The 576,716-nt window shown below is 41.8% G+C and overlaps 3 protein-coding genes and 2 long non-coding RNA genes across 12 annotated transcripts; 4 read left to right on the top strand and 1 right to left on the bottom strand.

Moving 5' to 3' along the window:
• Positions 1 to 93,004: 93,004 nt before the first annotated feature.
• Positions 93,005 to 225,939, top strand: FER (FER tyrosine kinase). Of its 2 annotated transcripts, none has more exons than XM_081880453.1 (15): positions 93,005 to 93,195; positions 95,910 to 96,047; positions 100,128 to 100,247; positions 101,860 to 101,982; positions 102,955 to 103,144; positions 129,557 to 129,649; positions 134,117 to 134,320; positions 139,055 to 139,177; positions 153,505 to 153,561; positions 159,768 to 159,883; positions 162,859 to 162,953; positions 183,975 to 184,098; positions 205,976 to 206,130; positions 214,701 to 214,823; positions 218,306 to 225,939. In XM_081880453.1, the coding sequence occupies exons 1-15, from the start codon at positions 93,056 to 93,058 to the stop codon at positions 218,449 to 218,451; spliced, it is 1,947 nt and encodes a 648-aa protein (XP_081736579.1). In that variant the 5' UTR covers positions 93,005 to 93,055; the 3' UTR covers positions 218,452 to 225,939. The 2 variants fall into 2 exon arrangements, with proteins under 2 accessions (XP_081736579.1, XP_081736578.1); XM_081880452.1 differs by having other exon boundaries at positions 129,557 to 129,661.
• Positions 225,940 to 226,563: 624 nt separating this feature from the next.
• Positions 226,564 to 274,930, top strand: LOC309352208. The gene is made up of 4 exons (XR_014161130.1): positions 226,564 to 226,865; positions 262,478 to 262,564; positions 272,470 to 272,567; positions 274,592 to 274,930. It is a non-coding gene; the product is annotated as an uncharacterized lncRNA (long non-coding RNA).
• Positions 274,931 to 277,559: 2,629 nt separating this feature from the next.
• PJA2 (praja ring finger ubiquitin ligase 2) lies at positions 277,560 to 318,149 on the bottom strand. 7 transcript variants are annotated; one of them, XM_081880432.1, is made up of 10 exons: positions 318,035 to 318,149; positions 305,869 to 305,985; positions 303,344 to 303,544; positions 300,555 to 301,584; positions 296,258 to 296,443; positions 291,531 to 291,716; positions 290,121 to 290,232; positions 280,689 to 280,803; positions 280,328 to 280,449; positions 277,560 to 278,244 (listed from the first exon to the last, which is right to left on the bottom strand). In XM_081880432.1, exons 2-10 carry the CDS (start codon positions 305,912 to 305,914, stop codon positions 278,116 to 278,118), a joined length of 2,127 nt encoding a protein of 708 aa, XP_081736558.1. In that variant the 5' UTR covers positions 305,915 to 305,985; positions 318,035 to 318,149; the 3' UTR covers positions 277,560 to 278,115. The 7 variants fall into 7 exon arrangements, with proteins under 7 accessions (XP_081736558.1, XP_081736556.1, XP_081736557.1 ...); XM_081880430.1 differs by having other exon boundaries at positions 317,927 to 318,082; XM_081880431.1 differs by lacking the exon at positions 318,035 to 318,149 and adding an exon at positions 314,576 to 314,690.
• Positions 318,150 to 409,901: 91,752 nt separating this feature from the next.
• LOC309352420 lies at positions 409,902 to 412,801 on the top strand. The gene is made up of 3 exons (XR_014161308.1): positions 409,902 to 409,984; positions 410,383 to 410,504; positions 412,556 to 412,801. It is a non-coding gene; the product is annotated as an uncharacterized lncRNA (long non-coding RNA).
• Positions 412,802 to 422,233: 9,432 nt separating this feature from the next.
• On the top strand, positions 422,234 to 477,882 carry MAN2A1 (mannosidase alpha class 2A member 1; the record flags this gene model as incomplete). The annotated part of the gene is made up of 22 exons (XM_081880348.1): positions 422,234 to 422,368; positions 432,072 to 432,332; positions 435,572 to 435,716; positions 437,272 to 437,443; positions 441,800 to 441,927; positions 443,230 to 443,403; positions 446,641 to 446,827; positions 448,990 to 449,167; positions 449,843 to 450,045; positions 451,071 to 451,256; positions 451,488 to 451,602; positions 453,198 to 453,265; positions 464,811 to 464,976; positions 466,334 to 466,567; positions 466,660 to 466,782; positions 468,045 to 468,159; positions 469,379 to 469,512; positions 470,608 to 470,749; positions 471,138 to 471,271; positions 472,646 to 472,840; positions 474,665 to 474,775; positions 475,367 to 477,882. 22 exons carry the CDS (start codon positions 422,234 to 422,236, stop codon positions 475,517 to 475,519), a joined length of 3,459 nt encoding a protein of 1,152 aa, XP_081736474.1. The 3' UTR covers positions 475,520 to 477,882.
• Between the last annotated feature and the right edge of the window lie 98,834 nt (positions 477,883 to 576,716).

The raw sequence follows: 576,716 nt of genomic DNA, 5'->3' as shown, positions 1-576,716 counted from the left end.
TTGAGAGGAAGAGGGGCAGAAGAAATTGCAGATGGACTTGGGAATTAGCCGTTAGTAAAGATACTTGTACATAGAATCACTGCTTCTGATAATCTGGAAAACTCTTTAAATCCCTGGCACTTAAACATATAGTCTAGGTTCTAGGCTAGGGTTCAAAAGAAGCTAAAGATGGACTCACAGCCTGGCTAATGAGATGCCAGCCTATAGAAGCATACCTTCTAGTGATAAAGTTGCTTATTTTACTTAATTTGAATAATCAGTGCTTTTTTTCTAAAAAAAAAAAAAATGTTTAGGGGTACTCTCATTTTGACTCAAGAAAATCACCATTTTATAGTTCAATTTGGGAAAAATAAATACAGTAAATGGACAAAAGTACAAAGTTTCACAAAATGTTTGGGGGTATACGTACCCCTGCATATCCCCCCAGAAAAAAGCACTGTAAATAATTATATCTACACTTTTTGTCATTGTTTTATTGTGTTTGTTGGAAGCTGTGGCAACACAGTCAGATAGGTGAGCTACAATTATTATTATTATTATTATTATTATTATTATTATTATTATTATTAATTTCCAAAATGGTTTGCAACAAATTGAAATAGTAAACTTTTGGTTACAGTTATATTGTTTTGTATTTTCATTGCTCATTTTAATGCTTTCTTGTGTTTAACAGTGCAATCCTATTCACGTCTGCTGAGAATAAGCTGGAGGACCTAGTGGCAGGGCTATCTTAAGCATATGCAGCACCGGGGTGCAAAGATCCGCCCGGCGCCCCCATCCCCCAGGTTGCCCAATCCCAGGAGTGCAGGAGGGAGGAGTCAGCCAGCCGCTTCAGTGTCTCTCTGGCTCGGTCATCCCCAAACTTGCCGCGCAATGCCGCCCGCAGCAGAAGAGCACGCTCCAGCCGACGGGTGGGCTCTTCTCTGGACTCAACTCTTGGGCCCTGGACTTTTGGCATGGTGTCCCTGAGAGCCCGGCGCCCGGGTGCCCCACGCCCCTAGTGCCTATGGGTAAGACGGCCCTGCCCAGTGGAGTGGGGCAATGCCAGGCCATTACCCTCCTGACAGCAGCATCACTGCCACACATGAGGTTAGGGTGGGGCAGGGTTGTGCCAAGGCCAGGGCTGTACCTGTGGAGTGCTCCCATTGGTGCATCCATGCTGTGCCAGCATTACTGACACCATGCCTCACCCTGCTCTGTCCTGGTAAATGGTAGCAATTTCGTTGCTAAAATGCCAGCTGCTCCTGTAGGTAAATCACAATGGGTCCATTGGACTTCTCTTAGGTAAGTGTGCACAGGATGGTAGTTTACCATTTCGTTATGCTGTCAGGTGATTGACAAGTGGGTAGTGCTGTCCTCCTATCAGTGCTGAACTGTGGGAGTGGGCATGGAATTGAAGATCTCAACCAGTGGTCAGGTTCAGTTCCAGAATTCTGCTTATAAGCATGGTGGAGGGAACAGACTCACAGACTCCACCATAGGGATTTAGCCTTTGGTCAAAGTAAGCATCCCAAATAGACATGTATATGTAATTTCTGATTCTAGAATCATTTTTCATATGGACAAGACAGCACAGAGTTACCTAGCTCCCATTTTGGAGTGAGTTTTAATATCACGTGGATAATTTTAGCTTTGAGCTGTGATACATTTCTGGTATCAGCTATCAGAATGTGGTAAATTTCAGCTATTATCAGGTAAAAAGGGAATGTTTAACAGAAATGTGCACAACATGAACCTAACAATTAAAAATTCACCTCATGGTGAAAACATTAACCTAACAATTGGTTTTTATAATCAGGTTTAAAACAAAACAAACACACAATAAAAGATCAGGGAATTCTGTTGCGTAAGCCATATTGAGTTGCTATAACGTTTACTACTTAATCAATATATTGGCTTGCTAAGAGCAGCAAAGCTTATCAAGTTAAAGATTTTAATTGGACAATAGACCTAATTAGAATGTGATAAACTCACATGAAGAGGGGAAAAGCAATAGTTGGCATGTTGTGACTTGTTCCTTTGCCTTGCCATTATGAGAGTGAAATGTTTGCTTGCACCACAGTTTCATTTCTGTTATTTTCAAGTGTTAGCTTTGTGTTAGTTTTTTTAGCCCCATGGACATAGTTCGAGAGTGGTATGGCTGCCATCAGAAAGTTGCTGCCATGAGGGGCACGTATATTGACAAAATGACTGCTAAGGTGGGTATGACTAGTTGCAAAACATTCATTTCACAGAAGGCAAATTGAGCCTGAGAAGGCAGAATTATAATCTGTGATGCAAAACACAGAACTCATTTGAACCCTCAGTTTTCTTCTCCAACAGATGGCAAGCTGCCCATTACAGGGAGACAATTCTCTTTTTCTGCCTCTGCCAGAAATATTCCATTTCACAGAATGGTTCAATATATCTCAGACACCACCTGATCTCTTATATTGCTGCTCAATCACTGAGGTCTTCAGGGAGAAGCACTGTTAGTGTTCCTGCGCATGGCTTAGATGTGTGGCTCATCTTCACAAGGAGTCATGTGTTCAGAATTGTGGGCCCAATTTTGTGGAACTTGCTTCCAGATGAGGTCAAATATACTTCCTTACTGATTTAAAAATATATATTATTCCAGGGAGCTTTTAAACTGAATTCTGACTTTATAATTTTAACTCATTTTTTAAAAAAATTGGTTCTCCTGTATACTGCTGAAAGACAATTGTGATTAAGTAGCATACCAGTTGTCGAAATAAATGAATAAATAGGCCATGCTGGTGGGTGGGTGGTCACACTGGGGCTAGGAGTAGCCACATGATTTCAGAGCTAAAGACACAGGACTGTTCCATGTCAGTGAGTGTTGTGTGAAAAATGGCCCATGAAACATCTGGATATGGATTTGTAAAAATCCAGAGGAGCAAAAGGAGAACGCGTTTGCTTTATCATGCTTCTATTCTACATGCCCAAATAGGTGAAAAGTTTCTCAGATTTCACAATTGAGCTGTCCCTCCACCCAGCACTCCACACACACATGCTGATGAACACTAGGCACAATTCTAAACTGGTTTGAATGACTGAAATTCCAAAATAAGCTGGACAATGATATTTATATCCATAGATGGCAGTTCGTCTTTTACATTTTTTATTGGCTGCTGTTGTTTCTGAGTAATATTTTCACTCTGCTTCTGTAATTAGCATCATAAATTTGACAGAAACAGCTTGGAAAAGAGAGGATAAGGCTAAATCAAATTAACAGTGTATTCATTTCATAACTTTCTCTCTCTCTCTCTCTCTCTCACACACACACACACACACAGAGAGAGAGAGAGAGAGAGAGAGAGAGAGAGAGAGAGAGAGAGAGACCATTTCTTTGATACAATATTGGGTATGATTTCATGTTGGTAGGCACAGACTATGCTGCTGTGTGGAATTCTTTGAACTAACCATACATTTAAAGAGATGTGCTCCTAAGATATATATCTACTCCACAACAACAACAACAACAACAAAATATTATTATTTATACCCCTCCCATCTGGCTGGGCCTCCCCAGCCACTCTGGACGACTTCCAACAAAATATTAAAATACAATAGTGCATCAAACATAAAATACAATAGTGCATCCCTAAACTTAGGATCTGTTGATAGATGGGGGGGGGGGAAATCTAGCTCATATGAGATCATGGATGTGTAGTAGATTGCAGAGATTCCAGGCAGCCAAAGGTACAGTTAAAATAAAAGGCAAAAAGAGTGGATCTAAGCTAAGTTAGTAGTCTGTAAGAAGCACAGTCCAGCAGCAAATTTACCCCAACAGAGTAATAATTTGCTCTAGCTAAACAGCAAAAATGGCTGCTTTAGGGGCAAAGTGTGGTATGCAGTGGATTCTTGGGCCTCCTGTGAGACTACTGAATCAGTGGTATTCAGAGTGGATGTATGACACCAGACAGCGGTTTTGGTGCCTCGTATTTGGTTCACTCAAGTTGCGAGTTCCTTTTCTGGCAAGCTGCCTCATTGGGAGAAGAGTTAGCTGAGGAACTTGCGTATTAGGGCCTAGGTTTCAAGTTCATGGCATCTTGCATCTGCTCATCACTTTGGGTGGCATAGCTGGAGTGATATGTACCTTAGTGCTTCCTCTCGACACCAACGTCACTGCAGCTTTCCTGAATAGTGGAGCGTGGAGAGTTTGGGGCTGCATGAATGCACCAGTGGAGCTCTGTCTGTGTATTCAAACAGCCCCCAAATCACTGCTGTCCTGCCCCACCCAAATAAGCTTCAGCAACAGTGATGCCTTGAAAGTGAGTTCACCACACTATACCATCCAACGCTGGCACATGCTAACCATAGATCTCAGTGCACCATAACAGTGACTTCTCTGCTGTTCTAGCTTGGGCTCCAAGTCATAATTTTCTTACAAGGTCCATGTTGGTGTTGTTTCGGATTAGCCAGCACAGAACTATGGTTCTCTTGCTTGGGATACTTGTATCTGAGCATTACATATTTTGGCATTATAATTAAGTGCTGAGAAAACACGTGGCTCCTCATCTCTGTTCCTGCCACCCTTCAACCATCTGGAGTAGGAAGCCTTCTGTATTTGTGGTGGTTCTCTGCACATTTTAAAACCTTGGCATTCAGGAACCTAAAATGCATGAGGAGCCTCCATGAATATGTTGACCCTCCATGATTCGGAACGTAATGGAAATGGCAACAGGGGTGAAACCAGTGTGCTCAGACCTACATCCTCACTCATCACTCATAATTAAATCACCCTAAAAGGGTTATGCTTAAAACTACTACTAACCTTAATCCAAGACAATTTTCTACTGATTTAGAAGGGTATGCAAGAGAATAAAATTTAGTCTGCAACTTCAAGCAAACGAGGAAGTAAGGGAAGAAACAAAAGAAAGAAGAAAGGGAGGGAAGAAGGAAGCTGCAGTACTTTTATTTATTTATTTACTGACATGCTCTGTATTTTTGTATATTTGTATTTCCAAGGTTATGCGTTTTTATGTTTTGAATGTTTGCTGTCAGCCAATTTGGGCACAACTCGTTGTGGAAAAGCAGCATATACATAAACTCAATCAAATATCTTAAACACATTGACAAAAGTGTAAGCTCCATTCAACTAAATAAGGCTTACTTATGAGGCAACATGTCTAGAGTGCACTATAAATGTATTTTGAATGGGACTGCCAGAAAAGTTATTTCTTCCAGAAAGCTAACAACAGCTGAACAATGGTTATAAAAAACTTTTGGGTGCATATTATTGACTAGAGAGAACAGAGTCATTTCAGAGAGCAAACTTGATATTGCAGACAAGAGACAAAACTGTGGCTCTGAGATAATAAAATACACAAAATAACACTTCCCTGTGAGGGCCTTGCAGATAATTAGCACCCTGCAGACGTTGTCTGATAGGATCCCATTATTCTTAGGTCCAAAGTTAGAACAATTTAGATAACTGAGTTGCAGTCACAAATGGAGGCTACTCATCTAGTAAGCTTTTAATAACTTCCTAAAAACCATTTATCAGGACATCGGTCTATTTACCTTTAAGTCCAAATATTAGTGGGTTTAGTGAAGATTAGTTTATTTCAGTGCAATTTAATTTTACATCAAAGGTCTGCCAAGGAAATGAAATGTCTGGGGAATGCGGGTTGCCTCCACATTTTGAAAACTTATTATAACCTTCAAAGAATACTTATATATAAGGGATTGGTCCCAAAGGGTAGTTGTTCTCCAACCAGATGATGTGGAACTTCAATTCCCACAATACCCAGCCATATCAGCAAATAGTCAGGGATGAGAGTTGTTGCCCAACACTATACTGAAACTCGAAGTTGAAGAACACTGTCATAGGGAATGTCAGAAACAGTTCAGGAACCTAGTTACTTTAGGGACCATAACTGAGCTATATTCTGCCCACCATAGTCTTGGCAGCAAAAGGTTGGGGGTAGATCATCTGAGTTGTGAAAATGGCTCCCCCCCCCCTTTTTTTGCAATGAAGAATGTTGAGAAAAATAACAGAAAACTAGCCCTAAAATTCTGAAATAATCTGAATATGTAATTCCTCCTGATAGTGGTTCTAAACTTATAGCATAAAGCACCCTGGCTGAAGCCTCTTTAGCTCTCTGGCAATGGACATTCCCATCACATTCATATTCTCACCCCATGTGCTACCTTGAGCACCATAAGCACTAAAACATGAGCATAGAAATGTGTATATCAACATTTATTTGTATGACACCTTTCCATTGTTAAAGAATGCTCAAGGCAGCTTAGATCAGTAGATTTATGTAATTACAAAAACATTTAAGTAGTCAAAAACAATAAATGAAAAAAATCTCAGCAATTAAACAATCCTCACATTATTCATGATAATGTCCAAAAATGAAGATGTGAAATGTAATAAAGGTAAAGGACCCCTGGCAGTTAAGTCCAGTCGAAGATGTCTGGGGTTGCGGCGCTCATCTTGCTTTACAGGCTGAGGGAGCCAACGTTTGTCCGCAGACAGTTTTTCCGGGTCATGTGGCCAGCATGACTAAGCCGCTTCTGGTGCAACAGAACACCGAAACCAAAGCAGCGCACCGAAATGCTGTTTACCTTCCCGCCAGAGCGGTACCAATTTATCTACTTGCACTTTTTTTGGGTGTGCTTTCAAACTGCTAGGTTGGCAGGAGCTGGGACCGACGGGAACTCACCGCATCGCGGGAATTCAAACCGCTGACCTTCTGATCGTCAAGCCCAAGCAAAAAATGAACCATCTCCAAATGTAAATGTTACCACTCCCCCCCAAAAAAAATCTCCTTAACAACACCCCACTCAGTGAGCTTATGATCATAGCGTTTGCACTTGAAAGGCCTTAGTAGAGGAAGGTAGGTAGGTAGATATGTACACATATCTGAAATAGATAACAGGCATATATAAATAATATTTTGTGGACAAAACTCCCATCTGGTGTAAACAGGCTGCTCATCGGAATTGTAATGTGACGTCCTTAGCAGCTCTTTAGCTGAATTCACTTTCTAATATAAAGCTTACTTCTTTGATGTGCCATTTCCCTTCATGCATAAAGAACACAGACATTTACAAGAAAATTAGTTGTGCCTATATTTTGCAAATGTCAAGCCCGAAAGAAAGCACACCTGTATGAACAAACTCCAGTTCTAGACTTTGCCTTTCCGTCCTTTTCTCCCATTGTAAAATAATAATATTCGGGAGAGAGACTGATGCAAACTTTCGATGTGAAATGAATGAATCCTCTAATGGCAATGTCCGGATGTTTACACTGCCCTTGATGTTGCAATCAAAGTGAGGTCTCCACCGACAGAAATAATGGACACATATACAGAATTATCTTCAATGCTTTGTTTCATTATTTTCCAGCTGAATTGCTCGCACGAAATGCTTATGACATCAGGAGTCATGTCTCACAGTGTTTGAGGGACACTGATTAAAAAAGAAGGTGGCGATTTGTGGAGATAAATGTGAGGGTTTGGTCAAGTATCCGGATTAATTGCTTACTGGGGTAATGAGGAACATGCACGGAAGCAATAACTTTCCCAAGGGTGACAGTATCTCTCTTAGAGACAAATTAATAGTTTGTATCCATGCCCCCTGCTGGCGCTCAACCCTACTTTACTAGGATTCCTATAGCATTGAAATGAGCTTGTTTTCAGATACAATGTGCTACAAAACATAGCTTTAGACATAGGGAAGGGGGACACATTCTATGAGAGCTATGTTGGCATAAAATGCAACATAATCAAAGACGGCACTGAAAATCTCTTCCCTAATTGCTCCTCCTGCTCCTGATGGTATTTGTAACTGCCCTTTCCTTTGGTGTGACAAATGGCAGCGCCTGAAAGAGATCGGCCACCTTTCTGACATTTCTTCTATCCTTGTTCTTTCCCCATGTGCAGCATAATCCTCTGCATGTTTAATCAGAAATAAATCAATATGGCTTTGCCTTCACACCCGGAAAGAAGGCTCAAGACACCAAGCTGAAAGTGGGAAAAGGTTACCGTATATTTATTAATATAACAGTGTTGAGGATCGGCGCGGGGGGGGGGGAGGGCAGGGACACACACAATTTTAACCAATATTGAACCAAATCAACATAGTCTGGGCAGGAAAAATCCTTAATGAGGGAAAGATTATCTCCCTACCAATTCCAGGGCATGTTTCTGGTGCAACCTGTAGCCCTGCAGAAACGATTGGAATGAATTATTCCTCATTGCTATGAGGATCCTAGGTCTGCCAACCCAACAAGCATACCATGGCCTCACTGGCTCAACATTCAACCCAGCATTACATTTTTGATGAATGTTTTAAATTATTGTTGCTAATTATTATTGTTGATCATTCCAGTATCTTGCATAAACTAGCCTTGCAGCTGTAGTAACATAAAATAAATAAGTTAAATAAATAATGTAGTAGCATAAAATAAATAATAAGTTATGGGCTTTTTAAAGGTAAAGGTTCATTCTCAGTTAAATCAAGGAAGAATGCTTTGGGGTTCTTCCCTTTGGGGTTCTACTCCCATTGCAAGAATCTGCTGATGTTTCAGAAAGGAGGGGGCGGATTTTGCTCATTACTTATTCCGCTCCAGCCTGACTTCAAAGAGGGAGTCTGAGTGTTATCTGTGTATAGATAAGGTCGCTGCTCATGCAGCTGTAACACTCAGTGCAGTCCAGCGTCTCCATTTAGTCTGTAGTTAGTTTGTATAGTAGCTGTAGAGAATAAAAGAAGTTATTCTACAGAAGCTGTCGTTCGTGTGGTTCATGCTCTGCTGTGCTCCGCTGACTACTGGAAGTGAGTTTGGTCTCACAGCTCTGAGCTGTGAGTCCACAGCACTTAGACCTGTTCCTGCAGAAGAAGGTCTCTGGAAGTGCTTTCCAGCTCGCCTGGCCCAGTCGGGGCTGAAGAGGTTGAGTCCAGTTGGTGACACTGGCTCAAAGGCGAAGCTGACAGTTCTTAGGAATTGCAAATTTTAAGATTATTAATTTTTTAGCTCATTGTACACAATTTCCCAAAATTCCTTTGCCCAGTTGCATTGCCACCATAGGTGAAAAAATGTGCCCTCAGTTTCTAAACATTTCCAACAAAGTGTTTTTTTTTTTTTTTTTTTTAAATAATTTTTATTAACCGGCCAATCAAATCAAATTAAATCACATCACATAAATTCCGAATTACAAAGCCGAATTTTAAATTTTGTTGGGGGGACCTATATTTCAAGATCCGAAGGGGGATTCTGATCATCTTCTTGCTACTGCGTTAATGTCCAAATCAATCCAGATCAGTCCAAACAGAGTTCATAATTCTATCCAGTCTTATCTTGCTGTTTCCACATCACATCTTGTTCATATATTTTCTCTTTTTTCTTTATGATCTCTTCTGATAGTCTCCTTAAGCCGATAAACACCAATAATAATCCTGTGTGAATTTTCCATTCTTCCAATCCTCAAATTGAGATGGTTTCCATATATCATCACCTTCATAGATAACATCACTCTTTCCATCATTGATCTCATAAAACTGTCACTCTTAAGTCCCTTTGAGGAGTTTCACCCACAATATATAAACAGCTCTATTTCTCTCTTTCTCCTCCCAGACTCAAGACCTCCGACAGAACTTCCCAATATGGCAACGGCATTTTTAACTGCGTCATTCTAAAGCTCTTATACATTCCACGCTCTTCTTAAAACATGCTGTGGTTCGAAAGTTTATCTCCACACAGCCTTAAATCCACAGCTTAAGTCCTTAAAACGACAATTCTGACTCGTGAGGGGAGGGGATTCTTGTTTAATCACATAAGGAAAGAAAGGAAAAAATTTTCCCCTCCCCCATCAGTCATTTGCCATACCGTATTGTGGCGTATCTTCTCATGTTTTATTCTTGTCTTGTTTTATCAGAGATCTCTTCTGTTAGCAGTCTTTACTCCCCCTCCTTCCTTGAAATATGTGCATTCCTTCATCCAAATTGTTTCTTTTGAAGTTCTTGCAGCTAGTGGCGCGGATCAGGGACGGTGTCCAGGAGTGCCGGAATCCCACAGGAGGGCTTTGTGCCTAGTGCCCCCATCCCCACAAATTCGGGGGTGGTATAGGGCACAGCAGGCAAGGGCAGTCCCCCCCACCATCCTGGGGGGGTAGGGAGGCTGATTACTCCCATCATAGCCTCCAAATTACCTCGTGTGGGTCGGAGAGATGTAATTGTCAGCCATCTTCCGATGCGCCCCCTAGTGGCTCCCCCATTTCCAACAAAGTTTTGCGTCTTTTTTATACATTTTGGCTAGGTTGACCAGTATCAAATACCACCTGTACTGCATTTTCTCTTATTTGATCTCATGCAGAGAAGTTCATTGTTTGGTTCCATAATTTTTCCCATTTGCCAATTTCGACATCATGCCCAATATTGTTGGCCCACTTAATCATTGCTTCCTTTGTAAGTTCATCTTTAGTTTCCCACTATAGCAGTAATTTATATATTTTAGAAATTAGTTTTTTTATTCCCCCCTCCCCCCCCCAATTCTGAACCTTCTTCAATAAACCCTCTTTCCTTATCTTTTTTGGACTTCTCGTTAGTTTGAAAATATTGAAACCAATCAGTAATCCAGTAATCAGTAATGCCGATCTCTTAGTTTTATGTTGCCCTCTTTGTAATCAAGATCTTTGTACTTTCCCCAAGTCCTATCTATATTTTTCCTTTTTACTGTAACAGCTTCTGCTGGTGAAATCCAACCAGGGGTCTTTCCCCCCTAAAATATCTTAATGTCTAGTCCAGACCTTAAATTGGCTTCTCCTAAACATGTGGTTAAAGAAACCCTTGTGAACCCTTGTTTTTTCAATAGGACTATACATGACTGGTCCTTAAAAATCCACATTGGCTCCCAGTACATTTTGGAGCACAATTCAAAGTGTTGGTGCTCTCATTTAAAGCCCCAAATGGCCTCAGCCCAGTATACCTGAAGGAGTCTCTCTACCCCCCCCCCATTGTTCAGCCCGGACACTGGGGTCTAGTTCTGAGGGCCTTCTGGTGTTTCCCTCAAGGTGAGAGATGTGGTTTTAGGGAACCAGGCAGAGGGCCTTCTATTTAGTCATGCCTGCCCTGTGGAATGCCCTCCCATCAAATGTCAAAGAGATAAATAATTGTACAACCTTCTGTAGACATCTGAAAGCAGCCCTTTCTGTTCTGTTCTGTTGTTGTTGTTGTTGTTGTTGTTGTTGTTGTTGTTGTTGTTGTTGTGTTTCTATATATTATGTTGGAAGCTACCCGGAGTGCCTGGAGCAACCCAGTCGGATGGGTGGGGTACAATAAATAAATTATTATTATTATTTCAGCTTGCTTCTTGCTCCAGCTTCTAGCTTACACACTCAACTCTCATCTTATCTTTCTAATAACCAGCCAGTTGAGAGAGGTGGGAGCATCCACTTGTCATCTGACACAGATTCACTTCCTTTGTTCCCTTGATGGCCCACTGGCTATCACCTTACCTAGGCTATCACCCCACTAGGAAGGTAGCCTGGCTATTCCAGAAATCTGATTCCTTACTTATATTTGAACACTTACTGAATCCAGGGGTTAGAAGGGTCTCTCTTTCATGTCAGTAAATCAGAATGGATGCTTATAGTTGTATAATCTCCTGGTAAACAAATCAGAACAAATACATAGTCTAATTCCATATCAACTTTGTTTGAGCAAATATGGATGAATGTGGAATAAGCAGGTCATCTGCAGGCATCCTAAACTACACGGGGAAACATTTTATCAAAAGGCAAGATATAAATCATCAAAATAAATTAATAAATTGCAAATGCCATTTGAAATATGTGTGTTGAGGGGAATAACATTTTTAGCATTCATGACTTTTCAAAAAAAGTTTAGATACATGCGAGAGCTTGCTTCAGTGGGTGATTAATTGCAGGAGAGATACTGAGGAGTTATCTGTTTTCAACTGTTGTATCTGCTGTCTGAGGAAAAAAATGCCTTCAAACCTTAAACAATTCTATCTTCAGTTTATAATTTTTCACATACAAGTCTGATTAAGGTTTACTTTTAATTATCATGTTTGCTGGATGTTTACACTAAAAGACAGGAAGAGGTTAAAGCACTACCCAAAGAATCCCAAACACAGAGGAGAAAAAGGGATCATTCATTAACAGAAACTAGTAATTATGTAAAGCTTCCAATCCTGATGCTAATCATTAGTAATTATAGACAGATTTCAATGAAATGCCACAGAGGATAGTCAAATACTTGTTTTATGTCTGTACAAATATTTCAAGTATGATAAATTTCCTTTACAATTCTGTGATGTATCAAATGGGACTGAAGCAGGTAGAAAGCAAACACACAATACAATTTGAAAGAGAATATGAAGAGCTCAAGCTGAGTTCTCACAAAGGCATGATTAAGAGCGTGGATAGGCAAACTAAGGCCCGGGGGCCGGATCTGGCTCAATCGTTGCCTAAATCCGGCCTGCAGACGGTCCGGGAATCAGCATGTTTTTACATGAGTAGAATGTGTGCTTTTATTCAAAATGAATCTCTGGGTTATTTGTGGGGCATAGGAATTCATTCATATTTTTACCCTTTCAAAATATAGTCCAGCCCTCCACAAGGTCTGAGGGACAGTGGACCAGCCCCATGATGGAAAAGTTTGCTGACCCCTGATTAAGAGGAATAGAGGTATTTGGGTGGGGAAAGACACATGAATACTGGAGACAACCAGTCAGGTCATATATCCACAGAGCAGTGACCAGAGAAGCAATGACTGCGAGGAAGAATGCAGAAAGGAGAAATGCCATGGTACACCAAGCAGTCATCTTCAGCTGCCCCAGCTGCAATAAAACATGTCTCCTGTACTAGTCTCTACAGTTACAGCAGGCACCGTAACCTTCCAATGGTTTCACTTCACCCCCAAAGGCGCATTTGGGGTTGCAATGGTAGGTACTGCCAGTGGGCCTCCTGTCCACCTCCATATTAAGTCAAAATAAGTTGATAGGCAAGCCATAGAATTGCTATCTTATTCTTGACAGAGATTCTTTGCTGTTAGGAGTGAATGAAAATTCCCCCCTTTTTGCAGCCCCAGAGGCGATGGAATTTGGTGGTGGTTTTTGTTCTTTTCATTGGTGAATCAATGGAGGAAAGGATGTGCAAAACTCTTCCTGGCTTCTCAAAATGGCAGCTGCCCCTTCTGTTTCAATAATGCCTAGAATGATGCCACTTCATAACACAGCATACAGTGTAACACTCAAGAGGGAGTCAGTGTGGTGTAGTGGTTAAGAGTGGGGGACTCGTAATCTGGTGAACTGGGTTCGCTTCCCCGCTCCTCCACATGCAGCTGCTGGGTGACCTTAGGCTAGTCACACTTCTCTGACGTCTCTCAGCCCCACCCACCTCACAGAGTGTTTGTTGTGGGGGAGGAAGGGAAAGGAGATTGTTAGCCGCTTTGAGACTCCTGAAGGGGAGTGATAAAGCAGAATATCAAATCCAAACTCTTCTTCTTCAAGAGAGAGAGAGGCAATAAATTTTAGCTGCCACTGGGGGATCACTATCCCCCTCCAAAACAGGACTCAGAAAAACACATTCCAGGCAAAATAAAAGTATTGTCTGCAAGTCAATGGGGTATTTGCAGGACTGGCAATGAATATTGCTCACTACTCCGAAAATTCACCCCACACTCCTCAAAGGTGAAACAGTGAACGTTTTTCCACTTTATCTTTTTTGCTTTTGCCTTTTCCTCCAAATTTGCCAAAAAATAAATTTCCTCCCACGCTAAGCATTTCTCAACACCAGGCATGAATTCAACAGGTTCAGCCTTCCCCAATATTGAACTGCATTGGCTGTATCTGCTGGATTTGTGGCTGTCATAAAGCGACTAATGCACAAAGGCTCTGTCCAGGACAACAAGAGTGCCGCTGCTAAGGAGCCATGTTTCAGTACTTCCTTATGTGCACAAGGAGTCCGCTACTTAAAAGCCTGTTTTGTAAATGGGGGACAGAAACTATTTAAAGGCTCACAAAAGCAGCAGATGAGGTTTATCTGGTGATCAATAGAGGTCAGATTCATGGTAAGACCTTTCCTTCTGAAAAGGGATCTTTTGATATTCTACCTGTTTTCGCAAACCTGTCACATTACTTAGTTCATGTTCATTTATCTGTTCTTTGCAAAGCGCTGTGATGTTTTATGTCAGAAAGAGTGCTGGATTTCATATCAAGTGACAGCAGAGCTGCCTCCTGAAGTCTATTTGACTGGCAGCTGTTACACACATAGGGCACCCCTGCTGTGACAGAATGCTTCACACTTGTTTACAATTCTCCTGAAAGAATGCATGATATGCTTAAAGAGTCCCGCTGAGCAGCGGCAAGTCTTGAATAGTGCTAGCCTCGTAAGTGGCAATAATTTAATGTTTAATTTAACGCTCCCAATTCTTCCAACCAGGTGCCTTTTCTTTGCCATTTTGCAAAACACAGCTAAAATATAGTAGAAAATGTAACAAATCCTTTGAGTGCACACTTACCTCTTCCTCCTCTCACCCATCCCCCTCAACCACACAAAACGCAGGCTATATTTTAATGTTACACTTAATTTTAAGAAAAGAAGGCTGTTGTCTTTTCGGAAGAGAATACTGAAGAAGGTAGAGTTAGATATGCATTTACATCTATGAGTTAAATATTTCCTCTCAGATTTTGTTTTATCTACGGCATAACATCAGTCAAGGTTTTAAAAAATGAATTTATTTATTTTAAAGTTCTGTTTAGGAACTCTACAAAATTAATGCAATATTTTTTGTACTAAGAGAAAGCATAGACAATACATATTAGGTCTCTTCAGATTTTGAACTGTTAGCACTTATAACTATACACATGTTGTTTGTATATACACATTTCTACTTCCATATAAAAGAGAGTGAAGGCTGTGTCACGAAAGACACTTCTTTTCTGTTATTTCTCTTCTTTTTTTATAACACTTCTAGTAAGAACATTCAATTACCCTTTCCCCTCATCTTCATGGGGTTGCTGTGAAGAACAAAGCTTTTGAGGTAAGTCTATAATAGGGGGAGAAATTCCATGACTCTGTCAAACAGCAATTTACAATACAGCTAAAGCACTGAAACTTGTGTTTAGATTATTCAGAAACTCTCTGAAAAACTTGGAATCATGGCTGTACAATCCTTGTCACATTATCTATCTAAAGAGGGCCGGCCCACCTATGAGGCAAACTAAAGCAGCCACCTCAGGTGGTGGAATCCCATCCCTGCTACTGTGTGACCCCAGTAAGCGAGGCTTCAGTGGAGGGGCAGTGGCAGCGGGTGGAGTAGCACATTCCCCTTTTGCCACCCGAGGCTGCCAAGCTGCAATCTGTGCGGCTGTCAAAAGGCAGTCACACAAACTTCAGCATGACAATAGCAGGGGGAGTGAGCAAGCAAACCAGGCAAGCCCCCACAGAGCAACTGAGCTCACCAGCACAGTCCGCAAGTGAGCAAGGCAGGTGACGCAGGCAGGTACTCTCCTGTTCCCTGTGATATTGTTGCCATTCAACTTCCTGCTTGCATGCATGCTCAACAGGGCAAAGGAAAGCCAGAGGCCTTCATGCACTCCTTGTCATTGTTCTTGCCACCACTCACAGTTCACCCCAAGTTCCCCTACTGTCCTGCCAGAGTGGTGCATGCTCTAGTTATCTCCCACTTGGACAACTGCAATGTGCTCTACGTGGAATTACCTTTGAAGGTGACCTGGAAACTACAACTAATCCACATTGTTGGCCCAGAGGTGGAAACAAGAAGAGGTTCCGACTTTGGAGGAATGGAGGTCAAAACTAACAGACTACGCAGAGTTAGACAAATTAACAGGGAAAATTAGATACCAAAAAGACCAGAAATTCATTGAGGACTGGGGGAAATTTACAGAGTATTTGAAAAACATATGTGAGGACAGTACAACGCTAGCGTGTTTCAAAGAAGCTTTGTGAAAATAGAAGGAGTATTGCCAAAAGGCAAGCAAGGATAGAAATATAATATTTAATGGCAATATCTAAAGAAGGAATGTGAGGAGAGGATTTGAACTACGAAAGATTGTCAGAGAAGTTGAGGGAGGTCCAAACAATGTGAAATATGTGATATATAAATGGATTGGTTTATTATTTTTTTTATGGAAAAACTTCAATAAAAATTTATTATAAAAAAAAAAGGAAACTACAACTAATCCAGAATGCGGCAGCTAGACTGGTGACTGGGAGCAGCTGCCGAGGCTACATAACACTAATCCTGAAAGACCTTCATTGGCTCCCAGTATGTTTCAAAGTGTTGCTGCTGACCTTTAAAGCCCTAAGTATACCTGAAGGAGCGTCTCCATCCCCATTGTTCTGCCTGGACACTGAGGTCCAGTGCCAAGGGCCTTCTGGCGGGTCCCTCACTGCAAGAAGTGAGGTAACAGGGAACCAGGCAGAGGGCCTTCTCGGTTGTGGTGCCCGCCCTGTGGAACGCCCTCTCATCAGATGTCAAGGAAATAAACAACTACCTGACTTTTTGAAGACATCTGAAGGCAGCCCTGTTTAGGGAAGTTTTTAATGTTTGATGTCTTATCATGTTTTTAATATTCTATTGGGAGCCACCCAGAGTGGCAGGAAAACCCAGCCAGATGGGTGGGGTACAAATAATAAATTATTATTATTATTACTGCCACCTCACAACTTGCCCTAATTTTATGATCCCGCTGTCACTGCCAATTGCAGAAGAGAAGGGGCTGAGGAGGAAAAAACCACTCCGCCTTCACCCATTTCTGTCATTGGTGGGAAGGAAAGGGGAGATATGTCTTCTCCTCTTCATTTCCCTCTCCTCCATGAGTGGCAGTGGGATCTTGTGACTGGAGCAAGTTGTGAAGGGATGAGTAGTTTGGTGCAAACTGTGGAGCAGGGGGAAAGGACAATTGGGTGGAGATGGCAGATAGGCAAAGGTGTGGCGGTTATAGGAGGTGTTAGGAGACGGGCAGTTTGGGTGAGGTTTAAAGGGTGGTGAGTTGGCAAAGAAGGTGGGAGCTGCCAAGGGGGTGGGGTAGGCAAACAACATGACCAGGGCAGCTGCCCCAGTATGTAAATATTACAACTGGGATTCCAAGAACTACCTTAGGCATTCCTAAAGGCATCTGGAGTTGAATCTGCTTCCACATATATTACACTATCTGGACCACCTCACTTCAGTTGCTTTCTGCATGGCGTGTGAGCTTCTGTGCTCACACATCACTTTGCAGTGATGTCCTGGACATTGATTCACTAACACTTTTATCCTAGATTTCCATCTCTCTTGAGAAATCCAGCCCTGTTTCTCAAAAGGAGGTTCAAAGGGATTGAATGGTGCTTGCAGAAGAAACAGGGTGTGTCAAGGTAAAGAAGATTTTCAGTAATGTAAATATTACATTGACTTTCATTATTTGCAATCTGCGTATATATCACTGAAAGCCATTCCCATAGGAGTATCTGCTGTGATTCTAGCTGGAAATTTTGATGGTCTAATTTTTTCACAAGAATGGTAAAGTTTCCCCCTTTAGATAAAAAGTAGATCCATTTCATTGTGAATGAACAATGAAAGTGCTATCTTCCTCTCATGGGCTGTACAAAAACATCCCAAGGTTTTGTTTCCTTCTTTAGACATATCAATACTGTAATGTTCACTATGTTTGAAAGTAGGAAGGGCATCATCTTAGTGACTATAAAGGGGATTGTTTATTCTAGTTGTGGGTTGTCAAATTGCTCAGGTGACCTATTTGAAATCTTACTTCTTACCTAACATACCAACATGCCAGACAACTTGAATTAAGTTCTACGCTGTTCCATGAAGTCAATGAAGTTAACTCTAGTTAACTAGAGTTGGGCAGCCAATAACCTTGTGCTTTATATTGCTGCCAGGCAGGTGCTCTGTAAATCACGGCCTGGATAAAGAAGTAATGATAGAAATTGCTGACATGACTATTTGTCCCATTACTGATTCACGGCACTTGGCACAAGGATTACATTTTCAGCAAAAAAGAAATAAAAGAAAGAGCTTGGTACAACTTCAGTTCTCTGACCAGACATTTTAAGTAGAAGAATAGCAGGTGATGGATAACAACATTCCTGTCATAATAGTTCAAATGTATGTAAAACACTTAGATCTTGCAGCCACTTTTGGAATTTTCCATAGACACAAGAATGATTTCGTATTTCACTATTTTGTGTTATTTAGCATCTTCTACTTTATTCTGTTAAAATAATATCAATGCGATTTCATGCTATTATATATATTATTCTTTAGACACACAGTTCACCTGGAAGTTCTCCTGCTCATGGCCCATTGCAATTATGGGAGGTGCAGAGGAGGTGTATGGCTTGGGTCTTAAATGTAATGTGATGTGCTTTATTCACTCTTTAAACTATGTAAAGTATCAAGTAACAAATAGGAAACCATTTTTTTTTTTTTGTTATTCTAAAAACTATTTTATGATGACAGAGAAGACGCTTTGAGATGTCTGAAATAACCATTTGTTTCTTCTCCCTAGACAAATAAGACACCTATGTGATAACCCCATGCAAATTTACTCAGAAGCCCTACTGAGTGTAATGGAAATTGCTCCTAGGTGGGTTTGTATAGGGTTACATCCTTAAATCCTTAAAAAAGATACAAAGACCAGGACAAAGTTGGTTGCAGCTAATTTATGGTATAGATACTATGGTACTAATCAGTTTCCTATGTGCAACAGATAATTAAATTTCAGAAGTGAGAATAAATAATTTCAATTTTGTTCATTGATTTTTTTTCTGGGGGTGCAGAGATTAAAGCAGAGATTGGAAACCTGTGTTTATATTAATATAAAGTAATCAGAAATAAAGAGATTTAGTAAAAATAAATAAGATAAGGGGGCAGAAGAAAGATAAAATAACACAGTGAGATGGAAAATTATATTAAATGGATTAATTATAGTAATGCAGATATATTAGTTATAGTAATGTAAATAGATTAATTATAGTAATGCAAGTAGACTAAGGAAAGCCCTCTATAAGGCTCATATGCGTAGCAACAGGGATCTGTCCCTCCTCTGTCCCGCCTTCTAGGGGGAGAGAGTGACTGAGAGCGGGGTAGAAAGAAAGAACAGGAAAAGGGTGACCCTATTTGCTTTTGGTTCTGGCCCAGATCACTGCTGCTTTAAATCTTTCTATAAAACGTCACAGCTCAGTCTCAGCTCTAGAATGAGGGGTGTTTTCTGAAGGCTATCAAATTCAATGAAAATCTGAACCTTGATTTATATAGCCTTGGTTATAAGGTGAGGGTAGAGTCAGGATGGACAGATGAAATAACAGTTAAAATTATTTGTAATGACTTCTGCTTCCTTTTAGATGCAGACAAACATTCCTTACCACACAATCAAAACGATAACCATTCCAAAGTCATTAGTTTCAATAGCCTGATTCATCTATAGAATGATCCACAACTCTGGCATATGCTGGGCTTTTATTGTCTAACTCATGCTCCTCAATTACCTAGCCTAGCAAAATTATTATTATTTTTTAATCATCTGCTCTCTTAGCTAGTTGCTTAATGAGTAAAATTACATTTTCAAATTCATTCAGATATCAACAGGAATGAAATGCAATATGTAATAAGCAGTGATGTTGGGCAATTTCATTAGTTATTAAACAACAAAGAAAACTGAGGAACACATCAAAATGAAACCATTTTAGTGATGGTTGAATCTCCCTTGGCTTAATTTGTAATTGTGATCATCATCTGTGAACATGGGGGGGGGGGGACTAGAAGATGATTTTCAGGAGTTTTAAATTTCCTACCTTTTTATTTCTTTATTAAAATTGTCAGTCATTTTATCTTGCCCAGGGAACCCAAAGAAATTTCAGCCTCAAGAGACAGCAATGGATCAAGAAGTTGCTCCAAGCTGTGTACCTGCTCCTTCAGAAGGTGTGTCTGTCAAGAGCTCGTCCTACACTCGAGTAGGACCCTGGCAGAGACACATGCCTGACTGGCATGCTCTTTCTCTCCTGGTTGATCGTTCGGGAGCTTCGGGAGCTTTCTTCAGCCCGAACATCATGGTGACTGATGCCAACAGATATCGGCACACTTAGGGATCCGCAGAGTCTTCACAGCTTGCGTAACAGACCTTAGCAACTCAGTATTTTGGCCAATCTACTTTATTTACATATAAGCACACATGGAGCACTGCAACATGGCTCCCTCTCTCTCTAGCATCAGACAGCAAAGAGAAAAAGGACAAAGGACAATAGTCCCACTTCACAGAACACAGTTAACACTAACATCCTGTCTCCGTCACTTCCCACTCTGTGGAGTCAAAATATACACCATCATGTGATAGACAAAAATCCCATGACTGCAATCACGGAACAGGAATTCTAACGGTCACCCCATCAAGAGCAAGCAACCTCTCATCCATCCAGACCAGGGAACTGGATTGAGCTTCAGTTTGTTGGCTCTCATACAGCCCATTACCGAGGCAAGACAGCGGTTCAGCACTTCCACTGCCACACCTGCAGATGTAGAGGAGAAGCAGAGCTGTGTGTCATCAGCTTATTGCCGATGTACTCCAAACCTCCAGATAACCCCACTCAGTGGTTTCATATAGATGTTAAATAGCACAGGGGACAAAATCAAACCCTGAGGAACCCCACGTTGAAGTCTTCATGAAGCCAAACAGCACTCCCCAAGCATCACCCTCTTGAAACGACCATCCATGTAAGACCAGGAGCACCACAAAGGAGTGCCACCCACTCCCAATTAAGATAGCCACTCCAGAAGATACCATGGTTGATGGTACTGAAAGCCAACGAGAGGTCGAGGAGAATTAACAAAGACAATTTCCCCTGTCTGTCTCTCTCCTGACAGAGGTCATCATTCAGGGTGACCAAAGCAATTTCTGTGCCAAAGGTGGGCCTGAACCCCAATTGAAATGAATCTAGAAAATCAGTTTCCTCCAAGAGTTCTTGGATCTGGTCCATGACTGCCCACTCAAGAACCTTGCCCAAGAAATGGAGATTGGCAGCTGGCTAGTAATTACTTAGATTTTCCAAATCCAGGGAGGGTTTCTTGAGGGGTTGTCTTACCACTGCCTCCTTCAAGCAAGCAGGGACCACCATTTCTCACAAGAAGGCAACAATCACTTCCCTAGCACAGCCAGATGTCCCCTCACTGCTAGTTTTTCAGCCATGAGAAGAAGGCGTCCAGTGTCAGTGGTCACTTTGACTGATCCACGTACTTTGTCATTATTCTCAAACCTTACTCATTGAAGCTCATCCAACATAATAGGACTGCACAGTGCTATGGACCCCTCTTGAGATCCATCAGCTGTAACAGCGAAGGTCCCAGCAGATGCAAGTGATTTTATCCCCAAAATGCTTTGCAAACAAGTCACAGTGAGCTACCATTGGTTCTGTTACCCACTTTGGGCCAGACTGTATTACCCAGAAAAGCTCTGCTGGACAGCATAGTGAGGATGCAACGTAGGAAACAAAGTGTCTCTCACTTTTCTGCCTTCACTACCACAAAGTAGCCTTGATGATGAGCCCTCACCAGTGTTTGATTGCATTTGCCTGCATTTTTCCTCCACTTGCATTCAAGCCATCTTCCAGCTTTTCTCATTGCCTTAAGCTCTGGTGAATACCAAGAAGCCAAGTGGGCTCAATGAAGCAGGAGGTGGCACTCAGGGGTGATCATGTCAATTGCCTGAACCATTTAGATGTCCATAGGTCCGCCAAGGCTTTGACAGGAGTGCCAATCATATCAGGAGTGCCAATCTCCCAGAGCCATCTGGAAGCCCACTGGATCCATCATCCCCCAACAGCGCACCATCCTAGTAGGTCCCCTGCCTCTTCAGAGGGGGAAGGGTGCTGAAAGCCTAAATCTCAATAGGAAGCTATGTAACTATGACAAGGGATTGATGTCAATATTCTTCACTTCATTCAGATCAGTCATGTGACCTGGCAACCCTGTTTAATAGAATCATATAATTGTAGCATAGGAAGGGATCACAAGGATCATCTAGTCCAACTCCCTGAAATGCAGGAATTTTTCATCTAACAGGTTGCTGAACAGCGTTTTGACCTGGTGTAAATTTACTGCAGCTTAATTTACACTGGCTTGCTTTACACCAGCTTCTTGTGAATCAGTTTGCTCCTTTAGTCCCCCCCCCCTTTCTTTGTGGCTATCAACACTCCTGAAAGTGAAGACACTGAAAACCTAAGTTAGTCTTGTACTTATGAGCAGACCCTGCATGCCCACAATGTCATATCTTAACAGTGGTTTTATTTTACAAGTTATTGGCTCTGTGCTAATAAGGTGAAAGTCCCATATAATATAAATAAATGCAGAGGAATAGTTTATACTTTCTTTCATTTGTTTTGAAGTTTTTCCATCTAAGGAGATTTTATTAACTTTCCAGATTCTTAAAAAAGAAAATGAAAGCTTTAGGTGGCTGGCCAAGAAAATGTAAACTGAATTTGATTCAATTGCTGTCTAATCTGTTATTTTTCTACTGAAATTAAATTTGTAGAATTTGGACACATTTCATGCAAGTATGTCAATGGGGCTTGTGTTGCAGAATGTCCTGCTGGATTTTGTCCCTTTTTGTGGGCCGGGAGGATGAAAAACATTCCAACTACAGTTGCTGTATTTTATAGTTAGCTTTAGAATATAGTCAAGTCCTCAGCTCAGTGAGAGATACTTCATAACAACTCTGTTATGATTAAAGAGGAATTGTATTATTACAATGGAGGGGAGATAAGCAGGCAAAGCAATTCAAACCTGGTGCTTGGGAGGATCCAAACAGAACAGCAACACTGACAGTGTGGTGTAGTGGTTAAAGTGCTAGACTATGACCTGGGAGAGCAGGGTTCGAATCTCCATTCAGCCATGATGCTCACCAGGTGACCTTGGGCCAGTCACTAGTTTGCAGCCTAAATTACCTCCCATAGTTGTTATGAAGATAAAATAGAGAGAAGAGAACCAGGTACATCACTTTGACCTCCTTAGAGGAAAAGGTGGCATGTAAATGTAATAAGTAAAATGAAATGAAATGAAAACAACCATCATTGCAACCAAAACCCTGCTGCCTTGTGCTGGCCAAGGTGGAAAGTAGAAGGCAGGTTTTTGAATATTATTTTCCCTTACACCAGCTCAGAACTGACATAGGTGCAGAGTCTGTGGTCAGGCTTCTGGTGGAACCATGGGGCTTTGGATCCAGTGATCTAAAGCTGCTGGTATCCCACCTATGCTGCGCAATGCCTTACTTTAGAGCTTTCTGCACACTACCTCCAACAGGAGAATGACCAGTGGCAGCTGATTATAGCTGTCTACCTCAGTACCTTTGAACTAATTTTCTGCTTAATTAGTTCCAATTCTCATTGTCTGGCAGACAATTCAGACCCCTTGAGTGAGTACCTTCTGGTCTGAAAACCTGTTAATATTTAATACTTCTCATTGTAATATATTTTTCAAATGTTCTTCTAATGGTTGTAATGATTATTTCAAGGGTGATCATTTATTTTGATTTAATGCAATCCAGAATTATAATGTTAATATCTTACTATCTTCTTGGGTGGCAGAAGCAATGATCTGATTCTACTATGAGCCTTCATTTTGACATTTTTGCAGGAGAACCTGATGAGAGAACATGCGTTTTTATCTCCTCTCACCCACCATCTTTTACCAGCTATATTCTTTTCCATTCTTCAAATCCAAAAGGGGGCTAGCACAAGGGTATAAAGGGGAATGATTTTAATGGTGAATATTGCAGGGAGAAGTAGTGATAGTTTTTTTTAGCTACTGACACAGTCGCGTTGACGTTTTCCTCCCCACTAAAATACACATTTTGTAGCAGGAGTATAACTACAGCAAATTGAATCATTAACATTGACCTTCATGAAAAATCAAAGCCAAGAGTCTGAAAAGCCCCCAATTATTGAAAAGACCTGGAAATGATGTTGACATTTCAAGTAGGCCAAGACTTCTGTTAAGATACTCAAGGATAGTTCCTGCTCTTTCCATGCAGACATGCTCAGAGCTGCACACACAGCAACTCTCTGGACCAGCTTGAGGTTGTAAAATCATGGTCTTGAGTGGGGTAGCGAGTGAACTAACCTTCAGTGAACTAACCACAGATATGCTCATCAGGGAAAGGAGCGGGTATTGAGTTCTTCTGGTAGGTCCACCTCAGCAATTTTGATCTATAGCAATAGGTTAGGACAATCTCTGCTCCTAGGGTTGCAACATGGCACCTAATTTCTCAATCATCCTGACATTTACTTTATCACCTAGTCAAGTATTCATTTTCCGAGCTGTAGGAAGTGTTAACATAGTCACCAGTAGATGAGAATCAATGTCTAGATGAAGTACTGATTCAAGCGAAAGGAAAAGGTACTGGTTTTCAGGTCTCTCTTCACTTATGTGCTAGAGAAAGAGAGAATGAATGTATGTATATGGCCTAGGAAAGATGAAGCAATCAAAGATCACCAGCAGGTGTTCTTCGTGTTTCTTAATCTAGCCTTTGTCCACAGCAAGGTCATTTACCTTTTTACCATTTACCTATATAATCACACCCCAAGTCTGCTTGCAGCTCAGGTCATGTCTTCAAAGAACTTTCCCAGATGCCTGGAGGGATGCTCTGGAACCCTAAAGGGTATGTGAGAAGATTTTGTGGGGGAAAGTTGGAAATTAGCTTTAAATTATATACTGTCTGAACCAGGGATGGATGGTTTTGTCCATTTCTTGCCCATGCCACTTTTGTATGTTTCAATCCATAATTCTGCTATATGCCATTACTGCATTTGTCTTTGATTTAAAGAAAAAAATCTCTTCACAAAATATGAACTGTATTTATACACACACACACTTAAACATGTGCAACAGCATTATTATTATTATTATTATTATTATTATTATTATTATTATTATTTCAACTTATACACCGCCCTATACCCGGAGGTCTCAGAGCAGTTCACAACAAGACCACAACATATAAAATCTAACCAAAAGCAGTAAGCCAATAACCCTATCCCCCTAAAAAATACCACATTCTAAAAGGGTGTTGGATGTCAATAAGATCAACCAAAGGCCTGGTTAAAAAGGAACGTTTTTGCCTGGTGCCTAAAGGTATATAATGAAGGTGCCAGGTGAACTTCCCTGGGGAGAGCATTCCACAGATGGAGAGCCACTGCAGAGGCAGCCCGTTCTCGTGTTGCCACCCTCTGGACATCTCAAGGAGGAGGCACACGAAGGAGGACCTCAGAAGATGATCTCAGGGACCGGGTAGGTTCATATGGAAAGAAGTGGTCCTTGGGGTATTGTGGTCCTGAGCCGTTTAAGGCTTTGTAGGTCAAAACCAGCACTTTGAATTGGGCCCGGAAACTAATTGGTAGCCAGTGCAGTTGGACCAGGATCAGTGTAATATGCTCAAACCGTCTTGCCCTGGTGAGCAACCTGGCCGCCGAATTCTGCACTAGCTGAAGTTTCCAATCTGTCTTCAGAGGCAGCCCTATGTATAACACATTGCAGTAATCTAATGTGTAGTTCACAAAAAATCTCAACATTGCATTAATGTGTGGTTCACCAAAAGATAATTATCTCAGCATTGTATTTAAATGTGTACTAAGTGATATTTAAGTGACATTTAAAGTTCCAGAAAGGCATTGCAATATGCTACTCCAAAATCTAGTGGAAAGACAAGTTTTAATCCACTAGAGTGAGGATGCTCAGGTGTAGACCTGGTCATTTTGTATATGAATTTGCAACAATCAAATTCCTCAAGAATCTCTAGCCAGTGTGGACCAGTGGAAGACTGACATAGTGGGCAAGCTACCAACAGCCTGCAGAAACTCCTTGTGTGTTTCTCTTTTTTTCTAATTCATGCAACAGCTGCTGCACATCTGATGAAAATGTTAATCTACTCTACATTTTGGAACCTTCTTTGTTTGTGTTGCATTTGGACATTTCTTGAGACATCTGAACTAGATTTTGCAAGGTGGTTCCTGAGATCAAAGAGCAGGGTTTCATCTATGTTCAGAAACAACCGGACATCGTTTTGAAGCAGAATGGTGGCCCAAAGCTTTTAAAACTGCACTGATTTTAACCCACAACTTCAGCACCGATTTTGTTGTGGTGGTTGTTCCTTGGAATTCCTAAGCAATGCCAGGTATGAGGTTGCCAGTAAAATATACAAGAACAAGGAACGCAAGAATAACTCTTCAAAAGCAAGAAGGACTGCAGTGAAGTGAAACAATTGCACAAGAAAACCAGGCAGGCTAAGTACCTCAGCATTCAGAAAGACACATATTAAGCACACCATTCCCTTTCAAAATAGGCTGCACATCTAATAATAACTATTCCAGAGATGTAAAGCTTACAGCCTACATAGTAATAAGTACAAGTTGATTTGAATCTTAAATCAAAAAGGGATTCTATATTCAGCTGCAGGATACCCCTAATCCCTATTTTATGCATTACTAATTATTAGTAGGTAGCTATGTGACTCAAAGATAAGCTATCTCTATACACCTTCCAAGTACCCATAAGGTAATTTAATTTATTTTATTATTTTGTCACCACGTTGCACAACGGAAATGTCAAATAAATTGATATAAGTATTTTGTGCAGTGTTTCTAATTTCTAGTGGATTTAGTAGTGTAGAGTCCCACAGCACTTTTTTATCCTGTAAATGGACTAAATATATAGTGATGTTAATCAGTCCATTAACAGAGAGGCTTCCTTAACTTGTGAGTATTTCACTGTATTTTGTACAGTAGGCTCATTCCTACACACATTCACGCACCTCTCTGTACCCTCTGTACCATCCAGGCCAATAATAATAATAATAATAATAATAATAATAATAATAATAATAATAATATATTTATACCCCGCCCATCTGGCTGGGTTTCCCCAGCCACTCTGGGCAGCTCCCAACAGAATATTTAAAATACAATAAAGTATTAAACATTAAAAACTTCCCTAAACAGGGCTGCCTTCCAAAGTCTTCTAAAAGTCAGATAGTTGTTTATTTCCTTGACATCTGATGAGAGGGTGTTCCACAAGGCGGGCGCCACTACCAAGAAGGCCATCTGCCTGATTCCCTGTAACCTCATTTCTCGCAGTGAGGGAACTGCCAGAAGACCCTTGGCGCTGGACCTCAGTGTCTGGCCTGAAGGATGGGGGTGGAGACACTCTTTATCAGAGCAAGGACACATTTCAGTCTTCCACAAACTCTCAGGGAGTGTCCAAAGTATAGGTACTTAGGGGTGTGGCCTGGGAAGTAGGAATGTGGCTTGGAGAGATACATTTGGCCCCCAGGCCCAGGTTTCCCCATCACTTGGAAATGGGAAACCCCGCCCTGTTCTGAGGCTGTGCACTGAACCATGTTAGATAAACCAATACCTCCTTTAATATAGTTGCAGCATAAGTGTGGAAGTTTACAGAATCATGGCAGATTTCCCCCCCAACTGCCTTTTGCTTCGTGCCTGAAAGAGAAAACCCGAGTGAACAAAGAACTATTAGTTATGTCCCTGACACCAAAGACACGAGAACAGTGCATCTCACTTCGCAAGAATTTAAAACAAAAATTATCTGGGGGAGTAGCTCCTTTTTGTAATTTAAGGCCTTTAATTCCCACAGAAGCGCTGGCCAAGTCAATATGAAGAGAGAATGAGATTTCCCAACTTTATTCCCTTTTATGGCTGGCTTTTGGCTCCCTGGAGCTGAATTCGATTAGCTTGAGCTTCATAAAATACAAACACATCCCCACATCCCTTCTAATTTATGGTGCCAGGGTATTTTGCCTTTCATTTAATAAAAAAGTGAACATTCACCTGAGAATCAGCATGATTTGGAATAGCCCTGACTCGGGAGAGAGGGGCTTCTCTCAAATGCATAAAAACCCACACAAAAACTCCGGTAATTACATTTCCGTTGTTGAAACATTGCAGCATGATGACAAAATGCTATGCTAGCTCTACAGGACATGTTGAAGCATTTGCATTAGGGCCATAACCATATCTCCATTATACATAAGCAGGCAGATAATAAGTGTTATTGGAATGCATGAATTATTGTATTTATTATCTGAACGGCAGAAAAGCCAGATCAGAACAGCTCTTTGGGGTTGTGTGTTTTGTGCATTAGGAAGGTTATTGTTTCATATTACAAAAAGGAAAATGGTGGCTCCAGGTCCTCTGGCAATACATTTATGTAGAACTGGAATAGATGGAGATACATAAATTTGCACTGGGCCACAGCTATGCAAATCACATGGGGACTGTGGAATTCTCCTTATTCTGTTAGAATTCCACTCTAACCCAAATCTCTACACTTGTGCTTTGCTTTATAAACTTCAGGTGCTGTGGCTTTAACTTTTCCTGCCCTCTTCGCATCCCACACTCTAGGTTATTGAGACATTGACTTGATACCTCCAGTGGTACCCTTGATTTTTGCAGTATACCTCTGCATATACCTGAACCATATTTACATTCACCATAAACTTGGTTCTGGCTGCATTCGAAACTGTAGACATCCCTGATGCAACACAACAAGTATTCATAGGCTATTGGGAAAGGAAAATGCATTGAGACCATCATTATTCAAATAATCCCAACATGGCCATGTCTGCACCACTGCATCAAACATTTAAAGCACTCTTATATCAACTGAAACAGTCATGGCTTACCAACAAAGAAACATGGGAGCTAGATTATTTTACAGGTCCTGAGAGTTGCTAGGAGATTCCTATTCCCCCCAAAGAGCTACACTTCCCAGAGCTCCCTGGGAAAGGAAATTGCCTCTCTGGGAACTAAAGATATGTGGGAATATGGGGGTTTCCTAAATACTTCCAATACATTAGAAGCATGAAACCTGCTAGGGAGGTGGCCAGACTTCTGGATGACAGGAGTAGAAAATGTGTGCTGAGGGAGGAAAGAAGATCGCAGAGAAGCAGAATGAATGATTCGCATTTGTCTTCCCTGAGCCTGAATTAACTTTTTCGGAAAGGGAGCTTAAAGATTTTAGGTAAACAGTGGCATAAAGTGGGGAAACAATCAGGACAGACAAAAGGAAATAATTCTTCACCCTGTACATAAAGTATGGAATTCACTAACACAAGATTAACCACCACCACACCTACTTATTATTTATACCCCACCCATCTGGCTGGGTTTCCCCAGCCACTCTGGGTGGCTCCCACTGGAATATTAAAAACATGATAAAACATCAAACATTAAAAAGTTTCCCCATGCAGGGCTGCTTTCAGATGTTTTCTAAAAGTCATATAGTTGTTTATTTCTTTGACATCTGATGGGAGGGCATTCCGCACGGTGGGCACCATTACTGAGAAGTCACTACCAATTGGATGGCTCTAAAAGGATTTTAGACAAATTCTTGTGGCATGCCTGTTGTGGATAGGTTTGCCAATGGCTCCTAGCTAGGATGGTTGAGGAGAGCACAACTGGCTGTCACACTCATGTCCTGCTTGCAGACTTCCCATGGGCATGCATGAAAAGGACAGTGGATTAGATGGGTCTTTGGTTCTTTTATGTTCTTCCATTGTTCTTAGGATTCTTTGTTTTAATTCTCAATCCTGAAGCACTTCTAGGCACTGATTTATCTTGAGTGGGACATTATCATGCTTATAGACCTACTGAAAAGAATGAACTTTAGGATAGCCATGACTAACCTAAGTACCATTGATTTAAAATGTCTGCTGAAAGCATGATTAAATCTGGATCCAACCTTATTTGCTTTAGATATTGTTATATATGGATATAATAATATTTCACCAAGTTTACAGTCTGCTTATGAGAATTGGACACAAGGTGATTACGTGATTGCAAACAGTGTTCAGTATCACCTAAGATTTTCAATTCAGTAGGCAAGTTGCTGTTGAATATCATATTTTTTATATAACTTTGCAGCAAAGTTGTCTTAAACACTCATCTTATATTCCAAGCACCTGAATGAGAGTAGAAGTAGATGAAGAGGAACATGATAAATAGATTTCAATTTTAAAGTAAGATACATTATTTTTCACACCAAAGGACAATTTGTGAAAGGCACAAGGCAGGATGTGGCTCTGATGCAAGAATCTCATTCACTGAGCTTCAGTGTGATGGTGGTGCCTCTTTAAACATCGCCGCTGTATTAATCACTAGAAATGTACAGATTCCAGATCAAGTCAGCTGACTTCCCTCCTGTGTATTCACATAAAGGATGTTTCTCTCATCCAAGCAATTTTGAAGGTGACAAATATTACTGATGCTGAATTTATGGGAATGCTTGTTCCCTGTTTATTAACTCATCTATCTTGAGAAATAAAAGGACCAAATGGAAAGACAAGTGGGCCTTTTTCTTATCTACCTGTCAACCCAATGTTGCCCTAAAATCATCAATATCGATAATTACTAAACTTTACCAGGATGTTTGAACATTTTAGTACCCTTATTTTGATCTGCTACTCTCCCCCCCTTTTTTTGAGTATGAACAAGCAGCAAGGCAAAGTTTTTATTACTGTAGTGAGTGGACCTTCCTATTCCCCTTCAAATATCTTACTAAATTGGCAGGCTAAACAGACAAAACGTTATTAACAACAGTAATTTCTGAAGCCCATGATCCAGCAATTTTGATGTTTCATAGCAACAGGGGCTTCAACCATTTTTGAACAAGCTATGCCATGGATAATCCTGCATGCATTCCATCACCATATACATAATACATCTTCTTTTTGTACAAAAAAATGGCATAAACTTTCATGTGCGGTTTTTGGATTGTGGCAGCTGGACTGGTGACTGGGAGTGGCCGCCGAGACCACATAAAACTGGTCTTGAAAGACCTATATTGGCTCCCAGTATATTTCTGAGCACAATTCAAAGTGTTGGTGCTGACCTTTAAAGCCCTAAACAGGCTCGGTCCAGTATACCTGAAGAGCATCTCCATCCCCATCATTCAAAGACATCTGAAGGCAGCCCTGTTTAGGCAAGTTTTGATGTCTTTGATGTTTGATGACTTATGTTTGATGGCTTTTGTTTGATGACTGATGTTTTAATGTATTTTTAATCTTTTGTTGGAAGCCGCCCAGAGTGGCTGGGGAAACCCAGGCAGATGGGTGGGGTATAAGTAATAAATTATTATTAGTATTGAATTGCACATAACATGTATGAAATGTAATATAAGAAGCCTTTTTACTGAGTATAGTGGGTGAAGAGATACCAAGGATGGATAAAAGACTGCTCATATATGCAACAGTGGCAAGAACCATGATTCACTCAAATAAGAAGGGTATATTCTCTACTGAAAACAGTCCCTTTCTAGAATTGAGAAGTATATCATCCATTTATCAAATTCTTAGTATTCACATATAGATGGTTATAAAATCTGCCTTTCTTGATGATATCAAGATAATGGTTTCTCCCTTCTTTCATGCTTATCCCAAATCAGCTTTTGTCTATTGAAAACAAGGGAGGCGAAGTGAATCCAGATGGAAGGAGCAGATTCACAGTTGGCCTATTCTGTTTGAACCACTTTGACATGTGCTACCCACCTGTCGATCTCTTGACATGTTTTTTTTTTAAAAAAAAACATTACAAGAAAAGTTATCAGAGAGGAAGCCAATATTTCACTTAGTGAAACCATATTATAATATAAAAATGTTTTACATCTTTTTGAAAAACACAGTTATGTTCATTCACTTTCCACATACTCTATTTAATTTAGAAGCACTCTTTGTGTAATTGCCAGATTGCAAAGAAAATAATCCAATAGTTCATTTTTAAAAAAAAAGTAATCACAAAAGCAACTGAACAAATCCAATAGAGCTCACATGCATTTATGTCTAAGATGCTTTCAACAGAATGAAGCAAGCCTGAACAGATGGCAGATGGCACATATGAGCATTTGATTATTGCACAGCTATTTCACTTAAAAGCTATACACAGGCTGAATTCTTGAACAAGCAGTCCTTAAGCAGGTTAAGCAAAAGTGTTGGGAAATGAGTTATGCATGATAAAGACTCTAGTATTCAAAGACAGATATAATGGGGCTGTTGGCTATTTGCAGTATGGTAGCGCTGCAGAGAGCTTGCTGGGGAGACCATGCATTAAAAAGAAAGTTTTATTCCATATCTTTATATTATGGCAGCATTTGTGCTCCAGAAGAATGGCACAAAGAGAAATGCTTCTGGATCCATCAGAAGCACCCTCACCAACCTAGTGTTCTAGTTGTCTTCTAGCACAAGCGTGCTGGCTAAGGTTGATGGGAGTGATAGTCTGAAACATCTAGAAAGCATCAGGTTGGCAAAGGCTGTCTTAGGACAAAATTGAGAATAAAAATATTAAAAAGTGAAATATAGTGTTTATCACTAATTTTTCTTGAAACAAATATGGTCTATTTTCTCTTTGTGATTCTTTGAGAACATAATTCTTACAAAATGTATGTTCATTTTCTTCACTCCGTCATCCATTCAAAACATATAGTGCTGAGGAGCTATTGTAGCAACTTAAATCAATTTATTACCATAATCTAACGCAATCACAATAAAAATCAGTGCAACCCTTAATGCTACTATCTAAACACCAGATGAAAAAATATCTGTGTACAGATAATATAATATGTGCAGCTTATAGAAACGGCTATGTACATTTACAGTCAGATCCAGAAGAGATAAGCAGCTTCTGCTGAAGTGCAGACAATTACTTGACCCAAGCTCAACGCATATAGCTTTCCCCTATCTGCCTTCACAAAAAGGGTTCCTTGAATTAGGCTCTACAACTGGTCTCTAATCTGGTACCATTTTTACAATGGACATAGAACAGCTGCAGTAACATGATAAAAGTCCATATGACATGTGTAGCCTGTTGACTGAATCTGGTTGTGTGAAATTTCCATGGAGATAATCTAGCATTACCTAAGTATAGTGCTGTGGGCAGATGCACGGAGAAAAGTAGTTCATTTTTTTGCTTTTCCAATACATATGTTTCTTCATGATTTTGAAGACCATGAGCAAGGAAGGAAATTATAGTTCTCACAGAGAGTTCACTGTAGATGAAATTCACAGCCTACTTTAACAGTTCTTAAACACTGACTTTTGCTAAAGTCATTTCTAATTGCAACTTTTAAACACTTCCACAGGGAAAAAAAATGATCACAGTGATTAAGGATTATTCCTGGGCACCAGTTTGGATGTTCTTGAGTCCATAGGCTTCTTTAGTAATTAGTTTTGGGGGTTGAATAAAACCCATGTGGGGAGAGCTTCAAAAAGGGGAATGGATACAGCCCCATCATCATTCCTGACGATGTCTGGGAGGTTTCCTGTACTCTGATTTTCTAGGGTTCTAAAATTTGTGCAGAGCTTTCATGTGCACAGGAGGCTCTCAGATCAGGGGGTCACCCTTCAACTCATTGTTCTATGCCTGTCATTCAACTAATGATGGAGGTGAAGCTGTCACATTTGGTCCCATGGCCTCTCTTACAAATTTACTTAACTCTCATAATGAATGCCTGAAGAGGGCTTATGTGTGATAAACTTGCATGAAGAAATGTGTGGAGCAGCAACCACAGAATAATCAACCATTGCTAACTAGTCAACAAAATACATAGATAGATGTGGTGCAGTTGGCAAAGCATGCTTGAATTTTCCAAAAAGTTTTCAACAAAGTACCTCACTAAAGACTCCTGATTAATTTTAGCACTCGTGGATTGATAGGAGAGGTCCTCTTGTCAATTCGGGACTGTTTACATAAAAGGAAGCAAAGACTAGGAATAAATGGACAATAACTGAGGGATATAGAAAGTGGAGTTCCCTCAATAATATGTATTGAGACCTGTCCTTTTTTGTTCAAGTTAAGGGTGACAAGGCCAAGTTTGCTGATTATACTAAGTTGGTCAGCTGTAAAAATGGCAAATTCCATGCTAGGGTTCATTAGGAAAGGAATAAAAAATAAAACCGCCCAAATCCTAATGCCATTACACCGATCTATGGTGCAGCTGCTTTTCAAATCCTCTCTACAGTTCTGGTTGCCTTACCTCAAAAAGAATATTGTCACATTGGAAAAGGACCACCAAAATGTTGAAGAGGATGGAACGATTCTATGAGGAAAGGTTACAGTATTTGGAGCTTTTTAGGTATGAAAAAGCAAGTAGGAGGAAACATGATAGAAATGTATACAAATTATGGATGGCATGAAGAAGGTAGAAAAAACGCTTTTCTCCCTCTCTTGTAAAACTAGAACGGGTGGACATCCAATGAAGTTGAACAGTATGCTTCTGAATACCAGTTGCGGTCCCCTCGACCTGTGTCAAAGAAGAAGAAGAAGAAGAAGAAGAAGAAGAAGAAGAAGAAGAAGAAGAAGAGTAGTTTGGATTTGATATCCCGCTTTATCACTACCCTAAGGAGTCTCAAAGCAGCTAACATTCTCCTTTCCCTTCCTCCCCCACAACAAACACTCTGTGAGGTGAGTGAGGCTGAGAGACTTCAAAGAAGTGTAACTGGCCCAAGGTCACCCAGCAGCTGCATGTGGAGGAGCGGAGATCTAGCTACCAGGGATGGAGGCGGAGAGCCACAACCGTCACTCCCTGGAAAGAGATGAGCAGCCATTGCTGGCAATTACAGGTAGAGAGAGTGCCCAGATCCTGCTTGTGAGCTTCCCAGAGACATTTGGCTGGCCAGTTTGAAGACAGGATGTTGGACTAGATGGGCCACTGGCCTGATCTAGCAGTCTCTTCTTATATTCTTAACCCAGCTGGAACTATTCTGTCAAATAATGTCAGCTGGAAAATAATCCGTTGTTGAAGACAAGACATACGTGATTAGGATTCATGTGCGTGTATGAATGTAGGTTCTCAGTGAGACAGGCTTCGACAGTAAGTTCTGCCATGCCATTTCACAGCATCCCTAATCCCTCTAACATGCATCAGAAGTGAAAGATAGGTTGGAATGTATTACCGCTTGACAACTGATTATAAACGCAAGCTTTCAGGTCAGCAAAAATAATTAGTGAAGTTAGAAGTGCACTCTACAGTATGCTTTCCATTTAAAATCAGTGAGAATCTTTCTAAATTCTTGGCCAAAATTGAGAGGGCAAAGACAGTGAGATATTATTAGAAATTTATTCACTCACTAAGACCATGGCTATGGCTTGGTGCCAAGATGTCATTCATAAGACCTGCCAACCAAAACTCTTTTATTGTGGATGTCAAACTGACCCACTGAGATGGGAAATTTATTGGAATTTCTTATGCAGGGCCCTGTTGTGAGCTGAACTACTCATTTTATATTGAATCATCTTTTCGGTGGTAATCCAGCCCATGGTTGAAAATCTGTTATTAAGGCACTTGTCATCGTCTCTCTTTGTAAATAATCTTAAAGCTCCAATGATCTCGTGAATGGCAGAAGAACAAGGGTTGTGTGTGTGTGTCCTCTTAGAAATTTTCCCACAAACAATGAAATGTTCTTGAACTTCCCTGCAGGTTTAAGTTTCATCCGCTTCCGTAGTCATATGCCCTACAGATACAATGGTAGTGAAACAGGGCATTTCCCTTTTGCTCATTTCACATGGAACACATTAAAGCATTTATCTATGTAAAATCTGAGCCACATTTTCACTGAGGCTCTCTCACTCCTCATCCCACACATTACTATCAGGGTTAAAGTGCTTGTCAGCATAATGTGTATCAGTGTGAAAGTTCATGTATGCTGTCAAAAGAATGCAAAGCATATGAGAGGCAGGCCTGATATAGTGGAGCTATGGCTTTATTTAAAGAGAGGCTAAATGAAGCAATATTAATTAATGACTTTACATTTCCTCCAGCCTCACGGATTTTAAAGACTTAACTAGGCCATCATGGCAGAATCCATGGGTGGCTGGCTTGCCTCTACTTGCTCACAGAAAGACCCCTGCCCCAACTTAAAACAGATGCTCACCAGCAACACATAGGCTGCACGATTGCCTTCAACACCGGTTCTTTGTGCTGTGTTGCATGTGTGTGTTTGCCTGCAACCTGGGATAAGATGTCGTGCATCTGACGAAGTAGACTGTAGTCCAAGAAAGCTTAAGCTATAATAAATGTGTAAGTCATTAAGGGGACACAAGCCTCTTTGTTATGCGACAACAGACTAGCACAACTGCCCCTCTGGAAAAATATGTATTGTGTGAATAAGCAGTTTCCTAAAACTTTTACAAATCAATTTTAGGGAATGATTCCCAAGTTCTGATACTCTAAGAGAGGGAGAGAAATGTCTCTCTGTCCAATCGGTCTTCTTTTTGAGATTTCTTCTTCCAGTCCCAAAAGAAAGATAACAGAAAAATGAATATGCATCCCCCTCCTCTGTTTCTAGTTTTGTTATGAGTCAAGGAAACCTACTCAGTGGATTTGCATTTGTGCACAAACTGTGATAGAAAGGACCTTGATCCATTAACTTCTCCATTATACATATATAATTATATAGCCTTGAATGACATAACAGGCAGCACCATTACATTGTGATGAATTCTAGACCTGCAAAGTCATCTCTTTTTTTCTTTCACTTCTTTTTGTCACTGCCACATGTAGTGGAAACGACAGCAGTGCTCATCTTTCAGTGGCCCAGCCACCATTTTCCTTTCGTATTAATGCCCCAGAGCTAGAATTGTGCATGTTGAGGAGTTTGGAATGGCAGCTCTCACCCCCCCCCCCCAAATGCATTAAAATCTAATATATCAATAATGTAGAGTCTGTCTGCTGGAGCAGCTGAAAACATTTGAACCACTCTTACTCACCCGATTGGAATTTCCTGCAATTGTGCTTTCCTAATATAAAAAGAGATGCCACCACTGGTGAAAGGAATTTCCTTACCGATGTCCTGAATCATTTATAAATTCAGGTTCTTAACTGCTCTTCAGCCTGTTTATGCTCACAATCTGTAATTGTCTATGACTTTGTGATGTCCAGTGGTATAATCTTCATCATCATCCAATGAAACCCACACCTGCAAGTTATGTTTTCTAAATGATTTATAGAACCCTTTGTTAAGAGGAATGTTGTCAGAGGAAGATCGTGTTTTATTTGAAGTTTGGATGGGAGTTTGATACTATTACAATTCCCCCCCCCGCCTCTTTATTTTTTAGTCTATTTCAGTTTCAGGTTTGCTCTCACTAGATAAATTGTAATACACACAGAGAAGAATTCCCGCTTTGTTTTGAGATCTCCTGTTGAATCTCCTGAGTCTCTCTCGGCACTGCAACCATCACAATGTAACATAGAAGGTGAGGTAACTGCTTCCAGACCTCCACAGTTTAATGTAAACACAAAGGGCCACTTCTCGTGGTTATTTTAGCATTATTGAAGACCATACAACTTCATCGCTTGGAAAGGGTCCCACAAACACAAGAAATGTTGGGCTGCAAGGAAAGGATACAGTACAGAACATATCCCTGGGCCAAAAGTTCAGCTTATATGTGTAGGAGAAGCACAAATTGAGGAAATGCCCTATAGGATGATCTTATATCTACTTTGGCTCATTTGTTGCTTGAAAAAATATGGCAACGATAAATCATATAGAAATGAGCAACACTGAAAATATACTGCTAATTAAAGAAAAGGTTCTTCAATCGTTCACAGCACTCCACACTACAACGCATGAATTTATTACTACTATTCTTTTTTGTTAACGATGAAGGGAGAAAAAGAGGATAACACAGCAATCCTTCCCAAAAGCTACATGAAAGAAGGTTTTCTTTTTTTTTAATAGATATTTATTGAGATTTTATAAAACAGAAACATATAACAAAAACAGATATATCAAAAAAGAAAAAAGAAAAGAAAACAATAAAAACATTTAAAAGAAACAAAGAAGAGATCCAATTCTTAACTTCATAGTTCTATAACCCTCTTTCTTGACTTCCTCACATCTCCCTTTTTTGTGTTCTCCTTTACACAATCAAGTTCAGCAAATTCTGACCCTCTTTCAAACCTCGTTTGTTTCAACCTATTATGTCTCCAGTTTTTCTTCTCTTTCCACATCATTTTTTTACCTAATCTTTATAACTTAGTCCCTTATACCACTTAATATACATTTGACATAACATTACTCTGGTCTTTTCCCCCTTTCTTTTTCACACTTTTTTGCATACTCCTTTTGACTATGTCACTAATGCCATATTGTCTTTATATCCAACATCTTTTTAACATTCAAACATTTTACAATATTTGTGCAAATAGTCTTTAAATTTCTTCCAGTCCTCTTCCACCGACTCTTCTCCCAGGTCTTGGATTCTGCCAGTCATTTCTGCCATCTCCATGTAGTCTATCACTTGCATCTGCCATTCTTCCAGGGTGGGCAAATCTTGTGTCTTCCAATATTTTGCTGCAGTTGTTGCATACATAAAGAATGTTCTGTCTTTCTTTGGCACCAGTTGGCTGACAATGCCCAGGAGAAAGGCCTCTGGTTTCTTAAGGAAGGTATATTTAAATACCTTTTTCAGTTCATTATAGATCATTTCCCAGAAAGCCTTAACCTTTGGGCACGTCCACCAAAGGTGAAAGAATGTTCCCTCAGATGAAAGAAGGTTTTCAGATGCTGGAGCATTCGGTAGTTGTCTGAAAAGTTTCATAGGAACACACACACACCCATCAGAAAAATTACCCCATCATATTGCCATAATTGCTGCATGTTTAAAACAGGGAAGTAGTAAAATATATAATCTTGGGAGTCTTTGCATCATCTGGGCCATTCTACCAGTGTCCCATTTACATCCTTAATTGAAAGGAGTACCTAAGCAGTAACACCTTAGCCTGCTATTTTCACGCCACTTGATTGTTACTTTGTACCAGACATGCAAATCAAGACATGTCTGAAGTTTTTTACAAAAAAAAAAAAAAAAAAAAATTCTTAGGAGACGGTTCATAATTATTAGTGCTTAAGAATCAAACTACGCAGGAAACCATCTTATCATGAGATAATTGACTAATTGCTTCAGATTACTTTCTGGCTTCTCTTTACGATACTTAACTTGGTGACACAAGCCATTACCTTTATAATGTCTACTTAGCTAGAAAATAACACTTAGAGGATCTATAGATGTACAGCAAATCAACCATATCCAAATCACTTGTCTGCTATGCTGGTGATTTAAGACCTAAAAGTTGCAATGACTATGGAATTAATGCTTTCCTAAATATATGAAATATCAAAATGTCAAGGTGTATATACATGACAGGGGAAAGGGGTTTTGTTGGTTTGTGCATTGTTCACATTAGCCCTACACTGTGGCAATTGAGCATTATTTAGTCCAGTCCATATACATCAGCAGCAGCAAAAACAAACAATTGCGTGGACAGGCGGAGTCCCCAGATCCCGCGCGGTCCCCCCGTCATGTGGAATAACGACTCAAGACAACATGCTATGGGATTAAATTGGCCACAACTTTATTAAATTTCAAATGTGGGTAGACCTTGGCTCAGGCATTGGGCATTCTCCCTCCCCAGTCCCCAGCCGGGGACCTAGGGAGCATCAGGGTTATCCAGTGTGTGGGGGGGATGGGCCGGCTCTGGAGAACATATGTTCAAGCAGAGATAGCCGCCCCCGTTACGCCGCCGCCGCAGGGGAGAGCAATGACGACCTTTCGGCGTACGGTCAAAGCCTCCCTTCAGAAAACCCCTTTAACGGGGAACCCTGGTATCGCCGCCACAAAGAGGAAGATGGACTAAAGGATTCCGCCCAAGGCCTGATACCGCCAAAGTTGTGACGTTTTGCTACGGGAACGGCGAAACCTGCCAATGCAGGGAAATTCCTTTCCGGCCCTTTAACAGCCACCTTAACGTAGCAGCGCCCGCATACCTGTGAAGAAAAGTTAACCTGCAAAACCTGTGAAGAAAAGTTAACCTGCAAAATAAGACATTAACTGAGGGTGGGTAGGGTGGGAGAAGCTCTGGATCCAAGTGAGGATTCCCAGGTAAGATCCTCCTCTATTGTGTGGGCAGGTAATCCCTCCCCTACCTGGCCTGGTCTCCTTGGAAACGCTTCCCCCAGGTGGGATTGGACAACTGACTGAGGTAGGCGGAGACCTTCAGGTATCCCACCTGAGGGAAGGCAAAGCCAAGCCTATGCTGTTGGAGCCGCTCCAGATCTAGGGGCTGCACGTGTCCACGCAAAGGGCGCCCCCCGTTTTAAGCGGGGAGCGGTCAATACTTTTTTCTTCACCCCACCCCTTTTTTTACTCCTCTCCCCCTTTTTACGCAACTGGATTTGGAAGGATGTTTTTGTATCCTTTGATGTTTGCTAATCTCCATTCCCTTTTTTCTTCTTGCCAGAGAGAAAAAAAAGTACGAAGATAGCTCATGCTAGAGATGGGTGAATTTCTTTCTCCCAAGTTGCTATCCCCCCCCCTTTCAAATCTTAAGTTTCAAATCTCCACATTTTCTCGCCAGATTGTGATATTTTCCAAAGAAAGAAAGAAAGAAAGAAAGAAAGAAAGAAAGAAAGAAAGAAAGAAAAGAAAATTCATGAAACTTCATCAGCATCATCATGCAAATTCCTCCTAACACACATTTTGCATGCAGTTTGGCCTAATGCACACATTTTTGCAAAGCCTAATGCACACATTTTTGCAAAGCATTTTTGCCTAATATAAAGCATTTTTTTGCTAATATTTTAAATAATATATTTTAACCAATATATGCATTCTTGCACACTTCACTTGGCTGGAGAAATGCATTGCAAAATCTGAAGAAGTGTGAATTTCAAAATATGGGTCTAATTTGGTTTGCATATTTTTTTTGAGAAAATGGATTTGGCAGGTTTGCCTTAAAGACAAACAGAATTAAATCTCTCACCCAACCCTAGCTCACACCCCCTTCCCAAGCTCCATGTGAATGGACCCCTGTCTCGGCCATCTAATCACCTTTTCTATAGCTGGAAACCAGCTGGGTTCGAGACCCTAGTGCAGGAGGGCCATTGCCACTGGGGGCAAATCCTGGAATGGACCCAGCTGACAACAACAAATGTCTTCTTCTGCAACCATCACAATTCTATGGTGCTAGAGCAGGGGGCAGGGAGAGTGATAGAAAAAGAAAAATGATGCCTGGATAAACAGGAGGCTGGACTGTGGCGATCACACAGGGTCCCCGGACATTTAACGGTCTATTGATCACTGTGCTCGCTTCCCCGCTGCCACCAACCCGTTACTCTCGGGTAAAACACTGAGTCCAGACAGTTGTTTAAATTGAACCAAATAAACAAGTTTATTTTATAAGCATTAACAAGTTTATGGTTTCTCAGATAATATTCCTGTCAGTTTCTTGACTTTAGTTTCTTTACCGGCCTATACCTTCCAAATACCTTCTGACTAATTATATCAACTGTTTGACTGACTCCTCTTAACAGATTCTCTCACTCTCTCACATCAGACTAGCCCAATCCAAAGACTTATCCTCTCTGCCTCTTCTCTAACTCCAGACTGACTTCTTAACCACCCTAACTCTAACTCCTCCCCTTGGTTTCCCATTGGTTAGTCATTTTACAATTAGTTAACCCTTTCCTTATGAACCCAGTATGATGTCACACACCTAGGAGGGCAAATGCCACATGGACACACACACAGAGGCATATATGGGCAGCAGATGGTGGATTAATTCCGCAAAGCTAGCCCACATCTCTTCTCTCTCTCCCCACTCAAGGCTTTTCCTGTTCACCTTAAATTTGATAGCACTTTCCAATGTTTTGCTCTGCTGTACACCACAGTAGGAGGGTCTCAGGGCTCAGTAGAACTGGGCACTATTTATTTTGCTTGCGGACAGAGTCCCCTCTCAGCCTCCCTCTCTTCCAGTCCCCAGACCACCTCACCCTTTCCTTTCCATTTCCCTTTGCTGCTGCTTCTTTTTCATTCAAGGCCCCTTCACTCGTGCTTTTTAATATTCAGGATTCAACACATCATTAGTCAAAATGGTTTAACGATGTGCAGGTTGTGATACGGAGTTATAAATTTATGTGAGCTAATGTCCTTTTCGTTAAAAAGACAGAGATTGGAAGAGGCAGTGGCCTTTAAGTTGACTCTGGTTATTTCAGTACAATGCTTATTTCTATGGAAAGAGAGAGGGGGGGGGAGTGAGTGAGTTAGATAGATACAGGGGATCAGCCCTTGTTTGAAGTCAAATCTGGTCTAGAAAGCTTTACCTCCAATACCTGTTTATGAATGGAAGCACCAGCTATGCTACATCAGGTCAGCAACTATTTTGAGCCTGTGGGCAAGCCAAAGAACTCTCATGGGGACTACAGAAACACACAATCAAGCACACATCACAAGCTGTTCTATGGGCTAATCTTCATTTCAGCAGGAGGCAGGTGCATGTTAGTGACTAAATGGTAAAGGAAACAGCTCTGCAAAAAACACACCCTACTTTATTATTCACACAAGTATAAAGGTAAAGGTAAAGGACCCCTGACAGTTAAGTCCAGTTGCAGACGACTCTGGGGTTGCGGCGCTCATCTTGCTTTACAGGCCGAGAGAGCCGGCATTTGTCCACAGACAGTTTTTCCAGGTCATGTGGCCAGCATGACTAAGCCGCTTCTGGCACAATGGAACACCGAAACCAGAGCAGCATCCGGAAACACCGTTTACCTTCCCACCACAGCGGTACCTATTTATCTACTTGCACTTTATGGTGTGCTTTCGAACTGCTAGGTTGGCAGGAGCTGGGACCAAGCAATGGGAGCTCACCCTGTTGCAGGGATTTGAACCGCTGACCTTTCAATCGGCAAGCCCAAGAGGCTTAGTGGTTTAGACCACAGTACCACCCACATCCCTACTTTATTATTCACACAAGTATACTATGTGTTTATTGAAAGTCACCTTGGTGATACTATTACTGGGTTATTTTCCATGATTGTGCAATGAATATATCTCTGTGGATGTTATATGCGCCAGGGAATTGGTACAACATGCAAGTTTTAAACTCCTGTTCCCCTAATTCAGATTGCCCTCCTCATCTGTTTTTAGGGAAGGAATCAGATCAATCTGGTTCTCAGTCCTCGGTTCATGACAACAATATGTCATGTGCCACTTTAAAGAGTACTTTTTGAAAAAAATTGTATAGCTTTTGTGAAGCAATCCAGTCAATTTGTCAGATACATAGAATCCTCAGTTGAAAGATATATAACTGAAGATAACACTTCATTGATCTGACAAAGTGGACTCTGGTCTTCTAAAGCTTATGCTGCAATAATATAAATATTATTGGATTTGGAGAAGACCACAGTTTCACATAAAAAGGCCCTTGGTTCAATTCCCAATATCTCTTGAGCCTTGATGTAGATCCTGGTTTGAAACTCTGATGAACCACTGCCAGTCTTAGCAGCCTGTGGACAATGCAGAGTTATATAGGCAAATTGACTGAAATGGGGCAACTTCCTGTGCTCATTCTCAATATACCCCAAGATTGTTTGCTTGTTTATGCTATGACTTTGTGAGTGCCAGTATAGACAATCCTGCAACTCCGGAGGAAATCCACAAATATTTGTGTGATATTAAGATTCTCAAATTTAACAATGATAGTATTATTAATAATTCTGAATATATTTGATTTAGATTTATTTTTGCATATCAGAATAATATAATATCTACTTTATGTCATTAAAATGTGACTGATGGCCACACACCCTTTTTCTCTGGCTATCCTGTCCCTTTATATAAATTTTCTATAAATGCATTTTAGTATAAATTTGATAGATTTTTTAAAAAAGTTTGTTTTAGGGTATCATGTGACTTATATGTGGCCATCTCGCTTGATCTCATACATTCTTCTGAACACCTGAATAATTGTTGTCAGGGTTTTAGTTTATATTCTTCCTTAACTTTGTTGTGGCTACTTTTGTGATAGCATTAAAAAATAGCTGCTTGGTCAAAGTGTTTAGCTTTCATCATTTTGTCATTGAACATAGGCAACTTTATTATTGCGGAAAGATTTTGATTTCAATAAAGTACACTTACCTAGCTTTGCAACGGCACAATAAGAAAATAAGCTGCTGTAAACTGATATCCCTGTTTAGCAGAAAATGATGGGATTTGGCCTTGAAAACAATAAAAATGAGAAGTTTTCTACAACAAAGAATGCAAGCAGTGGAAGATAATGACATAGGTCCCAAACAGAAAAGAGAAACATCACTAGTTACGTCCATCTAATCTAATGTGACACTTACCCCCCGCTTCACAAAAGAAGCAGCCAAATAGTTAACATTACATGTGAACTTTTCTTCCTCTCCCCTTCCCACACTTTATCACATGCTTCATAATTTGGTATTTTGTAAACAGGGGTGCCAACTTGAATTAAATATGGGGGAACAGGTAAGCCCTGCCCCACATAATTGATCACAAGACATCACACACACACACACACACACACACACACACCATTTGAATGGCAAATCCCATCAACTTGGGGGAGTCCAGCCTCAATTTTTTTATCAGGGGGACGAAGGGAAAATGAACAATCAAGGGCACATTGCTTAGGTTATACAGTGGTACCTCAGTTTAAGAACAGTCCGGTTTAAGAACGATTCGGTTTACAAACTCCACAAAACTGGAAATAGTGTCCCGGTTTGAGAACTTTATCTCGGTCTAAGAATGGAATCCGAATGGTGGAAGGGCACCGGCAGTGGGAGGCCTCATTAGGGAAAGCGCGCTTCAGTTTAAGAACGGATTTGGTTTAAGAACGGACTTCAGGAACGGATTAAGTTTGTAAACCGAGGTACCATTGTACTCCCAATTGTTGCTTTGCAGCTGAGGCTGACAATTGGCACTATTTAATTTTGGCACTGAATGCAAGCTTATTACACAACTGTATTGCAATGATAATAAACAAGCAAAAAACAAACAAACAAACAAACAAACAAACAAACTCTGCTACTTCCTACTTGGGAACCCTCAGTCAAAGCTGTATGCAAGTCACAACTGCAAATATCACGTCAGTATAGTCTCTTCATGTAATATGTCCTACACAGGAAATGAAACATTTTCTACCCGAATCTCATACTCCATTCAAAATCTGTTGTAAAAGAAACTGCATCTGCATACTCATAATTTTGGAAGAAACCATCATTTTCCATCTGAAATCCCTTTTTTGTTGCCAAGATGAGCCTCATCTGGGCCAAGAAATGGACTTGAATATGGCAAAGTGCTTAAAACACACAACCTAAATTGTAGGAGAAATACTATAACATTTCCAGTTTCTCTGGCTGTGATGAAAATAGGTTCTCAACAACTTACATATTAAAAAAAGAGTCTCCTAGTACGCCTCTGCCTCTGCTCTAATTCATTTGAGGCTTGCAATGCCAACTTGTACTGTAGGTCTTTACACCCTTGACACCATTTTACTTCTGATTTCATTTATGTCTTCTCACTCTTTTCACTGAAAAGTCAATAGAAGTCCACTGCCTTTCTGTTTACAAAATCACTGCTCCATGTACAACAGAACTGCACTGAGATTTGAAGGGAGAAAAGTGTTCCCCTTTCAGTCAATGTCTAAAAGCTAGAAAATAACACCTTTAAGCCATGCTGTGACAAATTGAAGCTTTCTAGGAGAATCACATTAATTCCACATTGGGATAAAGGATGTACACAGGGAGGGGGGGAGGGGTATGGTACCACTTAAGTCTATTTAAGTGATAATCCTTTAAAATTAGTTTCAATGGCTTTGCCATACTTGTAAACTATTTAATAGCAATGGGCAACTAGTTAAAAATGTTTAATAGTTCTTATGCAATTTTAACTAGTTTAACATCACTGTTGGATATCTTACTGGTGTGATAGTTGACAAAGGAAAGAACAGACTACATAGAGTATTTGGAGTTTAATAAGTATGGCAGGGGATCCAATTAGTCATCCTAGATCACATCCACACCCATACATTTAAAGCACTGTTACACCACTTTAACAGTAATTGATTCCCCCAAAGAATCCTGGCAACTGTAGTTTGTTAAAGGTGTTGGGAGTTGTAGCACCCAGTTCCCAGGTGTGATTTGGGGGAAGCCATGGCAGTTAAAGTAAGGTAAAGGTAAAGGGACCCCTGACCATTAGGTCCAGTCGTGACCGACTCTGGGATTGCGGCGCTCATCTTGCTTTATTGGCTGAGGGAGCCGGCGTACTGCTTCTGGGTCATGTGGCCAGCATGACTAAGCTGCTTCTGGCGAACCAGAGCAGCGCACGGAAACGCCGTTTACCTTCCCACCGGAGTGGTACCTATTTATCTACTTGCACTTTGACGTGCTTTTGAACTGCAAGGTTGGCAGGAGCAGGGACCGAGCAACGGGAGCTCGCCCTGTTGCGGGGATTCGAACCGCTGACCTTCTGATCAGCAAGTCCTAGGCTCACCCACAGTGCCACCCGTGCTTTAAATGTATGGTGTGGATATGACCTTAGCAGTAAAGTTCTAGCAGAAGCAGCATCCACTGATGGTGGAGAAAGGATCCATTTTTTGCAGATTCTACCCCTCCTCCTAGTACCACAAAAACCTGTTCTGGAGGATTGGGGAACCTGTCAGCACTCCCACTGAAAAACTGTTCTAGAGCGGGTTGGTGACACTCCATAACACATTTTTGGGGACTGGATCAAAAGCCTTGCACTGTAGCACCAGTTGACACAGTCTATGATTTTTCCAAATTTCCAAAGACTGTGAATCTTGGCCAGGGAATAACTGAACATGTGATGGGAATTAAACATTAAAAATTACCTTAATAAGAAATCAGTTTATTAGAAAGCAACTCTTATAATGTACTCCAGGGTCCTGTCTTCTATGTGATCTGTCTTTTATCCAAAAATCCCTAATAAAACTCGCTCATTTTGAAGAAAGATCTTACGTATTATACACTGTCATGATCTTATCTTATACACACACAAGCGCCAAATGTGTTTACAATCTCCATATTCACATTGGACAACCAGGTGGAGAACATATACACACAGAGAAATATCATTAAAGCTGCTTGGGTATTGAACACACCCAGCGTTCAATATTCTCTTAGTCAGAAAACCTAAAACTAGTACAATGTGTGCTGTAACTCAAGATTACTATAGACATAAAAAGTACTGAAGAGTCTCATCCCTTTAATATGACCTTATCTCATCTTATCTCCCCAGAAGCTTAAACTGTAAATTTGAGCCAGTGCATTTCCAATTGCCTTAAGCCCTTGCAATTTTCCTAACATCCCTAACATCGCATAATGCAGTCAACGTCTCCCAAATTCTCCTAGCCTTTCCTTAGCCCTTCTCACTCCAGTGTTGGGCTTTATCACCAGTTATAAATTGCTTTGAAATTCAATTTTCCCCACCTCCAATTTTGCCCCTGGAGGCATCCAAGTTATCTTGCTCTCATTCTTTCGCCTTCTCTCTTCCTTCATTATTTGCCGTTCTTTAGGGTATACCCAGATAGTCCTGGCATGACTGGATGGTTTTACATATCTTACATATATCACATAATAGATGCAATACGGTTTTATATAGCATGTGTTGTACCCACAGTGTCTCAGGGAACAGATAATTCTGGAGACCCTCAGAGTGGTCATGGCAGGTAGAGAGGCACCAACCCAGGAACAACACTGTTGTTCCAAGTGACTTAATCCCAAGATCCCCTGTAATTTAACAGATAATAATGGGGGGTCTTTTAAGAGCCTGTGAATACAGCAAAGGAGGTTGAACGTGATCAGTTTCCTACCCTCTGTGTTCAGGAATTTAAGTCTATGCCAGCCTTCTATAATATGGTTACCAGGATTTGCAAATCTGTCCCCGGACAAAATCCGTTCCTGGAATGTCCCCGGATTTCATTTAATGTCCTCGGATTTATATTTTAAGTGTTGTAGATTTATTAGTAGGCAATGAATGTTGTGTGATTGGTTCAAAAATACAAGACACATCATATGGGGACTTCTGGCAAGGTAAAATGGCGGGCGCCACGGAAGTGAGCAGCTCCTGAAGCCAGTCAGAGCCAACTGTGCTACCAGGCTGGTTCCGAGCTGCTGAGACTGCCGCTGTGGAGACGCCCGGCACATCAACTGGGGGAACTGCTGGCACACAGCCCCACGACCCAAATCGAGCTGGAAGCGAGAGCGCCTGGGCACCTGGCTGACTGCCCAGCAACACTCCAGGGCCAGGAAAACCCCAGAGCTGATGCAGGGAGGAGGAGAAGAGAAGGAGAAGGAAGAGAGAGAAAGAGGGAAGAGAAAAAAGAGGGGAGCCCCAACCTTGCTGCCGCTGCTAAAGAAGAGAGGTAGAGCACCAGGAAGGCAAGGACACATGGCTGAGCCCAGGCCCGACCCGAGCCTACTCCATGGTGGCTATCATTCCAAGAGAGCAGGCTGGGGCCCAGAGGAAGGCCGCATGACAGAGGAGACCACAGAAGAGAAGATATTACTTCTTTTTAAAAAACACACAAAGAAACCATTTTAAAATAATTTCTCTCTCTCTCTCTCTCTCTCTCTCTCTCTCTCTCTCTCCCTCTCTTTTTTTAAAAGTGTCCCGGATTCTTTGAAAAAAAATCTGGTAACCTTATTCTATAACCCTGTGCACCACGAATGCTGAACAGGGATCAACAGAGTAGATACATTTGCTGAAGAAGGCAACAGCAGCAGTTCATATAGATAACATTCTAGCCACACGTCCAAGCCTTCAGAGGTGCACCAGGTATTACAAGACCTGATCCTCAGTAGGTGGCTGGGATGGCCCAATGGAGAGTGTTTTTGCTGCAGATCACTGCAGGGGCCCCAATGCCTGGCCACAATACCACCCACCAAAAAAGGTGAGCAGACTTCCCAACATGGTAATATCCCCTACCTGAAACCTTGGGGGACCACTGCCAGTTGGTGTAGCCAATCCTGAACTAAATAGACCAATGCACTGAGTCGATATAAGGCAGGTTCCTGTAGTCCTGTAGTATTAAAAGAAAACAGTTAACTGGAAGTACCAGATAGTAAACCTGCTTTCCATTTTGTAAAGAGGATCAGGTGATGAAGAATTCCAAAATCCAGAACCACATCTGAGAGAATACATTTTTTGGAAGCTAATTTAAACAAACAAACTCACAGTTGATGACGTTCTCTTCCCACTGCCCACCCCACTGGAAGATGTGGTTTTATGCAAGGGTGAACACTCTGGAAATATGCAACGCAACTGGAGATGCCCAAACCATCGTGTTCTGTTTCCAGAACTTGTTATTCTTTTAAACTCTGAGCCTTGCACCAACTTGAAATACCAAATTGTTCTCCAGCAGTATCCGCTACAACTTAGCTTCTGCAAAGAGATATTTTTGGAGTCCCGGCAACAAGACCACCATATAATTGAGACATTTATTAAAGTTCTTGGGCTAGTTTGCTCATTTTGACAGCTAGCAATAACATCAGGATCTTCATCAAGAAACCTTTCTTTGAGAGACAGTGACAGAAGAGTGCACCAGCAAGGTTGACAGCATGACTGAAACACAGGTTTCTCTTAATTCACCCGGAGGGCCATCGCGATCAATGGGAATGAAATTTCTTGTGGTCACCACATTTACTGCAGTACACTTAGGTTTATTGCTCTCTAATTAAAGTATGAGTTATTCTGATACTGCACTCATTGTGTGGTGTGATAAATAATGAAGCATCAAGCACATCAGGAGTACAACTATACCTACATTTGTGGTGCTTTCTACAACCTGTTATAGTCTTTATGAGCCTTTTCAGACAATGGGGAAAATACTAGTTTTCTTAGTTTGTTTTCGCATCTATATTTCTGCCACTGCTAGTAGTGCCATATGTCACCCCTATGTAATGGATTTTGGTAGCTTTGTTCCAGGATGGATAGCCATATTCTTATTTACCATTGTTTTTAAAAAGTCATAGAGATTTTCAGAGCAGCACTGAACAGGTGAAGTGCCCATATTTTTAAATTTAGGGTTTTTTATTTAAAAAAAAAAGAATAAAGAAATGACCATCAAAATGGTGGAAATTTTTTATTTGAGAAATCCTTAATGATGTTTAATACTTTAATAAATCCATGCACAAGCTCTAAATATTTTTTGAAATTTAAAATGGTACATAAATTCATGTACGGTAGTCATTGAGTGCTGGATGCGTCACTTGAGATTCCTGCATTGCAGGGAGTTGGAATCTCCTCAGAATCTCTTCTAACTCTATGATTCTATTATCACTTCTTGACAGTTCAGGCACTAGCCAATAGCTCCCTGCAGCACTGTACAGTCAGTATTACAGTTTATGCCAGAAGTCAATAACAATAGATGTGGTAGCCAAGAGGAAGCCTCTTCTGTGTGCAACCAAATATTGTGGAGAACAACACACAGGAACACTACAGTGAGGAAAGGCATCAGGATCCTTACAACAACAATTATTTTGGTTAAGACATTATATGAAATTTTAAAACCATAAGAGAATAGTAAAAAAGAAAGAAAGAAAGAAGAGAATAGTATAAGTAACAGCACAGTTTAGATACAATGCCTAAAGACAAAACATGACTAGAAATGAATTATAATGGAGTTTCACACAGAAGAAAAAGCCAAGGAGTACTTCCTATTCTATTCTGTTCAGAGGAGAGATGCAATTTGTTTTGCCAGTTCACCCTTCAATATGGTAATGAAAGGAAATTAGGACCCCATGTGTCCAGGCAGAAATTCACAAGAAGCAATAGCATAAAATTGGTGGTCAGCATGTCTTTCCCCCCTTACTTCATATCAAAAATATTGAAAGTTTCGCTGGCTGCAGGTGTCTTTTGACTAGATGAGTTTATTCCTTTAAAAAGTATAATTTACTTCCTCTCCCATTGCTTTCTTATTTTCCTCTCTACTCCATTCATTTGATCCCTCTCAGTTTTATGCCTTGATTCCGATGCCCTTTTGGCTCCCATCTTCTTTTCCCTCTGCAGCTACCTGTGTAGGGAAATGGAGCACTTGAGCCTGCCAGCCTCCTTTCACCTCAGAGGTAAGTTCCATTGACTTCAGTGGATCTTACTCCCAGGTAGAGATGGAGAAGTAATTTGATGCACCTCACATCTAGAGGTGAGCCTACCTAATTTGCACATTGCAAAACAAGGTACGGACTGAAACAGAGCCATCCTTTGCAATTCATACTTTTGTGAATATAACCATGAAGTTCTCCAGGCAAATAATGTGTACATAAATGTATTTAGCAGGATAACGTGTGCATAAAAATGTGTGAATTAGTAAAAATAGATAAAATGCATCATATTGGGGGGAAAGTGAATTCTAAAATATGTATATGAGGAGAAATTCACACTAAAATACTGATTGATTTTCATTAGGACTTTAAAAAGGACTTTATTTTAAAAACAAAAGCAAATTGATGTCGAAATGAGGGAAACTGAAGAATAGGAAACAGCCTTGGCCCAGTATACCTGAAGGAGCATCTCCACCCCGTCACTCATCCTGGACACTGAGGTCCTCCTCTGAGGGTCTTCTGCTGGTTCCCTCACTGCGAGAAGTAAAGTTACAGGGAATCAGGCAGAGGGCCTTCTTGGTAGTGGCGCCTTCCCAGTTGTCAAGGAGACTATAACACATCTTTCAGAAGACATTTGAAGGCAGTTCTGCATCAGGAGGTTTTTAATGCTTGATGTTTTTATTATGTTTTTAGATATGCTATGAGCCACCCAGAGTGGCTGGGGAAACCCAGCCAGATGCGTGGAGTATTATTATTATTATTATTATTATTATTATTATTATTATTAAAATAAGAATGTAAAGAAATCTGTTTTTCCTCTCTAAGGAGACCTGAGGGAGTAGGCTAGAGAGAGCACCACCCCATTTTGTGATTGTCATCCAGTTGAGGCAACTGCCAATTCAGAGGATTATATTTGAGCTTTCACACAACATAAAAGCCACTTTCAGAAAATCAATAGGATATAGTGCATGTTTAGCACTGAAATCTTCGTTATCTGATTCCAGAAAGAAAGAAAGAAATCGGTTTGCAGCCCCATTAACCTCGAAGTTAAGTGATGAAATTTGGGATACAGTTCTTTCCTTCTGTTTTCATGGTGGAGCAGAAGCACGTATGCATGGAAAGTGTGGGAGAGGAGCAACATTGTGCAATGACATTCGTTGTTGTGTGACACCATCCCAACTAATGTGAATGAAATTTAGTGTGACATGGCAGTGTATTGGCCAAAAAGCCACAATTCCATAACCCAAGAGTTACTTCATTGGAATATTAGAAAACAGGAATGGAGTGCTAGTATTGTAATCAGGAAAACTAACAGTATTCCCCACCTCTGAATGCTCCGCAAGTATATTCCAAAGACCCAGGTGTGAATATGTGTACAATAGACCAGTCTTAAAGAAACTGGTCTCTACTGCACCTTGATTTCCCAGTGGAAACAAAACCTTAGACGAACGCTAGAAACCCCCTGGAATCTTGCTACTGCTGAGCAGAAATTGGGGATGGCACAACCTTTGTAATAATATGTTCATTCTTGGAACCATTGTTAAAGCTGCACAGCCACATGAATGAATGGAATGCCATTTGCCAAGCAAGGTAGAATGGGGCATCTAATTCCTGATTTTTTATTTTTTTTTTACAAATGCCCCAGGGGTATATAACTCATGACAAATGAAGCAGTAGTGATAGGGGATACTACTTTCAATTTTAAACAATGGCTAATTTTAATTGTATAATATTCTTTTCAGTAACAATGTCTAATTAAGGCATTTGTTAACGTTGTATAATGTTAAACTAACAGGGGGAGCCTAATGGAGTTCTATTGGAATTTTTTCCATTAAATTAACATTATGGACTTTTAATGGGTGTCTTAATTAGATGCCGTTATTAACAGGGATGGTGCACAAATAAAAATCAGGCTCAATGTGCACGTAATGCTTCATTAGCACTCACTGTGGGGCATGATCAAAATGCCTCCATCTACCTAAAAAAGCCCATCGAAAAGCTGGAACCTAGTTGTGCACAAACAGGTATAAATTTTCACTTTTTGTTGTTGTTTACTGAACGTATAGATATTGGTTGAAAGTCTGCTTCCACTAACACCTGTACTGCCTTGTTAAAGTTAACGAGGTCTTGCCAGTGTAATGAGAACATTCTCTTCCAGCTTTCTGCCAAAAGGGTTGAAGTGGCAAATCGCCTGACATTGCATTTCTCCAAAGCTTTGTTTTTAACTCTCCTTTCACTTGTTTCTCTCATTCCCCTTCGTTAATTAGAATGAACAATGTCAGTGCTGGTGGTGGAGCTTTGCGCATTTCCCCATCACATTTTGGATTCCTATTCTTAATTGCACAGCAGCCATCATTTCAATGAAAGCACAATAGCAAGAAACACTGTGAGCAAAATGTATTATTCAAATAAAATAACAAAACCAAGAATGGTGAAACACAGTGGTGGTAGTGATGGGTTTTTTTTTTTTAGACAATCATGACAAAAAGAAAGTTATTTTTCAGCTTTTCTGTATAGATCTTCAACTCTTCAAGTTGTTGAAATTTTTTGAAATAGAACAATTTTTTATTCTATTTTTTCTTCCAAACAGGCTGAGTGTGTCCTGCTGCTTTAATAAGACAGTGGTTTGAATAAAAAGTTACTTCAGTGTTGCAAATCTCACTGAAGTTATGTAGTAGTTCAGGGATGGAGAACATGTGACCTTCCAGATGCTATTGGCAGCGGCGTAGCGTGGGTTATCAGCACCCGGGGCAAGGCAAGTAATTTGCACCCCCTAACCCGGGGCAAGGCAAGTAATTTGCGCCCCCTAACCCGGGGCAAGGCAAGTACAGTAATTTACTCTCCCAAGCAGCAGCAGTGAGGCTTCTCTTTCCCCTGCGCTCTCCCGGAGCTGCCTCTTTTGTTTCCTTTTTTCCCTTTCTCCAAGGCTTTTCGCTTTCTCTCCTTAAATGATTCCCCCTCCACACCACGGCGTTTCCTGGCTGCTTCCCCCCCCCTTCCCCTCTCTCTCCTCCTCGCTCTGCTTGCCTTGCCCTGCCCTGCCCTGCCCTGCCTGAGGGCGCCCTGAGGAGACTCCGCCCTCCTTTTTGACCAGGCGAGGTGGAAAAAAGGGGGGAAAGTCTCTTCCCGCCCCCTTGCCAGACTCCCTGCTCGGCTCGGCTCGCTACCCAGAAGGCAGGCCAGTGGAGAGAGAGCCGCAATTACCATAAAGCTCCTCTCCCTCCGCTTCGCCAAGCTGTCAAAGCCCGGCAGCAGCGGCAACGGCAGCAGCAGGCGCAGCCAGACCCCCGCCAGCCAGCCAGCCAGCCAGCCCGGCTTCCTCTCCTTTTTTTGCCCGTGGCAGAAGGCTTTGCTCTCCCCCTTCTGCGACCTCCTTGCCAAGCCGAGCGAGCGCGGGCTCCCTAACCCGTGGATTTTAGTAGGGGCAGAGAGCTGCTAGTGCGAGTGCGCCCCCCGCCCAAGTTGCGCCCGGTGCGCCCACTGGCTATTGGTCTCCATCTCTCATCATCCCCAGTCGCCATGGCCAACAGTCAGAGTTGATGGAAGTTGCAGACCAACAATATCTGCAATGCTCCATCTCTGCAGTAGCCGAGTCCATATTTCCCTCTAAAGAGGAGTGTTTGCCTATGTCAACTTTGTAAGCCTATATATGATAAAAGAGAAGTAGGTACATTAAGTACAATGGGACTTACTCTCAAGGAAGTGTATATAAAATTGTAGACCTAAACTGCTCCTTAAAATGTTACTGAAGTAGAACCCTTTTCAATCCATTCAGGGATACCTCTGTTCAATTTCTTGTTATTTTCCTAGATAGCTCAGCTGGTAGAGCATGCGACTCTTAATCTCAGGGTTGTGGGTTCAAGAACCATATTGGACAAAAGATCCCTTCATTGCAGGGGGTTGGAATAGATGACCCTTGTGATCTCTTCCAACTCTGCAATTCTATGATTCTAAATTAGTTACTTCCACAGAATGAAATACCATGTTTGAGGGCATGAAGTTAGATGATCACAGCTGTAGAATTCTCTGGAAAACCGCTATATATATTATTGGAGGCTACTTCTCCTTCTGAAGGAAAAAAGGTAGAATATTATAGTAAAGAAATAAGGAGTTACCCTTCAGCAACCCTCACAGAAGATCTTAGCATAGTTTGCTTGGGTCCATACACACAGAAATGATGAAAATGTCATAGGGTGATGACTGTCCCAGTGGAAGAGCAAAAAGTGTGACATGTGTTGATGTAACTAGAGGAGCATTAAGTGCAAGCCAAGAGGGATAGATCCATCAGAGCATGCACTGTGTCTGTTTCAGATCCCATCATTTATTAAAGCCGGCTTTATTGTGGCTGAAATAGTTTTATTGGTCTATGTGTAAAGCCACTTTGAACACTTCCATTTGTTTAGAAAAAACATATAAACCACTAGATTTTTGTAAAAAAATGCATCAATGTGGTGTAGACACAAGTCACTAAAACAAAGAAACAAATAAATATGGACAGATTAATTTTGTCTGCTGGTATATAAGCTATAATAACCCCATGGTAAGGGGGGGGGAGAGTCCGCTTCCAATTCTATATAAAGCAAAGTTCAGGACAAATCTGGAGCAACACTACTCAAATTATGATGGAAATGAAAATAAATGAAAATAGATTATCTCAGTGCTTTTTCTGGGGGAACACAGGGGTACGCATACCCCTAAACATTTTGTGAATCTAACGGGAGAAGAAACTAATTTTTTAATTAAAAAAATAGTTTGTTCTCTAACACGGTGAATCATCAGTTTCATGGTTTTCTTGAGTCAAAATGAGAGCACCCCTAAACATATCATTTTAGAAAAAAAGGACTGGGCTATGTAAATTTCTCAGTAGTATGTCACATATCTGAAACACTGAACCTTGTTTCCTTGATGATTAATGTGGTGGAAACGGAATAATGAAGGGACTCTGATATTAAAAGTTAGAGGAAAATATACAGCATTCCCAGGTTCCAAGTTTGAAAGTTGAGTGAAGCAACTTTAAATGGAAGAATGCCAGTTTTCCCACACTTCTCACTTGGGAGACACTTAGAGTGAGCAAGGTTAATCTCAGCAAAACGATTACCCACTCATACCCATGGAATGTACTCCACAGTGAGATCCACTACATGCTGTCATTATAGTCCTTCAGAAATACACCAGCAGTGTGGGGAGGGGACAGGAGATAAATGAATATAAATAAATAATTGCATGCCTGCGTGTCACATCTTTCCCAAATACAGTTTGCTCCAAGAAGATCGTTGAGGTGGGGGGAAGATGAAATACAGTAGGTTGCATCGAGATTAGGGGACAATCCTATGGCAAGAACTGCTGGGATGAGCAGCTTGAGGGGTTGCAGCACTCATCTCGCTTTTCAGGCTGAGGGAGCCAGCATTTGTCCACAGAGAGATTTCCAGATCATGTGGCCAGCACGACTAAACCACTTCTGACACAATGGAACACCATGATGGAAAGTAGAGCGCACAGAAACGCCATTTGCCTTCCCGCCACAGTGGTACCTGTTTATTTACTTGCACTGGCATGCTTTCAAACTGCTAGGTTGGCAGGAGCTGGGACAGAGCAACGGGGGCTCACTCTGTCATGGGGATTCGAACCACCGACCTTCTGATCAGGAAGCCCAGGGGGCTCAGTAGTTTAGACCACAGTGCCACCCACGTCCCACTTGCCAGATCTATGTTATACCCACAATCCCTTGCCTCTCCACTATACACACTTGTAGTGTAGACCTGAAGTGCCTATTCAAAAAATATATGTTTGGATCCAACTCAAATAATAAAATATCAAAAATAGTATCCATTAAAAATAGTACAGTGGTACCTCAGGTTACATATGCTTCAGGTTACATATGCTTCAGGATACAGACTCTGCTAACCCAGAAATAGTGCTTCAGGTTAAGAACTTTGCTTCAGGATGAGAACAGAAATCATGCTCTGGCAGCACGGCAGCAGCAGGAAGCCCCATTAGCTAAAGTGGTGCTTCAGGTTAAGAACAGTTTCAGATTAAGTATGGGCCTCTGGAACGAATTAAGTACTTAACCTGAGGTACCATTGTATTTATCTATCATCTACTATCTATCTGTCATCTGTCTGTCTGTCTCTCTGTCTATCTATCTAATCTATCATCTATCTATCCATCTATCTATCTATCATCTATCTATCTATCTATCTATCTATCTATCTATCTATCTATCATATCTATCATATCTATCATATCTATCTGTTATCTGTCTGTCTGTCTATCTGTATCTATCATCTCACTGACAGTTCAGCAATCAGCAGTTCATTTAAAATATATCAAAATATCATAGTGGCATATTCAAGTAATATATATTTGTGTCTACACTATCTTAATTCTATGACATCTATCTTAACAAAAATATAATGTCACCATTGACTAAATTTTGATCTGACTGAATGAAAAGAGCAATTGGTTCCAATTTCAATCCAAAAATCACATTGAAATTTATAAAGCTTTATTTCTCAGGTCACTTGATCACCTTCATTTACATTCATCATCTCTGACACTAGCCACTTTTCAGCGGTTCATTCATAGAGACAGTTGTCAAAATACAGGCAAATCAAAACAGAGATATGGCACAGAATAAGGCACACTAAATTAAAGTGCAGACAATGACCAAATAATGAATATGAATATTATAGCTCAAAATAACTTCACCAAATATATTATTTAGTCGTCAAATGAGGCAAAACCTGCGGTTTTAAACCACAACAGATTTTTCCTTCGGGTGTATTTTTAAAACATTATGCTTCCCCCATTTGTACCAGCAAAGACCAGTCTCAGAGGCACATGAGAGCATATTTTGGATAGCTCCAAAAGTTGCAGCGCAGACGCGGGAACGGCCAACCAAAACCCACTGTTTTTCTTTTGAATTGGTATTCACTAAAATAAGTATGAAATATCAGGTTGTCCTGCCTAAATCATTAATGTACTTTGCCTTATTTCTGCTGTTTGCTCAGCATGGGCTGTGGAAAGCATTTACAAAAAGGTGTGTTTGAAACACATATATACATTCCAATGCTATCTAATGTATTTAGACTTTTTCTAAAAATGAGGAAAACAGCTGTTTATGTTAGGTTTAAAATACTTTGCTTACCTCTGTGGAAGAAACAGGTAATCGCTCATGTGCTCACCAGATGTGCTGATATGTCAAAACCTGAACATTCCTTATAAATAGTCCTGGACACCGTGTTTCATTTAAATGGAGGGGTTTCTTTGTGTGGGTGTCCTTCCCCATTTTTTTGAACTAGACAAATCTGATATCTGCTTTTTACCAAAAATGTGTTAGTTAACCACATGCTTAATATAAGAAGAACAGAAGAACTTTATGGAGCTAGACTGTTTGCATCTTTCTTGTGCATGTAGTTTTTATTTTATTTTATGTTTATAAGAATGTAACCACTTAATACACTTTCAAAGTTTTTAGTAAGTAAGGTCTAAGGTCTATCCTCTGAAATGCATAGGCTTGAGAAAGTGATTTTACTCTACTGTACACTTTAAATCAAACTGGCATCCTAAAGTGAACCATTTCATTTTAAAAAAAATGCTTTAAATAATGGAAAAGATCTATGTATTTTATAATGTCAATACTATATACCTCTAGAAGCAAACAGTATATATTTGTCAGCTCTGAGGGCCCTCTGGCTGTTCCCTCAATGTGAGAAGTGAGGTTACAGGGAAACAGGCAGAGGGCCTTCTCGGTAGTGGCGCCCGCCCTGTGGAACGTTCTCCCATCAGATGTCAAGGAGATAAACAACTATCTGACTTTTATATGATATCTGAAGGCAGCTCTATTTAGGGAAGTTTTTAATGTTTGAGTGGCCGGGGAAACCCAGCCAGATGGGCAGGTTAATAATAATAATAATAATAATAATAATAATAATAATAATAATACCTCTTGTGTGTCCTGAATCCCACCATTCTGTTGTATTAGATGATCTCAGGTTCTATAATTACGAGACAGGGAATTAAATGGTCAGCACTGCTTTCACCAGCTCCTATCAGCCCACCCTCTAAAAATACGTTTCCCTTCCCTTCCCTTAACTTTTGAGTGGCAGAGGGACCAGAAGAATGCATGCACATAAAGTTGAAAAAGATGGAGGGGAAGATTCCCCACACACTTACCCAACTTATCTTCCAAGTGCCGATGAGTAGCTCATGTCAGATCTATGCCTTTTCTGTTTGTAAGTCTTATGAATAATCTCCATCTATCTTTTTACCAAGGGGAAAAATCATTAAAGAAACTTAAAACAAAACAAAATCTGTCAAATTGATTCATAACATCATTATCTTAGAATTAATTATCAGAAGTTTTAGGGGACAATTCAGCCAAAGATAAGGACTTTTAAGTCCCATTGATTTGAATGGGAGGTACGTAAGCATGTACTTAAGTCTTCTGTTTGAATCAATAGGACTTAAAGGTGTTTGACTATGGCTGAATTGTGTTGTAAAGCTTTTTAAAAATATCCCCCAGCGTCAAATTTCAAGGTAAAGCTGAAAACAAAATGAGTTATCAGCAAGCTAATACACACGTTTAACAGTACAAATCTCCAACTTCTTTTGAACGTTATGCTACTAGCATCCTTAAAATTTTAGACTATGGAATTGTTTCTGCCTCAGTGTGTGATAATTTATGGAACTGCCAGCATACTGATCATAGTTATTACAGACCATATGCTCTTTCATTGCATTTTAACTCTTCCCCCAACTGCTTGCATTTAACACATATATGGCTATGACAAGCTCATATATCTGCACCTTTGTAGCTGGCAGAGTCAAAGTATTATGAAATATACTTCCTTAAAAAATTGAAGGATGCTGTATGATGTTATCTAATGGAAGCTTCTGTAAAAGGTAAAGGTAAAGGACCCCTGACAGTTAAGTCCAGTTGCAGGCGACTCTGGGGTTGCGGCGCTCATCTCACTTTATAGGCTGAGGGAGCCGGTGTTTGTCCGCAGACAGTTTTTCCAGGTCATGTGGCTAGCATGTCTAAGCCGCTTCTGGTGCAATGGAACACCAAAACCAGAGCAGAGCACAGAAACACCGTTTACCCTCCCACTGGAGTGGTACCTATTTATCTACATGCACCCTTTTATTGCCTGCTTTCGAACTGCTAGGTTGGCAGGAGCTGGGACCGAGCAACAGGAGCTCACCCTGTCGTGGGGATTTGAATCGCTAACCTTCTGATCAGCAAGCCCAAGACGCTCAGTGGTTTAGACCACAGCGCCACCCGTGTCCAATGTAAGCTGCTGACATCCTATGTGTTTGTTTTTTCCACACACTTCAGCACTCTTAAGTAGTGAGATTTTTGCCTTAGTGGGTTTTAGGCTTCATTAAAAGATAGCCTCATTTAACCAAAGGAACTATCCAACTCCTCTAACTGTGCACTGAAAAAACAACGTGTCTTATTTCCAAATAAGCATGAGTAGGACTGGGCTACACACCAAATTAAAATAATCCAAATTTAACTAATCAATTAACTACTCTCTGATGTACTTTTTGGACTGTGCAGTTTATTTTTAGATGATAGACACATGTTGATGGGCTATTAAGAAGCATTCTGAAAATTAAGCAGTCTTTTCTGCTGATGAATCTTGTCTTTCTTGCAAGACATCAGACAAAAAAAAAAGCAGAAAAAGAGAAATGTTGAAATGATTAGAAAGTCTCTTGTTCCTTTCATTTATCAGTAGCATGAGCTGATGAGGCTATGTTTTGATTAACTTGCCACTGAGCCAGAAGTCAAAATTTGAATCAAGCTATTCCATATAGCATTCCTTGAATACAAAGCTAAATCATCAGGAGTAGCCTTTGTAGATGTTCTAGAATATTAGATGCTAATTCTGAGTCCAACAATCCTGAATTCTTCTTGCTTGTTTATTCCACAGATTAGCAATCTTCTGGTTTATAAAAGTTTAGACATGTATTTTCAGCACATGTCTGAATTTTGCAATTTGGAGGTGGGCAATCTTCTTGCCTCCAAAGATTATTCAGCAGCAGGTGGGTGGTAGTTGTCAGTGGGCATGGACAGCAATGGGTGTGTAGCCACTGCTGATGTTGGGTGAGACCTTTTACAACCTCATGGGATGCATTTGCTCATTCTCCCTGACAAACATACACAAAGTGAGTTTAAATGCATCAGGATGGCTGGAGAGTATAATCTCTACTGCCCAGCAATCCTGATACAGCACAAGGATAGGAATATTAACTGCATTAGGTCCACAGGTAATGATGATAGAGTCTCCACTCTCCAGCAGTTCCAGTCCTGTACCAAGTGAGATCCATATGGTGCCTTCACTGTATCTTTTTGGTGCCAGGTATGGATTTACATGAGTGCCAGGTATGGATTTACATGAGTGCTATTTTTCTAGAAAAAGAGGTGCCGGAACTCACCACGAACATCTCCCTTGTTCTCTTATACAGTCATACCTTGGAAGCCAAACGGAATCCATTCTGGAAGTCCGTTTGACTTCTAAAACATTCGGAAACCACGGTGCAGCTTCCAATTAGCTGCAGGAAGCTCCTGCTGCCAATCAGAAGCAACAGAAGCCCCATCAGATGTTTGGGTTCCAAAAGAACATTTGCAAACCAGAACACTCACTTCTGGGTTAGCGGCATTCGGGAGCCAAAACGTTCGACTTGCAAGTCGTTCGTTAACCAAGGTACAACTGTAATGGCAATGACGCCCACCTGAGAGTTGCCAGAACTGAGTTCCAGTGAGTTCTGGCTGAAAAAAGCCTTGGATTTATCATTCCCCCCAGGCTTTCTGATAAACCGAGATTATATTAGTTATGTTCTGTGATAGTTTGATATGGTTGTCATGGGGTTTCATTTTGTTTTTATGACACTTATATTAATATTTAAAAATGTGTTATAACTTGCTCATATACTTCCAGATAACAAGTTAGCAAGTCTAATAAATAATAATTGCACTGATAATTACATACACACACAAACATATAGAGACTCCACCTTGAATTTTTTTATAGCCTGGAAAGGAAGCCTAGAATATTTTTAAACAAATAAATATAGTACATTCAAAGCATATGCCTTTACTTCTGTGACACAGTGCTATATGCTCGACTCATTGCTTATAAACACAATTTTCTTTCCTAAACCAGACTCTGCTCTCCCAATTTGATTAGCTGTTTCAGTCAGGAGTCAAATCAGGAGTCTAACCCTAGCCACAGCAAATATATACAAAACAATTTGACTATTCAGATACTGAACAGTACAATAGATGTATTTTGTCCCCTAATGTTTCCATAGCCCATCTGTCTTCTTCAAGCATCCTGACTGGAATATCACTTCCATGACACTAGAAAGAACTGACATTTGTGGTAGTTGTAACAGTCAAACAACTGATGGATTGCTACTGAAATACAGCAGCTGATTTTGTTTGTTCTTAGCTGTGCTCCTACTTCTGTTCAGCTTTGCTTGGATTTATAGGAAGAGTTCTTAGGTGTCTTTTACATGTTAGGGCAGGTGGTAAAACAGATGGATGACAGACACCCAGGTTTGTTCTTTGGTTCCTTCTAACAGTAATAAAATGGCACAAATCTTTGTACACAGAAACTAGAGCAGCTGTGCTAGCTCTCCACAGAAGTCTCTGGGAATGCAAGCATAGCTGTTGTCAGTGTGGCCCATGCAGATGGTAGAACAAGCAGGCTGTGACCCCCAAGCCAAATAGTTTATGAGAGTCACAGAGTTCCTTTTGCCCGACTTGACTTTTTAAATGGTACACCTTGCCAAGCTCTCTCTGGACACATGAATTTAGGGCAGCGCTGTGTAATGCTGTTCTCTCTGCATCGCCAGTATCTCAAATTAAACAAGTTCAGCATTAAGGTCATAAGCAACTGAGCTTCCCTTGATCTTATAAACAGGCATCGTCGTTGCAGAGCCAGCAAGAGACTGCAATAGAAAAGCTCATTACGATCTAATCTCAAGAACCAGCCCTTTCCTAAAATACTCCAGCAGCAATCAGGACAGACATCTTTTGGTGGAAGAGAATCCCAAAGATTTCTATGTCACCTTTGAAAATAAAGACAGGGATTTTCAGGTGTCCTTAAGGATCAGCTAAGCTTGGAAAGGACACTGCTCCTTAGGAAATAGTAGTATAAAGATACATTATTTGTATATATGCACACACACACACACACAGAGAGAGAGAGAGAGAGAGAGAGAGAGAGAGGTTGTGGTTGTTGTTGTTGTTGTTGTTGTTGTTGTTGTTGTTGTTGTTGTTGTCATTTTCTCTTCACCATAGGGTCTCAGGGTAGATGGGTGGATAAAATAAAATAAGTTAATAATCACAATCCGAAAAATAGTATGTGTGTGTGTGTGTGTTGTGTCAAAGGCCAGGGTAAAGAGGTGAGTCTTCATCATATGATGAAATATATACAGAATTAAATGAAGCTTGTATACTGCAAGCATTAATCTATGTTTCTGATGGTACTAGATGTTCCTCTCCCAAGTCCTAAAGAAGCAATGTAATTTCAATAACCCAACTTTCTGTCCATGTGAGCGGCTTGACTTGCCCCATGCTAGAATACTCAACTCTCTTATGAATCCCCATGTTAACTGTTAAATATAAAACCTCTAATTTTTTAGACTTTTCTACTAGGCTATATGAGCACCAAATGCTAGCTTTCTGGGTGCCCTAGAAGAACCGATGCAATTTGAGAGAGATACTACTTATTCTAAGAGACTAAGTTATGCTCCCACTTTTCAGTTGTTTCTATAACCATGCCCTAGTCTATAAAGGTGAAATGTGTCCTGGAAGAGCCTTAACTATTTAAGTGACCCCCATTTCCAGAAAGACATCTGCAAACATCTGCCTTTCAAACATTTCCAGGATTCATTTCTCTGCAGGGATGATTAAACCTCTTCTGACTCACTCACCAAAACTAATTGGGCTTTTTAAAAATAAATCAGCACCCCTCAATTGGAAGTATCTGCTAGTCACAATTATGTTGTTGAATGAAGTGTTCTGTTTCTAATATGATACAATTCGCTTTATTAAATTAATAAGCTGTGCCCTCAGTGTGGATAATTGATTGAGTGACTAACATGTATGTGGCACAAACATGCTAACTGGTGACGGTTCAGTCACAGAACACTGAAAACCACTGTAACTTCCTGGAAGAAAGACCTTAGCAGTAGAAGAAACTTGCATACCCATAAATGCAAAAGGGTGTTAATAATAGGTAACAGTGGCTGAATTAAAATATTCAGTTTTATCCAATAAAGTCATTCCGCTAATGATTTCTGGTGATACAAGTTCCCATCCCTCTCGTCTCCCCATGTGCCCCCATCTCCCCCCAAAAATTGCTCTGGGGGTTCCCCCACCCTCTAAAACAGATTGAGGTGTCTGAAAGAAGAGGTGGGGGATTTCCACTGCGTGGGCAGAAGTTATTCAGAGCGTACAACAATTTCACTGGATTCAGCCAACTGATTCAAAATAACAAGTCAATGGACTGAACAAGACCATAAGAAAAGACAGACCACACTTCTTGTTAAAATGATCACTAGGCTACCCTTCAGGGATCAAACCACCTATCTAATACATTACACAGTATTTTTCAAGGAAGCCTTCCTACTCTCGCACCAGGCACTGAAAACCTGTTCCCCAGAGGTACAGTCTTTCGGAAAGGTTGCAAGGGCACTGCTTAGTCTAGTCATAAGAGGGAGAAAGAAACACAACACTCCAAGTCCCTCCAGGCATGCTAACGCAAGCCTTGCTTGCAGAGAGCAAAAGTGAGGCATTCATGGGAGCTTCTGAAATCAGCAATAGCCAAGATGGTATTGAGTCCCTCTTATGGAAAGGGGCATCCTTGTGAAATGATGCTTGTACCTTAGGGTTAGACTAAAGGGCACCTGGCTGCTCTTGCTGCTTTTTGGCCTGTTGCCTGCAAAATCAAGCTGCTGTTTTCCTTTGTGTGGCAGAGCGCAGCTTGACCTAAACCCCACTTGATCAGTCCAGGGCTTCATCAGTATGCTCGACTGATAGCTCTTTGTCTCCTGTGGTTTAGGCCTCTTCTTGCTCTGTCTGAGTCTGCTCTGTTCACCTCCACTAACCATTTGTAACCAACTGCAGTCTGTCTGCATAATGCATATGCATCCATAATGAGCTCCTGCTGCCAGAGCCACACCGTGACCTTCCTAATTTCATACAGAGGCACCTTTAGAGCAGAAGGTTTGTGTGTGTTTTTCAGCAGCAGCAGCAGCAGCTTCTTCTTGTGTGTTTGTTCACTTTCATGACTGCAGCATTCTTTGAGCAGGGCAACAGATAGCTTTTCAAAAGAGAGGCAACCCGAGACACTTGGACAATGCCATGGGAGTGTATTATGGATGCCCCCAAGCCTTTATATTAAGCTAATCATAAAAATAATGTGCAGCAAAGGAGGAGAGTCTGAATCCCTCTTCTCTTTCCTAACCCAGAAGAAAGCCACTAAATGTATCCTCATTATGTGTGGTATTCAATGGCTTTTGTTTAGAGCAAGGCCTAATAACAGCATTTAAGATCAACTCCAGGGTGTGTTTTCTGAGAAAGCCTCTTTCCTTCCTCCTTTCCCCACCCTTACTCTATACACTCCAACATTTCTCTGATGAAAATAGGGGCATCCTATTCAGTAGTAGTAGTAGTAGTAATTATATTATTTATACCCCATGCATCTGGCTGGGTTGCCCCAGCCACTCTGGGCTGCTTCCAATATATATAAAAACAAATAAAACATGGAATATTGTTTTTGGGGGGGACTTCGCTATTCAGGGCTTCTTCAGGTGTCTTCTAAAGGTTATATAGTTACTTATCTCCTTGGCCTGGGGGTTGCATAACTCCATACCCTCCAACATTACTCTGATGAAAATTGGGATGTCCTACCATAACTTCCAACATTTCTCCGTAAAAAATAGGGATGCCCTAAGGAAAATGCCCTAAGGGATGGTGGGTGGTGCTGTGGTTTAAACCACTGAGCCTAGGGCTTGCCGATCAGAAGGTCAGCAGTTTGAATCCCTGCGACGGGATGAGCTCCCGTTGTTCGGTCCCTGCTCCTGCCAACTTAGCAGTTCAAAAGCATGTCAAAGTGCAAGTAGATAAATAGGTACCGCTCTGGCGGGAAGGTAAACGGCATTTCCGTGTGCTGCTCTGGTTTTGCCAAAAGCGGCTTAGTCATGCTGGCCACATGACCTGGAAAAACTGTCTGTGGACAAACACTGGCTCCCTCAGTCAGTAAAGTGAGATGAGCTCCACAACCCCAGAGTCATTCGTGACTGGACTTCACTGTAAGGGGTCCTTTACCTTTTAAGGAAAAGCAGGTCATTCCGAGATTGAAACTGGGACAGCTTTGGTAAATCTGGGACTGTCCCTTGGTCTGTTACTCTGTAATTCGGCTTACATCTGTTTGAGGAAATTAATCAACTTCTGTGAAGTTGAAATTCTGCTTCATGTGCCTTGGGTCTGCTATTCCTCCAGAACAAAAGTTCACCAAGGGCCTTGCTAATTGCTAATAATAAACCCACACACACAAAATTGTACATATCCGGATCACATCTCTCAAATCAGGTTTGTGCAGTTAAGTTTTCTTAGGTGATCCTCAGTGCCTGCATCTGATCCTTTTTGAGTTTAGTATCAGACGTAACATCTTGTTACACTGGAGTGTGACAACATAGGTGAAAGGTTTCCACTGGAAGAATTATGCAGCTTCTTAGATATTTTGACTGCTTGGACTAGTGCCAGCTTTACTTCTGCAACTTAAGGGAACAAATAGCAAACAGAAAATACTGGACTGACAAGCCATGTATTTGCTAGCTCCTACAGTGTGCACACATTCAGAAGAAGTAAGAAGGCAGAATTCTACACAGAGAGCTCTTGTTAGCACCTCTTGCGAGTTCTAAGCAAAGGAAAGATGAATGCGAGCCATCCCGCATCGTACCATCGGCAACAGCCCCAAACATCAAAGATTGCTGAGAGAACTAACAAAGTCAGCATGTAGGCTTGACGTGCATCCATTGCTACAGGGAGACAATCAACAATAACTCTGCTCCCCTGACTAAACCAGGGTTTTCTTTAGATGAGACCAAGTTATAATGGGAAATTGATGCTTTTTCTAAAAGCTGACAAGAAATAATTTAAGAATTTGGGACCTTTCACTCATAAAGCCACGTTTTATAATTACCAGAAACAATGCAAGAAAGCTGAAGCTTGGAAGTTCTGATGTCGCAAGAAACAACCGGTTTCGCTAGTGTTGCTATTCAGCTGCCTCATAACAGGAGCGTATGAAATTAGTAATGTTGGTGACCCCATTTATTAGCCATAAAGCACAAAGGTTGTTATGCTGGCATTACGTTTCTTTCCAACACATTGCATTCCATCCTGCTGTTTGCTAAGGTGGGATGTGCTGTTGCTATTTTGTCATGATCTATGCTGCTGTGTTACACTATATTTGCAAATCAACTACCTTCTCTGTGTGAATTTCCAGAGGGGTTAGAAACCACAAAGAGCCTTGTGACACCTTAAAGACAAATCTAATGAAGTGGCTAATGGCCCGTCACAAATCCATCTATGGTTACAAAGCTCATCAGGTTTACTCAGAAATAATTCCCAATGAATTCAGCAGGGATTACCCCCAGGTAAGTAGGGTTCGGATTGCAGTCATTCTCATCAATTTGATTTCACAATTCAGTATAAATGTGTCATCCCATCTCATTTTCCTCAGTCAGGCATAAGTTTAGTTGTAAGTCAATAAAACTTTAGGGTGAGGAGAAAATGCTTTCTAAATTTAATCTTATATTTATTTAGGTTGGTAAAATGGGCAGCCAAATCCAGATGGTTCTCTCCTCTTTCACAAAGAGATTCCAACTTTAAAGGAGGGTCCCAGATAAAATCCACAGGTAGCAAGGGATATTATTTATTTCTATATGAAAAGAACAATAATGAGTGGTAACATTCACAAGAGGAAGCAGATTAAGGATGAAATCCTAACCCCACTTTCCTTGGGGTAGGCCTTACTGAATTCTAGTTGATTTGCTTCTGAATAGACATGGCTAGCACTGCAGTGTTAGTGCATATGGGGTGCCTCTGGCAACAGACAACACATTAGAAATAAAAAAGCAAAGAGGCAGTTGCATAATTCAATTACTTACTCACTTCCCTTTCACTTCCCTGTGTGTTCTTTTTCAAGGTAAATGAAGCAGCTAATGGCCCATTATCTATCTCCATGCAGGGTTCTAAACCTCTACTGAGCTTCATGGAAGCATCAGAGGACCAAAAATGTCAAAAATATCACACTAAGTGCAGTGGTACCTTGGTTCTCAAATGCCTTGGTACTCAAACAACTTGGAACCCAAACACTGCAAACCCGGAAGTAAGTGTTCCGGTTTGCGCACTTTTTTCAGAAGCCAAACATGCTCTGTTTTGAGTGTTATGCTTCTGGTTTGAGTGTTATGCTTCCATTTTGAGTGCCACACTTCCATTTTGAGTGATGCCAAAGGGGCCCAAACCAAGTACTGAGTACATATGCATGCTTCTACTTCTCAGAGGTCCAATATTGCTCTATTTGCAATCCTTGTTTTGCTGATTTCATTTAATATTCAAATTTTCTGAGATTGTTAATTTGAGGTTTTCACCAGCCGTACGCCATGATCATCACAATTATAACAAACAAAGGCTTGACATATCTCGCTTTGCATGTCATGGGTCTATCTCATATATTAGTTTCACCATTTAATTTGAATTACTGAAATAAATGAACTTTTCCACGATATTCTAATTTTTTGAGTTTCACCTGTAACATTACTTCATAGTTTAAATCTAAATTGTATGAAGTACTTTCTTTTGTCTCCCCTGATTCTTCGAATATTCAGCATCATAGGATGACCACAGTTTCTAGTATGTCTCCACACCATGAATAATTTTATACCCTTTCATCACACACACCTCTTGCCTTTTTCTAATCTAAAAAGCCTCAAAGGTAGCCTTTCTTCAAAAAGGACTTGTACCAGCTCCTTGACCATTTTAGTTACCCTTTCCTTAGCCTTTTCCAGCTCTGCAATATCTTTCTCGATATGCGGCAACCCAAACTATACACTGTATTCCAGGTGCGGTTGCCCCAAAGGTTTGTATAACTGCATTATGAATTTATTTATTTTTTTCAGTCCTGAAAATAATTTTCAGGACTTATTTTCAGGACTATTTTCAGGACTTATTTTCAGGACTATTTTCATGACTTATTTTAAGGGATATTTTCAGTCCTGAACATGGAATATACCTTCTTCACAGCTGCCACACCCTGGGTCAATGTATTCATTGAGCTAGCCACCATGACCTTAAGATCTTGGAACAAATTCCCAATTAGCCATAAAACATAAAAACTTAATGGGCAAAAAAACTCCCTAGGGTTATCCATAAAGAGTTCTCCATACCTGAAGGTTTCTTCTCTGCTCCCTTTTAATTAAATGTAGATGCTATTTTTCTCTTGCTCGCTCAGTGAATTTCCTCTTCTGGAATTCGATTTCCCATGTGTATTTAATATAGAAGAGTCACAACAGCAACCCCAAAGTCAATCCACCAACCGACTGAAGAATGTGCAGCTTTGACTTATTGTCCAGAGTGCATTTGGTGATATTTGTACTCAACAGTTTGAAAATGACATCTTGCATTTGATTTAATCAGTTTTGTTTTCACAAGGCTTGAGCTGTTCGTTTCCTTTTTAATTAACATTATAAGCAAACAGAAGTCTCATTTGCGTACTTTGTCTCTATAGAAGAGTTCATTATGATTGTTGCATTTGTCATGTTAAACAAGAGTTTTCATTCCATCATCACATCCCTGACTTGGGTTCATAGGCATCAACAACATGGAGCGATCGCTTGGCCTCCGTACAACAAGTAGAAATAGCATGCGTGTTGACTGCTTGGTTCCATATGCAAGTGAATGAATGCTGAATAGTGGAGCATATTCCACATGTTTTTAGATAGAATCAGAATTGAAGCATTGGAAGTGACCTTGAGGGTCATCTCGTCTATCTTCCTGCAATGCAAAAATCTCAATTAAAGCATCTAGCTCTGCTTAAAAACATCAAATGAAGGTGAGGTTTCCTTCCTTCTCTCAACACACAGTAGACTTTTTAAGATGTTCAGGATATTGGGTAGAACACATGGGGGTGGGGCTGTAGGAATTAGCACAACACCCCTACATCACCCTATTGAGGTTCAGTTGGGTGACCACCATTCCATCCTCTAGATGCCTCAGACTGCTTACCAGATTGCCAGCCACAAGGTAAGGAAGCCAGCATTTGTCTTACCTAACCCACCCACCTAGCAAAACAGAATAGATCATCCCAGCCCATTCCAGACATCTTTATTGCACATAGCCAAAGGCCTTTATAATATATTTCCAAAGCAATACATGGATTAAAAGAGAAACTTGTTATGGAAATTCACATAACCAATAGCCATGTATACCATCCTTCCAGAGTAACAAAGAGTTGGATTAAATTTTATTATATATTTTAATTCCTGTCATGACGAGAATGCAGCTTCTTAGCTACCGTTGCAAAATTAGCTCCCAAATTGTACAATTGTTTGTCGGTTAAAAGAAATTACCACGATTGATCTGAGTTCAGCTGAAGAATAGGTGACAGAAATTTCCCTCTGGGCTCCAAATGACAAAGGGCAGGACAGCACACAGTGCATAATACCTTCAGTCTAATTACAGCCGAATAAACATTTCTGTTCTATAACTGGGATTCCAAGGTATATCCCATTAAAATACACTGAGAGCATCTGATGAAACCTAAGTTCTGGAATGCCCTTTGAAGCTGTGAAAGGACAATGTCTCAAAATAAAGTGGCCCTGAATGCTTTATTTGGAGGTACCAAGAATAAAAAAGTAAGCATCAGCAATGGATACTGTTATGTACTGAAGTTCTCCCCCTGGGCCAGCAGGGGGATACTGTAGATAGTTTTCACTCAGGTCCACATATGCAAATAAGGGATCAAAAGTGACGTTCAGTGATTGGATAGTTACAGAAAATGTTACTGTTGCGTTCTAGTGGAGCTCTATATAAGCAGGCAGGCTGAACCCTTCAGTTCAGTTCTGTTCTGGCCTGTGAATAAACAAGAGCTGTTTGAAGAATCACTGTGTTGTCTGATATGTTCACCCACAACTTAACACTGGCGACAAGGATGGGATCGATGGACATCAGAGCACAGCCACCCTCTCAGCTGAGCTGAATCACTGAGCTGAAACACCGAGCGAAATCACTGAACAGAACCAATTCAGAGCTGACCGTTCTGGCTAGAGCACTGTGTTCCATCCATTGCCTCCACACTGGCATCAGAACCATGGCTTCACTTGTGCCTCTACCGCCATTTGCCCCAGCCTCTGAATCATGAGACTCCTACCTCACTCGGTTCAACTGCTACCTCCAAGCCAACGAGCTGATGGAAGTATCACAGGAGCGTAAGCGGGGCCTATTCCTCAGCCTCTGTGGGCCTGAGGTGTTCGAGACGGCCCGAGCATTGGTTGCGCCTGTAGCAGTCCAGGCAGCACCGTGGGACACGATTCAAGAGAAGCTCTGCAACCACTATGCGCCAAAGTCATCCAAGATTGCTGCCCGCCATGCATTCTACCACCGGAACCAGGCAGAGGGGGAGTCAATCAACAACTACACCACCACCCTCTGACAGGCTGCAATGCACTGCGAGTTCTGAGACTTAGACGATGCCCTGATGGATCGAATCGTCTGTGGGGTCCGGGACATCTGTCTGCAATGGTGTCTCCTCGCCAAGCCAGACCTCACGCTGCAGGAAGCCATTGAGGAGGCTGTGGCCTCGGAAGCTGCTGAACGCTCTGCCCTAACCCACAACTTAACAGATACTCCATGTTGATTAACAACATGATTAAAAATCCAATTCCTGAGAGTGTGAAGACTGAGGGATACATATTTCTCCACTGGTAGATTATAAATCCTTAGGTTATCTTCACACCCTCTGCTTCATTGACTACGCAAAAGCATTTGACTGTGTCGAACACAGCAAACTATGGCAAGTTCTTAAAGAAATGGGTGTGCCTGATCACCTCATCTGTCTCCTGAGAAATCTCTATGTGGGAAAAGAAGCTACAGTTGGAACTGGATATGGAATAACTGATTGGTTTGAAATTGGGAAAGGAGTACAACAAGGCTGTATATTGTCTCCCTGTTTATTTAACTTATATGCAGTATTCATCATGCGGAAGGCTGGACTGGATGAAACCCAAGCCGGAATTAAGATTGCCAGAAGAAATATCAACAACCTCAGATATGCTGATGACACAACCCTGATGGCAGAAAGTGAGGAAGAATTAAAGAACCTCTTAATGAGGGTGAAAGAGGAGAGTGCAAAATATGGTCTGAAGCTCAAGATAAAAAAAAAAAAAAACTACGATCATGGCTACTGGTCCCATCACCTCCTGGCAAATAGAAGGGGAAGAAATGGAGGCAGTGAGAGATTTTACTTTCTTGGGCTCCATGATCACTGTAGGTGGCGACAGCAGCCACAAAATTAAAAGACGCCTGCTTCTTGGGAGAAAAGCAATGACAAACCCAGACAGCATCTTATAAAGCAGAGACATTACCTTGCCGACAAAGGTCCGTATAGTTAAAGCTATGGTTTTCCCAGTAATGATGTATGGAAGTGAGAGCTGGACCATAAAGAAGGCTGGTCACCAAAGAATTGATGCTTTTGAATTATGGTGCTGGAGGAGACTCTTGAGAGTCCCATGGACTGCAAGAAGATCCATTCTTAAGGAAATCAGCCCTGAGTGCTCACTGGAAGGACAGATCCTGAAGCTGAGGCTCCAATCCTTTGGCCACCTCATGAGAAGAGAAGACTCCCTGGAAAAGACCCTGATGTTGGGAAAGATTGAGGGCACAAGAAGGGGATGACAGAGGACGAGATGGTTGGACAGTGTTCTTGAAGCTACAAACATGAGTCTGACTAAACTGTGGGAGGCAGTGGAAGACAGGAGTGCCTGGCGTGCTCTGGTCCATGGGGTCATGAAGAGTCGGACACGAATAAATGACTAAACAACAAAACAATATCAATAGAATTGATATCAATAGAAACGTAGGGCAATAAACTTGAAATGAGAGAGAATGCAACATCCTGAGACAACTTAGGGAGTCTGATGCCAATCAAGGAAAGTCTTGACATCTCTCGAAATCCAAGGTACCTGGAAAGGTGCTTCCTAATATATATCAAGCAACTTTAAAAAAACAAAATAGACTTTTAGATACAAGATACACACACACACACAGAGAGAGAGAGAGAGAGAGAGAGAGAGAGAGAGAGAGAGAGAGAGATACTCAGGTGCTAAATCATATCTTCCAACATTTCTCTGATTAAAATAGGGATGTCCTAAATAATAACAGCAGCAGCAGCAACAATAATAATACCCTACCCAATTGACTAGTTTGCCACAGCCACTCTGGGCAGCTTCCAACATACATGAAACCAGAGTAAAACATTAAACATTTAAAACTTCCTTATACAGGGCTGCCTTCGGATGTCTTCTAATAGTTGTATAGTTCCTTATTTCCTTGGCGTGGGTGGGGGAGTTGCATAACTCCATGCCATCCAACATTTCTCCAATGAAAAGATCCTACAGAAAAGCAGGACATTCTGGGATCAAATCAGAAACTGTAAATCCAGGACTGTCCCTCAAAAATTGGGACACTTGGAGGGTCTGCTAAATGTTTCTGCTTTCAACTTCATTAGTTCCTTTGATAAAAATGAAATAATGCTCTTTCCAAAGTGGCTTTGAGGATAGAATGTTGAGAGAGGCTTCGTTCACTGAAGCTAAGCAATGCCACTTAGCTTCAGTAAATGAAAACCTTCTGAGCACCCCAATGACAACGGAGCATGTCCAGTCACTATACAATGTTTGAAAGCTGGTGGGAAGGAGAAGTGGAATGGAATGTTCTCAAAGTTAGCATGAACCCTAAATATAAGCTCTCGACACGGCAACTTTTTGTTGCAGGCCCCACCGGAATATACTACTGTTAATCGTCATCATCTGAAGGTGTTATTACTGCTTTCATTTTTAAAGCATTAATGATTACATATTTATGTGTATGTGAGGGTGTGAGAGATGTGTTGATTACACTTGTTAAAATGTTCATTTCACAAACCTGTTTATTTTTAATGTTAAACATGGAGCCAAAGGGGAGGTGGGAATGAACATTTATAATTAACTAACCCTTCTTTTTTCTAGAAAACTATAAACAAGAAATGAAACTATTCACCTTAAAACTTGGGAATACTTTCAAATAAGGAAAGCAGTGGATTAAAAAAAAAAAATCTACATCTGTTCATAGACAATTACCAAAAATGGAAAGAATTAGCTTAATGCATTATTTATCAGCACAAACTTGTTCACTTTGGAATGGTCCTTGTATTCTATTTTATTCCGCAACAGAACAAAGAATAAGAGGAAGCCCTCATAGCCCTTGCAGATACACAGCTCCCCCTGCTATCATAACTAAGTTTCTACACAGTTTCCTGCGTAGTAACCAAATTATAGTTAGTAAAAGTTTAATTGGAATTGGCAGTTTGCAGCTGGGTAAAATCCACTCGGCAACATACTGCAAAATATCCCTTCATTTTAGTCGAGCTGTGCATTGATGGTTGCATAGCAACAGTGCATGGAACATTGGGTCCCCGGCTGCTAATTGACAAAGTGTTCAAAAGGTGAGCTGGTTTACAAGTAACAAAACGTGGATTCCACTGTGTGCGCCTAAGTTGCCATTCCTGAGCATACTTTTAGCACATTTGCAAACTGCTGCTCTGCTTAAGACATAGAGATGTATTTTATCCCCTACAGCAGTCATCCCTCTAAGGCCCGAAACACAGATTGCTGCAACAGCATGACCATGGTTTTCCTGTAGTTTTCTTCTATTTTGTTTATGTGAATCTATACATCTTTACTGGCTTCAAAACCAATAACCAAGGGCTCAATCTGTGGCACACCATCTCTGAAATCCCTGCTTTGAGCTGAAAGTCTGAACGGGGCTCCTGAGAACATTCAACTAATTTGAGGAAGCATCTGAATGTGTTTATCCCCCTTCAGATTGGATATTTGTCACAAACATGGACGGGGCAGGTTACATACTTCTTTCCCATAAACATCCCGTGCATTTTGGGTACTCCTGCTTCACATCCAAGCTTCCTAAGAGGTCTGGAGAGAGCTTGTACATTTGTGAATACAATTCAAGGTGTTGTTGTTGACCTTTAAAGCTCTAAACAGCCTTTGCCTGTATACCTGAAGGAGCATCTCCACTCCCATCGTTCAGCCTGGACACTGAGGTCCAGCCCCGAGGGCCTTCTGTCAGTTCCATCATGGCGAAAAGTGAGGTTACAGGGAACCAGGCAGAGGGCCTTCTTGGCAGTGGCGCCCACCCTGTGGAATGCCCTCCCATCAGATGTCAAGGAGATAAATAACTATACAACTTTTAGAAGACATCTGAAGCAGCCCTGTATTGGGAAGTTTTTAATGTTTGAGGATTTAATTATGTTTTATATGTGCTGGGAACCGCACGAATGGCTGGGACAACCCATTCAGATGGGCAGGGTACAAATAGGATGAAGATGAGGATGAGGATGGCCAGCAACCCAGCCAGGCCCATGCCTCCTCTCCCTTCTGAATGCTTGAATAGGACTTTGATTGCTCTCACAACATGTTATCTTACGAAAACATGACATTTGACTTGGGAAAGCATATGCAAATCCCTGATTTTTGAACTGTGTGATAACGACTGCAATTCCAAATTGCGTGATAATAAATTATCCAAAAGGGGCTTGGAGGAGAAATAAAACAATTTCTCATCAACTAGCTTACCTTTATGAATAAAAATTGAATTGTATATGAAAGTGAGTGTCTTTCCCCCCCACCTCTTTTCAACCTTTGTCTCGCGTGCAGCTCCACAGCTATGGTGGGCAAAGTCATCAGTGACATTAGCAGTGGGTGTTCCAAAAGAATACATACAGGAGCTCGTTTTTTCAATCATGTAAATCTCATTTGCTCAGACATCTATAACCAGACAGAGGTCGCTTACAATAATTTACATTTCAGTCTCTCAAATGCATGTGAAGTGGAAAACAGTTTTGTGACAATAAAAATTTATTAGCTGGGCTAAGCATAATTTACAGTTAATATGGGGAAAACTTTTCAGTTCACTTGGTTCTGTCTGATAAAGACAGATGAGCAATATATTAACATAATGGATCTGCAAAGTGGTTAACACTGTTTATTTACCATGCTGCCCATTACATTTTTTTTTTAAAAAATGTTTTTTGTGGGCAAAAGAAAGTGAAATCCGGAACTGACAGTTTATTGATTTGACAGTAAGGTGATTTAGCTAATTTTAACATAGATGACAGTCAAAACCCAATTAAACTTGACTTTCTAGCTGAACTGTGTTTTCGTCCGAAGTGTAGGTAAAGACTACAAATGTTTATGACTGTTCAGTTTACATTTTAAACAGCAATAGGGTTGTGAGCTGGGGTGGGTTTAGGTTGCATATCTGAGTCCCTGCCATTTCCTGGATCCAGCAGCAATTCAATTGCTAGAATAGCCTGGCCAGCTTCTTGGTAATAGCTTAAGTATGGGTCATTAAGGGAACAAAGGAAGTGGCTCTGTGGCAGAATACAAATGGGTGGGTGCCACTTCCTCAACTGGCTGTTAGTTAAAAGAACAGAAATTCAGAGGTGTGAGAGAGAAAGTGCTAGAACTTAGAAGCAGACTGCAGACCTTTGTGAGAAAGACATGCTTAATTTGTGCTGGAATCCAAGCAAGCTTTCTGGGCTGTTAATGTTGTCAGCCTGTCCATTGTAGACTCAGGTTGTATATATGTGTAAATAAAAACACTACAGTATCTGGTATCCATCATTTTGAGGAAACCTGGAACCCCTAGAATATTGCACCACTCAGAGATTGGGGTGGCATGCAACACTCTAAAATGCTTATGAGTTTCATGGCAGAGTTAACTGTTTGTATATAACTGAAGTGTACACTGGCTCTGTGAACAACCCAAACTACAGACCCTTCTGGTGCCCTTGTTTTCTTGGGGCAGTCCCGGATTTAAAGAAGCCATCCCAGTTTCCGATTTAATTCGGAAACTCTTATCCGTAGGACATCCTAATTTTCATTGGAGAAATGTTGGAGGGTGTGGAGTTACGCGACCCCTGAGCCAATGCGATAATTAACTATATACCCTTTAGAAAACATCTGAAGAGATGTCCTGTATAAGGAAGTTTATTGTTTATTGTTTTATTCTGTTTTTGTATGTGTGGGAAGCTGCCCAGAGTAGCTTGAGCAACCCAGTCAGATGGGTAGGGTATAAATAATAAAATTATTATGATTAAGAAATAGGACACCCCTATTTTTATTGGAGAGATGTTGCAGGGTATACTACCAGTAAGGGTAGACCAGGGGTGAGGAATATTTTTCAGCCCAACCTATGCTCTGAACAGGCACAAGGCAGCTCCCTATAACTATGTTAAGGGTCTCACTTTTTTTCCTTTTTAACTTTTTGGATCATTCCAAGTATGCCGTCTGTCTAGCCTAGTTTAAATGTCTCACTGAATGCATATATATATGTCGTATATACATATATATATAGAGAGAGAGTGTGTGTGTCTGGAAATAGAGCAGAACTCTACCACATCTGTTACTGCAGAAACTGGAAGTGGTAGTTTGAATCTCATTGTGAATGATGAATTATAAACATACATTATCCCATAGAAGTAATATGGGCATCAGCGTATGAATTATATGTTGGTCAAACTAAGGGTACTTTTGAGAAAAGAAAAGGATGGGAAGGTTCTACAGTGTTTGCAGCAAAACTGTTATGATAAGGAAGTTTTCTGACATTTCATTGCGGCTGATCAACTCTCAGCAAAACATCCACCTGCTATAATTTTGGGAGGAGGGGTGGGATATAAATTAAATAAATAAAGGAATTATGGGTTGCAGGTGAATATATATACATATTAGGCAGAGTGGCCAACCTATATAGCTCTCATATCTGCCCCCTGAGATGCTCCCAAGCAACCCACTCAACACAAACCACACCACTTCCTTAACCCCCTTGAGGGTCTCCAGTTTGCCATTCTTTGCAGCACTCTGTCTCTATGTGCTGTGTGACACATGAGCTGGAAACTCTAATCCATATAGCAATTACATAACAACCAACAGCAATGCCAAATTATTCTTTGTGGGAGTTTTTTGTTTAGGTGATGGGGTTGCCTGGCAACTTGCTTCAGATAAACAGAAATCTATTTGTTGACTTATTTGTGGCCTACTTAGTGACTTGTTGTTGTTGTTGTTGTTTAAATGCCATAGCCCCCTTTCTAGTAAGCGTTGTCACTGATACAATGATAAATTGCTGCAACATCATTATCTCTTAATTGAGCCATCAAGGAGGTCACATCATGCGCTTCTTAGTTGGTTGCAAACACATGGCATTTTCATGGATGAACAGGCAAAAAAAAAAAAAAAAAGGCATATTAAGAACTAAGCGTTATTATTCTTCCAAGCTGTAGTCTGCCTTTAACCTCCCTCTCTCTATATGTATGGGCTTTAGATTACTGAAGGCAGAAATGCTTCCATCCACACATTAGAAACATTGTTTTTGACACCTTCTAAATCCAGAAGTAAAGCTTAGCTGTTGCTACTTTTGGGAGGTAGGGGATGATATGAAAGCACTACAGAAGATTGAGAGGTGCTTCTCAAATTTACAATGAATGAAGAGGACCTTTAACTTAATTATGTTATACCCATGGTTTGTCCCCACCAGCTACAGCCTGACATCACCATACATTGCTTGGATTCCTCCGCACGCAAAAGAACCCTAGTTCTGCAGAGTTTACCCCATTCAGGGGGAAGATTCTAAGCATGTTCAGCCAAATACATGACTTCCCCTTTCCAATATTCTGCTCCATGTGTGAAGATTTGAGACTGTAGTTAACAGGAATGGGAACATTGGGGGGAAAGGCTAGGAATGGGAACATGGGGAGGGGTGGGGAGCTAGCAATGGCAACAATGTAATTGGTTATTTTTAAAGGGGTCTTGAGGAGACACAACCCCCTCTTGGGGACCATATTCATTTCTCAGGCCACAAGCTAGCCACCCCTGGTTTGCAGACTCATGTCTTGAAGGCAGCGGAATCCCAGTAGACCATGTGGTTGCACTACAAGTCCCATTAGCGCCATGCAGCAAGGTCAGGAATGTTGAAAGTTCTAGTCCAACAGGCTCTGGAGGGCATCACTTCGACTTCCCCTGGTGTAGAATCCCACTACAACTTTGGCTGTAGAATGAAGAAGCCCAAAGTCAATTTACAAGCATCCAATTTTCAGTCAGAAATAGAAAGAAATTTAAGAAGTCCAAGGAGTGGATGAATATGCAGTAATTCCGGGAGGTCATGTAATGTACTGTGTACATTGGCACACAGGGAAACTTAGTAAGTTATTTGAATTCCAAGAAAGAAAGTAGAACTATGGAAACAAAGAGTACAAGAAAAAATATATTTCAGAATATAATAGCCCAGCAGTTTCTTCATGTCTTACTTGCCCAATCATTGTACAGCTTTGCGTTTTGTATTTTAAAAGTTCAAGGTCTGCAATGTTCCCTGAAAAAAAAAATTAAGGGTACATTCTAATGGTTCCTGGAGGAGTGGTGTTGGGGCCATAGGATTCTTTGGGTCTTACTCTACAAAAGAAGGAACATCTGCATTGAAAGGGAAAGCCAACCTTCATTATACAGTGGTACCTCAGGTTAAGAACTTAATTCGTTCTGGAGGTCCGTTCTTAACCTGAAACTGTTCTTAACCTGAAGCACCACTTTAGCTAATGGGGCCTCCCGCTGCTGCCGCACCACCACCACACGATTTTTGTTCTCATCCTGCAGCAAAGTTCTTAACCCGAGGTATTATTTCTGGGTTAGCGGAGTCTGTAACCTGAAGCGTCTGTAACCTGAAGCGTCTGTAACCCCAGGTTACCACTGTACTTTGAAAAGGTCTATGGCTGGTATCGCACTGCCATCGTAATTCTGAGGTTGGAAAGGTGGGAAATGAGGCATTCCAAGGGCATGTCAAGAACATGCCAGGACAGGCAGTGGATCAACACAATCCAAAATCTGATCCAGGGTCCTCCACCCACCTGGTGCAGATTTTGAATGTGCAAGAGTTACAATGAAGAGGAGGGAGAAGGTCACTTGCACAAGCAGATGTCTGTTGCACAAGCAGAATGACATAAAGGCAGCAAACAGTTTGCTTTGCAGAGGTTTAGAATATTTCTCTGCAAGGTGGGAGAGGACAAGGATTGGAGGCTGAGTAATTCTCTCTGGATGTAAGAATGCTTTTAGAGTTCAAGAAGGAAGTCAGTCTATTGCATCATTGATAGAAGACTAATAGATCTATAATTCCCTGAATCATCAAGTTGGCCTTTCTTGAAGATTGGCACCACAATCACTTGCTTCCAACTGGGAGAGATTTTGCCAGAATTATTGATCTCAGTAAAAAGAGCAGCTAGAAGTGGAGCCCACCAATGTTTGTTGATTTTAATAAGTTCAGCAGGAATATAATCAATCCCTGGGGCCTTACCAATAAACTGTTGTATTAAGTCAGAAATATCTCCCTCGGATACTGAGTTCAGTGACAATGGTTTAAATACGTTTTTAATTATTTTAATTGTAATGTTTTACTGCTTTGTCATCTGCCATCCTGGGCTCCTTTGGGAGAACACATGGGATAGAAATTTAATAAATCACCATCATTATTGTTACTCAGCTCAAGATGCTGGGGTGAGGACAAATCACTGCCAAAATAAAAATAAATCAATTGCAAAGTCGAGGCACAATTCCAGGTAATGTGGCATTCAAATGACTGTGAAGTGTTCACGCATCAGTTTTAAAATGAAAAGCAATATTAATTAATTAAACTACTGAAGGGAAAAAGCTGATATCTTATTTTGGGTGTTTTGCCTTCAGCACAGCTACAAAATAAATTTTGCCTTTCTTCCTTTCTTTCATCATCTTCTTTAAAAAAAAATATATATATATATATACCAAGAGGCAATATGCTGTTTACAGAATAAACAAAACCTTGTGTAATGTCTGGCAGAGCTGCTGCCACAAATGAAAATTTTCCATCTGTGCAGAACCTAAAACAGACACAAATATTTAGTAGCATGGCAGCTGATAACATTTAATGGCTGATTCATTCACTGTAGTGCATTATTTATTTATTTGTTTTGCCAGGGTTATTGTCAATCTGGCAATGACATTTATGGAATTTGCAGTGACGGGAAGGGAGAGGCTTTATTGACATTCTGTTTCATGATTAACAACAACAGGTTGGTAAAGGGACGATAGTCCTTTTAAAGATTATGGGCTGTTTGACCGTGTAAAAATACAGGTCAAACATAGATGTTCTTCCACGGGATGCCGAAACGGGGGCTACGAGCTTGTGTCACATTTCAGAACGACAAACTGGAGAATAGGAAATGGGTGATGTCAAAGACCTGCTTCAGCTTTGTGCTTATTTTGTACAAGCTCTTTAAATAAATAAATAAATAAATAAATAAATAAGACTTTTCATTGCTAACGCAATAAACTTCACTTCACTAAAATGTCAGAAAGCGGATAATGTTGCAGGACTTTCATCCCATTGGCACCTTTCCCTTGGTACTTACAAACCCTAGAGAGGAAGGGAGAGTCACTGATGCTATACCAATGTTACTAAGCTCATATTGCAGTTCTTTATATGATATGAAATATCAGGGCCGTCTTTACCTGGGGTTGCAAGGGGTGCGGTGCACCTGGGCGTCGAATTCTGGGGGTGCCTACCGCTGAAGCCGCCTAAGCTCTTAACCGTGATCCCCGAGTGATTGCAATCGATGGGTCATTTCCATTCTCTTTTGCAGAAGACCTGCAGAATCAACGTATCTGACAGCCCCCCTAGTGGTGTCTTTCATTTTCGCATGATTGCAAAAACGGAAATACGGAGTTATCGCTGCCGCTTTTTATTTTTTCATGTTAGTGGTTTTCACTGTTCCCCACCTCAGGGGTATCACAAGTGGGTGGGGTGGGGCAGTCCGCCCCGGGTGTCATGCCTAAGGGTGTGTGTGACAAAATCCCCCCAGGCGGATTAGCATTGCGGCACTCGCACCCCTGGGGGGGGGCGTATTTTCGCGACCAGCACCACATATCGCGGAACATCAGCACACGCCACAGCCTGCGTGCATGACATGAGCATGCCCTGCCGTGTGCACACATGGCTGACAGGGCACTTTGAGGGGACCCAGCCACCTTATTAAAAATTTTCAAGGGCCCTGCCCCCCAGAGATGGTGTGCCTGATCAGAATACATAGAAGAGCTTTCTTTCAGGTTGGGATCTTCAGGTGGAACAAACCAACGTAGAGGAATAGGCACGGAAGAGTTGTGAATATAAAAAATTCCAAGTACTTCTGGAGGTTTTCTTTTAACACACACACACATTCCCTTCCTCAACTCGCAGAATAATAATATTTATTTATTTATACCCTGCCCATCTGACTGGGTTTCCCCAGCCACTCTGGGCAGCTCCCAACCGAATATTAAAACCATGATGAAACATCAGGCGTTAAAAACTTGCCTAAACAGGGCTGCCTTCAGATGTCTTCTCAGAGTCAGATAGTTGTTTATTTCCTTGACATCTGAGGGGAGGGCGTTCCACAGGGCGGGCACCACTACCGAGAAGGCCCTCTGCCTGGTTCCCTGTAACCTCGCTTCTCACAGTGAGGGAACCACCAGAAGGCCCTCAGAGCTGGACCTCAGTGTCTGGGCTGAACGATGGGGGTGGAGACGCTCCTTCAGGTATACTGGGCCAAGGTTGTGGAGGGTTTTAAAGGTCAGCAGACAATAATATACAAAATAAGCCAACCAGACCCCAGAAACTTTGAAGCATGTGGCACAAAACTATTATGAACCAAAGCATGTTGTGAATTAAAACGTTCATTCAAGAGAAAACGACCGATCTGTACTTAGATTGTAGAAGGACACTCCCAGCTTCCTTCCAAAAGCAATTGTGGCATATAGAAGCACAAATACCACCCACAGACTTTCAGATTTAACTAAGTGATATCATCTGTCCAATTGTGCTAACAGAGCGCAAGAGGGAAATTAGAAATGGACCAAATAGAATTACTCCTGACCCTAAATCTCTTCAGGCATTACCTTTCCATGCAATAGAAACAAGTCCGAATGAGAAATTTGTCCATTCAGGAAGAACTTTCTGACAGTAAGAGCAGTTTGACAGTGGAATGGACTCCCCTTCATTGGAGGTTTCTAAGCAGAGGTTGAAGGGTGTTTGACTAGATGAACCTCGGGGTCTCTTCCAACTCTGCAATTCTACAGTGCACAGGCAGGTAGATTCTCAGCCGGAATACCAGATGGATAATATTGGCTCGATCAAGCAGGGGTCTTCTTATGTTCTTAGAGCTTTCATTGCAGGTCACAGAAAAAGAAAGTTATTTATGTTGAAAATTCTCCTTATGAAATATCTTAAAGTTGTTAGAGTCCTTGGAGAACCCAGATCTTGTAGACCAACCTTTCAAAGAGGGGCAGGCTTATCGTTGCTTCTTCGGCAGCAGTCCATTCAAATTCCAGCATTTAAGAAGACATTATTATATAGTTCCCCCAATATTATGTGGATGTTGTTTACTGTAAAGCATTTAGCTTCTCAACAAGGAAGATAACGTGCTTCATAAGAGGAGGGAGGAAAACACATGATTTTGTCAATCCTATAACAACATTGCTAATACCTAGCTTAAAAAACATTCTGAAAGATCTCTTTGACATTTTCCTTTCATTAAAGGGGGATAAAATCTCATCACTGACTCTAATCTACAAATAATTCATATAAAATGTTTCTAAGGCTGTATTTAGTCTAAGGATGTTTAACAGATGAGTTATCCAGGCTTGGCAACAGTTAGGTATTTTGCAAGCAGAGGGTACTTAGCTATTGTCCAGCCCAGCTACTGATAGATGATGGACTTTGGCTATTGAAACAAAAATTGTGAAAAAGCCAATAAGTCTTTTAATCCATTAAACACCTGCACAATTATGTATCCATGACAAAAGAAAACCTCAAGAGATTTAAAAGGCTATTAGATTAATATTTGCTTCTTACATCCCAAAATATCCTTGTTTTGTTTTGTTTTGTTTACTCTTAAGATGTGTTAAAATTGCTTCCCCAAAGACAGGTGCTATTACGTTAAAATAAAAGAAACAGGATGTAAGAGGCTTTCAGTGAAAACTTGGCCACATTAGGTATTTGACACAGGGGAGGTTTTAGGATTTGCAAGGGCCAGCATAGGAGGGAGAGCAAATGAGATACTGCAACTTAGGTGACCATTTTGCAAGACATGTTTCCTGCTTCCTTGTCTACACTGCATCCATTGGAACCCCTAAAATGGTCTCCCTGATGGTCAGGGGACTTTCAAGAAAGCCTTTGATGTGTGGGTGACAGCAATGTTGGGGGAAACTGGAAAATAGACCCCCCACAAATGTAGATGTTTGGGGCATTCAGACTTGCAGTGAAAACGGTTAGCAAGCTTTAGATACACTTCCATATTTTCATAAACATTCATGGAGGAATTCAATGTCATGCCAAGATTCTTGTTCGACCAGAATAGGCATTTCAGCTTGCTAGATGGGATGATTACCCATACTGTTCTAGGGGGCTCTCCTGACCCCACCCACCCATTTTGGGAGCAAGGGGGGCACAGAGGGGACGGGGTGAAGCTGCACTGCACAAGTGCAGACATTGTCAGTGTTTCTGCTAACCAGACTTGTTGGGTGAATTCTGTGTGTGCATGTGTGAGCATTGTGCCTCCCTCCCTAAGCAGGGAAGAAGATTCCCAGGCTTTGGGAAGGATGCCCCAGGCCTCTGAATGCTTCCCAAAGCTGGGCGGGCTTTGGGAGGGTGGCGGGAGGTCTCTTGGACACATCGAAGCATCGTGCCTCCTTCCCTAAGCCAGGCAGAAGCTTCCTGAGCTTTGGGAAGGAGGTGCTAGGGAAACATTTAGGGGCCTAGTCTAGTCTTCCTAGTCCCCTGACTGCACGCCATTGAGTGGGACTATCACATCTTTCCAAACAACTGCACACAACAAGCGTTCATTTGAATGGCAGAAAGTGACTCCACTGTGAAAGTGCATTTTGGTAAGACTACAGATAATATTGTGTTCCTAAAAAAATGTGCAACTCTAGGTTCTTTCAATACAAGAACAAATTGCAATATATTACTGAGCTCTACCTGGAGACTCCATTAATCCATATCATGGAAGGAGCCTTCTGCAAGAATCACCCTCTCCCAGGGAAGATTGCAGGTGTAGATATTTTGCCGTGTGTGTGTGTGTGTGTGTGTGTGTATTGCTCTAGTTCGGATTTAATTTTGAGTATGTTAAGAATTGTTCTCCTGCTGATGTTATGGTCTTTTTGTGCTTATATTTTCATTTGTAGGGCAGACTGCTTTGAGTTAATGTTATAAGAAAAGCAGTGAGAAAATGTCTTAATAAGTAAATATGACCCAGCAACAGCATTCAGTCATCTCAGAAGCAAAGTTTTTTTTTTTCTAAAACAAGATGATGCTTGAGAAAAGTACATTAAGCTTTTTTAAAAAATAAAAATAAAACAATCTGATATTAATTACGGAAAGCGGAAGAAGCATATAAAACCACCACCTGTGCTGAAACCTTAGAGAGATGCCACAACATTCCTAAAACAATCTGCAACTTATTACTTTTAAAATACGGTCACCTGCTGTTCCTTTTCCTAATGTCACATGGAAGTAACAGCTCCAGCTGAAAAGGGAGCCATCAAGAAAGGAGTTGGACATGGCAGGCTGGTGTCCCTGCATCTGCCAGGAATTTATACTGGAATAGTCAGGCGTGTTGATCTTGGTGGTTACAATGGGGGAATTTAAATGAAGGCAAGCAGATGCTGTAATCTCAGGTATGCTGATGATGTTGTCCTTATCACGGAGGCTGAAGAATCACTTCACCAGCCAGTAATGAGATTGGCTGAAGCTAGTTTGGACTGAGACATCATGCGAATGTAAAGGAGACAAAGGAACAGAAAAGGTTATTAGAAAAGACAACATTCCAGGAATAACACAGAACAGATATTGAGAAGTCAAGCAAGCGAGAGACTTCTCTAATTAGGTTCCTCATGTATGAATAAGGACACACTTTCGGTTATATTTGAATTAGCATTTTGATGTGAAGTATACACAAACAAAGCAATTTGAGGAGAGAAAGAAAAGATTAACCTTTATTTGAAAGTTTCTGGCTCGACATTGCAGGCCCGTGGAAAACGTTCACTTTGGTTCATGCTATACTTCTTATGTGAGTAAAAATAGTGGATTAGAAAACACGCATGTACCGTGTCTGTTGTATTTGTTGGGATGGAGGATCAAAGCTCAGTGGTATGACTGTCAGATGAGGTGGCTGCCGCAGGCAGCAACTGCAGTGTCTGCCTCAAAGCCTCTCTTGAGACAAAACCATGGAGAATAAGGCTATCAATAGCTACTAACCCCAATAGTTGTATTCTACCTCCACTGTCAGAGCCTAAATACCAGTTGCTGGAAAATGCAAGAGGAGAGAGCACTGTTGCTCTCAGGTCAGGGCCTGCACACTTCCTATAGGAACCTGGTTGGCCAATGGAAGAACAGGATGCTGGACTCAATGGGCTGCTGGCTTGGACCAGGAGGGCTCTTCTTGCATTCTTAACTCCCAGGGTTAGTCTACTACCCTCACATGTGGTATACAATGCTGTCCTATTACAGACATTGAAGTAAGATCCAACAGCCAATAAGGACATATTTTGTACAGTGGTACCTTGGTACTCGAATGGCTTGGCTCCCATTAAAATTGGCTCCTGAACACCACAAGCCCGGAAGTGAGTGTTCTGGTCTGCAAACATTTTTCAGAAGCTGAACGTCCGACGCAGTTTCCGTGGCTTCCAAGTGAGTGCAGGAAGCTCCTGCAGTCAATCAGAAGCCGTGCCTTGGTTTTCGAATGTTTTTGGGAGTTGAATGTACTCCCAGAATGGATTAAGTTTGAGAACCAAGGTACCACTGTACCTGGAATGGCTTGGGCCACCTCTGGGTATAGTTTGGGTATAGATTGATTTGAGAAAGAGAACAGAACTGGGGAAAGCCCCTATTGAACAATAAGGATGAATTGATTTGCCAATTTTGAATTTGCTGTTTCTCGTTTTTATAATCTTATGTTCACATTTCTGCATCAGATTGTGACTAAAAAACCAAAAAACGTTGTCATGAAAAGCCATCATGTTTTAGTGTGTGCTTCTTCTAATATACACATTCTTGTATGCAATTTTGCCTAATATTCACATTTCTGAAGGGAAGTTTTCCTGATATAATGCTCCCCTTTATTCTAGTTTTACAAATATACACATTTACCCCAATATATAAATCAAAACTGCATCAAACAGTTCAGAGAAATTTCAAATAATAATAATAGCTGAGCTTTGGTTCATGCATTATTTCAGTAACTATGCAGTAAAAGCGGGACGCGGGTGGCACTGTGGGTTAAACCACAGAGCCTAGGACTTGCTGATCAGAAGGTTGGTGGTTTGAATCCCCATGATGGGGTGAGCTCCCGTTGCTCGGTCCCTGCTCCTGCCAACCTAGCAGTTCAAAAGCATGTCAAAGTGCAAGTAGATAAATAGGTACCACTCTGGCGGGAAGGTAAACGGCATTTCTGTGCGCTGCTCTGGTTTGCCAGAAGCAGCTTAGTCATGCTGGCCACATGACCTGGAAGCTGTACGCCGGCTCCCTCGGCCAGTAAAGCGAGATGAGCGCCGCAACCCCAGAGTCGGTCACGACTGGACCTAATGGTCAGGGGTGCCTTTACCTTTTACATGCCGTTAAAATGTGAATTTAACCAAATTTCTCTCCCATCCCTGGCACAGGACGATGACTGCTAGTCAGAGCAAACCTGGCTGGGATATATGGAGCAATGACAGATTTATATGTGAATGATACAGCTATGTCTTAGGAACCAGACTATTAGTTAAAACTTCCTTTTGCGCATATGCATTTGTCAAGGAAAATGTGTGACAAAAAATATGTATTTACATATTTTCTAAGCTGAAGCTGACAATAAACATGCTCTTAGCTGTACTCATTGTACTTCAGTCCAGTTCTGACATACAAAGGGAATACAAAGCCATCCCTGTTTTAAAACATATTATATCCTGCATATTTTGGCCCTTCAGCTGGTTTTCAATAAAAAGTGCAGCAGGTTGGACAAATAATGGTCTTAGTTTTTCTTGCAGGTTTTGTCCACAGTGTGTGATATTGTTGCATGCCACCATGTGGACCTTGCACAGCACAGAGTGTGTGGAATTTTGGAAAAGAAAACAGAGTGCATGGTATTGGCAGAGCACACTGATGCTCTTATGGTATGAGTGGCATTGAGTGTGGCTTGAGCCTTTGCCAGGCTTCTCAGGTTAAGGTGGAGCTAGGAAGGTTGCTTTATGATTCTTGAGGTTTATGTCAGCCTGGCTGTCTGACACTCAGTCTTGAGCATTATCTATTTCTTGTTTGGCCTGCCTACAGTGCTGCTAATATCCTGTCCAAATTTAGATGTGACATTAAGCACTGGATTGTTTGCTTTTGCTTACCTTAGCATCCGGAGTGTGAGTGAGATCTGAGTGGCACAAGGAGGGAAGGAATTAAGTTATTTGGGCTTGATCCAATCCTCATATGGTTTGTGTCCTCCCCTCCACCCTACATTAGTCCTCTTTTCACCATTCATCCAGGAAAACAGTAATAGAAATGGTATATTCACCGTCTGGAACTCAGAAGGTGGTTCAAGAAGATCAGTAAAATAACTGCAGGAAGGAGAGCAAAATAACTGCTGGATTTAGTTTTAAATTATCAATATGCATATAAAGTGGATATGTCTGAACTTAAACCGTAACAGACTGAAAATTTAATCCAATTTATTGACTTAAGGAAGATTTTAGTTATTTCCTCCCTGGTTTTAATTGAGGCCAAGGCATTCTTGTAATTTTTTAAAATGCTGAAGTTTAGGTGTAGAGAAAAGTGACAGAGATGTTCTCATGTAAGATAAAGATTAATTTTAATGTCCAATTAATGAGATTCTTTTTAATATGGCACAGTCAAGACTAATTTGCAAGCTGACCAAAAATATTTTGCAAGCAGAATTTGTTCCTCTCTTTGATTCAGTTAAAAATAAATGTGGCATTGGAAGTGCAACTGTACAAGACATTCAAAGGAATACTAAGTAGTATCTTCTAGGATATTCATATAAAATTGCTTGCTTAGTTCAATAAGGGTACTTTAAAGAAAAGTATTTCTTCTGAGATATATATATCTGATTACCCCCCTTTCTATTTTATGAAGTGGAAATAATTTTGTCCAATTTAGATAAATATTTATGCTGCATAGATAAATTTTTGTGTGTGCACACGTATTCTTGTTCCTTTTATGTTGGAGGATTTATACCAGTGCTGCAACTTATATGGACATGGCTGCTTCTGTTTGCATAGTGGAAAAATCAGCATATGCAGTTCCCAGAAGTGAGTTGCAGTGCCAGAATTTAGTCCATTATTTCTGAACTTTACAAAACTATCCCCTTTGTAAAATCACTTTTGCTTGTGACTAGTCTTCATACTTAGTTGCCCCTGTAGCTAGTCTTGGTTTATTTTGTGGCATTTGCCCCTCATCACTTTCATTACTTTCTCAGTATTGCTCCTGCATTTTTGTGGGAGTATTGCCTCTTTTCCGAACGTGCCAGCTGTTTGAATTACGCATACCTGAGCATATCTGTGCTACAAATCTAAACCAGTTTCTATCTTGTTCTTAAGTAATGACTTCTATCTCAAGGACTCAGGAAATCACTGTAATTCTTTGTAGAGGCTGGTGCTCCTTGACCCCAACACTCTCAGAAAGCCAGGACTATCAAGCCACTTTTCGATCTAATTATGTAGTGTAGGTGTACTTGGGTATATAATTAGGTTTAGACCTTTCCCTGCATCCACAAATGAGATGTTATCTCTCCAGGTTCAACAATATGGTCAGATGATTGATTATCTTGTATTGTTGAAAACTTGTTCGCAGCATAATTAAATAAACTCTGCTAGAAACGTGGGTTTATGCTGATAATAGTCTATGTACATCCAGTTCTGAAAATATATTTTGGAGGATCCTCATGTATATGGCATTTAAATGCCTTTTAAGCCATTTAAAAAGCAGAAGGCAAAACTACTTTGAGGGCAAAATAGAGACGAATGTAAACCTTTCTGTTTGTTTTTTTTAATACTTCTGAGATTGTACAAATAACATTATTTGCGATGGTGTCATAACAGTTGCCCCACAAATGACAATACAGTTAGTGGAGCCATGTCATTGCTGAGCATTGTGAGAAGGCATGTTCAAATGTTACGGTGTATCTTCCAGGCTGTAGTTTTCAAACTATGGGGTAAGTGCTGTGTGTGTGTGTGCAGGGGACAGGACAAAAGACAACACTTATGGGTACATGGTTGCAAAATCCAAGTAGGGAATGGATCATGTACCATTATACTCAGATGTACTTTCTTCAGTATCAAAATTGCTGTGGTCATTGTAGAAGCCGCAGAGGCAGGAAGCATATGGGAGTTTCTAACCACAGCAGCTTCTCTCAGCTCCTGTCACCTTTTCAGTTATCTGGTTTTAGGAAGTGTTCCGAGATGCCTATTGTTGTTCTCTTTTAACACTAGAATTAGATTAGTAGCCCAGTGTGCAGAGACTTGACCACAAAATAGTGTGCTGTGTAAATGCAGCTGCATGTGAGGATTTTGCACAGATTCTGCACACTCACCTGCCCCTAGATATGGCTGCCAGCAGTTTGGGGTTTCCAGTAATTTTTGAACAGGGACCAGGAGTTCAAAGCTCTTCTGAAGGAGCTATTCATTCCATATAGACCTGCTTGGTGCCATGATCTACAGGGGAGGAGGCCCTGCTCTCAGTTTTGTGCGGTGTGATTTTTGTGGGGTAGCAGGGCACAAGAAGACTTCTGTTGTGTTGGTGGCAGATTGTGGAATGCTCTCCCCTCTGAGATGTATCTGGTCTTCTCACTGGATACGTTTTGCCAACGGGTCATGATCACATTTTGAATAGGCCCTTGGGGAGTGGATTTTATATTGTTGGGATCACATGGTGAAGGATGTGAGAAACATGGCTGTAGAATTCCTGTTGTAAAATGCTCTAATGCTCTGTGATGGGATTCCTCTAGTTTGACTCTACATTATATCCTATAATAGAGAATCCCTGCTGTGTCCCAATAATCCATATTTAAGAAATATACATAAAAAAGCAGTTCTAGTTGGTCATTTATCCGTCAGAAGCGAACCCTTCTGATCTAGCAATGACTATCTGTCCTGAGTGCTGGTCATTGTATGTCACACTTTAATTGCTGTAATTTTATTTATTTTAGATTGTTCTGAGATTTTAAACTTGGTAATTGGTGATTTTATCCTGATATCAGTCATTGGCTGTAATAAAACGACTTACTTAGTTAGATAGTTAAGAAGTATTTAGAATATATTATTGTATAAATCGATTACAATTGTTTATGCTGTAATCCTTTGTACACTAACATTTATTTCAGTGTGTTATACCTATGAGTAACAAAGGGTTGCATTATTTTACTACTTGCAATTGCTATTTTGTATAGGATAGAGAATCATGATTTATGTCATGGTTATCTTTGACAAAAACAATTACAGTGGTACCTCGGGTTACATACGCTTCAGGTTACAGAATCCACTAACCCAGAAATAGTACCTCGGGTTAAGAACTTTGTTTCAGGATGAGAACAGAAATTGTGCTCCGGCGGTGCAGCGGCAGCGGGAGGCCCCATTAGCTAAAGTGGTGTTTCAGGGTAAGAACAGTTTCAGGTTAAGAACGGAGCTCCGGAGTGAATTAAGTACTTAACCTGAGGTACCACTGTAATTGAATGATGCCTCAGAATAAAAGCACTTTGAGATATGAATGTATATTATGAGAATAAATGTTCAGGTAACTGCATTATGAGATTTTTTTAGCCCACTGCAAACTAAATGTAATAACACCTTACCCTTCATGAATGTGTAATTCATATTGTTGACCGTAGAGCTGAGAACAAAATATGCAGGCAGCTCTGCTGCTGTATGAGAGAGAAAAAAATCCAAATAGGAACATAACATCCAATACAGTTGTTCCTCAAACTCGGTGTTAAAAAAGGGAAGAAAAGAAAGATAGAGTGCATAGTGTAAACTTTTTTGCAATATATTAAACCTTTAAAAATGGTGATTCAGAAAGCTCTAATTAGGGTAGCTTGCACCCAGTTCAACAAATTATATATTGTACTTTGGCATTCTGAAGCAAAGAGGCAGAGCCTTCTTTCATTTTGAAAATTGAAAGGCTAGCAGTTATTTGAATCTGTTTCTAGCACTAATTGGAACTCATTGCACCCTGGTAAGGCAAAGAGCTAAAGTAAAGAAATTGAATTTAAAGCCTTTAGAAATTGACAGAAGAACTTAAGGGTCTCATTAGGTTAATAGATTGCATTAGATAGCAGATATGAAAACAGAAGTAGTGGCTTGGATCCAAAAAAACCCCAAGCAACTATCTCTCTAGGCTTGTGTTTCTCAATTGCAGGCACTGTGTATTGCATGGCAAACTGCTTTTAAAGGGAGGTGACCTAGGGTGTACTTAAGTATCTCTTTGGATCCCTGCCCATGTGTGTATTTAGCTAGAAATGAAATCATGAGCAAAGTTTAGGGTGCAGCCCTTCACAATTAATCATGTTAAAGCCCTGTTGAATTCAGTGGAACAGGGTTAGGTCATATGCATACCTGCACCATTGAAATCAATGGTAGTTATAAGTGGTTGACTTTGACTCTTGCTTAAGTTTTTTTTATTGCAACCCTATATAATTATGGATTTTCCTTCCTATTGCTCTTCCTTCAGGAAAGGAGACTGAAAAAGCCAAAGAACGTTACGATAAAGCTACTATGAAACTCCACATGTTGCACAATCAGTATGTGTTGGCGCTGAAAGGAGCACAGTTACACCAGCACCAGTATTATGACGCTACACTTCCTCTGTTCCTTGACTCCTTGCAGAAGATGCAAGAAGAAATGGTTAAAGCACTGTAAGACACATTTTCTTTTACTGTAAAACCATGCATATTTCAGCTGCCTGGGCACATTGCATTGTTATTTGTAAGTAGCGGTAGCCTAAAATAGCATCCATTGCTGTTAGCTACTCCCAAAATTCTACAGTGGCAGCTGAGGATAGAAACATGAATTTAAGGTGCTGGTTTTATAAAGCATTGTATGGTTGGGAGTATCCGAGGGAACACTTTCTGCCAACCTGGGCCTGTATCAAAGACCCTGCACTCGGTGTCACTGCCCTCAGTGTTGAGTAGTCAATGCAGAAATGGCCTTTTATAATGCTGGAGTCCTCATTGTAGAACATTCTCTCCAGGGACATTAGTCAGCACCAACTTTTTTTGTGTGTGTATCAAGTGAAGAAGATAATTTTATTCTCATGGGCTTTTAATGGATGATTGTTTTCTGCTGTTACTTGTCTGAATTGCTGATGAGGTGAAATCAGCAAATGCCCGCAAGAAGTAGTAGAAATAAAATAGCTAGTGCAATCTGAAAGCTGGTTGTTGGGACTTTAAACAGTGCTACATTGGAAGCTTGATCTGAAAAGTGGCGTTATAAAAGTATGTAAACAATATTTTCCATTCCATGTCATTGTTGGCTGTTCAGTTTTTATTAATTGGGTTCGATAGCCATAATTGCTCTTGGTCTTCCTTTTTTGACAGCATAATCTTACAAAAAGACTCCTAAGGTAAATGGAGTTGCATTTTGTTTATGGGTAGCTCCCCCCCCCCCCCTTAGCTCAGCAGCTTCTGTAGATATTCTAAAACCAGGTTACTCCCTCTTCAAACAGTTGCTAAAATATTAATGGGCCTTTTGAAACAAACAGGGTTGCATTTTTAAATTTACTTTGAAGTAAATTGTTAAATTGGAGCCCGTATTTGCCATTCCCAAAGCAACTGACCCTGTTCTTCATTTTGTGACTTTTGCTCTTTTTCTTGTTTTGGCAGTCGTGAGTAGCATTGTTTCTCTAAGCATAGAAATTGTGTCTTCGTGCTCTTACCTGTTCAGTGCTTAGGATTTCATGGGGAACAATTTGTACCAGTGGATTAAATCCAATGGTGTCTATCCCATAGGTAGACTACATTTCCTCTCTCACGATAGGGCTTCCTCTTCTGGGGATTCTTCAGCAGAAGTTTGCAGGGAGCACAGGAGGCTGCTGGGTGAGAAGAAAGGAAGGGAAAGTCCTGTTGTGTGAGAGGAAGTCTGTTCTATTTGTGGATGCATACTATGGGATTTACCCACAGATGCAAATCTTTGCTTATTTGACTTGTGCAGATGGGCCTATTTAAAAGGACATAACCTTCTTATAGTTTAGTTCTGTAGCCTCAAATCAGTCTGATATTCATTTGGCTCTTCAGAAACCTTGCAGTTGCTGGGACTTCCAGATCACTCTTGATTGGGACCTGTCCTTAACCTGCTCAATTTTATGGGTATGGTACTGAATATTTGACAACCCAGTAGAGAAAGGTTTTATGTTTTGATTGATTGATCTCACTCTAAACAAAACCTTTGAAAAAGCACCATGCAGCAGTGAATATATTGTAGCATGCAGAGTGCAATTCAGTTATTCAGTGTTTATTTTTATTAAGTCATCCTGCTCAGCTGAACCTACAGCAAGTTTCTCATATTCTGGTGAGCAGGGTAGATTATGCTAGATAAATGGCTACCATCAGGATGTGTGGTTCAAGGGAATCTTCATTTCCTTCTTCAGTTCAACAGAAATAGCAGACAGGGGAGAAGAGATAAGAAGGGCGGTATAGTGGTTTCCTTCACTTCTCTCTTTCCCTTCGTTGGTGGTTTGAAAATGAGAAGAGGAACATGGAGCAGCTGCTATGGCATGTTTCTTGCAATCTGCTTGTTCCCCATGTGTAGTTCTAAAGAAGGAAAGGGAGGATCAGAAGGGAAATTGCTTATGCTTCAGGGTTGCTCTCACCTCCCTTTCCAGCTTTTGAAGTATCACGCAGGTGAGGATAGGCTGCATACCAATGTACATATCTTGAATGATGAGTTTGTGGTTGAAGCGTGATCACTGTTGCACAGTGTAGACACATGATTGTCTTTCCCAAACTGGGCTCTGAGGGAACTTGTTCATCTAGTTCCTGGCAGAAACTAGATTTGTCACATTGCTGAATGGATGGCTCCTGTGTCAATTATGGAATTCCCCCTGTCCCTTTTCAGAAGCAAACTGTGCAAAGCCCTAATTGTCTGGCTGTTGTGTCCACTGTAAAATAACTTCCTCCCCTTTCAGAACTGTTTCTAAAAATTTAAAAACACTGTAAAAAAAAACATTTAAAGAGCTGAACAAGTGTTTGATAGGATAAGCATGCCAGGAAGCAGACAGCCCATCTGAAGCACTGAGGGAGGGAGAGAGAGAGTTTCAGAATCTGATCCACAGACTGTGATCTTCACAGAAGGGCAGGGAAGCAGATTGCACCTCTTGTTCATATGTCTGTACCCTAAGAACTTTTGCTCTTCACAGCCTACTCATAAAAAGCATTTGGAGCCCTTGGGAAGGTTGCAGTACCAAGACATAAAATTATGAAGCAGCATATGTCATATATAAATAAGACTTAATTATCCAAGGAGTTAATGAAGAGTTAAAAAACAAAAATTCATCCATTCCTTCATGTTTTTAGTTTATAAATTACTAAAAGGTTTTCTAGCCATACTTACGAAGTATTTTTCTTTTCTCCAGAAAAGGTATCCTTGAAGAATACAGTCAGATCACCAGTCTTGTAACAGAAGAAATAGTGAATGTTCATAAAGAGATCCAAACATCTGTTGAACAGTTAGACCCTGGTTCTGAGTACAGTAGTTTCATAGAGGCTCACAGGTAAATGTATATTTATAACTGCTGTTGTTGTTTCACCATTGCAAACTATAATCTGTTCTAAATAAATTTATCCCCAACACTGTAGAACATCAGATAATATGTGGTGGCATCACATGCATGCTCCTCATGCAGCAGCATGCGAGATAGCATCTCTTTGTCCACTTGGTTGCCTGATGTTCCAAAAGAACTGGTTGTAGGAATATGAAGAATATCTCCTGTTGGCTTTCTTGTCTGTCTTGCCAGTGAGCAGCATCTTGTGTTTGTCTCTGGATTCAGCTAGAGAGTCATTCAGAGTTTCTTCTCCAATAAATTTGCCACCCACATAGCAGGTGATGGAGAGCTTAACGCAGGACCGAATATCTGCCTCCCAGTGTGTAGATGACACAGAGTACATCTGGCCACCACACCAGCTACAAGAACATAGTATCCATTGTAGCATCTGCAATGAATGCAGCTGAACAGTGTAGCTTGAGTAAGGTTTGGCGGGCACGACTCGTATCTTGAGCAGGGTTGTCTAGAAGATCATCCACCTGCATTAAGGATGCATGTGCAGACACCAAGTCTGTGCAAACTACTTTTCTGGCTAAGGCCCTAAGGCGCAGTCTAGGTGGCATTCTTCAGCTGAGAGTCCCCTTCCTGCAGAAGCAGAGCTTTAGAAACTGAAATGGAAAAAGGTAGAGCTACGCTGGGCAGTTTTAAGGAGTCCATGAAATCAGAATCTAAATAGTATACCGTATTTTTCGCACCATAGGGTGCACCGGACCATAGGGCGCACCCAGTTTTTAGGGGGGGAAATCAAGAAAGAAAATCCCCCCCCCAGCCCCAAAGAGGGTTGCGCGCGGCTATGGAGCAAGCCAAAGCAGCACGCGGTATGGATCCCGCTCGCTGTTTTGGCTTCCCCTTTAGCCCCGTGCAGCCTTTCCCTCCCGGGAGAGGCTGCGTGGGGCTAAACACTCCATAGCCTCGTGCAGCCTCTCCTTGCCGGAGGGGTTGCGCGCAGCTATGGAGCAAGCCAAAGCAGCAAGTGGGATGGATCCCACTCGCTGTTTTGGGTTCCCCTTTAGCCCCGTGCAGCCGCTCCCTCCCGGGAGAGGCTGCGTGGGGCTAAAGACTCCATAGCCCTGTGCAGCCTCTCCTTGCCGGAGGGGTTGCGCGCAGCTATGGAGCAAGCCAAAGCAGCGAGCGGGATGGATCCTGCTCACTGTTTTGGCTTCCCCTTTAGCCCCGTGCATGGGGCTAAAGACTCCATAGCCCCGTGCAGCCTCTCCTTGCCGGGAGACGCTGCGCAGGGCTTTCCTGGGAGGTGGGGGGATTCACCCACCTCCCGCAAAACCGGCAGAAGCCGCGCAACTCCTTTAAAGAGATCGCGGCTTCTCCTGGCTTTTCTGGGAGGTGGGAGAAGGGACTGATGCAGCCAGTCAGTCCCTTCTCCCTCCTGTGGAAAAGCCCGCAAGAGCGCACGGAACTTGTGTGCAGCTCTTGCGGGCTTTTCCCGCCTGCCTCCCCCCTGCATCCGCTCCGTAGGACGCACACACATTTCCCCTTGCTTTTTAGGAGGGGAAAAGTGCGTCCTATGGTGCGAAAAATACGGTAAGTTTTTAGCGAGCACTACTGCTTTCTGATACTGGAGGGTTGAATCCCATTCAGCCTTTGTAACTGTCAAGAAGGGAGCTGGAACCAGAACTCCAGACATAGGAGGTTGTGGTTCCTTTAGTACTGCCACTGTTTTAGTGAACCCTTTCTGTCCGGACAGCCACCCATCCGTGGCTGTCTCAATCGCTGGCAAAATCCGTCAGTGGGCATTTCTTGAACTTCTTCCAGCAAAGAAGTTCTTTGACGCCAAGTCTCCTCCTACTCTCCCTGCGCGGAAGTCTTCTGCGCAGGGAGGGTGTGGGCAGTGGAGGACCCATGCTCTCCCCAATGGTCTCCGGCGAGGAGTCACCGATTCCCCCATCTGCCCCCCTTCACCACTGGTGCTACGCTGATTTCCTTCCCCCGCAGATGGGCTGCCTCTCTCCCTCCTGGGATGCTCTCCAGCATCCCTCTGGAGCCCTCCCTCCTCCTCTGGCTCCGATGGCAGTTCCCTGACAGAGTCATTGGATTCTAATCCTCTCCCAGACCAAAGGAATGGAGACACTGAGGTCTGGTGGAGGCAAGCTCAGTGGTAGGTACATTAGGCTGCCTTTTGCTGAGAGAGAACCTTTTGGGCGCTGCCTTTGAGGTCATAAATCCCTTGCCAGCATGTCTGGCGTGAGCAGGTGAAGAGCACGGAAGAGCTGAGAGTTGTTGAAGGAGACCCTGCTTGATTTGATTGAGCGTGTCCTCAGACAGCTGTAGGGTATGAGCAGGAGCTGGCTCTGAGGGGGGAATGGACCCCTGAAAAACCCTGGTCAGTGGTAGTTTTTGAGGGAAGGAGGGTTGGAACCCCTGAATTCCTCTTTATCTGATGATTGAGAAGGACTAATGTGATTCAGAGCATTGCAAGGAAGCAGTTTTTAAAGTCCTTCTCGCATCTTTTCCTTTTCTCAGTTGGTATCAGCCTCAGAGGAGGGAGGGTCTCTTTCCCTCTCCCCAAGTATCTAACCCCACTAGCCTCCCTGGAACAGAAGAAACTGTACCTCTGGTGGGCTGGGTGCTGCAGGAGAGGTTTCAGCCATTGATGTGAATTGGCAGGTTCTACTTTCTTCTCCTTTCAGTTTTTTGTAAATGAATTGAGACTCTCTTTTGGAAAGGAACCCCTGATAAAGAGATTTTTCCTGCTTGCTGGAAGAGGAAAAATGGCTTTCTTGCCAAAAGCAAGCAAGATGGGCTTGCACTTTCTCTAGGTTTCTCAGATCCCTTTCCCTTTGTCTTGCATATTAAACAGCTGTTGCTGTAGTGGAAAGGATTTCCTTTTTTCTCTTAGCTTAATGTATGGGGGGGAATATATAGAAGCTTTTGTTAAATTCCATCTATTCTGGGGTGGGGGGCTCTGTGAAAACTAAAGACACAAAGAAGCTAAAGTTAAATCTGAGGATTTAAAGTTAAATCCGAGAAGTACTGAGTAAAAGGATTCAGTAAGCTATTTGGAAAGACAAGAGAAAGTGAATAAAAATGTAAGAACCTGAGAAATCAGTGGGAGCTAATGGCAACTGGCTTCACTTTGATCGAAAGCAGGAGCAGAACTGCATGATGGATGCCCCACCTCCCAAAAGGTTGCTGCCTGCCTTTGTTCAGTGGGCAGAGCCATTAACCCATACTACTAACCCCTGGGAATGGGAAAATTGCTGGGAATGGGAAAAACTGTCTTCAACACTGTGGAACAGCAGATAATTGGGTGGTGACCACACATGCATGCTCCTAGTGCAGCAGCATCTGAGATAGTGTGGTTTAAATCACCCAACCTGTTTGAGGGACTGCTTCATGCAGGTGAATAGTTGCACCAGAACTATGTGAGCCACCTGTGTGAGCTGTCAATTGTATGAACTTGTCCTCCTTTGATCGTGTGATTGGTGTAGATTGCAGCCATTACATCTGCAGAGAAGGAGCTTTCAAGGATCAGACTAGAAATTCTTATGGACATAAGTCCCGTTCCTCAGGCAAGAGGTTAGTGGGATGGGGCATGGACAAAGGAAATCCACATACAACTACTTTAGCAAAGGTCATTGTCAGCTATGGAGGCATAGTTCATAAAAGTTCTTACTTTCTCTACGCTTGTTTTAAATATAAAATATATTGTCTCCTATGGTCCTTCCACTAAATCTTAGTATAATTGTCAGAACTAACAGCCTGTAGCTGTCCAGCCTGATATGGAAGTAGAATACAGTGTCATTCCCACTTCAGGTGCTTGGTGTTAGTCTGTGTCCCACCTTTGGCAGCATCTAGAACAATTAGTCCTAGTAGCTCAAATGTAATCCCATTTGTGTGACCTGTATTCATATAGAGTCACAATAGCGCCTATGGACAACCATGATATGTTAATATCCTGATTCCTTTAATTAAATGCAGTTGTATTTTTGTAGACTACGAATAGCATATTGTACTTGTGTGAAGTGTCTCTGAGTATTATATCAAATCAATCAATGTTTTGCATCTGTAAAGGACACCAGATGTTGCGCAACAAGAAATAGAGTTTGATACATCTTTATTGGAAGAAAATGAAAATCTTCAAGCTAATGAGATTATGTGGAATAATTTAACAGCTGAAAGTTTGCAAACGATGTAAGTAACTTAGCCTCCTTTCTCATTTTTTTCATCTTGCCTTATATGGTTTAGTTACTGACATCTCCAGGTAGACTAGACCCCTACATGAAAGCTGGAGAGCTGTGCCCGTCAGTGTAGATAATGCTGAGCTAGATAGACAAGAGTTTGCTTCACTGCAATATAGCTTCCTATGTTCCTATTTGTTGACCAGGGTGATGAGCAAAGTGATTGCAGAATAATAATAATAATAATAATAATAATAATAATAATAATAATAATAATTTATTATTTGTACCCCGCCCATCTGGCTGGGTTTCCCCAGCCACTCTGGGCGGCTTCCAACAAAGATGAAAGATACACTAAAATGTCACATATTAAAAACTTCCCTGAACAGGGCTGCCTTCAGATGTCTTCTGAATGTCAGGTAAATGTTTATCGCTTTGACATCTGATGGGAGGGCGTTCCACAGGGCGGGCGCCACTACCAAGAAGGCCCTCTGCCTGGTTCCCTGTAACTTGGCCTCTCGCAGTGAGGGAACCGCCAGAAGGCCCTCGGAGCTGGACCTCAGTGTCCGGGCAGAACGGTGGGGGAGGAGACGCTCCTTCAGATATACTGGACCGAGGCCGTATAATGACCAGTAAGCTTAGGAGAGTGGGGAATTCTTACTGGGGGTGAGTGATATATCAATATTTTGTCTCTTACCGGTATGAACTCCAGACCGCGATAAAGGTTTCATATTTTTTTCCACCCTGTAATATATCGAGAATGCACTACCCAGCTGGCCTTGCAGACCCAGCAGGCAGGAAGCAGCACTTTACTGCAAAGCAAACCTTTACTGCAAAGTAGATGACCATTTCCTGCCTTCAGATCTTCAAAGCATAAGCCCCTGCTGCCTCTCAGCTGGTGTTGCAGAGTAAAGGGCTTTACTTTGTAGTAAAAGCTGCTTTCTTCCTGCAGGGTCTGCAAGGCGCAAGCCCCATGCCTCTGGCTAGAGACAGATCCAGCATAACAATAAGCTTCCCCTGCCAAGGCAGGGAGATTCACTAGGCAGAATAGAGACCCAGCACGATATCAGGCTAAGCATGATATCAAGGTCTCTACTCTGCCTAGCAAGAGACATTGTTTGTGCCTTAAAGCCCGGTGGATCTTATTGCCAGAAAAATAAACTTTGTTTGCTTATTGGAATTGATTCCGATCAGCAAACAAAGTTTCTTCTTTGTGATAAGATCAATGTGGCTTGGCTCCTGCTTTTGTTAAGGCAAAGAAGCAACAATTTACTTTTGCAGGAAAGGCTTTATGCATTTGGAAACCAAGGTGCAGATGATGCTGGTGAATGGGCTGTTGAACTTGCAAGTATCCCACCAGCCTGAGCCAACATGGCCAGTGCACAGGGATGATGGGATTTATAGTTCAAAACAACTGGAGGGCTATAGTTGGTATAGAATGTATTTCCCCCCAATCGATGTGATATAAGCAAATAATAACAATAGATGGATATGTGTTCATATAAGTGTATATTGCTCTCTCTTACATTTTCAGCTGTATTCTGATGAAAACACTAGGGAGTTGCTAAGTGTATGCAATATATATTTGTGAGATGAATATATATTTTTTTTCATTGAATCCTTAGGTTGAAAACAGTAGTAGAAGAGCTGATTCAGACACAGCAGACACTTCTAAACAAGGAAGAGCTAGTATTGGAATTAGAAAAAAAGATAGAAGAATCTTCTAAGATCTGTGAGAGGAAATCTGAGTGAGTATTAAAAAAAAGTCATGAAGTTTTAGTGTGCCATGATTGGATCTCATATCTGAAAATACTTAAGCAAGCATGTCTGTATTCAAATGACTTGTTTATAACTTGTTAGGAACATATATTCCAAGGTAGCAGAAGACCCTCCGCAATTGCTCCAATTTGGGCATTAAAATCCCCATAAATGTGTATAAATGCTGTGGGAAATTTACCACTGACCTGCTCCAGTAAGAAAGTTAAATCTGACCATATCCTGGTGGTCAGTGACCGACTATTAAGCGGAGGAATGTAGATGTTTAAAAGCAAGGTTCCTAATTGTATTAGCTCCTAACAAGTCTGGATCTATTGACCAGTTAGGTAAGCTTTCATTAGAGGAATATATAGCAAAACCTCTTACTTGGGATAAGGCATACCCAGCTCCATTTCTTGCACATTTGCTGTGTAAAGAACAAGGGCTGTCCATATAAGGCAAATAAATTACACCGTGCTGCAATTGCTTTGTAGTTACCTCCATCTCCCTTGCCCTAGCTGCTCCAGTTGAGGATTTCTGGACAAAATTTCTGGACAATGGAGTCCCAGATGATTTATTTTAAGCACTGTGGGTCTGTGCTTATGTGGTAACCATATTAAAACCATTAAAATTGCAGAATATCCCTCAGTCAAGATGAGCTTTAAAATTCCTTATCAGCAGAATGCTGAAAGCTGAATCAAAAGTTGCCCTCTCAGCGCCTTTCCTATAATTAACATATATGACTTTTAAGTCCACGTAAAAGTAAAACAGATAAGCTCCTTGCCTTCATGTTGCAATTAACATGAACAGCTGAGCCAATTGACTTTAAAACTAAGACAAATTAAAACAGACGGTGTAGCTCAAAGGACCTGTCACCATCCTCACCCAGAAATCCATGTTTTTTGAGAGGAGAAATTAACTTCAGGTCCCCCCCCCTAAATTAATTTTATCTCGTTCATTTTCAGTGTTGTGCTTCTATTAAGCCAGAAACAGACACTGGAAGAATTGAAGCAAACGGTTCAGCAATTGAGATGCACTGAAGTCAAGTTTGCTGCCCAGAAGGAACTTCTAGAACAAAAAGTGCAAGAAAATGATGGGAAAGAACCGCCACCTGTTGTAAACTATGAGGAGGATGCCAGATCAGTTTCTTCAATGGTAATTCTTGTGATTATTATGGTATAACAGTGGCATTAATGGTATACTTGTATGGGGCTGCAACTAGCAGTGACTGTTAACTGGAGGATATAACACAACTACAAGGCATCCTGTTTCACTTTAGAATTACTTTAATGATACGTTGATGAATTAGGATCTTATTTTTTAAAATTGAATTTTGGTGCAACTGTAAATACAAAGAGAACTTAAGAATGAGGATCTTACTCAATAGATTGCTTTAAAGCTGGATTAAAATTAAGGTAGCTAGTAGCGCATCAAGACCGAAGAGAAAACAGGTTTGCCTAAAACTTGCATAAGCGAATTGATATGTGTAGATTGAAATTCAGAAACGATTGCTGTAATTTAAATGAAAGGGCAGCACTTATTAACATAGTGAGGAAGTCTGGGGCCAGAAGACTTGTGTGTCTGGTGAATCTACTGCCTAAGTTCTAATTGCAGAAGGGCAGCTTCAAGGCTTCATGGACTATGATAGCCATGACTATATCCTCTTTGTCCAGAACATTACATCTCCAATTACTAGGGCTATGCACCAGATTTGACTAAGTCCTGAATCCTGAGCCACGTTGTGCCTATTTGGAAGGATTCAGGCCTTGCACAAGTCAAGCTGAGATAGCCACAGATCCCTGTGGGTTGTGTTGAATGACCCAGAGGGATCTGGGGCTGTCAAGGATAAAGCATAAGGCAGGAAGAAGAGGCGTGCATTGAGTTCCTTGTGACTGACAGCTGCCTATTTTGAGAGAAGGTAGGAGCCTAATGCCCTGTGACTCTCCTTCCTGCCTGATAACCCACTTGATCAGTGCCTCTGCATAACAGCTGTTGAGCAGAGGCATTGATCCTGTGTGGTGCGGGGTGATCCTTGCAAGTGGCTTCCCTACAGAGAAGTCACTTGCAAAGCAGCACCCTGAAGGATAGATGCCTTCAGCTGTTGTGTGGAGGAGGCATTATTTCTGCATGGTATGGGTCCTGGATTTCCTGCTGACATCATAGGGTCACTGGGTTGGAAGCTGTAGCTCTGCTCTGAAGACGAGGTAGGAAAAGAAATTATTTTGGAAGAGAGCAGTTCCCAATCAGCTGGTTTATTGGTTTCTGACTATCCTGGCAGAATGGACTATATGGATTTTGGGGACTCAGTTATGTTCTTACCTTTTGGAGTAGGATATAAATCTCTGGATCCCCACAGGAATTCTAATTCATAATATCTATGAAATTGTGTGGCTTAGCATTGCTTCTGTTTCATGGCAGGCAGATAAAACAAAAAAAGAGATAATTCATTTTATTATAGTTGGTAACCTTCCATTGATATGTGGGAGCGATTCACTAGAAATTTCTGAGTGGCTTTTCTCAACATGCAGAGGTTTGGAACTTGTGTTTGGTGAAGAAAATTTTCTCTCATTTTTTTGTTCTGCCTGTCTGCATCACGTCAACATGACATCTTGGTTTGCAGGAGAGACGACTTCCTGACATCTATATCTCATGCATATGAAAATGTGCATTTGATATAATTTATTTCTGTCTCCATTAGGGCATGCATGTTTTCCCATAAACATGTCCAAATATACTGTCTCAATACTGGCTATTGTTTCACCCTCCCTCTCTTTTCCCATCTAGTTGTTTTTCAAATGCCAAAGTTGTATTCATTCCCCTGTCACTATTATTGGTATGCAAAACATGAGATGTACATGCTGCTCTGGACAAACTAATTTGATAAGGGCCTCTGCTAGAAAGTTTGCAATATAAATTAGGTATAGCGTAGCAGGAAAAAATATATACAGTGGTACCTTGGTTTAAGAACAGTCCTGTTTAAGAATGATTTGGTTTACGAACTCCACAAAACTGGAAATAGTGTCCCGGTTTGAGAACTTTATCACAGTCTAAGAACGGAATCCAAATGGTGGAAGAGCACCAGCGGCGGGAGGCCTCATTAGGGAAAGCGCACCTCGGTTTAAGAACGGTTTCGGTTTAAGAATGGACTTCTGGAACAGATTAAGTTTGTAAACCAAGGTACCACTGTATAAAGAAAATTAACTGAGAGAAGGAAGAAAGGGTTGCTGTATCAGTACTTAAGAAAAAGTAACTACTAACCATAGAGGCAGCTTGCAACTATTCTGGGTGCCAAAATACCTGGGGTGCTAGCCTCACCTATGTAAACAGAGAGCACCACTGTGTGGACTTTTGAAGGTGACACAAGAGACAGCTTAGTAGCTCTTAAACTGGGTGATATTCCCTCCCTTCCAGGAAAGATAAATGAAAGTCTTTTGATCCTCATGGAAACACACTTCGCCAAATATGTGCCTGTTTTGATATGGGAGCATTTCACACGCATACCTCTAAGCATTTCCTTACATTTCCTGGACTTTGCACACCCTAGTCTTGGAGACTAGCTTTCAGAGGGAAAAGGGAGCAGGGACAGTGTTAACAGGGAGTGTTGTGACTGGAGGGCGCTGGAGGGGCTAAGAATCCATTCCTACCTCATGATACTTGTGTACAAATGACTACTACCCCCCCCACATTAGTGCTCTCTATCTTTGCTTTGTAAGATGGGGTTCCCCTACCCTTAATTCAAAGAAGAATGCTAAACACATCTTTTCTGTAATGATCGTGATTGATCATCCATTTTCAGTATTTCTTCGATAAAACAAAAGTATTTTGTTGGTGAATTATATATAACCTTTTCTCTTATCTCACCATGCTGTGATTCTTAGTCATTTTTGAATGGCTTTTCAGATTTACCATGTATAATGATCCTCCTGAATGAAAATTATTTAGTTAATTAGAAGTTAAATTGTTGTTTTCATTTCAAAGCAGGTCATCCTTTGACCTTTTCAATTTTGTTATTTAATTCTTCTTGACTTAAACAACTATGAATGCCTTATGCATTTCTGATTTATGATCAGCAGCATTCTTTTATGAATTTACAGTGTTGTCATGCACAAAAATATACATTCAGCAGCATAAAAAAACCTTGCTATTCACCTATCCTTAAGTAAATTATGCAAAGCTTCTGTATGCAGATGCAGCATAAGGTTTAACGTATAAGGTATCTGTAAAATAGATTCTTGATCAGTTTTTTTAAAAAAATATTATTATAAATTAGAATGTTACTGTTTGCATGGGTTTCAGTTTGACATTCATTTAAATATTTTAAATGTTTTTAGTGAGGGTTCGTTGCTCAGTTTTTACTTGCCCTCCAATACAGCATGGAAGATAACGAGTGAATGGGGTAGAGCTTGGTTTTGTATTGCTCCCTTCCCCACTCCCCTCATCAGAGTGTGAGTCATTCTTTCAGATAAACACAGGATCTCCTTGTATTTCATTTCCATCTCCTCACAGTAAAGGAAAGGGTAAGAGAGAGAGAGAGAATGCTCAGAACCCAACCTTATCACTTCCTAGGGGGTTAATTGGACTGTATTTTACATTACAGTGGTACCTCGGGTTAAGTACTTAATTCGTTCCGGAGGTCCGTTCTTAACCTGAAACTGTTCTTAACCTGAAGCACCACTTTAGCTAATGGGGCCTCCTGCTGGAGCACGATTTCCGTTCTCATCCTGAAGCAAAGTTCTTAACCCGAGGTACTATTTCTGAGTTAGCGGAGTCTGTAACCTGAAGCATATGTAACCCGAGGTACCACTGTAATCTGTTTCCCATGCTTCCACTTACTGATTTCCCTTATGGAATTGAGAGAGCTCTGTCACCTTGCTTTATGTCACTGATAGCACTGACCTTCATCTGGTAGGCTGGTTCCCACAAGTTGGTCATAGCTTGGCATTTAGTGTGCTGCCCCATAACACTATTTCTGCATATGGTAAAATAAATAAATAAGTGGGTCCCATAATGCATATTTGCATTGAAAGGTGCTTCCTAGGTGTGGAAAGTTGAGAACTGCAGGTGTAGTAGTGTTGAATTTGGGCAAACCAAGGGTAAGCTGCTGTTGCTTCAGCGTGTGTAGCTTGATGGATGACCACCTTGACAGGCCTGTTGGGAAGATAAAATATATTAATTCCATGTATCTCTGAACTCCCTGAATACTTAAGAGGAGGGTAGGGCATAAATGATGAACATTGGGGGGAAAGAAAAGAGAAAAAAGAAACTCAAAGTTGCTTAAAAACATTTTTGTCAGCATTTTTATATCAAGAATTCCAAAGTGAGATCTTAAGAATGGTTGTGATTGAAGCTGAAGTTAGAAATATTCATCTTGGCATTAAATCAGTGACTGTCTAATAAAAGTATTCATCTTGTTTTTGAAAGCTATATTTCATTACTGCAGCAAATAAACTGTGGGAACATCAAATGTTTTATCTTTTTTCAAGAAAGTGAATAAAAGCAGAATAACATTAGAACTCTGTGTAGAAATGAGGGCATGTAAATGTATGGAATGAAAACAATGTTAACATGACTTCATGACAGCATTCTGGAGGAAGTTAGGATAACTCTGCTGTTCCTAGATGACCAGGGAAGGAAACCAGCACAAAGAGGTCTAGGCATTATAAATTGTTTTGGTGCTTTTACCACAAAAGGTCTCCTACATGATGAAGTGATAAAGCCTGCCAAAAGTGGGTCCCAGAACTACTATATCCAATGTCTGATCTCTTCCTTTCCCAATTCTTAAGAACACAGATGGTGGAGAATGGACAGATTTACAACAGGGAACAGAGGGCTTGAAGAATTGGGGATGAAGTGGGGAGGCACTACCGCTAATAGCAAACTCAGGTGGCCAGCTCTGACACCCATTGCAGATTCGGCCTTCTCTCTGTAGCCTGCTTCGCTCCCTGTGCAACTGGTCTGAAAACCTGCTCCAAAGGAGCTAAATGTCAATTCTTCTGTCTCATAGGAAGAGAGACTCTGATCCATCGTTCTATAAGATTTGCAAGAGAAGTGTGTATTATAAAAGTGTGACATGGATTTAATTATATAATGGCCAGGTTTTGATGTAGTGCTAATAATCTGTGATTTAATGTTTCATGTACAAGCCTTTGACTCCTACAGTGATGGGGAGGGAACTGGAAAGTTTCACTTTTTTGTTCAACCAACTGCTGCTCCTTATGTGCGAAGTCTTAACTGCGATTTAGGGCAGCTTCCCCAACCTAGTACCTTCCAGATGTTTATGGCTGCATCCCTTATCAATCATGTCCAACATAGCATACTGGCTGGGACTGATGGGAGCTGTAGCTAAAACATGTGGAGGATACCGGTTTGAGAAAAGCAGGTTTAGAGGAGCAAATCAGGATCAGAAACTCTGCTATGAAGATAGCTGACTAAAAACCTACCATACTTAGACAATCTGTGATTCTGTATCAGTGTCCAATGCTTAAATCTCATTTTCCTACTCATATTGAAATACTGCCCCTCAGTGAGGCCAAACTTAGATTCACAAACTGTTTAGGGGTATGTGTACTCTTGTGTCCCCCCAGAAAAAAAGCACTGTCAATGTCCATCTCAAATTGTTGATATCATCGACAAAAAATAATAGTTCAGTCAAAGATGGAATGTTAGGTATAAAAAGCCATCATATCTGGGTCAGTTTGCCAGTAGGTGGAGCTCACTGCCAGCTTAAAGGTATGATTTTGAAGAAAAACCTTTATTTAATTCACAAGTTTGTTTTTTAGAACAAAATAATTACCCATAAGGTAAGAGGACAAAAAAAAAAAAGTTTCTCTCTGTACTAAAGGAGACTGCCTTAAATCACAAATGTATGTCCAAATTATAACGAGGCATACTTTTGCTACACTTCAGTAGGGAGAATAGTCAGATAAGGTCAAGCTGGGAGAAAATCATGGACTCTACCATTTGCTTAATGTCACATCACCATTCTTTTCAGTTAATACAGAGAAAATAGTTGGTAGGGCAGCTTCTGCCAACCTGAGGCCTTCCAGATGTTTTGGACTACAGCACATCAGTGTTAGTGGATAACTTAAGCAACATTTTTAGCTCAGGCAGCATCTTTAGAGTTGGTGCTTGCTTCTTAGGGTCATTTTAACTGTGTGTATTATTTAATTACATTCTTCCCCACCTGCCCACCCACTACTACTTGTATTTTTAAAAGCCCTCAAGATAGATGCAAAGATCAACATCCCATATTGTTTGGCCCACAGACTTAGGATCTGCTGTCCTAAATCTCACTAGGATCACGCACTGAGCTCTTATGGCTGATTTTTTTTATTATTTTTAAATTCCATTCTCCAACTTCTCTGTAATGAATTCAGTTTACAAATTTTCGATACGTTATGACTCTTAAAAAGAACATGGACATCTACTTTCTGCTACGCTGAAAAACACCCCCCCCCAGCTCCCAGACCCTACTTCTTAGAAACCCAAGTTATAACCTGAACCTGTGCATGTTGATTCAGAAGCATGTCTCACTTTGTTCAGTAGAAGCTTCTTCCAGATACAGGATTACAGCCTCAACCTCCAAGTGAGTGAAATATGTCCCTTGTCTCAAAGCAGATATAATTCTGAAGTAGGTAGGCTGCATGAGCAAAGCATTTAGGTCCATAGTTTCGGATTGCACCGCTTGGTTGTGCAAATACTTCAATTAGTTTGTTGAGGACATAAGAGAGGGCCTTCTCAGTGGCTGCTCCCGGATTGTGGAACTTGGTTGGCTGGCTCCTTCTCTGCTTTCTTTTCACTGGTAGGCAAATACGTTTTTGTTTCAATGCTGTTGGGGCAGGGTTTTCTAAGGTGCAACTTATGCTTTTGTGTGTGTGTGCTTTCAAATAGTTTTCAGTGTTTTCAGTGATGCTTATTTACTTGGGCATTTTTAGATATTTATATTTATTGTGTATGTTTTAGTTGTATCTGCTTTCTGTTGTTATATATGTTGCCTTTGGTGCTTCACTAGGAGAAATGTGGGATATAAATTAAATGAATAACTAGATAAATAAGAGTGGCAGCCAAGTATGTTTTAGCAGTTAAAGCAACCAGTTTCCTTGTTGATTTAAATCACCTTGAATTAAGCCAATCCATCTACTCTGCTCCAGAGATCAGCTGGTCACAAGGTTGTGGTTTCAGTTTGGGGCACTAATTCTTTGAGGCTCAGTACTCCTTGTGACAAGATTAGCATTGCCAGCCACATCCCACATCCCAGTAGAGAGCCTACTGTCAATGCTTTAAGCACCTGCTGCTGCTGCTGCTGTTCTTCTTCCTTGGAGGTTTTTTTTTATTTATTTATTTTTATTTTTATTTTTTTGCTCTCAGCTGCTCTTTGGGAGAGCTGCCACTGGGATGGGTGAGGAGAAGGAGCCAGTCACCTTTGCATGATTTGTCCTCTCCCTCAGGGAAGTGGTTTGGGTTGGACCTGGTGGAAGAGGCAAGTGGATGGGCAGCAACAAGAGGGGGGCACTGATAGCAACTTGCCCAAAAGCTCATCAGAACCTGGAATTGGCACTGCTTTGTGTTATCCCCAGGCTCTGACAAAGCTTTCTCTCTTTTGGTATCTCCGAATAAAATCAGTGCATTTGCTTAAGTGCTATATTTTAGTTTGCTGCTGCTGCTGCTGTTTTTAATTAAAACACACTCGCCCTTGGAGACTGCTGTTTAAACATTTCCTTAAGCTATCTATCTATCTATCTATCTATCTATCTATCTATCTCCATATATATATCCATATCCATGGACCATAGGGTTACACTGTGCTGCAGCACAGCCAAATGCATGCAAGTGTTCTAAGCATTTCCAGGAGTAGAATTTTCATATCTAAAGTGACACAGGAACTCTGTCAGATTCTGGGGCATTCTATCACCGCAGTAACTGGAAGCTCAAGAGTATAGCCTGGAACACCTGCTCACCAATGGAAGCATTTCAGTAATGCCTTAAGTGCTATGAAAGTGCTTTCTTTATAAATCAGAATGGAGTTTAAAAAAAGCTGTTGACTTGTATTACGGCGAGCCTATAAATAAGCGGAGCAAATGACTGATCACTTGCAACATTTTTGTTATTGGGTGAAGAATAACCTTGTCTGGCAGCATATGGCGTGAGATATAAACTGACTGTTTTGCTAAGATTTGGAGACTTGATTTGAAGTTGGGTACAGTTGAGTTGAAGATTGTGTGTCTGAAGTTTAGGAATTAGCAGAATCGCAAGAGAATTATTTGAGATTCCTGATTGCTGACACACAGCTAGATTTTTTTGTTTTTGTTTGGGGACAATCATATTTAGCATACTTGAATCCACTATGGACCGAAAATGTAGCAAATGTCCGGGGTTTGAGGAGAAACCAGACCATGAACACCATACTGCACATGAGACGGTTGAGTCTGGGATTCCTCCAGTTTCCTCTAAAGCTCTGGTTCCTGCTGTCCCATCTAAGTCCCTCACACCTTCTACCAATACAGGAAGCACCAAAGTTTCGGTAAGATTCTAAAAGTGTTTACCTCAAGAGAATGATTTACACCATAATTTTATGGTGCAACGTTGAAATTTGCTCCCCATCCCCATTTGTGCTGAGTCAAGCTGTTGAAGGAATGTTAACCTTGATTTGTATTTTGCCTTTTGTTCATATTATTTATAATTTCAATGGCTATGATCTGACCTGGCTGTCTTGAGTACAAAGAGGTTGGGGTTGTTGGGTTTTTTTGCTAATTTTATTCATGTGAGTGTTCCATGAGCTGATGTCTGGATCCAACCTTCTGTTATTGAAGGTGTATTCTTAGGGTAACCTGTTAAAGCAGCACAGGAGTACCCCATTAGTTAAGGCCAGTAGAATCACAGAAGTAGCAAAAAAGAAAAAAAGATTTCACATTTGTAAAAACAGCACCTATCTACCCATTAACTTGAAAGGTGCTAAGCATAACTGACCTGATGGGGGTGTACAAATTTGCTGAATCTCAAACTGATCCAATAAAATTTGCCACATATACAATGCTGGAAATTGACACTGGCCCTTTTTGCTGAAATCGTTGGAGTAAAACCAGTTAAAAAACCGCCACATATATCCAATTTTCTTGAAACTGCTGCTGTACTTTTATCCAGGCTTTTTGGTGATAGTAGTTCCTCATTGGTTTGGTGAAGTTATGATCAAAGGTTCAAAAGTTTAATGTTTTCTTAGCAAAGCAAGGCTGGCCATGCACAAAACTGGTTTTTAAAGCAAACTTTTGGCCAGGCCTACAGTGTTTGCAGAGGGAGCTACCTAGTGGAAGCTGTGTGCAATGCCTATTCATTGTACAATGGTTAGATGTGGGCTTGCCAACATTTTTGGACCCACGGGCCCATTTGGAAACCTGAGGAACTGTCATGAGGGACACTACCTCACACTGCGACACAGACACATGAACCCTTACACTTTGCTCCATACGAACACCCCTTTCTAGCACTTTCTAGCACTCAAACCCAATGTCTGCTGCATCAGACAGAAACCCTGCACCACACTGAAACAAACCGCGAGACACACATAGGCATTAGGCACGGCTTAGCTCAGGGGTCAGCAAACCTTTTTAGCTGGGGCCGGTCCACTGTCCCTCAGACCTTGTGGGGGGCCGGACTATATTTTGAAAAAAAATGAACGAATTCCTATGCCCCACAAATAACCCAGAGATGCATTTTTAAAAACATGCTGATTCCCGGACTGTCTTTGGGCCAGATTTAGATTGATTGGGCCGGATCCGGCCCCCAGGCCTTAGTTTGCATACCCATGGCTTAACTCATAGGAGGATTCCTACAGCCATATAATAAGCCTCAGGTGCTTGATGAAAGCAGTACAGGACCAGGACAATATGGGAAATATTTTTTCATTCCAGGCACCTCAACCTCCCCATCTGAATTTGGGCCTGAAAGATGAAGGGAAAGTGTTTGTGCGTGAAAGGCAAGTGGTAAGCAACACAGTTTGCGATAGTTCATAGCTGATCATGGGGCGTGTATTCAGCTTTGGGTTCCAGTTTCCCAGCTAAGAGTACTTACTGATAAGGAGATATCATTCTAGCTCTTCTTGCAGTATTCATGGTTATAAAGAAACCAGTGAGCGCTGAGGATTCACCACAACTTACTTAGAAAAAAATGTAAAGACGCATAAAACGCTATTCAGGTTACTCATCTCAAGAACATGATTTTGATTAGTTTATCCTGTTTCTTGAACTCTATTAAAAGAGCCTTCTGTAAGAATATAATCTTGTGGAGAAATGGCAAACAAATGAATGAATTAATATTTTGAATTAGGCTAAACCTTTTAGGCGTTGAACTTGGTTACAGCATGTTTGGTACATTAGTTAAATGGTTTCCTGAAAACTCATATATAATTTTAATGCTCAATATAAAACTGCTTGCTCTCTGAACTAGGATATAAGCTCATGTGAGAAACACGGAGGACAATAGACTTGCTTCTCATTTTTTTCAATCTTAACTTTAGTTCTCCACATTTCTGCAACAATTTGCTGGAAATTTTTTTTTGAACATTTTAATGTGGATTTCTCCTAATAAACATATTTTGGTATGAAATTTGTCTAATACACAGACCTGAAAACAATTTTCCATAATACACATTTTGTTATTTTCACCAATACTTGCATTTTAATGCACAACTTCTCCTCATATAATGCATTCTTGTAGTCACTGATTGTACCCAATGTAGTGGTAAGGTAAAGTCACTTAACAGTACATTTGTTCTGCTACTGAAATATTTTGTGCCAGTGAAATGTTGTTGTCGAAGAGAATGTATAAGCAGTTTGCTAGTAACTTTGTGCACCATCAGCTGCATAGTGAGTTTCTTCTAGCACAACTATGGTTTTGGACTCTTCTGTGACACAATATTAAAATACACTCAAGAACCCTTGTGGTGATGGGCAGAGAACATTGAATACAACCCCTCTAGTTTGGTTGGAGAACTGCATTGTAAAATTTGGAGAAGTGTGAATATCAAAGGGCGGCTGATTTTCAGTTTGCATATTGGTGCAGATTGGGTAGTTTCTCATTAAAATGCAAACAAAATAAAATTTCTCCTCCATCCCTAGCTATAGGTCACATACATGGCAATCCTAGGCATGCTTACTCAGAAGTAAGACCCTCAGAGTTAATTGGATTTCACACTGAAGTACGTGTGCTTAGGCTTGCAGCCTTAAATGCTGAAGGAAAGAGATGGACTGAGCTCTGGCCCTTGTTTTTTTTAATTAATTTCAGTCCTGCCCTTTCTCCCAAAAGGGATCCCAGGTCTGTTGACCATTTTGCTTCAGGCCATTAGCTTATTGGTTCAAATGATGCAGGGAAAGCAGTTACCTTGTTGAAAAGAATGTGGAGATAATGCAGAATTTTTGAAGAGGTTCATATACTTTGGTAGGTTTGTTTCATTTGCTTCCCCCCGCCCCCTGCGCGCGCTCTCTCTCTCTCTCTCTCTCTCTCTGTGTGTGTGTATATGTGTGTGTGGTTTTTTACTTTTGCAGGGCAGTAAGCTTCTGCTGTAAGCATATGATAGCACAGTTGGATTGCTGGGAGCAACTTATGTTCCTAAAGTAGCAAGATCACACCAAAACCCATCAACAGATATGTTTAAATAAATATATCTCAGCTTTTTATTTATTCTTTCTGGAGTGATGATGGTGAAATTGTGAATACCATTGTTTCTCCCTAAGGAAATGTGGGTGTAAGCAACAAACATGCAAATACACAGAATACATATAACCTCCTCTGTGAATTTTTTAGGTGATCTCGATGCCTAGAGCAATAGCTTTTCTGGGAATAGAATGGGTTTCTGCTGCATAGAAACAAATCGATGGTAGGGATAGGAATGAAGGCATTTTATGTTCTAGCAAGGTAGAGTCGAAGCAGAAAATCCAAGGGTGTCCATGGCTGAGAGGTCATGTGGCTGACAGCTTAAAACACCAGATTGTATGAGGATATGAAATTATAACAATATCACACTTTTTAAAAAAGTTACTTTTAAAATTCCTATACTTACATCAACAAACTATATATTTATTCCAACATTAACAGACTGTACTTTCATAAAAATACAGCAAGGGGGTATACAGCATGCAAAATTACTATAGGATCAATAAATAACTAGTTTTTTTGGGGGGGGGAAATTCATGTTCCAAAGGACTGCTTGAATTACAGAGCTTTCAGGAGACACCTGAAAGTCGACAGGGATGATTCCACAAAGAAGGGCTTGCCATCCCAAAGGATCGGTCCCTAGTACTCAGGAGTAAACAAATATAGATGGCCTGCACATCCAAGTTTCTCCTTTTCAGTTCACAGTTCAAAATCTTGGGACTTGCGTGTTACAGGTGATACGAAATCAGAGTGTAACAAAACATTGTACATCTAGGCTATTACAAATAGACCGCTTGATGAAGGATGTATTCGTAGTCTTGCTGAGCTGACTGCCTGACAGAAACAGCCACCTTGGTTTTTAATCTGTTCAGTCTGCATATCTCTTTCTGTTTCAGCGTATGAAAGGGTAAGATTTATCCTTTAATACAGTTAATGTAAAAAGCTAAACTGGTTAAGAGTGCATTTCCTTCCCTATCTCGCCAAAAGCTGATCAGGGTTAATTCCGTCAGGCTTCTGTTTTACTGAGATAAAGAATTTTCAGTATCTCTCCACATGAGTTTCTAAGCAGAGGGTAGACCTGCAAGATAGTCATATCTAACTAGATTTTTAATAAACTTCTTGCTTGTGAACACCGAGGTGCGGAAATATTCACAGGGAAGGTGGTAATTTCAGGTAGCTTGGAGGCATGATGTTTGCAAAGGCACCTTAATTGGCTGTAGGTTTTTCATATTGAAAGTGTAGTTTTAGAACGCAAGTAAAGAGCTCATGGAACAAAGCTCTGCTATCCCGTCTGTAACTGATATTCTGCAGTATTTGGATACTTATTAAATATTTCAGTAGTGCTAAGAAGCTGACTGCATCTTTTTAGGTTTTATTCTTCTTGCTTAAATATGCATATATTTAAACTGTAAGATAACGGTTATGTTATTACCTAGAGTCTCATTAGGTGATATTCAACAAAATATTTGGTATATTTGGTATTCAACACAAAAATTAGCACTGATGCAGTGGAATCTCCCCCCTCCCCGCCCCCGCAATTCGTGTTCACTTTGCCATCCTCAGATCTGTTTTGGAGGGCTGGGGACACACAGGGAGAGGAGAATGTTCCATTGTGCAAGGAGAAATTATTACACTGGTGGTATGTTCACATTAGTACTATGTTGAATACTATCCTTTATAATAAAGCAGGTAGTGGGTTTTCTTTCCACACTATTTTCAGTCATTTTCTTATATGCAGCAAGTTTTTTAAAAAATGAATTCTTAAATGTTATAGAAGGAGGCTATTCCATGGGCTGAGGAGAATATTTCAGTAAATGGAAATGCTCCCATTTCTATGGTAGTTACCTGTTTCCTTGTGTTAACCACTATGTATGTATGATATAGCCACCCACACCCATACATAAATAATACTGCAATGTGGAGGTAGTGAATGTTTATGCTCATTGACACTAGCATTAAAACATTACGGAGGCATTTCTGGTTTCTGTTGGATTTAAAAGACGTTGAAGAGGTAGTTAATATGTCTTTGGCTGAAGCTTGGCAATGCTCTGATGACAGAGAAAATGAAACGAAATGGCCATAGCCCAGAGAATCCTGCAACTAAGCTTAATGTCACATCATGTCTGTGTATTCATGTTTCCTGTCCAGCATTCCTCTTTGTCGCATTACAAACCTCCTTTGAAGACTTGTAGGGACAGGATTTTAAAAGCAGCTTGATGTGAGATCCATGTTGTATTTAAATAAGTAGTTAGAAGCCTGACTTCGCAGGCTAAAGTCCATAGGTATGCTGAAATAGCCTTTTGGGTTATGGCCAATAAGTAGATTTTGAGAATCAGTCAAGATTGTGAATGACTATGCTATACCCTATGAAGGATATATAAAAATACTAGGAAGAAAATGAATCTGTATGTGGGTGAAATTCTGAACTCCCTCTGCATTTTCCTGTTTCTTTCTGCCTTGTCTCCCTTTCTGCAGTAGCCCATCATATTTTTACATTGAAGTTATTGGAGAAATGACTGGGGTGTCTTTGTTAGGCAGTGTCAAGATAGTCCAGACAGGACAACCAGGGATCATAGAATAGTAGAGTTGGAAGGGACATCTAATCCAACCCCTCTCAATGGAGGAATCGTTTCCACAGCCATCCCTGGGTGGACTCATACCACCAACCTTTTGTTTAGCAGCCAGATACAGTGACCTTCTCTCCTCTGTATTTCGTACAGTGGTACCTCTGGATACAAACGGGATCCATTCCAGATCCCTGTTTGCATCCTGAAGCGAACGTAACCCGCGCGTGCACGGGTCGCGATTCGCCGCTTCCGCGCATGCAAGTGATGTCATTTTGACCATCTGCTCATGCATGAGCGGCGAAACCTGGAAGTAACGCATTCCGTTACTTCCGGGTCACCATGGAGTGCAACCCGAAAGCGCTCAACCTGAAGCATATTTAACCCGAGGTATGACTGCACTGCCAGGACGCGGTGGCGATGTGGGTTAAACCACAGAGCCTAGGACTTGCCGATCAGAAGGTCGGCTTGTCGAATCCCTGTGGCTGGGTGAGCTCCCGTTGCTCGGTCCCTGCTCCTGCCAACCTAGCAGTTCAAAAGCACGTCAAAGTGCAAGTAGATAAATAGGTACCGCTCCGGCGGGAAGGTAAACGGCGTTTCCGTGCACTGCTCTGGTTCTCCAGAAGCGGCTTAGTCATGCTGGCCACATGACACGGAAGCTGTACGCTGGTTCCCTCGGCCAATAAAGCGAGATGAGCGCCGCAACCCCAGTTGGTCACGACTGGACCTAATGGTCAAGGTTCCCTTTATCTTTTATGGCTGTACTGAGAAGGCACTTAAAAAAGGGACCCTGTATGTCAGGGGTCCTCAAACTAAGGTCTGTGGGACAGATCGGGCCTGCCAGCGTTCTGAACCCAGCCTGCCCGGGAAGAGCCAGCGCCTCCGCCTTATTCTCGATGGAAGGAGGCGCAGAATCTCTGCTGCTCCACTTCCCCATTACAAGCTCTGAAATGCGCTTGCAACCAGGGTAATTTCCAAGGGGCTTGCTCATGAACAAACGAGGTGAGCGTTCATCTGATCCAAGCCCCTACCTTGGCAGCCCCCTCCGCCACTTGCGGGTCTCCTCGGAGGAGGCACCGTGCCGAAAGCCCCACAGAGCAGTGTTTGGCGCTGGCCACAGGCAGGGAGAGGACAGGAAGGAGGCAGGCAGGCAAGCAAACAAGCAGAGGTGGTAGGGAAGGAGAGAAGCAAAAGCTCCCTCAACCCAAGACCCAAACCCTGAAACGCATAGTGTTAAAAAAAGTGATCCCCTGTGTGCTCCTGATCGATCGCTCCATCCCCCCCCCCGTGCTTTGTCCCATTTCCGCCACCTCCGCCACCGTGAAAGCTTCTATTCCCCGCGTCTGCGGCTGAACGTGGGAAGAAGGGAGGTCTATTCCCCGCGTCTGCAGCTGAACGTGGGAAGGAGGGAGGGTTGCGTACTGTTGGGTGAGCATTTTAATCAATCCCACCCCCAAAAGCTCAACAACTTTGTGCTCTTCCCCCTAAGAGAAGCTTTAAAACTCCTGCTAATCCCTGCCATAAATAGCTCAACAACTGTTGGCACTCCACCCTAAAAAAAAAGTTCAAAAACTGTGGCCAATACTCTCCCCAAAGGCTCAACAACTCTGGGCAATCACTTCCAGCTGGGTGGATCACTGCTCTAGAATTATAGTATTGTAGAGTTGGAAGGGACCCTGTTGAGAATCACCTTTCACATTTGCTCTCAGCCCTCATTTGCCCTCCTCCTACTATGTAAATTTACATATCTCCCCCCCTCCCCCCCCCCGTTGCTAGTCCTACTCGGATGCTAGTCCTACTCAGAGTAGACTTACTGAAATGAATTAAAAATCCAGACAATAATTTCAAAGGATCTGCCCTAAGTAGGATTCAGTTGGATGTAGCCTGTTATTATGACCAAAGTATCTTACCCAAAAATATCTGCACAAACCAGTTTATCTGAGTGCATTTTTCTCAGGGTGGGAAGACTCATTTATTTATAATTCCCTAATCATATGGGACTAAATTGCATTATGTTGTAAGCGCTTTTCATAAAATCTCCAGATGCCCTCAGCCTCCTACCCTTTTGCCCTAAGCAAGTTTCCAACCATTGTTCCACCTAGCTCAGTATTGCTTACACTGACTGGCATCAGTTCCAGACAGGGATCTTTTTGTGCACTACAAATAAAATATGTGCAGTGTGCATTGGAATTCATATTTTTTCATATTTTTTTCAAACTATATTTTTCATATTTTTTCCAAACTATAGTCCTGCTCCCAGCAGTGTCTGAGGGACAGTGAACTGCCCCCCTGTTTAAAAAGTTTGAGGACCCCTGCTGTAGATTATCTTAAAGCATAGATGGGTGGGTATATATGGAAAAGAGGTGGTTCTTGATAGCAAGGTCCCAAGTTTTACAGGGGTTTCTAGGGCTGGAACGACTCCTTCTTTTAAATAGAAGATTTACTAGCCCCTGGACTCAAGACAGCTCACTTTCTCTCCCCCCCACCCCCGCCAGCAGATGTAATAAGCTAAAGAATGAGGGGTACAGAAATACTAAGAAGTAAAAATGTAAAGAATGTACAATAGAAAAAAATGGATCATGCATCAAGATATAAAGATATGAATTAAATGGTAGTGTTATGTGAGCTCTGTGCAAAACTGGAATCCTCTCCGTCCCCCAGTTGTGCAATGTTCCCCCCAGAGAGACTCACCTCCATCAACATTAATGTCTTTGCAGTGCCAGGCAAAGACCATTAAAAAAAAATCCCAAGCATTGTAATATTTTGAATGCTTTTAACACTATTTTATATCTTTTAAATGAGCTTCCGATACAGATACCATTTAACTGTTTTTTTTAATGGGAGTTGGGATTTGACCTGTTCCTCCAAGTTTGTGATTACCGTAGCTATAATTTTTGGTCTGGCAATGTCTTTGTTTGGTTCAGTTTTCTTGATTTAATTATTTTGGTGTCTGCATTCAATTCTTTTTAAACTGTGTAATTGTATCTCACCTAAAATATATGCCGTCAGGCTAAGAAACATAATAAATACTCTTGGTATTTTAACAGCTATATTGTGTTACTTGAATTTAGTACCAAATGTGAGTTAGTGCAAATAAATGCTGCAACATACACGGCTTGTCCTGAATTGAAATGAGGCACTGCCTTTGTAGTGGATAGGCTTCTTTTAAGATTAGGTTATCTGTTTCTCCCATGATGCTTGTGCAAAACTGATATTGTAGAGGAACTTCATTTCCTTCAGTAGCTGAACAGGCTGCCCTTATTTGTGCAACCTAGGATATTTTTTTCCAGAGGCAGTAATGTATAAGAAATATAATAAAATTTAAATTCATTGTAGGTGAGGTAATGGTTGTGAGGACAAAAAATAAAATCCAAATAAATTGAAAAAACAAACAACTGAGGAATTGATTTCCAGTCTCTTTCACATGAATTACACATACAAAAAAAGCAATCCCTCAAGTTGGAGAGATCATAATCCTTGAAATAACATCAGATGTATTTCTTTTGTTCTGATTATATTGGAGAAGTTTTCCAACTGGGAAGATGCAAGAGCATACATGAATGGCTACTCTGGAGTGATTATTCAAATATCTTATCTGTCTACAATTGCCTTTACAATATCAAAGGCTGTCCTGGGCAAGTTTAGCATCTAAAACCCTATGTGTTTTCCTACATATTACTTCAGCATTTTATAATTTACGTATAATTGACTTGGAGATAACATTGTTATAAGAATGCAAGGAAGTTTCCTGCTAGATCAGACCAGATGCCTATAAAGTTCAGCATTCTCTTCTAACAATGGCCAACCCAGGGTGTCCTTGTGAAGACCACAAGTTGGACAGGAGTGCAATATTGGTCTCCAACTCATGTTTATGATCAGGCCAATGCACCATCTGGTCCGGGCAGTCTATTGTCACAGTGACAAACTAGATGCCTGTGGGAATCTCGCAAACATGACCTGAGTACAACATTTGTGATTCCCAGCAGTTGGTATTCAGCAACTGTATAGGCAGAACATGACCATCACAGCTAGTAGCCGTTCATTTGTTTTCTAATCCATGACTTTGTCTCATCCTCTTTTAAAGCCATCCATGTTGGTGGCCGTCACTGCCTCCTGAGGGAGCGAGCTCCATAGTTTAACTGCGCTGCATGAAGAAGCACTTTCTTTTGTCTGAATCTTCCAACATTCAGGTTCTCTGGATGTTCAATAGTTCCGTTGTTATGAGAAAGAAAGAAGAATTTTTCTTCTATCCACTTCTTCCATGTCATGCATAATTATGTTAGCATCTATCATGCCACCTTTTCTGTAAACCGAAGAGTACCAAATGTTGCACCTTTTCCAGCCTTTTGATCATTTTAGTTGCTCTTTCTGCATTATTATGAATATTAACACTTGGGTCCCACTGTTCCTTTGCTTAGGACAGGACAACAGTGGTACAAAAGGATTGTTCTTCTATATGCTTGCTAATTCTTTTCTTTAACAATACTTGCCACCAGTTTTCATGGATATTAAACCAACCGGCCTGTCATTTCCAGGATTCCCCCACTACCAGATCCCTTCTTAAAAATTGGTGTTACATTGGCTCTTTTCCAATATTCAGAGGTCTACAGCCATGGTGAAAAGACAACCATCATGATCAGTAGCCTTTGATAGCCTTTGATATCTATTTCTCTTTTAAAGCTGTCCAGGTTTGTGCCTGTCACTACACCTTGTGGTAGCAAATTCTGTTAACTATACGCTGTGTGAAGAACAACTTATTTCTTTCTGTCCTGAATCTGTCACTGTGTTGTTTTTTACTTGATGACTCTGGGTTCTAGTATTATAAGAGGAGAAGGGGAAAATATCTTTTTCCACACATGCGTAATTTTATATGCCTCTTAGCAGGTTTCTTATTTGCCTCCGCCCCAAAAAAATCCCCTAAAAGCTCTAAACATTAAATATTTTTAGGAGAAAAATATTGGGATAATCGCAGGTGTGCAATACTGAGGAAAGGGTAACCATAATTAAAGGGCTGGAACAACTTCCCTATCAGGGGGATATTTTTCTCAATATTTTCCTCCTAAAAATATTGTAAATTAAATTGGACTGAGAGACACTGACTTGCCAAGGTCACCTAAGCGAGTTTCATGGCTGACCAGCAATCTGAACTCAGCTCTCCCTAGTCCAGATGCAACACTGTTTGCTATAACACACTGCCTCTTGTATGTTCTGTACCTTGAGAAAGTATTAGAAGGAGCTCTAATTGCTAATTGCTTTGGAAAGAACATTTAAGTACATTAGGTGGATGAATTGAAATGATATTAGTGTCACTTTGAAGTGCTTATCTACATTTCAATTTTAGATATGTGTTATAAATAGGATTTGCGTACTGTGTTGCTTGGTAAATGGAGTTCCAGAAAGGGATAGTGCCATATTTACATCCAGTTAACTCCATGTGTTGTTGGAGTTCAGTACTTTTAACCAGATTTTGCATATTCAAGCTTACTCTGGCCTGGTTGTCGCTGTTTGTTGTTGTACATAATTTCTAGCTTGAAGAAAAGAGTGGGGGATTGATCATACCATTTGATGTGTGCACACTGTCTTATGTGGGAGACCATGGATGTTGTATTCTGTAATGAGCTTGTGTACATTCTTTACTGATATAATACCAAGGAATGTGCCAGGTGTGTCACTCTCCTTTCCTGGGTCCATTAGTGCATTGAGACGACTTCTTGTTGTTGTTAAAAGGTGATAAAAATATTAGAAATCAGTCCTTTACAAGGCTTATTTTATAGATAGTGCACTGCATCATCAGATTGGATGTGGCTTCATCTCAAGTATTTATTTCTAGTCAAAGAAGTTGTATGCGTTGGCAAGCATATTCTTTCATTTTGAAGCTGCTGGTTTTAAAAAGCCAACAGTTGGCCTTCAGGAACACTGTCTTCTCAGCATCCCGAATGTGTTTGGTGACTCAGCCTTTTGAATGTTAGCATGAGTGCCATCTGGAAGCTTCTTGAAAAGCTGTCCAGCTTTTTCATAATATTGGTATAAATTAGGCTACATGCTATTGAAGTCATAAGTAGAGTTCTTTTGGATTGGACCAAGGGTCTAAAACTCTTTTCCCTCAGTAGCCAACCAGAAGCATAATGTAAACTATGGAAGGGTGCACCATAATCAATGCCTAATTATAGTGACTTTGGGATGGGGTGGAAGTAAATTCCTGCAGCTGTGAAACTCTGAACTCATTGTGAGCCAAGCCCAATTCTCCTTCCAGTTTGTGAGTTCTTTTATTGTCAGCCCTCCCTATTGCCAGCCAGTCCTATCCTTACCAAAGTAATTCTTGCTAAGGTGGGGGACAAGTTGCAGAGAGGGCTGGTGGTGGAGGCCTCAGCTCTTAAGACCTGGATGCTTGTATGGTGTGTCAGTACCAATGAGCAAGGAAAAGTTTCCACTATTCCACATAATTGATCCAGAAGGCATGGGAACATACATTCCCCATTCTTCTCTGTGACAATGGTTTCTCTGTGTTGCAAAGATGAAACCTCTGCTTCTGCTCCAGCATGTTAGTGATTCCCCCCCCCCTTCCTCCTCCGTTTTTTGGGCAAAGATAAGTCTTAGGGAACAGGAAGACTGGTGGGGAAGGCTGATGGAGAGATCCCTGTGGCTCATAATGTTCCAACATTACATGCTGAAAGAGAAATCTCAGTTTTTCCACCCAAGCTAACACTTGAGACTTTTTTGGGGGGGGAAGAAGTGGAAAGAGTAAGCCAACTCTGAACAACATGTGGGGAGGGGGAGTTTACCAGTCATTACTCATTTTAATCTTCAAAGCTTGTGAAAAATTAGTTCCTAGCTGTATTTTAATGTTGATATTAATTTAAGCTGTGTTAGCACTTTTCCAGCTACATTTTCCATGAGTACTGTATATTTTACTGATTGCATGCAGTCTCTTTGGAAGTGTCAAGACTGTGTTTTTCCCTGGACATACCATGTCATTTTTGCAGGATCTGGACTCGAAGGCAGCATCTCTCAAGCAACTAGTTACTGCTGAAGCTGAGTTGAGTTTAGGGAAACTTGGCAGAAACTTAAATGACAGCTTGAGGGCGTAATAAAGTTTGGCAGGTTATTGAAGGCTGCTCTGTTTTATGTCTATCTCTTTGTTTTGTACGTTTCCTTCTGTGATTTTCTTCCTTGATTTAATTTGTGGTTACCAAGGGACATGGTGAAAGACAGGTCTTGTATTGCTGCTGCTGCTGCTGCTGGTGGTGATTGGGGTTGGGTCCAGGGAGTGGTGACTACTTATTTGTGTTAAGGGGGTGATGCCTGCTGCTTTAAAGGAGGTGGTGGTGTGTCCACTACTGAAAAAAGCTAGCCAAGCACCCAATGCATTTTCCCAGTCTCAAATTCTTCCTTTTGGGGGAAGGTGTTGAAGAGGGTTGTTGCTGGAACAACAGCAGGCAATCCTGGATGATGATTTGGATCCATGCCAGTGTAGGTTTGGACCAAATCCATATCATCACCATGATGGGTGGTCTTTATACAGAGAAGGACGGGGAAGTGCAACCTTGCTCCTTCCACTTGATTTCTCAGTGGCTTTTATACTGTTGAGCATGGCATCCTTCTGGACTGACTTTGTGGGATGGCCAATCACTTAACTCTCTTGCATCTGTATTAACACATGGAATTTGGCCACATACTTTCAAATATCAGGGTTCTCAATGGCTGTGAAGTACATGGGGGATTCTATAAGAATGCTAGCATTCCCCCCCTCAATGAACTCTTAACATTCTTTTGACCCATTTGCTAAATAGCCACATTAGAATACCCGTCCTAGCTGATAAGCTTGGATGCACATGATGCAATCTGTTTCATGCAGAGTTACCGTTTTGTATCTGTCTTGGCAGCAGCTGTTACTGACCTCCCTATATTGAACAAAGATCTAGTAGCTTTTTTTTCCCCTTGGCAACTTCTCTGCTTACCGTGTGTGGAAAATAATGAAGTGAGTGGATTTGATATCTGTAAATGAAATAAATGTATGTGTTTAATGACTCCAGGCAAAACAGAAGAGCTAGGACCATCATTGTAGATACCCATTTCCGGTGGGGGGGGGGGAATGTTAGTGAATGTAAAATTAAGGCATTACTGGGATGAATTTGTAGGAAAACTCATCAGCATGCACACATCGTTTTTTTGTCCCTTTCCCCCTCAGTGATATGAGAAGCAGTCATTTAGCTGCTGCTAATCCCCATGACTCGTTTATCTGAAGAAGACCCTTTATCTTGTCATTACCTGAGGTGCGTGAAATGAGCTGATCATCCCAAGTCCTGGCAGACCTAGAGGCAAAATTAGGCACCGTATCCATGGTAATGCAGTGAGCGGTTTTTAAAGTAGCCATTTAATCCATTGATATAAAATCGACCCACCAGTGGACTCAGAGCAGCCTGTTTTTATTATCGGACAGATTGTAATTTAAAATTGATATGACATGTTGTGTAGACATGATACTGTTTAAAAGGAGGAAGACATTTTATTTTGTGAGAATTTTGGTTGCAGAAGTAACAGGTATGAGTTGGATGCTGCCTCAAGATTACTTGGATGCAGAATTTAATTTCTGCATCTGCTGTTGTCATCTCTGATAATATCCTGTTCTTCATTGTGGGAACTTTTAGGCGACCAGTGTCTCTTGACAAAACAAACATCAGAGGGAATCTTTAGCAGAATGAATGCATTGGAAAAGGAAGTTTCTGGTTTGAATGCCATAACTGGTATACTGGTTGGGTTAGTGGAGACAGGAATTCTAACTGTTGCCCTGCAGATGGGGCCTACCAGCAAGGAAACTCAAGTTGGTGATGGTTTCGAGGTACAGCAAAGATGGGGATAGGTCTGAACTCTCTATGTCCCTGTCAGATTCAGTGGCTAATCAGTTAAATGACATCGATCAAGATTGGTGCTTTAGATACCTGTTTTCACACCAGTATGAACGCTCAGGAAATGGACTTGGAGAAGTCATTTTTCGTTCTTGACCTAACCCCTTCAGAGAGAAGGCTACTGATAGTGGATGAATATGCTGATAACACACTTGCTACCTTCCAAGGAAATTATCTCAGAAAAAGGGAATTGCATTCTGGAAAAAGCAACTTGAGAGAAAGGGTAGGAAGTTCTCAAGCTGTAGGACTCCTACCTTTGTGACTTATCCCAATAATATCCACATATGCTCCAACAGACAATAAGGGAAGAGTCGTTTTATATTGGCATGAATGCAGGGATTGGAAGAAATAGGCCCAGATTAGAGGTCCCAAAGGCCTACCCTGCTTGGAAACTATTTTCTGATTCTGGGCCAGAGGAGCAAGTAAAGCAGTTGCAGACCTCAGAACACACCAAGGTGGCTGTACAAGGTACAGTGTACAGAATGATTCCTGCCACTCCACAGAGGAGGAAAAAACTTGTGGTTGTGGTAGGTGACTCCATGCATAGTGTGTGGCAGCAGTCTGTGGACAAAACAGGATGTTCCAGGAAGTGTGCGGTCTTCCAGGTGCAAAGATTCACAGACCACAACCCCTTCCTTCTGATTTATGTGGGTGCAAATGGTACTGCCAGACACTGCCTTAGGCATATATAGTGATGTAAGGTGAATATCTCCGGAGAATATTCTCTGCTTGAAAATTCTCCACAAAGTGTAAATTCTAATGTAAGAACCAGTTTTATAACCCACATTAAAAAAACTAGTACAGTCATACCTCGGGTTACAAACGCTGCGGGTTGCGCATTTTCGGGTTGTGGACCATGCCGAACCCGGAAGTACCAGAACGGGTTACTTCCGGGTTTTGGCGCTCGTGCATGCGCAGCAGCGCAAAATGACATCACACGCATACGCAGAAGTGCCAAATTGCGTCATGCGCGTGCGCAGACACGGCGCTGCAGGTTGCAAACATGCCTCCCGCATGGATCACGTTCTCAACCTGAGGTATGACTGTAAATAATAAGTCAAGCTGTGATATTGCCAGTGTAAGTAATGTGTCACTCACCATTGGCAGTTCTGAAATGTGAGCTACAGAAAACTGTTTTTTTTAAATGCTATTCATTTAATTTGATGAACATTTGAATTCATATGTATTTCAACCATATGTAATAGCCTTTTTTCTATTTTGATGTGTCCTTATTCTTAGTAGTTCTATACCCTTGGCCATACAGTGTGATTTATTTATTTTTTTACAGAAAGTAGCTTTAGTGCTTTATACACTTAAAGTACCTAGGCCTATACAGTTATGTGTAACAGCATGTGGGGTGGCCTTGATTTAAAAAGTTGATGTTTCTATATTTTTATTTAGTGCCAGTAACTGGTTTTTGCAGTGCCATTCAATAGTACAAAGTGCCATTTACCAAAAACTGACATCCTGAAATATATTATCATATAATGATAATATATTTAATGTTAGTGGCTTCTTTTTTATATGTATGCATATAGTTTTGTTTATTAAGCTGTATTTTAGTCACCAAAACAGTTATTAAGTGTTAGAGCTATTAGAAGTACAAGATAGCCTATTACTGAATTTACTTGTATCAAACCTTAACATGGCAATTGTATTTTTTGACTTGTCCTATAACATGTACATATTCTAATGGAAGAATAAAATATGATTTAACTACTGAGTTTCCTTATACCAAACCTTAACATGACAATTACTGGTGCCATCACCTTAGAATGGTTTAGCTTTAACTATAAAACATGTTTTACTTTTTAATTTGATACTTGCAAGTGACAAGTAGGCTTGTGCTTATATATTTTCACTGTGGTTCCTTTACTAAACAACAAATTTCCCTATATGTCAACAGTGCTGACCTGCTGACCAATAAGAAAGAGTTTTCTGTACAGTTTTGGATTGCCATCTGAACAAGCTTACCCATGAATAAACATGTTTTTTAACTAATTATATCATTTTCAATGCATTAAAATTAATATTCTCCTATTTTAAATGAAAATTCTGTAATATTCTCATCAATTGAGAATATTCTCCAAAAGATTATTCTCGATAATTTAACATCACTAGGGACTATAATACTCTGGGCAGGAAACTGACAGGCCTCGGGGTACAGGTGTTTTTTTCATCACTCCTTCCTGTTGAAGGTCAGAGCCCAGGAAGAGAAAGAAAGGGTTTGGCTTTTCAAACTACTGTCTCTGCTTCCTTGAGGAAGGCCTTCTGGCAAGAGATGGGCTGCACCTCACAACAGTTAGCAAGAATGTGTTTGCTAAGAGTCGTGAACCTGATCAGGAGAGCTTTAAACTAAATGCTATGGGGGAAGGAGACAATATTATAGATGACAGAGGAACATCTCGTGTTGGAGAATAATAGCTTCATTGATGCATAGGAAAGTGAGCTGGTGTCCCAGAAACCTGCTAAAGGGCTGGAAACTACATGAACGGAGCAGCTGGAGGGAGTACTCGTGGTTTCAGTTGCCTCTAAACCAATGCACAGAGTGTGGGAAAACAAGCAATATGAATTGGAGCCCTAAATACAGGATGGCAAATATGATAATCACATAAGAAAACCCTGCTGTATCAGATTTATCCAGTCCAGCATTATGTTCTCACAGTAACCAACCAGATGCCCCTGCAAGGCCATAATGCAGAATAAACACAACAGTGCTCCCTGTTACTGGAGATAGTACCCAGCTCTCAAGACTAGTTGTCTTCAGTAATCCCTTTCTCCATGAATGTGTCTGATCTCCTTTTAAAGTCTACCGATGTTAGTGGCTGTTTAAACAGAAGACTGTAGAACCTGCCTTTGTCCAAATTAAGGGCCCAAGGTGCATAGTTACACTTCTGCAAAGCCAATAATGACAGTAAAGTTATTGTAAAACAGCACATCATTTAACAATTCCAGATTCACACTGCTCTACAAGCTCACTAAATTATAGCTCCCTCTGCTCCGAGGAAGTTCCACAATTGTGATGCTGGCACAGAAGATACCTTGTTCTTCATCTATTTATGGTGGACAAGAAGAAATCCTTCTGTGAAAATTTAATGGGGTGCAGACATTCCTATGGGAATGACAGTAAATTCTTTGCTGTTCCTTCCAATGCCATACACTCAAGAGACTGAGTGCATCTTGTGACTCTTAATAGAAATAGGGGAAACACAATTTAATTGAGTTAGATTTTAGGGTTGCTGACTATTCATGCTGTTTTTTAAACTGAAAAAGTATTAAAGTTTATGGCTTAAACAGGCAGGGAGTTTTTATTGAAGTTGCCAAAGTTTCATAATTTATTTTACCCAGTGCTATTGATAAAGCAGGAACCCCACCTAGCACTGAGTACTTAATCTACAAAGGATAGCTGATTTAATTTCTAATGGTCTACTTTTCTCCTCCTTGTTTTTTAGGATAAGAAAGATAAAGTTTCCCGGTTTGATACCATTCGGCACTCCATTGCTGGAATGATAAGATCTCCAAAGTCTATGTTGGGCTCTTCATCGGTAAGTCCACAGGTACTGTATTCTCACATTCTTTTTTCCTTAGGAAAATAACTTATTTACACTATGTGCATAACATTCTGGTAGTTGCTGCAAGAATATTAACATGTAAAGTGGTTGGTTGTCTAGCTGGTAGTAGCATTGAAGAAAAAGGTACAGCTGTATAAACCAAAACAATGTGAATTCCAGCAACTCTAGGAAAAGGCCTGGGCATTCCGTAACACACCAGCTGCAAACCTGTGGCCTTCTAGATGTTGTTGGGCTGCAGTTCCCACCAGCCCCAGCCAGTGTGGCAAATTGTCAGGAATGATGGGAGTTGGAGTCCTTCAATATCTGGAGGACCACAAGTTCCCCATCCCTGTCCTAACATGAGACAGTTAGCATGGTGAAGTAGCCAAAGCATTTTTTTATTTATTGTGGTCATCACTCTTCCTCAGAAATAGTATTCATGTTTCTCCATCCCATTTATCCTCTCAATGAATCTATGAGGCAGGTTAGACTGAAAGAGAGTTAGTGACTTGCTCAAGGTCGTTGAAAAAGTAGGTAAAGAGAGGATTTGTACTTGGGCTTCCTGGTTTTGACTGATACTCCAACTGCAGCATACTGGCTGTCATGTACTGTTCTAGAAATGTGGAAGTGTTTTAAATTTATTGGATTTTAAAAATAAGTTATGTGCAATCTTTCTGTTTTGAGTTCTTTGGCAGCTCCTAATTAATTAGATATGTCGCTTTATTGCTGCTTTCAGTTGAGGAACTTATTCTGCAGATACAGGTTGCCACCACCTGTCAGTTCTGCTATTAGGTATGGCAGGTAGAACATTTATGTGATGGTGGCTATTCAACAGAGAGCCTGTCATGCAGCAATGTGGGTATTGCATTTGTTGAGTACTTCTGTACTGTACTGGAATAACCTTCATGGGGAATTTCACTGCTGAGTTGGTACTCTTTGCTGCTCTTATCCTTGATATTTGGATCAAGCATTTGAAAGTACAGGTGGCATTAAATGTGGCCCGTTGCTCAGGCAGAGGTTTATTTGTATTTATTGGGAGAGAGGAATATGGTTTGGAGTACAACAAAAGGCCAAGGTAGAATAAAAAGAAAGCTTCTGATGCAGTAGGGCAAAATCCCTGTTGGGATGGAATTTTTAAAAATATGCATCTTGCAAAACAGTAAAAACTCACCTACTTGAATATGCATAACTGATAACAACAGAATTTACCTGGCTGATCCCTCTTGCTCAGTCCAATTACTGAAAAGACAAGTCATTTTATGCTGCGGTTTTTGTAGTTCGTTCACCAAATGACATAATTTTTCCCCTGGATTTACCATATTTTTTGCTTTATACAACGCACCAGATGATAAGACACACCTAGTTTGGGGGGGGGGGGGGAGGAAAACAAGAAAAAAAAATATTTTGAATCCCAGAAGCCAGAACATCAAGAGGGATCTGGCTTCTGGGATACCGTGTGGCTGTTCTGGCTTCTGGGATAACCGCGCCAAGCCTCTTCAGGGCAGCAGGATGAAGGCTCCCCCTGCCCAAAGAGGCTGTGTGCGGCTAAGGCAGAAGCCAGGGCAGGCACGTCGCTGAAGGGGCGCTGCACAGTTCTCCCTCTCTGTGCAGCACCTCTCCTGCGCAGCGCCCCTTCAAGCGAAGCTGGAGAAGGAGTCCCTTCTGTTCAGCTTCCAGGCAGGCGCGTGGCTGAAGGGGCGCTGCTCGCTTCTCCCTCTCTGCGCAGCGACTCTCCTGCGAAGGGGCTGAGTTCCTCCTCCTGCTTCGCTGAAGGGGTGCTGCGCAGCTCTACCTCTCTCCGCAGCGCCATTCACTCCATAAGACACACTCACATTTCCTCTTACTTTATAGGAGGAAAAAAGTGTGTCCTATGGAGCGAAAAATACGGTAAGTCATTTGAGATATCTAAGGAAGCATTTGAGTATCTTTGTACAAAAATGGACAATGGAGAGCAGGGCTTTCCTTTCATGGTAAAGTGTTTTGTGTTAGAATGGCTAATTTGAAAAAGAACCCCCTCCCCAAAAAGTGACTCAAAACAAAACTGCTTTTGGATATGAGCAAGACAAATAGGTTGAGACAACTGAGTAAACAGCAGCAGGGGGAAGCTAATTCACTGCATTTCACTTTGTTTTATCAACTGGTTACAAGGCTACAAGGTGGTAATTCCTTCGAGAAAACTTGATCTTGTATTCTTGCCCCTCATCTTATATGAAGAAGGAAAGAAGCATTTTAATACTTTTCCTCTCCTTCTTAATATGTTTTAGCCCCTCATAGACAGGCTATATATCTCACTATGAAACTGCTCAGCATTTTTCATGTTCAGTTGTGACATTTCTAACAGGAGGGACCATAGCTCATTGGTAGAGTGCATGCTTTGCATCAATCTCCGACATTTCCAGCTAAGAGCTTTAAAAGGTAAAGGGACCCCTGACCATTAGTCGTTGTCCAACTCTGGGGTTGCGGCGCTCATCTTGCTTTATTGGCCGAGGGAGCCAGCGTACAGCTTCCGGATTATGTGGCCAGCATGACTAAGCCACTAATCGGAAAGGTCTCCAGCTAGGACCATGCAAAGGTACTGCCGGACAGTACTGAGCCAGATGGACAAATAGTCTCACCTGATACAAGGAAGTTTCCATGCCAATGCTCTGTACTCCTTTTAGGGGAAAAGACTGTAGCTGAGTGGTAGAGCTTTTGCTCTCAAATGGGCCCAGCTTTAGTTCCTATTTACATGCAGGGCTTGGAAAGGGAGAATAAGTAACCTGAAGCATTCATACAATTCACATCAGAGATGCTGGTTTTTGTGAACCCTGGGATCTTGGTACTTCCTGTTCACTAATCTGAATCAGATGTATCCTACTTAAACTACAGGGGAAATGATTCAAAATATGTTGGGTTTTAGGGATTGGTTTCCTTCTAAGATTCAAGCCCTATTTGGGCATCATTCTCCATGCAAGTTGGGTACCATTGGGTAAGAACAGGGATGCATGAGTTGGCCTGCACCTTTAGACCTGTTCCCTGCTGTCTCCACCCCTCCTGTCCATGTGTTAGAGGAGGGTCCCAGTAAGGGATACTGCTCAAAAGGGTACCTAAGCAGAAGGGAAGCCTACATGTGGCCAAGAGGCTTCCTCTTTACAGATGAGCCCCCAACACATGAACAGCATGGAAGTGGGATGAGGAGCATGTACAAAGCCAGGGCATGACCAACAAATATGCCCCAACACTTTCCATATAGTCTTAATTGCAAGGAGGAAATAATGTCTAAATAGGGTTTAGCTGACTGTCATAGCCAGAAAGATTTTGTTTGATCTAATCAAATAAGAATCAGCTTCTCACATGGTGACGGTGATAAATGTTTGCCTTGCCTTGAAGAGTAAGACACATCTTAGTGGCTTGACACAAAGACGCAGTGCTAATGCTTCTTTCATTTGATGAAGTGGTCTATAGTCCAGTCCATGAAGGCATATGTAATAATAAATATGTTGATAGTTAAGAGTGCCAAAAGACTCTTTGTTGTGTTTGTTTAAACAGACTTAAAAATTTTCAGAGGGGTAGCTATGTGTTTATGCTGTGATTGATTCTTTTCAAAGTATTTCTCAGGATGATCTGCAACATAATTAAAAGAATCTTATAAATAAAGCCGGCAGGATAGAAGAAAATAGTAACAATACATACGAGCAAACTGGAGGGGACAGGGACACGGAAGCACAATAAAAATTTGAAGCTGTCAATGCCTGGGTAAATGGAAATGTTTTTAACCTGTTACCTAAAACCATTAAGGCAGATACCAGCTAAATGGATAGAGGGAATAATTTCTGCTGATGAGGTGCCATCAACAAAAAGTCCTTTGTCTTAAGATTTTAATAACTGGGCAAGTTTTTATGGGAATAGATAGATAACCTGTTTAAGGCATTAGGAAATATGATGGGTTTGTGGTAATTGCTTTTGAATTTTTTAGAATGTCAATGGCTTATTTGCTTGGAGCTTTTGGATGTGGAGAGCTAAGTGTTTTGCTGTGGCTAGGAAACAGGAAGCACAAATTATTAGACAATTGACCCTATCCTAAAAGAAAGAAAGAAATCAAATGCATCAGAAAGGGAGGAAATGTTTCACTGTAAGAACGTTTCAACAGCCCTCAGTAAAACACTGTTTTTTAATTTTAAATAGCATTTATATGATTTGCACCACTTGATGTTTCTTTCATTTCTTTTTCTCCACTTTTCTCTGATGCATGGCTCTGCTTGTTACGTTGAAAGTAAGTACTTGGCAACAACAACAACAACAACAAAACTTGCTTGGTTCTATAGCTGGTTAGCTATGCCCACTTTAGCTCACTCACTAATAAATGTACAGTTTTCAGAGCAGTTATGAATTATTTATTATCTACTGCAATTTAAATGAAAGCAATAATGTACACAACCTATATTTACTAACCTTCATTCTTTTTTCATATTTTCCCACAAGTTCTTTGATGTAATATCAACCAGCGAGAAACCTCTGGCAGACCAAGATTGGTATCATGGTGCAATCCCAAGAATAGAAGCTCAAGAGTTATTAAAGCAGCAAGGAGACTTCTTGGTGCGAGAGAGTCATGGCAAGCCTGGCGAATACGTCCTTTCTGTGTTTTCAGATGCGCAACGGAGACACTTCATCATACAATATGCTGATGTAGGTTTGTGGTGATTTTTTCCCCCTTTTCAGTGGCACAGCCTGTGTTTTTTTTAATGGTTGTACGGTGTGGAATTTATTTATTTATATTTTAGAAGATTGATAATGCTTCTTAATAACATAAAATATTCATCAAAAATAGCAATAAAATCCTTTAAAAACAAGCAGATATAATAAAAAATAAACAACATATAGAAAAAATAAACTGTTTTAAAAACAAATGTGTGATAAAATTATGTCTCTGAGTAGACTTTTCTAAGCAAAAGAAGTTTTTAGTAGGTATCAGAAACAGTGCATTTTGTTTTAGATTTTTTAAAAAGTCCTGTATAGAGCACTGTTATTTTCAAGGCTCCTGGAGAGATGTTTATTCGGTGCCCCTTGAGGATAAGAAAGCAGTGTGGGCTGAAATCTGCTTTTTAAAAACACCACTACCCAAACCATTAGAGCTGACTTGTTGGATCAGACCTAAGACTTCTGCCTAGTCCAACATTCAGTTTCCAACTGTAGTCAGCCATTGTGAAACCTTGTGAGCAGGTAACATCCTTGTGTTCTTGGGTTGTCCCCCTCCCAGCATCTTACATTTGGAAGTACACTGTCTCTGAACAAAATAAATGGGTAATTACTAGATCTGACAATCCTCATTCAGATAAGAGGGAACTTGAGGCTACGAAGGGGCATGGGCATGGTTTGCTGCAATTTGCACATTATTGTCACTTTCAGGGAAGCACCGAAAGAAGTTTGGAACTGTCTCATAGAGCTGAGGGGATCCTCATATGTCATTTAGTGAAACTTCCTGCTAGCTCACTATTACAGGATGTCCGTGAAGGACAGTACACCATTGTTCTACCACTGAACAGCTCACACTCTTCCTAATGTTTAGCCCAAAGTCTTTTTGTGGTTTAGTTCCTGCCCTCTGGAGCAATAGAAAACAAATTTGCTCCATCTTTGTGACAATGATATATTATACATGTTCTCTTTCATTCCCACTCCTCCTCCTTAAAGGAAGGGGAAATGATATAATTAAGTTTGTTTTCTTGTCTTGAGGAAAACAAGAGAACACCAAGGATTGATGCGGTGTTTTCTGCACATTCTACGTCGTCAAGCAGGTGATCCAAGTATTTTTAAAGGCAAGAGTGAGCCATGGTTTGGCTGCCCTTAGAGTATGAGTATTGCAGTGATTGTTCCATATCCTTTGACTCGCCCCTTTTCCATTTATGTGTAGGCTTACAGGACTTCAGATAAAGATCATAGTTGCCCTTACGTGGACCCATATTTTTATCACACTTCTGTAAAGTATTGCTGGAATGTTTTCAGCCCTATAAAGTAATTATATGACTCAACTCCTCAGGAGCTGCTAGAAGCCAAGAGAGTGTGTTAAGTTGCTGCAGATATCTGTGCTGCATACTGTCGTGCTGATTACAGAGATTATTTTTAGAGCTAACGTGGGCTGTAATTGTAAACAGGTGTGTTAGAGTTGGAGAAAGATTTGCAAATGCCCTTTTGGGTTGTATTAACAACAAAACAAAACCTTTTCCTGCAAGATGTGGAAATGAATAGTGCCACTCTAAGGGTTCATAGTTAGGCTTCAGAAGTGTTGCATGAATTTTTTTTTATTATTTTTATTTTTTTGGCTCAGTAGGTATTTTAAAACTGATCAAGTCAAACTGGAGGAGCTGATAACAGCTTGAAAATCTGTATCATATTAAAAAGCACGAGGGGGCTAAGTATGTTTTCATTTTGAGAATATCGGTGTGGGATATGGCAACTGTTCTCCGTCGTCTAAGGACACACACTCAAAATCACATAGTATGCTCCCCTCAGAAGATGGAAAATGAAAGGATGCAACTTTCTGCTATCATCATGCTGGGTTATGGGCAAAGTTGGAATTTTAATCGCCACCACTAATTGTGAGCACAGAACCATGGGGTGGTATTTACTCCAAAAAAAGGGGCCAAGCCAAAGATGGTGGAAGGTATCTCACTATTTAAGAAAAAGTAAAATAGGTTTTTCAGAGCAGCATGTGGTTCTTGCACGGATGGGAGGGATTAAACCACTCCCACCCCCCTGTGCTGTTTTCCTGTTAAAAATCACTTTTCCAAGTTCTTGTTTGCTTTTTGAGGGAAGAATATTTATTTATTTATTTATTTATTTATTTATACCCCGCCCATCTGGCTGGGCTTCCCCAGTCACTCTGTGCGGCTTCCAGAAAAATATTAAAATACTGTAATACATCAAACATTAAAAGCTTCCCTAAACAGGGCTGCCTTCAGATGTCTTTTAAAGGTCTGGTAGTTGTTGTTCTCTTTGACATCTGATGGGAGGGCGTTCTACAGGGAGGGCGCCACTACCAAGAAGGCCCTCTGCCTGGTTCCCTGTAACTTGGCTTCTCGCAGTGAGGGAACCACCAGAAGGCCCTCAGTGCTGGACCTCAGTGTCTGGGTAGAACGATGGGGGTGGAGACGCTCCTTCATGGAAGTGCTGTGTGGATATTTAGACCCATTCAGAGCACAATTTTCATTGGGGAAAATGGAGAAGGGGAAGGGCCCGACTAATTTTGTGCAACCTAGTGCCGTCCAGATGATTTAGACCAACTCCCATCACCCTGACTGTTATCCATGCTAGGAGAAAGCTGGATTAAACCTTTCCCTCCTGCAGCACCGCAGTCCCAATCTGAATCAAATGCTATTTAACTTTCATAAAAGTTGTGGAAGACCACATCACAAGTCTCTTGGTGTCGCCACTCATTGTACCTTTGTATAAAGCAGTATGCAAAACCTGTCCCTGTTTGAATGAATGGTTGAAAAATGGTATGGAGTATTCTATTTATTTATTTAAAACATTTTGATACAGCTCTTCATTAAAATCCCAGGGGGGTTACAACACATACATTATCAAAACATTAAAAAGCAGCCCATTAAAATCCAATAAAAACAGTAGAAATAGCAACATCCATAGTAGCCACACAATATTCTATGACATTGGTATCAATAACCAGCTTGGGTGACCAATTCTGGAGCTGAAATTGCTCCTTTCCTTATTTCTAGTGGTGAGATGATACTACAACAGAAAATGCCCTCCTCAGTTTTTGGTAGATAGACTTCCGCAGGCTGCAGCACGACCGGGGGGGATAATATTCTGATATCTCAAGAATTTGGTCTTTTCCATAGTAGGATTATAACTGTGTAGTTATGGGGATATGTCACTAAAAGAAAGTGTTAATATATCACTAACAGAAATGGCTAATTTTCATCTTCCTGCGCCTCGAAAAACTCATGGAAAGTACTGTGATAGTAGAGTGTGTCACCGTGATGGTTTTTTGTGCAATCAGTTTGTATTAGGGATGTCTGTGTGCAGAGCAAAGGAGTGAAGCTGCTTTTACCAGTGTTCAGCATTAGTCTCAAAGACTTGCATTAATGAAAGAATTTGGCTGAGCCAGTTCAAAACTGTTAGTAGACCATACTGTTTCAACAACAGTTAAAAGCAATACTTCTTGGTGGGAAACACTACTGAAAGCATATTATGTATAATGATGTACTTTCCTTGTTTGAGGCCTTTTATACAGTTTTCTTTCATAATTTATATTGTATGCAGAGACTTCTGAAAACAACTGTGAGAGACATCCTCCAAATTTTGATTTTCATTTTTGGTGACAAGAGAAGCCTTCCTATGTGTTTTGATCTTCTAGTTCCCTGTAAAATCTCCAGTGTGTTTCCAGGGATAGCAAACTATTAAATACCTTGCTAGTCCTTTTACCCAGCTGCTCGGGTTGATGAAAAAGATTAAAGCCAAAAATGTCCTCTTTGATTATATACGCAGTTCACTAAACTCCACATGTAGACATTATCCATTGACATCCTGTTGGATAGCACAATATTAGAAGAGATGCATTCCATTTTATTTGGAAACGAGAAAGTTGGTTTAAAAGAACTAATAATTTGGGACCATTATTTCTTGCTCCGTTTGGTAGCTTTTGACTGTTGAACATCATTTAACAATGACGTTGCTTTCCATTCATAAGGGATTGTATTTCAAGTTATTCAAATACGAAGGATCTAAATAAGTTACCACTATATAGTTTCTACTAATCTTTGTTACAGAAAATATATTTAGATGGGCCCAGTTTTAAACATTTCTTGGTTTGCTGAACCATAGTTTAGTAAGTTGGAAATCAGCTTTCTGATATGAATATGGCGCTTTAAGATTGACATTAAACCATAGTTCCTTGTTTTCGAGAATGTACAGGGTTAGGGTTAGAGCACAGAAGTATATTGTCTTGATGCTCACTCTCAGCTGCTAAACTATGGTTTAGCAAGCTAGCATATGGGTATTCAAACTGGGCAAATGTAAATATTGGCTCGTCTTTTAAACTGTAATTGATTTACAATGTGGCCTCAGTTATCAGTCATTTTCAGTTCTGTCGGTATTTGTCTTAAAATAGAGCAGAAGTATGTAAATATAACTAAGTTTATTTAGTGAAAATAACTCTCCTTTATTCATATTCTTATTTTGACACCAGTAGAACTGGAATTTAGTTTAACCCCTGTTACACTGTGCTTTTGTAATTCAGAAATTACACATGTTCAACTTCATGGGTCTGAACCCTTTGCTCTGTTTCCGAGCACCTTGAAATACCATCTACCTAAGAACAATGGAAAAGGCAGACGTTTCCTTATCCCTTGTAAAAGTTAGTTCTGTTAAAATTTTGTATTTCCTCTTCATTTCTTTTTGTTATAGAATCAGTATCGATTTGAAGGGACAGGGTTTTCAACTATTCCTCAGCTTATAGAACATCATTACACAACGAAACAGGTGATTACAAAGAAATCAGGTGTCGTTCTGCTGAATCCTGTTGTTAAGGTATGTGTATAAAATTATTTTAATAATAAATAATATGATTCAATTTTGTATGGTGTTTTTTTGCACTTTTCTCCCAAGTTTCCTGCAATTCTCAATATGACATCTCAGTGTTTTATGGTAGGTGAATTTCACTCCTAATTGGTTTAATTGATAACAAATTCATTACTTTCTGTAATACTGCAGTATCTTAAAACTTGTGTTCATCTGAATAAATCACATTGCAGTTCTGATCTGAATTAGCATTTCAGTGTCAGCATTCTGAAAACATGAGTAGATGGTTAAGTTTGCTCCATCAAATGTGACTACATATTTTTAGGCAAAATCCTTTAAAAAATCCACACTTTTAAAATGTAGTACAAAAACAAAACAATTACGGCCGCATAAGTAGGAGTGGACCATGGTAGGAAAAGTCCATAGAAGTGTGATCTAATCCACATGCCTACTTTCCAATCTGAGTTTCTTATTTTTTTATTCATTTTGCAAAATTTAAATTCCACTTGATTGTAAGAAAATGTCTAAGCTGTTTACAAAAATAAGAAACAAAACTTTAAAATGATTGGTAAAACAGTTATTCAAAATATTCCAAAGGATTATTAAAACCAATGGTCACTAAAATGAAATAAAGCACATCAAACTTCTACATATCAGAATGAGCTTGCCTAAAGAAAGATGTTTTAAACAGCCACTGAAAAGAGTACAGGCACATGCCTGATATCAATAGCCGTGTTCGAAACTCCCATTGTTCTAGGCGCATTTCATTAGGGTGAGCAGTTTCTGAGCTCTGGGTGCAGTACAGCGCCTAAGATTTCAGATTAAAACTGCAGAGTGGAAGGAAAGGAGGACCTTTTTCTGCCTCCCCACTTCCAGCTACTCTGAAGACCGTAGGAGAGATCCTCTGAGGAATATTAAGGGGGGTGAAGAAGGGAATGACTAGACCATGCAAAAAATGAACATAACATTTTAGCTGCAGTTCATTCATTTTCAGCTTTGTATTCTTGTTATAAGAAAGGGCTCTTAGACATAACCATTTAACATGCCATTTAGCTCCTAGCTTTCATATCTTAGTTTCTGACACGGGTCAGTGGGTAGGGAGTTTCAATGTGTCAGTGTTGCCACACAAAAATAGCAGTTTCTTACAGGTGCAGAGCGAATATTATAAGTCACTTGTATCAGTATCAGTTGCACAGATTGAAGCAGTCAAGTGGGGTAAGAGGATCCCGCAAGTAAACTGGTCCCAAGCTGATAAGGATTTTATATACTGATTGTAACACCTTGAGTTTGGCCTGCTGGCAAATGGGCAAATGGGCAGAGGTGTTACATGCAGACAGAGCCTTACTCCTGTCAGCAAATGTCCTGTAGCATTCTGCACTAACCACCAATTTTGGATCAAGCTCGAGAAGCTGCACACAGAGTGCATTGCAACAATCCAGGTTTAAGTCATCAGTACCTGAACTGTTGTGGTCAGGCCTTCCTGGTCCAAGAACCATTGTAGCTGTCACATCAGTTGTAGCTTGATACGTTGGATACAGACTGTGTAGGTTCCCACCCTTTGCCATACCTAATGTATATAGGTGCCTAATTTTATTTCATTTCATTTTAGAAAAGCTTCTCTCCAACAGTCATATATTCCTTCTGTTCACATCATTATAACTATTTTAATTGACTTTAATCGAGAAGGCTTTAAAAGGACAGACAGAGCTTTGGACTCTTCAACAGTTTATGAGCAAGCGGCTTGAATCTTGGGAAATACTGGGGTTATTTCATGAAGAATTGTTTTATGAAACCCATATTTTTGATCTGATATACAAGCTCAGCACAGTTTGCTGGCAGCACTGCAGTGCATGTTTATTTTACTTCTCTCTATATATACCCAAATGTACATTTCAAAACAGCAGTGATGCTTGGGTATTGTAACCAATTCTAAAAACAAAAACACCCCCAAAACAATTTAAAAATTAAAAGACACGAGTACAGCACCCTAAAAACCAGCATAAAGTTGTAAGAACATAAGAGCTGGCTGGATCAGGCAGGGGCCCATATAGTCTAGCATCCCATTGTCACAGTGGTCAACCACATGTGTTACCCAGCAAATAAATAAAAGTATTTACTTTTGTTTATTCGTTAGAAAAATAAAATGTGGTATAATATAAAGATGTACAAAGCCAGTCTAATTTTCAACCCTTATACAAAAGCTACGACATAAATATTCATAGAGATATTGTGAATGTTCTTGATGATGATGCAGATAATTAAAACCCCAAAATAGAAAATGTGAAAAATAACCATATATTATCAAGATACCAGTAAGACAGCGTAAGGAAAATAATACATATAATGAAACTTAGTGTCCTTGGAGGGATTGTTTTATTTATTTCTTATATAGCAGGAAATTATATAAGCAATAAATTACATCCTCTAAAATTATATAAGTGAAAATAGAGTGTAAGGTTGGAGATTATATTGAATAATCTAAATATTTATAAAAGGGTTCCACTATTCCACAATGCTCACTCTTGTCCTGCATAAAAAGTAAGCCAAATTTCAAAAGCTGCCTCCCAGATTTTGCAACACCATTGCAATAAAATAATGTTTAGCTTGGTAGGCTAGAAGACTGCTGATAAAAAAGTGAGATGGTGGAAAATCATAAAGAGGGGCAATGGGTTTCTCTCTAGGAGAAGATATTCCAAAGCTTGCACATGAAACTTCATGGGATTCCACTCCAGATGCTGCACAGAGAAACTTTTAACTCATGTCTGCATTCATATGCACCTTTGTTGCTGGCTCTCTCTCACCTAATTTTCCAGTACAGTATATCAAATTTAGCTTGTCTGCTTCCATACCACACGTATCACATTATTCCTGAAAGCTGAATGGAGTAAAGGCACTGATTATGCTGATTCCTACAGACTGAAGCTTGCACTCTCCGGTGGTCCTCTGCAGAACAGCTGATAAAGTGAAATGAACCTGCGCGCATATCTGGGAGGGAAGCAGGGAAGCAACTCTAATAAGTTTTCTTCAGATTTTTTCCCTTGCCCTCTCTGGTTAGATGTCCATACTAACTGAAGCGGAATCTGTACAAGATAGAGGTGTCAGGAGAAAGTCTGACCAGGAAAAAGGGATATGGCTTGGCTTGAATGGGGTTGCATGCTCCTTGAAGGCTTTGGTTTGCGGTCTCGGTGCAGTCCAGGATTTGACCTTAACCTTGTGTTGGTGCTGCACTGGAGTACTTTTGTACAACTTAAGGCTATTCTACCAACTGTCCTCGGTCCTAGAGATGTCGGATTGACTGTGGTGACGCATGCCTTAGTTAACATTCCATTTGGACTTTTGAGACACACTTTTTGTAGGGTTGCTTTAGCTGGTTTAGGATGTTGCAAGGGGCAAGTGACCCCCATGTTTTAACAGCTTCTCTGGCTGCTGATCACCTTCTGAGCACAAATCGAAGCGCTGGTTATTATTTACAAAGCCCTCTGGACTTGGGATCAGGTTTCCTGAAAAACTGCATTCTTCCCATATGAGCCAGCCTCTCCATTCTTGACGCTTTCCTTCATTTTCCTTTTCAGTATTTTTATTACTATCAAAGTACCGACCTAAAGCTTCAGTTTACAGGTTGGGTTTATATCACAATATCTTCAGTTTACACTTATCTGTAACTAGCACCCTGTGAAGAGATTTGTCCAAACTGTTGCTTTCCATATAAAAGGAAGTATTTTGGTGTATTATAATTATAATTTTGGGAATTATAGGGACAGGACTACCCAAACTGTATAGAAATTTATTCATGTATGTGACTACAGTGGCAAGAATGTTACTTGCCCCAAAATGGAAAGAAGAAGTCCCAGCAAAAGAAGAATGGATACAAAAACTTATGGAATATGCAGAAATGGTGAAACTTACCAGAAAAATAAGAAATCAAGATAACAAACTTTTATAAAAGAATGGAAATTGTTTATTGAACATTTACAAACAAACTGTAATCAGATAAGAACATTGGCAGGATTATTGTAATAACCTGCAGTTTTACAAGAGTATATATTTAAAGTAGATGAATAAATGAACAAATTAAGTTAATTTGGATATGCAGAAAATATTAAAAATAAATTTAACAAACCACAGAGAGGGGAAAGGAAGTCAAGTTTTGAAATTATTGAAGTGTATAAAACTGAAAATCATTTGATAGATAGGTGTGTGTGTGTGTGTCAAAATAACTCTGTACAGTATTTCACTTGTTTGCTTTCTGTGCTCAAGTATTCAATACCTCTTTCTTTCTCTCTTATGCACCCTGCCTTTTTGAAAATCACTGTTCCTTGAGTAAAGTGAAATCCCCATAGACACAGCTGGAGAAAGATCACAGATTGTTTAGCTAAAGGCAGTGCAGCCTTGCAACCATTTGAGAAGTATAAGTTCATGTATTTAATCATTACAAAGGTTACTCAGCCAGAATGCCTTGTTTGGTTTTGAGAAAACAGTAACCTGTGAGTTAGATAAAGATATAGTAATAATAACCATAGGACCAATATGATCAGTATATACTGATCATTAAGGAAAAATATACTTTACAGCACACCCCAAAGTGCTAATAAATTGCTAATAAAATGTGATTGAGATGGTTGAATGTGCAAGTTTCAAGAGGATTTGTTCTTCTGTAACTTCTTCCAGTTATAATATTTATTTGTTTTAATTGTATCCTGCCTTACATTCCCAACAGGAATAATCAAGCTACTATATTGTGGCCATGCTGTTATGGGACATTAAAGAATTTCCAGACATATTTGCTTTGGGGAGAAGGTTGCTGCATATGACATATAGAACAGGAAAGATTATTTCTGTGTTAACATACTGTTTGAAATTCATGTGAATTTGCCAGCAACCTTCTTCATTTTTATCTATAGAGCTATAATGCAGTAACTGGCATTTAAATTTCAGTGGAGGTTTTTAAACAGAGGGTGGATTGCCATATGTCAGGGATTCTTTAGTTGTGATTTCTGCATTGCAGGGGGGTTGGACTAGATGACCCTTGGGTACATTACAATTCTACAGTTCTATGATTCTTCTTTTTATGCATATAATAAACCATTTGGTAAGTGAAAGTCAAACAGGAGCATCAGAAATAATGCTATTTAGCAAGCAAACCAAAAACCTATCACTTAATTAGTTTGACCTTCTCTCACTTTTTACCCTTGCAGCTAACTTTTATAATTATGCCCCAAATAACAGTCTTACAATATGCTCTGCCTAGTCCAAATCTGCAGGGACAAGGACATTTAACAAGATGCACAAGTATTTTTTTATTTGTAGTCTTCGGAGGCAACATTACTTGCTTAATTTGTTACTGGTGCAACCATTTAGCCCCAGAGTGTATATGCTAATAGTTTTAAATAATAAAAAGTCTGTTTCAGCACAACTGGTGTTTGGGCTTTCTAATTTGACCTTAAAGTACTGGTGATATTAAATTATCCTGGATACTTTTTTAAAGTTAATACCAATGTACCTTTATACATTTCAAAATAAATTTAGATATCTTCATCTTTAATGTTCACAAAACTAAGATCTAGGAAAAGAAATCAGATTCATGGAATAGTTTTTCAATTAGATTAACATACACATTATTTTTGGTGGCAGTACCAAACATTTTTATTTTGAAATTTGTTGACAACATCAGAATGTCTGTGGAATATCTTGTTTACATTACAGGAGTGAGATTTATAGGAGGTTGGGAAATTGACAGAAAGTACCAACTTGTTTCAGAACCCAAGTATTAAGACCTAAGCCGTAACATCTCTGCAGTTAGTTTAAGGAACCAAAGTAAATACAAGCTGTACATTTGCCAACTTGTTTAGAAGCCTGTGACATCCATCAATTTCAACATATAGTTAACTGTTTCCTGAAAGAATTATAACACACCATTTGTTTTGCCAATTTTGTTGCAAAATAAAAATCTTTTTTCCCTGTTCTCTTCCCTAAATCTTCCAAGTGCCAGAGTTTTCTTAGAAATGCCCCCCTCCCCCCCAAAAAATTAGCCAGTAGTAAGAAGGGACACACCTCATTCACAGAAATATTTTGTGAACAGATAGACTAGAAAATTCTCCTTGTGGGAGAGTGCTTTCTATCTGGCGCTTATAGAAACCTTGTCAGCCAAGAGGGCAAGTATATAGTGTCTGCTTTTCTACAGAACTGTTCCACATTCAGGTCTGTGCTGTGCACACCCAAATGTCTGTATGTGCAGAAGATGGAGAACTGTAGTTATAGGTAAGAAATTATTTTGGTTGTGAATTTTGGTGATTGTAGGAAGGGGATAGAGAGAGGGAATGCTCTTTTATTTTTATATACAAATGCAACAAAAAGAATAAGAGAGCTTATGAAATATTTGTAGGCCTACCTAGTACAATGTGGAACGTTTGATATTGGTTGTCCTGCATCAGGAACCAGCTTCAGTGCCTTGAGCCCCCTAATAAGGGCTTGACAATAGATTGGCAAGTGTGCTTTTTTAAAAAAAGAACTTGACTGTGTTCTATCCTGTGCCGTTTCAATATAGAATGTAGCATAATGTAATGGAAGCAATAGAGCCAGGAAGGTGAAGTGTTTGCTTTTGAACTTTTCACTTAAAACTGCCTTCTTTTTAACCTGTCAAAGATACTGTTCTGCAATAGCCTTTGTTATTAGCCTGCTGCTATGTTCCCATTGATTATACAATGGAGCCGAACAGTTGGGCACTTTTACTTGGAAACTTAAAATGAAATATAGTGAAATAAATGATTACGTTTGTTTCAAGAGGAGTTTCCAGGGTCTGAGAAAGGAATCAAATGAAATGTCTTTCCTATGAAATAGAAAGCATTTTCTAAAAGCTTGACAAACTTTTTTCCGCACACCTAGCCAGCTGTTCTTCTTTTCTGGGAGAAAACATTAAAACTGGCATGCTCTTACCTTGCGTAATGGAGACAACAGGCTGCCTGCCCTCTTCCTCAGACCTTGGGAACTAGTGGGTCCCCATTGCTGACAGAGGGCAGTTTCATGCTGTACCTGATTAAAAGCTACTTGATATCTGAACTTGGACATGGCACAATGTGGCCAAGATATCATTGCACCATAAAACCTCTGTCCACTAGGACATATATACCTGTGCACCAGCCTCAGCAACTGAAATGAGGATGCAACAATGCCAGGCACCCTCGACTCCATATTTTGGTGCCAGTTGCTTGTATAGTTGGGGCATTGTGGGCAGAACACTAGAACCTGACTTGTACTTTGATCTATTAGAAGTTGGGGATCACAATGCTCTTTACGAAATAATGCTTAGATGGAAATAATTAATGCATGCCACTGCAAAGGTATCATCTGTACCTTAATTTTCATATTCCTTCTGCAATAGACAAAGATAATGGCAGTAGATGCTTGATGATGATGATGATGCAGAGCTGTCCCTGAAGCAGTTTTTTCAGTGCCATGAATTGTTGAGAGTCCTTGAAAGATTTTCTTTTCTGAATCTCTCTTCATAACACATACATTTTTATGAAATACATTTCCTGCTATCTACCTTTATTTTTGCACTTCATCGGAGAAACCTCAGACATTGAGTTTTTGATTCATGAAATTCATGTGCCCTCTTAGAGATACTACTGTAGGTGGCATCAAATATAGTTTTCCTAACAAGATCATTTCTCATTTCCATCGTCACAGATTGTATCAACAGGTACGCATCTGTTATTTACCCTCATTTCTTCCTCTGCTTCAGCAACTTTTGACAAATGATATTTGAATACCTACTTTCGATGAATAATGATGTGCTGTGATGGTTTTGATGTCCATAAAAAAGCATTAGGTGTAATTGTTTCCAATACTGAAAATGGAAGATTGACTTTTCTTTTTTCTTTCATTATGTGATTTTTTTGCTGGCCTTACAGTAAATTATTTTCAGTGGAAGGTGGAAGCAAAAACCCATTTTCAATATATTTCTCTGCAGCCATTTTTAAATTACCTTTTGTGAAGGGGAAGAGATAACTAGAAAAAGAAGAAGCTATACATGTTGCCTTCTGATATCCTTATTCTTTCCCCTTTCTTTTCAGTTGTGCAGATTCTGTAATGCAGTATGAAGTCATTATTTAGAGGAAAGTGTTCATTTATTGGAAGAAAGGCTTCTGTGGTCTCTTCCCCCTCCCCTCTCAATTTGGCTGTAAACAAACAAACAAACAAACCTATCAGTTTTTGAAACCATAGTGAATTAACATTTTTTTAAAAGCACAATACTCTGTTAAAGCAGAATCTCAAAACTGAAGATCAGAAAGTCAAGTTGACCCATTAGCAACTTATTGGATCACAATACTGGTGTTGACATTCCCACTGTAGGTTTGAATGAATGAGACTGAATGTTCTTTATTGATTAGAGTCCTTATATTAGAGAAATATAGGAAGTTGGTGACTGATCTGGGGAAGAACAGCTGCAAATGTCTAGGTTGTAGGGAGAGCTGAGAGAATGACTGAGATGGCTGAATGCTAGAAGGGAACTGGGCGGGAACTTTCAGAATAACAAGCTGTATTTTGAGGTTTGATCTCTGCTAGTTGTTACCACAGGTGTTACTCCTATTGAGAGTCACTGGCCTGGGTTGGAGAGAGGGATTCTTAGCTAATTATGTCAATGCACGATCTTAAAAGCAATGGAAGAAAGCTTGCAGAAGGAGACTTTCCCCATTCCTTCCCCTTCATTGCTTCCCTCTGCACCCCGCAAAAGCTTCTCCTGTGAGCACAAGAGGATCTTCCTGAACTACGTGGCTTGGCAGCGACCACTATGGGGAGGGAGAATCTTCCAGAGTAGTTCAGAGCTCATGTGGCTGAACAGAGCAAAAGGTTGTTTATCTCTTCCTGAACTCTTTGTCCCAATTGTCTGGTGTGTGTTGTCCTGCTTGTCAGCATTGCCAATTCTAAATGTCCACAATTGAAATTTTCATCAGTGAATGTAGGCTACCTCATTCTTGATTACTCTCCATATCCCCCTTGTTGACCAGATAAACAAACACACAAACCTGGCTTTGGCTTTAAATTTTGGAAGCAAAGGATTGGAAATCTGTTGCCCATTCATGTTACCTTTCCCTAAAAGTGTTGCAGCAGCCCATCCATTTCTGTCTTACCACTAAAAACTCCTTGTCACTTCCTGTCTTGACTGTGACAGCTGTCCTACCGCTTCTGCCTTTCATTTTTGCTTCCTGTACATCAGTCCTCTCTCCTCCAACTTTGGTCACAAATCTTTCTCCTAAAGCACTTTCGGGCAACACCTATGCTAGCCCTTCTCTTTCTTTATGCTGAGAGTTGGTGGGGTTCTGCCTGATAAATCAGCAGGGAAATATTAAAAAGGGCAGTGCCCATATTCCAAAAGCCAGGGAGCAGGTGGAGACAGCTGGGAAAGATAGTCTATATTCCTCTTATAATGAAAAATGGATGAATTTCCCATTTCAAAGCCCATATCTGTTTCCAGCATTTCATTCTCAGCTTGCCACCCTCACCTTTCCCCCTTTTCTTTAATTCTCCAGTGGCATAATTCTGACCCATCACTAACTTTTTTTATTTGTCAACCCAGCCCACCTTGTCAGTTTGCTATTCTCCTTTTGGCCTCCTAATGACCACTGTCTCATAACTGCCTGTACATTTCCCCACAATAAGAAGTTGTCACCAACCAAATAGAGGTTGTCTGACTAATGATGGACAATTATTTGTGCTTCTCTGTCAGCTTGAAGCTGCTGAATGAAAGCAGTGACACCAATACATGCTCAAGCTTGTACTCAGTTCTGGGATTTAAATAATGCCTTGTGGCTGCACTAAACATCTTAATACAAACTTGGCCAAGTTGGTTTATGGGATCAAAGTGGAGAGACAGACTGAAAGAAGAGCCTTGTATTTATACTTTGTAGTTATTCTGATTAATTTCTAGTCGTTATAGTGAAAGAAGGGATATTATTATGCGGTCTTAGAAAAGCAGATGTACTTTTAAAGAAAAAAAACAAGTCTACACTGTAATTTTGTGGGCCTAAAATCAACCCATGCATATAAAATAGAATGCCTACGTGGGCTTCCTATTCAAGACAACTCATGGATAATGGAATTAATTTATAGACCATTTAAATAGCATTCAGTTACTGAGGACTTGTGAAACCGACTTTAACAAGGCAGCAAAATTTGCATATACAAGTCAATAGAGTGAGTTTTTTTAAGCACACATGAGAACATTACTGTGGAAGCAGATGAAATTCTGAATAATCCTTTAGCATGGAGATATTTGCTGGGGTTGAAAATTTTGACTGAAACAAATGTGCAAAGCTTGTATAATAAAGCAGTCTTGACTGAAAGGCTTACAAAAGGGAAGAAAAACACAGGTAATGATTAATGTGCTAATATAAATAGTGGTAACACTTTCTGACATCTGATTTGATTGCAGTTTATAGTGCCATTTTGTTTAATTATTCCTCTGAAGGATTATATATCAGATACATTCTTCATAAACAAGTCTTTGAAATGCCATGTTGTCAGTATTTTTAAAAAAGTCATTCACCAGTGGCTTAAAACATGGAAATATATGAAAATCCATTTATTTTCATTTCAGTACATCCTCGCTTCTTTGCAATTTTTATTGCCAATCTAAGAGATCATCAGGTTAATACTTCAAAGAAAATGTTCCTGTTACTTTTTCAAGGAGGTTACTTTGATTCTTTCTTGACTTTATAGAGTTCTAGTCAGTTTGATGGAGCAAAAAAGAATACAGAGTGACTGCTGTAAGGAAAAGTATACGTGATGGGGTCTGGCTTCATTACCGCACCGGCGAGCAGAGGAAGCTGCCTTATTCTGAGTCAGACTGTTGATCCATCTAGCTCAGTAAGGAATCTTTCTCCTGTCCCTACCTGGAGACACCAGGGATTGAACATGGAACATTGAAGATGCTCTACCATTGGTGTCCTTGAAATAGGAGTACATTACGACAGAAATAGGTGCTATTCATTTGGGGGGGGGCCTCCCATGCACCACTTTTGAAAATGCTACATAGCAATTAATGGGAAAGTGCATATCCCATTGTATTTTCTTTTTCATTGTACTTGGGTTAAACCACAGAGCCTAGGACTTGCCGATCAGAAGGTCGGCGGTTCGAATCCCCGCGATGGGGTGAGCTCCCATGGCTCGGTCCCTGTTCCTGCCAACCTAGCAGTTCGAAAGCACATCAAAGTGCAAGTAGATAAATAGGCACCGCTCTGGCGGGAAGGTAAATGGCATTTCCGTGCGCTGCTCTGGTTTGCCAGAAGCGGCTTAGTCATGCTGGCCACATGACCCGGAAGCTGGACGCCAGCTCCCTCGGCCAGTAAAGCGAGATGAGTGCCGCAACCCCAGAGTCGGGCACGACTAGACCTAATGGTCAGGGGTCCCCTTACCTTTACATATCCCATTGTATTTTCTTTTTCATTGAACTTTTTCTTTTATCCCATTTGTACGTGCACTGCTCTGGTTCGCCAGAAGCAGCTTAGTCATGCTGGCTACATGACCCGGAAGCTGTATGCTGGCTCCCTCGGCCAATAAAGTGAGATGAGCGCTGCAACCCCAGAGTCGTCCGCGACTGGACCTAATGGTCAGGGGTCCCTTTACCTTTACCTTACATATCCCATACCTACTAAAGATACCCTTAAAAACTGCTGCGTGTGTGAGAGAAGCTTTTTACCTTTGACCTAGGAAGCACTGTTCTTCATTTTAAAGGGGCTGCATTATAATAATGCAAAAAACAAACAAACAAATAAGCCCACAATTCATTTTTTTTAAAAAAATAAAAAATCTTGTGAACTTGTGGAGTCAGGAAATGTAGTTCTCAACATTATTAATGTTAGTTGATGCCAGCAACAGTTATGCACGTATCTGTTGCATCAGGGCTGGTCATGCTCTTGGAAATTACAGTGGTACCTCGGGTTACATACACTTCAGGTTACACACTCCGCTAACCCAGAAATATTACCTCGGGTTAAGAACTTTGCTTCAGGATGAGAACAGAAATTGTGCTCTGGCGGCGCGGCGGCAGCAGGAGGCCCCATTAGCTAAAGTGGTGCTTCAGGTTAAGAACAGTTTCAGGTTAAGAACGGACCTCCGGAACAAATTAAGTACTTAACCCGAGGTACCACTGTAGTTCCTACTTTTTTGCAGGTACTGCTTGAAATACTACTTAAACCTGCAGAATCAGTTTGACCAAAGTCGACAGCAGTCTTTCTACTTACGAGTTCTCAACTCTCTTAGCTTTTCTGTCCTGCTCAATGCTGTCTTATTTCTCTTCCTTCCTGGTTCTGAGTGACTTTGAAACAAAATTGCTATGTAGGGAGGGTGAATGCTCTAATTCTTATGGTAACTCATTCTCTCTGAAGTATTTAATTAAAAGCAGTTAGCCTCTCCTTGGTGTAACATTTCTGTTGAGACACTTGATGCAGAATGGCAGCTCTTTAAGAATCATTCCCTTGGGAAAAGTTTTCTACTGACATGCTTCTGAAGGTTGAATGGGATAAGTTGGGATTGCATCTAAAGTTCATTCTAACACTTTTTGTTCAGGTTGATATCTGAAGCTTTAAATGAAAGGGGCCTATAACCTTCTTATGAATTGAGCCTGAAAGCAAACTGGAAACCAGTGAACTTATTTGAAGCAGGAGTAATGTGACCCAGAAGCTAGGCTGTACCAGAATCTGGGCTGTTACAATTACATTTTGAATCACTTACAGCTTCCAAAGGTCTTCAGGGCTTTAAACACTTATCTTCTGCTGGAAAAGGATTTTTAAGAGTCCATGAATTTCATTTCTCAACTTGACAAGGGGACTTGGTTCACATTCCCGGGGATCACTGATTGCACCTCAAATTCCTCCACAGTTTCACCCAACAGGTTCATGTACATGCTAAACATCATGGGGGACAAGACATAATCCTGTAACATCCTGGAATAATTCCCACGAGGCTAGATGGTCTCCTAGTACCACCTTCTGAAACCTTTCTGCTAAATAGGCTTGGAACAACTTTAAGTAGTGCCCCTAATCAGGAACTAGTGGCCTAGGAGTACTTAATGTTATGAGAGAGACAGCAGAATTAACAGTGTAATGCTCCCCATATCTTCTACTGACTATCAACAGCAAATTGTGAATTAGTATGAATTGCATTTCCCAACTTAATTTGATTGTATAAAGGTCTTTGGCTTCTGACATCCGCTTCTGGGTATCAGAAGAATGAGCCATCTTGGAAATGAAACTGTTAGGTTCAAATAAATGAGAAACGAATAATTTCATAAGGAATAAGCAAACTTGTCAAAAGATGCTTAGTGATTCAAAATACAAATATCATTTATTAATAGCAAATATATATCTCAACAATAGATATCTAAAATTATATTTGTCAAAATAAATATTACTGTATCCTCTTTAATAGAGAATTGCTCAAATTAATTGATATGATTAGTTTTATAAATGAGGTTTCAAACATAACCAGCAAAACTCATTCAGTGTTTTTCAGGTTTCTCTCTCTCTCTCTCTCTCTCTCTCTCTCTCTCCCCCCCCCCAAATCTCATTTCCCCCTATGAGCCTAGTGAAGAAATGCTTCCAAAATGTGTTTCAGTGTGTCATACTATATATTGAATTTTTGTTCATGTGTGTCCAGCTGTTAAATAGATATTTACATGGAAATGTAATAATGACCAATAGGAAAATGTTGGAAGTAAAGAGATTTGTGCCAGATGAAATTTATGTGCTTGAATGGCTAACAGCCACTACTGTCATGTAATGCATATTCCATAATAGAATGTTTGCATGTGACCATTAGTGTAAACTCTTGCCATTGATGGGTTTTTTTTTTAATGGATAGTACTGGAGCTTGCTTCATGTATGTTTAGCAGATGCTAACATTCAGTTTCTTCATCTGTAGAAGAAAGAACCAATTTTCTGAATGTACCAGAGAAAGGTCATTTTTAGGTTGACCAGAGTTTGATTTTTAAAAATATATTCTTTGCCATAAAGTTCCTTTACATAACTTTTTCTTTTTCTAAAAAAAGCTTTCTTAAAAAACAGTGGTAGAATTACCCTGAATAAAGGAGAGCATGCAATTTTGTATGTTGTGATATCACACCTAAGCCTTAATTTTTGGATAGAAATTTGCTGTAGCATGCTTTTAACATCCTATTGTGTAGTAGCAGCTTACTCTTGAGATTATGTTCTTAGCATGTTGCTGATTGAATAGTCTCACTGGATCATTCCTTTAGGTCTATTCCTGCTAGCTCACAGAGGTCTTATAGGAATGCAGTATTTTGTAGACTAAACACTGCTGTGTATTTCTTGCTGCAGGATAAAAAATGGATTCTCAATCATGAAGATGTCACACTGGGAGAATTACTGGGCAAAGTAAGTAAACATCTGTTCTTAATGAGGAAAAGTACACCTTAGCCTTGGAGTATACTTGTGATATTGAGGATGGTGGGCTTCTTCCACCACCCAGTATATAATAACATTGTTTTGTAGCAGAACTGCAATTTTTTAAAAAATGGTCATATAATAGACCCAGCCAAAGTTAAGCGGATTTTAAGACCTACTTCAGTGAGAGAGGTTTAAGCATGAGCAGGATAGAAAAGTGCTTAACTTGAGTAAAAAAAATGTCCTAAGTTATCAATAATTTTAAAATAGCTTTGTTTTGTAATGCAAATATTACCGTACTTTTCTGTCTATAAGATGAGGGTTTTTAATTTTAAAAATTAGCTTTAAAATTAGCCCTTGTCTTATACATGGGCAGTGCAGAAGGGAGTTGGGCGATTGGTTGCAGCCACGAGGAGGAGATTGTAAGTGGTGATAGTGTGGGTGATTGGGGGCTGCTGGTGATTTGGTGGCTGTGGGGGTGATTGGTGGCTGCTGGTGATTTGGTGGCTGTGTGTTCTCGGCGACGCATGCGATTGTCAGCGATTTCTGGCAATTCCCACCCCCCAAAAAGCTCAACAACTGCGGGCAATCCTCCCCATTTTCTTAACTTGGGGTCCCCCCAAAATAGGGGGCATCTTATAGATGGAAAAATACGGTGTATTAATCAGATCAGTAAACTAGAGCAGTTAATTTTGGTGGAATCATTTTTAAGTAAACAGCTTCCCAACCTGCTGTGCATTTTTAGTTTCATATCTTTACATAATTTCCTTTTTCACCATTGCTATTTGCTTTTTAGGTTTTTGCACATGTTTTCCCCTCACAGTTTTTGTTTTCTGAAATTCATACCATCATAGAATCGTAGAGTTGGATAATCTAGTCCAGCCTCCTGCAATACAGGAATCACAACTAAATCATACATGACAGATGGCCATTTAACCTCTGCTTATAAACCTTCAAGCCCACCAGGCAGAGCATGCTCTTGCCAGTATCAAAACAATGAAGGGGCAAAACTTACTTGCTAGAAGCTGCAAGACAATGGAGAATTTAGGGAGAGGAGCTCACATAGTGTCCAGTAACTAGCACTAGTCCAGTAACTAGAATAATAATAATAATAATAATAATAATAATAATAATAATAATAATAATAATTCATTTCATTTCTATACCACTTTATTTTTAAGAACAAAGTCTCCAAGCTGTTTACAACACATTAAAACATCAGCTAAAACAATCCTGAATAAAACATTACGGAAGAAAGTCAAATATAAACAATACATTAAAAGCAACATAATTAACAGGAAACTATTATATCTTAAAGATTTCAAAATAAAACATTGCAAATGCAGTCAACTAGAGAATGTACATTTAACACAGCAAAGTTGACAAAACATTTTCAAAAAAACATTTCAAAAGAAAACATTACTAAAAATATTTTTTACTACTGTGCAGATTTGCCAACCTAGCTTTGCTCAATTACCTGCAGACTTCTCTAAGTAAAGGAAGCAGCTGCAACCCTTCTTGCAGTCGCCAGTTTGTGTGACATGGTCCTAGCAGAATATGTCTCTCCAGCCCCCAGTGACAGAGTGGTGTTTGGATGCTGGGCAGTAGCTGTCAGAATCTCTTGTATGCTCTGTATTAGTATAAGCTCCAAGTGCTTGGACAATGCCTCTCTGGGCATATTGCATATACAGAGTAGGGCTTTGCATATGCATTCAACCCAGGGGTGTGATATGGGGAATGGGGAACCTCCATATTAAGCGCTGTGGGTAATGAAATGAGCCAGCTCATTCCTTTGTCTTCAGTTTTGAAACACACTGTAAACATTGTGGGTGAAATTCAGAGAACATTAGATGCACATAAATCCTATTAAAATAAATGGCACTTAAGTGCATAACTAAGCTTATATCCCATGAATGTGAATGGTAATTAGAGGTGCCTAATTTTCTTTGGGTTGTGCTGTACAGCTGCAACACAGAGCCTTGCCTGTGAACTCCCTGCACTCTTTTGTGTGTGAGCCAAATGCTGGGAGCACACTGCATGCACTGCAGTTTCCCATTGTACTTTTCTCTCACACAACACAGTGGGAGGCTTCTGCATGTGTAGGATGTTTTCAGTTTTGTTTGGACATCATATGGAGATCTGATGACCATAATTTCTACTTACTCATCCAAGTTATTAATGTCTGTGTTGACTAGGTAAGGTAAAGTAAGGTAAAGGACCCCTGGACGGTAAAGTAAGGATCCTCTCATTTATGCCCATGGATTGTATATGGAGAAATAGTGGGAGTATGCCTCCTCTTCTGCATATCTCCCTTTGCTCCAAATCAGTGCCAACCTAAGACTTTTTGTGGGTTGAAGGTAGAGGCCAAATGGTGTTTCCCACCAACCCCCAACCCCCCACCAACCTTGTTCGATTCCATTTACAGCTTTCATCTGTTCCCCACCACCACAACCTTGGCACAGTGTCACCTGAAATCACTTTGGCTTTGCCTTACTGCATAGTAGGGCCAGCCTTCCCATAATGCAGGGGAAACTCAATTGTGTGATCCCACAGTTACATAGGGACGCGGGTGGCACTGTGGGTTAAACCACAGAGCCTAGGACTTGCCAATCAGAACATCAGCAGTTTGGATTCCTTTCGACGGGGTGAGCTCCCGTTGCTCGGTCCCTGCTCCTGCCAACCTAGCAGTTCGAAAGCACGTCAAAGTGCAAGTAGATAAATAGGTACCGCTCCGGCGGGAAGGTAAACGGCGTGTCCGTGCACTGCTCTGGTTTGCCAGAAGTGGCTTAGTCATGCTGGCCACATGACTCAGAACCTGTATGCTGGCTCCCTTGGCCAATAAAGTGAGATGAGCGTCGCAACCCCAGAGTCGGCCACGACTGGACCTAATGGTCAGGGGTCCCTTTACCTTGTTGTTATTTAGTCATTTAGTCGTGTCCGACTCTTCGTGACCCCATGGACCAGAACACACCAGGCACTCCTGTCTTTCACTACCTCCTGCAGTTTGGTCAAACTCAGGCTGGTAGCTTCGAGAACACTGTCCAACCATCTCGTCCTCTGTCGTCCCCTTCTCCTTGTGCCCTCAATCTTTCCCAGCATCAGGGTCTTTTCCAGGGAGTCTTCTCTTCTCATAAGGTGGCCAAAGTATTGGAGCCTCAGCTTCAGGATCTGTCCTTCCAGTGAGCACTCAGGGCTGATTTCCTTCAGAATGGATCGGTTTGATCTTTATGCAGTCCATGGGACTCTCAAGAGTCTCGTCCAGCACCAGAATTCAAAAGCATCAATTCTTCGACGATCAGCCTTCTTTATGGTCCAGCTCTCACTTCCATACATCACTACTGGGAAAACCTTTACATTACAGTTACATAAATATGGGATCTCTTGGTTTCTCCACTTGGGATGATCACACAACAGAACATGTGAGCTGAAGACCAGCTCATGATACCTCTCTGGATGTGGCCTTAGGAAGCTTATTTCATCTGAATTAAGGGATAACTTACATTTTTTTCCATTTTTATAGTTGAGCATCTCTGTTACAAGGAACACCCAAATGCCATAGCTAAAATAGAATGAAAACTTTTTTAAAAAACAACAACCCTAAAATAAAACAGCACAATATAGAAAACAAGAAACAACCTCATATCAGCATGCTAGAAATGTCAGCTGAAACAGTCATTTCCTCTCCACTTGTTGTGAACAGTGTTAGAAACTGAGATATGAAAGCTAGGAGCTAAATGGCACCTTAGTTGTGGGCACAACAACGGAATGTCTAGGCATGCTTTTTAAATAACAGGAGTACAAAGCTGAAAATGAATGAACTGCAGCTAAAATATTATGTTCGTTTTCACATGGTCTAGTCATTCCCCTCCCCCTCCCCCTCCCCCTCCCCCTTAATATTCTTAAGAGAGTCTCTTCTCCAGTCTTCAGAGAGTAGCTGAAAGTGGGGAGGCAGAAAAAGGTCCTTCTTCCCAAACAGAGGACTGTCCCCTGACATCCATTCAAATAGATGATTGTCCTGTATGAAGTAGGACACATGGCCACCATAGCAGGACCTGACCTGTAAGCTCCTGCTGGGATCCAGGGCTTCTTACATTCTCGCAGTGCTGGAAGGAGAGGCATTTCTGTAGCTCCCAGGCCACTCAGGTCCCCTGAGTACTGGGCCTAAGTTGTTAAAAAGAGGAAACTTAAAATAATCCATACCACCATGTTCTTTTCCTCAAAATACCGCCTCCTCAGTCTTGGACGAAACTGGATCATGTACCTCAAGGCTAGAATGGCTTAGATTAAAGTGATTTCACGGTGTGATTAAATTACTTCAAGTTGTGTTATTTCAGCTCCTCTACCTAATTATTCCATATCCTGTGGCAAATGTCAATAGAAGCAGGCCTACCAAACTTCCTGAACAACTTAGAAATCCAGTTATTTTTGTAAGTCCTATTCCTTCCTTCCTGTAGGACCATCAGCTACACCCAAGTATAAAGTGAAATGTGTAGGTATTGGATGAAGAGCAATTGACAGCTAAGCTGATAGCTTTTAAGATGTCATCCCCTCTACCCCCTGGCTATTCTGCAAAAAGATATAACTGTCCAAGAAGCATCAGCCAAGGGAAATGACAGATGGACAATAATTCTGTTCCATTTGGTACAAACTATTAAGTAACCTTAATTTCAGCATTTTGCTAAATTATAAGAAATCTGGGCACACCTTCTGCCTTAATTTTTACTTGGTAGCAGATTCCCCATCCCAGTTGCCACCAACAAAGAGAGGGGCATTTTAGACTTCTCAGCCCCTGCCTTGCCATTCATTTTAGTGGTAGCAGTATTGCCACTTACAACCCTTTATGTGTTATGTTTTAATTCTCTGTGGCACTTTTCAGTGAAAAAGACCCCCAAGGAGACTCTCAAAGAAAAGAAAATGCAAAACCCACACAATAAAACACAATTTACAAAAGTTTAAGACAATATCTTAGTGGCATATTTACATCCCCCCCCCCCAATCCAAACACATCCTTTCATCTGCCTAAAAGCAAAATGGAGTTTCCCCAAAATGTCAAAGAAAGCAAAGCAACTTTCTTTGAGAGGGTCCCTACTCCTTAGGCAGCCGTCTTCTAAGCAGCAGCGCCTTATGAGGGTTTGTACACAAGAGCAGATGGGAAAGTTCACCCCTGATGGCTCCAAACACACTCTGTCCCAGTAAATCACAACCCTTGCACAAAACCTCCTTCTAGGCATCCTAGTTATTGAGAGTTCATCTTGAACTCCTTGCAGCAAGTTTGTAGGAAGGTTATTTGATGTTGCATGAAGCAGTTATTCACACATTACATTGCCTTTTCTCATTATGTTTAGGAGAAATTCTGAGTGGGTTTTGTGGGGGGAGGGGTAGATGGAAGTGGGTTTGTTCCACAAGTGTGCAACATGAACATGCCGGCATGTGCTTGAATCCCACCTACAAAACTGGTGATCTGAAAGCAGCTGAAGTCTAAACAGAGGAGACCCTGATGGGAAGAGGGAGAGCAAAGAGGAGTGCTAGGATCCCCTAACTGAAGCTGGATTCCTCTCTATTCTCCCACCATTAGGAGAAAATGTTTTTTTCTTCTTCTTCTTCCAATACACAGAAGCTAGATGACTGGGGCTAGTCATATACTTCCCCCTCTGAAGTCATGAAAAGGAGTTTGGGCTGGCTGCTATGCTTAGCTTCCTACAGAGGAGGAAAAGTGATGATGGGAAGGGAAGAGAGGGCATTGCAAGGCAGATAAGCAGATGCAGTGGGGGAAGAGACTGCCTTAATGAAGTGTGCTTCTCCCACTCTTGTGTCAAAATCTTTTGTGAAACATTGCTAAGTTGCTTTTTCCATGGTAGATGACTGGATGGAGCAAAGTACAAAATTAATGGGGTGTTCAGTCTATAAGGCATTAAACATTCATTATATAAAGGCAGTGTTTGACTAAAGCCTTGAGCTTGATTTCATCGGCTTTTCAAAAACGTTAAAGTAACATTTCTTCCCATAAGTTAAAAAGGGAAGTATCTATTTCCTTAACCCATGTGTGAGCTTATATAAGCATATTGTTAACTGACACTGACAATATGCTTATATAAACATATTGTTAACTGTGATATTTCCTGCACAGTGGAACTTTATTTTGCTGAGGAATGCCATTAAGTTTGTTTACTGACAGTTTGTAATATCTGCAATTTCAGGGTAATTTTGGTGAAGTATATAAGGGAATATTGAAAGATAAAACTCCTGTTGCTGTAAAGACATGTAAAGAAGACCTTCCCCAGGAGCTGAAAATAAAGTTTTTATCAGAGGCCAGGTGAGTGGTGTAAATGTGAATAAATGTGCACTTGGGATCCATTACATGCCTAAATTTAATGCAGTTCTAAAACAGGGAACAGTTTCTAGATTGTCTGAGACTAATCAATACTTTCCACTTCAAAATATATTTCAAATTAGCAGTGGTGGTGGAGGCCCTCCCTGAATTAATTCTCCCTGGAAGAAGTAAAATGTCATATGCAATCTGATATATCAAAGGTGAAAATAACCATCAACTGTTGATAGAAATTCCATATTGTGTAATATGCATGCAATGGAAAACATTCCAGGTTAGATTATTTTACTGGGGCAATATTGTAGTAAGTGGCATCAATAAACTCTTTTACCCTTACAAACAACTTGAACTACATGGAATAGGTTTTTCTTTTTCTTTTTCTTTTCTCTTTCTCTTTCTCTTTTCTTTTTTGCTAAGAAACCTGGAACTATAGCAATTATTCATTATGAATTATTTACTGAGGCTCAATTGGCATCTTACAGTTTTTTGTGGTTTTGTGTTTTTTTTCCTCTTCTTTAAGGCTAAACCCACCTAGAAAACTATCTCAAAACAGTACTTGGCTGAAATATTATACAACCTTTAATGTTTCTCTAGGTTTAAACTCAGCCACAGTTTCCACAGTTGCAGTATAATACTTAGGCAGCTGTTTGGTTTCATATCCTTGCCCAGTTTTGCAGAACGAACCTCCCAAGGCTACTGACAGGATAAAATGTGAATTTGAGCTGAGCCTTGCCTGTGGGAGAAGCAGTTGGTTGAGGTCTGCCTATTCCTCACAGTCTTGATCTTTTTCTTCAGATCTTTAGTGATTTCAGTTACATTCCCTCCCTGCCAAATCAAATGTGGAAGGCATAATAAATAATAATAATAAGAAGAATAAATTTTATTTATATCCCGCCCTCCCCAGCCGAAGCCGGGTCAGGGCGGCTAACAACAATAAAACAGTACAAAAGTACAGCACAAACAACACTCTAAAATCATTCATTATAAAATTAATTAAATTCAAGCCACTGGCCACCATTGGGCCAGAGCTCCGCGAAGACTGCCGAGGGAGGGAGTCAGGCTGTGCCCTGGCCAAAGGCCTGGTGGAACAGCTCTGTCTTGCAGGCCCTGCGGAAAGATGTCAAGTCCCGCAGGGCCCTAGTCTCTTGTGACAGAGTGTTCCACCAGGTCGGAGCCACAGCCCAAAAAGCCCTGGCTCTAGTTGAGGCCAGCCTAACTTCTCTGTGGCCTGGGACCTTCATGGTATAAAGGACGGGATGGTGAACCTGCAGCCCTCCAGATGTTGTTGGACTACAGCTCCGCCCAGCACATCAGTAGGGAGGATGAGAATTCGACAATGCTTGGAGAGCCACAGGTTCCCCATCCCTGGTATAAAGGTTCCATGTGATCTCAAGTACATTGGGAGTCAAGGAGGAACAGCCATGGACATCTAACTCAGTGCCACTCTTGGCTGCTCTGTATGCATAGAGCCCCAATGTTTTTGTTCCTTGGCAAAGCAAAAGTCCTCTGCCCTCCACCCAGGAATCCAACAGCCCAGCTCTTTCTGTGTAGATGCATGTGCTTAGACTTCATGGTAAGAACAAGTGTGTGACTAGGTGGGGGGTCTGTTAGGGGAGAAGAGCCCTGTAGAGGACAGAATCGTAGAATTGTAGAGTTGCTATGTAGATGTGCTATGCTAGTGGCAGCACTCCCAAGCAGAGGAGGGGTGGGATGGATTGGGATATATACCTCTGTACTACTAGTGGGTTTACTTGTCCATGCCATGAGGTATGGGAAGTATCAAGAGGTGCTTGAGTAGTGTGTTTAGCCTTGGGTCTTACGGAAGAGGCGGAGGAACAATACCAGAACTTCAAAGAGCAAGGGAGAAGGCAAGCATTAAGGTAGTGCAAAAAAAGAGTAGCCATTTGGTAACTTGTACAAACTGCCGTGCTATATCCTGATGACGATTGACTCAAAAGGTTTCGAGCAACCTTCAGGTAGTAAATTGCTGCTTTCTAATACCAGCTTGAAGCCCTGTTCTCCTGGCTCTTGCAATCATGAGCTCTCCTAGCATTGGGGGTGGGGGGAGGCATAACTGTACACCTGGGCTTTCCAGAACTATATGAGGAGCTAGATCATGACACGGCTTGTTAATTTGTTAATGAGAACATCTTTTTGGAGCTTAAGTTGAAAATGAATCAGTGTAACTTCTCTGTTCACATCTTTAAAATGATTAAGATGGTAGAAGGCACAGGTGTTGATTGCAACTGGAGAGTGATCACATGCCATTTGTCTTCATGGAAATGTTCGAATGTCTTCCAGGATTTTCTGCCTATTCTAAAGTATTGAATATTTGCTTTCTGTCTATTTTTAATTTTACATACTTACGTCTGGTAGATGTTGATCAAAATAAATGGCACTCTAGCCCTATCACTTGCATGGTGGGGTAACTTAAGTCTAAAGGGGACTATAGAGTCTCAACTTTAGCCCCACCCCTTTGTCACACTGCCCCTTACAGAATCCCATATGTTCAGGGCAGATGTGTGCAGTGGAGAGTGTTTTGCACTCAAGTAGATTTCTCTGCACGTTCTAGAAATCTGGTTTTGTTTGGTTCTAGATGATATGAGTGAACCAGTATAAATATTTATGATCTGTATTTTCCTGTTTGCTTAAATTGTGCTATGGTTGTGTTTAATTTTTTTTAAAGTTACCCTGGGATTCTTTATGTGAAAGGTATTGGATAAAGTAAATGAATACATGCTCATGATCCCCTTTCATGTGTGTTGTCACTGAGAAGAGCTTTAGTTTTATCATCTTTCTTAGTGAGAGGCGGTTTCAGTTGTACAATGTGATTCTTTTCGTGTTTACTGAAACTCATCTGAGTTTATTTTAGTCATGTAGATGCTCAGTAACTTTTTTCCTACATAACTGAAATCAAGTTGATACAATGACATGATAAAACCTTTGTACCCCTTTTTCAGAATACTCAAACAGTATGACCATCCGAATGTGGTAAAGCTTATAGGAGTTTGCACTCAAAGGCAACCTATATATATCGTTATGGAGCTTGTTCCAGGTAATGTGTTCATTTATTCTTATAGCATTCTTGTAGTACCCAGGTTTCTAATCCTCCCCATTTGTTTGGATATACTCATTGTCCTTCCTCTGCATCTTCTCAGTTTAACTAATCGGCTCTTTAGAGACAGAAAGGTCTCTGATATCCGCACACTATTTCAGAATCAAAGAATAATTTTGTTTTTACCAGCAGGTGGAGACAGTATCAAAGTCATAGCGCGTAGGCACATCCCATTGTAAATCAGTATGAATCATGGGAATATGTGCAATCTGCTATTCCATGTTCATTCCACATACTGAATTCATATGTGAAGAGCAAAAAGTAAAAGCCTTATTCTATAATATTGAATTAACCAGTAATTCAGTACCTCACTTTCACTTAAAAGGAACAGGGAAGTTCTCAATTAGGGTTAGGCTGCATACTGAACCTGTGTTCCCTGAGCTGTTCCTGGACTCCAGCTCCCATCAGTCCCAAGCAAGAAGGTTAATGGTCAAGGATATTGGGAGTTGTAGTCGAGCAGCACCTGGGCTACATCCCCATCCCTGGGCTTACATGTATTTTCAATGCTTTTGGTGGACGAATAGTGTTGACTAGTTTAACTAGTCTATTTTTTTCTTCAAAGTTTTCCCCCTCACTTTGAGTTACAGGTGAGGAGATGTTGTCATTGGAAGCAAGGTCAGTTGCTTTCTGTCTCATAATCTTTGCTGAACCTTGTGCCCCTTTTGCTAACAAAAATATATTTTTGGAGAGAGAACTGTGGAGAATATGCTGTTGCCACATCACTCACAAGATTAATATTCCATATGGTTCCTGAGTGCAAAACCAGGGTGGAATTATAACACAGGGTAAGTGTTTATACCAAGGGTGAGGAACCTGTGGGCCTTCAGATGTTGCTGAACTCCCAACTCCTATCAGCCCCAGCCAGCATGGCCAATGGTCAGGGATGATGGGAAATTTTGACCAACATCATCCAGAGGCCCTGGGTTCCTGGTTTATACAACTTGGATGTATCAGTCTTGAGTTGACTTTTTAAAAAAGGGTTAATCTAGTTTTGTTTTGTTTTGTTCTCCGTGGTGTACCATGACCAAAGCAGCTCATGATCGATACCAAAATACAGCATCATAAACAAGGAGTTCATAACAAAACATATCAAGCAAATTCAAATAGGACAAAGTCAAGTAATCAGATTCAGTACTATAATGAATGATACATTTAAATACAAAGGCACAATAAGAATGAATGGTTTGTGAAAAAAGAAAAAAGTTAACCCAGTGTTTGCTACTATAGTAGTTGCAAGTCTTGCCTCAGCAGCCCAGTTTATATAACAGTCTGGCATGTCTGGGGCTGGGCTTCTCACCAGGCTGCCCTCCACCAAGAGCAGCAAGATGTTAGACCTTAATGACAACTATTTGTATTTTTATCTCATCCCACTAGTGTAAATAGTCTGGTAAAAAGATCTGAAGAACTCGCAGAAGCCTGGAGGGCAGCATGAGAGCTAGCCACCTTGTCACTTCCAATTTATATGATATTATTCCTATGGCAATGAAGCATCTGCCTTTGATTGGCTAAGGTGGTATGGTGACATGGAATGTTCATCTTGCAGTCCAGCTCCTGTGTAAGAAACGTTTTCAGTTAGGCTGGATTAAATGCTTCGGCAGGGGCTGGTTGTGGAAAACGTCCCAGTGTGCAGAGAAGCCAAGGAGAAGCTCAGAGAAAAGGAGGCTAGAGGAAGGATGCATAGTTGGATTTGGGCCGGGAAGGGCAGAGGAATAAAGCAACTGAGGCAAAAGGGAGCTACAGTAATGAGACTAGGAAAAAGGAACCACATCCTAGTCTTTGGGCCGCATGGTGTGGAGGAACTGAATGATGTGAGAGTGAGTGCTAGGTAATTTGCTTAAGAAACATGGAGGGCAAGGGAAGTGGTTGCTTGGTCTAGAGCCTTGAGAAGGGAATTGTGCCAGGCATGGCTTCTGCTGTCACTGCAGCATTGTGACTTGACTTTCTTAAGGGTGCAACAGTTGGAGCCAACAAGCAGGAGGCAGGGCTGAAACCCAACATTCCCCAACCTTGTGCCCTTAAGATGTTTTGGACTACAATCCCCAAGAGTTCCAGCTGGCTTTGGCAATCGTCTGGGGTGATGGGAGTTCTAGTCCAAAATATCTGAAGGTCAAAAAAAAGTTGCAGAAGGGTGGGATGGAGACTGGTAAAAAGTGTTAAAACCAAGAGGCAGGCATCAGGATCAGAGTTAAAATAGAACAAGCCGAGGTTGGGAGCAGGGAGGCCTGAGGAAGAGTCTCGGGAATCAAGGTGACAACAGGGCACAGAAGGAAAACATGCACTTGCATCCAGGAAATCAGATAGAAACCTGGAACTGGAGAGTTAACCAGAAAGCAGCAACTCCCAGGATTGTAATTGCTTCCACATACAGAGGACACGAGCACAGCGAGGGATGGGGGTCAGCAAGCAGTTGCTCAGGTTTCAGTCCTATGTAGCTGAAATGATAACTCAGCAGCCATGTTTCTCTAAACACGACACTTCTCAGCCAGTGTGACTTCAATTGCTTCTGTCCTCGACTCTGTTTAGGATCATGAGCACATGGCTGCTTTGTTTGTGGCACATTCTTCTCCTTGCCCACTCCCTTCTCTTATTGGTGGCAAATAGATAACCTCAGCCTTTTTTTCTGTAAGTAGAAGCTGCCATTTTGCCCATGGCAGCAATCATAAATGTGGTTTGAAAGATGCCAAGCAAAGTTCTACTCATAGCAAGTGATTCAGATGATCTGTCAGGAGTTGCAGTGGCAAGGAACTGCCACAAGCAGAGTAGTCCTATAAGGTCATAAATACAGCTGAGGTATCCGTCTGAGCTGGGGGACTCGTGACACAATTTCAGTGTTTTTTCTTTATTATAATGTACTCAAAGAAGTACTAAATTTAAGGTGGACTGGGCAGAAAAAAGTATTCTTGAAAGGGTGAAGAAGTGGGGATCCCCTTAATGAAATATTTTAGGGTATGTATTTTGAAACCATTTTTCTTCCTTCAGTGCCCGTTAGCTGGGAACCAATCACATAATACTGTTTTTAATTTGTAGCTTTTAAATGTGTATGGTTTTCATGTGGTTTAATATAGATGCAACCCCTACTGAATCACTGGTTTGTTTTTTAGTGTCAGCATATAACTGCAAAATTCATGCCAGTGTGCTTTTTATAGCTTTAATATTTCAAAGCTTATTCCTTTTGATTTCATCCATCAAAATATTGCTGATACAGCATTAGCCATTTGTGGATACTTTAAAATAGTATTCCATAATGCTTTGTTTGGTTGCTCTAATGTTTCATTTGGTGCCTAATATTCCAAAACAAATGAGGATGGGAGAGCATAAGCTGACCACTTATTATCATGGTGAATAATCATTAATTGTTTGAAATGGGAGCCAGATATTTCAATTTGCACATTGCATAAGTTCAAAGCCTGTTAGCATACTCCATAAGAAACTGTTGACATTTTTATCGTTCTCCTCTGGCTAGGCTATTGTATATTATACCACTACTTATTTTTCGTGTGAGGCTATACAGTAAAAAAGGCTGAACTAAAAGAAAAAAATACCTTCTCCAATTTGAGAGCTGCTTCTTGTTTCTTTTCCTTTCTAAAAATATACAAAGCCAGAACTAATGGAATCATAGTACTAGCAGTTTCTGCAGCAAACAAGGGAGAGAAAACTTTATTCCAAATGTAATTCTTCTGTCTTGGCACCCATGCCACAGGTTTAGGAAGAGGTGAATGCCCCCAGGTAGGTCTAGGAATACCCCCGGTCTGAATCCCTGGAGAGACACTGTTGATCAGTGTAGACAATACTGAGCCACATGGACTAATGGGTGGTAGAAGGCAGCTTTTCTATGTTTGCTGAGCTCCTCTTCCAGTTTGTCACCTAATGATGGTAGCCACCATTATGTTCAAGCAGCCCTCCTGGCCTTCCTATCAAGAGTTGCTACAAGCACTAGAACATTTTGACTTCATAGCAGTTGAAACAGTGGTTGGGGAATCTTCCCCTTTTTACATACGCATGCAGAGGTCCCCATTTGTCTCAGTACCGTGTTCTCCATCACCGCTTCTGCTGCCTCATACTTCCATCACTTGTTTTCTAGCCCCCTCCTGCTTCTCACACCTCTCTCCTTTTTGTCCTCATATCAATGACATTGGACCTTCACTCCAGCCTTTTTCTCCCAGTTCCAACTTCCACATCTCTGTGCTTCCTCAACCCTCCTCATATCTTCCGTGTCATCACTGCAGTTTAGCCAACCTCTGGAAGGAAACTTGCAGACTCACAGGCAAGTGCCTTAAACTAAAGCCTTTCAGCTTATGTGTGCTCATATCTGTGCTCATATATTCCACACTATTTGGAGTCTCGGTAGTTGAACTGAGCTGAAATAGTTTTTTGGGGTGTATTATTGGGCAGAGGTGCTAGATTTTGGCCAGATCCCTATGAACTTTGAGTTTGCAAGCAATGTGGAAGCCAAGTGTTCTATCAAGTGTTCTGATAAAAGTGCTTTAATGTAGTATGAAATGGGTATACAGAATTGTTCAATTATGCCTAAAAAGTGCCTAGTGTTACATAACACCCAGAACAAGGTGGCTTCCCAGCAATCCTGCAGAAGAGAGGATTGTAATTGTCTTGTGCCTTCAGTCATTGAGGGGTCAGTGACAGTTTCTGCTGGAGTGCATTCTCACTGTGGGTTTTATGTAAAATATTTCCCAAGAGACACAGATGGGAAATATTTTACACAGAAACGTGCTGGAGTTGCCATAAAATTTACTTCCTTCCTTTCTCTCTCTCTCTCTCTCTCTCTCTCTCTCATTAGAAATAGATCAGCATCACCAGTTCAGTGATGAGATTGCTACCTGTCTTGGTGGTGCCAATATTGGGCCAACCCAGGTACACCATTCTTTGCCTATTAGTCCAGGTTAAGCATACCCAACTCCCTCAACCATTGCTCATAAGGCTTGGTTTCCATATCCTTGATCATCTTGCTCACCCTCTGTCTTCTCACAAGACAGAGAAACCAGTAAGAGAACACTTCAGTCTCCCAGGACAATCTATACAAGATCTCAAAGTAGCTATCTTATTAGAATTTCAGAAATAGACTGGAAAGAGAAGTTGCTGAATTGCAACTTATTACCAAACTTAAAACCATGGAGAAACCTGGTCTGAATAAAGACATTGGATTCTTATCTCATTATACATGATAAAGCTATTTTTAGCCATCTTACCCCTTGCTTTTTCCTGTAAGACCAATTGCAGTCATTGAAAGTCGTCAACAGGTTTACCACACCTATCAGCCAATCACCCATTCCCACCACCCTTCTGAGTAATATCCCTCCCCACCCTCTCACTATATATAAGGGTCTGGTGACTTCTATTTCAGTGTATCTGAAGAAGTGTGCATGCACACGAAAGCTCGTGCCAATAACAAACTTAGTTGGTCTCTAAGGTGCTACTGGAAGGAATTTTTTTATTTTGTTTCGATTACGGCAGACCAACATGGCTACCTACCTGTAACTATATTCTCAGAGTATTAGACTCGGACGACTCAGCTTCTCAACAGTGTTGCTATTTGACTCATGGTAGTGATAGCACTTTGCAATAGTTTTCACCAAGTAAGGCTGCCCATTGTGCAGTTGTACTTCTTTGGGTGCATGAAAGTGAAAGAGAATATAGTGATAAGACCTGCTTCCCCTTTCTGGGTTCATGTAAACATTGCAAATTACTTGCTTCAGCAGCCTTAGCTAGAGTCTGTACCTGCAGTCTTCTCAAGATCCAGACACATTAGTTAAAATATACCCTTGTGTAGACAAACTACGCTTGGGTTGCTTAGAGCTACTCAAGTCATTTTTGAACCTCTTCAGGCTCATGATACTGTTGAACTTGGATACGGCCTTTTCTCCTATCATTCCTCCCTTCTGTCTGCAGCAGATTGCCTCCAGACCCAGCTGCTTTGGAAAATGTCATTATGTTAATAGCAATGGCTTTGAGGTTTTCAATACACAAATGATGAGGGTAGAAGAAGTTACTGCTTTACCAGATTTATATAACACCGCTGTTGGATTCCATGTTAGTGGCATTCTTTATATTTTGGACAAGTGAGGAAAGAAGCAGCAGGGAGTATTAAGTATTTGGTGAGGAGAGAGAAAATTCCCCAGCAGCCTTTATTCTCTGTGCATTCTTGCTCGGATACCTGTGGTGGAAATTGATTAGTGCCTATCCAGCCCTCTAGATATCGAAGCTAATGGTCTAATATTTCTCTGTCTCACCCACATGCACACTGAATTCAGGCTCTCTTCTGTGAAGCAATAAGAGGATAACTTTGTTTACCATTTCAGTTATGAGGTGCAAAAATAACAAAAAACGAAAAAACCAAACACCTTGGGTATCACAGGCTAACTGCTGGACTGTTGTCTCATGAGCTAAGTTAATATCGCAGCTAAGTGGAGTTGCTGACAGAGATTTAGAGTTTTAAATGACTTTCTCCCAAGAGAAAGATCTCAGAGTTGTTGGGTTTTTAAAAAAATAATAATAATTCATTAAGAGTAAATACAGTAATCCAGGGGCTGATTCAATTCCCTATTCCTGTCTTGAGTCATAGTTCACAGAGCAAAATGGAGAGAGATGTTCCATTGGGTGTCATTTCCCTGCAAGTGATGCCAGAGCCTACAAGCCTATTAAGGGAATACAGGGGCACTAAAATATAGATGTTATTGCTCTGACAGACAAATGGTACTGGCTGTTGCATGCATCGACTCACTCGTTTTTCTTAGAAAGGAGGTTGCCGTATGAGTTGGCACTGAAAATGCCATTTGAAAATGTTTTTGCAATGTTCTGTAGCTCTGCAATAATAAGGCACTAAAATGCCACATTTCTCAGGCCTGCTTTAGCTAACTAAGCAATACTTATTATGTGAAGGACAAAAATACCCTCACACAATGACAAAAGACACAAATGGCAACACAAATAATCTCCCCACCCCCTCAGGTATGTAGCCGAGTCACAATTTCAGCACTTGGAGACTAGAGAGCAGTAGAATTTCATATTCCTGTCTGGAAAGAAATGTATGATCCTGCTGAGAGAGATTTTCTTTGTGCTTTGTCAAAGAAAACTACTGGTCAGGCAGTACATGAGAAGAGGACTCTGGAGCATTTTTAGCACATTATTTGTTTCAAATACACAGTTATCTGTTCTAGCTAGGCAGAGTAAAATTCCATGAATCACTGAACCATTTGTCAGAATGTTGAAAAGACACACTTAACCCATCAAGCAGAATGAAACGTGGGAAGTGTTCTCAGGTAAATGGAAAGCTTAGTTGGAACAATATTAAGATGTTCTTCTGTTCAGAAAGTGTTGATTATGGAATACTTAGAAGTAGCTATCACGTGTTTTCTAGAAACCTGGCTTGTTCCAATCAATGGGATATAGCTTTTAGAACAATGTTCATTTGATTTTCTACAGTTTTATTCAGAAGCAATCCTGTCTTTAAGGACAGGCAGTTATAAGCTTATGGATGGTAGCTTTGCCCCATTGGCTGCTTAGATCTTGTATTTCTCATGATATGATATCTGATTAATTCCTTAATGTTGTCACTTGCCATGTACCTGGGATTTCAAAAGAATGGGAATACAGCACACTTGACTCTTGGATAGGTCAATGCAATGTTACTGTCTGTGATAACTGAGATGTTAGCTGATGTTAACTGAGATGAGATGTGAGTCTCTTGCAATTTATTATGCTGCTATATCATAGTTTACATGGCAAAATAGGGACTGTATTTTATTAAGATTAGGCTCCAAAGACTGCACACAATTTTGTATTCTAAATACTCAGATTTTTAGGCAACTACATTTTATCTCCATAACTTAGGTAAAGGGACCCCTGACCATTAGGTCCAGTCGTGACCGACTCTGGGGTTGTGGCGTTCATCTCGCTTTATTGGCCGAGGGAGCCTGGTGTACAGCTTCCGGGTCATGTGGCCAGCATGACTAAGCCGCTTCTGGTGAACCAGAGCAGTGCATGGAAACGCTGTTTACCTTCCCGCCGGAGCGGTACCTATTTATCTACTTGCACTTTGACATGCTTTTGAGCTGCTAGGTTGGCAGGAGCCAGGGACCGAGGAACAGGAGCTCACCCCGTCACAGGGATTTGGACTGCCGACCTTCTGATTGGCAAGTCCTAGGCTCTGTGGTTTAACCCACAGCGCCACCCATGTCCCTTAGTGCTTTTCAGATTCTCTGCTTTTTGAAATCACTTTCTCCATTGACTTTCCTGCTGAAGAAGCCTCTGAATGTCATGCACTTTCTGGGTCTTGTGCACACCCAGTTCATGCAGGATGCACACCAGGTCTTTTAGGTCTTCTGTTGACCCACATCAACCAGGAACATTGCTAAGATCACATCCAACACTCCCCCTTGAATTGGAAGATGAGTAGTGTTCATCCTGTCTTTTAGGGAAAACTCATCTGCCATTAGTGATATTTTCGTTGAGAGACACCTGAAAAGCTTCCAAGGAGCCTTAGAAAAATGATTTGAAAATGCTGATTTTGTCATTCGTATACGTTGCAGTACAAGAATCACAATGATAAGCATCAATATGTGGAGTTGGAAGTAATCAGTGTTTTTGTCATGTTCTCCCCACAGCTGATCTTTGGTTGTGAGCTTTCACACCTTTACTGAGATTGCATCATAGAACATCCTTTTTCCCAATTAAAAAATGTGTCCTCTTTCCTAGAGTCATCCTCCATACTGCTTCTTAGACGATAGCTCAGTGGGACCTTCAGTTTTAATTAACCTGTACCTTGGGGTTAAACCAGAGCTGGTTGACATTTTTCAGTACAAGTTAAAGATTTTACACATAAACAGGGAAGTTTGGTATATTTGTTTTAGCATATAGGCTATATGACCAAAACAACTTACAGTAAATTCCAAAACAAGGTAATATTAGCAGTTAGTGCAAAGCTAGGCTTTTGTATGGTCACTGTGAGAACAGGTTACTGGACTAGATGGGCCTTTGGCCTGATCCAGCAGGGCTTTTCTTATGCTTGTGACTTTCAGCAAGACAACACCATTAGTCCACAGAACAAACAACAACACATACCTAACAGATTTAAACCTAATTCCCAGTCATTTCCCCACTGCAACTCAACATTTTTGACCAAGCCAGTCATTTTTTAAAAACTCCAAAATGCATTCAAAGTACTGGCATATAGAGATTATCCTACTTTTTTTACTCCTGTTTTCTTTTGCCAAATCGTTAAACACATTCCCTTCATATTTTCTACTTAATATTGCCTTAAATTACTTTATGCTTTTCTTCCTCTGGACAGACAGCTGTGTTCCCTAAAAACCTGTAAAATTCAAAATGCTCCACTGTGTGTGTGTTCTTTAACAGTGATTTTGTGAGTTTTGAAGACCTTTTGTTGCATTCCCTTATGTTTGTGCAAACAGAATTTTGCCAAATGGCAAATTTATATTAAGGCTAACTTTGGAGCAGACATTCGATCAATACTAGAGGAATAAAACATGCCATTTGGAGGAAAGGAATTTTTTCATCACGTCTAAACTTGATTGTTTTGGGTATGATGTGGCAAATGCTTAGCTTTTTATAATTAGCTGGGAAATTATACTTAAATAACATTGCAATACAACATGCTTTTCAGTGTTATGTAACTTTAAAAATTGATTTCCACCCCCCCCCCTTTGTTGAAGGTAAATGTAAAACTGATTATCAACACGGAGGGCATTCTAAATTGCTTTGTAGGCTCTTTCCCTCCAGAAAACTAGAAACACTTTGAATGAGTGAAACTCCTTAATAGAAGGTTCTGCTCATAAAGTAAGAGAATTCTTAGTAATTTCAATAGTGCTGAAAAAGCAGTATTCGCTGTAATCGATAAATTCATTAGGCACAGCTTAACAATACAGTTTAATCTTGCTCTACTTAGGAGTTCTCACTTGGTAAAGGTTACTCAACACTTACATTGGAAGCAAATGATAGCCTGTCTGTTTTCTTTAGTTTAACTGATACCTTCAGTAAATGTTGAGTTTTGAGAAACGATAGCATTTGTATTTGTTAGCAGACCTTAAAGGCTAGAATTAGTTTTTAAAATGAGAAGTTTTAACACTATATTTTTTAGGTTGCTGCCTGAGAGATGGAGCATTTATACTCACTTCTTTAAAGAGAATCAGGCATATCCCTTGAAGGGCCAGTAGGCATAGTTCATGTAATATGCATACTCTCAGTTCTAACTAAAGGTTTTTGTAATGGGGAGAAGGATGTCAGGGTTAATTCCTTTGACTCTTATGCACATATAATCTACTGTCATATTCCAATCCAATGCCAGAGAAAGAGGCAAAGCTGGTTAGAAGTTGTGGGACCACAGATAGCTCCAAGTGAGCAATTTGCTCCAGCAAAGGTTGAGAAGAGGAATGAACCTTTTTAAGTTACTGCTCTCGGTCTACCTCTAAGGCTCCACCTGTTTGGGACAAGGTTTAGATTTGTGACAAGTCACCAAGACACCATATCATTACATGTGTAAGACCCATTGGTGACAGTTAAGGGCAGAGCCGGCCCAGCTTGGAGGTCAGGGTGAGGCCTCCACAATGGTTCTCCTGCAGGTACCCCTTCCTTTTCACCTCTGCCAGTGGTGGAGAAGCACCACCAGCGGCAGTGCTGATTTTGGGTAAGATCACGCTGATTTTGAGCGAGACCTTGCCTGAAAATCAAGTGAGATTCCATGGAGCAAGTGAGGTCTAGAATATTTCCCTTGCATCCAGAGATCCCCTCTGCAAACAGAAATAAACCTCTCATTCAGGGGTGTCCCCCTTTTCTTTTTGTTGAATCCATTTCCTTCTGCAATCCTCCTCACATGCAAACGCATTCTGTTGCCAACAGACCGCCAAGCATTGGAAACAGATTTTTCAGGGGCCTGCTGTGGAAAGGGGGAGGCAACACATCCCTTTCTGTGAATAGAGCTCTGCGCATGGGAGATAGGATGCAAGCCATTGAATCCAGTTTCCAATAGATGTTATTAGTTTCTTGTTATCAAGTTACTTAGCCGTATTTCAGAAACAATATAGATTGTTATTCTGTATAAATGGGCTATTTCAAATCCTTACTGCTTGCTGTTATATTGTAAATGGTAACTTCACAACATGTATTCCAAATAAATGTAACATGATGGCAATATGAAGGCTTGTTTTTCAAAAGGAGGTAAAGAAATTTGCACAGCTAGAGTTATGAACTGAAAGAGCTGGAGTGAAATCCTCTTAGCATAGCTTTGAAGTATTTATGTGGTCTGTGCCTTATGAAGATGAATTACTGGGATTTTTCTACAAATGCTATAAATGTGTGAATTTACCAGTGGAATAATCCCTTGTTTGTTAAAGGGTTGGCAATTAAGTGTTAATTCACTTCCTAGGCATGAACATTATAAGGGTCTAAAAGGAATTGACACCATGTCTTATACTTGGCACTTTAGTCATGTAAATTACCTGTTTACATCCATAAATAATGCCACATCATGACTGAATAGAACAAATAACATTTTGCATATCCTAATATAAATGAAATCATGTTTTAAGATAATAAAGTAAACATAGAAGGAACCCTGATAAACTATTTCTTTACTTTTTTTAGATTGCCCCCTATATCAACGCTTAAGAATAAAACATTTTCTGTGCATCCTATAAAACAGTATTTTCTTGAGGCATTTATGCTGCAAAGTGAAGGATGGCCTGAAATGAAATAGTGAAGCATCTACAATGTGATGCAATGAGGCTACATACGATAGAGAGAAAATTCTGCTCCATTAATTTAATAAATTCAACCTAGAAAATTATCTCATCTGCTTTCCTGATTTCTCTGCCCCACCAGCACCTCCATGCTCCTCTTCTGATACAGGTCCTCTGCCTTTTGGTTATAAAGCCAGACAAAGAGCATTATTGGGCTGGTAGTTATGTTACCGTGGTAGATTTCTATACAGTCTTACTTCTCATCAGTGATTCTCCACTGTTGCTTCACCTGGACCCAGAAACAGCTGCAATTGGTCAGGAAGCTGCTGTTCATGCCACAATAAGAATACATATGATGGTTGCTTTTTTTGCTGATACTACCATGCTTGAATCCAGGAGCTCAGGCAAGTTGTAGATCTGTTCTTTCACTTGCAAATAAAATGACCATAGTAACTGATTCTTTGCACTGTTCCTTTAGGCCAGTGGTTCCCAGTTAGCTAAGTACTGCAGACTCTCTGTTTTTCTAAAGTCAAGCCATGGACCCCCTACTTTTGATATCTCTATGGTAGTTTTGAAAGAATTGATGCTTTTGAATTATGGTGCTGGAGGAGACTCTGGAGAGTCCCATGGACTGCAAGAAGATCAAACGTATCTATTCTTAAGGAAATCAGCCCTGAGTGCTCACTGAAAGAACAGATCGTGAAGCTGAGGCTCCAATACTTTCACCACCTCATGAGAAGAGAAGACTCCTTGGAAAAGACCCTGATGTTGGGAAAGATTGAGGGCACAAAAAGAAGGGGACGACAGAGGACAAGATGGTTGGACAGTGTTCTCGAAGCTACAAACATGAATCTGACCAAACTGCGGGAGGCAGTGGAAGACAGGAGTGCCTGGCATGCTCTGGTCCATGGGGTCACGAAGAGTTGGACACGACTAAATGACTAAACAACAACAAATGGTAGTTTTTGTTATGTGAATGGTGCCATGGGCCCCCTGGGTGGGTTATGTGGTTCTCCTGGGTCCATGAACCACCAGTTGGGAGCCCCACTGCTTTAGGGCGATAAGAGCCGAAGGGAAGAAGTACTGATGTCTATCTAACAACAACAGTAAGTTGATCTTATGGCACAATGACATGGAGAGCCATTCATTTCCAGCTGGTGTTGGCTATCTGTACATGTGGATTTCCTCCTAGTCTGGTATCAGTACATTCCTAGGAGCAGTTAACTCTGCATTAAGGGAAGTATTTCCTTCCCTCCTGTATCAGAAAATGTGGCAGAAATGTGGTTTCTTTGTTATGAATTACTGACAAAAATATTTTTAGTGATGCTGAATTCTTTATCAGCTATTATAAAGTTCACACATTAAGAATTTTCCCCTTACGCTGGCGTTTTTTTAGAAGTCTCCAGCTGATAGTGCTTTCCATACAAGCAGCAGAGTTTGCAATGTTGACAGTGTAGACAAAAAAAAAAAAAAGAGGCAAATGTGTGGAAACAGTTTACTGTGCTGTTTTGGTGCAAATCAGTGTCTTCAGCTGTGTTCATAAATGTAAAAGAAAACTTGATTTTTATGTGCTTGTTGAACCCTGTATTCCTGTGAAATAGTTTAAAAAGAGGATTCTCAGCTAATGTTACAGTGGCTCTTCTCCCCTCTCCCCTTTTCAGTTAAATTATATTGTTTTGAGTGTAACTTAAAAGAAGACTATGCAGGTAAAGGTAAAGGACCCCTGGACAGTTAAGTCCAGTTAAAAGTGACTAAGGGGTTACGGCTCTCCTCTCGCTTTCAGGCCAAGGGAGCTGCCATTTGTCCACAGACAGTTTTCCGGGTCATGTGGCCAGCATGACTAAACCACTACTGGCACACAGAGGATGTGACGAGTGCCAGAGCACACCGAAACACCGTTTACCTTCCCGTCACAGGGGTACCTATTTATCTACTTGCACTGGTGTGCTTTCAAACTGCTAGGTTGGCAGGAGCTGGGACAGAGCAATGGGAGCTCACCCCGTCGTGGGGATTTGAACCACTGACCTTCTGATCAGCAAGCCCAAGAGGCTCAGTGGTTTAGACCACAGCGCCACCTGCGTCCTTTCCCTTTACCTATGCAGAAAGTTTAGCTGGCCACTTGCATGATTGTCCTAGGCTGAGGATGCAGAAATTGTACAGAGCAAGTGACCCCTGGGACAAGTTGCAACCATGGGGAGCAATTTTTGTTAGGCTTTCCACTCCTGCTGCAGTCTTTTCAGGCAACAGAAATCTACGAGACACGCACAACAATCAACATTGTACTCAATATTCTAAAGAGGGGCACAACTTACTTATTGATCACTTGTCTTTAAGGCACCGTTCCACGCTTAACAAAACCCAGTTGGTGTATGTTCAGAAGTGCTTGTGTTTCCCTGTCTTCTGGGAATTGTTTAGAAATCTCAAGCAGTTCCTTATTTATTAAAGGGTTAACTGATGTCAGGGGCTCAGGAGCAGAAGCGCAGGGAAGGGAGGAAAGGGAGAGCGAAGGGGAAGAATCTGAGGGCAGCGTAGGAGAAGATGACAGTGGCCCGAGAGATTCCATGAGCCTCTCCAGCGAATCGGAAGATTCACAGAAGGAGGTGCCGGTGGCCAGGGCAAGGGGGGTCCCAAGGGGGACACTCCAGAAGCAAGGGGCCAGCGGGGACTCCCAGAGCAGTAGTTGGAGATCAGGACCAGCTTCCCCACCAGAGCATAGTGGGGGGGAAGAGCCCCAGGTATCGGGGCCAGCGTATCCCCCAGCAGGGAGAGAAGATGGGTCAGGGCTGACCACGCCTCCATCGGAGAGTCAGGCAACGGAGGAGAGGTCAGGTCCAGCCAGCATCCCGGAAGAGGGAAGCAGTGATAGAAGCAGTGTAACGGTCAGGAGGAAGGTCACTGGGTTGGCGCAAGAGCCAAATTCAAATGTGCAGGCGCGCGGGACAGCAGAGAACGAGGATTGGGAACCGGGTCTTAAAGCCCGCCGGAGGCAGGGGGAGGAGTCAGGCGACTCAGCGTCAGAAGAGTCCAGAAAGGGGAATGCCTCAGCGGACAGGAGGACCCAGAGGAGGAGAGAGCAGAGGAAGAGGTGGAGCAGGGCTAGAATCTTAAACTGGTGTCGGGGGGAGGAGATTCAGACGGAACTTCGGCGGTCTAGGGTTTAAGACGTAGAGCTGCGCACTACGGCTTTAAAATGGAAACTGAACTTCAATAAAGACTTTTGTATATAACAACGACCTGGCGTTGGTCCTCTGTGAGCTGGGACCTTGGGGCAGCTCTGACAACTAAGCACACAGAGAGAGATGGATGGGGCATCCATCTTTTTTCTCCTTTTTTCCCTATGTTTTTGGCGGTTCTCATTTTTACATGTAATCTGCCTTGAGTCCCATCAGGGAAACAGGTGAGGTATAAATAAATATATAACAGCAGTGACATAGGAAGCTGCCATACTGAGTCAGGCAATTGGTCCATGTAGCTCAATGTTGTCTACACTGGCCAACCGTGTTTCTCCAGGGTTAATTCATTCATGACATTCCCAGTCCATCCTGAAATTCCCAGGGATTGAATATCGGGCCATAAAATGAAATGACTGACTGTAGCACTTACTAAACAGAAATCCTAAAGTAGCCACTTCAGCACATATTAGAACATCATTTTCAGGCTAAGCCTGTGTTCAGTTAGTAGAAGACAGGATTACTCTGGGCTATCAAGCCAAAGACGAGGTACAGTGGTGCCTCGCAAGACGAAATTAATCCGTTCCACGATTCTCTTCGTCTAGCGGTTTTTTCGTCTTGCGAAGCAAGCCCATTGACAGCTTAGTGGATTAGCGCTATTAGCGGTCTAGCGGCTTTTAGCGATCAGCTGAGAAGCGGCTTATCAGCGGAACAGCTGATAAGGGGCTTAGCGCTTAGGGAAAGGGCGGAAAACGGGGGGGGGAGCGGGAACTCGCAAGATTTTTTCGTCTTGCGAAGCAACCCCATAGAGAAATTCGTTTAGCGAAGCGCCTCCAAAAACGGAAAACCCTTTCGTCTAGCGGGTTTTTCGTCTTGCGAGGCACCACTGTATTACCAAAATACTGATATATCTCTGTTGGGTGCCAGCAAGAGGGTATGAAGGGGAGAGGAGTTGGAACCAGCCAATCAGGCGAGAATGCTTCCCACCCCACACTCCTGGACATCTGAGAGACATACACAGGGGAACTGTTGGCCTATTAAGATGGGGGGGGGGGAGTGTGAATCACATCACCCTTCTCTTGATTCTCTGCTGGATGGAAAGAGACATCACTTTCTCTCTTCAGAAGAGAAAATACAACACAGTGGTGACATGTCATCTTGCTTAGGAGATTATGGCTGTGAAGGCTTTTCAGACGGAAATATGGAGTTCAGGAGGAGTGGGGTCTGCCTGTTTGTTACAGTATATGAACATTTATCCAAACAGACGTATTTTAGCTAGATTTTGGTTTTAACTTCATTTAATTGGTAAGGAAGTGGAGTATAAATATTTGAAATGCCTTGCTTCCTCACCATTAAAGTAAAATCTCTTTCCATCTCTTTTAAAGCAAGAACATACCAGTTGTTTTGAGATCCCTGATGACTTAGGAGCTTTCATAACAAGACTTCTCGTCCCTGACTTGTGTTCACACTTCGTTGAAATTTATCCTCTTTTAGTTTGACACTGTTTGCAGGAATAGTGTTCAGTTTTAATTAAAACACTTGACTCCACTTTAAACCATAATATTCAACCCCTCTAGTGCTTTGCCCACCTTTCCCTCGAAATGTAATTTTCTATGGTTGTCTGTTCTGGGGATTTGGCTCTGTGTTTCTACTTTGCAGCTGATTTTATTTTTAATGTCTGTTTTTTTATTGAAACAAGACACTTGTTTTAAAGCAAGCTATGTGTTTTGGGGAAAACATCTCACTTGATAAGTCATAGTTCGTTAGAAACTAATCTTAACCTGTGGTTTCCTAAAGGGATTGGGGAAAAGTTGAACATAACAAGATTTGCATTTTATTATTTCATTTTTGTTCCCTCAAATATTCTAGCTGTGGTATTGAACAAATAAATTGTAGTCTCTGCTGAGAAGTGTTTTGAAATGGAATAAACCACTGGATACAGATACCTTTCAAAATAAATGGGGAAGGAGAGGAAGCATGGTTGGTTTTAATGGCTATGGATCTAGCATTGTCTGCTTCTCTCCCTTATTATAATAGTGATTTTTAATAGACTACGGATCTGGCTTTGTCTGTTACCTCCTTATTATCAGTGTTATAATTGTAAGTACTGAAACACTACTCATAGCCATGTCTTGTGTACATTCCTGATTTAGTGAAGTTACTAAAAAATAGATTTACAGGGTGGTAGCCATATTAGTCTGTTGCAAGAAGAAGAGACACAGCAATTTGTTACAGCCCAACACACTGCAGATCAGAGTCTGCTTCTTCAAATCTTATATACTTTTAAACTTATAGGTCTTTAAGGTACCATAGAACTCTTTGTTTTTGAAAAGTTGTTGATTAGGGTTGCCAGACTGCCAGGGCCCGACCTGCAGTCTCCAGATTTGCCTGCCTACAGTAGGTGACAGCAGGAGGGCTTGAATCTCCAGGTGGGCAAGAACACCTTTTAAAAAATGTTTTCATTAAGAAGAGTATGTGTGCAGCTTGCAAGCTTCAGCCTGGCAGGAGCTGGCTGCATATTATTGCATATATTCTCTGCTCTCCGCCCCCTCTCCCAGTCCCAGTTCTGTCTCCAAGGCTCAGTTGTTGGAAGGAGCAGAGAGGAAGAAAAAGAACTGGGCTGGACTCAAGAGGAAAAAGGGTGCTATGAGTGTGCATGCATGCCGGGTACTGCCCCTAGGTCTCAGAGTCAGGGATGCTCCTGACCTGGCAAAGCTATAGAAGATTTATTTTGTGGGGCAAATATTATATCATTGAGCTTTTCAGAAGCTCCCAGACCTTCTGTGTTCCCTTAGAGAACAGAGTGCCAAGCATCCTTGTATGTCCTTTAAGGAGGTACTCTCATCTTCTCCCAGTGGAGAAAGCAGAGTAGGTTCTGGAAAGCTTTAATTGGTTATGCTTTGTCCCACTGAGCAGGTAGGTAACAGTTTGTGACCAACAGACCTCCTCGCATCCCCTGCCCTGTTAAAACTTCACAGACCTGACTCCATCTCCTCCAAGAGCTTATCAGGGATATGGGTGTCTCAGCTACCTGGCAAGTGACAACTATTTCAAAATAAAACCCTGAAACTGTTAGAATTAAAAAACAGCAGCAACCACAAATATTTCTCATACTTACCTTGCTAAATTTTACTTCAGTAACATAATATCTGAAAAGGGTCCTTTTCTGTTTACTTTAGCAATTATAGCTAGACACTATCTTTCCTATACTTCATTCTTGATAATTTCTTTTTTATTTTCAATGTGTGCTTTAAAAAAAGAAAAAGTAATGCTCCCCCCCCCCCGGTGCATTATAGAATAATGTGAAGGGGGGGGGGAGGTACAATTATATGTGCATTGATTGCAGAAGCTAAGAAAATTGCAGAAGCTAAGAAAAAACCCCAGCATGTTCGTACTTCTGTCTCAGTGATGTCTACACTGGCTTGGTCATGTCCACAGAATGGAAGATGGCAGGATCCCAAAGGATGTTCCCTACAGGTAGCTGGCTTCAGGCACTAGGCCTGTTGGCAGACCCACTCTGCATTACACAGATGTTTGCAAATATGACATGAAGGCTGGCAGCGTTAAACCTGCTGTGCTTGCCCATTCAGCAGACGCTAAAGCTAGTAACGGTCTTCCTTGAACATCTTACAGCACAAAAGTGAGATGTGGTAACTGTATTTATTAGCAGAAGCTATTTACATGGTACTGTCCCACATTATCACTAGGTGGGGAAACTCTTGTGGGTAGTGTTGTTGATACTTCTGAAGAAGACCATTTCTCTACCATCAAAAAACAACAAAAGTCATTTGGCTGTCAGCTGTCTTACAATCTCATAACCCCACAAATGCCTCATTTTTAGGGGGTTTGCCTCTCACCATGTTTACAGCTGCTGAAGCACGTAATGTTTTATGTAGATGTAGCCTGTGTAGCTATAAAACAATTTTTTTCATATCTGTTTTAGTGCAACATAATTATGCACTGAAGGTTCTGTATAAGAGTCTTTTTTGGGGGGGGGGATAGGTTTGACTCATGCCACAACAGTTTGAATTTTATTCACCTACTCTCAGGCTTTTATGAAATGCCATAATGTGTTAAGATTTGAGTAAAGTATGATTCAGAATTGTGAAAACACTATTACCAGAGGAAAAAATGGATAACATGCTGTTGTCAGAAGACAATATAGGTGAGCGAACAATCAGAGGGTTAAGCAGGCTGGCTTGTTTTTCTATAAAGCTTTAATTAAAGAACATGCAATTAAGCCATCACCTCTTGAGTCCTTCTATCTAAAGAAGCCCAGAACCCTGGAAGACATGGTAAAAAACAAAACAAAAAACCCCCACACAAACTCAGGAATTGTCAATTAAGATGCTAATCCCTCTCACAAATACGGCAGCTTATCTGAGGGCTATAGCATTAGAAGATTGAGTCTGCTGTTAATAAACCCATCTCTTAATAATTTCATACTTTATTTCTTGTAATGTAAGTACACCCGAAATCTGATCTGGAATTGGAATGCTTCTGTGTAAAACTACAAAACTCATCCGACAGAGATTCACTGAAATTAATCAAGCGTCGAATAGAATAACGGCTGGGCCGGTATCACAAACAACAGCCCGTGTGCTTTAAGATGTGAAAGTCTGTGCCGTTATTTTTACGACTGCCTGTTAAGTTATGAGTTACATTGTGAACTTGGTTCTTCAAGATAATATTCATTCAGTCTTTTGGGGTTATCCTTGTCTCTGCTTTGCTCGCTCAGTTCTAAGTGAGCCTTTGGGGTGGAGCAGTATAAAAATGCAAGTGGATACCCTGGCTAGGATCCAAAGAACTACTTCAGAGACCCTGTAGGGTTTGAGCACACCCAGTGGGATTTTTGACATTTTTCTTTGAACAGCCTCAATACCCTATCACAAACTGCTTTTGAGAATCCCTTCTATAACCAGACATGTTTGCAAAGAGCCTTGGCAGGCTGCTAGTTAAGAAACAAAGACCACTTAAGGAAACAAAGCAAGTTGTATGGGGCTTTGGGGGGTGGGGTTTATCCTGTAAAGGGCCAGTGTGGATGTCACACTGCACACAGTTTGCATGCAAAAGGTCCTAGTCAATCCCTGCCATCTCCAAACATTGCTAGGAAAGACTCCTGCTTGAAACCTTGATCTAGATCAGGGAAGTCCAGCTTCTAAGAGATCTGCTCCCACTATAAAAAAAAAAAACCTGGATCTACCCATTGGATTGACCAAAGTTGTTGAGCTTTTTTCTGGGGAGGAAGACCCAAAGTTGTTGAGCGACTGGTAGATCGCCATCGACCTGTTGGACAGCCCTGACCTAGGTGAACCAAAGGCCAACTCTGTATAAGGCAGCTTCCTGTGTTCCCAGGCTTCCTAATTATTACACATTATGAAACCACCCCTTATGCAAAATAGCCTATTGTCACATTCATAGGATGCATCCAGACATGCCCCTCTGAGAGAAGAGGGATCAGAGATCCAGTAGAGGCTCCTCTTTGGAGGAAGGAAAAAGATAGCATTTTGCCAATGTCCCCTTCCTTCCGCAACCTCCCAGCACCAGCTCTCATGCTTTTCAAGAACACCTCGTACCCAACACCCTGGAGAAGATGGTGGGGGACTATAGTGGAGAAGGAAGAATTGGCAAAAATAATATCCCACCCCGTTTCAACTCTGGATCCAACCTTTCCCACCCACCCTGCCATTTTTTTTTTTTTTGAGTGACCAGGTATTGACTGCACCTCTTTTTTATCATCCTCAGCAAATAGCACTCTCCTTTTCAAGTTATACATTTCATTTATGTACAGGAGATGTGAGATCAAACATTCTACCCAGATATACCGCTGCTGAAGTGTTGCTCTACAATGTGCCATTTTAGCCTTCTGGCAGAGTAATATTTAGGGCAGTTTAAGGAAGCTGTATATTGGCAATAATATGCTCTTTGCATTTTCAGGTTGTTTTTTACCCTAGCCTCAGACAAATTGGTTGAAAAACACAGCTGAAGTGTAATACCTTCTGTTCGGCCAGGCATTGCTAATGAGAGATAAATGGGAATATCATCCCTGTCATGTCTCATTGTCCATCTGTCTCTTTCTCTAGGAGGTGATTTCCTCTCCTTTTTAAGAAAGAAGAAGGATGAGCTAAAAACCAAGCAGCTAGTGAAATTTTCATTAGATGTTGCTGCTGGGATGGCGTATCTCGAATCCAAAAACTGTATACACAGGTAAGATCAATTCAGATGTTCTGCCTTACAGTTTGATCAGTCAAATATCTAAACAAGTATGTGAATATTTAAGTAGTAACATAAATAGATGGCTGGGTTCAGTTGTGGAATAATAAATATGTATAGCACAGTTGTGACAGCACACCAAATCATACTTTGTGCTGACCATAGTTTAGAACATAAACCATAGGTACATTCATCAAGCAACCCATTGTTTATTATTGTTGATTATCTGCTTTTATTATGCATCCTTCAGAACTCAGGCTCATAAATTTAGTTTCGTGTGGCATCTGAATTGAATATATAATTTGCATATTTCCTTGTCAGTGAGGACAAGCTGTGCTTCACGTGAAATGCTATCTTAAGAACATAGTTTAACGTATGGTAAGAGACTGTGGGTCATTGACTTAATAAATTAAAACCCTGCCTCAAGTAAAGTTGTTCATTGTTTTTCTTGAGAAACACTAATGCTCAGACCTGAATATGGCAGACAATTGGATTTTATTTGTTTGTAGCCTCCCTTTCAAATGATTGATCTTCAAGACTGCAAAACCACAACAAAACCTACAACACAGCAATCCTCTAGCCAGTGAATGGGGCCAAAGTGTGCGTCTGTTTGGTACCACTTGGAGGTGGCTTTTTCTGGTAAAGAGGGAGAAAGCACCCCCCTACACACACACACACACACACACACACCCTACCTGCATCTTTTATAGCCTATAGTTGGGGTCAGTCTCAACTTACCCTTTCCATGATATTTTTTTTCTGGGAAGTATATTGAAGTTCTGCAGTTCCTAGGGCAACTTAAACCTTCTTTCCTAAAAAAAGAATCCTATACTATTTGCTACATTCTAGAAGGTTACTGTTGTTTTGTTCATAATTGTCCCTCCCTACAAAGACTTCTGTAATTTGTGAAATTTCAGCTGAAAAAGTTTGTTTTCTTCATAAATTTCTCATTTGATGTTTGACATGGAATTTGAAGGTATGAATTCAAGAGGTTAGAGTGGGACATAACATTAAACAGGTTCCCTATCTCTGCATGAAACTATGGTTTGCTTTGATTTGAATAAGCCTGAGCACTCAATACCTTCTCCCCCCATTGTGGCTAACCTTAAAGCTGTTCTTAATTATGATTTATTGAAACACACCACCTGCTCATAACAATTTGAAGTTGGATTGATTCAGTACACCACGGTTGGGACTCAACAGTGTTTGTCCAAAGTTTGACGGAACGCTAAATAACAATGAGTTAGAAACTGAAATGTAAGCTACTGATCACCTCTGAACAAGAAAGGCAGTAATGCATGTCCAAGACTCAGCCAGCTTCATTCAGATAAGAACCATGAGACTGAGAAACAAATATCCTTTTTGTTTTTGTTTTGTTAACAAAAGCAGCCATATTTGAAACCACTTCTCTTCACAGTTACAGATAGGTAGCCGTGTTGGTCTGCCATAGTCAAAACAAAACAAATTCCTTCCAGTAGCACCTTAAAGACCAACTAAGTAAGTTCTTGGTATGAGCTTTTGTGTGCATGCACACTTCTTCACATACACTGAAACAGAAGTTTCCAGACCCTTCTATATAGTGAGAAGGTACAACGCATCATCAGAGATCTGCAACCTCTCCTGGACAATGACAGTTCTCTTTCTCAAGCTGTGGGAGGAAGACCTTTCATTGCCTACAGACAGCCACCCAGTCTTAAACAACTCCTAACCCACAATAATACTACAACCAGACCTAACACGGACACTGGCACCAGAGCCTGAAATAAACCCAGATGCCAACTTTGCTGCCACATACACCCGGACAACACCATTACTGGCCCCAACAACATCACACATACCATCTCGGGACTATTTAATTGCTCATCGTCTAACATTGTGTATGCCATAAAATGCCAACAGTGTCCTTCAGCTCTCTATATTGGACAAACAGGCCAGACCTTACGCCAAAGAATAAACGGACATAAATCGGACATCAGGAATCACAAGACAGAGAAACCAGTAGGAGAACACTTCAATCTCCCAGGACATTCTATACAAGATCTCAAAGTAGCTGTTTTACTACAAAGGAATTTCAGAAATAGACTGGAAAGAGAAGCTGCTGAATTACAACTTATCACCAAACTTAAAACCATGGAGAAACCTGGTCTGAACAAAGACCTTGGATTCTTATCTCATTATACATGACAAAGCCATTTTTCACCTTTTCACCCCTTGCTTTTTCCTGTAAGACCTATTGCAGTCGTTAAGAGTCGTCAACAGGCTCATCACAGCTATCTGCCAATCACCCATTCCCACCACCCTTCTGAGTAATACCCCTCCCCACCTTCTCACTATATAGAAGGGTCTGGAAACTTCTGTTTCAGTGTATCTGAAGAAGTGTGCATGCACACGAAAGCTCATACCAAGAACTGACTTAGTTGGTCTTTAAGGTGCTACTGGAAGGAATTTGTTTTGTTTTCACTTCTCTTCAGTTTGTTAGGTTCCCCATCTGTCTGCCTGAAACTATGAATCACTTTCATCAGGCACCCAGGTCTGCATTTATGTTACTCTTGCAGCTTCTATTGGCACCTGTCTGCTCTCTAAAGATCAGTATTGCAGGATATTATGAAAAACCACCACCACCTAAGAAGGACTGTTATCATGTTGCTTTTGTACATGAATGAGATTGTATATGCAGCATTGTGGAGAGAGGTTAGTATGAGTCAGGCTGTACTCTGAAATCATCAGCCATTTCCATGGTCATGAGCAGCAGCTGCTGTCTCACCACATATTTACATGTTTTATGCAAAATCAGACCATTACTGTAGTCTGTGTAGCTCGGTATTGCCCCTCCATATAAACTGGAGTGGCTCTCCACAGATTCTGATAGAAGTCTTTCCCGGCAGTCTTTAGAGATCGATGACAAAGATCAAAATTGGGACCTTCTGTATGAAAAGCATGTGCTCTATGCTTTGAGCTACTGATCTTCTGACTATGATGAACAAAATAAACAGCCCTTCCACAAAATATTCTGGAACTGTTTATGAAAATTAACCCACCCCAAATAATAGGTATTCATGATAGTTTTCAGATTCACATTAGCACTCTAATTCAGTTCTTAGACTGCCACAACCATAGATTCAAATGAAGAGATTTGTTCTTGTTCTGTTGTTCAGGACGCTGGTCCCTTTTTTGTGTGAAAACGGCAGTCAAATGAAGTAGGTAGCTGTCATCCACAAAAATCACATTTAAAATAGTTGGTGCTTTAATTGATGGCAGTAGTATCTCTAGCCACAGATCTTGTGGTGCAGGTTTGGACCCTGGCATCACCCTCAGAAGATGGGTGGGTGTGCTTTCCCCCTGGTGCTTGCCACTTCTGCTGCCTGGTTAGCCCATGCCCACTTCCTGTCTCTGAGTTGGTCCACTAAAGGAGTCACCTGGGTCGAGTGCAGTGCTGCTGTCAGCTGCCATGCATTTCCTCACAGTCTGCAGCATAGGGAGGTAGTGCTGAGAGCCCTACAGGTGTACACAGGAAATTGGCTGCACATGCTCAGTCATGCCATGCAGGCTGGCACAAAGGCGACACCATGCCTGTGCACCCATGGCCATGTAGAAGAGGAGCAGCAACATTAGCTAACATCACTTGCCATCCACTTCTCTGCATGGACTAGTTCTTATTTCACTGCCTGTTACGTTGTGCACAACACCTTTTTTTTACAGAGACTTGAGGTCTTTTAGGAACAGGAGATAGTAAGGGTTTGGAATAGAGATGTGGGGTGGAGTTTGAGGGCAAGGGGTGAGGAGTGGAGCTGGAGAGTGAAGGAGATGGGGTTCTTTTCATGCTAGCTGCAGAACTTCTGAAATGTTGGTGGTGCAGTATTTTGGGGAAGGATACCAAATGGTGATGCCAAATATAGTCTGAAGGTGCCAAAAGACCCCCCCCCCCCACTTCAAGGATGCCTCTTTATTCAAAGTGCCTTTCCTCCAGACACACACTTATTTGTATATATAGAAATGGAGAGAAAGGCTACTAGGCTGAAATCATGATTTCTGGGCAAGTTGGAGCATATTCATACAGTCATCAAGACAGAGGTGCAAATAATATTTTAGAAAATGATTTGAGGAGCTCATATCTTCAGTTAATCCCAAATGGAATTAATATAATTAATGGGAAATTGCTAATATAACTGATAAGCAAGGTAACTGTCCTCATTTGTGAAGATGCTCCCAGTCTTTACAGTCATACCTCATGTTTAGTCCGCTTCAGGTTACGTCTTTTCAAGTTGCATCCCGCGGCAACCTGGAAGTACCAGGCACTTACTTCCGGGTTTCTCTGCATGCACAGAAGTGTTAAATCGCGCCAGGTGCGCAGACGTGGCGCTTCTGGATGCGAACACTTCAAGTTGTAGACATGCCTCCGGGACGGATTACATCTACAACTTGAGGTTCCACCTTATTTACATACATGCAATCTACGTGTACCTAGAATGGGTAGTTGATGCAGTATACGTCAGTTTTATTTGAAGGACTGTGTGTTCTGTTTTGAGCACACAGTGCAAGAAGAATGTCTTCCAAGTTAGAAAGGATTCAGATAATGTTGTTGGTTTTTTGGTACAATGGATAGCTCCATCTAGAGACACTTCCTAGTGCACATTTTGCTCCCAAGTTTTGAAAACGATTACAGCTTTTTAGTACAGTTACCAGTTCATTGATGATTCTAGGTATCTTTGTGTACCTAAAGAGTGAAATATAATATATATATCCCTGATCTTTACAGACTGCAGATTACCTGGCTTCTCTATTCACATATACCCAGTATAGACATAGCACAGGAGATCATGTCTAGATTGCTTATATTTCCCCAAAGGCTTCTGGGGTCTCACTCACACAGTTTCATCTAAATGTACCTTCAAAACTACAGACAGGCCTTCAAGACATAACTGCAGTTGAACCAGAGTATGTGGAAGATTCCACAGTGCTCTTGCGCATTTTTTATTTGAGTTATTAGTTTTCAAGCTGTCTCTTGTGCTTTGAAGTACATTACATAGAGTGTTATTTTGACAGCAGTGTTATCCACCAAGGGTCACAGACAGGTGAACATTATCCTGTTTCATTTCATTTGTTATGGATCCATAGTTATTCATCACATTGACATTGCAATATTGTGGCCTTTTTTATGTCTTGGAGAAAGAGTTGTGTTATAATAAGTTGCCAGGGCAGATTCATTTTTAACATGCAGTTTAACATAACTTTGAAGAAAAGCATTTGTTTTGCCTCTCAATAAACTAAACATACCACTTAATTTCTTGCTCTCCTTCCCTTCTACCTCAACTCTCTCTTTGTCTCCCCCCGCCCTTTATTTATGTAAATTTTATGTGATGGAGTTTTTCTGTTAATACAGTTCCAGTAGTGCTTAGTTCCCCACCATTTAAGACATTGAGGTAGCAGAATAACATCTGATCATTAATGAGCAATTTTAATTCTCTAGAGTAATATTTCCCCTCCCCTCCCCTTCCTTCCCCCTTGAATATAGGGAATCATTTCGTACATAAATTGCATGAACAGGCAGATTTGCTATTATCATATTTGCAATTTGAGTCATTAAAAACCCCTTTGGCTGCAGAAGAGCCATAATGTAGATCCATGGCTGAATGAAAACATGTTGGGTACATAAATATAACTTTAAAAAAAATATTACTTGCCATCGTGCATTATGTAACAATGTGCATTGTTAAATCATATTTTATTTTTCAGACTAAGTGCAGTAGTAACTATTCCCATATTGTCAAACTCAGATTTATTAAACTGAATTCAGAGAAAGTTCACCAGGAAGCAAACTTGTGGTTGCCCTTGGACCCAATCCCAACACTACTGGTACTGCAGGGATCAGGTCTGATTTAGGTTGGTCCACTGTGACCTGCTCTTAAGTCATGGCACAGCTATGAGCATATGGACAATAGGCATGGTGTAATGATGGGAGAGACAGGGTACTTATGGTCTCTTTCCCTGGAATCCCCTCTGCATCAACCTCCTAGCAAAAAAATGTTTATACAGTGGTACCTTGGGCTACATACACTTCAGGTTACAGACTCCGCTAACCCAGAAATAGTGCTTCAGGTTAAGAACTTTGCTTCAGGATGAGAACAGAAATCATGCTCTGGCGGTGTGGCAGCAGCAGGAGGCCCCATTAGCTAAAGTGGTGCTTCAGGTTAAGAACAGTTTCAGGTTAAGTACGGACCTCCGGAACGAATTAAGTACTTAACCCGAGGTACCACTGTACCAGGGAAATGCATGGCTACCTATAATACATTAAACTGCATATTTCATTCAGTTCTTTTGGAGTCTTATATCAACTTTGCCTACAGGGCCTTCTTGTGAGAGCCCACAATACTTTAGACCAGTGGTTCCCAACCCACCTAAGGATATCTAAAATCCTGATGCCCCCACCCCCCGTGACGTATAATTCTTATTATTTAAAAAGTGAACTCCTATTCATGTGGCCATTCACTGTTAGTAACTCATTCTTGAATTGGAATTACCCCCCTTAAAAATCAAATTGCCCCCCCATGGGGCATGTGACCCATGTTGGGAACCACAGCTTTAGACCCTGATGCTCTTCCCATAGTATCTTGGGAGAGCAATAAGGTCCCCAGGTCCTCTTGACTACATACAATATGAGGTCTCATTCTCATGAATCTTCTTCCCAATGTATAAATCCTTCTTTTTGTTTTTTGTTTCTTTGTTTTGTTAGCTACTTCTACTTGTCTCCACGTTAGGCAAGATTCATAGAATAAATTTCTCATTAGTTCTTTGCAGCTGCAATCATTCCCCTCTCAACTCCACCCACTTAAGGCACAAACTCTGCAATGCAGCCGCCTTTTAGCACTTGATTTTCACCTTGAAGTACATATTGCATGGGGCTTCCAGTCATTTCTTGAGCACCAGTTAATCTGTGTTGGGGGAGGGGGAGGGAGAAACCCCCACCCCCAGCCCTTCTAATATTGCACAAACCACAGTTTTTAAGTTGTGGCAGCTTAAGCAGATCCATTGGATCAAGCTGCCAGCAATAAGGGCAAACATGGAATTGATTAGACATAAACATTCCTTTCGCACTAGCTTGTTTTAAAAGATTGATATTTGTATCTTATAGAAATAATGGACTTGGTGTGTGGTTTGTATTCATGGCAGGGGCCTCGATGGCAGGTTGACACCATATTTCAAGATAATTGTTACTGATGCAGGATGATTACTTATATACAAAATAATTACACTGCATTTTGCCTTAGGGATGATAGTTTCTTAGACTAAAGACAAGCACACAGTTCAAGTAAAGGTGAATGCTTGCCTATGCGTATTATTTTCTTTCACTCCTGTTCAAAATGTTTATCAGAATGACTAAAGTGGGTCTGAATAATGAGATATATTTCTATATATAATCACATTTTAAAGGTCAGAGAACAAGAGATGGATAGAGTCTCTAGGTGTGTGATAGAAGATTTACTTCCTTTGCATTATTATAAATGTCGCGGCTCATGGAAGAGAATCTATTATGAGACATTTTGTCTAGACTCTTCGATTTCATAAAGCTGTTATTTGATTATTTTTTTAATAGCCTGACTTAGCACTGTAAGGTCTTATTCAAAAAAACCTCATTCCAACCATAGTGTTGAGGCATTCTCCCTGTCCCCATCGAGGGATTTGTGACAAAGTGGTACATTTCTGTTTTTGTTGCATCACTTTCTCCCACACTGATGCCACCTTTTAGTTGTGGTCCCATTACCCCAAGGGTTGCTTACCCGCTTTATCCTGGCATACCTTAGCACTATCTTCTTAAACTATTTCAGAAGGGAATTTGGCTTTTCAGGTATTTCAACACAGCTGTTACTCTTGCACACCCAGGGATACTTTAAGGCAGTGGCGCTGCCTCTGAAGATGGTTTGGAAACTTCAGCTGGTGCAGAATTCAGTGGTCAGGTTGTTCATCGGGACAAGCTGGTTTGAGCATATAATGCTTATCCTGGCCCTACTGCACTGCCTTGCCAATTAGTTTCTGGCCCCAATTCAAAGTGCTGGTTTGACCTATAAAGTCTTAAACAGCTCAGGACCGCAGTACCTCAAGGACCACCTCTCCCCATATGGACCAACCCAGACCCTGCATTCATCTGAGAACTTTTTCGTGTGTCCTGTCCGCAAGAGGTCTGAAGGATGGCAACATGAGAACGGGCCTTCGCTGTGGTGGCTTCCCCTTTTGTGAAATGTTTTCCCCAGTGACGTTCATTGGCACTGTCATTACGTATGTCTAGGTGCCAGGTGAAAACATTCCACTTGTCCCATTGAACAATCTATGGTGTTTTAAATATGTCAGGGGTATTTGTTGTTGTTATGTAGTGTCTTTTGTGTTTTTATACTGTAATCTTATCCTGTGATCTTCAGATGGTATATAGTTAGTTAGTTAGTTAGTTAGTTAGCTAGCTAGCTAGTTAGTTAATAATTGAGGTTTCTACTGAAAATGTTTTGGGAAAGCAACCAAACTAACTGAACATTTCCCGTTTTATAAAATAATCATAGTCTGTCTTAAACAATGAGCAGGAATTCAGTTTGTTTCTTCTACCCCAAAAGACAACTTGATAAAAACAGTGTATTATTAAATTAGTTAATAAATGAAGAGGATGTAGTTCGTGTTCAGTTCTTCACATTCCATCCTCTCTAATCAAAGACATTTTGATGCCATTCAGTCCAGCAAAGGTAATTCCTGAATTGATATTTTGGTTGTGTATCCCACTTGTGATGACACTCTTTCATACCTCACTCAATAATCTTCTTTCAAAAAGCTTCCAAGAGGGTCTGTCTGAGAATACTTCTGTGTTAGCTCGCTAATCTGCTAAATGGAATTGAAGTAAATCTTATTGAATACTTTATTGACCCCAGACTTTGATAGTGGTTTATGAATGGTCCTATTCCTGTAATGCTACTCTTTAACAAATCTTTCCCGTGTTCCTTCTTTATTTTTCATTGTCTAAAAACATGGTGAATATACATTAACTAAGCTTGGGAAAGGCTTGTATCTGTGGGTTTTGTTTCCTTTTGGTTACGCCCTCATTAGATAATGTGTTAGAACTGGAAAAGGTTTGTGTTATCTGCCAGTGTATTTCCTTAGGAAAATTAACCTTTACATTTCTCTGTTTGACATTTAGCCATTTTGGAGAATTAATTATTTTCTGCATTTTCATACTTAATGTCCTTTTTGTTACAACTGCAATGAAGACATTGTCAGCTCTTCCTTTCGGGTGCCACCTCCAGTGGCTTAATTTTCCGTACAGAAAACTATTCTGTACTAGAATTTCTATCTAACCTGCTTGAAGGAAATGAGGACGTCAAAATATTAGCTTTGGAGTTGTTGTTTTTTGTCCAAAAGGTTACAAGTACCTCAATTCCATGGTGGCAATGAGATCTTGTATTAGTTAATAATTTCTCTGAAATAAAACATTATCTTTATCTACTCTTAACTTTGGGATTTGGAGCCCAAAATTCTTGCAGCAATATTCTGACTCCTTCCTGACATTGCTGTGGCAGTTTATCAGGTGAGGGAGTTTCTATACCTGTAACTGCTGTTTGTTGCTTTGAGGTGCAATCAAATGGAATATTGCAGCCTTTTTATTTTTTACATGCCCAGGCTGACTCAGCAGTTTTCCTGGTGATGTAATTGGCCAATGCGGTTTGAGCTTAGCCAATAAATCCCCAGAATCTTCATCTGACTCTTTGGTCTGAGCAATTCTCAACTCTATAGCTATGACTGCAGATCCTGCCTGCCTCCTTACCTTGTATCTACTTTGTCCATATGTCTTCCCACCCTGTCTGCTCCTGCAGGTGTCTGTTCAGTTTCAGTGCATTACCTGGCTTTCAAATTACATGCCGAGTGCTTCTCAGCCTGACACCATGGCTGGGATCCAAAGATAAGCACCTGCATGTGGAGCAGTGCTTTTCCTTGTGCATACCCTTTGCATAAACAGATTAACACTTATGCAAAACATTTATTTAGAATAGAGGGGTGTGCTTGTGTGTTAAATACACACTCTAGCCCAAATTCCTTTGTTTGAATGAGAGCTTGCACTGTGCTTGTGTCACGCAGCATGATGCGGTGCTGATGAAGAAACCATCTACAAAAAGAGAACAAATTGGGAATTGGAAAGAAATGCTTATGTTAAAAGGTATAATATTGATTACTTGCATAAAATGTGCATTTCACCCTGTTGAACAATTAGTCTCCTAGGATGAGAACACTTATTATTGACCTCAAAGAAGCTGATGGTTTTAGAATGAACTTATCAAGAGAGAAATAAAGCAGCCCGTCTTGCTAGAGGGGAGAAAATAACAAGGAAATGTGATTGAAAGATAAGAAAAGAATGTTGTAATCTTTCTCCTGTAAGCCAAGTTGTGGGATAGCAAATATTGGATATGAAGTCTAGACTATGGTTATTTTGTTTGCTCTAGAGTAACATACTCATTCCCAAATATTTACAGTTGCTGTTCAGGGAATTGCGCTGGTTAGAAAGTATGTGAGGCTAGGGATCATATTTCCCTTGCAGGTTTATACTTGAATGGAAAGAGATCAGAAGTGGGCTAGTCTCCCATGAAGGAGATTAAGCTACATTTCTAAGAAGATTGACCAATTGATGAACAGTGTTGCATATGTTAGAGTTTTTTTAAATTTTAATTTATAACCAGGGTAATTTGTCTTTTACCCTGGCCTTAGGGTATCTTATCACGAATAGTTGCTTTCCTGCAATATTTTTAAAAATCCTTTTCAATTCTTTCGAAGCATCAGCATGTTTCCCCTTCTTCTGAATATTTCATTGGCTGAGTTGATACCTAGTTTCTTCAGCAGTAATACGCTTCAAATTTTAATTTTGGAAATGGTTAATATTATTAGATCCCAAGCATGCCTTTCCACAAACAGAAGGCCCCTTCCATTTGCAGGAACTGCAGTGCAGTCTCCCTTGCTGCCCTGGACTGTCCCCTAACTTTCTGGGAGCAGCTGGTGGAGTACACGTAGAAGGAGGTATCTGGAAAATGTGTCTTCCACCCACCCAGTCACCCCCCCAAGTGCCTGTGGGAATGCCCCATTAGTGGAACTCTGCTTATTTAAAGTCTGGATCCAAGCACTTCTGTCTTAAGGAGACTAACGTAATTTTTGATATGCAAAAGAATCTGTGGGTTCAGATGTGGAAGACCACATTTAGCCATTATTGATCTTGTAGGTAGGTAGGATCTTGTAGGTAAGTTAAGCCTAACCTGTAAGAATTAGTTAGCTCGTTCCTTTTGATATATTTTATAAAACAGCAACCAACACATTTGTGTATAAATATCAAAGTTAACCAATTTATATTAGTACAGCAAGACAAGCTATTGAAAGAATGCTTTGCATAGAGTTGCAGACTGGGTGAAACCCAAATCTATTAACTTGAACAATGTTTTCTGCGTTCAAAGAACAAAGGCTGCTTAGTCTCTATAAAGCATACTCTGAATTCTGGCCAAAATGTTGGCATAACTATGACTCTTCCAGACATATGTTCCTAAAAAGCTAACATTTTTAAAAATGGGCCAACAGGACACCAAAGGAATTAATGTTTCAAAGTACTATGGCATATTAGGCATGTTTTGTCCTAACTGAAAAATAGAAATGAAATGGGAATAATGTTGTTAGCAGTATGATAAGTATACTTAGAAATAGCACATTCTAATAAAATACATTTTGCTTTGTTTTTCTTTGCTGCAGTACATACTCTAATTGAAATAGTATTGTACATAGCCTCCCCATTTGCGACACTATAAATCAACACCTTCCACTTTCTAGTATGAAAACCAAACTCTCACATTTCTAGTGCTGAGGTCTACCCTAGGGTCCACCACAAGGAGAGGGCATATGGGGAAGATACTAACATTGGGATTTGGGTCAGGGATGCAAATGTTTTGGACCCTGGCTGTGATGGAGTTGGGAGGGGACACACCTGACTGGGGGTGTGGATACCAGTACTGTCCCTCACTGGCAGAGCCACCTCCTTTGGAGTCTGCATAGCCTCACCGAGGAGGCTCCAGAATTGTGGCCCCAGCAGGCAGGGAAGGAGATGGACCAAGCCCAGGCAGCCTCTTGCTCTGGCTCTGCCTAGGGACAGCCAACAGGGAACGAGAGCCCTGCTTCCAGGGCCAGCAAGATGGAGGTATCCCACATCTCATGAAAACAACAAGGGTATCAAGGGAAGGAATCTGAAGCGGGAGGGAGGGGCAAAGGAGAGGGGGAGGTTTTTAAGCAAAGGTTGGATAGCCATCTGCCAGGGGTGCTTTAGCTGAGATTCTTGCATTGTAGCGATGACCCTTGGGGCCTCTTCCAACTTATACAGTTCTATGACTCTTATATAATATACAGTGGTACCTCAGGTTAAGTACTTAATTCGCTCTGGAGGTCCGTTCTTAACCTGAAACTTTTCTTAACCTGAAGCACCACTTTAGCTAATGGGGCGTACTGCTGCTGCCGCGCCGCCAGAGCATGATTTCTGTTCTCATAGAATCATAGAATCATAGAGTTGGAAGAGACCACAAGGGCCATCGAGTCCAACCCCCTGCCAAGCAGGAAACACCATCAGAGCACTCCTGACATATGGTCGTCAAGCCTCTGCTTAAAGACCTCCAAAGAAGGAGACTCCACCACACTCCTTGGCAGCAAATTCCACTGTCGAACAGCTCGTCAGGAAGTTCCTCCTAATGTTTAGGTGGAATCTTTTTTTTTTTTTTTTTTTGTAGTTTGGAACCATTGCTCCGTGTCCGCTTCTCTGGAGCAGCAGAAAACAACCTTTCTCCCTCCTCTATGTGACATCCTTTTATATATTTGAACATGGCTATCATATCACCCCTTAACCTCCTCTTCTCCAGGCTAAACATGCCCAGCTCCCTTAGCCGTTCCTCATAAGGCATCTGATCCAGGCCTTTGACCATTTTGGTTGCCCTCCTCTGGACACGTTCCAGTTTGTCAGTGTCCTTCTTGAACTGTGGTGCCCAGAACTGGACACAGTACTCCAGGTGAGGTCTGACCAGAGAAGAATACAGTGGCACTATTACTTCCCTTGATCTAGATGCTATACTCCTATAGATGCAGCCCAGAATTGCATTGGCTTTTTTAGCTGCCGCGTCACACTGTTGGCTCATGTCAAGTTTGTGGTCAACCAAGACTCCTAGATCCTTTTCACATGTACTGCTCTCAAGCCAGGTGTCACCCATCTTGTATTTGTGCCTCTCATTTTTTTTGCCCAAGTGCAATACTTTACATTTCTCCCTGTTAAAATTCATCTTGTTTATTTTGGCCCAGTTCTCTAATCTGTCACGGTCGTTTTGAAGTGTGATCGTGTCCTCTGGGGTGTTAGCCACCCCTCCCAGTTTGGTGTCATCTGCAAATTTGATCAGGATGCCCTTGAGTTCATCATCCAAGTCGTTGATAAAGATGTTGAATAAGACCGGGCCCAAGACAGAACCCTGTGGCACCCCACTAGTCACTCTTCTCCAGGATGAAGAGGAACCATTGATGAGCACCCTTTGGGTTCGGTCAGTCAGCCAGTTACAAATCCACTGAGTGGTAGCATTGTCAATTCCAGCATTTTACAATCCTGAAGCAAAGTTCTTAACCTGAGGTACTATTTCTGGGTTAGCGGAGTCTGTAACCTGAAGCGTATGTAATCTGAAGCATATGTAACCCGAGGTACCTATAGATCCCTTTCACTCCATAATTTTCCTACCCAAAGATGTTTTCTATGTATGGTTAATCTTAGCAAAGCTATGCCTTCAGATAGTTTCATTAATGCGGAATTTCCTATAGTTTGTTCTTCCTTCCTTGAGTTTTCCCTTCATTTCTACAGCCTAGAACAGCCTTCATCATGTTTTCAACTACAGCTTCCAACAGCCCCATGCTGCTGGAAGTTGTAGTTCAAAACAGCTGTAAAGCACTGAGGTGGTGAAGGCTGGCCTGGAAAATGGTCTCAAACAGCATTCTGGAATTTCACTGCTGAACCTAAGATACACAGAATGGCTTACTTTTGCATCTCCTCTGCTCTGAGCTTCTTAGAAGAGGAGTGGTTTAAGTGAAATAATGAACTTGAAGCATCTTCAAGCAGCTGTTTAAGTGATAAAATGATAGGTAGTACCATTAGCTATGTTGTATGCCAGCGACTAGCAGCTGTTCTACAAAGCATATGCAAGGGTTGTTTTTTTCTTGTAGAGAACCACCCCAGCTATTATATTTGTTTCCATGAAATAAGATGTTCTACCCAAGTTGTCAATACTGCATCTATTTGATTAACCTATCCATACATAACCCTGATCCCTATCTTTTCATGTTCTGAACTGAGGCTGGACTTTGATTGTGATTTGGAACTTAGTCTTTCATGGTATTGATTAATTTTTGTAATACTTCCATTAACCTTTCCACCATCTGCACAATACTTTATCGCTCTTGGGTGTAGAATTTGTTCTTTAAAATCTGTAGTAGCCTTCTAAAAGAAAATTCTCATCACGCCAACTCAAGCCTAATCAGGATGCAATAAAAGTGTTCAAAGATAATTTTTTTGCCAACATTGTGGTAAAAATCATAAGGACATTCGAAACGCTTACAATTTAGGGCCTTTTTTCTTTAGGGGGCTTCTCTTACTCTGATTACTCATTCCTCCCAACGTGCAGTAATCTTTTGCAACTGCAACAAGCCCAACTATTACATCTAACTTTGCTATTTTATCCCTGCCATCACACATCGTTGAGATAGAAAAAGGATACAATGACCAACTTATGTTAGGATTGTTTTGAGTCTGTGAGCTCTTTTTAGGTGCTTTCATCAAGCTCCTTTGACCTTCATACTTTTCCAAATTGCATTCTGGCAGATGTTAAAACTTTCATGTTATCACAGTATAGTAGACTCAGAGTGGGACTCTAAAAATGCTTCACCTTAGGTGGAAATCACCTTTGAATGAAAACACATTGTTCTCACTTTTTGAGAATGTGAGTGCTGATAGCCATTTTTCCCTCTTGATATTAAACTGAATATCTGACCTTCTCTAACAAAGGGATTGTGTTGGCAAAATGATTGTTTGTTTTGTCACTGGAACAGACTTTCCATTCAGTTTTTACCAAAACAGTAAGCAGTGTTAAGCTAATGTTTGGATTTTCTATATGAATGGCAGTGATTTTTCAGTGTACTTGGGAACAAAACAAAAGACTGAGCACAAAAATTTGAACCTTGGCATAAAGGGCTGTCTTGTACATAGGGATAGGGAGAAAAGAATCATTTTGGGGTGAGTTTTTACTCTCTCATTACACAATGTCGTGCCCTCAGATGATGACGATGACGATTTATTACATTTCTCTACTGCCCTTCATCTGAAGATCACAGGGTGGTTTACAATTTTTTAAAAAAACAAAACCATACCATAATAACAAGCAAAAACAATAACCTCCCTCACAGTTTAAAAGTCCGTAACTTGCTTAGTTAGCCAAAGGCTTGGGAGCAGAAGAATATTTTTGCCTGGTGCCTATAGTTATGTAAGGAAGATGCTAGACGAGGCTCCCTGGGGAGAGCATTCTACAAGTGGGGAGCCACTGCAGAAAAGGCCCATTTTTGTGTTGCCACCCTCTGGACCTCTCAGGGAGGAGGCACACGAAGAGGGGGCTCAGAGGATGATCACGGAGGCGTTGCAGTCCTAAGCTGTTCCAGGCTGTATATGTCAAAAACAGCACTTTGAATTGGACCTGGAAACTAATTGGCAGCCAGTGTAGTCCGGCCAGAATCTGTATAATAAACTCAAACCATCTTGTCCCGGTGAACGACATTGCTGCCAAATGCTTTGCTTTCTCTGGAGGCTCAAGTGACCTCAGTGGTGCAGACTGCCTTCCACCCCTATCAGAACAGGGATAGCCTAACTACTGCTGTCTATTCAATGGATCCAGAAGTATCCCTGAGCTGTGCACCTGCCCCTTCAGATGAAGTGTAACCCCATCAAGAGCAGACAATCTCCTAGCCATCCAGTCTAGGGAACCACCCACTAACAGTGCCTCAGGTTTTATCTGGATTAAGTTTCAGCTTGTTGGCTCTCATCGAGTCCATTACCGAGGCAAGACAATGGTCCACCTGCAGGTGTAAAGGACAAGCAGAGCTGTGTGTCATCAGCATATTGCTGACAACGTACTCCAAACCTCTGGATAACCCCACTCAGTCGTTTCATGTAGATGTTAAACAGCATAGGCGGCAAAACAGAACCTTGAAGAACCCTACATTGAAGACTCCAAGGAGCTGAAGAACATTCCCCAAGCATCGTCCTCTGAAAATGTCCATCCAAATAGGACCAGAACCACCACAAAGTGGGTTGTATAATAGATTATAATAAAGTATTACCAACTGGCACCACTTTTGCCTATCAAAAAAAGTGGTAGTTTATAATTTGAATATCTCATTTCTTATTGTATGGAGCTTCTAGCACTGGAGTACTTAATGCACGAAATTCTAACTGCTAATTGGGACATGTTGTCAGATGATATGTTCACTGTATCCAAAAAATTCCACCTGCCCAATTTATTATTTTGGGTGATTTAAATGCATGAATTGGGGCCAACAACCAAAATACTGTATCCCAACTGGGCTTTGAAGGAATAGATAGAATACCTACCCCACTGTCTGTTCCCTGCTCCTCTAAGGCTAGATTAACTAACAGAGCAGGGTTAAAACTTATGGAATTTTGTATTGCCCATAAAGCAGTTCTCTTAAACGGACTGAAAACTTTCCTGGTGACGATAAATTCACGTTTATCTCGTCAAGGGGTCATAGTGTAGTTGATTATTGTATCCTTTTCTCTAAATCTACACTCTGATATTAACTTTTTTTCTATTGGACTCCGTACAGAAAGTGACCACTCACCCTTACTTCTGACTATACAGTGCGACCCAGCAAAAAAGACCTTGAAGCTTGGTAACTCAGATCAGGCTTCTCATAGTATTCTGAAAAGGATTAGATGGTCCCCGCAATTCGAAGGGCTGATTGCCAAATTCCTGGACTCTGACAAAATGTTACATTTGAGAGCAACCCTTACTAACTCACATTCTATTAAGGTAGTAATAGCAGCTTACTCCCAAGTAATAGACTTGTGTGGAACAATAGCCAAGCCTGCATCTTTACCCCGTCTAATCGCTCCCCTTGGTTTGACCAGAAATGCTATACAGAGAAAAGATCGCTCAGAATATACAGAGAAAAGATCGCTCAGAATATCGTTCGGAGATTTTCACAAAAAGGATGACAAACACACACACACACCCCACATTTTGCATGTAGGAAGTTATATAATGAACTTATTGCTAAGAGTACTTAATCAAGTGGTCTTCTCAGATCAGTATGCATCATCAGCGGTTTGGCATATGAAGCAACATTTCATGAATAGCAGACATGGATCATGAACCTAAACATGAAATAAGTGCTAATGAGTATTCAAGACTTTAGAATCAAGGACTGTCTGGTTATGAACTTGCCAGGTAAACAAAGTCCTCAGCTTGCATCACCACAGGGAAGGAAATATGCCATATCTGAGATTGGATCTTCATATAATACAGCTAAAAATAAAATCTTATCAAACACAGTGCTGAATTATTGAAATTGGACAAAGCTAAGGCATGTTTTTTAAACTGCAGAAAAGAAATATGTTGAGACAGAAAAGAAATTGAATTGCAGACCTTTGTTTCGAGACATAAATGAATTATAGGAAAAAGGTCTTTATTCATAACATAGTCTCATGTTTCGATCCAGCACATTGAAACAATCATAAGGGCAGAAGAAATTTATTGTAAAGTCAGCAGTGATATCACACCGTGTGTGTTTGTGTGTAAAAACAAAGAAAATCACATTATAGATTGAAATGGGAATGATACAAAATCCATCAAAACAACTTGAAAATAACTGCTAGGATATATTCTCCCAAGCGACTGCCTCATTCTTAACAGGTCTGCCAATGTATAAGAATATATTTTTGAATACTTTACTGACATTATTAGTCTAACTGCATCATCTATTAGACATAAAAAAAATTGATTTATTTGGCTACATTTTTAGTCTGTCTTCTCTAAGGAGTTCAGTGTGACATTCACAGTTCTCTGCCCCCCACATAACTCAGTCCATAGAGCATGAGACGCTTGATCTCACAATTGTGAGTTCGAGTCCCGCATTGGGCAGAAAGATTCCTACGTTGCAAGGTGTTGGATTCAATGACACCCCATTGGATGTTGGATTCAATGACTCTTCCAACTCTACAGTTCTATGATTTTAACCTCACAACAACCCTGTGAGGTTAGCTGAGACTGAGAGAGCTGCATAGTTGAGCAGGAATTTGAACCTATGTCCCCCCAGTCTTAGTCCAACACTCTAACCACTGCACCAGACTGGGGCCACATCCAGACATTTTAAACCCTCTTATGCCACTTAAACACTCCATAGCGTCTCCCCAGAAATTTTGGGAATTGTAACTTGTTAAAGATGCTGAGAGCTGTTGAGAGAGCCCAATCCCCTTCACAGAGCTACAGTTCTCAGAGTGTGTGTCCCCCTCCCCCCAACCAATCCCTCTATCCTGGGAACTGTGGAAATTGACCATGGAAAAATATACTTCCTGCCTCAATATGTCCCAGTCTAGGCAATGTGAGCATCCATGCAGATTCACAGCCCATGATGCAACCAGTTGCTATTATTGCTGGCATGTCCTAAAAGGTAAAAGGACCCCTGACCATTAGGTCCAGTCGTGGCCGACTCTGGGGTTGCGGCGCTCATCTCGCTTTATTGGCCGAGGGAGCCGGTGTACAGCTTCTGGCGAACCAGAGCAGCGCACGGAAACACCCTTTACTTTCCCGCCGGAGCAGTACCTATTTATCTACTTGCACTTTGACATGCTTTCGAACTGCTAGGTTGGCAGGAGCAGGGACCAAGCAACGGGAGCTGACCCCGTCGCGGAGATTCGAACCGCCGACCTTCTGATCGGCAAGTCCTAGGCTCTATGGTTTAACCCACAGCGCCACCCGCGTCCGTATCCGGCATGTCCTACTTTTGCCCAAATAGGTTAATGCCACTGACAGTGCTTGAGAACTTGCCTTGGATGGTATAGATTCTCTAATGCCCATCATCCCTTCTTGAAGTGGAACTTGTATACACATTATACAGTCATTTGAGAGGGGCAGTCACTCAGTATGGATATTGTCATGCATGCATGGTGACTTTGCACAGAGACTGCAGTTTTCACATTCTTGTGTCTGCTTTTTCTGGTTGTTGGGTTTGTCAAGAAGTCTTCCTTTGAGTGAGTGATTTGCAAATCCGTAGTAACCACGATATTGCATTCTAATGTTCAATAATTCATTTATTCAAAATGTGCATATCTGTTGCCCTGATGGTAATTTCGTGTCAATACTTAAACCAGTATGACTCTTATTGCCTTTCAGTAGAACAACATCAGTTTTACACCCAAGAAATCACAACAGAAATAGGTCTGTGGCTTGTACCCAGCTTGCATATAAATAACATTCCATTTAAAAGCCTGTATAATTTATAATCTTAATAGTCCTTAAAGAAATCTTAATAATCCTCAAAGACACAATTCATTGCTTATGCATAGCAACCTGCCTGCTAGCAAATTATCTGTCTGTGCTAAAAGCAAATGACAAACTCTTCATAAATCCTTTTCTCAGGAATGACTACTAATGCTACAACTGTAATTCTCTACATTAAATGCCTGTGTTCAAAATAGTTTAATGTTATTTTTTCCTTTGGACAGCTGTGCTCATAAACAAATGGAAATATAAGCTCTTTTATAATACCTTTAAGAGTGGGCCGAAAAGAGTCTCGCTGTTGCAGGATGGCTTTATACTGAGCCTTTTTGCCTTCATTTTTAAATTTTAGTTCCCTTTTCACTAGCACAGTCCTCAAAGGCATTTGAAACTGTGAGAGCAGCCTTGAAATGATAAAGGATTTGAGCTCGTGAGGCTCTGATGTGAAAATACTTCTACTGCAGACCTGGCCACAAATCCAAGGAGCATGTTTTTAATTCTTTTAAGCTGTTGCGAGTTTTCACTAGATTGGGTTTTTATCCTGTGAGGTTTTATTTATTTTGCAATATATTTCTTCTTACTCTTTTGTAAGGCTCCCTGGGAATGCCAATTGGCCACCAAAAGACAAAATACACATTTTAGAAATAATTAACTAAATAATGGTGCTGCTAAGTGCCACAATGTTCTATTTGTTTTCTCTCTCTTCTCTGTCACACATTCAGCTATCAGTTATTTGCATGAACATGTGAAGAGTTAAGTATGCTCACACAAAGAAAAACTAAAATAAAGCAGACCTTGGTAAAGGTCTATGCTGCTTATAGAGATGACCTAAGGGTGGTGGCAGACTAGAGTAATAAATTTACAGAGAAATTTCACACACGTATATATTATATGCTGCCACTAAAATTACAACTATAATATACACCAGAGTGTAGAGTTTCCTCTTATTTGTCACTCTAATTGGCTCATAGAGAGATCTTATAAGTTAGAAAAACAGGTATCAAAGTTAAAAAATAATAATTTTTTTTATACCCCTAGTCAGCCATGAAGCTCGCTGGGTAACCTTGTGCCATTGTTCTATCACTAAAGAGCAGGGTTGTGATCAGGGCTTTTTTCCAGCCAGAACTCACTGGAACTCAGTTCCGGCAGCTCTCAGGTAGATGCCCTTACCATTATAAGAGAACGAGAGGCATTCATGGTGAGTTCCACCATCTCTTTTTCTCGAAAAATAGCACTGGTTGTTATTATAACGGAAGAAGAAACAAGTCCTTTCAGCTCCTGGAAGAAGGTGAAATGCAATTCATGTGTGAATAGCAAGGTGCAGAATTGTAACCTTGAGTTTGGTGTCAGTATTGTGATTGTTATTGAAACCATTGATTTCCTGCTCTTGCAAACAGACAAGCCCATTGAATTGAGCCATGTCTGTTTGTTTCACTTGGAGATATGGGTTATGTTCTCCCTGTGTTTCCATCCTGCTGTTAAACCAGCAGGTCTGGGTTCAATTCTCTATGCAGCTGTGAAGCTCATTGGATTACCTTGAACCCAGTCACTACCTCTCAGCCTAAGGTACCACCTAAGAATTGTTGTGGGGGTCAAACGACTGAGAAGTAAATCCATCAATTTATATAGACTCAACTTGGTATATTTTTGAATGGACTTGAACTGACAAGTGTTATTTGTTGAAACAAATTTATTTAAAATACTTTGTGAGCTATTTGCTAATAAATGGTTATTTTTTGTTCTTTCCATGGCTCTAGCCTTTACCAAAACCCGTAAAAACTTAAGGAGAGGCTAAGGACACCATCTTTAAATCAGAAGCTACATTGGGACTATTGCGGGGGGGGGGGTGGGCTTTGGAGTTTGTTTCTCATTGGCAATCAGTTGGTATGATGGGGAGCATGTGTGAGCCTAAATCATATATGATTCCCCTGCCTCTTCTCTACTCTTGGCAGTTCCAAGAACAAGACTTTGACTTCAAGCTATGCTATCTTCCCACATCAAAACTCATTTACTGGCCTGCACTCTGCTGGAAATAATAACCCTCAAGGGCAGCATGGTCACAGTGCTCTGTTGCCTTGCATGCACTTATTTTACTATTTCAGTAAAAATATTTTATTTTCCAGGAGCCATTATGCTTTGTGATCTTACATTCCCAGTGGTGGATGAAGTTTTTCCCCAGAACAGAAGGGATGGGAGGAAACATTCTTGCACAAGCAGATTTAGGTTTTGAATATAAAAGTACGCTATCGTTTTGCATTGTATTTATAAAGGCTGCATCTTTTTCCACACAGGGACCTTGCTGCAAGGAACTGCCTTGTAGGCGAAAACAATGTCCTGAAAATTAGCGACTTTGGAATGTCTCGTCAAGAAGATGATGGAGTATATTCATCTTCAGGATTAAAACAGATTCCCATCAAATGGACTGCTCCAGAGGCTTTAAACTATGGTAAGGGAATACTGTTGCTAATAGTTTTGGTCCAGAATATGCTGTGTGATGTCTGAAAATATAAAGGAGATGTACAAATATTTGCAAGAAGATATTTTAAGATTTCCCTTTCACTCAAAAACTAGGACACCACAATTAAACCGCGTCTCCTGTCGCTGCCCGGGGCGGGGACCACACTGGGGGGCAGGGCACACCTGTGGGTGCACTCAAGCACCGGAGCCCAGCAGAGGAGAGGGGCGGTGAAGTGTCCGGGTCAGACCTGGTTTACGAGTGGAGCTGCAGCCAGCTGACCACTGTACCCTCCGCTCCCTCTTGGCCAACACAAGGGCGGCCCTAAGGAGAAGGAGCCCCTGCTACCCCATTCCCAAAGGCTGGGCCCGGGCACTGCTTCCCTCAGTGAGGGAGCCTATCGTGGGGTTGCCTGGTTGCACCCCCTCAAAAAATGCCCCCGGACTATGCCCCCTTGCGCACGCACGCACACACACACACCCCACTACTCCACTGCAATTAGATACCAACTCTTTCCCTTAAAGGAATGCTTCATCAAAATAATTAAACATCTCTAATAATTACCATATTTTAAACTTCCATATGAGCTGCTTCCACACAAGCCTCCTTGGCTACTATAATCTGCCTCCAAGGGCCTTCTGTAGTTTATCTTTGGAGGTGAGGCAGTTTAGGAGCACAATAGGGCCTTTTCAGTTGTTACACCCTGACTATAAAATGCTATCACCAGGCTTTCTCAGCAGAGACTGACTCTGATGTATTTTATATTTGTTTGGACCCTAGATGTTTGGTGGGTGTGTTCAAATCTTTGATGTAGATACCATGTATAGTTTTATCTTTGATTACTGTTCTGTTTTTATGTGATACTATTGCATTTTTTTAAAAATAAATCAACATTTTAACATTAGCAGCTCTAGGAGATTATCAACTGAAAAATAGGGTATATCTTTTAAATAAACTGATTAAAAGCAGGTATAGCCATAACACTATGGCTTTGTGGCTAGAGCTTTGTAGTAGATTTCCTTGTAATTTATCCTGATTAGATAAACTTTAACTAAATGAGAACATACGTAGAATAAAAGTAAATAGAAATGAGTAGGAAATTAGCAATGGATTTTTCAGACTTTTATTCTGGAACCTACTACGCAGGTGGCACTGTGGGTTAAACCACAGAGCCTTGGACTTGCCGATCAGAAGGTCAGCGGTTTGAATCCCCGTGACGGGGTGAGCTCCCGTTGCTCGGTCCCTGCTCCTGCCAACCTAGCAGTTTGAAAGCACATCAAAGTCAAGTAGTTAAATAGGTACCACTCCAGCAGGAAGGTAAACGGCGTTTCCGTGTGCTGCTCTGGTTCGCCAGAAGCGGCTTAGTCAAGCTCGCCACATGACCCGGCAGCTGTACTTTGGCTCCTTCAGCTAATAAAGCGAGATGAGTGCCGCAAGCCCAGAGCCGTCCGCAACTGGACCTAATGGTCAGGGGTCCCTTTACCTTTACCTTACTCCTTGTGTTAGCAGTTCATGAATTGTCATAGGAGATGAAAGAAACCGAAATCGCCCCCCACAAAAACCTTTTAGAGTTACTTATGCAGCACTCTTATGGACCTTCCTGCTGTTGTTTTTTTTTTCAAAATAAATAAAGGCACTATTTATAAAGAGGAAAATTGCCTATAACGAGATCAGTTGGTCACAAAAATAGAATAAGCCAAAGTGCTCTTAGTGAGAATGGAGGAATAGGGCACTCTTAATAAGTAGGAAAAGAAGAAACAGCATGTGTGTTTAGTATTGTGAATGGGGTAATAAAGAACTGATTAATAGTTACCAAATAATGGTTTATTTTAGGGTGTTCCTCTGCATAGGAACAAGTTTGTACCATTTAGTTGCTTTCCATTAAACTTGTAGGAGAACTCAATTTTCTTTTTGGAGAGAAAGAGTTTAGATTTTAAAAAACAACAAAGTTAAATGTTGGTGTCTCTCTGTGCCATAGAAAGCTGTGCCCATTGAACCTGTCAGACAGTTGTCAAGGGCAAAGAGTCTCTGTCAACAAGAAATATGCATTTTCTTATCCACGCTCATAGACCAAAAGAGACATTTGAATTTTACTGTGTACAGACAAAATATTCTGTACTGTGAGCAATTTGCATTTCAGCGTTAACCATGGTATTGAGTTATGTCTAGGGATACATGCACATCCCTTACTTCGACCTGAAATAGGTTGTGCTTTGGAAGTGTGTAGTTTCAAGATGAAGCAGGGCAGGGGGCAATATTAGGAGTTCTCCTTTTCAGTTTTGTATGCTATCCCTAGTTGTATTTGCACTGAAGTTACTGTTAAACCGTGGTGAACCTTAAACCAGACTTTGAAACAAGGATTTGAAGCTGGTTAATTCTGGATGGGGAAGGAAGGAAGAGAATTCATAAGTGTTCAAAGTGTGTATAAGTCAATGGGACAATCCAAATTTCTTAACTGTGGTTAAGAGTTCAGGGAACTCAGATCCATTTTTCTACATTAAATGCCTTTACAGTTTATACAAGTGTGCGCTTTCAAGTGTGCTTTCATAAAATCTAATTAGGGAATGATTTAAATACACATTTCTTTGCAAGTTATAACTATGTGTAACACATTTCCAATGTTATGTTTTTACTCACATGACTGACTTGCAGGAGCAATACTTGGAGTAAAACTGTACTATGGGAAGCAGTTCAAAGTACAGTGGTGCCTCACAAGACGAAATTAATCCGTTCCGTGAGGCTCTTCGTATAGCGGTTTTTTCATCTTGCGAAGCAAGCCCATTGACAGCTTAGCGGATTAGCGCTATTAGCGGTTTAGCGGCTTTTAGCGGATCAGCTGATAAGCGGCTTATCAGCGCATCAGCTGATAAGCGGTTTAGCAGCTTAGGAAAAGGGGGGGGAAGGGGGGGAAACCCGCAGGAACTCGCAAGACATTTCGTCTTGCGAAGCAAGCCCATAGGGAAATTCGTTTTGCGAAGCGCCTCCAAAACGGAAAACCCTTTTGTCTAGTGCAGGGGTGTCAAACTCAAATTCATCGGGGGCCGCATCAGCAGTTTGGTCACCCTCAAAGGGCCGGTTGTATCTATAGGACTCAATATGCGCTCAATATAAAAACAAGTGGAGGTTTCCTGAATGCATGTAAAGTGGAGGTTTCCTGTGTAGAACGGCCGGCGCCGCTAGAGGGCAGACGTTCTCTGGCTTGTAGGCTGCCGCGCATGCGCTGAAGAGGCGGCTTTCTTGTGTAAAAAAAAAAAAAAAAAACAAGAATCAAAAGTGAAGGCTGGCGGCGGCTACACATGGCTACACATGACGAGGTCTGGCGGGCCGGATTCGGCCCGCGGGCCTTGTGTTTGACACCCGTGGTCTAGTGGGTTTTCCGTCTTGCGAGGCGTTCGTCTTGCAGGGCACCACTGTATTAAATGTAGGGATCAGCATTTACATGATGTTGCATTTTGAGGGATTTCAAACCTGAAGCCATGGACCCAAATACTTAGAGTTGTTTTTGAGATGTTCTAAACAATATTATATCCCTGGTCCAAACTACAGTGCTTTTGTGAGTCTTAGTTTTCTCGGAACATTTGTATAACTTTGTTCATTACAGTGGTACCTTGGGTTACATACGCTGTGGGTTACAGACTCTGCTAACCCAGAAATAGTACCTCGGGTTAAGAACTTTGCTTCAGGATGAGAACAGAAATCGTGCTCTGGCAGCGCGGCGGCAGCAGGAGGCCCCATTAGCTAAAGTGGTGTTTCAGGTTAAGAACAGTTTCAGGTTAAGAACAGACCTCCAGAACGAATTAAGTACTTAACCCAAGGTACCACTGTATATTCTCATGGTTCTAGCATAGCTTTATCAATTTTCTATGTCACTAATGCATACCACACAAGTATATTATTGCCATGCCTTGGGGGCCTTGCTGAGAAAGGTAATTGAGTCCAGATAACTAACACTTACCTAAGAAATGTATTACTTATAACTAGTGTCCCCAAATGTTTTTAATGGAAGGTGTTAAATTAGTAGATGCCAAGCTTTAAAAGGAGAATATATGCAGACTTACAAGAACAATCACACTACCAGCAGCACAGCGAATGTCCATAATTGCTCTTTATCAACCTGGTAGCCTAATTTAAAACAGCATGAAATGATATTTAGTTTTAAATGCAAACAGAACTTTCTGAGGTCAGAACAGTTAGCATAACCCCAGCTGTCAGTAACATTTATATGTATTTCATTTAGGCTGGTAATGAGCAACATACCTCGTCTTTAAAATATTAAATATTTAGCAGCTGGAAATAGTGTGCCACTGGAAAAAACTTCAGTACTTAGAGGCAGGGGTGACAAGGGAGATTTTAAAACTCTAAAGTGGAAAAGATTGCATACCCTCCAACATTTTTCAGCAGGAAATCGGATCCAGTTATGCCTTGTAAATTCTGAAAAACCACTCCCCCTCCTCATTTGGAAAGAGTTCAAAACCTGATGAACATTCCTAGTTGCGATCATACGTCAACCTGTGAGGTACCTACAATTTGTGAATGAGAAGATGAGGTTCCCAGCATCAAGAATCTTTAAGGACATGTGAACTTGCTTTTTCAGACACGCCCCCCCCCCAAGGCCAAACAAAACATCACACAACAAAGTGTAGTTGGTTCCATGAACAGCACAAGTACATTGCCCTTGGAGCAGCCATGGGTAAGATTGAAGTGCTCCTGGTGGAAAAATCTTGCATCTACTACTCATGTTACATACAGGGCCGGATTTAGGTTTGATGAGGCACTAAACTACTGAAGGTTATGGGGCCCTTTATATGTCCAGCTGTCTGTTGTCAACAACAAATTGTCACTTTTTTGTGTGTTGAATATATGCTATATGGTAATTTATGGACCTAATAGGTATCTAAAGCCATTTGCACATAACAAAACAAGTATTTTATCAAAGTAATTGTTGAACTGAAATACAATTAAGAAGAAGTATATTAATAGTGAAATTGGGGGGGGGCAAGAGAGTGGGGCCCTAAGCTATAGCTTGTTTAGCTTATACGTATATCTGGCACTGGTTACATGGGTAGTCTCTGGGTTGTTCCCTGCACCTGCCACTCTTCCACTGCTTATGTGACTGGTTTCAAAAGTACCGCTGCTGTGGAAGAAGAGGACAAGCTGGCTGACTTAGAAGGCAAACTCATAGCTGTCAACTTTCCCTTTTTTGTGGGAAATTCCCTTATTCCAGCGCCATTTCCCGCTGCTTCCCGCTGCTATCCTGGATTGTTAGATATCCTGTAGACTGTCCCTGGGACAGGTGAGGCTGCTCATCCCTTATTTTTGAGGCTGCTGATCCCTTATTTTTGAGGCTGCTGATCCCTTATTTTCAAATCTGAAAGTTGACAGCTATGGGCAAACTACCTCATGGAGGGTTCTGTAGGGAATCAAAATAGGTGTACAGGAATTTTGACCTTTCCACAGCTGGTATCTAATAGTGTTTTCCAACGAAGCTGGATGCTTCATGTCTAGACTTTGAACTTAAAGCCAGGGCTCTAATGAATACAGTCCCATCCTGTTCCTCTGAAGAACCCATAGCATATGCAGACAGATGACTCAAAGATACAGGTGATGCCATAATGTCTGCTATGGAAGTATAAGGGGCTCTGTGGTGCACTATAGAGATGGTGAAACCCCCAAATCATCTCAGAATGCTGGCCCTAAATAAATGCGTATCATTTAACCGCAGTATAGGATTTATGGGGACAACTGTGGGTAGCACCTTGTATCTGATTTGATTTTGATGTAGTGATGTCCAAATTGATTGATTTCAATGAATCAGCTGGTTTCAGTGTGGAGCACATGGGTGATGATCCCTTCACTTGTCATTGGGAGGGTCTTCACACCTGACCGCAGTACCTCAGGGACCGCCTCTTCCCACATAAACTTACCTGGACCTGCAGTCATCTTTTAGTCTTTTTTTATTTATTAATTTTTTATACCTCCCTTCATCTGAAGATCTAAGGGCAGGTCACAGCATAAAAATATAAGATTAAAACCCAAAATACATAATAAAAACAAGAACAAACCAAACCAATATCCTCCTCTTTCCCTGCCTCATTGGAGGCCCTTCTTCATGTGCCTCCTCCATGAGACAACACAAAAATGGTCCTTTTCTGTGGTGGCTCCCTGCTTGCAGAATGCTCTCCCCAGAAAGGCTCACCTGGCGCCTTTGTTACATATCTTTAGGAGCCTGGCAAAAATATTCCTCTTTTCCCAAGCCTATGGCTAATTCAGCAAACTATGGGCTTTTAAACTGCCGGGGGAGGGGGGCGTTGTTTTTGTTTGTTACTGTGGTATGTATTTCTGTGTTTTCATATTGTAAACTGCCCTGTGATGTTCAGGTGAAGGATGGCATAGAAATGTAAAAAAAAAATACATAACATTAAAGTGCTGATTCTCTGGTGCAGGGGTAGCATAGCTACTACTTTCCATAAGCCCCAGTCAGCACAGTCAATGATCAGGGATGCTTGGAGTAAGCTCAACAAATGAAACCTGGTTAGTCTCGGCGTAGCCTAATAATTAAAAGCTTGAGGAATGATGTTTGCCTTTTCACTACGGAACGTACCCCTTGCTGAAGTACGAGAAAACCTATCCTTATTGGCATTGTGCTGGCTTTTGACGATACATCTGTTTAAACTGGCAGCTCACTGATCTCTGAACCTAGATCCCCCTTCTTAATTATCGTGTTGTTTTAATGGAATCATTTTACTGCATATTTTACTTACGGTTTAAACTTTAATGTTTTAATGGGATTGTTTTAGTGTGTACTTTAACTGTGTGTTTTAATTATGGGTGCTTATATTTTAATGCCTGTGTAATTAGTTTTTAAACTTGTAAATTCCTTGGAAGCCTATATTGGCATTAAGGAGTTAATTAATTAATTAATTAATTAATTAATTAATTAATATCTGGTGTGTACCACATTGGCTGCTTTGCTCTGCAATGCTGAGGATATATACCTCTCCGGAGATTATTCAAAATGCCAACAAAACCAGTTCTGAAAATATATTTCATATAACTCTTAAAAAAAAATAAAAATGGAATAAGAGAGGAAAAAAACGCTGTGCTTCTTGTGTAAGCATGATCAGTTGCTATTAATGGCAATACATTAAGTCCTCTAGCTTCTAAATTTTGTGGACACCACCTTCCCCAAAAAGTGGGTATTGGCGACAGGCTGATAGCTGTTGCGATCCGGGTGGGTCCAGAGCCAGGTTCTTTAGGAGCTAGTTGTACCACTGCCTCTTTCAATGCAGCAGGGACCACCCACCCCTCTTGCAGCAAAGTGTTAACCACACTCTGGACCCAAACAGGGACCCCCCTTTTTGCTAGATTTGATAAGCCAAGAGGGACAGGGGGCAAGGGGACGCATGGTCGAATGCATTGCTGGCAGCATCTTGTGCTCATCAACTTATTGCATAAGGTGAAACTGACCCCAGAAAAGGTCCTTGATAGCAGCACTGGGTACCCACTGTCACAAGTAGGTTCTGTGCATTCACAGTAGTATACGGAGAACTTGTGTCACACTAAATGTGTGAGCCAGTGTGGTGTAGTGGTTAAGAGCGGTGGACTCGTAATCTGGGGAACCGGGTTCGCGTCTCCGCTCCTACACATGCAGCTGCTGGGTGACCTTGGGCTAGTCACACTTCTCTGAAGTCTCTCAGCCTCACTCACCTCACAGAGTGTTTGTTGTGGGGGAGGAAGGGAAAGGAGATTGTTAGCCGCTTTGAGACTCCTTAGGGTAGTGATAAAGCGGGATACCAAATCCAAACTCTTCTTCTTCTTCTTCTTCTAAATATTCTGTGTAAGGGGTGGACAAGCCCAAGGTTTTTTCTCCATGAAAGGAACATGCCAGGGCCATGTGCACCTGCTAGCTTTCGTGGTATTTCTGAAACCTTGAGCCTGACGCTCAAGGAAAGACCATGTCCCAGATACAAGAATACACTTACTCTGAAGGAAAATCTAAATAAGACTATCCAAGTGTTGGATAATTCATCATGAGAATGTTGCAGGGCAGTATTCCATCCCTACTTTGAAAAAATACAATCGCTGGTTTCCGGAGAGTTTTTTTTTTTTAATTGTACACATCAACAAAAAGAAACAAAGCAGGCATAGGCAAACTCGGCCCTCCAGATGTTTTGGGACTACAACTCCCATCATCCCTGACTACTGGTCCTGTTAGCTAGAGATGATGGGAGTTGTAGTCCCAAAACCTCTGGAATTTGCCTATGCCTGGCAACAAAGGGATGTTTTAATGTCTTGTATTTAGGATCTGGTTCCCCAAGTAGAGAACACACATACACATAGCATAATTTGCAAGGATGTGCCCAGTCATGAGATTGCAAAATAGATGCAAAGGAACTGACCAGGCTCCCTAGTGTCATCTATTTCCTTGTTTTTTATTTTGGCACAACTGTGAACTACTGTAAACTTACCACAGCTTCAAACGTAAGCATTTCATGTATTGGCAGAATTACTGTACCATCTGCTTATTGCCTATCCGCTCTCTATTTTTATTTTTCTGGTAGGGCGATACACTTCTGAAAGTGATGTGTGGAGTTATGGAATTTTCCTTTGGGAGACCTTCAGTTTAGGTGTCTGTCCATACCCAGGAATGACTAATCAGCAAGCACGGGAACAAGTGGAGAAAGGTAATTGCTGCATGTCACACCATTTATGATTAATTTCGTTGAAGACTAAGAATTCTTTCTAATGCTTTGTGCGCCTTGGATGTATCAGACTCAGGGCAAAGGTCTCTGATGTGAAGAAATTCCAATCTAACTACGAAGTTTCCAAGTAGGGATAGATCATCATGAGAAATAACATTATTGAAACATTACAGAAGGTTTTGTGTTAGCTGATTATTTTGGTCTTTGATTTCTGTTTTGCAGAAATGGGTGGCCAGTGACTAATAATTAAAAGTCTGATAATTAAAAACTTTATGCCATGAGAACTATCCAGGAGCTGGTTTCAATATGGGAAATGTATAAGGAGCTGGCCGCTGCCTCAAGAAAGCTATGTTACAATAAATTTATTGGATTTTCAGTTGCCTCAAGACCGTGGTCCTTTTCCTTAATACCTTTAAATAAAATTGAAGGCAAAGGACCCTTAGGGATGTCTCCAACTGGGCCAATGTCATTCAAATATTGTGTAGGTCAGGTCAGAAAAATGAGGGGAAAGTAATTAAAATACAAAGTGGGAATAGCATAGAATGATATGTGGCTTAACTTAACATCTTATTCACACACACATTTAGTGGAATGCAAATTGTTCACCTGAAAGGGTGGGAATTCTGGACCCATTTAGTTGGCTCTGTTCATTTGGATCCAGAATTCAGTTGCATTCTCCTGTGACCTAGGATTTCATCACGATAGAAGTGGTTTCCGTGATGGTAATAGCATGTATGAATTTGGCCCAAGGCACACAGACTACCTGAACAGAATGCTCTGTAATAAAGTTAGTTATAACTGATTTAAATCTCCTTTAGCATTTTCTTCATTAAAGGTCTATATGACCTGATCTGAAAGGGATAAATGGATCTTGCTTAGTTTGGCAGAGGGACACTTACCAGCATGGGCCTTGTTCCTCAGGCATTGGGAATTCTAGTTCCACCTTCCTTATCTCCATCAAGTTGCTACTTCTTGGGCCTCATTAAAAGAACCGTCCTTTTGTGGTAGAACTCACCAACACGTTACTAATCCTTTCCTTAAGATCCGCATTGCAAAAATCAACAATATGCCCATAGATTTTTGAAGCAGTTTCCTATCCTATCCTTCCAGCCTTGCCAGTCATAGTTAGTTTAGAGTGACCAGTGACTCTGCCTCCTAGGAAGATTTTTCATGTTTGAGCAGCAGGGAAAAGGTGCTGTAAGCTGATTGAGGAAAGAAAACAATTTGCTGTGTGCAAGAAGAGTCAAATGCAGAATGAGATTGGGTAGGAGAGAGAAACCTGATTAGAAATGGTTGAAGCTAGAAGAAAGAAAGAGCAGGAAGCATAAGGAAACATCAGGAAAGGTGAAGCTATGATTAAGGCTGTAGTCCTATGCATACTTTCCTGGGAGTTGTTCAGGTGAAATCAGTAAAACTTCAGAATAAATCCCCAAGGGAATGGCAGGCACTCACAATGTAAAGATAATGATATCAGAAGTTAAAACCTGTATCAAGAAGCAGCAAAAGGACCCAAAATTGCAATTAACGCTAAGGTAAACATTAATTTTAATCCAGAGGGGTAGCCAGGTTAGTCTGTTCCAGGAAAAGCAGAAAACATTTTTGTGGCACCTTAAAGACTAATAAGCAGAGCAGTCAATACACAAAAGACGAACTGGACATCAGAAATGGCAGTATTAAAACACAACAACCAAGGGGGTGAACATTTTAGCCTCCCAGAACACTCTGTAGATGACCTTAAAGTGGCCATACCAGTTCAAAGGAACTTCAAAGGGAGGCTTAACATGAAACCACTAAATTAAAAGTTAAAAATGTTCACAGTTAATTGCGTAATTATCATTGTACTTTTCTGCATTTCATTTCCTGCTACCCTCTACCCCCACTATTTACAGCCTAACGCTAACCAACTCCCCGCCAAAAAAAGTCCTGTATATGCATACCTGTAACTGAGGATAATATTTCATACCACTGATGAAGTGTACTGTAGTCCACAAAAGCTTATGCCATAATAAATTTGTTTTGGTGGAATTTCTAAAGAAAACTTATTTTACAGTAAACAAAAACAAACAAGACATCAAGCTAATAATAATGGTAGCCATAATAGAAGGAAGAATAAACTTACAAGATAATAAAATAAGAATCATATTAATACAGTGATACCTTGGTTCTCAAACGCCTTGGTACTCAAACAACTTGGAACCCAAACACTGCAAACCCAGAAGTTAAGTGTTTTGAACTTTTTTTGGAAGCTGAAAATGCTCTGTTTTGAGTGTTACGCTTCCATTTTGAGTGCCACATTTCCATTTTGAGTGTTGCACTGAGGTCTGTCTGTTTTTGCTATTTATTTTGCATTTTTGTTTTTGCGGCTCTTTTTGTTTTATTTTTGTGACTGTGTGGAACCTAGTTCAACTACTGATTGATTGATTGTGTGACTGCAGTATACTGTTTATTGCTTTCATTTTATGGATCAATGGTTGCGTTAGATAGTAAAATTCATGCTAAATTGCTGTTTTAGGGGTTGTTTTTAAAAGTCTGGAACAGATTAATCCATTTTGCACTACTTTCTATGGGAAAGCGTACCTTGGTTTTGGAACGCTTTGGTTTTGGAACAGACTTCCAGAACGGATTAAGTTTGAGAACCAAGGTACCACTGTAATAGAAAGCTTAAAAAAGAATGAGAGGCATAAAATATATTTCATAGTGAAATGCAAGGTTCATATTTGTACCAAACATCATATAATCATGAATGTTGCCAAATAAACTCATAATTAATGTGAATGTGCCAACCATAAGATTGTTTTGTTATATAAATTGCAAACTGCCCCCAAGTTGGAGGGGTCCACATCACCCCTGGTGATACGTATTTTATGAGCCAGTTTTCAGAAATGACAATGCACACCATTAGGGCAGTATTCAACTAAATAAATGTGTGAGAAGAATGACTTCCGCTTGCAAAACAGGACTTTCACCATCTCCACATCTGCTTCAGAAAGTTGGAGAGAAACCTAGAACAGATTGAGGGATGAACAGGGGGCAGGGGAAATCTTGCTGCCGAAGTGAAAGTCACTTTGCTTGCACAAAGCACTACTAACCACTACATTAAATACAACCCTTAGTCTTTAAGGTGCCACAAAACCATCTATTGATTTTATTAATCCTCCATTTTGTGGGTCTTGCCAGATGGATTTAAGAACATGGAGCCAATATTTGGTGCAACAAAATGATCTACATGCCCAGACAATGGAACATTTTTCTCAATCAGGTTTTTGTGCCATTCATATTCCAGTCTTCCAGACTGGTGTGGTGTGAAAAGTCTTTAAATGTATTCAAATCCAGCACCCAAATATTCTTCGTGAATCAACTCTGAGGAAGTTTGGTTGGTCACTGAATTTTTAATTGTGGGTTTTTTCCCCCCCCTTTCGCTTCTCAATAGTCATCTTTTTTCCATGTCTTTCTTAATATGGTAGGCTATCGAATGTCAGCACCTCAGAAGTGCCCGGAGGAAATCTATAAAATAATGCAACGGTGTTGGGATTACAATCCTGAAATGAGACCGAAATTCAGCGAAATTCATAAAGAGCTCTCTGCATTGAAAAAGAAAGTGGCCTCGTGAGAAGTTAACAGGACTCAAAACTAGAGGACTCTTTTCTCTTTTCCCAGAAAAGTAATATTTTATGTCATGAACACTACACTTTTATACATTTCTTTCAATATTCTTCTAGAATTCTTTTTTAAAAACAAAAAAAACCCCGGTTTGTATTCAAGTGTGCCAGGCTGAAAATGTCAAAGATATCTATGTTAAAGAGAGAGAGAGAGAGAGAGAGAGAGAGAGAACGCTCTGCCAAATGCTTTATATCTGATCACAGTGATGCTGTCATTTAGGTTATATGTAAATAGACAACATATAGTATGTGTATAGGTTTTGTGTTGTTTTTTTAAAGAACTCTGGCTGCTTTCTCTTAGCGAGATAACTCCCTAATCTTTTTTTTTTTTCCTGGGCTTTACCTCTGCTTTGATTCCAAGTCCACACAGTGCATGCCAGGTGGTTTATGCACGAAGGCAGACACATTTTTGTTACCTCCGTTTAAAAGAATATACAATATAATGCTCTGAAAACAAACAAAAATACCAGCTAACACAGCCTTGGATTTATGTGTATTCTTACTCTAAAAGATCGTAATTGAACAGTTTGATTACAGAATGGAAATGCATGCATATATTTCTAGCAGATATTTCATGACAGTAAATATTCCCTATACCCCTCCCAATTTTTTAAACCAAGAAAAAGTAGGCACAATTCACAAAGCGCAAATCTATATGGTCTGGCTGTTATGGGGGGGCACAGAATAAATCCAGATGTGAGCCTTATGTATGATGCATCTATCAGGAAAACACTGTAGATGATCTGTTTTTCAGAAGGATGAGCTGCAGCAGTGCATAGTTGTTCTTGAATGTGTGCATTCAGAAGTGCTGTCTGCAAGAAACATGTTTGAGAAGGAGAGTGGCATATAATGAAGGTAACCAGTAACACTGAATTTGGATGGGGAAGGGGAAGTGACTTACTCAATTGATGTTTGGGAGATTTGTGAATTGATGTTCCTGTTCAATATGCAGCTGAAGCAAAGAAAAAAGGAAGAAATGTATTTCATGTACACTTTCCAAAGGGGGAATGTATTTTTCAGTAGCAGGGAGCAGGGGGTGGGATCCTAATGGCGGGGAAACTAACAAGGAAATGTTATCTTCTGTATATAGTATCTGGCACACTGAACAAGCTACAAAGTCGAAACATTAAGTTGTGGAACTGCATTTCCCTAATTATGCTCAGATTCTGCTGGGTTTATTCAGTTGACAAATTGCAAACTCCAAAATGACAAGTGAGCATCAACATATTATTCCCAAGGTCTCCTACAGTTAGACCCTTTCTGGGCTATTGTGTAAGTTGATGGTATGATCCTGACCTCTTGGATCTTCAGTTGATGAGTCTTGTTGCAGGAGTTTCAACTTGTGCTGAAGAGGCAGCAAAATGATGGCCACAGTGTGTCGGCACATTGATCTTTTCCAGCCCAGGAGAATGGAGATGAGGAAATTAAAAAGCGTTTTGAGCCTCAAAACGGCATTCTTTTGTACAGTAGGACCAAGATGTAGGTGAAGTCTTTGACTGCTTTACATGTTACCTGTTTGGCTGACCCTGCTGGCCAGAACACATTTGCTTTTCTCTGTGTGTGTGTTTTTTGTGATAGTACAGAGTGGTGATGTTGGGCAAGGTAAAGTATACTTGTAGTCTAGAAAAGTTGATGTCATTAACAGGATGATAACTTTAATTGTTGGATTAAACAGTGGAGTCCATTGTAGATGGAATTGTTAGCAGTCTAACACAGGGGTTTCCAGGTGATTCTTGCCTTATTACACCTTACTACACCAGGACTGGTCAATGAGTTCAGAATCTAATGGACAAGGAGAGGGGGTGGGAAGAAAATATAGTGTTGCATAGCTTAGCCTGGCAGTTTCTTTATTTAGCAGTGGGCATGTTCTGATCTTTGTTCAACACAAATAGGAAATACTGTATTAGTTCATTATGGTGACCCTAAAGGGATCCACAACAGTGTGCCTTAATTCATTGGCATTGTTATCTAAAATGCACAAGGTCTGAATGCTATCACCACATGGGAGAAAACACCACCAATCGCCTAGCTTTAGGTCTTCATCTATGCATTCACTTAAGGGCAAGAATGTACCTTCTTTTATTCACTGTGTTCTTAATTTTTGTCTTAAGTGTTAATATTTTTATATACGAGAGACTATACCATTTCTTTAAAGTCTTCTGAATGTACTCTTGTCTTTCAGCAATGAAAAGGACAGCTCTTTGTCTTAATTCAATTAGCAGGACTTTCTGTCCTGTTCTTGTACAGATGTAAAGGATAAACACTATTTATATTTCATTTATATAAGCAGATTTGCAATTCATGTCAGACTGCTGCTCAAATTGAAAACCATTTTCCAAACATGGGATACCAGTAGCATTTAGAATTTGTTCTGGCTGTCCTAAAATCAGGGGTCAACTGAAGATCACTAACTTATGGGATATTGTTGGTTGACTGATAAAAAAAGAAAGTAAGTGTAGTGTACTGGCAGTTTTCTTCACGCCATCTTGTGAATCACTCTCTTAGAAAAAGACACCTGCCAATGCCTGTTGGAATTATGTATGTTAGGAAGTTAAATTCATTCCAGATGCATGCAGACATAAACTATTAGTTGCAAGGATTTGGTCAAAAGAACGAGACTGTCTAATGCACCCCTGCTCAGTGAAGCTTATTAAAGCTGGGGGAACTGCATTTGAAGCTGCTTTCTTAATGAAGTAAAAACTTTGCATTATTATAAAATTGTTGTTTGTTACAGGATTTATATAACTAGTCTCTTAGAACAAGATTAGAATCACGCACACACACACACACACCCCAACCCTCTTTCATGGGAATATGCAATATGAAATAGATATTGTCATTTATATCGTTCCATAGCAGTGTACATTAATGGCCTTTGTAAGTGCTGTAATTGTGTTTATCTAGGAAGCAAGTTTGCTTCCACGTTAGCATTTCACAAATAAACATAAAAACCTTTAAAAAGATACAGCACAAAGTGCAATTTGGAACTTGGCAATTTGAGCCTCTTTGCCACAGTCACTTTTCATTTTCAATAAATATGATTTTTAAAAAGGAGTTTATCGTGCAAATTCTGAATGGAACTAGAATCTTGAACAAACAAATAAATTGCTATTAGGAGAATCAAAGGCTTCTTACATTTACTGAAATGTGCAATATTACAAAGATCTCTATTCAAAAACACAGTGTGAGGGAACCTTTAACTGTCCTCACTCTTACAGTAATTTTCCAATGTACCATAGTCCCCAAATATTTGAAGCCTTTCATTTGATGTATGAAGTTATTTATAGATGCAGCAAATGCCAACTCTTTGCTTTTATAAATATTGAAGCAGATACTAGAACAATGTTGCCAAACAGCACTGTTTATGCAATAAGCCACTGGCTTGTTTGGTTAGAAAACAGCTGTAAGGAAGAAGAAAAAACACTTCAGTTGTTTTATTGTGTTTCTGTTTTTATCTTCTGGGTTATCAACTGACCATATTGGCTGGTGACCTAGGTTGGCATTGTGTTGGCAGTAAGTTACAGAAAGAAAGTAATAAAAAGCACAGACTGTTATCATTGCTGTTTTTATATATTTAAGCTGCTGGCTAACATTTTTTGTAGTTCATTTTGCTTTCAAAAAATTACCAAGAAGAACTTTTAACCCCACCCCTTTTAGCTGGATGAAAACATGGAGGTATGCAAGGGCTTTCATCAGAGACATAGCTTTCTTTCATATCGCTTGTGATGGCTCTTCCTCATGGCCAAATCATCTGAATAGGTGCAATGTAAGGTGTCCCATGCCTCTTTCTTTACAAAAAGCACTTAATGGGGACCCTGATCTGGATTGGGACTCTGGGAGAAGAGTTAATTCTTCTCTCATCCCTACAGAAGCTGAGTGGGGTAGGGTGCACTTTCAACAAGAAAATGGTGTGATCAAAAGCAGGATTAACTCGTCCTTTCCCCTGTGCCATGGTCCCGATCCAAATCGAGGGAGGTTTTTGGTTTTTTTTAAAAAAAATTATTTTAGAGAACTATGGCCAGTCCCTAAACACCCTTTTCTAAGCATACTATTAATGTAGCATATAGCTTTAGTTCTTACTAGTTTGTTTTCTTAAATTGAATGAGAAAACAGGACTTTGGGGTTTTGTCATACAGCAATCTGGCCCTTGAATAACAAAATCAGATTCTCTACTAACCACAATAATTATATTCCTTTTATCAGTCAAATGAACAAAGAGAGATACCTAAATCCGACTTCACTCTGAATAATTAAATGGACAAGAGATCCTTTTTGAGCGCAAGAAGGCCAACAAACCCTGAAGCACAAAACCATACTTTTACAGTTTGCCACTTCTTAGTTTTAGAAAATATTTGTTCTGATAAGTTTGGGTTTTTCTTTGTGGCCTTGTGTTACTTTTCTTCTGAGCTCAGCTATCTGCATGCATGTCCGCCAGCGCCTGTTTTCTTGAAACCTAAGGCAGAAACTGGTTGAACTCTTGCCCAGACGTGGCTCTTTTCTCTCCTCAGATGTTAAAACGTTAGATCTTGAAACACTGAAAAATCTGCAGAAGGTCAGAGTGTACATAGCTAAAAGTTACATCCCTCCTTCCCTTTACAGCCGGCAACATGTTAGGCAGCATTTGTAAGCAAAAGAACTTTTCTTGTGTTCTGAAGAAAGTTATCAACAAGAAAGCAAGCAAAAGTAAAGGAGATCTAGATGGCTTTAAAAGACCTTACATTTTTAAAACTCATCATGCAGCAATTGATACAATAAGAATGAACAACATGTTCACTTTTAAGGGTGCTTGTTCCAAAATGTTCATCTTGGATCAAAAGTATTTGCTGCGTTATATGGAGAAAACTACCGTCTTGCTGGCATGCAAAATGTACTTGCTTCAGGCAGCAGTCTTTCTGAAGCCATTCCTTCTTCCCCCATTTTTTGTGTGACAATAACAGGCCTGCTTCATATGTTGCATATGTGCGCTTGGAAGAAAGGTACAGCCAGTCCCAGCTTTAGCTTTCATGGGTTTGTAAACCTACTGCCATCATACACACGCTGGATTGCATCCAAAGTTTCCCTTCTTCCAATGGAAGGCGTTTTCCTCTGAAGGAAGGAAGCCTTTGGATGCTACCCATTCCATCTTTAAAATGTGTGAAGAGGCCCTAAACTTTTTCATTAAAATCTTATGTGCGAAACCTCCTTCAATAGTGATTGATCGTTATTAACTCCAAGCCATTAACCTTGGTGCAGGGTCCAGAATGCTATGGAATCCTCTCCCATCACCCCTTGCATCTTCATTCAAAATATAGCTTATTCCTGTAGGAATTTTGGGATTGATTTCTGCAGATAGTGACTTGAGGTAGGTCAGGCCACATGATGTGAAAGTAGAAAAGGTTACGTCAAAGGAGTCAGCAAAGTTTTTTTAAGCCTTTTATATATGGTCTCCAGGAAATATAATGTTTTGGTTTGACACTAGCTTCCTGAATCTTGGGGTTTGAAGATCAGCTTTGAGGCACAGCCCAAGGGGCTTGTGGACACTGAGTCAGGCTACTTCGTTGTTCAGTTAAGAGCCCCAGATTGTATTGCAATTTGCTGTCAAAACTTTCATTTTGACAAGTAGTTTGTTCAGGGGAAGCTGCAGTTTGATAAGCACAAGATCCATTAAGCGAATGGAACTGGTCTTGTAGGTTTGTTTGTTTTTTAATCCTGGCCTGTATTTCCAAATACATAATCTGGATACATCTATTAAAGACCCTTAACCTAAATATTCTGGATTGTTTATGGGAAATGCATAAATAAATATAGAATCAACATGCAAAATAATATTGGAAGAAAACTGCATAATTTGATGAAAATATGATGTATTCTATGCCCCCAACAGTTAATCTTAGGTTTAGAAAAGATTCCCTTATGCACAGGAATTGTCCAACTAAGGTAACTGTTTCTTTAAATAGAACTTTGGGGCCTTGCATCATACAATCAACTATGTATGTTCTGCAGAACCTGCATAAAATACAATTTGACAAAGAGGGTGGATAAAATGTGCAAGACAGCTAAACCATGTGATAAATTTATCACTAGGAAGTGGGGACCAGCCGAACTCCTGTAATTACTGGCAGGTTTGTATCTCTTGGTGTTATTTTAGCTCTGATTGCAAAATACAGACTTCCTCGTTCTGCAGAAATAGGGCACCGAGTACATCAAGGGAAGACGGAGAAGCCCTCTAGCAATGCCATTAACAATCCAAACCAAGGGGAGCTGTGTGTAAGAAAAACAACTTTCTAAAGCAAGAAAAGGAGGCCAATGCTGTGATTAGTTTACAGAAGGAGGGTACATCTTCAAAGTGAGAAATGTAAGAGCCAGAAGAAACATATCAGTGTAGGTGATCTCAAATGTATCAAGGAATAGCACAGGAAATTATTCTTTTTGGGGGGAGGGGAGTATTCATAGAAGTAGAAGGCAGAAAAGAAAGAAAAAAACAGGCTTACAGCTGTATAGACAAGCAGGATAATAAAGATTTTTATGTACAGTCAAATCCTGCCGGTATGTTATCCCACGGCTGGTCTTAGGGGAATACCAGGAACATTTTACTGGTTTAACTCTGTGCCATCTGCAGCAGGCCTTCTTTCACCATAACTTTCGTTCACAAAGACTGGTGACTCGTGCCTGTGCTTATTAGAACGGAATCCTTTCTCTCTGATGCTAAAGCAATTGCAAGGTCACGTGGCTAGGCAAGGAGGATTCCACCCCCGCCCCCATGGTTGATTTGACAGCCCAGAACTCGGTTTACTAATTTTTTAGCTGTTCACATGAAGTTGAGTAAGGTCATAGGGGCTCATTGTCAAACCAGAATAGAAGAATTTTAGATATATTGAGTAGACGCTGCAATTGTTTACAGCTTTTTACATATATGTATTTTGGTGTGGCTTTGAGTCTTTTTCTCTCCTTTTTTTGTTTGTTTGTTAGTTAGTGCCAATATATGCACCAGCAGGTTTAATATCAGGTAAAGCACCTTTTATGCTCTTTTGTTGTCTAAAAATAATATATTTGTGAAACACATTGATAATACATAACACTGGAAAGGGTTGCATCTTCCCAAAAAGTACAGGTGCTTTACAAAAAAGGGAGGAAAGGGAAGCTTTCCTGGCTTTTAACAAGAGTTAAAATGATAGCTTATGTATACTTATTAGTTACCTGTTCTTTGTAATTTTAACAGATCTACATTTTATCTTTTATTTATTTGCCTTTTTTATATTCCTATTTGAACTGAAGTTAACCTTATTTCACTTTCCTAGCCTGTTTTGTTTATATAAAAAAAAAGGGATCTTCTGTGTTCTTAGAAAATCTGCAAATAGTTTTGAATGGCCTCTTTCTATTTGGACCAATTACCACTAACAGGTCAGCAAGACCTTTTTTTTTTTTTACTGTATTCTTTCAATAAATGTACAATATTTGTATTGGATGTGTCTCAAATTTTGTTTGATGCTCAGGGGTTAATTTTACACTTTTCTCTTCCTCATTTAGATAAATTGTACATTATACAAACACTAATAAATGCTACTCACCCAGTTCTCAGAATTTGCTGTTGGGGGGGGGGGAATTATGAGAAAACAAATATTACGTTTGAGTACAGTCGTACCTCGGAAGTCAAACGCCTTGTGAGTTGAACATTTTGGCTCCTGAACCAAGTGTTCCAGTTTGCAAACGTTCTTTTGGAACCTGAACATCTGACGTGGGTTCCGCGGGTTGTGGCCAATTGGAAGCCACGCCTTGATTTCCAAATGTTTTGGAAGTTGAATGGACTTCCAGAACGGATTCCATTCGACTTCCAGGGTACGACTGTATTAGGAAAGAGGCTAAGAATAAAATGAATGGTATTATATTGCTTTTATAAATCTATAGTGTGACCAGATTTGAAACCTCCAGTACAATAAACCTGGGGATGAGTAGCCTGTAGATTGCAGACCTTGTTCTTTCCCCCTAAAATTCTTGGGCTCACCTGAGAGACTATAGGGTTTTCTTACAGGTCAGTACCGTAGTCACTCCTTTCTGGAATCTCAGTGGAAAAAGGGTCAGGGCAGGAGTCAGACAGAACCTCAGCACACTGACCTGTATAGCAACATAGCAGGTAGATGCTATGCCAGTCGGGATTAAATTCCAGCCACAACAATACCATCATATCCAGTGACAGCTCATCTCTTCATTTTTAAACCACACACTGACTTTAGTTATAACATGCCATGGTAAGGATAAAAAGAGAAGCAATGTTACAGAGAAAACTCTTACCTTTTTTATTTTAAAAAGTGTTTCCACGTGTTTCATCAAAAACAGATTGAGGACACTATGCTGCAGTACCTTTGCAAATGTTCGTCCACGAAGGAAGGTCAGTCTTGCATTTTCTATGCTAAAATATTTACTTATTCAACACTGGGAAATGTTTTATATTCTATAAGGTCTCAGGTTTGGCTCAGCTCTTGTTTTGTAAACTTGAATCCTGGTTAAAAGCCCTGCTCGGAAGAAGGGTTTTTGTTTTCTTGTGACAGAGGTCTCCAAAATTCGACATTCCATAGCTCCCCAGCGTCTTTTAAATATTTGAGACTGTCTTGGCCCACATTGCTTTCTTTCTGCTTTAAGTCTTATTCTGACTCTAATGCTTGCTGTCAGTTTAGCCAATTATATAAAATCCCAAGGGATTTTCAGGGCTGGAAGTTTGTTGATTTATATAGTTTCGAGGGTAAAACGCTAGAGATGGATGAAACAATGAAGAACAATATTAGGAGACAACTTTTCAACTCCAGCTTCTTCTGTGGGTGATGAATGATGGGTGGAAATCCCTTTTTTGGTTTCCGGGTACTTGGTTGCACATCACAATCTCTGAAACGTGAAGTACATAATGTTTCTATTAGACTAATGAGGCTTTTAAAGTCCTTTGATCTTCATCCAATTTGGGTGTTTGAAGCAAAAATTAAGGTGGATTTTATTATGTGTCTAGGCTAGTGGTAGATGTGAAATTTTTGAGCTGGGGACTGTAGCTTTTAACCCCTGCATGTTTTGCTTCCCTCACCTACTTGCTGATCGGCCCTTACATTGTGTAAATAAACCTTAATGACTTGGTTGCATGGTGTTGGTGGAGTGAAATGGCTAAAGAGTTTGAGATGTAAGCCATGAAGTTTTGAAGTTTTGATTGGAAGATGGAAAGGAAATTCTTGGTAAGAGGCTATGCCTGGGGTGGGGATGTTAATGGATTTTTGCTGCTTTTCAAATATGGCTGAGATCAGAAAAGATGAATAAAGGACTTTCCCTATATTAAAGATGAAAAAGACTTCAAGGATGGCTCCAATTCAGATTTTAACCTCAGCAATGAACCCCCTAAGGTGTGGCCAACTTTTTATCTCTTAGCTTCATCCTTCTGTTTCATTTAGAGTAATTTACTTGGCTGCCAAGGTTGGTATAAAGGTGAGAGAAGCACTTTGGGCACTCTGAAGTTCAATCTAAATGCTATTCTTTTATTTCATACTGAATATGGGAAGCTCATAAAATGAGGAGAGGGCTTAGAATTCCTTTTGCTTAATTTAAATGAGGATCTCAAGTGAAGTGAGAAGTGAGCACCACTGAGCATACCCCAAAACACAAAACACCTGAAAGACCACCTTCTTCCTTTTAGACCCTCTCAGGTGCTAAGATCAGTAGAAGGAGCCCTCTTGGTTGTTCTTCCACCCTCAGAAGCTTGTAACGGCCCAGGAGAGGGATTTATCTGTGGTATCCCCTAAGTTGTGGAATTCCCTTCCTACAGAATTAGATCTGGCACCTTCATTATACATCTTTTGGAAAATGCTGAAGGTGCAGCTCTTCACCCTGGGCTTTTCACACTTGAGATGTATATTTTTGGGACGCACCTTATTTTTGAAATTGTATGTCGTTTTACTCTGTTTTTAATACTGTGTTTTAACGAAGCTTCAGTGTCTAAGGTGTATCTGAGCTACAGTCTGTCTTGCATTGCTGACCCTTTCCCTCACTTCTGACCTTATCTCCTAGATGCCCTTCATTCAAAGTTGCTGGCTCTCTCCAGAGTGCTGCCTATGAGCCATCTCAGGGGCTGGGTCACCCCTGTCCTTTCCTAGTCCACTTCCCTGACCCTTAAGTTGACGGAGTTAAGTCTTGAATGGATGTTGAGTTGGAGCTAGAGCAGACTAGTGGTTCAGCCAGCTGAGAAAATCTCTAATAGGAAGATTTTTTTGAAACAAGGCTTTTAAGCAGACTGTTTTGACTTTGCTATTGGATAATAATGGGCAAAATTGTGAAAAACTGGGGACAACTTCTCTCTTTCAAACCCTGCAACCTCTAAAGGTCAGGAGAAGTAGAGCCTGCCAAGAAGTCCCTGCTAATTAGCTGTGGTGGCAGCAGAAGGAAAAGAAGATGGAAATAGTGGAAATGACAGTAGTTCATAACTTGGAGAAATTTAAAATCCCCATGCGGAATGTGTTATGATTGTTTAGTGCAGGGGCAGCATTTTAAAACTTCTCTCTGGTGTCCTAAGCAGACACCCAAACCTTGAAGATATGGAGAACTTGTAATATGAGGTTATCAGATGTCCCTGTTTCCCGGTGACAGTCCCCGGATTTACAAATCAGCCCCCATACAAAATCCATTGAAGTTGAAAAGTGTCCCCGGATTCATTGAAAAAAATATTGTAACCCTATTGTAATAAACACTGTGTCCGACATGTGGACTGAATCAGATAGAAGTGCGGTTCAGATAACACAGAAATTTTAAGAGTCAGAGAGCTGGCATTCCATGCTGAAGATTTATCAAAGGGAAACGTGGATGAGGGCAGTGATCTGCTACATAGATTCAGCTTGTGTCATCACTGACACCCTGTTGCAACCAATTAGACTCCAGATCAAGTCATCTAAGCATGCCGTTCATAAGCCCTGTAAAAACAATGCTAGTAGGGAGAGTGTGGGAGTTGGGCACCCAATATCTTCAAAGAAGCCTATTGCTCCTCCAGTTGTAAGAACAAGAAAAGCAAAACAAATACAGGGATAACCTCAGGTGGATCAACTCATAAAGCACGCCCAAATGCATTTAATTGAAGAGTTACTTCCTGCTCTTTGCAGCCTCCATGTTTGATGGACACGCCTGCTGCTCACCCTTCCATACCATTCTTCATGGACAAGTAGCAATTGGAAGAGACATCCACGATGCAGCCAAAATGGAACCTCCATGCAGCTAGCAACGAAATCAGATATTTGCATGGAAATTGGAGAGGAAGCCCTTGTGTTGATACTTCATCCACAGGCTCTGTTTAAAGAGCCAAGGAAGACCAGTTATAAATCACCTGCCCTGTTGTAAGGTCGTCCTATTAAGCCAAGAGGACTACATCAGTGTTTGTGAATTGGCCTCCTAGGAAATGTCGAGTGATAGTGATAAATTACCCCAATAGGAAACAGCCTTGTGTCTTCTGGCTAATTAACTGAAAACGTTATCTATGAACCCGGTCATTGCAATCTGTGTGAAGCTTAGGAGTTATTTGAAGAAATCCATTATTAAAGCCAGGTTGGGTAAGTAATTGGTATGGGGTGTTTTAAACCCCCTCAGTCTGTATCATTGGAGGCCAAGCTGTTTCTATAGATCCTATAATTATGGTCATACGCTTCTTGTCCCCACTTCCAGAATCTGAATGAGTTCTGAATCTGAATGAGAATCTGAATTGATTAACCTTTATAGGGATTTCCCTATAAAATGGAGTAAGGTGGTGCAGGAGAAATGAGTAAATTGTGCCTGCACTTATTTTTGAGAAGTTAAATCTAAAACAAAAATATAAGCAAAACATGCTTTCTGTAAGAAATCATACTGGCATTGTAGCAGTTCACCCTTTGGACGCAGGTGGCGCTGTGGTGTAAACCACAGAGAAGGGCTTGCCGATTGGAAGATTGGCGGTTCGAATCCCTGTGACGGGGTGAGCTCCTGTTGCTCGGTCCCAGCTTCTGCCAACCTAGCAGTTCGAAAGCACGTCAAAGTGCAAGTAGATAAATAGGTACCGCTCTGGCGGGAAGGTAAAGAGCGTTTCCATGCGCTGCTCTGGTTTCGCCAGAAGCGGCTTACTCATGCTGGCTACATGACCTGGAAAAACTGTCTGCGGACAAACGTCGGCTCCCTCGGCCAGTAAAGCGAAATGAGCGCCGCAACCCCAGAGTCGTCTGTGACTGGACTTAACTGTCAGGGGTCCTTTACCTTTTTACCAGGGAAAAGGACCATACCAGATGAAACAAACAGAGGTGTAGGGAAAGTTTGACTTTCCAGACAGCAACAAGAACGGAAGTGCCCCTCCCCACCTCCTGTAATCCAAGTATTTAAAGCGCTGGAGTCTCCCCAATAAATCCTGGGAATCTGTTTGTTAATGGTGCTGGCAATTGTAGCTATGAGGAGTAAACTACAGGTCCCAGGATTATTCAGAGGGAGTCATGTCCTTTAAAAGTTATGGTGTGGCCATGATCTCTCAAATACCCCAGAAGCTTCTATTTGCATTTCAGACAAACACACAAAAACTTCTTTAATTTAACTGCAAGTTTAGGCCCTAGGAGACATCTGGCCAACTTTGTCTTCTTAGGATGGGGCTTATGTTGGGTGTTCATTGGCAACACAATTTGAGCTGTTTCTCTGAGTCACATGAAAGCAAAACCTGGTTTCCCTTCACACACAGAGAGAGGGGGTGGTAAAATGACAAAAGTGACCTTTTCATCTTCAAACTTGCACCATTCTTGGTGTTTATAAGGATGAAAAAAAAAGTCAACACAGCTATTTAATCCTTTTGTGTGCTTCCTTTGCGGAATTTTATGAATTACTGATCAGTCACTTGTGTGAAAGCAGTAGTTTCCTTGTCCTTAAATTTAACTGTCAGGAATTAAAGTGCATGTCAAAACACAGTAAAGGTCAGGCTTGTTGTGTTTTGAAGAGAAAAACAATGTTGTTTTTCCTTCTATTGAATTTGGGGTTCAAAGAGTATTTAAAATAAATGGTCTGTCACCTTGATGTTAATCGTGACACTTCGTGTGTGACAAATTACTACAACAGCTCAAGAAAGCTTTAAAAAAATTAAACAGACAAGGAAAAAGTAGATCAGAAACCTTGACTTTACAGATTACCAGATGTATGGTTTATATTCTTGAGTGTCTGTAGAGTTATCAGAGCAATGCCATTTACTAAATCTACAGAAATATGACAGGCACCACAGAACTGAAAATTATGTTTCCCTTTCAGTGTATTAAAGTGAAAGAGCATAACACGATGTTCTGTCTTATTACCTTTAGGGCACAGCTCTTGGGAAAGTCAAGTTAGGAAAATGGTATTTCTGCCAAGATCGTGGAAAGGATCCCATATAGAATCAGCAGGGTCCATAATCTCTCTCCAAGAGATAACCTCAAGCAAACTTGGGAAGAGCTCACTTAATGCTTCCTAGTGTGGCACAACTTCATCACCAAAGGACATGGCAAAAGCAAGAAAAGTTGTGAGACGTTACAGCGCTAGAAAGATGAAACATGTGTTGTGCAGGCTTTTTGCCTTAATAGTGTAAGGACTTAAGAAGCCTTGTCCACTGCATTAAGCCATAGAGATTCTCTGATCTGGTCTTATCTGTATAGTTTGCCTACCCCCCACAAACTTATTTCTACACAGTAAAGAAAGACTACTGACTTGCAACCAGGTAAGTAAATTAAGACCACCCCTTCAGAGAAATTAGACACCCCTAAATTTTGTATCCTTCACTGGTCTAAGCACTCCTTTTTAAGGTGGGAGGTGTTGGAGGAATGGGTGGGAATTGTGTGATTGCCCAAAGTGGTTGTCCATCTCACTGGGCTTCTGACAAAGGGTTTTTCTCCACTTATTTTGTAGCTTTCTTCCTTGTCAGCTAGTCTAATTCCATCATATGTGCCAAGGCTATTCCATTTTGGATATAGCTTTGCCAGGCTCAATCAGATGTGCCAGATCAAAATATCAACAAGAAAAAGATTCACCAATATGGCAATGTTGATAGGAAGGCACGTCCATCATGTTCTAGAAATGAGAGAGTTCTGGAATAATAAGCTGGTTTTTAAATAAAGGTCACCTGAGCAAGCGTAGGTTGATGGAGAAGCTGGTGTTAACTGAGGTTAATAAGATATGCCAATGATTAATTCATATTTCAAATAATTGCAAGCTTAAGCAAAGCCATCACATACCTTCCAAGGGAAATAAATGTTTCGGGGTATATTTGAAAAGGATATCCAGCACTCTTGTCTGTTGTGAGTTCTGATCTTTAGGTTTTCATGATAGAATCGTTCAAGTGATGAGCAACCAACTTTGCTCTCAAGTAAAAAATGCTTATCTTATACAGCCAGTTTATGAACTGGAAGGCAGAAGGCAACAACAATATTAGGAAGTCCCCAAGCAACCTCTATTTAGGGCAGGTAACTTTGTCCGAGGTCTCCTTTGACTTGAAGTGTGAAGTTGGCTGGTCTCCTTTGACTTGAAGTGTGATGTTAGCTGTGTATTCCATGATAGCCATGTTCAAATATATAAAAGGATGTCACATAGAGGAGGGAGAAAGTTTGTTTTCTGCTGCTCCAGAGAAGCGGACACGGAGCAATGGTTCCAAACTACAAGAAAAAAGATTCCACCTAAACATTAGGAAGAACTTCCTGACAGTAAGAGCTGTTCGACAGTGGAATTTGCTGCCAAGGTGTGTGGTGGAGTCTCCTTCTTTGGAGGTCTTTAAGCAGAGGCTTGACAACCATATGTCAGGAGTGCTCTGATGGTGTTTCCTGCTTGGCAGGGGGTTGGACTCGATGGCCCTTGTGGTCTCTTCCAACTCTATGATTCTATGATTCTATGATTCTATTCCATCCAGGATCCAAGACAGCATGCATGCAAATATCAGCTGCTGGGGGTCATGAGCAGGAGAGGGCTGTTGCCTTCATGTCCTGCTTGTGGACTTCCTTTGATGTCCGATTGGCCACTGTGGGGAACAGCATGTTGGCCTTTGATCTGATCCAGAGGGGCTCTTCTTACATTCTTTGGGTCACTTATGATGCCTTTCTGCTTTAAAAAAAGGGGGTGCAGAAGAATTATACCGACTTTATTCCGCTTAAGGCAAGTCTATGTACACAGTTCCTGGAAGTTGGGTTGGTTGGTTTTTTTATCAGTGATCATGCCTGAGAACATAAAATTCTATGGGAAAGTTAATGCCATTAGAAGTACTTGGCCCTCTCTAAAGTGGCTGTCACTCATAGTTTCATTTTCTCATGGGGCTGCGAAAGCTGGAATTCGAGATAGAAGATTCCTTTTGATAGTCTTGAACAATCAGTTTGAATTGTAATTTGTACTAGTCAAGGTGTTTCATTTCCACTTTTGGTTTAAAAGAAATAGATTTGGCAGCCTTTCCAGGAGAGAAAATAAGTTCCATTGAACTTGTGTCTATGCTCCTGTCCCTCGGATCCAGGCGGATTCACTCTTCATAAAGCTATTTAGATTAGATTCCTGGAACAACAAATGCATTCTGACAAGCGTCCCATATAAGAAGGGAGCCAATTATTGGGTCTCCTGAACTGGCATCGCTGTGCAGAATGATACAGAGAAGTCAGCCACGTCCGTCAGCTTATTATTCTGACAGTCATAAGGATATTACGTGAAATCCCTGAAGGTAAGTCGATCTCATAAAACCCAAGCTGGCAGAGACTCTGAAGTGCTAATTTGTTCTCACCCTCTCGCTCCCTGCCTGAATTAAGCCAAAGGTCCAAATATAGATGCCCCTGGTTATTGTTAAGCCTGCTGGAATGCTGCCGCATTGTCCTGATTGAAAGGATAAAAAAGAAAACCGCTGAAAGAAATGTCCTGAATGCCTTTTTTTCCCTTACTCTCGGGCTGCAAATGACACAAGAGCAGGGAAATGCGCATACATTATTTATGTGTGACATTCAGTCAAGCAGAGATTACAAGGGCTGCCGTTGGTGCTGCTCTAATTGTGAGATCAGTTAATCCTCGCACCCCACTGCTTGTACGAAGCCTGTAAGGGGGAAATCTACAGCCTTCCCTATATTAAAAGCAATGTCTTTGCATTAACAGAGCCAACCAAAGCTGAGGCTCGGCGACAAACCAAGGCATGCCTTGTCTAGCACAGCCGAATTTTGTTTAGCTTCCAAATGAATGCAAGGCGCAGAGCTCCAGACGAGCAAAACGGCTCGGTTCGTCCGCTATGGGTTGCCAAGACCAACCAATTTTATCCTCTTTTTTGACAGCGTTTCACACTCCCCCGCTTCTTGAGCAGTAGGATGTTCCAGAGCATCCTTCTCTCCCCTCCCACCTGCCCCCAACAACAGGGCTGCTTTTCACATAAAAGGAATGTGCTGGAAACTTACAGGGCAACTGTGATAATCTGGATGCAAGCTGAGCAAAGAGGAGGTGCAAAACGTTCTGGACAACTGTGCTAGCGTTAAGGATAGCAGATGTTCTCCCAAAGCTACAGCTTAGATGGGGGTATTTCAGCTGAGGGAACATCCCACTAACAGGCAGAACCAAGAAGAAGCAACAACAACGGGTTCTGTTGTTGTGCCATAGGCTAGTTTGTACATAGACTAAGGCAACCCTCTCCATCCTCCATTCATCCAAGCAAGCAAGAGACATTATCCAAGTTCAAGGACGTGTTCCAGCCAGACCTAAACACTTAAAGAGGACACAAAGCAGGGCCGGTGAGAGGTGTGGCTTCAGGAGAGGAGCTTCAGCTAGGCCTGGGTAGGGAGGCCTGGAGACCCACATCCAACTCTCAGGTCTGAGGTTCCCCATTTCAGAGCTAGGGCATCCCTTTGAAAGCTGAACTTTGTGGCTTCTTGGGAGCGGCCAGCGGTACCATATAACACCGGTCCTGAAAGACCTACATTGACTCCCAATGTTTCCGAGCACAATTCAAAGTGTTGGCAGGCACTGACCTTTAAAGCCCTAAATGACCTCAGCCCAGTATACCTGAAGGAGCGTTTCCACCCCCATCGTTCAGCCCGAACACAGAGATCCAGCTCCGAGGGCCTTCTGGTGGTTCCCTGACTACGAGAAGCAAAGTTACAGAGAACCAGGAAGGGGGCCTTCTCAGTTCTCGCGACCACCCTGTGGACCACCTTCCCATCAGATGTCAAGGAGATTAGTAACTACATGCCTTTAGAAGACACCTGAAGGCGGGCCTATATAGGAAAGCATTTTAATGTATACTGTTTTATTATGTTTTGTATACGTTGGAAGCCACCCAGAGTGGCTGGAGCAACCTAGTCAGATGGGCGAGGTACCAATAATAAATTATTTACCATCACAGTATTATTATTATTACAGTGGTACCTTGGGTTAAGTACTTAATTTGTTCCGGAGGTCCGTTCTTAACCTGAAGCACTATTTCTGGGTTAGTGGAGTCTGTAACCTGAAGCGTATGTAACCTGAAGCATATGTAACCTGAGGTACCACTGTATTATTATTATTATTATTATTATTATTATTATTATTACTACTACTACTACTACTACTACTACCAGTTAGCCTGAAACAACAACAGTCCACAGGCACCAGACTTTTCTATTCTACTGGCTACATTCAAACTTCCAATCCGTTTACTTCTGCTCACACCCAAACAGAATGTGTTTTCCCCTCCTAGTAGCCACTAGCCATTAGGCAAATGGTGAAGCTAAACAAAGTGTGTTGTGTCATCTCTTCAAGAGGCAGAACACAATAGCATCCCCATAGCACACTGATCTTAGCTCCTCCTAACTCTACATGCATTGCAGGGTAATGCCTACTAGGTATCCAGCTAAAAAGTAATTCAAATGTTTTAGTCTTGTCTCTGGGCAGATCTACACTCATGGTTTATAACATTAAGGAAGGTTTAAGGGTTGTAGATGGACACATGATGTTCTGCTTTTAGCGTTAATAATGCATTATTAATATGTGACACCAGAGGGAGCTGCAGAGCAACCAGGAACCGGCAGTAAAGAAACAGCATTTTTACGAAGAAAACAAGGTATGAAATGCTTTTAATTCACCATGCCCTGTGACATTTTAGAACGATATATCTAATAACGTGAAACAGGTCAGTGTAGATCCAGCCTCTGTTTCTTTGCTAAGCCTGCGATCCTTGGCATTCTCCTGGGGGAGTTAACTTCCAGGCAGTGGGACTCAACACACTGTAAGGGCTGGTAAAATTTGGACTCCTTCAATGTATCATGTTCTTCGTATATCTGGAGTGTTTAAATGTTAGAATTGGATCGCTATCTGCCTGCACTTATCCAGCAGTGCAGATTTAGGTGTCCAAAATCAAAAAAGGCCTGGGGGTGGGAATATAGCCCCAGAAATCTATTGATTTCTGCCACTGGGGTGCTTTTTGACCATCCAAGTGTTAACAGATTGGCATAACACATGTCCTGTCGTAGTAGACTTCAACCTTTTCAGACTCAGGGCCCACTTTTAACCCAAATATGCATTTGGGGACCCATTTCCTAATATCTTGCCATTTATTTGCATGGTGTTTAGTGCTTCTGTTGTGACCCACCTTGAATCAGGTCCTGACCCACCAGGGGGTCCCACCCTATCAGTTAAAGACCAGTGTCCTGTGCTATTACCCCCCAATATATATATATATATATATATATTTGAGAGCTGGACCATAAAGAAGGCTGATCGCCGAAGAATTGATGCTTTTGAATTATGGTGCTGGAGGAGACTCTTGAGAGTCCCATGGACTGCAAGAAGATCAAACGTATCCATTCTGAAGGCAATCAGCCCTGAGTGCTCACTGGAAGGACAGATCCTGAAGCTGAGGCTCCAATACTTTGGCCACCTCATGAGAAGAGAAGACTCCCTGGAAAAGACCCTGATGTTGGGAAAGATTGAGGCACAAGGAGAAGGGGACGACAGAGGACGAGATGGTTGGACAGTGTTCTCGAAGCTACCAGCATGAGTCTGACCAAACTGCGGGAGGCAGTGGAAGACAGGAGTGTCTGGTGTGCTCTGGTCCTTGAGGTCACAAAGAGTCGGACACGACTAAACAACTAAACAACAACAACAACAATATTGGTAGGGCGGTGCAGTCTTCATTGGATTCCACACCCTTGGTGTTTTATTGCTCTGTGAACTTTAGCCAGTGGTGGAGGGGGGAAAGTCCCGCAAAACCATTTATGTAAGGCTTTAAAAACAAAAACAAAACAGGTTTGGGTTAACTACTCATTCAGATTCCAAAACTGTGACCGCCCTGGTACACCAGCATTCAACCTCCTGTTGGCCATCATCTCACCCACTCCAGGTATTTGAATATCGGCTGCTTGCTTGCTTCTCGGGAACCTCTTGTGCCTTGCATACCCCAAGAAGGTAATAGGAGCACGACATGAGCCGTTTAAAGCTGTGCAGGAAATCAGCCCCATCTCTTAAAATGACAGACACAACCAAAGGCATCTCTGTGTGGCTGCTTTGCACATGAGAGTCATAACAACAACAGCAGAGCTGCTTCTGAAAGGGTCGCGCTCCCCAGCGGGAAGTAGCTGGAGCTAGTCGATGAGTAGGCATGTGCTTGTCGGGGGGTTGGGGTGCACAGTGACAGCGTTTGCCTCAAGGCAACAGATCCTTGCAAGCTACAGGGCTGACAGCAGCAATTCAACACTCAGAGTCTTGCAGCACAAAATATAATGGCTTCACAATAGATTTCCTGTGGCCAAGGGACTTGAAACTGACGTTAGCATAGGCCTCCCCATATATAGCTCCTAAACAGCAGAAGGTATTTGTGTTTCCAAACAGCATGAGGAAACTGCTCCGCTGTCCTCAGGCAAATAAAGGCAGTGGTTGGTCGTGCAGGCTGAGGAGCATACTAGGGCTCCAGACGCAGTGCCCTGTATTTCTCTGCTTTAAGCTACTGAGACAAAGAGCTTTTGCATTTTTTGACACCCTGCCTGGAGAAGTAGGTGATGTTGGCATTGAGAGAAACAAATACCAGGCTGCCTTGTCTTTTGAAGCTAGTTCAGTTGCCGGTCCATTTCACGTGTCTCCCCCCCCCCCCAAAAAAAAAGCTATTTAGTGATTTTAGCAGTACCAAGTGGACTATTTGTTCATTTTTGCAGGGGAGAGTGTGTCCTGGGTTCATTATTGGCTCTTAATTTATTTGTATGTGTAAACCTCTTTTCCACCCCAGAGTGGCTGGGGCAACCTAGGCAGATAGGCGGGATACAAATACCACTTAATTCGTTCTGGAGGTCTGTTCTTAACCTGAAACTGTTCTTAACCTGAGGTACCACTTTAGCTAATGGGGCCTCCCGCTGCCGCCACGCCACCGCCACACAGTTTCTGTTCTCATCCTAAAGCAATTTCTGGGTTAGCGGAGTCTGTAACCTGAAGTGTCTGTAACCCAAGGTACCACTGTATTGTTATTGTTATTTATTTATTATTATTATTACTGAAATATACTCAGAGTTGAGTCTTGATTTCATGCTTTTATTTCAGCTCATGCTAAACAGTGAGTGAGTGTCTTTCCCCCAAAAAACCTCTGGCTATATATACATTATTTACACAATGGGTCCCACGTGATTGGCTGATTCAACTCCCCTCCTGGAGCCTGATTGGGCTGCTCTTGCAGAGGAATCAGGTTGCTGCCTTCCAGGATCCTACCTGCCTGTTGTTCTAAGATCCAAGCCCAGTACATAACAATTACCTAATTGGCGCTTTCCAAAACTATACAGCCATCCTTCAAAATTCACACTTCTCCAAATCTGTGTGTGTCTCTCTGTGTGTGTACGTAAATATGAAAATAACATACAAAATGCATTCTGTCAGAGAAAATTGCTTGCAAAAATGGAGAATTCCAGGCAGCAGCACAATTCCATAAAAGTCATTTGAACATTGTTAGAATTGCAGAGTTGGAAAGGTGCCTAAGGGTCATCTAGTCCAACCCCCTGCAGTGCAGGAATCCTGCCCACAGCCATCCCTGGGTGGGCTTGAACCACCAACCTTCTGGTTAACAGCCAGGCTCACTGAACCATTGTCATCATCAAACTAGGAGCCATATGATATCAAAATAGTAATTTCTGGAAATGGTCAGCAGGAGCGTATATTGGCGCATAAGTGCATCGTACAGCAAATAAGCGGCATCCATGTGTTGCAGATGGCTTAGTGGTACACTGATAAGTAATGAATGTAACTAATTCCATATCTTACTCAGGCACTATATAAGAATCCACATCTTATTTAGGCACTAATTTTTATTAACCTTAGGCACTGTGTTCAGCAAAAACAGCGGCCCTGGAAACGGCAAAAGAGCATCTGTGTGTGAAGTCTTCCAGGTTGACTGTGCTTTTCAATGTCTCTAACAAGCCTAATAACAGAGGAAGTGTCAACGGTAATTGGACGACATCGAGAGTGTTAATTACCATCATCCAATATTGTTTGACTCCTGCAGGAAGATGTCCTTGGCCAATTAACAAAACCAACATTTACCTTCAAAAATATTTTTCACGTCTGCTAAAATGCTTTAGTCTCTGTGTCTGAAGACCTAACAAGAGAATTGGCCCTGGAACCAGAGTGGGGAAGCAGTTAAGAGGGTCAGAATAAGACCTGGGAGATCAGGGGTGCCAACTTTAATAAAATATGGGGGGGCAGGTAAATCCCAACCCACATAATCGATCACATGATGCTGTGCATGCACACTATTTGAATGGTAATGCCTGTTGATTGATATTTGTGCCCCCTCAAATGTTTTAGGGGAGGCATAAACCCTCAGCCTCTAAGAGTTGGCTCCTATGTGGGAGATCGCTGCTTGGCCTTGTCGCACACAACACAACCCAGTGACTGGTCTGGTTCGCGCATCGCAGTCAACCAAAATACAGTGGTACCTCGGGTTAAGTACTTAATTCGTTCCAGAGGTCCATTCACCTGAAACTGTTCTTAACCTGAAGCACCACTTTAGCTAATGGGGCCTCCTGCTGCTGCTGCGCCGCCGGAGCACGATTTCTATTCTTATCCTGAAGCAAAGTTCTTAACCCAAGGTAGTATTTCTGGGTTAGTGGAGTCTGTAACCTGAAGCGTATGTGAGCACAATTTTTAGCAGCTGCAGGAAAGTGGGGGTAGTGCAGGCACGCTCTTGGCCGAGATGCCTCGCTCTGTGGACAGACCCCCTTTGGCCCTTCCTCAGAGGGAGACTGGGCAGAGGGAAGCGGGGGCCAGAGAGCCTGAAGGGACTTCCTCTGGGGGGAGAAGCAATGGCGGCGGCAGCAGTACCTGTGGACCGTGAGGAAAGTTGATGGAGGTCTCAGAATCTTGGTTTAGCACATGGAAGTGCTGACCTGAATGCCAGAGATTTACAACAAGAACCCCACAGTTGTCTGGAGGTATTAGGTCTCTGTTGAAGGTTAGGGCTTAGAATCAGTAGTTTGAAACACCCCCTTTGTTGTTATCCACTGTTTCCCCCTTACACATGTTGGTGGGGCTCAGAGATATATAACATTACCCAGCTGCGTAGTTTGCTGTTTTCTTGTAGGTACCAAGGCTGTGCTGAGAGAAAGAAGCTTGCAGCAGCCCTACCAGGTCATTAGTATTACAGGCCACAGGTGTGGCTCCTTAAATTGCTCTCTCAGGCCTCCTGTGAGGTCAAAGCAAGCTCCCAGCTGCTTGGAGAAGCCCGTGGCTGCACTTTAAATACCTTTAAAAATAAAATTGAATAGATAAATAAGTTCAGTGCATGAAGTAAGACCAAGCTAAAGAAGGGATTTCTGTCTTTAACGCTCACTTCAGTTCCCCCTACACCTGACCCTCTCAGCAGAAGACTCAGGTAAGATACACTGCAGTGGAAATACTGCAATTTGCTGAAATAAATACTGAAATCGTGGCAATGGGCAGGAATGTCAACAAGCAGGTATTCATACAACAGAGGGGTTTAGGGGACACATTTCTGTTCCCCCAAAGTACAGGATTTTACCTCAGAAGTGAAGAGGCAACTGTTTCGTGCAGCTCTAATTTCAGTAGGCAATGAGGAGGGAAGCTTTAACCCAAAGTTTTTTTGTGGGAAAATTTATCTTTTTGGGGAAAGTGTTTGAAGAAGAAAGGTAGAATCTGGTCTGACTGGATTTTCATTTGCTTGACCACCAGCCTTTGCCAACCTGGTGCCCTCCTTAGACTACAATTCCCATCAGCTGTTATATTCTGTTTTGTAAATACTTAACAATTTATTAACATCTAGCTTTCCCATTAGAATGTATCAGAAAACCCCAAGGTGCCTTTGGATTTTCCCAGACAAGTTTGATTTAGACAGGCAGGGTTTGTTCTTAAAATAGATTACATTGGCTCTGTTGCAACAGCTTTGTTCTTCTTTTTTGTTTTGCCAGGATTCTGTACTCCTTTTCTCCCCTTTAAGCCCCTAATATCCCCCCTCCCCACTGCCGCCCAAGATGTATGATTGCAGTCTCACTGGCCACAAGACAGATCTTGCCATGTTTTCCTCTGAAGGAATGCTACATAATCTAGGTTTGAAAAGAGCATCGTGTTGTTTATATAGCTGTGACATTCGGTACGCGGTGATCAGACAATTATTGTAGCTTTCCTTTATGGCTGTGAGATTATTTTCCAGGGAAGGCCAATTTGTGTTTTATAGTAGCACATTTGCAAGTCGTATTCCTTTGCTGTGCTTGAAAACTGATGATGCACTGCAAAAAGGGGAAATAGAAAAATAACCAGGAGTTGCTGTGACCTGCTCTTAAAATTAAATCGAGAAGCAATGGTTTTGTTGTGGATATAAATTTGTTATTTGTGTGTGTGTGTGAAGCATTGCTATGGGGGAGAGGGATCAGAAACTATCAGGCTTTCCTTGGGGAAAGCTAAATTATTTGTAGAAAGGATGTGGATTATTCCACAGACTAAAAGCTGCTAGAAGTAGAAGCCAGCCCCATTTTAGCTTATTTCAGGGACAATGGCTGCTTTTCAGAGTAGACAAGGGGAATGCTTGTGAACCAGTGGTTCTTATCCCTTTGTCCTGATGAAGCCGATCAATGCTCCTCATTAATTCTTTGGCAAACCAGTTTATTTCTTTTAAAGCCTTTACAAGCCGCTTAATATTTTTAAAAGCAGCTAAGGGGTGTACAATATAGAAAACAGTAGAATTAAAACAAAAAAAATGCAACACAAACCAAAGTGTTGGTGCTGACCTTTAAAGCCCTCAACGGCCTCAGCCCAGTATACCTGAAGGAGTGTCTCCACCCCCATTGTTCTGCCCAGACACTGAGGTCCAGTGCCAAGGGCCTTCTGGCAGTTTCCTCCCTGCAAGAAGTAAGGTTACAGGGAACCAGACAGAGGGCCTTCTCGGAAGTGGTGCCCACCCTGTGGAACACCCTCCCACCAGATGTCAAGGAAATAAACATCCGACTTTTAGAAGACATCTGAAGGCAGCCCTGTTTAGGAATGTTTTTAATGTTTGATTTTTTATCATGTTGTTAATATTCTGTTAAGAGCTGCCCTGAGTGGCTAGGAAAACCCAGTCAGATGGCGGGGTATTAATAATTTAAAAAGTTGTAGTAGTAGTAACCTAAAACCGGTAAAACACCAGTATGGAAGCATATCATAGCAAATGGAGTCCCGTCTCAAGTTTAGATGTTTTATATGGAGCTGCATAAGTGTCTAAAGCTCTCTGAGTGATCCTGGGCCCACCTGGGAGAAAGTGCAAAGGAGCACTTGTGCAGATTCCCCGTACAAAGATCAATGCCTTAGCCCCAGTTAGCAAGGCAGCAGTAGAACCAGGGGAGGCGTGCAGTGACTGCAACCTTTGGTCTGGGAACCCCCTTAGTTGCTTGCATGAGTGCACCAAGTTATGTTTTGGGTTAGTCTTCCGTGTGAATCTGGACACTGTGTCTGCATTGAGAGCTTCAGAACACACTGTTTCAAATAAAATTAAAAACCAATGTTTTAATTTGTAAAATATGAGCTTTGGAATTATTATTAGGGTGATATTGTTGACTGAAAGGGAAAAATATATAGAAAATTGGAGCAAGTGGAATGGAGCGTCTTTCTTCCCTGACCTCTTAGAGCTCTGTAAACTTTTCATCCGATATCTAATCTTTCATTAAACTCTTAGTATTTATATTAAGTTTTCTTAAAATAAATTTTGGAATTCTTTCAATTCTGCAAATATGACTGTAATTTCTGCTTGTCAGTCATACTGTTATGTAATATGTATAGTACAAGCAAAGCCAAAACTTTTTCTGTGTCATGGAGTTATCTTCTTTTGTGAAAAAGGGTGTTCTACACTATTTTTTGGGACACACATGCAGGAAATCCCTGACTTCTTGCTACTTTGACTGTCACAAGTAATCTTGGTTGCTTGTAAAAAACTATGGGTGGTATTAGTCAACTGTGCTCCTGATTCCCTTTCTTCATGTAATACCCTCATGAATCAGAAAAGTTCTGAAAGACTGCAAAAGTCCTTCACATTCTCACCCTCCAGACAAGCAATCCCTCTTCCTTTCAGAAAGAATTGGAAGCTAGCCTATCTGGTGGAATGGGCTCTCAAACAAGCAAACAAATATCAATGGAAAATTTCCAACTGCGTTTTTCCAGAATGGAATCCGTGCTTTCTAATAAAAATGTAAATTTTGGCTCATCGGTGGAGAGGGAGTGGAGTCAAAGCTGTCAAATTAAATCACTGTGTATTAATTATGCATTAGTGAAGATTATTTAACAATGCAACACAATCCTTGCACTCAGTATTCAGTCAAAGGGCAAGAGTAAGGTAATGTAATTTTTCTTATTAATAAGCCAGCCCAGACTTTCACAGGGCTATAATTAAGTGAGAGATCCTTGACAAATTGTATGTGCCAGGGGTGTTTTTAGGGGTTGGAGAGTTGAAGCGTGTTTTCAAACAGTTGGTGTCCATTTACATCCAAATAGTAAGTGACCAACAGGCACCTCCATACTGTGAATGCTGAAGGGCTGCTACTGTTGTTTCTTTAAGCTTTCATCACTCATCTTTTATTATTTTTGCTCTCTCTAAAAATTTATGTTTTGACTGTTGTAATGAGACTGACCTGTTGACTAAGGAAGTAAAGGGATGGGAAGGACCAACAGAAACCCTAAAAGTTGGGGTGGGAAATCCTCAGCAGTAGTTTGGAAGCAAAGGTAGCGCTGGAATTGCTTCTACACAAACAGCTACCCATTACATGTCCCTGCCATATAAAGTACATGGTCCCCTTGTACTCACAATGAATTGGGGGTCACTGTTCCAGCGGCTCCACCCCTGATGCCACACAGCTCCCTTGGCCTGCTCTCAACATCCACATACTGAGTGTAGAGGTCTGCAAAATAGGCTTCCAAAGGTAGGGATGTGGGGGATTTTATTCAGTTCACATTTTACAGGCAAATTTACTTAATTCGCATTTTCTGAAACAAGATGGGACTGAAGACACAGTCACTTTGAAATCTGTACTTCTCCCATTTTACAGTGCAGTTTTCCACCCAAGTAACATGCACAAAAATGCTAAGGTAATGCATATGCTCAGGTAAAGTGTGCCACAAAATACACATATTCCTAAAAATAGCATACAAAATGCATTCTGTTTGGGGACATTGCATAGCATAAATATGTATATTAGGAGAAATTGCATACAAAAAGTGAAGCACGTTATCACCAACGTTATTAGTTGAATACCACCCATTATATTTATCACCCAACCTTCACTAGAAAATCTCAGGGCAGGTAACAGCAATATGGAATAGTTCTTCACAGTTCCTTTAAGGAGTGAAGGGTTATAACAATCAGCATTTGATTGGCACAGAGATGGCAGCAAAATTTATGTTTAGTGATGCTGAACATGCACAGAAATGACAAATTAACTTGTAATCAATCTTGGTAAGGATTACAAGTACAGTTCAGTTTGCTAGAGAGCAAACCATGACTTCACACTGATCTGATAGACACCTCTAGTGATATTTGGAGTGGACCGATTAGGAAATGGGGAACAAACTGACAGTAAAAAAATTTCTGTGTAAATTGCTGTAAGAGCTTAACTCATCAAGAAATTAAAAAATTCCTGTCCATCTTTCACATCTTTTCAAATCTTAATGAAGAAGCAAGTCAGATTTAATTGTCTGGGTGTGTTTTTTAATAATTAATTGCTTCAGGCCTTAAAATTTGCATATGTTGCTTAAACTGCAAAATGAGTTGTGCTGGAAATTTCTATTCAATTTTTAATCAGTCATTTTCAATCTCTTTCTATTTCATCACTAAGAGTATCATGCTTTTTCTGAATTCTTGTATTCAAACCTCTCAGTTTTACTGCTAGCCATCCTTGTGCTATGTTTGTCTCGTGTGTGTGTATCTCACAGGTGACACATATATTCATACGCTAAATCAAGAGTGGCTAATGGGATGGCATCCAGATGTTGTTGGACTGAAACTCTTAGCTGTAGTTCTTTCCCATCACCTGATACCTCATCCTTTAACCTGGAAATGCCAGAAATTGAACCTGGAACCTTTTTAATGCCATGTTTGTGCTCTACCACTGAGCTGTGGCCCTCCCTTTGCTACTAAGTGAAAGAGAACGCCATCCATTGATGGACCTGTTCACACATGTAGGTTCATTGCTTTTCAAATCTGTAACTGAGTCATCACAAATTGATCTCTGCACTCAAGGTGTTCCTATTATCTTCTGTCAGCTCAGACATAATACTTCTCAGTGTAGACATTTCAGACATGAAGTGGTTTACCAAATGATGAGGAGGTCAGGTCATATAGGAGCCTCTTTGAGCCAGGTCAAGAAATACAGGTGAGGATGGAAAAAATCTATGCATTTCCCCATTAGGTTTCATTCAAACATGCTTTGTAGCCTGTTGTACATAGGGTGCTACCAAAATGGTACCATCGCATCAAGCTTGTTTGTGGGGAAATTATGGGCCTTATTGGTAAGGTTGACATAGTCTTAGGAGATGATCTTTACAGCTTGTGAAAAATAAACACAGAGCAGCTTCAGGTATTTCGGACCCAGAGATTTTTCAAAAAATGGCTCAGTAGCTTTCAGATAAGGCTTCACTTGATTGAACCAAACGTGATCTTGCCCATTGTTTCCATGCAACATTCACTCCCTGGCTGCCTTGGGAAGTTCACAAGTGGGGTGCAATGGAGAAAAATGCCTGGGGTGGTTTTTTGGTGTGTTTTTTTGGTCTTAAATATTGGTAGTCAGTGATATTATCATGTCAGAACCATTGGCTCTGAACACAAAGCCCAATATTTTGGATCTCCACATAATATTGCCAGGTTGTATTTTAATGGGTAACTATGCCACTAGGTTGAATGGAGAGGTAGGTTTCTGCTGCTGCCCCCAGTATCTGGTCAGTTTCTTGTTGTGTAAAGCAGCTGAGCTGAGCAAAGCTTGTTTGGCCTCTGAGTCTTCCTGAGATTCAGCCAGGCCACCACCAGTCTAGGTTTAATAAAACCTATTTTAATTTCCTCTTTCTTTCCATGGAATCCTCAAGAAATTTGAAATCTTGCATGCAGTGCTGTAAATGGCCAGTGGGTCCCCTCTAAATGCGTTTCTGTGTTTTTCACAATGGGACAGGGTTGCATTCAGTGTTCCCCCTTGCCTCCACTTCCCATTAGCAAGTGTTACAGCTGCAACCATTTATAGGAGTTACTGCTGTACTCTATTCTTCCTAATGAAGAGCTGCTGGTTTCTTGGACTCGTGATGAATGTTCTCAGCTCCTGTTTGACATTGATCCTTGACTGTTGCAGAATGGTAAAAGAGCCTTCCTTCCTGCATTTACATCACACACGCTGACATATGTCTCAAATGTTAAATTGAACTTGGGCTCCTTCTTTTAGCCCAGCTGTTTTGTGACGGCAGTTCGGGAACTTGCCGCATCGAATGGCTCAATTGCTTGTTTCCTTGCTGCCTTTTCCAAATTGCCTTTGTCAGCTTTACCCTAAGAATGTGGACAATTTTGCCATTAATCAGAACCAATGATCTGCTGAAATGAAGAATCATCCTGCTGGCCTGCAAAACAGGAGATATTCGGCAGCAAAGACGCCCTCAATCATCCCAAGGCAATCTGAAATGACTAACAGCATCTCGGTTTCTGGTGCACTTTATCTTCAATCAATGAACTGATCGCAGATGTGATGCTGATTGGGACACTGGAGAAGCAAATCGCCTCCCGCTTGAGCATTAGGCTAAGATTTCAGGAACAGCTGGGCAGTGCCCAGCTCAGCTGCACTGGGATCTCTCACATTCGCTTTTGGAAAAGGTGATAAAATGTAGAGGGGTCCCAGTCTGCTTGGAGTCACCAAGTACCGTATTTTTCGCTCTATAAGACGCACTTTTTCCCTCCTAAAAAGTAAAGGGAAATGTGTGTGCGTCTTATGGAGCAAATGCATGCTGCACAGCTATCCCAGAAGCCAGAACAGCAAGAGGGATTATTGCTTTCGCTGCGCAGCTATCCCTCTTGCTGTTCTGGCTTCTGGGATTCAGATTATTATTTTTTTCTTGTTTTCCTCCTCCAGAAACTAGGTGCATCTTATGGTCTGGTGCGTCTTATAGAGCGAAAAATACAGTAGTGATCAAGCTCCCCCTTGGCACCAGTTTCATCATCCCAGGTATATCTTCTCACAGAAAAAGATGCTATCAAATCACAGAGTTGGAAAGACCATCAAAGGTCATCTACCACTGATGCAGGAAACCAATTATTACAGCATTCCTGATAGGTTCAGCCTCTGCTTAAAATGTCAAACAAAGGAGAGTCCACCTCTGTTCCACTGTCAAACAGCTTGTTAGGTCTTCCTAGCATTTGCTCTAAATTCTTTGTCTTTCATTTGGATCCATAGGTTCGGGTTCTGCTCTCTGGAGCAACCAAAAACTAATTTGCTCCATCTATCAATCTCTTTATTATGGCCAGTGGACAATATTCAGGAATAAAATGTTGCACAAATATATATAACATAATTCCAAGACAACAGAAAACAATAGCAACAAAAATACTTAGAACTTTACCATACCATGCCAGACATAGAACATGAAATAATAAATTTGCTAAAATTAATTCTTGGTGAGTTTTACATGCAGCAGCACAATATTTAGCCACCCTGGAAGAGATTAATATGATCTGATCTGAAAGGGGGGGGAGCATTAAATGCATTTATTTATGTATTTGTTTTCATAAAATTTATACACTGCTTGGCTATTTTTAAAAAACAACAACCCTCAAAGCAATTTACAAAAGATAAAACAATAAAATCAAGAAAAAAATCACAACCCTACCTTTAAACATACAAAAGATAAAATACAAATATGGATTAATCATCAAACAAATTTGTTCATCCTTGGAATTTCCATAGAAAGCATTCAGTGAAAGTCTTACGTCTATCATGAGAAAAAGGGCAATTGGTTCTACCTCTCCAGGTTCATAGGGACATTTAAGTGGACATTAGGGATTTTTGGAACCTCCACTCCAGAACTGCTGATGGCCCATCATTTATGTGACAGCCCTTCACATAGCTGAAGAGGGTGATCCTATAACCCCAGGCTAAAGATACCTGAACTGTAATAATTTATGATAACCCACTAATTTCAGACCAAATACCTGACTTCTTCAACCTTTCCTCATAGTGCTTGAACTTTAGTTCCCTCAATGTCTTTGCCACCCTCCACTGGACACATTGCAGAATCAAGCTGCTTACAATTCAGGATTGGGCCAACTAGCATCCACCAGGGGTCAGCAAACTTTTTCAGCAGGGGGCCAGTCCACTGTCCCTCAGATCTTGTGGAGGGCCGGACTATATTTTGGGGAAAAAATGTGAATTCCTATGCCCCACAAATAACCCAGAGATGCATTTTAAATAAAAGGACACATTCTGCTCATGTAAAAACACACTGATTCCCGGACCATCCGTGGGCCGGATTTAGAAGGCGATTGGGCCGGATCTGGCCCCCGGGCCTTAGTTTGCCTATCCATGATCCAGACAAACAGGTTTTTGCCCATATTGGAATGCGCAAGTGAAATACTTCTTAATGGTGCTTAAATAAATGGTGCCTATAAATCGACAACTCCTCTCCCCCAATTATTTACTAGTTTTTCACACATCCTTTGCTGAAAAAGTTATTTCTCCCCTCAACCCAAATACCAGCCTTCATCTTTCGTCATTGTTGCAGGTTGGCATTTAAAACATGTTCCAAGACCTCCATCAGGAAAACGCTACACCTCTTCGATTTCACTGACAAAAGGGGGAAGTTGCTATCCATTTATTTCCTCTTCCTATCATTTTCTAAAGCATGATGTGAAACCTTATAAAACACCCAAGGTGAAAATTAGTATTTGAAAGCGGCAATTAGAATATTGATGCAGAGAGGTCTTGGCTAATCAAAGCATTGACTCTCTGTTTTTGTCAAGTCAGTCAGTGGCTGGCTTGCTATCTTTAACAAATATGGAGCCAATTAGCTGCCCTTTAATCACAAACTTGGTTCCTTGCAATGTGTTGACACATATCTTTGATCAAATTCTGCATCAACCACAATGGTGTTTTTTTAAGCCTACAATAGTTTTAGATCATATTTCACTGCACTTGATAAAAATGGCTTGCCAGAGGTAGTTTTATTGTTTCCTCCTAGGTGCCTATAGGAACAAATTATAGCAAGATGTGTCACTGTGGAGTTGAGTACAGATTGCAAAGTTTGTTGGGTCTGAGAAGTCATAGAGGAGCTGCAAACATTTGTTTTTTTTTAAGTCACATTGGTTCAGAAATACATGGTGATACCAAAAATAATTTGCTTAAACCTCTGCCAGTATATATATTTAGAATCTGAAGCCAATTTCAGGCAAAGAGAAACTGAGAAGAGCAAGGTAAGTTAAAGAGGACAGGGAAGTGATTTATAGATGAAACACAAAACGTATCAATGTTCGTTATAACCCTTTTTTGTGGTAACCTTCCCCCTCCTCCTGCATAAAGTGAAATATAGCCTTAGAATGTAAGATCTGACAACTGAACGGAACATTGGAATCAGTTTTGCCTTTTTCAGTTCTTGTGAAAATAACATGAAATGGCACAGTGAGGTTAAAGGGAATTTAGCCTTTGGTTGGAAGGGGGGAAATGGTAATGCTTCATTTATGAGGAACCAAAGCTGCAGATATTCCATACTTCACGCGTGCTGTTAGTAAAATGAACAGAAAGATGAGGAAAGAAGGATAGGGGGTTTTTATTTTATTTTTTGTTTAATGGCAACCTGGGGAGAGAAAAAGAGGATAAAAGATCGCTTTGAACCTGAACTACTAAAGTTAGTTGTTAAGGAGAGGCCCAGGGGGTCTGACCTACTGGTGACAGGTACCCATTGGGACTGGGAGGGCAGGAGACAGGGCTCCAGTAGGGGGTGAAGCCAGAGCCACTGACAGGCAGAGCCAAAAAATTATTGCTGTGTCCCCATCCTCCTTCCTGCTGAAGGCAGCAGTGGGTTTATAGAGGAGGAAGGCAACAGGCAGTGCCACCCCCTAAACTGTTTGCAAGTAGGAAGGTAGACTGAGGTTAATGGTCCAGTTGCCCTAACAGACCAGCCTTCAATGTTACATCCCTGAGTCTAGTACCTAAATCACTTGCTCCTTCCTTTTTCTTTTCTTTTCTTTTTTTTTTAAAGGCAAACTTTGCTTACTGCCTCCGCCAAACTGCTTTGTATCTATAAATCTATATTTGCATATGGAAATATTATGCAAATTTGTATCATGGGCCCATGGCTTGTGTCCGCTAATTACTTAGCAATGCCACTGCCTGAACCCATAATCAATTGAGGGGGGGAGGGAATGGCGCATTTCATTTCTGTAATCTTCCTTGGCAAGTGAAATGACAAATGTAAAATACTGTGTTATCAGCGATTACGGGGAAATGCCCATAAAAAGGTAGGATTATTGTTATTTCAAATTTCTGCAGCCTGAGTTAATTCTCTTTCCCTATTCAACCTCGCATCAACTCTGAAGTTTCTCTTGCTGATTCAATTTTTTGCTGATAGTGCCTTGCTCAAGGGTATTCAACGACGGCTAAGCCAGACCTATAAATAAAAGTTCTGAGATATATGAACAAATATCACCAATACAAACTGTATGAAGATAGGGGTGTTGTTTGGATGTGTATACAGTCCTGACTGTTGTTATATCAACAATACTATGGCCAGCAGTGAGGTGATAAGTCTGTTGTGGATACACCTTCAATGTATTTTTGCCCAAGGAATTTGAGGTGCATAATTCTCTAGCAGCCTTGTTTCCCCCTCGTTAGCAAACTACCTTGATGAAACTGAGGGTGCCATTTAAGACAAACAAAAAAAGTTTGTGATATGGCTCTGATAAGAATGCAAAACCATCAAAACTGTGTGGGATTTCCAACTAAGAGCAGTTCGTCAGTGAAACATACACCCTTAGGAGGTTGTGGGCTCTGCTTCATGGGAGGTTTCTAAGTAGAGATTGGAGAACCATCTGCCGTGGATGCTTTAGCTGAGATTCCTCCATTGCAAGGAATTGGACTTCCAACTTCCCTTCCAACTCTAAGATTCTATGATTCTAAGTTGTGAAAATTGAGGGGGGGTTATGTAAATAAGGGACTGAGGTCCCACCTGCTGTTCCATCCTGATGCTAGCCCACTCTTGTAATGTTTTACCAGAGGTTTTTGGGGTGGTGATGATGGCAGTTATGCTATCACCCTTGCCTTTAAAACCCAGGTGGAAGTAAGTCATTATCTCTCACCAATAAATTGCCAAACTCCATGCATTCTTCCACTATAGCCACCCTTCCACGCTAGCATTCAGTATCAAATTGCTCCTGCCCTGCGAAGCTATTTCCCTGCAGTTGCTAACCTTAATCTTTCAGAACTCAGGAAGGCACATGTCTGTATTGTACACACCGAGTGGCAAACTGTCTAAATGATGTACATTGTACTACAGCACAAAATGCAGGCTGTTTTCCAAGAGGTGCTTTACCAAGAACCAACTACATTAAGTGAACATTTAATCGGATTGCTCTCGAGAGTAGCTATTGCCACTTTTATTCAGAGAACTGAGGTGGGGGAGGGAGAGAACAGCTTCAGCTGCAAATAACAGGCAAATAACTTGCCTGCGCTTGGAATAATTGCATGGTGTTAAGAAGAAAAACATCCAATCCGGAAACGGATCACGATACACACGACGTACTACGCACGTTCTTCTGGTGGACAGATTTGTTGTGTTTGAAATAATTGTGTGGTTGTGTGTCTGGAGTGGACTGGTGGGGGGGAGAGAATCTTGCAACTTATGGCGTGGTCCCAACCCCCAACTGCCTGTCCTGCAGTGGGAGAATGGGCTGGAGGGGACAGAGATCTCTCTCCACCCAGAACTTCTCAGTTGGGATGTTCTGGGGGTGGGTCTGAGCTGGCCCAGAATCTCCTGGAACCCAAGCCAGCCCCACTCCTGTCTCTTGGGCTCCAGATGTGTTGGTGGGCCTGCCACTCCATCATGCCCCACCACTGGCTAGCTGGAGTTTGGCTTGCTCTGTTGACTTCTACACAAAGTTGAAAAATCTGCACATCTACATACATGGGATGAGATTGTAGATTTCAGTCATTGCTTCCAATAGGAGGAATGTATTCCATGCTCCACAGAAGAAAGGCATCAAGCTATTCAAACGTGCTGTTTGGATAGAACAGGGTTTGGGGAAACAATAAAAACTGTCTCTCATGGTGGCTAGTGGTCATGGTTGATGGGAGTTATATTCTAGAAACATCTGGCAGGCCACAGCTTCCCCAGCCCTTGAGATAAACATTGCAACCCAAATTAATCTGGTTTCTTAAAAACATCCTTACGGTTTTTCTGTTGTTTTCAGTATAGCTCATCTGATATCTGGTGCCAGAACTGTGTGTGCATTTAAATAGTTTCTGGTCCTGCCAATCTATGCCCAGGCTCATGCATTAGATCCAAATAGACCTGTATTAACTGCTGCTGCTTTTGTTGTTCAGTTTCAAAGTGAGAGGAAGCAGAAAGCAAAATACCACTGCCATCATCTATACATTACCCAGACCCTCACATTTGTACTTTCCAGCTTCATTTTACAATGCTTAATTCTCCTCTCCTAAAAGCAGACACCTGTGTTTGCTGGACACATGCTTGTTGCTCTGTCCTTTCATTATCCAAAATGCACAAATGTAACTCAGTGGAAATCTGGAAGCTCATCCACCTTAACACACCAGTATGTCCGGAAAACCCCAGCAAAATACCAGTGGGTTTTGTCGTCGTCCATAATGAAACAAGATTCACCTTAATGGTTTCCCTCCTTTGCTGATGGAGTTGTCTGCCAAATGTGTAGAGATAAGGGCAGTGTGCATTTTCTCTCTCTCTGTCTTGACCTGAAAGAGACAAATCTGCCAAGCAAGTCCGAATGCAGGGCAAAATTAGGCCAGAAGCCAAGTTCTTCCTGTGTGACAATCTCCTAAATTGGAAAGCTGGTTCGAAAATGGAGAAGAAGTACCTCTTGAGTACTGTGCTCTACCTGCAGCCTGAAGTGGTTGAGCCCCAGGAGAGTATGCCATATGCTCCTCTCTTTGCAGGTTTGAATAATCACTGTTTCAACTTGGTGAATTTAATCCAACAGCCCATATGAATGCTTATTAAAAATGTAAAAGCAATGTATTAGTCTGACTGCATGTTTAATAATAAGCAGTGGAAAAACATCAGACACCCAACAGGAATTACAGTGCACTCAAGCAGTGAAAAGCAATGTTTGTTTTTTTGTATTTATTTATTTCTTTTTTTATTAAAAAAAAACCCCTGAACGTTCTTTTGGCAACGTTATTTAGTTTTATGACATACGATACAAAAACCTTACCAGGATAAATGTAACGTTCTGGGTATAGGCAGGTGATGCTATACTCATTATAAGAGATAATGAAAATAAAAGTGGAAGTGTGTGCTTGCTGAGAGAGAGACAATTAGATTTCATACTTTGAGAAGGATGGGTACATTATTTATGCCTATATCTCTCTCACACAGTGTGAGAATGAGTCGGCTGTAGTCGTATCCAATAATCTTTTCTAAAATGGCACACAAGTGCTCCCAAATTGCCTCAGATCAGGAAGAAATTGTATTGTCGCTTATATGATGGGGGATATATATTCCCCTTTTGATATTTCCCTGCTATCAAATACTTTCACACTCTTTTACTCCTTTCTAATGTTCAGACAGTGGGATGGGCAGGTGATAAGTCCATCAATCTTAGCCAGATAATTAACCTCCTGTTTGAACACTCTCTTAAGCTTTACCTACCAATCGCCACCAGGGAGGCAAATGCCCATCTGTATATATGCCACCATTCAGAACAGTCTCTTTCCTACCAAAACGTCTTGATTTGGAGTGCCTTGGAGAATGAGGCTGCCTCCAGTCCGAACTGAAATCAGAAGAAAACCTTTCTTGCTGGTTAATGATCATTATGAGTTGGGGCAAGTAGGCTGTATGCCGAAACCCTTTCTAATTCCATCAAGTGTTAAAATCTAAGGAAGGATTCAAACTGTTGGACTAGCCAGACAAGCTTTCTGATCATAACCCTTCTAAATAATGGGTTGGGAAGGTAACAAAGGGAGTGGCTCTGTGCCAGCAGGAAATGGGTGGCCTCTCTTCTCTCAACTCACTGGTAGCTAGTTAGAAAAGGCAAAGGCCAGAGTTGAGTTGTGTATGCGTAAAGGTAGAAGCGAGAGGAAGAATCAGGCTGGAGCTTGTGGGGGAGAGACATGCCTGATTTCTGCTCGCATCCAAGGTTGTGGCTATGGGTGAAGCAAGACCCTCTTGGGGTGTTAATGCTGTGGTCCCTTCCATTGTAGCCTCAAGTTGTATATATGCATAAATAAGCCATACATCATAAAGACACCACAGTCTCTGCTGTACCGCATTCCAAAGGAAACACAAACACGCCTGGAACCCCTGGAATCTCATACTGTTCAGAGGTTGGGATGGCATGCAACATTATTATATTCCTTTTTTTCAAATGTGCTATTTAGATACGGGATGTCACATGAAGTCACACAGTCCACTAATAATGCTGAAGATAGGATTTGCACACAAGTCTTAATGCGCTCTTGCTCAGCTACTGCTCATTTGATTAGAGGCGAGGAATGAGAAATTTCTACAGGTGGATTGTTACCTTAATGTGTGAAAGTATCTTGTGTATGATATAGACATAAAGTCGAGAATGGGATACTCCTCATCAGGGTGGACTTTTGGCTCAAAACAAATGGGACAATGTTTGTTGTATATTTGCCAGCAGCTACTCCAAAACATGGAGTAAGGAGAGTACGTTGTGGCTTGGTGTGTAAATCTATGGCATGTCCAAGAGGGAACCTTTCATTTCAATGTTTCACCATTAAGAGATATACTGTACCTTATGAAGGCACATGACAACCTGGTGTTATCTAGCTTTTGTTGATGGCCCTGCCTTCTTCCTTGGTTCCATTCCCACTGTTCATCTGTGTTAGTCCCATAAACCTTGGAGAACTTGTAGGGCAGAATAGGTCATTATGAATTTATTGTAGTTCTGTTTCATGAGCATATGCAAAGAGGGGCATTATCACCTCACCATGAGACATATTGCCAGGATTCCAGCTTTCATGGAAAACAGAAATAAAAGAAGCCCTTGTAGGCAGAATGTGCAGGGTTTTGCCGCCCTGCAAAATAATCCATTGTTCTTATATCCATTTTGCTGGGGAGAGAGGGAAGTGATAGCAGTGCGGACCAACACAGAAGTGTAAAGGTAAAGGGACCCTTAACCATTAGGTCCAGTCATGACCGACTCTGGGGTTGCAGTGTTATTTATGCTGGATGTGTGGTTTTTTTTAAAGGGAAATGCAGTGAAGAAGCTGGGGGGGGGGGGGCTTGCCGCGAAGCTGATTGTAGAAGTAGCACAATGAATTAAGCAATTGAGGGACTCACTGTAAATGTATCATCTGGATGCCAGGTCTATCTGTAGATCAACGAAGGGGAATCTGTGGCTCTCCAAATACTGTTGAACTTCAACTCCTATTAGCCTCACCTAGCATAGCCCAATGGCCATGGAAGATGGGAATTGTAGTACAGCAACATCTGGAAGGCATCAAGTTCCCTATCCATACAATAGAGAAAAAGCAGGTGAACCTGCAATGGAGAGGTAGACCTGGAATACTAGTTTCTCAGGGTCTAAGTCTACCCACAAATCACTGTTGCTCAGTCTACAAATCTACCAGAAGTGGTAGGCTTGTTCTCTGATGCTCGGGGTGTGTGTTTGTTTGACCCCACTTGGAAAAATGGCTGCAGCCATGCTTACCATTTCTAATTAACCAAGAAAGGGGGGAGGGTGCAGTCAGCTTGCCCAATAACTCCATCTTTCTATTGTAAGGTTCATTGCAAACAACTTGGATCTAGCCCCAAAAGTAGGACAAGTAAAAATTATAGGCAGAGCAACAAAGGTTTATATTTTCGAAATGCCGATGCCCTTCTACAACAGGAAAAGATAGGGGCTGCTGCACAGCCGCATCTGCCAAAATTTATATGCCAGTGGAGATGTCCATTTTGAAGGGTAATGCTTGCTTTTTTAAGGCAAAGGCAGGCAAGACCTATTGCAGCTGCTCTGCAATCAGAGAAAGAGTTGCAGACATAATGGAAATCAATTGGAACAATGTTAACAGCGCCTCTAAGCCAGTTCCAAGTTAAGAGTGGTTTGTCATGATGTCCCACAGAATTTAGATGCCATTAAAGCAAATGTTCTCTATAAAATATTTCCTCATTTCTCCTTCTGTTACAAAGTTTGGAAACTTCTGAATGTATTCCCTTGCATAATGTGTATATAAAAGGATGAATATTTTCTTAATGCCATCTGCTGCAGGGAGTTCCTTTCCTGACAATATTATCAGACAGAACATTGGCCATTTTGTTTCATTAGTGCCCTACTTTAGAAAGACTTAATAACCTGAGGGAAGATGTAAGTCAGATATGAGCCTCAGTAAACCCAGTAAGACTTACCGTAATCTGAAACAGGTAGAGAGACTACCTCGCAGCCCAATCCTGTGCATGCTTACTCATAAGGAAGTTCCACATGTATGCTCAATAATAAGCCCCAATGTGTTTAGTGGTGCTTACTCCCAGGAAAGTGTAATAGGACTGGCTCCAATCCCATGCACACTTACCATGGAATAAGTGCTATTGAACATAGTGGGATTTTCCCCCCCAAACAAATATACTACCATGAGTTTGGAGGGAGGAAGTAGGCTATATGCGAGATGTTTCTAACTCCTGGATCCAGCAAGTGTTAAAATACAAGCCAGGAAACTTCCTGTGCTGAGGTGATTGCCTGGGTGATGAGCCATTATGGGAAACAAAGGAAGTATTATTATTAATAATAATAATAATAATAATAATAATAATAATAATAATAATTTTATTTATACGCCGCCCATCTGGCTGGGCTTCCCCAGCCACTCTGGGCAGCTTCCAAAAAGATATTAAAATACCATAATACATCAAACATTAAAAGCTTCCGTAAATAGGGCTGCCTTCAGATGTCTTCTAAAAGTCTGGTAGTTGTGGGAGGGTGGGAGGGCATTCCACAGGGAGGGTGCCACTACCGAGAAGGCCCTCTGCCTGGTTCCCTGAGATGGCAAATGGGGCGAAAGCAGTTTACCCCAGCTTGCAGTTAGTTAGAAGGATGAAGACAGAGTTTAGAGCTGAGGTGCTGTGGTGTGACCTAGAAGCAAAGTAGCAAGCTGGATAGAGAGTCAGTGCAATGTTTGATTTCTGTTTGAATCCAAGGTTGTGGCTAAGGGAGAAACAAGACCATTTTGGGGTGTTGATGCTGTGAACCTCTCCATCACAGTCTCAGTCTCTCCATCACAGTCTCAGGTTGTATACACGTGTAAATAAACCATATATCCAAAAGACACCACAGTCTCTACTGCGTCTCAGTGCCTGGAACCTCTGGAATCTCACATTGCTTGGAGACTGGGGTGCTGTGCAACCATAGAAAGGGTTACACTGCATGACTCCAGTGCTATCCCTGTTTCCTAGGGAGTAAGCTACATGGAACAAGAGATACTTATTTCTGAGCTGGCATGCTTCAGATCAGGTTGTGACATTTCACCGTTGAAATCCTAACTTTCTTGCCACAATCCAATTCTTACAATCCTACAGGACAGGGGAGGGGGTGATTATCCACATGATAGAAAGGATGCTCACATTTCAAACTGCATGGCAAGTGAGCAAATTATTCTTGTGCCAAATTCTATGGGAGGACGGACAGAACTCCCCGTTGGTTAATGCAAAGAGTTGATGTGGTTGTGAAGATTGGCAGAATAATGTGTGCTCTTGCGGGTTTGAAACAAGCAGTGCTGCAAATGCCTCACTCCATTTGTCACCCGGTGAGTGTTTAGGTGACAGATGGGCCTTGTGTCTACCCAGAAAGACTTTGGCCTCGCCATTCCCCATCTCATCTCAATTTGCTTTTCATGCTCCCCCAATTTTAGGAAGCAGCTGTTAGGTGGTTGAAGTTGAAAGGCCCTTTGGGGTAGGCCAGGTGAGCCAATGCTCCCATCTGAAGCTTTATTTCATGCAAAAGGCAGCTTCCCATATTTCTCTGATCATTTGGGTTTGGTCTAACGTTCACGGATTACTGTGCTGCTGTGGCCCGTAGCCACTGCGCTCTCCCCTCGACTGGCTTCTGAACCTCAGTGCCGGATGCCTGCCTGCTGCTTTGCCCAGTTTGGCTGGAGGCTTTTGCTGGTTTCTCAGAGAACTTGGCTTTGCCCTTGCTCTGCAGCACCAGCTCACAGCAGATTGTGGGTCTGATCGGGCAAGTGCTGTAGAGCCATTATGTTGCATATGCCTGATGCTTGGCACGCTCTGGGTGTTTTCGTTACTTTGCCCAAACATACAGTTGTGTTTTGTGCTGCCTCCTGACACATCCATTACAGAGAGAAGTGTGGACTGGCTCGAAGCAGGCCAGGGAATTTATTCAAGGTTCAGTTTCACAGAGTTGTCAGACATGTCATCGGAGGCAAGCATGCTGCTGTTTGCCAAATGGTGACTAATTCCAGCTTCCCTTGGAAGCTCTATCTGGGGCTGGTTTCGCACTGCACAGAAGATACTGAGCCCACTTATCGGGATGATTTAGAGGGGAGCGGGGGAAGAAGCAACCAGGTAAGCAGATGCCAGGCCTGTCATGAGGATGTGTATGTGCCTATCTCATTACTCATGAGAACAGAACCAGGACCTTCTAGTCCATAGATCATGCCTTTAACTAAATGTGTTGCACCAGATAATCATTTTTCCTCCAGAGCCAATAACACAGTGGTGGAGAACATTTTTGGACCAGCAGGTTAGAGCTGTATCTTCCCCCATCCCGTGGGCCAGGGAATGCGCAAACATACTAGTGAATCAGCACCAAACAAGACTGAAGTCTCAGTTCAGCTGCTGTTGAACGAAGGGTTCAATCATGCTCTTTTCAGGGATTTGCTTTGCCAGCACGTTCCCCAGAAGGAATGGCCTTGGTGAAGGGTTGAAATCCTGTCCATCAACTGACAGCACTTAGTGTCTCCAGCTGATTGACAGGTGGGTGTGGCCTGTGGGGAAAGGCTCATAGCCTAGAGAGATCCCCCCAGAGTCTCTAAGGCATCATCAAATTGTTTGTGCAGAAGTTTAGGCTGGAGAGATGACATGGCAGCCATTTCAAACAGAATTACAGGAAGGCCAAAAATACCTTGTGGCTGGGAATCCTCCACTCTGAGATTTGGCTCTGGTCCTAGCAGCAGTTCCACTGTGTCCAGGGCATCTCCAGCTCAGGAGGACAAAAACAGAAATAGAAAGATGCTGTGGGAGGTTTGGGGGAGTAGCCATCATGTTGTTCCATTCTTCTCACATTGGAGTTGATCTGAATCAGGACCCTGGTCCCCAGTTGCAGACTGGTGGTGGTTCATCACATAACTGGCGTGGAAGGCCATTGCCAGGTGTGAAGTTAGGAGAACACGAGCCAGAACTGGTCTCTGCATTAGTCTAGCTTATGCTGGGAGCTGAAAAGACACAGATGGACTGTCTTGCTCTTGAATACAAGGCTGTAGCTTTGAGGATGCCCCCCCCCCAAAAAAAAACTAATGAAGAGGCAAATTCTGTGGGAGTGTTAATTCTATTAACCTTTCTGTCGTGTCCTCAGATTGTATATATAAATATATATATCCTAATGGCTGGGGGAACCCAGCCAGATAGGTGGGATATAGTAATAGTAATAATTAATGACACCACAGTCTCCATTGACTTTTATTCCAAGGAGCCCGAACCCTGGATAAGTGCTGGAATCCCTGGAGTCTCTTGCTGCTTGGAAACTGTGGTGTGCACAACAATATAGCTCATCTACAGAACACCTGAGAAAGCAATTAACATGAGTGCAAGCTGGGTCAAGCTCAAATTTGCTAAGGAAGGTCTTTGGACCTGAAGACTTTAGCTAATTAGTACAGAAATTAGTGCTGCCTTTTCATGCAACCCCTGTGTTTTGAACATTTGTGTTGTCTTGCTTATTATAGCTTCAACATTTATAATAGGCTATATCCTGCAGCCCAACAGAAGAGTCCAGATACTCATTTTTAAATTACTTGAGCACATTGAAGATAATACCAGTTTTTATGTTTAAATGCAACTGTAAATCCACCTTCCAGCCGGACATACTCATGGGTACAAAGTGTTCTTAACTTCATTTACAGAAATGCTCCTGTTATGTTTTAGTTCTATAGTCGTCAACTTTTTATGAGTACCTTAGATGTCAGACCACAGTCTGCTCCGTCACACCTATCTTGTAGCATTCCTATTGTGCAGTTGTTTCGACGTGTCGCAACCTTTTGGTTCACTCCATAATATATTATTGGAAGGGACCCAGAAATTCTGAGCTGTGAAGATCCAGTTCATATGAATCTGCCCTGTAGATTAGGGAGAGGATCTTCCTTGGTGAGTTTCCTGGGTGATGCTGAACCAGCCCTGCTATCCCTTCTATATTCCTCCTCTCCATTTTTGGATGCTTTCCGTACAGTTGCATCAAACTAGTTTTAACAAATTAAAGCATATCAACAGCATTTGTTCTAGCAAGCTTGACAAGGGAACATGTTTAAGTGAATGCACCATCTGTTTCTCCTGCCTTGCCGTCTTAATGTTGTCATTTCTCTGTTCTCTTATACGTTACCTACATGCATGGCTGCACATTGTACATTAACAGGCAGCAATGTGAGCAGATGCCGTAATGTCGACGGCACGTATCAAAACGCAGCAGATCCGAGCCCGTTGTTCTGAGATTCTGATGTTCTTCGAACTATCATTATAGAATTATTCTGATAGATGAAGTCATGTTTTGACTTAACTCCCATGTCACCTGGCATGAGGGTGGCTGAAAGTTAGGAGATTCTTTGGCAACGATCATAATATAAAGTGAAGATGAAAACAGCTCTGCTGGCAATGTAACAACAATAGCTGTTCCAAAATCAATTGTGACAATGAATGTTTTCAATAGTACGATTGCAAAATTACAAAGCGGTACTGTTGGAGCTCATGGGCCGATAAAAAGGAGGGAGATGCAAAAAGGATTGTATTAACTGGATACATAATCTTACAGTTCTGTGGTTGCTAAATGCCTGGGTTCACTGGGATTTAATTAGAACTTATATGTTAAAACAGGATGTCAGACTTGTTTGTTCTAAGATATGTGTTAGACTCATGTATATTAGGCCAAACACCGTGTGTATTTAAGCTGTGTGCTAGACCTTTCTAATCCTTTAATTGAGCCAAGTGTAAAAGCTAATTAACTCAGGCAATTTCCTTTTGAGGTGTTAGCCTGAGGATCAGGCCATCTTCAGGAGCTTGTAATAGTTGTGGTGTTGTTGTTTTTTTACAAACATACAGATTGAGCATAGGTGGAGACACAACTCCACATTCCTAGCCAGGTTTTGTCATAGTGATTTTGACTTTTGGCGACTTCTCACCCAGCAGGTATGGAAAGATGGCGAATGGGTCGATGGATTTGGCAGCCCTGGAGCCAAGGTCTTGCAGGTGGGCCCTGCTGTGAGAAATCTGGTAAGAAGCCTTTCTTATCAAGCAGACAAACATACACACTTCAGACCCCACCCACTTCTTCCTTCTCTTTCATATCATTCTGTAATCCTGTGGCATCTCGTTGCTGCTTCAGGCAGCCCTGCTGCCTGTTATTATTTCTGCTATAATTATGCAGTCTGCTCTGTCGTTACCTGACATTGCCTTGCCCGCCCGCCCCCATCCAATTCTCAAGCAGACACTGGTGAAGGTGCAATAATAGATCCACCAGACAGGGGTCTGGTGTGTGAAGAATTGGATGCACCTAGCCTACGGATGGCATTCGTCTCCAAATCCCCAAGGTTTTTAAACTGGTCTCGCCAACATTTAAAAGAGAGGAGTGGCATTGAGCCCTCTGGCATGCTAAAGATACTGAGGAGTTAATTGGTGACGACTGGTGGCAGGATTTGGCAAGCATTCTTGTACCTTGCAAGAAAATTTCAGAGGGTGGTGATGGGTGGTAAGGTAAGGGTAAGGGTAACGGACCCCTGGATGGTTAAGTCCAGTCAAAGGCTGTGTTTGTGGTGCTCATCTCGCTTTCAGGCCAAGGGAGCCAGCGTTTGTCCACATCCTGCCCTCCATCCATTCATCTCTGACCAATCATGGACTTGGGGAACTCAGTCCCTTGGGGAGTTGGGCAGCAAAAGCCAACCACCCCCATTTTTTTCTATATCAGAGAACAGAATGCCAGATGAGATGGGCCTTTGGTCTCATCCAGCAGGTCGGTTCTTAACAGTATCAAGGGCTGTTCAAAGATCCAATAAAACACACAGACTCAGATCTCCCCTGTTGATTTTCTAGAGTAGCTTGTTTTCCATGGCTGCACACAGGGGCTCAGAAATATATTCAGGTGTGTCTAAAGCTGAGCAGCAGCTAACCGCTGTCTATTCTAAGGGATCATTAGAATCGAATTAGAAAAATTGAATTAGAATTAGAAAATGGGATGAGAAATGGCTGGTGAATCAACAAGAAGTTACTTTATTGATCAAGCTCTTGACAACAGTACATTTTGAGTATAAATGATTGCCACTAGAAGGAATAGAGTAAATGGGGTAATGCCAAATACAATTGTAAAGCAGTTATTAAATGGCTGAGTTTTTAAAATTAAATTATGCTAATATGAGGAGCATGGAACAATACCCTTTTAGAAAAATATTTCTTATAATCTTCACTTCATTGCAATCAATGGATGTTTTGCTTGAATGAACACCAACTCATTCTATTTAGTTTTTCAAACATTGGCTAGTTGCCACTGCACCATTTTTTTAGTGAGCTTGCCAGCCTTTTGTACTATATTTAAACTCCGTAGTGGTAACAGTGCATAGAGATAAATACGTTTGGCATAATGTGCCAGTGTATACATCAGCCACTAGTTTTGGAAATTGCTAAACTCAGAATATGCTTGCGTGGAATATAATATATTCATACTCGTTCACGCAATCACACAACCCCATTTGCTGAGTAAGGAATTGCCAAAACTGCCAGATTTATGAAGTAAAATCTTTAACATTAATGCCTTCAGAATATTGTGTTTTTTTAAAAAAAAAAATCCAGTGGTATCTTGGGTTACATACGCTGCAGGTTACATATGCTTCAGGTTACAGACTCCACTAACCCAGAAATATTACCTCGGGTTAAGAACTTTGCTTCAGGATGAGAACAGAAATCATGCAGCAGCGGCGCAACAGCAGCAGGAGGCCCCATTAGCTAAAGTGGTGCTTCAGGTTAAGAACAGTTTCAGGTTAAGAACGGACCTCCGGAACGAATTAAGTACTTAACCCGAGGTACCACTGTATAAGATTTATGCAATGTCCTTCCTCACAAATGATCTCAGGGCAGATCACGTTCAAACAAAATATGAATCAAGGAATGCAATATAATCAATCAATCAAAGCCATTTCAAATTGATTTTCTTCCTATGAAAATAGGAAGACTCCTATGTTTTAATTTTTATTTCTTTTGTAAATCACTTAGATATTTTATTACAATCAAATAGCATATAAATGCTGTGGCAGAAAATGAATAAATGAATGTTTGATTTGGTGTTTTTTTAATCAATATCTCAACCTTGTTTACCACCAAATGTCCGGAGAAGAGATGGGCTCTCAGCTGGTGTTGGTCTACCATGCCCAGCAAAAGTTATTGCTCGATATCAGCCTTTTAGGGCCCTTTTGATAGTTTTTAGGGCCCTTAATCTGTTAAGCCTATTGTGTAGTGCAGGCATAGGCAAACTCCGGCCCTCCAGATGTTTGGGCCTACAATTCCCATCATCCCTGACCACTGGTCCTGTTAGCTAGGGATGATGTGAATTGTAGTCCCAAACATCTGGAGGACCGGAGTTTGCCTATGCTGGTGTAGTGCATACAGTATTTGCAGAGGTCTGGATCTCCTCACAGAAGGACATGTTGGAAAGGTTTCCGTCTCAGAAAAAGAGCAGGACCTCTGAGGTGTACATGCAGAACCTTTATTATTCTCTCTCTCTTTCCTGTTGGAGTGGTGGCAGTGATGGTGGAAGGAATGTCCTTCTGCCAAAATGGCTTCTACCTTCTAGAGGAGTCTCCAGTCAGTTTAGGCTGCAAATCTGTAGTTTCCCTAGTAAATGAGACACTTGCCTATTTTGACAAGGCTATTAAGGCAGTTTCCAATAGTACTGCCTGTTTAAACTTCCTGTCTTACAATAATATAATTGGGGAGGGGGACACAGGTGGTTCTGTGGTCTAAACCACCAAGTCTCTTGGGCTTGCCGATCAGAAGCTTGGTGGTTCAAATCCCCACGATGGGGTGCAAAGCACACCAGTGCGAGAAGATAAATAGGTACCACTGTGGTGGGAAAGTAAACTGCGTTTCTATGCACTCTGGTTTCTGTCACGGTGTTCTGTTGCACCAGAAGCAGTTTGGTCATGCTGGCCACATGACCCAGAAAGCTGTCTGTGGACAAATGCCGACTCCCTTGGCCTGAAGCGAGATGAATGCCGTACCCCATAGTCACCTTTGACCGGACTTAGCCGTCCAGGGGTCCTTTACCTTTTTACCTAATATAATACATGTCAGACTTCTAGAACCTGGTGCCCTCCAGATGTTCTTGAACTCCCCCCAACTCCAGCTAGTATGGCCAATGTTCAGAGATATTGCTGGTTGTACTCTGGCAGCATCTGAATGGCAACAGATTGGGAGCAGACTGATCTTTGAGCTGAAAAGCCAATTTAAAATAACAACATTCATATAGAACTTCATACCATCTCCCCTTCTCGGCTCAGTCTTAGTGTAAACGTGACCTAATTCCACCATGGAACAGAATAAGGTAAATTATTGTTTCAAAGTTATGGTTATTAATTACGTTTTCTGATAATGAACATTTGTCAGCTGTCAAGATGGAACATTTGCAAGCTTTCTTTCGGAATTAAGGTCAGGAGGTACTTTTTCCTTAATGAGAGTTGTCACCACTCTTTAATATAGATGGCATAAATGAAGTAACGATCTTGAGGCAGAATGATAGTTTGACAGAAATGTGTGCAGGATATCCTTGTCATAAATGGATACTATTTTGCATTGATTTCCAGCCATTCAAAAGATTTTTATTTTTAGTTTTTGCTTTGCTTTGTGCCAAGAGCTTTTGGTATTCTTCAGATATATATATTTTAATCTCCTGAATGTCAACACTGCATTTGGGGAGGACACTAAACATGGACATGCCTCGTTCTCTGTCCAAGACTGGTGGGCAGTTATTCAGAAGATCTGGGATCTCCCAGTCTTTTTATTTTGACATTAAATACAGCTGTGGAGAGCTCTGAATTTTAACAGCAGGGCTCTTATTATGCTCTTACAGTCACAGAAGCCTCCACTGGATCAGAGAGCCTTCAATGAACAGCAGGACACCACTGAAGTCAGTTCATAATCCAGTATTTTAAAGCAAACAACACTAAAATGTTCAAACTGCAAATAATTTAACACACAGTTTGAAAGAGTGATACTCTTAAAGACAGGAATAGCGAAACTAACCACCAGTGTGTACCATGAATAATAATTTCAGTTGTTTCAACCTTTTTTTAACGGCTAGGGTGGCCATTTGTCCTATTTACAGATGACAGTCCTCTGCTTGAAAGGATGTCACTGGGCAGTCCTTTGTTTGGAGGAATCCTCTATTCCAGTGGTGGCCAAACTTGGCCCTTCATAGAATCATAGAATCATAGAATCATAGAATCATAGAATCATAGAATCATAGAATCATAGAGTTGGAAGAGACCACAAGGGCCATCGAGTCCAACCCCCTGCCAAGCAGGAAACACCATCAGAGCACTCCTGACATATGGTTGTCAAGCCTCTGCTTAAAGACCTCCAAAGAAGGAGACTCCACCACACTCCTTGGCAGCAAATTCCACTGTCGAACAGCTCTTACTGTCAGGAAGGCCTTCAGCTGCTTTGGGACTACAATTCCCATCACCCCTGGCCACTGGTCCTGTTAGCTAGGGATGATGGGAGTTGTAGTCCAAAAACAGCTGGAGGGCCAAGTTTGGCCACCACTGCTCTGTTCAAAAGGCTGTCTGGTGCAAGTGTGGTTTAAAGGTAAAAGAGCTGTAGGAAGAGAGAACAGGTGCCCTGAATTGGAGCATCAGTAGTTAGCATCTGGGCAGTTGACTGAGCAGGTGCACAGCTCACTTCGTCACAGTTTTCTCCAGTATTGTGAGTTGCATTGTATTTTTGTTTATATTATAGTACTGAGTTCTAAACATGCATCCATACATGCACATCAGCATATGCACATTTCACACATTTCTTATGTCCTTTCTTTATTAGTGGCATAACTACTCTGGACTATGAAAGAACTGCTCAGGCTTGCATAGATCAAAAGACTCGTGTGCTTAAGGGAGATGTTAAAAAATAATAATAGCAAAAACCTTCCAGTTACTCTGTATGCAAATCTTATCCTATATAAGGAAATACTAAGGGCTGAGCTGCACATAGCAACTTACCTAGTGTGTCATAGAACTGTCTTTTACCTCTTTGGAAGGCTGTAAAACCTTCAGGTCTTTGCTCCCTAACTTCACAGAATGTGTTATTTAAGTGGGGTAATCACTTCCTAGGAAAAAAAATCTCAATTTACATATAGACCACAACTATCCCTCCAACAAGCATCAACCGATAGACACCTTGTACCAAGTACATATCAGAAAAGGTACCAGTCAAGTGATCTCACACTTAAGGATAACACCAGCAATAACACAGTGCCCACATATATAACTTACCTGGTGGTATGTGTGTGCTTTGAATGTATGGTGTCTACAAAGACTCAGACTATCCGCATCCACCAGCAGGTCTCTCAGGGGTGCAGAGACTTTCAACTTCATAGAAACAATTCGCATGACACAGTGCTGTGGTTAACACCGTAATTAAAATTACAGACTTGGCCTAGTGTTTTACATCTTTGATGACTGCTTTATGAAGGCTACTTGGGGACATGATTTGGTTTAGGATTGTGGAATTCTCTCCTGCTGGAGATACAATTGCCCCCCTTGGTATTGGCATGCTGTTTAAGGTGGTGGTTGTTCTTGTTGTTGTTATAGTTAGGGAAACTGAGGCACAAGGGCTGAACATATTTTGAGTCTTTGAGATGCTCACAGTTAGTTTATTTCAACATTAGGTTTTTTTATGACACTGTGGATCTATTGCATGATTTTATATTATATTACTGTGTACCATCCTGCAACCTTCAGATAAAGGGTGGTAATAATAATAATAATAATAATAATAATAATAAAAATAAAAATAATAAAAATAAATAGTAGTAGTTTATTGATGGGAGAGTCAGGGGTTGGGTATTTAAAAGCTGCCTCCCCTTTCCTCCATAAATCAAGCACTGGTTAACAAACTGGCAACTAAGGGCAAGAATTGACTAATTTTGCATTTTCTTGATTACTGCCATTTAGACTGCCTTAATTTTAGCTTCGATACTGCTCGTAATGGATTTCCTGCCATTAAAAGCATCCTAAAATGGCATTGGATTTTTTTGTGTTACAGCATCACAGTGTTGACTTGTGCTCCTAGTCTCTTATCGTTCAAACATTTCCCCCTTGACAACATTCCTTTTGATTTGCGCTGTGCATGGTACTACAAATTACATCTAACTAGTGCTGAATGGTCCTGGCTGCAAGGACTATTTAATTCCAGGTACTGAAACTACCATTTTTTTAAAAAGAATGGATGTTTTAAATAAGGGTGCTAATCAAGTAAAGCTGTTCAATTAATTAACTGTCTTGCTTTTAACTGATTAACAGACACATGGTAGAAGAGGCAAAGGAAGCTGGAAAAACAAAGTCAGCTTGACATTGAAATTCTAGAAAATATTGTTTTACTCCGGGGTGGGGGCAAGGGGGTTCTGTGGTCTAAGGGCTGCATCCTTGGCTGACCCCTGGGGTGCAGGGGGGTGGGGAGAAGGGTAAAAAACTGGGTAGGGAAAGAAGCTGAAACCAATTGGGCAATGGAAGGAGGAAGTTGATTGAAAACCCTCCCTGAGAAATCTGCCCCTTCCCCAACCAGGGTGATGGACAGGAGAGAAGGTGGTGTCAAGATGTGGTGCCCCGCAAGACGAACGCCTCGCAAGACGGAAAACCCGCTAGACGAAAGGGTTTTCCGTTTTGAGGTGCTTCACAAAATGAATTTCCCTATGGGCTTGCTTCGCAAGACGAAAATGTCTTGCGAGTTCCTGCGGGTTCCCCCCCCCTTTCCCCCCTTTTCCTAAGCCGCTAAGCCGCTTATCAGCTGATCCGCTGATAAGCCGCTTAACAGCTGATTGCTAAAAGCCGCTAAACCGCTAATAGCACTAATCCGCTAAGCTGTCAATGGGCTTGATTCGCAAGACGAAAAAAACGCTATACGAAGAGCCTCACGGAACGGATTAATTTCGTCTTGCAAGGCACCACTGTAGACAGTCCATTGCTGGCTTTGGCTGGCTCACTGCCAGCGTGTGACCACAGACAGATAACCTCAAAGGGAATTTGGTCCTCAATAGGAAAAGAGAGAAAAGAATAAAGGTTCTGCATGTACACCTCAGAGGTCCTGTTCTTTTTCTGAGAGGGACATCCATTTCACATGTCCTCTTCCTCAATCTGTTGGGAAGAGATGCTCCAGAAGCAAACACTCAGAGCGACCAATGAGTGGACAAAGAGACTGTCCCCCTGAAGTTTAATGGATATAACTTTGTTTTCCTTTCCCCAAGCCATCAAGTTTAAAGATCCTGACAGAAGGAAGGTGGCTGGAAGGCCATCAACTTTGGGGTAGCAGTGGTGGGATAAGTTCTCAAGCCCTTGTGCTGCCTGTCAGATCTCCTGGCCAGTCACTGTCCACTGTTACCTACCCCTCTGGAAAGGAGGATGGATACGGCTAACACATGGATTGACTGCCTGGTTCCACATATTTCACATCTTAATACCACATCCTGTCAACAGTTCTCTCCATCTGTGTTCTAGCCCATAAGAAGAGGTTGTAGCTCTCTGGTGCAGCTCTCCTAAAGAATCGCTTAATGTTTGCACTGGAGAAGAAGAGGCTCAAGAGCTCTTTGCTTATGTCTCATTTTGGAGAAAACAGTTGAGGGACATGGTGGCGCATGTAGAATGGAGGGGCTGGAACTCCTTGAGATCAGGGGTTATGGTGGGGCCCAAATGGGAAGACCTGGGGTATGGCTTCGTGCATTGAAGGAATTGCTTGCAACATACATTGCACTTTAATTTTCAAGTTTTGCTCCATCCAGTCATGCAGGTCTTGAGAACGGTAACGGCACATCCTGAATTTTGAATATATTAGTAGAAAAATTCTACTCCTGTGCAGTGAAGCTTATCTTCACTTTTACAGAGATCATCTCTACATTAACAGGTCACAGTTGACTACTGTTCTTCAATTTACAAGACAAAATGCTCAAGCTCTGGAGTATTTAAAAAAAACACAAAAAAACCTCAGCAGGTTTTCCAATTTCAGAACCATCAAGCAGTTACCAACTTTCAGGCATTATTAATCACGGTTGTCACTGTAAGACACTATGAACTCCATCTATTTTCTTTTAATAAAGCACTTGGTGCTAAACATGTAACCTTAAGCAAATGGAAAGAACAAAATCAAGTTAAAGCATAATTTTCAGCTATGGATTCAAATAATATTTCAGAGGTCCCAAGAGCTGTACTGTATTCAGAAGTCAGAGCAAAAAGCGTTCCCAAACGGACACTTGAGCGAGTGTGGTGTAGTGGTTAAGAGCGGTAGTCTTGTAATCTGGTGAACCGGGTTCGCTTCCCCGCTCCTCCACATGCATCTGCTGGGTGACCTTGGGCCAGTTACACTTCTCTGATGTCTCTCAGCCTCACTCACCTCACAGTGTTTGTTGTAGGGGAGGAAGGGAAAGGAGAATGTTAGCCGCTTTGAGACTCCTTAAGGGGAGTGAAAGGTGGGATATCAAGTCCAAACTCCTCCTCTTCTTCTTTGCATCTGCGCAGCCAATTTCCTCGTACATCACTGTATCATTTTGCAGTACAAAGTTCTACAGCCGAGGTGCAGAATCAGAAGCCCAAATGCAATTATCTCTGTCCCTCAAGATTGTTTCTAGGTCTTGCCCTCCCCAGGGATGCTCGCTCTTCCTGCCCTCTCCTGAAATGCTTCTGCTTGGACTGACACATGTCCTTGAATTGGAGGTGTGAACCCAGAAGCTGCTCACCCAAATGCACTGGCAAGCTTCCTGGCAGCTGTGTCACTTTTGCTCACTGGAAGAGGGGAAGGGATGGAGAGGCAGCCCTGGGAGCCCTGCTCCAATGCCCACCAGTGAGCTTTTCATCTCAACTAATTTCAAGAGTCGGAGGAGAGTAGGTAGGAGTGGGTGGGTCTGTTTTATGGGGCAATCCAGTTTTCTCCCTGAAGAATTCTGCAAGTGGGGGCCTCCAAAAACTGAAAGTGAAATCTTCCTCTTAGTGCAAAAAAGGGGAAAGATTTCAAATAACTATTGTGATATGTGTAAATCAATGGCTGGCTGTCGGCATACATCTGTCTCTAGAGACAATGGAGTGTGCTTCCGCAGGTGCAGTCAAACTGCTTGTGTTAGCAGCACCTTTCTGGAGTGCAAGCCTGGGTGAGCGTGCCTGGAGGTCTTAGACTGCCCAGACAAGGCTTTCTTGGCTTCCCTGATGTGGTCCAAAGGGAAGCAGAGCAGCATTGGTCGTATAGTGGTGAGCATAGCTGCCTTCCAAAGGGAAGCAGAGCAATCCAATTGGCACCAGCTGGGCTGCAGGAGCTGTAGGTGCCATCTAACTGCATTAGGGACTCCACTCTGGATTGCTGTAGGGTTTACTCCTTAGGCTGCCTGGGGGGTTTGGTGTTTTTGAGGAGGGGAGTCAGCTCCTCCCTGCTCCTCTCCCCCCCCCCAACACCTTGGCCAAGGGTTGCACACTGAGCTCCTGCGGGAACACAATGGCCTCAGAAAAATCTTCCCTCTGGTGGAGTCGGTTTGAAGTAAAAGGGGCAAATTGATGGAGACTGATACAACATGTTTATCTACCTATAGATCTTGTAATGGAAAATATATGGTAATTACGTTATGGAACTGCCAGCTAGAAATGTCATGGGTGAATGGAGGTGGGGAATGAGAAGAGTAATTTGGTTATTATGGTATGAAGGTATTAGGTATGAAGAAGCACATACACACCCCAAAAAGGGTGATTTTTTTTTAATATATCAAAGAGAAGGATTTTTAGCAAGCCCATTGATTTTGCTCCTCCACCTCCCCTGAAATGGTACCCCTAAGAAAGAAAATGGTAGGCGACAGGAACATAGGAGGCTGTGTTATTCTGAGTCTGGCTGTTGGCCCACCTAGCTCAGTTTGGCCTGCACTGACTGTCCATGTCTCTCCATCTTTTCAGAGAGGGGACTTTTCCAGCACTACCTGAAGATGCCCGTAGAAGATGACCTTCTGCATGCAAAGCGGGTGGTCTACAGCCTGCCTTCCTCTCTTTTAAAGGTACGTATAAAATTTCCAGACATCTGCTCTGCTATGAAAAACTGGCACTGTGGGAATTTTTGAACTAGTATCTTGTTTTTTCCAGAGTCCTAAGCTGACAGCCTATTTTAAAGTTTTTATGAGCCCCGTGTGGATGATGATGAGTGCTCAGTAGGAGCACATAGCACAAAATTTGATTGGGACCCCAGTCTGGTGTTTTGGAAAACAGACCACTTTGACCCAAGGCACTTTGTAGGATGTTCGATTCAGCTTGGGTCTGCTTCATCCCCTCCCCCTTTACTATAGGGAAATTTAAGAATGGCTGCTGTAACTTTACCCCCTTTTGAAAGAAGCACTGCAAGTCCATACCATGCAATGCTTTTACGCCAGCACAGCTGCTGCCTGGCATACACAAAAGTAGTGTGGCAATGCTGGTTCAGGGTAAGAGAGAGTTTTAAGTATCATGTACTGTATGTGGGGGTGCCAATATGCATTTTCTTGACGGTTCACGTACAAGAGGTCAGGTGAAGTGTGACATTCACACTCTGCTGTTCCTATGTTGGGACAGTGCTTTGAATGTTTAAATGTAACAGCCATCATGACCATTGGATGTGCTGATGAGGAAAAAACAAATACAAGGCCTCAACAGCAGGATTCATAATCCAAAAGAATTTGAGAATCGAAGCTCACCAGCCTACCTTTTAATTAGGATACATGAGTTTGAAAACCGTGCCAACAAAGACTACAAATTTGGGTTAAGAAGTCATTGCCTTTCGACAGTTTTTCCTTTGTGCCAGCTGCTGAGAGGGGGTTGGGGAGCCAAGAGATGAGGCCAGTAACAGATGGTGGGGAAATAACCATCTCCAGCTCTGTTCTTTTTTTATTTCCAGTTTATACAAACAACTGGTGGAAAGTTTCTAACAGTGCGATCTACTCAGAAGCCCCATTGAGCCCAGTGAAGTTTACTCCCCAGGTTATAGGATTGAAGGCAACATACGGAAAACTTGGCAGAGCAACTTGAAAACCGCTCTGTGGGTGGGTGGGATTAGGTTCTCTTGTAACACTGTGGTCAGCTAGCGCGCGCGAGAGAGAGAAACAGATTGCCTGCTTAAAGTTCTGTCTGCATGAAATCCAATTCCAATGTGCAGAAAAGTCTATTTATTGGAAGCCCCCTACAGGTATTCAAAGGACAATATTAGGCCCTCGGTTTATGTAGAGAGGATTATGTATTTTCACTTTTGCTTACCATTGAGTGCAATGCTGCTTTTAAAGTTCTATTCAATTGTTATAACCGAATATTGAATATTTGCAGTAAGGTGAATAAGATCATATATACATTAAAAAGCTTTAAAGATTTGAGATTGTATCCTGCAAAAGCATTCAGCAAATATAGGTTGCTACAAGACCTTTGACAGTTAATTTACAACTCGTACTTTGTGGCATTGCAGTTGATCCTAATACAGTGGTACCTTGGGATGCAGACAGGATCCGTTCCAGAGCCCCGTTTGCATCCTGAATAGAATGTAAGACGCGACGGCGTGTCTGCGCGTGCCGCATTTTGCTGCTTCTGTGCATGCGCGACGTCATTTTGAGCGTCTGCGCATGCGCAAGTGGCGAAACCTGGAAGTAACATGCTCCGTTACTTCCGGGTTGCCACGGAGCGCAACCCGAAAGCGCTCAACCTGAAGCATATTCAACCTGAGGTATGACTGTAAAGGTATTGCCCTACTGTGGCTTTTGGACCAGCATGGTTCTTTTTATATGCTACCCATGTGTTTAGTGCCACAGAACCCACCACCAAATTGTCCCCGTACGTAAGATCTGAAGAGGCTCTTGCAAACTTGTCCCATTAACAAGACACATCATTGTTCGTTTTGCTTTTTTACTCATTTCTTCACATGCCCAAACAAAATGGATATTTAAAAGCACTTTATGGATTAACTGGATCATTCCTGACCACATTTTGCCTCTGAGACATAACTCTTGGGAGATTTCACTGAAATAAATACATGACGTCATTGTAATGGGATATGTCATTCATACAGATTGTTTGACAAGAACCCCTGGATCTTGGATTCCTGCCCACAGCACTAATCTTGAAGAGGTGGCTGGCAAGATGCAATGAAAACAGTTGCACTGAAACAGGCTCAAGTCTAACTCAAATCTCGCCTTCCGAAATGTAAAGAGGTATGCAATGGTTACATTTGAAATAAGCGTTCTAAGTTCACTATATGGGCCTAGATTGGGCAAAAAACTTACTCTGATTTAGCTTGTAGCTGGGAATCAGGCCTAGAACCTATTGCAAGATATGACTAGAAATTCATCTTGGGGAACAGAATCCAGGAAATGCCATCTTTATCTCACCAGGATGAAAGGGAAAGTATCTTAGCTTGTGCCCCTATTTTATGCTCCCTATTGTTAGCTTTGCAGTTAACAAGAGTTATGACTTATTATTTATTATTATTATTTATTGATTTTATATACCGCCCTATACCCAGAGGTCTCAGGGCGGTTCATATACTTAACAAGGTAGACATTTACTAGCTGTCTTGCTTTCCAACGAGGCTTGCTTTCAAATAGGTGTGCCCAGGATTGCAGTGATATTCTGCTGTATTAATAATAATAATAATAATAATTAGATTTATATACCACCCTTCATCATAAGATCTCAGGGCGGTTCACAGAATAAAGTACAGGATAAAAACAAGTAAATAATTAAAACAAAACAGCAAAACAATAACCCCAAGTCCCCACAGACACATTTAAAAGGCTGTAGAGTATTAATTAGCCAAAGACCTGGTTGAAGACGAACGTTTTCTCCTGGTGCCTAATGTATGATGAAGGTGCCAGTCAAACCTCTCTGGGGAGAGCATTCCACAAACGGGAAGCCACTAACAGAGAAGGCTGTTTCTTGTGTATCCTTGCACGGGTTGAGAGTGCTAAACAGAAAAAAGTCTCACGTCTCAATACAGTTTTGCAGTGTTGAAGCTTTGTGAGATGCATGGCCAAAAGTTCTGGATTATGCTCAGAGGTTATACAAAACAGTTTCAATTAAAGTATGCATCTCTCCCCCCCCCCATAATATTTATTATGTTTCATACAAATACAACACATACTATAAAACCAATGAAACAAAAATAAGAGAAAAAAGAAATCAAACAAATATAACGAATAGTAACAAAAGATGTAACAACAAACACATAGACAATAAAAATTAATTAATTAAACTTCCAACCTCATAAACATATTGCTTGACTTCCTCTAATCTCTTCCATCTGAATTTCCTTGTAACTAAATGTAGCAGTTTTCCAATATCATTATTCAGAAAACAATCTTCCGATTATAATCGAATTTCTTAACTTTTCTTAACATTCTATATCTCATTTATTTATTTAAATCCTAACTAGGCCTATTTAGTACTTTCAAGTAACTTCTAATCTTTAATATTACAATATTTATTCAAATAGTCTTTAAATTTCTTCCAATCTTCTTGGTATTCCTCTTCTTTCTGGTCACGGATTCTCCCAGTGAGATCAGCCAGCTCCATAAAGTCCATCATCTTCATTTGCCATTCTCCCACAGTTGGTAATTCTTGTGTTTTCCACTTTTTGGCTATTATAATTCGAGCAGCAGTTGTGGCATACAAAAATACCTTTACATCTTTCTTGGGCAGTTCAGAACCTAATATTCCAAGGAGGAACGCCTCTGGTTTCTTAAAGTATGCATCTTTTTCAGGAAACATGTATTTCAGCATGAAAAATTTGATTTAAGATGTTATTTAAATTGGACTTTTGGGCACCAAAAGCATTCTTTATAATGATGGTGACGAAGAGGAATGCTCAATTTGCCAAGGCAGATTGATTTAGATCATGGGGGGGGGGGGGGGACAATCCACCCTGGAAAAAATGGGCATTCCCCTCATGTACCAGAGTGATAATGATGTTTCTTCTTGCCAAAGCCTCAGCCCAGGCATTTTTACCTAGTTTTGTAGAAGGGAGGAATGAAAGCATCTGTCTATTGCTAGGTGACTTGAGAACATAATTTCCTGTTCTTTAAACCTGACAAACTGGCTAGGTTGCATACAGCTTCAGCAATGTGGCATGGGGGAGAGGAAGAGAGCAAAAGTGCAAGGATGCTATGCGAGCTTAAATAATTAGTCCTACACCCTTTCCAAACAGAGTCCAGCTGTTATTTCCCTTCTGTTCTAGAAACTGTGAGCTGACATTCTTTGTGGGTGAAGTGTGGAATTATTCTCTCCCCCCCATCCCTGCTATTTCTTAACAGTGTTAAAGCACTGCTGCAAAATCTGTTCTTACAGGACAAGTGAAGAATATACTCTGACAACTGTTAAAAAAAATGTAGCCGTTAACAGATCATTCATGTATAAGCGCAAAATCTTTTTTCATATTATGGTAAATTAAATAAGAGCTGGGTAGAAGAACCCTGGGATCCGTCTGTTTCACAGTCTTTTACAGTAAAATAATACATCTGCAGACACTTCAGTGTTGGAGACTTGCATAATTTCCCCAGCCATCAATATCATGGGTTTTGGCTGTATTGTACAATGTATAAAGAGAACAGTTAGTGAGTGGATAGTGTGTAACCCGGCAGCTCACCCTATTGCATACACAATTTTAAAATAATAAAAATATTAATAATGAAGTCAGCAGAAAATTTTGAAGACCAATGCATTGTACTGTAAGATAACCTTAGGTGTCCTACTGACAAGGATGGGAGTTCTTTCCATTGTATTTCAGTAGCTTTGCAGGCAGTATGACCCCTTTATAACCTCGCAACCTGGCCACTAAAATTTGCCTATCTAAATTCCAACAACTGATATAAGGAAAGCACCCAGCTCCCACAGGTTTTCTATAGTCTGGATGATGTGCCCTCAGTTTCTACCACAGGCATGTCAAGTTGTGTCGGATTATGAACTTCATAAAGCTGCCCAACTATCAGTTATGGGTACTGGTTAGAGAAACGCTCACAAGCAATTATGAAATCACAGGGAAGTTGAGTTATTATGCTTTTTTATTTCCAGTGAAACCAAAGAATACTACTGCTGTGATCACAGAACGTCTTCACATTTGATGCAAATATGAAAGAGCTATGTACAAAGTAATCAAGTGGCACTATTTTTCAACAAAAAGAAACAACCCAAGCCTCAATTATTATATAATGTAAAACAGGTTATATGCATAACATCTGTAAGCTCCAACTGCACTGCAGTTGCATTACCTTGAACACAAGTGCCACATTAATAATGATCATTCCTTAAGACAAATTTAATATAAGCATTAGACATTAGTTAACAGCGACATGTTTTACTGAGGAAAACTAGTGCAAGCTTTTAATCCTTTTAGTCTGATAATTCTAGCTCTAAACGGTTTCTAAACCATTTAGAAAGGTCATACATTCTCTTTCTAAACTAGTATACTTTAAAGTGTTTTTAATATATATTTATATTTATATATATATACTTACATATAAACCAATTTCACATTGTAATTAAACAGGAGAAATTTACAGTAAAATTTGATGGTTCAAACTCTCTTTTCAGATGTTGGTTTTATTGTGTTCCTGATGTACTGTGGACTGAAGGAGTGGAATCATGATCAGGCAGGAAGGTAACTGTGGGAATAGATGGCTCTGGAAGCACAGGCGCAAGCACATGGCGGCATACAGGACACGTTCCGGACTAGATGAAAGAAAAGGCTATTGATCAGTTGCAAGGCAGCTACAAGAAGGCCAGGTACGCAAGAATGCCAAAATCCAATACCTCAAATAAACATAGATTTGCGGGTGTTAACCCTGAGTGAGCGAAGCAGCCAGTTTGCTAACCTAAGACCAGTCTTTGTGTACCTGGTTCTTAGGTGTTATGCCAATTTCAGAGGGATTTCTCTGGAATAAGCAAATTGGGAGACTGCCTTTGGTAGAGGTAGTGAAACATCAAACATAAAATGATGAAATGTGGTCTTACTTGTGTTCAATATTTTAATAAGGTTCCTATCACTAGATTTTTTTTGTTTAAAGTTCACTACTATGTGAAATAGGCAAAATTCATTTCAGAAAGCTAAATTCTAATAGCTTTTTGGCAGAAAGCCAATCTATATGCAACACTGCACTCAGTACCCTCACCTTCCCCCAGGCTAGTGTCTTGATGAGGGCAGGTTAAGTTAACACTTGTTGCCCCAGCAAACGTTGAAATCTCAGGAATTTGTTAGGGTCAAACCACAAATATAATGTAGTCAAATTTTCCAATATGAAAGGCCTAAAACATTACTAAAACATTATCTCTAACTTGTGTTTCACTGTAATCAAACTTTATAGTAAAGCTGTGAAATTTGCAAATATTCCAGAAACTTTGGGGGTGATAGTCTGGGATCTACTCGTAGGTCTCTGAGTACCGTATTTTTCGCACCATAGGACGCACTTTTTCCCCTTCAAAAATGAAGGGGGAATGTGTGTGCGTCCTATGGAGCGAAGACGGCATAGCCCCGCGACCTTCTGCCGGCTGGAGAGGTGACACGCGGCTATGGCAGGAGCCTCTATAGCCCGCGCCACCTCTCCAGCTGGAAGAGCGCGCTCGGAGCTAAAGAAGCCCCGCTTACCCTCTCCCGGCTGGAGGTGACACGCAGCAATTGCAGGAGCCTCTATAGCCGCGCGCCACCTCTCCAGCCAGGAAAGCGTGTGTGGGGCTAAAGAAGCCCCGCTTACCCTCTCCCGGCTGGAGGTGACACGCAGCAATTGCAGGAGCCTCTATAGCCGCGCGCCACCTCTCCAGCCGGGAGAGCGCGCACGGGGCTAAAGAAGCCCCCCGCGACCCTCTCCTGGTTGGAGAGGTGACATGCAGCTTTGGCAGGAGCCTCTATAGCGCTGATCCCCGACCTGCTCTTTGGGGCTGGTGGTGGGCTTCCCCCCGCCAGCCCCAAAGAGCAGGTCAAAAGGAACCTGAAGCCTGGAGAGTGAGAGGGGTCGGTGTGCACCTCTCGCTCTCCAGGCTTCCAAGGTAGCCGCCTGAAGGCGTCTGAATGCACCTTAAACGGCACCTTGTTTTAGAGGGGGAAAACAAGAGGGGGGAAATTCTCCCCCTCTCTGCGCAGCGCCTCCTGCCTCTTCGCTGAAGGGGCGCTGGGCAGAGAGGGAGAGATATTTTTTTTCTTGTTCTCCCCCCTGTAAAACAAGGTGTGTCCTATTGTCCGGTGCGTCCTATGGTGCGAAAAATACGGTAACTTGCTGTAGACCAGCAAGGACTGCTGATTCCCAACTGTTTAACAATAGCAAACACACCCACAACCTACTTTCCCACCTTAATTAGGCTGCTGAAAGAAAGAAAGCTAACCAGGAGTGAACTTGTGTGTGGAAGGACTGTTACCTAGGTGCAGTTCAGCTACTGAAAACAAATGCCTAGGATCGAATTGAACTGATCTTTATATTATTTCAATACTAAGTTGAAGTATGACAATCACCACCAGCAGAGCTTTTCTGCCTTTAAACACAAGAACAATTGCATCTCTAGTCAATGAAGCATTTAAAAAATAATTAACATGGCACTGAACATATTCATGTAAATAGACTGGATAAAAACAATGCACTTGTAGTTATACATTTAAATCTAACTTCAAAAAAGAGCATTATTATGACTGTATGTTTGTTTGGCATCTTCACAAAGTACAACTGAAAGCAAGTAGGAAAAAAGCCATGTCCACCGAGTGTAGTCAATGTTTCACAGAAATTGCGAGTTTTAAAGGAATTTGTTACATTTCAATGCAAATACACACCTTTTGCAACCAAAGTGTTATGCAGGGCTTATGAAAGAAGTGATGACATGGAAGTTCTGTTACAATTTCTTCTTTGATATACTCACTGCAGCAGATAGCACAGCACTGCTCCTGACCTACAGCTTAGGGAAACAAAGTACATATCAGCCTGCACTTTCAAAACCTAGGAGATCTCAAAGATTTTAAGGTGGCACAATTAGAAATATAAGCCTTCTAAGCATAAAGCTTTTGAAACTGGCCTCTAGTTCTAATTGCAGGTCAGATACTGCCATGCTAAAGCTTGCAAAAGAAAAAAGAAAAAAACCACAGGCCACCATTATTTTAATCACAATTTGACCCGAGTTGTCTCATTTATGCTTACCATTGTGATCTTCTGTTATAATAATCTGTGGCAGACAGTCTATGCTCTCCTTACTAGCTGGTGGATGGGCCTGCTCAACATCAATTGCGAGGGACTCTAAATGTGCCAGAGCGGTCTAAAAAGATGCATAAGAAGCCATTTCTGTTATGCATAAGACAGATATAATTTATTCCTTTAAAAAAATTCATTTAAAAGGGTTGCATGAAGCTCAACAACTGTAGAAAAGGATGGGTACAAATTGACATGCTTCTACATTTCCCCTCAGAAATGCTAAATTGATATAATACGTATGAGAGATCTGGTTGTAAATATTAATCTCTGAGAATTAATTAAAGAATAAAATTTACTCCTTGATGAACATGAATCTATATTACTAAAGTGGATGAACCATCTGTCATCTTTTACTTCAGCAGGGGAGAGCGGTCCAAGCTTGATTGCCTTAGTAACAGCAGGGCCCTATCATGGATTAGTCTCTCATTTCAACCAATCACAGTTGTTACCAGTTCAATTTTCAGTTACAACAGTGGTTTGCATAGTTTAATGCTGCTATGGAGCAGGTTATTAAGTCATGCTTCTAAAACATACGCTTCCCTCTTTGTGCCTTGCCCTAGGCAGCTACATCTTCCTTTGCCACAACTTTGCTATGCTGTCCTTCTCCCCAAAATGGACTGTCCATGGTGCTCAGGGGGGAAGCAGTGGTTACATGCAGTATAATCTCTTAGGAAAATGGAAACCAGATGCCATGTGCTGGTTTGCACATACAGAATGAGCTGTAGATAGGTGATCAGGTGGTTCGATTGGGCTGCAGAATTAGGAACTTGCCTGTGGCGCCATATACTTTGAAGATGCCTTTGTTCAATATTACATCAAGATATTGTCTAAAAATTGAGAAACTCACCCACACAAGGGCTATTATTATTTAAACAAGATTTCGTATGTAAACTTCATTGGGTATGTGGCCAAGATAACCAAAACCCCTTTCCAAAACCACAAGAATGCAGTACATTTTTGCTCTGGGGTCTAACTGCTTAGACTACATCCATATTTCCAATTAAGTTCTGATTGATTATGCATGGTCATTTTGGTGAACAGATGCCAAATTTCACCTTCAACACTGTGTCACAGTGCTTAGTGAAAAGGTCCATAAATTTACATTACTTCCCCAGAAAAATACTAGAATGGCATTATTATTCATCATTTACAAAGAACTTTGCAGTTCTTCAATAAAAAATACATCACAGGAATATCTAAATCTATATATTCTTTTAATATATTAATATTTATTCCATTAGACTACTTGCTGTTGTTTTAACTTAATATATTTTAAAAGGGAAACTGTTAGAAAGTCTGAGAGAAAATATGTTCACTTACTCAGGAAATCAAAACAAATAGTACTTTGAATTTATATTGTGCATTTTGAGTGCTCAAAATGCTCCACATACATGTCTTCTGCACTCCCAACAACAGCTATGTAGCGCAGGCCAAGCTCTTTATATTGTAGATATGGGGCTGAGAGGATAGTGTGTGGCCCACAGCTTCTTAGTGAGTTAAAGGCTAACCAAATAAGCTTTTGGAGCAACACCACTAGTGTTATGTTAAGCATACAACTCTAGTATTCAGATTTGTGCCAAACATGGTTTGGTTATTTGTTCTCAGGAAGATTAACAACTGCAGCAATGGACCTATGTTGTGCTTTCATAAACCTGTTGGCCACTTAAGGTAAGCTGTACTAAAAACTGCTTGATACAGGTTTTAAGAAGCTTTAAACACTTCTCTTGATGAAATTTTTCCGCAAAACACATTTGCAACCACATTCATTTGTGCATCTGCCTTTTTGCTTTTGGGTGTTTCTATGGCTGTTATTGATCCCCCCCCCTTTTGCATTATTGAATGGGTATCACCGAATTTGGTGCACAAGTGTCGTGAATCACAGGTGTTTCTGAAACCTAGGGCAGCTGACAATTGTGTCCTAGAAGATAACAAGTACCGTATTTTTCGCCCCATAGGACACACTTTTTCCCCTCCAAAAATGAAGGGGAAATGTGTGTGCGTCCTATGGGGCGAATGCAGGCTTTCGCTGAAGCCTGGAGAGCGAGAGGCATCGGTGCACACCGACCCCTCTCGCTCTCCAGGCTTCAGGAAGCTATCCGCAAGCCTTGCAAGCCTGGCGGGAGTTCCCGCGGGCTCACAAGGCTCGCGGACAGCAGCCTGCAGCCCCGGCGAGTGTCCGCAAGCCTTGCGCGCCCGGCGGGAGGTCCCGCCGAGCACGCGAGGCTGGGGTGGCAGCCTGTTGCCCGAAGCACAGGGAGCCCTCTGGAGTGGCTGCAAGCCTTGCGCGCCCGGCAGGAGCTCCCGTAGGGCGCGCGAGGCTTGGGGCGGCAGCCTGCCACCCGAAGCACGCGGAGCCCTCCGGAGGGTGCCCCGTGCTTCGGGCAGGCATGTGCAAGGCTTGGGGCGGCAGCCGGGGCTGGGGGGGGGGAAATAATTTTTTTTTATTCATTTTTTATTCATTTCCCGCCCCCCCCCCCAAAAAAGAGGTGCGTCCTATGGGCCGGTGCGCCCTATAGGACAAAAAATACGGTAATTGAGACAAATTCTGCTGTTGTAGCAAAACTACTATTCTGCTTGTAGTTGTGCAAATATCTGATAGAACTTCATACCATTAATCCACCAGGCAATACAAATATTTCTCAGTAACATCATTCTCTACCTACTTTTCTTACTATTAATTATTATTATTATTAGCAGCTGCCTCTGCTTGTAGCAGAGTTCAGAATTTTCAAAATTGAAAAGGTTGTCAAAATATGAGAAAATTATGAACTATTCTAACTAATTTATCCTTAGAGAAGAGCCTGTCTGTTATATTTCCTCTGATTTCATGTTTATCTTTTCCAACTCCAACTTCACTGCACAAAATTCCACTGTTTTCAAAGAAGGCGCAAAACATGTACTTAGATGTTGTGACCTTCCACCTTGACCTACAGGGGATGTTCTCCCCCAGCCTTTCCACTAGCAAGCCAACACAGAAAGGTTATTCACAATGAGAATAATGTATTGCAAACAGTAAAAAAAATGCAGATCCAGCTGCTTGGAGACGCCACACCTATTAACAAACCTAGAATGATGGGAAACATAACACACAAACAAATCTAAAAGATTAAGTTTCACTACATAAGCATGATGACAAAGTTACTTCAATGATTTGGAAGATTAATCTTCTAAACATCTAAAAGAGTTAAAGAATGAAGGAAATAATCTTTGCAGTAAGGCTGCCATCTTAAGGAATAAAACAATTCAATGTTACTGTATTTTTCGTCCTATAGGACGCCCTTTTTCCCCTCCAAAAATGAAGGGGAAATGTGTGTGCGTCCTATGGGGCGAATGCAGGCTTTCGCTGAAGCCTGGAGAGCGAGAGGCGTCGGTGCGCACCAACACCTCTCGCGCTCCAGGCTCCAGGAAGCTATCCGCAAGCCTTGCACGCCTGGGGGGAGTTCCCCCAGGCGCGCAAGGCTTGCAGGCGACAGCCTGCAGCACGGAGCACAGGCGCCCTCCGAAGGACGCCCTGTGCTTCACGCAGGTGTCGGCAAGCCTTGCGCACCCGGGGGAACTCCCCCCGGGAGCGCAAGGCTTGCGGGCGGCAGCCTGCAGCGCGGAACACGGGGCACCATCCGGGGGACGCCCCGTGCTTCGCGCCGGTGTCGGCAAGCCTTGCGCACCCGGGGGATCTCCCCCTGGGAGCGCAAGGCTTGCGGGCGGCAGCCTGCAGCGCGGAGCACGGGGCGCCCTCTGGAGGACACCCCGTGCTTCGTGCAGGTGTCCGCAGTCTGCTGCCCGGCGCACCCTGAAGCAGAGCACCCCTTGCGCCGGGCAGACATCCGCAGCGTAGGGAGCCCCACGGGAGTTCCTGCAGGGCTCCCCAAGCTGCGGATAGCAGCCTTCCGCCCGGTGCGAGGGGCGCCCTGAAGCAGAGCACCCCACGCTTCCGGCATACATCGGCCAGCCCCACATGCTCGGGGGACAGCGGGGAGGCACAGCGCCGCCATCCCGCTGTTCCCCGACCTGGTTTTGGGGGGGAAATAAAGGGAAAATTTTTTCTTTATTCCCCCCCAAAAAACTAGGTGCGTCCTATGGGACGGAGCGTCCTATGGGACGAAAAATACGGTAAGTTATAATAAACATTTGCTTACTTTTCTCTTTATAACTGCTTTGCAACACAATTTCAGTATTTAGTTTAAGTCAGTAGTTCCCCAACTTTTTTCCCTACGGACCACTTGAAAATTGCTGAAGTTCTTGACAGACCACTTAAATCATTTTCCTGTCCATTGTAGCAACCGTAATTCCACAGAATTCAAATCATAATACAATACAATAAAATGAAATGAAATGAATGAATGAATAAATGCACAATTCAAATCAATACAAATATTCAGTGTGATGGATGTGACGTCTCCCATCTTCAACCACAAATTCATATATTTGCCACAGACTATCTGAATGAAGTTTGTGATCTCCTGGTATAGGACATGCATCACACACTTTCAACATAAAACACATCAGCAGGGCACCAGAACTATATTTAACTTAGATAAAAGTTCTGTTGATGAGGGTAAAATACACCCAATACCATTTCTAGATAACATAGGAATGTAAGAAGTATTCAAAAGTATTCAAAGAAGCTAAATAAATATAAGTAAATAAATAAATCCACAGCCAAAACTGCCACAAAATGACAAGTACCAATTATGGTATGGCATCAACATTTTACATTGTGCCTTTTCCAGGAAATTAGACTACCTGCGACTCCAAATCTTACATGCAAAGGCTCTTGTGCACTGTAATGTTCTTGGAAAGGTCACTGAATCTTACAGGAAGGCAATGACTCACTGAATCAGAAGAAAATAGAAAATAAAAATGCTGGCGCGCTGCCATATTAAGTACATCATCTACATAGATGGAATGGAGGCAATCAGAAATTACAAGTACCTGTGGACACTGGTAAGTCATTTATATGAACATGCTTGTTATTTGAATAGATTCATATTCCCCCACCCCGCACCTTGGATAAAAAGCCCGCAGGAGCCGCACATCCTTTAAAGAGCGTGCCGCTCTTGGGGGCTTTTCCCCGAGGAGGGAGAAGGGACTGGCTGGCAGCGTCAGTCCCTTCTCCCTCCTTGTAGAAAACCCTGCAGGAGCTGCGCGCTCCTTAAAGGGTGCGCGGCATCTGTGGGCTTTGGCGGGAGGTGGGGAATACTCCCAGAGCTTGTCGGGGCTGACGGGGGAAGGCCGGGCTTTCCCCTCCAGCTCCAAGAAGCTCTGGGAGAAGCGGACAGGCTGTGTGCAGCCTGTCCGCTTCTCTTTGGGGCTGGAGGGGGAAACTCGGGCTTCCTCCGCCAGCCCCGACAAGTTCCTGAGCAGCTCTGGGGTAGTGGGATGCGGAGGCTTTGCGGGCTACCCCAGAAACCAGAACAGCTAAAGAGAGTGCTGCGCAGCGCTCCCTCTAGCTGTTTTAGCTTCTGCCTTAGGGGCGCAAAGCAGTGATGGGCTGCCCTTCTCCCTCCTCGGGAAAAAGCCCCCAAGAGCCACACACACACTCCACACAGCTTGTGAAAGGGAGCGCTGAACAGAGCCTGGGATGCATACAAGCTCTGCTCAGCACTCCTTTTAAATAATATTTTTTTTCTTGAATTCCCCCTCTGAAAACTAGATGCGCCTTATGGAGCGAAAAAAACGGTAGTTTACTGATGAAGAGGGGTAAAGCATTTTTTTAAAATGTGTACCCCCAAACTAAAGTAGCTAAGGAGTGAAATTTCAAAACATTTCAGTTCCTATGTAAACTAATGGCTGTTTCTGCTGCAGTTATTTTAGCTATAATGTTAAATTCTTACACAGCTCCTCTCTGATAAAGAAATACTAAGCATGTTATTTAAATGCAGCACATAGAAAAGGAATCTTTGTTTAAAGGTGTTGAAATAAATATATTGACAAAGGAATAAAACATTCAACTGAAACAGAGTAGTGTTGACTAGTATATTTTTGCCACTTGAAAACAACTTCTCCAAGCTACTCAAGAGTACAGTGTTTTAAAGGAATTCACCTAAATGTTGATAACACAATGCTCAAAGTCAGTTCTGAATTTCCCTCTTAGTTCAGTTTCTTGAACTTTGTTCTATCTTCTAAAAAGAGTTGTTAGAATCACAAATTTTTCTCTTTTTATAGGATATGAAATAAGACATTGAAAGAAATACACAGAAGTCTTTGGTAAAAGGACAAATGGCTTGTTTTTAAATCAAATAAAATGGAGAACTCATTTATTAATAAGGAATCACACAACTTATTTTTATACACAATGAAATCCTGTGAGACCAAAGCAAGACAGAACACATGCATATACTACCCACACACATACATAGGCACACAAACTCTCTTTTTTTCTGTGTAAAAAGTTACTGACATGTACTTTGAAATGTATAATTTATTCAACTGAAGTTGGGAATGCAACTTTCATTTATGATACTGTAATAACAATTACATATTAAAATATCACTATCCTATTTTTAAAGAATATTAAGTATATTTAAAACTATTGTTGATTTCTGCGGTCCCTCAACATGTAATAAAGATTGTATGTGTAAACAAAAAAAAGTTTGCCATTATTCTACGAAAGAAAATATCAAAAATGTCTAAGGAAATGAGTACCAGCATGTGATACCTTAGGGCAACTGCCAGGGTCCGCCACAACTGCTGCCAAGTTCTTGCTACCAATGCTACCAATAAGCCTGTCCCAGGTAGCATGCTGGTAGCAACACCAACAAGGGACTTGTCATACTTCCCTGAGCTTACTGGTGCCCTGATGTTTAGGAAAGCTAGTGTGGTACAGTGGTTAGTATTAGAGACAAAGTTCAAATCCATAAATAAATATTTTCTGTAATCTACGGGTGTGGTCTCTCATCCCTCAACGTAAGTTATGCTTCAAAAAGTTCGTAGAAACTGAAGGTCTTAACTCCAAGAAATTAGTTTTCTCCTAGCCAGTATTATATATAACTGACTGAAGTTCATCCCATTTTACTAAATGGAAAACCTAGATCTCGACAGCTTTTCCAATTATGCATTCAGAAGTCAAAGTGCTTCCCCCCCACTTCAGACATTAGCCAGAAAAATGTGTTTTCCATTTATTCATGAACTCAACAGGGAAAGCACAGAACTATCTAGCATCTTGGGGCAGGAGAAGAAAAGGTGGGGAAAGCAGGGGGGAAAAGGATGTACAGGATAATTTCAGCAGTGACAGGCACAATGATTTATTTATTTGAATATTCAGCAGACCTGAGCCAAAAAGCTCAGGACTGGTACATTTGCAACCTTGATGCTCTTTGCTCTACCCTCTACCACTGCATTTCTCCAGTAGTTGACCACATGTCCAAATTCTGAATCTACATTTTTGAAAACCTCAATCTGCATTATTTATTTAGACCACTAAACACTGCTATTTTAATAACGCAACAACATACAACTCAGGCAATTCCTAATTTAATTTTACTGAGAGAATCCAAAAGGCAACTGACAAAAATGTCAATAAAGTGGCATTAATAGCAGAGCATGCAGACCTAATTGCAGGAAATCCAGGGAACATGTGACTATATTACAGATTAGTATTATATGCATTACAATTGTATGTATTATATGCTCCCTATGCTGTTCAAGGGGTTGTGACAGAATTCTCTAGTTCAAACATATCCAAAATACTTTCCCAGGCTATAATGGAAAAGATCCAAGAAACTATCAGGTTCACAATTGTTACAACAGGTGGCTGAAATATTGTTAGCCCAAATAAATAGAACTGGGTTTAGTTTTGGGAGGAGGACTTTTCAACCTTCCTTGTTCACTAAAAAGCAGAGGTTTATTATATTTCTCATTACGTTAAGATTCCAAGTGTTCAATGACCTCTATGATCTCTAAACTTGGATCTAAATTACTTGTGATCATATGGCCTGTTTCGGTACTTATCCCAATAATATGTAGTTATTTCAAAAACTAACTTAGGAAATAGCTGAATTTACCCACATCCGAAAGCCTGAAACTGATCTCCTACATAATACTGAACTTAAATACAGAACAAACTAGAGAAACTGTTATACTGAAGAGCAGGTGCCAAACATTTGATACCAAGGGCTATCTCTGTATACTCTGATAATACTTTGGTAATATTAAAGGATGAGCCACACTACTTTATCTACACTCCACCCCAAGGCCACCAGCCCTTCCCCTTCCCCTACAACAGGTGAGGCAGGGACCTTGTGACATGATGCTGACCTCCAGAGGTGTCCTGAATGCTTGCAAAGCACAATGCAACTGCATGGAAATCTTTCACCTTCCTTTCCAGCTCCTAAATCAGGGAGAGCCCTTGCCCTTCTCTATGTTCTATAGAAGAACTACACCTCTTTCCAAAGTAGCAATAACAAACAGCTTGGACCAGCTTGGCTTTAAAAACATACAAACAAACAAACACTTAACTTAAAGCAGAAACCAATGAGTGGTTTGGATCAGATGTCACAGTACTGCTGAACCTGGGGGAGGTGGCCAGTCCCTTAAATGGGAGACTAATGGCAGCCATGTGTAAGATGCTATACAATATAAATATATTTTTTTTAAAAAAACAAAACCCTTGGCTGGATCTAGACACGTCATAGAAGTGATTCAGTTAAACACATCGTAAACTCATACAGGGAAATCCGGTAGGGAAAGACAGGACTCCACAGGATCATCTGGTGCCAAATTGTTATATCGCATATACAACACATATAAAACACTTTTTCTTTACCAATCTAGCTGAGTCCCTTGACTTAAACCAGGGGGAGTATATAAACACATTCCCATGCTACAAGGATGAATGAACAAAACTGAAATAACTGAAACATCCATCCAGCAACATATACATTATAAATAGAAATATTGCCAATGTTTTAACATTGCATTTAAGACAATGCAGTACGCTCAATGCTCATATAGCACACGTTGAACAGCAAAATCCTGTTTTAATCAGAGCAAAATCGAAGGGCAGAATAAAGCTTATGCAGATATCTTTATACTCCCTTTCCTCAATTCCTTACACCATTTGCAGCCCACCTCCTGAGGGCTGAGCCTTTTTGCCCCCCCCCCATTTTTTGGTGGTAGTGGCTGGGCCCCTCCAATGTTCAAAAAACTATGTTCGGCCTCCACTGTCAGAGCCACTGTGCCTAGGAATACCAATTGCTTGAAGTCACTGTGGGGACAGTGCTACTGCACTCAGGTGCTTCTTGTGGGCTTCCTCACAGATGCGATAAATATGAAAAAGCCTAAACCACAGTGGATGTTCGCGCTAATACAAATGTAGCTGAGCTATGTTTTCCCTCAGTTTAACTAATCTTAAAATGAAAACTTAGAAAAGTATTGCATTACCTCCATGGCCTGTGCCAGTCGTTCTTCCAGGGCCATATATGTAAGGAACTGGGGATCCACATACGAAATGGCTTGAGCAACACCCAAGCCATCACCAAATTCATCAAGCAGCCTAGGGAAAAAGCAGGATTTATGTTCTCAATTGCAATTAGATACCATATTCCCCCCTGCCCCTCAAACAATTAGGCTGTTACAAGGGGCTGCATACATGTGCTTCTCATGTTCCAGAACTTCAGATAGTAAGTTCTCAGTCTAAAAAACGAGCCACACAAAGAAACCTGCTGCTGCTGCTGCCAGGAAATACAACCATTCAACAGGCTTGGCCTGGTGATCTTAGAAGATGCATGCGACACAAAATCAACCTGATTAGCAGTACTTTCAATACGGTACCTTAACACCCAAAATTTCTTTTCTTTGAGTCAAAAAGTGTTGGCTTTTTTAGGGTGACTATAGTTCCTCTGGGAGGAAGAAGTGAAAATGTCGTCTCCAGGGCTGAGCTTTAAGAGGTTTTTCTTGGATTTTTCTTTTAAGTTGAGCTAATGAACACTTAGGTGGGAAGTAGAGCTGAGCAGTCATGCAGAAAATAATCACAAAAATATATTTTTAAAAAATTAAAAAATTGTCCGGTAGCACCTTAGAGACCAACTAAGTTTGTTCTGGGTATAAGCTTTTGTGTGCATAAGCATGCACACTTCAGAGTTGGTCTCTAAGGTGCTACTGGACAACTTTTAATCCCCCCCCCCTCGACTGCATCAGACCAACATGATTACCTACCTGAAACAAAAATATCTGCAGCTACAGGATTTTTACTATGGTAATCCGTTAGTGAGTGGCAGACCAAATATTCCCCCTTTGCACAATTGGCCTTGCCAGTAAGTCCCCCATGTATGCCAAGGAAACAGGTGGCATGTGAGGTCAATCCTTAGCAATTGCCCAACATGCTAACAGGCCTTCCTTTTTGACATGGACATACAGTGTATAAGCATGACTTGCCTCATTATATATACCGGTATATCTAAATTTTATTACGGTCTCAGACCAATTTTACATCCCATACTAAATGAGCATAAAACACAGTAGAATTAAGTTTGGATTAACCCTCCCCTCCCTTCATCATGCAGCTCTCCAAACTCCCTCCCTCAACCCCACACATTTTAATTTGCACAGAGGAAGGAGGGAAATCGCAGTGCTAGATAGAAATTGGGGAGCTAGCAGAACCTCCCTCTATGTTGAATTTGATTCAGAGACCCACCAGATGCTGAGACCCAATGTTCACAATACATTTCAGTAGTTAAGTTAACCTGTTACAGCAGCACGGAACGCTTACTATGCCATTTCTCAGTTGATTTTAATGTAGGCAACATGTGAGTGGCGAATGTCTCAAATAAGCATCAGCACATAGTAAAGTACCTCCATTCCACGTCTAGATCTTCACTCATACTGGAATCATCTTCCAGATTGTTGTTTCCATCCAACATGAAAAAGCCAGGATGCACAAAATGGCTCACTTGGTCATTTTCCTCATCACTGCTGCTTTCAATTTCTTCATGATACTGCAACCAAGGAATTTCGCCGTCCTCTAGGGTAGTCTGTTCCCTTTATACAAAAATGAGAAAAGCTATACAAAATGAAAGTAAAACTACATGTAAGCAAGTGTACATAGGGTGCTCTTCATTGGTGAATGCTCATATTATGTCCAGCTGCTAGCAAACAAAACCTGGCAGCCATTTTCCATAGAAAGCAGCACATTCTATTAAGTAACGATTCAACAGCAATAGCTAAAATACCATTATTTCTATTTTTAAAATTGAGAGGGAGTAAGTATATACATATGAATAATAAACATCTAATGTCTGCATAAACTGCTCTGGTGATGTGAGCCAAAGTCCTAGCACATTGTGCAGGTTTGAAAAAATCATCCTACTACTCTCTTTGTCAAGTCCATTCATGAATCTATAGTTGAATTTTGTATTCTCCTACTGCTATAGCACAACGATGATAATTTAACATGCTTTAGAAGTTTTTTTTATTTAAAAAAATACTTTTAAATGTTTTTACTTCATTTTTAATTGTTTTATTACTTTGGTGGTTGCTGTCCAGGGCTCCCATGGGAGGAAGGGCAGAATATAAATTTACTAAATGAATATTATTTTTTAAAAAAAAAAACCTTCACTGTGTTTATTGAACGTTCATCCTTGCATAATTATTGAATGATACTGTTTTCCCCATTTCATAAACAGAATACAAGACAAAGGTTTTATTGTAACTGAAAATTAGTGATCTTGCTCTGAAGAGGAATAAATCTGCCATCTTCACAAAATGCAAATCATGAAGGTAGGCTGTAATTGGATCATTTGGAAGGCAGATAGTCAGAGAAGTGAGTAGGACAAGTTAAAGCAGCTGGCTAATAACAAGAGCAGAGGAATTTCTTAATCAGAGCTGTAATTTCTAGCTATATTAAATTTATTTTTCATAAATATTGATAGTAGTCAGAAAATATCCCTTTTGGAATTGAGCCTGGATAGTTCAGCTGGTTGGAGCGTGGTGCTGATAATGCCCAGGTTTCAGGTTAGATCCCCGTATTGGACAGCTGCATAGTCCTGCATTGCAGGGGATTGGACTAGATGATCCTCAGGGTCCCCCCCCCAACTCTACAAATCTATGCTTCTATGAATTATGGAAGTGGAAACATCCACTAAGAACATTATTATAGTAAAAAGCAAATTATATAGTACAAAAGGAGCGAACCTGCACAAAGTAATGCACTTATGATTAGGACACTAAATGGGTACATCTTTTTTCACCTTTTCTACTGACCCACTGCACAAGGAATGAGCCTCAAACTCCTGAGAATCTGGCACCGTGTGTTAGAATGAGGAGGCAGACTCAATCAGCACTACACAAGTGGCTACACAACTCTACTACTTGTACTGAGTGACTATGGAGGGCCTTGGTAGAACTATTACCTGCTCTTTGTAGAGTTCCTGCTCTTGATCCTTCTGTGTGAAAAGACAATGACACATTGTGGGCTTATACAACCCTGCATCTAATAGTGTGCCTTCACTGATGAAAAACTCTTTGATTCAGCACAGGCTTCCATTAGCGAAAAGAGAGGGGAGAGCATTTTCACATATTCTTCCTTCCCTCTGCAGCAACCTGCACACACTCAAGGGACTGTAGGAGAAAGCAGGAGTTTGTGAAAATCACTTTCCTCTCACCTTTTAACTCACAGAAGTCTCCACTGGATCAAAAAGTCTTCTGTCAGCAAAGAAATACAATTAGATATAACCCTTTGCTTCCCCATCTGTCTTAACACAAAACAAAACAACCCAAGCTGTGTGTGTGTTTCTCTTAGCTTGAAATGTGAACCTTGAGCAATTCTCTTATTGACGATAAAAAAGGCTAAATAAAGGAGAGTTTATATACCTACATGAGACTAATGCTGGCTAAATTAGCTGCAGCTGAAATTTATCTTGCTTACTGATCACAGTCTGCTGTCTTTATATAAAGGTCAACAATATCAAATGATTTACAAGACCTTCATATTTTTGTGTGTGAAAATAGGGAGAGGGAATAATTTAAAGTTAGCTGCTACTTAAAAACTGTCAGCACTATGTATTCAAGAATACACGTACCTCTTATCTAAATCACTCTGTAAGAGTCACGATTTGTTATATTGTAGTCATGTGACATGAAAAAGGTCATTAGCATGCAAGTAAAACAATTTCCTTTTCAATTGCTTTATTGTGTAGGTGGACAAAATTATGGTCTTAACTATATTTTTCTTTCCATTTACAAAAAAACCAAAAAAACCTCAACCCAATGTTTTAGAATGAATCACACGATTCTTCACTACTTATTTGCAACAAGACATTCCTACTGCTCTAGTCCAGTTTCCAAAAAGTGACTGACTTAAGCGGAAAGGTCATTAGAATCCCTGCTAATGAATTCTCAAGCTCTGTGCAACTGGTTGTACACAAGCATGACAAACTGGCAGAGCTCTAAGAAAACGTGACAATTTTATCAGAGCAAGAATTCTACATGCTCTTGAATCTAACCAGAAAGGAAATCATAAACCAAAGTATTTAATATATGTTCTGTCTAGCAGAACTGAAGAACTGGAGTGGTCTAAGCAGCTTTATTGCAGCAACAAAAGCCCACTTTGAGGCTTTCAAGTATTTTATATAACAAATTTACACCTTTCTCCCAATGTTGGTATTGAATATGTAATGCAGCACCTGCACCTGCGAAAATTACATAATCAATGACGCTTCTCTTAACATAACCTTTCTGCTATGGCCAAACTGTAACCTAGCAAAGTAACAACCATGGAAAAAACCCATTTCACCATATATAATTTTTCTTACAATTTGCTATCACAGACTTTTTGTTTGAGACTCCCTTTTAATTTCCTCAGTGAAAAATGCAGAAAAAAGTCAACGTAGGGCAAAAGATAGTTTTAGTATGATTCACGGTTATCCTAAAAAGATTTAAATTCCTGAACGGCCCTTTAAACTGTGCTTTCACAATGAAACTACTGAATTAGATAAATTTATCTTACATCCATCATTACTGGCTTTCTTGAGAATAAACAAGTTTAATAAGGTAAGATAACACAGAGATTTTAGTGATACCATACTAAATTAGGAGCAGAATGAGGCCACATTAATGTTTTAGCTGTGGATGTATCAGTGGATATAACAATGTTATTTATTAGCACTATAACTACTCTTATTGCCTGCAGCCCTTATTGCTCTAATCTTACCAGCTCACCTTGCAGCTGGGTGATAAAAATAAATAAATATGCGAGACAAAAAGCTATGTGGCACAGCTTTATTGAGACTGTAACACTTCAGAATGCAGATAGAGGAAATGTATGTTGGAATGGTCCTCTCTGCACCAAAACAGAAACAACTGGTTTCTCTCTTATGTGATCATTTTCTAAGTGCTCTCTTGCTTACAAAAAATCCGAGTTGTTGTTACCTTGACATTTTTGACAGTTCATAAATTATAAAGCAAATAAAATGGAGAGAACAGCCACTTCAACAGTGATATATAAAGCTGACTGCATCCTGGAGTAGGCCCTGTACTTGTAAGTTACTGAGGCACAGAGCAAGAACAGTGTCTGTAAATGCATAAAAAGGATTTAGCACACAAAGAGAACACTCTGTAACAGTGACATCATTGTGTACCATCCCATACCCTTCAACTGGTGTCCAGTAAACTCAGCGCATTCCATATAATGATTACATTAGTAACAAACTGCAGCGTTCAAATCACCATCTATGCACTTGAATAGAACTAAACCAAAGCTGAATTTGCTGCTTGACAATCACACCCCACCATCTCCCAGGAGATGTAACTATCTGGAGTCTTCATTACCCGTAACACTTCAACTTGACAAAATCATGGAAGATTGGACTAGGCACACTTGGCATGTCTACAAAAATAAACTACGCCAGAGTAAGCAGATGCTGCTTTTCATGGTAAGGAAGAGTCACAGTGTATTGAAGCTATAGATACAGGCAATCCTTGCTTTGCATGGGAGTTATGCTCCAGATGCCCATGCACATCGGTGGGGCCTGCGTAAAGCGTTCCGCCCCGACCCCGTTCTGCCCTTTTAGAGACATTTTGGTGATATTTTCAGGTCACTTCCAGATTCAGTGCTGTGTACGAACACACATCAAATGCACATAAATTGGTTGTTGCCTGCACACTATATGTCACATATTCAATGTGCTGAAAAGCTGTAGGCTTATTGGTTCTGCTTCTCTATCTCAGCTAAACCTTATTGATCACAAAATAGGATATCAGTGACCCCCAAAGCTGTTGATAATGCAGAGTATAGCAGAGCTAATGAAGACTGCACAACTTTTTTGGGGGAAGGGAATCAAGGAACAGGAGACTGAAGTCAACATCTACTTGGAAAACCTTACCTGATGTTACATACGGAAACCTATCTGAAATGGGGCTCCCAAAAGCTAATTATATACTTCCTGCTGGAATTATTTCAGCCAATGATCACATATGGTACATAATCATTAGTTTTCTTTTAGCAGCAACTATCACAGTAAAGTGTACATAATATATCAATAATTCTTACTGAGTAGTACACTTTATTCTATAAGACAACATACCCTGCTTGGAAACCAAACTCATTATGTTCCTCTTCCACTCCACTGCTGTCACTCTGCAATTCAGGTTCCTGCTCCTCTTTTCCTGGGAGAGTCTCCCAGCTCTCATCGCTGGAGGACTGATCTTTCACTGTTACAGCAAAATAGGAGGGCAGAGATGCGGACCATTCACCATCACTGCATTCAGAGCTGCAATAGAAGACATTCCATTTGCATTTACAACGCTGGTTGATTTTTATGTAGAAGTTAACATGCTGACTGTGATCTAGCCAAGCTAAGTATATTTCTGTCCCAAAAACTATAATGAGAGAAATTTAAGCACAAGCTTAACTCTCCCATTGAAATCAGTGAGATTTGATCATGCTTAAAGTTTGGATGGATTGTTTGCCCATTGTATTTACAGTGGTACCTTGGGTTACAGACGTTTCAGGTTACAGACTCCGCTAACCCATAAATAGTACCTCGGGTTAAGAACTTTGCTTCAGGATGAGAACAGAAATCGCGCGGCGGCAGTGGGAGGCCCCATTAGCTAAAGTGGTACCTCAGGTTAAGAACAGTTTCAGGTTAAGAATGGACCTCTGGAACAAATTAAGTTCTTAACCCGAGGTACCACTGTACTGTTTCTCTATGCATTATGTCAGTACACAATACATTGCCGAAAACAAAATAAAAATAAAAATGCATATCTTCCTTTTGGAGGACAAACTAAAAGCTGCCAATTCTTTTACTGAGTCAGGTCAACAAAATTTTCCTTTCCAAATCCAAGTGTTTTCAAGCCTCTAAATCATGGACATCTAAAGAGATCTCTGCTAATTGGAAACTGGGGGTTAGTCTCACTATTTGGAGCTGGTTTAAACAGAAAATGGGAAATAGCTCTTCACATACCATAGCAAAGTCGTAGCAAAGTAGTTCAAGAGCAATCTAAACCGTAACTTGCCTGTATAATTGCATCATTGTACTTCATAATTGTTTGTTGTTGTTATAAAGCCAATAAAATGCATATTTCAAAAAAATAAAACAAGAAACTGAAGGCATTTCTGCCCTGGCATGCTTTCAGTATGTAATTTAAATCTTGCTGTTGCATGATTTAACTGCTTTGATATTGTTGGTTTTGGTTAACTGCTTGTTTGTGCTGTATTTTATCACAGTTTATTAACCTATTATAAGTAAATAACAATAAATTACCCTTGAGAAATATACACTTGAGATGTTTAATATTTTAGTACCTGGTCAATTTTCAATAACTGGGAGTGGGAAAACATTTGTCAAATAACAAGTCTGATCCATGATTTTCAAACAAAATGAAATCAAACGAACAAAATTTATGTCAGAAAGGGTGGATTCAATGAACAGTACTATATACAGTTTCATCCAAAGCCATGACACATTTGTATAAGTATTGTGGCAATAAAGCTCCATGTGTAATATTTTAGACTACAAATACTACCAGAAGCTGTCAGCTTGGTCTGCTTCTCAGTTAAATAAAATAAATAAATAAGTTGCTTTAAAAAGTTTAGATGAAGGTTCTATCTAAAAGCAATTAACCAAAATAGCTGGTTAGAATGTTGTAACAATCAAAGTAGGGGCTACTCAGCTTCCCATTACTTATTCCCAGCATAGAAATGTATTTTAATAGCCGTAAAATGTTTCTAGTATTTCCCGCAAAACACTTACATAGTCATTCATATACTACTTTGCATTTTTCTTAACCAGACCTGATTTACACATTTAAAAATTCTAAGAAATGAAGCAGTTCTAACCTAATTGGCTGTAGACATATTTAAGACCCAGAACGAAGTTATCTTAAGACAATTACGCTGTATTTTTCTGACCAAGTTATGGGACAATGTGCAAATGTGATTTTTCCTCTGCCATATGTTCATGGCTTTGTTGAAAATAATTTAAACTAAGAAGTAATATGCTGCATTCCAATAGGTTTTCCAAGATTGTACGCATTCAGTTGCTCCAACAGCGCAGAAGTTAAATATGATGAAATACTTCCATCTGTTCATTATTCCCACTTGCAGAGGAGCACATGCTCATGACATGAGAGTAGTTCAATTAAAACAAAATACCCAGAAGAATGAACAACTAGGGAGTTGGTGCCTTGATGGAATGAACTAGTAGATGCTGAACATAATTTTCATTCTCAGAAATACCGAAGTGGTTTGGGCACCTCTTATTTTAAGATACAGACCCAAAAGTGTGCAAAGTAGCTCCTAAACAGTTTATTGCTTTAACAGTTTTTCAAAACGCACCCTTCTGTATCACCCTTCCAATTATTCCTTTTCTTTTCCCAGTTGTTGAGCAATTTAGAAACAAGCCACCATTGTAAAATTCCAGCACATTTTAATTACATTTAAAATCCAAGTCTTCCTAATTACACTGCGCAACAATACCCAGTTAGCACTGAGGGAATGATTAAAAGTGAAACTGGAATGCAGCCAAATTAGAGAATCATTATGGATACATCTATTATTTCTTCTTTTACTTGGGCGTTTGAACAAATTAACTTTGTATCACAAAGTAGATTTAACATGGCAGAAACACATTTGCGCTTTTAATGAAGAGGTGCGTTTATATAGAGGAGAGCTCAGCACATGGAAATTTCACAGCTACTTTTCATTCAGGTCCAAGTTCCATGGAAAATGCCTTAAATATGCTAAAAAATTTAAAGTACTTCCATTCATTAAAACATTCAAAGAAAGGATAATGCAAAGGATATCCTACAGATACAGCTCTGAAACAGTTATTTTCTTTATTTGAAGGTGCAGAGAGCTTATTAGTTTCAACTATGGGAAATTAAAAATCTACTTAACTATCTAAAATTACTATACAGTGTACAACAACCAAATGAAGGTAGCCAGGCAGCTGAGGAGGTTGGGGAGAAGGCTGGGAGAAATGCATTGATGTAATGCCTCCGTGAACTTTTCTTTTGAAGCTAGTTGCAGTGGCAAGAAGAGCTGAAATTAATTAGCCCCCTCACCTTCCAAAGCTAGATTTGGGATATCTTTGAGGCTGCATCTTTTTAGGGGGAGGCATGGCCTCCACTAGAAAGTGGGCATTAATGCTGTGCTGTGGAACACTCTTCCAGCAGATTCAGCAAACACCCTCAATTCAGCAGACACCCTTGCTTTTATTTCCAGGCACCTCTTAAAGACCTTTTTATGCAGACAAGCCTATGCACCTGCTTAAATTTATGGATGAGCCAGTCATTTTAATCATTCTCAACTGTTTTTATGGTGTTTTGTTGTATGTCCTGCTGTACAGTACCATGTTGTACTGTTTGATTTGGCAGTATATACTTTTATTAATATGAGGTGGGAGTTTGTGCACATAAGGATGAGTACAATGAGAAGGTGTAGAGTCCGACATCTCACCCCACCCATGCTGAAAACATCTTGCCCTACTCTACTTGATAGAACAATTTCCAAAAGCATTAAAGATGCTTGAAGCGGCATATTCCTGTGGCCTAACCCCAATTTTTATACCCTTGAAGCATATATAGAATAATGAATCTGCTCAATTCCAGTAGGTGCATTAACACTATATCTGCACACTGCTGGGCAAACTCGGGACAAGATATAGATGTGTTCAAAGTTTGTGGTGCATTTGAAGAGGCTGATAGCGATAAAGATTTTACTTCCACTTCACCTTCATTCCTAAATTTGTTTGTGTGGCTTCTTTTATGACTTCATTCTCTTTCTGTCATGTGGAGGTAATGACTTAAAAAGTTGTAAAGTGCTTCTGAAATATTAAGACAGCATTAACAGCAGTGAATATACCACTAAAGAAAAAGAAAAATGCAGCTTTGCTTTTAGCAGATGATGCTGACAGTCCAAAAGTCTAGGTCAAAATACTTATGTCACAAGATATAAAAAAGTCTGGCTATCAAGAAATCTTACAAAAATTAAGTTATTTCCAAAACTGCTGGTCTTATGAGTAACTGCTAAGGCTCTTAGGGCTGGCAGCTCCACCAAAAAACAAACAAAACAAAAAACTCACCACTTTTTGGCACCAATAATTATGTCATAAAGTACATAGTGAAAAATATAAACATCAGATGGTATAGTCTGGAATTTTCTGTCTTGGGGCCCACTCTCTTTGGCAAAGATCAGAATGGGGGAAATTGAGACCATTAATTACATCATAAGGAATATGGGGAGCTGGTACCATTTGGCAGATATCACCTTACTGCACCTTACATGGGGTCGGTCCTACAAGACCATTTAATATTGTCCTAACCATAGTGATTTTCATTGTACAGGTATTCAGAATTAAACTTTGCAGAAACTCTTACCTGTCTTCATCTTTGTTGGAGCTTGATAGATTTCTACCAGAGTCTTCAAATTCATCCCAGAAAGCACTATCGTCCACTTTGCTTTTTTCTTGAAGTGTTATATTTTGCTTCCTTAGTTCACTTTTTATTTTCTTTTGAGCTCCTCCATAGTCTCTTGGATCAAAAAACATACTAGAATTGCTTTTCTCTTTGCTGTGTTTCAGGACACATTCTGTGTTACAGTGCTGGACATCCACATTCTCACTCCACCTTCTACTGCTGGTCTTTTCTTCCTCTTCATTCGAAAAAGACTGCTTCCTATCCGACTGGCTCACAGGATTTTGTTTTCTAACTTTGGGTCTTACGACCAGTTCTGATGAATTCTCTTGGTCTGTCTTCACAGTACTCAGTTCATTACAAATTCCTATTTGTGTCCTAATTGTAGGATCAGCCATATTTTTTTGCTGCTCCATATCAGAAGAAACACTAAGGTTATTTTTTACTAGATGCTCGTCTTCACTAGATGTTTTTACAAGTGTCTTATTTTGGTGAGCAGTATCCAATTCTAGGCTAGAATGTCTCTTGAAAGGCACTGGTATTATGTCTTCAAAACTTTTGCTTGAAGCATTATGATTGAAATTAGACAGATGTGACTGCAGATCACTAAAGGAGTCCACTCCTTTCTCCAATTCAGAAAGCATATTATCCAGTGTCTCTTGAAATATTCCCGCTTCTTCTTTAGCTAATGAAAGATCATTTTGGTCGTTCTCTTCCTCTCCATCACTGCTATCTGGCTCATAAGAGTCAATGTTTACAAAAGCAATTCCATTCTGACCATTAAGGTTATTGTGCTCTCCACAAGGATCAGAATTCATATTGTTACTCCCAGTTTGTCCGTCTCCCCAATTGTAACATGCTGGAGAAAATGGAGAAGCATCTGTGTTGACTGCTTGGTTCAGTTCAGCTTCACCAACAGGATTTTCTGAAGCAACCTTTGCTAACAATGGTACATCTGCCAAAGGAGAACATACTTGGGCAAGTGGACTGGAACCTTTATATAAAAATGTAAAGAAAGCATATGTTGGAATGATAAGACCAATCAAAGTTTTTTTTATCTACATAATAAAAATGGCATTTGTTGATGATGCTCAACTGTGGCTGTTCTTCATTAGAATGCTAAAAAAGCGAGTTGTAATATGTATGAGAGACATATTATGATGATTTCATGGATGTTCATTGCTAGAATTAAAATATATTTAAGGTAATGCTCAAAAATCATGCTGTATCGCGTATCAGAATAAGAAAGCCAGCATCTTGCAGTTCTGTTAACCATACCCTGACATTTTTTATAGCAGCTGATATGCCACATATTAAGAACTTAGGGGACAACACAGAATACTTGACCAGGCTGCAGAATTACTATGTATTACTTCCGAGTCAACACACAGTATTAAATTACAGATATTTTAAAGAATATCCCTGCACTAGAAACTGTATCAAACCTCCGAACATGGCCAGTTAAAGGAAATTCTTGTTCTACAACATCTTAAGAAGAGGAATGCAGTATTTTCTATCAATAGCTATTACTAAGATTAAACAAGCGTATATTTATTGTGTCTGTCAATGCCATTCCTGATGATACAATCCCCCAAGTCAAAGCCAAGTGCTTCATGGAACAATTTAATTAGGTTCTGGAATGTCCTTCCTCTGTCTCTCCATCAGTATTTCTGTGATTTTGATGAAAGAATCTGAAAACATGGAAGGGCACATATTCTGCTAGCTTTAATAGGATGCTGTTTCACTTTATGTTGCCAAAGTTATTATTTTATTTTCATTTAAATGGTTTTATTGTGATTTATATTTAATATGTTGTAAGCAGCAGCATGAACATTTGGCTAAGAGGTTAGATGTAAATGTGTTAACTGATGATCTGGTATCTCCTACGACATTGGCAAAAAATACAGTACTGTAATTAATGGGTTTCAATATCGTAGGGCAGTTGATGAGCATCTGCCTTGCATGCAGATTGTTCCAGGTTCAATCCCCGGCATCTCCAGGTAGGGCTGGTAAAGATTCCCTGGCTGCAATCGTGAAGAGTCGCTGCCAGTCATCACTGAGAATACTAGCTAGATGGATCAATAGTGTCATTCAGTACTAGCCAGCTTCCCCTGTTCCTATGGGTCTTACTTTGAGAAAATTGGATTCGAGTTGTTCTTACATTTTTAGAACAGTTAAAATACTGCTAAGATTGGGGGGGGGGGAGAGTTCTTCAAAATAGCAACAACCAACAACATTAAGATAATGAAGCTAGAAGATGATTGTGCAGAAACTAACTGGATGCAACAAATAAAGCAAAGCTGGAGAGAGAAATGAACAGAAGGCCACTTACATACTACCCAACACTACACTACTAAGTATGGTATATAATTGCCTATATCCATGGACAATGAACACCTGAAACATGCCCATTTCTGTGCATTCTATTGTTTGCATACATAATAAAACTAAAATTCCAATAATGATTTATCTATGAACCACTGTCATACAAATCACTTTTAGTATTTCCCTCAATAGAGAATTATGCAAATTTGGGGCCATGGCTAAGGTTTTGGCCGCAGTTTAATAATTTCCTATTGTTCTGATGAGCTTCAAATACACTTGTAGATGTAAGAAAAAAGTTGTATCAATATTGCCAATTTCACTATTGCCTAGCCTTCTGTTCAACTGACTTGTACCAACAGCTTGTTATTATTCAAATGCTTTCACTAAAGAAGAAAAATATTTTCAGGTTGTAATTATTTGACACGCACACAAATAATTTTCTTTTTGAACATCATCTAGTTCTAATCCTTCACATTCTCCATCGTGTTGGCTCGAATTTCTCTCTTGGTTCGTCAGAGATGGTCTAAAATTGACATAGGCATGCCTTCTTCCGTATCTTCTGCCTGTAATAGTCTGATACCCTCCTGCTGGTTTTGGCCATGTGGGCTTTCCAGCTTCCTGACCCATTTCTGCAAGAGAAAGAGGGGAGGAGGGAAGCAATTCTAAACACATTAGAAAATATTTTTTAATAAAAAACTCATTTTTTAATCATGGCATAAACAAATGCTACATGCAAAACTACAGTTTAGGTCTCATGCTGCTAGCAATACAGGTATGTACTGTATGTCAATTATCATGTTACTTTTCAAAATATTGCATAAAACCTAAATATAGGACAGCGGCATAAGCACAAAAAACAAACTAGCATGCTTTTTTGTCTAATAGCTTCCAATTTAGAAAATAGCTGGCATGTTAGCCCAGCTGAATCGATGCACTTGACTCTCTTAAACTTTTAGCAGCATCCCCTAATAAATCACATTTCTCTAGCATTTTTTAACATTAGGAAATATCACACAAACAATCCAACCCATTCCACAACTGTTCCTTATATCTCCCTTTTAGTTTTGTCTTCAGTTTCACAGCCTGTTTTATGCCGCTGCTTCTCTCACTGGGATTCAAACAGTACCTCAGAGTTTCTCAAGTTGTTGGAAGAAACCTACAAATAGGTGCCAACATGTAAGGGACTATTCAAATTTCCAGAGCCTTTCTTTACTTTAACTGGGCTAACCACATACAGCTACTTCTGAATGGCCACCTTTAATACACAGGTTGCTCACTACATCCCTTGTTGTATTTTATGCTTAAATTTTATTTAAATATATAATCCTTCATATTATCATTAAATATGGGGGCATTCAGTTGCTGAATACAATGTGCTTGCATTTTTCTGTTGTAGAGGACAAAATTAGGGCTCAAAAGGCGATTCCAAATAATTGACTCTATCCCTTCTCCTTACAGTCACAACTATGATGTAGTCTGCTCCACTTCTGGTTTATTACTACCTTATAGGCACTGAAACTACAAAGCACTGCAATCTCTGATTTTTATACAAGAGAAGCAAAAGAGGATGAGTGAGGCAGGTGAGGGTTCCACAAGAAGAAATAATGGAACTAGGGCAAGCAGCATGCACAAACACTGCTTGTTCAACCTGATGGCAGGAGAGTGCAAAATTACAAGATGGATTACATGAACTCACATTATAATTGGGAAACTCACGTTATAATAGAAACAAATTAACGTCTGTTGCAGTGCTGGCAGATTCTGATGTTCTGTCTGTTCTTTATTGAAGTTCAGATAGGAGGAAATGGCAGTCAAGCAGATTTTAAAGCGTGGATCACACAAAGAATGGACACGCAAACTGCCTTGCACAATCAGATCAAAGACCAAAGAGTCCAACATTTTGCATCCAACAGAGGCTGCACTGTTTCTGGAAGCTGATGGTGATAGCCATTCTATTTCTCTTTCAGTAACTGATACTCAGAGGTACACTGCCCCGGGCACAGAGATTTCAATAAGCTAATAGCTGCTGACGTACCTGTGCCTCATGAATTTGAGTCTTTAACTCATTTAAGCTAGTGGCCCTCTATATACTTTATACCAATGAACATCACAAGATAAAGATGTACTGAAGAAAATGTACTGAAGAAAAATCACTGTGCCTATGGTACATTTGCCTTGTATCTTAATATTTATAATTTGTTAAGCTCCAAAAATGCAATTAAGTGCTGTATAGTTTTGTTTATAAAAAGCTTAAAATAAGGTCCTGCCTTAATGCTTATGGATCTTCTGCTACTTCTCTCAGTATGTCTGTATAAAATAATAGTTCTTTTCCTTTTTTATCTGAATTCACTAGACTATGCTGCAGTAAAGTTATCCCTTGCAATCTGTATCCATCTGTCGCCTTCTAAGATGAAGTAAAAATAACAGTAATAATTTTAGAATAGTTGCTTTAAAAGCAAACAAGAATAACCAACATCAAACAGGCAAGGAAGGAAACAGAGATACTACATGAACTACTTGCAAGTCATGCACCCTGATTGGAAGTAATTCTATTAATATAAATCTTGAATTAGAGTTGGAGAAATGAGTTCTAATCATTTATTCAGATGAGCAATGGAAGTTTGCCTTCAAACTAGTATAAGAAACAACAGTCTGAAGTGGGTTTGTGAATTCTGGTTTGTAGGCAAACTTTCGTTGGCAATAATAATGGCTTTCCTGATTCAGATCTCGTGTGGCAAGCTGTAGCTACCTACAAAACACGATGCGGAGGAAAAAATGTCACGATGAGAGGAAGGAGTGTGCAAGGCCACAAAGTAACTGTTTTTGACACTGAAACTCGTCTTTGTTTATGGAAACTCATTTTTAAAAATGTCTAACAAATTAAAACTTCATTTTCTCTGCTCTTCCAGACCTATTCTAGTAGATATCTACTTCCAACAATTGTAATACCTACTGCAATTCAGCAGGGTCTTGTTAGAAAAGACTTCAATATGATCCATATTCTCCCAGTAGTTTTCTTCCTGCCATCTCCTCAGTCCATCAGATCTATCATTTTATTTGTCCATGAAACCTGTGTGATACCAATCACATGATTTTAATTGGTATCTTTTAAACAAAGGCCAAGTTTGTCTATAATAGTTATGCTCTGTAAAAAAGCTGTATGTGTTCTGTCCTTAGGTTTGCACATTTATTTCATTTACAGCTATAGATTTCCCAAGAGATCTAAAGAAGGTAATTCAAGAACATTATCTTACAAAAACACTTTTTCAAAGTCTGTTTTGATGTCCCTACAAGCAATCTTTTATATTTATAAAAGTTTTAACTCTCTGTGCATGAACTACATCACTTTTAAAGAATGCAGTAACTTCTGTTGCAAAAACAATTTTAGTGTGCAAGGTCCTTTTACAAGGCAGAGTATAACTTATAAATGCTAGAGAGAAACTTTATGATGCCAATGAAACAAGCGTGTTTCAAAATGCTTCCTCTAATGCATCTTCCTATTCTGCTTTGGATTATATGCAGTTCATCATCAAGGAATGACTCAAACAATTCAGGTATTCACATTATTATTCAAGCAATATTGAGCAATAAAATAGAATTAAAAACAAAACAGTAAAGCCCTAGTTTGGGTCATCAAAAACTACTGCTTGCTGGGCAGCAAGTATTTAAGAGGACAAAAACACGGCAGACACTTTACTTTCCTAGAGATAACTTTTCAGGACATACAGATTGAAGCAGCTGTGATCTATAAAGATGTATTTGCCTATAACACAATAAAATCATGCAATCTAGCCAAAGCAGAACGAATTCCTTATTTTGATGGCCTGAGTTAGAATGGAGATTCTGCTGTCATCTAACCATCCTACATACATTTTTTCCTGGTCAAAATGGTTGTGGAGTTTTTACTCTGAATAATTTGGCATATGTGCATCAAAGGCCAGGATAACAGGTTCAGGATTTCCTATCTTTAACAATCTGGGATCTATCCAAAATGCTTAGCTGATAAATAGTACGTCATATACTACATTTAATATATTTTCCTGGCTCAGAAATACATCCTCCAGGGAATGGAAATGAGATTGCTGTTATTACAGTATGGCCACTGCCTTTTAAATGATCTTTGTCACTGCTATAGCATAGTTTGCTAAGGAAATGGTCTTCTGTGTGGACAATCTGTCTATTCTACATGGAAATTGTTCTGACAAATTCAGGCTCTCTTTGCCTGAAAATTGAGGAACTGCTCATTTTCTTGCCAATGATACACCAGCTGCTTTGCATACAAAATTGCTTAGGATTCAGTTCCCTTGGAAGTTGCTAGTGTTAATGGAGTCAGCATTCCAGATAGGGCCTGCTTTGGCTTCAACTGGATAGAGGACTGCATGTTGAGATTCCTGCACTGCAGGGGGTTGAACTAGATGATCCTTGGGGTCCCTTTCCAACTCTACAATTCTATGATTGGAAGCAATCACTGACACACTAGATGCAGAATTTCTAGTGAATGCTCAGCAGTCAGCAGACTCTGCACTTTGTTATTGCTTCATTCATGGAATGCAGTGTACAAGTTGCCCTCCTATTTGCAGTACTCTAGATCCACTAGACCAGTGTTTCTCAAACTGACGTAGTGGACCAGCAATTCTCCCCCCACCCAACTGGGCCAGCGCCCAAAGCATATATGGTCCCGAAAGCATCCCGCCCAACCTAGGCTGTGGTAGAATTGCTGTGGACCAGCAGCCAATGACTTGTGGACCAGCACCAGTGGACCACCAGTTTTGAGTAGCAAGGCTCTAAACTAGCTGTTGTTGATTTCCATCTTCTTCTTCTGTAAAAAAAATACTGTAATAACCGTCCTTCCATTTTGGGCACATCTAGATGCAATCATTTTTAACCACTATCTATTTGGCATTCATAGCAGATATCACAAAGAGATAGCACTTGCGATCTTGGTTGCTTTATCTGCCTTGAAATGGGCAAAGAAAATCACACCCAAGTGACCCTCTTGGATCTATAAATGGCTTTCAATATTGCTGATCATGACATGTTGGTGACATTGCTTCAGATGCATTCTGGGCAGGGAGGTTCTGGAACAGGAGAAAGGGTAGCTAATCAGCTTTCCAATACATCTAAGAGGCTACTGACAGAGATCATAGGAAGGCACAGGGCTTGATGCCATCCTATGCTGATGGTACACTGTGCTCATACTTTCCTTATGGCTAAGGTCTTTAGTACTGGTATTCATGTGGTACCTCTGTTCATAATAAGAGACTGAATGCAGCAGAGCCACTAAAGAATGACACGAAGAATTCTGGTCAACTTCTTAGTCAACCATTTTAACAGCCAGTTGAGATGTGAGGGGTTTTGGAGATGAGTATCTGTAGCAACCCCCAACCTTCAATCAATGACAGTGAATCCCAACACAGTGCACAGCAGAACACCATGTCAAGAGTTACTTTGCCTTCTGTGCCAGCAGCCTTTTCAAAGCCCATTATCCCTATGGAGGATATACTACAGGCTTTCATCAACAGTCTCTGGAAATCTATATATATATGAATGCCACTAGCAACAGATTTGTGGACCTTTAGTGAAGCCAAATTCAAAGAAAACTGAAATAACAGGCCACCAGGACTTGTGATCTAAGGCAGACAGAATATCATTAACATGCTTTTGGCCACAAACATTTAAACCTTTGGGTGCTCAGATATTCATTACTGCTGAACCCCTTTGGTGGTGCATGTAAACTAACTGTAGAATCAGTGTATTCAACTATCAAAGAAAATCCATCAGACTGAAAGAGATTATCTGTTCCTGCAGTTTCCTATTCCAATGGGAGTCTGCAGTAGAGATTCTGACAACACAAAATATCAGCTGCCCTATGATGCTTTAGGGGATTATCCCTGCAATGAAAGTGCTTTCTCTGAGGTATCTGTCATACAATCCTTCTCTAATGCCAAGTGGAAAACACTGTGATGAAAATATTTCCCACAAATCTCAAGTCCAGTGCCCCTTCCAACCCTTAACAGAAGTCTTTCTACAAGGTTCTCTGTTTCTCAGAGCCTATTGAGCAGGAATGCAGTTGAGCCGGTATAACTTGTTCTTCATCTGTTATCTGTTACAAAGACAGGTAGTCTGTGGTCCACTGGATACTGGAACACAGACCAATATTTAATGAACATTTGGAGTCTCATGATCAGTAATGTGGGTTTTCTGGAAAATTTTGAATCAGAAAACTTATCAGAAAGTTTGGAAAGGACTCCTCTTTGAATCTGGAGAGTTGCTGCCAAATAGCATAGATAGCATTGAGCTAGATGGACCAAAGGTCTGCCTTCCTAGAAGCAAACTATGTTCCTATTAGGAAAAGGATTGTAGGTTTGTTTGTTTTTTAGGTTTTTTTAAAAGTAGATCTCAGAAGACTGGAACAGCCCATTTTTGCTTTATTAAACCGATAACCATTTAGTAATATTTTCTTTTTCCATTTTTTCCTCCGAGCTTGTCTCCTTCTCTCTTTTTTTAAATAGGCAGTTAGGTCCTTCTTCATCCACTGCTTCAATCCTCAATTAACCATATCCTTGACTTCCTCTAGTTCTGCACCACTGCTGAGACAGTTACTGCTTGTGGCAGCCATTTTCCTCCTTCCTACCCTTCCTCTGACACACCATTCCTTCTAGAGGTAGTCCTCTAGGAAAAGTGCAGAATGTTGGAAATGGCAGACTCAATGGTTCTATCACTCTCAAAGCACTGGCAGCGGCCAAAACCGTTTTTTCCTATCAGTGGCTACTAACTTTGGGGGGGGGTCATACTCAGATCTAGCAGTCTTCATTCATGCCTTAGCGTACACTACTGCGCTACATATCCTAGGCCACTGGTCAAAGCTTCAGCTAGTGCAAATGTTAAGACAGTCTTATGTTCCTACTGGCCCCCGCATACTGTATTACACAAGTACTACACAGGTGGCACTACTGACCTCGAGCACAATGGAAGGTGCTAATATTTATCCACAGAACCTTACACTGAGTGATTTTAGTCTGACCAAGAATGTCCTCAACAATATAATGTGCATGCCATGTTCAGGCATCAATAATATAGAAGTATTCTCAGTGGTAACTATGGAATTCTTTTCCTAGAATTTGCCAAATTCCAAGCAGCTTTCAAAAATATTGCAAGATCTTTCTGAGTTGGTCTGTAGGTTAATGGCATTTGGGAAGTTGTAGCAGATGATGTGGAGACTATTATTGAACAAGTCACCATGAACTGCAAGTTTTTAAAAAATAATAAAACACAGAATAGTACATGAACATATTTTTTATTAGAGCAATTTCACCCCCAAAGTCAGTTTCCCCTTATTCTTCTGAAATCATCTACCTCAGCTTCTCCACAACTATCTCTATAACTTATTTGCAGAAATAACAGAATAAGTTATCCATGCACAGCAGTCCAAAATTTATTATTATGATTGGCTTAGAAAGTCTCACAACAAACTTGTGATTCAGTTCCTATTTTACTTCATTTTAAACTAACTAAACATGCAGAATAAATATGGAGCCATTTCATAATTCACAATTGCCAGGTGAAAAGTGAAATGCTGCAGAAAGCATACACTTTACAAATACTCCAACATTTTTTGGACTAGTGGCACTACTGAGATATTCGGATTCCAGGAGTTTGGGATTTAGAACTACAACACTTCAACTTTTTATGTAATATTAAAGAAATCATCTTCAAACAGACAATAAACATTTTAAATTCATGCCAGCGGCACTTTGCAGCTAAATAAAAAATAGTGGTGTTGTGCGCAGTGATATAACTTAAGTAATTATCTCTAAAGTGTACACTTGATGTATCACAGTTTAGGATTACAACAAAAATGATAGGAACAGAAGCACCCAAAGTATATTCAAAGGACATGGTTAGTTTTCTTATCCTTACAATACAACATGTTTTATTGATTTAGGTTGTCTTGTAAAGCCTGGAACAAGCAACATGTTCCACATCTCTAAGCCAGGCTGCTCTCCCTTATCTCCTCTCCTATGGAAATTATTCCATTTCCACTTTTGTTAATGCCTCAGTTAAATTTAATCAGGGTATGAAAACATGCATACCTGGAGGCAAACTTTGATTTGACACTTACCACACAATGTGTTAACATGGGTGCAGATATAATAGTTATCTCCAAAAAGGGGAGGAGGAAATTAAACCAGGGGTTTCTAAACGTGGTGGCTAACCTGTGACCCTCCAGGTGTTGCTCCCATACATCCTTAACCATGCTATCCCTTAACCACGCACGTTAGCTATCCCTGCTCTAAACTGTGATCCTGGTTTCACATCTGCATCAGGCCTTGGTTATAAACAAATTATCAAGGCCAGCACAAGCGAGTCGTACTTTCACCATAGCTTTCAAAGAATACTCATGAAAGCCAAATGCACTAGCTCTGTAAGAACCTTGAGTTCACACATGGCATCCACTTGAATTCTCCTTTAACTGTTACAATGGAGGCACAAGTCACTTACACATCTGTTTTTCAGCAGTTCATACAATGCAAAAAGAGATAAATTTGAAGCTAGGATTAAAGATTTCCAGGTCATGCTTTGTTCCCATCTCCAATAGATTAAAGTAGCTTGTCATGCATGCTATCTCAGATATGGATATCATCTTCCAAAAATACCCGTCAGAAAAGAATAGGATTCATTGTTTATTATAACTGCATTAAGTGTGACACAAAGTAGTATGTTCACAATTTTCACATGAGGAACCAGATCAAAATTTCTTAATTGGAAAGTCTTATCAAGCACATGTTTTGAACTTATATTTTCTGAAATCAACTAATCTTACTACCAATCAACTGAACTGCAATCTTTTACCATTGGAGTATTCTAAGCTGAGCAGCATCTGCTAAATCAGGAATAGGGAACATGCACTGCATAGCCCAAATGTGACCTGAAAAACCTCTCTATCCAGCCTTCAGGATTCTTCCTCCTCCCCCACCCATGTCTCTAACCAACCCTGCTCTATGCATTTGTCAAGTGACCCCTTGAAGGCTGCCCATCAGGCAATGCTTTGGGACCACATTGATGGTGAAAAGGAGTCAATTTAAAAAATAAATAAATGGAAATGCAGACCTTAAGATTAAAGTTTCTCCACCAGTGCATTACCCAATTGCAAACCAAATCAAACCGTTAAATTATCCAGTGTACATTTAATTTCTTAAGAGTTGAAAGCACTGCATTTAGAAGTTTTCCTGCTCCTTTTTTGTATTAAATCAATGTGTAACATGTTGAAAAGTAGGTTTAAGCTTGCATTCCCCCCCCCTTTTATTTAACAGAGGAAAGGGGCATAAAACTAATTATCTAAGATAGAAATATAAAGATCTAAATAGCCTCAGTGTCTCTCTTTCAATGACACATATCTTTTTGCCAAGCAGATGTGACATTTTACATGAGAAAAACTTTTCTCTTTGGAACATACTGGATTATGTAGCCTGATGAGAACAAAGAGGAGAAAGTGTCTGCCCTTGGAGCAGGGGCTGAACTGAACAGGCTTTTGAGCCTTTCCAAACTTAGATTCTGTGAGCAACCAGTCATAAGTTTTAACCCTTTCTTCAGGAAACATACTGAGGCCCAATATACCACAACAGCTTTTAGGTTAAGACTACTTTTTCAAATGTGATGCCTTCATTTCCAGCTTGATCAATACTGCAAAAACAAAATAAAAAGGTGGGTTTATTTGCTTAGACCCTGTATGTTTTAATAAAGAGAATTTGAAACTGGAGTAATTCTATGTGAACCCAACTGTCCAAGTTCCTTGGAAGTAGGAAAGAATACAAAACAGATAAATAATGTTTAGCATGCAAACTCAGTATGGTAACTAAAGGCAGACAGACTGAAGGAGGAAACAACATGGGAATGAAAGAATGAAATCTCAAAGGTGTACTAGACGCTCACTATTTTGAGTTGTAGGACTCTTCTAGGGCAGTGTTTCCCAACCTTTGGTCTCCAGCTGTTTTTGGACTACAACTCCCATCATCCCTAGCTAGCAAGACCAGTGGTGAGGGATGATGGGAATTGTAGTCCAAAAACAGCTGGAGACCAAAGGTTGGGAAACACTGTTCTAGGGGACCCAGAAGACCAAACAAAATGCAAGACAAATGTCTATACAACTTCTTTAGGAGCAATTGAACCAGTTGTATCAACCATCAGCTAAAACAATATTACATGCTATTTTACTGACACCCCCCCCCCCAGCATTCTGTTGCTTTTAATAGTTTTTGCTTGTTTGTTTATGGCCAGCTCACGTCTGGTGTTGGAAAACTGCTTAAAGCTTAAAGCAGCAAAGTGCTTTAGGAGCAGATGAGGTTGCTCCCCTACTCCTTTTTATATAATCAGTATATGCTTGCAAACTCCCCCCCGTCACACGATTTATATAGGGCAGAGGCATAAAGACCATTCCATCTTGTTTGCTTCTTCGCTGCCTCCAAATCAGGTGTGGAAGTGAGAGCTGGACCATAAAGAAGGCTGATCCCCGAAGAATTGATGCTTTTGAATTGTGGTGGTGGAGGAGACTCTTGAGAGTCCCATGGACAGCAAGAAGATCAAACCTCTCCATTCTTAAGGAATGGGGAGCTCACTGGAAGGACAGACCCTGAAACTGAGGCTCCAACACTTTGGCCACCTCATGAGAAGAGAAGACTCCCTGGAAAAGACCCTGATGTTGGAAAAGATGGAGGGCACAAGGAGAAGGGGAAGACGGAGGACGAGATGGTTGGACAGTGTTCTCGAAGCTACCAGCATGAGTTTGACCAAACTGCGGGAAGCAGTGGAAGACAGGAGTGCCTGGCGTGCTCTGGTCCATAGGGTCACGAAGAGTCAGACACGACTAAACAGCAACAAGCCCCAGGTGTGCATACAATACGAAAACACGTGCAGAAGATGGCAAATTAAAAACCCGCATTATATATATCCGGGCCTCCGATGGAGAGCTGAAGAATTCATCTGGTTCCCAGCTCAAATCTCGGTGCGAGTCCTCTCTCTCTCTCTCTGCCCCATTCCCAAATCAAACCCACGTGGGGAGGAGGAACGAAGGCGGGGAAAGAAGCTTTGCATCACACGCCCGTGGCAAAAATCACACGGGCCGAAACAAATGCAGGCCTGTCAAAAAGGGAGCCAACCCGCTGCACCACTCTCGCGCGACCTACGCGCCTGCGCCCATCACGCCGCCCCCCCCCCCCCGCGCGCGCTAAGAAGCATGCTCACATTTCACTGTATACGTACCCATTCGCTATGTATATACACACACAAACACGTAACTCTGCGCATCACAAAGCTCCCCCCCCCCAAGAATTGGGCACCGCGCAACCTCCGGAGCCCTGTCAGGCCCACTCCCACCCCACAGAGTACCCAGCTACGGCGGTTCCCCCTGGAGAGCACCGTCCCCTCAGCCGGGTCACGGGGAGAACCAAACCCCGGGCGGAGAGGGGAGAGGGAGGGGGAGGGGCGGCCGGCTCGGCCTCCTTCCCCTCCCCCACCCCAGGCCTCCGCTCTGAGGAGAACCGCGAGGGGGCGGGGAACCAGCCAGACTCCCGCCCGCCTCTTCCTCCCGCCAAGGCCCGCAGTGGCGCGCCCCGGAGCCCACCCGGCCGCCGGCCCTCAAGAATCCGGACGCGAGAACTCACCGCCTCCCCTTAAGCCAAAGGGCGACAGGGCGGCGGCGGCGGCGGCGGCGGCAGTCGAGACGCACCACCTCGGGACGGAAAGCCGGGCCGGCCAATCCCGCCCGGCAAACCTCGCCCGCGCCGGCCAATCCCGCCTCCCACCTCTCGGGAGGAAGCCAATCGGTGAGGGGAAATGAAGGAGGTGGTTTTTGGAAGGGCCCGCCCACCGCTCGCCCTCGTTCCCTCTGAGGGCCGGAGTTTTGCGGGCGTCTGTCAGGAGCTCCCTGGCGCGCGTTTCGGCCGAGGAGGTTCCCAGGCAGGGGCTCCGCTACGGAGCTGTAGTAATAATCCCGCCTGGAGCCCGCAGTAAAGTTGTCCTTGCGGAACTATGAGGGTATATAAGCTCCTGGCAGCGGGGCTTTTCTTAAGCAGCACACAAGTAACACGCAATGCATATCCCTACCCTTGAGTTCCCACAGTTGCTGGGAAACTCGAAATCAGCCACTGATTTGGTCAGGAAAGTACCTTGCTAATGTATGTGGTCTGATTTTATTGCAGATGTTCGAGGGATAATAATTCACATACACATAAAGTTATCAGCTGTCCATCCTGAGCCCTAGGTGAAACAAATGCAAGTCACAGAAGAAGAGTGGCCCTGCTAACATAAAATGGGCATTTTCTCTCTCTCTTCAGATTAGAAGTAACAGCCTGATCCTATCCACTGTCCAGCAATCTGATACACCAGACAAGCCTAGCGATGCACAAAGTGCTAGATTGGCCCGTGCAACAAGGCTATCGAAAGGATAGAGGCACTACCGGACTCCCTAATAACAGCAATAATGATAATAATGATTTTATTATTTGTACCCCACCCATCTGAATGGGTTGCAACAGGCACTCTGGACAGCTTCCAACATATATACCAACATTACTGGGCAGAGTAATGAGCTGGATGGGGTACTTATACCCCCAGCATTGTCGATACATGCTTAGAATGTGCCTTGAAATATATTATTATTATATTTAACCTATCAATTAATTTAATCTATTATTTAATCTATTATTAATTAATTAATTTGCATACCACCCAAAGATCTAACAGCATAAAATTATGAGAAATAATCCAGTTGGTACATCAGCCAGGACCATTCTTTGATGTGATAGTCTGGACAAAGGTATCCATGCTCTGGTGTCCCCATATGTAAGACTATTGCAAGGCATCGTGCATGAGGCTGCCTTCGAAACGTATCTAGAAGTGGCAGTTGATCTAAAAAGAGGTCTTCAAAATCTTAAATTGGGACCGGATGCTTTCATCTTATTGTTATTGATTTATCGGTGCTAGAATTTAACTTAAGGTTTAGGGGTGTCAAAGCTAATTTACCTGGAGTTAATAGCCAGACTCAGGTGTATTTACACTGTGTGATAACCCGTTAATCCTTTAATTACCACAGGTGAAGGCTAATTAAGTCAGACCCTGTGTGCTGGACAGTGTGCCAGTCATCCTTAATCCTGTGAAATTAACATGGGTTCAGAGGTAATGGAGTCAACCTAATTTCCTTCAAGGTGAGAGCCTGGGGGTATTAGCACAACAAAGTATCAATCACCAGGTCTGAGGAAGCAGGTGAGTGGGGCCTCCCTTTGTGTGTTACAGAAGGCCAGGGCTTAGGTTAGCAAGGTTAGAACAGGTAAGAAATGTGATCCTTGGAGGAAGGCTGCCAAGGGAGGGATGCTGCTGCCTTTGGAAGAAGCTGGTGCCGTTTGGGATGTGATGTTTGGAACTCCCTCCACAGCAAGCACAGTTTGTATACATGTGTAAATAAACCATATATCATAAAGATACCACAGACTCCACTGTGCCTCATTGGTCCAAAAGGAAACACAAACCCTGGGTTTAGAGCACCTGAGACCCTCACTGCTGTGGTGATTAGGGTGGTGTGCAACAATATAATGTTAGTGCCCAGGATCCATTTCCAAGGCAAGTTCAAAGTGCTGGTTTTAATTGCTAAAGGCCCTTAGTATCTTTGGACTATTGGATGCGGGTGGCGCTGTGGTCTAAACCACTGAGCCTCTTGGGCTTGCCGATCAGAAGGTCGGCGGTTCAAATTCCTGCGGCGGGGGGAGTTCCCATTGCTTGGTCCCAGCTCCTGCCAACCTAGCAGTTCGAAAGCACGCCAAAAAGTGCAAGTAGATAAACAGGTACCACAAGTAAACAGCATTTCCGTGGGCTGCTCTGGTGTCAGTGTTCTGTTGCGGCAGAAGCAGCTTAGTCATGCTGGCCACATGACCCGGAAAAATTGTCGGCAGACAACCGCTGGCTCCCTCTGCCTACAGAGCCTGATGAGCGCTGCAACTCCAGAGTCGTCTGTGACTGGACTTAATATTTAGGGGTCCTTTACCTTTTTATATCTTTGGACTAGGTTACCCAAGAAGTTAATTTCTTCCCAATATACATTCTCATTTGTCGCATTTTCTTCATGGCCATTTTGGCTCCAGGTAGATTTCTCTCTACCTGCCCCCCCCCCAATCTCTTTAAATAATGTGTGATCTTAATATCAGGGCTCTCAATGTCTCACCTGTGTGTTATTGTATATTTATGTTCCTAAACTAAATTTTGTCTCTTCCCTTGCAGGTAAATAAAATACTATGCTGCAGTTAATTTTATACGGTGGATTGATTGATTGATTGATTTTATTTTATGTCTTTGTGTAAGTTTTGCAGCTAGGGTAAGAGACCAGACTTTGGACCACAATCCCTGCAATAAGAACTGCATGGAAATCTTCCAATGATGCGCTTTCTCTACTCTTAAGTAGCAGCAGCTTTCTGACAGAGGTCTTTCATATCACTACAATGGTACCTCGGGTTACATACGCTTCAGGTTACATATGCTTCAGGTTACAGACTCCGCTAACCCAGAAATAGTACCTTGGGTTAAGAACTTTGCTTCAGGATGAGAACAGAAATTGTGCTCCGGCGGCACGGCAGCAGTGGGAGGCCCCATTAGCTAAAGGGGTGCTTCAGGTTAAGAACAGTTTCAGGTTAAGAATGGACCTCCAGAACGAATTAAGTACTTAACCTGAGGTACCACTGTATTTGCCTTTCCCCCCTACATATGCCTGGAATTGTATCTCAGATATTTCACATGCTATACCATCTTCCTGCCACCTTTGCATGCATAGCTCTAGTGACTTTTAACACTTGCGTAACTGGCAGAATAAAAAAATATTTACACAGGACAGTATTCAGATACTGTAGAATACCCCGGTCTGGCTGTTGTCTGGAAACCAGAATTAGGGAATATCTCACTTCCATTCATCTGCTGCAGTTGTACTGGCTGCTTATCAGCTTAAGGTCCCAAGTCAAATTGCCGCTTACCTGTAAAGCCATATGGAGGCTGGGCTTGGCGTACCTGAGCCTCTGCCTGATCATTGTGTGAGAGAGAAAGGAGGTGTGGTTTAAGGCTGCAATCCAAAGCACACTTACTTCTGAATAAACATGCTCTCTTAAGCACGTACAAGTCACCCATCCTCTTCAGCAATTGTGACATCGCTGGCTATTGCTTAGTGTTGTTATTGTATCATTGCTAAGGGACCTGTCTGTGAGCAATAGTGTGATTGGTAGACTAACTGTGCAGTTACTATGGGCTTTGTGAGAATGGTTGTTACTGTGCTGGTTGTGCTTGTGATGTTTTCAGTGTGTGGTTCTTACTGAGCACAAGATTCCAGCTAAGTAAAAGCTCAGCAATAGCCATCTTACCTAGACCATAGAACTGAGCGACAGACTCAGTGTGCTTAGCAACATAGTTCTAAAACTAATATAGGACCAGATCCTCCAAGTGCCCCTATTTTCCAGGGACGTCCCAAATTTACAGAATCCGTCCTTGTTTCTGATTTGATCCTAGAATGTCCACGTTTCCTTAGGACGTCCCTATTTTATCAGAGAAATGTTTGAGGGTATGGAGTTATCCGACCCCTGAGACATCTGAAGGCAGGCCTGTATAGGGAAGTTTTTTTAAAAAATGTTTAATGTTTTTATATATGTTGGAAGTCACCCAGAGTGACAACCCAGTCAGATAGGTGGGTTATAAATAGTAAATTATTATTATTATTATTATTATTATTATTATTATTATTATTTAGGACGTCCCTATTTTCATCAGAGAAATGTTGGAGGGTATGTAGGAATAGAGTCTGGGATATGAATTTGTGACTAGGGTGGCCACTTATGCATTGCCAAAAAAATAAAAGGGCACATTCAAGCAGAGGATCGTCCTCTGTAAAGTAGGGCACATGGTCCCCCTACTCTTGACACAATAGCAGTGATGGCCAAACTTGGCCCTCCAGCTGTTTTGGGACTACAACTCCCATCATCCTTTCTTAACAGGACCAGTGGTCAGGGATGATGGGAACTGTAGTCCCAAAAAAGCTGGAGGGCCAAGTTTGGCCATCACTGCAAATTAGAGTAAGAACTTTTGATGGCTGTGGACAGGATTCCTGCATTTCAGGGGGTGGGACTACACAACCCTTAGAATTCCCTTTCAGCTCTATAGTTCTATGATTCTATGAAACTCCAAAGGCTTTATCAGGCTGGACAATTGTGGGGAGATAGATGGGGAAAGGATAGGCCAGTGGGAGCTCACTTGCAGGGAAGCGGCAAGAGGAAATGGAATGAACTGAACATGGATGGGGAAAGCACTAGGGAAGGAATAGGAATTGGCATAAAGAGACCAGGCCTACAGGTAAAAGGAATATCAGTGACCTGGGGATTCTGTGCCAAGAAGACTGGGAAATAATCATATTGGGGACAGCTGAGATTAATTGAATCATAGCCTTAAATAAATGGTGTTTCTAACCCATCTTTCTCTTAATCATGGTGGCTAACAATGCAAATAACAGACAGCAACACAATAAGCTAAAACTCTTTTAACTAACAAAAATAGCATCTGCATTTGCTCTTTTTAAAAACAAAACAAAAAACCCACTGTCATTCTATTTTACCTTGTAAACCACCTAGAAAAAATTTGGTGTAAAAATAGATATATAAGTATTTATATACTGTTTCATACCAAAAAATAAAATAAAAATCCCTCCGCACTGAGAAGTGGATTTCAGTGAAATATTCCAGCCTAGTTTTACCTGTAATATGCTTGCCTCTATATCTTCTTTTTGATGGGAAGTGTTTGGTTCAGCCATGGGAGTTCCCACTTGTAGTTTGAAGTGTACAATTTTGACACAGGTTTACCATTTCAAGTGAGAACTAGGCCCTTGCAGACAATGCTGCATTTAGCTATGGCTTTCACAGGGCCCTTTTTGACCTGCCTTTTTCCCCCCAAGGAACAATATATTAGCACAATAAAGTATTGTAAGCAATACCTTTTAAAAGGTAGTCACAAAAGAGATGGCAAATTTGCAGAAAATATCATATATAGTTTCATCCTTTCTGTCAGAATTCACGTAAACAGCTTTCAAGCTAATATTGCTTATATAATACACAAATAAAAGAAAATGCGATACAACCCTATAGAGTGCCTCTTTGTATTTTCCTCGCTGTAATGTTTCCTTGTAACACAGCATCCATTTCTCATGGCAGTACATTATTTCTTCCCCCTCTGGTAGCGTTTAAGATGCTTTAGGTTTAGAACATGATTCTATGCTTCTGGTATGCCAGCTAGGGAGATAAAGACTTTTCAGAAGTCCCCTATACAGGTGTATTGTATTGTATACAGTGGTACCTTGGTTTTCAAACAGAATGCATTCTGGGAGTTGGTTTGACTCCCAGAACCATTCAAAAACCAAAACACGTGCAGCTGATGGACTATATGCAACTGGCCGAGATGACTGGCAGAATCCGAGACCTGGGAGAAGAGAGGATTGAGGAAGACTGGAAGAAATTTAAGATGTATTTACAAAAACATTGTAATTTGGCTGAATGTTAAGAAGGATGCTAGATTATAAAAAATTGGCCACCACTAAATTAGATTTAAATTTGATGATAAGTGAGATTAAAGAAAACATAATTTTTTTGGAGAATTGCTAGATTATATTTAAATGAGTGGATATAAGATCGTAAACAAGTTGATAATTTGCTTGGAAAAACCTTTTAACGATGTAAATGAGAGCGGGAGACGTGAGGGAGTCCAAAGAAGTGATGAAACCACGTTGTGATAGAAGTAAGATTGTTTATTATTTGTGCATTTGTATTCAAAAACTCTAATAAATATTTATAAAAAAACAAAAAACAAAAAACACGGGCACAACCCCCTCTCAGGGGTTGACCAAACCATTGAGTCCCTGGATTCCTTTAACGAAATACCCTTCACATAGGGATGGCAAGAGCGTTCTCCCATCCCTATCCCCTGAACCAGAGCCTATCCGCAACCTTACAAGTTGTGACGATTTGCTACGTGCCAGGCGAAACCCAAATGGCAACAGCCAATCCGCCAAGTGAGAAAATTCCTGCCGTGCCCCTGTACCAACGACAGACGGCATAGCAAGGTCAAGCGCACAAGCCCTAAAAATAGGGAGAGGTGGGCGGGTGTTCCGAATGCACGCGATGAAAGAGGAAGGTCTGGGTTACATGCATGGGTATAAATAGGTCTCTTGATCCCTTTGGCCTCTGCCCCATTGGCCCGATTAAACCCAGCATTGAGGGACCTCCAATCGGGTGTTGTGGCTGATCAATCAAACCCACCCACAACACAGGGTGTTGGTTTCCAGGTCTCACCGCAATACGTGCCCTCTTTAAGGGAGGACCCAATTTTTCTTATCTTTTTTGGAACCTCCTCAACAGCATATGGGGAAAAACTATGCCAAAAGGGGCAGCGGACTAAATCTGGCCTAGTCAGAATGCACCTCCCCCCTGACAAATTGAGAGTGTTGAATTTTTTTACAAGATGATTATGCATGCACTTATAGCTCTTGGCAATTTATTGAGTGAAATTGACTTGCCTGGTCACCAAGAGAAAGCTTTTGCTTATTCTGATGTTTGAGTAAAAACGTATTGTTAGTGTTATTATTAGAGCCATAGTGGCAAAGCAGTGAATATAATAGATTTCATTCTCAGGCAAGTAGCTTATATTGATTTCTCAAGGCTTTTCCACAGATATGCTGTCAAATGAAGACTCTACAAAATAAAAAGAGACCAGCAGCATGACAGAAATGAAGACAGATTTGCATTAAGGACATGTCAAGATATACAGAAACACATCCGGGTGCATGTTGTTCTATTGAAAGAGCCTGCTCCCAAAATATGTGCTGTTGAGAACAGATAGAGAAAAACATTCACTGTCAAATGCTTCTGCCTTTTCTTTCAAATTAATTGCTGTTCTCCCCCAAATATCAATTTACTAAGAAGAGTTTGCAAGGCGCCAGCTCACTGTGAAGTTATCTGCAATGCCAGTGGTCTTATTGACCATCTTGTTTTATGGAGCATGAAATAATAAGGTCAGGAAAACTTAGTGTTAGGATAGAATTTTCCCAGTTTCTCTCCAAGTAATTGTGAAAATGAGACACAGTGGTGGAAAATGCCTTATTGGTCCCATAGCCTAATGATGTTCCTGGGTTTGTTTGTTTAATATCAAGACTCCTTACTCTGAAGGGCTAAGGATGCTTTCAAAAAAACAAAGTCCCAGGTCAAATCATACTTGATCCACACTGTAACCCAGACACAACTTAGCATATGGAGAGAAGGAAGAAAAATTGCTTGCCATATAAAATATTGCACAAAGCAGGGGCAGATGACATAAGTAGCAAAACCAAACTGAGTAAAACAGATTGAAGATATTCAGCAATGCTCACATGGCAATATACTGGCGCAGAGTAGCAGACCTGCATGTAAACATGGATCAAGCACACATACACTCTTGATGTGCCCCTATATTTACCATTATGGAGCCCCAAAGGCTAGATGCACACAGCATTCTACAGAAAAGTAAGGAAAATGCACACATGTAAGGTCCATATAGTTTGAGAGCTGGACCATAAAGAAGGCTGATCGACGAACAATTGGTGCTTTTGAATTATGGTGCTGGAGGAGACTCTTGAGAGTCCCATGGACTGCAAGAAGATCAAACCTCTCCATTCTGAAGGAAATCAGCCCTGAGTGCTCACTGGAAGGACAGATCATGAAGCTGAGGCTCCAATACTTTGGCTACCTCATGAGAAGAGAAGACTCCCTGGAAAAGACCCTGATGCTGGGAAAGATGGAGGGCACAAGGAGAAGGGGACGACAGAAGACGAGATGCTTGGACAGTGTTCTTGAAGCTACAAACATGAGTTTGATCAAACTGCAGGAGGCAGTGGAAGACAGGAGTGCCTGGCGGGCTCTGGTCCATGGGGTCACGAAGAGTCAAAAACGACTAAACGACTAAACAACAAGATATGCATCAGACTCTGGTGTGCTAATTCCAGTGTGTATGTTTTGTAATGCATGGTTTTATTGCTGGGGGGTTGGGGAATAATTTTTTGTAACAATAAAAGTGACAAACATGAACAATACAGGTTTAAAAAACAGCAATTCATAATGCTATTAAGAAACTCAGGCATATGCAGTGCTTTCCCCCCCTGTCAGAACGCAGGGGTACGCATACCCCTAAACATTCTGTGAATCTCAGTTTGGCCTCATTGAGGGGCAGTATTTCAATATGAGTAGGAAAATGAGAGTACCCCTAAACATTTTTAAAGGAAAAAAGCACTGGGCATATGTAACCAAAGCCAGGTGTAAGAAAAGAAGAGGAGGAGGAGGAGAAATTAGAAGGAGGAAGACTTAGGAAAGGGAAGAGGAGGGAGGAAACAGGCTACTGCAGATTCCACATAGTGGATACATCACACAAACAGTTCCAGATAGGTGTCCTAGATCTCAACAGTATTTATTTTTGTGTGTGCGCCGCTGAACAAGCAGCTCTTTCATATGCAACAAGAAAAAAAGAGATGTTTCAGTCAATGAGCATCTGGAGGAACTGTTCTTTCCTTCCAGTGCTGCACGATCAGCTACTTGGCCACTCTAGGTCCAGATCTGGCATTTCTCCAATAAATTCCAGGATATTCGGACATAATGAAGTATAGCAGGGACATGTGAAAATTTTGGAGATACTTCTAGGACCAAGTTAATACAGGTAAGAACTTCTGCCCCAAATGGGGCCACAGCCACTGCAGGGTGAGACCAGGTCATGAGTTACGGTGCTGTTCCTGCCTCACCACAATGCCAACACATATTAGTAGATATGCTTTTGACAGAGACAATGGAAGGGGCAGGGTCCATAGGACGGAAAAACAAGTTTCTGTTGTGCATGATGTAGCCTAAGGTTGAAGGAGCAGAACCTGACAGCTGTTAATATTGACTGACATTGTTTCACATGCATAGGGAACTCCAGTTCTTTATTAATTCCAGTTTTTTAAAATATAAAAAACGTTTCTTAATTCTTACAGATGTTTAAATGGATTGAATATATCATTTCTCATCTTCAGCTTCCGGGTTTTATTTTTCCCGTTTATTTGTAATGTCCTAATCCCTCTGGCTTTTCGGGTGCCCTAGATTCTTTGCAAGCAGTAGGGCTGAATTTCAAATGCTTTTACAAGCAGAAAATAAACTGCAGCCTACCTTCATGATAAGCAAATAATAATAATAATAATAAAACACCAAACAAAACAAAAAAACCCTCTGAATCACCTTCAATAATTTGTGAGTTCCTATACTCTACTAAACTAGATCTTGAAATAAAATTCTTAAGAGTGTATTATATTTTCAAGCAGAGGTGTTTTCATTAAAGCACAAAAGGCTTTTGCGGCCTTTCTCACTTCACCACAGGACATTTCTAAATGGAATCATTTCTGCAAGTACTTTCCTCTCCTCCTCATTTCATGACTTAGAAGAGACATCAGTGGCCACACCTGGTGGCTGCCATTTTGTTTTCCTTGAAAAACAGCTATTTGAGGAAAATGCTGTGGTTGAAAGCTGTATCACTGTTGTGCTACATGGAAGTTCTGGTAACTAAAATAAATGAAATTTGAAAAGCTCATTTCAAAAGAAGAACGAAGATTTCACCTATCTTATGCTGGCATTGATCACCGTGTTCCTCTAGATCTGCGTACCTCTGATAGGGTGAAGGGTAGTGAATTATATTGCTGATACAGATACAATCCCATCCTACATATGGATGTGTGAGACACATTTGATGGCACAAACTGGCATTCCATTATAAGAAGTTGCTACCAAACATTAGGTGTCATAAGTTGCATCGGTTATCATGCCTTAAGGGTACCACATAGGTAAGATGTTTCTTGTTCTGCCCATGCCATGCCTTCACCACATTAAATGTGGTTGTTTAATTGGCCAAAGGCCTGGTTGAAGAGGAAAGTTTTTGCCTTCCGCCTAAAGATATGTAATGAAAATGCTAGTCGAGCTACCGTGGGGAGAGCAGTCCACAACTGGGGAGCCACTGCAGAAAAGGCCCTTCTTGTGTTGCTTCTTTGAACCTCTCATAGAGGGGGCACACAAAGAAGATCACAGGGCCCTGGTCAGTTCATATGGGGAAAGGAGGTCCTTGGTGTATCACGGTGTATCCTGAATGCTTAAGACTTTATAGGTCAAAATCAGCACTTGGAATTGGGCTCGGAAACTAACTGGCATATACTGCAGTTGGGCCAGGATCAGTGTAATATGCGCTAACTTTTGCATCCGGATTTTCACTTTTTGAAATATGGCAACCCTAGGCAACTTCCCAGCCATTTGGTCTAGGGAACCACCTACTAACAGTGCTTCAGTCTTCGCTGGCTTGAGCTTCAGTTTATTGGCTCTTGTCCAGTCCATTACCAGCATAGCAGCAACAATCTATGCTGCATAGGTGTCAAAGTTTCCCTTTTTTAAGGGAAAGTCCCTTATTCTGAATAGGATTCCTCACAAGAAAAGGGAAAAGTTGAGAGCTATAGCTGCCTCACAAATTAACTATCGTGGACTGATTTATGACGATAGCACAATGGTACTGTTGGTAACAATGCATTGCTGTGGAAGCCGCTTGCCAATATCCTAAACTAGGTGTTGCCAATGTGGTGACTTCCTGATGTTTTGAACCACACCTCCCATCATCCCCGGTCAAACTGGCTAGTTGATGGGAGTTGTAGTCCCTCCCTCCCCCCAGTTAATGGACATTGCCATTCAAAAGGTGCGTGTGCACTGTCCTATGATCAGTTATGTGGGGCTGGGCTTACTTGTCCCCCCAATACTATATTCAAGTTGGTACCCCTGTTGGCTATCTCTATCCTAAACAATCCTGCCAGAATTTTTAACATGTAAGACCTAATAATTTTAATGGGAGTTAATAATGTGCTTTATTTTTTCTTTTTCAATAGCAATACAGTCCGGCAGACACGTTACACACACAAGTAAATGAATGGGGTTGCAGACTGATAAATGCTGGGGGGGGGGGAGGCGTGTTTCACACTAGTGTAGCAAGTGTTACTTATGGAATATGCTTCAGCTCGCCTGTTATAGGGAGCTTGAAAAGCAGAAAGCAAATGACCTTTGTTTTTCCAAGTTTCGACACTTCTATTTTTGAAGCAAAGGAGGGAAATGAATCTTGTTGCAACAAAGTCTAATTAACTTTCACAGACATCTGGCAATTCTTCAGATCATAGGAAACAGCCTTATACAGTGGTACCTCGGGTTACATACACTTCAGGTTACATACGCTTCAGGTTATGTACGCTTCAGGTTACAGACTCCGCTAACCCAGAAATAGTGCTTCAGGTTAAGAACTTTGCTTCAGGATGAGAACAGAAATCTTGCTCTGGCGGCACGGCAGCAGTTCGAGGCCCCATTAGCTAAAGTGGTGCTTCAGGTTAAGAACAGTTTCAGGTTAAGAACGGACCTCTGGAACGAATTAAGTACTCAACCCAAGGTACCACTGTACAGAGTTGAAATGCTGCTTCATTTACCTTGGCATTATCTACAGCTGAGCGGGGAACTTATGGCCCTCCAGATGTGTTTGGACTTGACCCATGGTCAGGGATGATGGGAGTTGGAGAGCCACAGTTTCCCCACTTCTGGATTACTGTGAAAGGCAGCAGCTCTTCAAGGATCCAGGCAGGAGTCTATTCCAGCCCCAACTCAGGGATCTAGGACAGAGTTTCCGAAACTTGGGTCTCCAGCTGTTTTTGGACTACAACTCCTATCATCCCAAACTAGCAGGGCCAGTGGTCAGGGATGATGGGAACTGTAGTCCAAAACCAGTGGGAGACCCAAGTTTCAGAAACCCTGATCTAGGGATTGATCCTGGGAACTCCATCGTGTGATCCACCTGTGCTACAGCCCTTCCCTGATTAAAATTTTAAAGGTTCTTGTCCAGTTTGACTTTGATTTTGGATGTGATCCCATTGGCAGTCCAACTGCTCAAACTTCTGCTGGTTGTGCCTCTGTCACCTTTCCCCTTGGTGTCAAATTGCTGTAAGTTCTGGTAGCATTTTCCTCTCAGATGCTTGAAGGGTAAAATGCAGAATATTCTTCATGCAGAGTATGCGACTAAATCTGTCACCCTGGTCAGCAGTAGCTGGTGAGACTGCCCTTTTCAAAGTCAGCATCCTCTGTCCTTCCTTATTGCTGAAATAATAACGCTCTGTTGTTTGAAAGGACAGGTGCAAATGGGTTCATTAAAGTACTGCTGTAAGGCTTGCAGAGCTACCTGGGTGGAGATTATTAAGGGACTGCTGTTCCTATTTATTTTGTCCCAAAGCTGAGAAGAAAGTAATAAGACATCTCATTTTCCTTTGCATTATGTATGGGAGTGTGCTGCCTTTGAAAGGGCCCTGGGTCCACAGCAGTAGGACAACAGTATTTACTGTACACTCAGGGGTGGCTCCAGGATTAAGGGGATCCTCAGGGGAAAAAACATCTGGTGGATCCCTCTTTACCCCCCCTCCTGCCCCAGAAGGCTTATCTGGCAGAGGCAGACATCAGCAAGACCCACCAGGTTTCACTGAGCTCTAGTTGGCTGGACCTGGGAAGGTACCCGTTTATTTTCCCACAATGCATCTAGTGTTACTCTAGAGCAGTAGTCCCCAATTAGTGGTCTGTGTACCCCAGGGGACCCGCATAATCCAACCAGGAAGTCCTTGGCACCATTCACATGACAAAAAGTACCATTGAGATATCAATAGTTTCAAAACTAGGGGGCCCATGTGTTAAGTTCTGGGTGAACATATCAGACGACACAGTGATTCTTCAAACAGCTCTTGTTTATTCACAGGCCAGAACAGAACTGAACTGAAGGGTTCAGCCAGCCTGCTTATACAGTGGTGCCTCGCAAGACGAAAAGAATCCGTTCCGCGATTCTCTTCGTCTAGCGGTTTTTTCGTCTTGCAAAGCAAGCCCATTGACAGCTTAGCGGATTAGCGCTATTAGCGATCTAGCGGCTTTTAGCGATCAGCTGTTAAGCGGCTTATCAGCGGAACAGCTTATAAGCGGCTTAGCGGCTTAGGAAAGGGGGGGAGAGCGAAAAACCCCGCGGGAACTCGCAAGATTTTTTCGTCTTGCGAAGCAACCCCATAGAGAAATTCATTTAGCGAAGAGCCTCCAAAACGGAAAACCCTTTCGTCTAGCGGGTTTTCCGTCTTGCGAGGCATTCGTCTTGCGGGGCACCACTGTATAGAGCTCCACTAGAACGTAACAGTAATCATTTTCTGTAACTATCCAATCACTGAATGTCACTTTTGATCCCTTATTTGCATATGTGGACCTGAACTATCTACAGTATCCCCCTGCTGGCCCAGGGTGAGAACTTCAGTACATAACATCCCTCCCCACCAAGATAAGGCGTTAGTTACAATCGTAATGGTTTCCTTATATACAGCACTACACGTAATGGTTCAATTAGGCACAAAAGCATATCGGTTACATTTCACATACTTCCATTAGACCAACAGTGTTACATGTCCAACAACATAGTCCTTTAAATAAGTTGGGTGCTTGGAAACTCTGCCAGACAGTTTTTCTTTTGGAAAAACAGTCCACAGTACTTAGCTAATTGCAAACCACTGCTCCAGAGCATTGTGAGAAATCAGAGCCTTAATTATGTAGCACCTTTATAATCTAGGAAATACATATAAATTAATGTTCTGGTTCCCACTCTCAAACAAAAGACCTGGACTCTTGGTTTGGGAAATCCCAAAAGCTTTATTGATGAAATCAGTGTATGGTTAGCGGCAGCAGCATGGGCTGGGCAAGGGCTCCGTTCACCCTCCATACCCCACCCCCCTGGGGCATGTGCACCCTTGGGGCACCCCTGCATCCCCACACCACCCCAGGGCACGCCCCAGGCACCCATCCCACTTGCCTGTCACACCTGCTACCTTACTGAGTGGTGAGAGGCAAAAGTGGGCAGGACAATTACATTGGGTTACAGACGCTTCAGGTTACAGATGCTTCAGGTTACAGACTCTGCTAACCCAGAAATAGTACCTTGGGTTAAGAACTTTGCTTCAGGATAAGAACAGAAATCGTGCGGCGGCGGCGGCGGCGGCTAGAGGCCCCATTAGCTAAAGTGGTACCTCAGGTTAGGACTTCCAGGTTGGCGCCATCGCCGAATGGCGGACTCCCTCCGAGCTCCGGAGGGAGCCTGCTTGGCAGGGGCTGGGTCCTACCGCGCCGGCGACGCGGGGACCCTCAAAAACCATGGGCGCTGAAACCCATGGACATGGTGACTCGGCGGGTACCGTTTGCGCCCCCGACCCCCGAAGGAGCCTTTTTAAAGGCTACGGAGCGGGGGACGGGGGGTGGTGTGGTGCTATGTGAGTCCTCCGCTTCCCCTGCCGAGCGAAGCCGCATGCCATTTGACGGAGAGCGCTGACTTCTTCTATTGAAAATTTGGACTAAAAAGAACAACCCGTGAGTAATTGGGAAATCGGATTTAAAAGGAATTTTTTTTTTGAAATTTGGAACGAGCGGGGGAGGTGCAAAAAGGAAGTCCGTCTCCCCCCGGTTGTAGAGGATTTAAAGCAAGGATTTGACAACTAAGATCGAGAGCTGTTTTATATTGATAAAGTTATTAATTTCACGATGGAAAATTATAAGACTGTGCTGGAGGAGAAAAGTGGAACGCGTGAGCTAAAACGCAACCCCCCCGGGAACCGGGAGCGATCCGTGAGGTCGCCTGGTGAGGAGAAATAGAAGCTTTGACAGCTGTCAAAGGAGCTGTCAAAGTTGAAGAATAAAAAGAGAACTTTGTTACGAGGACTTTGCCGGTTACATTTGTTACAATTTGATATAAATTGTTGAAAACAAGGGATAACAAGTTACTTTGACTGTTGGGTGTGATCTGGAAGGAAACTGAGTTACCATAATCCCTCTAGAGGGGCTGTGGGACACTACAAGTATTGCTGGCATGGAATTTGAATAGGACTTTTTATCTCCTGGGAAAACTGCAGAAATGGAACACTATTTTGTCTACAGAGGTCTCTACACTAAAGGAGACAATAGATTTATCTATTGAAGAATGGAAGGGACTTGACGTAAGGTTTTGTTCCTGAATAACAAAGCCTCTGTAGAGGAACTAGAAGCTTTTGGAATTAGAACATTTTTGCAGTGGAGCAGGAAAAAAAAACCAGAGGAAAGTGAGGAGACAGAACAACAAGAACAACAAGAATTGGACAAAGCTGGAAGTGGGAACATTTGGGACATCCAGATTTGAAAGGTCTAAAGAAATAAAATTGGAGTTTTTACTCTTAAATATAGAGATCTGGATGGAAAAAATGGACCCTCTTGAGATAGAGTCCTTCTAAGATTGGATGTTCGAAATTAAAGATGACCAAAAAGATGGCAAAGACTATTAAAAAGACGGCAAAGTGGAGTTGTGAAGGATTTCGGCCTAGATGTGGGATCTCCAGGACGACAGCAGACATTGATGGACATTGGGGAACGCAACCGGGAAAGGGGGGAGGGAAATTTGGAATCCAAAGGGTGTAAAATTATACTTTTTTTATTATTATTATTTTATTCTATTCTGTTCTGCATATTAAAGAGGGGAACTCGTGGAAGGGAACAGGGGTCGATTTTAGGGGATGGAAAAATATTTTTAACATTGGGTTAATGATAATAAGTCTAAAATTTGGGGTAAGAACTTGCTGAATCTATTTGAAGGAATTGGAATACAAGAGGGGGGTGGGGGGGAAGTCCTAGAAAGATGTTAATGAAAATAAGGTTTTAAAGTGGATGTTTTATTTTTTATTTTTCTTTTTTTGTTATATTTGGAAACTTTCAATAAATATTATTTTAAAAAAAATAAAATAAAGTGGTACCTCAGGTTAAGAACAGTTTCAGGTTAAGAACGGACCTCCAGAACAAATTAAGTTCCTGAGGTACCACTGTAATATGAATTTTACCTTTGCAAAGTGGTAGGTTTCTGCACACCCTACAAAATCCTCTGTCTATCCAAGCAAGGAAGACGCATGATTAGAGTTCAAGGATGCATTACAGCCAGGCAGTGTTAGAAACTGAGATATTTAGCTAGGACCTAAATGGCACCTTAAACCTAGGTTATGGGCGCAACTACGGAATGTTTAGGCACTTTTTTTTTAATAACAAGAATACAAGGCTGAAAATGAATGAACTGCAGCTAAAATATTATGTTCATTTTTCACATGGTCTAGTCCTTCCCCTGCCCACCCCCCTAACACTCTTAAGAGGGTCTCTTCTCCAGTCTTCAGAGAGTAGCTGGAAGTGGGGAGGCAGAGGTCCTCCTTTCTTTCCACTCTGCAATTTTAATCTGAAATCTGAGGCACAGTACTGCACCCAGAGCTCAGAAGCTGCTTGCGCTAATGAAATTCATTGTCACAAAATGCGCCTAGAACAAGGGGGCAGTGCAGCCAGGCAAAACACTTTATTAATTTCGTCTTGCGAGGCACCACTGTACTATGTGAATTGCAGCTCTGTGAGGGGAATAGAGGTCTCCTAACAAACCATAGCATTCTAAATAAACTATAGTTTCTGTGGGAGTGGCTATGACTCCTGACTATGCTTACAATGTTTGATTCAGATATGGCCCTCCAGTGCACTTAATACAGCAGTACAGTGCTGTGGTTCAACCATAGTCCTTGGAATAAATCAGCACCAAGCTTTTCTGAGGGGGAAATGTTAAAATTGCTGCAGCTGAGTTTGCGTTAGACAGAATCTTGCATGCTGTCAGCAGCAAAAAGAAGCTATCATTATCATTAAGGAAGTGCAAAGTTCTGTGCTGAATTAGATGTCAACATATTCATATATTGGAATGCATAATAGTCCTGCAACAGGCCACATAGCTTGTATTGATTAAGAAACAGATTATTTGGCATTCTTGCTTCGCTTTGGCAGGGAAAATAAATCCATCTATTCAGGGTGAGTATGTGCTGCAAAATTAAAACCCTGAAACTGAACATTTATTTTGGAATAATTACAGTCATCCTGGCTTTCTTGACCATTAGAGATATAATGGCTTCTTAAATTTTGAACAACCTCCAGAATATTGCGGTTCAGGATCAAACTGGGCCTCCAGAATGGTATTTATTAAATAAATTGTATTAAATTGTGCCTTAAAGTGTATTAAATACACTTGCCCTGATCCTTGTTTATTTTGCACGCTGACTGAATGTGGATCTGATGTGCACGTTTGGATCCAGATGAGTCTCTAATCTGCTTTGCAGTGTAGATGGGATTGTGCAAAGGTACCTGCTCTCTTGCTTTCTAAATAGCACCTTAGTGTAACATGACTATAGCAGGATCAGGGCTATTAGCACTCATCTCATTTTGTCCCTGCCCATCCTTGAACCGTGCATCGCTTGACAACCTTTCTGCTTTCTGCAGATTGGGAGGAATGTCAAAATGGGCCCTGTGAACTACAGTGGTGCCTCGCAAGACGAAATTAATCCGTTCCGTGAGGCTCTTCGTATAGCGGTTTTTTCGTCTTGCGAAGCAAGCCCATTGACAGCTTAGCAGATTAGTGCTATTAGCGGTCTAGCGGCTTTTAGCGATCAGCTGTTAAGCGGCTTATCAGCGGATCAGCTGATAAGCGGCTTAACGGCTTAGGAAAAGGGGGGGGACGGGAAAAAAACCCCCAGGAACTCGCAAGACATTTTCGTCTTGCGAAGCAAGCCCATAGGGAAATTCGTTTTGCGAAGTGCCTCCAAAACGGAAAACCCTTTCGTCTAGCGGGTTTTCCGTCTTGCGAGGCGTTCGTCTTGCGGGGCACCACTGTATAGGGGGTCAATAGTTGTGACAAGGTGGACCCTCTCTTACATTCTACCCCATATATGGAAGTCAGGCTCAGAGAGAGTGCACATGCAGATGCTGCGGGCAGAATCTCAATCCTCATTGAATAGGTAGAGAGAAAGCGTAAGAAAAGGGCTGATCATTGTCATTCAGCCTAAATCACATTGTGGCCCCAGGTATTAATTGGCAACTTTGCTACCAATTCCATGGCTGGAATGATTATTACTCTAGAGCAGTGGTTCCCAACCTTTTTTGGGGGGGGGGCATGCCCCACCTAAGCATCTCTAAAATCCTGGTCCTGCCCCCCCCCCTGTGACATATCATTCTTATTTTTCAAAAAAAGTGAACTCCTATTCACGTAGAGGAAGCCTAAAAGGCCATTAACTTGGTCTAAGCAAACTTCCAAAGAACATGGCACCCATGAAAGAGAAAAATAAAAGAATGAAGGACAGTTGAAGTGCTGAGGAAGAAACCACTAAGAAATTGTTAAAACAAACAAACAAACAAATAAATAATATGAAGTGATATGAAAAAAAGCAAATAAAGTTTCAAAACATATAACAGAGAACCAAAAAATGGCAACCGCTCCAACCGAGCAGCTATGGAGCTGTCTCATTCAGGGGGAAATTCCACAACTGTTGACTGAACGCCCCCCCCCCCCCGTATGTGCCCAGTGTAATTTCTGTTTAGATAACCTCTTCACAGTCACCAGCTGGCCACCGTGTACATTCTGATTTTAATTTTTAAAATGTGTATGCCATAATATATATTTGTGTACTGCATATGAGCCCCCTAGAACCACAATAAATGCAAAAACAAAACAAAACAAACAACAACGACCCCACTGTTAATAACTCATTCTCAAACTGCCCCCATACAAATCAAATTGCCCCCCTGTGGGGCGTGTTCCCCATGATGGGAACCATGGTTCTAGACTCTGGAATCTAGAGGTATATGAGTACTTTGGCCACCTCATGAGAAGAGAAGACTCCATGGAAAAGACCCTGATGTTGGGAAAGACGGAGGGCACAAGGAGAAGGGGACGGACAGAGGACGAGATGGTTGGACAGTGTTCTCGGAGCGACTAGCATGAATTTGACCAAACTGCAGGAGGCAGTGGAAGACAGGAGTGCCTGGCATGCTCTGGTCCATGGGGTCACAAAGAGTCAGACATGACTAAACAACAACTACAACAACAACATATCAAGGCACTTTGATTTGCCTAACATTTTACTCCTCTAAAAATAAATGCTGAAAAGACTTAATGATCATGCATTTGGATATTTTCTAAAGTGAATGTTTGCATATATATTTATGCCCACACACAACAGAGGGAATAACTTTCTAACTTGTATGCTACCTTTCTACATGGAATGGGAAATCATTTTGCTGTAAACGTCCTGCAAATATTTTTTTGTGTGTGTGTGGCATAGCAGCCTTAGGAATGAGTAATTTTCTCTAAAGTAAGTTTTAATAACTTGAACATTTAACAGCATGGAGATGTTTCCATAGCAGCAACATGTTCACGAATGCTGAATATGAGCAAAATGTGGCATCAAAATTGCCCATCAGCAGCCGACTGTTGAAATCCACCCTATCTACTAAATGCAAAAGCAGTGGGAAATTTGAACAAATGTGGACTTCTGGCAGATTCCTGCAGACAATCATCACAAAGTTGGGTCCTTGTCATCGTTAAGCAGAGTAAACCAGAATGATAATACCACTACCAGCCAAATCGCAAGCTAGTAATTATAAGCTAGCCCTGCTACAAGCCAAATTACCCAGCAGACATGGGAACCAAAGAGTTTTGAATAAACATAGCTTAAATAGGGAATACACCAATGAAACAATCATTCAAAAAGGAAGCTAAAAATGAGGGCTGTGCATTTTGAATCTTCTGGTTTGTAGGAGAATCGTGGGTTATAAATATTATATCTGTCTAGCTTTATATGTACGTATCTATCTCTGACTAATAAATTTCTGTCTCAACTTCTCACAAGGCACTGAATGATATAAAGTTAAGCAAGCATTTTATATGTGTGTGTTTGCAAGCATTTTATATTTGTGTGTTTGCGTGTGTAAATAATAATAATAACAAAATAAGTACAAAACACTCAGGACACACCCGTACCACACATTTAAAGCACTCTTGTATCACTTTAACAGTCATGGCTTCCCCCAAGGAATCTTGGGAATTGTAGTTCGTTAAGGGTGCTGAGAATTGTTAGAAGACCCCTATTCCACTCACAGAACTACAGTTCCCAGAGTGGTTTATCGATCGATCAGTCAGTCAGTCAGTCAGTCAGTCACAGTCCCTCTTCCCAGGGAACTCTGGGAATTGTAGCTGAGGCAATTGCCTCAGGTGGCCAAGGCTGGGGAGCAGCAGCCCCTGTAGCTGCTCCCCATCAGCTCCCAAACCATTTTTCTCTGTTGGAGATCAGAGCTATGTGTGCTAGACTTGGCCAGCAGCCTCTGAACCAATCTGCTGCCCTCAGGTGCTATTCTGCTGTCCATATTGAAGAAAGAGCCAACTGCCAATCCACTCAGCATGTGGGAGAGAAGGAACCAACTTGCCCTTTGCCTCAGGCAGCAAAATGTCTTGTCCACGGGGAGAAAGATCAAAGCTAGTGCACCAGAAGGTCAGCTCAGAGTGGCTCAAAGAGAAGTTACCATAAGCACCACCCAGCTTGACATAAATCTGAAGCAGAAATTTGCTCATGTACTTTTCATAAACAACTGATGGCTATTGCTCTATCTGGAGGCACCCTGCCGAGCTAAAAAGAGCAAGGCAAGTAGGACTTTGACTATTTTGCAAGCATATCCAGTGCCAGAACTCAATTGACTGAGCCGTTAAAAGTCTGGAAATAGAGTGCTTTGTTTCACAGCGCTGCTGAAGACCCAATAACTTAAAACCACAATAACTGCTGTTGTTACGACCATACCCAGTGTGACTATCATCTCCCAAACAGAACAAGAAGCAACTACTATACTGAGAACCATCTCGTCATTTAGACAAGAGGCCAAGAAGGAAATCAGGAGGGTTACAGTGTATTAGAAGAATGCTGAATATAGTGATCTGCCATTTCATGGTAGTTATTTTGAGATGGCAATTACTCCTTGAGCTAGCAATTATGAATCAGCTAATTTCCAATGGGCTTCAATTCACTCTGTGCCCTACTAAAATTATGAAGGAGTGCTTGCCCTGTCAACTCATCTCTGCTCTGGAAATTCCATCATTTAAAGATAAGCATGCAAGAAAATAAAAGCTCCCCAAAGTGATGAGATCTAGACTGCTCGCATATTGATCTTATCAGATTTAATCAGAATCCCTTAGTTTGTCCACCAGTTTTCAGTCGTCTCTGTTTGCCTGCGCTTGAGTCTGGCCTAAGGATTCTGAGCCCCTTTGTTCTGATTCGATACATGATATCCAATCACAGAACATTTCAGGATTTGGGCCTCTGTCATTGGCCCTTAAACTCTGAGTCATGATTCGCAGCTTGGAAGTTTAGACAGCCAATCACGTTGGGAGTGGGAGTGGCCCAGGCCTTCATAAATGTATATAAGCAGTTGCTTTGCCCCTGTTGTCCAGTTCTGTTAGTTTAATAAAGGTTCTTGCTGTTATTACTGTGTCTTGCCTCGTGGGAAGCCACCTACACTTCAAGTACCACTCAACACAAAAAGTGTGGAAGCATATCTCAAACCCCTCTTGTCCAGTCCAAAAGGGGCACCCCATTTTTGTAAGCTTCCCTTGGGACAGGGGAGTCAGAACTGGACCCAAGTGCTTGTGATATGTGGCTCCATGTCTTCCACTAACAGTGCACAATGTATCATTACATCATTATAATGTACATCATTACCAGAAGCCATGCTGGAAGCCACAGAATAAAAGCAGCTTCTCTGGTAGTAGCGGCAGCAATGGAGACAAAGGAACCTGTCTACACAGCAGGTTTTCCCCTACAGTGCTGGCAGCTCCTATGGCGGTATGTTCTGGCAACTGTAGTGTCAAACAAGACAAGGCTCGGCATCCTAACTAGCACCTGCCATTGTGGTTTCCATTTTTTGCAAGGAATGGGCTTGTTTTCCAGCAATAATTTACAGTCCCACCCTGAAACAGCAACTTTCACATCAAAAATCAAATGCTTTAAAAATTTGGCTTGGCAATAAATTTGTCAAAAAAGAAAAAAGGAAACCCTCATCAGAAATAATACGATGCAAATACACACATTGCCATCTTTATATGGCAATGTACAAATTGAGAATCAGTTTCGATATCTGTCTATTTATCGTTGCAGGCAAAAAGAAATGAGATGAAAAAAAGGCAGTGAATCAAAGATTTGCCACTGAAGCCACCACAGGAATAAACATGTAAATAATTATTTTAGAGTAGAAATTATGCAGCTATGGAGCTTACACTTCAAAGCTAGAAGTGTCTTGCTTCACCAGATATTTACGCTGAAATGTAACGATCTCCCCATGATATTTCCACTCTTCCATGTGCGTAGAAGTACAGGATTTTGAGGGGGCGTGAATGAGAGAGACTGTGGAAGCCTATGGTCACGTCGTAGTTGTTGTTTATTTACAAATATACAAAGAGAATCCACTGAAAAGCAAAGAGATTCCTAAAGCAGGCAACACAACGACTAGTCCTGGATCAGGTTGCAAAAGAATACCTGCAGTCTATTATGTTCCAGTCTATTATGCTACTAAACATCCCTGCTCTCTGTATATACGTGTCCAACTCTTACAAATTGTTTCATTGGCTCTCCCACTAGCAGAAGGGTAGTCTCCCCAAAGACTTTGGAGGGGATTTGCAGCCATCAGATAACACTAATCTCTTTTGCTAAGTCCCAGATCACCTCTCAGGTGACACTTTAGGCCACACCATAACAATAAGCCAGCCACACTTGCAACCATCAATTAAGGTCCATTAGGAATGTAGTGCTGTTCCTGAAGCATATGCGTTTGTGTGTGGTAGTGTTCATACAAACTCGCTCACACATTCACTAAACATACCTAAATACATAGGAGTCGACTCCTAGGGGCAGCAGCGGAGCAAACCAATTGGGCGCCTGGAGCGGCGTACACACCCTGCACCCAGGGGCAGGGCCAGCTGCCCGCAGGACGGTCAAGCCAGGGCAGGACACTCTGTGGGGCTTCCAAGGAGTCTGCCTGTCTCCTCCCACTCAGCCACCCTATAGCTGAGGGGGAGGCGGCGGGCGGACCATTTGGGGCAGTGTGAAGCTTGCGGGAGCCCAAGCCATTGCATCACTCCCAGGAGAGACACGTGGTTTGGGCGCGCTGCGGACCCTGCGGTGAGTGCCGCCCAGCATTTTGTCACCTCCCTGAGTGGTGAAATCTGGGGTGGCCTGCCCCTACTGCACCCCCTTCCTCCGTCCCTGCCCAGGGGTCAGGGACCCCCTTCAGCCACCCTAAAATATTTGAGGTGTCAGACCCCCCCCTAAAAAAGTTGATGCGCATTGCCATTCAAATGGTGTGTGTGTGCCACATCTTGTGATTGATTATGCGGGGTGGGGCTTACCTGGCTCCCCCCCCCAATATTTTATTCAGGTTGGCACCCTTGCATAAATACATACATAATTTTATTTGTCTTCTGCCTTTCCACTGATAAAACCATGTTCAAGGTGGTTTGCAACATGAAAAAATGCACAACTACATACATTACAAAAGTAATCATGAAGAATAAATAAAACATCAAAAAGTACACAACCCAATTAAGCAGTGAGTGGAGCAAGATAGAGTCCACTGGCAATACCCCCCCCCAATGCCAACATGTCCATTGGCTATTATCCCAGTGGCTCCATTTTTTTGTATTCATGAGAAAGGGGCTCTGGTCATGCCCAGCTAGATGTGCATACTTTTGGGAATCCTGGTCAACTGGGGTTTCCAAAAGCAGAGAAGAGCCCTATTTGTGCAAAGCTGTCTGTGCACTTGGGCCCTTTCTCACTAACGCTGAATATGCAACTGCCGGTGGGGTGGGGGTGGGGAAGCATCATTCATCTTGTTTCTCCATCACATGTTCAATCAACATGGAGGAAGCAGGGATGTCAAAGTTGTGTGTGTTTGTGTGTGTGTGAATTTTGCAACTGCCCTTTAGGAATAAAGGTTGTGTTTAATTTTCCTTCCTTTCATTGGTAATCTTTCACAAGCAAGAGGCAGGAGTATCCTGCCCTGCTTACAGTAAAGAGCTTTCTTTCTTTAACTGGGGAGCGATCAGAACAATGGCAGGATGTACACTTATTGCAAGTGTTTTTCCTACTCTGAACATTATTGCCAATCGGTCACAAATCTATGGCCAGCTAGCTAGCTGTGATTGCTCCTTCTGTGTTCTTGCACTTCTTAAAATAAGTGCACATTCATTACATTGATGAATTTAATAGCTTTCAATGATGTATCAACCTTCAGAAGCCTCACTCACCACACTGAAATTTCAACAATGCCGTTTAACATAGACCTACTTTGTCTTCCTGGGAGTCTTGCCACTCTTGATACAAAATGAGATTTGCACTCTAACTACATACTGAGTTAGCTTGTAAAGCTAATCTGGAGTGTGAGTGGGGCTGTCAGGGCAAGACTTTGAGGCACAAGTCCAGGGCCCCACACAGCAAAATACGAAGGGTCTCCATGTTCTGAAGGGGACCTATGCAACCACAAGGTCCAAAATCTAAAAGTACCTACCTGCACCTCTATATTGTCCCATTTAGGGACACACTGAGAAAGAGAGTCACAATCTGTTAAAGAAGCAACGAAGCCGAAGAAGCTTCCATGTGGATGTGGCTCTGGCTATGTTTATGCCCTTGATGGAAGAACAGAAAATGAGAAATCAATAGAATGTCCTTTAGGGAAAAGAACGTGGATGTGAGATCGATGCAAGATTCCCACAGTGCACAATTTTAACTTTGATTGAAAATGTGGGCAAATATACAAAACCGTGACACTTGGGCTTGGTGGTGGGTTGTTGTTGTTGTTGTTGTTTTATTTAAAAACAGCAACACAACACCTAATATCAAAAAATTACAGAAGGAGCAGCCATCACGCAGAACACATTCTGCCAGTAGCGCTACAAGAAGAACTGACAGTTGAGACATTGTGGAGACATTGTAAGCTCACATAGCAGGGTGTAATAAGCCATCTGTTGTGTGGGTGGGGAAGGGAGGAGGCTCACAAATTCAGAAGTCCTTTCACTCTGGGAATTGCCAGGAAAAATTGTGCTTGAAACTTAAGGCACGGTTCAAGTTGCTGGGATTTTTTAAAATCTCACCCTTCCCCGAAGAAAGGAAAAAAACCTGCAGTTCTACCCTTATGAATTACGGATGAACAAAGAATCAACGGAAGCAATAACCATGATTAAATACCTCTTTGAAGGCAAACCAGCTTGCTTAGGAAGCAGATAAGGAATGGTGTAAGAGGCCTATACATTTGTATACCTTTATATTACAGAAATTCTATATGCATAATTTTGCACATTATAGGAAATTCCAAGTTCTTTGCCAAAGGAAAAATGATGGATTAATGGTGTCATCCCTTACATGTGGTCCTTTGTTGATTTGCAACTGCATCAAGGGACCACTTGCTTCTGGTACAATGCCAACATTAGCGATGAAACCACTATTTCATAAAATCACTTTTTACAGCATGTTTCCAAAAAAGAAAAGAAAAGAAAAGTGTACCATTCAGAAGATGAAATGATGAAAGTGTACCATTCAGAAGAAGCAGGCGGCAGCTTCAGAACATGAAGAGCTATTGGTTAGGGTTTTGTTTGGTTTTGTGATATCACTGTCCACGTATCGTGTTTATTTGAACGAAGATTCAGAAAGCCAAAATCCCATCTGTTAAATATACAGTACAGTCAGGTTTAAGACTAAACAGTGTGAAATTCAAGGAGAAGTGCAGGGAACACAGTTCATTTTATTTGCACACCAAACTCCCTGGTAGAGCCATTCTGTATGTGAAAACAGGAGCTTGTGTCCGACACGCATGAATTTGTCCCCAGCATTCCTATGGGCGCGCTTCTGTCTCGCCAGGAAGACAAATAGGATATGAAACAAACCTTATATTATGTTACTACGAAAAGCAGATTACACATACAGATTAATGGCCAGTAGTACATCACCCTTTACATCTAATGTTAGCAGTGAACATTAGATTTAAAATGGCTTTTGCGGATGTTTGGACAGTGCTATGTCTATCAAGTAGGTCATTCCTGAAACAGGCGTCGAACAGCAGGAAACAGCAACTCGGGGACCGGGAGAGAGTGTCTGTGCTGCTGAGTTAGCAAAGGTTACAGCAACAATGGAAAGCAATGTCAGCTCTTATCTCTGAGGCCTCTGCTCTAATCCATTATTGGAAGTGGTGCTCTGAGCATGGGATCTGGGCATATGGCTGAATCCCATAAAGGGAACAGTCCAGAAGGTCAGCAGACATATGGTGGAAAGGTCAAGAAGCTAACATGATGAGAAGGCTATAAGCCAGACAGCTGACAGGAGGGGGAGTGTAAACAACTTTCTCAGAAAAGAGGCAAAGTTTTAATGGGTTTCTTAAAAGTGCCATGCAAGGATTTTTGTTTTATTTGGCGTTGTTTTGAATTATAGGCATTTCTGTGTGTAGTTATTATGTATGCAAGCAGGCAAGGACTTTGACAGAAGTGGTATAAAAACGAAGTGACACTGCGGTCCTTTAAGTAGTGAGACAGAGGCCTACAAGTCCATTGCCTAGCAACCAAATACCAACATATTTCCTTTCCAAACCATTGAAAACATCCTCATGTCAGCTTTCTAGCTTAGGGTTTATGGACAGCAGATTTGGTGAGTTTCAGCTAGTGTACATCTATAGTACTCAGACTTCTGAAATGCCTCTTCCCTCATCCAGCCAGCTGTAAAACAGACACAGCCATAATATTTTTGCATTTAGATGGCACATTCCTTTAAGTGTTCAGAATGACTGGGTTTGTTTTGCTCAAATGCAAAGATGTGGAAATTCAGTCAATAGACCCAACTGATGTTCAGGGATGAGGGAGAAGCGGTCCAAGAACATCTGGGGGGCCACTAGGGGGCGCATCGGAAGATGGCTGACAATAACATCTCTCCAACCCACACGAGGTAATTTGGAGGCTATGATGGGGGTAATTAGCCTCCTTAACCCCCCCAGGATTGTGGGGGGGACGGCCCTTGCCTGCTGTGCCCTATACCACCCCCAAATTTGTGGGGATGGGGGCACTAGGCACAAAGCCCTCCTGTGGGATTCCGGCACTCTTGGACGAGAAGAATTGCACATACTTCAAGGAAGGAAGGGGAGTAAAGACTGCTGACAGAAGAGATCTCTGATAAAACAAGAAAAAGAATAAAATATGAGAAGATACGTCAAGATATGGTACAGCAAATGACTAAGGGGGGAGGGGGAAAAAACTTTCCTCTTTTTTTATGTGATTAAACAAGAATCCCCTCCCCTAATGAGTCAGAAATGTCATTTTAGGGACTTAATCTGTGGATTTAAGGCTGTGTGGAGATAAACTTTTGAACCAAAGCAATGTTTCAAGACGAATCTGGAAAGTATAAGAGTTTTGGAATGACGCAGTTAAAAATGCCATCGCCATTTTGGGAAGCACTGTCGCCGGTCTTGAGTCTGGAAGGAGAAAGAGAGAAACAAAGCTGTTTATATATTGTGGATTAACTCCTCAGTGGGACTTAAGAGCGACAGTTTTTCAAGATTATGATGGAAAGAGCGATGTTATCTATGAAGGAGATGATATATGGAAACCATCTGGACTTGGATTGCAAGAACGGGAAATTCACACAGGATTATTATATTTGTGTTTATCGGCTTAAGGAGACTATCAGAAGAGATCGTTAAGAAAAAAGAAAAATTATATGAACAAGATATAATGTGGAAACAGCAAGATAAGACTGGATAGAATTATGAACTCTGTTTGGACTGATCGGGACTGATTTGGACATTAACGCAGTAGCAAGAAGATGATTAGAATCCCCCTTTGAATCTTGAAGTATGGGTCCCCCCAACAAAATTTAAAATTTGGCTTTGTAATTCGGAATTTATGTGATGTGATTTAATTTGATGTGATTGGCCAGTTAATAAAAATTATTTTTTTTTAAAAAAAAGAAGAACATCTGGAAGGCCACAGGTTCCACAGCCCTGCCCTAGACATTGAACCTCAATGCTTCAGCAGGCTCAGTTCCTTGACCCACCAAAATGCCGCGAGGAGCCATCACTTTGCTAGTCAGGTGGCCCCTGGGACCAGCATCCAACCAATCAGGTTCAGTCAGCTTGTAGTCCAGACTCCAGGGCATCTTCCTGAACTTCCATGTTCTAGCTCCTAATTTGCAGGGTCTGATTTTCAAGGCCTACGGCAGTGCAATGCCATGATGGGCTCGTGTGAAACCCTTTGCCACAGCAAAGCTATTAGCCAACTATTGCTCATGTCCACATGGGGTACATTTTTACCCATCATTTTACCCTGGTTTTCACTACTCCCGTTCTGTCAAGTGGCATGGAAGATGAGATTCTATATGGGCTAGTGAAACCCTAATCACTTGGCAACTCTAACTGTATCTGTGTACCCTCCTCACTTTAAAAAGAAGACTGATTTTCACTTTGAAAATTTAGTTCAGTTTCCACATGAGAAATGCCAAGTGCTTCCCACAGTAACAACAGTAATTCCCATGTTAAAATCTAGTTTTTCAAGAACCTGTGATTAAAAGTATTTGCCTAAATGGTTTTGGGTTCCTTCTGCAGAGATAAGTTCTTAGGAAAATACATATAATTTCCCCCAATCAACCTGTTTTGTAGTAGAAAATGCAGAGTTATATTTTCAGTTTGGAGAAATGTTGTCACATAATAACAGAAACCTCCACTTCATATAATAATAGCTGAAATGGCCCCCATAAGAATAGTTAAAGCATGGGAGAGCGGGGTTTAAAATGTTTTTCTTCCTTTATCTAGCAATCATGCAGCCAACGTGACAGTTTATCCCATCTACTGTAGAGATGCTTGACAAAAATGATACCAATTATGACTAATCATGTCAAAAAGCTACACTGGAAAAAAAGGGCTATCATTTAAGCCCAAATGAATATGGGAAGTGATTAGGTATTACAGTGAGTCAGTGACAATGGTAAAGAACATAAAAATGACTGTAATATGGCAATACTTTGAGTGGCTGGAGATAAAGAGATTAGACGTTCAGTGTTCTGCTGCAACTGATACAACTCCCTGAATTACCAAAAAGCTCTAAGCACAATTAGTTCGCTCTGGGCCAGCCAAGGGTCATAAATGCAGAATAAATAGCGCTGAACTGTGACAAGATGAACACTCCCTGTATAATGAGAACAAAAGTGGGGGCCCTTAAGGAAACCCATAGGCCTCTTTTGCAGACTTCCCCCCTCCAGTTTTAGTCAAATTATGCCAAATAAGTTTGGGAAACTTGGATTTACACATACATACAACCTGAGCCTGCAATGGAGGGGTTCACAGCATTTCCGAGCACAATTCAAAGTGTTGGTGCTGACCTTTAAAGCCCTAAATGGTCTCGGTCCAGTATACCTGAAGGAGCGTCTCCACCTCCATCGTTCTGCCCGGACACTGAAGTCCAGCGCTGAGGGCCTTCTGGCGGTTCCCTCGCTGCGAGAAGCCAAATTACAGGGAACCAGGCAGAGGGCTTTCTCGGTAGTGGCACCCGCCCTGTGGAACGCCCTCCCACCAGATGTTAAAGAGAAAAATAACTACCAGACTTTTAGAAGACATCTGAAGGCAGCCCTGTTTAGGGAAGCTTTTAATGTTTAATAGGTTATTGTATTTTAGTGTTTTGTTGGAAGCCGCCCAGAGTGGCTGGGGAAACCCAGCCAGATGGGCTTGGATTCAAACGGAAACCATACTTCTCTTTCTCTCTGGATTCCAGGGGCACCAACTACAGGGGCGGAAGGGGCTTCAGCCCCCTCAATATTTCTGGGTAGGGGGCGGAGCCCCCCCAATAGAGAGGAGGCTGCCATCCCCCACCCAGCTGGGCGAGTGCGGGCATGTTGGGAAGGAACAGGAGGCGCAGAATGAGGAGAGCACCCTCCAGGCTCCCCAGTCCCTGCTGACGCAAAAGCACTGACGCACCGGGCAGGGACGGGACGGGTAACGTGACACTGGGCCCCCTCAATGTGGGGGTCAAGTTGGCACCCCTGCTGGCTTCCCAGCTTGCTGCTTTTCCACTTTTCACTTCTAGCTCATATCACCCAACGCTCCACTTGGGTCTTTTACTTCCTAATTACTGTATTTTTTCCGTGTATAACACCCCCCATGTATAAGACGACCCCTGTTTTTTGGGGACCACAACAAAAAGGGTTTGTTTTTTTGGGGGGGGAGATTACCCAAAGTTATTGAGCTTTTTTTTCCCGGGGGGGGGGGATATTGCCCAGAGTTATTGAGCTTTTTTGGGGGGGGGAGTCACCGTCACCAATCCCTCTACAGCCTGCCCACCAATGCAAATTGCACACTGCCGTAAATCAATGTCCAATTGCCACAGCCAATCATCAACAGGCCTTGCCGCAGCAACCAATCACATGCCCAATTGCCACTGCCTATCTCCAGCTGGCTGCTGCCACCAATTGCCCGTCCCCCCTCTGCTATCCATGTATAAGACGACCCTCTATTTTTGCCTATTATTTCTAAGAAAAAAAGTATTGTCTTATACACGGAAAAATTCGTTACTGGCCAGGTGAGGGAAGGAGGCTCACTTATTTGCCCTCTGGGGCCAAGACACTTCCTTTTCCTCCTGAATGGCCAATAATAATAATAATAATAATAATAATAATAATAATTTATTATTTGTACCCCGCCCATCTGGCTGGGCCTCCCCAGCCACTCTGGGCGGCTTCCAACAAAGATGAAAGATACACTAAAATGTCACATATTAAAAACTTCCCTGAACAGGGCTGCCTTCAGATGTCTTCTGAATGTCAGGTAGATGTTTATCGCTTTGGCATCTGATGGGAGGGCGTTCCACAGGGCGGGCGCCACTACCGAGAAGCCCTCTGCCTGGTTCCCTGTAACTTGGCCTCTTGCAGTGAGGGAACCGGCAGAAGGCCCTCAGAGCTGGACCTCAGTGTCTGAGCAGAATAGTGGGGGAGGAGACGCTCCTTCAGATATACTGGACCGAGGCCGTTTAGGGCTTTAAAGGTCAGCACCAACACTTTGAATTGTGCTCGGAAACGTACTGGGAGCCAATGTAGGTCTTTCAAGACCGGTGTTATATGGTCTCGGCGGCCGCTCCCAGTCACCAGTCTAGCTGCCGCATTCTGGATTAGTTGTAGTTTCCGGGTCACCTTCAAAGGTAGCCCCACGTAGAGCGCATTGCAGTAGTCCAAGCGGGAGATAACCAGAGCATGTACCACTCTGGCGAGACAGTCTGCAGGCAGATAGGGTCTCAGCCTACGTACCAGATGGAGCTGGTAAACAGCTGCCCTGGATACAGATTTGACCTGTGCCTCCATGGACAGCTGTGAGTCCAAAATGACTCCCAGGCTGTGCACCTGGTCCTTCAGGGGCACACTTACCCCATTCAGGACCAGGGAATCCTCCACACCTGCCCGCCTTCTGTCCCCCAAAAACAGTACTTCTGTCTTGTCAGGATTCAACCTCAATCTGTTAGCCGCCATCCATCCTCCAACCGCTTCCAGACACTCACACAGGAGATAACCTAGGCTATCACCTCTCCTAGCTTATATTTTAACAATTGCTGGATCCAGGGCATAGAAGCTCTCTGTATACAACCTACCTACCTCCTGCAACTTAAATCAATGTCTTTGTTATTCTTTCCAGAATAAATGCCTATGGATTCCAAGTACAGTGGTACCTCGGGTTAAGAACTTAATTTGTTCTGGAGGTCCATTCTTAACCTGAAACTGTTCTTAACCTGAGATACCACTTTAGCTAATGGGGCCTCCCACTGCTGCTGTGCCGTCGCCATACAATTTCTGTTCTCATCCTGAAGCAAAGTTCTTAACCCGAGGTACTATTTCTGGGTTAGCAGAGTCTGTAACCTGAAGCATCTGTAACCCAAGGTACCACTGTAATACATATGTTCAGAAAGGACTTGTGCGGAAAGATGGATTGGGTAAAATAATAAATACGGCCTTCCACAGAGATGTGACCAGATTTTTACTATGCCGATCTCTTCCAAAAACAGCAACAGCATAACTAGAACAAGTTGGATTTGGGAATTGCAAGCTTATTTTGAAGCTTTGTAGCATGTCAGTAACATCGTAGCTGAGCCCCTCACACCTCAGATCCTCTAGAAAATTTGGCAGGATTTGTTAGGAGCCAGCCTTTATTAAATTGCAGCATCATTAGTGTAAAAATGTGACTGCTTAATGAAGGACTATTGCAGAGCTATGTGACTGAGTAGATGTGAGGAGCACTATTGCCTGCTTCTAGTTTGTTTCTGAGTGGATTGAATGTGCTACAAAAATCAGCACTATTCATCTTATTATAAAGAGTATAAAGCATGCAGTACAATTCCAAAATTCCATAAATGGAAATAAATGAATTGCGTATTTCAGGGTAGACTTGAACACACAGCAAAGTATATATAATTGTAGTAATATTTAATGTGTCACATAGCTTGACAGTATTCAACAAGAGACCCCAGAAGCAATTGACAACTTCATTCCTGAGCCGTCCGACTTTCCTCAGTTGTTATAGGTTTTCTCCCCAGCAAGTTTGGATTGAATTGCAGTCATCTGTTTGAGATCCATAACTGTAATGCATGTCAGCTGCCACTCCTTCTGTACTGTGTTTAAAACCCATTTTATCCCAGCTAGGCCAGTAATTAAGATTACTGGAAATATAATCAGTTAAGAATGCACAAGAAACGATATTTTTTTGGTAGAAATGAAGCCAGCTCTTTTTCCAAATAGAATGTCTTGTAGGAGGAAGGTATGATATATACTTTCATTTGTTTACTTTGAATTTATCCTCCCCCTTCCCTCCGTTCACTTTAATTCTCCAAAGAGATTCTGGTGTATATTGCTGCCCCCGGGAAAAGTTATTGTTGTAGCTTTGTGTTCTGACTCGTCTGACTTATTAGATCTATAAAATACTCTTGATCTCCTTTTTTCCTTGTTCAGTGTCCAAGCCAAATGGATGACCATGCTGCTAAGTCATGTTGGAGAAACAATCAATTCAGATGGTATCATTCCAAACTAGGATAAAAGAAGGTAAAGGACCTCTGACAGTTAAGTCCACTTGCAAACAATTCTGGGGTTGCGGCGCTCATCTCGCTTTACTGGCCGAGGGAGCCGACGTTTGTCTGCAGACAGTTTTTCCGGGTCATGTGGCCAGCATGACTAAGCTGCTTCTGGCGAGACCAGAGCAGCACACGGAAATGCCGTTTACCTTCCTGCTGGAGTGGTACCTATTTATCTACTTGCACTTTGATGTGCTTTTGAACTGCTAGGTGGGCAGGAGCAGGGACCGAGCAACGGGAGCTCATCCCGTCACGGGGATTCAAACCTCCGACCTTCCGATTGGCAAGCCCTAGGCTCTGTGGTTTAGACCACAGTGCCACCCGCGTCCCATCCAAACTAGGATACAGTAGGCCAATTTCAGTCTATTCTGCGCTTTACACAGAAGTGTAAAAATAAAGAAAAGGAATGCTAATCAGAAGCAGGTGAGAATGTTGTTACTTGGAGGGTGTGCCAGGGACCTTTCTGCAGGTGGGTGCAGAAGACCCTTTGCCAGCGCAGCTCTTGTTTGCCGATAGCGAAGCATTTCCCTGCAGTCTCAGCCCACTGTAGCCAGCGGATCTAGGTGTTAGGATTGGTCTGTCATTCTCCATCTTCCTCTAAACAAGATCCGTCAGATTAGGAATACAGAACGCAGGTAGTAGGCAATGAGGTATTGATTTGCGAGGAGTGCCTATTTCCTGGTGGAAGCCAATCTTTTCTGAAGTGACTGTGGTTATCCCTTTCTACAAGCCAACCTGACTGGTAAACAGTCCCCCTTAGCACATCGCAGTAACTGTTATTGTGACAGACAGAAAGATTGCATGTTTTCAAAGAGAAAGTGTTTAATTATCTAGCAAAGTGCTCAGCCGTAAAGAGCTTAAAACATTTTATATTTATACATGGTGATTTATTACGGAGTAAAAATGATTAAAATCCCTCCCTCCCATTGTTTTAGCTCCCTTTTCAGCTGTAGTCTTGTTTGGATGCGATACATTAAAAAGAAAGGCGATGCGATCCTGACATGTTTAGTCCTCCTTACTTGGGAGTAAGCCCCACTGATTTCAGTGCGATTTACTTCAGGGTAAGTGTGTATAAAGAGTCAGAATGGATGAAGAGACAGGTTGATTGCAATATTAAAACAGTCGGAGGGAGATTTGAGGCTTTAGGGGTTTTTTCTTCTTCTTTAATCTCTCTTTGATATAAGCAATAAATGAAAGCTCATAAACTCAGTGCTACATTCCACAATGCAGCGAGTAAGAACATTATTGAATGTAGATGTTACAATGAACCCAAACAATAAGTTGAATAAAAATGTTGTGTATAGATGTGCTTAAATTACATATTCGGTTACAAATTCCCAGTGGAAGCAAGCACTGCACTGGGCTGAAATGAAAAGGGTAAAAAAAAATAATTATGCCGATATAGTATGATGCAGCTGTGGAGATAGAGGAATTAAGAGTGGGATTGCTGCTTCGTTGATGGCAGCTCTAGGAAAACTCACACAGATTCATTCGCACTTGCTCAGGTTTTACAAAGACGGCAAAGAGAGGCAGGGGATGGAACATAAGCAGGCAATTCACACATTGCAAGGAATATGTGTAGAAGCAGAAGCAGACTTTATGTGAAAGAAAAGCAGTATTGCACCAGCTCCATGTGTTTAGTGTCCTATAATGATCTGAGTGTATGTATGTATGTATGTATGTATGTATGTATAAATATGTCTGTATGTATGAATGAATGTATGTAAGTATGTATGTATAAGTTACGCATGCATAGTCTCTCTCCATGTGGCTGGGGACCATGTTTGGGTTGCAGAGAAGCAGGTTGCTCAGGGAAGTGGCAAAAATCTCTGAGTCTGAATCTTGCAACGGGAAACTGTTTGACAGGCACCTGAGCTTCCACTGGATTGCATTTCAAACTAGCTGTATGCTGATGTTTGCAAGTGTTGAGTCTCTGTTCTTTATGCCATTGATTTCGGTGCAGTGACCCTTAAGAAACACTCCAAATTTGCATGGATGTAAAATCACGTTTGACAGGTCACTGTGCAGTGCAGAATTTCTCACGTCAGACAGCGGTATGGTAAGTGATTGGATTTTACCTGTCAAAGCTTGCGCTAAGACATTTGGGGACACGTGTGTGTTCAGCAGAAATACTTTGACAGTACACTTTGAGGAGTTTCTTGTAATACTGCAACACACTCTTGAATATTCATGTTATTTGCTTTGCGCCAAATAGATTCCCCTGGCTACTGTCTTTGGCAAATAGTTGAGGAAATAAATGATTGCTCAGCTGAACAAATACCTGAACACCCTTTGAGGAAATAGGAGTTTTATTCGATGAGGACTTCATCCTGCTTAGTTGCTGTCATATGTTGAACATTATTAAGAAATATTCAAAGGGTCCGAATATTCATACTAATAACCACCTCAAATACTGTTAATCTACTCATAATTTCCATGCATGCTATTTTTAAAAGTTCTTTGTTTTAGATAGATAGATTCTTTAGATAGATTCTTTATTGTCATTACACAAGTGCAACATTGCACAAGTGCAACGAAATTGGATGCCATCCCTTAAAAACAACAAAAGCAAAACAACAACAACAACCAAACAAACCACATTCCAGCCACACCCATTGTGGCTCATTGTGGGATATAAGCCTTTCTTTGGGGGGGGGCAATATGCTTCACTGTCACTGGAATATTAGGCTTAACTCCCTGAGGATTTTTTCTTGCCCAGTTTCATTGGAATTGTGAAAGAATATAGAGTAACTCTCCTTCACTTTAACAAGTTTTAGACAGATGTTCCTGATGGTGTGTATGTGTATCAATATGGTTCCCTCCAGGTAATTGTGGACTACATTTCCCATCAGCCCCAGCCATCATGACCAATGGACAGGGAAGATGGGAGTTGTAGTCCACAAGATTTGGATGGCACCACATTGACTACCTGTAAGCCAAACAATTTAGCATTATGTCAACAAGCCATTCTCCTCTTGGTTGGCTCACGGACTGCTGCTACATATCAATAATATATACTGTTAAAAGTGTGGACTTATTAATGCAAACCATTACCACTGTTGCAGTGTGCAAAATAGGAGTCAGCATTATGAGAAATTTTATTGGATATGATTTGCCTTTTGGTTCTTTGATATTACTACTGGGTTACTTAGTGATATGGTGTTGGTTGATTTGGAATTTGTTTTGAGCATGCGTACAATGGCTAAGAGTAACAGCTCGCTGCAGAAAGTTGCCAAATATTCCCATAGAACCTTTATGGAAGAGATGGGATTTAGCCAAGTTTACCAGATTAACCCACTTTAGGAAGTCAGAATAGTTATTCTAGAACAAGTATGTTTGAAACTAAATAGGGATACTTTCTTAACTTTCATAATTTTCAGCAAATTATGATTGATAAATATTTACCATATCAGTTAGAAAGGATTTTTGTTGATTATAATCTGTGTTGAAATGCTGATTTAATTCTTAAGCTTTCTGTGACTCAGTGGGGATACAGTTTGATCCATCATCTTTAAAATATTATTATTATTAAGAATTGTTGGGGTGGTATATACACACCACATTCACCAATAAAATAGCACATATTTTAACATAGATTCAAGAATTGAAGGTGGCTTAGTCATTTGTGATATAAAGAGAGAGAATGGTGTTTGGATTACTCACCAGAACAAATGACCAATTGTGCATTTATTGTACAAGAAAATCTTCATCTGGGGTGTTTAATGGGAAAGCATACCCCCCCCACTGAAACCTGTTTTCATTCAGTTAGGTAAAGGTAAAGGACCCCTGACAGTTAAGTCCAGTCACAAAGGACTCTGGGGTTGCGGCGCTCATCTCACTTTATTGGCTGAGGGAGCCAGCGTTTGTCCTCAGACAATTTTTCCAGGTCATGTGGCCAGCATGACTATGCCGCTTCTGGTGAAACCAGAGCAGCGTACGGAAACGCCGTTTACCTTCCCACTGTAGCGGTACCTATTTATCTACTTGTGCTTTTGAACTGCTAGGTTGGCAGGAGCAGGGACCGAGCAACGGGAGCTCACCCCGTCGTGGGGATTCGAACTGCTCACCTTCCAATTGGCAAGCCCTAGGCTCAGTGGTTTAGACCACCGCACCACCCGCGTCCCTTTTCATTCAGTTAGATTCAGCCAATTTAAATTGTTCCCATTTCAAAAGATAGTTCCAAATATTTTTGTGCATCTATTAATAGCCTCATACACAGAGTATCCAAACCGACTCCAGAATGAAACAAGCCAGACAGAAATGCTGCAAGACAACAAAGCCATTTAACAGCATGATTGGAAGAGCGGGAGAAACCATAGACTTGAAACAAAAGAACGGCAAACTGGGTAATGGAAGCCACACGGCACCAAACAATGAGCCAAGTCTAGTATGACTGGGAGTGTGGAGAATCTGAGCCAGAGACTGAAACAAAAGTATAGCTTTTGAAAGACATTTATAACAGCAGGTTCTTCGGCTGCTTAATAAAGATAACGTGCAAAGCAGAAGAGAATGAACTTATTTGGAGACCTAGCCTTAAACCATGGAAAACCATTACACTTATAGATGTTGTGGTAATGGGTTTTACTTAAGGTAGCTGGACTGCCACCAAGAAAGAAAGCATCATGTTAGTTATTTACACCTTCAGGAAACAGCCATAACGGAGGAGTCTCTATTATTATGTTTGGAATATGTTGCAAGCCTCCTACAGCAGCATAATGAGCACACTTGTGGTGCAGAGCTTTTGACAACCATTGTTCTCATGTTCAGATTGTGCAGCAAACCATGGCTTGGCTCATGACATAAGTAATTTTGATGAATGACAGTTTCCTGTTCCTCTTCTTCCCCTGCAGCAACCAGTACCCCCAACCCCACCCCAAGTCTCTCCTGAAATATGAGGCAAAGGTTTATATAGCAAGCAGGGAAACACCCTAAATCAATGACAAAATGGTGCTTATACCCAAACATATTTATTTAGCGCAATTGCAGCAGAGGAAAACTCCAGTTTATGTGATGGAGCTGTGATTTAAGCAAATTTAAAACTGCACATGTTCAGAACATATAAAGTTTTTATCAGTGTTTCAAACTGTTTTCCTTGTTCTGTAACCTATCAAGAACGTATTAGCAGTTGTAAAGCATGGAATGGGTGCAGGGGCGCCATCTTGAATAAATTAGGGGGGGCAGGTAAGCCCTGCCCTGCATAATTGATCACATGGCATGCTGCATGCACACAATTTGAATAGCAATGCCCATTGATTTTTGGGGGGCAGCCCCCCTCAAATATTTTATGGGGAGGCTGAAGCCTCCATGGTTCCTAGGAGTTGTCTCCTATGAATGAATGGAGGAGTGAGGAAGAGAAAGAGATTATTGCCCACTTCTGAACTGAAGAAATATAAATGACATCTAAGGCAGGCAGCTTGTAACACCAGTAAGCCTGTTAACTAAAACTTCCTTTATATGAAGGAGGGATGGAGAATAGGGGAAAGTAGAGTCACACCTCAGAACTCAAATGTAATCCATTTCGGACGACCATTTGACTTCCAAAATGTTCGACAACCAAGGCACAGCTTGCTATTGGTTGCAAGAACTTCTGACACTCAAGTGGAAGCCGCCTCAGACGTTCGAATTCCAAGGAATGTTTGAAAACTGGAACGCTTACTTCTGGGTTTTCGGCGTTCAGGAACTGAAACGTTCAGCAACAGAGCCGTTTGAGTTCAGATGTTTGACTGTACATGCTTGTATTTCACAGTACATTCTTGTTACCGCAAAATATTGTCCTTTGTGATGTCTGGATATGACCATTGCTTTCTGTATGATAGATTTAGAAAGAGAAATGGACATTTTCCAACTTATATCTGGACTAATATTAGGCTGCATACTGACTCTCCAAAAACTGACATGGGACCAAAGGTATAGATAATCAGCTACAGATTCACTCTTCAAAACATTGAATCGAACAACAACTCTAAGTGGCATGTGAGGAAAAGTCAGAAGTTTAACATTGTCTGCAGCTTCCCCCATGGTACCCCAGTTTCTCTGCTAGCAGCAAATCAAATGGAAAAAGGAAATGGTGTCCTGATGGAAAACCAGGATAAACGAACTCATTTCCTCTAGTGGCTACTTTTTACTTTTCTCTTGCTTCTAGCCTGGCTCGTCCACAGTGCGTTACAAAGATTTTCAGCTGAAAGCATTTGTTTAGAACAAACATTGAGTGTTCTATTCAAGTGAGTGCTTAACGAGGGTTGTTAATTATACTTCCAATATTTCTTCACAGAGATGAAACATTTCTCTTTTTAGTATCAACCACTCCAAGGGTTTTGTTATATGAAGTAGGTGCTATGTATCACTTGGCAGTTTAGTTTATAATGCAGGCTCATTACCATAAGCATTATTGTGAATTATAGAAGTTGCCTAGCTTGCCTTCATTAACCATCTGGCTGTTAAAGACTGATTTGTGTTTACATTTTTAAAAAGAGAAGTTAATTTTAGGCAACCACCTGAATATCCACTAAAAATGTCAAATTTTCTCCTGTTTTCACCATATTTTGGGGAGGGGGTCCTGAAACACTTTGTTCTCAAAGCTCATGCTGTTCTGCCTTTGTTCTATGGTGCTTTTTTTTCTTTTGAAGAATCAGCTCAAGATGGAAAAAATAAACAGTGGAAGAAAAACAAAAAACTTCGGCACCTGCTTTCTCTTTTGACAGAATGACGTTATGACTTTTGCGATTTGGGCTGTGTACACACCATACATTTAAGCACATTACTTCCCACAAAGAACTCTGGGAACTAGGCGTGTTGCGCCCTGTTTTGACATACCACCCTAAACTTCATTACCTGAGTTGTGCCCACAAAGCAGGGGCGCTGAAACCTCAAAAGATCTCGTGTGCACTCAAGATCTCATAAGATTTTGGCAACATCTCACTGGAAACTGGAGCCATCTCACCCTGCCCTGCTGGAAACTCCAGTTTCTTAAGATAGGGCTGTCATACATCTCAAAGGTGGAAGATAGGGCTGTCATACATACTCAAAGGTGGAAGTGACGTCCACGGGGAATTTTCAAATGGCAGTGCTATGTCCTGGACCTTAGGCAAGTCAATCGAGTTTGGCGTTTTTGAAAAAAAAAAAGGTCAGCTTTGGGGTTTGTCTTTAAAAAGCTCAACATTTTTGGGGTCTTCCTAAGAGTGCCAGGAATCATAGCTTTGTGAGGGGTTTGTACACAGTCTCTGCTTTCTCATTTTCTCATTCTCAAACCTTTATTGGCATATGTACAAGATTCCAGTAGAGTTCAACGCGAAATAAACCTTTCATTAAAAAAGCAAAACAAACACAACACAGCTAACACTTAAGTCAGTGTTGTATAGCAGCCTGTGTTTCTTTGCTAGTCACTGATTTACTGTCACAGTCATTAAAACGTTTCGTTCTTTCTTGGAATTGAAACTCTGATACAGCCAGCACATTCTTGTGCTTATCAACATTTATGTTATTGACAGCTAAATATCAATATGATGTTCTAAATAGAAAAATCCACTGACCAGGCGAGAGACAGTTTGAACTGGCGAGCTTTAAATTGGTGGATCCATATGTTCACACAATCTTTGTATTGCACTTTTTAATAAGAGGCTTCTCTTCCCTTCTGCATTTGACGAAGTCTCAATTTCTACATCTGTGATGGATGTTTAAAAGCTTGCTGCATGGAGGCTCTAGCCACATGGCAAGTTGCCATTTGCAGGGTGATCTGTTCACATGTTTCTGCACTGCTCCAGGGAAACAGCAGAGCTGGTAACAGGGGCATACTTTATAGCATTGCCATATTTCAAAAAGTGAAAATCTAGAGGGATGTTGTTTTCTGCAAAGTTGTTGACCCAACAACTATTTTTTTGAGCTACTTTTAAGGAAATTTGCCAAAATCTACTCTTCAAACACGGACTGCCCAGACATTTAAGCTATTTCCATCCGAGACCAGGGAAAAGAGTCGGCGGAAGAGGATTGGAGGAAATTTAAAGACTATTTACAGAAATACTGCAAAATTAATGAATGTTAAAATGATGTTGGACTGAAATTAAATGGTTACCAGCTGTAATGTAAAAGCTGAACAATAAGTTAAAATAAGTTATATTAAGTTATAATAAGGATTTGTTGAATTAAGAATCTGAATTGGAATACAAAAGGGGGAGGTGAGAGGAGGTCCGGGATATAAGGTAATGGAAATAAGAAATGGGAATTATATTTGTTTTGTTTTGTTTGTTTTAATTGTGTATTTTTGCTTTTTTGTCTGTTGCTTTTTCTTTTGTATTAAATTGAAAAATCTTTATATATATATATATATATATATATATATATATATATATATATATTAAAGACATTTAAGCTATTTCCACCCGGACACTTTCTGACGGCCAAATCCAGGAAATTCCGGAGATATGGCAACTCTAATACTGGGAAAAAACCAGAAGGTACAGACAACTGCTGCTAAGGGCAAGTAAAGGGAACTTCATATGTGTTTCAAGCATATGCATGTGTATTTCAAAATGTATATGTATTTCAATTTCAAACAAGGATTTTACTTTTTGATTTTGTATTATTAAAGGGGAATTTATAAACATATGAGTTGGTAGAATACAATTACACACACACACACACACACACACACACACACACCCATCATCAAGTGGCTTCTCAACATAGCTTGTGCAATGCTGTTGAATATTTAATTGCAATGCCATCCATGTCACCCTCTGTTTCTGAAAGAACTCTGCCTAGAAGAAATGTTGGTCCCTTTCTGACCAATTGAGGACTATTTATTTTACTGATAAGGTAGCTATATTCCTTCCACATTCAAAACAAAATAGAAAGCAGGTGGTTCCTCAATACATTTATATGTATTCTTTTAACATCTTTTAACATATTTGATTCTGCCTGTGACCCTAATACAGTCGGTTGTTCGTTTTCTACTCCAATGTGAAGTTTGCCGCAACAATGGCAGGGATCCAAAGCTGCCTTGCTCTAGCAGAAAGACTTTTCCCCATGCACAACACTGCTACCCTCTCCCAAATTTCCACTAAGTCCCCTCCCTTCCATTCTGGAACTTTTCCTGACCCTTAAAGGTAAAGGTACCCCCTGACTGTTAAGTCCATTTGCGGACGACTCTGGGATTGCGGTGCTCATTTCGCTTTATTGACCGAGGGAGCCGGCGTACAGCTTCCAGGTCATGTGGCCAGCATGACTAAACTGCTTCTGGCAAACCAGAGCAGCGCACGGAAAGGCCATTTATCTTCCCGCCAGAGTGGTACCTATTTATCTACTTGCACTTTGACGTGCTTTCAAACTGCTAGGTTGGCAGGAGCAGGGACCGAGCAACGGGAGCTCACCCCGTCGCAGGGATTCAAACCGCCGACCTTCTGATCGGCAAGCCCTAGGCTCTGTGGTTTAGACCACAACACCACCCGCCTCCCTATACTCCTGACCTTAGGTGCAGCTTTTTTTTAGGTGGGAAAAGGAGGGAATAGGAAACCCAGATGGCACAAGCACAGTCCCTCCCCCATTCTTCTAAGGTTCTAAGCCCACGCTGCAAACTCTTTGTTTTAATGTCTTATATTAAGTGTAGCAATCTCAATTAATAGCTAATTAAATCCATCTGATTTCCTTCCCTTCCCTCCTTGACAGCATTGCAGCAGCTGGGAAAACACAAGTGCTCATTTTTATTGCCTCGTTTTTTGGTGTGAAATATAATCTAATTTAAACAAGTTACAGATCCATTTTGCATTGTTTGTAACAGTATCATCTGTTTTGGATGACATTTGCATAATATGGGCAGGTTCTTTTTTGTTAGCCTGTTAATCCCTGGCTCTGCCTCGTTTCCTAGATGCGATCAGAAGAATTAAAAATGTGATTCACTTTTTTGCTTGTTAACTGCATTTAATCAGTAGGTTGAGTCATGACAATTTATTTTATGTATCATTATGTGCATGAGCCTTTGATGCAATCCATCCATTCCTTTTTTTTCTGTGCTACTTACGGGCAGACTAACTAATACTCTGAGGCGAATGAAACAATGGTAGATCGGGAATATGGGGTGTTTCATGTTTCCTCCCCTTCACACAACGGGAACATAATAATGTAAACATGTATGTGGCTTTTTTTGTTTGATTTCTCCAACAGTTTGCTGTCTTTTGAACTACAGTGATACCTTGGGTTACAAACACCTCAGGTTACAAACACTTTGGGTTACAGACTCCGCTAACCCGGAAATAGTACCTCGGGTTGAGAACTTTACCTCAGGATGAGAAAAGAAATTGCGCAGCAGCAGCGGGAGCCCCCATTAGCTAAAGTGGTACCTCAGGTTTTGAACAGTTTCAGGTTAAGAACGGACCTCCAGAACAAATTAAGTTCGTAACCCAAGGTACCACTGTAAACCTGTCTCTATCACAGAACATTCAGCAACTCCCTTTCAAATACCTGTTATGCAATTATCAAACTTAGGAAACACGAAATGTTACTCATGATAATCAGAGTATTTTTTTTTAAAAAAACGCATGCTTCAAGAGTAAATTGATGTTCATTTCTATTTGTTTCCATTCCTTCTCTCATAGGTTAGGGCTGTGCTCTTAATTAACGTGTGTGCTATTCTTAGCTCTTTTGTGATTTGGTCTGTTTGTACTATTAATGCTACTGCTGCAGCTTCATCTTATTCAACACAAATTATTTCCTTAGCTATTTCCAGGGAAGGAGTCCATTACATACTAATGGAGATTGACACTTGATGATATGTTCATGTCAAGAACCATTAATTCTCTTGCAACAGCAGGTGGCTTGAAGTCTGACCAGTGTGACTTTCAACTAATCAGAACGTGTATACATACTATTTCTACACAAGCTGCTGTACTGCAGGGCTGGATCTAAAAATCAATCTTACCAGCACACTGTCAACCTGCACATTATGCCATATCCGAAACATGCCCTTGGCACTCCTATGCCCACTTACTCAGGAGTAAGCTCCATTGAACTCAATGGGATTCACTTTCTGAGTAAACCCATGTTGTGGGCTGTGCTGTTAGTGGATTTAGGTTGTGCTGTTAGAATGCCATTGTCTTCCCAAACATCTGCAACTGCCAGGCAAACATAGAATTTTTTAAAATCTATTTTCATGGAACTTGGATGGTTTATTCCAGGGGTGCCCAAACTTTTTTCAAAGAGGGCTAGATTTGATGAAGTGAACATGCATGAGGGCTGACCAAAGTTATTGAACTTTTTTTAGGATTTTATCCCAGGACATATACTGCCGCAGGAGCCGGATTATATCAACGGGCGGGCCGGATTAGGCCCCTGAAACAGACTTTGGACATGCCTGGTTTATTCTATGTCAGCTGTCTGCCCCGTGTCTGCAGTGCTTTCTGCCTCTGGTTCCTCTCTCTCACTCAAGCCTGTTGCTTGTTCAGGATTCAATCACTCTTTCCCCACTTCATCCTCTGACCTGCCTTCCGTGTCCCCCCGCCCTGACTCTGATCCTTCCTCCTCTGATGCTTCCCTCGGGGGTTTTCCAGTTGGTGCCCCCCACCACTTCCCATCCAGTGCATCCCTGACATGTGAGGCTCAAACCCATGACCTGGAGTTTAAGAGTCTCATGCTCTTATTGACTGAGTTACAGAGATGAAGAAAGGATAGTAATAATCATAATACTATTTTATCAGCTTGCTTGGTCTGAGAGAAAACTGAAAAAAACATATACAACTAATTTATTTAGATGCAGGCATGACTGTCTTGGACAATATCCCATTAGCTCGCCTTACTTCAGAGAGTTTAATATTTCATACTGGTACAATATGACCAAGAATATTGATAAAATGTGGCCTGGGAGAAGAAAAAGGAGATGCATTCACCTGCTTGGAAAGACCTCTTTTTTAAAAGGGTTTAACAGGGAATTCTTAGCCTATCATTCATTAGTCAGTGTGGGAATGTTCTGGGGTGCAGGAGAGGATATATTGACTAATTATATCCTTATCCAACTTGTACTAACAAGTTCCCAAAATATCAGCAGAGTTTATAGACATTCCCCTTTAAGTTCGCAACGGTAACGCTTGCACAGGTTCGCTAGAACCTCTATAATAATTACTCTGGTAATTTCCCCTTTTGTTCCCTCTTAAAATACAAGACACGACACAGTCTTTATAAAAGTATAAAAGAGTTTACTCACGTTCCGTTCACAATATGATCCCAGAAGGTAGGCAGGCTTAAAAAGGTTACATGCAGTTAGAATCTATCTTGTAGCAAGATATTACTGTCCTCTCTTGGCTGGGAGCCAAGAGGGCATGTTGCTCCTTCAGAAGATGAAGATGGCAGAGAGGCAAGAGGCAAGAGGCAAGAGAGAGAGTGGCTGCCTGCCCTGTGCTTTTATCATTACCTGCACAGGTGAGGCCACACCCACCTCTGGTCACATGCGGAGGAAGTCCGTCCCCAGGAAGTTTACCTGCTTGCTGGACAGACATCCCTCCCCATGTTCTAACATGTACACTCTAGGAATGTTGTCATTGACTGCTCCTGTGTTTACATCCCACATACCCCTTCTCAGGCAATACAACATACACAAAACATAAACAACTTTATTCAACCACCCAGAGTCCCAGCTTGACACGTAGATTCTGGAAACTCTCTCTTGGTAGGGGTTTCGTCAGGATGTCAGCAGTCATCTCTTGGGTGCTGCAGTAGGATAGTTCCACAAGTCCATCCTGGATCATCTGGCGTATGTAGTGGTATTTAACCCCAATGTGTTTTGTTCTGGCCAGGAACTTCTCACTCTGCGTCAGCTTCAGGCAACTTTGATTGTCCTCTAGCAAGCTGACAGGCCCTTTTCTCACCAACCCAAAGTCCTTTATGAGTTGATCAAGCCAGGCGATCTCTCTGCAGGCTTCTGTTGCTGCAACGTATTCTGATTCTGTGGAAGATAATGCTACACAGCTCTGTTTATAACTGCCCCATGAAACAGGTCCATCACCAAACATGAAAACATGACCACTTGTTGATTTATAATCAGCATTATCCCCAGCCCAATCCGCATCAGTATACCCAACCAACTTAGGGTCTCTGACGGCTGGTAACCTTAATTTACAATTCATGGTACCCTTCAAATATCGCACCACCCTCTTTACACCTGCCCAATCATGCTCAGTGGGAGAATTCACTTTTCTGCTAAGAATCCCCACAGCATTTGCTAAGTCAGGTCTACATGTGGTAACTAAATACAAAAGTTTACCAATCGCCGACCTGTAGTCATTGTTGTCTGGCAACTGCTTCGAATCCTGCTGATTCTTCAGGAAGTCAGTAGCCATCGGTGTAGCAACTGGATGTGCGTCTTGCATCTGCATGTGCTCAATCAGCTCGTGGATCTTCTGTCTTTGGCTGAGAAGAAATGAGCCGTCCTCTTCTCTTTCCACCTGGATCCCGAGGTAGTACTGGACATCTCCTAGCTCCTTGACCTCCACCTCTTTGCTAAGGTGTTTTACTATCTGTGTATAGTCTTTCTCACTTGCTGTGGCAATAATCAGGTCATCAACAAAAGCTAAGATATATGAGAATTGTCCATTATTTGACTTACTGTACAAGCACTTATCAGCGTCGCCTTGCTTGTACCCAAGTTGCATCAGCATTTTATGCAACTTCTGGTTCCAGGCTCTAGCAGCCTGTTTAAGTCCATAAAGTCCTTTCTGCAGTTTGCACACTAAATGTGCCTCATGTGGTTTCACAAAACCTTTGGGCTGTTTCATATAGATTTCTTCAGAAATCTGCCCGTGTAGAAAAGCGGTAGCAATGTCTATGTGTTTCACTCTCATTTTCTTGGAGGCTGCAATGCTTAAAAGCATTCTTACGCTGCTGTACCTCACGGTTGGTGCAAAAACTTCATCATAATCTTCACCAAAACGCTGTGAAAATCCCTGTGCTACAAGTCTAGCTTTGTAGCGCTGCACTTCTCCTTCTGACCCCTTCTTAACCTTGAAAACCCATTTACTGCCAATGGCCTTCTTACCGGGAGGCAGCTCAGTGAGTGTCCACGTCTTGTTCTGATGCAGTGCATCCATCTCCTCCTGTGCGGCCTTCCTCCAGAGACTGGCTTCTGCAGCTGGCATCTCCTGTATCTCTTCCCAAGTGGAAGGTTCCTGTGGAAACGCCGACCCTGCAAAGTAGGACAACCGTAATGGTGGGACACCTTTGTTGGTTCTGGACGAGCGTCTGACCTCTGGTTCTGGGACCGCATCAGCTTCCTCATCCTCCTCCAACGCAGGCATGTCCCCATCTGAGTCCTCATCTTTGTCTCTGGTGCCGCCAGGGTTCTGGTCCTCTGTGTCGCCTGTAGGGGGTGCTGTAACACTCGAAGGCAGATTAGTACTTTGTGGGGTCTCAAAAGGGAAATATACAAGTTCTTGAGTCCTTTCTGACTCATCAGAAGAATCCACAACAGTGTTCTTAGTGTCTACTTTTCCATATTCATCAAAATAAACCGCATGGTATGCATTTGTCTTACCAGTTTGTAAGTCCATAATTCTATATCCTTTGCCTCCAGAGGCGTATCCCACCAGGATACCTGCTTTTGCCCTGGAGTCAAGCTTGTGTCTGTGTTCCTTGGGCACGTGGAAATAACACGGACTTCCAAACACACGTATGTGCGACAGATTGGGAGCTTTCCCATGCCAAAGTTCAAATGGTGTGCGCTCTGCACCTTTAGTTGGCAGTCTATTCTGCAAATAGACCGACGTGTACACTCCTTCGGCCCACAGCTTCTGTGGCAAACATGCATCCTTTAGCATGCACCTTGTCATGTCCATAATGGACCTAAACTTTCTCTCAGCTATGGCATTCTGCTGTGGTGTGTAAGGAATTGTGGTTACGTGTGCAATTCCTTCCTTGGCCAGGAGAGCCTGCATTTCATTTGAGCAGTACTCACCTCCATTGTCGCTCATTAGCACAGCTGGAGCTCTCTGGAATTTGCTCTTGACCATGGCAATGTATTCCTGGAGCTTGTCCACTGTCTCACTCTTCTCTTTGAGGAAATACACAACACAAAATCTTGAAAAGTCATCCAGAAATATTAAAATGTATCTATTCTTTCCCAGTGAGGGAACATTCATGGGTCCACATATGTCAGTGTGCACTATGTCAAGCACTTTGTTGCTTCTTTGTTCTGCACAACGTGGAAATGAAGGTTTTACAGCCTTCTCAGTAATACAGCTTATGCACTTTGCTGGAGCTTTGTTGCTCTGCTTTACCTGCAAACCTCTTACAAGATCTCTTTTCTGTAGATCCAGAATGACGTTGGTGTCTCTATGTCCAAGCCTTCTGTGCCACAGGTCCAGATCTGCTTCATCCTTCTGGCTGGAATGTGCCACTTTTGCAGACTGATTCTCTGAAAGATCAAGCTCATATACACCATTGATTAGCTCTGCTTGAGCAAACACTTTGCCATTTCTAGTCACCTTGCATTCTCCATTTCCAAATGTGATCTGGAAACCTTTCTTGTCCAAAGTGGACACGCTGATTAAATTGCAGCTCAGCTCTGGAACATACAAAACTCTAGAGATTGTGTTCTCAATGCATTCATTGTTTATATTGCATTTCAGACTCATGGAACCTGCACCTTTTGCTTTAACAATGTTCCCATCTGCAATTTCAATTTCAGATCCTTCTTCATCACTTATCTCATTAAAACAGTCCTTTTTATATGAAAAATGCGAGCTGGCACCTGAATCAATTATCCATTTATTACGTCTATTTTCACGATTCTGGACAGTTAAATTCCTTTCTTGCAGTAGCCATGTGCATTCACATTTTCCCTTCTTTTCTCCTTTTGGCTGAAAGGGGTGGGGTTTCTTGGCTTTAGGAGCCCTGCAATTCTTTGCAATGTGTCCTTCTTTGTTACAATTGAAACAAATCACTTTCTTAGGCATCTCTTTGGACTTTGTAAATTGCCTAGATGCATAACTACTGTCTTTGCTTCTAGCATTTCTCACTGGAGATTCAGCTCTATCTCTGCATTCTTCTTTTAAATAACCAATCAAGTCTTTAAAAGTCAGACCTTGTCTATGATCCATCAAACTTACAAATGCGCTAAAGCGTGGTCCAAGTGATGACAACAAAAATGCTATCTTTGTATCTTCATCAAAAGCTTTGGGAGTCAAATCAATTCTCTGAATAATCTCAGTGAACTTGTTGATGTGCTCTGTGAATTCCTCTTTTGAATTCATCCTCACTCTGGTTAATTTACACACCAAGTTTCTGAAGCAGTTTATGCTAGATTCTCCATACACGCGCTCGATATCTCTTAAGATTTGAGATGCATCATCTGTACTATTTATTAATGATAGCTGCTCATCACGAAGTCCACTCAAAATTATGTGTCTAGCTTCGCTGTTCATGCGTTTCCAAGCACTTATTTTGGCTAAAGCTTCCTCAGACGATCCCGTAGGTTGAGGGTTTAAAGCTTCCAAAATGTGCTTATAATCTAAACATGCTATCAAGCGCTGCTTCCAGTGTATGAAATTGTGTTCATTCAGCACAGGCATTCCTAGCTTTGCATCACTATCAAAAGCTGCTCTAGCCATCTTAAAATCCAAAAATTTGAAAATTCTTCAAAATTTCAAAATTTCTCAAAATTTTAAAATCAAAATCTCAAAAATCTCAAAATACAAAACAATTCTTCACTGCCTTGGGTCACTGTGAACTCTGAGGGAAGGGGGGGGGTGCTTAATCCCCACTGCACAATGGAACAAAGGACCATGTGCTTACCAGGAAGTTAACTCAGAAAAATACTACTCAATTCAAAATCACAATCCAACGCAATCCTTCAAAAATACGCAGAAATATACAATACTGGGGCCAATAACCCTTTGTGGGAATGTTCTGGGGTGCAGGAGAGGATATATTGACTAATTATATCCTTATCCAACTTGTACTAACAAGTTCCCAAAATATCAGCACCACACAACATAATTGATGAAAATGTGGCTTTTTTTAGGTGTGCAATCTGGTTCACAACAGAAAGGCCAAGAAATGTATTTTAGATCAGAACTGCATATTCTGACTGAAAAATAGTTAATGGAAGACAGATTGATGCAGATCAAAATGCTAATAACACAAATAAAATAAAAGTCCTGCATGGGCACCATTTTTCTGTAAAGGAGAGTCTTTGTTTTCAAATCTTTATTTTATGAATGTTAACAAAAATGTGTCAAATAAAAACTTGCGTGTGTGTTTTCTGCTCCATTTAGGCTGAAATCCTAAATAGCCTTACTAGTGAACAAGCACCACAGAACATGCAGAACAGAGAAATTAAAATCAGCAATAAACCAAAAGCAGATTAAAACATACATCCACATGTTAGATATAACTCGGTAGGCTAATCTATACAAAAATGTTTTTGCAAGCATAAAAAAGTTTCATTTTTTCATTTTTTAAACTTCACATTATCAGCTTTCCAACTGCTCAAATGTGTTTCCAACTCTATATTCTGTTTCCAACTGTGCGCTAAAAACATCCCTGATCTCATTGTTCATTTTATTTACTTCATTTATATCTCACCTTTTTTCCCCTAGGAACTCAAGGGGGCATATTTGGCTCCCCCCCTCCTCATTTAATCCACACAATATATAAGGTTACCAGATTTTTTTCAATGAATCCAGGGACACTTTTCAACTTCCTGATAAATAGATGGATTTTGTCAGGGGACTGATTTGTAAATCCGGGGACTGTCCCTGGGAAATGGGCACATCTGGTAACCTTACACAACAACCCCGTGAAGTAGGTTAAGCTGAGAGGCAGTGACCAGCCCAAGGTCATCCAGTGAGCCTCACAGCCAAGTCGGGATTTGAACCCTGGTCTCCCAGGTCCTAGTCCAATACTCTAATCACTACACCACACTGGTCTATGCAAGGTGTCTATGTCCAATTTGGTCTTGCTTCCATTTATGCAAGATATGCAACCAATGGTGCTTTCCTGATCCAAGCTTTTTGCTCCTCTAAATGCTAAATAGCAGCTGTGTATTCTAACACCAACACCTTCAAAGGCCACTGCTTACTAGGACAAAATCATGCTCAGCTTCTTCTTCCCAGTGTTCCTCCCAGTGGCGTAGCGTGGGTTGTCAGCACCCGGGGCAAGGCAAGTAATTTGCGCCCCCTAACCCGTGGATTTGCGCCCCCTAACCCGTGGATTTGCCCTAACCCCAGATGTTGCGCCCGGTGCGGCCGGGCCCCCCTGCACCCCCCACGCTACGCCACTGGTTCCTCCTCAATACTTCAAAGAAGCTCATTGTCTCCCATACCTCTGACAGTCTTCTGTAGCAATCCACCTTTTATTGAAACATTCCACTGGAGATGAGGGTCATTGCTTTGAAAGTCAAAGGAAACTGGGCATGCACCAGTAAGTACATTTAAAGACTTTAGTGCCACATAGATTTTACCATTTATAGACAATATAAAATTATGGGCCAATATGCCTCCTTTTATAGCAAAAGGTGGTATATTTGGAGTCTCTTTTTATATTCGTTCACAGAGTGCCATTTAGATGTATTAATTGAAAGGAAAATTGGAATGCTAATGAAATTAACTATTTCATTCTCCAGCTTCAGGTGCGAACTCCATTAGATTTGTATTGTGAGACGCCACCCCAATCTCTCAGCGGTGCAAGATTCCAGGAGTTCCAGGCAATTACCCAGGGTTCATGTTTCCTTTGGCAATGAGGCACAGCAGATATGGTGGTGTCTTTATGCTTTCTGGTTTATTCAAACACATATACAACCTGAGCCTGCGATGGAGAGGCTCATAACATTAACACTCCAATAGGTATTATCTCCCTCTCTTTGTTCTGTGTTAATGGCCCGTCTCTCAGGTGATCTCCTGAACACATGAAGCTGAGTCCAGCTATTAAGAGTCTGACTTTCACTTTAACCCTCCAAGCATTGATTAAGTTCTAACACTTACCAAATCCAGGAATTTAGGGAAATCTGACACCCACAAACCCTGGCACCCACAACACATAATAAGCCCGGCTTCCCCTTCCCCTTTCCATTACATCTTTACTATTTTCTTCGATAATAAAATATAAGAGCTAAACAGTTTGATTCAGAATACCCGAGAATGCAATGAAAAAGAATGTGCCCACAAATATATTTTATATGCCTGAGCTGTGCCAAGGTGGTATGGAAATGAGACACTGATTCATTCATATGACTTAAGTTTGACATATAGAGAGTGGAATGTTTAAAAGGATTGCACATACACAAAGAGAAATATAATGCAAATTCAGAATCACAATCTAGCAGAATAATCCATCTTTTCTCCAACTGATGATGAGGGCCTCCAATAAATAGTAGGAGGTAGGAAAGCACTGCCATAACTAACTTTATTCCCTCTAATAGTGAACCAAGGTGGTTGAGTGTCAACAAAACTGGAGGGATCACGGACAATCAAGAGGGAGGATCAGAATACTCAGGTAAAGCCCAAGGTATGCAGGAGTCTGTGGAAGCTATTCAATGAGGGCAAATGTGTCACTGCCACACCATCCTGTCTGACCTGAGCCAGCCAGCCTGCTTTTTTACTTACCATCAGTCTGAGGGGTAACATTGCATGCCTGTCTTCTTCCTCCCCAATAGTCTCAGTGTTACTCTTGTAGAAGCTAAAAGGTAAAGGTAAAAGGTGGTGCTGTGGTCTAAACCACTGTGCCTCTTGGGCTGGCCGATCGGAAGGTTGACGGTTCGAAGCCCCACAACGGGGTGAGCTCCAGTTGCTCTGTCCCAGCTCCTGCCAACCTAGCAGTTCAAAAGGATATCAGTGCAAATAGATAAATAGGTACCGCTATGGCAGGGAGGTAAACAACGTTTCTGTGCATTCTGGTTTTCATCACAGTGTTCTGTTGCATCAAAAGTGGTTTAGTCCTGCTGGCCACATGACCCGGAAAGCTGTCTGTGGACAAACGCCGGCTCCCTCGGCCTGAAAGCAAGATGAGCATTGCAACCCCATAGTCGCCTTTGACTGGACTTAACCGCCCAGGGGTCTTTACCTTTACTTTTATCTACTCTTGTAGAACTCAGCAATGAGGAGAAGGTTGGACAAAACTAGAATTGGTTGTCTTGTGTGGTCATTGGCTCTGGCTTCAACTGCTGTTAGGGCTTTCTGCCTTCCCACCCTACTGTTGACAATGGGCACCAGCCACTCTTATTGGCAGAAATGCAAAACAAAGAGAGCAATCCACCACCGTCAAAGAACACCCACAGTCCTTTCAGGCTGGGCTTTTGCGGATGGCCTTTTCTGTGTCTGGATCCCATCTTGTTCTCTCACTCTGATTACCAGTTCTCTTTGCTGGCTCAGCTCCTGCCTCCTGCTCAGCATCTGAATATAGGCGAGTGCTGACAATGACTCTGATAGTTAGGCAGCAGTGGAGCATATGCCCATGATGCCCATGGCGGGCGCACTCCCGAGGGGCGCGGGGCACGGAGGGTGCCCTCCCAGGCGCGGGATAGCCCCTCAGGTGCACGGAGCAGCGCACGCACCCTGAACCAGGCGGTGGAGCGAGCTGCCCATGGGGGTGGAGTGAGCCGCTGATGACAGACATTCAGTGCACTGCCCGCCTGCAACTCCCAAGCCTCCCCTGACCTTTCAAAACAAAGGGGGTAGGGGATGTTATGTACTGAAGTTCTCACCCTGGGCCAGCAGGGGGATACGCTAGATAGTTTTTACTCAGGTCCACATATGCAAATAAGGGATCGAAAGTGACATTCAGTGACTGGATAGTTACAGAAAGTTGTTACAGTTACGTTGTAGTGGAGCTCTATATAAGCAGGCTGACTGAACCCTTCAGTTCAGTTCTGTTCTGACCTGTGAATAAACAAGAGCTGTTTGGAGAATCGCTGTGTCGTCTGATATGTTCACCCACAACTTAACAGGGGAGAATGCTGCCGACAAAGCGGCGCAGCTCCCCCCCCAACCCCGACAGTTTGGGGTAGGCCTGGGAATTGCAGGCAGGCGGTACACCAAATGTCGCCCCCCTCAGCAAAGACACCCGGGACGGCCCACCCCCACTGCACCCCGCTTCCTCCGCCTCCTGCAGTCAGGATAGGATACTGAGTCAGACCAACAGTCCATCTAGCTCAGTATTGTCTGCACTGACTGGCAGCATCTCTTCAGGGTTTCAGACAAGGAAAGCACTCCATATTGTGAGACAAGTCGCAGCGGTCTTTGGAGAGCAGTAGAATTGTGGCTGATCCCAGAACAATTCAAGAGAGAAACCTTCCATAGAAATGATCAATGGTATAAATACTGGAAAATATGTGGCAGGGAATTTTATTCATTGTGACCGAGAACATTGCTGCAGTGAAGAATGACAGATTTCTACCACATAACAGCTCAAGGCAAAATCTCCAATGATGTTATCTCCAATCGGTGACACAGCTAATTTTTCTTCAGATAGAGAGTACTGTGGTGAAATGATTCATAACATAATTGTTTCTTGTTTTTATAGCACTTTTCAGTGTACACAATACTTGGCTATTTTTGTCTCATTTATCAGTATAATCCTATGTCAGAGAGTTAAGGCTGAGAGACAGTGATTTGTCCAAAGACACAATGGAAATTTTACGGCTGAGGAAAGATTTGACTTTGGAGCTTCCGTATGGAATGGGGAACCAGTAGCGGAGCTTCGTGCTCCAGCACCGGGGGGCGGAGAGCAGGCGGGGTGGGGCTGGCGCACACCCCAGGGGCATGCACCCAGTGCGGGCAGGGGGGCAGCCGCGATGGCATCCTACTGGGATTGTGCTGCTGGGGCGCTGTGCTCCCCCTGCACTCCTCTTCCTCCACCACTGTGGGGAACCTGCCATTCTTTGCCCAGTTGGGAAGGGTTGTTCACCCAAACCCATGGCCAGCTCCAGAGGGTGGCACCAATGCCAACAGAGGGCCAATCACCATAACAATCCTACCATTTTTGCTTTGTACAGAGTCCAAGACCAATATATGCAGCCTAAGAGAATTTGCTGTTCCAGCAAAGGGGGGGGGGAGTCCTTAGGGTAGGGCCAGTGCTATCTTTCTGGAAAAAGAGGTGCCGGAACTCACCATGAACGCCTCCCTTGTTTTCTTATAATGTCAATGGCACCCACCTAAGAGGTGCCAGAACTGAGTTCTGGCTGAAAAAAAGCCCTGGCTAGGGCTTAAAAACTCCTGAAGCAAGGACTATGGGCTCAAAGTGAAAATAGCTAACACTGTTCCATTCTCTGCATCACTCAGCAAAACCGGCCTATTGGATGCGGGTTGCCAAGTGGCTTTGTGCCCAATGGGTGGGCCGGTTTCAGGGTGGAGCAGGCTTGGGAAGTGGATTGGAGAACTCAGAGATGCTCAACAGCCATTCAAGCTTTGTGTTTCCTGTGGGGAATGCAGCTATGAAAACAAACAAACAAACTAGAAAACCCTCAACCATCACTATTGTTGCTTAAAGCACGGAGCTGTTCTTATCCCATCTTTGGCACGCAAGTCAATGTTGCACTTGGCCAGGACTTGCAGCAGTAGAGTATGATTGTAGGAACATGTTCTAGGGAAGAGGGGAAGGTCTATTGCTGGAGAAACTGTGCTGCATTAAATGATTAGGTCATGAATTTATGCCATGCTTTGAATAGCCTTGCTAACATTTACAACATGAGCCTCTCAGTGATTATTAAGAGATGTTAACGACTCACAATGGTATTTTAAATTGCTACAATTAATCCCCTGGAGAAAATTCATCTTTTTAGCTGTAAAGGTAATTATGCCTCCAAGTAACTCATGACTATGAAAGAGAGGACTAACAAGGACACCTGAAATTTCAGTAATCTGAAGTAGATAGCCTACTGTACAATATTCTTGCACAAGTAGTCATTAAATGGCTTCTTATGCCATAGGCTTGTGGCATATCTGAGTACTTTGTTACGATAAAGCTCTTACGGTGGCCTCCTTCTGTGGAAATTCCTCTTTATTTCCCGTCAGATTTCTTAGGACATGCTTTATGGAGCCCATTTCCTTTACCCAGTGCTATTTTTCTAGAAAAAGAGGTGCCAGAACTCACCATGAACACCTGCCTTTTTCCCTTTTATAATGGCAATGGCACCCACCTGAGAAGCGCTGGAACTGAGCTTTGGTGAGTTCCGGATGAAAAGAAGCCCTGTTTTTTTTCTTAAAGCACAGGCAACCCTTTTGCCAGCATGGACTGGTCTGTTAGGGAAAGTGGGGCACCACCTCATTCTGCCCTCAGCCAGCCCCTTATTTACATCCTGTCCATGGGGCAGCCATGGCTATTAGCTTCCCCCTCCTTAGTCTCAGAAAGCTGCTCTCCTTCACAGGAAGGCCTGGGTTGTGTGCTGGTCTCGCACTCTCCCACCCTTAGCGGGGGCATGACGAGTCCCTCACATCATGGGGGACATGGTGAGTCCCGGCACATCGTGGGGCACATGGGGAGTCCCGGCCCATGTCACAGCCGCAGCCAGCCAATCCAGCTGACTGGGGTGTGTGGTTTGCCACATTTAAGGCCAGGAGCTCTTCCCTCAGCTTCCTGCAGATCTCCCACCTTTTCTTCTTGCATTCGACACCTTGACCTTGCTATGGACCTCGGTGGTTGCCCGTTGAAGGAGCCTGGTAGGAATTTTCCCACTTGGCAGATTGGCACCAGCCACTTGGTTTTTGCCTACCTTCTAGCAAATCGTCACAACTTTGTAAGGTTTGGCGGTTAGGCACTGGAAAAGCTTGGTTGATAGGAGGGGAGGCTGTGGCTATCACCTGCCCCTCCCTTTTAAGGGTATTCCATTAAAGAAATCCAGGGGTCGTAGTTCCTGTCCAAAGTCTGGGTAGAGGCTAGGGCCATGGCACAACCTCTCCGGTGACCCTGAGGGGAGTTCCGAGTTGATGTACATCAACAGGCCTCCCTCTACTGCTGGTTAACTCTTGAGAGACTCTCTGCATGGCGGCCAGGAGTCAGATATAGTCGGTTCGGGTGCAATGTCTAAGCCGATACCACTCACATTCTATAACCAATAAAGTTGTTCCCTTGATTAGTCCATTAACCAAAAATACGTGTTTTATTCATCAAATTGGGGGGGGGGGGCGTGGCGTTTGTGGGGCCTTGATGCGCAACTGAGCAAGGAGGAGGACTATGCGGACTAAGTTAGAATGAGATGGCTCTGCCTGCCATTGACTCAGACTCCACAGACCCCATAGGTCTAAACATGAAGAGCTGTGCAGCTTTTCAATAAAGGGAATAGGCACCAAATGGTTATTGGCACAGTCACCAGGGGTGATGTGTATATAAAGGATATGAGGAATTGGCATTCTGATTGTAAACACCTTTATGTGAATGTTCCATCAATTTCAGCATGGAACTTACTTCCTGGTAAGTGTATTCACAACTAGTAAGGTTTTGTACTCACAGAAAAGCTTTGTGAATGATTACCATGAAATACACGGACATGAGCGTTTTATTGATTTCTTTGCAAACCCATTTACACCCCCTTGCAGCCCTAACAACAGCCCTCAAGGTGGCTTGCAATTAAAATGATGATTTGCACAACTAATACAATGAAATATGACAGCACAGAACAGAAATATTAAACACATTAAAACCAAAAGCAACACAGCAAGAGGAAAATTCAGCAAAAGCCAATAGCCCGACTAAATAAAAACATCTTAACAGTACAATTGAAAGTCATGAGTCATTTTTTCCACACAACTTGCTTGGTGATTATTTTGGGGTGATGTTTTCATTTTGTTGCCATGGGTTCCCCCCCCCCCAAAGGATAAGGTATTAATGAGCTTTTATAAAATAAAACAGAAAAATAAAGGCTTGACTTGAATCAAACGGGATCCAGCTAATGGAATCATCTCTGAATCAGATGGATGGTGCTACCAGCATGGGTAAGTTGTGGTGCAAGGAAATGGGAGAACACAGAAAGATGGATGGAGATGGGTCATGATAAAAATATTAGTAATTTTGTTGAGGTATGTACTTAGTAATTTGAAAGCAAAACATGCAGTAAACTATTTATCCCCCCTCCCGTTTCTCTAAACAACTGAATTACAGAGTTTTCAAGCCAATTCTCTACCTGATTCAAATATTCATCTGAATTACAAACTCTGCTTAAAAAGGAACAATATATACAATATATACAAATGCAACTAGACATTATTGATGGAAACATGTTTCCGACATGTTGTGTTAAGCCCATCTTATAGCTGAATATTGCTGGACCTGTTCCTCATAAAATACCGTATATTTTGCTCTATAAGACTCACTTTTTCCCTCCTAAAAAGTAAGGGGAAATGTGTGTATGGAGCGAATGCAGGCTGCGCAGCTATCCCAGAAGCCAGAACAGCAAGAGGGATCGCTGCTTTCACTGTGCAGCGATCCCTCTTGCTGTTCTGGCTTCTGAGATTCAGAATATTTTTTTCTTGTTTTCCTCCTCCAAAAACTAGGTGCATCTTGTGGTCTGGTGCGTCTTATAGAGCGAAAAATACGGTAAGCTAAAATAGTTTCCACTCAGTTTTAAGCCTTAAGATTCCACATCTCATGGCAATATTTAAGAGGAAACATTGGACACAATGAAGCAGATGAAAAGGCTAACTGTGTCTCAAGTCACCTGCATGGGGTGTTGGGTCAGCTGGATCAGACCAAAAAGCCACCCTGCTTTCTACAGATGGCAATCAGATGCCTAGGGAGAGCCCGCAAGTAGGATAGGAAAGCAATAGCTTTCTCCTGGTGTCGCTCCCAAGAACTGGTACTCAGAAATATGCTGCCTCTGAATCTGATGCTTACCTCTAAAGATCTGATCTGCAGTACATTGCTGCATTGAAATAACGTGTTTACTTTTAAAGAGCTGACACAGGAGCAAAGTTATAAATAGCTCCTAGTCACATCATTATCAATTTATGAAAGAAATTGTGCTCGGAGAAACTCAACTATCTTGCCTGTATGAAAACTACAAGACCCAGATTTTCAGCACGTGTATTTTGGAAGAGGTAGCGCAGAAGCTCAGAAATGATCAGGACAAGAGACCAATTGAATTTTAAAGAAAAGGCACAGCAGTTCAGCTGTATTTATAGTTCTAAAGAATACAGATTCAGTGGAGGATTATCAAAGTGCAATTCCATGCAGGGAAAAATACTTTGTGCATAAAGATAGTTCCTGGTGTGCAGATCACAACTAGAAGGAAATGGGCATATTTATCAATCTGTCCATTTTTCATCCTCTGTCCCGTGGAGTCACTTCAGATTTCAGGGGTAACCTAGGAAGCTGCCTTATACTGCATCAGACGATTGCGCTATTTCACTCAGCATTGTCTTTATTGACCACCAGCTGCTCCCCAGACTTTCTCTCCTGGAGATGCTGGGGATTAAAGTGAAGATGCTCCACCAGTAAGTTATGGCCATTACCCATAGGGGCAATATTCAGTCACTCACTGCAGATATTGAGGCTGTGTAAAGGAGAAAGGTGGACTTCTGAAGGCTGATCACTTCTGTGGCCTGAAAATATACGTAGAGAGGACAGGACAAACTGACCCTTACCTCTGTCAAATTGAAATGTCATTCTTGCCAACTTCTCTTTTTTCTCCGCCTGGCACATCAGCTGAAAAACCAGTTTCAGTTAGACACACAACTGAAGTGATGAACTGAGCCAGTGTGGTGTAGTGGTTAAGAGCGGTAGTCTTGTAATCTGGTGAACTGGGTTCGCTTCCCCGCTCCTTCACATGCAGCTGCTGGGTGACCTTGGGCTAGTCACACTTCTCTGAAGTCTCTCAGCCTCACTCACCTCCCAGAGTGTTTGTTGTGGGGGAGGAAGGGAAAGGAGAATGTTAGTCGCTTTGAGACTCCTTAGGGTAGTGATAAAGCGGGATATGAAATCCAAACTCCTCTTCTTCTAATGCTTCAAGGGATATTTTGCAGAATTTCCTGTAAATACATGTCATTTTAAATGCTATGGGCATTTTAAATGCCGTGAAGGGGTCTTTGTCATTGTTATTAATGGAGTAATTCCATAGGGCAAAAAAGAAAGAAAAAATGGTCTCTTGTCCTCTAGCTACTTTCAACTCGCGGGGGATTGTTCCAAGAAGAGAAGTTTGCCAGGGTTTGGATCCATATCATTCAGATCAATGTTGCCTCTCATGGCAATATTTAAGAGAAAACGTTGGACACAACAAAGCAGTAGAAACAGCTATCTGCTGTCTCAACTCACATGCATGAGATTACAGAATCAGAGTTGGAAGGGACCCCCAAGGATAATCTAGTCCAGGCTTCCTCAACCTCGGTCCTCCAGATGTTTTGAGACTTCAATTCCCATCATCCCTGATCACTGGTTCTGCTAGCTAGGAATCATGGGAGTTGTAGGCCAAAAACATCTGGAGGGCCGAGGTTAAGGAAGCCTGATCTAGTCCAACACCCTGCAATCTCAGACGAAATATAGATGTAAAAGAGCCAAGAGGGGACAGACGATGGTCTATCTTGTTATTAAAGAAATCTTACTAAATACTTTCCCCCAGAGATCAGAAATTTTAGGGCATTCCCACCACGTGTGTTTATAGGTTCCAACTACTTGGCACTCCCTCCAGCACATGGGTGAACTACCTGGTTGTAGGAAAGAAAGCTGCCTCAAAAGATGCCAACCACAGGCTACTTTTAGTGACGTCTACTTCGTCTGAGCTGACAATGAGTTAGCCCATAACCCGTTCCACAGTTCTTCCAATAGAACATTCCAGTTAAGCTCTCACCAGAGCCTTTGAGCTTGGTTAGAACCAAAAGAAACATTTATTAGCATTTTGTACAACAGGGAGACTAATCCCTTGACATAGGTTGTAAGCCCCTTGACCAGTTGTTCAAACAGGGTCATTGCTGATGGCATCCCTTTTCATTTGTGAGGACAAAAGGAAGGACCACAGCTGACAGTCCAATAGCCAGGGGAGCTGCCTATTACCTATGCAATTGCCATATGCCCACTATAGACAAAGCATCCTCTGCATAAAAATCCAGCAAACAGCACAGATGACTGTGTGTTGCTTTCACACACCGGGGTTATCAAATGTCATTTACAGTTCTTATATGAATAAGGTAACTTATGAATTCCCCCTTCGGCAGCAGGAGATCAACCTTGCAAATCTTTTAATGCAAAACTGAGGCACAGCTATTCAATCAATCATGTTTACTGATGTATTTCCACCCAACAGGTTAAAAAAAGAACACAGTGGAACCACATTATAAATCATCTGCAGATGAAAGCAGATCATTAGAAACATGTACTTCCCAAGAGCAGAGGCACCAGGCACGAAGCTGACGTCCAAGACTGATCTCAGAAGGCAGTACAAGGGAAAACAAAATGGCGTGAGTGGAAGGCAGAGCAAGGCAAGGCTATCAACAAAACAATTGACTTCCTCCTCCTCCTTGATCTTCAGAAGGAGACCAGCTTTGCTACACAGTTGGCTGGTTTTAATTAAAGTGGTACCTCGGGTTAAATACGCTTCAGGTTACAGACTCCGCTAACTCAGAAATGCAGTGGTACCTCGGGTTACATATGCTTCAGGTTACATACGCTTCAGGTTACAGACTCCACTAACCCATAAATAGTGCTTCAGGTTAAGAACTTTGCTTCAGGATGAGAACAGAAATCGTGATCCAGTGGCGCGGCAGCAGCAGGAGGCCCCATTAGCTAAAGTGGTGCTTCAGGTTAAGAACAGCTTCAGGTTAAGAATGGACCTCCGGAACAAATTAAGTACTTAACCTGAGGTACCACTGTGGTACCTCGGATTAAGAACTTTGCTTCAGGATGAAAACAGAAATTGTGCTCTGGGGGTGCGGCGGCAGCGGGAGACCCCATTAGCTAAAGTGGAGCTTCAGGTTAAGAACAGTTTCAGGTTAAGAATGGACCTCCGGAACGAATTAAGTTATTAACCTGAGGTACCACAGTACAGTATTATCCTGCTCCCGTGGTTTTCTTGTTGCTCCCATTTCTTTTAGTTTTCTGTTACCAGTTATGATAGTGGTGGTCATATATTTGTGTGTGTTTTAAACAAAACTATAGTAAGCCAGCTAGGGCCAATATCTCATAAGATTCTTTCCAGTCAACTAACAACAGGGGGAAAGACATGCTGAAATAGCTGTTCACTGTTGGCTCCTCTTTTTCTCTCTTGATCTGGTTTTGGCAAGACGGCCCTTAGGATCACTTCCAAGTGAGCAATTTTCTTCAATGAGCTCAAAACTTTTATGGGGCCAGGTCACCCTTCCCAGGCCCCATCCCTTCCTCAAGGGATAGAAGGCCTCAAAGGGGAAGGCCTCAGGCTCAGAGCTCAGCAGTTCTACATGAGAAGAGCATTGTTGGATCAGACCAAATTCCCGGATAATCCAGCATGCTGTTTCCACAGTGGCCAGCCAGATGTCCACCTGAAGCCACAGCAGCAGGACAGGAGCTGAATAGCATGCCTCCACTTGTGATCTGTGGCAACTAGTATTCAGAGACCCCATACTGTATATCGGAAGTAATACATACTAGTTGTCATGATTAGTAGCAACCAATAGTCTTGTTCTCTGCTGATTTTTGCAATCCCCTTTAAAGCCACCCAAGTTGGTGGTCATCACTATCTCCTATATGGAGGTTCCTACAAGGATGCTGCATGTGTTGGTGGGGTGTCCTGGGGACATGGCATAAAAGGGATTGATCACAAAGGGTGTAGGCTTGAAGGGTACAGACTCTGGAGCTCCTGACTCAGGGATCTTGGGCTCCAGAGTCACTGCTCTGCTGGGCTCCCAGCTTGGGCATGGTGTTGGGGCAGGGGCTATCCTATAGTGTTACTGGATCAGGCTCACCCCCATGAGTTGTATCCTAGGCTGTGCTCCAGGTGAGAGCTCTATTATTTTCATCCAGTGCCACTGAGCTGGTGGATCCTGCTGGATTATCCTTCTCAGAGCTCAGTAATAATAATAATAATAATTTATTATTTATACCCCACCCATCTGGCTGGGCCTCCCCAGCTACTCTGGGCGGCTTCCATAGAAACAAAAAATACAGTAAAATCGCACGTTAAAAACTTCCCTGAACAGGGCTGCCTTAAGATGTCTTCTGAATATCAGGTAGTTGTTTATCGCTTTGACATCTGCTGGAAGGGCGTTCCACAGGGCAGGCGCCACTACCGAGAAGGCCCTCTGCCTGGTTCCCTGTAGCTTTGCTTCTCACAATGAGGGAACTGCCAGAAGGCCCTCGGCGCTGGACCTCAGCGTCCGGGCAGAATGATGGGGGTGGAGACGCTCCTTCAGGTATACTAGACAGAGGCCATTTAGGGCTTTAAAGGTCAGCACCAACACTTTGAATTGTGCTTGGAAACGTACTGGGAGCCAATGTAGGTCTTTCAAGACCGGTGTTATATGGTCTCGGCGGTCGCCCCCAGTCACCAGTCTAGCTGCCGCTGCTGCCTGGCACTCTTGAGTGATGCTCAAGACCTGATCTGAGAAAAGAGGGCTGACTCCGCTATTAGGCAGGGTGAGACAGCAGCCTCAGTAAGTGGGTGCTGGGTTGAGCCAGTTTGAGATGGCAGGACCCCCGTTCCCCTTTTCCCTCTAAACTAGACTGCTATAAACTAGCCTACGCTGCGCTGCTCTCAGGTATCATGGAAGATGCTGCCCTGTTACCAACCCAAAGTGGGGAGTGGAAGAAGTAGGCTATACAGTGGTACCTCGGGATGCGAACGGGATCCGTTCCGGAGCCCCGCTCGCATCCTGAAGTGAACGCAACCCGCGTCTGCGCGTGTTGTGATTCGCCGCTTCCACACATGCGCATGACGTCACTTTGAGCATCTGCGCGAGCGGTGAAACCCTGAAGTAACACGCTCCGTTATTTCTGGGTCACTGCAGAGTGCAACCCGAAAACACTCAACCTGAAGCTACTTCAACCTGAGGTATGACTGTATATGAGGTCCTTCTAACTCCTGGATCCAAAAAGTGTTAAAATATAAGCCAGGCAAGATTCCAGTGTTGAGGCGACTGCCTGGGCAATGGGCCATTCAGTGTAACAAAGGAAAGGGGCTTTGTGTGATACAGCAAATGGGTGGAAGAAGGACAAAGCCTGAGTTTAGAGTTGAAAATGGCAGTGATGTGCCCTAGAAGTAAAACAGCAAGTAGCAGAGAGAGTCAGAGTGATGACTGAGAGCAATGCTTGACTGCTGTTTGAATCCAAGATTGTCGCTATGGGAGAAATAAGACCCTTTGGGGTGTTAATGCTGTGAACCCTCCACCATAGGCTCAGGTTGTATATATGTATAACTAAACCATAGATCCTAAAGACACCACAGTCTTGGCTGTGCCTCCAAAAGGAAACACCAGCTTGGGGCTCCTGGAATCTCACACGACTCGGACGGAGATTGAGGTGGCATGCAGCACGACAACACTCTTAAGCTTAGTGATACATGCAGCAACAGGTTAAAAAGAAGAGCGAGATGAGTATGTCAATGAGTTCCTTTCATCATGTTTTCATATATACCAAGGTGAATTGTACTTGTTATAGTTTGTGTTACTGCTGTCTTAAATTCTATTATTCCAGTAGAATTGCTCAGCAATAATTTTTCTTTATGTATACACAATAGATCTTCCCCCAGTTGCATTTCTGAGCTTATCTTCTGTGAGCAATTTTGAAAATCTGCTTTTTATGAAACCCCTGCTTCACCTAAGACCGTATTTATAAAATCCAGATCTATTTCCCTATACAATATGTTTGCTAAAGCCTGAGTGATAAAAAAAAGTGAGAATTTGATTTATTTTGGTATAAATGTCCTTCGTAGGATGTGTCAATGAATACTTTGCAGAGACAGCAATAGCAGGGAAATAAAAAGCTGCCTGGATGGCTGCGGTGACTTTGGTACAAACAGAAAACCAGACAATGATATGTGGAAACGAAGGAAAGCAAAAGAACAAAAAGAAGGTGGGAGAATTCGGAATAAGAAGGAACAGGTGTCTTTTTGTTCGAAAAGCAGAAGCAGAATAGAATAACAGAAAAAGGGAAAGGGAAGGAGTAATGATCAAAAGCTAGATAAACTTCCATATATGTAACCCAAAAGAACAGATGAGCAACTGTTTGTTCATTAGAAGACTGATCCACAGCCAAATTACACATTAAGTAAAACCAGGCATGTAAATACGGTAAGTCCAGAGTTACTAGTGTGCAATTTTTTTAACAATCATTTTAAGCAGGCTCTGCTTTCATGCTGGACATGGAGGAGGGAAGTGCAAATAATTTAAATATACATACAATACGTCTCAGCACTGTATTTCATTTCCTTCTATGACTTGGAGCCATATTTGCATCCTGTGATCAACCCACACAATTTCTTGTGATCGTGCACCCCTTACCAAACAAATGGCATAGGTGGAATGGAAAAGAGAAGAATAAATATGTATTTCATCATAATGGAGTTACCCTGCAGATTTCTGAAGCCTGGCCTTCAGTTTGGGGCAGGCAAGGTCACCCCTTCAGAGGGTATGAATTCCGCCAAATTTCAGAAGGATCGCTGTAGTGGTTTCCCTGTAAAGCAGGCGCTACTGTCTTAAGGTAGGAATAACTTAATCTCCCCTTCTGTTTTATTGGCAACCAATCAGAAAATTGCAAACATGAAAGAAGTGCCTCTGGGTAAGAAACCCGCCAAATTAGAGACAAATAAGTCCAGGGATGTTTGTTCTTTGTCTTTGATTTATTTTGTTCACTGATAAAATGAAATAAAAAAAAACAAGTCCGGGGACTTTTGTCCTAGGCACCTTTATATTCCGTTTTGGGATGGGAAAAACGAAGAAAATCACTTTCTAGGTAAAATCATTCCTTCTGATTACAAACTTGAGCTATCAATCATGCTGGAACTCTCCTTCTGAGTCCTCTGCCCGCCACATGCCGGCATGTTCCTGAAGCTTAGAGTCATAAATTTCACTCTGGTAAATCTGCTCTCCCCCCCAGAGCACTGGGATTAGAGAGCACAGGTAAAATAATTCCCTCTGATTACAAGCTAGACCTGTCAGTCACAACAGAGTTTCCCATCTGTGCCCTCTCCCCAAAGGTGTTTAGCCTCTCTACTCCCACGATCCCATCCTATTGTTGTGATCCGATAAGCTTAAAGAAATCCCACTTTCTGCAGATGCTCACCTACAGCATTGTAAAAAATGTATGGATCATTGAAGTGCCTTGCTGCAACTCATGCAGAGATATTTCTTCACCTCTGACGAGCAGAATCCATCCTAATCTAGGGTTGCCGTATTTCAAAAAGTAAAATCCAGGACACCCCGAAAGTTGTTGATTTCATCCCCCCCCCAAAAAAGCCCCTGCTATTTTTCGATTGACTTGCCTAAGATCCAGGATAAAGCACCACCTATCGGAAATTCTCCCTGCCTTTGAAATCCTGGTAATGTCTGGCGAAATGTGGACATATGGCATTCTAATCTGATGCATGCCCCTATAATGCCCAAAGCTGGTCAGGGCACAAAATGCCACAAGCACCCCTGCCTGGGAGTAGAAGTACAGTAAGAATCATTTTTAAAAAATAACAATTTGCTGCCATTTCAGGATACCCCAAGCCAGCCATCTCGCATTACCTAACGGCACGACTGGTACGTCTTTAACTACTCGCTGTTATACATTCCCGCTGTCTTCAGTTTTTCCAAAGAGACTGTGGTACATCTTCTCTCTGATTGATTGTATAGGCCAGGCACGTCCAACAGGTAGATTGTGATCTATGAGTAGATCACTGGACATCTGTGGTAGATCACTGGCACCCCACAAAGAAGCCCAACAAGTTTGGCTCCCCTAAAAAAAACTCAAAAACTTTTGCCCTGCACCCCTCCAAAAAACGGGGCTTTCCTTCTCCCTAAAGAAAGCTCAACAACTTGGATCTGAACCCCCAAAAAGGTGGTAAATCATTGCCAGTCTTTAACTCTGTGAGTAGATTGCAATCTCTTGGAAGTTGGCTACCCCTGGTATAGACCCCTTGTTAAACCCCCAAGCTAGCAGCTTTCCTCCTTGTTTCCAGTGAAGAGCACCAAAACTGACAAAGTGTACCGCTGTTCAGTGAAGTAAATATTCATGAAATATAAAACTTTTAAAAGCACAAGTAGAATGCCATAGGACAGCAATAACAACACTCTCTCTCCAATATTTTAATAAATTGCAGAAACAGCCTACATTAACAGGCTTGCTAAGAAGCCTATTAATGGGTTTTATCAATTTTATCCACTCATGTAAGATGGGATTTGTGCTCCAGTGGAGCATTTCGTGAAAGGAAGGAGAGTTAATATACAACATTCGCAGAAAACATTATGTACAAATAAAAGGAGAAATGATGGAGTGCTAACCCAGTTTCATGATTATTTTATTTAAAACTTAAGATTATTAATGACTGGAGGGAAAAAGTGACCCTTTTTCTTTTTTATCATATTTAATAGCTGTTTTAAATATGTTGTATCGTATTTCTAAATAATATATCCAAGGAAGAGTGCAAGACTAAACAATGCAAAAGGAACCGATTAACTTTTGCACCATTTTGCACTCTCATCATAATCTTCGTCAAGCGGATGGAATAATTTGTGCCATTTTGTGGTCCTTATTACGGAATTTGTCATTGGAATGATGTGTCAAGAGGCATTTAGAGTACATCCCATATTTTATGAATTAAAATACTGTGTCACACAGCCATGACCTTTTTAATATTCTATTTCTTTCCTCCACTGTTTGGACATTTCTCTTCCTCTCTATTCTGAAGGTGCCAAGGTTATTACAGAGAAGAAAATTGTTTGTCTGAAAAGGATTCCTCACCGATATAATTTTGCTACTGCTTTATTAAAAAGTGGCAAAGGCTACAAGGAACCAAATCAATGTAACTTGTCAATTTTCATTTTGACAAATTGATTCAAGACCTAAATTACACATGTGCCAAATCTACAGATATTTAAGCATTTCACTGTTCATAATGAGGCTGATTCTCTCAGACAAATCAGTAGTGTGTTTTCCTCCAAGGTTTTAAAATGGCTTTTTTTTTTTTTTTTACATCCTGACTTCTCTCTTTTAAATCTCTAACTTTATTTTGATCATTTTAAGTTGGATCACATTCTGTTTTTTGTGCAGATATATTCACTACGAGCCCCTAGGAAGGAATGTAGTACAGAGATTGCCAACCTGGTGCCCACAGGCACCAGTGTACTCAACTGTATCCACTACAGTATTAGTTCTCCCAGTTTCTCATTTTTCCAATCTTAAATTCTTTTCACTGCCTTTCTACAGCAATTTGCGATTTATTTATTTTTTTAACTCCCACGAAAAGCTACATACCCCCCCCCCCAGTGTCCCAGAAAAAAACGGGACATCCACATTTTTATCACAAAAGAAAGGTGGCCATTTTGGTTACTATGATCTCATGTGATTTCACAGTGCGATTCCCACACACACACCCCTGCAAAAAAAGCTTTTTTGAGGAGAGGACTGAGATCACAGCAACTAAAATGGATTCCATGCTCTTGCAATAAAAAAAGGGTGGGTGGTTTCTGGGAAGATGGCATCCTGAATTTTGGCTTCAAAGTGTTTTTTGGAGAGTATGAAGTTGTCCACATTTTATTGCTTATCTCTCCTAATATGCACATTTTTTCTACGCAAACTTGCCTAATGTACACATTTTTGCAAAGTAGTTTCCCCTTACAGTGTGTTTTTGTACAGCATGTATATTTTCACTAATATAATTATTCTTATGCAGACTTTACCTTAGCTTGTGCATTTTTACACACACTACCTGACTGTTTTGGTTTGCGTATTGTTTTTGAAATAGAGGATTTGGTGGGTTCAGCCTTAAATGTCAACTGAATTGAATTTCTCCCCTAGCTGTAGGTGGGTTGTGGGCTGGGTTGGCAGAGATGAGTCCAGCCATGGCCACATAGGAATGTGTACATTTCTCTCACATGGCTGCCTAAATACAACTTTATACAGGGCACACAAGGAAAGTCACCTTGTGTGAGGCAACAGTGAGAATCTTCAGCGAGATTCCCCAGACTGCACCTATCTGTATTTCCCTCAGTCTTCCTTTGCAAGAGGAAAACAACAGGAATTCATTGCTGATGCCACATACGATCTTCATATAAAATCTGCCCACATTATCTTGACTTACATGTAGAGTGATAAAATGTGTCAGAGACTATACTGTATAGCCTTTTGGCTTTCCATTTTGCACGTTGACTGCTTATCTCTTGACACGTCCTTTGCTGAATGTTTTAGATCTTTTGGGTATCTGGTTATTCTGGAAGTTTAAGATGTGCACGGCTCTCTGCTAAGAGAATTCATTGCCGCTGTGTTAAATACTTCATTACCCTATCACTTTGTATGCAGTTAGAGCATTGGCACTATTGGTCCCAAACAACAGCCGTTTAAAAGTAATTTCTTCTAGATGAGTCCAAATGAGAAGGCAGCTTAAGCAGATCTTTAAATCACATCAACACAGGCCTAGTTCCTCAGTACATCACACTTAATCAATGGTAAAATGCAGAGGAGGGGACATAGATAGACAAGTGAATGATCAAATGCTTGCATTTCATTAAGCAGGGAAATTGCATGAAGATGTATTTACAGGCTAACATTCTCAAGGACAAACAAAAAGGAACTTGGAGAGTTACTCAAAAAAAGCAGTGAGTCTGGGAGCTGCTGTGGCTCTTAGGAAAGAAGCTTCCAGGGTGTATTAGCTAGCACAGGAGGAAGGGGCAAGGGGCAAAAACACCCCCCAAAGATTGGATTTATCTTTAGAGGAGGGAGCAGAAAAGTTCTAACAGTTTTGGAGTGGTGGTCTTTGTTATGTACTGAGTTGAATAGGATCCAAAAGGCAGCAGTCTGATTGGTCCTAGAACAATAGGGTCTAGAATGCAGCAGTCTGATTGGTCCGCAGGAGCCACCCAATCCAGCTCCAGGTGGAAGTGAATCCACAACCTAATTAGCCTACAGGAGAATCCCAGAATTAGCCAATCACATGCGGCCCATTGTGTAAATAATGTATATAAAGCAGATATTTTGGGGAAACTTTCATTCCTCACTACTATGAGCTGAATAAAGAGCATGAAATCCACACTCGACTCCTAGTATATTTCAGTCTTACATCCAAGTGTCCCTATTTTCCAGGGACACCCCTGATTTAGAGAAGCCATCCCGGTTTCTGATTTGATCCCGGAATGTCCCACTTTTCCCTAGGATGTTCCTATTTTCACCAGAGAAATGTTGGAGGGTATGGAGTTTTCGGAGCCCTGAGTCATCTGAAGGCAATCCTGCATTGGGAAGATTTTTTAATGTTTAATTTTGTATCATGCTGTTATAAATGTTGGAAGCTGCCCAGAATGGCTGGGGCAACTCAGTAGGGTGTGTGGGGTATAAACGGTAAAATTATCTTTATGGAATGGAATGTCCTTATTTTCATCAGAGAAATGTTGGAGGGTATGGTCTTACTCAGGGCTATTTTTCTAGAAAAAGAGGTGCCGGAACTCACCATGGAAACCTCCCTTGTTTTCTTATAATGGCAATGGCGCCCACCTGAGTTCTGGCTGAAAAAAAGCCCTGGTCTTACCTTTAAATACAAGGCAGTTCTGGGTCCTTTTTTTTCCACTCAACAACAAGCAGGGTGGAGAAGCCTCACCACCAGTTTAAGTAACACCTTTGCTGCCCTCAACCACCCCTCCATATTTCTGGAGCTGATTGCCCAGAGATCAATCGGCAGCTAAAAAAGCCAATGCAATTCTGGGCTGCATCAATAGGAGTATAGCATCTAGATCAAGGGAAGTAATAGTGCCACTGTATTCTGCTCTGGTCAGACCTCACCTGGAGTACTGTGTCCAGTTCTGGGCACCACAGTTCAAGGAGGACACTGACAAACTGGAACGTGTCCAGAGGAGGGCAACCAAAATGGTCAAAGGCCTGGAAACGATGCCTTATGAGGAACGGCTGAGGGAGCTGGGCATGTTTAGCCTGGAGAAGAGGAGGTTAAGGGGTGATATGATAGCCATGTTCAAATATATAAAAGGATGTCACATAGAGGAGGGAGAAAGGTTGTTTTCTGCTGCTCCAGAGAAGCGGACACGGAGCAATGGTTCCAAACTACAAGAAAGAAGATTCCACCTAAACATTAGGAAGAACTTCCTGACAGTAAGAGCTGTTTGACAGTGGAATTTGCTGCCAAGGAGTGTGGTAGAGTCTCCTTCTTTGGAGGTCTTTAAGCAGAGGCTTGACAACCATATGTCAGGAGTGCTCTGATGGTGTTTCCTCCTTGGCAGGGGGTTGGACTCGATGGCCCTTGTGGTCTCTTCCAACTCTATGATTCTATGATTCAATACTACATGTTCTTTCCAGGGGTATTCTATCCCAAGAATGTGGCTGGGCTGCTGAGAGCAGTCAAGTCACTTCTTGAAATGGTTGTTAAGGGAATTATAATAGGGAAGCTCACTATCCTTGAAAATATTTCTCCTACACCTAGCATGGACTGTTCCCACACACAGTGAAGACTACCTCAATCCATATTTTCAAATGAATTCTTAGCCTGCTATTCAGATGAATTTTGTCTCTCAAAGTACCTTACGTCAATAAGAGAAACACGCACACACACACAGTCCCTTCTTTTAGGCTCCACAGGCCAGAATTAGCTTCATTAACTACTAACTACAAACCCCAAAATCTGGAATCCCCTTAAAACTCTCTCATCCTCTCGTGTGCACCCAAACCTAGCAGGACTGACCTTCCTGCATAGACCATAGTAAAAAACAAACTAGTGTCCTGAGTTTGCTTGTTTTTCTTCCTCTCTCCCAATCCATATGTGTGCGTTTACTTGTTTATAACTGCCTTTCAGGATACAAAGGCTTACAAGTAACAAAGATATATTAATAAAACAGCAATGTTAAAGCAACAATTCATTAGGATCTTTCCCACAATGCAGCTGGAGGTAGAAGGCCCTGTTAGGAGGCAGGGCAGTGGTCTTTGCCTCCTCTCATTCTCTCTCTTTTGTGCTGTGTTTTTTGATTGTAAGCCTGAGGATAGCAACAATCTTATTACTGATCTTTCTAAGCTGCTGTAAGAAGCTTCCCACCCCTATCTCCCAAGCTGGTAAAAATGCTGGGTCAATATGTAAAAAGGTCACTAGGGGCAGGATGACTTGTGGGAGACAGATGGGACATGGCTTGGCTCTTGTTGATGCCACAGCTAAAACAGATGTTGAAGTCTTTCCCCAGGCCTGTAAGGTTCCTGCCACTGCTGCTGCTGTCTTTATGGGAACTAAAGGGATATGGGTGGCGCTGTGGTCCAAACCACTGAGCCTCTTGGGCTGGCCAGTCGGAAGGTCAGCGGTTCGAATCCCCATGACGGGGTGAGCTTCTGTTGCTCCGTCCCAGCTCCTGCCAACCTAGCAGTTTGATAGCACGCCAGTGCGAGTAGATAAATAGGTACCACTGTGGCGGGAAGGTAAACGGCATTTCCCTGCACTCTGGTTTCCGTCATGGTGTCCCGTTGCGCCAGAAGCGGTTTAGTCATGCTGGTCACATGACCTGGAAAGCTGTCTGTGGACAAATGCTGGCTCCCTTGGACTGGAAAGCGAGATGAGCGTTGCAGCCCCATATTCGCCTTTGACTGGAATTAACTGTCCAGGGGTCCTTTACCTTTACCTTTTTACCTTGATGGGCACTACTCATAATGAATGGTTTCACACCCATAATATAACTTTCTTCCACTTCTCTTTTTATTGAATTTTCTGCATAACCACAAAAAGCATACGATGGGTTTTTAGCCAATTCCCCACCCCCCGCTGCCCTCTCCTTGTCTAGAGATTTTCAATGCGTAAAAGGCAAATTCATATTTCATGTTGAACTGCTGTGGCTGCTGTTGCACATATGATCTTCCTGTTGAACGCAGAGAATAAACAGCATATCTCCAAATATCATTATCTCTAGCCAATAGTCTTCCATGTGATTTGATTTTGTGACTTCATTGTTTCAAAGCAATTTCCCAGATTGAATCTTAAAAGGATTGTAAAAGAAGGAGCCGTTTGGATTATGTATGAATACACCTACTGTACTTCTGAGCACATGACTTCCAAGGTTTGTATGCAGAATTTTTTATTACATTTTCTTTTATGGCACATTCCCTTATGAATAAAGATTTCTAATGGTGGGATATATCTTATTAAAATAAACAAACAGACTCTGCCTATGTGGTTATGAGTGCACAAATGCAACCGCTTGTTCTTAAAAATAAAACCACTGCCATGTTTGAGACTACCAAGGAAAAACTAAAGCAATCTTGAATGCATCCGAAGTTTTGTATTCGGGGGTGGGGGGACTATAAAATATTCTCGGAGCAATCCTAAATGAGGCCATGGAGTCCACACCATCAAATATTTTTTTTGTTGGTGGAGTGGATGAGGTTTTTGTTCCTACTCAAGTTCCAGGCGGACAACTTCTGGCATGACAGAGCTCCCTCAATGGTGAAACTTCTCTGCTGGTTCAGTTCAGCAAAGAGGCACCAACATGCCAACCTAACCCCCTCTAGCATCAATTTTGGGGGATCAGGATTGTGCTGTGTGTTCCATACATAAAAAAGACTTAACAGAACGTACTTGAAATTCCAAGACCCTTGTTCTCAATGAAGTTATTTTCAAGTCAGGGCCAGAAGCAACAACTTGAGCAAAGCAATATTTCCGCAAGTATGTTAATGGAAGGAAACTGTTTTCCTTGTGAAGTTCTGCAGCTATTGGCCATAATAGTTATAGAACATAACAGGGACGCGGGTGGCGCTGTGGTCTAAACGCAGTGGGGCTTGCTGATTGGAAGGTCAGCGGTTCGAATCCCCGCAACGGGGTGAGCTCCCCTTCTTCAGTCCCAGCTCCTGCCAACCTAGCAGTTTGAAAGCATGCCATTGCAAGTAGATAAATAGGTACCACTGTGGTGGGAAGGTAAATGGCATTTCCCTGCGCTCTTCCGTTAAGCAGTTTAGTCATGCTGGCCACATTACCCAGAAAGCTGTCTGTGGACAAACGCTGACTCCCTCAGTTTGAAAGCGAGATGAATGCCGCAGCCCATAGTCACTTTTGACTGGACATAACCGTTCAAGGGTCCTTTACCTTTACTGGCCATAAACATGGACCTCTTGGGGGTGGACATTCCAAAGCTTGGCCATTACCACCACTAAATACTTGTTCCATGCCACAGACCTACAGGCATTCAGATGGTGAGCAGGGATCTCAAAGATGATGCAAGGATCTTGCAATCCTGCAAACTTTTCAAGCCAATCCTGCAACCCCGATAATATGTACAATCAAGACTGTGCCAGATAATCAAAAGATGGAGTTGTGGGTGTAAGAACTTTGAAGTCAGAACAATCTTTGGAAGGAAGATCTCTGTAGCACCTCATGTTGCGATGTGAAGTGTCACCTTGGTCCTGTTCCACTGTTTCTCTGTGCTACTAAGCTGGATCTGCCCATAGTAAGACACAGCAACATTTGCAACTATATCCCCGCAGAACATGTATGAATGTATTGTATGGCTGAGAGCTCTTGAATAAATGAAAATTAGTAAATAGTTTTGAAAGCTGGAACTTTGTTTCTATGCACTCCTCTTCTGATCCCAGAGGGCATTCATAACAATGCTGACCATTCATTCTTTTCTCTCTCACACACCCATTTCCCCCCATTTATGGATACAGTGGTACCTTGGTTTTTTAACATCTCCGTTGATGAACATTTCAGTTTTCGAATGCCATAAACCCAGAAGTAAATGCCTCGGTTTTTGAATACGCCTCGGAGGCCAAACATGCCATGCGGCTTCCGTACTGAGTTTTCCGTATTGAGGCTTACGTATTGAGTTTTCAGTTTTCGAACGTTTCCGAATTCGAACGGTGTTCCGGAATGGATTACATTAGAAAACCAAGGTACCACTGTATTTGTTATTGCATTGTTGCAGGGGTTGCCAATATGGTGCCCTCTGGATTGTTTGGACTACAATTCCCATCAATGCCTGCCAGCATAGCCAACGGTTGGGATGATAGGATATGAAGTCCACAACTTCAGGTGGGCACCACATTGTATATATATTTCACTTGTGTCTGAACAGACTTGGAAGGCAGACCATTATAGCATAAATTCTAGAGGTTAATAAAGCAAGGGTGATTGTAGGGGTCACAGTTGAGTCCAGCATACAGTTCCATCTAATTTGTTGAAATTGCTAATGTACAGGTGGTGGTAGTAAGGTCTCTGCTCTTTAGTGCATTATTCATAATTTTTTTTTATTTTAAAAAATAGACACCAACTAATTAAATAGCTCTTATACTGAAATAGCCTATAATCTTTCAAATGATCATGGCAGGGTTTCGTGGAAAAATGCTGGGGTATAATAAGGGCAAAAAGAATGCCTGAATGCCAAAACTTTTTTTTTTTAAACCCAATTAGTTGAAAAGTTGTAGAAATGTGGACTCTATTTCAAATGATGGATTAGCAAGTCGGAAAGATTTGCACAGTATCAATAGCATAGCAGCAAACACACACACACACAACTCCCAGAGAAATGTAACAGGAAATTAAGCACAAATTGATTCCACAAATTAATGTACATAAGGACATGCTGAATAATTTAGCAAATCGATATGAATAATCTGAGTAATTGATGGGTATAGAGGCAAAGTGCTATGTAGGTTAATGTTTAATACAAACCTATTTAGTGACCTGCTCAGTAGCAATAATTGTTGAATTCTAAATGTGTGAATAATAGAGAGATAGTTGCAGTGTAGTTGAAGGAGAAAGACAAGGAGGAGACATGGAGGTCACAAAGTAGAATGCAGCAATATCCATGCTAAAATGTTTCAAATACGCTTGCTAATTAATGCAAGCGAAAATTGCACCAAAGTATTTTAAGGTATGAGGCATGGTTTTTAGCGGGGCTAAGAATAGTTACTATAAATGTTTTAGAGTATTTGCTCATAGACAAGGAATGGAATGTTAGCAAATAGAAAGTAAATGTAATTTGCACCTCTTTGAATTTTAATTTAATGCAAATATAGGCTTCTGTTTACTCTGAAGTGAGCTGATTTTTCAAATAAGTTCCCCACCACCACCACCACACAGACATGCAAATACCAATGTGCTGTCGCCTTAAAAGACAATGAAATGAGAACTAAACTGAAGGCTGTTGTCCTATGGGAATAATGCAGAGTGAAGGCAAAGCAACAGCATCCCTTTGTATTCATTGGAACGTCACTTGAGGTGGTGCTCTGGTTTTTATTGGGCTCTTCTTAGCAATATATGGGTTTAGTTGGCCTTTGCAGAAAAAAACCCCTCATAGGGCAGTGATTCCCAATTACCTAAGTACTGCAGACCCCCCGTTTTTCAAAAATGAAGCCACAGACCCCTACTTTTTAAAATTTTAATATCTCAGTGGTCACTTTTGTTACATAAAAGGTGCCACAGACCCCCTCAGGTGAGTTTTGCTGACTCCCTGTGGTCTGCAGACCACCAACTGGGAACCGCAGTCATAGGACATACTCTCCAAGTGCCCCAAATAGGCTGGGATAGTCACGAAAAACCTTAAGCCATCATGGCTTCTCACTTGGTTACACAGAGTCCCAAATTCCCCCAGCCAGCAGGCGGCACTGGAAGGAGGTGTGAGGTCTCCTTCCCAAAGCCTGGTGAGCACTTACTCCAAGCTTTGGGAAGAAAGAGGGTGGACTCTAGGACCCTGAGAGAGTCCTCAGACCTCCTTCTCAAAGCCAATAGGTTTCTTAGGGAAGGTGAAGTACAGTCATCCCACCACTTAAGCACTCCAGCTCTCTTTTCTCACCTGCAGCAGCGTGGGAAGGAAAAGTATCCTCTCTCCATTTGGCATGCAGATGGAAGTAAGGGGGTAGTCACATGTCCATCTCCTCCCTGCTCACAGTGTGCTGGAGGGGTTGGTGGGAGGAACCCAGAGAAGGAGCAAGAGGAGAGACTCCAGGCAAAAGGGGTGGCTACCCCTTTAAGGAATTGACACTGATGCAGAATAAAGGTAAAGGGGACCCCTGACCATTAGGTCCAGTTGTGGCCGACTCTGCGGTTGCTGCACTCATCTCGCTTTATTGGCCGAGGGAGCCGGCGTACAGCTTCCAGGTCATGTGGCCAGCATGACTAAGCCGCTTCTGGCGAACCAGAGCAGTGCATGGAAACGCCGTTTACCTTTCCGCTGGAGCGGTACCTATTTATCTACTTGCACTTGACGTGCTTTCGAACTGCTAGGTTGGCAGGAGCAGGGACCGAGCAACGGGAACTCACCCCGTTGCGGGGATTCAAACCGCCGACCTTCCAATCAGCAAGCCCTAGGCTCTGTGGTTTAACCCACAGTGCCACCCGCTATTTCCATCTGAGGAATGTCGGAGCGTATGATAGGGCAACTCCATCGCTGAAGCAGTCCTAGGGCAGAGAGTAGCTCACACAATGCCTCCCAGATGTCAGACTGCAGTTCCCATCATCCCCAATCAGTATGGCTAATAGCCAGGGATGATGGGAGTTGTAGTACAACAACATGTGGAGAGCATTATTTGGCTATGCATCCCAGGGGATTGTTCCAGGTCTTTCACATCTCTGCACAAAAGGTGGGGTGGGGTGGGGGAGAGCCTGTAGCTGGGTACAAGAGGCATCTGTGCCCAAACTTGTTTCTAAATCCCCATTTCATCAACACAGTCCAGCCCTGAAATTTCTTTCCTACTTTCAATCTATAAGCTACTTTTAAGACTTGGCAGAGACTTCAAAAGCTACTGGTGACTTTGGATAGTTTGAGTGCCGTTCATCAAAGAAAGAGGAAAACACAGGTGTGCTAAATATATGAATATGTCTTTTGTAGAGTGAGCTTTTAGGAAGTGGGCAATGATGTCGATGGTGGATTCCACATATTAGTTGCTTGTTGCCAAGGTGTCCAAGCAATTTACATTTAAAAACGGACAAATACATTATACAATAAAAAAACATATAAAATATTGATATTCTAATACAAACACCTACACACACACAACACACACACACTGCATAATAGCTAGCCTACAGGAAGCCTAGGTAGCAACTAACATCAAAACAAAATTAATTGGGTCCGTCAAAAGCCTGGGGTAGGGAAGATAAATCTTTACCTGATGTTGAGAAGATGTCAGCAAAGGCGCCAGGCGGACCTCACCGTGGAGAACATGTCACAGATGGGGAGCCACCACTGAGAGGGTCCCGGCTGATATTCCACATGCACGATTAAGGCTAAGCAAAATTATATCCACCTGGTTTGCTTCATAAATCCTAGGAACTCCAGCACTTCAGTGAAACATGCAGGAAGGTGCTTTGTACCAGGTCAGGCTATGCTTCCCACCTAGTCCAGTATTCTCTATGCTGACACGCGATAGCTCTCATCGCCTGCTGTCTGAGCGTTTTAACTGACGATGTCAGGAGTCGAACCCAAGGCCTTCTGCATGCCAAGCACGCACGCACTGCAACTGAGCTATCAACATGGATTTTGCTGACTGCACTTGGCTTCTGCAAAGAGGTAATTGCCCTCCCTAGCACATCTGTTGGCAGCACCAGGCCCTCATTTATTAATGAAGAGCCAGATGGGTTCTGCGTGGGGGTGGGGAGAAGCCAGACAGGTGTGCTCAAGTCCCTTGATTACCTTGCTGACATGGTGAGAAAAGGGATTTCTATAATTCATTAAAATGCTTGACACTTGTGTCACAGAGCAGATTCTCTCCTAGCAAAGTCAGGTGGCTCAGCAAGGAAGAGGAGCCACTGAAACAAACAGGATCCTGCCAAGGCAGTGCACTGAGACTATATAGGAAGCAACGTGTTTTAAGTTATATTGTGAGTTGTGTACCTGCTTAGTCTGCTGACTGGGTGCTGCTAATTGTGGATAGGCAACTTCGAAGTTTCTGCCCTCCCTTTCTGTGGTTCCTTATCTTTAAACCAGACCTGAAGCCTTCAAACAGATGGAACCTTCAGCTAAAGGACTGGCATCTGGTCAAGGGGTAAAGGGGGACCCCTGACCATTAGGTCCAGTCGTGACCGACTCTGGGGTTGCGGCACTCATCTCGCTTTATTGGCCGAGGGACAGCTTCCGGGTCATGTGGCCAGCATGACTAAGCTACTTCTGGCGAACCAGAGCAGCGCATGGAAACGCCGTTTACCTTCCCACCAGAGCGGTACCTATTTATCTACTTGCACTTTTGACGTGCTTTTGAACTGCTAGGTTGGCAGGAGCAGGGACCGAGCAACGGAAGCTCACCCCGTCGCAGGGATTCAAACCTCTGACCTTCTGATCGGCAAGTCCTAGGCTCTGTGGTTGAACCCACAGCACCACCCGCATCCCTTATTTTTAAACCAGACCATTTTATATGAATGTGGTTCCTTATCTTTAAACCAGACCTGAAGCTTTCAAACAGATGGAACCTTCAGCTAAAGGACTGGCATCTGGGATGCCTTCCAAATAGAGGACTCTCCTCTGTAAAACAGGACACATGACTACCCTAGGAGGGCCTGTGTTTCTGCCGTGAATTGGGGCTGTCTTATTCAAGCCTGTATCTTTGAGAACCCCTTTTTTGAATACTTGCCCCATCCGAAGTTTATGTTAGTAAACATCATTGCCTGTATGAAACTTGAATCCGAAACAAGGGGAAATGGACAGTATTGGGCGATCAGAGAATCAGAGAATAGGGGTGAACAAGAAAATGGGAGAGATTTACATTCATTATCTCAGTGCACAAATGCAAGTTGTAAATAATTTAAATGGCTTCACAAAAATAAATGAATATGCAATCAATGACTGCTAATCAATAAGCCATTAGTTCCCTGATTTCCTTTTTGGCTGTTTGTAACTACATACCTTTCAACTGTCCAAAAGCCAGGGCTGGTCCCTAGTAAATCACTGTCCCTATTTCGGCCCCCCACCCCATTTTATTTGGGGGGGGGAGAAGATTTTGTTATTAACATTGTGACACTCAAGTTCAGCTCCCTCCCCCAAATTGGTTAAGACGTTAAATCAATAGATAAAGCTGGTGACACACAGCTTTATCTATTTTCCCCCCATCTGTACCCTAGAATCACCCACTCAACATGAAAGAGAAGCATTTTAGCCCCTGTATGCTGAGCATTTAGGAACACAGGTGCTTCGGTTTCGAGAGAAATGTGTGCAAGTTTTGTTCCATAAAAAGGAATTTCATGGGAAACAGTCGCTCTAAAAGAAGATATTGGAGCACTCCAAATCATTTGCCCAGGTATGGGCACCGAAAATAGTAGATTTAGCTGAAAGGCAACATATGCATTGATCATTGCAATGCATTGTTATTGAAGAATTATACGATCATTGTATACTTGTAGAAAGTTATGGATATGACTGTCATGAAGGGATCCTGCACTTCTGAATTTGCCGCCACACTATTTCTGTTAGAAGTTGGTTCATCTGCCCAGGTTACAGGGTGGGGTTGTAAAGCTCTTAAAGGATCAGGTTTGCCGTTTGGGGGTATTGATTGATCCAGTTTCATCAACAGAGGCTTAAATGGGCTCAGAGCACCTTTTATCAGATCCCAATGATACGCCCTCTCTGCAATATTACCTGGATGCACAGTGCCTTATTTCAGTCACCCACGCTCCTGGATTGCTGCAATGTATTGTGTGTGGGAGCTGCTTTTGAAAATGGTGCAGGAGCTTCAGAAAGCAGCTACAAGTGTCTAAACATGGATTGGTTAATTTGATCATATTATGCCAGTGTTCTGTCATCTGCTCTGGCTCCTAGCCGGTGTCCAGGCACAACTAAAAATGCTGGCTTTGACCCTTGAAGCCCCTAACAACTTGGCACCAGGTTACCTGAACGATTGTTTCCTCACAGATGCAGCCACCTGGACCCCAAGCCTTCTCCATAGCTGTCAACCGTCCCTTATTTGGCGGGAAACTCCCTTATCCCAGCGCCGTGTCCCGTTGCTGTCCCTTATTGATGATGTCCCTTAAATTTCCTAGGTTTCATGCTTGCCCGGCTCGGGAGGGAAGCAGCGGCTCGGGGTCCTCCGCCGTGAGAGAGAGCGCACGCTGGTGCCGTCGTCCTGGCGTGAGGAGTTCCATCGGCCCTTCCCCGCCCGAGGGGGGGGGAGGGAGAGAGAGACTCGCCCACACCACCCGCGAGCCCGGAGGCGGCAGTGGTGGTGGCAGCTGAGGAGGCGGCCTGAGGGAGGAGGAAGAGGAGGGGATGGGGAGGGACGCAGAAGGGCGACACTTCAGTGATTGCCGCTGCGCCGCAACCGCCTCATGCCGGATTGACAGCATCTGTCAATCCTACCAATGTATGTAACTCTTTACAATAGCAAAATCCTTATTTTGGCTGCCGATCCCTTATTTTCGAGGCTGCTGATCCCGTATTTTCAAATCTGTAAGTTGACAGCTATGCTTCTCTAGATGCTCCTGCCACATGAGGTGGAACAGGTGGATATTGGGGAAAGGTTATTTTTAGTGATGGCACCTCAGTTAGAGGTTTGCCTAATGCCTTCCATATTTTCTTTTTTCAACTGTCCTTATTGCCCAGGATTTTTGTATCTGTGCACTTTTAACCCTCTGAAGTTTTGGTGATCTACTTTTAGTGACGCTGTGTATCTTAGCATTCTATTTTACTTGCTGCCTTTAATGCTTTTTTATAGCTTTGGAGGAGGGCAAAATCCTAACTCTGACAGTGGATTCTTGACTGCCCCCTTCCCCCCTCCTCCCTGCCCCTCCCCAGCTCCAAAATGCCTGGTGTCTCTGCTGGCAGAGTCTGGCACAGCCAGGCAGGTCTGGGCAGAGGGACACCTCCACCTCATCCACACTGGATATCCATGTTAATTATTATTTTTAATGTTTTATTGTAAGCATCCAGGGGACACTGCGGACTGAGCAGAGGAGACCAATAGGGGGCTTCACAGTTATGAAGGTGGTTTCTGCACACACTGTAGAGAGAAGTGACGGGAAGATGGGGCTCATCAACCTGGGAAGGTAGCCCATCTAGGAGAAGGAAAACTCTTATCCTAAACCTCCACTGCCTTGGGAGATATCTTTGGGAGAAGAAAAGGTTAAGGAGTAAAAACACTGCACAAATCCAGAGTGAAGTCTCTAAATCCTGCAAGGATGGTGCCTTGGACGCCTCCTTCTGGCAACTCCTGCAGCCAAGCTGTTGCCAGACATATTGCTTTCCTTTGGGCCGAGAAAGGGGTCTTGTTGTCTGGTCAGCTCAGGACTTCGAAACACGCTGCTTATGCTCACACCTTGGGGGTGGGGGTCACTTCAGTGCTGCTGATGAAACCCCCAGAGGCGCACTCCATTGTCTCTCAAGACAGATGTCAACAACAACAACAACAACGCTGCTTTTCATTCAAATGAATCTCCAAGTGGCTTACAAGCAATGAATTGCAATAACATAATAGAACATCACAAATGCAGCATAAACTATATAATCAACAAATCATCAACAAAACCATTACAACCTATATAATAGTATTAATGAAACAGCAACTTAAAAAAACCAGCTGAATACCACAATTACAAGAAAAGTCAGATTATCTGATTAACCAATCAATATGGCATTTATAATCTATGGAACAATATTAACAACATTAACAAAATTATAACTAACAGGGTGACAGACAGTTCACTGCCTTGATAGCATCATAAACACCAAACATCATGAATGCACAATAAAAAGCGTGTCTGGAGGGGCCCATACTTTGGTTTCTGAGTATACAGAATCACTCAGCCAGAGAGAAACGCTAAGTATTCCTGCGAAAAAATTGCATGTGGTCTGAAACATGGCATGGCTACTTTTCCTAAATGACACCCCCCCCCCTGCTTCTTAGTATCTTCTGCAGTAATGTCAAGGATAACAATCACAGATCCTAAAATGAAGATCATGGAAGCTTTAAATGTCTGGATTTGGATATACAGTAGTTTTAAGTCACACAGGCCATAGTTGGGATCGGTCTATGAAAGCACAGAACCACATTACAAGCAACTCTGCTTGCTTTTTTCCATTATGATGCTAAGAGTTCAGAAAGGGCTGGCCTTCTTCCCATACATTGTTGTAGCTGTCCAACCAGTTACTCCACAGCTACTGTGTGTAATCGCTCTGTTCCTGCATTTTGGCGCTCCTTGTGATTCCTTCCTTGCGATTTTGCAACATCCCTGGTTTCTGTGTCTAGTCCTGTATATAAACTTGCTCAATCCCCTGACTAACATTCAAAACCTGATTTAGCCTCAGGCTTGATCTTCTGAGCTGGGCATTAAGCCAAATGATCATTTAGTACTGACTCCAGGTGTGATTTTCTTTAGGAGTCCAATATGATCTAACACCAGAAGCTACCTTATATTGAGACTGTTGGTGCATGCAGCTTAATATTGTCTACCTGGAAATACCAGAGATTGAACCCAAGGTCTTTGGTGCACAAAACATGTGTTTTACCACTGAGCTATGATCCTTTCCCACTGATCTTGCTAAGTGTGCTCAGGTTCTGTGCTATTAAGGGCAAAGAGAAGCAAGCTGAATTTAGAGGCAGGTGCAATTTGTTCTAAACACAGGTGGTCTATTGCCTAAGAATGCCAGATGGTAGTTATAAATTAAGCAATTGATATGTTAAATGGCTTTTTGAGTCTCTGCTGGAATATACCATAAAATGTTACTTCTCTATGTTGAGAGAGAGAACAGGGTTTTTTTAAAAAAAACAAACAAAACAAGTAAAATAAATATTGCTGCTCAAGTTCATCATTTGGAAAGGCAGCATGGATGGTCAGGAATAAATTCATCAAATCCTAGTTCTCAAACACCTCCGCAGGAACACTGCCAGTTGAAACAAGTGGGATTTAATGGCTGTGGACGAAGGCTATGTTTTGAGGCCAGGGTTGTACATTAATTCTGTTCAATTGCAAACATCTGGAGGGTGCATTTTGCCAGAATTATGAAAAGGTTTTAGCATTTTAAAGTAGTTGTCTGAAAATTATTGAACTTTAAAACAGTGGGGGTTTTTTAATGTATCTGTTGCATTTGTATCCTACAGCAATGTTTTCTCTCTCTCTCCTGAATTGGGGATCATTCACTGAAGCTTCCTGTAGCAGAGTTTGAGGTTCCTTGAGTTAAAGTGAAATCCTAACCTCCTAACTTGGATTAGGGTTCAACAGAAGTGCTCCTTCTGTTCACCCTCCACCAGTCTATTCTGGCAAGTGAGCTTCCACCACCATGAAGGAATCAATGAACCCACCAAAAGCATCAGCAGAGAAGAAGCTACAACCAGAAATGTCCCTATAAATGGTAGCCAGCAGAGGTCTCCAAATGAGGAAGTAATGGTATGTCAGTGGACCCTGTGGATCTTGAGATGTACTGTTTCCCAGAGAGGGGCCTGGGAAGGGGCCTTTTATTGGGACAGCTTGGATCTGGTGCAGCTTGGATCTGTCCACATTGGGACAGCTTGGATCTGTCCACATCCCTAGCCAGCAGGAGGATTGCTCTGCCTGTCAGATGTAGTTTCATCATCAAGTAGCTAAAGCCTGAATTCATTATCATGTCATCTAATACAGCCACAGCTGCCCTGGCTAGGGCTGATGGGAGTTGTAGTCCAAAACATCTGGAGAGCAGCAGCCTGGGGAAGGCTATAATGGAACAGCATCTTCCAGTTTGATTTCCCCCCACAACCGCCTCTCCGTTAAAATAAAAAGAGTGCTGGCACAAACAAATCAGTCTTCTCAATTACCAAAGTGTTACTGGCATGCTAAAAAGTTTATGGATTAATATTATGAGATAGAAAACAATCTAAAAGGAGGAGCACGTGGCTTTTCCTATGCAGCAATGGAACTGAGCTCACTCCCCAGGTCCGGCCCTTACTCCATGGCGGGTTCTTCACCCCTGTTGGACACCCATGAGTCATGTCCTTGTTTTCTATGACGGCATCTCAAGCCCTGCCTTTATATGGACAGGATTTAGACAATGCAAACTAAGATATAGGACATTGCACATTAAAACGGCAGTATGGTTCCCAAATAATCCACAGTGTACACATTGACGTCACAATCTTGGTTTGAATGAAACATCAAAGAGTCTTGTGGCACCTGAAAGGTTAATGACTTATTTGCTTGTTTGAGTGTTAGATGGATGAAGTGGGTCCTCAAGAGTTTCGTGGTGCCACACATTTATTTCTTACGTATTCCCTGCTTCCGACTAAACATTTGCTACCTCTTTGGTCTGCATGACTTATCATTTTCTTGCAAGGTACTTGACAGTCCTTTTCATCTTTGGGTGCTTCCAGATGGCTGTGTATTGTTGGACAGGTGCTCCTCACACATGCTGGGTTTGTGTGTGTGTGTGTGTGTGTGTGTGTGTGTGTGTGTGTTGCAGCATCTTTATGACGTTGTCCTCAGCAAAATGCTAGTCCATATTTAGCCTTTAGCCTTTCAGCCTTTCATGGGAAAATTTGACCTTAAAAACAAAACACCTGTCATCAATGACCTGTTTGTGATGTTTCAACAATCCACTTACCAGAATCATAGACATCCCAAGTACCCCTCTGCAAAAAGCTAACTATACATCATGGACTTGATTCTTATAAAGGCAAAACTAGTAAATGCTAATAAAACCAACAATCCTATATTAAGCTTTCCTGGTAATATGAAAACATTGTTTTGTTGTGTGGATTCTTTTGAGATATAGCAATGCCCATTGTCAGGAAAATATGTGGCATGCTGTTCTTTAAGCAGCAGATGAGTATTGTGACAGCAGCTGTCCAAAACTCAGAAAGACAGGTAAATGCTGGTTCTTATTTAAGAATAGTGTTAGACAGCAACAGAAAGAGAAAAAGTTTTATTTCTACCATCCATGAACTGGTAGAAAGAGCAAGTGTGATAGTTCACAAACAAGCACGAGTTCACAGTCATTTGCACAGAGCATATATTCCCAGCTCCCTCCCCTTTCTCCTCCTCTTCCGAAGTCCTGCCCCATGAGTTCCTCTGAGCATGAACAGAAAGCTCCTATCTTTGGGACTATTGGGACTCTTGGCACCCTTCTCAGGAAAGGGGGTGAGAAGCCAATGGGGGGGGTCGAGGAGCCTTGTGGTTCAGCATGTCCAAGATGTTGCAACTGAATGAGATAAGGTTCAGTTCTCAGGCCTGCTCTGACAGAGTCTATTCATTAGCCTTTTTGAAGCTCTCTTGTACTGATAAAAGTAACGGTTTGCCCTTGCACAGCATCTTGTGAGAAAAGCAGAGGAAAAACTTTAGCTGTGGATTTTTTAGAAGAGAGAAAAGGAATTTTGGACAGTTTTGAGGCCTGGGGTGATTATTCCCCCCCCCCTTTTAAATGATATTTATTAAAGTTTCAACAATTACAAAAAGAAAAAATGAACATACCACGTTAAATAAAAACCAAGCAACACACCACAATATATATATATATATATATATATATATATATATATATATATATATATAAAAACAGAAAAATAAAACCCATTAAACAAAAAGAAAATTAGAAAAAAGAAAAAGCATCAGATCTCCTTTCTATTCTTTCATTAGCTTGTTTCCTTGACCTCCTCATACCTCCCTTTTTTGTATTCTAGGTCGATTGTCTATTTCAGCAAATCCTTTCCCTCTTTTAAAGTTTTTGTCCTGTAAATTGTCTTAATATAATGTAATTTTACTTTTCCTCCTTTCACCAATTAACAGTCAGTTATTCCCAAATCCTTTGTATCATTCCTGCTAAAATCATATAATATTCCAACATCCTTAAAACAAATACTAATTTTACAATGTTTCTGTAGATAGTCTTTAAATTTCCTCCAATCTTCCTCCACCGACTCTTCTCCCTGGTCTCGGATTCTGCCAGTCATTTCCGCCAGTTCCATATAGTCCATCACCTTCATCTGCCATTCTTCCCGGGTGGGTAGATCTTGTGTCTTCCAGTACTTTGCAATAAGTATTCTTGCTGCTGTTGTAGCATACATAAAGAAAGTTCTGTCCTTCTTTAGCACCAATTGGCCGACCATGCCCAGGAGAAAGGCCTCTGGTTTCTTCAGAAAGGTATATTCACCTTGGCCTGGGGTGATTATTGAGGGGGGGTGACTTCGGGCCTAGGTGGGGTCACCTGTCCTTACCTCCTTCAATTTGGATCTTTATTTTAAAAAATCCCTTAAATATTACAAAAGTTTCTAAATTTCAATATTTCTCAGTATTCAACACCTTTGGATTTTTGAGGGAGTGCCATGAACAACTCTTGCAAGATGGCTGCCACAAGGTGAGGCCTATGACAAAATGGCTGCCATGGGGAAAGTGGCGTAACACAAGGTGCAAGATGTGGCCCAGCTATACAGTGGCAACAATAATGTCCTAACTAAAAGTGTGACTGACACATATGTTTAAAATATATTTTGTGTATGCAGGCAAAAAAAATAACACAAAGAGAAAGAAAGCATTATTCTGAATAAAAATTAATTTGGTGACAAGGTCTTTGTAGATTGCAGCAATACAGGCTCAAAAATCCTCTAAGCTAATTTTCAAAAGACCTAGTAAGTCATCGTAATCTTACAAACAAATTTGATAACTTAGGATATTGTCTCCAAAGCACAGACAGCACCAAATGGGTTTCTATTTATAAAGGTACTTAGTTACAGGGTACTTCTGATCAAAGGATAAAGACAAAACAGTTGGCTAAGATAAATATAAGTTATTAGGCAAGGGAGAGAAAGCACACACAAAAGGACCACAGGTCAATGCACTATGATAATACATTATTTATTGTGCAATAAAGAAGGATATCTAGGTTACATCCAAAAATCGACTTACAAGATAGCTCTGTTCTCGCTGACCTTTTGCAGAACAGCAAGCGAGTAGGTATATAAATGTTTTGCAACATGCAGTTTGGTATAAAACCTTTCAAAATGCACATGGCTAAGTGTCAATATTTCCCAACTGTATTTTTATTTCTGAGTGAGGAAAATAGGTGCATACTTATTATAATATCCCAATATGCATACCAGGAACGTTTTGTCCAATCTACAGCTCAAACACATCTCAACAGCAGCACTGTGTGATATTTGTGCTGGGGTTGAATATTTGGACCAGCATTTTTTGCCACAGGGAGCTATGGAGTTTGGGGAACAAGAACTCTCTCTGACGATTACATGGAATATAAATCTGGGTTTTGTTTCTGCACGTTTGGGTGGCAAGGGTTGGTTTCATCCCTTCTCCTTTTAAAAACTATTCATTTATTTACATACCACTTATAAGCAGTTTACAGGGGTAGAAGCCATTAAAAGCCATCATTAAAATACACAATGAAACAATCCCATAAAACACTTAAATTGTAGCCTTATGAGGCTTTGCCCTCGGGTGGGAAAAATATTGCGCCTGGGAAAGGGAAGTGGGAGTCAACAGACACTCAAGGAATAGTTTCGGAGAAAAGGCTTTTATTTCTACCATCCATGAACTGGTAGAAGGAGCAAGTGTGATAAGTCACAAAAAGCATGCACGAAGTTCACAGTCATGTGCACAAGAATATATACCCCTTTCCAGTTCCCTCCCCCTTTCTCCTCCCTCAGGAGTCCTCTGAGCATGAACAGAAAGCTGTCTTGGGACTATTGGACTCTTCCCAGGAAAGGGGGAATGAGAAGCCGAGGGGGTGGGTCGAGGAACCCTGGTGGTTCAGCATGTCCAAGATGTTGCAACTGAATGAGATAAGATTCATTTCTCAGGCCTGAGTATTCTTGGCAATGACAGAGCCTATACATTAGCCTTTAAAAGTAACATTTTGCCTTTTGCCACAGCATCTTGTGAGAAAAGCAGAGCAGAGAGCAGAGAAAAGCTGTTTTGGATTTTTAGAAGACAAAAGGAGTTTTGGACAGTTTTGAGGCCTGGTTGATTATTGAAGCCTGGGGTGATTTCACAGACAGGATTTGAATACCCTGTCCCTACAAAATATTAACACCCACACTTGAAAATATGCAATAAATCAATCCTGTTGAAATAACACCACAATTTAAACTGGAGAGTCAGGCAGAGAGATCAAGGGAGTGGCAGTAGAAATAGAAACATCATCTTTGAAAGCTGATAAAATACCACCACACATTGCACCCTCATATTTCATCTGGGGATGCATTCTATGATACTGGTGCCATCAAAGGAAAAACCCACCACTATATCAATAGCCATTAAGCCATGGCAAGACGAAGCAGATTCCATTGGTTCAACTTAATGCGTTGACCAGGCAATGGAGAGGCAGTCAGTCTTCCAAGTAGAAAAGCTAAGCTGTCAGTCCCATGAGCATCCAGATTCCATTTTGAGTGTTTGGAGCAGTGACTTAGTTATTATTTTCCCTTTTAAGTTTAATTTTTAAATAAATAAATAAATAAACAAACAAATAAATAATAAACCAGCCCCATTGTTCTGCTGTCACTAGGTTTTTCATTTACCAGGGTGTTTGCCAGTGGCATAAGTTAAAAAAAAGAAAAGAAAAGTGTCCTGGGCTTGTCTAAGTAAACAAGCATTCATGTTACACAGGGGTGGTTCTACTATGAAACTAATGAAGCCTAATTCTAGAGGGGCCCCAGAAGCCAGATCCCTCTTGCTGTTCTGGCTTCTGGGATTCAGAATATTTTTTTTCTTGTTTTCGTCCTCCAAAAACTAGGTGCATCTTATCATCAGGTGCATCTTATAGAGTGAAAAATACGGTAATCTTTCTGTAAGGTGGCTTTAGGCATGCAAAACTAGTTTGGTTTGCTTTTCCTGGAGAATAATAGCATCAAGGTCATTCAAGCCCGCAAGCAGCTCAGATCTGCTGGATAGCACAGAATATTGGCGCCTTCAAATTACATCAGCATTGTAAAAAAGAACATCATGTATTGGTAATTTTATTTTATGTTTGCCTATTTATTCTAATGTTCCAAAAGATGGCCAAATCTGAAGCCCTGGTTGATTGCCCTTTCTGTACAGAGCATGTGTGTGGCTTTTCTCTTTCCTGTCACTTGGACATACTCTACTACTGATAAAAACATTCATGATGGGAAAGACCATTGTTTAGATTCTGTCTACAAGGTTTTAGGGGTGCTGGTGAAATTTACTGGGTGCTGCTAAAGCCGATTGTAATTTTTAAAATCTCTGATCAAGAGGGAGCAATGATGAGAAGAAAAGAGGAAGGGTTTAAAGACTGGTGAAAGTAAAACTTCCCCCATCTTTCCAGAAAATTGATAACGGGTTGTTACCTCATAACATATTTGCTTGCAATTCAAGCCCATGTTCCTGATTGTTTGAACACTTCGGATGGCCTTTTCCAGATTTTCAAACGCAATGTACTGTGAAACGCTGCAATGAAAGAATGACAAATTTTGGCTCCCCCCCCCCCCATGCTTAATGCTTAACACCTCCATTAATGAATGGCCAAGTAAACTAATTGATTAATTCTGCACTATGAAATAAACCCAAAGCCTGAAAGGAATATTTTTATTTCATGTGTTAAATATTTATTTCAGCCTGACCTTTGCAAACGATCTCAGAGTGGAGTTAAGTGTAACTGAAAAAGCAGCAGATACTTGTGAGAATGCAGCTGGAGTTTGACTTTTCTTGCATGTTAGTGAAGGGCCCATTAGAAGAATGGGATGCTTTCAAAAGGCAAGCTCTGTCTGAGGCCATCTCTGCATCTCAGGACTGTTTGGCAAGCCCTTTATTATTAGCAAAAGGCATGGAGCAAGCATTGGTGGAGACAACTGCGTTTGTCACTACAAGAAGCTTCCGCTATCTGTTTGGGGACTCAGCTACATTAGTCAAAAAAACGTTTTGAATGTGTTATAAGCATGCAACACCAGATGCATCCCTACAGATGGTGCTGTAGAGCAGAAAAAATTCCTATGTGATTTTACATAGCAGTTTCCCCCCTTCTTGTTATAACGATTTAACTTCTGACTTTTTGATAGTGTGTCCATCCGTCCCATTCCCCCGGTGTGTAGATCCACCCTGGTTCTTCTTACAGTACAGGGTGACCAGGAGGCTCTGTTGGATAAGTGGTCAGGAGGAAGCAAAGGTAATTGCTTCTACCAGGCATTTGTTTATGTAGTTCTGCTTATCTAGGTTTCCTCCATATGCAAAAAGACATGAAGAATGGTCCCATTTCACTTCCAATGTGATAGGCGCTAAGCCACCTTAGCTCACTATTAGAAGGAACATTGCATAATGGAGTGCGGAGGGCTGGAAAATCCCTGCATGTGCTGGCTCCACTTTAAAACCAGATGGCTTTAAAAGAAGATTAGACACGTTTGTGGAGGGCAAGGCTATCAATGACTACTAGCCATGATGACTATGCTCTGTCTCCACCATCTGCGTGTCAGTTGCTGGAAACTGCAGGAGGGCAGAGTGCTGGTCGACTCAAGGTCCACCTTGTCTGCTTCCCACAGGCATGTGGTTGGCCACTGTGAGAACAGGATGCCGGAAGAGATGGGCCATTGGGCAAATACAGCAGGCTCTACTTGCAGGCGAATTTTAGGCTCCCTTCCCGGAGGGCAATAGTAACAAGGTATGAATCAGGGTATGAATCAATAGCAACGAGGTATGAATCCCAGTAGTGATGTATGGAAGTGAGAGCTGGACCATAAAGAAGGCTGACTGCCGAAGAATTGATGCTTTTGAATTATGGTGCTGGAGGAGACTCTTGAGAGTCCCATGGACTGCAAGAAGATCAAACCTCTCCATTCTTAAGGAAATCAGCCCTGAGTGCTCACTGGAAGGACAGATCCTGAAGCTGAGACTCCAATACTTTGGCCACCTCATGAGAAGAGAAGACTCCCTGGAAAAGACCCTGATGTTGGGAAAGATGGAGGGCACAAGGAGAAGGGGACGACAGAGGACGAGATGGTTGGACAGTGTTCTCGAAGCTACCAGCATGAGTTTGACCAAACTGCGGGAGGCAGTGGAAGACAGGAGTGCCTGGCGTGCTCTGGTCCATGGGGTCACAAAGAGTAGGACACGACTAAACGACTAAACAACAACAACATGAATCAGGGAAGATTTATTGCACGTGAAACCCCAATGAAGAAGTCACTACAAAGGATTCAAACGCCATGCAAGCATAGGTACATCAACATCAAACCCACCCTGTCGTTGCCTTAGTTCAACACAATCTTAAAGTATCATTTCAGCGACACGAACCAATAAGCAGTTTACACTTTTTGACGTGGCACTGTTAGTTCCCTTTGTTGCTACCCTATTTTACACCGTCAGCTAAGCATAACTGCTCAATCTGCAATTCTCTTTGAAGCTCCTGCAGCGTGATTTGTTGCGTTCTCCATCTCCTGACTTCTCCAAATGTTTTGATACCTGAAACATAGCTTGCTTACTCCCCTTTCGATCCAGTCAAATATCGCCTTGTTTTCATTCCACCTAGCAGTTTCTCTTCGTGACAAATTAACTATTTCAGTCCCTGCATCCCTCGCTCCTGATATTCTGTTGGGTATCACCTTATGATGCTAATCTCACTCCTAACTTTTTTACCCCTCCTTTCTATTCTACCCATCCATCCATTCTCCACCCCCCCCCCATCTATCTTAACCATATGCAGTGCCGGATTTACGTATAAGCTAAACAAGCTATAGCTTAGGGCCCCAAATCAATATCCTTACCCATTCCCCTGCTGTTATCTGGAATATAGGTGCAGCATTCGTTTCTCACCAGGGCGCACACACCTTTGGCCAAATGCAATCCAGCGCCATTCTATCTTGCAAGGAAACTAAGCATATGTTATACTCTTCACCATCGATTCCCTCCCCAAGCATTAATTGAAGCATTTATTAATGTTTTTAATGCCTGACTGAGGGCATTCAGCCATCCTCATTGCCCTTGCTGCTTCATACCAAAGGAAGGCTGAACCAAAACGTACCTGACACATCATGACTAAAAAGGAGGCTTATTTTGTCCTTAGATAAGGCCATTTCTCTCTCATTTCTTACTCTTTCTCCAAGATGTGGACGTATACGAAATGCAGGCATTAGTAACACCTTCCATTCCAATTATTGAGTAACCAAAGGTACACCTTCTGTTCATGCTTAAAAGCAACTTCTTCCATACGTGGGTAAACTGCATTTCAAAACCTTCCCTTCGCAGTTTTCACTGGGCCAATAGTCTTCCTTTCCATTCATGGTTACATTTTCTATTACAGCTCAAAGGATGATTGCTGTTACTTTGAACAATCACACATTCCTGTCCCTTTCTTCTGAAGCAGAAGGAATGGCAGACACATGCAGAGATTTAGGAAGGACATTCACTTGCATAATATTTACAATTCTTGTCTGCGGCACCCTCCCACATCGTCGCTCGACCCTCCCAGTCCCAGCAATGGACTTAATTTGCACACCATTAGATAGGAGAACAGAACCAGCCAAAGAAATCTGGTCCTGAGTTGACCTGAAAATGCAAGCTTGTCCGGAAGCCCTGCTTGCAGCATACTGATGATCCAGATGACCCCTACCTAACTGGTAGCAGCTGTAGCAGTGAACTTATATGTGTTTCACACACACTGATGTATCCACAGGCCCCAGGCGTAGCTAGACGGGTTGTTGTTGTTGTTGTTTAGTCGTTTAGTCGTGTCCGACTCTTTGTGACCCCATGGACCAGAGCATGCCAGGCACTCCTGCCTTCCACTGCCTCCCCCAGTTTGGTCAAACTCATGCTGGTAACAGTCCTTTGTGTTCCTATGTGACGTAGCCTACTTGAGCCTATAAAGATTGTGTGTATCTTCATTTGGGTGTGGATAAGCCATCTCCTTGCTGTCAAATCTGTCCCACAGAATGCTGTGAGACAGGGGCAAGGAGGGAGCTGTTGGACTTTTGTTGTAAGTTTGTACCCTTCTTTAATAAATCGTTAGACCTGATCACTCTGCTGGTTTGAGCATCTTTCTTTGGAATTCCTGTGTACCTGAACTTCCATGAGGCCTCCTCTGGTTCTGGAAGGTATTTCAGGTTCCCAGCTGATCCCATACTTTACTGCAAGGAAACATTCATGCAATTCCAACATACACTTAGGTTGAGAGCTTGACAGATCTCTGTCTTGAAAAGCTCCTTTCAAAGGCCTGTCATCCAAATGTCCCGAGGCTCTGAAGAAATAAAATATTTTGTAAATCCAGCATGGTTATTATAGATAGGGTACAGAAAAGCCCGTCAGCACTTGACTTACAACAGTTTCAGGGCCACCTGCAGTTGTACCAAACCAGGTATAGATACAGCAAAGCAGAATTCAGAGAAGTGTGAATTTCAAAAGGTTAGCTGCATTTCAGTTTCTGTATTATTTCAGAAAGTGCAAATTGCATAGGTTCACATAGAAATGAGAACTGAACCCAAATTCTCCCCGTCCCTAATTATAAGCAGCTTCTCAAACTTCTAAAAGGCCAAAATAAAGGGCAAACAAGCATTTCAACAGAAAAGGGGGGAGGGGAGGGAATAAACTTTTGTCAACGAAGCATATAAAGTTCGTATTTTCACTGCAAACAGTTCTTATTGACATAATGAAGAAAGCCAGTCATGTCCAGCCCATAGGCCTTTGCTGAGATGCCCTCCGAACTCCCAGTTCTGTATACAATATTCCCATACGACCGGCAATTGAGCAACATTGGTTTGTCACCTGCTGCATCTGAGGGCAGCAGGGCAGATGGCATGACATAAACTGCTTTGTTCTCCAATACTTTGTCATTGTACCCCCCCCCCCTAATCCCGCCAGCCTCTGTTGCTTGACACAGCCATCTCACTCTGCTTAATGGGTAAGGCTGGCCCAATAGTTTGAAATGTTATAATCATTTCCTTATCTCTATAGGCAGGAATTCTTTAAAACACTGTCTCTTTGCTGTTGTGGTTGGGGACATGAAAGCAGAAAAATTCTTCCAGGTGATCATAACTGTTCTCCTGGCATGCCGCAAACAACTCTGCTTATCTAAGTAAGCACAGGAGCTTTAGAATAATCATCCTAGGTAACTCTTCTGGGCCTGGGATGCTGCCAAGGCTTGGAAGGTGTCTTTCCTTCCCCTGGGAAAGAGTTTTCTCCCATCAGTTGAAAAATATGGATCCCCCCACCTTTAAAAATAATAATAATATTCTATTGAATTTTCTGTCTCTGTGACCTTTCTGGTATCCTATCTGTTTTCATGTTGGATCATTTGTGCCGTAGAGATTTGAAAGCTATCTGCATCTTAAGAAATAAAAATAAAACGAAGATGAATTGCAAATTAAATGCAAGCAAATCCTCAGGGCTCAAAGAGTTGCTTTCATGGTTGAATGTGATACTTCGCCTCCAACATGTTTCGGAAACTTTTCTCTTTCTTCTCCTGCCTTTCAGTGGATTCCTGTAATATTGGGAATTTTACATGAAGGAGCTGAATGTCTGAAATAATATTCCAGGTGTTAGGGCAGCAGTGCTGGGATCGCCGTAAGGAGTTCCGTTCTGAACATGAAGAAATAGTAAGAGAATCTGATAAAATTACTTTTAGCAATGTAGAAAATTAGTATTCAACTAATGGGACTTTATTTGTGATTGTAATGGTGCCCATTTCCACAGAAAGCATCAACCTCACCCATGTGCTTTCATCACTTGCATGCAAGGGCCGGGGGAATCCCCAGAACAAATTTGGGAGGGTACCTGCGGGGCAGAGGCACCAATTGACACCCATGAAGCGGGAGCAGGAAAAAACTTAAATAGACCAGAGACAATTGTACTTCATCCAGCAGAGCTTTTACCGGTGCTGAAGGGAAAAGAGCACAAATGGTCACAAATCCAATACATTCAGGATTGGCACTGTCCATAAGAAATCCAATTGCAGCACTTACCATAAAACTTACAAAACTTATAATAAGTCTAAAACAGGCTTCCTCAACCTCGGCCCTCCAGATGTTTTGAGACTACAATTCCCATCATCCCTGACCGCTGGTCCTGCTAGATAGGGATCATGGGAGTTGTAGGCCAAAAACATCTGGAGGGCCGAGGCTGAGGGAGTCTGGTCTAAAACCTGACACTACAGCATGCAGAAACAGAACACCAGAACAAAGGAGACGGAAAAGAGAAAGCAAGGAAGATCTCCTGGTCTTACTATTATAGTCAGCACAACCTTGGCAGAAAGATAACAGAACCAGTTTAAACCAGATGTACTCGGCTTCCCAGAGAAATAACCCAAACAGAAACCTTCTTTCACACAGAGAAGCTTCTTGAACCTTCTTGTAGTAAACAGAATAGGAAGGATCTCTACACATCAGATTAATACTTTCTGTACTAAGAAATGACAACTGACACCAACTTCTCGAAAACATTGCAGAAGCCCAAGGCAATGTCCTGACGTCATGCGCGTGATGTTGCACAAAGCCAAGGGGTGGAGCCAAGCGTGGTGGCAGCATGGCTACAGCAACTGGTGGCCCCCATCCTCCCCACTAGGGAAAGGGGGAAAGGGGGGGAGCTGCCCCCACTGTGCCTCCAGATTCTACTCCAGAGAGCCAGTGTGGTATAGTGGTTAAGAGCGGTGGACTCGTAATCTGGGGAACCGGGTTCGCTTCCCCGCTCCTCCACATGCAGCTGCTGGGTGACCTTGGGCTAGTGACACTTCTCTGAAGTCTCTCAGCCTCCCTCACCTCACAGAGTGTTTGTTGTGGGGGAGGAATGGGAAAGGAGATGGTTAGCCGCTTTGAGACTCCTTCGGGTAGTGATAAAGTGGGATATCAAATCCAAACTCCTCCTCCTCTTCTTCTTCTGGCTGGTTCAATTCCCCCTGCCTGGTGACGTTCTGCGCTCCACAGAAGGGGCAAGGGAGAGATCTGCCATATCTGGTTCCTCCTCTCTGACTTTTAGTTACAAAGGGATGCCCTCTCTGCTTCATCCCTGGGTGCCCACCTTCCAGTCCCTCATCTTCTCCTCCTGTTTGCATTTCAGGCTGCCAAATCATGCCAGATCCTGACAAAGCTGAGGGGACCATGGTAGGACAGGAGATATGGGTCCCAGCACAAAGGACCTGGGCCTCTGGCTTCCTGTGCCTTCCCCTAAATATACCTATAAAATCAACTACCTGAAAGCTTTTCTCCTTTGAGTTTACGCTTTAATTATGGGGCAAATGTCCAAGGCTGTGTTATGAAAAGACTCATGGCATAATCACATTTACTCAGACATAAATCCCACTGAATTTAATGGGATTTACTCCCAAGTAAGTAAGTACAGTGGTACCTTGGGTTAAGAACATGATTCGTTCTGGAGGTACATTCTTAACCTGAAACTGTTCTTAACCTGAGGTACCACTTTACCTAATGGAGCCTCCCACTGCTGCCATGCGATTTCTGTTCTCATCCTGAAGCAAAGTTCTTAACCCAAGGTACTATTTCTTGGTTAGCGGAGTCTGTAACCTGAAGTGTCTGGAACCTGAAGAGTCTGTAACCCGAGGTACCACTGTATAAGATTACAGCCATAGCTTGCTTATCTTTGTCTCTAAAAACACTCCTGCTGCTATCTTTTCCTTTTCTGGTTACATTCTCAGGAGAAGCCAACATGTTGCCCTCCAAATGTTGTTGAATCACAACTCTGATCATCTCTAACCATTGGCCATGCCGTCTGGAGATGGCAAGATCTGGGAGTTAACAATATCTGGGAGATATTCCCCCCCCCTTCCTCTTTCAGCATGTTGCTGGAAAAGGACAGGAGCGGCAGTTGAACAATTTTGGAGCCCAGCCCGCAGTGTAACATAACCGCTGTGGTATATATAATAAACAAGATTCAAATAGCACTTTTTGCTTAGTGTGAAATTAATAAGGCCTCCTCTTGGGAATTGCTGCATGTATAGCGTGGCTATTTCTTTTATTACTGCTATAGTACGGGGGGAAAATGCTATGCCAGAGTTTCCTCTGTATATTTATAACAGTGCTGTGCCGAATCCTGTTCTCCTATTTCCGAAAATATTCATTCCTTTGAGAAAGAGGCTTCCATTTGGCTTTGTCATTCTTGGCGAGCTTTTAAATTTCTTTCAACTTTTGGTGGGGACAGGGTTGAGCTTATTTTAACATTGCAAGGTGACCATGGGTGGTTTGAACTCTGCAGCCTCCCCAGCTGCCTGCACTTCCTGATCTGAACAAGACCTATAGGAAGAGTCCTCTCAGAAGGCCTTCTCTGAGCTTTAATTGAAACCCACAAAGGTGGGAGCCCTGGCTACCGAGGGCCTGAGATGGGCAGATGTGCTGGTTTTATTTTATTTTTTTGGGAAGATCTTCCCATTAAAAAAGCTTTGTGCACAATTCTTTAAAATAAATTAATTCAGGCATAGGCAGACTTGGCCCTGCAGATGTTTTGGGACTACAGCTCCCATCATCCCTGACCACTGGCCTTGTTAGCTAGGGATGATGGGAGTTGTAGTCCCAAAGCATCTGGAGGGCCGAATTTGCCTATGCCTGAATTAATTAATCAAAAGACTTTGCTTAAAAGAAGAACAAGGACATCATGGGGTTCTTAGGGAATATGGGTACCCAGGAAAGCTGCAGAATACAGACCACTAGAGATTTGATGTGTCGCGTGAAGGAAAGAAGCACCCCTAGGCTATTTTAAAAGTAAGTGCAGCAAAAACCGTGTGCCCCACCCTTGAGAATTTATCTGAAATTTTCTCTGCCCTTTGATAATTTTTGAATGCTAGTTAGCTCTTTTCTCATTAACTGATGGAGAATGGTAAAAAAATGGGGTGGGGGTGGGGGTGGGTGAGATAAAAATCCAGCACAGCACTAATTTATACTAACTTAAAATGGAACTCTTAGGCAAACTGTCACCAAATGGTGATGAAAACATAACTTAGAGGCAGGTGACTCCTTGGTCCCCAGGGCTAACTTTCATTTTCTTCTCTTTTCACATATTTCATGGGGTTCTCCACGAGCCTCCCAGTTCCCTGCTGCTCATTTTCATCTACCAACTTTTTCCTGTGCCTCACAACACCTGCCCTGAGTATTTAATCCATCCATTGTTCACTATCATTAGCCCAGATCTCACACCTGGCGTGTGCCTTGCCTAATAATTTCCCTGCAAAATTTCCAGGTATATGTAATTGGGTTATCTTTTTAGTGCCGTCATAAATTCCTTCTCTGAATATCCGTGATGTAAAGCACATGGCTCTTCAAGTGCTACAGAACTGGGCAAAGGCCACAGTATATATGAATAGATTAGTCTGAGGTGAGAGAGCCCATCCAGTTGCTAGGCAACCTTATGAATTAGCGGCACGGAAAGTGCAATAGTTTCTCGTCAGTGTTGGTGGGTGGGGGGTTGCAATTATGCAAATAGGTGTGAGAAGAGGGAGAACGTACATCTCAATAGCACAGAAGCCTACAAACATGAGCAACCTTGCTATGGTTAATTTTCTGTAGCTTTTATGGAGGATTTTTTTTGGGGGGGGGGGGAGGAAGATTTCTTAGAGATTAAAAGTCAAAAGTGGATTAAACATAGCCTGTTAACTCCTTCTTCTTCTGAGCATCCAAGTTACAATGCTGCCTCAGCCAGTGAAGCAGTCTGTAAGATGGGAAAGGACAAGCAAAGTCATATGATTAGGGCTAAAGTACATGCAATGCAGCAGGTCTGTGATCACATTTTTGGATGCCTCCTACCCCCCCCCCCCCATCTTCTGCCAAGCAGCCACAGGAAGCTAGTTATTTGAATGGGGGAGTAGAGTTGCGGGTTCAAACCACAACACTGTAGAAGGAGCACACGAGAGAGGCGGGGCCTGAATTTTTTTGCATCACCACTGAAATTTGAGAACCCAAAATCTGCCACGGCCCAGACCAAGCTCCTTCTGTAAGCTACACCCCTCACCTGCACCCTCCGCAAGTGCTTTTGCTAAGCTAGAATGTGTCCTTGTTCATGATAATGGCCTTTTCTTACTCGGATGAAGAGGGGTGTCTATGGCGATGTGCCCTCTGACTTTTGAATGCCTGGAATGTATCCTGCTGTACAAAGCTAAGACATCATATTGCTTGCCTGGCCCAAATGTGTTTCTCCCCACACCTCCTTTTGCTTCTGACCTTGCCTGCCTCTCACATGTGGCCCCCAGAAAGTTGCCTTTGAGGGATTGTGGCCCTCAGGCTGAAAAGCTTTCACCATCCTTGGTGTTCAAAGCCCACAGTGCAGAATGATTTCATGAGCTAATGTAGTGTAGCAGCTGAGAACCTGACCTACAATTTAAGACATCTCCAGTTGGAGCCTTCTTAGGTAAGCTACTCTCTGCCTCAGTGTACAATATGGGATGATGATAATAATTATACTGAACTACCTTGCAGGGTTATCAATACGAATGCAATAAAATGCAAATGCAAATCATTAGCTTTGATCTTTGGATTTTCTTCCTGGTTGTGCTATTTGTGTCTGTATTTAGGAATAACTGCACTGATGCGGCGTGCGCTTTCATAGAATCATAGTGCTGGAAGATACGCTGAGAATCATCTCACCCAACTGCCTGCAGTGCAAGAATATGCAGCTGTCCCATATGGGGATCAAACCTGTGACTTTGGCATTATTAGCACCATGCTCTAACCAGCTGAGCTATCCAGTGTTACAGTTGTCAGCTAACATTCCACAACACCTTTTGATTTACTTTCCAAGTCTACAGTAAGTTACTGGAGCTCGTCCTCTGGAACCCAGCAGAGCGGCCTATACAGTGACTTACATATGGCCCCGAAGCCCCCCATACCCATTGTTTACCTTTACCTTTTTCACTTTCTCCTCTCTGCACATATATTATTAGTCAATGATAATAAAGCAGTTTTATTTTAAATGTAAGTAGGGAGAAGGACGACTCAGTAAACAAAGCTCTTTCCACCCCTTGCGCTACATTCAAGGAATAAATGTTTCCAGAAAGCCTGCTGGAAACTCTTAATATCCTCCCTATGGTGTGTACAACTCAACTTCCCCGAAATCTGACAGAAGTAATAAAATAATTTTTAAAAACCCACTTTGTATTTCAGTAAGTGCTAAGTAAGACTCAGCACAAATTATGCAAATTGTGTTCCATATTGGCAAAATTATTCCAGGGACTGCAAATTCTGAGACATATGTGATGATTTAATTAGTTCGTGTACCATACGTTAAAACATCTAACACACACTCAGGAATGTTTGCATTCTGAAGTTATTATAGTGACTACTTTTTCTCTTTTTTAAAGAGAAGGATTCAAACAAACCACCAAAAGATGAATAAATAGTTAGGTGCAGTTGATGTTATTTGCAACCATGGAAGCATATTCACAGAGGGGAAAAGAAAGCTCCCGAGTCACTCCAAACAGCAATTTTGTTCCAAACCGTGATGATTGTACAGTACAGATGTCTCTTTACCATTTGGCTTAGTGTTTACGTTGCATGGCCACAAAATAGCTAGCCGTCAACATCCCAGAAGGCTTTGGGTTCAAGTGTTGTTTGTCTTTACATGAGCGACTGCCATGCAGAAGTTGGGAAATGATGCTTGGGATATAGCGCTAGTAAGAACATTCCAGCTCCTCTAACACAAATAAGCCCATTTAACTAAAATATGTTCTGCTAAGGATGCTGAGAATCAACTTTGCATCATTGGCTGTAGTCCTAAGCAAACCTGAACAGGTAAATAAACCTGCTTCTATTTAGGAATGCAAGGTTACATTTTCACTAGGAAGTGTCCTCAAAGAGGAAGTTCCTGTCTCAGGACTAGCAATTAAGCGTTCCCATGTGAGGGGGTAGGGCGAAAAAACAGCCGCCAACACTAATTAGAAGTATCCAGAGATTTCAGATAGAACGATGCAAAGGCTGGGACAAAAGCGAGCTTCCATGAATCAGCCTTTCAGTTCTCTTCTACTTTTCTCAGACTGGTGTCCTAAGAGAATCCTGTTTGGCAGTGTTTAATTGTACACTATGCAAGTTTATCACAAATGCAACATGTACTCAAGGCAAGGCAGAGTCTAATTTAAACTCCTGCGGTTTTCAGAGCCAGTTGAATTTGTGGCAACAAAGACAAGGAACATTTTTGAGATAAGGAAACTTTATTATTTCATAAGCTTTAATGAACTCCAGTCTAGTTTATCAGATGTTAGCTGGCAGGAGTGTGTGTGTACAGGTCGGTCTATCTACACACACACACACACACACAGAGAGAGAGAGAGAGAGAGAGAGAGAGAGAGAGAGGGGGGGGATATATATGTTTGTGTAGGAATGTTAATGGATGAGTTCAGAAGGAAATAATGTTGCTTTCTGATATCAAAGATTTGAGGTTGAGAGTCTGGACAGTACTGAACGATTTCTCCAGCTGCTTCAGGTCAATTCTTTAGTATTGCTTTGGCAATAAACTGTAGGCAGAACCTAAAGGTCTTTCCTTAGCTTCAGCAAAAGGTATCAGATGAACTCTGACCCATACAGATTCATTTATTTGCTTTTCCAAGTTCCTATCTCTGCTTGGAATGTGGCTATACCCGACTGGCCTCTGTGCACACTTTCTGGTTTGAGTTTTAACTGTGCAATCCTAAACATGTTTACACAGAACTCCCCCCCCCCCACTCTGTAGTGTGCCTTGGATTTCAGCCTAAAATGCCTTTTGCTTCTTTAACACAGCTTCACCATTTTTCTATTCCAGGATCCAAACCAGGGATGTAGGTTGCAAAGCAGATTTCCCTGGGGCCAGCAATGAGTGTGCTCAAATCTGTGGACAATCGTTTAATTAAGGGTATTTTGCTAATTAAGCATCATGCAGTCCTTGAAGCCTGACCAGTCAAACCTGCCTTGCCACATTTCTCCTCCAGGCTTTTAAAATTCTCTCTTGCCCCCATATGTCACACTGGTTCAATTATGGGAGGTACTGAATATGGCCCCACTTAAGCTCTGGGACACCATTCTAACGTGTTTATACTTCTTTTCATTGTGGTGAGGTTTGATGATAAAAGATTTCACAGGACTTCAGTGAGGCCTATTATTTTTTTAAAAAAAGATGAACATTTAAGCAGAAGTCTTTTTGAGTCTTGAACCAAAGTAGTAACCTCTTCACATTGTGGTTATGGATGGCTTCCACTCACATATTTTGAGCTATGGTGAATTATAAATGTGCAGTTTACTGTACAAAGATGTGCTCACATTGAGCAATAAGGGGATTAGCACCTACTCTTCCATGAGTAATAAAATTTGTACAGTGGTACCTCTGGTTACAGACTTAATTTGTTCCGGAGGTCCGTTCTTAACCTGAAGCACCATTTTAGCTAATGTGCTCCGGCGGCGCGGCGGCAGCAGGAGGCCCTGATTTCTGTTCTCATCCTGAAGCAAAGTTCTTAACCCTATTTCTGGGTTAGCGAGTCTGTAACCTGAAGTGTATGTAACCTGAAGCGTATGTAACCTGAGGTACCACTGTACTATGATTACTTTTTACCCCTTTGGTAAGGATGTGAACCGGTTGTGGGGAAAAATTAAAAATATTTGCTCATATTTCATGAAATAATGCAGAACTTTCTTTTTTTAGAATAAGATTTTATGATGTTGCAAACATGTGTTTTTTTTTAAAAAAAACCTATTGGTAATAGCAGTTTTATATAAACAACTATGATACCTTGGTTTGCAGTTTTATGAAAATTATTATTAATAGTATAAAGGGGACTGGTATGCAGTATAATTTATCCAGGTATGAACAGACTGACCAATGCTGAAATTTACTCAATGGCTTGTAACTGTTCTCTATTTAAGTAACAATCAATGAAGTGGAAGCATCATGCTGAACAGATGAAAATGCATGATGGCTGACGATGGTGGCAGTAGGCAGCTCTAAATTTATTTTTCCTCCATTCTGACCAGTGAACTTTCTGGGCAGCTAAAAGCAAACTTTCTAGCAAATGCCACCACCCCTATGCTGAAAAGGGCACATAAGATGATACAAGTACAATTTAACAAAATAGCTGTAGTACAGTCCTACTCACAAGCCTCATGAATTTGACTGAATTATTCAAAGATAGCCTTAGACATGAGCACACAAATATTTTGCCGCCTCCCATCTACAACAAGGGTTATAGGAGGGATTCCCACAATATATGAATTCTGCATTGCCAATATTATATGTGCCTGCTTGCAAGTTAGTCCAACTGAGCTCAGCGAGACTTATTCCTATCCAAGTATGTATGTGCAGTGGTACCTCAGGTTAAGTACTTAATTTGTTCCGGAGGTCTGTTCTTAACCTGAAACTGTTCTTAACCTGAAGCACCAACTTTAGCTAATGGGGCCTCCTGCTGCTGCCGCGCCGCTGTTCTTATCCTGAAGCAAAGTTCTTAACCTGAAGCACTATTTCTGGGTCAGCAGAGTCTGTAACCTGAAGCGTATGTAACCTGAGGTACCACTGTAAAGGACTGCAGCTTTAAGTAACATTAGTCTAGGGAAACATGAACCTAAATACCCAGGCTGTCAATGGGGTTCCTCTGAGGAAAGTGTGAATGACATCCTATTCTATCTTTTTGCACAATTTTGGGGGAATACTGTAAACTCTCCCACTGAACTCCAGAAGCTTGGAATGGTACGTATGCAAGATACCACGCAGAAGTTACTACAGAAGACTAGGCCATTTGTTCAATATACCACAACGCTGAAATCGTACACACATTCACCCAGGCATGAGTCTCCTTGAATCAAATGGTATTTGCTTATGTGTAGTCGAAGGATTATCGGGATGCGGGTGGCGCTGTGGGTAAAACCTCAGCGCCTAGGACTTGCTGATCGCATGGTCAGCGGTTCGAATCCCCGCGGCAGGGTGCGCTCCCGTCATTCGGTCCCAGCGCCTGCCAACCTAGCAGTTCGAAAGCACCCCTGGGTGCAAGTAGATAAATAGGGACCGCTTATCAGCTGGAAGGTAAACGGCGTTCCATGTGCTGCGCTGGCTCGCCAGATGCAGCTTGTCACGCTGGCCACGTGACCCGGAAGTGTCTGCGGACAGCGCTGGCTCCCGGCCTATAGAGTGAGATGAGCGCACAACCCTAGAGTCTGGCAAGACTGGCCCGTACGGGCAGGGGTACCTTTACCTTTAGTCAAAGGATTAAAGGCACAAACCCAGAAGTAAGTCCTATATAATTCAATGAGACTTGGTCATAAAGGTTAGGATTGCAGCCATAGTTATTTATACTTTCACCATAAGGTCCCAAGGCTTTCTATAACATAATACTACAATATTAAAAATAAGTTTAAACAATTTACAACAGAATATTAAATATTAAATTCAGTTTTAATAATTAACATAAAAAAGAAGAGGGGTAGGTCCTAAAATATATATTCCAGTTGTCATAGAGCAGGCAAGGAAAGCCATACAATGGGGAGGAAATTCTACAAGTTTCGGGGCTGACACACAAACCGCCCTCTGGCGGACCACATAATAATTATAGTAATAATTTATTATTTATACCCCACCCATCTGGCTGGGTTTCCCCAGCCACTCTGGGCAGCTCCCAACAGAATATTAAAGCACAATAAAACATCAAACATTGAAAACTTCCCTAAACAGGGGAATTATATTATTATGTATTATTATTATTATGTATTATTATTAATAATATCCCATTCATCTGGCTGGGTTGTCCCAGCCATTCTGGGCGGCTTGCAACACAAATGAAAACATAATAAAACGTCATTTTTTGGGGGGGAGGGACACTCCAACTCCCAAGTGTGGGGGAATTCCCGAGACTCCCCTGCGATCTCCAGCCCCACGCGAGAAGGATGAGGGTTTTCAGCTATTTCCGATCCCATCTCCCCTCGCTTCTTAGCGTGACTGAAGACTTCCGAGCAAGCACGCGATGCCAAGGCGCTGCAAGCTAAGCAGGCGCGCGCTCTTCCGGCCTCCATTGCCGAGCCCTGCAATTACCCCCCGACGTACGTGGGAGCGAGCCGCGCCTTCCGCTGCGCCCCCGGCAAGAGCGGGACAACTTTCTAACTCGTGCCGGGCCCTCGCTCCCCTTTCGCGGAAGAGAAGCGTCAAGCAAGTGCCTGTGTCCCGCCTCGCACCTGCCCGCCGTCTCTAAGGCAGCAACAGCTGGAAGCCTCCGAAGGCTCCAGGGAAACGGGCGCAGCAGCTGCTGCTCCACTCCCCGCGCCGCAAAACACAAAAGGCGCATTCTCCCGCCGGCCGGGCATGCCAAGCTCGCTTCCTCCCATTGACGCGCAGCTGCGATCCAATGCAGGATCCTATGCTGCATTAACGCGCAGCTGCGATCCTATGCAAGCCCTCGGCTTGAGGGGGGTGGGAATCCCTTCCTAGGGCTCTGGGTTTGTGCAAGCGTCTTTTTGGGTGGGGAAAGGGGAACTGATCTCTGCGCCGAGACCCCCCAAGTGCCGCCTTTCTGCGGGGAGCGCGATCGCTACGGTGCAAGCGGAACCACCGGGGCGCGCAGAACAGCCGCGAGCCGCCTCGAAAACGTAATAACAGCGGCAGAACGAGGCGCGATCGCCGAACGCCGCCCGCCCGCCCGCCCGCCTGCCTGGCCGCCCAGCGTGGTCGTGGCGCTGTGTGGCTGGTGGTGGGCCAGGCTCCGCCTCGCCTCGCCTCGCCTCTCCTCCCCGGTGCGTGTCTGGGGGCGGAGCGCGTCGCTCTCCGGCGGCGGCAGCAGGCGCTGTTGCTGCTGGACTGGCGGGCCAGGCGGCCGCGGCTCCTCCCCGCTTCCTTATCAGCCGCGCCGAGCGTGGGAGCGCCGAGCCCTCCTCGCCCGCCGCCGCCGGTGCCGCCGGTGCCAAGTCCCGCTTCTGGCCGAGGCGATCAGGAAGCAGCGCATCCGGAGCTCCGGCTGCGTCGAGGCGCCCGGGCGGCTGGCTGCCCTTCGCCTGCCCCGCGCGCGCGGCTTCCTCGCTCCCCTTCGCGCCGGAGGAGCTCGAGCGGGGGAGCCTTCTCGCCTTTCCCCGAAACTCCCGGGCGTATCTTGGTGGATTTCTCGAGGGGCCCCGACGGGAGGGGAGAACTTGCCCCGAGGGACTCGGAGAAGCGGCTGGAGGCTTGGCTTCGCCCCGGCCCCGCTGGCTGGCGTCCGCCCGGGCCCGGGAGGGAACTTTTGTCCTTCCTGCCGAGCTCTCCGGCCCGGCGGCGGGGCCGGGATTGTTGGAGATCGCGCTCAGAAGTTTAGTTGGAGCCGGAGCCGCCGTCGCTACTGGGCGGGGTAGGGCGCATTTGGGTCGCTGCGCTCGGGGCTCTTTTTTGTGCTTCTCCGCCTTTGCTCGGCGCGGCGATGAAGCTGAGCCGGCAGTTCACGGTGTTTGGCAGCGCGATCTTCTGCGTGGTGATCTTCTCGCTCTACTTGATGCTGGATCGGGGCCACCTGGACCACCCCAAGAACCACCGCCGCGAAGGCTCCTTCCCCCAGGTGAGTTGGTGCGGGGTTAAGGGGCAGATGGATCGCGGGTGCGCGTGTGTGTTTATGTGTCATACAGGCTTGTATCGCAACGGTGAGCAGTTGCCAGGAGAGAAGGAAATGCAGAAAGCTCGTTTGAGCGACCATAAACCGATTCCGGATCAGCGCCCTTGCCCGTAGATAGGATCTGAGTCAAGTGGGGTTGGGGGGTGGGGTGTCTCCGGAAAGGAAAGGGGAAGTTGCTCATACTTCCCCCTTGTTCGATGGAGAGTGGGGGGCACTAGGAGACTCCTATCTGCCCCCTTTCTGCGCCCTCTTATCAGTCTGATTCGATGGGACGAATTCCCGGGTGCAAACTGCACGTGGGATTGTAGCCTTCCCCTGGGGAAAAGTCGCATCCTGACCGACTTCGAATGGGAGCTCAGCGCCTTAGTGCCCTACTTTCTATGTTGGGTAGGCTTAATTCGAGCCGCAGGCCAGTCCCGGAGCCAGATTTGAATGTCACGCTCGGCACAGCCTTGGACTACGTACTTTAGTAATAAAAAGTGCCTGCTACTATCGGTCCTATACTTACTCCAGAGGAGTCATAGCCAGGGAGTAGGGTGCAGGGCTTCAGACAGGTGGCGAGGCTCTCAGAAAAGGACTACAATACTCTGCTGCCCTAAAGGAGACCTGAGAAGCGAAGGGGATGGTGGCTGTTAACTGCTTGATAGGAGCTGCGTGAATGTGGGAGGGAAACTCCTTTGGAGACTGGAAAAAGCAAGTTTTTCCTGTGTGCCTGTTAAAGGGGTGCTCTATTGGTCCCAAGGCACAACTCTTTTTTATTTGCAAAGTCTTATTTTTCTCACCCCCTTATTCCCCAAAGAACTCAAGGCAAAATACATTGGAGTTGCCCTGTTTTTTTTCTAAACAAAAATTATTTGGCATACTTCGGGCCCTGTGTGTGAGGCTGGAGTGAGGCTGCCAAGTGAGCTTTGAGCTAGGTTTCCATGTTTGAAGTCCATTGTAGTTACATTACATTATCGAGTTACTTGCTTGTTGCTGGAAAGTTAACACAGTGTGAAAGCATAGGGCTTATTTTCTACACATAAACACACCTTGTTTTATGATTTGTACTTTTCCTGATTTTATATGACAAGTACAAATCAAGTAATCTAATACGTTCCTGACTAGGATCAAGTCACATAAAAGAGTTATGTCAGGCTGAATAATTTTCCCGGGATATATAAGAGGGTGTGCTTGCTTCTGAGACAGGTAACTTTGGCACAGAGAGGTGTGCATTTGAATTGGATAAACGAGTCTTTTCAACTGCTTAACAGGTTAGAATGTACCGCTGGAAAAGAATTGAAATTAGTATCTTATATCAGTAGGAAAGAGCTTATTTTATTTAAACCAGCTTTTCCTGCAGATCTTGGCCTAATGCTCAGAGCTGTAAAACTCAACGTGGGTTGTGTAACAAAGTAAGTGTATTTCAGCATTTAGTACAGGGCTGGGGTGGGGGAAATCTTGCTCTTTTCCAGCTCTGTGGTTCTAAAATTTCCAAATTCCTATGCTATTAAGTAAAGTATAGTTACCAAAGACTGCTAGTAAATCTATCATCTCTTGCGTAAGCCGTGCTTTAATATGCACATTCTAGAAAGTGGTATCCTTGCCTTTATGGAGCACAGATATTATGGAAATGATAGGTTTCTAAAGTGTTTAGTGCTTTGATTTTTATTTTTATTTTTAAAAAAAGCTGCTTAGAAAGTTTTCCTCTGCAACAGTACGCCAGCACGCTAGGTTGCATAGGAAGAAGGCCTTTGGAAGCTGTTGAAAAGAGTTGTGACATTCCTGGTTTTGTGTTTGAGAGAGCCTTAGCTCAGCAGCAGCTTGAAAATAGAGGGTTTTCTAGTTACTCCTAGTAACTTTTGTGGTGTGATTATCTCACCACAAAACACACTAAAATCAATAGTTGCTGCCACTTACTGAGGGAGCAGTATGGATTCTTACTCCTTCAGTTAAAAGATGCAGTTAGGGTACTGAGTTGCAAGTATTCCACCTTTGGACCCTCTCAACAGCCATCTTCCCTCCCTAAAGGGATAATGATCAGTCTTTGCTGAACAGATAAAGCACTCATGTGAGGTGACAAGAGCCTAGTTTAGAAATCTGTTCAGATCAAGTTTCCTTAGCCAAGAAGATCACTTTATTGTTTAAAACAAAACATTAAAAATGCACTTGCAGAAATAAAGGTAAAATGCAATTTCTAGTTTAAAACGTGCCTCTCCATAAATGTGTTAGACAGATGTTTATGCTTGCCTGGTTACAGATCCAGAGGAAAAGGCAGTAATTCTTATTCAAATTCAGGACCTTTCTACTTGGCAGATGGGTACTGTGTAGTATTCATTAGTTCACCATTAAGCCTCCTACAATATTCCTGGTTGTATACTTGGCTGTGAACTAGCCCCAGGGCACAATATGATCTTGAATGGCAGACCAGGGCAAGTTCCAGCTTGTCTTCACAGACAGTATGGCATCTGGGGTGTTCTGATACTGTCTAGAGTGTCAGCTTAAGAAACACACACACAGTTCGCCCTTTGAAAAATAGGCAGGCTGGCCTCAGCAGATGCAGACTCAAAGCGATCATATTTAACTCAGATGGTGTCATATATTCCTAACACTACAACTAAATTACCTTGAGCACTTGTTTCTTCAGTATCCCAAAGTTTTTTGTGAAGGGAGGAAATGTGTGATAAGGCATGTGAAGTAGTTCCTTCTTACCATTTGCACACATAGTGTCAAACAAAAGGACATTGTTTAGTGCATTTATATCTAGTCTTGCTTCTGTCATGAAACTCAACATGTGTACAAGGTGGTGTACTTTGGGTTCCCAGGTGGTCTCCCACCCAGGCACTGTCCAGACCAAAATAGACTAGAAAACAAGTATATATTTGGTTCTAGTATAGATTCTGGACATTTTAATTGGAAGTTAAATTCAGTGTGTTGACATGTGGTTCTCCAATACATGTTGGTTGAAATCTAAATAATAGGATTTACGCAGTGCTGTTTTTCTAGAAAAAGAGGTGCTGGAACTCAACATGATTTCCTCCCTCATTCTCTTAGAATGGCCATGGTGCCCACCTGAGAGATGCCGGAACTGAGTTCCGGAGAGTTCCGGAAGGAAAAAAAGCGCCCTGGATTTATGGCCTGTTAGTATGCAGAGTCAGGCATATTTTAAAATATTCAGTGAGACCAGTGGATTTAAGTAAACCTAATTCTTCATAGGATTGGGCTGTTAATATGCAAGTGCTGAAAGAACACGGTCCTGGTAGCTGTGCAGTTTTCTGACTGGAATGAGTTTGTCTCTTGCTGCATCAGTTTGTCACTTCTTTCAGACTAGGGATTAAAGCCTTCCCAACCCAAAGGGACTTACACACATCATTTCCATTCACAGCCAATTGTGTGTGATCTTGTGCCCACAATACACAAATATCCAGAGACTGAGGGTCATGAGTCAGATGGCACGTATGTCGTAGACATAGGAGACTTCCTGGTACACCCATGGAAGACTCTAGTGCTTTGCTGTTGCCCTTTCCCCTAAAGAAAGGAAACTAATGTTTAAGAAACTAATTCTAAAGGCCCTGAAGTTTTGGGGTTTGGGTGTAGAGTTCAGTGAAGTGCTCCTCAGCAAACTGAATCTGTGGAGATGGCAATGCAGCGCCACACATTACAGCGTAAGATTGGTCCTTGTGTCTCACTGCCATGGGTAAACATCAGCATTTGGGCATGTTTGAAGGACACTTGAACACACAATCCACACGAGGCAAGGCAGATCAAATGCACTTTTCCTGTAACCTCTGAAGAGAATTTAGCATAGGGGCCTGGTTTGCACGTTCACAGTAAACCATAGTTAGTGGGTTTAATTTGAACACATATTTGTGGTCTGTCTTGCTCCCTCCCTGCTAGCACTGGATCTGTGTTACATCTGTAGTGTCGCTGTCAACGAAACAAACAAAACCGACAAAATTGTTCTGGTGTTCAGTGATGCAGAGCTCTATTATAGCTCAGGTTCTTAAAATAAAACAGCAGCACCTAGTTCCTCAAAGCTAAGTACCTCAAAATCAGCCTGCAGCACAACATTGTTTTTTATTCTCTCGGTATCTATGTCGAACATTTGTTTTGAGCCTTCCAAAGTTGGACGTAACAGTAATCCGGGGGTCAAGGTTTGCTTCATCTGCACATAAGCAGGAAGAAGCAAAAAAGCCCTTTTAAACTTTCCTCCCTGTGAATCAGTGTACCTGTTCTCAAATGTGCAAACGTTTTGCAAACTTTACAGAACAGACACAATTGACCCAGGGTGGTAATGCACAGACTTGTTCTGTCACATGCAGAGCAGATCTCTCTGTGTCTCTCTCTCTCTTTATATAGTTGAAATATCAAAGAATAAGACTATCTGGGTGTTCAATGGTTTCCTAGTTGAGCAAAGTTATTCCAAAGGGTAAGACTCTTTTGCCGTACATTTTTTAATTAACGCATCCAAGCATGCAGCTGAAAGTTGTTAGAAGAACATTGAAAAGTACGACTTGTGTTTGCAAAAGGAGTCAGCTCTGACTTTCTATACCAAAACAAGAGATTACTGATTCATTTACGGGCTGCAAGCTGAATCTTGCTAGATCTGTTAGTGGGAAAACAGATCAATGTTTCTATAACACAGCATTCACTAACAGCTCAAAAGATAACCTCAAGGCATTTTGGCCTTAAAGTGTACATGGCACAAAATGCCTGGCTCTGTTTGAATATGATCCTCCCTGGAAAGTTTTGTGCCCTTTTTAGATTTATTGAACGATGTGACACTTGGCATGAATGCCATGAAATAATCAGTTAAGTGTGGCTTTCCTTAAATCTAAACTTCTTCCTTTAAACAAAGTGACTCTTTGGTTTTCTAAAGCAGCATCTGAGTGAAGCTAAAGTTTCAAAAATATAAACAGGGTTGTCATTACTGTTTGAATGGAAACTTCCAAGTCAGGCTTCCTCAACCTCTGCCCTCCAGATGTTTTGAGACTACAATTCCCATCATCCCTGACCACTGATCCTGCTAGCTAAAGATCATGGGAGTTGTAGGCCAAAAACACCTGGAGGGCCCAGGTTGAAGAAGCCTGTTCCAAGTAGTCCAAAATTCAACTGCTAATTACTGGCTGGGGTTCCCTTCAGAATGCATATAATGCCTGTTTTAAAACAGCTGCATTGATTACCAGTCTGGGCCCAATTCAAGGTGCTCACATTAGTGTTTGAAACCCTAAATGACTTGGGTGCCAAATATCTGAAAAACCACTTCCTCCTCTACAGACCCTCTTGAGTATTAAGACCAGCAGTGGGAGCCCCCTTGGTAGTTCCACCTCCCTCAGATGTTGGGCGGAAAAAGGTATTATGTGTGGCAGATGTGTCTGGCGTCTTCATTATGCAGCTTTTATCATTATGATAAAGACGCACCTCTTTGCCCTGACCTTTGATACTTGAGATAATGTGTTTTCAGGACCTACCCTATTCCTATGGCTGTCCTTTGTTCAAACAGCTTTTAATGTTGATTTTTAGATCGTTGTGACCCATCTTGTGACTTCCTGGTGAAGTTCAGGCTGTAGATATTAATAACAATGCAGTAACAACATAATCTGTTGTAGTGTTCTTAGGATCATAGAATTGTAGAGTTAGATGGGACCACAAGGATCATCTAGTCCAACTCTTTTGAATCTTTTGCCCAACGTGGCAAAATCTCCCAAAGGACAGTGTAATCATCTCCTAAGGCAAGCTTAGGAGCATGTTGTGGGGTCTCATTCCTCCTTTTGTCTGATCTGTCATTTCCCATGCAAACTTCCCCTTCCCTAGATCTGAATTTAAAATAATTTGGTATAAAACAAATATAAGCTTCAGTAAAAATATTTCAGATTTTTCCCTAAGTGGCATTTTGCTTTCCCCATATTTATTTACCTACTTAATTTATATAGCTGCCCCAAAGCAGAAGTACTCTAGGAAGCCAGTATTGTATAGTGGTTAGTGTTAGACTGGGAGATCAGAGTTCAAATCACTACTCAGTCATGAAGCTCGCAGGTTACTTTGGGCCAGTTGCTGTAGGGATTAACTGAGGAGCGGAGTACTCCTTGGAGTAAAAGATGGGATATAAATGCAATAAATAAGCTCTTATTTACTGGAGAGCCAGTGTGGTGTAGTGATTAAGAGCGGTAGCCTCGTAATCTGGGGAACCGGGTTCGCGTCTCCGCTCCTCCACATGCAGCTGCTGGGTGACCTTGGGCCAGTCACACTTCTCTGAAGTCTCTCAGCCCCACTCACCTCACAGAGTGTTTGTTGTGGGGGAGGAAAGGGAAAGGCGATGGTTAGCCGCTTTGAGACTCCTTCGGGTAGTGATAAAGCGGGATATCAAATCCAAACTCCTCCTCTTCTGCTTACCATCTTAAGAAAGCAGGAGGGGCCAGCCAGATGGAGATGTCAGTCACCAACTTGGCATCCAGTGATTGTGCAGTTGGACCTGCACAAGTTGCAAAATACGCCTAGCACCTGTGGAATTTTTAACATTGAATTGTCTGCTCAGCTATTAAGCTCGCTTGGTAGTATTGTGCAAATCACCTTTATCAGCTAAATTGACTCTGATTACTGAGTTTTGGATACCCAGAACTCTGCATTGCTTCAGTGCTCCCCACATCTGGGAGGGGGCGGGAAGCCCATGAATAAAGTATAATTATGAATGAAGCAATTCCTCTTCTAAAGCTACTTTATCTGTTGCAGCAAAAACAACAGTTTTGCATCACAAAGCCAAAGCTTTTTATCATGGCATAAGATTTCAAGGAAGTGGATTGTAGTCCGTGAAAGGTTACATTCGCCAAAATAAGTGTATTATCATTAGGTGCTGTAAGAGTCTTTCATTTTTCTTCTAAAGCTGTTATATTCTTAAAGTATTTTTGATATTCCAGAATGTTACTAAAGAATGAAAGCCTTCAGCCCTGTGAGAATCCATAATTGCGAATACAAAGAATTCAAGTTTTGTATTGTTAGAGATGCAACTGTGAATTAATTGAGGTTGTGAGGTTTCAAAAAATCCGAAGTAAATTTTATATCTGATGCTCCTACTTGAAGAAAAGCAGGAACCAACTTGCATGTGGTTGCAAAACATTACTTCTGTAGCCAAATATCATATCTGTGTTCCCTGGAATCATTAGTTCAGGTGTTCCAAAATTATGGTAATAAAGTAATAGATTTGAAATGCACACCGCTCGCTCATTGTCTTAACTGGAAGTGATTTTGTTGTTGTATAATTCTCAAGGACTGCTAAGATTAGAATGTTTCAGATAATTTTGGCCTTAGACATTTGGTTAATGTACCACCAGGGGGCATGAAGTAACACTTCAGTGCTTTAGCTCTTTTTTTTTAAAAAAAAACTTTCTCAGTGCTGCCATAATATTTATAAATTGCTTTCAGATGTTCAGCTTTGCAGATGCCAGAAAGAATACTGCGTACCTTTGTATCTCCCCCCCCCCAAAAAAAATAAATCTGTCACATCAAAGGAGTGATCTAATCAGCAACTAGTGTGGCTTGTAAACCTGATAAAAACCTGTAACATTTGAATGGAAAGGTATTAATGAGCCTTCCTTTTAGAAAGGAGCTCATTCAGACAGAAGCTTAAAAAATGCAACTGTGTATTAAGACAGAAAATAAAGGAGCTAGCTGCAAATGATCTGGACTGGGGGAAACACAACAACCCCCAGGATTCCTGCAGAAATACTAATAAGAAACAGAAATGCCCCGAAGGAGAATTTATATGCTGTTCAATGGATTAGCGTTACTGTACCTGGTGGGACGCGGGTGGCGCTGTGGGTAAAACCTCAGCGCCTAGGACTTGCCGATCGCATGGTCGGCGGTTCGAATCCCCGCAGCGGGGTGCGCTCCCGTCGTTCGGTCCCAGCGCCTGCCAACCTAGCAGTTCGAAAGCATCCCCGGGTGCAAGTAGATAAATAGGGACCGCTTACCAGCGGGAAGGTAAACGGCATTTCCGTGTGCTGCGCTGGCTCGCCAGATGCAGCTTGTCACGCTGGCCACGTGACCCAGAAGTGTCTGCGGACAGCGCTGGTCCCCGGCCTCTTAAGTGAGATGGGCGCACAACCCTAGAGTCTGGCAAGACTGGCCCGTACGGGCAGGGGTACCTTTACCTTTACCTTTACCTTTACCTTTACCTTTACCTGGTGTAAAACAGGATGTATTGTCCTCCAGTAGATAGAATTTGAGTTTTAGCTGGTTCAATGTGTGTTCCTGTGCATTTTCTGTTGTGGACTTTGGGCAGATCACTGTCTTTAAACTTTCGTTTTTTAAAAATCAATTTTATTGGTTTTTACACATGTTTTCCAAACATAACATAACATCCCATCTTATACACTATAACAAACCTTTGGCTACCACAGCCTAGGACTTCCATCAACCTTGACTAATGGTTTTCTAGCTTTCTTTCTGATTTTGCATTTTTTTAGTGCTCTAAAATCCAAATCCTAAATAAACTGCTCCTTAATTTTTTTGCAATTTCTTTTATTTTTGCAATAATTCATATAGTTCTCCTTACAAAACTTCTTGCAACCCTATAAGCGATGTCAGTTGATTACAATTGTCTTTCAAATATATCATAAATTTCTTCCAAACTTTCAGGAAAGTCTGGTCTTGCTGGTTCCAAATTTTCCCAGTTAATTTCGCCAACTCGGCATAGTCCATCAGTTTCATCTGCCACTCTTCTTTTGTTGGCACTGTCTTTAAACTTTCGGTCATCAGTGGATTAAAAGTTGCTGTTTTAGATTGTTGTGGCAATGTTAAAACTGGTATATAAACGATCGTTTTACATTTACATAAAATAGGTAGCTAACACCTGTCATGGCTCTGCATTTTTCCTCAAGTGCATTTGGTAGTTGGTTAAATGATCCTAGTCTAGACCAGTTTGTAACCAATATGTTGGTGACAATCCGCATGACAGCAGCTGTTGGACATTGAACAAAAGTTGCCATAGCAAGGAATGCACTGGAGAAGTTACACTTCTCTGCACAGATTAGTGCCTTTTTGTGCCTGGGGCAGGCAGCTTACATGACACAAGCAATAGCACAAGGGAAGATGTATGGAAAAACTCCCAATAAACTAGGGAGGAAATAACACCTGCTTCCCAGAACATTGATGGTGTGGACAAGCCTCAGCTGGTCGAACTTGTTCTTTTGCTCTCCTGAAACTCTTTCCAGTTCCTCTTGAAAACGGGTTATTAAAATTATATGTCATGAAGAAAATGTCTGCTTATTAATGAAAATAGAAGACCATCTTTTATTACCTTTTGCAGCAGGCTACAAAACCTTGCAGTCAGGTCTTGCCTTAATAGGAAGACAAGTGCTTTTAGTTGAAAACATGGCTGAAAAGAATTGAAAAGATAAAATTTGAAAACCGATTTGTAACGGATTTGGTCAGTGTGCTTTCTTACTGTTATTTTTTATATTAAGACTTTTAATTATTGAAGAAAACAGTCTTCATTATTTTAATCTTTTTCTGAGAAAGTTTTCTTTGGTCATCAGGGGCTCTTCTTTTCCATTTCTTTTCCTTTGAACTCTGAAGGCCTGTTTAGTAGAGTTGTGAGTTTCATTCAGTACAAGTGGGATGTGAAATACAGTAGCTTGCACATTTGAAGGACTAATGTTGTGCCTCTCCACAGGGTCAGCTTTCAATACTGCAAGAGAAAATAGACCATCTGGAGCGCTTATTGGCAGAAAATAATGAAATAATTTCAAACATAAGAGATTCTGTGATCAATTTGAGTGAATCTGTCAAAGATGGACAACGTACTCCAGAGGCTATAAACTTCAGTCAAGGAAACTTCTCTGAGCTGTCACCTCTTGCCACTATGTACCTCTCAGTTGACCCTGAAGATTGTCAGTTTGCATCAAAAAGTGGAAGCCAAGCTTCAGATGTACAGGTAAGAATATAGTGAATTTATTGCTATGGATGAACTGAGTATTTACCGGTAATTCCATTCCTTGCAGTCTCACTGGGTGCTCAGTCGTAGGTTAATCCTGTTTGTGCAGGTTTTTCTTTTTCCTCTATAAGAATGCACAGAAAGTCCACATTTAAACTACAATTCTTGTATATACTTTTTACATAAAATACACCCGTCCATAAAATATGCATTTTGTGCAGATCTTTTGCATACCAAAAATATGTGTGCAATGCAGGGGTCGTAGGGACACGGGTGGCGCTGTGGGTAAAACCTCAGTGCCTAGGACTTGCCGATCGTATGGTCGGCGGTTCGAATCCCCGCGGCGTGGTGAGCTCCCGCCTTTCGGTCCCAGCTTCTGCCCACCTAGCAGGTCGAAAGCACCCTTAAGTGCAAGTAGATAAATAGGTACCGCTTTATAGCGGGAAGGTAAACGGCGTTTCCGTGTGCTGCTCTGGTGCTGGCTCGCCAGAGCAGCTTCGTCACGCTGGCCACGTGACCCGGAAGTGTCTCCGGACAGTGCTGGCCCCGGGCCTCTTAAGACAGATGGGCGCACAACCCTAGAGTCGGACACGACTGGCCCGTACGGGCAGGGGTACCTTTACCTTTACCTAATGCAGGGGTCAGCAGGGGGCCGGTCCACTGTCCCTCAGGCCTTGTGGTGGGCCGGACTGTGTTTTGAAGAAAAAGATAATGAATTAATTCCTATGCCCCACAAATAACCCAGAGATGCATTTTAAATAAAAGGACACATTCTACTCATGAAAAAACACGCTGATTCCCAGACTTTCTGCGGGCTGGATTTAGAAGGCGATTGGGCCAGATCCGGCCTGCAGGCCTTAGTTTGCCAACCCATGGTGTAATGCAACTGGAAACGTTTTTTTCAAACCTCAGCCAAAGTCAGGAAAACAGACTAGACTACTTACTCCCCCATTCCTAACCACTACTGAGCTTTATAAAGTGGGCCCTTAAGCGAGTTTCCCAAACAACTTAGTTGACTTGCAGGTTAACCAAACAACACTTGACTGTAAGTTATACTTTGGCCTCATTCTTTCCAGGTGGAATCTGAGGGGATAACCGGTGGGTACTCTTGGCTCATCTAAGAAATGAGAGGTCATGCATGGTGTCGCATTATATAGTTGCAGCATTCTCGTTGTGCTTTGGAATGATTGTGCCCACAGAGAGTATTTTTCTATTGGCATGTTAAAAGATACATCTTTATGATGCAAATTACATTTAAAAACCAAACTTAAATCTGAAAAGCTATAACATGGATGTTAAAATGTTTCAAGATATGAAGATACTGAATAATGGGAGGTCTGCAAGCTCAAAAGATTGAGCCAGGTTGCTGGTATGGAATTAGCCTTGTTTTGTGTTATAAGGCTTTTGCAAATAAAGCACAGCTTAAGTCCAACAGCCAGAGATTTGACTGTTTTCCCCAGGTCATTATGTAAATGTCGGCTTTTGTTGGCATTTTAGCACTTGGCCATGTGAATGCGCCTGCTATACTTTCTCAGCTTCTATTCTTTCTCTGACCTCTTTTTTCTTTTGTTTTCTGGACAGTTTTCTTTCCCATCCATCATATTCAACACTCCTTCCCCCCTCTTTACTGTGGTCCATTAACTGCACAGGTATCTGCTGCTGCTTTTCCTGGGCCACAGCATCTTATTAGGTTTCCTTGTTTAGACCCTTTCCGTCTCCAGTCAGTGACAGCCAAGTGACTTTTCTAACCCCTTCCAACATTAAGAAAATTTAGGTGATTTTTGACGGAGGCTTCTGTGTCATAAATACAAAAATATTACTTCATTACCGTGTAGATGAAAGCCACTGTTGTAAGATCATCGTCATACAAATCCCCCAAAGGAGAAGATAATTCTAGTTGCATTGAGTGGAATTCATTGATACCTGGTCAGCATCTCAGCAGTTGCAGTAAATATCAGTTATGCAAACCCCGATTTTGATCCGAAAGACTTTATTCTGCAACAGAATACTGACTCGCAACTGCGTGCTTTGCAAGGTTTAGATAGGATTTTAGTTTGTCGGACTGAAGATTGATGCCCATGTTGCAGCATCTTTATTAAAAAGAGTGTAGAATGCATCCTGTCCCTTTGTTCACTAACTGTAAGGTGTAATAGTTGCTTGGTTACCTTTGAGCAGGTTTTGTGGGGAAGGTAAGCCGTACTTGCAGAATCCAATGTGACATGGAGAGTAGTCACGCTCAGGCCTCCCTGTTTATGTCTTGTACGTTGAACAAATCAAGAAAAAGCACACATATCAGCTCACTGTGATAATACTTGATTTAATGCTGATTCCATCAGCCTTGTGCTTGTAATTATAGTGGGTTAAGACTCATGTGATGGCATACTTAAAAAACAAATCTCACATAAAGACAGCAGGTTACTATTGCTAGAATGCTTTCTTACATGGGACAAAGGGAGCTCAAGGAAACGATAGCAACTAAACACGTCTTTAAGACATAAAATATTTATACTCCTTATTAGAGACAGGGGGGGGGATGGACTTCCAAAGTGTTTTCAAGAAGTCTTCAATAAATATTAGACATATAAAAGATTTTTTTGAGCGTAATTGGGAACTGCTGGTGTGTGCTGGTGTCTGTTGTTTCGTTGGCTTTTCTCATACATTTGTACCTTGGAAGTTGAACGGAATCTGTTCCGGAAGTCCGTTCAACTTCCAACATGGTCGGAAACCAAAGCGCAGCTTCCGACTGGCTGCAGGAAGCTCCTGCAGCCAATCAGAAGCTGCGAAAGCCCTGTTGGACATTCAGATTCCAAAAGAACATTTGCAAACCGGAACACTCACTTTTGGGTTTCTGGCGTTCAGGAGCCAAAACGTCTGAGTTCCAGGGCGTTTGGGAGCCAAGGTACGACTGTAGTCATATTTGATGCCTTTTTCTTGTTCAGAAAGGAGTTAACACTCTAGGCATGCAGAAAGTGGGATTGTGGTGATTATTGATCACATTCAGTAGGTGCAAAGTTTCATTTAAACAACTTAATCAGATATTTTGCTCAAAGTATTCCATGTAAATTCTCATTTGAATAAAGAACATAGACAAATTTTCAGTGTGAGTTTTTTCCCCTTACTATTTTTTTTTTTAAATAATAATTTGCAGCTGACTACATCCTTGCCTTTGTAATTGCAGAACTGTGTACTTCAACCACTGAATGTGTTCTCATGTAACCTTTTTTCTTCATCCATTTTAGATGCTAGATGTCTATGACATTCTTCCTTTTGATAATCCAGATGGTGGAGTTTGGAAACAAGGATTTGATATCACCTATGATGAACACGAGTGGGACAGTGAACCTCTTCAAGTTTTTGTTGTGCCTCATTCACATAATGATCCAGGTAATACAAAATTCTGAAAGGATTTGGAGATTTATTTTTGCATGGCAGTCGCCATCTCTATCTGCTGGACCTCGAATGTGGCTGAAATGTGGTCCTTGACATTCTTTCTGTGTAGGACAGGTTTTATCCCTTGTAGGGCAGTAGCACGAGGCATATCTGGCAAGTCTTAACACTCTAAAATCCAGAGTCATTTGATTCTTTGGATAAGACCAGTAAGCTTATTTAAGGAACAGACGGATTGAGAAATGCTGAGAGCCCAAAGCTTGCATGGGAAACATGCCATTATTATTATTATTATTATTATTATTATTATTATTATTATTATTATTAATTTACATAAAACAGAAAAGGGCTAAAGCTAATAACATATTCCAATGGATAACTGTAAAGTTCTGCATTTACCTTGGAACATAAGATGCAGAAATATAGGATAGGTGATGCTTGGTTTGGCATATATGAAAAGGAGGTAGAAGTATTAATGGCACATAGGCTAAATAGGTCTGCAGCTTGATGCGAGATTGAAAAAGGCTAATGCAGTTCTAGGCTGCATCAATAGAAATATACGGCCAGTTCGCAAGAAGTAATTGTACTTCTCTATTCTGCTTTGGTCAGATATCACCTGGAGTACTGTGGTGAGTTCTGGCCATTGCAGTTTAAGGCAGATATTGACAAACTGGAATTTGTTCAGTGAGAAGGGAAACAAAGATGGCGAAGGGCCTGGAGAACAAGTCATTTGAGGAGAGATTGAAGGACTTGAGTATACTTAGCTTGGAGAAGAGATGATTAAAAAGGCAATACGATAGACATATTCAAATATTTGAAGGGCTGTCACATAGGTGATAGACAAAATGTATTTTCTATTACTCCAGAGGGTAGGACCTGAACAAATGGGTTCAAGTTGTAAGACAAAGGATTCAGAGTAGGGAGAACTTCCTAACCCAATGTGTTTGCTGCTCATGGTATTTCTTTACAAAGGGATGACCATGCAACTGAACTGACTTTTGTTGGTTCATTTTTTATTATTTCAAAACATGTGCCGTTCCCCATGAGTAGCTAATTTGGTGACCTCCAGAAGCTGCTCCCATCAGCCTCTGCCTTCATAGCCAATGGTGGGAGTTGTAGATGGTTACACCATTGTTTAGCACAGGCATAGGCAAACTGGGCTCTTCAAATGTTTTGGGACTACAACACCCACCATCCCTAGCTAACAGGATCAGGGGTCAAGGATGATGGGAATTGTAGTCTCAAAAACATCCGGAAGGCTGAGTTTCCCCGTGCCTGGTTTAGCATCATGTTGGTTACCCCTGTCTTACAGCATTAGATGCTCAGATCATTCACCAAGATCATTCACCATAACTTTTGTTTTTAAGCAACAAGATATAGATGAACTTAATTTGTGTGTGTGTGTGTGTGTGTGTGTGTGTGTGTATCACTGCCAGTCTGCAAACTGCTTCCAGTGTAACCTTAGTCAGGTAAATGACTCTTGACTATTGTTTCTGATAAATCCTGTATTCTACTTAATTTAGTCACTGTGTGATCTTTTTATGTTTAAAAGGCTGGCTGAAGACATTTGATGACTACTTTAGAGATCAGACACAGCATATTCTCAATAACATGGTTCTAAAGCTGCAAGAAGACAAAGGGAGGAGATTTATATGGTCTGAAATCTCTTATTTTTCCAAGTGGTGGGATGGAATAGATAGTCAGAAGAAGGATGCTGTGAAAAGGTCTGTATATTTTATTTATTTATTGTATATATATATATATATATATATATATATATATATATATGTATATGCCTCCCATTCTGTCAGAGGCCCTAAAAGTAGTTTAGTATTAAACTACATCAATATTAACTATATAGTTGTTTTCGTTATTCACAGGTTCATAAATTGTAGTGTTCTAATGTGTTTCTGTATCTGGGATCCCCCCCCCCCCGATATACAATTTAGTGGAATTCCTTAACAGTTAAATTTAGAGCAGAAATCTTAAGTGGTGGCACAAGCAATTCTTCAGTGTCACGGGTTACCACTTAAACAAAACAAAAAAACCCCCAAACCTGCAATAAGGTGGTTATTTGGCTAGCTTTTAAGGTACAGAAATGCCAGTATTCAGCTACTCTAGAAAGTTGTTGAATTAGGCATTTTTCTCCCAACGGTTTTACCATTTCTTTGCTGTTCTCCTTCATGTGGTTGTCACTCATTTGTTGTAGCTTCAGTTGAATTTTCTGTTTCTGAAACCGGAAGCATTAACAGTGCTGTAGAGAATGTGGCAAGTTGTTGTCAGGAGCCTTCCCAATAAGTATTCAAGTGCCTGCCACGGACCAAAGGGCAGGGCAGCATAGCTTTATTAGCACTGCGTACAAGTCAAGTGGGGACACTTCTCGAGGCTGATTGACGAGTGTGACTAAATCACAGGACTGGAAAGTGAAAATAGAATGACAAGTGAAAATGAAATAACTGCATCAGATCTGGTGCTCTTAACTCCACAGAGAGATGCAAATTAACTTTGTGCTGCTGACACAAAGCATACGGATCAACATTCATTTTTCTTGAAACCCTTTGAAAGAGATTTTGCTTGCAGTATTCATTGGTATGGTATTGTCCCAAATAGTGTTGTCATGATGCATAATTTTTCAATAGTGAGCTTTATGGCTTAGTATATTTTGCAAGCAAAACAAGCATATTGGTATTCTGAGTGTTCATTACAACCTGCTTGATAACACCTCTGGGTTGATACCCAGAAGCAATGTAGTTCAAGTCAGTGAGAGCCTTTCCAATTAGTGCTTTACAAAGTTGATGCTGGAGAGAGAGAGAGAGAGGTGTAATTTTTTTTTTTAATGCTCAGCATTTTTTCCTGTATGAACTGCCTGTCTAGTCCAGCGTTCTGTTTCAGATGGTTGCCCGTCACAAGCAGTGTGATGGCGGTGATCATTATCCTTTGTTGTTTGGCCCCTCAACACTTGGTGGTACAGTGGTACCTCGGGTTAAGTACTTAATTCGTTCCGGAGGTCTGTTCTTAACCTGAAACTGTTCTTAGCCTGAAGCACCACTTTAGCTAATGGGGCCTCCTGCTGCTGCCGTGCTGCCGGAGCACGATTTCTGTTCTCATGCTGAAGCAAAGTTCTTAACCTGAGGTAATATTTCTGGGTTAGCGGAGTCTGTAACCTGAAGCGTATGTAACCTGAAGCATATGTAACCCGAGGTACCACCGTACTCAGATGCTGAATTTGTGATACAGCATCAGGCAGGGAGATTCATTTAGCTATATGGCAAATTGTGGTGTGCCTTTTTCTTGCCACAAACTTGACCAAACTTCTCTGTCTTTGCCATTTTGTGTCAAGGAATCATAGAGTTAAAGGTTGGAAGGGACCATGAGAGGCATCTAGTCCAACCCCTTGCAATGCAGGGATCCTTTTTCCAACGTGGGGCTTGAACCCACATCCCTGAGATTAAGAGTCTCATGCTCTACCAACTGAGCTAGAAGCACAGTACCTCCCACCAAAATCCGGCATAAACAGTAAAGAACGGAAATGCTCGCAGGGGCAGGCTAAGATGCTTGATCTGCACTGAGGAAGAGAAGCCTTAGATTGGAAGAAGGACCGGGTACTGTATATGGCAATGTAAATTCTGTTACTGGGGTGTCTCTGGATCTCCTTAATGTCCGGGACACTCAGCCTGCCTGCTCCAAAAGTTTTGTGCAGCAATGAAAGAACCTCTTGGGCTACTGAGCTAGAACATAATTTGTGGGATCCTCACATTCTGTTAAAAATCGTGTTAGTCTCAATTTAAAAAGAAGAAGAGGTACTAATCAACAAATTATTTATTGATTGTAAGAAAGTCCTCTTTGATACTGCTGCTAATTTATAATGACTTGGTAATTGGCAATTAGACACTTTTGACTTGCATTAAGACACAGAAGCTAGATCAAAGTGAATTTTCGGCCGTGGATTTCACGCTTTAGAACTAACAGTGTAAATATATATACTTTCATTTTTCACTGCCACATAAATTGGAATGTTCAACATTTGTTTCAGATTTGTCTGCGTATACGTTATTAGGGCAGAAGTTGATAAAATCTGCAGTGTGTTCCCCTTGGGGCCCATTTTTGGATACACCTTTCCATTGGCTTTTCGTCTACAACTTCTGCTGTCCGCACTATGCAAGTTACTTTTAGTGGTCATGCTCTTTGAGGAACAAGTATTGAAGGGAATGATGAGGAGGCTTGAGCAAAGAGTTAGCAAGAGCAATCTCATGAATAAAACCAGAACTGGCAGCTGCCTACGGGTTTGAGGGAGAAGGAAGTGGAAAAGGGCCCAAAGGAAATTAAACCCGTCTCAATCCTCTTGTTTTTCTTAATTTAGTCAAAGGGATATGGCTTTTAAAATCTGGACATGGGCAGAGGGATGCGTATTCCAGATGAATTGCCTGTGTCGTATAAATAGCTGCTTTTCTAAACAAACAAGGGTAAACTGTTGCTAACTCAGGTTAGTACAGCAACTTGAGAATGAAACATCTTTCTATATGAAATGGGGGGCATGGCTGTCAACTTTTTCCTTTTCTTGTGAGGAATCCTATTCGGAATAAGGGAATGTCCCTTAAAAAAAGGAAAACGTTGGGACAGCTATGGTGGGGGGAGGACAGACAACCCACCCGTGTTTAAAATATAGGCACAGTCTGTCAACAGTTGCACTTTATTGAACCCACTGATTTAAGTCACACTGTCTTAATCCCACTGAACATGCCAGCTACACAACGAAAATACGTTAGGAGTCAAAAAGTGCTTAAGTTTGATTTAAGATACTGCCTATGGCCATTCTTATTTCAAGAGGGTGCTGTTCAGAGAGGTCAAAGCTGAAGCTTTTAAAGCATTTCGGTTTCTATAGAATTGAGAGTGCAGCTCTTCCAGAGCTTGAGTAAAGCAGGTTTTTTACAATTGGTGAAGAATCTGTTTCGCAGGTCAGTCACCCCAAATCCCAGCCACCTGTCCACCAGCTGATGTCACTGGGTGATGTCAGTTGATGGGCTATGGGGCGGGGTTCAGTGCTGCTGAGTTTTGGACCAATCAACTTGAAAATGATTTTATCATTAGAAGATGTTCCATAACAAGAAAGATGGTTAATTGTGTATATGATTCCTAATAGAATCTGCTTCTTAACATTTTACAGAGGGCTAAGAATGGTCTTGTTGCAGGTGAAAGTATTGTTGTTTGTGTATAATTTTTATTAAATTTTCTGTTTTACAATTTAAAATACTCATTTTTACATCCTTAAGATATAAATGACTTCCCTTCTTCTCTTTCCACGGTTCATGTTATATATCATAAACCCCTGCATATTTTACAAAAACTATACCATTCAGTATTCCATTATTGCATCCATCAAAGCTTATTAACACTGTTGAAACAAAACAAATTCCTTCCAGTAGCACCTTAAAGACCAACTAAGTCAGTTCTTGGTATGAGCTTTCGTGTGCATGCACACTTCTTCAGATACACTGAAACAGAAGTTTCCAGACCCTTCTATATAGTGAGAAGGTGGGGAGGGGTATTACTCAGAAGGGTGGTGGGAATGGGTGATTCCCCTCCCCACCTTCTCACTATATAGAAGGGTCTGGAAACTTCTGTTTCAGTGTATCTGAAGAAGTGTGCATGCACACGAAAGCTCATGCCAAGAACTGACTTAGTTGGTCTTTAAGGTGCTACTGGAAGGAATTTGTTTTGTTTTGACTATGGCAGACCAACACGGCTACCTATCTGTAACTAACACTGTTGAGTTTATCTTAATGCTGCCAGCGTTTTCAGCTGTACACAATTATTTCCCATATATTCAATAAATGTTTTCCAATCTTCTCTAAACGTATGTTCTCCTTGTTCTCTTATTCTATATGTTAAGTCTGCAAGCTGCGCATAATCTGTCAACTTAAGTTGCCCTTCTTCTTTCACCACAACTTCTATGGCATGGTGAAAGCATTGTTAATATTTAAGTATCATTGCTGCCAACATTGTATGTTGCTACTCCAGATAATATATTGGTTGGAAATAGTTACATGCATGAATAAAAGTTTAGTAAATATGTTTTTCAGGTTAATAGAAGATGGACAGTTTGAAATTGTAACAGGGGGATGGGTCATGCCTGACGAAGCGTCTGCTCATTATTTTGCTATAATTGACCAGCTGATAGAAGGGCATCAATGGCTCGAGAAGGCACTAGGTGGGTTCATGTAACTTTTACCTTGTGATTTCATTGTGACAAGGTATTTTATTTCATTAACAGTATTTTAGAAAAACTGTTTCCCGTTAATTAAATGATTGCGTTTTCAATATTGACAACCACAGTACAGTGGTACCTTGGTATACAAACTTAATCCATTCCGGGAGTCCGTTCTTCAACCAAGGTGTGCTTTCCCATAGCAGCGGGGGACTCAGTTTACAAATGGAACACACTCAACAGGAAGTGAAACGTGTTCTTATTCCAAGGCAAAGTTCACACACCAAAACACCTGCTTCTGGGTTTGCAGTGTTCTCAATCCAAGTTGTTCATAAACTAAGCTGTTCTTAAACCAAGGTACCACTGTACATTAGTTGCAGGATAGTTATAAGTAACAGTTGTTAGTTTATGTAATAGTGTACCTTTGAGTTTTATATGGTGAAACTCGCTTTACCCAGAGTTATAGAGGAAGCAGATGTCATTGTGAAAACATGTAAGAGAACTCAGTTAAGTCTAAAACTGTTAATGCGGCAGATTTCTTACCACCTACAGATCAGAATAAATAATTCAGTTACTTACTGCTATTGATTATTTTTATCCATAGACTACAGTGGTTTGCCATAGTAATCATTTTTAAATGCTTTCCTGGTCATAATCTATTGTAGTGTAATCCTAATCACGGCTAGCTTCAAAGTGCTCTGCTTTGAAGAAAAAAAACATGATTGAGCTACTAATGGTTAAAATTGGTGCCGACATAATGCACAGTGGTTAGTTTCTTTTAAAAAAGGAGGGTGACTTTACATGTGGGAGGATGAGCATGCTAGTCTCTTAATAATTATTAAGAGATTGCAGTCTTGACATTCCCAATGTGTAATTTGAAACTTAAGCAATTAAAAATTGCGTAGAAAGAATCCTTAAAATAAATGCCACTTGAAAAACAACAACTTCAATTAGTAAAGTATAATTGCAGTCCTGTAGGCAAGTGTAATGCCATTTTTAGCCATACTGTTTTGTTTTCATTCTTTCATAATTGGTTAGGGGTGCGAGCCAGACATATTTGATATGAGAAAAAAAATATTTATTTTCTGTGAATCCGCAGGTGCATAAACAAACACTAGCCGAATTATAAAAGCTCTTCCCTGATAAGTAAATTAAATTTCTGGGGCCCCCCCTTTCTTTTAACGTAGTTAAGTGGTAAGGATTTGAGTTTCTATAGGATGAGATCTAAACTGTGCAAGACTAGGTGCACTTTGATTTTTATTCCACTGTGGCGTGCATTTTCAACATGTATTCTTTTTTTATTAGGAGTGAAACCAAAATCTGGTTGGGCAGTTGATCCCTTTGGACATTCACCAACCATGGCTTATCTTTTGAAACGCACTGGATTTTCCAATATGCTTATACAGAGAGTTCATTATTCAATTAAAAAGTATCATGCAGCCCAGAAGACACTAGAATTTTTTTGGAGACAGAACTGGGGTATGTATTCCTTTTTTGCATGACCTTATGCCAAGAACTGTCATAGCAACAAATACTTGGACCTGAAAGGTCTTGCTTTGACCTGGAACATTTAATAGATAATACAGTTTTCTATGTTGCTATCTTCAGAACTAATTTGTAACTTCAAAATGATTTATAGAACTACATGCAATACACTATTCATCCGGTGCACTAGACTTTAGTCTAACGAAAGCTCATAGTATAATAAATTTCAGTTTGTAAGGTGCTGCAGGAGTCTTGCTCGGTTTTGCTGAAACATGAAAATACAGCTATTCTGAAATGATAAGATAATGGGCTGGTTTGCACATAATGCTAAACCATGGTTTAGCGCTATGTGATGGAGCCTAAGTAAAGCATTGGCTCACGTTCTTTTTCTTCTCTTGCAGTCAGGAGGAGACCTTCTGTCATGTTTGCTTTCAGTTTCAAATAACCTTGACTTAGTTTTATGGATAAGTCAGGAATTCTGACTTACAACAGTGGTTGGTTAATGTTTAGCACGGGGTAGAGGGAAATGTGTGAACCTTCTTCTCTCAGGCATGCTGAGGCGCTGCCATTTAGAATTAAACCATGGTTTAGTACAGCGTTCACACTTGCCCAGCATTAATCTTGCACTGGAATTGTAAAAACAGAACTTCATAACAGATTTTTTTCTTGAAAACTGTGGTGGGTAGTAGGTTAAAATATACAATAATTGTAATCAGGTTGGTCAGTGTTCATTGAAGCCATGTCATGGGGAAGGGATCAGCAGTGGAAAATAGGATTATTTTTGGCATTTCTTTATACTCCTTTTAGCTATTTCCAGATTGCAGGTCACAAGGATGTTAAGGTGTTAAATGAGTGTTACTTTTACAGAACTCTGAAAATGCTCAGTGACCTTCAAGAAATTGCATGTGGAGCTCACCTATGTCATATCACATAAAGTACTGAAAGCAGCACCTTAAAGTTTGAAAAGCCGGGAGTGACTATGTAATATGGCTATTTAAAGCTCATGCTGGCAAACAAAGAGATTCTTTCTTTGTCCTTAGTGATTGAGGAATAATTGGAGTTTGCTTTGGAAAACTGAAGATAGAAAGTGTTTCAGGCAATTCTTTCTATTTGAGACAGAGGCAAAGGTTATACTTATAGAGGGAAACAAATGTTGGAAAGTGCCTGGGCTAAAGTTGCCATATTTCAAAAAGTAAAAATCAGGGCACCCCGAAAGTTGACTTGCCTAAGATCCATGACAAAGTGCTGCTTTTCGAAAATTCCCCTGGATGTCAATTCGACCTTTGAAAATCCTGGTAATGTCCAGGAAAATCCGGACATATGGCAGACCTAGCCTGGAAACTATTTGGCACCAGAAAACTTCCTTATTAAACTTAATCCTCCATTGCTGTAGGAAGTTGTCTCAACTATATTTGGCATGTTAAGTTTATGCAAGGAAATGTAGTTTCCCAAATTCTTTGTACAGCACACTTGCCAATTTCAAAGTTTGGCATACACAACAAGAACTAATAAGCAAAGCACACAACATATTGTTAAGCAATACCACAAAGAACCCCAAGGCCAATGTACAATATATAATTAAGGGATTTAAAATTATGCAACAAGTCAGATTATGATTGTATCTGTGGCTCAAAAAAGTGTGGTTGTGGCTCTAAACAGATTTATTTGCCAGTATTCTTGTTTTGTTCAGCAGGCAGATTTTTTGACATTGCTTTGAAAAAAATCCATTGAGTAAAACTGGGTGGTGGAATTGATCAAAATTTAGTTTACCCTATTTTGGGGGCTGCTTGGTTTCTCTTCCTTCTTTGCCTCTGCAGAGTAGACAGTGCTAACAAAGATAATGAAGGAATTTTATAAAATAAAAATTGAGGAAAGCTTGGAGTAGATGGGTTGGATCTAAGGATTGGAACCATTCCCCCCCCCCCCCCGACTTCAGTGGGCTAGCTTAAATGCACTGATGAAGATGATCAACTTTCAAAGTCTCCTTTTTAGAAACACAATGTTTGTAAGTCTCTAATGATAGATTGCTTTATTAAGATGCCGTTTCTATGTTTTTGAGCCAGGGCTTAGACCTGTTGCTTCTGAAGCTGTTTCAGTCTCTTCCGTATTGAATTTGGCATTTCAGGGTTACCTGGCATTCTATTTCATTGGGTTTCTCTGCACTATTCTTTACTTAACACTGTTATATTTATCTTTAAGACACTGAGTTATTGAAGTATTTGTGAGCAATCAATCTGGTTTACCTCATGTTAACTCGAATAACAGAAGCTTACTGGATTGAATATACAGTGAATTATTTTTACTGTGTGGCGAATTATTGGCAGTTTGGGTATCATTGCCAGGTTTGCAAAGCTTGCCAGGCCCACAGGTATGGGAAGTAGCTTATGTCCTAAGACCATTTATAGCTGCAAACTTGTTACAGTTGGCTGTGATCCAACAGTCTTCCAAAGGCCTTCCAACTGCAATTTCAGATTATACAATGGGAAATTATTAAAGTACTAATTCTGTCAGCTGATAAGATGGAATGACAGTTTTTTGGCTCATGATGGGTCCTTCTAAATGGGCACACTAAATAACAGACCAAGGGAGACATGGCCTAAAGTGAGATAGATACCACACATGGACTTCCGTATTACATCAGTACACTTGTCAAAAAAAGTACAGGCCAAAGAGCATACCTGGAGCTAATTACTGGTGGAAATGGGACGCAGGTGGTGCTGTGGTCTAAACCACTGAACCTCTTGGGCTTGCCGATCAGAAGGTCAGTGGTTCGAATCCCTGCGGCGGGGTGAGCTCCCATTGCTCTGTCCTAGCTCTAGCCAACCTAGCAGTTTGAAAGCATGCCAGTGCAAGTAGATAAATAGGTACTGCTGTGGTGGGAAGGTAAACGGCATTTCTGTGCACTCTGGTTTGCATCACGGTGTTCTGTTGCACCAGAAGCGGTTTAGTCATGCTGGCCACATGACCCGGAAAGCTGTCTGTGGACAAACACTGGCTCCCTCGGCCTGAAAGAGAGATAAGCGCCGCAACCCCATAGTCGCCTTTGACCGGACTTAACCATCCAGGGGTCCTTTACCTTTACCATGTTTTACTGGTGTAAATAAAAATTCTCTGAAATGTTGTTCTCGTTACGTTAGAGAAAAGGCATATCATGTAATGGGCATGAATGAGATATGAATGAGAAAGGACAGAGTATTCCTTTTATCTTTATCTTGCCTATTTTAATTCTAGATTTGGGATCTAATACGGATATTCTCTGCCACATGATGCCTTTTTATAGCTATGATATTCCTCACACTTGTGGACCAGATCCTAAAATTTGCTGCCAATTTGATTTTAAGCGCCTTCCTGGAGGAAGAGTCAGTTGTCCCTGGAGAGTTCCTCCTGAAGCCATTCATTCTGGAAACATTCAGCACAGGTAAGTACACAGTGCTCCCCATTAATTTCATGGCCAGTCGTATCTTGGAACAATGTCCACCATCTAAATTCAAAGTATGTAGGATGTGGAAATTAAATAATTTTAATATGAATAAAAGTTGGCTTTGTCAAGAGGTATGGGTGATCTTACTGACCCTGCAGGTGGCTTGTCTCATATTTTCAGACGGCGACGATGGCCCTGAATCCCTTGGGATGAACTCTCACTTTGTGCAGGTAGCTGCACCTTGTCTTTGAACAATCATTAATTTGGAATAGGCTTTACAATACAGTCGTACCTTGCAAGTCGAATGGAATACGTTCCAGAAGACTATTCGACTTCCAAAACATTCAGAAACCAAAGCACAGCTTCTGATTATTGCAGGAAGCAGCAGACGCCTCGTCGGATGTTTGGGTTCCAAAGAACGTTTGTAAACCGCAACACTCACTTCCGGGTTTGCGGTGTTCGGGAGCCAAAACGTTTGACTTGCAAGGCGTTCAGGATCCAAGGTACAACTGTACAGTGGTACCTCAGTCTACAAAGAGCCCTGTTTACGAACTATTCAGTTTACGAACTCCACAAAACCAGAAGTAGTGTCCCGGTTTGCGAACTTTACCTTGGTCTAAGAACGGAAGCCGAAGGGTGGAAGGGCACCGGCAGTGGGAGGCCTCATTAGGGAAAGCTCACCTTGGTTTAATAACGCTTTGGTTTAAGAATGGACTTCCGGAACGGATTAAGTTTGTAAACCAAGGTACCACTCTATTGCTTTTGATGTCCTTCGATCCTTATCGTTTTCTGCTGAAGTGTTTTGTACCTTGTGGCAGTTCTGAAGAATTTGGACATATATACAAAACTAGGAAATGATAATAAACTGAGTTGAGAATTCTTTATTGGCTAAATATTTATAAGGACCATTAATGCCCCACATGAGCCTGGATGAATACTAATATCAGAGGTCTCTTCCCTCCTCCTATACTGAAGGGAGACAAGTGATAACAGGAGAGAATGCCCTTGATTGACACCAACCCCATCGGTCTTATCTGGCACTCAGTTTGATTTCTTTTCCAAGCTGGGTAAATTATCTTTTTGCTTATACAGATCTCCCTGTGGGCAAACTAAGCTTGTTTTAACTTTACAGTTTTTACCCTATGTTTTTGACTAAGTGTGTTTTATGATTGTTACAACTGTCCTGGGATTTTCTTAAACTAAAGCTCTTGGAAGCATTCCTTGAGGAGAATATCCTTTCTGTTGTATGACAGAAGCTCTCAATTTCTTGAAAGGGTGTTCTCGGTGGATTGGGATGTAGACAGTTTTCATAGTACAGACACCTAAGTCTGCTGTCATCCATCATTGTTTTAAAAAACGAATCCTTTAAAAAAAGAATCTGTTGATTTTAGTGGATGTGGGGGGAAATATGTTACAGTAGTACCTTGGGTTAAGAACTTAATTCGTTCTGGAGGTCCGTTCTTAATCTGAAACTGTTCTTAACCTGAAGCACCACTTTAGCTAATGGGGCCTCTTGCTGCCGCCGCACGGTTTCTGTTCTCATCCTGAAGCAAAGTTCTTAACCCGAGGTACTATTTCTGGGTTAGTGGAGTCTGTAACCTGAAGCGTCTGTAACCCGAGGTACCACTGTACTTATGGACCGTGAACTGCAAAGATTAAATGTACTTGAGAACAGAGGAAATTACATGGAATTAAATTCCATGTGATGTGCATGGAATTTAAAGTATAAAAGAAGCATTGTTGTATTTGTGCTCCTTGTACTGACTGAACACAAATCATCTAAGGCTACAGACTTATATATACTTTGGAATATTGTCACATTGAACTTGGTGGGACTTCGTTTTCAAGAAGCATGCATAGGACTGGGTTGCACCAGTTTATTTATTTATTTTGAAGAGTTGTGCCCCAACTTGCAATCATTATAAAAACCATTTAGTCCAGCTGCTCTTCCTCCTCACTTCTGCTGTCAGAACTGTAGGTCAGAACTATTGGAATCAAATCAATTTGGCTGCCATAACTCTTTTAGAAAATTTTAATTCACCCCAGTCAGGTGAAATTTTGCAGACTTAGTAAGAATGAGTATTGTTGCAAAATATATGTTCATGTTGGTTTATCCACTTATTCTATCTTTCCCCCTCAAATTTTATTTTTTTCCCAAGGGCATGGATGATTTTAGATCAGTACAGAAAGAAATCGAAGCTTTTCCGCACCAAAGTTTTATTGGCTCCACTGGGAGATGATTTCCGCTACACTGAGAGTTCAGAATGGGATCAGCAGTATCAAAATTATCAGAAGCTTTTTGATTACATGAATTCTCACCCAGAGTTCCACGTTAAGGTAAGGTACAGTCCTACTATAAGTCAGTTGTTAAATGGATTTCATTGCCTTCACGGTTCATTTAAACTTCAGTTTTGCTTTTTTGCTGGTTGGTTATGCATTCTCAGTGATAGAAAGAACTCTAGAATGAATACAGGGTTCAGTAAGCCACCTTGAACACAGAGGAATATACTTCATAATAAACATATTCCTACACATGTTTTAAGAATATGTGGGTGATATACAACTAAGTCGTATTCAGGTGACTTTACATGCTTGGCGTTTAAAACGGGGGGCAGGTGTGTCGGGGGGGGGGGGAGTTTTTGGCAGTCCCACCCGCCATGGCACTCAGCATGTTTTGACTATATACAGTTTTGACTTCTGGCGTGAACCCTGGGATGTAACTCATATGTAACTTGCTGGCTTACTGTATGCATGAACACTGAATGTAATTCTTAGACTCTCTCTATAAATTCTCAAACTTGAAGATTCGTGATTTATGTCTACAGAGAAGGTGGGATGGGGTGGAGAAAGGATGAGGGTAGGTTCCATTCCAGAGCTAATGGAAGCAACGTGAGCTTCAGTACTGAAACGGAACAGCAGATGCCTGCCAAAAACGTCGGTCTCCAAGAACAAAATGTGCTTCGACTGAACGCAGTGTAAAGAACTTATATACCATATTTTAATTTGCTTCAGGCACAGTTTGGGACTTTGTCAGATTATTTTGAGGCTCTCCGTAAAGCTAGTAATTTGGATGAAAAGAACAGTAATTCAGTGTTTCCTGTTCTGAGTGGCGATTTCTTCACATATGCAGACAGAGATAATCATTACTGGAGTGGATATTTTACTTCACGCCCCTTCTACAAACGCCTAGATAGGATTCTAGAGTCATATTTAAGGTAAGTAGGGTCACTGGCTTTTTTGGGCAGGGGATCCCCCTGTGGGTTTTTCCTTAAGCTTGAGTTAGTTTGCACTACTTCAAACGTGGGGTTACTTCCAGTCGTACTGATCTTGTGCCTGTTTCCCTGAACAATATAGTGTGGGACTAGGAGTGCTGGGTTGTCCTCTAGCTAAAGGGCCAGATTGACTGGCATAATTGGTCTTGCAACCCTTCTTTTGAAAGGAAGTGCTAGGGTGGTTGGAAAGAAAGGTTGGTGCTTCCATTTGCCTGTGTTTTGTGTTGGGGGAGTTACACATCTCCTGTTCTTTTACTCCCATGTTTCAGCAAATGTGTTTGATACGTTTTTAGTTTGGAGTTTTCTAGCATTTCCTGTACTTTGAGTTCTTCTTGGGAAAGGAAATGTAGGTGGAGTGGGAAAATGGCGCACCACACCAAAGTGGGTTCTTTCAAATAGTTAAAAACAACTTGTGTAGTCAACAGTGCACCCTATTGTGCAAAGATAATTTGACGCTAGAAGCTAGTTGGGTTGCTTTCTTCTTGCTTTACCCCCCGAAAGCTAGCTAGGGATTTGTTAGTTTGCATGACATACTGCTGGTGAAGACGGTATTGAACGGTCAGGTGTGTGTCTTTGTACATACCGTTGGGTCCAGTTTAATCCCTTTCCCAAAACGGTCTGCTCTTTCTGTGTATAACAGAAAGTAGCTTAAGAGAAAGTTAGTGAAGACTTGATCACTTGACAACATATCAAATGTGCTTGAGGAAAACAGGAACCAGAACTTGCAATAGATGCTAGGTGTATTTTAAGTAGTTCTAAACATGAACAAGTTTTAATACTTAAGGCTTTGTTAGCCTTGTGTTTCAGACCCTTGAAAGAAAGTAGCTTCTCATTGCTGAAGTGAATAATAGGATGTTGTAAGTCTTGTTCAGTTCTATTATGGAAACCTCTTGGGGAACCTTTATGTTGAAAGGTGGTATACAAATATTGTAAACATTTTTTTAAAAAAATATCTTTTTTTGTTTCAGGGCTGCTGAAATTCTTTACTCCTTGGCTCTGGTACAGTCTAAAAAAAGTGAGAAAATGAAAGTATTTCCTTCGGTGGACCACTACAAATTACTAACAGAGGCGAGAAGAAACTTGGGACTTTTTCAACATCATGATGCTATCACAGGAACAGCTAAAGACTGGGTTGTTGTGGATTATGGCACTAGGTAGGTGTCATGCATTTCATACTGCCTCTGGTGTGTTTCTTGGCTTGAGGGGAGATCTGATTATTTGGTCTCCTATTTTGGACAAACTTCTCTTGATTTTGTATTTAAGTAAACATATTAATAGCTTTGTGTTAGTCAACACTTAGTAATTGCTGCTTTTTTTGTAGCCCTTTAACATAAAGAATGTTTGAATCCAACCTCCCACAGCTGCAGTATTTATTTTGTTCACAGGCTATTCCATTCGTTAATAAACGTGAAGAAAATTATCACTGATTCTGCTCACGTTCTTGTTCTAAAGGACCAAGAAACGTATCATTACAACCCATCAACCCCATTTCTTACAATGGTGAGTTTATGGTAATAATCCTTATAATCATGAAGAAGGCCACAATTGTGTTGGTGAATAGACCAGTATTGTTTTAGGTTCTTAGCATGAGATGGTTGGATGCATTATGCACCTCACCTGGCACCTAATGCAGCCTGGACAACATTTTTTTGTAATCATACCATAAAAAAAGGTTTGGGAGAAGGAATGTGCTAAATTTTGCTGGTGAACGTATTAGCCATTTACTTCATGTGGTGTTCAACTCTGTCCTCTTGATGAAAAGAATGTCAGTGGCATGAGGGGAAGAGAGATAATTTTCAGTGTTCCTTTCAAACCCCCTGAGCAGATTTAGGGGAGTTGCGGCGGAGGGAAAATTGCTGAAAATGGCATCCCTCCCCATCCTGTTTCATTGACAAATTCATTCTTTGAGTGAACGGACACTGTTAGATGCCTACATCGTTTACAAGGTACTGTATAATACAATTATACTGGGTGACCAAGTTAAATTGTAGTACAGTGAATGTTACACCTAAACTAACTGTGCTTGCAACAGGGTAGGTACTGTGACTGGTTATAACAATTGCCAGTTGGCTTCTCAAATAGTTAAATAGTGAACAAAAATGAAAAACTTTCCCCTCCAGTAATGTTATTTCATTGGTTATTTCTTATTTGAGTTTAAAATAGCTTGACTGTATGAAACTGTAGCGTGAAAGCATGACAAATCACATCTTGTATAATTTGCATGATTAAAGAGTTCCAAATTCCCAGACTGGGGATCTGAGTTGCCTAGAGCAGTCATTTACTTCAACTTGAACTATTTGTGCACTGATACCTACTTCAGGTCCCTTCTTCCAGGTGTCTTCGTCATCTGAGGTTGAGGCAGATAGTGATGGGGAGAGGCTCTCTCAGTGGTGTGTGGCTTGCTACCTGTTAATTCTTGCTGAGATCACTTCAGTGCTTCCTTTTATCTGCTTTATCTTGTGGTGGTGGCTTAAACATTTTTTCCGCACCCTTAGAATTTGAGGGCAGTGGACCATCAGTCATAGTAATACAAAAACGAAAGTATAAAGTGCAGTGCATACAGTTAATTTGCAATGGATTTGAAACATCTGGGTCAGTCAACAACGATTTTACAGGGCACCAGAAGATTTGCAATATTGGGGAGGATTTTTCAAAGGCCCAGGACGATGCCACTGAAGTAGCCTTCCCTCTTGACTGATGACTTCTGAAATAAGTAGGTCCCTGAAGGTCTCAAAGCATAGGAGAATTAGTATGGAGAATTAATGCATCCATAAATTTGGATCCCAAGCCATTTTATTGGTGGATTTGATTTTATTACTAAATTTTATAAGCCACCCTCAAAACATTTAAAATTAAAGAGGGATCAGTATACTTCCTTAAAAATAAAGTGAATGGGATTCGAATGACCCCATGTGTTCTGTGGTATGGCAGGCTCAACTCTGTACAGCAGCCCACTCCTATCCACTGAGTTCCATGAGACTTGCTGCCAGATAAGTGGGTACAGGGTTGCAGCCTTGGTGAATTTTCAAATAGACTTTTCTTCTTATGCTCTGTGTTGTATCAGCAAGTAACCTCAACATTTTTCCCATTGGAAGGATGATGCGCAGTCTACGCAAGACTCTTTGCCCCACAAGACTGTCATAGAACTGAGTAAACAGCCAAGGTAAATGCTTTCTTTCTTAATACATGAGAATACGCAGAATGTTAAAAGTTCTACTATTGTTTTGATTTTTTTAAAAAATAAACTGTTCCGTTTCAAGGAGATATTACGGGACTGGCTAAAATTACAAAATCAAGGTGGTATAGTTGCAGTAAATTAATTTTTAGTTAATGTTTTATCCTTTTTTGTAAATAGAGATGAGATTTCCTTATTTACAGTGTATACATTTTATGAAATAAAAATAAAGCAAATTTAACTCATAAAAATAGGATAGTTCATGAATTATGAAGAAATTAGAATAGGAAGCTTGGGTGGGAGGAAGAAAAGTTATAGATAACCCCCAAAGCAGTGACATTTCATTTATGTTTGCATTTTTTTATATGCCAAGTCTAAAGCCATAGTTTGTTTTTTAAAAAAAGAAATACATTTGAGGATTTAGTAGTAGGGTGACATTGAGAAAACAAAGTATCATCTATATCTCATCTCAAAGCTTATGCTTTGCTTGAAAAACTGTTCTAATAACCAGACACTTAAATACATATTTATTTATAGGATTACTTACGTAGCCCTCACCATAACGTCTCATGGCGAGTTACAACAATATAGTCATACGATTTAATATCAGACAAAATCATTAAAATAACGAACCAACACAGTTTAAATAAATAAATAAAGGATGTCAAAGACCAAAGTAAAGAGGTGTGTCTTCAGCATCTGCTGAAAGCTCTACAATGAAGGTGATAGATACACCTGTAGCTAAGAAAGGTAACCATGACAATGCCTTTTTAATCTGCTGTGAAATAGTCACAGAAGCACTGAGCAGTAGGGTTCAGTAAAACATAATTTATTCACTCTTTTTTAAAAAAAAAACCTGATGCTGCTTATTGTTGAAAATGTCTTAGTATCTGTTTACTATATTATACTGTGTACTGTGTATATACTTCAGTATTTCTCAGTCTTGAACAACAATATTGGTAGCAAAGAAACTAGGTGAAAGAATTGATTACTGTAGTGTTTCAAAATTTGCAGTTTGGTTTTTTTTGGGCTGAACTGTAGCTCATTTCAAGAAGGAACACTAGGAATACCTCTTTATTAATATTATAGGTATCTTATCTAGTTCAGAAATGTGGTGTTTTAAATTAGTATGTTGTGTGCAAGTTTGTACAGAAGTGAATAACACTGAAACTGTGTAATTGCCTAGTTGTCCATGGTAATAGTTACAGCAGATATCTCCGTTGCTGTCATAAGGGCCACCAGTACTGGGATTGCAGCCATAGGGGTAGCCCTCATAGTAGTGCCCTGCGTTCCTCAAAGCAGGGCTATGAAACCTGTGGTCAAGGCCCCTTTCTCTTTTCTAACCTGAGGAATTGGAATTGGAAGTGGTGTTTGTGCAGCTTCTAATAATATTGCCAATATGTTGAAAACAGTGCCATGGAGACTCTGAATTTCTCTTTTCTAGTCTATGGAAGTTCTTCACATGCTTTGTTTTGCCATGAGATCAGCACTTTTGATAGTCTCGTTCGGTATGGCAACCGTAACCAATAATACTTGAGTGGGGGAGAAGAGGCAATGAGTGGTCTAGCCCAAGTACGGCTTAAGTATTTATTGCTCAGCAATAAATACTTTGAGGCTCAGCAAAGATTGTACAGCTTTCTTATCTTCTGCTTACGAACTTCCGAAGTAATTTTTGATAGGTCTCAGGAGGGTTGCATGCCAACGTGATGCACTCCAGATGTTTGAAGCACAATCCCCATTGGTCCTAAATAGGATGGCTGGAGCCGAAGGGAGTTGTATCCAAACCATCAAGAGGGCACCAGGTTGAGGCTGATGTAGAGTATTTCAGAGGGTTATGGGTTGTCACCATAGAATGTCTGGTTAGTTTGCAAAGGTTGCAATTTAGGTGTTGCCTGTGTTACAGATTTGTTTGTATAAACATCAGAACTATCTTCTTGGATACAATGTTGATGAGGAGGCTATGGGTGGTGTTATAAATGCATGTACAGTGGTACCTCTGGATATGAACAGGATCCGTTCTGGAGCCCCGTTCGCACCCTGAAGTAAACGCAACCCGTGTGTGCGCGGGTTGCGATTCGCCACTTTCGCGCATGCGCGTGACATCATTTGGACCATCTGCGTATGCGCGAGCGGCGAAACCTGGAAGTAACGTGTTCCATTACTTCTGGGTTGCTGCGGAGAGCAACCCGAAAGCACTCAACCTGAAGAAACTTCAACCTGAGGTATGACTGTAAACCTAATTTTGGAACAGACAATGTGGTTACAGTGGTACCTCGGGTTAAGTACTTAATTCGTTCCGGAGGTCCGTTCTTAACCTGAAACTGTTCTTAACCTGAAGCACCACTTTATCTAATGGGGCCTCCCACTGCTGCTGCGCCGCCGGAGCACGATTTCTGTTCTCATCCTGAAGCAAAGTTCTTAACCTGAAGCACTATTTCTGGGTTAGCGGAGTCTGTAACCTGAAGCGTATGTAACCTTAAGCGTATGTAACCCAAGGTACCACTGTATATCTTTCTTTGCATATCTGTGCTAGATAAAAACCCATGGTCTGATTACCTGGTGTAGGTGCTAGGTGATTATCCAGTGCTGCAAGTGAATGCAGCAGGGTTTTCTATCCCTGCAGCCATGGGTCTTTCAACTCAACCTTCGGAGCTGTCATGTGCCACAGCCAGGACAAGGGTAGGCATGGCACGATCTGTCAGAGGACGAGAGCCTCAATTGGGGGTGGGCAAGTTTCCAGTAATGATGGTGAAGAGGGTTTTGTGGCACTGCTGCTGACTTCTTCTGTAAGGGAGCAGGAGTCTGCTGGGTCAGTTCCTATACAGTCTCCTGAGCACAAAGTTCCCAGGGTAGCTAAAGAGGCAGGTAGCCATTTGGCCAAGCCAGCTGAGTTAGAGGTAGGGGCTTGGATTCTGTACCCATCACAAAAGACATGCCACCATCTGAACAGACCCAGCAGCTCCCCTTGGCTCCCTTGCAAGGTTTTCGCTGGGGATAAGAACCACATAGCCGACTGGTCCTGTGATGGTGCCTGCTTATGCCTAACCATGATCCTAGAACTCTCATGAAGGATGTATTCTGTGCTTAGAGCTGATACTGAGACTGTGTGCTGATTTATCAATAAATTCTTTGGGATTTCCTGAGCTGAGAGTCCTCTGAGTCTTTTGTCTGAGAGTGGGAGCCAGGGCAAGACCAAATTTTGGGGCTGCAGGGGAAAGAAGTCCCATTAGGTGAGTGGATATTAATTCCACAAGTGGGATTAATTCCATTAAGTGGGATTAACCTTTGAATGTCACCTATTGATTCTTTTACCACAATTGTAATATTTGCAGAAATCATTGATACATTTGAAGAAAAGTGCTTAGGACATTTTTTTAAAATGTTGGAAAATATTATATTAGGCTTTGGGATTCTGTAAAAGTTTGTAAAGGTATGGCTTAAAATTTGGTACATGTTTCTGACTTCTTAAGAAGGGTAAAATATACTGCAGTGTACTATATAAATATAAAAGTTAAATTTTACTCAGAGTACACCCACTGAAATTAATGACCATGACTAACTTAGGTCCATTAATTTCAGTGGGTGTACACTGGATTGTATTCAAGTAACTTTTACTCAGTGTGCTGAAAGTACTTCCAATATCATTTTTCACCATTTCTTACAATGGTCTTCTAAGCTTGCACAACTTTATTATTCCTTATTAAAAACTTGAGCTTGAAATCAAGAACCTTCATCTCATAATTTATGCCCTTGGCCATTGTACTACAATAAATAAATGCAGCAAAGGTCCAAAAGTCTAGGAATCGTCATAACTCGTAAGGAGAGAGCATGCAGAGGTCTGTGCTATCTTTACTTTTAATCGGATTTCTTCCAGTGCCTCTCTTTGCTTTACCTCTTCCAGACTTGTGTGTAGTCGTTTGTAGGCTTTTGTTGTGATTTTTCTGGAAATCTTTTTACTGTTGAATTCAGCTGATAAATAAATCTTTCTCAGGCTCATGCTTGTTTATTTAGCCGATATTTATACATGGTGGTTGTGGTAGGTGGCATACAGCTTGTGACATACTCAGTTTCTTACAGTTATCTATAGATCTTGCCATTTTGGGGTGTGTGTTCTGCCTCTTCAGGCTGCAAGAGTCCTAACATAACTTTGAAAATCAACCGGACTTTAATGTATTGCCATTTGCTGCCATTAGTAGTTCCCCCCCCCCCAATAGGTTATCACCCAAGCTGTGATATGATATCTAACCTACGTACTTTGTGTAGTCACATTGAAATCGGTACACTTAAGTGCATTGATTTCATTGGGTTTGCTCAGAGTCCTCACCTTGTTGTGGTTTATGGCATTAGGTCAGCAGCAAGGCAACATACTAGTTTAACAGAACCACCTGTACTATGAAAAATACTATGCTTTATTTTATACTGCCTAATAAGGAAAATAGGTGAAAGAATAGAGACAGCAGCATATGTTCACCAACCATGAGTGTTTGTGCAGTATTAGAAACAGAGATATGAAAACTAGGAGCTAAATGGCTCCTTAAATCTAGGTTATGGGTTCAACAACAGAATGTCCAGGCGCACTTTTTTTAATAACAAGAATACAAAGCTGAAAATGAATGAATTGCTGCTAAAATATTACAATCATTTTTCACATGGTCTAGTCCTTCCCCTGCCCACCCCTCTAAGAGGGTCTCTTCCCCAGTCTTCTTAAGAGGGTCTCTTCACCAGTCTTCAGAGAGCAGCTGGAAGTGGGGAGGTAGAAAAAGGTCCTCCTTTCCTTCCACTCTGCAGTTTTAATCTGAAATCTTAGTCGCAGTACTGCACCCAGAACTCAAAAACTGTTCACCCTAATGAAGTTCCATGTTGCAAAATGTGCCTAGAACAACGGGAGTTTTGTGTACCTGAGAGAAGTGAGTGATGAAGTCAGTTCAGGAACATGTTGAGAGTGTGGGGGTTAGCACTCAAGTTTTGTAATCATTTTGTGGCTACATAGAGGAAAACAAAAACCCAGTGACTTCAGAATTTAGAGATCTGATCAGAACAGAGTTGCTCTTAAGATTGTTAGCAGGGATGGGAGGATGTCTGAGAGAGATGAGAGGAACAAAGGAAAAGGTGAATTTAACAGGATTAGGGTCTAGAGCACTTGCGCCACGGACTCATTATTGCTTGTTCTGGCTCTGTCTCAGAGATTCAGTTGGTAGTTGAAAGATTAAATTGAGCTGAAAGTATTTATTGCTTGTGAGTGTAGTGGTAAGGTTGAACACCAAATCTTATTTAGAGTAGCTATGAACAGTAAATACAAACAGATGTAAAAAAATGAAGATAACCTTTGCCTAATTAAAATTTGTTTGAAGAAACAAACTTAAATAAAACTATTGAAGTGTACCTATGCTGTGCAATATTGTCACCTCTAAGTGGATGCTTTCATTTAAATAATTATTGTGATTGCTTCATATAATGGAGCGGCATTTTTAGTGCTGCTTCATTTTCCCTTGTAAAATCCACCAGAGCATGTAGCATTGTGGTAGAGATTTTCTGTGGAGTTAAAAAAATTGGCAGATTTGCATGCACTTTTGTCATCAATGGATCATGGATCTTGAAGTATTTGTGGAACTGGCAGAGATGCAGGATGGCTTTTGGAGTAAATTATGAAGTAGATGAGAATTTAGAGTTTTGAGTGCAAAGTGCTTATGCTTCTACTGGGATTATAGAAAATGGTTAGACATAAAGGATTAAATGATAATGTTTTTTTAAATATAAAAGTATATACTGCTATTTCATAAAACATGAAGATGGTATGCACAGGAATATAACGTGATTGATGAGATATATGAGATATTTGAATCGTTTGTTTTGGCAATTTAGCCCACTGTTTATTAAAATAATCCCAAAGTAGGGCACAATGTATAAAAACAAATGCAAAATACCGAGAATTAATAACATAAACCAGGCATAAGCAAACTCAGCCCTCCAGTTGTTTTGAGACTACAATTCCCATCATCTCTGACCACTGGTCCTGTTAGGTAGGGATGATTGGAGTTGTAGTCCCAAAAAAACTGGAGGGCTGAGTTTGTCTATGCTTGACATAAACCCATAATCACTTATCATATACCAGTGATTCCAGCAGGGACAAGCTGCCTACCCCCACAACCAGTTCTGCCCAAAGCCTGAGTAGATAAAAATGGTTTTTAACTGGCACCAAAAACCCATCAGGGTTGACGCCTGTCAGATCTGTGAGGAGAGAACATTCCCCAAAAAGGTGCTGAGAACACACACTCACACTCTTAGTTCATAATGCAAATTTAGCACCATTAAGAGGGCATACTCACCTGATTGTCATTTTCAGGAAATCTTATATGGGAGCAGGTAAAGGTAAAGGGACCCCTGACTGTTAGGTCCAGTCGCAGATGACTCTGGGGTTGCGGCGCTCATTTCGCTTTACTGGCCAAGGGAGCCGACATTTGTCTGCAGACAGTTTTTCTAGATCATGTGGCCAGCATGACTAAGCCGCTTCTGGCGAACCAGAGCAGCGCACGGAAACACTGTTTACCTTCCTGCCGGAGCGGAACCTTTTTATCTACTGTACTTGCACTTTGACGTGCTTTCGAACTGCTAGGTTGGCAGGAGCAGGGACCAAGCAACAGGAGCTCACCCCGTCGCAGGGATTTGAACCACCGACCTTCTGATCAGCAAGCCCTAGGCTCTGTGGTTTAGACCACAGCGCCACCCGCGTCCCTTATATGGGAGCAGACAACCCATCAAATATTTAGATCCTAAGCCATTTAGGACTTAAATTCATATATTATATGAATGTAAGTAGTATATGAATATTGGTTATAATATTGCTGTCAATGCTCAAAAGCCCAATCTCATCCCCTGAATTGTGTATCATATTTGCAGTGTAATTGGGCAAAATAGTGTGGGATGTGCATATGAAAGCCTTTAGGCCTCAGCTCAGTTCCATGAAGGAGTGTTGTCATGGCGGTTCTTTTTTTGGCCATTAGTCTCTTGTTTTGCATACATATTGATGTAAGGAAATACATGTAGTAGAACAGATTTTGTAATGCTACTTCGTTTTCCCTTGTACAATTTGCTTGAGAAACCTGCTCAAGTTTGGACTTTATTATTATTTCTTTCTCTGTAGACATCGTTTTCGAGTTTAAATACATTAGCTCTTATTCAGGTCCCCCCCCCCTACTTTTGGCAGAGATATTAAAAACATTCATATTGATGGCTTTTGACTTTTATGCCAAGGCTTTGAGAGATGAGATTTTGGGTGTGAGGTTGCATATTACCTTACATTAATATTCATGGTCACCTAACAGTAGAGCTTCTTCACTTTCTCAGAAGCAGACATTTGCCTTTTTATCAAACTTGCACTTTATTTCTATATCTTGTGACCACTGAAGAAATAATAATAATAATAATTACTACTATTATAATCATCATCACAATAAACTATTTGGCTGTTGCATAATCATAATCTTGAGAGTCCCATGGACTGCAAGAAGATCAAACCTCTCCATTCTGAAGGAAATCAGCCCTGAGTGATCACTGGAAGGACAGATCCTGAAGCTGAGGCTCCAATACTTTGGCCACCTCATGAGAAGAGAAGACTCCCTGGAAAAGACCCTGATGTTGGGAAAGATGGAGGGCACAGGGAGAAGGGGACGACAGAGGACAAGATGGTTGAACAGTGTTCTCGAAGCTACGAACACGAGTCTGACCAAATTGCGGGAGGCAGTGGAAGACAGGAGTGCCTGGCGTGCTCTGGTCCATGGGGTCACGAAGAGTCAGACACGACTAAACAACAACAACAACAAAATAATAATCAAATGCTGGAAGATATAGTACTATATCATTGAAGGAGTTTCATTAAATTTTCCTGCTTCAGAGCAGATTTGATGAAATTTAATCCTAGTTGCAATTTATATGATGCCATGTCCGGCATATGTTTATGTATGAATTCTGCTTGAAAGTATCTCTGGCACTATAGAGGTAAGTGTTTTTCTTGAAAAAGGTTAAGAGCAGCAGGTAGTGGCGTCTGTCTCTGGAAAATGTTCTTTGGTAATCTTATTGAGAAGGTCTGTTCTGTTACTATTGTGTGTGGGCAATCAGATCTTTATGACCTCATTTGCTTGTACTGCTAATGCCCCTAAGACTTCATAAGGGGCACTTTTTTGTTCGTGAAAACTCTTAATGGTGGCCACCACCAGTTTTAGTGCATGAGCCCAAAGCTCAGGTGCCTTCCAGAATAGAGTTATTTTCGCGGAATGTGGCAGTTAAGAGTCAGAGAAAACTTAGTGGTGTGAGGAGTCATTGGCATTTTGGAGAGCACTTTAATGATGGACTAGGCCGAGCCTCACTACTGAATCTGGGGTAAAATGTTCTGACTGGAAATTTTTTTCTTCAGGGTCTTTCTGGCTGATGGAAACAGGAGAGCAATTTTAAATTTTTGAAGGAAGAAATCAATTCCAGCAATAGACCCTGAGGCAGTGCCACAAAGAAGTGCTCTGAATGGTGAGAGCAGCACAGCTGCCTATTGCCTCTGAAACAGAGGTAGATGTTCAGTTTCTCCGAGTTCTTGTCTTAAGTCCAGTTTTAACGGGACCTTTTTAGATGGTACGGAAAGCCTCCTTCAGTAAACCTGCCTCCATGCTTGTTTTTTTTTTTTTTTTTTTTTGTGGGTGGGCTACATCTAGCATTTGTCTTTCCACATGGGTGGATGTTGTGCTGTGCTACATAGTATGAGTGAAGTAGAGTCTTTTGTGAGTGTGGTGTCTTGATTTTTATTGTAGATATCTATCTTGTTACAGGTGATACGGTGTTTTAAGTGATGGAACTGATGCAAAGCTTTTAAAATAGTATCGCAGAGCTGTATTAGTCATAAATGTAAAACACACAATTGTGTACCTGAAATTGACAGGGCGCGCCCTGTTGTTTGCATGGTGTTTTCATTTCCCAAATTGCGGGCTTAATTGTTGACTAAAATCACAATATAAGTTTCCTCTTCTTATTGGACTCCTAATTTCCTCTTTCACCTTCCCTTTTGTTTATTCCCCAGTTACATTTTAATACATGGTTGAGTTTGGTTGACCTCAACTTTTGGGGGTTCTAGGTACATTTATCATTAAATTATTCTCTGACCTTCCCCCACTAGAGAGTGGCTTTGGATAATATTTCCGCATTGCAACTTCCTGTTCATGTGCATCTTTGTTTTTAATCTGACATAGGACTTCCACATCTGCACTGCTTGGAGATTCAAGGACAGTTTCAATTAGCAGTTATTTTTAAATTGTTCCTCAGATTAGGTGGAAACAAGAACAACTTATCACTTGGTTTTCCTTTTGTATCAATATCTCTTAAAGACACTATGCTGAAGAAGTTAGATAGATAGAATTAAGTTCTTATATGGCCTGAATTTCTGTTGTGAAATTCTTCTCGGTAGTGGCGCCTTCTACCTGTGAAACGCCCTCCCTTCAGATGTCAAGGAAATAAACAACTATCTGACTTTTGGAAGTCAGATAGTCAGGGAGGATTTTAAAGATTGATGTTTTTATTATGTTTTAGATATGTTGTAAGATGCCTAGAAACCAGCCAGAAGGGTGGGGGTAAAATAATAATAATAATAATAATAATAATTATAATTATTATTATTATTATTATTATTATTATTATTATTATTAACAGACGTTAAAATTCAGAGAGATTAGAGGGAACTTTGAGGTAGGAATCTGTTCTCCTGTTCCTTGGAAAGCACCATTTACATAGATGACACCACATAATTAATAATAATATATCTCAGAATCAAGCATCTATATTAGTCTATGCAAGCCTAGGCTGGCTATGTCTATGAAGGACAATTTACATAAAAATAATATGCAAAAAAACCCCAACACATTTCCTGTCATTTTTTTCCATAGAAAATTTTATGTCACCATTTTTAATATTTGTGTCTTAGATTGAACTGTTGAAGTGCAAGCGGTGTGTCTCATAATTTGTTGCAGCTCATGTAAAGTTAGAGACAACTGTAGTTCTACATTTGAATGAATAGGATATGTTCTCTTGTACAGAGAACAGAATAAACCTTGAGAAGGTCAAGACTTAAGGCATGCTGGTACTTCCTAGTGGTGAGATGAAAAACTGGGTGGTGCATATATACAACCACGTCGTCGTGATAAGTTTCACTAGTACAGGTATCTCCCCACTTATGTAGGGGTTACATTGCAGGCCCGTGCTTGCATAAGTGAAGTTGTGTGAAGTTTAAATGCCATCTCTGCCACTCTCTCCTCAATCCATACTGGGGGGGGGGGGGAATGCTTTATCCAAAAACTAGAATTGAAGCTGTGGAGCTGGCAGGAGGCTGGAGGGATGTGTGGGAAAGTGGTGGCAGCGGCGGCTGCACTACCCCACACATCAGCTGTTAGGCGGGGAGGCTGAGCAGCATAAACAAAGCTCAGTCTCTTCAGGGCTTCCTCCACCTTAACTGATACCCTCTTCGGTCTCTGGGGTTGGTCTTTTTGTGAGCCACAAAGACTCCTTCCCGATTTGAATTGTATTATTTATTTCCCGTCACTGCATGTATACGCAGTCACATGTGAGTTGCATGTCTCTTAGATGCCAGTGAACATGGGGAGTAACTCAAACAAGGGGTATCTGAATGTTTAGCAATATAAATACTCTTCTTTGCCATTGTTCTCAGGTTAATTTTGGATGAATTTTATTGGGAAAGGGTGATTCATTTGCTTTTAACTTTTTGGATTCTTTAAATATCAACCTTTTAAATAGAGGTCATGTTAGTATATTCACACTGGCCAGTGCAGCTTACAAATGCGCTCCCGCAAGAAATCACCTAGGAAGTTAAGTAACTGAGACAAAAGTAGTGTGATAGAAAATGTAAGAACAGAAATTGATAAAATGTATGCCAGTGCTTTCATTATATTCCAACAGTTTTTCCCCTCTTTAATTTATGTGAATGCATATTTTAAGATATAGCTGCATCGTTTCATTCTATACTAATGGCTTGTGGTTTGGGCTAAGAAATTGCAACTGTCCAGATGTTCTTTGATTCAGCTACAATACTTGGCTTCGTTTGTTGGGTGATTTTCAGTGTTTTGCAGATAGATCTCAAATGTTTCCTCCAACAGAGGAAGCTCATTTGAACCCAACCCAATGGTATAAAGTAATTTCAACAAGTTATATATGCTTTTAAGAGAATATACACACCATATTAAACTGTATTTTGAGGCTCTAGACATGAAACACTTCAGGTGACTGGTAAATGAATAGATTTATCTGAAAAAGATTTGCCAAGAACTTTTCAGTATTTTCTCTTCAAAAGTGTTCTTAAAAGAAAAACTCTTAATATCTAGCTAGCATATTAGATGCATTGTGCATCTAGATGCATTGTGCCCATGTATTCTTTTTGTTTTAATGTTTTCTTGGTATAACTTCCTATCTTGGTAATTCAGGTGAAAAAAGAAGTCTTTGATCAAATAACTTTGTTTTTGTAAAGATCTGGCAACATTTCTTGCAGGTACCTTTTGATTTATAATCCTACAGAACAAGAACGCTCATCAGTGGTTTCAGTCTACGTGAATACACCTCGAGTTAAAGTATTGTCTCCTTCTGGAAGACCAGTTGTGGTCCAGCTTACCGCAGTATGGGATGGAGCTGCTAAAATAACATATGATGCATACCAGGCAAGCTATTTGTAATACATCTATGAACGTGTATTGAACAAGCATGTGGATATTTTGTATGTGGGAAGCAGTAGTACAAATGGCAAACAAAAAAGGGAATTGAGTCATCTACAACTGTTGCTAGATAATGTATTTGGGAATTTTTTTAAAAGCATAAAAGTGATAATTTTAACTTTGGGATTTGATTATTGTCGTCCCCTTCATAAATAATAATGAGATGCCTATGCATTTGAGACTTGGAAGGTGCATAAAATTACTACAGCATGCATGTTTACTTGGAAGTAAACTCACTTTAAATTCTTGGAGGTTGCTCCTAAGAAATTGGGTATAGGATTGTAGTCCTACTAAAGCTTTCTTTTAATCCAGGTTATAGTTCCAAAGTGACAAAAAAATATATATCAATTTTTCATTTCAAATGTTTAGTTTAATTATGTTTTTCCTGGTGGTGAGAAGTCAGAGGAGAATGTGTAAGTTTGAAGTTAACAATTCTCTGAACATAAAATAAGTTATTTTGTTTGTCTCTCTGAGAAAGGAGAATCCAGGTTACATTTTCTTTCAAATTCTCTTGGCTCTCCAATCTCATAAAATTCTGTGGAATTTCCATCAACATTTTTTTCCTGCTATAATCCTTATGCTTTTTGTAACAGTTTCCTAAAAGTTCAAAATGAAAACATATTTTCCCCTGCAACTGCTGAAGTGCACGAAACCTACTGAGGGGTTGCAGCTGTAGTGTTTGAGCATGCAGAAAATAACTGTTCTTGATTTCCCTTTCTGTCTCTTGCTTGAAATATAAGTAAGCGTCTTTACTTGTGTGAAACAGCTTTAAAGAAAAGCATTGCAATGCTTTTAATATTCTTTATATATTCAAGTAAGAGTACATGCAGTGATTAAAACAAGGATGGTTTGTTGCTCCAAAATATTTTTTTGTTGATTCATTGCTCCTCAAGTTTCTCAAACGTAGAAGAATTTGATTGCATCATTACCTTTGAATTTCTTAGAATAGAAGAAAATGAGGATAAATTGATGTAGTGGAATCTTTGACTGAACGCAGTTTATTTGAAAGGCAGCTATTGTAGCTAATATTGTGTCCTAGGTTCTGCTTTATTGTGGGGAAAGCATGGATTTAATAAACTGAAAAGAATCCTGCTAAATGAGATCTAGCTCTCTTGAGTACCATTATTTTCACATGCCTGTTCATAACAAGGATGTTGGCTTTGATTAGAAAATAGTTCCTAGCACAGTTGTGAGTTTAGGATCTTGGTATAAGTCATCCTTTGGGGACCAAATAATTTTGTTTACACTTGGATGTCTGCTCTTGATATTGGAAAAATAACCTTTCTTTGCCTTCACTTAACAGATTTCTTTCTTGGTTCGTATACCACCCTTGGGTTTTGGAGTTTACCAGCTGCTGGAGGGTCTGAGCTCTGAAGCTGCATTGGCGGACTATAATCTCTATCATAACGACAAAGCTAAGCTAGTCAAGCCCTATAGAGTTTTCAACGTTAAAGAGATACAGAATGCTCTGGATGAGATCATGCTAGAGAACTCTTACATGAAAGTCTGGTTCTCTGGGAATTCTGGGCTTCTTGAGGTATGTATATTTAACTATTTGAAAATATTTTGATATTGAAAGAAATTGGAATAACAGTATTGTTGTTGTTGTTGTTGTTGTTATTCCTTTAGAAAGTAAATACAAAAGAGAATAATAAAAATCACCGTGTCAAGATGGAATTTGTTTGGTATGGGACTACAAGTAACCGAGATAAGAGTGGGGCTTATCTCTTCTTACCGGATGGAGACGCCAAGGTAATAATAATAGGCTTGTGTTTGGACTATATTGAGGAAAGCAGGGAAGAGTGTATATACTGACTTTGATCCAGAGGTACCCTTCTGCTAGTGGAAAACTTCCCCCACTTTTGAAATAGATGTTGTGACCTCCCAGAAGAGCACTGGATTGAGAAAAGTGAGCCATGACTGACTGGGAAGAAAGGAGGATGAATCTCTTGAGAGTCAGTGCTCATTTAGCTATCCATTAGTGGTAAACCGAGATCTGATTCAGAACATTTTTATCACTTGTTGTGTTATATAGGTATCACTAAAAAAAAATATGGACTTAACCCAGATATGCTCTTATTGGAAGAAACAGAGGCAGGGTGATTTTTGCTGATTACGCCTTCTTGCTGCAGCCCCTTGGTGTTTCTTGAAAACATACCCTTAGGGATTGGGAGAACCAGGTTGTAAGAGATGATGTGAGGAAATCAGGGGGAATTGTCTTGTACTCCACAGCTTCTTCCATCAATGGAAGGAAGCTTTCCATTTGCGGAAGGGCAACTGCACAGCCAACCTAAAATATTGAAGTAGATAGTGAAATGGGCCTTCATTTTTCACTGAAGATAAACTGCAGATACAAAACATTTTGGAAACGGGGATCTACAGCAGGATTGAGGAGCATCCAATCCACAGACCTAATTAGGTCTGGAAGGGGTCCCTGCTTGACTCATGAAGCTGTTACCCACCCACCCCCAAAACCACAATCACCTGTCCCAGGCCTCCATCAGATGAGGGGCAGGTGGAGATGCGGCAGCCAATGAGTGATCAGGACCTTTGAAATGTGCTCCTGGTTGTGCATTTATAAGGGGAGGGGGCTTGTTGTTGCTGCCGATGACTGAGAAGGCCATCTCCCAGTTTTCTTGGGATTTCCAAAAATAAATATTCCAGTTTTATGAAAAGCTGTGCCAGAAAGAGGGAAACTATTTAATTAGCGATCAGATGTCGTTGAATAACAATTGTCCTTTGTTCATATAGCTCTTGGTTGAAGCTTGAGGGATCTTTGACAATATAAATGTGGCCCAAAATCCATCTCTCTCATACAAAGTACGATTTTAACTTGGAGCTCTTTCAAGGCATTCCACGGATGTGGTGAAAGAGGATGTGGGAGGGACATGCTTCTTCCTACTTTTTGGAGCTCCTCTGAAGGGTCGCAACAACAGTGCCCCCCCCCCTTAAGCAAGACAGTGAAATGTGAAGATTCAAAGTACTAACATAATTTTGCTTTTGTCTTTTTGCAGCCCTATGTTTTCTCTGATCCACCTATCATACGAGTTACACATGGGAGGATCTTTTCTGAAGTTACTACTTTTTTCCATCATTTGACACACACAATACGACTTTACAAAGTTCATGGTAATGTATTGTTAGCAAATCTAGCTGTGCAATTATGTTCCAGTTCTTTTTGGGGTTTAATATTGTCTTGTTTCGGTGCATGTGAATACAGTTGACTTTCCTACAGTTTACCATTTTAGAAACTTGTTAACTGCAGTGAGAGTTGTTCAGAAATGAACTCTTTGATCTGCTACATTTATTCAGCCTACTTTAGATTAATGTAATCCATTGTTTGTGGTGGTGCCTTTGAAAAGTGTTTGGGAACGTCAACTGGTTTCAACTAACAGCCTTATATATCTGTATATCTATAGATATACACAACAGCCTCTGCCAGGGACCCTCACTCAAGTAAAAGCCATGGGGGGGGGGTTTCAGCATAAAAAAATTGCTGAAAAAGTCGGCATATACTTGAGTATATACGGTAAACATTATACAACCTTTAAAATATCCAATGGCTTCCCTTCTTCTCCTTCCATAGTTCATATTACAAATAATACTTTCCTGCATATTTTACTATAACAATTCAAATCAATTTTCCACTTTTACATCAATCAAATATTGTTTACTCTGTTGAATTTATCTGAATGCTGCCAGTGTTTTCAGCTGTGTACAATTATTCTCCATATATTCAGTAAATATTTTCCATTCTTCTTTAAATATATGTTCTTCTTGCTCTATTATTCTGTGGGTTAAACCTGCAAGTTTTTCTTCATATTCTAACATCTAAAGTTGCCAGTGCTCTTTACAAGGGACCTTGCTCACTTTGCATTTGGGGGCTGACAGAACACGGGCTGTTGTTGTTGCATACATAAACAAAACTTTTCTGGCCCCTGGGAATTTCTGTCTGGGTTATTCCCAACAAAAAGGGCTCTGGTTTTTTAGTGGAAGGTAAATCTAAACATTTTCCCCAAAGCTCATTATAAACAATTTCCCAACTCATTCTTTAATTCACACTACTTTTGAAAATCAAAGGAGAGCAACAAAGGTGGAATCAGTTGAATTAATAAATATATCATGTGCAAAAGATGGCATCTTCTGACATCTTTCCTTTGGTTCCAGTCCTCTTCTAAAGCAGGATATGCAGCTCTAGAGATTCAACCGATAGAAGCATCTATGAAACCCCTCTTTATGTGGCTCCAATTGAGCTGCAAATATATGTTGCACTTGACTGGTTCCTTACTGCTTAAGATCATGGGTTTGACTAGTATTTAGAAATTACTGAATCTCATTTTATATTTAGGACTTGAAGGTCAGTCCCTTGAGGTATCCAACATTGTGGACATTAGAGGAGAATACAATCGTGAGATTGCAATGCGGATTTCATCTGACATAGAAAGCCATAACAGATTTTACACTGACCTCAATGGATACCAGGTAAACGGCATGTTAATTTAAACACAGGGGTTATGTTCTACGTTTTAGATTAGCCTTTTTGTTAACATTTACTCTCATCTTTTATTGGAGTGGTGTTTTTTAAAAAAATTAGTAACAATTAAAAATTTCTATAAACTGGATGATAATCTTAAAATATTTACGTTATCTTCCCATCCTCCTCATCCCCTATTTTTTTAAAATTCCACTCAATTTTATCAGACATTAAGGAAGAAATGCCACCTTTTATCTCCCACTAATGATACCATGTCTGCCCCCATGTTTTGTCTCTCTCACTTATCTGGATTCCCAAGTCAGGACAGCAGAGAGGTGCTTCCATTCCCTTTAAAAGGGAGTTATCAACTAGCATAACCTGAGGTTGGTGCAATCAGTATGTTTGCTGATGAACCCACAGCCATGGTGGAATGCATCAGACCTCACTCAGGCAAGCTCCCTGTATTTTCAGCAACATGTATGCAAGCTCTTGCACATGGTAAATGAGAAGATTAGCAGGCACACAGAAAGCAAGTGAATCTCAAAATTGATGAAGAGAAATAAAAACCCAGTTGTTAACTGCCTTCTCTTATACCAGTTCACCCTTTCACTGAGATTTTAATCTGTGACTTTCCTCTGGGAGCTCCCACAGATTTAGCTGAGTTGCATACAGATGTTTGTTTGTTAAAATATTAGTTAGAAAGATAACTTGTTTATAGGCTGTCATCAATAGCTTGGTTTTAGGGAAAGAAACAGAAATTGGGCAAGCCTGAAAGTATAGTACAGTCGTTCCTTGGCTCCAAACCAAACCGGCTCCAAATTCCAAACCGGAAGTGAGTGTTCCGGTTTTCAAACGTTCTTTCGGAAGCCGAATATCCAATGGGGCTTCCACAGCTTCCAGTTGGCTGCAGGATGCTCCTGCAGCCAATCATAAGCCACGCATTGGAAGTCAAATGTTTCGGAAGTCGAACGGACTTCCAGAACAGATTCTATTCAACTTCCAAGGTACGACTGTATTCAGTTACCTTTTAGCAAAATCTATTTTTCTATTTGTCTTATGTAAATTATCAGTGAAATTTACTGAAGTCACATTTGATAATTTAGATTCAGCCTAGACAGACAATGAGCAAATTGCCTCTTCAAGCAAATATTTATCCAATGGCAACAATGGCTTATGTCCAGGATAGCAAGATACGCTTGTCTCTTCTTTCTGCTCAGTCTCTTGGCGTTGCAAGTTTAAAAAGTGGTAAGTAACACTAGAAGGTTTTAAAGACTGACTATGCTGGAAAGTAAACAATGTTGTGGTCATAACATAGCTCAAAGGCCTTCAAGTTCCATGGAATTCTCCAAGGCTAATCAAGGCTCTATGAATAGTTGATAAGATATGTAGGTGCTTGCTGAAACATTAGAGGAAAAAGTAATATAAATAGAGCAATGTTTATGAATATTTTGGACAAAAGATCTTGCATTAGGAGAGCTTTAAGACGTCCAATTTTTTATACCTTTTAATAATTCTATCCTTTATGCATATGTAGAATAATGGGTAGTCTGTCTTTTCGTAGCAGCATGATTTTTAGATACTTTAACAGAGTGCTGAGTGGTGGATCCAAAATAAGACGAATGTTTGTTTTTAGGCCAATTAGAGGTCATCATGGATCGCCGACTTATGCAGGACGACAATCGAGGCTTAGGACAAGGTGTACAAGATAACAAAATCACAGCTAATCTATTCCGAATTCTGTTGGAGAAAAGAAATGGAGTAGATATGGTAGGAGAAGTGTTACAAATAACTTGATTTCAGTTTCTTAAATATTAGCTTCCAAATATATGTACATGTATATGTATCATAAGAACATTTTACCAAGGGATTCTCCATATCTCTAATTAGTACATTAATCTTTAAGTTTTCCAAATATGGATTCACTTATGTTATTGAACCTGACTATGGTGTGTCATAAAGTTTTTCTGTTCTTCCCTGTTTTAGGGAGTTCATATGAAAGAATATGTTGCTATAATGTCACTCACTAAGTCCAAATAAATTCTGGTGGAAGGGGGTTGGGCGAAAGGTGATTCTTCCATCTGTAGAACTGTAGACATCGGGCATCACTGTAAGACTCCTGTGGATTGCAGGGGAGCACATGGGGCCTTCTACATGCAGAAGGGGGGGAATAGAAACAGTGATTGTGGTGGTAAAGGCAATGGGGACCAACAGTAAGCTCATTGTTGGGAGAGGGGTAGCAATGACAATAGTTGAATATTTGGTCCTCTACACTACTCTTAAGATGAAATATTTCAGCATCATGCTTTGCGTCATATGACTTTATCTATTATAGAGTGAAGTCATACAGATGCACAACTTAGCAAATTTTCACAGGGGTGCATAAAGAACATCCTGAGTGTACAAGCCAAGCTGCTTTAAATTAAATGTATTTATTTATCACAGTCTTAAGTGGTACAGATTTGACAAAGATAAACGCCATTCCAGTCTATGGTGTAGTCAGAAGATCATTATACTGGGACCCCAGGGAAGTCTGAGGTAGTAGCAGTTAAATTTAAAATCTTTATTAACACTGCCTGAAAAACCATAAATAGTGCTACAAATGTTGGATACAGGCAGAGTATAGCAGGTTACCTAGTTAAATGAGACACACAGAGAAACAGCCCAGTAAACCAAGAAAAGGGTACCTTTGTTTGCTTCAGGATTAAAAGAGCACACTGTTCAGTTATCCATCAGGAACCAGCATGACAGAGGGATGCAAAAGACCCCCACAGAGAGTATGGATGATAAAGAACCAGTTCCTTTGGTATATGCATATAGAGCCCCAATAGATCAGCTAAGCACTCCCAAATGCTGCATAACCACTTCTATATGAGAGAAAGAGAAACTACACAATTCACACACTGTGCCATAGGTTAAAGTATGTGCCCTAAACGGTGCTGTGGCTTCTTTTGACCGCTAGAGTGTCTGTCTGTTTATGGTAATCTTTTGGGGGCACTGTTGACTTTAAAACACTGTTGGCTACCTATGTCCCAAATGCCATTTAGTTTTATTCATGGGTTCATTTATCAGCTTAAATGAATGCATATATGTTCAATGTACCACAACTGAAAACAGCTTACTACTATCTTCTTTTTTTAATAGAAAGAAGAAAAATCGACAGTCAGCTTTCCTTCTCTCCTTAGTCATATAACATCATCTTTTATAAATCATCCTTTGATTCCAATGATTACCTATGCAGACATCGGCATCCCATCGCTGTTGAATACCTTTTCTCCATTAATGTCATCCATGCCCTGTGATATGAATATAGTTAACTTAAGAACCATACAATCAAAGGTATGCTTGAAATAAGTTTGAAATAGTTATTTCATTGTACTCAAAACTACTGCTTTCTAGAAAGCCCCTTTACAAGACTTCTGAAATGGGTCTCCGAAGAAATTAGTACAGTCTTAGCATCTTTTACTTCTAAACACTATAAAATGTGCCTGACATTATTGACACTGTTAATGATACTCACTGGTGTCAAAGAGCAGTGCAGAAGTAAGTTTGAGAAGTGAGCAAGGGCTTGAGTCTGATTACTAGGATGATGTACTTGAGATGCACAGTTCCGTACCTACCTATAACAATGCTTTGCAACCTAGCTTGTGACATGTACTTCCATGAATGTAGATTTACAGATGCAGTCACTTCTTTTCTACACCACAAACAGAATTAATTTCCATGGGCAATAACTCTGTGTATGCTACGTATGGGCTTTCATTATGTGAGTCTACTGAAGTTGAGAGTGATAAATGTCTGCTTCCTTATAGACCACAAACCATCATTTTTGTACAAGGAACAATAAAATTGTAGATTTCTCTGCTTAATGATGCATATTATTGGAATGATAAACATCAACATATTTAAGACAATGTGAAATTACCAAATGTTGCAATCTTTCATTAGTAGTATTAAAATACTCAGATTTAAACCAGACAGAGAATAAGGTGAATTTTGTTAATCAAGAAGAACCAAAAGACTTTTCCAGATAACATTTGCCTCTGTTCTCTCTCTCGGCAGTAGCATCTCCCCGCCCCCCGCCCCCCCTCCCCACAAAAATAGGGAAGGTGTGATGAAGCCTTGTCATAAAATAGCCATGCTCCTGTTCACAGCATTAAATAAATAAAGGGAAAAGTGTTCTTACACACTGGGTGGATAGTGGGCAGCCTTTAGAATACAAATATTTTAAAGCAAAGCAAAAGCCTAACAAAAAAGCAGACAATCTTGCTTAATGGACAACAGGTAGGCATGCTGAAATTTGCTGCCGTATTTGTTTTGCTATCGTTAAAGGGATAGATGATACGCCTGAAATGTACTTCAGTGCAGGGCACAACATACTATTGCCATAAGTTATGGTGGTGGCCACTAGTTTTAATTGGCTTAAATTAGACAGCTTCATGGAGGATACGTCTGTCAGTGGCTACTAGTAATGGATGGCTCTTTGTGTAAATTTCTCTAATGGTGTTTTCAGTGTCATTTAGTAGCTGACAGCATGGGTTTTGAGAGTTTCACTTCAAAAAAAATGTACATATTTTGCACACCTATCATGTATTCCCATCTTCTGCCTTTTAGAAGAGCTATTGTATGTGCCTGCTAACATTGTAGGCTCCTGAATCCTTAAAAAAAAAACCAACTAAAAAAGCTTAGACACTTACTTTTTGTACAATTGTATGTACTGTTTTAGTTATGTGGGAGGTTATTTTGCCTGAATTTCTGGCTTAGTTTTTAGTGCCACTGCCAAGTGAATCTAATGGTATATAAAGTAACAGATGCTTTGTTCATCTTACTGAGCTGTTTATTAGCACATAACCTGCTTCAGATAACATCTGTATTCCTGCACATGCATTTGGGGATATAACTGCTATGTATGCCAACATCTTCTAAGTTTTAATACAGTAATTAAAATTATGTATGTGACTGAACCTGTTATGGCCATATAACTGAGGTCTAAAATCATAGCAATAATCAGTGAAGTTAGGCAATGTTGGGCTCCAGAGTAACTTGTCAATTTCCTAGCAGTTTCAGTCACGATTCAAAAGTTTGTGCCTCTGCCCAGACGCTACAGTTCTTTCCTCCTTTCCCCACCCCCTTTTGCCCACAATTTCTCCTTTTGTTTTGCAGGCAGGTTCTGGGCCATCTGAGGAAGCAGCCCTGATTGTTCACAGGAAGGGATTTGATTGTAGGTTCACAAGCACAGACCTGGGCCTCCTCTGCTCTACAACTCAGGGAAAGGTATTCTACAATATTTTAGATTTAGTCATACGGTAGAAGAGAAACAAGTTGGCAGAGATTGAGTCAGCTGCTTTTGATAATGCCTTGGACGTGCATAATTGGATTTTCTACCTTCTTTCCTTGGAATAGCAGGCTCTTATACTATGTCACAAACCAGTCCTGAAAGTTTCTTCAGTTTAAGAGACGTCTCCCATGTTGCATGATGAGGGACTGCTGCTTGAGAAACACAAGCCTGCAGTTCACTTAAGTGAGCAGAATTGTAGTGCCCTGTTCACCTCTGCATAGTTCCATCCTTATTTCAGACATCATGGTATATTGTTATGTTTTGCTGGTGATATATCACGATTTTGAAAGCCAGATATTGCCCAGCCCTCACACATTGTGATTTGTGATATATTGCCAGGTTATAAATATTACAAAATGGTTTTCCCGATGTGAACTTCAAGCCGGTTTTGGACGATATATCCATATTTCGCCAGCCCTAGTTAGAATCTACTTGTGAGGAACTTAGTTGGAAAATCATTAAAGAGTGAAGTTAAAATTCATGTCCAATTCTGTGTTGTAAATAATGATCTTTTTTTACTTTTCCAGCTAAAGGTGCACAGACTCTTTAACAAGTTCCATGTGGGAAGTCTTATACCTACATCCTTATCTTTGATGCATTCACCTCCAGATGCCAGAAACATTAGTGAAATCAGTATGAGTCCTATGGAGATAAACACATACAGAATTCAGCTGAGATGAAACTTGACCTTTAGAACTCAAATGCTAAAGAAGAATCTGCAACTTTTCTCAAAGATTGGTGTGCAATAAGAAGCACATTTCTATTCCAGCTTCTTGGATACTGTGACAGTACATTCACTCTAGAATTTATTTGATCTCCAGCACAGTAAAAAGCCATGATGCAAGCAAGCAACTTTACTATAAACAAAATGCCAACATCAGTATAAGAAGTGGAAGAAAAACAAAGGATATTCTCATCGACATAGTGAATCTCAGGTTAAATGTTAGTTTATGGCTTCTAAGTTTATGATTTTGTGTTTGAAAGGTTAGGACTGTTGATTTTTAAATGGTTTTCTGATCTGTAATTGGGTCTTAAATAATTACATATTGTTGAAATCCCAGATAGTACAGTCTGGAATTAAAACCCTGAATATGCTCTGGCGAAGCTATTGTCCAAATACTTGTAAAGACTTCTATAAGCGACAGTTACAATTTTGTTCCACATGGAGTCTGCATTTATCCCACTCTAGCTGTAGAGTGAAATCCAAGAGCCTTTGAGAAGTGTGGAAAATTATAATCACTTGTCCTACCATCTTGAAGTGGCAGAAGTTAAAATTCCGGAATTTTAGATTCATCTTTCTTGGAAATGTCAAACAAACTTCTGTTTCATTACTTGACACATTGGGATATGTGCAATTACTCCATTATGAAGAGTAAGGAAAGTTAAGTCTATAATTTCATGAATACAAGATTTTTTTACAGAACATTTGGATACTAATGCTCTCTGAAAGCCTTTTTCTATTTCAATATTTCAATATCAAAATAAATGTGCCTTATTTTTTGATACATCTTGTTACTCTATTGGTGTCCATGTAGTGTTTTTTTGGGGGAAGGGGCAAGGACATTAAAACACATATTTTTTATTTGACAGTGGTGGTTACATTCCGTTCTCCTGCACCAAATTTGTTCTGGTGGTGGTCTGAATTCTCTAATTGAATGTAGAAAACGATGTAATGAATTAAAACAATGGAAGAATAAATGATACTGTAAAATTCACCTATCAGTTAAACTGCAACATACACGTAAATTTAAAGGTGTGCAAAAGCTGCCTTGCCATGTATATTGTAGCAAACAGTGCATTGAGAATCATGTGCCTATATTTTTAAAATGTCACTGTACAAACTTAAATGTCCATGCTTATTTTGCTAATGTTTGTTACATATTTCTGAAGATGCTTTTCCTCAGTATTTCTGCCTCCAGTATTTTACACTGAGTTCTTGAAGCCATGGGGATTTAAAAGTTCCACTTCCCTAAATAAAGTTACTGTTTACTATTGGCAACCAGTAAAGGCTGCAATCCTATAAACACCTTGGGGCATGTTCCATTGAGCCCAATGGGACTTGCTCCTGTGTAGACATATGTAGGAATGCACTGTAAATTGCAATTCTGTATGATTCCAGTTCCTTTAACCTTCGCCTTTTTTAAGTTTTGCTGATACATAATTTCCTCTGAAACTAATATTTTAATGGGGGAATGGCTTTTATAGTCGCACATTTTTGTACTGTAGTAATCTGATCTATGCCATGTTGATATCCAGGCACATTTCCCATCTTAGTGACATTAAATTCTTTTATAATTTTCATGTTTCGAAGGCATTCTTCAGAGGACACTATATAGATTCCCTATTTCATTTTTTGTATTCACACAATTTCATGTGAACTGTTGGGGGAAAATAGTACAGTGGAAGAGTATTAAGAAGCTATAAATGAATCATGTTATGCAATAAACATAAAAAATGAATACTTTTTCTTTAGATGAAATCCTTAAATGCCAGCAGAACATTCCTGTAACTACTTCTTCAGTTTTATGATGTCCATAAGTGGGAAATATTTACTGGAAGCCTCTAATTGTTCTTAAGGGAGTAAAAATTATTCAAAAGGTTAAAATTCCGAAAAATAAAAAGATGCAATGAATTGTAGTCTGTTTACTTGTAAAACAAACTTCCAAATAATGTTTCGTGTGACTAGACATACAGCCCAATCTTACGACATGTTCCCTCAGAAATCCTATTGCGTAAGTCTACATTAAAATGCATGTCTACTTGGAAGTTGCGTTGAATGGGACTTACTTCCTGGTAAGTGTGTTCAGGATTGCAGCCTAAACTTCTTAGTTAGCAAGCATAGGATTGCAGCCTATTTTTTTACTCATTTATTTTTCATTGGCTGTACAATCATGCCTGAATGTTCCTTAACCAGCAGACGTTTGTATTAAGTCAAAATAATTCTAGTCTGAAAGCTAATGCCTTCTAAGGCAGTGGCAATTAATTCAATACAAAATATAAAGTTGTCAAAATTGCAGTCCAGTTCATACTAATCTAAGGAAAGGGGGAAAATCATGATTTACTGTTTTTATTCCTTGCATTTCCTGTGAACGTTTTTCAAACTTGTACACATTTTAATGTCAGTTTTGATGCCCATATATGTTAAGAACAATTTATCATATGTTCTTTTTTTTTTAATGGAAGAAATCGGTGCATTTAAAGCAATCATGTAAAGCTGAATCTAAATTTCTTGTTGCAGGAGTTCCACCATGCTAAGGATTTTTAACATTCCTTTACGTTGTGTCTCATTTTTTTCATACTGTCCCTTGAAGCCAGCTGATTTAATTGAAAGGTTTTCATATATATATATATTTCCCTAGGAAGATTTTATATCTTTGGGGGCGGGCTGTGTGATGCAAGATTGCTAATAAAAAAAATGTGATAACTTTTTTGTCGAGCTGCTTTGATCACTATTTTAGAGATAAAATATTCAGCTCTGGCCTTCTCTGTTGCAATAGTATTCAATATAATCCAAAGATTTCTCTGTTGCCAAAGCATCAGTTTGTGTTGCTCTTCTGTCTGTGCCAATAAGAGTGTAACATCAGGGCTTACCTGACGTGATCCTTAGGTTACGGGCTATGTACAAGATCTTCGCAGTAAGCAGAGAACCTGGAATGCCTCATCTAATTCTCTTTGCTGTATAGACACCTGATGAGTGAAAGCATGAGGAAAATGCCGAAATAACTTACAAAACCATATACATCCTAACTGTTGGGACACCATTTATGGCCGGGCGGGGTGTGTGTGTGTGTGCTGTATCAACTTAAAGGCTTAGCTGGAAGTATAGTTGGTTGATTTCAAAATTACTTCAGATCATTCAGATACAGGCAATGACCATTTTGCACGTGATCAAAGCATTCATGACTATGCACTCACACATTGCCACAAACCTGGAAGTGGCAGGAAAAGGGGGCGTAATGGGTTTATCCAAGCTTTGCTGTTGCACGCGATGACCCAGAACACTACCCCTGTGCAAATAGTGCAAGTGGTGTGCCAATCTAGTCTTAATACAAAAGCTGTCAGTGTACCTTAGATTTCAGAATGTTAACCTAAATTCCTTGCTTGGGGTAGCAGGAATTCCATGCGGACGGGTGGGGACAGCGACAAAAAATAGGCTCACAACAGAAGAGAGAACAAATCAAATCAATACATCTTAAAAGTTACTATGTTTTAAAGTTAATAAAAGGATATTTTCTTCAAAATGGCATTACAAGTAAATCAGTATTCTGGGCTTAAAGCAAATAAAAGGATATTGCGCACCCTGTCGCAGCAGCCCCTCCCCAGGGAGCCAGACCACCTTGCGGAATGAAAGGATGCAACATTTTGGGATTGAAAAATGGCCACAACTTTGTTTTCAATTGTAGGTAAACCTTGGCATAAGCATTGGACGTGTATCCCTCTCAACTCCCAGCCGGGGGTCTGAGGTATGACAGGGTCAGTTGGGGGAAAATAGGAACGCGGGAAAATGTGTGTTTACACAAATGGTCCCCCTTCCGCAGGCACTGAGGGAATCTTTTATGGCCCTCCAGCCACACGCTTCTGGCTTTATGGACAGAGACTTTCCTCAGTACTCCTCTAACGGGGTACCTTGTTATCGCCAACCACCAAAGTTCTTACTATTGCTACGAGGAAGGTGGAAACCTGATACACAGGGAAAATTCCTTCCTGGATCTGCAAAAAACCATAACAAAACCCGCTGACCTGGAAAGAAAAAGGTTGCAAAAGAGGCATGATTAGAGGGTGGGTTGGATAGGTGATGTGCTGGGGCAACTGTGCTGTTGAGAGCAGCACCGGCCTGTTTAAATGCCCTAGAGTGGAGAATTGACCCCCATAATTGTGGGATACATAGAGTATGAAGTGGGTCAGGTCTGCTTGAAAAGTTTTTACAATTTTCAAACAGCAACATCATATAAGGAATTTTCTCCCTGATGCAAATTGAAGACCTAGCTGTTTACCTTGGGTTTTTGAGGCATGAACGCCAATTGGAATTTCAGCAGCTATTGTTTCTTCTTCCATATTTGGTAAGAGCTTTTATTTTAAGATGTTTTTAATTTTCTGATTGCAATTTTTGTGTTCAGCACCACAGGTTCCCACTAGGAGAAGAGCAGTGTAGAAATAAAATAAGAACAGCAGCAGTTGTTTGCTGAAAAATTCTCGTCCGAATTTTCTGCTGGCCTAGTATGCCCTGATTGTTTCCTGAACATACTTGCATAGAACGAGTTGTTATTACAGTATTACAGCCACATTTTATAGAAACTTTGCAACAAATCTTAATACTGTCCCACTGAAAGGAATTTCACTCACCCGCCAACGATTTGTATCGGGATAGCAGTTGCCATGACGATAGGCCTGGTCTTCCCTGCTTGCCATTTGTTCTGGCTCTCAGCATACTATGCTTAGCTTGTCTTTTCTGCTCCAAATTTTCTTACAAAAGGAGTAGATAAGATAAAGCTAATAGAAGATTAACAGCAAACATGATAAGAAAAACATGTCGGATGGTAAATTGTCTTCAAATAAAAAGGATGTTGTGTACTCTGAATACAAAATGCCTTGAAATCTGGATTGCATGGGCAACCAAGCAGCCATTTTCTACAAGAGTACCCTTAGTGGGATTTTGGGTTCAACTCCACCGGGCTCCCTTTTGCCAGACGAGGGAGGTACCACTTCAGAAAAGATTGTGGTGGTTGCATGACAATGCTCCAGCTGCCTCCCATGACATTCCCAGGTCACTCAAATGAAAACACAGGTGAGCCAAGAAACGGACAGCTGGATGGAAGCAGCTTAGAGCATTAAGCAGACATCCGGGCTGAACGATGGGGGTGGAGACGCTCCTTCAGGTATACAGGTAAGCATGGACTTTATTAAACTATTGCAACAGGGTCCTCATTCACCACACGTGGGAGAGAGGAGGAACCCCGAACAATGGTGTGCAAGCCCTTATATAGAATTTTGAAATTGCCCACCCTGTAGCTCAAGACCACCCCTCAAAACATCATACATACATCACAGAAGGAGGTGGGTCTACAGCAGAAATATATCACAGGAGGCCGTCTACAGAAGAAATCCGGTTTGCCAGCATATCCGTTAATGGTCACTGGTTGCTTTACCTGGGCAGCCTGGCCACTCTTTTGTGATGGTAAACATTTTTAGTTCCTGAAACCAGGTCACAGGCTCACCCTATTCATACACAAATACACCCTTTAGACAGGTAAGCAAAAGACAATGGAGAGGCTTTTCCATTTCCTCCCTCCTTGCAGAGAAATATTTGAGGTCAATTTGGGAGAGTCAAAATGGCTTCAGGATTGCTCTCCTGTCCTGTTTCAGACACATGGTTTATATACTTATATGTGTGTTTGCTTTGTACATTTATGAACATTTTTTTATTTTTGGGACCTTAGAATTCTTATAACAATTAGGACTGTGCATTTGATTTTGGATGAAGTAGGTTCAAGTCAAAGTGACCTGCTCTCAACATATTTGGACTTGTAATAACCTGGGTCCAAAGCAGGCAAGTCCTAAAGCTTCAGAACAGCTTCTGAGCCTTAGAAAACTCGTGCTGTTTCTCTGGCCCATTTGACACAGTTGTGAAACTTTCCCCAAGCTGTCCACGACTGGAAAATACCAGGGAGAGGAAAGGGAGACACAGGAATGGGATGTGAGCCTGTGACAGACAGTTCTAAATTTCCATCTGGGAATGACATTACCAGAGTACTCCTTTTATTTGCACCAACTGAGGATGTTTTTTAAGAGATACAGAAAGGATGCAAATGGAACACACCAGAAATCGTTTGAGTTATTTTCTCTTTTCCTTGGAGAGTTTTTAGAGGTGGCTGGTGTGGTTGTGTGACTTAAGCTTCTTTCGGTTCCTTCCTTATTCCAGACCAACTTTGTCCTAAAATCCAACCCCTTTCACCCTACATCTTTTTCTCTGCTTTTCCTATTGTATATTTGTTTCTGTCTTGACTCTTTAGTCTACAGTGGTACCTCGGGTTAAGTACTTAATTCGTTCCAGAGGTCCGTACTTAACCTGAAATTGTTCTTAACCTGAAGCACCACTTTAGCTAATGGGGCCACCACACAATTTCTGTTCTCATCCTGAAGCAAAGTTCTTAACCTGAGGTAATATTTCTGGGTTAGCGGAGGCTGAAACCTGAAGCGTATGTAACCTGAAGTGTATGTAACCCGAGGTACCACTGTACTATGTGGTAAAGTTTCTTCCCTTTCCTCACACGGCCCTAGCAGCATTTCCTGTTGCCCTAAACAGGCTTGCAATGTCCTCTATGTGGTCACAGCAGCTGACCAATGGCAGATAACAGAAGAACCATGAGCTGTAGCAGCTCCATTGATGTCACCACAGCTCTTGCAAGCCTAGAGTAAGACAGCTGTCTAAACATCCAAGGACAACAAAAGCTTCTGTGACATCACAACAGATCGGCCAATTGCAGCAAGAGAAGTGAGGTTAGGAAGAAAGTTTGACCATGCTTATGGCCGATAAAAACCAACAGGCTATTCACTACTAACGTGTAAAACAGAGGAATGAAAAGGAGAAGTGAGACAGGGTGAATATCTCAGAGTACACTTCATACAATGACAGTATTCTTGCAAGGCTCAACGATTCATTTTAAACTTGCTTGAGAAAGTGTCTGCTTAAATGCTCCTGTTAACTCATCTGAATGGTTGTTAATCGGAAAAACTTTGAAAAACAATATTTCTCTGTATAGCTCATATTCATCCTCACCCATTAGATGCTCAATTAGCTGAAACAAAGCTTAAATCATATGCCAGAGGCTTAATTTAATTTGCCCAGCCTAAGCAGCTAACCATAGCAGTTAAGCCTGCATTTTAAAGAAATTACCATGGGGTAGTCAAGCAAAAAGACTATTAAGCACTAGAAGGCTATAGGCAAGTTAAAACTGAGCTTCTTATAAGTTCTAGAGCAACAGGCACTTGACGTGAGAATATTTGTGCACTGGGCATAATCTATTAGGAACTTCTGCAAAACTCCTATTGAATTAAACTTCTGCAAGTGCATAGACAGCATAGTAGCAATCTACTTTAAATAATGTAAATATATTCAACATCCCCCCCATCAATGCCCTTAAGATACTATCATAAAGGAATATTTTTATAGCATAATATTCACATAGATAAAGCAGATGAGCTAATCAGCAAAAGTCAGCATCTTAATGGCGGCTTCGGTCCAAGACTCTTCCAGTCCTATGGACAACCCTCTTGCATTAATAATTTATATTAAAGCATCAGTTTCCTGCTTCCATCTGTTGGTCACACTGAACTTTCAATGAGCATACCCAGTATTTAATACATCATTTAATCATAGCTTCTGGGACAGATTCTTCCTTGCAGGAATTCTCTCCCTACACCGCATTCAGTGCTAGCGTAGTTCATCTAATCTAAAACAAAAGCAGGAAACCTTATTTTACAATAAAGGTCTGTAATCTCAGGAAGGGTCACCTGCGATTGGTGGGAAGGGCTGAAACTGGGCTCGTTCAGAGCCACCTCACTGCCACCCCTTTTCTCTAACCCTCCTTCTCCACACAGTGGGCTGCCAAGGGATGGGCAGATCATTTTTGCCAGAGGTCTAAAGCCATCACTTGCACATTGATTTTCTCCTTCCTCCTCCCAGTGTTCCCTTTCAGCTCCTCCCATATTTCTTCTCTCCTTCCAGGCTTCCTCCTCCCGGTTGAAATCAGGCTGCTCATCCCTGGTCTAAACCATAGCCATTATGAGGACATTGACAGGAACAGAGAGAGATACAAACAACATGGGTTGTTTGATGCCTGGTGTTATAGATTTGGGAGGGGACCCCCCAAAAAACCCTAGAAATTAATAAATTGTAGATTTTGATTAATTGGGATATGGATGAAAGTACAAGCTGCAGAAATGTGCCAGACAAGGAATCCCTGAGCTGCCTTATGCTAACCAGCCTAAAAAGGTAAAGGTAAAGGACCCTTGACAGTTAAGTCCAGTCGCGGATGGCTCTGGGGTTGCGGCGCTCATCTCGCTTTACAGGCTGAGGGAGCCGGCATTTGCCCGCAGACAGCTTCTGGGTTATGTGGCCACTATGACTAAATCGCTTCTGGCGCATCAGAACACCAAAACCAGAGCAGTGCACGGAAACGTTTACCTTCCCACCGGAGTGATACCTAATTGTCTACTTGCACTTTTTGGCGTGCTTTTGAACTGCTAGGTTGGCAGAAGCTGGGGCCGAGCAACAGGAGCTCACCCCGTTGCAGGGATTTGAACCGCCAACCTTCTGAGCGGCAAGCCCACAAGTGAAGAGCAAACCTGTCAACATGACAAAAGGGGTTGATGGGGCATCTGAGAGGAATCTTTTGGCCTGAGGAGACAGATGTTGCCAAGGTGATACATTGTGTGTTTGAAGTGACAGTAAAAGAGAGTTCTGAGCAAGGTGTTCTGGGAAGAAGAATGGAGAAGAAAGTTGGGATCCATTTTGGATAGGCTGGCTAAAGGTTGGCAGGGAGAGATAATAATAATAATAAAAACAATTATTTATACCCCACCCATCTGGCTGGGTCCCTAGCCACTCTGGGCGGCTTCCAGCAGAATATTAAAATACAATGATTCATCAAATATTAAAAGCTTCCCTAAACAGGGCTGCCTTCAGATGTCTTCTAAAAGTCCGGTAGTTGTTTATTTCCTTGACATCTGATGGGAGGGCATTCCACAGGGCGGGGGCCACTACCAAGAAGGCCCTCTGCCTGGTTCCCCGTAACCTCACTTCTCACAAAGAGGGAACCGCCAGAAGGCCCTCGGCACTGGACCTCAGTGTCCTGGCAGAACAATGGGGGTGGAGACACTCTTTCAGGTATACTGGGCCGAGGCTGTTTAGGGCTTTAAAGGTCAGCACCAACACTTTGAACTGTGCCCAGAATCGTACTGGGAGCCAATGTAGGTCTTTCAGGACCGATGTTATGTGGTCTCGGCGGTCACTCCCAGTCACCAGTCTAGCGGCCGCATTCTGGATTAGTCACCTTCAAAGGTAGCCCCATGTAGAGCGCATTGCAGTAGTCCAAGCAGGAGATAACCAGAGCAGCTGCACTGCTGTGGGGGACAAGCTCCTCTTGAAATGACCATGCTGTAAGACCTGGACTCCCCCCCCCCCCATGCAGACTGAAGGTGTAAATAAGTAAATAAACCATATTTCTTAAAGCTGTGATAGTCTCCACCGTGTCTGAATTCTCCAAAGGAACACAAACCCTGAGTGAGTGCATGGAACCCCCGGGAATCTTGCAGAGAGTGGGCGTGGCACCCAACCTTCGTGACACCACCCTACTCTTTCCTATTAACATTTGATAGCCACATTGCTTCTTGATGATAAATGCACTTGGCTCCCTGAAAAGATTCATGAAAATGTACAATTCTACAATTGACTTCCTACCTCCTGCAGCCGCAGAGAGGCAAATGTGAAATATTTTTCTAGTCAGTCATTGCAAGAGTAATTCTTTTGTGTCAAAAAACAAATACACACTTACATGCAACACAAAAGCAGGTTGCCTTCAAAGTCTCCAAAAGCTATTCTGAGAAATCATTCTTTGCTAACACTCAAATTACCCTGTGGGGAAAAGGCACAGAATGTTTAGCTAGTTCCATTATTGTCAATGAAGTCACACAGGAGGCTGGGGAAGAGCCCAGGGGGGACACTGTACAATGAAATGTGTAAATACAGCAGCAGGCATTGAAAAGCTGTGATTACAAACCGGAAAACATGCTACACACAGCAAAACAGATCACCTGCGAGCACAAAGTGGCATGTGCAAACTAGCCTTGTCAGTCATATCTGGGCTTTTGCTGGTGTTGATATCCCGTCTTAATCATTGCTTAAGACATTGATTTTAGGGTGTCTCTGTGTTCTTTAAACCAGTCCCGTGATTTTAATAAGCAGATTGTCATGTACTCCACCCCCAACACAACAGGTCCATAGTAATAAATTAGAGGAGGAGGAGGATGATACATTAACAGTCACCAGATATATCAGATTTGTGTAAAATAGAAGAATACCAAATAACTAAACAGATGTATTTAATGAAGTGGGAAAGTGGCAGTTACTAGTGAAAGATCTTGTCTCAAAGCCATAAATCATTGTCATCATTAAAGACTGTTGTAAAGCCTTTCACAAAGACTCACTGACTATGCAACAGTCAGTGTGGTCATGGGTGATGGGAGTTATAACCCAACATCAGGAAGGGGACAGGTTCCCCTATCTCTGCCCTCAGCCCCCCTTGGCCACGCCCATGTGTGTACCATTGTTGGCTGGGATGCCTAGGACAGGAAGTGACTTCCACATCAATATAAGATAGGGAAATAATTAGTGCTGAGCAACAATGGGAGGGGGGATTTTTTATATATATTTTTGGCAAATGTTTCCACCTCTGTAAAATATGCCCCCATTTCTTCTGAATGTTGCAGCCTTTTGTAAAGGGTTGTGCAAATTGGAAAGGACGAGAGAAATGGGTTCCTGGTGTCAAGGCAATCAGATCAATGATCCTTCACTCCAATCCAGTCACACGTACCAGACCGGCTGCAGCAGAATATAGATGAGTTTGCACATCACACTGAAAGCAGTGGAATTTATTGCTGTCCACAATGCCTAATGCACACCCCATTGAAAGTAATGCAGCATATTAATTAACGTTCAGGTTCAGTTGTGGATCAGATATGTTTTTTGTACCGATATATCACATTATTTTATATTGGATGTATACTATGATGACAATGGAAATACACAGCATTATTTTCAGTGGGATCTTCATTCCCATCAGATACAGTGCTCTATGTTCAATCAGATGCCAATCTGCATTCATGATCTGCCCAAATCATGTATAAATACATGCGTGGCTGGGACAAAAGTCATGCCATGTAGCACTGATGGACAAGAAGCCCACACGGTTTGAAAAGAGAGAGTGTGTTGGTCAGTTGGCCTGGCAACAGGGATGCATTCCCTTTAGAAGCCAAAAAGACAGCAGAACACAGGGTTTCCAAAAACAGGTGCAAAAATTATATACTCCTTCTCCCTTCCTTGTACAGAGTGAGGAGGGTTGCACAAAAGGTTTCTTTGCTATCAGTGATGACATCACATAACCATATCTGATTGGGAATATAGTACTGTAATATTCTTTACATAATCTCAAATTGGCTGAGGAAATATTTGATGGAGCCTTTCAAATTTGTGTGTTTGTGTTTTTTGTTTTGTTTTGTTGTTTTGCTTATAAAAGCTGCCAAAGCATCAGATTAAAGGACTAAAGGGTACGACAGACATGAAAAAATACATAAAAGAGTAGAAGGCAGGGGTTGTGGGGAGTGAATGCCTCCATCCTTCCTCTTTTTTTGTCTTGAACTTCAAGCGACAAGATAATTCAGTGCAGTGCTAAGTAGAATAGGAATGAGTGAGGTGTAAGTAGCTGCACAGAGTTCTGGCTTCAAAGGGACTAGTTCAGTCATCTCAGGTTTGTGCTTTGTAGTTATGAGAACAGGAAACTATTTTGCCAGGAATTCTGAGGAGCCACAACGACATGCTCCATTGTTAATATAGTCCCAGTAATGGCTGCGAATTAAACATCTTCAGTACAGATTTAGCTTTAGATACAACTTCTACGTTAGAAACTTCATTAGCCATTAATGTAGCTTCCAAGCATCTCAAGTCCTCATTTTGGAATATAAGCATGCATGTGACTCCTTATTGCATGGTAACATTTACCCAGTTAAAAATAGCTCCTTCCTAGCAAATGAAGTGCTCTTTGTCAATATTACTGGATGAACTCTTAACTCGGTGAATTGATGCAGGAAAAATATGACAGCTTTTATCTGATTTGTAAGGGCTGTGTTTATGTGCTCTTTGGCAGTTCAATTGGCATTTGGCCTTTAGGAAATCTGGAATTCCTGCAGATGGGAGAGTTTGGAAATTCAGAGCAAGCAGGGATTTTTATTAACCCCTTTGCCTTTCAGCTTCAACTGATTCCCAGCCGAAAATTCAAAAATAAGTTGAATGACAGTATTATTTGCAACTATTCAAGAATGGTGCTCAATAACTCATATTTCAACATACATATTTCCCTTTTCACATTTGGAGGTGACTCCATTTTCATCCGACCAGTGCTTTTTTGGGGGGTGGTACTTTGGTTAAATGGATATAATTTAGTTTTGCTTGGTAAATAACTACATAAAAATATTGACTATTTTACATTTTTTTAATCTAATAATTTTAAACTTGTCTTACTGACTTTTTGTGTGAAAAATCAGTGTAAAAATGAAAGTAGACAGGTTCTATTGGACCACATCAAACTGGCTTGCCAGATCTCCCTGAGAATAACAGGAAAGTCAAAAAGTGTAACTGGCAAGAAGACGAGAGAGGAAGGCTTGCTGGATATAAGCAGAGAAGTAAGCAGGATGCTTCAGTCAATATGAAGATGGAAATGTTGGAAGTTATGAACTCACATTAGGAAAACCAAGTATGCCTTCCACTTCTGATAAAAAAGACAGAGTACAACACATTAGAAATATATAATGTTGCTATGCAGAGCATCAGATATGGTGTTGGCCTACAAGCCACAGCTGCCATCATCACTGCCACTTTTATGAATGCTGGCTTGATCAGTGAATAACAACAACAACAACAACAACAACAACAACAACAACAACAACAACAACAACTTTTTATTTATACCCCGCCCTCCCCAGCTAAGGCCGGGCCCAGGACGGCTGACAAGCAATAATAAAAACAAGTTGAATGATTACAACTTAAAAACAAAATTAAAATATTGAAACATTAAAATATTAAAATGTAGCCTCATCGCAGGAGGAGAAAGGAAAATAAAAAAGAAAGAGAGGGAGGGAGGGAATCAAATTGCGAATCAAGAAGATGGGAGAGGTGAGCCATACATGTCATCTCTTTCATCTGTACCACACCGACTTGCATTTATTCGTGCAAGGTTCAATGTTTTTCCATCGAACCTGCTGAGCTACAGATTTTCCAAGGGTTTGGTGTCTCCGCTATGCGAGTGTGACGGGAAAACAGTTGAATCTCTTCCACATATAATGTTCAACTGTCCCTTACATAGCATAGCTAGGACTAAATTCCTGGGTCCTGCTTTACTGCGCTTGGTTGGCAGGCCTGTTGAGTCACATGCCGCACTGCTTTTGCAGGATACAGATCCTTCTGTAACTCTGCAGGTGGCGAGATTCCTGAATGCGGTTATCTCACACACAAAAACCACCAAAACAACAACAACAACAACAAAAACTAATCGGACAGTTATGATGAGAGTGCATGATGGATCTCGTCTCCAGTTCTCCTTTTTCTGTGAACCGTCCCTTGGATCTTTCCGGGCCCCAAGCTGTTATTTGTCACTGCTCAATGACCCACCCTTGCATTGTGGTGTTCCCCTTCTGTTGTTAGATGTATTGGTTTTTATGCTTCTGTGCTTTTATGTTTGTATATATTTTATGGGCTAATAGCCGTAAATAAATAAATTTGAATTGAATTGAGAGGTGAGAATGGGACCCGATGAGCCCCCTGCCTGAGCCCCCTAACAACAACAACAACAACAACAACAACAACAACAACTGTACCCTGCCCATCTGACTGGGTTGCCCCAGCCACTCTGGGCAGCTTCCAGCATATACAAAAACAAAATAAAACACTAAACATTAATAAGCTTCCCTATGCAGGGCTACCTTCAGAGGTCTTCTAAAGGTTTTATTGTTACTTGTCTCCTTGACATCTGGTGGGAGGGCATTCCACAGGGAGGGCACCACTGCCTAGAAGGCCCTCTACCTGGTCCCCTGTAGCTTCACTTCTCGCAGTGAGGGAACCGCCAGAAGGACCTCGGAGATGGATTTCAGTGTCTGGCCTGGATGATGCAGGTGGAGACACTCCTTCAGGTATACTGGGCCAAGGCCATTTAGGGCTTTAAAGGTCAGCACCAACACTTTGAATTATGCTCAGAAACGTAAATATGGAGTCGGTCCTGACTATGCTGCAGTAGCTCCTGACTGCAAACTGGTTGTGTGAAAAGGAAAGGCCAAGCTGGGTGCCATTTTGAAGAGGTATATTAAAGAGGTACCAGCTTGTGAAGCTAAAGCAGTAAAGGTGGCCCTTAGAATGCAACACTACCATGACATTAAGCAGATCACTTCAACCTTAGGCAGTTTGAAAGCAAACCCTTTGAAGTTATGGCTAAAGAACATAAATGGGACAGAGAAACATCGGTTCAAGTTACTTCCTTTCAGCTTGACACTGAAGGTCAGGAAAAGGACAGATGCTTAAAAGCAAGTTAAGAACAAATATTTCTCCTTTTCACTCCATTTAATACATACTCTGAATCTTCACAGTGCATTTTGAAGAGAGAGAGAAAAAAGAACAAAATCAGACCTATACATGCAAATTGCCCCTTCTCCCTTGAGAGAGCTTTGAAAAGCAGCATATGAAACTCTGTTCTGATTTACTATTTCACAGGACTATAATCTCTGTGGTATTCTGCATATTCCCAGTGTCTATATCCTTTCTCCTAAGAGTGAATATTAACACTAGCCTGGGCTCCAAGGACACAAAGCTTCTTTTGCTGGATCTGAACTTTCGGTAATGATGGATATAAATGTAGGACACAATGTTATCTAGTTAGTTAATTAACAGTGCAATCCTATTCACGTCTACTCAGAAGCAGGTCCCACTAGGATCAATGGAGCTTATTCCTAGGTAAATGTGTATAGGATTTCAGCTTAAATATTTAAAACTAAAACCTGCAATAGCATAGAATGTGTGAGGTTGAAACAGCCTTCCTGGAAACTGTCTGTCATTCAAGCTTGCACTGGGCTACTTACATGATGCGTGTTTACTGTATATCCTGATTACAACCTGTTCCCTATACACCAGACGATAAAAGCAGCTTACGTTGTCCTTGACAACCATTGCAATATTATCAGTTCAGGAGTAAGAGCAAAACAGTCACTGTAACTATTATGCATGATGCTCAGGGCAGGAGAGAATGTGCAATGAAACAGATATAAAGAAATGCCTCCATAAGTACAGTGGTGCCTCGCAAGACGAAATTAATCCGTTCCATGAGGCTCTTCGTATAGCGGTTTTTTCGTCTTGCGAAGCAAGCCCATTGACAGCTTAGCGGATTAGCGCTATTAGCGGTTTAGCGGCTTTTAGCGGATCAGCTGATAAGCGGCTTATCAGCGGATCAGCTGATAAGCGACTTAGGGCTTAGGAAAAGGGGGGGGAGGGAAAAAAAACTCCGCAGGAACTCACAAGACATTTTCATCTTGCGAAGCAAGCCCATAGGGAAATTCGTTTTGCGAAGCGCCTCCAAAACGGAAAACCCTTTCGTCTAGCGGGTTTTCCGTCTTGCGAGGCATTCGTCTTGCGGGGCACCACTGTATACACTTAGCTGGAATATACAGTCAACCCCCTCTTTCTGTGTGGGGTGGGGTTGTGGTCCTGGCCCCTGCTCCACCCTGTTCCGCTGCATTTAGAGTGTACTGTGGCGATCACACAGGGTCCCCGGACGTTTCATCGTCTATTGATCCCTGTGCCACCACTTTATTTCTCTCTGCCACCACCCAGGCCCTACCTGGGACAATACTGAGTCCAGTCAGGGTTAAATTGGAACATAAACTTCTGTTTATTTATTGCAGTTTAACAAGCGTGTGGTTTCATAAACGGTCTCGGTCAATTACAATCATGGGGTGCCTATCCAGACCTATAACTTCCGCTACCTGCTCTCACTCACTAAACCACCTCTCAGATATTTCCTTGTCTTCCTAGCTCCCAACTGTTCCTGACTCAGCTTATTTCGCTACACTAACTCAACCTACCCACAGACTCTATCCCAATTCACTTCCACTCCAACCAACCACCCAACTCCCAACAAACTCCTCGTTCACCCCTCCCAGAGCTGGTTTTATAGTCCCTCTGACTCCACTCTGACTATCCTGCTTACATCCTGTCGGTAAAAAGCAGCTTAAGACCTCTCCTTGACAACCATTGCAATATTATCAGTTCAGGAGTAAGAACAAAAAGTCACTGTAACTATTATGCATGATGCTCAGGGCAGGAGAGAACTTGCAATGAAACAGATATAAAGATATGCCTTCCATAAGTATGCACTTAGCTGGAATATACAGGCAACCCCCTCTTTCTGTGTGGGGTGGGGTTGTGGTCCTGGCCCCTGTTCCGCTGCATTTAGGGGGCACTTCCAGGCCAGCGGCATGTGTGTGGTTGCACGTCCATCAGACACATGTAAAATGGCCGCTGCAAAATAAATAAATAAAATGCAAAAATGTATTGCATACTCCATTACAACAAAGGCCTATCTCAACCCGGACAGGGGATCTGATTCAGCACTCTGCATATCTAAAAAGGATGGAGACTTTTAATATCAAGGTTATGGGTTCAAGCCCCACATGGGGCAAAAGATTCCTGCAGTGCAGAGGGTTGGGCTGGGTGACCATTGTGGTCCCTTCCAACTCTACGGTTCTGTTATCGTTTTCTGTGAAACGTTAGCTCTTAATATCTAGCCAAGTCCCAAAGAAGAGGTGAAAAAGGTTAAAAGGAGAACACTGAAGACAACGATCTGTCTCCAGTCACCAGAGACTTTCTGGCGGCCAAGACTGAGGAGCAAAAATACAGGGCTTTCTGCCAACTCTTTAGGCAGAACACGAAGTTGGAGTGGCTTTATCGGAGAAATTAGTCCATGATTAGAGCTTTAAACGAGAATCTGGAATTTTGACTCATTTAAAGCTACCAGAATAAAATGCCGCAAGCCTGTAAGAAAGCCTACTTATCCTCCTGTTAAGTGTGGGATTGGAGCTCTTGAGCATCAACTGCGTTTGGAGACCCAGCGCCGCTAACAGCCAATTGAGGCCTGTTACAGAAATAGCAGCTTTGCTTAATGGTTGAGTAGGAACGTGAACTTTTGCATCAACATCCCCATTGCTCCTTTCAAGTTTGAGTTATTCTTTAAAGTCAAGGCAGTTTGAATTGGAGGGGAAAAAAGGGAGAATAAATAATTCGTTATCACAGGACCACAAATAAGAGTTAACAGCTATTTCATCTCTATTTAAATTCTGGCTGCCTCTGACCTACTTTTTTGCTTGTGTATTTTAATTGGATTATTAATTGATTAAATGCAAAAACACACAATAAATATCTAAGAACCTTCCGTGGATCCTTAGAATGGATTATGGAGCCCACTCAACCCAATACACAGTCTGCCGCATCAGCCAGATCTGGACACTTCAAAGGAAGTGAATCCAGCGTCGACCACTCAGAAAGTATTCCAGCCAATTTCTACAGCTTCTAGGCTCTGTCATTCTAACACGCTCTTTGAATTGATAATTCATGAACTGACTGCAAATTCCTGGACACTTGGAACCGATTTGTAGTTTAAAGAGCTAAGCTTCCTTTGACATTTAGCTTGCTTAAATATAATTTTGAAATCGTGCCTGTCTTTCAGTTTCGTTGCACAGGGTGACTCTTTTCTTCTTTCCTGTCTGAACCTGTGACTTGTCCAAGCCTAGCCGGGCTTCCTTCACACATCTTCTTTTTCTTGGTTTCTCTGCAGAGGCGCACTAGACAAACCTTGTCGTCGTGGGATTTTCTTCTCTTTCGCACCTGTCACTGTGGGCCAATTTAAACGTTACAGCTTTATGCAGAACATGTTGAAAGGTGCTTCTATATAGTTGTGCTACTCTGTTTGTTGACCAAAGCATGTGCAATGTCTCCATGCCAGAGCTGTACAGCTGGGCAGCAAGCGGTATTAGTATAGACATATCCAGTGCCATTAGTCTCCATTAAGTTGTTACAGTAAGTGCCATACTTTTACCTACGGTACCGCCTCTCCTGGTATGCCCTGCGGAGGATCTTAAGGTCCACAAAGGACAACATTTTGGAGGTCCCAAGTCGTAAGCTAGTTAGATTGGTCTCAACTAGAGCCAGGGCCATTTCAGTACTGGCCCCAACTTGGTGGAACGCTCTGTCACAAGAGACTAGGGCCCTGCGGGACTTGACATCTTTCCGCAGGGCCTGCAAGACAGAGCTGTTCCGCCTGGCCTTTGGTTTGGACTCAGTCTGACCCTTATGTTTCCCTCCCCTTATGGTTTTGATCTATGGGCAACTTTTAAAATGTATTTTAACCTGTATTTTAAATTGTTCCCCCCCCCATTATGTTTTTATTTTAATTTTACTGGTGTTAGCTGCCCTGAGCCTGGCTCTGGCTGAGGAGGGTGGGGTATAAATAAAACAACTTCTTCTTCTTCTTCTTCCTCCTCCTCCTCCCTCCTCCTCCTCCTCCTCTTCTTCTTCTTCTTCCCAGTGCTTTTCTTCTAGAAAATGGCACTGTAACTACATACCTTTGAGTACCCCCAGAAAAAAGTACTGGGCATACCGCATGCCAGGGGTATGCAAAATTCCCTTATTTTTTCATTATTAACACCTAATCGATTTCGTAATTCCTTAAATTCACATATATATTTTTCCACCGGAAGACTGAATTGTTTTTCTGCTGCTTGCAACATCCAACACAGGCATTACACAATTCAGCATTTTAAGTACCGTAATAAAATTATGCTTTATGCAAATAGAGAAAGGTTTTTCTCCCTTTCTCATAATTCTCAGGGATGTTTAATAAACACCAGGAAAGGCAAAAGTCAGTACTTCTTCACACATACACTTTAACATTTCTCCAATGAAAATAGGGGTGTCCAAAAGGAAAAGAGGGACATTTCAGGATCAGAAACCGGGACAGCTTCTGTAAATCCAGGACTGTCCTTGGAAAACAGGGACACTTGGAGGGTCTGCATTAATCCCGCTGCTACAGTTTATATTGTAGTTGTAACTCTGCAATTTTACCTCTCCTTATATATTTAAAGTGGGTGGATTTTTGTTGTTTAAACCAGTTGCTACCCACCCTGAGATCTGTGGGTGATGGGGCAGGCTAAAAAGAATGCCTAAAATAAATATATAAACGACCCATGGGTTAAGAGATGTAATTGGTGTACTTACACTGAATTAATATTGCAGTGTTTTAAATTATTGATTTTGCCATGCCATCCTCTCGGAGAAAAAGCTGAAACATTGTGGTAGACCTAGACTTTAAAGTTATTTTTTAATATGCAGTGGACAAAGTTGCTAATAGGCTGGGGTGCTGCTGTTCCATAATTCTTCCTTCATCAGGAGCCAAGCAGGATTTAGTGCTGGCAATTTTTGAGGGACAAGCTTTTAGGCACGAAAGTGGGCATGCATATAAAATTAAATTGTTGTTTCTGCTCCATTGTTAATGAAAGAAAAATGATCCATGTACTCTACTGGGATAACCAAGTTCGGAATATATTTATCTCGTGATTTAGAAGCTCTGTGAATTGTCAACAAATCATTCAACAACCATTAATGAGCTTTCATTCATACCTTGTGAATTTATTAACTGCCCTGCTACGTACATTTCTATGTGGCGCATGCGAGACAAACTCTAGAACTTCGGCAAAAAAAACCAAAACCCCAAATTAAACAAGAATGATTCTTATCAAGTGCAAGAGAAAGTATAATTAGATACAGGAAGCGTCCTTTGTATTTATAAACACCTGTTTAAAACTGCATAGGTGTCAGGAACTGGCAGAGTGTGTGTCTGGCGGCTGACCCAGGAGAGGCGGCCAATGATTTTGGGGGTTTGGTGCCACCTGCGAGGCAAAAACTAAGGCAGAAGGAAGGGGAAGGGGAGAAAGAGGCAGGGGAGGAGAGCAAGACGTGCCAGAAGTAGAGGGAGAGGCTGTTCAGGGGAGGTGTGGGCTGGCTGAATCCCTGCTGTCCCCTGCCCCACTCTCTTCTAGAACCAGGAGGTGTCTGAAGAGGGAAGCACAGCAGCAACCTCCATGCAGCTGAAGTTGTGTGCACATACTTGCTCAGCTGAGGGTACAGAAACTGAGTGGACAGTTGTGGTTCCACTGTTGCTTCAACTGCTCCACTGGGCATGAACCTGAGAAAGTTGATGCCAGCTAATAATAATAATAATAATTTTATTGTTTTATACCCTGTCCATCTGGCTGGGTTTCCCCAGCCACTCTGGCTGGCTTCCAGCAAAATATAAAAAAATAATAAAATGTCAGACATTAAAAACTTCCCTGAACAGGGCTGCCTTCAGATGTTTTCTAAAAGTTGTGTAATTCTTTATCTTCCTGACATCTGAAGGGAGGGTGTTCCACAAAGAGGGCGCCACTGCTACATAGTCACTAGAAGCGTGTGTGTGTGTCTTTGATGCCCCTTATGAACTGCTAAGTGTATGCTTTTGTCAACAAAGAAGTAGCTATCATCCCTTTGTCCTCCTTGGTGTTTCTGACACGTCTTGCTTCTCTCCCCTGCCTCTTCCTCCCCTCCCCCTTCCTCCTGCCTTGGCTTTTGCCTCGCAGGTGGCACCAAACCCCCAAATACCCCCAATAGGCAGCTTAGTTGTTACCTCTTTTTATGCCAAGTTCATTTGCATATCAACAAACTTCCTTTTGTCTTTACAACTAAATTAGGGACCCTTTTTCCGATGGTGCATGGCAGAGAAGGCAGACTTGGTGAGTTGTCCCCAGACAGTGGAACTGATCGTGCTTTTACTGGCAACATTTCAGAACCTTTTGCACTTGCTAACTTGCACAAGAGAAGGCAAATGTATCTTGTGTTTGAGTTTGCTAGAGCTCTCTATTATCAGGCAGATTTCTATTTTCCTATGTGCAACACAAAATAAAATTGTAGACTGGATCGGGCAATCCCACCCAGGTACATTACCCTATGCTCAAAGCTTCTCATATGCCTACCCATCTATTTCCCTCTTAACTTTCAAAGACGGGAAACTCCCTATAGTTGTAATATACATGGTTCTGGAGGGAGAGAAGGGAACAGACTTCTCGTTTCTTAGCATAAGCAACCAACTATTTCCTTTGTCATTTGGGGATGCCACAGAGGTCACAATAGTTGTATTGGAGGAACGGACACTGCAGTTTGATGTACAAGAAATAATTCCCAATCCTTGCGAGTCCTCTTGAAAAACAACAACCTTACAGCATAAATGTGAATGACAGCTAGGCAATCCTCCATAGAACTGTTGTTACTCATTCACATGCACTTGCCAACCTACTCCGGGTGCTGTGGGTGGGAGATGAATGATAAAGCTACAGTTTGGAAAGACTAGAAGCTCTGAAACTGCTCCTTTCCAAACAAGTACATCCCTATCCCTTGCAAATTAAAATGTGCCATTGGGCAATTGATCAGCAAGCTCTCCCCCCCCCTTTCTTTTTTAATGAGTTAGAATTGCATCAAAATGTACCTTCTGTTCTGCTAATTGTGCCCATGTTTCCATGTTTGTGTGTGTGTATTTTACTGTTGCAGTTGCAGTCGTATCCCATTCATCATTTGCCATGGAGCATCATAATCAATTGACTGTGCAGTAAACTTGCTATAAATATAACAAGGTATTTCACTGTCTTAATAATTAGTGCAGGGCTGTCGGTAGGCTAGCTCTCACAAGAGACTTAGATGTTATGTCTTCAGCTTCTAAAAAGAAACTGTTGACCATCAAAAGCTTTGCCCTCCTCATTCCGCCCCCATTGATAGGAGAAATAGTTTGCGCAAAAAAAGAAGGGGGGGAAAGGGCATCAGTCCTTCAGGATCAGAGAAAACATTCTGGTAGGTGTCAAATAAGGGAGGATGAAGTTTATGAGGCCTCCGCAAATTGGGGAAGAGCAAATTAATAAGGAAGATGTGGATGATGTAAAGCTTCTTCAGCCTCAAGAGTATCAAGAAAGGTCAAGAATTCCACCCTCTACATTTTCAGAGTCTAGGTGCCTTTATGCATATTCATTTGTGCTGTTCTTCCTGCTTCAATCTATCATTGCTTTTCCTGGAGAACAGCTGGTGCATTTCAGGAGACAAAATGTCTAGAAGGAATAGTATAATATGGCTAATTCTCCAGACAGTGCCTGCTTGGTGAACAACACAGTTGTTGTTGGTGGTGGGAATCACTGTTGTGAGTAAAATCCAGGGGTCATTATGGATGCCTCGTAGGAATGTTTAGTTATTTTCCTCCTCCAACAATATGTTTTTCCCCAAATTCAAGACTGATTTGCTGTGTGTCACACACCCCTACTGTCAGGAGTGCGTGCAGGAGCCAGGCCCTGTGACCAGTAGGGCTGACAGCACTAGGGCCTTCCTAAGTTTGTTCTGAAGAGGCAAGGCTCGGCCGCACAGGTGAGGCTGATTGGTAACTCACAGCACCTGTTGGCAACAGCCAGGAAGGGATATAAGGTCAGCATTTCCCTTTGGCTCTTTGCCACAGCAACACGCTTCCCACCTTGTTGCATTTGGCTTCTTGACTCCGTGCTTCCTGATCCTTGGACCCTTAGCTTATTGACTCCTTGCTTCCTGACCCTTGGACCCTTGACTCCTTGCTTCCTCACCCTTGGACCCTTGGCTTCTTGACTCCTGGCTCTCTGACCCTTGGCTTCCTGACTCCTGGCTTCCGGACTCCCGTTCCTGCTCCCACTCCGCCGTCTTGTTGGCATGCAGAGAGCCAGGAGGCAAGCTGGCTAGCCCCGGCTGGGCCATCTCCTTCCAGCCCTCCCTCTGCAAAGACATCACCTCTGCTCCGACGTAAATCAGCAACCCGCGCTTCTGAGCCAGGGCACACTACCAGCAGATTGAACTGCGCACACAGAATACGCGTGAGGCTTGTGGAAGCATACTACAACTACAGATTTATTAATCACAAATCAGGACAAAGAAACATGTCGTCTCTCTCTTGCGTCGTCTCAGAGAGAACAGGAAAAGCAAAAGCTATACACAACGGAAGTTCCCAGCAAGCTGTGCTGGAATGTAAACAGACATGTGACACGCAACAATTCCACATGTCTGCTTCTTAAGGTGGAATGGAAATGTCAACACGTCTTGCCCCCGGTCCCGATGTCCTCTGCCAGGACTTCGACTGCCCATAAACCGGACCGTGAAACCTACTTCCCCATGAGAACTAGCCAAGATCCAAAAAGGGCAAAACCTCCTTATTAGAGAAGAACACCGCCAGCCTCAGCAGATACAGAGGAGGCAACAGACCCCAACATCCCAAAGGTGCCATCTGGCGAGACATCCCATAATTTACAGCAGGGTTTCCCAACCAAGGTCTTCAGCTGTTTTTGGAATACATTTCCCATCACCCCTGACCACCCCTGTTCTGCTAGCTAGGGATGATAGGAGTTTTAGGCCAAAAACAGCTGGAGACCCAAGTTTGGGAAACCCTGGTTTACAGAGTTAAACCAATTGCTTCAGGTTCTTCATTATGAGCCCTAGCTTCAGTCTCCAGCACTGAGCTGGAGAAAACTCCTGCCTGAAACCCTGAACAGCCAATCAGTGTTGACAGCAGTGGACTGGATGGAACAATGGTATAAGTCAATCTCCTATGTTTGCTAGAAACTGAAACCCAGACCAGAAGACACACTAAGCATCTAGGAGAACGAGGCCTTCCATCTCTGAGCCATGCTTAGGAGAAGAACCATAAACCAAGAAGTTCTGTGGGCCATCGGTTCTCTAGAAAGGCATGGCACAACAAGTCCAGCTCTGAAACCCTTTGCTTGCTGCCTAGCTGTTGCTGTGGCAACTCCGCATTGTGTTCAGTTCCTAGCTCTGTGGGGTAGTTTGAAATCTTTAGCTGGACAGCTTCCCCAGCATTGCCACAGACCTGCTCCTTGCCCTTCCGGACAGTTTTCTGGCACTGCCGACGATAACATTCAAGCCACACAGCAATGGGTGTGAATAAGACAATATGTTGCACAGTGGGGAGATCACTGTTTAAGAAACTAACTGTTGCTGCAGCAAGATTTTCTGAACTGTTGCCCATGCATGCAGTGCAACATCGTATAATTAACTTTTGGGGTTAGACGAAGAATGATGTGATTATACTTGTTTATTACTATGTTTATTAAAGGCAGCTGCCTCAACTTTTCTAGGCTGCCAGCTGACATCTCCCAGTCCTTTTTGCTACCAGACTCTACTGGAAAGCACTGGTGTAAACCATGGGTGACCAACCCATGGGGCCTAATGCAGCTCCCCTGCCCCAAGGAAATGATTTTGGCTCCCTGGGCAGCGCACTAATTTTTGCAGCAGCAGCAAAAGCAAATAATAATAATAAAGTAGATAAAGTGCTGGGGTTGGTGGAGAGATTTTAAACCTCCCCACCCAGCCCAGTGCCCAAAGTGAAGCTGTAAATGGGACCCTCCCCAGCCACCATTTGATGAGCGCAGTAGGCATAACTCCTCCCTTTCAGATGGTTTGCACAGATCAGCTGATGGTGGGCTATGTGCATTTATGCATTTGTACCCAGAGTGCGTGCCTGTGGGATGGCCGCACTGACCGCTAGGCATGTAGCTTGTGGGGGCTGGCCAAGGGCAAATGTGGTGCCAAGCAAAAAGAAGGCGGTTTGCCATCCCTGGTGTAAATAGACAGACTGCAGGATTTGATACAGAGAGAAGGAATAAAGATTCCTGCCTACAATCTGATTTCGCCTGGCTTCCTTCATTTGCATAGGGGAGGTTAAAGAGGCAAAGGCCCTTGAGTTGGGCTGAGATACGCTGGATGTAATAAGAATTCCAAGCAGGTTAAAAAGGGAGCTGTTGCTATGTTATGGCAGCCCACTTGCTGGCCCCTGAGGTCTATTCTAATTCCATAATACTGCGTTTTTAATCAATTAATTGATTGCTTAATTGAGTTAAGCAGGATCATTAATAAACCAAAACTCTATAATCAGTTGACAGTCCCACTTTATTGTGCATACATTAGTTATTAGCCCAAGTCTTATAAATGGCTTATACATTGTCTCCTTATGCTAATAGAGGAGGAAAAGGAAGAAAGATTCTGCTTATATGAGCCATCCTTGCAGATGGCTCTTCTGGAAACAGCAATGGAGTCCAACTCTCTCTTTCTCTCTCTTTCTCTCTCTCTCTCTCTCTCTCTCTCTCTCTCTCTCTCTCTCACACACACACACACACACACACACACAGTGTTATTGAAGATCTCTTTTGCAATACCTCCCTGGGATTTTGCTGCTATGGTGGATAACAACCATTTGGGTTGTAAAAGGGGCTCATCCTCCCTCTCTCCCTTTGGAGGTTGGTGCCAACTGCAGAGGATCTGCTCAACCTAGAAAAGACCATCTTGTGTTTGCGTAAAGGCTAGTTAACACACATGTGAAGTGTTCTGCATTAGCTTGGATCCTCATTAGTGGTACCTCAGGTTACAGACGCTTCAGGTTACAGACTCTGCTAACCCAGAAATAGTACCTCTGGTTAAGAACATTGCTTCAGGATGAGAACAGAGATTGTGTGGCGACAGCGGGAGGCCCCATTAGCTAAAGTGGTGCTTCAGGTTAAGAACAGTTTCAGGTTAAGAATGAACCTCCGGAACGAATTAAGTTCTTAACTCGAGGTACCACTGTAAATGTTTTGCTGTCCCTTCCTTCCACCCAAAGCCACCTGTGACCCTGGATGGGCTCCAATTCTAGAAGAATCCAGAACTATGTAGGCAGGGATGGGGCAATAAAGGCTTTGCAGAGGAAGGGAAATTGGGACCTAAGATATTCTTCATGGAAGAAAAGTTTCCCCCTACCATTCTTCTTACATCAACTAAGGTAAATGGTGTCTCTGTGTGCTCTGGCACTCGTCACAGTGTCCCGTTGCACCAGAAGCGGTATAGTCATCCCGGCCACATGACCCAGAAAGCTGTCAGCTCCCTTGGCCTGAAAAGCAAGATGAGCACCGCACCCCATGGTTGCCTTTGACTGGACTTAACTGTCAAGGTTCCTTATACCAGCTCCCTAAATTTCAGCCCAGCCCATATTGTTCAGGAGGACACTCCCTCCTTTGAACCCTGGAGAGAGACTTTTCAGGGGTCACAAATGACTGTTGGGGGGAATGATAGGAAACTTTGTTTCCATTCACTTTATTTACAGTGCAATCATCTGTGTTAGCTTTAGGATCAGAGTTAGCCACCCCAATCTGGTGCCCTCAGAAGTTTCTATATTTCTCTTCACCTCTGGCTGTTGGACATGTTGGCTAAAGATGATGGGGACTGTAGTGAAGGGACCGCATTAGCTACCCTTGCTTTAAACAAACAAACCTGGCTTCCGAAAGCCCCAAACATTTTGCTGCCTGAAGCAAAGGATAAGATGTCACACCTCCCAATTCCACATGCAGAAGCTGACTGGACAGGCATTTCAACCTGACCTCAACACTGCTGATGAGATAGCATCCTTCACCGCACTGGAGGCTGAGGCAGCAGGTCGCATTATGAGGCCCAGGTGATGCCATGTGGCAACAGATGGAAACAGATGCAGGCTGTGGAGGAATAGCCAGGGGCTGCCTGCTGTTGCACCTGAACCCCTGCCGTCTGAGGCAGTTGCCTCATTCTGCCTAATGGTGGAACTGGCTCTGTTTGACTTGCACAACACAGAGTTGTCCGTTTCATGTTGTGATGCTACAGGTGTTTGAAAAGCAGCAATGCAATTCAAAGGACCTCATCATCTGTTGTTTTGACCTAGTGCCCCTTTCTTCTGCAAGATACTCACCTGACCAATTTTTGTAAGAGAAGCAGTTGTATCTAGTGTTTTCTTTCTTGCAAAAATGATATCGCATACCCTTGATTACCCCCAGAAAAAAACACACTGTGCTGTTCTTCCCCTTTATGAAATAAATGCTGGAATGAATATGACCTGTTAAATCTTTATAAATCTTACAGTATCTGCTACTTTTGCATGTGGAAGAGCATTTTTCATGCAAGAGCAATAAATATTGGTGCAAAACAAAGGGCCCAAGCAGGAGCTACTAAATTCAACGCAAGGCTTTCCCTTAAGTTCAGCATGCTGTTAACCAGGCAAAAAGATAAGAGGGACTTTATTATTAATCTTAGGGCAGTCTGATGAATCATCAGAAAAATGCACTCCAAGGCCCCAGCTCTATGATTCAAAGGAAGGAGTGGGTTAAGTTTTATTGCTAGCCATAATGATATGTTTCTGCTGTCTGAAGAAGATGTGAATATGATATAGTTGAGCTGTGGTCTTACAGATCAACATAACAGCAGACAGACATTACCATTTGCTGGTCCAGCTTTGCCTTCTCAGAACTGGAGGCGAGATAGTGCACAGTATTGCACAGAAGGCTTTTTCAGGTTTTGGTATTCCAGCATTAGGATCCCCCCACCCGCCTCTGAACCTAGCCAAGTTCAGGATATGATCTGATAGGTGACCCTGTTGAAGAAGAAGAAGAAGAAGAAGAAGAAGAAGAAGAAGAAGAAGAAGAAGAAGAAGAAATTGGATTTGATATCCCGCTTTATCACTACCCTAAGGAGTCTCAAAGCGGCTAACAATCTCCTTTCCCTTCCTCCCCCACAACAAACACTATGTGAGGTGAGTGGGGCTGAGAGACTTCAGAGAAGTGTGACTAGCCCAAGGTCACCCAGCAGTTGCATGTGGAGGAGCGGGGAAGCGAACCCAGTTCACCAGATTACGAGTCCACCACTCTGAACCACTACACCACACTGGGTCACTGAAGCGGAGAGTGCCTGGGTCTGGTTGCTATCTGGATAGGTGACTCCCTTGGGAACCACATGTACATCACTGCCTTGGTTTTCATAGTGGAAGAAAGGTAGTTCTGCATATGAAGGTAAGAAAATAAATGGAAAAAAAAATCTTAACGTTCTGCATGACTCATAAGGATGCACACAAAGCTCGTGTGGGGAGAATGGGTGCCCATCTGATTATTCATACTGACCCACAACATGTGTGGAAGTGAAGTGGGGGAGAGTTGGCTCAACTGGGAGAATTCACCCAATTCATCAGTAGTAGTAATAGTGGTAGTAGTAGTAGTAGTAGTAGTAATAGTAATATTTGTACCCTGCCCATATGACTGGGTTGCCCCTAGGTGGCTTCCAGCATATACAGAAACATAATAAAACATCAAACATTAAAAAATTCCCCATACAGGGCTGCCTTCAGATGTCTTCTAAAGATTGTATAGTTACTTATCTCCTTGACATCTGACAGAAGGGCGTTCCACAGGGTGGGCGCCACTACTGAGAAGGCCCCCTGCAGCTCCCATTTTTCTCTAACACTAATTTATTTCTTCCAGTAGCACCTTAAAGACCAACTGAGTTAGTTCTAGGTATGAGCTTTCGTGTGCATGCACACTTCTTCGTGCATGCACACGAAAGCTCATACCTAGAACTAACTCAGTTGGTCTTTAAGGTGCTACTGGAAGGAATTTTTTTATTTTGTTTTGACCATGGCAGACCAACACGGCTACCTATCTGTAACTGGAACTAATTTATTTATATAAACAGTTTCGAACCCCTTCAAAAAACAAACCATATGGGAGACACGCCCCAAAATGTTAATGAAATCTCCCCATTTACCGGCACCCCTTTTTATCTCATCAGTAATAAAATGCCGGGAATAATTTGTAACCTTGCACCAGGGATGTGGGGAACCTGGGCCCTCCAGATGTAGCTGGATGTCAGCTCCCATCAGATCAGGGATAACTGGAGCTGTAGTTCAACAACATCTGGAGGGCCACAGGTCTACTGCCATCTTGTGAGGGTGAATGAGATAAAGAGGGTAAACAAGATGCCAACAAAATGTCTGCCAACAAAAACTGTCTCTTTCCAACGATCTTTAGAAATGCTGAGTTTTTAGACTCCCAAACCATGCATTCATGGATTGTGGGATCATGCCTGCTAGCTGCCACTCACTGTAACCCTAGTGATGTTACGTGTACACACACTCATCCTCAAAAGTGTGAGCCTTTTGTGGTGCTTCTTTCACACATGTATGCGGCCAAACATACAGTCACTGGTGGGGAGCTGGATGGCACGGAGATGGCAAGAAGGCTGTCACCAGCAGGCACAATCCTGGCCCCTTGGCCACATTTTCACTCAAATGTGTTGGGCGAGGGGCAGAGTCAAAGAAAGCTAAAGTCAAGAGCAACTTGCAGGTGACACTATTCTCCATTAGAGTTGTGTTGGGTTCACGAAATCATATTTTATTCACTCGTTAGTATTATTTTATTGAATTTACATCCCATCCTTTTTTCTCCAATGAGCTCCAGATTTGGCACATGTGGTTCTCCCCTTCCTCATTTAATCCTCACAAGAAACCTGTGAGGTAAAGTTAAGCTGAGAGGCAGTGACTGGCCCAAGGTCACCTCCATCGACAAACATTTGCTTCTTGTGGATATAGCTTGACCCTGAACCGCAGTGCCTTTGAACACGTTTGCCTTTTGAATTCTGTCCAGAATATTTCTGCTCAAAAATCGGACAGTTCTTAAACCAATCACATCTGCTTTCCCTCTTCTGTGAGGCAACTGCAAAGCTGAACTTGTGGAGGGGGAAACCCCCACAACCCAAGTCTGAGACCATCTTTATAAAGGAAGAATGGCAGGAAAACAGACACCAACTTTTCTCCGTTTCCTATTTCCAAAGTGCAGACGCAGCTGATAATAACCATTTGCTCCTGTGCAGGTTTGAAACCAGTCCAACTTCAGTGTGCGTTCCTGCGGTCTCTCTCTGTGTGTGTGTGTGTGTAGCCAGGCTGCACTTGCAGCTAAATCTCCCTGCACCGAAGTGGATACTTTCCAAATGTCACATAGGCCTCTCAGGTCTAAATCTACTGCAGACTCACTCCATTTAAAGAGATTGGTTTTTGGATCTTACTTGAAAGTTGTGGGTACTTAATCATGACGCGCATATGAATGAGCTGAATGAATTCATTACTGAAAAGCTAAATTAAGTTCTGCAGCTGTTCTGCCCTGAGACTTTGTTCTGAGTGTGGCCAGAGCAGCTGAAAGAGAGAGGGAAAGAAAAAGAGAGAGAGAGAACGTCTCTCTCTCTCTTTTGAGAGACTGCATTTTAGGAGGCAGTCTAAGGTAGGAAGTAGCATTAAAAATGCTTGATGGGAAGAGAATTGAACATGACATGCCTGCTTATAGGGCCCGAGTTCTGTGGAGCTGCTGAGCAGCAGGTAAATTGTAATAGAAATATGAGGCATTGCATCCCAGCTGCCTGACCTTGAGCGTGCTAATTTCTGCCTTTAGCGCAGCTGTGGCAGTCACAGCAAGCATTCACATCCAGCATGTCAAAGGAGCTTTACAAATTGCAAATCAAATGCAGGATGTTAGTAACAATAACGGAAACCCAAGGGGAGCAGGTGTGCGGACAGGTGTGCGCATGAGCTCACACGCGAAAGCAGAATTCCCTATTGCTCACTTTCAACTGCTCTCTCCTGGTCATATTTTGATTATCTTCTCTATAGGACCTTGTTCTCCTCTTCCTTCATGTGGAATTGTATGCCAGAAAGCAGATAAGCAGTGACCACTTTACAAGCAAGCGGAGTTTGGGGAGGGGGGAGTTTTCTCAGCAACTGCTTTATTTCAGTCGACTGGGAGTAGCTGCAAATGTGACCTGGATGCAGAAGGAACAGGAAGTAGAGGGGAAGGACCGTAGTGCATTGGCAGAGGATTTTGCCTTGGCTGCGGAAGGTCCCAGGTTCATTCCTTGTTGTCTCCCAGTAAGGCTGGAAGAGACCACTGTCTGGAACCTTAGAGAGCTGCTGTCCCTCTCATCCAAAATATAATTGTGGTTCCCCCTTTTTAAGGAAATGTGGTCTAGGGCTGCCATATGACTGGATTTTCCTGGACATTACCAGGATTTCAAAGATAGAAGTCATGTCCCGGGTGGGGGGGAGGTCTGGAAGGTGGCGGGTTGGCCTGGATCCAAGGCGAATCAATTGAAAAATCACGGTTTTGGGGTGTTTTTGGAAGAAAAAGGTGTAGGTGGCTTCCTATGAGGCAAGGCACAGTGATAACAGCAAGAACCTTTATTGAAATAACAGAACTGGACAACAGCGGCAAAGCAACTGCTTATATACATTTCTGAAGGCCTGGGCTACTCCCAACGTTATTGGCTGTCTAAACTCAGTCTAAACTCATGACTCAGAGTTTAAGGGCCAGTGGCAGAGGCCCAGATCCGGAAATGTTCTGTGATTGGATATCATGTATCGAATCAGAGAACAGGGGCTCAGAATCCTTAGTCCAGACTCAAGCTCGGGCAAACACAGACCACTGAATACATAACGTCCTGGTTCTTACTTTTTGAAATATGGCAACCCTAAAAATATTAACTATTTTTTAAAAAAACAAGATTCCCCATCTAAAGAGCATGCTTCACTTCGTCCTTTCTTAGGAGGGAGAGGTACACAATTTCTAATTTAAATAAGACACAAAGTGAAACTAGTCATGACACCATTCATGCCATTAGCCATCAACGCCAATGACACCTTTCCTCCAGAAGGACAGGTGTAATGGTCCAATTCAGGCTTGGTCCCATTCAGATCAAGAGAGGTCAAATAACTGACCCCTCCCTACAAGAGATTAAATCTGGATCAGGGGCCCCTTGTCTGCTGAGCATTCTAAAATTAATAATAATAATAATAATAATAATAATAATAATAATAATGTTTACATAAAAGGTAAAGGTAAAGGACCCCTGGACAGTTAAGTCCAGTCAAAGGCGACTATGGGGTTGCAGCACTCATCTTGCCTTCAGGCCAAGGGAGCCGGTGTTTGTCCACAGACAGCTTTCTGGGTCATGTAGCCAGCATGACTAAACTCTTCTGGCACAATGGTTTCTTGCATTTCCAGTGCACCCTGCTCAGAGATTTACCCACAAGGCCTTTCATGACCATCCTTCTCTTCTGACACCACACTGCTTGTGCAAAAGACTATTTGCATGAATGGCTAAGTGTGGAAGTTAGAATCAATTGACATTATATGAACTGCCTTTGGCTCCCTTATGTGGCTGGTTCATCACTTCCATGGTAGTGTTCTCTGCAGAGCTTGGCATGCCCATTTCTGCCATCTTCCATCCTTCAGTGAAGTTTTAAGCTCAACGTCATACATCCTGTGACTTGGCTTCTCACGCAAGTGTAGATAGTGATGCAACCTATTTACATTTCACTCCCCCTTTTAGCACCATCCTCATCTGGCGCCAATGGCAGCTTCTCTCCCAGACTAAACAACAGCTTTGAGAAATGGGGAATTAAACTGGGGCTCTGTCCTCTTATGAAGCTGCCAGTTCAAGCTTTTAAAAAACGAGAAGCAGGCATCACCATTCACTTAAAATATGCACTTAAAATAACATGTAGTTTTATCCTTAAGAGGTCCATTGTATAAATGACATGGAATCAGAACTAAGGTGCTGGTCTCAATGCAGGATGCCTTTCCCTATACATTTTCTTATGCATGTGCTTTGCGGGTTCATTTCACAAACCACAATAAGCAAAAGTAATTCATTTTGTGATAAATGTGACTTTAAGTGCAGCAGTAGAGATAATTGATGATTCTGGACTGTGTTTGTGTACGGGTAATGGCATATTCCCCAATGTGCTGTTCATTCATGTGAAACAATCTCGACTGAGGAGGCATACTTGTACTCTAAGAAACACACAGCTAGTGTCTTAAAAAATATCAGCTATCTACACATCACAGCTGCCACTGTGACCAAGGAAAGCAGAGAGGGCATCAAACAACACCCTTGTAAAAATAAATGAAGCAGACCCACCTCTGGCAGAGCAAGTATCAGGATGTGACATATAGTTTAATCTGAAATTAAAGTGGAACGTCGCACGATCATTTCAGATGCATCACCTCTCTAGTTTTTAGCCGAAAAAAATATAAATGCTCCAGAGTGTGTGATTTTGAAAGCACAAGTGACAAAAGTGACACTTGAGAAGCAAACAATATTTTAAAACCCAACAGAAGCAATGCTTTGCATACAATATTTTTAGGTATCTATACTCAAAGCCCTCCCCACACCCTTTTGAGTCATTCTCTGTGGTTGGTTTTAAATCAGTTATAAAACAGAGTATTTGAGTTGCAAGAGATCTATGCCTGTAATTCTAACTTTAAGCTTGGATTGTGCACAGGATATCTTACAACAAAAAACTGATGAGTTCCCAGTATATTTTATATTGGTCATAGTTTGTGGGGTTGGCTGTTTCAGGGAAATGTCACAAGTAATATGCACCTAATGAGGTATTAGGAGAGGCTTTTTGGTTTTCCTGCAGTACTTAATACTCTTTAATTTGTTTAAATCCAGTTGCCGTTCATCAAAATAGTTTTGCAATCAAATACATATAAATATATACTAAAAAAAGAAGCAACAAGGAAATTGATAGGATGTTTCCCTGGATATTGCTGGCATAACTTTTGGCCTTCATGGCTGATTAAACCTAGTTAGTGGGGGGGAGATGACTGGGTGGGTTCAGGGTATGGTGCAGACCACCTTGAAGGAGATGATAGCTCAGCCCTGAAAAAGCCCATCGCGGACCCTTTGGGGGCAAGGTACTTGACAGGATCATACCAGTGCATCTGCAGGCGTTCCTGGAAGAAACTGGTTATAGACCCATTCCAATCTGGGTTCAGCCACAGGTTTGGGGCTGAATGTGCCTTTACCCTGATGAATGGCCTCTATCATAGAATCATAGAATCATAGAGTTGGAAGAGACCACAAGGGCCATCGAGTCCAACCCCCTGCCAAGCAGGAAACACCATCAGAGCACTCCTGACATATGGTTGTCAAGCCTCTGCTTAAAGACCTCCAAAGAAGGAGACTCCACCACACTCCTTGGCAGCAAATTCCACTGTCGAACAGCTCTTACTGTCAGGAAGTTCTTCCTAATGTTTAGGTGGAATCTTTTTTCTTGTAGTTTGGAACCATTGCTCCGTGTCCGCTTCTCTGGAGCAGCAGAAAAAAACTTTCTCCCTCCTCTATGTGACATCCTTTTATATATTTGAACATGGTTATCATATCACCCTTAACCTCCTCTTCAGCCCTTCAGCCTCTTCAGGGGAGGGATGAGAGTAAGCGGACCCTGTTGCTCTTATTAGGTCTCTCAAGGGCTACCATAATATCTTCTTGAACCATCTTATGGGAGATGGATATCAGGACACAATGGTTCATGTGTTATCTCCAGGGATAGTTCCAGAAGATAGCATTGGATGAGTGCCTCTTGGCCCCTAGTCTCTGGAGCTGTGAGGTGCTGTAAGCTCCAAATTGTCTCCCATGCTATTTAACATCTACATGATGCCCATCAACCCCATCCTGCACAGCCAATTTTATTTATTTATTACATTTATATTCCACCTTTCCTCCAAGACACTCAAGGTGATGTACAGTACATAGTTCTCTGCCTCCCCATTTCATTCTCACAACCCTGTGAGATTGGGTAGGCTAAGAGATAGCAACTGGCCCAAGGTCACCCAGTGAGCTTCATGGCTGAGTGGGCATTTAAACCCTGATCTCCTAGGTCCTATTCCAACACTCTAACCACTACACTACACTGGCTCCCAGTTCTCCACCCTGATTTATTCCAACATCCTGTTTTCAGCAGTGGTGGTTCATGGATGGCCTTGGCCCAGTATACCTGAAGGAACACCTCCACCCCCATTGTTCAGCCCAGATACTGAGGTCCAGCTCCAAGGGCCTTCTGGCGGTTCCCTCACTGTGAGAAGTGAGGTTACAGGCAACCAGGCAGAGGGCCTTCTCGGTAGTGGCGCCCACCCTTGGGGAGCACCCTCCCATCAGATGTCAAGGAAATAAACAACTATCTGACTTTTAGAAGACATCTGGAGGCAGCCCTGATTAGGGAAGTTTTTAATGTTTGATGTTTTATTGTATTTTTAATATTTTGTTGGAAGCAGCCCAGAGTGGCTGGGGAAACCCAGCCAGATGGCTGGGGTATAAATAACAAATTATTATTATTATTATTATTATTATTATTATTCTCTATTTTTTAATCCCAAACATGTGGTATGTAGAGGCATAGTGTCTCTAGCTATCCTAGCCACCCACAGACCAATCTCCATGACTTCTCTAAGCTTTCATAAAAACAGTCCATCTCAGGAAGTGGCCATCACAACATCCTGTGGCAGTAACTTCCATATATACAAAGTAGCCCACAACTTCCACCATCCCTGACCTGTTGGCCATGTTGACTGTCGCTGATGGAAATTGTGGTCCTGGAGAGCGTAATGTTGGCTACCTGGCACAGGAAATAATTACGTCATGTCTCAGATAACATGCATATGTGCTTTGAATAGGATAGTCAAGAGAACACACTATTTCTAGGAAAAAATAATTAGAAGGGAATTTGCCCCAAGGCTCTGAACATCAAGACAAAGGCATCCACCAGTGCTGATGCACAGAACTGCACATCCCTTATCTGAGGGCAGGAGATTAAAAAGCATCAGACTTCCTGAAACTTGTAACCCAAGGTGTTGATCAAGGATTGTGGACGTGTTTTCATCTGTTTTATTTTGTCACTGTTGCTCCAAAGGGGTTATACTCATTTTCTGTAACTCGTGCACCTATTTCATTTAAACTCTGTTTCTCTCTCTATTTCAGTAAACTTTTGAAATCATTACAAAAACTTGGCAAGGTCTCTCTTATTTTAACACCCTCATGCCTGGAAGGTCATATTACTTAAGAAGGCTTCATGGAGACCCCAGGAAAGTTATTTAGGGTGATTGATAATGGGGCAGCCTTGATTTATTTTTTATTTTTAACAACCCTTCCTTTTTCTGGTGGCAAGAAATTGTTTAAGGGGTAAAGGTGGGCTGAGAAGTGGGGTGCATTTGGTTGTGGCCAGATCTCTCAAACGGAGATCTGGGATTTGGCCTTCACAGTAACCATCTTCATTTATCCAGTATGTGAATCCCCATTATTATAAACTGCTGCCGTTTCACACAACTCTGTGGCCTGACAGTGGTAAGAAATACAGTTTTCAGAACATCATTAGTATTTTTCAGGTGACATATCCAATAAACATGTAGAAGGGGGAAAGGATTGTGTCTGGTGACCCTGTACTGATCTCTGGGTGGGCAGCTGAATCTGTGAACAGAATTCTCCCTAAAAGTTTGATAATTTGGTGAGCTTTCAGGTGAATTTGTTTCCTTCTGGAATAAGGCAGACCATATCTGAAGCTACAAAGAAGGGCAAAAGAAGGGGCAGGGGAGCCTGCATTTGTTTTTCCCCTCATGGATTTTTAAAATGGAAACAAACCTCTTCCCTCAGACAATTCCCATTAAGACTCTTATATCAAAATGAAATAGGTACAGCTTGAATAACTGAGATTTTCAACACACAAAACCCTTCAGATGCCCCTTTCATCTTCTTGCTTTGAGAAAGAGAAGTTGACAGCCTTTTCAGAAATCTGTGTTATATATGCACCTGAGAGACATTTTAATTGACTTCAGTCATTCACAGGCAAGGGAGAGAAGAATTAATTAGGGTTCCTGCCTTTTTGGCAGTTCAAGTGTGGCTCTTTTAAAGGGGCAGCACAGTTAATTCCTCTTCCCAAGCAAGTGATTATTTGATCAAATGTTTAAGGTCACCTTCTTTGTTATTGTTTATTTGCAGCACAGCATTGCCTAGAGGCCCCATGACTTGGAGAAGCACAGAGCGCCATTATTTGGCTGAGTAGTTAAAATATGGAGCATTGGAGGGTGATTTTTGCATTTGGATGAGAAATCACTGACAGAGCCCATATATTCTTCCATGTATTTATTACAGAGAGTCTACAAGGTTATAAGACAGTACCCATTATTCAATGTAGCTAGATTAATTAGGGGTAAAACCAAGGAGCTTTTCCCCAATTTGTGAACAATGTGTAAATATAGTCCATTTGATTGATGAACATTTCTTCTAATTTTTATTTTTGCTCACTGAGATATCCTTGGCTCATCAGCCCATCTAAAGTTCTATTTCTGCTTCACTTACTACTGTCAGATGCTTTATACACCTCAACCAAATACTCAATAAGAACATGGTGGCCTCGGAGGTTTTGCTGCCTGAGGCAAAGGACAATTCCATGTGCAGGAACCGACAAGACCAGCACTTGAAATCTGTGTGCTCCCTTCACCAGAGGCTCTAGTAGGGCAGGTTGTGCAGCAAACATAGTTCTGAGCTCCTTGTCACCCCCTGTCCTGTGCTCCCCCAGCTTATGCTGTCTGAGGACAGCCCACCCCACCAAATCTGAATCTAAGGTCACCTCCACACCTTATATTTTAATCACTATTATTGTACTTTAATATTCATCGTTTGCTTCCAAGTATCCCGAAATGGTAATTTGTTAAGGGTGCTGAGAGTTTTTGTTGTTGTTGTTTAGTCGTTTAGTTGTGTCCGACTCTTTGTGACCCCATGGACCAGAGCACGCCAGGCACTCCTGTCTTCCACTGCCTCCTGCAGTTTGGTCAAACTCATGTTGGTAGCTTCGAGAACCATCTTGTCCTCTGCCGTCCCCTTCTCCTTGTGCCCTCCATCTTTCCCAACATCAGGGTCTTTTCCAGGGAGTCTTCTCTTCTCATGAGGTGGCCAAAGTATTGGAGCCTCAGCTTCACGATCTGTCCTTCCAGTGACCACTCAGGGCTGATTTCCTTAAGAATGGATGGGTTTGATCATGGGACTCTCAAGAGTCTCTTCCAGCACCATAATTCAAAAGCATCAATTCTTTGGCGATCAGCCTTCTTTATGGTCCAGCTCTCACTTCCATACATCACTACTGGGAAAACCATAGCTTTAACTATACAGACCTTTGTCAGCAAGGTGATGTCTCTGCTTTTTAAGATGCTGTCTAGGTTTGTCATCGCTTTTTCTCCCAAGAATCAGGCATCTTTTAATTTCGTGACAGCTGTCACCATCTGCAGTGAACATGGAGCCCAAGAAAGTAAAATCTCCCACTGCCTCCATTTCTTCCCCTTTTATTTGCCAGGACGTGATGGGACCAGTGGCCATGATCTTAGTTTTTTTGATGTTGAGCTTCAGACCATATTTTGTTCTCTCCTCTTTCACCCTCATTAAGAGGTTCTTTAATTCTTCCTCATTCTCTGCCATCAAAGTTGTGTCATCTGCATGTCTGAGGTTGTTGAGATTTCTTCCGGCAATCTTAATTCTGGTTTGGGATTCATCCAGTCCAGCCTCTAGGGAACCCCAATTCCCCACAAAGAGCTACAGTCAGAGCTTTTTTTGAGTCAGAACTCGCTGGGACTCAGTTTTGGCACCTCTCAGGTGGGCGCCATTTCTATTATAAGAGAACAAAGAAGGTGTTCATGGTGAGTTCCAGCACCTCTTTTTCTGGGAAAATAGCTCTGGCTACAGTTCAAAGAGTAGTTTAATAATCAAGCCTTCTTCCTATGGAATTCTGGTAATTGTAGCTCTCTTATGGGAATGGTGGTCTCCTAACAATTCTTAGTAACCTCAAGAAACTTCAGTTCCCAGGGTTCTTTGAGAGAAGCCCATGGAGTGGTATAATAGCACTTTAAATGTATGGCATGAGCGTGACCCAACTTCTTTTTCACATTGGAAAATTTGATTTGAAAAGGACCCAAGAAGGTTGAAGTAAATCAAGAGAGCATGATAATTCTGAGATTATAAATTCAAATTGAAACACCATGATCTGAGACCTCTCCATTTTAAAACAAACTTGATCAATATTTTGCTAAGAATTACAAAGGTGAGGTGCTCCTTAATTTTAATTCTTGTATTTCTTATGTACAATGATTTAAAATGATCTCCCTTCTGCTTTCTATACTGTATCAGCTATGGAAATTACACATCTCAGACTTGAAGGTGTTTGTGTTATCACTTGCGGCAACGTTTTCCCCGTTTGCCCATATACCTGTTTTCCCCATGGCTGGCTTAACACTATATTCACGCATGTAAGAAGAAGGACCTAGAAGAGCAGTTTTGCAGCATTCTCACTTTTAGAATAGGCCATGGAGGATAATATTGCAAGTCTATTCAAATTAGCAGACATCAGCGCTGGGATCATGTTGCTGCAGGTGTCAGAAGAGCTGAATTTGCAAGCATAGCACCTCCTAAAGATGACATCAGCTCCTCAGACTAACAAAAAATGTGCTTCGTTGTGACTGTTTTCAAAGATATCTGTGTCACCTTGACAGCCTGCAGTCCCACTGCCTCATGGCACTTAAGTATGGGCCATAAAAAGCTTTGTCAATACTTAACTTCAGAGACTGGTAAAGTTAGAATACCACCTTCGAGAATCAGGCAGTTGCTGGAGTTGAAAAAAATGATGGGTAGGCTGAAGAAGATGCCAATTTTAATGCTCAATAAAAACATATGTTCAGTGTAAAATTATAATATTTCTAAAGGACAGTTTTTTTTAAAAAAGGCTGCGGACGCTGATTTATATTTAACATATCCAACTAGCTTTCTTTGCTAATTAGCTGCTTAATTTCAATACACTTTATACAGATGTTCAAATAACTCTTAAAATTATGAAGATCTTTTTTTAAAAAAACAACAACAAAGCAAATTGGGATACTGGGTTGCTATTGGCTATAAAGTACCCACTCTTTCCCAATTCTGTTGGGAGGTTAGATTTAGTCCAGAGGCCTGATTCAAGAATGCATCCCCCCCCCAGCATCTAGAACCCCATGAGGAATCCTATTACTGTGGGGCGGGGGGGGGGACCTTAATCATGACTTCTTGGTTGGCGGGCCTAGCCAATGATGTTTATATACCCAGTGGAGGGTTGGATTCTGAGGTGCCAACTTGAGCAGAAGATGGGCGGAATGATGTGCACATTAGGTGTGCATGATGCCGGGATGGTGGGAGTAGCCAGGGGGTGGAGCTGAATGTGCAGCAGCAGTGCAGCTTCATGGCTGATGGCTCCTCCTCTCTGGTGCTCAGTCTCCTAATTCTTCTCCTCCTCCTCCTCACACTACCACCCTCCTTCCTGTCCACAGCAGGAGAAGGAGAAAGAGCCGCCAGCCACTGAAGCTACACCATGCCACGCTTGACTCTGCAATCAGCCTCCTCCTCAATTTATTGTTCTCAATATTGGCTGCCCCAAATATTTTATGAAGGGGCTTGGGCCCCTCAGAGTTGGCACCTATGGTTGGCTTCCTCTCTGTGTCCCTCCTGGAGCCACATCCCTCAGTTCTTCCTATTTCTTTTGGGTCTTCCATCTAATTTGAGTACCCCTGCACAGAGCATGGTCCATCTCTCTCCACATCAGTGCCTGCACCTCCTCCTTTTTTAAAAATTTTTTTTATTTGATCTTACAAATGTAAATTAATCACAATACCAAATACATAGCTATAAAATGAGATTTCTCTGAATCTCGAGACTTCTCCCCCATTCCCTCCATGGATCCTATTGTCAACATTTCCAACTGCATATTATTTCATAGTCAATGTTTTGTATCTATCCATATTGTCCATAGTATTTGTACATTACAAGTGATATTAAAATCCTGCTAATGTTTTCATCGGCTTGCAGTGGTCTCCTAAATAAATTATAAACTTTTCCCATTCTTTCTTGAATTTCTTGTCTTCTTGGTCTCTGAGTTTTCCAATCAGTTTTGCCATTTCAGCGTATTCTAACAGCTTAGTTTGCCATTCCTCTCTGGTAGGGACTCTTTCTTCTTTCCATCTCTGGGCTGGTGCCTGCACCTCCTTCATCCCTCTCTCTTAGGCTTCAGTCCACTTCCTTTCTATTCTGGTTCTGTTTCATTCTCTTCATCTTAAATCTGCCTCATTTGCCACCTCCATCCATCAGGCCATGTGTTTTTTTCACTCCCACATCATAAGTTCCTCAACTGCTCATTCTGTGTGTTGTGTTGTTCTTTGCCACAGTTCTTTATTATCGGTGGCTGCCATTTTGTGTGTTTCTGCATGGATCAACTGAAACAGCCAGTGTGGTGTAGTGGTTAAGAGCGGTAGTCTTGTAATCTGGTGAACCTGGTTCGCTTTCCCGCTTCTCCACATGCAGCTGCTGGGTGACCTTGGGCCAGTTACACTTCTTTGAAGTCTCTCAGCCCCCCTCACCTCACAGAGTGTTTGTTGTGGGGGAGGAAGGGAAAGGAGAATGTTAGCCACTTTGAGACTCCTTAGGGTAGTGATAAAGCGGGATATTAAATCCAAACTCCTCCTCCTCCTCCTCCTCCTCCTCTTCTACTTCTTCCTCTTCTTCTTTGTTTTTTTTTTCTGGGGAGTGGGACAGGAGGAGGAACCACCAAAATGTTTAGTGACAAAACCTGGCTATGGCAGGCCGTGATATAATAGGGGGCAGAAACAACAATGCCAGCCTTTATGACTTGGCGCCTATGATTGCACTTTAACAGAAAAAAATGGCTGATTTGTGGACTTGTACATTTTTGGTCAAGTAAAGAAAGTACGTTGCTAAAATACAGGTGGAATAGCTTCAGTTAGATTCTCCTCTTCTCTCTTATAGGTAAAGAAATGTGCATAGACCAGCTGTACCAAGAAGTTAAGTTGAGAAGCTGATGGTGAATTGCCAACTTTATGGCAGAAAAGTTGAAAAAAGAACCCACAATAGTGAAATAAGAGTGTATAAAAGCAATAAATTAGAGTCGTTTTATGTCTGCAAAGAACACTTTTGTGGCTCCCCCAATACAAAATAGTGCCTACTAAATCATAGCAATATTCAGTATAAAATGAAATTGATATTAGAACAACTTTATCACCTGATAGATCAAATGTGCACATGTCATAGTTAATATAACATTTACTGAAACAAATATACCGGGAAATGAACTGAATTAATTGCCAAATGAGCCTACTTGCTAGTGAAAGACAAATCTCCTCTTCCATATATTCACCGAAATTTAGCAAGGGAGTATTCTATGCACAACTGGATGTGAGAGAACAGCTGTTCTGCTTTGATATGAACAAAGAACTGAGATCCTTAACAATAACACTTTAGTACTATTAGGGTTGCCATATTTCAAACAGTGAAAATCTGGACAGAAAAGTTGTTGAGCTCTTTTTAGTTTTGCGCAAAGTTTTTGAGCTATTTTTATGGTAGAACGGTAAAAACAGCACTGCCACCATGGGCTCTCATCTGTCCAAATTTTCCTGGACATTTACCCATTTCCTGAAGGGTGTTTTTGGGGTGGGGGTGGGGAGAGGAAGAGGACCTTAAAGCAAATCACCTTGGAGCATTGTTATGTTCTATTTTACTCTTCTTGATTAAACCGTCATCCAAGAAAATTGCTGTTATTGATATCGGTGTATCCTAACTCAGCCTATCCTTCTCCCACCTCTGCTATGAGGAACTGGAAAGTAATAATGATGTAGAAAGTACTTTCCATTTGAAAAGAGAAAGCTTTGTCACAACATTTCACTATTGATTGTGTAGCTTCTGTATTGATTGTTTCAGTTAAGTGTCAATTGTATTTTATTAATTTTAATATGTTAACCACCCAGAAGATATCATTAAGCAGGCTGCATACAAATACTATAAAAAATTAATTTCACATACAAAAATGGGGACACATTCATAATACCTCAATTCTCATCCCAAGGAGATGTTCCCCATCGCAGGCACACAATTTCATATAAACAGAAGTTCTACTGCTTGATGTCGTGCTTCATTTTCTCTACAATTACTCCTCTTCCTCTTTCATTGAACTAAAAAACCAAGAGGCTCTTTGTTCTTTCGGTTAAAGATGCAGTAGAATACCTAATTGTTATTTAATATATTGACAACAGTGCAAGGTTATACATTTTTCAACTGCAGTGTGTGTGAAATGGCAGAATGCACATTGCATGGTGCAGTGGTGTTCATGTGCTTGCGTATATGTGCAGAAGAGATAAATGCTCAAAAATTGACTGTCTAGGGTGGGAACTGAACAATGACAATACTAGCATCTTACACTAACAAAAAATTAACAAGGCATTCAGATTATTGGAAAGGGACTAATCCAATAGACTGGGGTAGCCAACAGGGTCACCTCCAGATGTTCTTGGGACTACAATGTCCATCAGTTCCAGCTGATGTAGCCAGTAGTCAGGAATGATGGGAGTCATAGTTCAGTAGCTGTGGGCATCGCATTGGCTACTTCTACAGCAGAATAGTGTATGGGAAAGGGGGCAGCCACAGACTTCATACCCAACCTATGTGTGTTCCATTATTTCTACATATGAAATGAAGCTACATGCATATATTTGTATGAGCATAGGCATCTCTCTCTGAAGTCTTCAGGGTTTGTCCAAACAGCATACCCTCCAACATTTCTATGATGAAAATAGGGATACCCTGTTTAATTAATAATAATAATAATAATAATAATAATAATAATAATAATAATGCTGTTATTTATACACCACCCATCTGACTGGGTTTGCCCAGACACTCTAGGCAGCTTCCAACACATATACGAACATAATAAAACTATACAGGACTGCCGTTAGATGTCTTCTAAAGCTTGGATCTCCTTGGCTCAGGATCGGGTGGCACTGTGGTCTAAACCATTGAACCTCTTGGGCTGGCCGATCAGAAGGTTGGTGGTTCGAATCCCCATGACAGTGTGAGTTCCCATTGCTCTGACCCAGCTTCTGCCAACCTAGCAGTTTGAAAGCATGCCAGTGCAAGCGAGATGAGCGTCATAACCCCATAGTTGTCTCTGACTGCCTTAACTGCCCAGGGGTCCTTTACCTTTATCTTTTACCGTATAACTCCATACCATCCAACTTTCTCTAATGAAAATACTGATGTCCTAAGGAAAAGGGAGATGTTCCAAGATCAAATTGGAAACCAGGACAGCTTCTTTAAATCCACGACTGTCCCTGGAAAATAGGGACACTTGGAGGGTCTGGAACAGGTCTTAACAGCTTGCAACAAATTGGTCATTATATCAGTCTGATTCAGCAAGCATTTCTTTGCTTGCATCCCCACTCAAACTCCCCTCCTCTAAACACAAACACACACACACACACACACACACACACACACAGATATAGATATAGATATTTATATACTAAATTTCATTTCATTTCAAGAGTCAGATGCTTGTTTTTAGCTTATTTTTCTTTCGAAAAAGAATCACAAACTTGCTTGGACTTGAAATAAATAATTTAGCATCTGGATCTTACAGGTGCTGAATTGTACACTCAAACGCATTCCTCCAAATGAAATTGTTCAGAAAATATACAGAAACCTAACCATGTTATTTTTGTATTGTTTATGATGTGGAGCATATGGGCTGTGATCCTTGTGTATTTATAATATATATGAGCATAAAAAATGCATGAGGAAGAAATTTGGGCCTGCATGCCATCCTCGGTGATTGATCTCAAACCTACTTTCACACTTTCTCACTATATTGCCCTTTATTACTGTTTGCTCCAAAATTGCTTAGTGTTGCAGCTTAAAATCCAATTACAGGGAACCTTTTCTTGCAGCCTTTTTGTTTGAAAAGCTCTGCCTCATTTCTTGGCTCAATATTTCTGTCTTAATTCTACAATTATGATCCTGGTTTGCCAGAACCCTTTTATCAACATTAGCACGTCAGAATTCTTTTTCTTTCTTTTTTAAAAAAAGCCTTTTTATTAAATCATATAAATGGTGCTTCAGATCTAAAAGATTCCGCAGCCGCTTCTCAGAATATTAACCATTAGATCACAGTGTTACTGCTCTAGTGGCTTCAAGGTCTGTCAGTTTGCACCATCATAAAACGACAGATAGGTTCTCACAGATTTCTTGATCAGTGCATTTAGTATGCGCATTACATCTTTTGATGAGAAATAATTCCCTCGCTACACCACATTTATTTTTCTCGGGGAACACTGAGAAACTTAGCATTCCTGAAAAACAAGGTTTCGATTTGTTGCAGCCAGTGTGATGGGACATCATTGCAGCTTACCTACATAGGTACATAGGTGAGCAGAGCTGTATTAGCCATTAAGCAAAATAAGCATGTTCCTAGGGCATCAATGGGACGCGGGTGGCACTGTGGCCTAAACCACTGAGCCTCTTGGGCTTGCTGATTGGAAGGTCGGTGGTTTGAATCCCCATGACGGGGTGAGCTCCCATTGTTTGGTCCCAGCTCCTGTCAACCTAGCAGTTCGAAAGTAATAATGTAATAATGGAATGTAATAATGGAGGGATACAATCTATTTCAGAGAAACAGACCAGACAAGAAAGGAGGAGGAGTGGCGTTATATGTCAGGGATGTGTATACCTGTGAAGAGATCCAAGATTTAGAACCTCAAAGCCAAAGTGAGAGCATTTGGGTCAAAATTAAGGGAGAGAAGAATAACAGGGACCTCATTGTGGGAGTTTACTATAGATCCCCAAGCCAAACGGAGGACATAGATGATGGCTTCCTGGAACAGATGGCCAAGCATGCAAAAGGAAGGGAGATAGTAGTAATGGGGGACTTCAATTACCCAGATATTTGCTGGATGTCAAACTCAGCCAAGAGCATAAGGTCAAACAGATTCCTCACTGGCCTTGCAGACAACTTCGTTGTCCAGAAAGTGGGAGAAGCAACAAGAGGAACAGCCATTTTAGATCTGGTCCTAACCAATGTTGATGACCTGGTTAGTGGGGTAGAAGTGGAAGGATCATTAGGCGCAAGTGATCATGCTCTTCTGAAGTTTACTATACAGCGGAAAGGAGCAGCCAAGCATACTAGGACTCAATTTCTTGACTTTAGGAAAGCCGACTTCATAAAACTTAGGGAAGTGCTGGGTGAGATCCCATGGACAGTAATACTAAAAGGAAAGGGAGTTCATGATGGCTGGGAGTTTGTTAAGAGGGAGATAGTAAAAGCACAACTTCAGGCAATACCAATGAGACGAAAACATGGAAGGTGCCTAAAGAAGCCAGGGTGGCTATCTAAAGAACTTTTAACTGAGTTAAGATTAAAAAAGGATGTGTACAAAAAATGGAAAAGGGGGGAAACCACCAAAGAGGAATTCAAACAAATAGCCAGCACGTGTAGACACAAAGTCGGAAAAGCTAAAGCACAGAATGAACTCAGGCTTGCTAGAGAGGTTAAAAGCAACAAAAAAGGCTTTTATGGGTATGTTCGTAACAAAAGGAAGAACAAAGGAACAGTGGGGTCACTCAGAGGAGAAGGTGGTGAAATGCAAACAGGGGACACAGAAAGGGCTGAACTCCTCAATGCCTTCTTTGCCTCAGTCTTCTCCGATAAAGAAATCAATGCCCGACCTGAAGAATTTGGAGCAAATGATTCAGCAGAGGAAACACAGCCCAGAATAACTAAGGAGATAGTACAAGAATACTTGGCTAGTTTAGATGTATTCAAGTCTCCAGGGCCAGATGAACTGCATCCAAGAGTATTAAAAGAACTGGCAGATGTGATCTCAGAACCACTGGCAGTCATCTTTGAGAATTCCTGGAGAACAGGCGAAGTCCCGGCAGACTGGAGGAGGGCAAATGTTGTCCCTATTTTCAAAAAGGGGAAAAGAGAGGACCCAAATAATTACTGCCCAGTCAGTCTGACATCAATACCAGGGAAGATTCTGGAGCAGATCATTAAGCAAACAGTCTGTGAGCACCTAGAAAGGAATACTGTGATCACCAATAGTCAGCATGGATTTCTGAAAAATAAGTCATGTCAGACTAACCTGATCTCGTTTTTTGACAGAATTACAAGCCTGGTAGATGAAGGGAACGCAGTGGATGTAGCCTACCTTGATTTCAGCAAGGCATTTGACAAGGTGCCCCATGATATTCTTGTAAAGAAGCTGGTAAAATGCGGACTTGACTATGCTACCACTCAGTGGATTTGTAACTGACTGACTGACCGAACCCAAAGGGTGCTCATCAATGGTTCCTCTTCATCCTGGAGAAGAGTGACTAGTGGGGTGCCACAGGGTTCTGTCTTGGGCCCCGTCTTATTCAACATCTTTATCAACGACTTGGATGATGGACTCAAGGGCATCCTGATCAAATTTGCAGATGACACCAAACTGGGAGGGGTGGCTAACACCCCAGAGGACAGGATCACACTTCAAAACGACCTTGACAGATTAGAGAACTGGGCCAAAACAAACAAGATGAATTTTAATAGGGAGAAATGTAAAGTATTGCACTTGGGCAAAAAAAAAATGAGAGGCAGAAATACAAGATGGGTGACACCTGGCTTGAGAGCAGTACATGTGAAAAGGATCTAGGAGTCTTGGTTGCCACAAACTTGACATGAGCCAACAGTGTGACGCGGCAGCTAAAAAAGCCAATGCAATTCTAGGCTGCATCAATAGGAGTATTGCATCTAGATCAAGGGAAGTAATAGTGCCACTGTATTCTGCTCTGGTCAGACCTCACCTGGAATACTGTGTCCAGTTCTGGGCACCACAGTTCAAGAAGGACACTGACAAACTGGAACGTGTCCAGAGGAGGGCAACCAAAATGGTCAAAGGCCTGGAAACGATGATGATATGATATGATAGCCATGTTCAAATATATAAAAGGATGTCACATAGAGGAGGTAGAAAGGTTGTTTTCTGCTGCTCCAGAGAAGCGGACACGGAGCAATGGTTCCAAACTACAAGAAAAAAGATTCCACCTAAACATTAGGAAGAACTTCCTGACAGTAAGAGCTGTTCGACAGTGGAATTTGCTGCCAAGGAGTGTGGTGGAGTCTCCTTCTTTGGAGGTCTTTAAGCAGAGGCTTGATAACCATATGTCAGGAGTGCTCTGATGGTGTTTCTTGCTTGGCAGGGGGTTGGACTCGATGGCCCTTGTGGTCTCTTCCAACTATGATTCTATGATTCTATGATTCTATGATTCTATGAAAGCATGCAGTGCAAGTAAATAAATAGGTACCGCTCCAGCGGAAAGGTAAACGGCGTTTCTGTGTGCCTGCTCTGGTTTCGCCAGAAGCGGTTTAGTCATGCTGGCCACATGACCCGGGAGAACTGTCTGCGGACAAACACCAGCTCCCTTGGCCTGTAAAGCAAGATGAACGCTGCAACCCCAGAGTCGTCTGTGGCTGGACTTAACTGTCAGGGGTCTTTTACCTTTACCTTTAGGGTATCAAGGGAAATTTTCCATTGCCAGATTTTTAACATTAGTGGTCACAAATTGCTCAGTGGAGCATTCATTTTCTCAGTTGAAGTATATTAAAAAATCCCAACAGAACAACTATGCAAGAAGGCATTATTTATACCCTGCCCATCTGGCTGGGTTTCCCCAGCCACTCTGGGCAGCTGCCAATAAAAGATTAAAAATACATTAAAACATCAGTCATTACAAACTTCCCTAAACAGGGCTGCCTTCAGATGTCTTCTAAAAGTCCAATAGTTGTTTATTTCCTTGACATCTGATGGGAAGGCATTCCACAGGGTCGGTGCCACTACTGAGAAGGCCCTCTGCCTGTTTCCCAGTAACCTCACTTCTTGCAGTGAGGGAACTGCCAAAAGGCCCTCAGCGCTGGACCTCAGTGTCCGGGCTGAATGATGGGGTTGGAGATGCTCCTTCAGGTATACTGGGCCGAGGCCGTTTAGGGCTTTAAAGGTCAGCACCAACACTTTGAATTGTGCTCGGAAACGTACTTGGAAAAGAATCAGATGTGTAACTAAAATATTAGTTTGACGATCTGATCAAAGACTTTTCAAGTAGAAAAAGTAGGAGAATTCCCCCCCCCCCAAATATAAATAAAGTGGAAGTATACCAAAAGAAACAATGTTTTCCATTTTACTGTAGATTTTGTTCCATTGAAAAATAACACAACTTGTTCCCAGTAATCCCATGAATTCTGTTCATGGAACAAAAACTAAGATCCAAACGTATGTTTATATGTTTACTATTTGTTTTGCTTTTTTAAAACAAAACAAAAACAAAAACGGAAATGCATTACATATACCGGTAATCAAGGCATATTGTAATATTACGCTTCCATTTCTCTTTTGTAAAATAATATTTTAATTAAAAGGCAATTTCATTTATGCAACAGTGCATCTAGGAATAGGTGCAAATTGGCCCCCTATAATGGTCATTTGTGGCACTGTATTTTGTGCACTAATGGAAAATGTCTCCAGGTAGTGCCTCTCAGGAGGGTGGCTCTGTGGCTCTGCCCCACCACACTAGCCACAAATGTTTGGATTACTTCCAGAGAAATAGTTTTTACTGTGCCTGCTGCCTTTTCTCAACAGATGGGTTGAAAAAGAAGTTACCAACGTATGTTAGTAAACTCAATTTCCAAACGTTTGCACCTTTCCATTTAGGGGCTATATATACAACAAATTTTAAAGGTGGCAGGGCAGGGAGAAGGTTGGTTTTATCCAGGCCTTAGATAAAAATAGTCTAGGTTTCTCAAAGCTTATTAAACTTTAATATTTCAATTTACGAACAGACTTCCAGAAAATTTGTACTAATGTATAAACTAATGTACAAACTCTCCCTGGAGGGAAAAGATACTCTGTCTACATTAGGTCATTTTAAAGCACAAATGTGCACTTAATATTCTAAAGGTTTATTTGGAGATTTAATAATCTGAGCCAGGAAGATGACCCTCTTGACTCCATATCCACCGACTCACAAATAGTTTGATTGTTTTTGCGGGGCAATGGCATGTTAATTGAATCCTAGAGTGAATGGCTACAGATTTCAGAAGAAATGTAGGTTCTGCTTCTGCCTTTCATGTTGGGTATTTCCTTGGCATAAAGAGATTATTCTTGTCTCAAAATGTGGGCAGTTCATGGGTGCTTCCTTCTTAGCTTCTGAGTTTGAGCTCCTTCCCACCTGGAACAGCCCAGTGCCCAGCACTGCTATAACATGAGCCCCACCCTTCTGGCGCAAAGAGTTAATAATAATAATACAGTGGACGCTCGGGTTGCAAACGTGATCCATGCGGGATGCACGTTCGCAACCCGCAGTGCTCACAACCCGCAGCGGTGCATCTGGGCACGCACGGGTTGCGATTCAGGGCTCATGTGCAAAGCGTGATTTAGCGCTTCTGCACATGTGCGATTGCTGAAACCCGGAAGTAAGCCATTCCAGTACTTCCGGGTTTCGGTGGTCCATAACCCCAAAAAACCGCAACCTGAAGCGTCTGTAACCTGAGGTATGACTGTAATAAACAACAACAACAACAACAACAACAACAACAACAACAACAACATTTATACCCTGCCCATCTGGCTGGGTTTCCCTAGCCACTCTGGGCAGCTCCCAACAGAATATTAAAAACACAGCAAAACATCAAACATTAAAAACTTCCCTAAGTTGTTGGGACAACTCTGTCTCCATGGAAAGTTAGGCCAGGATTCTGAGCCCAGCAATGCTGGTCTTGCCACTCACCTTTGGCACAGCTGTCTGACAGCTCCTGCCAGCAGGTGCAACACATCCTTTCCTCCCTGTTTTTCTTCTTGAGGTCTGAGGCATAATAAGAATGTGCTGCACCATTGCAGCGCCGCATCACTGGAAACCTCCCTTACCTGGGTTGCATGGCAGCACCAGTGAAGCGACAATGCATTCTGGAGAGATCTCACAAGAACTTGTGTGCTCCATGCGATCTCATGAGATTTCGGCGATGTCTTGTGAGGCAGAGGTGGCAGGGCAGGCGGACCTCCTCTTGGGTTTCCATCGCCCGAGGCAGCTGCCTCCGGAAGCATATGCTTGTCTCAAAGATTAAGCCCTGCATGGCTATGCACAGCCATGCATTACAATGCAACTGAAGGTGGCTCATTAAATCAGTTATGGCGCCTTTGGTTGCTCTGTTACTTGGAAAACTCTCATAATCCTTCCGTGAAAGGTGCACTGAACCAATCATAGGTAAAAGAGACTTTTATTAGTTATGGTCACTAATAAAGAACTGTTAATATGAATATTCAAAACTTTAAAGTACACTTTGTGCTTGAAGCACTCATAAATCTTAACTGCTGGTAATGGCTGATAGGACACAGAATATTCCCATTTTGTATCCTCATGAAGTTCTTACATCAGTCTATTTGTTTAACTTTATTGCTATTAGCAAAGAATAACTTTTGCTGCACTTATCCAGAGTGCTCACAGCAAAAAGTAATCAAGCACACACACAAAATACAAAGATAGTTAATCATTCCATTTAAGCGAAAAATGCACCAAATCCCAGAAATAAACTACAGTACAAACAAATTACCCCACATTTTATACAACTAACATACTGTTGAGCAATTTAAGTACCTAGTTTCACCTGTCATTAATTTTCTTTCTTTCTTTTTTGTACAACAACCACCAAAAAACATTCAACTACGGACCTCGTTAAGTTGATCTGGGGTAAAATTCTAAGCATATTTCCTAGGGACTAAGCCCAACAGAAAGAGGAATACCAGCTGTCCTGTTTCAAAGTAAACATGCATTGCATTATCCTGTCTGTTAATTTGTTTATTTTTTACCTAGAGACTACTCTTTACTGAAAGCTTCCAGGGCAGATTACATACAACATCACAGTTTAAAACAATATACAGTTCATTAAAACTATGAATTAAAATCACAACAAAGGCAGACAAAATCACTGGATTTCTGCAAGTCTTGAGGGTCAATTCAATGGGGCTCATAAAACAAAACAGGATAAATGAACCCAGCTAACCCTAATTAAATTGTCTCTTACCCTAAGATCCTGTTGGGCAAAAGTTTTATGGGCAAAGTCCTTGAGCTCTTATATTAGGTAGCAGCTCCTCTGGCTAGTGAATCTTCATCTTTAATTCTTCTATCGGACCTCAGAAGACTTTCTATTGCTGGTAGTGGCCCAATTATACCCTTTAGCTACCTTTGATCATAATTAACAACCCACAAACAAACCAGCCCATCTATCACCTTAATCCTATCTGCAGATTACTGTCCAGCCCAGGCTTTTCTCATTCATTTATAGGTAAAAAGGTAAATGACCCCTGGATGGTTAAGTCCAGTCAAAGGTGACTATGGGATTGCAGCACACATCTTGCTTTCAGGCCGAGGGAGCCGGCATTTGCCCACAGACAGCTTTCCAGGTCATGTGGCCAGCAGGACTAAACCGCTTTTGGCGCAACGGGACACCGTGATGGAAACCAGAGTGCAAGGAAATGCCGTTTACCTTCCCGCCACAGTGGTAACTGTTTATCTACTTGCACAGGTGTCCTTTCGAACTGCTAGGTTGGCAGGAGCTGGGACAGAGCAACGGGAGCTCACCCTGTTGCGGGGATTCGAACCACTGACCTTCTGATCAGCAAGCCCAAGAGGCTGAGTGGTTTAGACTGCAGCGCCACCCACATTCATTTATAGCACCCACTGAAGTGTTTACCTGAGAGAAAGGGTTGGCTTCAGAAAGCAAATTTACCCCATCATTGGCAGGCCAAACCATATCCTAGATTTCCATTTCTTTTTAAACAGCCCATTTATTTCACAGTCCCTGATAAGGCCATACTGACTGCAGGTGATGGGTGTTGGAGCCCAACAAGACCTGAAGGGCCACAGGTTTCCCACAACCTGCTTTGACACCAGCCTGTCGCTACAGCCTAGAACTGTGCCTATGTTGCTACAGCAGTCCATTAGACACTGGAGAGATATGATTCTAGAAAACCCATGCCAATCGGAACCTAAGTGTTATATCCTACAGCAACTGAATGTCAGCTTCTGGAAAGAAACTTACTGAGGAGGCAAAAGTCACTCAGATTTAGTTATCAAGAATTGTTTTTAAAGCTAAGCAAAAAAATCCATCTCCATACATGAACAGCTGACTACTCTCACCATCATCTCTATGGTCATAAGACCTCTTATGAAGTTAATATATCAAGAATATCTCAAGTCGTGCTATCGAGTTTAGTTCTGGGTGTAATTGCTTTTATAAATGTTAGCAGCTGTACTGTATCAGTCTTTTAATTTACCAGGTGATATATCTATTCAAGCGTGCTCTGTACCTGACATTGACTTGATACTGATATGATTTAAAAGGTGATAACTTTGATTCAGTAACTAGGGCATATACAGTAATTCAGAAAAGGGTGACTGATTTGATATTTAGTGCTCACACTTTAAAAGTTCATCCTGTTTTGAAACCTTCTGCATCTTTAGAGCAAGTACCTAAATTAAAAGAGGGGGCAGGGAACAGCACAGAGCAGATGGGAGATGCCACACTCATCAGAAATAACAACAAGCTGAGGTGTTTCCGCCCCCTGCCCCCCCATACATGAAATGTCTGACATGATGAATATTCAGCTCTTAGTTGTATAAGAGGTGGAGAGCATAACATTTAATATGGCATCATGTTTTACGGGGACAGGATCTAGTTTATAATGTGAATTTTAAGTTGGTGGCACAAGGATTGTGTAGTAAAATTGCATACATAATTCATATATTGAAGTGTCGTTCTGAGCTGAAAAGTGACTGTAAAAATGTCACCGCAGGACTTCATGTTTGTGTTGCGGTAATGTCTAAACTGAAATTATATCTCTTTTCCTCCTACTGACAAGTCTGAACATTCATCTTGGTGTTGGAAATTGTGGATGGATTTCTTACCCATTATCACTAGCAATATACACATCTTACAGGGCAAATTATATTCGCAGCAGCTCATTGTCCACCAGGACTATGCTCAATGACATTCATGCAGACCCAGTGACACCTGTGGCCTTTTCTGGAGTGGGCATTTCAAAAGAGGGAACGCAGAATGGAATCAGATCCATTGTTCCAGTCTGTATGGAAGCTGGGATTTAAAAGTGCTGTTTTTAGGAAGCAGTAATTAACCTGTACTCTGGGGTGAAATCTATTGAGCGAGAAGGCATCGTTTATGTTTAGCCAGTCTCAGAGTTTTGACATTATGCAGAGAAAGTTACAGAAAGGGAAAATGAAATTTATTTTCCCCCCAGGCCATCTATGTCTTTTCCCATTCCTCTGCCCATCCTGCCAGGCCACTTCCTTGTCATCTAAAGAATCAGGAAGATGGCCAACATCTGGATTTTTATCTTAAGAATCAGGAAGATGGCCAACATCTGGATTTTTATCTTAATGGTAATTTGAGAGATCATGCTGATGCTCTGTGTGATGTGGATTATCTCAAGCACCGTAATTTGATGGAGCTAAGACAAAGTGTTTCTTGGCACATGCAGGGAAATTCATAGGACTGCTTCTCTCTCCAAGGTGATTCCTACTATTCCCATAATCAGATCTTGTAAAAAAAGTGAATTGTTTAAAGGATGCAACATGTGTTCCATCAGAAGACCACAGCTAGCAAATCCAATTTTTAAAGTACTCTGATATACACAGTGACTCAGCAGCCTAATAGTTGTAGGACATTTAGCTTCATCTAATTATTTGTAAATCAGATAATGAGATAAGTGAAAAATGCCATCTCATGGCGAATCCACTTTAGGAAGAATAATAATCCTGTTTTAGATCATTGTCCACCTCGTTTGGATTCCTCTGGCAGCCCCTTGTAATGGTCAGAATTTGTTACTTCGCTTCAGATTATATCATTTGATATAATCACACTGCTGACCAGAATATTTGCGTATCACGAAACTTGTTCTCATTCTGTTGAATGGCAGAAAAATGCACTGCACGCTAGGATCTAATTTTATGTCTATATTTTTTGTGTGTTTCCTTGATTTTCTTAGCCTTGCAGGGATTTCTTCCATGATCAAGCTCTCTCAGCCAAGTAAAAAAAAATAAAAATCAATGTACTTTTTGTAAAAAAGAAAAGGAAAAAAAAAAGCTTCGATCCACTGAAGACCAAAGACGCATTCTCTCTCTCTCCGCCGAAGAAATACAGCACAAATAGCAGCAATTTAAACCTTTGTAACACCTTGCTAAAGTGTTTCATTATGGACTGGATTGACAGTCTCTAGACATCAAACAGCATTTCAGCTAACTTGTGGCCTCCTCCCCAAGTTTCTGTAGTAGTATGAAGGAGAGAAATGTTTTATTCCCCCCTCCCCACCGTGTGTGTGTGTGTGTGAGAGAGAGAGAGGGGGGGTGGGGGTGGGAGAGAGAGAGAGAGAGAGAGAGAGAGAGAGAGAGAGAGAGAGAGAGAGAGATGGCTCTTAAGAATTTGTCTATAAAAATGCCAGCACGCCACAGGCAAGGCTTGGCTCTTAACAATTTTACCCCTGAAAAAGTAAAAGCATTGCCTCTGCACTCTTTAATGATGGATAGAGGCTGAAGGTGGGAAAATAAAGTTCTCTCAGGAATAGGCTACTATCACTTTATGGGAAGGCAGGTATTTTCATACAGATAAATATAATTAATTGTAGTTGCTACTGTTGCATGCTGGTTTCAACTAAAAAAGAGAGACCCGCTTACACATGCATATTTCCATAGACATGGTTGCTGCTGCCCTTCCACATCCTTTCACACCCATCCAACTTTGTGAAAAGATTTCAACCCACATGGCTCTTCTTGATGGGATATTTACATAATGCTAATGGAGGAGTGAGGAACCTCAGGCCCTGGAGTCATGTGGTTCTCCAGGCTTCTCTATCTGGCCCTTAGGACTCTCCCCAGGCCATGATCCTCTCTCCAGGTAACGCCTCCACCAGCCCTGTTCCATGTGTTGAAAGTGAAAGGACCCCTGGACCATTAACTCCAGTCAAATTAGATTATGGGGTGCAGCACTCACCTCTGCTTTCAGGCCAAGGGAGCTGGCGTTTGTCTGCAGACAGCTTTCTGGGTCATGTGGCCAGTATGACTAAACCACTTCTGGTGCAACGGGACACTGTGATGAGTGCCAGAGGTCATGGAAAAGCCGTTTACGTTCCCAACATAGCAGTACCTATTTACCTACTTGTGCTGGTATGCTTTCAAACTGCTAGGTTGGCAGTAGCTGGGACAGAGCAACAGAAGCTCACCCCGTAGCGCAGATTTGAACTTGAGACTTGGTGGCTTAGACCACAGTACCACCTGTGTGTCGATCACCCAAGGATCACTCAGTGTGCAACAGTATGTGGATTAACGTCAGTTAGCCAAGATAGGGACAGGTTAGCAACCAGAAAGAGTGGCATGATTTTCTTTGAGGTACCATATGCTCTGCTTGACTATGTGGTTCTGAGGGAGTTTACCTCTGTATATTTTGAATGAATATTCCTCTGCTATGTCCAATAAGGTTGAACATTCAGGACAAAGCACTGCCTTTAGAAAATCCACCCCCAACATGAATTCTGCCTTTGAAATCCCAGTAATGTTCAGGAAAATCTGAACGTATGGCAGCCCTAAAGTACTAGGCCTGACATAAGAAAGGCAAACTCTCTCTATTCCTTCTTCTTTTAATTATGCACTGTTTTCAGTTTTGATGTAATGTGATACTATATCAGTCTTATGCTAGATACTGACATTAGTATGAAAACAGAGTTCATAGCATACGCTTTACATATTACATTTGTATGTGTAGGGTTAAAAAAATTAACACAAAAAAATATATTTATCTATCTAGTAGTGTTCATAAACTGCAAAATGACCCAGAGTTAAATAGAAATCTAAAACATTTGTAGGAGTTTGCAACAGAGGGCACAGCTTAAATAATAGATGCATACCAACGGAAGTGAGAGATATTTGAGAGGTTTGCTGGCAGGTGCACGGTATCCTTTTACTAGTCTAAAATCATCCAGATTGATCATCCAGACTAATGTATAGCATCTGTTGGGCTTTTGGAAATGGAATTAATCACTTTTGTAAAGACAATGAAATAGGCAAGGGCATTAATGTTATTTATTTCAGGCGCTTGCTCTCTGCAGACAGGCAAGGACACATTGTCCCTGACTCAAAGAATTTGTAAACTATTGTAACAAAGCAGACAAGGAAGAACAGAAGTGAGAAACTGTACAGACAGCCTGTAGAACTAGACAGTCTATGGAACTGCACCACTGAGTTCATGCTGAAGAATAATGGTTTGCAGAATTCGAGCCATTTGGTCTAGAAAATTAGCCAAAACTTTAGAATCTCATCTTCCCTAAAAAGAAAACTACAACAACAACACCTGGTACTGAAAGAATTAAAGTAGGAAATATACAACAAACATACCCTTTAAAATGTCTCAAAGGACCCCATGAGATTTTAGTAGACAATGACCTACTGTATTCTGCCATATTCTGCCAGCTTTAATGGTCAGCTGGGAGGAAAGGGTCTTCACCTCTCAGTTGAGCAAGTTCTCTTGAATAGGACACAGTTTCTTGACAGGACACAGTTTCATTTTCTATCAGCCTATGCCTGTTCGGGAAGGGCCATCGCTCAGTGTTAGAGCATCAGCCTTGTGTGAAGACGGCCCCAGGTATAGTCCCCAATATTTCCTGGTAGGGCTTTGCAGAGGCCCCTGTCTGAGAGCCACTGCTAGATGGACGAATGGTTTGACATGGTATAAAGTAGCATCCTATGAACCTGTGCCAAGTTGCCTGAGGAATATATTCTTTGGCTTATCCTATGCTCTGCAACCAGTTGAGGGAAGCCTACTCCAAGATGTGCACTCAGCTGCAAAATAGTCATATGTGGTGAGAAGGGGTGAAGGGTTTTCTCTTCAACTTTGGGAGAAAGCCAGCAGGAGCTGAGAATCTCCCAGTTCAGGATAAATAATTCCTAAGGGTTGAGTTTCAATAGGATTGTTCTGATGGGAGAAGGATAGAACCACAGTGAAAATGCAGAGGGACAAAACAGCAAAACCAAGATGTCAAAGTGCTATACAGTGGTACCTCTACTTACAAACCTGATCCGTTTTGGGGTGCCGTTTGCACCCCGAAAAGTCTGTAAGTAGAGTGCCACTACTGCGAGTGCGCGAAGCGTGACAGAGTGCTTCTGCACATGCGTGAAACGCACAGATTGCTTCTGAGCATGCACAAAGCATGCAGATCGCTTCTGCACATGCGCACACGGTGAAACCCGGAAGTGTACACTTCCGAGTTTTCCACATTAGCAACCTGAAAATCCGCAACATGAAGTGAACACAACCAGAGGTATGACTGTACTAGCAGGTAGATCCCAATCTACTGGTAGATCGTGGGGTGTTCCTGGTAGATCTATGGCCCCTCAGTGATCTCCTCCCCCTCCCATAAAAGAGGAAAACACAGCTGTGGCTTCCTAAAAAAGCTTGACAACTTGGTCCATCCAACGACAATGGGTAGATGACTGCCAGTTTTTTAATACTGTGAGTAGATCAGTCTATTAGGAGATGGACCTTCCTGTGCTATAGGATACGACATGTTAGAGACATACGGAGGGAGACAGTGTACTGATGAGTCAAGACAGGTAAGCTTAGAGTGCTGGGTTATATGGGAGAGTATAGAATAGCTAAAAAGTCTATTTCCCACCCATTAGAAGAAGGACCTCTGTAGCTGACTGAAGGTCCTGGGGATGCTCATAAGTGGGATGTGATTCAGGCCTTGAAGGTCAACGCTGGCCCTTCCAACTGAGCCCAGAAGCAAAACTGTTCGCTGGTTTTCTACACTTTCCTTTTGTTTGCTTCTTTGACCTGCTTGTCATTATATTGCTGAGCAGCTCCGTAATAAATCTTCTGGGGTTCTCTTTGTTATTTGTTTGTGAATAAGCTGGAGAGAAAAGCAATTGACAATAAATAAGAGGCAGCTGTAAATGTTCAAATAATTAATGTTGAAAATATGCTGGTTGTCCTGCTTTGACAAGAGGGAATAGCTCTGTTATTCTAAAGACCACATTAATTTTGCCCGGGTATGTAAAGGGACACTATTCACCAATGTGTGCTCAACAGATAGTCAAATTGTCTCATTCATAGTAGCAGGAGACATATTCTCCCCGCCGGAGTTAGCAAACTTCGCATTGTTTGCCTATTCACTGTATTTCTTGGCTGCAATCCGGGCTGCATATCAATCACCGACACCTCCGCTTGCATTAAACATTTTGTGCTCTTTCTCCTGTGACAAGTGAATTATTGTCACGTTTGACAAGGTTTGTGCTTGTGTCATGTCAGCTGTGGTCAGGAAACTTTTTCTCCAATTCAGCAAGGACTGCACCCTTGTTTAGACAGCCCCTTTGCTTAACCCTCACTGTCCTATGTTCCAGCTGTCTTGCCAATAAAGTTGTGGCTTCTTAAATAAATAAGGTACCGAGTGAACAAACATCAGCAGCACAACAACTTCTCCAGAGGATATGGAACTTCAGAAAAGCTTGTTAGCGATGGTGAAAGTAATGGAAGGATGTCAAAACATTATGGAGTCTAGCCAAAACATTTCCCCACGTGCACCTTTTACTGTCAGGGAGCCGTGCAACATAAAAACGATTCGAGCAAAACCCTTCTTCCACTCACATCACTCCTTGTTAGATTGTTCAGAAATTTAACATGAACATTTAACAGAATGCTAGAAGCTGTATAATACCAAAATGACAAGATCTCTGCCCCAGAAAGCATGCAGTAGACATTCAGAAGGCGAGAGAGAGGGGTGAAGTGAGCTTTCCCCATCTATCAGGGAGATGCCTCCATTGCCTGCTCCCTTGGTAGTGGACAATAGAGGGAATTGTGCTTCTTCAAGCTTTTGTTCTAACACTCAAAAGCATTTGTTCCAAAACTCTCCCTTGAGGTGTTCAGAGCATTCAAATAAAACATTTATGAGGAGAGGTTTTTTTCTTCTGTGGTGTTGTCTCCGCTTTTGAATACCTTTCTGAGAAAAGTCAACTGTTTTCAACAGTTGGCTTGAGGGTAAGATCTTTTGAGCTCAAGATTAAGATTGTCTTCTTCGCCCAGGCATTTTAAACAGATTGTGTTTGCTTTTTGCTTTTTCTCTGCTGCTACTGTTGTTATTTTTAGTTGTTGTTATTTTATTATGAGCTATGCTTACCACCTGCCCTGTTCACCATTGTCCATCTTGGTTTCTTAGAAATAGCCAAAGGAGTCTGATTGGGGGGGGGGGTCCAATGAGTGATTAATGCTTCATTAGATGAGTGAAAGGTACCACTTGCCTTTGAAGGCACATCCCCTCCTTATGAGGATCTCCTTGGACACAGAATCACTTAACAAATATCATCCAGTGGAGAATATCCCTTCTGAGGGCAAAGTGCTTGAGAAGGTGGTAGCAGCCCAGCTTCTGGCATGTTTGGAGGAAATTGATCATGTGGCTCCATTTCAGTCCAGCTTCGGGTCCAGTTACAGCACTGAAAATGCCTCAATTGCCCTGGTTGGTGACATTTATCAGAAGGATGGGCCACTCTACTTGGCTTTGATAACATTAGCCACAGTATCCTTCTGGAGCCGTTCTGGCTGCTGGGCGTTGGGAACTGTTCTTCAGCAGTTCCACTCCTACCTCTGGGGCTATTTCCAGAAAGTAGTTATGGGGGATCATTGTTTGGTGCCATGGGAGTTGTACTATGGCATCCTGCATGGTTGCATTTTGTCCCCCTTGTGCTATTTAACATCTATCTGAAACTGCTGGGAGTGGTCATCAGGGGCTCTAGAGTGACATGTCACCAATATGCAGGTGGTACCCAGCTCTGCCTCTGTTCCATCTGAATCAGGAGAGGAGATTGAAGTTCTAGACGGCTGCTCAAAGGCATTGATGGGCTGGATGTGGGCCAATAATCAAAGCTGAATTCTGATCAGACAGAAGTTTTATAAGCTGGCCTGTTACACTCCCCTAGAAGGAGCAGGTCTGTAGCTTAGGTATACTCGTGACAAACCTAGACAGCATCTTAAAAAGCAGAGACATCACCTTGCCAACAAAGGTCCACATAGTTAAAGCTATGGTTTTCCCTGTAGTGATGTATGGAAGTGAGAGCTGGACCACAAAGAAGGCTGATCACCAAAGAATTGATGCTTTTGAATTATGGTGCTGGAGGAGACTCTTGAGAGTCCCGTGGACCGCAAGAAGATCAAACCTAGCCATTCTGAAGGAAATCAAACCTGAGTGCTCACTGGAAGGACGGATTGTGAAGCTGAGGCTCCAATACTTTGGCCACCTCATGAGAAGAGAAGACTCCCTGGAAAAGACCCTGATGTTGGGAAGGATGGAGGGCACAAGGAGAAGGGGACGACAGAGGACGAGATGGTTGGACAGTGTTCTCGAAGCTACCAACTTGAGTTTGACCAAACTGCGGGAGGCAGTGGAAGACAGGAGTGCCTGGCGTGCTCTGGTCCATGGGGTCATGAAGAGTCGGACACGACTAATACTTGTGAATCCAATATTGTTGCTTGAGGCTCAGATGGTCTAAGTGGCCAGGAGTGCCGTCGTTTTCTGTATGAAGTAGAATGTTGGGGACCAGGTTCTAGGCTTCCTTACATAGCCGTTGCCTTGGTAGGTGCAAAACCTTCCACAGATCCGTTAGTTCTCAAATTAAGGGCTGGAGAGAGAATTCACTTGCATGGAAGAAGCTGTAACACAAGCTTGGAAAAATTTCATCAAGATTCCAAAATGTGTGGAATATGTAAATGGATTTGCGTGGACAGGCGGAGTCCCCAGATCCCGAGTGGTCCCCCCCGTCATGTGGAATAACGACTCTAGACAACGTGCTATGGGATTAAATTGGCCATAACTTTATTAAATTTCAAATGTGGGTAGACCTTGGCTCAGGCATTGGGCGTTCTCCCTCCCTAGTCCCCAGCCGGGGACCTAGGGAGCATCAGGGTTATCCAGTGTGTGTAGGGGGGTTAGGGCCGGCTCTGGAGAACATATGTTCAAGCAGAGATAGCCGTCCCCGTTACGCCGCCGCAGGGGAGAGCAATGACGACCTTTCGGCGTACGGCCAAAGCCTCCCTTCAAAAACCCCTTTAACGGGGAACCCTGGTATTGCCGCCGCAAAGAGGAAGATGGACTAAAGGATTCCGCCCAAGGCCTGATACCGCCAAAGTTGTGACGTTTTGCTACGGGAAAGGCGAAACCTGCCAATGCAGGGAAATTCCTTTCCGGCCCTTTAACAGCGACCTTATCGTAGCAGCGCCCGCATACCTGTGGAAACAGGTTAACCTGCAAAACCTATGAAGAAAAGTTAACCTGCAAAAGAAGACATTAACTGAGGGTGGGTAGGGTGGGAGAAGCTCTGGAGCCAAGTGAGGATTACCAATTAAGATCCACCCTCTATTGTGTGGGCAGGTAATCCCTCCCCCTACCTGGCCTGGTTTCCCTGACAACGCTTCCCCCAGGTGGGATTGGACAACTCACTGGGGTAGGCGGGGACCTCCAGGTATCCCACCTGAGGGAAGGCAAAGCCTATGCTGATGGGGCCACTCCAGATCCAGGGCTGCACGCGTCCACGCAAAGGGCGCCCCCCGTTTTAAGTGGGGAGCGGTCATTCTAAAACAAGCCTAGAAGGGTGAGGTCACTTATTCAGTTATTGCTCAGTTTCAAATGTTTAAACTCAGGACCATTCATATTATAATGGGCTGTTTATTGTCTACAACAAACAACCCATCTATATCCATCATGCTACGGCTCTCACCCTTGAGCAAAAAGAAATGTTGTTTGATCAAATGTTGATTGTGCGGACAAATACCTTTTGTATTTTAAAGAAGAAACAGTTTTTCTCCCTAGCCCCAGGCCTATAATGAGAGTTAAGGCTACACTTTGAAGGCCAAGGAAATGTTGGCACAGGCAATAAATATACAAAAATGGGCACTGCAACAGAGATTTATTGGTGGGAGCAATCATTAACAGAGTCCCTGCTATATGTCATCACAGCTCTTTGAAACCAATGGCCTTTTGTGGACTTCTACTTGTCTTTTACTCTTTTCGCCTTCCAGCTTTCCCCCTTTAGCTTCCCCAAGTTAAAACAAGCAAATAAACATCATCTGATAAAAATGGTGTGGTTTAGATCGTTTGCTTGCAGGTAGAAAGCGGTTTGGCTGGGCATTTGTTTGTTTGTTGATAGTGTGTGTGGCTGTGTGTGTGTGTGTGTGTGTGTGTGTGTGTACTTTTTACAGAACCCAGTTATTCTAGCTGCTTAATAATACATATGATTATATCACTAAATGGAGAAGGGTAGGACTCTGCAAAACATTCCTCCCACCCTCAGGTTTTATACTTTATACTGCATAGAGAAAATATGCCAAACTCATGCTGCGCTTCCTGCAATAATGTGTAACTAGCTGACCTCCTTGGTTCTTTCCCTTCTCTCATTTTAAAAAATCAAGCTGTGCTCTGAAATGCCCATCCTAGACAAATGAAGCAAACGAGTCTCAGAACTGTATCAGAAATGCTATCATAGCCAGATAGCAGTCCACACCAGTGAGCAAGCTTGAATCCAGATCTATTCTTGCCGCCCATCCTCATATAACTGACTCTGTTCATCATCAACTCCAGAAGGACACCGATAAGTTTCCCCACCATTTCTGTCTCTCCCACTCGATTTTGTGCGTGTGTGTTTTGTTTTGCCGAAAGCAGGAAAACCTCCTTGGTTGCGAACATGCAACGCTCCATTTTCAGCGCTCGTTTTCTTTCTCTTCCACCCTAGGAACTATGGAATTTTTTTCTTGCTGGCTATGTTTTCAACCAGAAGGTCAGGGGAAAAAATTAATCACTCTCTGTAATTAAAAGTGTATTTGTTTTATGGTGAAGGTAGCCAACATGTTGCCCTTCAGATGTTGTACTCCTGCTTCTCCCAGCCTTAGCCAACATGACTAATAGTCAGTGTCAGGGAACTGCCATCGGAGCCAAGGGTGGTGGTAAGGCTCCCCAATGACGCTGGAGAGGGAACCAGCAAGGAGAGAGGGAGAGCTTCCGCTGGGGAAGGAAATAGACGTGACGCCAGGGAGAAAGGGGAGGCTGAGGGAGCTTTGGAGGGAAGGCTCAGGGACTGTTCCAGTGAGACCAGCGGGGAGAGCACAGAACCTCCGCTTGGGACGCCCACTCTGCGCAGAAAGCTTCCGCGCAGGGAAGCTAGGCAGCGACTTGGTGTCAAAGAACTTTTATGTTGGAGGAAATTCAGGAAACGCCCACTGACGGATTCTGTCAGTGATTGAGACAGTCATGGAGTACTGACTGTCCAGTCAGGGGAAAGTTTTAACCAAACTACTCAGCTTGGAGCAGTTTGCGCCTTACTCACAAGCAACCCCAAACCCCATTACAGTCAGGGATATGGGAGTTGTAGTCCTGCAATATCCTGAAGGAACCACATTAGCTATCCCTCTTTTACAATGATGACACCTGTCATTGTGCATGTTAAGGCTGCACTCAAGTTCTGAATGCAGTTACCAAATGCATGTGGTGGGAAATTGAGAATCCAGGACTCTGGAATAGTACATGCCTGCAGTAATCATGATTTATTATTGTTGTTTTTTTAAAAATTAGTTTGTATTAAAGTTTTTTTGTGTTACAAAACAAACAGACAAAGAGGGAAAGATACATCTATTGTCTCCACTTTCAATTTGTAGACTACTTTTTTACAGTTCACAGTGGGAGACACTTTCGTCATAGAGATTTATTATTGCTGTTATTAATATTATTATTAATGTATTTGTATGCATTCCGTTACCTGACAGCATATCTACCAAAATCCTCCAGGCATGTTACAAAAAAAAAATCAACAGAATACACAAATACAATTAAAAAAAAATGAAATGCAAATGATATGGAAGGCAGCATAAAACAGGACCAGAGCAGCATAGAATTAATTAAAAAAACCTAATACGTAATGCAAACTTAATAATAATAGGCATGCATATAGCACTTGAGTATAACACTATTATCTCTATATTCTGCTCATGATCAAAGCATGCTTTGGAGACGATGCTTTTGTCTGTTTGCTCCTAGAGGAGTAGCTGGCAAGGCAGGAAGCAGGAATAGGAAGAACAGGTGAGCCGGGAAGAAAGATCAGGTAAGAGAAGGACAGAGATGCTACTGAAAAGCTCAAGGGTATCTCAGAATCAAGTGTGAGGATCTGCAGTCCTCTTGTGACCCTAGAATATACCTGTTGTGTTTGAGACCCAATTGCATGTGATGCCGCTCTCGTGACATCTGGAACTGCTGGATGCATGGGTAAGTTAGTTTCCAGTGCGGGGAAAATGGTCAGTCTTCCTGAGCATAGATGGATTTATGCTGCGCAAGCAAGGCCTGTTCTTGGATTAGCAATAACACATTGAAGAGCGCTTGATGCTTATCTGTGTTGGAATATTTTCTGGTTTGAGGTTTTTAATTTGTCCATTGCTCCTACCCCTTTTCATGTGAAGTAAAGATCCTCTGCTGCAAGAACTCGCCTTGGCCTCAAATGTCGTTTTCGTAATACTGTTAACCATCATTCTTGTTTCTTTATCTGTTTTTGCTATCCTCTTTCTATTACTACATTTTCTTCCTCTTCAGGGCTTTACTCTCAGTTTACAATTGGTCTTTCTATCTCTCCCCTTTCAGATTTTATCTAGAAATTAATATTTGAGGAAAAAATAATTTCTTAAACCAGTAGTTGATCTATATTTTAAAAATATGTTCACATAACTACAAAATTGAAAGCCTTGAATGCAGCTATTATGGACACCAATCAGCGGCGACAGTTCCTGGGGACCGAGCCCCTTTGGGGGGCCCCTGTATTTGGGGGGTAGGGGTCACCCCCATGTCCAAAAAGCACAGAGGTGAAGTGTGGAACTGTCTGTCTGAAGTGTGGCTTCAGTGGCCGGCTCCTTCTTCTCCTGCTGCTGCTGTGGAAGGTCAAAACAGCCACTTGCCGCCACTGCCGCCAAGAGGAGACAGAAGAGGAGCCACCAGCCATTGAAATCACATGGCCACCAGGTTCAGCTCCGCCCCTGACTCCTCCCAATGTCTTGACATCACACACGTGACACTGTGATGTCACATACACGACATTGGCTCTCCCCAATCACCCTCGCAAGATGGCACCTCTGTCACCAACAACTCATCCATACAAGTTTGTGAAGCAATCCCAGTCATATTTACTGACAAATAAGTCCCTTTGAGTTTAATGGGGCTTACTCCTAAGAAGCATACGTCGGATTGCAGTGGTTATTAGAGAAGATGTTCCACCACAAAGTTCTAAATCCTACCTGTATGTGTCAGGCTCAAGGAATCTGATCCCCCTCCCTCACGGCCGGCAGCCAGAAAGGGGAAAAGAAGAAGTTCTTACCATGATATTTTATTCAATATTCACAGAGGAGGAGGAGGGGAAGAGTTTGGATTTGATATCCTGCTTTATAAGACCCTAAGAAGTCTCAAAGCACCTAACATTCTCCTTTCCCTTCCTCCCTCACAACAAACACTCTGTGAGGTGAGTGAGGCTGAGAGACTTCAGAGAAGTGTGACTAGCCCAAGGTCACCCAGCAGCTGCATGTAGAGGAGCGGAGACGCGAACCCGGTTCACCAGATTATGAGTCCACCGCTCTTAACCACTACACCACGCTGGCTCTCAAGACATATGATGCCGCCTTTCGGATAATGGCGTTGCTCCGAGTAAAGTCCCACCCTCTCCATCTCTCCTATCATATGTCATCCCTGTGTCAGCTTATCTGTGCTTTCTGCCTCTGACCTTTTGTTCTACTACTCTCAATGCCCGCCTGGTCCTGGGAGAGAGGGGGTCAGGAATGCTCTCTAAAGACACTGAGTCTGTCAGCTGTCTCTCCCCCGGTGCTTATTCTTCCTCCTGCCCCAATATTCCCCAGCTTCTCTCCTCTGCAGCTTCTGAACTATGACCTTCTGCAAACCACTGTTGTAAATCTATACTGTCCTCCTCTTCTCAGGAAGGTTCAGGAGGAAGGGGGAGGGCTGTCTCCCCCATTCCTCCTCAGTCCAGTCCCTGACACCATGGTAGGATTTTCAGAGAGAAAGTTTCTCTCTCCTTTATTTCAGTTCCTTTTGGGAGTCCTTTTATTTTGTGCTATGAATACAGTGGTGCCTCGCAAGACGAAATTAATCCATTCCGCGAGTCTCTTCGTCTAGCGGTTTTTTCGTCTTGCGAAGCAAGCCCATTGACGGCTTAGCGGATTAGTTTTTTTAGCGGCTTTTAGCAGCTTATCAGCTTAGCGGATAAGCAGATAAGTGGCTTAGTGGCTTAGAAAAAGGGGGGGAGGGGAAAAAACCGCAGGAACTCGCAAGAGATTTTTGTCTTGCGAAGCAAGCCCATAGGAAATTCGTTTTGCGAAGCACCTCCAAAACGGAAAACCCTTTCGTCTAGCGGGTTTTCCGTCTTGTGAGGCATTCTTCTTGCGGGGCACCACTGTAATAAGAAGAAGAGTTTGGATTTGATATCCCGCTTTATCACTCTCCTTAAGGAGTCTCAAAGCGGCTAACATTCTCCTTTCCCTTCCTCCCCCACAACAAACACTCTGTGAGGTGAGTGGGGCTGAGAGATGTCAGAGAAGTGTGACTAGCCCAAGGTCACCCAGCAGCTGCATGTGGAGGAGTGGAGACGCGAACCCGGTTCACCAGATTACTCTTAACCACTACACCACACTGAGTTTAGGACAGGGCAGCTCATGCCATGCCCTTCAGATGTTGGACTGAAACTCCCATCAGCACCAGCCAGCATGGCCAACGGACAGGGATGATGGGAGTTGTAGTTTGGCAAGCACCATGTTGATTGCCCTTGGCTTAGGACAATGAGAGCCCCTGGTATTCCTTTTTCATATTATTCTAATACACATCCTTATCTGGTAGATGTGTATCATATAATGAGTATGGTTGAGCAGACTGCATACAGGAGCAAGGGCACCTGAGTAACACTTGATAAAAATGAAGATTGAGTGCATGTGTGTGTGTGTGTGCTCCCATTCCCAGTGCAGCTGGAACATTTTGTTTTATTCCCATTCTTATCCGTCCTTTTATTTCTTCCTTCCTTCTCTTATCGCACTGCTGTGCAAACATCTATTTGTCCCACTCAGTCACCTGCAGCCCAGTAAACACAGATAATCCAAACACTTTATGCTTCCAAGAATGATAGAAACAGAAAAGGCTTCTAAAGCATAAATCATTCCCAAATCAAATTGAAACGTTCCTGATCTATAAGTCTCTCTGTGTTGGGGCTGATGAGATAGGAAAACATATTGATGTGTATGGCACAGCAATAGCTAAGGCATAGTGTGGCCCACACGACGGGTGCATGAGAATTTATCTGAGAGAGACAGTGTGGTGGATTGGTTGGAGAGCTAGATTAAGGCTTTCTACACACGGGACATTTAAAGCACATGATTTACCCCCAATACTCTTGGGCACTGTCGTTTATCCTTTGCAGAGCTACAATTCCTAGCACCCTTAACAAACTACAGTGCCCAGGTTTCTTTTCTTGGGGGGGGGGATAATGTGCTTTAGAGATATGGTGTGTATGTGCAGCCTCAGGTTAAGAGATCCCAGACTCAAAATTCCTGTTCAGCTATGAAATTTACTGGGTGAGTTTGGAGCAGCCAACCTCCCCTAGTCAAACCTATTTCATGGAGTTGTTGTGAAGATAAAATAGGGGTGGGGTAGGGTTATTCCTGGTGGAATGCTCTGTCCCATGAGACTAGGACCCTTCAGGATTTAACCTCCTTCCGTCGGGCCTGTAAGACAGAGCTATTTCGCCTGGCCTTTAATTTGAATTCAGCCTGGTCTTTTATTTCCCCTTCCCTTCCCTTTCCTTCCCCTTTTATGACGATCACCCGCTCTGAGACCCCACAGCTAATTCTCCCCTGGCCTCCACGCTGGCCCAAGTAGGACCAATTCAGCCAGCTAGCCCTGGGGATTATCTAATGCTTATTTCTCCTAAACTGATTTTTGAATTTTATTGTTATTAATGTTTTTATACTGTATTTTATGCTGCTTTTATAATTAAGTGTTTTAAATTTGTTGTTAGCTGCCTTGAGCCCAGTTTTTGAACCGGGAAGGGTGGAGTATAAATAATAAATTATTATTATTATTATTATTATTAATTAATTAGTTTGTTTGTTTGTTTGTTTGTTTGTTTGTTTGTTTGTTTATCATCTGATTTTCTTCCATCATGGAATTTAACCCACGTCCCAGGCACTGGGACAAGCACTGATGAAACCCAGATCTGCTGCTCTCCAAGGTTACTGCACCATGTTCCCTCAACTCCAAGTTGGTTTGGAGGCAAAGGCCAGGGTTGGAAAGCAGAGTGAAGAGTTCGGGATTGGGTTGGGGGATTTTATTTATTTATTTATTTTAAGAAAGGCCAGTCTGTTAAATGAAGCAAGCTGGAGAGGGAAGCCAGAGTACAACGTGGGCTGCCTGCTTTGATTCTGAGGTTGCAGCAATGGGAGAGGCAGGACCCTCTTGGAGTGTAGTGATTTGAACCTTTCCATCATAGACTCAGGTTGTATATATGTGTAAAGAAAACCTGGAAGAGCAACTGAAGGTAGGTTAGAACATACTGCAAAATACTGTGAGAGGACTGCATTTGGGACTCTCCTCACAGAGTTCTGTGGATAGTGCTTTCGGCTCTTCTTTCACGTGATGCAACTGTCCAAAATCTCAAATCTATCCCGGCCATCATGCTACATATAGATGGCCTGTGTGTTTTTCTCTTCTTTCTCTTGAAATGTGACTCTAATGCAAACACACCAACTCATTAAGGTGTCTCTGTTCAAATACTTAATCAATTCCACTTCACTAACATTATCTTGTTTAGCAATTGTTACCTGTTACAGTCTATGGCAAATAACAATTAGGAATCTGACGAGTGGGTGGAATTGGTAGCAAAAGGAACAAAATAATATGCAATCCCTAAATAATCGCACTATCTTCATTCGTGTGCCATCTTCACAGTTTCTGAAGTGAAACTTCAGAATTTGTTTTAAAATAAGAGCTCTGCAATTGCAGTCACAGCATCATTTTCGACCTTTGTACCTAGTGTTTTTGGCTGTGTAGTATTACTATGAGAAAATCTATAAGAAGAATACTTAGCATGAATACTTTAAAGTGTTCACTTACAACAACTCTGGAAACCAAGACAGTACTATTGTCTTCCATATAGCAGATGGAGACAGAGAAATTATGGGTTCCTAAGGGATGCGGGTGGCGGTTAAACCACAGAGCCTAGGACTCCCGCGTTGGCGCCTCCGGCAATGGTGGAGTTCCTCCGATCGGGAGGAATTTGCTCCGTGGAAATCAGGGTCTGACCACCACGGCGAAGGCGGAGACCCACTAAAATCACAGGCGGGAGAAGCCTGTGAACGTGGGATTCGGCTGGCACCTTTTGCACTTCCCCTACTCGCGGGGAGACCCGGTTTCGGGGATCCGGAGCAACGTGGGGTGAGTGGCGCGGTGCTTTGAATTGACTGCTTTTTTCACGGAGTGAAGCCGCATTGCTGTTGCTGGAGAGCGCTGACTTTTTCCTGTGGACAATTTGACTTTAAACAACTACCCGTGAGTAGAATGGAAAATTGGATTTACAAAAGTCTTAATTTGGTACCGAAACGGGAAGGTTTCAAACAGGAAGTCCGCCTTCCCCTTTTGTAAATAGATTGAAGCAAAGAAGCTGCAAGCTAAGGTCTTGGAAAGCCTTATGTAAAGGATTAAATTTCCATCGATTAAAATCATTAAACCCCCCTTGGAAGCAGGAGAAGAGGGGGGAAGTTTTGGATCGTGTAAGCCTGCAGGAGAGAGTGATAAAAATTAAATTACCACTGCTCTGAACCTGGAAATGGGTTGCCAGTAGATTGACGTTTTGGGAGAGTTCATTGACTGTGAATAAAACGTGTTGACAGTTAGTTAAATAAGAGAAATATATTGTTTCCATTGTCCTCTTTTGCGTTTAAAAAGGAGGAAAAGTAACTGAAAATTGAAACTAACTTTACTTTTTGAACTGTGCTTGAAAGGATTGATACAAGTGGAGACTGTTTCCCTCTAGAGGGAGCTTTGGAAACTGTTACAAGAGTGGACCTGGGGAATCTCCAGCTGCAGGATAAGAACTGTGAGAATCAGGGATTGACCTTGGACCATTTAAGAATGTCGACAGGAGAAGCCTTAGTGACTGCATTATGTAAGATAAGCTATTTGTTGGAACAGCTTCACAAGAAGACCGATGTTATGACTACTAAAATTGATAACTTGGGACAAAAAGCGATTAATTTGGGACAAAAAGTGAGCACCAATACAGAAATTATTCATGATTTGGTAAAGGAATCTATTTCAGCAGAACAAATTGTGGAGAAGGAGAAGGAGAAGGAGAAGGAGAAGGAGAAGGAGAAGGAGAAGGAGAAGGAGAAGGAGAAGGAGAAAGTTGTTGTTGTCAAACCTAAAGTAATACAAGTGGGAGCCTCAGCCTTACAGAGGCAAATTGAGGACTATAAGTTGAGGCTTTTTATGATTGATTCTAGAAAAAGTCAGATTTTGAGGATCGGAGCCCAGCCTGGACTGGAGAAGGAAAGCTGGAAAGATCCCTCCATGCAGGGATTAACTGAATTTTGGGACATGGACTTGGGTCAGGAGGAGACTGGAGTTCTGGGGGCCTTTGGATTTGGAGGAATCTTGAAACATGTCCTGAAATACTTTATGGATCTTAGCTTTAATTATGGAAATCTGGCTGACCTGTCGAGGAGGAATAAAAATATTGTTGGGTCGGAGTTTTCCTGAGATCTGCTCTATAGCATCAAAGAATATGAAGAAGACCTGCAGAAGGGACTTGGAAAAGAGTTAAGAGCCTTGGACATAAGATCTCCAGGTTGATGGACTGTATGGAGTTGACGGAAGTGATTGGCAGAGTCCGAGACCGGGGAGAGGAGATGGTGGAAGAGAATTGGAAAATTTAAAGTCTGTATATAGAAATACTGTAAAATTAATGAGTGATAGAAAAATGTTGGAATGAAATTTTATGGCCTTGGTAGAAATGTTATAAGGAGTTAAGCTTAAATATGTATATTAGTTTTAATGAAAATAAGATTAAAAATATGTTAAGACATTTATATGACAGAAAATAGAGAAAGATGGAAAGGAATTGCTGAAACAATTAATAGAAGTGGAATACAAAAAGGGAGGTGAGAGGAGGTCGATGAAACAAGGGAATGAAAGATAGAGTATGGAAGAGGTATGATGTATGTTTTTAAATTGTTTTTGTTTTGTTTTTTTTATTGTGTTTAGTTTAATGTGTTAAGGTTGTGTTTTGTATTGTTTATATATTGTACTGTATTGTTTTTTCTCTTTTTTGTTTTCTTTCTCCTGTCTTTTTTCTTTTCTTTCTTTTTTTGTAAGCTTTAAAAGTAATAAATATTATTTTAAAAAAACAACCACAGAGCCTAGGAGTTGCTGATCAGAAAGTCAGCAGTTCGAATCCCCGCAACGGGGTGAGCTTCCGTTGCTCGGTCCCTGCTCCTGCCCACCTAGCAGTTTGAAAGCACGTCACAGTGCAAGTAGATAAATAGGTACCGCTCTGGCAGGAAGGTAAACAGCGTTTCCGTGCGCTGCTCTGGTTTGCCAGAAGTGGCTTTGTCATGCTGGCCACATGACCTGGAAGCTGTACGCCGGGCTCCTTTGTCCAATAAAGCGAGATGAGCGCTGCAACCCCAGAGTCGGCCACGACTGGACCTAATGGTCAGGGATCCCTTTACCTTTACCTTTAAGACCACCACATGAGTTTGTGGCATGGGTGGGATTCAAACTAGGAACTTCTTGATTCATAGCTCAGCTTTGTTGCTACTCTTCTAAACCAGCTTTTTAAAATAGTACCCACCCCACTCACACATGAAAACAAAGTTCACCACAGCCAATCACAAACAAACAACCACACCCTAGGGCAACCCCAACCTCTCTCACCACCAAAGGAACAGAAGCGAATAGTAAAGAGAAGCTGACACAAAAACCCACACATACATTAAGTAAAACAGAAACATCGCCACCCAACTCCACCCCTACCCATCATGGTCCCCTCCACCTTTCCCCCCCTTTTCTTCCTAATGTAACACGAATGTCTCAATTAATGAAACTGATCTGTAGAAAATGTAACTTGAAAAAAGAGACATGGCGCATACTTTTGTAAACCAAGAAATCTTTAATTAAAAATATGTTAACAACAATAACAACAACAATACCTTTCACTTCTGTAAGCTCTTCATTCAAAAGTGATAAAATGACTGCATGTTGGGGGGGGGGGTAGAGTCATCAGTGACAGACTCTGCCGCATACCTATTATAACAATGGGAAAGAGTCTCCATGCATTTAGCTATTCCCATGCAGGACTCTCCCCACCTCCCTTGCAATCTTGGGGGATGATGATGATGATGATGGTGATTATTATTATTTCACTTTATTCCTAGAACCCAGGGTGGCCAACACAGCAGTGATAAAACATGGTAAAAATGATAAATGATAAAAAAGAACAAGTAAAAACAGTTTAATTTTAAAATCCATTTAAAAACATTGTTTGTTCGATTTATATCCCAATTTTCCTCCTGCAAGAGCCAGGGCAGCAGACACAGCAATGATAAAAACTTTTTATTTTTTAAAAAAGATAACAACTAAAAACATGTCTCTCCCAAACAGAGGACATCAATCAGGGCAACCGAGGCTGTTTTGGTGCCAAAACAGGGCCTGAAATCAGACTGAAATGGATCTAGGTAATCGTGTATGTGTCAGGCACCAGGGGATCCAACTGGTAGGTTGACGGGAATGGATAAGACAAGGAAAGTTCTTACCAATGTTGTTTATTCAATATTCACAGAGAGAGGCTTAGATATGCAGCCTCTTGGAGCATTGCTCTGAGTAAATCTCCACACCCCCTTTTCTCCCATTTCCTCATTCGTCGACAGCACCATCCACCTTACGGTGGCTGCTTAGGGCCATTTATCTTTGAGCCCTTTGCTCTCCTACTTTCAGTGCTCGCCGGGTCCTGGGAGATGGTGGGTCTGGAATGCTTTCTGTGATAACGTGTCACTCAGCTGCTCTGGCTCTGCCTCTTCCTCCTCCTCCTCTCCCAATATTTCCCAACTTCTCCCCTCATCTGCCTCTGAGCTATGACCTCCTGCAAACCCCTGTTGTAAATCTATACCATCTTCCTCTTCTCTGGAGGGGTCAGGCTGGGGAGGAGGTCTCCACCATTCCTCCTCTGCCCAGTCCCTGACAGTACACGTGTGCGATCTCTAAAGACGTTGCATGTGCTTGTATGTATCTATGGAGCTCTCCACACTGGCAACTCTGCTCTTACTGAGCACTGCCCAGGCGCACAGCTCTATGCACAGGGGCTCTCAGCAGATATCCTAAGGAAGATTCATGGGATGGAAGTAGGAAATGATGCCCCCCTCTAGCCTGCCACAGACATTCACTTGACTTCGATCTGTAAGGGGCTCTCATCCACAAACTGCCTATCTGTGATGACCTAACACCACATGCTATTCATTCGAAGGGTCCTTGGCTGCGTAAGGCACATCCCATTTCTTTATTTTAAAAAGCATTTCTGCAGTATCAAATAAGGGTCATGTACAGCATTAAAACAGACAACACAACTCAGAGAATACATTCTCTTTCACACCCAACCTGTGTAGATGCAATTGCCATTCAGGGGATATTCCACACTCATTAAGAAATACTAATATCTTTTTGTTAAGGCCTGGATTGCTCATTCTCAGTGATTTAGCCAGCCAGAGTCACAACACTTTAGATTATGTGATTGAGGCATCTGATCAAGGCCTGTATTTTAAAATGAGCTTAAAGATATATTTGCAAGTGTTTGTATGTTTCATGCCAGGCAGAAACCAGCTGGCTAAGTACTTTGGCAGTTGTTTATCTTCCTGCTCTCCTGAACAAGGGCCCCCCCTTTTTATAGCAGTAGCAGGAAACAAGTTTCTCAGAGTTGTAAAAGGGAATTACAGGCTAGGAGCAAAGGTTACACTGACCCTACATATTCACAATCAAGCTGCAAAAACACTAATTAAGAGTTGGTAAATAGTAAGATTTGTTGTTTAACAGAAAATAATACCATGTGCCTCCCATCAGACTCTAGCCATATTTTCCTAAGGTTTAAGGTATACTGAGAGAGTTAAAGGGCAATAAATTTTGGGAAGAGCAAATGGGAAAAGCAGCTGGCTGGGAAAGGGGGGTGTAAACTGAAGAGGCTTCTTTTGAAGTTGTTTTTTACTGAGTTCCTTTTTACTTTGCAAAGGCCTTTTCTTCTAAAAAGCTATCTATGTTATGTATTAGATTTGTTGGCTTAATGTAATTAGGCAAAGGATTTAGAAAGTAAGAAATGTTAGATTCTTATTTCATTGATGGTGTGTGAGAATGTGAACCCAAGATCTCTGTTTAGATAGAATTTAATACCACAAGCAATTTGTTTTAGCCATTTGTTTTGGAATGAAGGGCAACGGGGCAAAAGGTGATCTGGTAATTAAGGTGCCTTGTCGAGGCAAATGTAAGATATATGGCTACTTGTCTGCCATTTATGGATAGAAGGAAATATAGCTCTTTGTCTCTCATAAAAGGTAATAGGAAATGGGTGTATCTTTTATGATTGGTTCTAGCAAACAGCCAATAGGAATTTCAACCAGGCTGACTGGACAGAGGCAGCCAAAGGAGGAGCAAGGGGGCTGGGCTGAGGAAATATAAGTGCTGGCCATCAGGGCTGGAAGGGGCAGAGCTTTGGTAACCATATACCACTGTGCCTATCATTTATTTGTCTGACAAATAAATTATTATTTTAATTTCTCTATTGCTGCGTTGAATATTTCATTCCAGCTAAGCGTTAACTACAAGCAGGGTGCTACATGATTACAATCAGTTACATGCTATCGACAAAAAGAGTTACATTTTCAGTTGATTTTTGTTTATGTGATTAAGAGAAATTCTCCGCTGATGTGCTTTTTTAAAAAAAAACAAACATTGTCCTGTAACTTTGCAGTTCTGCCTGCATCATCTTCTGCTGAAGTGCTTTTTGCCAGTGTTGGCAAGAAATATTCCACACCAAAGCTGGTGGTGGAGCAGGGAGAATGGATTGCAACCTTTGCAACCTTTTATTTGGGAGAGAGGCCTTCCTGTGCTTCCCCCCTCCACTGCCTCCAAGGAAACTGCACTGAGGAATAGCAGCGTTTCATCCCTGGCCACTGGCTAATAGTAAAAAAGGTAAAGGATCCCTGGACAGTTAAGTCCAGTCAAAGGTGACTATGGGGTTGTTGTGCTCATTTTGCTTTCAGGCCGAGGAAGCCAGCATTTGTCCACAGGCAGCTTTCTGGGTCATGTGGCCAGCATGACTAAATCGCTCCTGGCACAACCAAACACCATGACGGAAGCCAGTGCTGCCTGGGTCTTATGGGAATCACAGTGAAACAACATATGGCAGACAACAGGTTGGGAAGGCTGTTTTAAAAAGATATCGCTGCCTTTGTGACATCAGCATTCTTCTAATTCCCACCCTGGGATGGCACTCAGGTGCATATCTAGCAACTGATGCTGCTCAGACTAATGAAGGATGCAAAGCCAGTCATGCTCAACGGGCCCTGGGGCAAAGAGTCAAGAATGATGTAGGGGCAAACAGAAATGAGCCACAACCAGCACTGGGTCAACCAGTTATCTACAGCCCATAATTTTTTTTTTAATGACACATGGAATCATAGTGGAATCATAGGACTGTAGAGTTGGAAGGAACCACGAGGACATAGCTGTCAATGTTTTCCTTTTTTAAAGGGAAATTATTCCAAATAGGATTCCTCGCAAGAAAAGGGAAAAGTTGACAGCTATGCACGAGGGTCATCTAGTCCAACTCCCCTGCAATGCAGGACTCTTTTGCCCAATGAAGAAAAGGGAAAAGTTGACAGCTATGCACGAGGGTCATCTAGTCCAACTCCCCTGCAATGCAGGACTCTTTTGCCCAATGTGGGGGCTCAAACAGGAAACTGCTCCCCAGCTCCTCAGGAACAGTTTCCATACTAGAAGGACCCATCTGCTCCCCTCCTTCTGGCACCTCCAGAAAGAGGTGGCTCCTCTGGCCGGCTCTCAGGCACCTCCATTTTCTCCTCTTCCACAGTAGGCAGCTCGGATAACCAGCCCGTCTCCTCCTGCACCTCTTTTTCCACAGCCAGCACCCAGGAAGTAGAAAGATTGATTAGCAGTACCTCTTGCAAGCTCCCAGCCACCTCCATTTTCTCCTCCTCTGCAGTAGACTCCAAGGAAGTGGAGAAATCAATTAGCAGCCTTGTCCCACCATTTTGGAGGGAGAGTTTTGTGTTGTTGCTGTTGTTTTGTATGTTTATTATAAGGAAAAATTATATATTAAACTGCGTGCAGGAAAGGTTTTTTTAAAAAATCTAAGGAGCATCTTAGTGAAGGTTTTGGGGAAAGTGCAAAGCAGAGGCTATTTGGTGGGAGGTAGATCTGATACAAGGAGCGCAACACAGAGGCTCAAAATATAATAAATTCTTACACCTACTGAAAAGCTTTCTATAGCTGTTGTGCAGCAAGTGTGTGCGTTTGCAGTGTGGGTGGGGATTCACAAACCTTTTTTGTTGCTTGATTTCTTATGCAGATGCTGTTCTTTCCCGAATCCCCCTTTAAGTTGAGCAGTGTCTGTTGACATTTCTGTTACGCTCCAGGTAGGCATCAAGGGAAGGCAAGCAGCATCAAAAATCTAGATAAATCAGATTCTACTGGAATTCATATTTGCAAACAGAATGCTCATTAAATGTCAGGTGTAGCTTTCTAAATAAAGCATAAACCTATACATATGCGTAATGTACCGAGTATCGTCCAACATCTCATTTTGTGTTATTCTCTTGACAGTGCTCAGTAGATAGGGGCAGCTACACAAAACAAAACATATTCAGATCTGTAACCATTCTGCATTTGCTAAATTTGCTGCAACTAAGAAAAACAAGCGGGTGGGCTATTTAACTAACTGGATTTACATTTATACCACCGAATCATCAGGCAGCAGCTATTCAGAAGTATGTCCAGAAACAGAAAAAGGAATACATTTATGGTTTTTGTGGTCACACAGATGTGTCTGAGCATCAGTTGCTCTCATTCTCATGAAATAGCACCAGAATTTAGAGTAGGGATAGTTATTATGCTGTGCAGAGTAGCCGGCCAGGCTAAGTAAATGGCCATGCCCCGCCCCCAGGGCCACCGTGGATTGGCTCATTTGAAGGACGGGTTTGGAGGGAACCCATGAGCCTCTGCGGTGGCCAGAGGGAGAGGGAAAACGTCTTAAAATGGTGCCCTGTGTCTGGGCAAGAGAGGAGGTGCTGTGTTGGGCTGCAACCACCACTCACCAGCAAGATGGTAAGCAGCCATTATGGTGCCCTCCAAATGTTGTTAGGGATGCGGGTGGCACTGTGGGTTAAACCACAGAGCCTAGGACTTGCCGATCAGAAGGTTGGCGGTTCGAATCCCCGCGACGGGCTGAGCTCCCGTTGCTCGGTCCCTGCTCCTGCCAACCTAGCAGTTCGAAAGGGAGTCAAAGTGCAAGTAGATAAATAGGTACCACTCCGGCAGGAAGGTAAATGGCATTTCGCAACCCCAGAGTCAGCCATGACTGGACCTAATGGTCAGGGGTCCCTTTACGTTTAAATGTTGTTAGACTCCAGCTCCCATCATCCTCAGCAAGCGTAGCCAATGGTCAGGAATGATGGAACTTGGAGTCAGCAACTTCTGCCTATGTTCCCTCCCCCCCTTTTTTTGTTTTTTGTTTGTTAATGCCGTTCACGTCAGATCTTTCTCTACAAGGTAATGAACAATGAGTATGTCTCCCCTTCATGGATCTGTGGCTTGTGCACTGGCTTTGTTTTAATTGATTTTTTTCAAGGAGATGTTGGCATTCTGTTGAGTCGCTTCTGGTTTACTATATGTATTGATCTGTATTTGGGGCCAGAGCCTCTGGATGTGCAAGTACAACCCTTCCCCCTGCCCCCCCCAATAAGCAGTTTCTAAAAACATATTTTCAGGTCCTGTGACTCCTTTGCGTTGGGTTGCTTTAGACACTTATCAGATGAGCCTCATGTTTTCCTATGAATTTTTCAGAAAGGTTTGGAAAGACCCACTCTCTTCTGAATAGAGGTGGACAGGTTTCTGCCATGTCCCTATGCAGAATCACAAGAAGTTGCTTTATTTGTCATTGGTCCATCTAGCTCACTTTCCCCCAGCCTGTGATCTCCAGATGTTTTTGGCTACAGCTCCCATCAGTCCCAGCTAGCATAGCCAGTGGTCAGGGATGAAAGGAATTCTAGTATAAAATATCTGGAGGGCACAGGTTGGGGAACACACACACACACACACACACAGAGAGAGAGAGAGAGAGAGAGAGAGAGAGAGAGAGAAGGAACTACACTTGATCTTAGCCAAAAGGTGGTACATGACACCAGTCAAGCTTGCAAAAATTTACCATCTGCCCGATAATAAATGTTGGAAATGTAGGGAGACTGAAGGTACATTCTTTCACCTTTGGTGGACATGCCCAAGGATTAAGACTTTCTGGGAAATGATCTATAATGAAATGAAAAAGGTATTTAAATATACTTTTCTGAAGAAACCAGTGGCCTTTCTCCTGGGCATGGTTGGCCAATTGGTGCCAAAGAAGGATAGAACTTTCTTTATGTATGCTACAACAGCAGCAAGAATACTTATTGCAAAGTACTGGAAGACACAAGACCTACCCACACGGGAAGAATGGCAGATGAAGGTGATGGACTACATGGAATTGGCGGAAATGACTGGTAGAATACGAGACCAGGGAGAAGAGTCGGTGGAAGAAGATTGGAAGAAATTTAAAGTCTATTTACAGAAACATTGTAAAATTAAGGAATGTTAGAAGGAGGCTGGAATGAAGTTATGTGGCTTTAGCAGAAGTATTATAAAGGATTAAGTAAAAATAGATTGTTAATGGATGAAAGGAGGGAAGGTAAAGTCACATTGTATTAGGATAAAAATTGGGAAGGATGGAAAGGATTTGTTGAAATAGCTAACCGAACTAGAATACAAAAAAGGGAGGTGCGAGGAGGTCAAGGAAACAAGCAAATGAAAGATAAGCTATGGGAAGGTTCATTGTATTTTTTTTCTTTTTTTCTTTTTTCTTTTTCTTTTTGGTTTAATTGTATCTATTTTTCTGTTTGTTACAAGTCTGTGTTTAATTTGGTGTGTTTTCTTTTTCTTTTTGTAACCTTTAAAACCTTAATAAATATTATTTTTTAAAAGAGAGAGAGAGAGAGAGAGAGAGAGAAGGAAACCGGGCTCTACTGCCGTGCTTTTTGAGAAGACCATCAATTTCCCAGTGCCTGTAGCAGTCGCTTGTGTGCACACAATTATTTGCAACAAAATGTTCCTGTTCCAACTTGCATGGTAGAACAGAACACCATACTTTTGATGCAATAAAAGATCTTTGTGCTTTGAAAGTATATATTGAACTGAGGCTGCAACTGAATCCTATACACATTTACCTGGGAATAAACCCCATTGAACACCATGCTTGTTTTTGAGAAGAGATTGACAACATTGCACTAGCAAAGTGTTAAAACCTCCAGGCAAATATTAGATATAAATTGCAGTTGTGTGTATTATTTATTTATTTATTTATCCTTCACCCTCACTTTTGAAGGATTTCTTTTTTATTATTATATTTTATCTATTATATTTTCCCCCAAAAAACACACATAGAGCATACTTTCAATGCATGTTACTTATTCCATTACCCTTTAGAATTTAGTGATCCTGCTAATAATAATAATAAAAGATTTCAAACCCCCTAATAATCCTGTTTATTCAGTTTGCTATATCCCACTGATAAAAACTATGTGCTTCTGCCTGACAATACCAGAAGTTTCATCGCTCTCATCTGAAGCTGTGGCACACATTTCACTCAGCGTTGGCTCCTTTATGTGCTCCCCTCTTGAATTTAGCAACACATGACAGGGTTCCTGAGAGCCAGGAAAAGCAGGGGCACACATCCAAGCAGGAAGGAATTTTAGAAACCATTCTCTGAATCAATGCGCACAATGTGTGTGTGTGTGTGTGTGTGTGTGTGTGTGAGAGAGAGAGAGAGAGAGAGAGAGAGAGAGAGCCTTTTATAACTTATATGTTTGTACAAAAAAACAACAACACCCCACCACACTGTCAAAATGCTTCCATTCTTATTTTTGTTACCTATTCAGCAAAAGAGAAAAGGTATTCTGACCTTTTCTCCCCTTCCAGCTGGCAAATATGGATGTTGTTCTGCATATTCTGCCTGACCCATTCTTGTTTAACAAACCAGATTTTTAGAAAATGAAAAATGCTTTTATTAAAAGATTTTCCTGGGTAGCAAAAGTAGCATCTCTGTTTTTCAATACACAGAGTCCTTTATCTTTATAGAGATCAGTTACATTCGATGTGAGACACTACTGTTATAGGTGGTATGAGGTTGGGAGAAAAGAAAGATGGGGAGAGAAAGCAGGTGAGAAAGAAATGGAGGGAGGATAGTAAACTTTCCTTCTTTTACGTAGTGTATGTGTATGGTTTCTGTGTCAGCATCTTGTGGCTAGGTTCTTCAACTATTTATGTGTTTTCATTGGCAGTGAAAGAGATTGGTGAGCTCAAGGAGCACTTGGTAGACAATGGAAGGCCTGGCATGAGTGAACATGGACCACTGGTACCAAACCATAGGGGAAACAGCCATACTAGGAAAGCTAACCAACACATTGAAATTAGCAGGGGGACAAACAAAAGAGGATGCCTTCACACTGGTGAGGCTCCCCTTTATTACATACACAGCCCAACAAGACAACAATATAACCCCCCCCCCTCCTGACAGCATACAAATTAATATGGCCAACTCGACCCAACAGCCCCCTTCCCCTATCACAGATACAAACACGTCAGAAATCTTATATTAATTTTCTGAATTTCTGATGCATTCCACCCTTCCTCAACTTCCACCAGGTTGGCAGTGCAAAATATTAAAGGGTCAGGTTCAAAATCAGCACATCATACTGTTGGGCAAATGTTATGGCCCTGTGGACCTGAAGAGCCCATTGTGGCTAATGCCAGCCACCAACACCATTCTATACGTAGCTTTAGGCTGGCCCCATTCAACCTAGTGCTGTGAAGAGAAGTTTAAGTTGCGGCCACAACCACTATCTTCCTTGCCCTAGAATAACACTGAACCCCACTACATAGTGGCAACAGAGTTCTTTCATTCATTTCAATTGCACAAACCAAAATTTCGGGTATTCATTGAAATCCCTCCTGCAACTTTGGTTGCATGCATGAACCAGCCTGTAATTACCATGGATGGATAGAGATGCACCCAAAGTACCATAGATGACATGGAAATCAAAGGTGCAAATTTCCAGCCCCGTCTCGATATAACTGACACTGCAGTGCCCTCCTGATACTTCTGAATTCTTGATCTGGCATATTTAATCTTCTTCCCTACAGCTCCCGTTTCCTTGAGTTTCTTCTCCAGCAATCACTCCACTGCCTGTCACCAAAAAAAAGGGAACAGAGCTATTCTAGGATGACCCCATTAACCCTACTAGGATCTGCACTCATGAGCAGAATTTGATAAAACACACACATATTTTATGCATAGCAGATTGAATACTCGGCTGATGAGGTGAATCTGGATGCCTTGCTTTTGCTGAATATTTTCAAAGGTGCTGTGACACTGTTTTGCTTCAGGAATGCCAATTGTCTCGGCAAGCCGACAGAGCTTTTCTGGGCAGAGAAGCTACTTTTCCTCTGCCCCGGGCCTCAGTTCCTGAAATGACATAAGAAGAATGGGATGCTTGGTTTGAGAATGCTACTTACCGCTGTGTGGTCTGTTTCATCGGGCCCCACTGCTTCTGGTCTTTGGGGGCTGCGACAGCAGAGCTAGCATTTTGCCATTGTGTCTTTGGAATTAAGATCCCTGTCCAGCCTTTGGAACAGCCTGGCATTTGCATCTACATAAATAGCTTTCCTTTCTTTAAATAGAGCTTCGTTATTCTGCAGACTGAACCCCCGGGGCATGTCTTGACTACGCTGGGGTTATGTACACAGTCAGTGTAATGAGACAAGGACTCAGGAGTAAAGATTGAGAGACGGGAGGGAGCGCCTGACTGGGGCTTCTGCTCCTGAGAGGCAATCGTATGCCAAGTTCATTTGCAGCCTGTCACTGAGCGCTGGCAAACAGAGATAGCTGAACACGGTGAAGCTTTTGAGATGCTGACGCTTTGACCAACCGCTCCATGTTGCACACTTTGTAACTATCGAGCTCATTTTCCAGATACCTTTTCAAATGCACGTCTTTTCTATTACTGAAGACAATCAAGCAAATTAACCTCCTGGGGCCTGTGAACAAGGCAAGCCAGATGTTGTTTCTTCTAACAAGATTATGTATTTAATTCGCACTGGAGGTTGTTTTTATCACATCATTGCTGGAGCAACCTACAAGAGGCAGCATGAATGTGGAGAAGAGAGGGTGTTTGTATTTGTGTTCGTTCACTAGCATTCGTTCACTAATTAGTTCACTGGAAAAACCAGGACATCCCATTCGGGGGGGGGGGGGGAGAGATCTTGACCTGAAATCCCATGAGAACATGACAGTCATTTTGGGTGCCTTGCTCTTGCACAGTTTTCGGCCAAGATCTCATCCTGAAAAAAGCATTTCCCCCCCCAAGTCTGGGATCTCATGTGGTGCAACAAAATATGCTTTTCCATGTCCACCGTCTCACATTCTTCCCCAAAACATGCATTTTTGTATGCTGTTCACGAGAAAAGCACACTTTTCGGGTCTGAATTCTCATGTGGGTCATGTGACTTGCATGGAGTGCAGACCCAGAAGATGGCGTCCCAGATTTTGGCTGCATCGTCTTGGAGGCTGTGTAGTATCCTGCTACTTAATAAAGTGAAAAAGGAAAAGGGAACCCCCTCTCTACTGGCTAAAGCCCCCAATGAAGGACACTGCATATTCCTTCCAGATTTCGTTTTCAGCTGCTGAATTCTAACTACCAGGAAAGCAAGAACTACGGTTGTCAGGAACCAGTGGGAATTTGCAACGCAGGTTTTTATGTCACTTCCGACCTCCACCTCTTCAGTATAATAACACTTTGGAGAAAAGTGTGGAAGAAAAATTGTTTGAAGGGGAATCGTCTTCTAGCGTTTAGGGTAAAGACTGGCTTGTAGAAGCAGGGAAGCATTTCCATAGCTATCCAAATCAGCAAAATGCATGAGAAACAGGAGACACAAAATATATGCACTGTTGCTAAGGGGGGGGGGGGAGAAGTCTTGCATTAAAGGAGATCCTTCCCTGATGTTTTAAATATTTGACTTTTCCAATACCTTGCATTGCCTGACTCTTGCACTTCGTATCGCTAAGAGCTGCTGAAGTCTTCTCATAAGGCACCTGGCGAGATAATACAGGAAATGAAGGGCCCTGATAGGAGGGATAATGACAATGGGATGCTGGTGCTGAGGAGAGCAGGAAGCTTTTTGATTAAGATCAGCTTGTATCACACTGATGTGTTGTGCTTTAAAACAGAGCCAGGGAAAGGAATGAGTCACTGATTAGGTGCTATTTTGATTGGGAAGGCAGAACAGGCAGTAATTTGGAGCAGACACAGAAGAAGGATTGGGAGGGGATGTTAAGGAGACAGAAATCGGGACATCTCTGTCCGGCCAGTTGCCAAAATGAAATTTGGTTTAAGATTTCCAAGTGTGACCCAATGCAAATACTTAACCGTTGTGATGCTAGGACTGACTAAACCAATTCCCTGCTCACCAAACATTCTCTCTTCTGACAGCAACCAGAACGATGCTGCTGAAGAGTCCACAAGTATAGCGCAATGACGATCATCAGATCCAGCAGCTAGCATCACATCACACACGATGCAAAGTTAGAAGTACCCAGCTGTAACTTGTGAAAGAAAGCAACTCTTCTTTTGACCATGTACAGCAGCAATGAGAACCTAAATAGTGGGGGGCCCAAGCCTCTCTGTCTGGGACAGTGCTGGATTTACGTATAAGCTAAACAAACTATAGCTTAGGGCCCCACTCTCTTGGGGGCCCCCCCAAAATATAAAGGGGAAAAAACCTGGATGTACATTTCCAAAATATAAGACAAAAAAACCCAAATAAAATAAAGCCTACATACAGCAACAGTGTTTTGTGTTGTGTAGGCTCCTATGATGTAAGTAATGGGCCCTGCCTGCTAGCCTGCTCCCTAAAATATCACTGGTTTGCTCATTTCTCTATCAATTACTTTCATAAAATACATAATTTGTTATGTGCAAAAGGCTTTAGAAACCCATTAGGTCCATAAATTACCATATAGCATATATTCAACACAAAAAACAGCGACAATTTGTTGTTGACAAAGGACAGCTGGACATATAAAGGGCCCCATTACCTTCAGTAGCTTAAGGCCTCATCAAACCTAAATCCGGCCCTGGTCTGGGCCTTGGGATTCTTGTCAAGATGCACTTCTTAACTGGTTGGGCACTGAGGAGTGATGAGTGAGCAACGGGAGAAGCAGGATTGGAGACTGGCTTGGAAGATGGGATCAGTGATCTGGGGAAGCCTGTCACAGCCAGAAGACGAAGAGTCAGAGGCAGGAGAAGGTGCAGGATTGTAGAGTGAAAAACAGGTACAGGAGGCAGGAGAGATAGGTCAAGGGCTTCCAAACAACCTCCTTCTCCAGCCCACAACTCCCCTGGTCCACTGTTTCCCAGGACCAGCCGAGAATTGAAGAAGGAAGAACAGATGCAGGTTATACACAGGTGAAGACTTCACCTGCTTGGGTGCAGCTTGGGTGGGGAAACAGTTGGGCCAGGTTTGGCGTTATATGCTCTGGTTTTATTGTCAGCGTATCTAGCAAAGCCTTTATACAACCTTTTAGTGATGGTCCATACATGATGATCCTTAAGTCAGCGAAAAGCCACCCAAGGGGAGAGAGAGAATGCAAATCCAAGATTCATGGTTAGACTTTGCAGATATTCCTGACAGTGCTGATTGGGGCTGATGGAAGTTGTAGTCCTCAACATCTGGAGGGCGTCATGTTTGCTATCTTTGCTGTAGTGGAGAAGCTCTGGCCTGCAGCAATTTTGTCCCACTGGGGATACAATGTGGTTCATGAGGCCATTTCCCCAAGCCACATCCATCTGCCCATCAACTGACATTGCTGGTGATGTCAGCTGATGGGTGGGAGGGCAGGATTTAACCCTGCATTTGCTGCATGATCTAATAAAGTTGGGTTATGAATCAGTCTACGCATCAACAGCTTGTTCCCACCAGGGAACAAGATCACACAGCCAAGGCAGCAGGATTTAATTCCTGGTCCCCAGGTGAGTAATCCACAGATGGATTAAATCCCTGTATGTACCTAGAAGCAGTTCACCCATGAGAGCTACTTCAAAGAGCCTTTGCAATGGCTTTAAGACAGTTCATGTGTTCCCATTTAAACAGGAGTGGGGGAGGTGTGCTAAAAACCTTTTGCAAATCTCCTCTTCCCCTTTAAGTCCCCAGTGTAGCATGTCTGAGGTATCTGGTTTGTCTGGCCTATATTATGATGGCCATTGGCTATAAACAATAAAATTGATTGATTGATTTGTCTGACTCCAAAGATATCAGAATGTGAGCTAACCCTCTTGAAATATCCCTATGGAAATTCCACCATATCTGCCCCTGAATACTGCTTAAGGCAGAATCTGGAAGCAACGTTATGTAGAATAAACACACACAGAGTTACTGGTGACACATAACATGGAAGTACAGTAGCTGTTTTTCTAACGCCTTGTTTGCCAGCTTCTTTTGAGCATCTGGCGAAGCACAGTTGGGGTGCTGGACAGTATAGATTCATCTGGGCTTCTCCTGCAGATCTATTCTTATGTTCTTATTTCAAGCAAATTTATTTTCCATTAAATTATTTCGAAGCATGGAGTCAAAACCATTATTCAGAACAACCAAATGCTGATTGACCCACTACATACAAATGCCTATTATCTTGTTTACATCGCTGCTCTGCTGGAAGCTTGTAAATCGCTTTCTCCAAAATAACCTGACACTGATTTTATGCATGTTTCAATAATAGGAATTGAGCATAATCCCAAATTAGCAGAGGGTATCTTTAGAGCATCATTAGAAGGGAAAACATCTCCTCCTCGGACCGAATTTCATTGCAAAACCATGCAAATACAAAATGTGAGCCAATTTAGAACACTTGGGGGGAAGCTGCCCCAACCTCACTGACAAGCATTTGCAGATGATGCCTACGACTGCCAGCCCAATTAATATTTGAGCTGGAAGGTGGGGGTGGGGGGTCGAACCATCACTAATGAAGAGTGTTGCTGCCATGTCTCTCCAGGTATGTTGCACTTTGACAGTGTAATTATGTCGAAGCTTCAGAAGGATCACTTCATGCCAATTACGCACATTCTTTTTCAGTGCCACTCAACACTATTTACCGGGCTCAGGTTAAGTACAGTAACCTTTAAGCCTCAAAAGTATTTTGTTTGCACACTCAGGACTCTGGAAACACTCATGAGAAAGAGGAGGGCCTATTGTGAGGCATCATCTTAGAGGGCGTCAGCCTAATGGCCCACTTCTGAGAGTGTCTTTTGGATTGTTTTTCTTACAAGTCCTATAAGGATGAGGTATATGCGTGGGAAATCTGTATTCAACCCTATGCATAGTTACTGAGAAGTAAGCCACATTGAGGGACGCGGGTGGCGCTGTGGGTTAAACCACACAGCCTAGGACTTGCCGATCAGAAGGTCGGCAGTTCGAATCCCCGCGAAGGGATGAGCTCCCATTGCTCTGTCCCTGCTCCTGCCAACCTAGCAGTTTGAAAGCACATCAAAGGGCAAGTAGCTCTGGTTCTCCAGAAGCAGCTTAGTCATGCTGGCCACATGACCCGGAAGCTGTACGCCGGCTCCCTCGGCCAATAAAGCGAGATGAGCGCCGCAACCCCAGAGTCGGTCACGAATGGACCTAATGGTCAGGGGTCCCTTTACCTTTACCTTTAAGCCACATTGAAGTCAGAGCTTTGTTGTTTAGTCGTTTAGTCGTATCTGACTCTTTGTGACCCCATGGACCAGAGCACGCCAGGCACTCCTGTATTCCACTGCCTCCCGCAGTTTGGTCAAACGCAAGTTGGTAGGTTCGAGAACACTGTCCAACCATCTCGCCCTCTGTCGTCCCCTTCTCCTTGTGCCCTCAATCTTTCCCAACATCAGGGTCTTTTCCAGGGAGTCTTCTCTTCTCATGAGGTGGCCAAAATATTGGAGCCTCAGCTTCAGGATCTGTCCTTCCAGTGAGCACTCAGGGCTGATTTCCTTAAGAATGGAGAGGTTTGATCTTCTTGCAGTCCATGGGTCTCTCAAGAGTCTCCTCCAGCACCATAATTCAAAAGCATCAATTCTTTGGCAATCAGCCTTCTTTATGGTCCAGCTCTCACTTCCATACATCACTACTGGGAAAACCATAGCTTTAACTATACGGACCTTTGTTGGCAAGGTGATGTCTCTGCTTTTTAAGATGTCTAGGTTTGTCATTGCTTTTCTCCCAAGAAGCAGGCGTATTTTAATTTCATGGCTGCTGTCACCATCTGCAGTGATCATGGAGCCCAAGAAAGTAAAATCTCTCACTGCCTCCATTTCTTCCCCTTCTATTTGCCAGGAGGTGATGGGCCCAGTGGCCATTTTAGCATAAATACATAGGTTGGGCTCTTGCAGATTCAGCCTGAGCCATAATCCAGTAAAGTTAAAATTGTGGCTCAGACTACGTGCCAGTAGCTTTTTCATCTTTAAAAATTCAGGTCATGTAGGCACACTGAATTAACAAGGACATTGCAAACTACTCATGTTCTATTATGGCTTGTCATAAAGTAATGGTGTATACATTGTGTATATATCTCAGCAAAAGTGCCTTTGACATGTTTTTTTCCTGTTGCAATGTTTTTGAAATTGTTTTTGTTGTGTGGGCTAACCTTGGTTACTCTTCATTTTTTACAGTATATGTCTTGACAGATAGTATTTTGCATTACAGATCTAAACTAGCAATAGTTTTTAAGCCCGTGTGAGGTTACTTGCTAATGAATGGCAGTGCTATCAGGAGTGCAAAGGTGGCTCTTCAAGGGGTAAAGGAAATGGAGCAGAGAAAAAAACAATTAAGAACGTGTATCAAATAAAAATGCCCTTTGGCCTTATTAGCCAACCCATCTACAACCCACCTGTTGGAATCTCCCCAGCCAAACTTTTGCTGTATACAGTGGCGTAGCGTGGGTTGTCAGCACCCGGGGCAAGGCAAGTAATTTGCGCCCCCTAACCCCTGGATTTTAGCACTCGAGTGCGAGCGCGCGCCCCCAGATGTTGCGGCCGGCCCCCCTGCACCCCCCACGCTACGCCACTGGGGCTGGGGGCGAGCGAAGGAGCCAAGGACCCCCCCTTAAGGCTCAGCAGGAATTTATTAAATTTATTATTTGCGGCGCCCCCGCGGGCCGAGGCAGCCGAAGCCCCCTCCCCTCGGGCGCCTCCCCGCCCCCTCCTCTCCTTGGGCTGTAGGTGGAGCCCGCGCTCCGAGGCGCTGCAGATCGGGGCTTGGCAAGCGCCTCTCCTCCCCCCGGCCTGGACCGGGGGCTTCCAGCCGCGCTCCGTCCTCGCCCGACCCCCCCCCCCCGCAGCTGAGAGTTGCGTGAGAGCCGGAGCCAGCGGCGCCCCCTTCCGCCGGGAGACCCTCGCCCGCCCGCCGGCTTCCTCTTGGAGGGTGTTGGGGAGCGCAGGGCGCGGCGAGGCCCTTCGGAGCTCTCCTCCCCCCCAGTCGGCAGAAGCAGCCGCCGCCTGTGGCTGGGCCGAGGGGATGGCGTCGGCGTCGGGGTGCGGAGGCTGCCCGTGCCGGCCAGGCGTTGGTGGCGGCGGCGGCGCTGCTGCAGCGGCTGCTCCTCCTGTGAGCAGTGAGTGGAGCGCAGCCGCAGCAGCGGCAGCGGCGGGGGGGCGCGCACTAGGGCGCAAGGCTGGCGGTGGCGGCGGGGAGCCCGGCGGAGGAAGGAACTTGTCCCTTCCCTCTGGACTCACGCCCCCCCAGAAGTTGCGCCCGGTGCGGCCGGCACCCCTGGCACCCCCCACGCTACGCCACTGGCTATATACTCTATTTAACTCGGTTACTTTTTCCTTCTCACTCCCTACATCACTGCACCCTATGAAAAGGAAATGAAGGCAATTCACATTGTCTGACTCCTGGCTACAATCTCTTGCACATGTTCCTAAGGAGTAAGGCCCATTGTAAGTAAATTCCAAGTAAATGTGTACAGAATTGCATCGTTGGGGGATAAAAGCCAGAACTCACCATAATATTAGTAATTGGATGAATTGGCAAGGGAATTATTTGTTGCAGCACTAACTAACATTCTATCAGATGTGCATGGGCTTCCTGGTATCATTAATGGTTCGAAATGTGTTCAGATTGTAAGTCAACCCATACTTGGATGCAATAGTGGCTGTCAATGGGAGTGACATAGGGGTTCTGCCAGTGCATCCAAACATCCCTGAACCTTGCCACTGCCCTAGTTTAACCCCCCCCCCAAAAAAAAATCAGTTGGATAAGTAGCTGGAAACATCTACTATGAACTCATGGAAGGAGACTATTTCTGTTAGGAAAAAAATACCATCTACCAGGGTCACTAAGGGAGTGTTTAAGCCATAGCTGTCAAGTGTCCCTTATTTGAAGGGACAGTCCCTTATTCCAGCGCCATGTCCCGCTGCTGTCCCTTATTGATGGATGTCCCTTAAATGTCCCTTGAATGATGTCCCTTAAATTTCAAAGGAAGCAGCTCCTCTCCCTCCCTCCCTGCTGGCCAGGGAGGAGGGAGGCTCCAACTGTTTTGCTTCGCTGTGTTGCTCACCCAATAAGAAGCCTAAGAACAACTGGGGGGTGGAGCTTGCATGCCTTGTGTGTGGCTAGTTAATGCAAGCTGAGAGGTTTTTTGAATGCTGGATGCCATTTTGTTGCACTTGCTGCTGCAAACTTTGCAGTGTAAAGGCAGGCTGGGGAGCCATCTTAAGTTGAGGCTGCATAGGCCTTGTGGTGCATGTGATTCAGATTCTATTCAGTTGAACCTCTGGTTACAAAGTTGGTTGGACAGTGTTCTCGAAGCTACCAGCATGAGTTTGACCAGACTACAGGAGGACAGGAAGACTGGAGTGCCTGGAACAGGTGAGGCTGCAGGTCCCTTATTTTGGCTGCTGGTCCCTTATTTTCAAGGCTGCTGGTCCCTTATTTTCAAATCTGTAAGTTGACAGCTATGGTTTAAGCTTCAGAAATTTGTGCTGCTGCAGCCAGAGCAGCATCAGTGGCACGGAAAATGGTGCAAAGCCAAGCACATCTGCCCCACTTGTGTTAAAAATTAGGAGTTGGTTGATTTCCCCAGTTCCATCCCACTGTTGTTTTGTGGGATGGTTTGGCTCAGCATCCTCCAGGTTCCTTCCAATTTTCCATGGAGAATTGATACAATCAGTTCTGGAACTGACACAAGGGCAATTTGTTACAGCTTTCATTGTCATCCAGTCTCTCTCTCTCTCACACACACACACACCCTGCCCTTTGACACTACATTACCATCACACTGCAGATGAAACAAAGCATGTACAAGCAGATGCACACAAATAGGAAGCAAACAGGAAGAGGACCACATGAATGTGCACCAAGATTCATTTCTTTACACATGTGTTAAGCCGGTCACAAAGCGCACATGGGCAGTGATCTCTTCAAAGTCCTGTTATCAAAATGGAAAGATGGTGGGTTATTCAGGCATTGGTGCCACTCTGCAACCAGGCCCAAGTAATCTGGGACCCCAAAATCTGGGAAGAATTTTGGGTTGCAAGACTTTTGTAAGCATCTCTAATAGTACATCAGATATGGTAATGAGAAATTTCTATCTTCTGACCATCTCTGTACTCAAGCCAAGGATCCATGGCTGTTCTGACGACCTGTAGGTTCTGGAGCCACGATGCCTTCAAAAATCTTCCCACCCTTAGCAATGCTTTTTGCATAGCACAGCCTTGCTGTGTGGGACCAAGGGAAAATGCTGGCACAGAAATTGAGGGAAAGGGGAAAGGGGAAATCACACTACAGGGATCTCTGTTAGCACACCATGGCGTAGAATGCCTTTTTGCTGGCTTATTGGATCCAAACTACAAAGCAACTCTACAAAGAATCTGGACAGCTTTTGAAGGTGGGACCATTTCCAGCATCTTCTCCCTAGCACCAAATTCTGTGGGAGTGATCATTATGGTTGGCCGGTTATGTTCAAATGAGAAGCAAAAGAGAAATCTCTGAGCAGTCTGCACTACCTCTTTTTGTTCTTCAATGAGCCAAAGTGAGCCAGCCAGATGGCAGGTGCTGGGATGGGGAGAACGGCAGCATCTCTCCCATTCCTCCCCCCATGCTTGGCAGCAAAGTATGAAAAGCATAAGGCTCCCAGTTAGAGGCAGAAATGCTAAATCGCTCCAAGCCAGTTTTGTCATTAACCAGCTACTTCTTTAATGTTAAGGGGGAAGACATTTTGAGCTTGGAAGAATATCTGCTGTATTAATATGAACTGTGGTGGATGACCCTTGCTCCTTAAAGTGTGGCCAAAATTAAAGGGTTCAGGAACTCAGACCAGACCAAAATTCATAAAATCATACACAAACTTTACTTAAACAAAACTCTACATGTGGCTGGGGAAAAGCAGCCAGACAGGTGGGCTACAATTCTTCTTCTTCTTCTTCTTCTTCTTCTTCTTCTTCTTCTTCTTCTTCTTCTTCTTCATATATTGTGTGGATGACATGCTTTAGTATGTTGCTTGGAATGAAAGAAGTGATAAATTTTGTTGAGATGGTTTTCAGTTATTGTAAGAGGGGCGCTATCTTGTCCTTCACTGTGGGTATTGAAATACCTTAGGCAGGGGTAAGCAAACTTTTTCAGCAGGGGGCTGGTCCACTGTCCCTCAGATCTTGTTGGGGAGCCAGACTATATTTTGAAAAATATATATATGAACGAATTCCTATGTCCCACAAATAACCCAGAGATGCATTTTAAATAAAAGCACACATTCTACTCATGTAAAAACACGCTGATTCCTGGACCGTCCATGGCCTGGATTGAGAAGGCGATTGGGCCGCATCCAGCCTTAGGTTGCCTACCCATGCCTTAGGCCGGCTGTGTTTCGCGCAACGTGTGTAGATTTTGGCTACCTGCATCCCCATGAGCTCCAAATGTGCACAAGTTGGCACATGGAGCTCACTGCTTTACTTGTTACAAAAGAAGTATGAAAAGAGGAAAACCTGTTTTGCTTCCTGTGGTATTTTTTGAATGCTAAAGCCAACCTATGTGACAGTATTCCCCCCCCCCGCCCCCAATACTGGGTTGAAATAGAGCGATACAAGCATTAGATTTGCTTCAAGCACATTCTGGGTTTTAAGGAAGCTTTTCTTGGGATAAGAAAGAAAAATAGTTCTGTCTAAAATTTAGCCAAGGGTTCTCTTTGTATTTTTTCCTTCTTTTTAGCTTTGCACACAGCATAATTTTTCTAGCACTGCATTTTAGCCATCACTCTTGGCTCTTTCGCTGAACGTTTCGTACTTTAATCTATAAAGACGTTTACATAAAAGAGCCACAAAGAGGAAAAGGAGCTTTAAGAAGCAAAACATTTTTAAAAACACTTTGTTACAGCTGCTAGGTGACAATCCTTTGTTAGGCTGTGTGCTCACAGATTGCTTTGCTAATAGGGATGATTGGAGGATATTTCTTTAAGGGCAGCTAATGGTTAGAAAATGCTACTCCTGAATGGACAATACACAGTACAATCAACTCAGAAGCAAATCTCACTGAGTTCAATGGGGCTTGCTTCCAGGTCAGTGGGTATGGGATTGCAGATTTGCCTATAAGGTGAGGTCTGAAACTAGTGTTCTGTAGTTACATGTAAGAGAAGAAAATCATTGGCAGGAAATCAGGCAGAGGGTCTTCTTGGTAGTGGCACCCGCCCTGCGGAACACCCTCCCATCAGACGTCAAGGAAAGAAACAACTATCTGACTTTTAGAAGACATCAGAAGGCAACCCTGTTTAGGGAAGTTTTTAATGTTTGATGTTCTATTGTGCTTTTAATTCTGTTGGGAGCCACCCAGAGTGGCTGGGGAAACCTAGCCAGATGGGTGGTGTATAAATTATTATTATTATTATTATTATTATTATTATTATTATTATTATTAATGTGGAAGAGACAAAAGGTGTGTTTGTCATTTACTCCTGACCATCCCTATGCTGAGTAGGGAATAAGGAAGGAAAGGTCTGTCCATTCTAGTTTTTGCAGTTTCTCATTTTTCCAATCTTTTATTTGGTCCTCCACCTTTCTGCAATAATTTGTTAATTTTTAAAAGAAAAATCCTCATGAAAATTAGCCAGTGTGAGTACAGTGGTGGACCTATGTTTTGGGGGTTTTGAAGCTTGAACTGTTAAGGGGGTCCCTTTGCAACTAGTGATGAGATCTGGGTAACCACCATTCTCTTCTTCAGTGGAGCTGTTCTCTTCAGTGGAGTTGCTCCATGACAGATCAGCACACCTTAAGAACATCTGCAGACTCTCCAAGTGTCCTTATTTTCCTGAGACAGTCCAAGATTTACAGAAGCCATCCCAGTTTGATCCCAGAATGTCCCACTTTTCCTTAGGCTGTGTCTGTTTTCACTGAAAAAATGTTGGAGGGTATGGTAGGACATCACTAATTCCACTAGAAAAATGTTTGAGGGTATGGAATAGGATGTCCCCAGGGCTTTTTTTTCAGCCAGTACTCACCAGAACTGAGTTCCAGCACCTCTCAGGTGAGCTCCATTGCCTGAGAGGGAGGTGTTCCTGGTGAGTTCCAGCACCTCTTTTTCTAGAAAAATAGCACTGGACATCTGGAATACGAGAGAGAGACATTGCACACACTTTTGTAAATCAAGAAAATCTTTAATAAAAAAGAAACAAAAAAAAAAGAAAAGAAATGTTGGAGGGTATGCTGTGCTACTGATTCTCTGACTTAGGGGTTGTTGAAACACACACCCCGATATATATAAATTACTCAATTTGAGTAGTGTGACTCAAATCGGATCTATTAGACCCAAAATTTTAAAGCAATGCTTTAAACATTGTTTTTGGGCCCCTCCAGGATTAGGGCCCTGAAGCTTAAGTTTTATTAGTTTCACAGTAGATCCACCCCTGACTTAGATTAGCTAAATGCTGGGCTCAGATTGAGCCAAACCCACTGGAAATAGTTCCTCAGTGTCAAAGCACAGCCCTGCAGCAATATGAAATAAAGAAGAGAATGTCTTTGAACATGTGCTGACCGTAATGGCCTATCCAGTTTGCAATCCCAATAGCCTTTGCACACCAGGCATTTGTGTTCTCAGGGCTGAAGGCATAATGGGAGGCTCAGCAGTTCAAATTTTAAAAATTAAGGACCTCGTTAGATGCGTGTTAATTTCTCCAGACAGTTCAGAAAAATGTGGTTGAACTCTAATCTCTGTTGTGAAATATACATGGATTTCACAAGCACTGAACCATCCTAATGTGACCTCAGCATGGGCCTTATGATTTGGGCAGTCTTAAGATCAGGAGAGGAAGAAAGAGAGAGTGAACCTTTGATCTCTGAAATGCAAAATTTGTAGAAGAAATTGTTTGTTTAATGAGCACTGTGCACCTCAAAGGAACTTTGGAAATCATATTTGCAGGGCATCATACATGAGGTGCTCTAGGCAAAGGCAAGCTATGTTATGCATTGTGAATGGTGTGGAACATAGATTGTGTGGTGTGTAATCCTTCAGACCTAGGTAGCCCTATTTTCCAGGGACAGTCCTGGATTTACAGAAGCCATCCCGGTTTCTGATTTGATCCCGGAATGTCCCACTTTTCCTTAGGTAAAGGTAAAGGGACCCCTGACTGTTGGGTCTAGTCATGGATGACTCTGGGGTTGGGGCGCTCACCTCGCTTTATTGGCTGAGGGAGCTGGCGTACAGCTTCCAGGTCATGTGGCCAGCATGACTAAGCCGCTTCTGGCGAACCAGAGCTGTGCACAGAAATGCCGTTTACCTTCCTGCTGGAGCGGTACCTATTTATCTACTTGCACTGGCGTGCTTTCAAACTGCTAGGTTGGCAAGAGCAGGGACTGAGTAACGGGAGCTCAACCCGTCATGGGGATTCGAACCGCTGACCTTCCAGTCGGCACGTACCTATTTTCATCTGAGAAATGTTGGAGGACATGAACTTCAACTGGACAAGGGTGTGAGCTTTTCCCAAGGCCCTCCAGAACTGCAGATGTAGTGATGGGGAAATCTGGACAAAAATTTGCAAATTTCCCTGCCTGGCTTATCTAGTGTGTAAAGAACCCAGACAGCAGTTTGACAGGCAAATTGATTTTTTTGTGTTTTGTTTGCAATGGTCAAGAGTAGAGGTTGGCAATTCAGGTTTTTTCCTTCCCCTTGAATATTTTGCTTGCACTTTTGTTGCAGATGAATGGGGAACCAGAAACTAAAGCAAAAGAAATACAGAAAAGTGGATATTTTTTTTTAACCCCACCTTTACTCTCTTTTGCTTCTCTGATTTGCTTCCTACGTGTAAGAGAAGCTTTCTTCCTTTCCTCATTATTTTCTTAATGTGATTGGCTGATCACATTGAGGCCTTGGGTTTGACTGAATTTATTTGGCATTCCATCAGAAGGTGTCTTGGTTATACAAAAATTCTGCTGAAGCAGTGAGGGCCAAGCTACATCTTACGAAGAAGACTTGTGATTGGACCTGTTTTTGTTTCAGCACTGCTGTGGTAGATGCACATATGACTAGAGTAATTGTGCTGGTAAAGAAGGTGCTAATTTCATTTCCCTTGGGCTGCTTTCCCAGTCTAGATTAACCCTCCCTGCCCCCTAAAAACACAATATTGTTAGCCTCATGATGGAGAACAGAATATTTTTCTCCTGTTTGGCTAACAGGAACATGAAGCATGTAATTTACATCAGGAAAACAGCCTGAGGGACAAATATTAAGTACCTGCTCCAGTGCCTGTGCTCTTATCAAATTCATGGCTACATTAGAGTGAAAACAAATAGCAGAAGTTCCAAATGTGGATCTCCAATGTAATATATTGGACTCAATGGGTTTTACTTCTGTGTAGATAACAGTAGAAGCTGTTCCATTAGGTCAAACCAGGGCATTGCCCTTCCAGGAAGAATGCCAAGCAAGAAATCACAAATTTGCAAAAACAACAACAACCACCCTTAAAGCCACAATCTTTCCTGTCTCCCATGCACTCATAATCATTCTGTTTCAATTTAGGGAGACCTTTTTGTTATTCTCCCACTCTCTGGCCAATCACCTCTCTGCACTACTCAGCCAATCACATTCCAAAGCTATTGCTATGGTCAGAAAGTCTCTCCCATTCATCTCCAGATGGAAGAACCAAATGGGGAAAAAAAAAGAAAAAAGCATTTTACTAGTGTTATCCCTAGTAGTTTTATGCGTTCCCACCCAGACCTCTTCCTGGAGGCCAGTCCAACCGATTGGGAATCAGAAATAGCATAAAGGCACAGCACAACATAAATACGTGCTCTGAGCATTCTCAGAGCTGTTTCCTTGAAGGCCAAATCTCATCACAGGTCTTAACTCATGTTGATAACCAGAGGGAAATAGCAGAGAAATAGTGAGGATTGTTTTGTACTTTGGGGAGCTTTTGTGTTTTGTTTAGAATTTGCTTTGTGACCTTGCTAAAGAAAGAAAGCATAAGCAAGCAAGCAAGCAACCATGGGCGGTGTATAGGTCTTTTTCTATAATAAATATTTTTCACAAAGCATTGAATTTGCATTTATTTTTGTGAAGAAAGAGGTGGTGGTGGGTGGCTTTATGTCATGTTGCAACACCCTGTATTAACCGTTTCTGCTCACTTATTAAAAGTTACAGCAGCTGCTGGGTGAAATAGGAAACACTGATCTGAGCCGCATGGAATTCCAGAGTATTTTAAAGAGTATTTTCAGAAAAGGTATGTGTATGCATATATAGATATCTGCTTCCAACAAGTCTGTCTCCTAGTTTAAGTTCAGAACATCTTGACTGCTAAAACATTCCTGCTATTCAATTCCTTTGCGGGGGAAGGAGAAAGAGGGTGTACAGTACTATTTGAGTACAATAGAACCTTGGTTCTCGAACAGCTTAGTTGACAAACAAATCAGCTCCCGAACGCCGAAAACCCAGAAGTAAGCGTCCCAGTTTTTGAACGTTTTTCAGAAGCCGAACCTCCAATGCAGCTTCCGCTTGAGTGCAGGAAGCCTGCAGCCAATCAGAACCGTTTTTGAACGGTTTCAGGAGTCGAATGGACTCCTGGAACAGATTATGTTCAAGAACCAAGGTACCACTGTAATGTCAGCAGTATGAGGTACGAAGTGGGATAATTTAATCCATTTTGTACCTGATTATGGCTAGGTAGCTTATTCTTATTGCTTTGCCCTTTTTGGTCAAGTTTCTAAAATGAAGTTTTGGATCTAAGCTTCTTTGATTCCTCATCCTTCCCCCCAAACCTGAAATATATTCCTCCCAAGCATAACAGAAGCTGATTGTCATTACTCACCATTTTGATATACTCTGCATATGAGTGGAGATTATTACTTCATATTTTCATATGAAGCCATATGTTGTAAATTTGCTCTTATATACTCCAATACGCCCTGGCTCAAATGAAACAATTGTTTTTGTCTATTGGCGGGAACCCTTTGCTCTTTCAATTTAGAGAAAGATGTGTTTTGGATAATGAAAAGTTAAAGTGATTTTTTTTTTATTATTTTTTGCAGGGAAGATTGCATGCAACTAGAAGCAAGTGCTCCTCACATTTCAATGTGTTTTAAGGTGTTGGCAATCACTGTGTAGGTGTAAATAGATCAAAAACTTACATCACATGCTACTACTTAACTTCTAAATAGGAGCTATAGAGCCAATCCTGCCTGAAAATCATACTTTGGCCCTCTTGCATGGAAGCTTTTCCCTGCCCATAGATGTGTGCAGAATAATTGATGTTTTCCAGTAAGGAGACAATGGCACTGGTGGGACAATTGTGGGTTGGGCAAAAAGCAAAGCAGAGCAATGAATGCCAATTTTACCTTTGCACAGTAGGCTTAGGTAAAGTTAAAAGGACCCCTGACCATTAGGTCCAGTCGTGGCCGACTCTGGAGTTGTGGCGCTCATCTCGCTTTATTGGCGTACAGTTTCCGGGTCATGTGGCCAGCGCTCATCTCGCTTTACTGGTCGAGGGAGCTGACGTTTGTCCGCAGACAATTTTTCTGGGTCATGTGACTAAGCCGCTTCTGGCGAAACCTGAGCAGCCCACGGAAACGCCATTTACCTTCACGTCGGAGCGGTACCTATTTATCCACTTGCACTTTGACGTGCTTTCAAACTGCTAGGTTGGCAGGAGCAGGGACCAAACAGTGGGAGCTCACCCCATCGCAGGGATTTGAACCACTGACCTTCTGATTGGCAAGTCCTAGGCTCTGTGGTTTAACCCACAGCACCACCCGCGTCCCTACAGTAGGCTTACTTCTATATAAATTCCGATGTTCTTCCCTATCCTCTATCTAGGCAGAAGCTTTAGAAGACTTCAATGACACATGATAGCTAGGCAAAAATAGTCAAGGAAGATGCATAGCAGGGATTGGGAGATGGGGTATTGGCTGGGAAGAGTCCCTAGAATCAAAAAGAGAGCTCCATCATATCCCCATCCCTGTTCTCAGGTGCGCCAACGCCATGGGGGTGATACCTCTACAGCCCCCCCCCCGGCAATGTCTGCTGGTGGGGCTCACACACCCCCATTCTTGAGGAGCAGAAGAGACCTGGTGGGATGTTGTTGACATGTCTGACTCATTGCAAAGGAATGAAAGATGATTAAGACAGGTATGTGCTGCAATAACATTCCAACTCCGCTCCCCCCCAACTCATGAAACCCTGTCAGTCTGAGCAGTGGCGTAGCGTGGGGGGGTGCAGGGGGGGCCGGCTGCACCGGGCGCAACATCTGGGGGTTAGGGTTAGGGATAGGGTTAGGGGGCGCAAATCCAGGGTTAGGGGGCGCAAATTACTTGCCTTGCCCCGGGTGCTGACAACCCACGCTACGCCACTGAGTCTGAGAGCCAAGCTAGACATTTGCTTGATACATAGCATACAGCTACATACCAAGTTTTTTCCTTTTTTAATTGTAGGCGTGTGTTCTGCGGTTGCTTACAGAGAAGGCAGGATGTATGGAGGAGGGAGTTTATCACTTTGCACCCCCAATGCAACCAGAATTGGAAAGTCTCATACAAGGATGGACCAATATGTTCATTTTGGTTTCTCTCAGGTTCTCATTTTTTTCCTATTTTAAGTTCAGTTCTCCACATTCCATGTCAGGTTACATTTTCTAAAAATAAAATGTCCTCTTAAAACCCACCAGTATTTTGTTGTGAATTTCTCCTCATATACCCACTTTTATTTATTCTCTCGTTATTTATTTGGTCAGCTCGTAGACTGCTTGCTCTATGTAAAATATCACAAGGCACTTTACAGTAAGGAGTTAGACTCCTAAAACATACAATAAAGTTTAATATACGTATACAAATAATTATAAGTATCAAGCAGCTGAAAGCGAGCAAAATCAAAATCTTCAGACCAAAAAAACCTGAAGCTAAACATGCTGTGCAGTAGAATTCAGCGATCAGCTATCAGGGAATGCCTGGATAAAATACATATGTTCACTAAGAATTAAAAAACGCACAACAAATGATGCCTCCTGGAGGCAGGGAGGGGGGACATTCTGAAGGATGCTATAGAGAAGACCCATTTCCATATGGAGTTAGATGGTTATCCGCAGTCCAACAGGGCTTTCTCTGATGCATGAGTCTATACTAAATCATGGAATTGGAAGGGACCACGAGAGTCATTTAGTTCAATCCCCTGCAATTCAGGAATCCTTTTTCCCCATGTGGGGTTCAAACCTGTGACCCTGAGATTTAGAGTCTGATGCTCTACAGACTGAGTTATCCAGCATGGAAAGGCAATCTGCTGCGTAACCTGGTCCCAATTTGTTCAACAGGCAGTTAATACAGTTCTTTTAGCACTAATCTAACAAGAGCACAAGTGGGTACTCCATCTAACACCTGAGTTGCCACATTCTTCACAAGTTGCATATTCTGAACTATTCCCAGAGGGAACCCTACATAAAGCGTGTTT

This window comes from Podarcis erhardii, assembly GCF_964252035.2.
Source record: "Podarcis erhardii genome assembly, chromosome: 11".
NCBI classification, from domain to species: domain Eukaryota; kingdom Metazoa; phylum Chordata; class Lepidosauria; order Squamata; family Lacertidae; genus Podarcis; species Podarcis erhardii.
This window is presented reverse-complemented; position numbering and strand designations above follow the sequence as displayed.

What these genes read in the sequence shown, in the direction of transcription:
- FER (XM_081880452.1), top strand. Translation starts at nt 93,056, where the DNA reads ATGAAACTCCACATGTTGCACAATCAGTATGTGTTGGCGCTGAAAGGA. An exon ending in TGCTGAATCCTGTTGTTAAG is followed by an intron (nt 139,178 to 153,504) that starts GTATGTGTATAA and finishes TTCTTGCTGCAG; the next exon opens with GATAAAAAATGGATTCTCAA. An exon ending in AAGTTTTTATCAGAGGCCAG is followed by an intron (nt 159,884 to 162,858) that starts GTGAGTGGTGTA and finishes CCCCTTTTTCAG; the next exon opens with AATACTCAAACAGTATGACC.
- PJA2 (XM_081880432.1), bottom strand. Translation starts at nt 305,914, where the DNA reads ATGGATCATATTGAAGTCTTTTCTAACAAGACCCTGCTGAATTGCA. An exon ending in TCAAAAAGAAAATTATTTGT is followed by an intron (nt 301,585 to 303,343) that starts GTGCGTGTCAAA and finishes TTTTATATAAAG; the next exon opens with GTTCCAGTCCACTTGCCCAA. An exon ending in TATAACAGAAGATCACAATG is followed by an intron (nt 280,450 to 280,688) that starts GTAAGCATAAAT and finishes TGTTTCCCTAAG; the next exon opens with CTGTAGGTCAGGAGCAGTGC.